At 45.8% G+C, this 533,056-nt stretch overlaps 4 protein-coding genes, 2 long non-coding RNA genes and 2 pseudogenes across 6 annotated transcripts; 7 read left to right on the top strand and 1 right to left on the bottom strand.

The window, feature by feature from the left end:
• Positions 1-23,952: 23,952 nt before the first annotated feature.
• Positions 23,953-27,200, top strand: LOC136620266 (uncharacterized). The gene is made up of 4 exons (XR_010791132.1): positions 23,953-24,216; positions 26,396-26,541; positions 26,767-26,865; positions 26,956-27,200. It is a non-coding gene; the product is annotated as an uncharacterized lncRNA (long non-coding RNA).
• Positions 27,201-30,990: 3,790 nt separating this feature from the next.
• Positions 30,991-33,338, bottom strand: LOC136620259 (uncharacterized). The gene is made up of 3 exons (XR_010791131.1): positions 33,077-33,338; positions 31,529-31,674; positions 30,991-31,273 (listed from the first exon to the last, which is right to left on the bottom strand). It is a non-coding gene; the product is annotated as an uncharacterized lncRNA (long non-coding RNA).
• Positions 33,339-55,393: 22,055 nt separating this feature from the next.
• Positions 55,394-516,242, top strand: LOC136612155 (zinc finger protein 850-like; annotated as a pseudogene).
• On the top strand, positions 116,106-140,862 carry LOC136620248 (zinc finger protein 605-like; annotated as a pseudogene).
• LOC136620239 (oocyte zinc finger protein XlCOF22-like) lies at positions 166,768-197,810 on the top strand. Its single transcript, XM_066594946.1, has 5 exons — positions 166,768-166,940; positions 189,669-189,775; positions 192,745-192,924; positions 193,008-193,131; positions 195,482-197,810. Exons 1-5 carry the CDS (start codon positions 166,793-166,795, stop codon positions 197,131-197,133), a joined length of 2,211 nt encoding a protein of 736 aa, XP_066451043.1. The 5' UTR covers positions 166,768-166,792; the 3' UTR covers positions 197,134-197,810.
• Positions 217,652-253,027, top strand: LOC136615634 (uncharacterized; the record flags this gene model as incomplete). Its single annotated transcript, XM_066594173.1, has 5 exons — positions 217,652-217,799; positions 245,698-245,804; positions 248,839-249,018; positions 249,103-249,226; positions 252,747-253,027. Coding segments are annotated over exons 1-5 (840 nt in total), but the record flags the coding sequence as incomplete, so codon positions are not given.
• Positions 253,016-256,522, top strand: LOC136620240 (zinc finger protein 84-like). Its single transcript, XM_066594947.1, has one exon. It carries the CDS (start codon positions 253,067-253,069, stop codon positions 254,951-254,953), a length of 1,887 nt encoding a protein of 628 aa, XP_066451044.1. The 5' UTR covers positions 253,016-253,066; the 3' UTR covers positions 254,954-256,522.
• LOC136615618 (uncharacterized) lies at positions 273,279-368,252 on the top strand. The gene is made up of 19 exons (XM_066594172.1): positions 273,279-273,397; positions 290,492-290,598; positions 292,409-292,588; positions 292,669-292,792; positions 303,556-305,539; positions 317,674-317,813; positions 325,435-325,540; positions 327,809-327,947; positions 333,739-333,844; positions 335,960-337,739; positions 338,029-338,034; positions 338,090-338,160; positions 338,275-338,550; positions 340,733-341,010; positions 341,181-342,633; positions 342,738-344,879; positions 360,612-360,793; positions 363,983-364,112; positions 366,811-368,252. Exons 2-19 carry the CDS (start codon positions 290,521-290,523, stop codon positions 368,187-368,189), a joined length of 10,554 nt encoding a protein of 3,517 aa, XP_066450269.1. The 5' UTR covers positions 273,279-273,397; positions 290,492-290,520; the 3' UTR covers positions 368,190-368,252.
• Positions 516,243-533,056: the final 16,814 nt, after the last annotated feature.

The raw sequence follows: 533,056 nt of genomic DNA, 5'->3' as shown, positions 1-533,056 counted from the left end.
GTGCGTGCAGGTGCGTGGTGGCGTATTTGCGCTTTCGCTCCAACGCTTGTGTTAGCGACAGCTAAACGCTACACTGAGAGACATTGCTGGATGGGGTGGAGGACAGTGGAGGTGAGGGTGTGGGTGCAGGACGGGAGGCGCTTGTGCCTGTGTCCTGAGAGGGGTATTGGATCTGTGTGGCAGGTTGGGGCACAGGGGAAGAGGCAGTGGTGTAACCCGGAGGCGGTGAACGGCCTTCGTCCCACCTAGTGGTGTGCTTGGCCATCATATGCCTGCACATGCTGGTGGTGTGAGGCTGGTAGTGCTGGCTCCCCGGCTGATCTTGGTGCGACACAGGTTGCACACCACTGTTCGTCGGTCGTCGGCGCTCTCACTGAAAAACATCCACACCTTTGAAGACCTAGCCCTCTGCACGGAGGCTTGGCGCGAGGGGGTGCCTTGGGAAACATTTGGGGGATTCTTTGCTCTGGCCCTGCCTCTACCCCTGGCCACTCCACTGCCTCTTCCAACCTGTCCTGCTGCTGCACTTGCCTCTCCTTCTGAAGCCCTGTCCTCAGTAGGCTTAGCAAACCAGGTGGGGTCAGTCACCTCATCGTCCAGCTGCTCTTTCTCCGAATCCTCTGTGCGCTCTCCTCCTTTGGACTTACTGCCCTTACTACTACCTCACTGACAGACAACTGTGTCTCATCATCAGCATCCTCCTCACCCACTGAAAGCTCTTGAGACAGTTGCCGTAAGTCCGCAGCCTCATCACCCGGACTCCGGGTACTTTCCAAAGGATGGGCATCGGTCACGTCAAACTCCTCAGGTGTGAGAGGAACCAGTTTTTCCCACTCATGTCAGGGACCCGAGAACAGTTCCTGGGAGTCTGCCTGCTCATCAGAATACGTCATTTTCATTGAGTGAGGAGGCTGGGAGGAAGGAAGAGCAGCAGCCAGAGGATTCAGATTTGCAGTCGCTAAGCCGGGAGTAGTGGACTGTGTTGAAGACTGGGTGGTCGATACATTCCTGGATACATTTTCTGCCATCCACGACAGGACCTGCTCACACTGCTCTGTTTGTAATAAAGATCTACCACATGGACCCATAAATTGGGATATGAAGCTGGGGACCCCAGAAACTTGCCTCTCTCCTAATCCCGCAGCAGCCGGCTGTGATTCACCTGGACCAGGAAATTGGCCTGTGCCCACACCCATGTGTAATAAACAACCTAATCATGTGCCAAGTTTCATTTGTTTAAACTGTGTTAAAGTTGAGTGTATATGTGTTTCTGTGATTCTGGTCCTTTAAGACAGCAGCCACTGCAATGGGAATGTGATGCTGGAGGGACACACCCCTATGAGGTCAACCTGCCTGACTGCAGACACAGTATGAGAAGGAAGCAGGATGTGATGACACAGGGGGAGCAGCAGCCATCTTTGCAAGAGAGAGTGCCAAGTGTCTGTGCTGCATTGAGTGTCTGTGGAGATCTTAGAAGACTTTCCTGTGCAGCTAACCTGTGTGTAATTCAGTCCAGAGGCAGACAGAGGATAAAGAGACAGTATGTTCCGTGCAGCCATGCTGAACGGAGTGTGCCCAGTGGGTAACCAGTACTACTGACATTGTGGCTGTGGACATTGCCGCCAAAGTTAATGACTGGCAGTGCTGTTGAGTACCGGACGGTAACTGCAAAACCCTGGCTTATATCACATCACGATGTATAGATTCTGCAGGACTGTCAGTTTGAATCCAACAGCAAGTAGTGCTGAGCTACTTGCTGTTGGATTCCATTGCATCCATTTGTTTTCCTGCCTGCTGAGAAGGATCTTATTGCCTCAGATATTGTGATAACCGTGAGGAGAGGATGCTTCACTGTACAAGGAAGGGACGACATTGGGCCCCTACGCACGCTTCTACAAACTGTAAGCAGTCCACCCGGACCACTTATAAAAGGGGTAAGCATCCAAATGTGAAGTTAGGGTCAGTTAGGGATAGTTTTGGGAATATTGTTCTTTCAGTATCCGTGCTGTGGAGGTGGACATAGTAAACGTGGAATATATTGTGAAATCCAACTTGAATTGTTCGAACTATGCTGTGTATTTTGCTTGTCCTTATTCCTATTCTTTTACCATTAACTTGCCTTTATTAACCTGTAGTAAATACATTTTTCTTAACTTGACCACCCCGCGTGCGTCCTTTCTGGTAGCGGAGCCCAAACCACCTGCCTTGCTCTCAGTTCACAAATTAGCGTAGTCATCAGGATCCGCATTCCAAAATGGACGGCAACGCACCAGTTAGGGGGGATGGTACCAGAGGAGGAATGCCAGCAGGGGCTATAGTGAGTCAGTTAGTTAAATTTGATGGCAAGAATATGTCTGTGACTATGTGGGTGGAACAGATAAGAATGGTACAGCGAATGTACCAAACCGCACGAGAAGTACTAGTAGAGCTAGCAATATTGACGTTACAAGGTGATGCTAATACGGTGATATTTACGCCATTCGATCAAAGGCAGACATTTGAGCAAGTGGTACAGATTCTAGAAACCATCTATGGAGAAACAGCATTGCTGGGATCCCTGCAGGCTCAATTCTTCCAGAGAGTGCAACAGGAGAATGAAAGTCTCCCCCAATATGTGAATGCCCTACAAGAACTGATCCAAGATATTCAAGGAATGGAAAGAGGCTCAGCAGCCTTCTGTAACCATGATCGGACTCTCCGTGACCAGTTTGTTCTGGGGATCCGCAACGGCAGTTTGACTGTTGCTATGCAGGACTTTATACGACGAGAGACTAATGCTAAATTTCATGACGTGCAGGTAGAGGCCATCTCATGTGCCAATAGTATTGTCCCAAAGCCCCAGACCGCAGTTGGAGTCACTTCGTCGCAGGGGGCTAGCTCCAGCCCAGAAACAGTAGAAAAAGTGCCAGCTAAAGAAATTCTAACAGTAATGCAGAAATTGCAAGAGCAAATGGAACGCCTGCAAACCTGTTGTGATGAAAACTCTATGAGAATTGCAGACTTCCAGAGAACTAGAGATGAAGGAGTGGGCCGTCCACACCAAGAAGGTCACAACCACCCACAACCCCGCTGGAGGGATGAGAACAGGACCTACCGAAGGGGTCCCAATAATTTAGTACAGCGCTCAGGAGAAACCGAAGGGGCTTACCAAAGAGGCCCAAATCGATGTCCAGAATGACGGGGGAAAACGCTGGGAGTGTGGAAGGATGGGCCACGTTGCTGCTAGATGTCCATAGCAGCGACAAGCTTATGAGAGACTGCCGTTAAACTAAGGTCCCCTGCTGCTGTAGGGCACAGAGTAGGGGAAACTGAGAAGGAGATTATGTGGGGAAAATGCCCTGATGATGACCTAATTGCTGCAAGTCCTGTCATCCAAATGGAATTAGAAGATATTCCAGTTATTGGGATGATTGACACGGGTTCTCAAGTAATATGATCCCCATACATTCGTACGAGTGGTCGCAGCCAACCAGTTACCAGTCCCAGTAGTGGGAGTGACCTGAATGAATGTCTGGTTATGTGGTCAAGATCTAGGTAAGAAAGGCATTGTAGTGGTACAGGAGCCACATGAAGTAAAGGCCCCTGTCATTTTGGGGATGAATGTGCTAAAAGAATTGGATCAGATCCTCTTTGAAAAGAAAGGTCATGGTTATTGGAAACAAACCACCAGCCATCGGCCTACTCAAGCAGCGTTCCAGCGGCTGATCTGGATATGTGGCTTACAGGAAAGCTTGGATGCACAGCGTCCTCTGGCACAAATTTCTGTCCCTATGCATACAAAAGTTACACTGCCACCCCGTTGGGAGATGATAGTGTCCATGCCTGTAGGCACCTGTCGGAAACTAGAAGGCATAGCTGTCTTGGTAGAAGCACTGCCGGCAACCGAAGGAGGTGTTGATCTGCTAGTAGCCCATTTCTTGGCAATAGTTCGCAATGGGAGAGTACCACTCTGATGTGTAAACACCCAGGACCAGAGTGTAGATCTGACACCAGGAAGGCTGCTGGCTAACCTCTATGTAACTCCGGAAGAAGTAAAAAAGTAACTCCGATGCATCTGAAGCCGGCTGAAAGGGATGAGTGGACATAACCGTGTCTATGGGAGAAGATGAGAGTCCCTCCTCTGAATGGAATGGCCATGCAATTCGAGAACAGATGAAGATGGAGACTTACTTGTGTTCTCCAAAACAGGTCCAGAAGATAGATGAGCTGTTGTGGGAAAACAGAGCCACTTTCACGCGTTACGCTGAAGATTTTGGATGTACAACAGGGGTCTGCAATGAGATTCCCACAGGAGACATCCCTACAATTACAGAGTGCTACCGACAAATTCCTCCACGGTTGTATCCGGAAGTGAAAGAACTGCTGACTAAGATGCTGCAAGGTGGGATCATCTGAGAAAGCCAAAGTCCCTGGGCAGCTCCAGTGGTGTTAGTAAAAAAAAAAGATGGGTCTCTTCGGTTTTGTGTAGACTATCAGAAGTTAAATGCCTGCACCGTGAGAAATTGCTACCCCTTACCCCAGATTGAGGAGTCCCTCTCGGCCGTAGGGAGAGCTTGGTACTTCTCCTCACTAGATCTGGTTGGTGGGTATTGGCAGGTGCCGATGGCTGAGAAAGACAAGGAGAATACAGCTTTCATCTTGCCCATGGGACTATATGAATTTAACCGGATGCCCTTCGGGCTGACAAATGCACCCGGAACGTTTCAGAGATTGATGGAGAAATGTCTCGGTGACTTCAACTTTGTGTTCACTCTCATCTACTGGGATGACATTATAGTGTATTCTGCAACCTTTGAAGACCATCTCTACCAACTGGGTCAAGTATTTCGACGATTGCGGGAACACAGGCTCAAATTAAAACCCAGCAAATGTCGGTTGTTCCAATCTGAAATTGATTACTTGGGTCATCGCGTATCAGGAGAAGGGGTGAGACCATCGAGGGACAAGGTAGCAGCTATTCAAGATTGGCTGACACCATCTACCCTGCGAGAAGTGAGGGCGTTTCTTGGAGTAGCCGGTTACTATTGACGGTTTATTAAGGATTTTGCCAGGGTAGCAGCACCACTAAATGCTCTCCTACGGGGCACATCCGGTGGTCCAAAGAACCGGCCTGTGAAATGGGGAACTGAACAGGAACAAGCCTTCTGGGAATTGAAGGATGCTCTGACAACGGCCCCAATCTTGGCGTACGCTGATTACCACTTACCGTTCCAGCTATATACGGATGCAAGCCTGTATGGTCCCGGTGCAGTGCTTTCCCAGGTTAAGGATGGCCAGGAGCGGGTTATAGCATACGCCAGCCGCTCTTTGCGGGATTCTGAAAGAAATCCCGAGAATTATAGTTCATTTAAGTTGGAGCTGTTTGCACTAGTATGGGCCATGACTGAGAAATTCTCTGAATATTTGACTGGGGCTGAAGTTTTAGTACTGACTGACAACAATCCATTAGCTCACCTGGAAAATGCCAAGCTTGGGGCTTTAGAGCAGAGGTGGATAGCCCGGATGTCTAAGTTCAATTATCACATTAAGTATGGGTCCAAGACAGAGAACCAGAATGCTGACAGACTTTCCAGGGTAACTACCCAGACCCCCACAGGAGATGTGGATCACGAGTTAGAGCATGGGGAGGTGCCTGACTTCAGCAGATTTTCACAGGCCTTGGCCATCGCTAATCAGTGTGAAATGGAAGGGACTGAAGTGGCTCCTTTCTTTGGTCCCTCAAGGCAGGAATGGACACAAATGCAGCAGGCCCATGAGGGGTTGGCACGGATGATCAAGTTTGTTGAGGAAAGCAAGAAGCCCTGTTGAGAGGAAAGTGAACGACTGACACGGGAGATATTATCGGTTCTGAGTCAGTGGGAGATGAAAAATGGAGTTCTATGCCGAAAGGTTTATCTACCTTCTGAAATCGAGGTTCGATACCAAATTGTGGTGCCTAGTGAATTGGCTCGCTCATTGGCGATGGAGGCTCATAACAAGAATGGTCACTTTGGTCATGAAAAACCTTTAGTTGGTTACAGCTTCTGATTTACTGCCATGGTCTCCGTCAAATGGTTGAAGAAGTATGCCACAGCTGTCGAACTTGTGAGATCCATAAGGCAATAGGACAGAGAGCTCGCCTGCAAACCATAGTGACCCAGGAAACTTTGGAAATCGTTATGATAGACTATCTAATGGTGGGCCCATCCAACAGCGGGCATCAGTATTGCCTCGTAATGGTGCACCACTTCACCAAATTTGCAGTGGTAACCACCACCAAGGACTAGACAGCTGAGTCAGCAGCTCGGGCTCTGTGTCAAGATTTCATTCGAGTGTATGGGTGTCCTCAACGCATCCACTCCAACCAAGGAGCCTGCTTTGAGGGCCATGTAATGAAGGAAGTTCAACGTACCTATGGGATAAAGAAGTCGCACACGACTCCATACCATCCGCAAGGGAACGGGGCCTGTGAAAGATTCAACAGAACTCTGCAACAGATGCTGCAGACTCTGGGGGAAAACAAGAAGTTACAATGGCCTCAATTCTTGTCTGAAATGGTGTGGGCCTTTAATAATCAGGTCCATTCTACAATGGGGTACTCCCCTTATACTCTCCTCTTTGGGCGGTCTGGGCGAAGTATGGGAGACTAACAGCTGACTGATGTAGATGGGTTCCCTCCAAGGGATCCAAATTCCTGGGTACGAGCGCATTGGCAGAAACTTGAGACGATCCATCGATTGGTGCGGCAGTGTCTACGAGAACATTCTCATTCTGATAAGACCCCAGTGCAAGAAGCATTATTGCAGCCTGGTGACCTGGTTCAGGTGCATGTCAAGAAGCCCCAAGGGAAACTGGAAAGCAGATGGCAGGCTGTGCTATATCATGTTGTTGGCCGCAAGTATGCCAATTTGCCAGTGTACCAAGTCCAGAAGGAAGGAGCTGATTGTGTTCGAGTACTTCACAGAAATATGTTGCGCCTATGTCATTCTGAAGAAACAAATTGTACCAGAAATACCAACGTCAATGAGCTCCCACAGTCTGAGACTGGTGGTGTGGAATGGGCCTATGACAATGAGGATGATTGCTGGCCGATCCTTGCTCCTGAGGATGTTCCACCGTTGACCACTGAGCCTCCAGCCTGTGCCCCCACTGGTGTGGAGTCTGCTAGTACTTCTCAGCCCATGGCTGAAGTGCCCCAGAGTATTCCACAGGTCCTCAGACGGACTACTAGGACAAATGCTGGCACCCCCCCCCCCCCCCCCCCTGTTCGGTATTTGCAGGATGAGTTTGTTTGGCCTGCAATACAATGATACACTACCACTTTGCGCATAAAAGTACAACCCTCTGGATATTCAGTCATTGGCAGGGACTGCCAATCTTAAAGTGGGGGGAATATGTAATATACAGCCTAATGATGTGCCAAGTTTCATTTGTTTAAACTGTGTTAAAGTTGAGTGTATATGTGTTTTTGTGATTCTGGTCCTTTAAGACAGCAGCCACTGCAATGGGAATGTGATGCTGGAGGGACACACCCCTATGAGGTCAGCCTGCCTGACTGCAGACACAGTATGAGAAGGAAGCAGGATGTGACGACACAGGGGGAGCAGTAGCCATCTTTGCAAGAGAGAGTACCAAGTGTCTGTGCTGCATTGAGAGTGTTTGGAGATCTTAGAGGACTTTCCTGTGCAGCTAACCTTTGTGTAATTCAGTCCAGAGGCAGACAGAGTGTAAAGAGACAGTACATTCAGTGGAGCCATGCTGAAAGGACTGTGCCCAGTGGCTAACCAGTAATACTGACATTGTGGCTGTGGATATTGCCACCAAAGTTAAAGACTGGCAGTGCTGTTGAGTACCGGACAGTAACTGCAAAACCCTGGCTTATATCACACCGGGGTGTATGGATTCTGCAGGACTGTCAGGGTGCTGAGCTATTGGCTGTTGGATTCTATTGCATCCATTTTCTTTTCCTGCCTGCTGAGAAGGATCATATTGCCTTGGATATTGTGATAACCGTGAGGAGAGGAAGCTTCGCTATACAAGGAAGGGACGACATTGGGCCCCAACGCACGCTTCTACAAACTGTAAGCAGTTCTCCCGGACCACTGGTAAGAGGGGTGCGCACCCAAATGTGAAGTTAGGGTCAGTTATGGATAGTTTTGGGAATATTGTTCTTTCAGTGTCCGTGCTGTGGAGGTGGACATAGTAAACGTGGAATACATTGTGAAATCCAACTTGAATTGTTCCAACTATACTGTGTATTTTGCTGGTCCTTATTCCTGTTCTTTTACCATTAACTTGCCTTTATTAACCTGTAGTGAATACATGGAATCTTAGGCTACAAATATCTTTCATCTTACCAAGAAAATAACATACACAAAATCTGCATCTGGATTAAAAGGCCGCGGCATTTATTTAAACTGGGTTAAAACATATTAAATATCATAAAATATATAAAATGTAGACTCAGTCCGTCCACCTCAAGTCTACCAAATATAATAAAACCAAATATAATATAACTTGGGTCCGGACGGCCTAAGTCTCCCATATTATAAAGCCTTCAGCTCAATTCTGGTTCCTTGACTCACCGAACTTTTCAATGCATTGATGAGAGGAGCCACCCTGCCCAAACAAGCTGTGGAAGCGCACATAACTTTAATTCATAAACAAGATAAGGACCCGGAGTTATGTGGCAACTATCTCCCGATCTCCCTTATCAATTTTGACATTAAATTATGGGCCAAACTCCTGGCTAAAAGAATGGAGAATTTTATTCCCCTCCTAGTCAATGAGGAGCAGGCAGGTTTTGTGCGGGGGAGGGAGGGCAGAGACAATTGCCGTAGATTACTTCACGCAATACGCCTAGCCCAAAAGTGCCACATTCCATTAGCTCTTGTAGGCACAGACACGGAAAAGGCGTTTGACCGAGTTGACTAGGCTTATATGAAGGAGGTCCTGGACCACTTCAACTTTCCCCCGGCCTTTGTCTCTGCCATCTTCTCCCTGTACGCAGCCCCATACGCCAGGCTCAAAATAAATGAAATTCTATCAGCCCCCTTTAACATTAAAAATGGAACCTGCCAGGGCTGCCCACTATCCCCCACGTTATTTGTTTTAGCACTGGAACCCCTCCTTCAGCTAGTAAGGCACGACCCAGAGATCATGGGACTTACCTGGGGAAATCATACCCTCAACATAACCGCCTTTGCAGACGACATAGTCTTTCTGGTGTCGAATCCTGAGAAGGGCCTACCCAAATTAGTAGAGCTCCTTAACAGTTTTGGTTTAATATCTAACTTCAAAATTAATTATGGGAAGTCAACGGTACTCAACGTGTCTATCCCAGCGAGCCGGAGCAGACAATTAAAGGAGAACTCTCCTTTCACCTGGGCGGACTCTTCGCTAGACTTCCTGGGAGTCAAAATAACTAAGGAGTAACATAACCTCTATGCAGCTAACTTCCCGCCCCTATTAGGACAGATTAAAAACCTTCTGAGTTCATATGACATCCCCTGTATCTCATGGTTCGGGAGAAAAAAACATTTTAAAAACCTATATTCTACCTATAGTGCTCTATAAAATAAGGATGCTTCCCATTCATCTTCCAATGAGCTTCTTTGGAGCAATGCGCAGGACATTCGCCGGATTCGTCTGGAGGCAGAGGAGAACGAGGCTGGCCTACAGCTTAATGATTAAGAGGGGAGCGGAGGGCGGCATTGATCTTCCAAACATCCAGGACTTATACCGTGCTTCACATATAGGCTACTGGATGGACTTGGTTCATCCAATAAAGGATCAGCTCTTTGCCTCTTTGGCAGAGAACCCAGGAGATGACTCGTTCGTAGAAGATCTATGGTTCCCCTCAAAAATCAAATGTGGATCCAAAGACTTCAACCCACTAATTAGAGGCCCCTGCGAAACATGGGCCGACCTGAGAGGGGAATTGGCCCCCGACCCATCCCTGCTTGCTCCACTTAGCTCCATACCGAAACTACTAAACAATTCCTTCGATCTCGCCTCCAGGTCAGTGTGGAAAAGACTCAGCTCGCTTAACGTAGGAGATCTCCAAGCACTAGCGCATAAAAACCCCACTGACAACCTAACAACCTTATTACCGCAACATAGCCTTTCATTTCTGCAACAGGCATCTGTCGAGAAGATATTTGCTGAATTCTTTAAAAGATTTTACTCCACCAGACCTCTGACGCACTTTGAGAAAGCACTGAAGGAAACTAACCCAAAACTTAGGAAATTAGTGTTGGTTCGGAAACAATTTATTAAAAGAGCGTCCTCAACCAAACCATCATTCCTATTATCATGGGAAAAAGAGTTAGATATTACTCTCTCCTCAAGCGACACACAGTCAATTTTGAACACATCATTCGGCCTCTCCCCGTGCGTATTAACTCAAGAAAGCCACTACAAATTACTTGTCAGGTGGTACAAAACGCCACAATGGCTCCACGCTTATAAATTAGCACCACATGGGAGATGTTGGAGATGTGATAAAGAGCCAGGTTCATATCTCCATATTTGGTGGAGTTGCTCAGGGTTGACATCCTTTTGGAGGGAGGTGGAGGAGGTCATGAAGAAAATTGCTCCGACTCTACATCTCTCTCCCGAGATGATATTCTTATGGAGACCTGCTCCTACGTTTCACCCAAAGAAGAATAGACTCGCTGCCTTCTTGATAGACGCCGCTAAGGCCCTGATACCCTCTCTGTGGCTCCAAAAAAACCCTCCTTCAGTAACTCAATGGCTGGCGAGGGTGGACGAAATTTGCAATTTAAAGGAACTCTCTAGTTGGTCCAGGGGAGCTCATGATAATTTCCTTCACACATGGGGCCCATGGAGAGAACTGAGATGTGCCCCCTTGATTTGAGACGACAGGCAACCCAGAGGAGAATACCCTCCCGACATCTATAAAGAGTCATTCCCCCCCCTCCCCCACGAGAGGGAATCCACACCGACTCTGCCTTTCCCGGAGAGACGTTAACACAGGACAATACAGGAAGTGGGAACCCCTACTCAACCCCTACCCCCAGAGGCGTACCCAGCACCCTATGTCTGACGCAGACCCTGACTCTACAAGATACTTGGCTACAAGCACTCTTCGTGATCTGATGTCACTTAGAGGCTGGGCCTCTATACACAGCCTGGACGAGCATCCCCCCTCCCCCCCTCCTCCCCACCTACCCCCACGTACCCTCACACCTCGCCCCCTTCCCCTATAGCTACATTATACTCCAATCTTCGTTCCCCCCCCTTATGTGTCTTGTGTCTTGAGTCTGTTATCATTTGTTGTTTAATTTCTACTGGAGCGCAGATCTCTGAAGAGGTTTCATTTCTTATGAAGACCCCTGTTGTAAAAAACTAACTGAACCGTTTCTGACGCCTTACAGAGACAGATCCTTTAATGTTTCTTTTATAATATGTCAAAGAACCTGTTTTAACTTTGATTCACGATATCTCCTATCTCTGCCTCCATATGTTTTACTGTTGTACTATATGTGAAATTATTCAAAACTTTAATAAAACTTGATTTAATAAAAAAAAAAATATATATAAAATAACCTGTGGACTTAGTCTTGCATACTCCAGTCTACAGCACCAAAGTCCTTATAATAACCTTTCTGTCCACCCGCAGGAGGCGGGCGACATCCCACCCGGCCATGCTCATCCTATGACATGGCCCCCCCCACAACCGCCGCAGCCATTTCAATCATATTTTGCAAATTCATGTTAAGAATATCAAGAGCAATATCAGATAGATGCACCTGGTCCGCCCTGTAAAACCCAGGAACGAACCCTTCTAATTCTCTGTGATGAAATGAGAAACCCCCATTGGTTGACATCCATCTCTCTAGAGATCTATTCAACCGTCTTTTAAACTTTTCCATAAACATAAACTTGGGGAACGACCAAATTTTCCGGGGTATTATTTCTGATAACACTATTCTGGTCCCAGGGAACGTAGACTTTGTTTTCCACAGCTCCTTTCTGATCTCAAGAATCAGGTCGTATGTCTTCAGCCTTCCAACATCATTTCCTCCTAAATGAATAATCAAAATGCTCAGCATCGGCAGCACTGCCTGCTTCTCGAGCAGCAACGATGTCAAGGAGGGCCAAGACATACCCCTGATTCCACACCAATAGATCTCATAAGAAGATGTATCCAAACCCAAATTCCTTGTGTAGCAGCGGCTTACCACCCTCTGATGAGCCCAGAATATAAAAGTGTCCTACAATCCAAACTATCTCTCTTTGAGAATCTAAAACAAAAATCAAAGAACATTTCAAGGTAATATTATTGGTCCGAACATATAATTCAAATCGATTTGATTCCCATCTACCGATACTCTTAATATGCTCTTTGCTGAAACCCAACCTAGCTGGCTCTGTGGCAGCGCCAATTCTAAACGAGTGCGATGTCACTTTAACCCCATTGCAACCTGCCTTCTTAACACATTTCTTTAGCACACTTACAAATTCAAATCGTGACAGCGAAGATCCGTCCACATGGCAAAAGAACAATCCCATCTTTTGCGGACGAATCCTCAAATACCTTTGTAAAGCTCTGACCGGGCACAGGTTAGCGGAGGGATTCTGAAACAGCTGAATCCATATCCCACTGCCTAACCTATCAGTCTTTGTATGTTTTAAAAATAATTTCACGTGATTGCCCTGAATAACACGTCAGACACTAATAACGGTGAGCAAGTTACCTTGGATTGGGACAAAAATTCACCACCTCTCAGAGCTCCAAAATAAGCCACTAAAAAGGCACAGTGAAATAAAATGCTCTCATACTCTGAAGTGCAGACAAAGCTGAGAACCGCCACTAACTTACTCAATAAACTAAACGTGATGGCCGACCTCTGATCTGCGGCAAAAGCAACCGTTTTAAAACCGCGAGTCAGAAGCTTAATTTGCTTATATGAATTAATTGGCGTTACATTCAACCATTTCTGAAAAAAGGATATACCTGCCAAAAGCTTCATAACAGAGTTATAAGCCAACCCCGACTTAATCTTTGAACATAAAAAAGAAATGCAAACATTCACATCTTGTGAACTCTCATATACTGCCTTCTCCTTGCAAAAACATCTCCAAGCTTCATTATACTCTAACCAAGTCTTCGGCGCTACAGATCTGGACAAAAGCTGAAAAATCAACTCAGCATCAGGGCCCAGAGATGTTCGGGACATTACACACCAATTAAATCCCCTTCTGGTGCCAGCTCCCTGAAATGTAGCATCTGAAAGCAAGATAAAGTAGGGACTGAGACCTCCTGTTGACTAAGACTGCTCTCTGTGCTTAGACAAAAATGTTGTACTTTAAACAAGCCCACACTAACAGTTTCAGCAGTCTTGTAACCGGCTTTGATTTGGATACAAAACAATTCAATGCTAGTAGAACTCCTCTATTATCAGAACAAAATAACAATCTACTATTACACAACTTTTCACCCCACAGATACAATGCTATACTAACGGGAAAACTTCTAACAACACTGCATTCTTCAAGAAACCTTTTGATAGCCAAGATTCATGCCATTCCTCAACAGACCACTCACTCAGCAGCCCTGCCGCATAACCACTTTTCGATTGTCCTAATCTTAACTTCAAATCCTGTGTCCGGCAAAAACTTGTTTGCCATGCGGTGGGACCATTAAAATCAGTCAGAAAGCTCAACCAGATGCTCAGATCTTCCTTTATACCTGCAGTTAATCTAACATGCGACAAAGGTGAAACCAACTCTTTCATCGCCGAAAATAAACCTCTGACAAAAATTCTACCCACTGGAATTACACGACACGCAAAAGCCAACTGGCCCGCCATTTTCTGTAGCTCTTTCTAAGTAACTTTCTTCTTGCGCAGTACACCACTGATCAAGTTGCACAATCTTTCCACTTTCTCAGCCGGCAGACGAAATTCCATCCTAATGTTATCAATAACTATCCCTAGAAACTATAGCTCCACACAAGGCTGAACTGTCTTCTCATGAGCCAGCGGGATTCCAAAAAACTCCATAATCACACAAAAACCTCTCAAAACCTCAGCACATTTGTTACTTTCTGGATGACCTATAAACAAAAAGTCATCTAAATAATGCATAATACCAACTAAAGGGAACTCCCTGCTGACCACCCACTCTAGAAACGAAGAACATAGCTCAAAATAGTAACAAGACAGCCTAAACCCCATGGGTAATGCCATGTCAAAAAAGAAAAAAAACATCAAACTGAAAACCTAAAGAGTTAAAGCCAGCTGCACACACCGGAAGCAATCTGAATGCTGCCTGTATATCAGCCTTAGCCATCATGGCACCTTGACCAAATCTCTATGATAAAACTAACGCTGAATCAAATGAAGCATACTTCACCACTGCCTGACCCCCATCCACGTCATCATTCAAGGAAGCATTAGGGGGAAAAGACAGGTGGTGAATGACCCGGAAAGTATTTGCTTCCTTTTTTGGCGCTAGACTCAAAGGAGATAACCTGAAATTCTCAAAAGGAGGATTACTAAATGGTCCAGCAACCGGGCCTTCTTGAATCTCCTTTAGGATTTTATCACGCACCACATCCGGATGCAACTTGACCGAACTTAAGTTTTCCACCCAATTACACCCGGAGCCTTTAAAACCTGGGATAAAAAAATCTGACTCAAAAACCTTCTTCAATGAGTTGGGCCCTCAGGTGCTCTGGGTTCCGTCCTAACCACGGCAGCAGCCTTCCCAGCCTCACTGGGGTTGAGGCCTTTAACATGCAAATCCCTCGGACCAACCTGAGAGCTGGCTGCTGCAGCCTTGCGAAAGCACTTTACCACAGGGTGCAATCCATTACAGAAGGAGCACTCGTACTCCCCATTTCAAATTGGGGTATATCGCCAGCTTTTGACGAAACATTTCATCGTAAGTAAACCATGACGATCCGCCAAAGCTGCGATATGCCTCCAATATAATGTCTATATGTTGCAGAATGCCTGCAGTCTTAACCGACGACTTCTCAGATAACACTGCCGCATAAATGCGAAACGCCAGCAACCACACATTGAAACTCTTGGGGCGCTTTTTTTTCTTCTTCTTCTGATTTTGCAGTCTCCTTGCCTGATGGTAATAGTGGCAAGAGTTCCACAAACTCTCTGCGCCAGATTTTCTCCTTAGTGGCTATTGGCAGGTGAAACCCCAGCGGTGTCAGCTCACAGGGCAGAGCTTCTTTAACCCATTTAGGACCAGCCACTGTATATATACGGCGGCTGGTCCTGGGCTTAGAGGACCGCCGATAGTAAAAATACAGCGGTGCTTTAAGTCTCCTGCTCTGCAATCAGTCAGAGGCAGGAACGGGTTATTAGTAGAGATGAACGAACGTACTCGTCCGAGTTTGATACTCGTTCGAGTATTAGCGTGTTCGAGATGCTCGTTACTCGAGACGAGTACCACGCGATGTTCGAGTTACTTTCACTTTCATCTCTGAGACGTTAGCGCGCTTTTCTGGCCAATAGAAAGACAGGGAAGGCATTACAACTTCCCCCTGCGACGTTCAAGCCCTATACCACCCCCCTGCAGTGAGTGGCTGGCGAGATCAGGTGTCACCCGAGTATATAAATCGGCCCCTCCCGCGGCTCGCCACAGATGCATTCTGACAGAGATCAGGGACAGTGCTGCTGGTGCCGGAGCTGCTATAGGGAGAGCGTTAGGAGTGATTTTAGGCTTCAAGAACCCCAACGGTCCTTCTTAGGGCCACATCTAACTGTGTGCAGTACTGTGGAGGCTGCTTTTTGCAGTGTTGCACTTTTTTTTTTTTTTTTTGTATATCGGCCGTGCAGAGCATTGCGTCCTGCAGTAATTTTACATTGTCCAGGGCCAGTAGTAGTGAGGCAGGGACAGAAGACATATTTAGTATATATAGGCAGTGGGCCTTTCCAAAAACATTTGGGGAAAAAAATCTATTTGGGCTGCCTGTGACCGTCCTCAGTGTACTGGGTCTCTGCTGGGGGTAGTTGTCCTAATTCATACGCAGCCAGCTAAGTGTTACAGCAGTCTTATGCAAAATTGTTTCCTGCCTCTGTGTTGCCTCTTACATCACCGCTGTATTCCTGTCCACAAGTGTACTGGGTCTCTGCTGGCGGTAGTTGTCCTAATTCATACGCAGCCAGCTAAGTGTTACAGCAGGCTTATGCAAAATTCTTTCCTGCCTCTGTGTTGCCTCTTACATCACCGCTGTATTCCTGTCCACAAGTGTACTGGGTCTCTGCTGGGGGTAGTTGTCCTAATTCATACGCAGCCAGCTAAGTGTTACAGCAGGCTTGCGCAAAATTCTTTCCTGCCTCTGTGTTGCCTCTTACATCACCGCTGTATTCCTATCCACAAGTGTACTGGGTCTCTGCTGGGGGTAGTTGTCCTAATTCATACGCAGCCAGCTAAGTGTTACAGCAGGCTTGCGCAAAATTCTTTCCTGCCTCTGCTGTGCGTTCCATAAGCGAAGTCAGCCTCCAACCACAGGCCAATAAGCGGCACATTTAATTACAGCGTTCTGTTTCTACACTACTGGTAATACAGCATGCTGAGGGGTAGGGGCAGGCCTAGAGGACGTGGATGCGGGCGAGGACGTAGAGGCCAAAGTCAGGGTGTAAGCACAGGCCGAGCCAGTGCGGTGGCCAGGGGTAGAGGCAGGGCCAGACCGAATAATCCACCAACTGTTTCCCAAAGCGCCCCCTCGCGCCATGCCACCCTGCAGAGGCCGAGGTGCTCTAAGGTCTGGCAGTTTTTCACAGAGACGCCTGACGACCGACGAACAGTGGTGTGCAACCTTTGTCGCGCCAAGATCAGCTGGGGAACCACCACCACCAGCATGCGCAGGCATATGATGGCCAAGCACCCCACAAGGTGGGACAAAGGCCATTCACCGCCTCCGGTTTGCACCACTGCCTCTCCCCCTGTGCCCCAACCTGCCACTGAGATCCAATCCCCCACTCAGGACACAGGCACGAGTGCCTACCGGTCTGCACCCACACCCTCACCTCCGCTGTCCTCGGCCCCATCCAGCAATGTCTCTCAGCGCAGCGTCCAGACGTCACTAGCGCAAGTGTTTAAGCGCAAATACGCCACCACGCACCCGCACGCTCAAGCGTTAAACGTGCACATAGCCAAATTGATCAGCCTGGAGATGCTGCCGTATAGGCTTGTGGAAACGGAGGCTTTCAAAAGCATGATGGCGGCGGCGGCCCCGCGCTGCTTGGTTCCCAGTCGCCACTACTTTTCCCGATGTGCCGTCCCAGCCTTGCACGACCACGTCTCCTGCAACATTGTACGCACCCTCACCAACGCGGTTACTGCCAAGGTCCACTTAACAACGGACACGTGGACAAGCACAGGCGGGTAAGGCCACTATATCTCCCTGACGGCACATTGGGTGAATTTAGTGGAGGCTGGGGCAGAGTCAGAGCCTGGAACCGCTCACGTCCTACCCACCCCCAGAATTGCGGGCCCCAGCTCGGTGCTGGTATCTGCGGCGGTGTATGCTTCCTCCACTAAACCACCCTCCTCCTCCTCCAACGCAACCTCTGTCTCGCAATCAAGATGTGTCAGCAGCAGCAGCACGTCGCCAGCAGTCGGTGTCGCGCGGCGTGGCAGCACAGCGATGGGCAAGCGTCAGCAGGCCGTGCTGAAACTACTCAGCTTAGGAGAGAAGAGGCAGATGGCCCACGAACTGCTGCAGGGTCTGACAGAGCAGACCGACCACTGGCTTTTGCCGCTGAGCCTCCAACCGGGCATGGTCGTGTGTGACAACGGCCGTAACCTGGTGGCAGCTCTGCAGCTCGGCAGCCTCACGCACGTGCCATGCCTGGCCCATGTCTTTAATTTGGTGGTTCAGCGCTTTCTGAAAAGCTGCCCACACTTGTCATACCTGCTTGGAAAGGTGCGCCGGGTCAGCGCACATTTCCGCAAGTCCAAGACAGACGCTGCCACCCTGCGAACCCTGCAACATCGGTTTAATCTGCTAGTGCACCAACTGCTGTGCAACGTGCCCACACGGTGGAACTCTACGCTCCACATGTTGGAAAGACTCTATGAGCAGCGTAGAGCTATAGTGGAATACCAACTCCAACATGGGCGGCGTAGTGGGAGTCAGCCTCCTCAATTCTTTACAGAAGAGTGGGCCTGGTTGGCAGCCATCTGCCAGGTCCTTGGAAACTTTGAGGAGTCTACCCAGATGGTGAGCGGGGATGCTGCAATCATTAGCGTCACCATTCCTCTGCTATGCCTCTTGAGAAGTTCCCTGCAAAGCATAAAGGCAGATGCTTTGCGCTTGGAAACGGAGGTGGGGGAAGACAGTATGTCGCTGGATAGTCAGAGCACCCTCATGTCTATATCTCAGTGCGTTGAGGAGGAGGGGGAGGAGTATAAGGAGGAGGGGGAAGAGACAGCTTGGCCGACTGCTGAGGGTACCCATGCTGCTTGCCTGTCATCCTTTCAGCGTGTATGGCCGGAGGAGGAGGAGGATCCTGAAAGTTATCTTCCTAGTGAGGACAGCCATGTGTTGCGTACAGGTACCCTGGCACACATGGCTGACTTCATGTTAGGATGCCTTTCTCGAGACCCTCGCGTTACACGCATTCTGGCCACTACGGATTACTGGGTGTACACACTGCTCGACCCACGGTATAAGGAGAACCTTTCCACTCTCATACCCGAAGAGGAAAGGGGTTTGAGAGTGATGCTATACCACAGGACCCTGGCGGACAAACTGATGGTAACATTCCCATCCGACAGCGCTAGTGGCAGAAGGTACAGTTCCGAGGGCCAGGTAGCAGGGGAGGCGCAGAGATCAGGCAGCATGTACAGCGCAGGCAGGGGAACATTCTCCAAGGCCTTTGCCAGCTTTATGGCTCCCCAGCAAGACTGTGTCACCGCTCCCCAATCAAGGCTGAGTTGCCGGGAGCACTGTAAAAGGATGGTGAGGGAGTACGTAGCCGATCGCACCACCGTCCTCGGTGACGCATCTGCCCCCTATAACTACTGGGTGTCGAAGCTGGACACGTGGCCTGAACTCGCGCTGTATGCCCTGGAGGTGCTTTCTTGTCCTGCGGCTAGCGTCTTGTCAGAGAGGGTGTTTAGTGCGGCTGGGGGAATCATCACGGATAAGCGTACCCGCCTGTCAACCGACAGTGCCGACAGGCTTACACTCATCAAGATGAACAAAGCCTGGATTTCCCCAGACTTCTCCACCAGCAGACAGCAGCGATACCTAAACAATACGTAGGCTGCACCCGCGGATGGAAGCATCGTTCTCTATCACCATCAAAAACAGGGACCTTTTTGCTTCATCAATCTGTGTATTCTATTCCTCCTCCTCCTCCTGCTCCTCCTCCTAACCAAAGCGATTAATGGGTTTCACCTGCCCTTTTGGTTGGGCATGGGCAATTTTTCTGAGGTACATTAGTACTGTTGGTACACCAATTTTTTGGGGCCCTCGTCTACAGTGTAATCCAATTAATTTTTTGCCCACCTGCATTAAAGCTGACGTTACATCAGCTGTGATGGGCATTGCAATGGGATATATTTATGTACTGCCGGTGGCTTCCTGGCACCCACCCATGCTGTGGGTCCACAGGGAGTTGTAACTGCATGTGTCCACTTCTAAAGAACCCCAGTCTGACTGGGGCATGCAGTGTGGGCCGAAGCCCACCTGCATTTAATCGGACGTTACCTCAGCTGTGATGGGCACTGCAATGGGATACATTTACGTACAGCCGGTGGGTTCCAGGGAGCCACCCATGCTGTGGGTGCACACGGAATTCTCATTGCGGAGTTGTACCTTCCTGTGACTATTTATAAAAAAACGCGGTCTGACTGGGGCATGCAGACACCTTGACAGAATGAATAGTGTGTGGCAGATAGGTTCCCCATTGCTATGCCCACGTGTGCAGCTCCTGATGGCGGTGGCACAGGATTATATTTCTCATTGCTTCTGTACAGCATTGTGGGCTATCGCCCCGCCCCTTTTAAAGAGGGTTGCTGCCTGGCCGTGCCAACCCTCTGCAGTGTGTGCCTGCGGTTCCTCCTCATGGCAGACGCACTTATAAATAGACATGAGGGTGGTGTGGCATGAGGGCAGCTGAATGCTGCGCAGGGACACTTTGGTGTGCGCTGTGGACACTGGGTCGTGCCGGGGGGTTGGGCAGCATGTAAGGTATGCATTGCTAATGAGGGCTTTTCAGAAGTAAAAGTTGTTGGGAGGGGGGGGCCCACTCTTGCCGCTATTGTGGCTTAATAGTGGGACCTGGGAACTTGAGATGCAGCCCAACATGTAGCCCCTCGCCTGCCCTATCCGTTGCTGTGTCGTTCCCATCACTTTCTTGAATTGCCCAGATTTTCACAAATGAAAACCTTAGCGAGCATCGGCGATATACAAAAATGCTCGGGTCGCCCATTGACTTCAATGGGTTTCGTTACTTGAAACGAACCCTCGAGCATCGCGATAATTTCGTCCCGAGTAACGAGCACCCGAGCATTTTGGTGCTCGCTCATCTCTAGTTATCAGCTGTTAGTGACAGCTGACAACCCGGAGCAGAAGGCAGGAGGGGTTTTTAAAGGGGTTGTCCCGCGGCAGCAAGTGGGTCTATACACTTCTGTATGGCCATAATAATGCACTTTGCAATGTACATTGTGCATTAATTATGAGCCATACAGAAGTTATAAAAAGTTTTTCACTTACCTGCTCCGCTGCTGGCGTCCTCGTCTCCATGGAGCCCGCCTAATTTTCGCCGTCTAAAATGGTCGAATGGCCAAATTAGACGCGCTTGCGCAGTCCGGGTCTTCTGCTTTCTTCAATGGGGCTCCGTGTAGCTCCGCCCCGTCACGTGCCGATTGCAGCCAATCAGGAGGCTGGAATCGGCAATGGACCGCACAGAAGAGCTGCGGTCCACGGAGGAAGAGGATCCCGGCGGCCATCTTCAGCCGGTAAGTATAGAAGTCACCGGAGCGCGGGGATTAAGGTAAGCGCTGAGCGGTTTTTTTTTTACGTCCCTGCATCGGGGTTGTCTCGCGCCGAACGGGGGGGGGGGGGGTTGAAAAAAAAAAAACCGTTTCGGCGTGGGACAACCCCTTTAACCCTTCCTGCCTTCTGCTTCCCCAATATACAGTGCTCAATATGGTATGGGCAAAGTGAAAGTAAGATGGACTTTCACTACGGGAGCCTCGGGGGGTCTTGTGACCTCCCGGGATTCCCTGCTACTGCAGAGCTGGAGGGTCAGACTTAGACCCTGGCAGCTCTGCAGGTGACTAATGTCACCACAGAGGTTGCTTTCCCCTGTAACTGAGGATCCTATGGACGCCCCAGCGTCGAAAAAAAAAAAAAAGTGAATGTCCCCCAGAGGTCTTATATGACGTCATGGGGGACATAGATAGTAAAAAACACAACTACATAAATAAGTAAAACAAAATAACAGAATAAAACAACAATACATAGATAAGAAAGAGAATAACACAAAGCCGATGCCAGCAAAAACTGTCGCCGTATACGCCCTGTAAACCCAAACCATACATACTATATATCAAAATGTCCGAAACAAATAGAGGAACCCATTTCCATACTTTATTTTAGTGTAAATATAAAAATAATTTTTTAAAAATCTATAAATGTTAAAAAAATCATTTTTTTTTAGCATTTTACCCCCAATAAAACTAAAAAACGGAAAAAAAAGTCAGTGAAAAAGATATTAAAAAAATAGTCCTATATGTTGAGGAAAAAATAACGCAGCAAAACTAATTTTCTTAGCTAAAGGAAAAAAATGGAGGAGCAAAACCGCCACATGGGTAAAATCCCTAAAAACGGTCTGGTCCTTAAGGTACAAAACAACCTGGTCCTTAAGGGGTTAAAACACTGTGAGCTCACACCAGCCTTGTTAAAGGGGTTGTCTCATGAAACCAAGTGGGGTTATACACTTCTGTATGGCCATATTAATGCACTTTGTAATATACATCGTGCATTAATTACGAGCCATACAGAAGTTATTCACTTACCTGCTCCGTTGCTAGCGTCCCCGTCATCATGGATCCGTCTAATTCTGATGTCTTCTTGCTTTTTTAGACGCGCTTGCGCTGTGCGGTCTTCTTCCTGGTGAATGGGGCCGCTCGTGCCGGAGAGCTGGTCATCGTAGCTCCGCCCCGTCACGTGTGCCGATTCCAGCTAATTAGGAGGCTGGAATCGGCAATGGACCGCACATAGCCCACGGTGCACCATGGGAAAGGACCCGCGGTGCATCGTGGGTGAAGATCCCGGCGGCCATCTTGGTGAAGGAAGAAGGAAGACGTCGCAGAGCTGGGATTCGGGTAAGTAATATATTTTTTTTTTTTTAACACATCCCTTGGGGTTGTCCTGCGCCGAACAGGGGGCCTATGGAAAAAAAAAAAAACGTTTCGGCGCGAGACAACCCCTTTAACCATCAATGGGACCGCTGGTGCAGCTATCCATGACACTGCTGGGGACTCATCCTGCACAGTTAACCCTCTATTTAACCCCACTGACTGCTGTATCCCTGAAGCACCCGCCTGTAATAACCCTCTCAGGGTCAGCAAAACACTATCTAATGATGCAAATGCCAGCAATGGCTGCCATAAACCTTCGTTGCCAGAGGGCAGCGAAAAACACTGCCCTCCAGAAGTCTCACCACCACTGGAGCTCGTCGCTGCTGTCATCTGGATGGCTGGCCCCTCAGCTGCTGTGAAGCCCAACGGTGTCCTCCTGGAACTGTCCTCCGCTGGCTTGGGACGCTGTGGGGAAACTGATGGAGAATAGCGCCTGCTGCTCTTCCGTGTGCGCTTACTCCTAGCGCTGGTCTGCATCTCCACAACCCCTGGTACTAAAGCTTCCGGCGGGCATCCAGTCAGCCCCTCCGACGCCACCTTCCTTTCAGACGACCTCTTTCTTGCACTGGACGATGCTGCAACACTTCTAGTGGAGTCCCTCCTGGGCAAAATGACCGCTGACCCGATACCTCCGGCATCCTCCAGGTCACTTGGCTCAGAGGCTAAAAGGGAGATATCCTCCAGGCTGGCAGGTAAGGCAGACACACCTGCAGCAGGAACTTCCAGGCAACGTCTCAGCCACTCCTCACCCCCTGCAGCCTCCGCTCTCACTATCAGCTGCCTCAGCAAGTCCTCCATCACACAGCTGGCAACCTTGAATGCTGTGAGGAAAACTGTGACAGGATTCTGCAGCTTGACTTAATGATATCTCCTCTCTTGTTTCCCGCTCAAACCTCCACCAATCACAGCCTGTTGCTAGGCCTTTGCCTCACAGAGACCTTCTCTCCTGATAGGTCACTGCCATTATCTTCTTGGCCAATCATTCTCTGTTGCCAGGCTTCCCAGCTTCCATAGCAGACTCCTCATATTATAGCTGACCCTAGAGTGACTTAAAGGGGTTGTCCCGAGGCAGCAAGTGGGTCTGTACACTTCTGCATGGCCATAATAATGCACTTTGTAATGTACATTGTGCATTAATTATGAGCCATGCAGAAGTTATAAAAAGTTTTATACTTACCTGCTCCGTTGCTGGCGTCCTCGTCTCCATGGTGCCGACTAATTTTCGCCCTCCGATGGCCAAATTAGCCGCGCTTGCGCAGTCCGGGTCTTCTGCAGTCTTCTATGGGGCTCCGTGTAGCTCCGTGTAGCTCCGCCCCGTCACGTGCCGATTCCAGCCAATCAGGAGGCTGGAATCGGCAATGGACCGCACAGAAGAGCTGCGGTCCACGGAGGAAGAGGCCATCTTCAGCGGTGAGTAGAGAAGTCACCGGAGCGCGGGGATTCAGGTAAGCGCTCCGGTGAGCTTTCTTTACCTCCCTGCATCGGGGTTGTCTCGCGCCGAACGGGGGGGGGTTGAAAAAAAAAAAAAACCCGTTTCGGCGCGGGACAACCCCTTTAATAGAAACAGGTTAGAAGCCCCCCCCCCCCCCCCCCCCCAACGCATATTAGTAGTTTACACTGCGGTTATTCCTGCTGCCGATTCCAGCCAATGAGGTGGCTGGAATCGGCACCATGTGACCTCCCATTGTGCACGAGCAGTACAGTTCAGCTGCCGTGCACGATGAGAGCTGTGCCCGCGCCTCACGTGACCGGTGACGTCACCGGTACTTGAATTTGCCCGCGAATTCCGAGCCTACAGAGGAAGCTGATGGTTGGAGCCTTTTATACTACTTTCAACGTGGGAGAGGAAGATTTCTGCGCTGTGTGGTGAGTACCTACCTGAGATTAATGCGCTGTGTGGTGAGTACCTACCTGAGATTAATGCGCTGTGTGGTGAGTACCTACCTGAGATTAATGCGCTGTGTGCTGAGTACCTACCTGAGATTAATGCGCTGTGTGGTGAGTACCTACCTGAGATTAATGCGCTGTGTGCTGAGTACCTACCTGAGATTAATGCGCTGTGTGCTGAGTACCTACCTGAGATTAATGCGCTGTGTGCTGAGTACCTACCTGAGATTAATGCGCTGTGTGCTGAGTACCTACCTGAGATTAATGCGCTGTGTGCTGAGTACCTACCTGAGATTAATGCGCTGTGTGCTGAGTACCTACCTGAGATTAATGCGCTGTGTGATGAGTACCTACCTGAGATTAATGCGCTGTGTGCTGAGTACCTACCTGAGATTAATGCGCTGTGCGCTACGTGTGCTGAGTACCTACCTGAGATTAATGCGCTGTGTGTGGTGAGTACCTACCTGAGATTAATGCGCTGTGTGTGGTGAGTACCTACCTGAGATTAATGCGCTGTGTGTGGTGAGTACCTACCTGAGATTAATGCGCTGTGTGCTGAGTACCTACCTGAGATTAATGCGCTGTGTGCGGTGAGTACCTACCTGAGATTAATGCGCTGTGTGCGGTGAGTACCTACCTGAGATTAATGCGCAGTGTGCGGTGAGTACCTACCTGAGATTAATGCGCTGTGTGCTGAGTACCTACCTGAGATTAATGCGCTGTGTGCTGAGTACCTACCTGAGATTAATGCGCTGTGTGGTGAGTACCTACCTGAGATTAATGCGCTGTGTGGTGAGTACCTACCTGAGATTAATGCGCTGTGTGGTGAGTACCTACCTGAGATTAATGCGCTGTGTGGTGAGTACCTACCTGAGATTAATGCGCTGTGTGGTGAGTACCTACCTGAGATTAATGTGCTGTGTGCTGAGTACCTACCTGAGATTTATGCGCTGTGTGGTGAGTACCTACCTGAGATTAATGCGCTGTGTGGTGAGTACCTACCTGAGATTAATGCGCTGTGTGGTGAGTACCTACCTGAGATTAATGCGCTGTGTGGTGAGTACCTACCTGAGATTAATGCGCTGTGTGGTGAGTACCTACCTGAGATTAATGCGCTGTGTGGTGAGTACCTACCTGAGATTAATGCGCTGTGTGGTGAGTACCTACCTGAGATTTATGCGCTGTGTGGTGAGTACCTACCTGAGATTTATGCGCTGTGTGGTGAGTACCTACCTGAGATTAATGCGCTGTGTGGTGAGTACCTACCTGAGATTAATGCGCTGTGTGATGAGTACCTACCTGAGATTAATGCGCTGTGTGATGAGTACCTACCTGAGATTAATGCGCTGTGTGGTGAGTACCTACCTGAGATTTAGGCGCTGTGCTGCTATGTGTGGTGAGTACCTACCTGAGATTAATGCGCTGTGTGGTGAGTACCTACCTGAGATTAATGCGCTGTGTGGTGAGTACCTACCTGAGATTAATGCGCTGTGTGGTGAGTACCTACCTGAGATTAATGCGCTGTGTGGTGAGTACCTACCTGAGATTAATGCGCTGTGCTGCTATGTGTGGTGAGTACCTACCTGAGATTTATGCGCTGTGTGGTGAGTACCTACCTGAGATTTAGGCGCTGTGCTGCTATGTGTGGTGAGTACCTACCTGAGATTAATGCGCTGTGTGGTGAGTACCTACCTGAGATTAATGCGCTGTGTGGTGAGTACCTACCTGAGATTAATGCGCTGTGTGGTGAGTACCTACCTGAGATTAATGCGCTGTGTGATGAGTACCTACCTGAGATTAATGCGCTGTGTGGTGAGTACCTACCTGAGATTTATGCGCTGTGCGCTACGTGTGGTGAGTACCTACCTGAGATTAATGCGCTATGTGGTGAGTACCTACCTGCGATTAATGCGCTGTGTGGTGAGTACCTACCTGAGATTAATGCGCTGTGTGATGAGTACCTACCTGAGATTAATGCGCTGTGTGGTGAGTACCTACCTGAGATTAATGCGCTGTGTGGTGAGTACCTACCTGAGATTAATGCGCTGTGTGTGGTGAGTACCTACCTGAGATTAATGCGCTGTGTGTGGTGAGTACCTTGAGTACGTCACCTAAGATTTGCGCGACGCCACCTGACGCAACCTGTCTTTTTTTGCAGATTTGTGCGCTACGTGTGGAGGCGCGGCCACCCGAGATTTGTGCGCTTTTTTTTGCAAACTTACGTGTGGAGATGATCCTGACGTTTGGACGCGTTTTGAGAAGAATTTCGCTTCGCTTGCACACAAGCTGACATAACTCGTCGAGGTAAGCTGCTGCATCTGCTAAAATTTTCATTGCGTGCATCTGCTCATATGTGCTTATTTTGCGCATATTTGCAGGTTTTCGTGTGTACGTGTATATATAATATATGATTCTTCTGACCAGGTTGGGGGAGTAGTGGTCAATGTAAGTGGGTAGAGCGGATCTAGGGATCAGTAATACTGGTGTGATGTGACTGTTAACCTGCTGATTTTTCGTTATTTCCTGCAGATCTGACGTCCTTGAGAATGGGAAGGCTGGCGGACAGTGAAGAGACCCTCGCCGTTCAGCAATCTTGAAACCCTTCGTTTTATGGACTACTTTTTGCCGGTGACTCACCTTTTTTTTTTTTTTTTGTATTTTTGGATAGACTAAGCTTTTATTTATTTTCTTGCAAACTTTTTTCCTTCTTCTTTACAGGTGAGCTGATAAGTAATTTCAAGATTACCACACTGCGTTTGCTCACAATCGTTGTTGAAGCAGCAGAGAGACTGACGGTCCTAGATGTTGGCTCAGTAGGACGCTTTCAAGATGGGCATGTTTGCAAATCGAAGTGATTCTTACATTGTTTTTTCTGTGCCTTGTTGTACTTCGTTTAAGTGGTAAAAATGGGCAGTTAGAAGTTGTGTATATTAATTAAAATTAAGAATATTGACAGTTTTGAAGACATTGTAATTTTTTAACATTTGCAAATGTTATATCTCATATGTGCAAGCATACTCTACAAATCTTTGCCAACATATATTTCCATCTGTTCACTTTATTCTGGACGCACATTTGCAAAAACATCTTTTGTTTGGAACCATTTTGGAGACATTCAAGTTGAACCTCATTTTTCCTCCACCGAGCCAAGATTGCAAAGGCTCGTGGGTGTCAGAATACATACCCCCTAAAATGACCCTATTTTACAAAGTACACCCCTTAATGTGTTCACTGAGTGGTGTGAGGAGTATTTAGATCACACATTTTCAGGAATTAATGGAATTATGATAAAAAAAAATAATAATAAGGCTTTATTTCGGCTAATGTGCTATTCTAAATTTTTTTCCACCAAAAATCATCATTTTCATGTGCACTGATACCCCTGTTTGTATTGTTTTCAGAAATGTACCCATTGTGGCCCTAATGTTATGTTAGTATGCACAAATGGGACCCAAAATGTAATCAGTACTATGTGGCTTTCTGAACAGACTGTTATGATCGTGTGGGCAGATTTAGCAGACTGCCAACACCATCGTGACCAAAGGAGTAGTAGTCTAGTAGTATACATGCACACAGGAAACACAGGAGATTCACATGGAATCCATGCAACTAACCCTGTGCTAAAGAGGGGGTGGGGTGGGGGGGGGTGTCGACAGTGGCCCAACCTAAGCATATACATCCCCAAATAAGAGGGCGGCCCAGCGGTCTTCGGAACTGGGCCATAGCTGATCCTAGGAGCCACAGAACAGGACACACGCATGGCATATAACAGAGACGGAACAGAATACACAGAGATAGAAAACACTGCATACAGAAGCCAAAAATGCAACCACTACTAACAGATAGGCTGATTATAAAGAACAGGTATTACTTGACATTGTAGACAAAACGTGAAGCTAGCGGGCGAACTTCTAAGCTCCTGGCTATACCGCTAGTCCCTACACTAACCATGAGTCCAGGAGACCCGGACAATACTGCCCACTTGGCCTGTAGCAGCAGCCACAATGCATACTCGAGTATAGCCGATCCCAGTGTTAGCCGAGGTACCTAATATTACCCCTTGCCTTATACTCAAGTCAATAATTGACCCCAGGTTTTTGGGGTAAAAGTTGGTACCTTGGCTTATACTCAGGTCGGCTTAGACTGAAGTATATCTGATTACATACAAAAACCTAATGAAATAAGAGCAATCGTTGCATGCAAAGCATTAACCCTTTCCAATCCACTTATTTTTTCTCACCCATTCTCCCCAGCTCCAAATAAATTGGTTCTGGGGAGAATGGGTGAGAAAAAATACACTTTCCCTGCACCCTCCTGAGCTGACAGAGTTCAGGAGGGTGCAGGGAGGGACCTGCTTACCTGTCCGGCGTCTTCAGTACTCTCCTTCTGCCTCCCGGTTCGGCGATCATGTGACTGCTGGGGTCAGGTAACACCAGCGGTCACATGATCGCCGGCCAGAATCTATGCATTACATAGCGCTAAGTAATGTGTAAAGGAGAAGGCAGAAAGGATTAAAATCCCTTTCTGCCTTCTCCTCGGGGGTCTTCGATGAGGACCAGTGCAGGAGTGCATCTGCACCCGATGTGCCTGACGATCGGTTGCAGATCCACTCCTGCACTGCAGTGTCGGGCCTGCCCCGACATTGGAGGGAAATTATGATGTCGGGGCAGGCCCGACATTGGACTGAAAAGGGTTAACAGCGGGAATCTGTTGTCTCACCCATCCCCTCTGTGGCTGCGGGAGGCCAACTGTCATTAGCAACAGTCTTCAGCAGTAGATGGTGTGGGCTCAGATCTGTAGGATGTAGATGCAAGTCCATTCCAGAAAGCTGCTTCCTAACATATACATACATTCACGTGCTGCGGTGGCAAGGGGTTAAAAGGGTTCCCTGGGACTCCAGTACTGATGATCTATGCGCAGTGAAGTGGTGATCTGCCTCCCAGAATCCCTGCCAATCAGCTGATGACGAGTGCGCACCGCTGCCACTTCAGTCTATGCCAGACGCAGCACCGTACATTTCCGGCTGTACACGCCTGCATAGGATTGCATTTCAATACGCAATCCTATGCAGAAGGCCGTGGTTTGTCTACGCGAAATCACGCGCAGAAAACAAACCGCGCCATGCTCTAATTCTGTGCGGGGTTCGCAGAGCCCCGTACAGAAACGCCACTCGCTGGCTGCCGGCTCTGCGCATGTGGCGTCTGCTGGCACATGAGTCAGAGCTGCGGGAGCGGGCGAGTTCCGCACTGCTCTCTGCAGGCGCTCAGGTCGGGTCCCGTTGCGAGCAGCTGGATGCGACACGGCCGTCTGCAGGCGGCCTTAGGCCTCATGTCCACTGGAAAAATACAATCCGCGTAGAATCAGCTTTCAATTGTATAATTTTCATGCAGATATCCGCACACATTGCTATCAATGTGATAGCAATGTGGCCGATCCGCGGTAAAATGGAGCATGCCGCGGTTTTTTCTCCCACGCATGAAAAACGCAATTCTATTAAAATTCCATCCGCGGGTGCAAAAATCAGTTTAATGGACGGGATGGCCAATGATTCCCTAGGGGCAAATCTGCTGCGGAAACCGCAATTCCATTTTGCTAGTGGACATGAGGCCTTAAGGCTCCTTCCCACAGACGGATCTACCGTGTTTCCCCGAAAGTAAGACAGTGTCTTACTTTCTTTTTATCCCCAAAAGCCCCACTATGTCTTACTTTCGGGGTATGTCTTATATTGGAAAATGGAGCATGAAAAAATCTGGACCATGCTCCATTTTCATGCGGGTCTCCCGGGACACAAAAATCAAATTGTACTCACACGCTCTGGTTCTTCTCTTCACCGCGGCGCCATCTTCTCTCAGTCGCGGCCGGATCATTTTGCTTCGGCCCGGCGCATGTGCGGGGCACGTCACCGACGTCATCATGCACATCCGCCGAGCCGAAGAAAGAAGATCCGGCCGCGACGAGAGAAGATGACGCCGCAGCGAAGGAAGTATCCGGAGCGTGTGAGAGGTAAGTTAATTCTGATTTATTCCTATTTTCAGCGCTCATGTCCGCGGGGCAGGAGGGACCCGCTGCAGATTCTACATGGAGAATCCGTAGCGGGCCTGATTTTCCCCGTGGACATGAGGCCAAAGGCGGCAGACGCGGTGACGTATGGAGGGGGGGCGGCGCGGAAGTGGGCAGGAGGCGGCGCGCAGCTACCGTAGATGAGAGGGAGGCGGCAATACCCCCTTGTTTCCCCGAAAGTAAGACATATGTCTTACTTTCGGGGTACGGCTTACATTGGCCGACCCCCCTGAAACCCCCGATACGTCTTACAATCGGGGGGTGTCTTACTATCGGGGAAACACGGTATTCAACCTAATAGCTCAATGCTTACGGTGCGTAATTTCACAGCGGAATTCCGCACCGTAAAATGCCGCGGGTATACGCGCGGACGGCTTCCATTGCAGTCTGTGGAAGCCGTCCATTCACGCTATTTTCCGCTGTAGCACAGCGGAAAATAGCGTGAAACCGCCTCTACGCCTACCGCCAGCCGCGTCACATGCCGCTGCGGTGCGTCTCACGCTCTATTACCCATGCGCACTGAGGCGTCATGCGGGACTCCGGAACCAGAGGTAAGTATTGGGGTCTCTTGGGGCTGCCGTGATGGGCTCCGCCCCAGAATTCCATGGCGGAGCTCGTCGCAGCCGTGTGCAGCCGGCTTTACAGCGTGGGTAATCAGGAGCCTGAAAACATAAATAAGGTAAAACAAAAAAACAAATTCAAATCACGTTTTATTATTTATTAAAAATGTGGATTTTACACCAAGTGTCATTCCCTGATAAACCAAAGGCCGCTGTGTTTGGGGATCTTTTCTGTTTACTCAATCGGTGTAAAATATTGCGCAGTTTTTCAGGATACTCCAAAAAGCTTATAAAAAAAAAAAAAAAAGGTGAGTCACCGGCAAAAAGCAGTCCATAAAACGAAGGGTTTCAAGATTGCTGAACGTTGAGGGTCTCTTCACTGTCGGACAGCCTTCCCATTCTCAAGGACGTCAGATCTGCAGGAAATAACGAAAAATCAGCAGGTTAACAGTCACATCACACCAGTATTACTGATCCCTAGATCCGCTCCACCCACTTACATTGACCACTACTCCCCCAACCTGGTCAGAAGAATCATATATTATATATACGTACACACACGCGCGTGCGTGCGTACACACACACGCAAGCGAAAACCTGCAAATATGCGCAAAATAAGCACGTATGAGCAGATGCACGCAATGAAAATTTTAGCAGATGCAGCAGCTTACCTCGACGAGTTATGTCAGCTTGTGTGCAAGCGAAGCGAAATTCTTCTCAAAACGCGTCCAAACGTCAGGATCATCTCCACACGTAAGTTTGCAAAAAAAAGCGCACAAATCTCGGGTGGCCGCGTCTCCACACGTAGCGCACAAATCTGCAAAAAAAGACAGGTTGCGTCAGGTTGCGTCAGGTGGCGTCGAGCAAATTTCAGGTGACGTACTCACCAGACGTAGCGCACAGCGAATTAATCTCAGGTAGGTACTCACCAGACGTAGCGCACAGCGAATTAATCTCAGGTAGGTACTCGCCACACAGCAGCACACAGCGCATTAATCTCAGGTAGGTACTCACCACACACAGCGCATTAATCTCAGGTAGGTACACAGCACACAGCGCATTAATCTCAGGTAGGTACTCAGCACACAGCGCATTAATCTCAGGTAGGTACTCAGCACACAGCGCATTAATCTCAGGTAGGTACTCACCGCACACAGCGCATTAATCTCAGGTAGGTACTCACCGCACACAGCGCATTAATCTCAGGTAGGTACTCACCGCACACAGCGCATTAATCTCAGGTAGGTACTCACCGCACACAGCGCATTAATCTCAGGTAGGTACTCACCGCACACAGCGCATTAATCTCAGGTAGGTACTCACCGCACACAGCGCATTAATCTCAGGTAGGTACTCACCGCACACAGCGCATTAATCTCAGGTAGGTACTCACCGCACACAGCGCATTAATCTCAGGTAGGTACTCACCGCACACAGCGCATTAATCTCAGGTAGGTACTCACCGCACACAGCGCATTAATCTCAGGTAGGTACTCACCGCACACAGCGCATTAATCTCAGGTAGGTACTCACCGCACACAGCGCATTAATCTCAGGTAGGTACTCACCGCACACAGCGCATTAATCTCAGGTAGGTACTCACCGCACACAGCGCATTAATCTCAGGTAGGTACTCACCGCACACAGCGCATTAATCTCAGGTAGGTACTCACCGCACACAGCGCATTAATCTCAGGTAGGTACTCACCGCACACAGCGCATTAATCTCAGGTAGGTACTCACCGCACACAGCGCATTAATCTCAGGTAGGTACTCACCGCACACAGCGCATTAATCTCAGGTAGGTACTCACCGCACACAGCGCATTAATCTCAGGTAGGTACTCACCGCACACAGCGCATTAATCTCAGGTAGGTACTCACCGCACACAGCGCATTAATCTCAGGTAGGTACTCAGCACACAGCGCATTAATCTCAGGTAGGTACTCAGCACACAGCGCATTAATCTCAGGTAGGTACTCACCACACACAGCGCATTAATCTCAGGTAGGTACTCACCACACACAGCGCATTAATCTCAGGTAGGTACTCACCACACAGCGCATTAATCTCAGGTAGGTACTCAGCACACAGCGCATTAATCTCAGGTAGGTACTCACCACACAGCGTATTAATCTCAGGTAGGTACTCACCACACAGCACATTAATCTCAGGTAGGTACTCACCACACAGCGCATTAATCTCAGGTAGGTACTCACCACACAGCGCAGAAATCTTCCTCTCCCACGTTGAAAGTAGTATAAAAGGCTCCAACCATCAGCTTCCTCTGTAGGCTCGGAATTCGCGGGCAAATTCAAGTACCGGTGACGTCACCGGTCACGTGAGGCGCGGGCACAGCTCTCATCGTGCACGGCAGCTGAACTGTACTGCTCGTGCACAATGGGAGGTCACATGGTGCCGATTCCAGCCACCTCATTGGCTGGAATCGGCAGCAGGAATAACCGCAGTGTAAACTACTAATATGCCCCCCCAACAACATCAAATATAATAATAATAATCTTTATTTGTATAGCGCCAACATATTCCGCAGCGCTTACATAGACAGGGGAAATACAGAAAGACAAAAGTACAAAAAATTACAGAACCACGGTTACATATATAATATATTAAATCCAATACAAACCATTTCCATCTACCTTCTATTAAAGTTATTAACCCTTTCCGCCCCCAGATTCCATGAGGCCTCAGTCCCCTAGCTTACTTCTGCCGTACATTATTCTTAACTTGACCACCCCATGTGCGTCCTTTCTGGTTGCGGAGCCCAAACCACCTGCCTTGCTCTCAGTTCAGACATGCAGGTACATCCGCGTCCGCGTCCCCGACCCTTACCCCTACTCCTCATAATGGTGGATGAAGAATAGAGCAGGGCCCAAATAAATTACCCCACTGTACAGCACTGACAACTGGGCCTTAATTCACCGCACACAGAGACTTGTAGATAGCGGAGGCTCAATGTTGTGAATAGGAAAAAGTAACCCGCTGTCTTGCACTGATACCTAGGGGTAATTTACTGCTCGCAGAGACTTGTAGATTATAGAGGCTGTATGGAGGGGGAGAAGACTGTAAAGCCAGTGGATAGTGCTGGTAACTGCGGCGATCTCAACCCCACCAACGGAAATGGTATTGTGAGACGCTCTGCACAGCGGCTGAGCTGAAATACTTTGCAGTGGCCCCGGTAGTATTACAGTACTATTTAGCGGTGAGACCGCTGTCTAATTCACTGCAGACAGAGAACAGTATAAATGAGGTAGTTCGCAGCAGGCTAGGAATAATTGGAGTGCACTTTCACGGTGAGAGCGTTATAGTACGGCACTGCAGCCAGAAAAAAGTCTAACCGAAAGGCTGCAAACAGGCCTAGTTGCGTAATACAAAAATGGAAGCACTACTACTCCCAGCAGGCCCCAAGTAAAATGCACATGGTAAGATGTAGCCCAACGATGGAGCTTTGCGGTTTTCGCACGGACGATACGGACTGTATAGTGTATATAACTTTCCCTCTAGAAGTGGCTGTGGCCCAACGCTCTGCGTCTAATTCTCTGCAGACACAGAACGGTATAAATAAGTTTGTTGGCAGCTGCAGGCTAGGAATTATTTGCATGCACTTTCACGGTGACAGCGGTATTGTACTGCACTCCAGCCAGTAAAACATATTACGAAAGGCTGCAAACAGGCCTAGCTGCGTAATACAAAAATGGAAGCACTACAACTCCCAGCAGCCACCAAGTAAAATGCACACGGTGAGATGTAGCCCTAAGAAGGACCGTTGGGGTTCTTGAAGACAGGACCTACGCTCACACTTTCCCTTTATCAGCAGCAGCACCTTCCTTATACTCTGTACAATAGACTGCAGACTGAGAACGCTATAGCTATAATGGCCTGCACAGCCCGAGATGGAAAAAAAAAAGATTTGTGCACTACTGCTCCCAGCCAGCCACAACAGTAATGCACACAGTCAGATGTAGCCCTAAGAAGGACCATTGGGGTTCTTGAGGACAGGATCCTACACTAACACTTTCCCTATAGCAGCAGCAGCAGCACTTTCCCTAATGCCTGCCAGCGTGTGTCTGAGGCCAGCCGCAGGCGGACCGCTTTAAGTACATTTGATCTCACCAGCCACTCACTGCAGGGAGGTGGGATAGGGCTGGCATGTCACAGGAGGAAGTGGTAATGCCTTCACTGCATGTCTATTGGCTAGAAAATGGCGCTAAACATGCGGGCAAGGAAATGGAATTGACTCGAGTACCGCGTGGTGCTCGACTCGAGTAACAAGCATCTCGAGTACCCTAATGCTCGGACGAGTGTGCTCGCTCATCTCTATGCTGTAGTTTAGGCAGGAGGGCATGCGCTAGCATTTTTGTTAACTTGAAGTTAAGAAAAGAGTTACTGTGGTAAGGGCTTAGATGTGTGGTTTGAAATACTGGACAGAATCAAAGGAGATGACCCAGAGGCACTGGACTTGTGAGACTGGGGAATATTGGAACCATTGATTGTGATTGATAGTTTTTGTGAAGGGTTGATAGAGCTGCGGGAAAGATACTGAATTTTGTATTTGTCCATGCTAGTACTGAAAACCATGGGATTCTATGAGCTGTGGAGAAGAGTACAGAACCTTGAGGGCCACCAAGAGAGATAGGAAAACAAATCCACTACATGTGATCATTTTCTTCATACTTTCTGATATGTTATAGTGTTTACTCCAATTTTAACACCAATTTTCAACATTAATTTCTGATGCTCTTCTTTGTGCTTTTTTTTTCCATAAGGAACGGAGGAAAAGGATTTCCCATTGGTGGTGCTGGATCTTTGGAGTAGGTGAGACGCTCACAGATAGGTCTAATGTTCGAGAAGAACCAATGGAGAGATTTTTCTGCAACATGAGTCCTATCTGTGAGCGTCTCACTCTGGAGGTCCAGGCCTGTCACTGGCCAATCCTTATCCGTGAATCCTTGCACTAAAACCGGATCAAGCTCAGGATACCGTATTCTGCCCAACGGCTTCACCTGCACATGCAGGTTATTAGCCTTCGTGAGAGTTGTGCTTTCTAAATTCACCTGAATCGGGTCAGTAAGATCTACCTTGGACAGACATCTGTCTGGGATGATTTAGTGATCTTGCATTGAGCAGGTGGTTGGGCCTGATGACCAACTCTACTGTTCTATGAGTCTACCATTTTTTAAGCTGTAGATCAGTGCACATTGTGCCTCTCTCCCTGAAGAGCCCCTTATAAAATATGCCCCATATCCCTACAGACCTCTCAGCCCGTAATAGATTGGGCCTCTGTGCAGAGGTGACACTTTGGCTATATGAAGCCTAGAAATTTCTTATGGCGGTCCTGCCATCAAATACGGTTGGCAGCACTAGGATGGCATACAAAATAACTTCTGATGCTAGCTATTAGATATGGCTGTGGAATATGTTGGCGCTATACAAATAAAGATTATTATTATTATTTATTATATATGTAGGGCCACTGCCCTTACTTTCTCCTTTTGTCTAGCACTGAGAGGGTTAATCAGCACTGACAGGGTTAACCAGTTCTCTGCCTCTCAGATCATCTGTGGGGTTAATTGGGCATTACTCCCCAATGTAAGGTGGGCTGATGTACTTCTTGGTTGCCTTTGAATTGGTGTTTTAGTTCATGACAATCAGCCTTCATTGGTCATGCTGTTCTGTGTCAGTTCTGCCCGCTCTCTGGGTTCTGTCTTGCTGTCTGACTTCTGTCTTATCTGTGTCCTGTCTGCCTCTCTGTCTTGGGTCTGTATTGTGACCTTCTGTTCTGTCTGAGACTTCTTGCATATCTGCATCTGTACTTCTTATATTAATTTTCTGTCGGTTTCATGTCAGTTTTTCTTTGCTCTATCTTGCATCTGTCTGCTGCCACTTCCATCTGGTTCCATCTGTTTGCCAGTTCTCTCTGGTTCCTACTATTACCCCTTCAGAGATAGATAGACCCGAGGTTCCAGCGCAGGAATGCCCTTTTCTGGACGATCGCCTTGCTTCCTGAGGTTAGTTGTCTCGTTAGTGTAGGGACTGTGAGACAACAAGGACCCTTGAAGCTAGGCTCGCAGCTTAAGTGACTTGGCCAATTCACAAACTAATTTCTCGCACCTTTATAGCTATTCCTTCTGGTTAATCATGCAGGTTTGCTAGTGAAAGTTTTCGGTGTTTGGCATCTATCTTGCCTGTGTCTGTCCGTGAGTATGTGGTTCCTTTCTTTGTTCTGAGTTCTGCTTGTATTCCTGTATCTGAGTTTGTTCTGAATTCCTGTCTACAGTCCACCTATCTTAGAAGTCAGCTACCAACCACTCCAGGACTGTCCTCCGTGGACAGTGGATCCACATTTTCCGTTAAATTTGTAACAAGATACAACAGTAAGTAGCGACCGCAACATCTAGGTGGTGAGACAGAAAGAAGGGCTCCAATTCAGAAGCTTGCTATGGGGCCCAGGCTTCTCTAGTTATGCCCTTGTATATAGTAACAAGCTAACAAAAAGTAAGAGCAAGTGCCAAGTACCAGATAATATAACATAGTACCCATGTACACCACAAGGGGGACGTGAGACAAATAATCCCGTGCCTGTACCGTCCTGCCCCGGGATGGGGCAGCACTGATGTAACTTCAGCAAGGCCTTTGAGGATATAATACACTGCAGGGCTCAAAGGGGTTAAAGATGCTGCAGAATATTTATGAACAATGTCTAGAAATAAAAAAGTGTTGTCCATAGCAACCAATCACAGCGCAGCTCTCATTCCTCACGGTGATCTTGAAAAATAAAGTTTTTTGCCTACTTGGGAAAGAAAAGGTCATTTTGCTTTTAGACGCTTTCATAAATCGTGAATGATTCCAACTCATCTGCAATTTCCTCTTCCCCTCGCACATCACAAGAGCTCCGCCCCCTTATATACTGATCACATGACGGTGACATCATCGCAGGTCCTTCAACTATTGCAGTGTAGCAGGTCCTGGCCCCTGCTGTTGTCTCTGTTATCAGCCAGAGGATATATATATATTAGACCTTCACGTGTGACTCCAGCCGGCAGGTAAGAGGCGGCGGAGGGTCTTGTGGGGAGGTCAGACACGGTCCATGTGGTTATTACTACAGGGGTGCGGGGGAGGAATGTATGAAGGTCCCAGAGGATGGATGGCGGTGATATACAGAGCTGTGGAAGTGTTGCTGGCCGGTGGGGAGAGAACGCTGCGGAGGAAGAGCGCTGATGAGGCCAGAAGGCCGGTTTCATGCGCCGCCACAAAATCGCAGCAATAACGCAGTAATTTAGCTCATGAGATGTCTGAGTGTCGGCCATGCTTCTCACAAAGACATCGCTGCCAAGGGGCTCTCTAATGGTAAAAACGCATCGCACAAAAATCGCAAGTTGGTGAGTTGGGATGTGATAAACAGACGACTCCATAGGGAAACACGGCCAATAAAGATACAGCAGAAGATAGAAGATCGGACATGCTGTGATTATTATGTTTCCTCTGCACAGCATCGCATGAGTGAAAACATCCCAAATGTGAAGAAAATCCCTGAAAATCACGGGCGCCATAACTCTGCATTTTAATGCATTCTCTCATCACGCAAATTTATCGCCCGTGTGAAACGGGCCCAAGTGTTACGCCGCCTGCACACCAACAGATCTGCATTGTGGAATCCACGGTCGGCGCCGCACTGCGGATCATCAGCAGGTATCATTTGTTACATGCTGCCGAAAAGTGTTTCTTCCTGCGCACTCGCCGAATCGAATTGCAGGGAAAATCGCAGCCTGCACCATTTTAGTGCGGATTCCGCACAGACGGCTTTAATTGGGGAAGATCGGGTATTCTGCGTCATCAATCTAGCGACGGCACGAGAAAAATTTAAAAAAATGTAAATGTGTGCTGCGCATGTTTGATGGCGGATTCACTTGCGGTAAAGTTAAAAGAAGAAGACAAGTATGCAGAATCCGACCCGTCCTTGTGCCCCCATCTGTAGTCATTGTTTTTGTTAATTAACACAATACAAAGTGACTGAACAAAACAGAAATGTAACCCCATCAGTATTCGGGGTGACGCCCCCCACCTTCACTGCAGCATCAGTTCTTCTAGGGACACTTGCACACAGTCTTTGAAGGAACTCGGCAGGGAGGTTGTTCCAGACATCTTGGAGATCTAAGCCCAGATCTTCTGTGGATGTCGGCTCGCTCCAATCCTTCTGTCTCTTCATGTAATCCCAGACAGACTGGATGATGTGAGATCAGGGCTCTGTGGGGCCAAATCATCACTTCCAGGACTCCCTGTTCTTCCTTACGCTGAAGATCATTATTAACATTGGTGGATGTTTGGGGTTGTTGTCCTGCTGTGGAATAAATGTTCTCCCAATCAGACGCCTCCCGGATGGAATTACATGATGGGTAAGTATCTGCCTGAATGTCTCAGCAGTGAGCACATTAATCCTGACCAAATCCTTAACTCTAAACTTACAAGGACTCTCCATTATGCTTCACTGCTGCCTGCAAACACTCATTATTGTACTGCTCTCCACCATGCTTTACTGCTGCCTGCAGATACTCATTATTGTACCGCTCTCCACCATGCTTTACTGCTGCCTGCAGATACTCATTATTGTACTGCTCTCCACCATGCTTTACTGCTGCCTGCAGACACTCATTATTGTACCGCTCTCCACCATGCTTCACTGCTGCCTGCAGACACTCATTATTGTACCACTCTCCACCATGCTTCACTGCTGCCTGCAGACACGCATTATTGTACCGCTCTTCACCATGCTTCACTGCTACCTGCAGATACTCATTATTGTACCACTCTCCACCAAGCTTCACTGCTTCCTGCAGACACTCATTATTGTACCACTCTCCACCATGCTTCACTGCTGCCTGCAGACACTCATTATTGTACTGCTCTCCAGCATGCTTCATTACTGCCTGCACACACTCATTATTGTACCGCTCTCCACCATGCTTCACTGCTGCCTGCACACACTCATTATTGTACCACTCTCCACCATGCTTCACTGCTGCCTGCAGATACTCATTATTGTACCACTCTCCACCATGCTTCACTGCTGCCTGCAAATACTCATTATTGTACCACTGCTGCCTGCAGATACCCATTATTGTACCGTTCTCCACCATACTTCACTGCTGCCTGCAGACACTCATTATGGTACCGTTCTCCAGCCCTTCAGCAAACACGCTGCCTTTTGTTATAGCCAAATATGTCACCTTTTGACTCATTAGTCACGAGCACCTGTTGCCATTTTTCTGCACCCCAGTTCCTATGTTTGCATGCATAGTTCAGTTGCTTAGCCTTTCTTGTACATGAAAGGTGTGACTATTTGGACACAATTCTTCCATGAAGACCGCTTCTGACCAGACTTCTCTGAACAGAAGATGGGTGTACCAGGATTCTAATGGTTCCTTCCAGCTCTTAGCTGATGGTACTGCAGAACATCTTTTAATTGCAAAGGGAAGTAAGCACAATGTGTTTTTCATCTGCTGCAATAGGTTTTCTGGGCTGATGAGTGAGTTTATGGTCCTCAACGTCGGCCATTTCTTTGTGCCTCTTCTAAAGATTGTGAACAGCCGATTTTGAACCCCAGTCTGCGTTGAAATCATTTCTTGGGAAAGACCTTGCTAATGCAGTATAACTATCTTGTGTCTTGTTGCTGTGCTCAGTATCGCCATGGAGTATGATTTGTCAGATGTAACTGTCTTCCACAACATCACTTTTGTAGCAGAGTTTGACTGTTCCTCGCCCCGGTTTAAGCCTCCTGCTCAGCTGTTTCTTTCTTTAGTTAATGACTGTATTTCATCCAACATATGTAAATCATGATGATTATCCCGTTTGACATAAATGTTTGATCATACACCTGACTACAATCCTGCAGAATCCCTGACTTTGTACAAGTGTGCCTAAAAGAACTGAAGCTGTTGTGAAGGTAAAGGGCGGTTACACCAAATATGGGTGGGATTTAGGTTTCTCTTTTGTTCAGTCACTTTGCATTTTATTAATCGACAATAATAAACTATTAATACTTTTTATTATTGAAGGTATTCTTACTTTACAGCATTTTTTCCACAACAGTCAAAAACTTTTGCACAGCACTGTGTGTGTGTGTGTGTGTGTGTGTGTGTGTGTGTGTGTGTGATCACAGTACCACTTCTCCTGTCCTGTATATATAGAGTGAGGGAACAGTCTGGATACGCCCATTTAACAGGTGCATTTAGGAGAGAATTGATTTCCAATGTGTGAAAGTACTAATTCAGTGGGAGGCTGCATTTTTGGTGAGAGAGACATTTTTACATTATTTAGTCCATCATGCATTATTTTATTAATGTCCATAAAAATCTGATACTAAACGTATGAAAATCATGTAAAAATAATCATAGAAATGTAAAAGAATTGTGTGAAAATTGCACAAAAAATGTGCATGATTTTTCACATTCACGCTGTAGGCATGGTTCTGAACCTGCAGTATAAAATCTTGCCTTACGCCCATGACCGCACCAGTGAGACCCCGTCTCCCATCCAGACAGGAAATGAGAACCTCCCAGATGTCTGTAAAGGCGGGCACAACCTTCACCTCCTCGGGTCCCGTCTGCTGTCCATAAGGCAGCTTGGAGGGAGTAGCTGCTGCTTGGCTTCCCCTGCTCTTTCATGGATTCTTCTAGATCTCTAAAGGTGGCGGACTGCAGGGCCTCCCTCCCAAACCTCTGTGGCATGAGGTTACCTGTCCCTGATGTAAGTCTCCACTTGCAGCCCTAGGTCAGCCTGGAATCATCCTCCTGCCATGGATGCTGTGCTCCCCTGGCTCTGGAGGAGATAAGGGAAACTTCTCCCAAGTTGTGGGGGAACCCTTCAGCGGTGGTGCTCTATTCCCTCGGTTGTTACATCTGGCCTGGAGGTTTTGGAGGAAAGTCCCTTTCTCTACCTTGTGGGATACTTCTCCTGTGGTTGTGGGGGAACCCTTCAGGGTGGTGGGGTAGTCCCTGGGGTGTTGTACCTGGCCTGGAGGTTTGTGGTGCTTTCATCATCAGGCGGAGTTCAGGTGTGCACTGCACCTGGCAGGGTCCCAGTCACCACTGATTGGAGCAGGGGGCTGTGGGAAGAAATTAGCGCTTTCTGAGAGAATTACCCTGTATAAGAGATTGAATGTTGCCTCAAAGGAGCTCTAGCATTTAAAAAAAAAAATCAATACTTACCTATTCCTCCCCTGCTCCTCCAGTACCCGGGTCACCTTACTGCAAGTTGGCCGGATCCTCTCCTTCATGTGACATAGCAAACGTTTGCGGCATTCTGCTTCCTGCAGGTCACTGTACGCTACATCACTAGTGACATAGTATTCACTGCCTAGCAGGGAATGTCGAATCTTTGGCAGCCTGCTTTGGTGCGCAGGCGCGGTGTCTCGCCACAAGTGTTCACATACTATATGAAACACTAGCAGAGAGCCAATGCGCACGTTTGGCAGTAGGCTGCTAGGCAGTGAGTGCTACGCCGCTAGTGACCGGGTACATTGCCCTGCAGGAAGTGAACTGTAGCGAATGGTTGCTACATAACAGAAAGAAGAGGATGCAGCCAGTTGGAGGTGAGGTGACCCTGGGGACAAGATCGCTCAGAAACAGATCTGGCAGTAAGACTGCCTGTAAAGGAATAGGCAAATAGTGATTTTTTTTTTCTTCTATTGACAAAACCCCTTTAACCCTTCATGAATGAAAAATTTAAGGGGATGGCTATAAGTACACTCAATAATCAGACCAGATTTGTATAGTCTTTTCTTGGGGCTTATGGTCTCTGGGCTTTGCCTTTGGCCCGTGTATCTGCTTACGGACTTTTATGGCTCTGCCTACAGCTTAATAGCCTTTATGGCTTTGCCCATAGCATAGTAACCTTTGACGGCTCTGTCTATAGCATAATAGCGTTTATAACTACCTATAATATTTATGACTCTGCTTATAGTACAAAAGCTTTTATCCACCTATAGCCTTTGATGGCCCATAGCATTATAGCCCTTTATGGCTTTCCATATAGCATAAAAGATTTTATCACTCTGCCTATAACACTGATCAATAAATGTTTATAAAAGTCACATTACTGAAATAAAATTTCATTTCTTATTAATTTTTATGTGCTCAATGCAAATATGATGGTCAAAATGCAAGACTGGCTGCAATAATTGTTTCCATCACGAGATGCATGCCAACAGTAATAGGCCTATGGTTAATACCTGTAAAAAAATCAAGCTATAGACTATGTCTTATATTTCTTTGCCAGTCTCTTGTCCAGGTGTTCGGGTGCATCTCTGTGGAGTGTCCAGCAGTAGTCGGCCAGCATGGGAGTGTCCAGCAGTAGTCGGCCAGCATGGCAGTGTCCAGCAGTAGTCGGCCAGCATGGGAGTGTCCAGCAGTAGTCGGCCAGCATGGGAGTGTCCAGCAGTAGTCGGCCAGCATGGGAGTGTCCAGCAGTAGTCGGCCAGCATGGGAGTGTCCAGCAGTAGTCGGCCAGCATGGGAGTGTCCAGCAGTAGTCGGCCAGCATGGGAGTGTCCAGCAGTAGTCGGCCAGCATGGGAGTGTCCAGCAGTAGACGGCCAGCATGGGAGTGTCCAGCAGTAGACGGCCAGCATGGGAGTGTCCAGCAGTAGACGGCCAGCATGGGAGTGTCCAGCAGTAGACGGCCAGCATGGGAGTGTCCAGCAGTAGACGGCCAGCATGGGAGTGTCCAGCAGTAGACGGCCAGCATGGGAGTGTCCAGCAGTAGACGGCCAGCATGGGAGTGTCCAGCAGTGGACGGCCAGCATGGGAGTGTCCAGCAGTGGACGGCCAGCATGGGAGTGTCCAGCAGTGGACGGCCAGCATGGCATGGGAGTGTCCAGCAGCGGTCGGCCAGCATGGCAGGGGAGTGTCCAGCAGCGGTCGTCCAGCATGGCAGGGGAGTGTCCAGCAGCGGTCGTCCAGCATGGCAGGGGAGTGTCCAGCAGCGGTCGGCCAGCATGGCAGGGGAGTGTCCAGCAGCGGTCGGGCAGCATGGCAGGGGAGTGTCCAGCAGCGGTCGGCCAGCATGGCAGGGGAGTGTCCAGCAGCGGTCGGCCAGCATGGCAGGGGAGTGTCCAGCAGCGGCCGGCCAGCATGGCAGGGGAGTGTCCAGCAGCGGCCGGCCAGCATGGCAGGGGAGTGTCCAGCAGCGGCCGGCCAGCATGGCAGGGGAGTGTCCAGCAGCGGCCGGCCAGCATGGCAGGGGAGTGTCCAGCAGCGGCCGGCCAGCATGGCAGGGGAGTGTCCAGCAGCGGCCGGCCAGCATGGCAGGGGAGTGTCCAGCAGCGGCCGGCCAGCATGGCAGGGGAGTGTCCAGCAGCGGCCGGCCAGCATGGCAGGGGAGTGTCCAGCAGCGGCCGGCCAGCATGGCAGGGGAGTGTCCAGCAGCGGCCGGCCAGCATGGCAGGGGAGTGTCCAGCAGCGGCCGGCCAGCATGGCAGGGGAGTGTCCAGCAGCGGCCGGCCAGCATGGCAGGGGAGTGTCCAGCAGCGGCCGGCCAGCATGGCAGGGGAGTGTCCAGCAGCGGCCGGCCAGCATGGCAGGGGAGTGTCCAGCAGCGGCCGGCCAGCATGGCAGGGGAGTGTCCAGCAGCGGCCGGCCAGCATGGCAGGGGAGTGTCCAGCAGCGGCCGGCCAGCATGGCAGGGGAGTGCCCAGCAGCGGCCGGCCAGCATGGCAGGGGAGTGCCCAGCAGCGGCCGGCCAGCATGGCAGGGGAGTGCCCAGCAGCGGCCGGCCAGCATGGCAGGGGAGTGCCCAGCAGTAGTCGGCCAGCATGGGAGTGGACTGTTTTCCCTGGTATCTTTGTTCCATTGTTGCTACATCTTGATGAAAACGTTCACCATGTTCATCACTAACCATCCCACAGTTGTCTGGACAGAAATCCAGATGGGATTGAAGGAAATGGATTTTTAGAGACATATTGCAGCCACGTTTCTGATACTGTTTCAGCATGTCTTGTACTCGTTCCTTGTATTTTTCTGCCCTAACATTCCCCAGAAAGTTTGTAGACCCTAAGCGAAAAGCATTCCATGCTTGTTTCACATCACCCTGCAGCAAGTTGTTTAACCCCGTCATAGTTGAAAAGCTCTCAAATCTGAGGTCCCACAAATACTCCATCTTTAATCTTTGCGGGAATTTCAAGGGAATTTTTAAAGAAGGTATCAGAAAACTGTCGAAGTTCGGTCCATGGCTTTCATGAAGTTCTTCATCAAACCTAGTTTGATGTGAAGGGCTGTTCAGCAGGATTTTGTGAGCCTCAACCAGAGCTGGGTGCTGGATATTCTTGTCTCCAACTGCTACATTTTGTCTGTGAGTCCATTCCTTCCTCAAGTAGTGCAATTCCTTTACTTGGCTATCCCATTCACATAAGTAACACATGTATTTTGTATATCCCATGGAACTGGTTTTAATGCAGACTGAATGTTGGGGTAAAGTATTCTCAACTTCTTTAGCTTCGTTATACCGCCGAAAGGAGGAGGAACCAAGCAGAAGTAACAGTCATTTGTGTGGTTCCTTGGCTCTCTCCATGCCATGGGGACTACAAACAGGCATTGATCGTCTTTTGCCATTCAACCACTGTGAGAGCTGTGTTAAACATATAGCACAGCATATATACGAGGCCCGAGGCTCGTCTTTGTCGCCAATCTTGCATCTGAAGTAAAGATGATATGTCTCCTTCACTTGAGAAGTGATACTTTTCTTCTGGTTGGCAAATGTCACTTCCCCACAAATATGACAAATATTGTCCACGGTATTAGCGCACTTTCGAGGCATTAGTGTTTCGTATTGTAACTAAATACATAAAACTGTTATTTTATCTAACAGTAGCTTAAACTGTATCCCACGAAGTCTGAAATATTTTAAATGCTCAACCTTTCCAACTGGGCTTTATATAGTAGGGGGGACTTGTTATTTGTATAGCGCCAACGTATTATGTAGCGCTTTCAGGTAATTTGTTTATTACTCACCAGCAAGCTGGGTACTCATTTTACTGACCTCGGAAGGATGGAAGGCTGAGTCAGCCTTGAGCTGAACCATGTGGGGATTGAACCGCATCCTTCAGGTCGTGAGTGAGAACTTGGGACTGCAATCTACTGTCACTCTGCGCCACACAAGGCCCATAGTGATTAAGTGTTGATATGTACACTGGTACTGTGGGAGTTAACATGGTGTACTGGTTATGTTGGGGTTAGATGTGGGGTAATGAGCTCAGAGGCAGAGGCTGATCACATGATGGTGACATCACAGGTCCTGTAAGCACACGGCTGCTGTCTGACTCAAACTGTAAGGATGTTGTTACAGTCCTACTGGATAAATTTACACGGTGAAACACAGAAAATGAACTATATGAAATATCTTCAAAACAAGATCCAATAAAAAAAATGTAATGCTCATATTTGTGTTCAGTGCACCAAGATACTCCAGATTAGGACCTTTTTAAGTCAGTAACAATTTCAGTGTTGACCAGTGATAACCTTATGACTAAGTCTGTTAGCCTTTATGACCTTGTGTATGGCCTTTTGGCTCTGCCTGAAGCTTTAATGGCTTTGTCTATAGCCTTAGGGTCGTACTTGTAACCTGATAGTGTTTATGGCTTTGCCTATAGCCTGTATGGCTTAAAAAGAAAGCCAATAGTACAACACCTGATAGACTGCAGGCCAGGCTCAATCGCCGTAGACCCTAGTGGAATGCAGAGAGCCAGTGTGACCGACTGTGGTGATACAGGGCAATCCACTGCATTGCCAGTAGGGTCGCACTCTTGTATAATGTTGCGCACCTATCTGTGGCTGGCATCTTTGGTATCCATTCACAGGTGCAGACTGTTTGTTTGCAGTATACAAGGAAAAAAAGGAAAAAAGATCCCGTGCTACTGTGCTCATGAGATGTTATAGGTGAAGTAGACAGCAACTGATCAGTAACGAATTTCCAGTTTTGTGCTTGAAAAAGGAGCTTGCAGATCTGAAACGCGTTGTACCCTACTGATTCCTCCCATTGTTGCCTATGCCTGTCCATAAATAATTGAAGACTACCAGGATCTTCTTTTTAAAGACGTCCTTGGATTTAGGGGAGCCCAGTTATTTTCAGTAGGGCTCCTCTACGAAGTAAGTGTGCCTCTTTACTTCACCTATACCATCTCATGAGCACAGTAGTGCGGGGTCTTTTTTCCTTGTATACTGGTTATCACCAAGGTTTTCACCTACGGGTACCTTCCCTGGACCGAGTATGTGGACGCCTGCCCTGTGACGGGCGTCTCACTCTCGGTCTCTTTGTTTTCCTATCTTCCTTTTGTTGCCTTCTGGGCACACGTTGTGGCTTGAGCGCTGGTCTATATATATATATATATATATATATATATATATATATATATCTATATTAGAGATGAGCGAGCACCAAAATGCTCGGTTGCTCGTTACACGAGACGAATTTTTCGCGATGCTCGAGGGTTCGTTTCGAGTAACGAACCCCATTGAAGTCAATGGGCGACTCGAGCATTTTTGTATTTCGCCGATGCTCGTAAGGTTTTCATTTGTGAAAATCGGGGCAATTCAAGAAAGTGATGGGACCGACACAGCAACGGATAGGGCAGGCGAGGGGCTACATGTTGGGCTGCATCTCAAGTTCCCAGGTCCCACTATTAAGCCACAATAGCGGCAAGAGTGGGCCCCCCCCTCCCAACAATTTTTACTTCTGAAAAGCCCTCATTAGCAATGCATACCTTAGCTAAGCACCACACTACCTCCAACAAAGCACAATCACTGCCTGCATGACACTCCGCTGCCACTTCTCCTGGGTTACATGCTGCCTATTCCCCCCCCCCCCCCACGACCCAGTGTCCACAGCGCACACCAAACTGTCCCTGCCCAGCCTTCAGCTGCCTTCATGCCACGCCACCCTCATGTCTATTTATAAGTGCGTCTGCCACAGGAAAAGCAGGCACACACTGCAGAGGGTTGGCACGGCTAGGCAGCGACCCTCTTTAAAAGTGGCAGGGCGATAGCCCACAATGCTGTACAGAAGCAATGAGAAATCCAATCCTGTGCCACCTCCATCTGGAGCTGCACACGTGGGCATAGCAATGGGGAACCTATGTGCCACACACTATTCATTCTGTCAAGGTGTCTGCATGCCCCAGTCAGACCGCGTTTTTTTATATATAGTCACAGGCAGGTACAACTCCGCAATGGGAATTCCGTGTGCACCCACAGCATGGGTGGCTCCCTGGAACCCACCAGCGGTACATAAAAATATCCCATTGCATTGCCCATCACAGCTGAGGTAGTATTGTCATGTGTAATGCAGGTGGGCTTCGGCCCACACTGCATGCCCCAGTCAGACTGGGGTTCTTTAGAAGTGGAAACAGATGCATTTACAACTCCCTGTGGACCCACAGCATGGGTGGGTGCCAGGAAGCCAGCGGCGGTACATAAATATATCCCATTGCAGTGCCCATCACAGCTGAGGTAGTATTGTCATGTTTAATGCAGGTGGGCTTCGGCCCACACTGCATGCCCCAGTCAGACTGGGGTTCTTTAGAAGTGGAAACAGATGCATTTACAACTCCCTGTGGACCCACAGCATGGGTGGGTGCCAGGAAGCCAGCGGCGGTACATAAATATATCCCATTGCAGTGCCCAACACAGCTGATGTAACGTCAGCTGTAATGCAGGTGGGCTAAAAATTAATTTGATTACACTGTAGGCGAGGGCCCACAAAAATTGCTGTATCAACAGTACTAATGTACCTCAGAAAAATTGCCCATGCCCAACCAAGAGGGCAGGTGAAACCCATTAATCGCTTTGGTTAATGTGGCTTAATTTGTAACTAGGCCTGGAGGCAGCCCAGTTAAAATAAAAATTGGTTCAGGTGAAAGTTTCAACGCTTTAATGAGCATTGAAACGTATAAACATTGTTTACAAAAATTATATGACTGAGCCTTGTGGGCCTAAGAAAAATTGCCCGTTCGGCGTGATTACGTGAGGTTTTAGGAGGAGGAGCAGGAGGAGGAGGAGGAGGAATATTATACACAGATAGATGAAGCAAAAAGGTCCCCGTTTATTATGGTGATAGAGAACGATGCTTCCATCCGCGGGTGCAGCCTACGTATTGCTTAGGTATCGCTGCTGTCCGCTGGTGGAGAAGAGAAGTCTGGGGAAATCCAGGCTTTGTTCATCTTGATGAGTGTTAGCCTGTCGGCACTGTCGGTTGACAGGTGGGTACGCTTATCCGTGATGATTCCCCCAGCCACACTAAACACACTCTCTGACAAGACGCTAGCCGCAGGACAAGCAAGCACCTCCAGGGCATACAGCGCGAGTTCAGACCACGTGTCCAGCTTCAACACCCAGTAGTTGTAGGGGGCAGAGGCGTCACCGAGGACGGTGCTGCAATCGGCTACGTACTCCCTCACCATCCTTTTACAGTGCTCCCGCCAACTCAGCCTTGACTGGGGAGCGGTGACACAGTCTTGCTGGGGAGCCATAAAGCTGGCAAAGGCCTTGGAGAATGTTCCCCTGCCTGCGCTGTACATGCTGCCTGATCTCTGCGCCTCCCCTGCTACCTGGGCCGCGGAAATGCGCCTTCGGCCACTAGCGCTGTCGGATGGGAAGTTTACCATCAGTTTGTCCACCAGCTCCCTGTGGTATAGCATCATTCTCGAACCCCTTTCCTCTTCGGGAATGAGAGTGCAAAGGCTCTCCTTATACCGTGGATCGAGCAGTGTGTACACCCAGTAATCCGTAGTGGCCAGAATGCGTGTAACGCGAGGGTCACGAGAAAGGCATCCTAACATGAAGTCAGCCATGTGTGCCAGGGTACATGTACGCAACACATGGCTGTGCTCACTCGGAAGATCACTTTCAGGATCCTCCTCCTCCTCCTCCTCCTCTGGCCATACACGCTGAAAGGATGACAGGCAAGCTGCATCTGTACCCTCAGCAGTGGGCCAAGCTGTCTCTTCCCCTTCCTCCTCATGCTCCTCCCCCTCCTCCTCCTTCTCCTCCTCTGGCTATACACGCTGAAAGGATGACAGGCAAGCAGCATCTGTCCCCTCAGCAGTGGGCCAAGCTGTCTCTTCCCCCTCCTCCTCATGCTCCTCCCCCTCCTCCTCAACGCGCTGAGATATAGACATGAGGTTGCTCTGACTATCCAGCGACATACTGTCTTCCCCCGCCTCCGTTTCTGATTCCAAAGCGTCTGCCTTTATGCTTTGCAGGGAACTTCTCAAGAGGCATAGCAGAGGAATGGTGACGCTAATGATTGCAGCATCCCCGCTCACCATCTGGGTAGACTCCTCAAATTTTCCAAGGACCTGGCAGATGGCTGCCAACCAGGCCCACTCTTCTGTAAATAATTGAGGAGGCTGACTCCCACTGCGCCGCGCAAGTTGGAGTTGGTATTCCACTATAGCTCTACGCTGCTCATAGAGTCTGGCCAACATGTGGAGCGTAGAGTTCCACTGTGTGGGCACGTCGCACAGCAGTCGGTGCACTGGCAGATTAAACCGATGTTGCAGGGTCCGCAGGGTGGCAGCGTGCGTGTGGGATTTACGGAAATGTGCGCAGAGCTGGCGCAACCTTTCCGAGCAGGTATGACAAGTGGGGGTAGCTTTTCAGAAAGCGCTGAACCACCAAATTAAAGACATGGGCCAGGCATGGCACGTGCGTGAGGCTGCAGAGCCACCACCAGGTTACGGCCGTTGTCACACACGACCATGCCCGGTTGGAGGCTCAGCGGCGCAAGCCAGCGGTCGGTCTGCTCTGTCAGACCCTGCAGCAGTTCGTGGGCCGTGTGCTTCTTCTCTCCTAAGCTGAGTAGTTTCAGCACGGCCTGCTGACGCTTGCCCACCGCTGTGCTGCCACGCCGCGTGACACCGACTGCTGGCGACGTGCTGCTGCTCCTGACACATCTTGATTGCGAGACAGAGGTTGCGTAGGAGGAGGAGGAGGGAGGTTTAGTGGAGGAAGCATACACCGCCGCAGATACCACCACCGAGCTGGGGCACGCAATTCGGGGGGTGGGTAGGACGTGAGCGGTCCCAGGCTCTGACTCTGTCCCAGCCTCCACTAAATTCACCCAATGTGCCGTCAGGGAGATATAGTGGCCCTGCCCGCCTGTGCTTGTCCACGTGTCTGTTGTTAAGTGGACCTTGGCAGTAACCGCGTTGGTGAGGGCACGTACAATGTTGCGGGAGACGTGGTCGTGCAGGCCTGGGACGGCACATCAGGAAAAGTAGTGGCGACTGGGAACTGAGTAGCGCGGGGCCGCCGCCACCAACATGCTTTTGAAAGCCTCCGTTTCCACAAGCCTATACGGCAGCATCTCAAGGCTGATCAATTTTGCAATGTGCACGTTTAACGCTTGAGCGTGCGGGTGCGTGGCGTCGTACTTGCGCTTGCGCTCAAACTGTGGCGCTAGCGACGTCTGGACGCTACGCTGAGAGACATTGCTGGATGGGGCCGAGGGCAGCGGAGGTGAGGGTGTGGGTGCAGGCCAGGAGACGGTACTGCCTGTGTCCTCAGAGGGGGGTTAGATCTCAGTGGCAGGTTGGGGCACAGGGGGAGAGGCAGTGGTGCAAACCGGAGGCGGTGAACGGGCATCATCCCACCTTGTGGAGTGCTTGGCCATCATATGCCTGCGCATGCTGGTGGTGGTCTTGCCTCCCCAGCTGATCTTGGCGTGACAAAGGTTGCACACCACTGTTCGTCAGGCGTCTCTGTGAAAAACTGCCACACCGTAGAGCACCTTGACCTCTGCAGGGTGGCATGGCGCGAGGGGGCGCTTTGGGAACCAGTTGGTGGATTATTCGGTCTGGCCCTGCCTCTACCCCTGGCCACCGCACTGGCTCAGCCTGTGCCCACACCCTGACTTGAGCCTCCGCGTCCTCGCCCGCGTCCACGTCCTATAGGCCTACCCCTCAGCATGGTGTATTAGCAGTAGTGCAGAAACAGAACGCTGTAATTAAATGTGCCGCTTATTGGCCTGTGGTTGGAGGCTGACTTCGTTTACGGAACCCCAGGAAATAATTTGGCGCAAGCCTGCTGTAACACTTAGCTGGCTGCGTATTTATTTGGAGAACTAATACCCCCAGCAGACACGGACCCAGAACACTGAGCACAGTGACAGGCAGGCCAAATAGATTTTTTTCCAATATTTTTTTGAAAAGGACCACTGCGTATATTCAATCAATAATATATGTCTTCTGTCCCTGGACTATGTCACGGAACTGCAGTGTTGCACTGTTATTAACTGCAATAGACTGGTGATTTCAGAGCCAGGAATTAATTTGGCGCAAGCCTGCTGTAACACTTAGCTGGCTGCGTATTTATTTGGAGAACTACTACCCCCAGCACACATGGACCCAGAACACTGAGCACAGTGACAGGCAGGCCAAATAGATTTTTTTTAAAGATTTTTTCCAAGGGACCACTGCGTATATTCAATCTATATATGTCTTCTGGTCCTGCCTACACAATTCTGTCCCTGATGTGTGTGTGACGGAACTGCAGTGTTGCACTGTTATTAACTGCAATAGACCGGTGATTTCAGAGCCAGGAAATAATTTGGCGCAAGCCTGCTGTAACACTTAGCTGGCTGCGTATTTATTTGGAGAACTACTACCCCCAGCAGACACAGACCCAGAACACTGAGCAGAGTGACAGGCAGGCCAAATAGATTTTTTTTCAATATTTTTTTCAAAAGGACCACTGCGTATATTCAAGCTATAATATATGTCTTCTGGCCCTGCCTACACAATTCTATCCCTGGAGTATTACTGCAGGGCGCAATGCTCTGCACGGCCGATATACCAAAAAAAAAAAAGTGCAACACTGCAAAAAGCAGCCTCCACAGTACTGCACACGGTTAGATGTGGCCCTAAGAAGGACCGTTGGGGTTCTTGAAGCCTACAATCACTCCTAACACTCTCCCTATAGCAGCTCCGGCACCAACAGCACTGTCCCTCAGCTATCTCACAACGCATCTGAGGCGAGCTGCGGGAGGGGCCGATTTTTATACTCAGGTGACACCTGATCTCCCCAGCCACTCACTGCAGGGGGGTGGTATAGGGCTTGAACGTCGCAGGGGGAAGTTGTAATGCCTTCCCTGTCTTTCAATTGGCCAGAAAAGCGCGCTAACGTCTCAGAGAGGAAAGTGAAAGTAACCCGAACATCGCGTCGTACTCGTTACGAGTAACGAGCATCTCGAACACGCTAATACTCGAACGAGTATCAAGCTCGGACGAGTACGTTCGCTCATCTCTAATCTATATCTATCCTCTCACCTATGTTTGTTTGCAGTCACTCCTTCCCAATCTGGGCTGAGTCGTGTGAGTGGCTGTAATATTAGTCTGCATTGAACAAGCAACTCCTCCATATCATACTATGGCTCTCTGCATTCTACTAGGGTCTACGGCGATTGAGCCTGACCTGCAGTCTATCAGGTGTTGTATTATTGGCTTCCTTTTCAGTGAATAATATCTTTGCTTTTTCTCTCATCTCAGTGATTTTATAACCTTATAGCTTGGCCTATAGCATAATAGCCTTTATGTCTTTCATCTATAACGTCATGGCTCTGCCTTTAGCCTGATAGCCCTTTTGGCTTTGCCTATAGCTTTCATGGCCTTCATAGCTTTACCTATAACCTTACGACTCTGCTGATAGCCTAATTTCCTGTATGGCCTTTGCCTTATGGCCAGTTGCAGCCTTTGCTTTATGGCTGGTTGTGACCTTTGCCTTATGGCCGGTTGCAAACTTTGTCTATAGACTTTGGGGTTTTGCCTGTGGTCTAGCAGCCTTTGTGGGTTTGGCTTTTTAACTTTACTTTTCTATGGCCTATAGCCTTTGGGCTTTGCCTATACCCTTTTTCTGTTATAATTAGGGCCTCTGTGGAGGACCAAGGTCTTGTGGCATTTGGGCCTCACCTATACCTGTTAGCCTGTAGGTTTTGTGACTGCTGAGTGTTACCTACGGTTCTATGATCTGCCTGTGACTTATAGCCTCTAGGCTCTGCCTATGCCCGTTTACTCATATCTGCTGTATTAGACTGTTGGCCGGTGACCTCTGATTTGATAAGTGATCTTTAGTGGAAAGACAATAGACGAAGCCTCTTATTCCTCACCGCATATCTTCAGTAAGGTATCTATGGTAAAGAAATCTGATGATTGTATAAGAACAAGATGACAAATAGATGTTGGTTACAATTTACCTCCGATTGGGAATATTTATATAAGAATCTTCCTTCCTTAAGTTGCATCTTTATGTGGAATAGTTATAGGATGGTTTATACTTTGGAACATTTATTTTTGGTAAGCTGTCTCCACGGATCCTCTTAACTTTAAAATCAAAAACTTGAGAACTCAAGCTAGAATCTTGGCATCAGACTTCCTAAGAACAATATCATAGTGTGTTCCATAGTCTAGCTGGCTCTAATAGAGAAACCAGTACAACGGGGTCTAAAAAGCTGTTATATATTCTGTAATTTGGAGCATATATTTGGCTGGCAGTTTTCATCATCAAAAGGAAGTGTTAATATTTCAAGACTACAAGTCAGTTGGAGTTTCTTTATTGGTGGATTCTCCAATCCAATAAGAGTTATTAGCCATCTGTAGACTAATACCTCAGGCTATCAACACTCCCTAGCTATTGATCAAGTTTAATCTCTCACCGGAGCTGTTATGGTCATAAGGGAAACACAAGATTACTTAGCGGTAATCCGTTTTCCATGACAGCAACACTAAGTTTGGTCCCTGCTGCAGTATTTGAGTTACAAATAAATTTATACATTTTAAGTCTAAATGTAAATAAAAGGGATAGCCCTCAATTAGTCCATGGATCTTGCTACAGAACTGAGAAGGTGAAGGTGAAGGGCGTGCCCACCTCTAAAGAGATCTGGGAGGTTTCTGTTTTCTCTCCGGACGGGAGGTGGTCTCTCATTGATGCGGTCATGGGCTCATAGAAAACTGATTACCGGTAAGTAATCTTGTTTCCAGTGTCCTGTACCCATTACACTGCTGGAAGCTACTACAACAATCTCATGACTCTCATTGTACACATTAATACTCCAGCCAGACACTGTCCTTAGCTTTCATATCTGCATGAACGGCACTTGACTACTAAGGACAGTGATTGTCTACTGTAGTCAAATGAATGATGAATGGCACATGACTGATGCAGGAGCTTCTGGTACCGGAGTATGGAGGCACTTGGGGGTTAAGTAGGTATTTTTTACTGAAGTGATGCTACATCGCACTTTGGATGGTTTGTCTTCTATTGTCTTTGCGTTCCTTAAAGGAATGTTCCTAATTCACACAGGATATGACATGAATGTCTGATCAATACTGGACCCATGTCTGTAACCCACACTTATTTTGAAAACATCCCGTCCCCATAAACCTTATTCTGGCTTACCACCACTGCCTGAGATTACCAAATCACCTAAATTGGCTGTTATACACACTTTCTTTAACTTTCATGTAAGTGAAAGGGAATTGCGTAAGCAGCGTAGCACAGCGAACTGCCGGCAGTACCAGAACCCTCCGGTTTATCCAGTTCTCTCGTATTCTCATCCAAAGCAGTCCTTCTCCCGAATGACCCACCAAAGATGGATGAAGAAAGAAATGATGTTACCATAAGAATATTAAACTTCACCATGGAGATCATCTACCTGCTGACCGGAGAGGTAAACTTTTCTGTATTTCTATTATCTTTATTGTATTATGTAGCAAGTCAGACTAAGGGAAGAGAAAATCCATTCTAGGAAGTAATAGGAACAATCCAGTGTCCTGTATAACGACTTCCAGACCTTCCAAGTGAGGGAGAACTAAAGAACTGAACAGCAGAGAATGTGAAGATTGGCCACCAATATGGTCAGTTCTGTATGGTGGGAACCAATGAGCTAATAGTAATGTTGTAGGGGCAATGAGAATGGTAAGTAGGCTGAATATAATGTGGAGGAAAGGAATTGAAAGAATTACCCAGCTGGAGTTTGGTCTCGAGACTTGAAATTTTGTCAAAATTTTGACATCCATACAGACACATAGAAGACTGATGACAGGAGGAGCGCCCATGGTCCATCTAGTCTGTCCTTATATTATTTCAATTTTTTGTTAGAATAGATATATATTTTATCCAGGTAGATTTACTATCACTTACTGTTGATTTCCCAACCACTTTTGCCTGAAGTTCCTTTCCAGCATCTACTACTCTTTCAGTAAAGTGATATTTTCTGACATTGCTTCTCATGTTCTTCTCCACCAAATACACTGGCTGTCAAAGAAACCAAGCACCTAGAAGTAGTGTTGCTCATCTTGATCGACTAAGTGGTAAAATCATCCCGATTTTTGCTAAATCAAACTGGGTTTAAACAATTCTTGAAATAAATCATGGGGAAATTGAATTTCCTATAATGCCTGCTTCAGAGGTCAGTGTGCAGCCAATCAGCAGCCAGGGTGGCTTGATGATTTCACCAAATGTTTCTTTAAAAACCGCAGCTGATGACAAGAGAGTGGTCATCTGTAAGATCTGCAATAAGTAGAGATGAGCGAACACCAAAATGTTCGGGTGTTCGTTATTCGTAACGAACTTCCCGTGATGCTCGAGGGTTCGTTTCGAACAACGAACCCCATTGAAGTCAATGGGCGACCAGAACATTTTTGTATTTCGCCGATGCTCGCTAAGGTTTTCATGTGTGAAAATCTGGGCAATTCAACAAAGTGATGGGAATGACACAGAAACAGATAGGGCAGGCGAGGGGCTACATGTTGGGCTGCATCTCAAGTTCACAGGTCCCACTATTAAGCCACAATACCGGCAAGAGTGGGCCCCCCCCCTCCCAACAACTTTTACTTCTGAAAAGCCCTCATTAGCATGGCATACCTTTGCTAAGCACCACACTACCTCCAACAAAGCACAATCACTGCCTGCATGACACTCCACTGACACTTCTCCTGGGTTACATGCTGCCCAACCGCCCCCCCTCCCCCCCACAGCGCACACCAAAGTGTCCCTGCGCAGCCTTCAGCTGCCCTCATGCCACACCACGCTCATGTCTATTTAGAATTGCGTCTGCCATGACGAGGGACCGCAGGCACACACTGCAGAGGTTGGCACGGCTAGGCAGCGACCCTCTTTAAAAGTGGCGGAGCGATAGCCCACAATGCTGTACAGAAGCAATGAGAAATAGAATCCTGTGCCACCGCCATCAGGAGCTGCACACGTGGGCATAGCAATGGGGAACCTATGTGCCACACACTATTCATTCTGTCAAGGTGTCTGCATGCCCCAGTCAGACCGGGCTTTTTAATTCATAGACACAGGCAGGTACAACTCCCTATTGTGAAGTCCCTGTCGACCCACAGCATGGGTGGCTCCCTGGAACCCACCGGCGGTACACAGAAATATCCCATTGCATTGCCCAACACAGCTGAGGTAGTAATGTCGTGCTTAACCCTTTCCAATCCAATTTGTATATGGTTTTCCTAGGGGGCTTACTCTTTTTCTGCTGTTATACAACGGCGCTATATGCTGGCTAAAGCCAGTACTGCATGAGCTGACACGTAGGATAGGCTCCGACAGCAGAGAGGCTGGCAATATACAGTAAGAGAACCCCGACGGACGTCTACCAACAACGGAGCTGTACAGCCTTAAACCCTAATGTCTTCACAGGTCACACAGTGGACTGGAAAGGGTTAATGCAGGTGGGTTTCGGCCCACACTGCATGCCCCAGTCAGACTGGGGTTCTTTACAAGTGGACACATGTAGGTTTAACTCCCTGTGGACCCACTGCCTGGGTGGGTGCCAGGAAGCCACCGGCGGTACATAGAAATATCCCAGCGGTCGGTCTGCTGTGTCAGACCCTGCAGCAGTTCGTGGGCCGTGTGCCTCTTATCGCCTAAGCTGAGTAGTTTCAGCACGGCCTGCTGACGCTTGCCCACCGCTGTGCTGCCACACCGCGCGACACCGACTGCTGGCGACATGCTGCTGCTAACACATCTAGATTGTGAGACAGAGGAGGAGGAGGAGGAGGAGGAGGAGGGTGCTTTAGTGGAGGAAGCATACACCTCCGCAGATACCAGCACCGAGCTGGGGCCCGCAATTCTGGGGGTGGGTAGGACGTGAGCGGTCCCAGGCTCTGACTCTGTCCCAGCCTCCACTAAATTCACCCAATGTGCCGTCAGGGAGATGTAGTGGCCCTGCCCGCCTGTGCTTGTCCACGTGTCCGTAGTTAAGTGGACCGTGGCAGTAACCGCGTTGGTGAGGGCGCGCACAATGTTGCGGGAGACGTGGTCGTGCAGGGCTGGGACGGCACATCGGGAAAAGTAGTGGCGACTGGGAACTGAGTAGCGCGGGGCCGCCGCCTCCATGATACTTTTGAAGGACTCCGTTTCCACAACCCTATACGGCAGCATCTCAAGGCTGATGAATTTTGCGATGCGGACGGTTAACGTTTGAGCGTGCGGGTGCGTGGCGGCGTACTTGCGCTTGCGCTCGAACACTTGCGCAAGCGACGGCTGAACGGTGCGCTGAACTACACTGCTGGATGGGGCCGAGGACAGCGGAGATGAGGGTGTGGGTGCAGGCCATGAGGCGGTAGTGCCTGTGTCCTGAGAGGGGGGTTGCATCTCAGTGGCAGGTTGGGGCACAGGGGGAGAGGCAGGGGTGCAAACCGGAGGCGGTGAACGGCCTTCGTCCCACCTTGCGGGGTGCTTGGCCATCATATGTCTGCGCATGGTGGTGGTGGTGAGGCTGTTGGTGTTGGCTCCCCGGCTGAGCTTTGCGCGACAAAGGTTGCACACCACTGTTCGTCGGTCGTCAGGCGTCTCTGTGAAAAACTGCCAGACCTTAGAGCACCTCGGCCTCCGTAGGGTGGCATGGCGCGAGGGGGCGCTTTGGGAAACACTTGGTGGATTATTCGGTCTGGCCCTGCCTCTACCCCTGGCCACCGCACTGCCTCTTGCAACCTGCCCTGCTGATGCCCTTGACTCCCCCTCTGAAGACCTGTCCTCCTGAGTAAGCGTTGCACACCAGGTGGGGTCAGTCACCTCATCGTCCTGCTGCTCTTCCTCCGAATCCTCTGTGCGCTGCTCCCTGGGACTTACTGCCCTTACTACTACCTCACTGCAAGACAACTGTGTCTGATCGTCATCGTCCTCCTCACCCACAGAAAGTTGTTGAGACAGTTGGCGGAAGTCCCCAGCCTCTTCCCCCGGACCCCGGGAACTTTCGAATGGTTGGGCATCAGTGACGATAAACTCCTCTGGTGGGAGAGGAACCGCTGCTGCCCAATCTAAGCAGGGGCCCGAGAACAGTTCCTGGGAGTGTTCCCGCTCCTGAGCAGGTGTCATTGTAGTGGAGTGAGGAGGCTGGGAGGAAGGAGGAGCAGCAGACAGAGGATTCGGATTGGCAGCAGTGGACGGCGCAGAACTGCGGGTAGACGATAGGTTGCTCGAAGCACTTTCTGCCATCCAGGACAGGACCTGCTCACACTGCTCATTTTCTAATAACCGTCTCCCGCGTGGACCCATTAATTGGGCGATGAATGTGGGGACGCCAGAAACGTGCCTCTCTCCTAATCGCGCAGCAGACAGCTGCGACACACCTGGATCAGGAGCTTGGCCTGTGCCCACACCCTCACTTGGCCCTCCGCGTCCTCGGCCACGTCCACGTCCACGTCCTCTAGGCTTACCCCTACCCCTCAGCATGCTGTATTACCAGTGATTAGATTTCCCAGGCAGGAAATAAATTGGCGCAAGACTGCAGGCCAAATATAATTTTTGCCCTTTTTGGAAAACGAAAGGCCCCACTGCCTCTAGTGAATGAATTATCTAAGTTTAATAACTGTGCTGTGTCCCTGCTTATGTGTCACAGAACGTGAGGGTAGCAGAGTTATTAACTGTGGCAGAGCAGGTATTTTTTTTTCCCAATTAAGGAAAGCAAATGGCGAAGCCAGCAGTAAAGCGTAGCTGGGTGCGTATGATTTAGCAATGTTTTTCACGCAGCTCACACGTCTCCACAGGCGTAAGGACGGACACAGGCTGGACAAATAGATTTGTTTTCAGTTTTTTCCCACCAACAGGCAGCACTGCGTATATTCAATGAACCTGAGAAGTTTAATAACTGTGCTGTGTCCCTGCTTATGTGTCACAGAACGTGAGGGTAGCAGAGTTATTATAACTCTTGGAGAGCAGGTATTTTTTTTCCCAATTAAGGAAAGCAAATGGCGAACCCAGCAGTAAAGCGTAGCTGGCTGCGTATGATTTAGCAATGTTTTTCACGCAGCTCACACGTGTCCACCGCCCGTAAGGACGGACAGAGGCTGGACAAATAGATTTGTTTTCAGTTTTTTCCCACCAACAGGCAGCACTGCGTATATTCAATGAACCTGAGAAGTTTAATAACTGTGCTGTGTCCCTGCTTATGTGTCACAGAACGTGAGGGTAGCAGAGTTATTATAACTCTTGGAGAGCAGGTATTTTTTTTCCCAATTAAGGAAAGCAAATGGCGAACCCAGCAGTAAAGCGTAGCTGGCTGCGTATGATTTAGCAATGTTTTTCACGCAGCTCACACGTGTCCACCGCCCGTAAGGACGGACAGAGGCTGGACAAATAGATTTGTTTTCAGTTTTTTCCCACCAACAGGCAGCACTGCGTATATTCTATGAACCTGAGAAGTTTAATAACTGTGCTGTGTCCCTGCTTATGTGTCACAGAACGTGAGGGTAGCAGAGTTATTATAACTCTTGGAGAGCAGGTATTTTTTTTCCCAATTAAGGAAAGCAAATGGCGAACCCAGCAGTAAAGCGTAGCTGGCTGCGTATGATTTAGCAATGTTTTTCACGCAGCTCACACGTGTCCACCGCCCGTAAGGACGGACAGAGGCTGGACAAATAGATTTGTTTTCAGTTTTTTCCCACCAACAGGCAGCACTGCGTATATTCTATGAACCTGAGAAGTTTAATAACTGTGCTGTGTCCCTGCTTATGTGTCACAGAACGTGAGGGTAGCAGAGTTATTATAACTCTTGGAGAGCAGGTATTTTTTTTCCCAATTAAGGAAAGCAAATGGCGAAGCCAGCAGTAAAGCGTAGCTGGGTGCGTATGATTTAGCAATGTTTTTCACGCAGCTCACACGTCTCCACAGGCGTAAGGACGGACACAGGCTGGACAAATAGATTTGTTTTCAGTTTTTTCCCACCAACAGGCAGCACTGCGTATATTCAATGAACCTGAGAAGTGTAATAACTGTGCTGTGTCCCTGCTTATGTGTCACAGAACGTGAGGGTAGCAGAGTTATTATAACTCTTGGAGAGCAGGTATTTTTTTTCCCAATTAAGGAAAGCAAATGGCGAAGCCAGCAGTAAAGCGTAGCTGGGTGCGTATGATTTAGCAATGTTTTTCACGCAGCTCACACGTCTCCACAGGCGTAAGGACGGACAGAGGCTGGACAAATAGATTTGTTTTCAGTTTTTTCCCACCAACAGGCAGCACTGCGTATATTCTATGAATAATAACTGTGTTGTGGCCCTGCCTATACAATTCTTTCCCTGCAGTATCAATGGAGGGTGGAATGCTCTGCAGAGGCGATTTTGAGAAGCCCAAAAAAAATGCAGCACAGCCAACAGCAGCCTGGACAGTACTGCACACGGATAAATATGGCCCTAGAAAGGACCGTTGAGGTTCTTGAAGGCTACACTCACTCCTAACACTCTCCCTGCCTATGCAGCACTTCTGTCCCTAATGCCAGGTGCAACGGTCTGCAGAGGCGATTTTGAGAAAAAAAAAATCCCACTGCTAACAGCAGCCAACACACAGCTATCAGTGGCCCTAATAAGGACCTTTGGGGGGTCTTGAAGCCTACACTAACTACCAATTCTTTCCCTACAGCAGCTCCGGTATAAACAGCACTGTCCCTCATCTAACTCACACCGCATCTGAGGCGAGCCGCGGGAGGGGCCGACTTTTATATTAGGCGAACACCTGATCTCGCCAGCCACTCACAGCAGGGGGGTGGTATAGGGCTTAAACGTTGCAGGGGGAAGTTGTAATGCCTTCCCTGTCTTTCAATTGGCCAGAAAAGCGCGCTAACGTCTCAGGGAAGGAAGTGAAAGTAACCAGAACACCGCATGGTGTTCGTCACGAATAACGAACATCCCGAACACCCTAATATTCGCACGAATATCAAGCTCGGACGAACGCGTTCGCTCATCTCTAGCAATAAGCATTTAAAACATGGCAAGAATGTAAAAGAATCACAGCACAACTTGTATGAACAACCACATGAACTGCTACCACCCACACTGCGTTGGAGAGCCCACCTGTTCCAGAGGGTAAAGAGTCAGCCCCATCCTGGTCTTTACTCCTACGTTCTTTAGTGGTCCCTTCCTCCATCTCTCTCCCTGTTCATGCAGTAGCCTCTGAGCACAGAGAGGCAGTTTTGTGTAGGAGCAGTAACATGGCTACTTCAGGCTTCTCTTCTGCAATTGATGATCAGGCTACAGCCAAGAGTGGGGATCGGAGAGTAGAAGTTGAATGGCCACCATCATCGTCACTGACATTGACATCTACCCCATGTTCCAGAGTGTTCCAGGTCAGCAGCCATCCCTCTATCCCACAGCCCCAACTATCCATGAGCACAGAGCCTGAATTCAAGCATTGCACAGTTGCTTGTAATGGAAATGCTGTCCTTCAGGCTAATGGACACAGATGCCTTCAGCAATGAAATGCTCCACGCTAACCAACAGTACCAGATGCACAACCACCATTTATTTGCCCAAAAAGCCATCCCTGCCCTGCAACCACAGGTGAATGATAACATATTCCTAGCATTAAGGAACACTGTCAGTGATGGGGTTCACCTGAGCAGCATGCATGGCCAGTGGTGATACATATCCTTAACAGCACACTGGGTCATTGTCCTACAGGTGGGGCATGAAGCCGAAAGGGGTGGTCCACATTTCATGGTACTCCCGAGAGTTGTGGAACATTCATCCTTGTCTGTCCCCTCCTGACCTTCCTCCTACGCCTCTTTCACTTTCTCCACCTCTTCATACCACCTTTCAACACCTTCCACATTGGCAGAAAATCTAGCCTCTATACAGTGGTGCACATGGTAAATGCCAAAATGCTGATCTAAAAACTTATGTCTAGGAGAGCACAGATGAAGAGCTGTTGACGGCTTTGCAGGTCCAGGTTGACACAGCGCTGACCCTGCACAAACTGAAGCCAGGCTAGGTTGTGTGTGACAGTGAGACCAACCTGCTGGTAGTCCTTCGCCTTGGCAATCTCACACATTTACCTTGCTCGCCCCATGTGATGAACCTGGTATTGCAGCGCTTAACCATTACCCAATTATACATCCAGTTCTAGAAAAGGCCAGGAGACTGTGCTCACGCTTTCAGCGTTCACACTACGCCGTCTTTCACCTGGCAGAGTTGCAGCAACAGTCCAGGCTGCCACCTAATCATCTCATCTGTGACCTGCCTGCATAGTGAAATTCCATGTTGCAGAGTCTAAGCCAGCAACAGATGATGTATGCCATATATATGCTGTATGGAGGTCGGTCATTCGATGCATGTGGAGTGTCTACAGATCAAAGACGTGTCTCTGAGGAAGTGACTAAAATGGTTAGTTGTGATGATACACTGATCAGTATAACCATCCTTCTTGCCTGCCTGCTAGGACAAATGCTACACAGCCTCAGGAACAATGATGTGTTGTTGTCGAGGAGGAGGAAGTGATACCAACTGTCTTTGTGCCATTACTCAACATCCCTTTGAAGTTGGCCTTAAGCAAGAAAGGGGGCGACTTCTCCAATACTTTTTCCCACCAAAGGGAGAAGTTTAGAGGAGGAAAAGGAGGGGGTAATATAAGTCCAGAAGCAGGCAGGGGGATGTGAGCCATCAACCTTTAAGCACTTTGACGCATGAGTGCTTTTATGCTGCAGTGCTTGCAGAAGGACCAAAGCATGTAGTCCACATCAAAACATCAGATCATTACTGGGTGACCACCCTCCTTGATCCTCGCTGCATGACTGCATCCAAAAATGGACCATAGCTCTGCTGAATCTTTGTGTGATTGTAACATTGATATGAGTAAGCAATTAGAATATCAGAGCAAAACTATCATTTATTGCAGAAAACTGGACTCTTGAATGGAGGCTCTAGTACCCTGTCGGTGGGTAATCAAGGTGGGGGTTTGTGAGTACTAAAAGATAGGTGATAAAAGCCTGATCAGTGGAGAGGGGGCTACCTGAGATAACCATGCACTTTGTACTCTGCTATCTTAAGCAGTCTTATTGAAATGATTGGAGTTGTAATATGCATGCTTGGCTGCCAGATGTATCACTAGATGACAATCTCTCACTTTCTACTTCAATTATCTACATATCTCCCTCCATACCCAGAATTACACGATGGTGAAGAAGACATCGGGTGACGGTACGACTCCCAACAGCCATCTCCATGAGTCAGGAGGATGGAGCAGGAGCCAGAGCCCCATCACAGAGGCTCCTCCTCACTTACCGATACATGAGCAGAAGATCCTAGAACTCGCCAACAAGATCATTGAGCTGCTGACTGGAGAGGTGACCCTGCTGGGAATGCTGGGGAATTATACAGTAACAGCACTAGAGGTGTCTGGGTAATGACTGTAGCATTGTGTTGTCAGGTTCCTATAAGGTGTCAGGATGTCACTGTCCATTTTTCAATGGAGGAGTGGGAGTATTTAGAAGGACACCAGGATCTGTACAAGGACATCATGATGGAGAACTACCAGCCTCCGATATCACAAGGTAAGAAGGTACAGATATACTATTGAGATTATTTTTTCCAATGGTCTTGTTGCCCTTTACTGTGGGCACAGGGAAGCAATAACGGTCATGTAAAGGCCTTAGTGCAACAATGTACAGAGCATACACAATTGTGGAATATGGCATGTAATATAAGAGCTCTCCAATTTAGGCTCTTCTCAAAGAGCCCTTTCTTTTCTATACACATCAAGCCTAAACCTAGTGCCTTATTCTGATATGTGTAGAGCTTGTTACCCAATGTGACCTACATTAAGGCTTTTTCACTAACACAGGTTGAGTATAAAGCTTAGTTTACATTAGTCAAGTAACTGAGTCCAGTAACTACGGTCGGTACTCGACTCGTCGTCCCATTTTCCAGTAAGTATTTACATTAGTCATTTACATAACGGATTGTGGCAGTTGAGTTCATTGTAGAGTGGTGAAGGGTGAATTGTCAAGCTACTTTACTCATTCTACCACTTGACTCGTCCACTACTTGCTCAGCTACTTGACCAATGTGTTTAGATTGGTTAAGTGGACACACTTTTCCTGACTCCACTCTCTACCTGACTTATATGAACTTGACATAAGCAACATTTTTAGTGGTAACTAAGAAATGATGTTTATATACCACCACTGTGCAGGTGAACTCCATGGTGACATAAAGCTCCATGTTGCCTACACATTTTGAACAGTTTGTTCTTAGTTTAAAACATGTAGGGAAGAAAAAACAATGCTAACTCCTGTTTAGCCCTTTCCAATCCAATGTCGGGCCTGCTCCAACATCATAATTTCCCTCCACAGCTCCGATGTCGGGGCAGGCCCGAGACTGCAGTGCAGGAGTGCATCTGCACCCGATCATAGGACACATCGGGTGCAGATGCACTCCTGCACTGATCCTCATCGAGGACCCCCGAGGAGAAGGCAGAAAGGGTTTTTAACCCTTTCTGCCTTCTCCTTTACACATTACATAGCGCTCAATTAGCGCTATGTAATGCATACAGATTCCGGCCGGCGATCATGTGACCGCCGGTGTTACCTGACCCCCGGCGGTCACATGAACGCCGAGCCAGGAGCCTGCACTGTGGGAGGGCCTGCTTACCTGACCGGCGTCTTGCGCATTTTCCTCCTGTCTCCCGGCCCGGCAATCATGTGACCGCCAGGTGCCACCTGACCTCAGCGGTCACATGATCGCCGAGCTGGGAGGCAGAAGGAGAATGCGGAAGATTCCGGACAGGTAAGCAGGTCCCTCCCTGCACCCTCCTGACCTCAGTCAGTTCAGGAGGGTGCAGGGAAAGTGTATTTTTTCTCATCTATTCTCCCTAGCTCCAATTTATTTGGAGCTGGGGAGAATGGATGAGAAAAACTAAATGTATTGGAAAGGGTTAAGACCAAGGCACCTGGACAATCCTTCAAGTCTAAGGATGTCGATAGGCTTTCAGAGTGCTGCTTCCTTTAGCCTATCCCTGCAACTGCTAGCAAAAATGTTTTCCAAAAAGATGCGGTGTTTGCAGCAAGCCTGTGAGGAGGAGGGGTACATGGTTTTAGTGCTTGATGTGACCATGTCAACCAGAGAGCTGTTTCAAGACTTACCACACAGTTTTAAGTTATTAATTTTATCTAATGTATAGGGGAAGCCAAAGAGGTAGTGCGTAAGGGGATTCTTTTTAGGTAGTCCATTTTATTCTTTTTTTTTTAATGTGTTTATAAAACATTTTTAGACTAGATCGTTCATTCCTCACTAATCAATCTTTAAGGGTGGGATTCTTTTTAAGGGGTCCTTTTATTTACATTTTCTACTTGGTGTACAGACTTTCAAAATAGGGAAGAATTATTTTGGGAGAGTTTGTAGACTCAAACAAATCTTGTTCTTTATCATTATTTCAGAATATTATATTCCAATTCATTTTAAATCCATTTCTGAGTTTAGTTTAGAGTAAAATCTTTTTGAGACCCTGCAGCCTTTTTTTTCTCTCCAAAATGTGTTTTGAACCAGAATTAAATAGTTTTAGGCTGGTGTAGCAATGTAGTACTGGAGATTGTCGTTAAGGGACTTAAGGGCAGATTGTATGCGGATAACTCCAGCAGAAAAATTATTATTTCTGCTCTGTAGTCAGTAGACACGCATGTAGGTGTGTCTGCAGGTCATAAAAATGCCTGTATTCCTGAATGCGGTGTCTTTTGCAGCTAATTTTCTGATCCACTTTAGTGAGATAGTGAGCTCCTGCTGCCAGTCTGTGAAAGCCATGAGTCTGACAAGGAAGTATGGCCCTTAGCCTAACATACGATATGAATAATGAACATTGATAATGTTGTGTGAAGGCATTAAGATTTGGTATGATAAATGGACATTCATAACTATTAGATCCTCTGTTCAGACTAACTTCCCTCTCCCTGGTGCTGGCAGATGTGGGCGTCGTCCTACTCTCCCTGTAACCTCAGCTTTCTTACCTACTTCCAGACCTGCTATGGTTAATTACTCTAGGGCTTCTCTGCTCAGCTGTAGGCTCTTTGTCAATCTCCTTCCTATATAGCTGTGCTGGGTCTCCACATCAGTGCTGCAGAGTTGATGTTGTTTCAGACCTGCTCCCTGGCTTCTAGCTTAGAACCTGTTTGTTCAAGTTATCCTGTTTGCATTCTGTGTCCTGCGCTTTGTCATTCTGTCCTTTCTTGCATCCCTCTGTCTATTGCCTTCCCCTGTGCCTCTGTTTCCTTGCAACCTGTCTCTTTATTCCTCCCAGTCCTGGTCTGTCTTTTGTTGTATAGGTGTTCTGTCCTGTGAGGTTCAGCTAGCACCTAGAGGAAGCCTGTCACCAGGTAAAGTGCAGGTACTCTGTTTTGTCAGCCTAATAGGACTGTTATAAATTTGTCCACATTTGTAGTTTGAAAAAGAAATTACAATATCAAATTTTAATCCTAACAGATAATCCTAGTGAGAATTCTGATGGAAACTCCATGTCATTGCTAAATTATAAAGTAAAAGAAGAAGATATCATGCCGCACTCTTCAGGAGAAAACCTCATTAACTTCCATGTACATCCAGAACTTGACAGTACAGATCTATCATATGATCCCAATAGGAACTCTGATGGAAACGTCATGTCATCAGTAAATTATAAAGAAGAAGTAGAAGATATTGTGCAGCGCTCTTTAGGAGAAAATCCCATTACACTTAATGTTCATCCAGAACTTGATAGGACACATCTATCATATGATCCTAATAAGAACTTTGATGGAAATTTCATTTCATCGCTAAATTGTAAAGTAGAAGATGAAGACCTTGTTCAGCACTCTTCAGAGGAAAACCCCATTGTGCTTAATGTACATCCAGAACTTGATAGGACAGATCTATCATGTGATGCCAATATGGACTCTGATGGAAAATCACTAAATTGTAAAACAGAAGATGAAAATATCATGTATCACTCTTCAGAAGAAAAAGTTATTACCAGTATTGTTTATCCAAAACTTGAAAGTACAGATTTATCCTATGATCCCTCGAATCACAAGGAACCTTCTCCTGACCAATCACAGAATTTTACTACAAATACAGGTCAGAAAATGTTTCGTGAATGTGGAAAACCGCTTACAAGCAACTCAGGTCTTAGAAAAAGAATCAGTCACACCGGAGAGAAACTGTATTCATGTTCACAATGTGGGAAATGTTTTGCATATAAAGCAAGACTTATTAGACATGCTCGAACTCGCACAGGAGAAAATCTAGTTTCTTGTTTAGAATGTGTGAAAGGTTTTACGAGTAAATCAGATCTTGTAAAACATATCAGAATTCATACAGCAGAGAAGCCCTACTTGTGTTCAAGATGTGGGAAACGTTTTGCAGATAACTCAGAACTTGTTAGACATGAGAGAGATCATAAAGGAGAGAAGCCATTTTTATGTACAGAATGTGGGAAATGTTGCACAGATCAATCTGATCTTGTTAAACATAAGAGAGATCATAGAGGAGAGAAACCATTTTCATGTTCAGAATGTGGGAAATGTTTTCCAATTAAATCACGTCTTGTTAAACATCAGAGAATTCACACAGGAGAGAAACCATTTTCATGTTCAGAATGTGGGAAATGCTTTACAGATAAATCTGATCTTGTTAAACATCAGACAATTCACACAGGAGAGAAACCATTTTCATGTTCAGAATGTGGGAAATGTTTTCCAATTAAATCACGTCTTGTTGAACATCAGAGAATTCACACAGGAGAGAAACTATTTTCATGTTCAGAATGTGGGAAATGTTTTCCAATTAAATCACGTCTTGTTGAACATCAGAGAATTCACACAGGAGAGAAACCATTTGCATGTTCAGAATGTGGGAAATGGTTTCCAATTAAATCACGTCTTGTTAAACATCAGGGAATTCACACAGGAGAGAAGCCATTTTCATGTTCAGAATGTGGGAAATGGTTTCCAATTAAATCACGTCTTGTTAAACATCAGAGAATTCACACAGGAGAGAAGCCATTTTCATGTTCAGAATGTGGGAAATGCTTTGCACATAAATCAAATCTTCTTAGACATGGCAGAACTCACACAGGAGAAAATCTATGTTCATGTTCCGAATGCGAGAAAAGTTTTACATGTAAATCAGATCTTGTTAGACATATCAAAATTCACACAGGAGAGAGGCCATATTCCTGTTCAGAATGTGGGAAATGTTTTATAAAAAAATCGAATCTTGTCCAACATCAGAGATTTCACACAGGAGAATTTTCATGTTCAGAATGTGGGAAAAGCTTCACTACTAATGTCAAATGTAGGGAGCATCAAAGACGTCACACAGGAGAGAAGCCGTATGCATGTCCAGAATGTGGGAAATGCTTTACAGATAAATCAACTCTTGTTAGACATAAGAGAACCCACACAGGGGAGAAGCCATTTTCGTGTTCAGAATGTGGGAAATGTTTTATACAAAAATCGGATCTTGTCCAACATCATAGAATTCACACAGGCGAATTTTCATGTTCAGAATGTGGGAAAAGCTTCACTACTAATCTCAAATGTAGGGAGCATCAAAGACGTCACACAGGAGAGAAGCCGTATGCATGTCCAGAATGTGGGAAATGCTTTACAGATAAATCAACTCTTGTTAAACATAAGAGAACCCACACAGGGGAGAAGCCATTTTCGTGTTCAGAATGTGGGAAAGGTTATGTGCGGAGATCAGATCTTATTAAACATCAGAGACGTCACCACACGGAGGGGAAGACTTTTTGATATTCTAGATGTGGAATTTTACAAAGAAATCAAGTTTTGAAAACTCATTAGAAAAAAAACGTGTACTTATTTGGAATGTGGGAAATGTGAAGACAGAGTTTTAATACATCAGGGCATTCAGAGACATTGAACACTCAGTAAGAGAGTTAATTTGTGGAATAGTTTTGATCTATCAAACATCCTAAATTATAGTTACTGCAGGTCTACTGTGACCGGGCTCCATACGAAAATATATTGTGGTAAGTAAGAAAAGAAGCGCAGCCTTTACTTTTAAAGGTAACAAAAGTGGACCTAGAGCCAGCAACTAAAGTCAATCCTTTATTACATTAGATCAAAATTGTAGACAACAGGGAAAGCTTATGCATCATAGCTATTACAACTGCTATATAAATAATAAACTATGGTGCCACAGAAACACATGAAAAAAAGTAAACCTACAGTTAATGAGGCCACATGATATGGGCCTAGTGGTGCTTACTAAAGACGTCTACTTTTCTGAATTAACAGGTCGTGTGACTCTTGCAAGCCAGTCAGTGACAGGACAAATGATACGTCCATTTGCATATTACACAATATCGATGTAGACATCTAAGTACGTATACACAATTCACGTGGCTGTCACATATTTAGCAAATGTAGATATAACATGATCATAAGCATTAGAGATGAGCGAACGTACTCGGTAAAGCACTACTCGTCCGAGTAATGTGCTTTATCCGAGTACGTCCCCGCTCGTCCTGAAAGATTCGGGAGCCGCCGCAGCTGACAGGTGAGTTGCGGCGGGGAGCAGGGGAGAGTGGGCGGGAGAGAAGGAGAGAAAGATCTCCCCTCCGTTCTTCCCCGCTCTCCCCTGCAGCTCCCCACTCCGCAGCGCACCCCGAATCTTTCAGGACGAGCGGGGACGTACTCGGATAAAGCACATTACTCGGACGAGTAGTGCTTTACCGAGTACGTTCGCTCATCTCTAATAAGCATGATGGATGAAAAATGCAGTGGTTTTAGATTATCGTGTAATAAAGAATAATGAAGCAAATGCTTTCAATATAGTCCATCTGATATCATGAACCACGTGGGCCAATAATGAAGATAATAAAAGTATAGCAAATTTATAGTAAAAGAGGAAAGCAGGTAACATAATCCATAAAGACCAATCCTTGATAATGAATAGAAGTTAATGGGAGTTGTGCCTGCAATACCATGCTTGGCCATTGCCAAATATACAGAGATATTTGCTTCCTGTTGGGGGTCCTGAGCAGGGGACCTCCGCTGATCACTATTGATGGTCTATCTTTAAGAATAACAATCCAATATTACATAGGGAGAACTTGATCATAGATTTCAAATCAAGTATGATTGGGAATGTGTCTCCCTGAAACGCTACATGATATGTCTTATCTAGACTATATAACCTTGAAAAGCTCTCCATACACCAATAAGTAGGGCAGTCTCCTTCATCAAGCTACAAAAAAGGGAGTAGTGAAGTTCTTTATTAATGGAATAACCCAAATAAAAGCCTTGCTCCAAAAAATCTCTACTCTGAGAATGAATTGCCTATTTTTTTAGGCTGGAAAACCATTTTTCATGAGGAGACAGTTTTTCTTTTTTTTCCTCTTTTGTTGTTTTTTTACATATGTATATTTCAACAGCCATAATTTTATTGATTTCCCTGTTGACGGCCACATACGTCCTGCCTCTACAATTTCTTAACTCCCATTTGCCTGGAATTGACCTTTTGTCATGGAAGATGCTACGATTATTTCTATAGAGGAGCTTCTAACAGATAATAATTCGGTTGAACTTGCATCATAATATTTCCAACACTGAGTTTTACAAGTCTATAAGAATTTGTCATATTATGCATAAAAGTGAAATTACTACTCCCATCTTTCCCAAATCTGCTTTTATCTGATATTCAGTGTCTTAACATCTTCAAGAGGGTATCTATTATTCCTACTATAACTCCTTTTTATCTATCCTTCAAAAAAATAAAAAACATCAAAAATGTTGAAATGGAAGAAGACCTTGATCCTCAATTCCCACTGAATGATTGGCATAGAGCTCAAGCCAACGCTGTGCCACACTATTTCAGCTTGGGTAAGAAAAAGCATTAAAAGCCCCTTCTCATTGGAAAATGATCCAAAAATGTATTTTTTCAATGGTAACTTACGCCATCAAGAATTTCCAAAAACAATATGTCAGTATCTACTGGAAGACAGAAAAGTACCTACTTCAAGATGTGCTGGTCTTGTCTTGCTGCTCATTTATTTTGACAAGACCCTTTTGTACTCTTAAAGCCTAATCTGCTATTCTTCAATAAAATTGCCGGAGGTTAGGCAATGGTTAAAAATAAGTATTTTCCTTCTCTATCTGTGCAGGATTCGTCTCTCAGTTATGAGGTTGATAATTTGCCATCCTTTTACACTCATTAATAACTTCGAAAGGGTTGTTTATCCGGGGATTATTCTGATTGCCAGATTGAAGTCAGGAAATGTTTTTTTCCCCTTAAATGGAGAGGATTGGCTTCTACCTCATTGGGTTTTTGCCTTCCTCTAGATCAACATTGAGGCGTAATAGGCTGAACTGGATGGACAAATGTTTTTTTCGGCCAGGCATACTATGTTACTATGATCATTGCGGCCCGCATATATATGCCAGCTGTAGGGAGACAAGTGACTCCATCTTCTATACGCATCTGGTTCAAAAAAATCCAAACGGTGAAAGGAATAGAAGACCTAACGGGCCATCTTCGGGGATGTCCAAATAAGTTTATACTTACCTGGTACTATCTGTTGTGCTTTAAAAACTCTTAGGAATACCCGTCCCTTATGTTGTGATTCATTCTTCTGATCCTTTTTCACCTAGAAACTAATCATTGTTTTGTCTATACCTCCCCTTCATCTCCTTTTCTTTCACCTGTTCTCTTTCCACTCCATTCTCCCCCTTTTCTTTTTTTTATCCTCATTGTATTTCTGCTTTAATTTTGCTCTCTGATTCCAGTCGGTAGACAGTGATCATTTTCCCCCAAATAAACCCTACCCTGATAATAAGCCCTACCCTTATTTTCAAGGGGAGGTGGGGTGGAGGAGGCCTTGAAATATAAGCTCCCCCTGAAAATAAGCCCTAGCTACACTAGGTTTAAAAAAAAGAATACCCACCTAGCCTCCGGCATCTGTGTCCCTCACGCTGGTCTCCGGCGCTGTGGCAGGCTGCAGTCCTCAGTGCTGATAGGATTCTCTTGTGGTGACAAGGCTTTGAATACCCTGCCCTCTGTTAAGAGAGCGCTGTGATTGTATCGAGCGTCAGCCAATCAAAGCCGGCGCTCAATCATTCACAGCCTTTCAGTGAATGACAGTGAATGGCTGTGATTGGTTCACCGAGCATCAGCTCTGATTGGCTGGCCCTCGATCCAATCACAGCGCTCATTGGAGGCGAGGTATTTAAAACCCTGTTACCAGGAGAAGAGAATCCTGTCAGCGCTGAGGACTGCAGCAGTGTGGGGACCAGCATGAGGGACACAGATGGCGGCGGCTGGGTAAGGATAAGACACACCCCTCCTGAAAATAAAACACTGTGCCTCTTTTGAGTCAAAAATTAATATAAGACTGTGTCCTATTTTCGGGGAAACACGGTACCATTTCTGTATCTTATTTTGTTGTGGACTTTAGATGTGTATTTTATTAATTAGGATTTCAGCACGTTTGTGTCCGGTCTTTGTCTTCTCGCCCCTTGTTATGATTTTCCATTCTCGGGAGTAGTTTCTTTTACTATTAAGTCCTGGCGTCATGTTTTATTTGTCAAATATATTCCTCCATTTCAAGAATCCATATGTTTTGCAATAAAATTAAAAAATAAGACAGTCATGTTCACTACTCTAATTCCCTGTGGGTCCAGCACCACCAGTCCTGTTTACATTGGCTACAGTCGTCACATGTGCATAGGGAACATCACCGCTTCAGCCGATCACTGGTCTCAAAGGTATGTAACTCTACACTGCTGTGGCCTGTGATTGGTTACAGGAGTCGTGTGTATATGGAATAAGTTATATATCAAGCTTGATAAAGACCCTTTTTTACAAGTAGAAACGTCGCTGGTTATGGAGGATTAAAGAGTTTATTTTTATTCATCTCGTGCTGCCTGGACTATATAACTTATTTGGACAAGTATTTTTGGGTCGTGATCCAGACCTCCGACGGGGTGTGCATTTTTCCTCCTTGCCTTGGAACAAGGCTTGTAAAACAGCAGGGGACTAACTGGTCTCCAGATGCTGCTGTCTGTACAATCTTGTTTGCTGTGTGTATACGGGATGTCACCACTACAACCAATATAAATACTGATGGACATTGAGAATGGAAGTTATTGTCCTGGACCAGAAGGATTAGAGTGGCCAGTACGGCTTTCTTTATTTTTAACCATATCTTACCATCTGTCATTTTTTCCTACAACATGGAAGGTCTTTTTTAATATTCGGCTAATCCCTAAGCATTTCAGAATTGTAATTAGTCACATCATTTTAGCTACTGGGATAACATTGGCAAGAAATTCAAAGCTTTTAAACTTCCTCGTTAGCAGAAATAATTGGATTGGTATTGTAACTCTCCACGCGGGAAGAAATGTCAACAGCCTACATTCGGACATCATCCCATTCTGACTGGCTCCCTTGCACTGTCCGCGGTGCAGTGTTCATCATTGTAATGTATCGTAGCGGTAATACTTTGACCTGTTTTTCTCCATAATTTTCTTCTATTTAACCACAAAAACATCAACTTGTTTCTTTCTATTGTAATAAATCTCGTTGCTGTAATTCAGTTTACCTTTGTATCGCCTCTTTATTGTAGAGCTGATTTATATTTTATGAAAATTATTTTTAAAAATAAATGTTCATGGGGACGCCGTTAAGTTTTTACATTTCTTTAGTTGGAGACAGTGCAGGGAATGATTGTAACTAACAACATTCAAAATACATTTACTATCAGAGGTATGCATACCGTAATAAATACTCTAACCACATTAAATAATGCAAGGATCTTAGTATATAATTTGATCAAATTACATTGGCCCATCTACCAACGTCCAGGTGGCCAAGCTTTCAGATGAGTCCTAACGCTAATGCCAGATGGTCTAATCTTAACCTGGGAAAGATGGGTACCTACTAGAGATGAACGAGCACCAAAATGCTTGGGTGCTCGTTGCTCAAGTCGAACTTTCCGCGATACTTGAGAGCTCGATTCGAGTAACGAACCCCATTGAAGTCAATGGGCAACTCGAGCATTTTTGTATATGACCGATGCTCATAGGTCATGACTTGTGAAACTCTGGAAAACATCCGAAAGTCATGGAAACAACAAAGAAACGGATAGGGAAGGGCAGGGGCAGCATGCATGGCTGCATCTGAGGCTCCCAGGTCACACTATTAAGCCACAATTGGGGCAAGAGTCTGCCCCCCCCCCCCCCTTCCCAACAACTTTTACTTTGGACAAACCCTCATTAGCAAGTCACACCTTAGCTAAGCACCACACTACCTGCAACCAAGGACAATCACTGCCTGCGGGTGACACAGCTGCCTCTTCTCCTGGGTTACATGCTGCCCAACCCCCCCCCACATGACCCTGCAGCCACAGCACACACAAAAGTTTCCCTGTGCAGCCTTCAGCTGCCCTCATGCCACATGCTTGCTTCATAGCTACACCACTCTCATGTCTATTTCTAAGTGCGTCTGCAATGAGGAGGAACCAGAGGCACACACTGCAGACGGTTGGCAGGGCCAGCAGCGACCCTCTGTGAAACGGCGATAGCCCACAATGCTGTTGAGAATCAATGATAAATTGATCATCATTCCAATCCTGTGCCACCTCCGTCGCAAAATTGTCAGGAGCCACAAACGTGGGCATAAAGGGGATTCAGGTGCCAGCACTTCTACACATCTCTACAATGCAGCAATACTCTGTGTGGGTAGCACGTGAGTGGGCCCAGGGTCAGGCTCGGTCCCAGCCTCCATCTTGTGTGACCCAAGGTGCCGTGAGTTACATAGCAATGGGAAATCCATGTGTCCACAGACAATTCATTCTGTGTAGGTGTTAGATAGCTCAACACCGCAATGGAACGTCTTTGAGTTCCTTGAGCTTGCCTATGCTGTTGGTGCACAAAGATAGTGTTACACAAGAAGAAATCAGAGCGCCAAAACATGGCAGACTTTCACCCCGCCAAGGACCTCGGCCCACATTTCTACCTTAGTCAGTCAGTGTATTTGTGCCAGACAGGTAAAGCAATGCAATGGGAACTCATTGTGCACTCGCAGCATAGGCTAGTCCAAGAAACTCAAGCATGGTATTACACATGAGAAAATCAGAGTGCCCAAACATGGCAGAGTTTCACTCTGCGAAGGGCCTCTGCCTACATTTCTGCCCTAGTCAGTTAGTGGGTTTGTGTCAGACAGGTAAAACACCGCAATGGGAAGTATTTGTGCACCCACAGCATAGGCGAGCCCCAGGAACATAAAGACGGTATTATGCATAAAGAAATCACAGCGTCCGAACATGGCAAAGTTTCACCCCTCAAAGGACGTCGGCCCACACCCTCCGCAATCGTGGGCATAAAGCGGACTTCGATGCTAGTACAGCTATGAACGTCTCATTTAATTATTTGCAGTTGCTTTCACCGCTCCAAAGACTGGATTAACCAGGAACAAGTTCCACAGGCCCAACCTGGCACAGTTGCGTTTCCCCCAGGACATAGGCCTCTGCCCACACCCTCAGCAATCGCAGGCATGAAGCTGGCTCTGATGCTAGTATGGCTGTGAGGGTCTCATTAAATCAGTTACATTTGCTTTCACCGCTCCAAAGACTGCATTAACCAGGAAAAAGTTCCACAGGACCAACATGGCGCAGTTGCATTTCCCCCAGGACATAGGCCTCTGCCCACACCCTTAGCAATTGCGGGCATGAAGCGGACTCCGATGCTAGTACAGCTGTGAACCTCTCATGAATGCAGTAACGCTCCTCTTGTTTGGCCCAAACCAGTGGCGCGGATAACTGTGGTAACACGAGAGAAAATACATGTTGCCCAGTGCTGATCCCATGACCCCAAGCTGGAGGAGGTGGCATTACAAGGACATTAGCATGACCAGGACCCGCTATAGTCTGCGTGGGAAGTATGTGAGCGGGCCCTGGGTCAGGCTCGGTCCCAGCCTCCACCATGTGTGCCCAAGGTGCCATGAGTTACATAGCAATGGGAAATCCATGTGTCCCCACACAAATAGCTCAACACTACAAGGGGAAGTCTTTAAGTTCCTTGGGCTCGTCTATGCTGTCAGTGCACAAAGATGGTACTACACAGGAATAAATCAGAGTGCCCAACCAAGGGAGAGTTTCACCCCGCCAATGACCTTGGCCTCGGCCCACATTTCTGCCCTAGTCAGTCAGTTTATTTGTGCCAGATCGGTAAAACACTCCGATGGGAAGACTTAGTGCACCCATAGTATACAAAGACCCATGTAACATTTCTGTAGCAGAAGTATAGGCAGACCCCAGTAATATTTATGTAGTAAAAGTATAGGCAGACCCCTGTAACATTTCTGTAGCAGAAGTATAGGCAGGCCCCTGTAACATTTCTGTTGTAAAAGTATAGGCAGACCCCTGTAACATTTCTGTAGCAGAAGTATAGGCAGACCCCAGTAACATTTCTGTAGTAAAAGTATAGGCAGACCCCTGTAACATTTCTGTAGCAGAAGTATAGGCAGACCCCAGTAACATTTCTGTAGTAAAAGTATAGGTAGACCCCTGTAATATTTCTGTAGCAGAAGTATAGACAGACCCCAGTAACATTTCTGTAGTAAGAGTATAGATAGACCCTGTAACATTTCTGTAGCAGAAGTATAAGCAGACCGCAGTAAAATTTCTGTAGCAAACGTATAGATAGACCCCAGTAACATTTCTGTAGCAGAAGTATAGGCAGACCCCAGTAACATTGCTGTAGTAAAAGGATAGGTAGACCCCGATACCATATCTGTAGTAAAAGTATAGGCAGACCCCTGTAACATTTCTGTAGTAACAGTATAGACAGGCCCCTGTAACATTTCTGTTGTAAAAGTATAGGCAGACCCCTGTAACATTTCTGTAGCAGAAGTATAGGCAGGCCCCTGTAACATTTCTGTTGTAAAACATTTCTGCAGCAGAAGTATAGGCATACCCCAGTAACATTTCTGTTGTAAAAGTATAGGCAGACCCCTGTAATATTTCTGTAGTAAAAGTTCAGGCAGACCCCAGTATGATTTCTGGAGCAGAAGTTTAGGCAGACCCCAGTACCATTTCTGTAGTAAAAGTATAGGCAGACCTCTGTAACATTTCTGTAGCAGAAATATAGGCAGACCCGAGTAACATTTCTGTATTAAAAGTAAAGACAGACAACAGTAACATTTCTGTAGTAGAAGTATAAGCAGACCCAATAACATTTCTGTAGCAAAGGTATAGGCGGACCCTAGTAACATTTCTGTAGCAGAAGTATAGGCAGACCCCAGTAACATTTCTGTAGTAGAAGTATAGGCAGACCCCAGTAACATTGCTATAGTAAAAGGATAGACAGACCCCAGTAAACATTTTTTTAGCAGAAGTATAGGCAGACCCCAGTAACATTTCTGTAGTAACAGTATAGATAGACCCCTGTAACAATTCTGTAGCAGAAGTATAGGCAGACCCCAGTAACATTGCTGTAGTAAAAGAATAGGTAGACCCCGGTACCATTTCTGTAGTAAAAGTATAGGCAGACCCCATGTAACATTTCTGTAGCAGAAGTACAGAGAGACCCCAGTAACATTTCTGTAGTAACAGTATAGACATGCCCCAGTAACATTTCTGTTGTAAAAGTAAAGGCAGACCACTGTAACATTTCTGTAGCAGAAGTATAGGCAGGCCTCTGTAACATTTCTGTAGCAGAAGTATAGGCAGACCCCAGTAACATTTCTGTAGTAAAAGTATAGGTAGACCCCTATAATATCTCTGTAGTAAAAGTTTAGACAGACCCCAGTAACATTTCTGTAGCAGAAGTATAGGCAAACCCCAGTACCATTTCTGTAGTAAAAGTTTAGACAGACCCCAGTATGATTTCTGGAGCAGAAGTTTAGGCAGACCCCAGTACCATTTCTGTAGTAAAAGTATAGGCAGAACTCTGTAACATTTCTGTAGCAGAAATATAGGCAGACCCGAGTAACATTTCTGTATTAAAAGTAAAGACAGACAACAGTAACATTTCTGTAGTAGAAGTATAAGCAGACCCCAATAACATTTCTGTAGCAAAGGTATAGGCGGACCCTAGTAACATTTCTGTAGCAGAAGTATAGGCAGACCCCAGTAACAATTCTGTAGTAGCAGTATAAACAGACCCCTGTAACATTTCTGTAGCAGAAGTATAGGCAGACCCCAGTAACATTGCTATAGTAAAAGGATAGACAGACCCCAGTAAACATTTCTTTAGCAGAAGTATAGGCAGACCCCAGTAACATTTCTGTAGTAACAGTATAGATAGACCCCTGTAACATTTCTGTAGCAGAAGTATAGGCAGACCCCAGTAACATTGCTGTAGTAAAAGAATAGGTAGACCCCGGTACCATTTCTGTAGTAAAAGTATAGGCAGACCCCATGTAACATTTCTGTAGCAGAAGTACAGAGAGACCCCAGTAACATTTCTGTAGTAACAGTATAGACATGCCCCAGTAACATTTCTGTTGTAAAAGTAAAGGCAGACCACTGTAACATTTCTGTAGCAGAAGTATAGGCAGGCCTCTGTAACATTTCTGTTGTAAAAGTATAGGCAGACCCCTGTAACATTTCTGTAGCAGAAGTATAGGCAGACCCCAGTAACATTTCTGTAGTAAAAGTATAGGTAGACCCCTGTAATATCTCTGTAGTAAAAGTTTAGACAGACCCCAGTAACATTTCTGTAGCAGAAGTATAGGCAAACCCCAGTACCATTTCTGTAGTAAAAGTATTGGCAGACCCCTGTAACATTTCTGGAGCAGAAGCATAGGCAAACAAACACCAGTAGCATTTCAGTAGCACAGGTATAGGCGGAACCCAGTATCATTTCTGTAGCTGAAGTATAGGCAGAGTCCTGTAATATTTCTGTAGTAAAAGTATAAGCAGACCCCAGTAACATTTCTGTAGCAGTAGTATAGGCAGACCCCAGTAACATTTCTGTAGTAAAAGTATAGGTAGCCCCCTGTAACATTTCTGTAGCAGAAGTATAGGGAGACCCCAGTAACATTTCTGTAGTAGCAGTATAGACAGACCCCTGTATTATTTCTGTAGCAGAAGTATAGGCAGACCCCAGTAACATTTCTGTAGTAAAAGTATAGCTAGCCCCCTGTAACATTTCTGTAGCAGAAGTATAGGGAGACCCCAGTAACATTTCTGTAGTAGCAGTATAGACAGGCCCCTGTAACATTTCTATTGTAAAAATATAGGCAGACCCCAGTAACATTTCTGTAGCAGAAGTATAGGCAGACTCCAGTAACATTTCTGTAGTAAAAGTATAGGCAGACCTCTGTAAGATTTTTGTAGCCGAAGTATAGGCTGACCCCAGTAACATTGCTGTAGTAAAAGGATAAGTAGACCCCGGTGACATTTCAGTAGCAGAAGTATAGGCAGACCCCAGTAACATTTCTGTAGTAAAAGAATAGACAGACCCTAGTAACATTTCTGTAGCAGAAGTATAGGCAGACCCCAGTAACATTTCTGTAGTAGCAGTATAAACAGACCCCTGTTACATTTCTGTAGCAGAAGTATAGGCAGACCCCAGTAACATTTCTGTAGTAAAAGTATAGGCAGACCCCAGTAACATTTTAGTAGTAAAGGTATAGGCGGACCCCAGTAACATTTCTGTAGCAGAAGTATAGGCAGACCCCATTAACATTTCTGAAGTAAAAGTATAGGCAGACTCAGTAACATTTCTGTAGCAAAGGTATAGGTGGACCCCAGTAACATTTCTGTAGCAGAAGTATAGGCAGACCCCATTAACATTTCTGTAGTAAAAGTATAGGCAGACCCCTGTAACATTTCTGTAGCAGAAGTATAGGTAGACCCCTGTAACATTTCTGTAGCAAAAGTATAGGCAGACCCCAGTAACATTTCTGTAGTAACAGTATACATAGACTCCTGTAACATTTCTGTAGCAGAAGTATAGGCAGACCCCTGTAACATTTCTGTAGCACAGGTATAGGCGGACCCCAGTATCATTTCTGTAGCAGAAGCATAGGCAGACCCCATTAACATTTCTGTAGTAAAAGGATAGGCAGGCCCCTGTAGTATTTCTGTAGCAGAAGTATAGGCAGACCCCAGTAACATTTCTGCAGTAAAAGCATAGACAGACCCCTGTAACATTTTTGTAGCAGAAGTATAGGGATACCCCAGTAACATTTCTGTAGTAACAGTATAGATAGACCCCAGTAACATTTCTGTAGCAGAAGTATAGGCAGACCTCTGTAACATTTCTGTAGCATAAGTATAGGTGGACTTCAGTAAAATTTCTGTAGCAGAAGTATAAGCAGACCCAAATAACATTTCTGTAGTAAAAGTATAGGCAGACCCCAGTAACATTTCTGTAGTAAAAGTATAGCAGACGCCAGTAACATTTCTGTAGCAAAGGTATAGGTGGACCCCAGTAACATTTCTGTTGCAGAAGTATAGGCAGACCCTATTAACATTTCTATAGTAAACGTATAGGGAGACCCCTGTAACATTTCTGTAGCAGAAGTATAGGCAGACCCCTGTAACATTTCTGTAGCAGAAGTACAGACAGACCCCAGTAACATTTCTGTAGTAACAGTATAGACAGGCCCCTGTAACATTTCTGTTGTAAAAGTAAAGGTAGACCCCTGTAACATTTCTGTAGCAGAAGTATAGGCAGGCCCCTGTAACATTTCTGTTGTAAAAGTATAGGCAGACCCCTGTAACATTTCTGTAGCAGAAGTATAGGCAGACCCCAGTAACATTTCTGTAGTAACAGTATAGATAGACCCTGTAACATTTTTGTAGCAGAAGTATAAGCAGACCGCAGTAACATTTCTGTAGCAAACGTATAGATAGACCCCAGTAACATTTCTGCAGCAGAAGTATAGGCAGACCCCAGTAACATTGCTGTAGTAAAAGGATATGTCTGAATGCCGCGAGCTAATTAAGGAGGCGGCACATGACTGGGAACAGGCACAGTAAGGGGTTAAGCAGAGCGAGCAAAAGGGGGGTGGAGTTTAGACAGGAAAAGAAGGGGGGAGCGGAAGGAGCTTCCGTCGGGAGACAAGAGGAGAAGTGAGAAGAACAGAGAAGAGACGGCAGCATAAGAAGAAGATTTCCAAGGAACGAAAGAAGAATTTTGAAAGCAGCGGAAGTGCGGCAGAGGGAAGGAGCGGCAGGAAGAAGAGAGACGCGGCGAAGAGTACCTGCAAGCAGAGAAGAAGAAGGGAACGCCATCAGGTCCGTGGAATCCAGAAGCCCCAAGAGCCGAGGATGAGTGACCTGCGAACACAGATCCAGGAGGCGATCCAGCGGGACGGCGCAGAGTGGCTGGAAGACATCATCGCAAGCTACAGATCGGGGTCGGAGTCAGGGAGGCCAGTCGGGCCGGATACAGGACTTCAGGCGGCAAGCGAGCGAGCGGAGCAACCGGGGGATGCTGGGCGAGACCGCCCGAAGAGAAGAAAAAAACCCCCAGCGAGGCTCAGCCCAAGCCCCGCCGCCAAGAGGGTCGGCCGCGGTGGTGAGAAGCTGCAGGGTGCGGGACGCGCCACGAGGATCATGGCAGGAAATCTAAACTGCGCGGCGGCTGGAGCGCCCGCGGAGGAGCAGCGGGTACAGCCGGTCGGCAGTCCGCAAGGCAGCAGAGACACAGCGGCAGCATCAAGCGGGGGCTCCGCGTCCAGGAGCCAGCGCGCAGTCGGGCGCACGGCTGCAGCCAAACCACACAGCACGGAGCGGTCGAGGAGGCCCGAGTCACGTGGGGATGCATGGCGGGAAAGCGGCCCCTCCCAAGATGGCGGCATAGCAAAGCGGCAGCACCAGGTACCGGGGAGGAGGGGGGGAGGAGAAGCCCCAGAGGGCCAGGTGGCCGGGCCCTTAAACCCATTGCCCGGGAGGGGTAACAGGGGTGGGGAGGGATAGGGAATATAGCCGGCCACCAGCTCTGCTAGCAGTGTAATCACTAGGGCAGGGAGCGCACAGGGATGCAGGGAAAGTGGGGAGACATCAGGAGAGAGCGGGACCCCCTTGGTAGCCCTCATTCCGGAAGGACCCATAACCGGGGCCTATGTCGGCCACTCCACACATAGGCGCCATAGCCAGTACGTCACCTATATTCCACCCGCTGGCACCGGGTATGCATGCAGCACCCAGGGTCGCGAGCATAGCAGTCGCGCGGCTCGCAGACATCACTTTCCACAGCAGCAGGCGATAGCGGGCCTTAGCGCATATAGGCTCTGCTATGTCAATCCACGTTTCGTGGTGGCCCCATCTTCAGGGGGGGGGGGGGGAGTCTTCGCAGGGGTACGCCAGTCGCGCAAGCCGCAATAGGCAAGGCCTGGGTGCAAAACGTAGACAGCGAGAGAGAGCGAGGAGGGAGAGATACCAGAAACGGCGCGAAAGCTCGCGAGATTAGGGGCGGAGGCAAGCGAGTGCATGAGGAGACCAAGCGGAGAGATTCTGGGCGACGGATCTAGGGGTCCAGGTCAACGGCACCACCAGGATACCTACCGCCACGTGGAACCTCCGTCAACTCCGCCAGCAAGCATGCACAATATACGCCACACCAGGCGGGATACACCACAGGAACGGCCGGAGCGGGGCCACCTTGTTACAAAGAGTGGATATGCAACGAGAGAAGCTCCGCATGTGAGTACGCGGCAGCCATCGTTCGGCAGGGGCAGGAGCCTCGGAGATAGGACGGCAGGGACCTTGCCCTTGGCGGTGCCGGAGGACGGTCATGCCGGTGAGTCAGATTGTTTAAATGCATGGAAAAATGTTATGGATCCCGCCAAGGCGGCGGAGAAAAATGATTTGGTTTTGGTGTTGAAATCGGTTTTGAGTAAAATGGATAAAAGAGATGTGTTATCGGTGTCCTGTGGATCCCCAGGGGGCTCGGGCCCTCCTGCGGGGCAGGAGTGTGGTGGCTTAGCAGCCGGTGGTGAGGTTGACCCGTTGGAAGGGTTGAGATACGCGGACTCATTGTTCTGCGGGGTGGCCCCGTTAGGGGTCGGTGTGGCGGACGAATTACTTGATAAGATCCGGAAAGGTGTTTATGTGGACGTATGGTCTTTGTTGTCTCCGGACCATGTGACGGTTGATAAAGAAAGGGTGTCGGATCGTACGGATAAAAAACCGAAGGTCGCCAAGACTTTCTGTAATTGGGTACAAGCATTTACGGTATTGGCGTATATTACATGCCAGCAGCACCCGAAAAAAGGTCCCGAGATGTTGGTCTACCTTAATACAATTTTCAGTGCATACAAGCTGCACGGAGGTGCCGCGTGGTGGCGCTATGACGAGGACTTTCGTCGGCGCGTTTCGGGTACTGCCGTAAGTTGGGCGACAAAAGCGACCGATGTATGGTTGCAACTCATCTTAGCGCAACGCCCTCAAAACCACACTTTTCAAGGGGGAGCCGTGGGGGGCGGGCAACAGCCCCCTGCGGCCTCTCCACGCCCAAACGGGTCATATTGGCTCTATAATGAGGGCCACTGTTGGTTCTACGCGACGTGCAAGTTCAGGCACGAATGCTCGGTTTGGGAGGACAACACTCCGCGGTACGATGTTTTAGGAAACAGAGACAACCAGTCGCTGGGGTCGGTGCCAGTGAAGCACCGAACCCCGGTGAAAAGCAAGTACCTCTTCCAGTGGCTCGACAAATACCACAGGAAGGAGGAAGCAAGAATCCTTAGGCAGGGTTTTACCGACGGTTTTTTAATCCCGTTTACTTTTCAGCCTGCTTCCACCCTGTGCGCAAATTTAAAATCGGATTTGGAAAATATAGAGCTAGTAAAAGAAAAGGTTAATAAAGAGGTGGCGGCTGGCCGCATGGCCGGCCCTTTCGACGAACCACCGTTTGTGAATTTGCGGGTCTCCCCATTGGGGTTAGTCCCTAAGAAGGAGGCCGGCAAGTTCCGTCTGATCCATCATTTATCCTTCCCAAAAGGGGAATCGGTAAATGATGGCATTACAAAAGAACAAGCATCGGTGGTTTATGCGTCCTTTGACCAGGCGGTCGCTCTGGTTAGAGCAGCAGGTAATCGGGCACAGTTAGCAAAAGCAGACATTGTGTCGGCTTTTCGGCTATTGCCGATTCATCCTAAGTGTTTCCACTTGTTGGGATGCAAGGTAGATAACCAGTTCTTCTACGACATGTGCCTGCCGATGGGCTGCTCGATTTCTTGCTATTACTTCGAGCTTTTCAGTTCCTTCCTGGAATGGATGCTCAGGTTTGAAACGGGCATCACATCGGTGACGCATTACCTTGATGATTTCCTGTTCATTGGTACGGAATCATCGGGCACCTGCGGTTTTTTGTTGCACACTTTTCGGTCACTGATGCATGAGGCGGGGGTCCCATTGTCAGAGGAAAAGACGATGGGCCCGGTGACAAGGCTAACTTTCCTAGGAATCGAGATCGACACCGAGGAAATGGTTCTTAGATTACCGATGGAAAAAATTGCCCGCCTTCGGCAGACGGTAAACGACGTCGTAAAATGTAAAAAAGTTACGTTGCGTCAAATGCAGGTCCTTTTGGGTTTATTGAACTTTGCGTGCAAAGTGATACCCATGGGTCGCGTTTTTTCAAGAAGGTTGTCTCTAGCGACGGCGGGGGTAAAGGAGCCACATCACTTCATTAGAGTCTCACCAGGGATACGAGGGGATTTACACACATGGAAAATCTTCTTGGAAGCCTTTAATGGGCAGGTGGTGGGCCCCAAGGAGGAGTGGTCGGGTACAGGTCTTAGCCTGTCCGCGGACGCAGCGGGGTCAACAGGTTTTGGCGTTATTTTCCGGAACCACTGGTGCAGGGATCCATGGCCAGTATCCTGGATAGAAAAGCGGTGGAATCAAAACATCACTCTGTTGGAATTTTTCCTGTTGGTGGTGGCTGTGGAGCGATGGGGTGAGGATTTACAAGACCACAAAGTGTGTTTTTGGTCTGATAATGCTTCGGTGGTGCACATTATTAACCGGCAGTCTTCATTTTCCCCACCGGTGTTGGCGCTTGTGAGACATGTGGTCCTGAGATGTTTACAGCGTAATATATATTTACGGTCAAAGCATGTACCGGGATATAAAAATGTGGCAGCTGACGCGCTCTCTCGTTCGCAGATGGAGCGGTTCAGAGAGCGGCACCCACAGGCGGATGCGTTGGGGGTACGCTGCCCGCATTTCTTGTGGAAACTGGCAGAGCAGAGCTGCTGAAGCTTGTCGAGTCATCCGTGGCGGTGGGAACCTGGAAGAGTTATAACGCGGTGTGGAAAAAATTGTTGTTTTTTGCGGGTGGTAGTTTGGCTGGGGGCGATAAGGCCCGTTCAGCGACCCTGGATATGTTAGCGTCTCTGAGGGAGAGACGGGCGTCGGTGGATTCGGCAAAAAAGCACCTCGCGGGCGTGGCATTTTTACTAAAGTTGCACGGTTTTAAGGACGTTACAAAAGAGTTCGTTTTTCGCCAGATAGTGCGCGGGTGGAAAAAAAGAGAAGGCCGGTTTAGATTCCCGTCGCCCGATTACGTACCAGTTGTTGTGCAAGTTATTGGACACTTTGGAGGTCACGTGTTACAATGGTTACGAGGCGTTGCTGTTCAGGACGGCATTCTTGCTGGCATTTTTTGCGGCGCTCAGGATCGGCGAGTTAGTTCCGAAGAGCAAGTTTATGCCGGGAGGACTAATGTTTGACGATGTGGTACCGGTGGACGACGGGTTACGTGTCAGGATTAAAAAATCAAAAACCGACCTGTACGGTGAGGGTGAGTGGGTGCCGATCACTCGGCTAGGCTCAGGTTGGTGCCCAGTAGATACGGCGGCCAGTTATATGGAAGCAAGGCCGGCGGGGGAGCAGTTTTTGGTCCACGCGTCCGGCCTCCCCCTCACTCGTTTTCAAGTAACGGCGGGGTTAAAATCGTCTTTGAGGACAGTGGGCCTCGACCCAAAGGCATTCGGGACCCACTCCTTCAGAATTGGAGCGGCCACGTCGGCGGATGCGGGAGGGATGAACGAGGACGGTTTGAAACGGCTTGGGAGATGGAAGTCCCAAGCATATAAGTCTTATGTGCGACTCGATCTTGCGGTGGGAGAGTTAAGTTAGCGACTGGTCCCTCGGTTTTTCGTTAGTGATAGGTCACTGTTATTTCAAGTTTTTGCCCTTGTTTTTGTTTTTATTTGTTCGCAGCAGCAGAACCGTGGAAGGTGCATATAGTCGGTCACTCCTACATTTATTGGGCACAAAGGAGGGCAGCAGTATGCCCGTTGGGATCGGAGCTTGGCCTGACCGGAACACCCGTAACCTGGCACGGAGTCCGGGGGCTAATATGGCCCGACATGTGGAAGTTGGTGGTGGACATAGCCAGGAGTACCCCCCGGAAAGTGGTTTTAGTTGTTCACACCGGGGGGAACGATCTCGGTAAGGTAAAGACACGAGACCTGTTGGTCATTATGAAACAGGACTTACTGCGTTTTCGCGAATGTTTTATTGGATGCATCATCGTTTGGTCAGATATAGTCGCGCGAAGATACTGGAATGGAGCAAGAAGCCTGGAAGCGGTGGATAGAGCCAGGAGGCTGGTTAACATGCGTATGTCGCAGTTTGTTCACTCCATGGCAGGGGTGGCGGTTCGCCATTGGGAGCTGGAAAAGAAAGAAAAGGGGGCATTGAGGAGGGACGGTGTTCACCTAAACGAGGTGGGGTTGGATACATTCCTATCCGGCTTGCAGGATGGGGTCGAGAAAGCTCTAGCTCGGGTTGGTGGGGTGGGGACAGAATGAGCCGCAGTAACACGGCACATCCCGTGTGGCCCGGAATTTGTCCATGCTGTTAGGAAATAGAGGAAGGTTTTGCAAGCCGAAGGAACGGGGCTTACAAACGTCCTCAGTGGACGGTTTACAAACTGTAAAGAATTAACACACGGACAGCATGGATAGTGATCGCTCGTTAAATAAGTTATCGTTGATATCGTTAATAAATAAAGCTGTGGCCTACCCCACAATTTCAGCAAGAAGTTGTAAGACATTGGTTATTTATTAGGTAAGTGAGCGGGTAAGTGATTGAGTGTTCCCAGTCCTGAATGCCGCGAGCTAATTAAGGAGGCGGCACATGACTGGGAACAGGCACAGTAAGGGGTTAAGCAGAGCAAGCAAAAGGGGGGTGGAGTTTACACAGGAAAAGAAGGGGGGAGCGGAAGGAGCTTCAGTCGGGAGACAAGAGGAGAAGTGAGAAGAACAGAGAAGAGACGCCCGCCCACCCGCCCGTAAGGTCAGGGAGGGAGAGGAGGTGGGCTGATTGGAAAGGTCAGTCGTCGGAAGTTGTCACAGCTGGTTTTGGCCCGGAATTTGTCCATGCTGTTAGGAAATAGAGGAAGGTTTTGCAAGCCAAAGGAACGGGGCTTACAAACGTCATCAGTGGACGATTTACGAACTGTAAAGAATTAACACATGGACAGCATGGATACTGATCGCTCGTTAAATAAGTTATCGTTGATATCGTTAATAAATAAAGCTGTGGCCTACCCCACAATCTCAGCAAGAAATTGTAAGACATAGGTTATTTATTAGGTAAGTGAGCGGGTAAGTGATTGAGTGTTCCCAGTCAGACACCGGTACCATATCTGTAGTAAAAATATAGGCAGACCCCTGTAACATTTCTGTAGTAACAGTATAGACAGGCCCCTGTAACATTTCTGTTGTAAAAGTATAGGCAGACCCCTGTAACATTTCTGTAGCAGAAGAATAGGCAGCCCCCTGTAACATTTCTGTTGTAAAAGTAAAGGCAGACCCCTGAAACATTTCTGCAGCAGAAGTATAGGCAGACCCCAGTAGCATTTCTGTAGTAAAAGTATAGGCAGACCCCTGTAATATTTCTGTAGTAAAAGTTCAGGCCGACCCCAGTAAAATCTCTGGAGCAGAAGTATAGGCAGACCCCAGTACCATTTCTGTTGTAAAAGTATAGGCAGACCCCTGTAACATTTCTGTAGCAGAAGTATAGGCAGACCCGAGTAACATTTCTGTATTAAAAGTATAGACCGACAACAGTAAAATTTCTGTAGCAGAAGTATAGGCAGACTACAGTAACATTTCTGTAGTAACAGTATAAACAGATCCCTGTAACATTTCTGTAGTAGAAGTATAAGCAGACCCCAATAACATTTCTGTAGCAAAGGTATAGGCGGACCCTAGTAACATTTCTGTAGCAGAAGCATAGGCAGACCCTAGTAACATTTCTGTAGTAGCAGTATAAACAGACCCCTGTAACATTTCTGTAGCAGAAGTATAGGCAGACCCCAGTAATATTTCTGTAGTGACAGTAAAGACAGGCCCCTGTAACATTTGTGTAGTAAAAGTATAGGCAGACCCCTGTAACATTTCTGTAGCAGAAGTATAGGAAGACCCCAGTAATATTGCTATAGTAAAAGGATAGACAGACCCCAGTAACATTTCTTTAGCAGAAGTATAGGCAGACCCCAGTAACATTTCTGTAGCAGAAGTATAGGCAGACCCCAGTAACATTTCTGTAGTAACAGTATAGATAGACCGCTGTAACATTTCTGTAGCAGAACTATAGGCAGACCCCAGTAACATTTCTGTAGTAACAGTATAGACAGACCCCTGTAACATTTCTGTAGCAGAAGTTTAGGCAGACCCCAGAAATATTTCTGTAGCAAACGTATAGATAGACCCCAGTAGCATTTCTCTAGCAGAAGTATAGGTAGATCCCAGTAACATTTCTGTAGTAAAAGAATAGGTAGACCCCGGTACCATTTCTGTAGTAAAAGTATAGGCAGACCCCTGTAACATTTCTGTAGCAGAAGTAGAGACAGACCCCAGTAACATTTCTGTAGTAATAGTATAGATAGGCCCCAGTAACATTTCTGTTGTAAAAGTAAAGGCAGACCACTGTAACATTTCTGTAGCAGAAGTATAGGCAGGCCCCTGTAACATTTATGTTGTAAAAGTATAGGCAGACCCCTGTAACATTTCTGTAGCAGAAGTATAGGCAGACCCCAGTAACATTTCTGTAGTAAAAATATAGGTAGACCCCTGTAATATTTCTGTAGTAAAAGTTTAGGCAGACCCCAGTAACATTTCTTTAGCAGAAGTATAGGCAAACCCCAGTACCATTTCTGTCGTAAAGGTATAGGCAGACCCCAGTAACATTTCTATAGTAACAGTATAGACAGGCCCCTGTAACATTTCTGTTGTAAAAGTAAAGGCAGACCCCTGTAACATTTCTGTAGCAGAAGTATAGGCAGGCCCCTGTAACATTTCTGTTGTAAAAGTATAGGCAGACCCCAGTAACATTTCTGTAGTAAAAGTATAGGTAGACCCCTGTAATATTTCTGTAGTAAATGTTTAGGCAGACCCCAGTAACATTTCTGTAGCAAAGGTATAGGCGGACAATAGTAACATTTCTGTAGCAGAAGTATAGACAGACCCCAGTAACATTTCTGTAGTTTGAGTATAGATAGACCCTGTAACATTTCTGTAGCAGAAGTATAAGCACACCGCAGTAACATTTCTGTAACAAACGTATAGATAGACCCCAGTAACATTTCTGTAGCAGAAGTATAGGCAGACCCCAGTAACATTGCTGTAGTAAAAAGATAGGTAGACCCCGATACCATATCTTTAGTAAAAGTATAGGCAGACCCCTTTAACATTTCTGTAGTTACAGTATAGACAGGCCCCTGTAACATTTCTGTTGTAAAAGTATAGGCAGACCCCTGTAACATTTCTGTAGCAGAAGTAAAGGCAGACCCCTGAAACATTTCTGCAGCAGAAGTATAGGCAGACCCCAGTAGTATTTCTGTAGCAAACGTATAGATAGACCCCAGTAACATTTCTGTAGCAGAAGTATAGGCAAACCCCAGTAACATTGCTGTAGTAAAATGATAGGTAGACCCCGGTACCATTTCTGTAATAAAAGTATAGGCAGACCCCTGTAACATTTCTGTAGCAGAAGTACAGACAAACCCCAGTAACATTTCTGTTGTAAAAGTATAGGCAGACCCCTGTAACATTTCTGCAGCGGAAGTATAGGCAGGCCCTGTAACATTTCTGTTGTAAAAGTATAGGCAGACCCCTGTAACATTTCTGTAGCAGAAGTATAGGCAGACCCCAGTAACATTTCTGTTGTAAAAGTATAGGTAGACCCCTGTAATATTTCTGTAGTAAAAGTTTAGCCAGACCCCAGTAACATTTCTGTAGCAAAGGTATAGGCGGACGCTAGTAACATTTCTGTAGCAGAAGTATAGACAGACCCCAGTAACATTTCTGTAGTAAGAGTATAGATAGACCCTGTAACATTTCTGTAGCAGAAGTATAAGCACACCGCAGTAACATTTCTGTAGCAAATGTGTAGATAGACCCCAGTAACATTTCTGTAGCAGAAGTATAGGCAGACCCCAGTAACATTGCTGTAGTTAAAGGATAGGTAGACCCCGATACCATATCTGTAGTAAAAGTATAGGCAGACCCCTGTAACATTTCTGTAGTAACAGTATAGACAGGCCCCTGTAACATTTCTGTTGTAAAAGTATAGGCAGACCCCTGTAACATTTCTGTAGCAGAAGTATAGGCAGGGCCCTGTAACATTTCTGTTGTAAAAGTAAAGGCAGACCCCTGAAACATTTCTGCAGCAGAAGTTTAGGCAGACCCCAGTACCATTTCTGTAGTAAAAGTATAAGCAGACCCCTGTAACATTTCTGTAGCAGAAGTATAGGCAGACTCGAGTAACATTTCTGTATTAAAAGTATAGACAGACAACGGTAACATTTCTGTAGCAGAAGTATAGGCAGACCCCAGTAACATTTCTGTAGTAACAGTATACACAGACCCCTGTAACATTTCTGTAGTAGAAGTATAAGCAGACCCCAATAACATTTCTGTAGCAAAGGTATAGGCGGACCCTAGTAACATTTCTGTAGCAGAAGTATACGCAGACCCCAGTATAATTTCTGTAGTAACAGTATAGACAGACCCCTATAACATTTCTGTAGTAAAAGTATAGGCAGACCCCAGTAACATTGCTACAGTAAAAGAATAGACAGACCCCAGTAACTTTTCTTTAGCAGAAGTATAGGCAGACCCCAGTAACATTTCTGTAGCAGTAGTATAGGCAGACCCCAGTAACATTTCTGTAGTAACAGCATAGATAGACCCCTGTAAGATTTCTGTAGCTGAAGTTTAGGCATACCCCAGTAATATTTCTGTAGCAAACGTATAGATAAACCCCAGTAACATTTCTGTAGCAGAAGTATGGGCAGACCCCAGTAACATTGCTGTAGTAAAAGAATAGGTAGACCCCGGTACCATTTCTGTAGTAAAAGTATAGGCAGACCCCTGTAACATTTCTGTAGCCGAAGTACAGACAGACCCCAGTAACATTTCTGTAGTAACAGTACAGACAGGCCCCAGTAACATTTCTGTTGTAAAAGTAAAGGCAGACCACTGTAACATTTCTGTAGCAGAAGTATAGGCAGGCCCCTGTAACATTTCTGTTGTAAAAGTATAGGCAGACCCCTGTAACATTTCTGTAGCAGAAGTATAGGCAGACCCCAGTAACATTTCTGTAGTAAAAGTATAGGTAGACCCCTGTAATATGTCTGTAGTAATAGTTTAGGCAGACCCCTGTAACATTTCTGTAGCAGAAGTATAGGCAAACCCCAGTACCATTTCTGTAGTAAAAGTATTGGCAGACCTCTGTAACATTTCTGGAGCTGAAGCATAGGCAAACAAACACCAGTAACATTTCAGTAGCACAGGTATAGGCGGACCCCAGTATCATTTCTGTAGCAGAAGTATAGGCAGACCCCTGTAATATTTCTATAGTAAAAGTATAGGCAGACCCCAGTAACATTTCTGTAGCAGTAGTATAGGCAGACCCCAGTAACATTTCTGTAGTAAAAGTATAGGTAGCCCCCTGGAACATTTCTGTAGCAGAAGTATAGGGAGACCCCAGTAACATTTCTGTAGTAGCAGTATAGACAGACCCCTGTATTATTTCTGTAGCAGAAGTATAGGCAGACCCTAGTAACATTTCTGTAGTAAAAGTATAGGTAGCCCCCTGTAACATTTCTGTAGCAGAAGTATAGGGAGACCCCAGTAACATTTCTGTAGTAAACGTATAGGCAGACCCCTTTAATATTTCTGTAGTAAAAGTTTAGGCAGACCCCTGTAACATTTCTGTAGCAGAAGTATAGGCAGACCCCTGTAACATTTCTGTAGCAGAAGTATAGGCAAACCCCAGTACCATTTCTGTAGTAAAAGTATTGGCAGACCTCTGTAACATTTCTGGAGCTGAAGCATAGGCAAACAAACACCAGTAACATTTCAGTAGCACAGGTATAGGCGGACCCCAGTATCATTTCTGTAGCAGAAGTATAGGCAGACCCCTGTAATATTTCTGTAGTAAAAGTTTAGGCAGACCCCAGTAACACTTCTGTAGTAGCAGTATAGACAGACCCCTGTATTATTTCTGTAGCAGAAGTATAGGCAGACCCCAGTTACATTTCTGTAGTAAATGTATAGGTAGCCCCCTGTAACATTTCTGTAGCAGAAGTATAGGGAGACCCCAGTAACATTTCTGTAGTAGCAGTATAGACAGGCCCCTGTAACATTTCTGTTCTAAAAATATAGGCAGACCCCTGTAACATTTCTGTAGCAGAAGTATAGGCAGACCCCAGTTACATTTCTGTAGTAAAAGTATAGGCAGACCTCTGTAACATTTTTGTAGCCGAAGTACAGGGCCGACCCCAATAACATTGCTGTAGTAAAAGGATAAGTAGAGCCCGGTAACATTTCAGTAGCAGAAGTATAGGCAGACCCCAGTAACATTTCTGTAGTAAAAGAATAGACAGACCCTAGTAACATTTCTGTAGCCGAAGAATAGGCAGACCCCAGTAACATTTCTGTAGTAGCAGTGTAAACAGACCCCTGTAACATTTCTGTAGCAGAAGTATAGGCAGACCCCAGTAACATTTCTGTAGTAAAAGTATAGGCAGACCCCAGTAACATTTTAGTAGTAAAGGTATAGTTGGACCCCAGTAACATTTCTGTAACAGAAGTATAAGCAGACCCCATTAAAATTTCTGTCGTAAAAGTATAGGCAGACCCAGTAATATTTCTGTAGCAAAGGTATAGGCAGACCCCAGTAACATTTCTGTAACAGAAGTATAAGCAGACCCCATTAAAATTTCTGTCGTAAAAGTATAGGCAGACCCAGTAACATTTCTGTAGCAGCAGTATAGGCAGACACCAGTAACATTTCTGTAGCAGCAGTATAGGCAGACCCCAGTAACATTTCTGTAGCAGAAGTATAGGCAGACCCCAGTAACATTTCTCTAGTAAAAGTATAGGCAGACCCCTGTAACATTTCTGTAGCAGAAGTATAGGTAGACCCCTGTAGCATTTCTGTAGCAGAAGTATAAGCAGACCCCAGTAATAGTTCTGTAGTAACAGTATACATAGACCCCTGTAACATTTCTGTAGCAGAAGTATAGGCAGACCCCAATAACATTTCTGTAGCACAGGTATAGACGGACCCCAGTATCATTTCTGTAGCAGAAGCATAGGCAGACCCCATCAACATTTCTGTAGTAAAAGGATAGGCAGACCCCTGTAACATTTCTGTAGCAGAAGTATAGGCAGACCCCAGTAACATTTCTGCAGTAAAAGCATAGACAGACCCCTGTAACATTTCTGTAGCAGAAGTATATGGAGACCCCAGTAACATTTCTGTAGTAACAGTATAGATAGACCCCAGTAACATTTCTGTAGCAGAAGTATAGGCGGACCCCAGTAATATTTCTGTAGCATAAGTATAGGTGGACATCAGTAAAATTTCTGTAGCAGAAGTATAAGCAGACCCAAATAACATTTCTGTAGTAAAAGTATAGGCAAACCCCAGTAACATTTCAGTAGTAAAGGTATAGGCGGACCCCAGTAACATTTCTGTAGCAGAAGTATAGGCAGACCCCATTAACATTTCTGTAGTTAAAGTATAGCAGACACCAGTAACATTTCTATAGCAAAGGTATAGGTGGACCCAAGTAACATTTCTGTTGCCGAAGTATAGGCAGACCCTATTAACATTTCTATAGTAAACGTATAGGGAGACCCCTGTAACATTTCTGTAGCAGAAGTATAGGCAGAGCCCTGTAACATTTCTGTAGCAGAAGTATAGGCAGACCCCGGTAACATTTCTGCAGTAAAAGCATAGACAGACCCCTGTAACATTTCTGTAGCAGAAGTATAGGCAGACCCCAGTAACATTTCTGTAGCAAACGTATAGAAAGACCCCAGTGATATTTCTGTAGCAGAGGTATAGGCAGACCCCAGTAACATTGCTGTAGTAAAAGGATAGGTAGACCCGGTACCATTTCTGTAGTAAAAGTATAGGCAGACCCCTGTAATATTTCTGTAGCAGAAGTACAGACAGACCCCAGTAACATTTCTGTAGTAACAGTATAGACAGGCCCCTGTAACATTTCTGTTGTAAAAGTATAGGCAGACCCCTGTAACATTTCTGTAGCAGAAGCATAGGCAGACCCCGGTAACATTTCTGTAGTAAAAGTATAGGTAGACACCTGTAATACTTCTGTAGTAAAAGTTTAGGCAGACCCCAGTACCATTTCTGTAGCAAAGGTATAGGCGGACCCTAGTAACATTTTTTGTAGCAGAAGTATAGGCAGGCCCCTTTAACATTTCTGTTGTAAAAGTATAGGCAGACCCCTGTAACATTTCTGTAGCAGAAGTATAGGCAGACCCCTGTAACATTTCCGTTGTAAAAGTATAGGCAGACCCCTGTAACATTTCTGTAGCAGAAGTATAGGCAGATCCCAGTAACATTTCTGTAGTAAAAGTATGGGTAGACCCCTGTAATATTTCTGTAGTAAAAGTTTAGGCAGACCCCAGTAACATTTCTGTAGCAAAGGTATAGGCGGACGCTAGTAACATTTCTGTAGCAGAAGTATAGACAGACCCCAGTAACATTTCTGTAGTAAGAGTATAGGTAGACTCTGTAACATTTCTGTAGCAGAAGTATAAGCAGACCGCAGTAACATTTCTGTAGCAAACGTATAGATAGACCCCAGTAACATTTCTGTAGCAGATATATAGGCAGACCCCAGTAACATTGCTATAGTAAAAGGATAGGTAGACCCCGGTACCATATCTGTAGTAAAAGTATAGGCAGACCCCTGTAACATTTCTGTAGTAACAGTATAGACAGGCCCCTGTAACATTTCTGTTGTAAAAGTATAGGCAGACCCCTGTAACATTTCTGTACCAGAAGTATAGGCAGACCCCAGTAACATTTCTGTAGTAAAAGTATAGGTAGACCCCTCTAATATTTCTGTAGTTAAAGTTTATGCAGACCCCTGTAACATTTCTGTTGTAAAGCTATAGGCAGACGCCAGTAATATTTCTGTAGTAACAGTATACATAGACCCCTGTAACATTTCTGTAGCAGAAGTATAGGCAGACCCCAATAACATTTCTGTAGCACAGGTATAGGCGGACCCCAGTATCATTTCTGTAGCAGAAGCATAGGCAGACCCCATTAACATTTCTGTAGTAAAAGGATAGGCAGACCCCAGTAACATTTCTGCAGTAAAAGCATAGACAGACCCCTGTAACATTTCTGTAGCAGAAGTATAGGGAGACCGGAGTAACATTTCTGTAGTAACAGTATAGATAGACCTCAGTAACATTTCTGTAGCAGAAGTATAGGCAGACCCCTGTAACATTTCTGTAGCATAAGTATAGGTGGACTTCAGTAAAATTTCTGTAGCAGAAGTATAAGCAGACCCAAATAACATTTCTGTAGTAAAAGTATAGACAGACAACAGTAACATTTCTGTAGCAAAGGTATAGGCGGACCCTAGTAACATTTCTGTAGAAGTATAGGCAGGCCCCTGTTACATTTCTGTTGTAAAAGTATTGGCAGACTCCTATAACATTTCTGTAGCAGAAGTATAGGCAGACCCCTGTAACATTTCTGTTGTAAAAGTATAGGCAGACCCCTGTAACATTTCTGTAGCAGACGTATAGGCAGACCCCAGTAACATTTCTGTAGTCAAAGTATAGGTAGACCCCTGTAATATTTCTGTAGTAAAAGTTTAGGCAGACCCCAGTAACATTTCTGTAGCAAAGGTATAGATAGACCCCAGTTACATTTCTGTAGCAGATGTATAGGCAGACCCCAGTAACATTGCTGTAGTAAAAGGATAGGTAGACCCCGGTACCATATCTCTAGTAAAAGTATACGCAGACCCCTGTAACATTTCTGTAGTAACAGTATAGACAGGCCCCTGTAACATTTCTGTTGTAAAAGTATAGGCAGACCCCTGTAACATTTCTGTAGCAGAAGTATAGGCAGGCCCCTGTAACATTTCTGTTGTAAAAGTAAAGGCAGACTCCTGAAACATTTCCGCAGCAGAAGTATAGGCAGACCCCAGTAGCATTTCTGTAGTAAAAGTAAAGGCAGACCCCTGTAATATTTCTATAGTAAAAGTTCAGCCCGACCCCAGTAACATTTCTGGAGCAGAAGTATAGGCAGACCCCAGTACCATTTCTGTATTAAAAGTATAGACCGACAACATTAACATTTCTGTAGCAGAAGTATAGGCAGATCCCTGTAACATTTCTGTAGTAACAGTATACACAGACCCCTGTAACATTTCTGTAGTAGAAGTATAAGCAGACCCCAATAACATTTCTGTAGCAGAAGTATAGGCAGACCCCAGTAGCATTTCTGTAGTAAAAGTAAAGGCAGACCCCTGTAATATTTCTATAGTAAAAGTTCAGGCCGACCCCAGTAACATTTCTGGAGCAGAAGTATAGGCAGACCCCAGTACCATTTCTGTAGTAAAAGTATAGGCAGACCCCTGTAACATTTCTGTAGCAGAAGTATAGGCAGACCCGAGTAACATTTCTGTATTAAAAGTATAGACCGACAACAGTAACATTTCTGTAGCAGAAGTATAGGCAGACCCCAGTAACATTTCTGTAGTAACAGTATACACAGACCCCTGTAACATTTCTGTAGTGGAAGTATAAGCAGACCCCAATAACATTTCTGTAGCAAAGGTATAGGCGGACCCTAGTAACATTTCTGTAGTAGCAGTATAAACACACCCCCTGTAACATTTCTGTAGCAGAAATATAGGCAGACCCCAGTAATATTTCTGTAGTAACAGTATAGACAGGCCCCTGTAACATTTCTGTAGTAAAAGTATAGGCAGACCACTATAACATTTCTGTAGCAGAAGTATAGACAGACCCCAGTAAGATTGCTATAGTAAAAGGATAGACAGACCCAAGTAACATTTCTGTAGCAGAAGTATAGGCAGACCCCAGTAATATTTCTGTAGTAGAAGTATAGGCAGACCCCAGTAACATTTCTGTAGTAACAGTATAGATAGACCCCTGTAACATTTCAGTAGCAAACCTTAAGGCCTCATGTCCACGGGGAAAATCAGATCCGCTGCAGATTCTCCATGTAGAATCTGCAGCGGGTCCCTCCTGCCCCGCGGACATGAGCGCTGAAAACAGCAATTTAAAAGCATTTACCTTTCCGTAGCGGACGGCGAAGATCAGCTGTTCCTCACGGCCGGATCTTCATTTTCGGCCGGCGGATGAATTCCTGACGCCGGCGGCACATCGCCGGCACGTCGTCGACGTGCCGCGCGCATGCGCCGGGCACATCCGCCGAGCCGAAGCAAGGGAGATGCAGCCGTGAGGAAGAGCAGAGCTTCGCGGCCCGCTGCGGGTGAGTAAATGCTTTAAATTCCTATTTTAGGTCTCCCGCGGATCCGGACGGCTTCCATAGTCTTCAATAGAAGCCCGCGGGAGCCGTCCCCGCGGGAGACCCGCATGAAAATGGAGCATGGTCCAGATTTTTTCATGCTCCATTTTTTTTAAAATCACTTTTATTGACTATCCGCGGGTATTTATGTACCCGCGGGTGGTCAATGCATCCCTATGGGGTGCGGATCCGCGCGCGGGAGATCCGCTGCGGATTTTAAATGTCATTTTGCCCGTGGACATGAGCCCTAAGGCAGACCCCAGTAACATTTCTGTAGTAACAGTATAGATAGACCCCTGTAACATTTCTGTAGCAGAAGTTTAGGCAGACCCCAGTAACATTTCTGTAGCAAACGTATAGATAGACCCCAGTAACATTTCTGTAGCAGAAGTATAGGCAGACCTCATAACATTGCTGTAGTAAAAGGATAGGTAGACCCCGGTACCATTTCGGTAGTAACAGTATAAACAGGCCCCAGTAACATTTCTGTTGTAAAAGTAAAGGCAGACCCCTGTAACATTGCTGTAGCAGAAGTATAGGCAGGCCCCTGTAACATTTCTGTTGTAAAAGTATAGGCAGACCCCTGTAACATTTCTGTAGCAGAAGTATAGGCAGACCCCAGTAACATTTCTGTAGTAAAAGTATAGGTAGACCCCTGTAATATTTCTGGAGCAGAAGCATAGCAAACAAACACCAGTAACATTTCAGTAGCACAGGTAAAGGCAGACCCCAGTATCATTTCTGTAGCAGAAGTGTAGGCAGACCCCTGTAATATTTCTGTAGTAAAAGTATAGGCAGACCCCAGTAACATTTCTGTAGCAGTAGTATAGGCAGACCCCAGTAACATTTCTGTAGTAAAAGTATAGGTAGCCCCCTGTAACATTTCTGTAGCAGAAGTATAGGGAGACCCCAGTAACATTTCTGTAGTAGCAGTATAGACAGGCCCCTGTAACATTTCTGTTGTCAAAATATAGGCAGACCCCTGTAACATTTCTGTAGCAGAAGTATAGGCAGACTCCAGTAACATTTCTGTAGTAAAAGTATAAGCAGACCTCTAACATTTTTATAGCCGAAGTATAGGCCAACCCCAGTAACATTACTGTAGTAAAAGGATAAGTAGACCCCGGTAATATTTCAGTAACAGAAGTATAGATAGACCCCAGTAAAATTTCTGTAGTAAAAGAATAGACAGACCCTAGTAACATTTCTGTAGCAGAAGTATAGGCAAACCCCAGTAACATTTCTGCAGTAAAAGTATAGGCAGACCCCTGTAACATTTCTGTAGTAAAAGTAAAGGCAGACCCCTGTAATATTTCTATAGTAAAAGTTCAGCCCGACCCCAGTAACATTTCTGGAGTAGAAGTATAGGCAGACCCCAGTAATATTTCTGTAGTAAAAGTTTAGGCAGACCCGAGTAACATTTCTGTAGCAGAAGCATAGGCAGACCCCATTAACATTTCTGTAGTAAAAGTATAGGCAGACCCAGTAACATTTCTGTAGCAAAGGTATAGGTGGACCCCAGTAACATTTCTGTTGTAACAGTATAGACAGATCCCAGTAACATTTCTGTAGCAGAAGTATAGGCAGAACCCAGTAACATTTCTGTATCAAAGGTATAGGCAGACCCCAGTAAAATTTCTGTGGCACAAGTATAGGCAGACCCCAGTGATATTTCTGTAGTAGAAGTATAGGCAGCCCCATGTAACATTTCTGTAGCAGAAGTATAGGCAGACCCCAGTAACATTTCTGTAGTAGCAGTATAAACAGACCCCTGTAACATTTCTGTCGCAGAAGTATAGGCAGACCCCAGTAACATTTCTGTAGTAAAAGTATAGGCAAATCCCAGTAATATTTCAGTAGTAAGGGTATAGGCAGAGCCCAGTAACATTTCTGTAGCAGAAGTATAGGCAGACCCAATTAACATTTCTGTAGTAAAAGTATGGGCAGACCCAGTAACATTTCAGTAGCAAAGGTATAGGTGGACCGCAGTAACATTTCTGTAGCAGAAGTATAGGCAGACCCCATTAACATTTCTCTAGTAAAAGTATAGGCAGACCCCTGTAACATTTCTGTAGCAGAAGTATAGGTAGACCCCTGTAACATTTCTGTAGCAGAAGTATAGGCAGACCCCAGTAACATTTCTGTAGTAACAGTATACATAGATCCCTGTAACATTTCTGTAGCAGAAGTATAGGCAGACCCCAATAACATTTCTGTAGAACAGGTATAGACGGACCCCAGTATCATTTCTGTAGCAGAAGTATAGGCAGACCCTATTAACATTTCTGTAGTAAAGGATAGGCAGACCCCTGTAACATTTCTGTAGCAGAAGTATAGGCAGACCCCAGTAACATTTCTGCAGTAAAAGCATAGACAGACCCCTGTAACATTTCTGTAGCAGAAGTAAAGGGAGACCCCAGTAACATTTCTGTAGTAAAAGTACAGGCAGACCCCAGTCACATTTCAGTAGTAAAGGTATAGGCGGACCCCATTAACATTTCTGTAGCAGAAATATAGGCAGACCCCAATAACATTTCTGTAGTAAAAGTATAGCAGACTCCAGTAACATTTCAGTAGCAAAGGTATAGGTGGACCGCAGTAACATTTCTGTAGCAGAAGTATAGGCAGACCCCATTAACATTTCTCTAGTAAAAGTATAGGCAGACCCCTGTAACATTTCTGTAGCAGAAGTATAGGTAGACCCCTGTAATATTTCTGTAGCAGAAGTATAGGCAGACCCCAGTAACATTTCTGTAGTAACAGTATACATAGATCCCTGTAACATTTCTGTAGCAGAAGTATAGGCAGACCCCAATAACATTTCTGTAGAACAGGTATAGACGGACCCCAATAACATTTCTGTAGCAGAAGTATAGGCAGACCCTATTAACATTTCTGTAGTAAAAGGATAGGCAAACCCCTGTAACATTTCTGTAGCAGAAGTATAGGCAGACCCCAGTAACATTTCTGCAGTAAAAGCATAGACAGACCCCTGTAACATTTCTGTAGCAGAAGTATAGGGAGACCCCCGTAACATTTCTGTAGTAAAAGTACAGGCAGACCCCAGTCACATTTCAGTAGTAAAGGTATAGGCGGACCCCATTAACATTTCTGTAGCAGAAATATAGGCAGACCCCAATAACATTTCTGTAGTAAAAGTATGGCAGACTCCAGTAACATTTCTGTAGCAAAGGTATAGGTGGACCCCAGTAACATTTCTGTAGCAGAAGTATAGGCAGACCCCAGTAACATTTCTGTAGTAACAGTATAGACAGACCCCAGTAACATTTCTGTAGCAGAAGTATAGGCAGAACTCAGTAACATTTCTGTAGCACAGGTATAGGCGGACCCCAGTAAAATTTCTATGGCACAAGTATAGGCAGACCCCAGTGATATTTCTGTAGTAGAAGTATAGGCAGCCCCATGTTACATTTCTGTAGCAAAAGTATAGGCAGACCCCAGTAACATTTCTGCAGTAAAAGCATAGACAGACCCCAGTAACATTTCAGTAGCAAAGGTATAGGTGGACCCCAGTAACATTTCTGTAGCAGAAGTATAGGTAGACCCCATTAACATTTCTCTAGTAAAAGTATAGGCAGACCCCTGTAATATTTCTGTAGCAGAAGTATAGGGAGACCTCAGTAACATTTCTGTAGTAGAAGTATAGCAGACCCCAGTAACATTTCTGTAGCAAAGGTATAGGTGGACCCCAGTAACATTTCTGTTGCAGAAGTATAGGCAGACCCAATTACCATTTCTATAGTAAAAGTATAGGGAGACCCCTGTAACATTTCTGTAGCAGAAGTATAGGCAGACCCCAGTAACATTTCTGTAGTAACAGTATAGATAGACCCCTGTAACATTTCTGTAGCAGAAGTATAGGCAGACCCGAGTAACATTTCTGTATTAAAAGTATAAACAGACAACAGTAACATGTGTGTAGCAAAGGTATAGGTGGACCCCAGTAACATTTCTGTAACAGACGTATAGGCAGACCCCAGTAACATTTCTGTAGTAGAAGTATAGGCTGACCCCTGTAACATTTCTGTAGCAGACGTATAGGCAAACCCCAGTAACATTTCTGTAGTAACAGTATAGACAGACCCCTGTAACATTTCTGTAGCAGAAGTATAGGCAGACCTCAGTAACATTTCTGTAGTAACAGAATAGGCAGACCCCAGTAACATTTCTGTAGCAGAAGTATAGGCAGACCCCATTAACATTTCTCTAGTAAAAGTATAGGCAGACCCCTGTAATATTTCTATAGCAGAAGTATAGGGAGACCTCAGTAACATTTCTCTAGTAAAAGTATAGCAGACCCCAGTAACATTTCTGTAGCAAAGGTATAGGTGGACCCCAGTAACATTTCTGTTGCAGAAGTATAGGCTGACCCTATTAACATTTCTATAGTAAAAGTATAGGGAGACCCCTGTAACATTTCTGTAGCAGAAGTATAGGCAGACCCCAGTAACATTTCTGTAGTAACAGTATAGGCAGACCCCAATAACATTTTTGTAGCAGAAGTATAGGCAGAACCCAGTAACATTTCTGTAGTAACAGTATAGAGAGACCCCTGTAACATTTCTGTAGCAGAAGTATAGGCAGACCCGAGTAACATTTCTGTATTAAAAGTATAGACAGACAACAGTAACATTTCTGTAGCAAAGGTATAGGTGGACCCCAGTAACATTTTTGTAGCAAAGGTATAGGCGGACCCCAGTAACATTTCTGTAGCAAAGGTATAGGCAGACCCCAGTAAAATTTCTGTGGCACAAGTATAGGCAGACCCCAGTGATATTTCTGTAGTAGAAGTATAGGCAGCCCCATGTAACATTTCTGTAGCAGAAGTATAGGCAGACCTCAGTAACATTTCTGTAGTAGCAGTATAAACAGACCCCTGTAACATTTCTGTAGCAGAAGTATAGGCAGACCCCAGTAACATTTCTGTAGTAAAAGTATAGGCAGATCCCAGTAATATTTCAGTAGTAAGGGTATAGGCGGACCCCAGTAACATTTCTATAGTAAAAGTATAGGCAGATCCCAGTAATATTTCAGTAGTAAAAGTATAGGCAGACCCCTGTAATATTTCTGTAGCAGAAGTATAGGGAGACCACAGTAACATTTCTTTAGTAAAAGTATAGCAGACCCCAGTAAGATTTCTGTAGCAAAGGTATAGGTGGACCCCAGTAACATTTCTGTTGCAGAAGTATAGGCAGACCCTATTAACATTTCTATAGTAAAAGTATAGGGAGACCCCTGTAACATTTCTGTAGCAGAAGTATAGGCAGACCCCAGTAACATTTCTGTAGTAACAGTATAGATGGACCCCTGTAACATTTCTGTAGCAGAAGTATAGGCAGACCCGAGTAACATTTCTGTATTAAAAGTATAGACAGACAACAGTAACATTTCTGTAGCAAAGGTATAGGTGGACCCCAGTTACATTTTTGTAGCAAAGGTGTAGGCGGACCCCAGTAACATTTCTGTAACAGACGTATGGGCAGACCCCAGTAATATTTCTGTAGTAGAAGTATAGGCGGACCCCTGTAACATTTCTGTAGCAGAAGTATAGGCAAACCCCAGTAACATTTCTGTAGTAACAGTATAGGCAGACTCCTGTAACATTTCTGTAGCAGAAGTATAGGCAGACCCCAGTAACATTTCTGTAGTAAACGTATTGGTAGACCCCTGTAATATTTCTATAGTAAAAGTTTAGGCAGACCCCAGTAACATTTCTGTAGCAGAAGTATAGGCAGACCCCAGTACCATTTCTGTAGTAAAAGTATAGGCAGGCCCCTGTAACTCTTCTGGTGCAGAAGCATAGGCAAACAAACACCCGTAACATTTCAGTAGCACAGGTATAGGCGGACCCCAGTATCATTTCTGTAACAGAAGTATAGGCAGACCCTTGTAATATTTCTGTAGTCAAAGTATAGGCAGACCCCAGTAGCATTTCTATAGCAGTATTATAGGCAGACCCCAGTAACATTTCTGTAGTAAAAGTATAGGTAGCCCCCTGTAACATTTCTGTAGCAGACGTATAGGGAGACCCCAGTAACATTTCTGTAGAAGCAGTATAGACAGACCCCTGTATTATTTCTGTAGCAGAAGTATAGGCAGACCCCAGTAACATTTCTGTAGTAAAAGTATAGGTAGCCCCCTGTAACATTTCTGTAGCAGAAGTATAGGGAGTCCCCAGTAACATTTCTGTAGTAGCAGTATAGACAGGCCCTTGTAACATTGCTGTTGTAAAAATATAGGCAGACCCCTGTAACATTTCTGTAGCATAAGAATAGGCAGACTCCAGTAACATTTCTATAGTAAAAGTATAGGCAGACCTCTGTAACATTTCTGTTATAAAAAAATATAGGCAGACCCCTATAACATTTCTATAGCAGAAGTATAGGCGGACCCCAGTAACATTTCTGTAGTAACAGTATAGACACACCCCTGCAACATTTCTGCAGTAACAGTATAGACAGACCCCAGTAACATTTCTGTAGCAGAAGAATAGGCAGACTCCAGTAACATTTCTGTAGCAAAGGTATAGGCGGACCCCAGTAACATTTCTGTAGCAGAAGTATAGGCAGACCCCAGTAGCATTTCTTTAGTAAAAGTATAGCAGACCCCTGTAAGATTTCTGTAGCAAAGGTATAGGTGGACCCCAGCAACATTTCTGTTGCAGAAGTATAGGCAGACCCTATTAACATTTCTATAGTAAAAGTATAGGGAGACCCCTGTAACATTTCTGTAGCAGAAGTATAGGCAGACCCCAGTAACATTTCTGTAGTAACAGTATAGATAGACCCCTGTAACATTTCTGTAGCAGAAGTATAGGCAGACCCGAGTAACATTTCTGTATTAAAAGTATAGACAGACAACAGTAACATTTCTGTAGCAAAGGTATAGGTGGACCCCAGTAACATTTTTGTAGCAAAGGTGTAGGCGGACCCCAGTAACATTTCTGTAACAGACGTATGGGCAGACCCCAGTAATATTTTTGTAGTAGAAGTATAGGCGGACCCCTGTAACATTTCTGTAGCAGAAGTATAGGCAAACCCCAGTAACATTTCTGTAGTAACAGTATAGATAGACCCCTGTAACATTTCTGTAGCAGAAGTATAGGCAGACCTCAGTAACATTTCTGTAGTAACAGTATAGGCAGACTCCTGTATCATTTCTGTAGCAGAAGTATAGGCAGACCCCAGTAACATTTCTGTAGTAAAAGTATTGGTAGACCCCTGTAATATTTCTATAGTAAAAGTTTAGGTAGACCCCAGTAACATTTCTGTAGCAGAAGTATAGGCAGACCCCAGTACCATTTCTGTAGTCAAAGTATAGGCAGGCCCCTGTAACAGTTCTGGTGCAGAAGCATAGGCAAACAAACACCAGTAATATTTCAGTAGCACAGGTATAGGCGGACCCCAGTATCATTTCTGTAACAGAAGTATAGGCAGACCCTTGTAATATTTCTGTAGTCAAAGTATAGGCAGACCTCAGTAACATTTCTATAGCAGTATTATAGGCAGACCCCAGTAACATTTCTGTAGTAAAAGTATAGGTAGCCCCCTGTAACATTTCTGTAGCAGAAGTATAGGGAGACCCCAGTAACATTTCTGTAGTAGCAGTATAGACAGACCCCTGTATTATTTCTGTAGCAGAAGAATAGGCAGACCCCAGTAACATTTCTGTAGTAAAAGTATAGGTAGCCCCCTGTAACATTTCTATAGCAGAAGTATAGGCGGACCCCAGTAACATTTCTGTAGTAACAGTATAGACACACCCCTGCAACATTTCTGCAGTAACAGTATAGACAGACCCCAGTAACATTTCTGTAGCAGAAGAATAGGCAGACTCCAGTAACATTTCTGTAGCAAAGGTATAGGCGGACCCCAGTAACATTTCTGTAGCAGAAGTATAGGCAGACCCCAGTAACATTCGTGTAGCAAAGGTATAGGCGGACCCCAGTATCATTTCTGTGGCAGAAGTATAGGCAGACTACAGTGACATTTCTGTAGTAGAAGTATAGACAGACAACAGTAACGTTTCTGTAGCAGAAATATAGGCAGACCCCAGTAACATTTCTGTAGTAAAAGTATAGACAGACCCCAGTAACATTTCTGTAGCAGAAGTATAGGCAGACCCGAGTAACATTTCTGTAGTAACACTATAGACAGACCCCTGTAGCATTTTTGTAGCAGAAGTATAGGCAAACAAACACCAGTAACATTTCAGCAGCAAAGGTATAGGCGGACCCCTGTAACATTTCTGCCGCCAAAGTATAGGCAGACCCCATTAACATTTCTGTAGTAAAAGTATAGGCAGACCCCTGTAACATTTCTGTAGCAGAAGTATCGGCAGACCCCAGTAAAATTTGTGTTGCAAGAGTATAGGCGAATCACTGAAACATTGGTGTACCATTAGTGTAGGCGAAGGATGGAAAAATTAGTTAGATATCAGTATAGGCGAGGGCCAGAAAAAATTAGCGTACCAAGAGTACAATTGTACCCCTGAAAAATTGCTCAACCGAGAGGGCAGGTGAAACCCATAAATATTTTTTAAAGATACAGCTTGCTGTTGCCTAATTTGTAACAGAGCCTGGAGGCAGCCCTGTTAAAAAAATTGGTTTATGTTAAAGTATCAATACTTTTGAAACTGAAAAATTGTAAAAAAATTGTAAGCAGAGCCTTTAGGGTCGCAGAAAAATTGGCAGTTCAGCATGATGACATGATGTTTCAGGAGGAGGAGTATGAGGAGGAGGAGAGATTGACAAAGCTAATTCCCCCTTTTTTTTTCGGTGATAGAGAATGCTTTTTTCTCCGGTTGCACCGAAAATAATCTTTAGGTTCCGCTGCTCTCCGCCGGTGGAGAAGAGAAGTCTGGGGAAATCCAGGCTTTGTTCATCTTTATGAGTGTAAGCATGTTGGCACTGGTAGTTGACAGGCGGGTACACTTATCCGTGATGATTCCCGCAGCTGCACTAGACACCCTCTCTGACAAGATGCAAGCGGCAGGGCAAGCCAACACCCCCAGGGCGTACAGCGCAAGTTCGTGCCACGTGTCCAGCTTTAACACCCAATAGTTGTATGGAGCAGAGGCATCACAGAGGATGGTGGTACGATCGGCTACGTACTCCCTCACCATCTTTTTACAGTGCTCCCTCCGACTCAGCCTTGACTGGGAAGTGGTGACACAGTCTTGCTGGGGAGCCATAAAGCTGGCAAATGCCTTGAAGTGTTCTCTCCTGCCTGCGCTGGACACGCTGCCTGATCTCCGTGCCTCCCCTGCTACTTGGCCCTCGGAACTGCGCCTTCTGCCACTAGCGCTGCTAGATGGGAAGTTTAGCATCACTTTTTCCACCAGGGCCCTGTTGTATTGCATCACTCTCGTACCCCTTTCCTCTTCGGGAATGAGAGTGGAAAAGTTCTCCTTATACCGTGGGTCGAGAAGGGTGTACACCCAGTAATCCGTGTTGGCCAGAATGCGTCTAACGTGAGGGTCACGAGAAAGGCAACCTAACATGAAGTCAGCCATGTGTGCCAGGGTACCTATACGCAACACATCGCTGTCATAACCCTCGTCCTCCAAAACGCACTGAGATATAGACATTAGGGTGGTCTGGCTATCAAGCAACGTACTCCCATCCCCTGTCTCCTGTTCCAACCACAAAGCGTCGGTCTTTATGCTTTGCAGCGAACTACTCAGCAGGCATAGCAGCGGGATGGTAACGCTAAGATTGCAGCATCGCCGCTCACCATCTGGGTAGACTCCTCAAAGTTTCCGAGGACCTGGCAGATTTCTGCCATCCAGGCCCACTCCTCGGTAAAGAATTGGGGAGGCTGACTCCCACTACGCCGCCCATGTTGGAGTAGGTACTCCACTATAGCTCTATGCTGCTCATATAGCCTGGCCAACATGTGCAACGTAGAAATCCACTATGTGGGCACGTCGCACAGCATTCGGTGGTCTGGCAGAAGAAAACGATGTTGCAGGGTCCTCAGGGTGGCAGCGTCCATGGTGGACTTGCGGAAATGTGGGCAGACGCGGCGCACCTTGCTGAGCAGATCAGACAAGTGAGGGTAGTTTTTTAAGAAACCGCTGAACCACCAAATTCAAGACGTGGGCCAGGCATGGCACGTGTGTGAGGCTGCCGAGCTGCAGAGCCGCCACCAGGTTACGGCAGTTGTCACACACGACCATGCCCGATTGGAGGCTTAGCGGCGAAAGCCAGAGGTTGGTCTGCTCTGTCAGACCCTGCAACAATTCAGGGGCCGTGTGCCTCTTGTCACCTAAGCTGATTAGTTTCAGCATGGCCTGCTGACACTTGCCCACCGCTGTGCTGCCGCGCAGCGCCATACCAACTGCTGGCGACGTACTGCTCACATTTCTTTATTGAGAGGTAGAGGTTGCGTAGGAGGAGGAGGGGGAGGGTTAAGAGGAGGTGGCATAGACCGCCACAGATACCAGCACCGAGGTAGGACCCGCTATTCTGGGGGTGGGTAGGACATGAGCGGTCCCAGGCTCTGACTTGGTCCCAGACTCCACCAAATTCACCCAATGTGCCGTCAGTGAGATATAGTGGCCCTACCCGCCAGTACTTGTCCACGTGTCTGTGGTTAAGTGGACCTTTCCAGTAACCCCGTTGGTGAGGGCACGATTAATGTTGCAGGAGACGTGCTGGTGTAGGGCTGGGACGGCACACCGGGAAAAATAGTGGCGACTGGGGACCGAGTAACGCAGGACCGCTGCCATCATGTTTTTGAAGGCCTCCGTTTCCACAAGCCTGTATGGAGGCATCTCCAGGCTGATTAATTTGGCAATGTGCACGTTTAAAGCTTGTGCGTGCAGGTGCGTGGCAGCGTATTTGCACTTTTGCTCCAATGCTTGTGTTAGCAACAGCTGAACGCTGCACTGAGAGACATTGCTGGATGGGGTGGAGGACAGTGGAGGTGAGAGTGTGGATGCAGGGCGGGAGGCACTTGTGCCTGTGTCCTGAGAGGGGTATTGTATCTGTGTGGCAGGTTGGGGCACAGGGGAAGAGGCAGTGGTGTAACCCGGAGGCGGTGAACGGCCTTCGTCCCACCTAGTGGTGTGCTTGGCCATCATATGCCAGCACATGCTGGTGGTGGTGAGGCTGGTAGTGGTGGTTCCCCGGCTGATCTTGGTGCGACATAGGTTGCACACCACTGTTCGTCGGTCGTCCGCGCTCTCACTGAAAATCATCCACACCTTTGAACACCTAGCCCTTTGCACAGAGGCTTGGCGTGAGAGGGTACTTTGGGAAACATTTGGGGGATTCTTCGCTCTAGCCCTGCCTCTACCCCTGGCCACTCCACTGCCTCTTCCAACCTGTCCTGCTGCTGCACTTGCCTCCCCCTCTGAAGCCCTGTCCTCAGTAGGCGTAGCAAACCAGGTGGGGTCAGTCACCTCATCGTCCAGCTGCTCTTCCTCCGAATCCTCTGTGCGCTCCTCCCTTGGACTTACTGCCCTTACTACTACCTCACTGACAGACAACTGTGTCTTATCATCATCATCCTCCTCACGCACTGAAAGCTCTTGAGACAGTTGCCGTAAGTTCCCAGCCTCATCACCCGGACTCCGGGAACTTTCCAAAGGTTGGGCATCGGTCACGACAAACTCCTCAGGTGAGAGATGAACCAGTTTTTCCCACTCATGGCAGGGACCCGAGAACAGTTCCTGGGAGTCTGCCTGCTCATCAGAATATGTCATTTTCATGGAGTGAGGAGGCTGGGAGGAAGGAGCAGCAGCAGCCAGAGGATTCAGAGTTGCAGTCCCTAAGCCAGGAGTAGTGGATTGCCTTGAAGACTGGGTGGTCGATACATTGCTGGATGCATTTTCTGCCATCCACGACAGGACCTGCTCACACTGCTCTGTTTGTAATAAAGGTCTACCACGTGGACCCATAAATTGAGATATGAAGCTGGGGACCCCAGAAACTTGGCTCTCTCCTAATCCCGCAGCAGCCGGCTGTGATTCACCTGGACCAGGAACTTGGCCTGTGCCCACACCCACGTGTAACAAACAGCCTAATGATGTGCCAGATTTCATTTGTTTAAACTGTGTTAAAGTTGAGTGTATATGTGTTTCTGTGATTCTGGTCCTTTAAGACAGCAGCCCCTGCACTGGGAATGTGATGCTGGAGGGACACACCCCTGTGAGGTCAGCCTGCCTGACTGCAGGCACAGTATGAGAAGGAAGCAGGATGTGACGACACAGGGGGAGCAGCAGCCATCTTTGCACGAGAGAGTATCAAGTGTCTGTGCTGCATTGAGAGTGTGTGGAGATCTTAGAAGACTTTCCTGTGCAGCTAACCTGTGTGTAATTCAGTCCAGAAGCAGAGAGAGGATAAAGAGACAGTATGTTCTGTGGAGCCATGCTGAACGGACTGTGCCCAGTGGCTAACCAGTAATACTGACATTGTGGCTGTGGACATTGCCACCAAAGTTAAAGACTGGCAGTGCTGTTGAGTACCGGACGGTAACTGCAAAACCCTGGCTTATATCACATCACGGTGTATGGATTCTGCAGGACTGTCAGTGTGCTGAGCTACTTGCTGTTGGATTCCATTGCATCCATTTTGTTTTCCTGCCTGCTGAGAAGGATCTTATTGCCTCGGATATTGTGATAACCGTGAGGAGAGGATGCTTCGCTGTACAAGGAAGGGACGACATTGGGCCCCAACGCGTGCTTCTAAAAACTGTAAGCAGTCCACCCGGACCACTGGTAAGAGGGGTGCGCGCCCAAATGTGAAGTTAGGGTCAATTAGGGATAGTTTTGGGAATATTGTTCTTTCAGTGTCCGTGCTGTGGAGGTGGACATAGTAAACGTGGAATACATTGTGAAATCCAACTTGAATTGTTCCAACTATACTGTGTATTTTGCTGGTCCTTATTCCTGTTCTTTTACCATTAACTTGCCTTTATTAACCTGTAGTAAATACATTATTCTTAACTTGACCACCCCGTGTGCGTCCTTTCTGGTTGCGGAGCCCAAACCACCTGCCTTGCTCTCGGTTCAGACACGCATGTACGTCCACGTCCTCGACCATTACCCCTACTCCTCATCATGGCGGATTAAGAATAGAGCAGGGCCCAAATAAATTACCCCACTGTACAGCACTGACAACTGGGCCTTAATTCACCGCACACAGAGACTTGTAGATAGCGGAGGCTCAATGTTTTGAATAGGAAAAAGTAACCCGCTGTCTTGTGCTGATACCTAGGGGTAATTTACTGCTCGTAGAGACTTGTGGATAATAGAGGCTGTATGGAGGGGGAGAAGACTGTAAAGCCAGTGGATAGTGCTGGTAATTGCGTAGATCTCAACCCCACCAAGGAAAGGGTATTGTGAGATGCTCTGCACAGCGGCTGAGCTGAAATACTTTGCAGTGGCCCCAGTAATATTACAGTACTGTTTAGCGGTGAGACCGCTGTCTAATGCACTGCAGACACAGAACGGTATAAATGAGGTAGTTTGCAGCAGGCTAGGAATAATTGGAGTGCACTTTCACGGTGAGAGCGTTATAGTACGGCACTGCAGCCAGAAAAAAGTCTAACTGAAAGGCTGCAAACAGGCCTAGCTGCGTAATACAAAAATGGAAGCACTACTACTCCCAGCAGGCCCCAAGTAAAATGCACATGGTAAGATGTAGCCCAACGAAGGAGCTTTGCGGTTTTCGCATGGACGATACGGACTGTATAGTGTATATAACTTTCCCTCTAGAAGTGGCTGTGGCCCGCCGCTCTGCGTCTAATTCTCTGCAGACACAGAACGGTATAAATAAGTTTGTTGGCAGCAGGCTAGGAATTATTTGCGTGCACTTTCACGGTGACAGCGGTATTGTACTGCACTCCAGCCAGTAAAAAATATTACGAAAGGCTGCAAACAGGCCTAGCTGCGTAATACAAAAATGGAAGCACTACAACTCCCAGCAGCCACCAAGTAAAATGCACACGGTGAGATGTAGCCCTAAGAAGGACCGTTGGGGTTCTTGAAGATAGGACCTACGCTAACACTTTCCCTATATCAGCAGCAGCACCTTCCCTATACTCTGTACAATAGACTGCAGACTGAGAACGCTATAGCTGTAATGGCCTGCACAGCCCGAGATGAAAAAAAAAAAGATTTGTGCACTACTGCTCCCAGCCAGCCACAACAGTAATGCACACAGTCAGATGTAGTCCTAAGAAGGACCGTTGGGGTTCTTGAGGACAGGATCCTACACTAACACTTTCCCTATAGCAGCAGCAGCACTTTCCCTAATGCCTGCCAGCGTGTGTCTGAGGCCATCCGCGGGCGGACCGCTTTAAGTACATTTGATCTCACCAGCCACTCACTGCAGGGGCGTGGGATAGGGCTGGCACGTCACAGGAGGAAGTGGTAATGCCTTCCCTGCATGTCTATTGGCTAGAAAATGGCGCTAAACATGCGGGCAAGGAAATGGAATTGACTCGAGTACTGCGTGGTGCTCGACTCGAGTAACAAGCATCTCGAGTACCCTAATGCTCGGACGAGTCTGCTTGCTCATCTCTATGCTGTAGTTTAGGCAGGAAGGCATGCGCTAGCATTTTTGTTAACTTGAAGTTCAGGAAAGAGTTACTATAGTAAGGGCTTAGATGTGTGGTTTGAAATACTGGACAGAATCAAAGGAGATGACCCAGAGGCACTGGACTTGTGAGACTGGGGAATATTGGAACCATTGATTGTGATTGATAGTTTTTGTGAAGGGTTGATAGAGTTGCGGGAAAGATACTGAATTTTGTATTTGTCCATGCTGGTACTGAAAACCATGGGATTCTTTGAGCTATGGAGAAGAGTACAGAACCTTGAGGGCCACCAAGAGAGATAGGAAAACAAATCCACTACATGTGATCATTTTCTTCATACTTTCTGATATGTTATAGTGTTTACTCCAATTTTAACACCAATTTTCAACATTAATTTCTGATGCTCTTCTTTGTGCTTTTTTTTTCATAAGGAACGGAGGAAAAGGATTTCCCATTGGTGGTGCTGGATCTTTGGAGTAGGTGAGACGCTCACAGATAGGTCTAATGTTCGAGAAGAACCAATGGAGAGATTTTTCTGCAACATGAGTCCTATCTGTGAGCGTCTCACTCCGGAGGTCCAGGCCTGTCACTGGCCAATCCTTATCCGTGAATCCTTGCACTAAAACCAGATCAAGCTCAGGATACCATATTCTGCCCAACGGCTTCACCTCCACATGCAGGTTATTAGCCTTCGTGAGAGTTGTGCTTTCTAAATTCACCTGAATCGGGTCAGTAAGATCTACCTTGGACAGACATCTGTATGGGATGATTTAGTGATCTTGCATTGAGCAGGTGGTTGGGCCCGATGACCAACTCTACTGTTCTATGAGTCTACCATTTTTTAAGCTGTAGATCAGTGCACATTGTGCCTCTCTCCCTGAAGAGCCCCTTATAAAATATGCCCCGTATCCCTACAGACCTCTCAGCCCGTAATAGATTGGGCCTCTGTGCAGAGGTGACACTTTGGCTATATGAAGCCTAGACATTTCTTATGGCGGTCCTGCCATCAAATACGGTTGGCAGCACTAGGATGGCATACAAAATAACTTCTGATGCTAGCCATTAGATATGGCTGCAGAATATGTTGGTGCTATACAAATAAAGATTATTATATATGTAGGGTCACTGCCCTTACTTTCTCCTTTTGTCTAGCACTGAGAGGGTTAATCAGCACTGACAGGGTTAACCAGTTTTCTGCCTCTCAGTTCACCTGTTGGGTTAATTGGGCATTACTCCCCAATGTAAGGTGGGCTGATGTACTTCTTGGTTGCCTTTGAATTGGTGTTTTAGTTCATGACAATCAGCCTTCATTGGTCATTCTGTTCTGTGTCAGTTCTGCCCACTCTCTGGGTTCTGTCTTATCTGTGTCCTGTCTGCCCCTTTGTCTTGGGTCTGTATTCTGACCTTCTGTTCTGTCTGAGGCATCTTGCATATCTGCATCTGTACTTCTTATGTTAATTTTCTGTCGGTTTCATGTCAGTTTTTCTTTGCTCTATCTTGCATCTGTCTGCTGCCACTTCCATCTGGTTCCATCTGTTTGCCAGTTCCCTCTGGTTTCTAGTATTACCCCTTCAGAGATAGATAGACCTGAGGTTCCAGCGCAGGGATGCCCTTTTCTGGAGGATCGCCTTGCTTCCTGAGGTTAGTTGTCTCGTTAGTGTAGGGACTGTGAGACAACAAGGACCCTTGAAGCTAGGCTCGCGGCTTAAGTGACTTGGCGAATTCACAAACTAATTTCTTGCACCTTTATAGCTATTCATTCTGGTTAATCATGCAGGTTAGCTAGTGAAAGTTTTCAGTGTTTGGCATCTATCTTGCCTCTGTCTGTCCGTGAGTATGTGGTCCCTTTCTTTGTTCTGAGTTCTGCTTGTATTCCTGTATCTGAGTTTGTTGTGAATTCCTGGCTACAGTCCACCTATCTTAGAAGTCAGCTACCAACCACTCCAGGACTGTCCTCCGTGGACAGTGGATCCACATTTTCCGTTAAATGTATAACAAGATACAACAGTAAGTAGCGACCGCAACATCTAGGTGGTGAGACAGAAAGAAGGGCTCCAGTTCAGAAGCTTGCTATGGGGCCCAGGCTTCTCTAGTTATGCCCTTGTATATAGTAACAAGCTAACAAAAAGTATGAGCAAGTGCCAAGTACCAGATAATATAACATAGTACCCATGTACACCGAATGGGGGACGTGAGACAAATTATCCCGTGCCTGTACCGTCCTGCCCCGGGATGGGGCAGCACTGATGTAACTTCAGCAAGGCCTTTGAGGATATAATACACTGCAGGGCTCAAAGGGGTTAAAGACGCTACAGGAAATTTATGAACAATGTCTAGAAATAAAAAAGTGTTGTCCGCAGCAACCAATCACAGCGCAGCTCTCATTCCTCACGGTGATCTTGAAAAATAAAGTTTTTTGCCTACTTGGGAAAGAAAAGGTCATTTTGCTTTTAGACGCTTTCATAAATCGTGAATGATTCCAACTCATCTGCAATTTCCTCTTCCCCTCGCACATCACAAGAGCTCCGCCCCTTATATACTGATCACATGATGGTGACATCATCACAGGTCCTTCAGCTATTGCAGTGTAGCAGGCCCTGGCCCCTGCTGTTGTCTCTGTTATCAGCCAGAGGATATATATATATTAGACCTTCACGTGTGACTCCGGCCGGCAGGTAAGAGGCGGCGGAGGGTCTTGTGGGGAGGTCAGACACGGTCCATGTGGTTATTACTACAGGGGTGCGGGGGAGGAATGTATGAAGGTCCCAGCGGATGGATGGCGGTGATATACAGAGTTGTGGAAGTGTTCCTGGCCGGTGGGGAGAGAACGCTGCGGAGGAAGAGCGCTGATGAGGCCAGAAGGCCGGTTTCATGCGCCGCCACAAAATCGCAGCAATAACGCAGTAATTTAGCTCATGAGATGTCTGAGTGTCGGCCATGCTTCTCACAAAGACATCGCTGCCGAGGGGCTCTCTAATGGTAAAAACGCATCGCACAAAAATCGCAAGTTGGTGAGTTGGGATGTGATAAACAGACGACTCCATAGGGAAACACGGCCAATAAAAATAGAGCAAAACATAGAACATAGAAGATCGGACATGCTGCGATTATTATGTTTCCTCTGCACAGCATCGCATGAGTGAAAACATCCCAAATGTGAAGGAAATCCCTGAAAATCACGGGCGCCATAACTCTGCATTTTAATGCATTCTCTCATCACGCAAATTTATCGCCCGTGTGAAACCGGCCCAAGTGTTACGCCGCCTGCACACCAACAGATCTGCATTGTGGAATCCACGGTCGGCGCCGCGCTGCGGATCATCAGCAGATATCATTTGTTACATGCTGCCGAAAAGTGTTTCTTCCTGCGCACTCGCCGAATCGAATTGCAGGGAAAATCGCCGCCTGCACCATTTTAGTGCGGATTCCACACAGACTGCTTCAATTGGGGAAGGTCGGGGATTCTGCGTCATCAATCTAGCGACGGCACGAGAAAAATAAAAAAAATTTTAAATGTGTGCTGCGCATGTTTGATGGCGGATTCACTTGCAGTAAAGATAAAAGAAGACAAGTATGCAGAATCCGACCCGTCCGTGTGCCGCCGGCCGTAGTCATTGTTTTTGTTAATTAACACAATACAAAGTGACTGAACAAAACAGAAATGTATTCCCATCAGTATTCGGGGTGACGCCACCCACCTTCACAGCAGCATCGGTTCTTCTGGGTATACTTGCACACAGTTATTGAAGTAACTCGGCAGGAAGGTTGTTCCAGACATCTTGGAGATCTAAGCCCAGATCTTCTGTGGATGTCGGCTCGCTCCAATCCTTCTGTCTCTTCATGTAATCCTAGACAGACTGGATGATGTGAGATCAGGGCTCTGTGGGGCCAAATCATCACTTCCAGGACTCCCTGTTCTTCCTTACACTGAGGATAGTTCTTAATTACATTGGTGGATGTTTGGGGTTGTTGTTCTGCTGCAGAATAAATGTGAAACCAATCAGATGCCTCTGTAATGTAATTACATGATGAATACATATCTGCCTGTATTTCCCAGCAGTGAGCACATTAATCCTGACCAAATCCTCAACTGTAAACTTACAAGGATCCTCCACTATGCTTCCCTGCTGCCTGCAGACACTCATTATTGTACCACTCTCCACCATGCTTCACTGTTGCCTGCAGACACATTATTGTACTGCTCTCCACCATGCTTCACTGCTGCCTGCAGACACTAATTATTGTACCGCTCTCCACCATGCTTCACTGCTGCCTCCAGACACTCATTATTGTACCACTCTGCCCCATGCTTCCCTGCTGCCTGCAGACACTCATTATTGTACTGCTCTCCACCATGCTTGACTGCTGCCTGCAGACACTCATTATTGTACTGCTCTCCACCATGCTTCATTGCTGCCTGCAGACACTCATTATTGTACCACTCTCCACCATGCTTCACTGCTGCCTGCAGACACTCATTATTGTACTGCTCTCCAGCCCTTCAGCAAACACGCTGCCTTTTGTTATACCCAAATATGTCACATTTTTCTGCACCCTTGTTCCAATGTTTGCATGCATAGTTCACTTGCTTAGCCTTTCTTCTACATGAAAGGTGTGACTATTTGGACACAATTCTTCCGTGAAGACCGCTTCAGACCAGGTTTCTCCAAACAGAAGATGGGTGTACCAGGGTTCTAATGGTTCCTTCCAGCTCTTAGGTGATGGTACTGCAGGACATCTTTTAATTGCAAAGGGAAGTAAGCACAATGTGTTTTTCATCTGCTGCAATAAGTTTTCTGGGCTGATGACTGAGTTTATAGTCCTCAACGTTGGCCATTTCTTTGTGCCTCTTCTAAATAGTGTGAACAGCCTATCTTGAACCCCAGTCTGCTTTGAAATCTTTTCCTGGGAGAAACCTTGCTGATGCAGTATAACTACCTTGTGTGTTGTTGTATGATTTGTCACATGTAACTGTCCTCCACAACCTCACCTTTCTAGCAGAGTTTGACTGTTCCTCGCCCCGGTTTAAGCCTCCTGCTCAGCTGTTTCTTTTTTTAGTTGATGACTGTATTTCAACCAACATATGAAAATAGTGATCATTATCACCTGTTTGGTTTAAATGTTTAATCATAGACCTGACTATAATCCTGCAGAATCCCTGACTTTGTGCAAGTGTGCCTGAAAGAACTGAAGCTGTTGTGAAGGTAAAGGGCGATTACACCAAATATGGGTGGGATTTAGGTTTCGTTTTTGTTCAGTCACTTTGCATTTTATTAATTGGCAAAAATAAACTATTAACACTTTTTATTATTGAAGGTATTCTAAGGCCGCCTGCAGACGGGTGGGTCGGATCCGGCGGCGAGAATTCCCGCTGCGGGACCCGACCCCAGCACCTGCAGGGAGGAGCGCGTACTCACCCGCGCCTGGCGGCCCCGACTCTTTCCTGTGCCAGCTGCCGGGCAGCCGGCGCATGCGCAGACCGGAGCCGGCGGCCGGGTAAGTGCCGTTTCTGTGCGAGGCTCTGCGAGCCCCTCACAGAAATAGCACATGCCGCGGTTTGTTTGCCGTGCGACATTTCGCGCGGCCGTCTGCATAGGAGTGCGTATTGTAATGCACTCCTATGCAGGCTCTTAGTGGGGAAATCCCGCAGATAATCCCGCCGTGGGATTTCCGCCCGTGTGCAGGCGGCCTTACTTTAATGCATTTTTTCCACAGCGGTTGAAAACTTTTGCACAGCGCTGTATATGTATTTGTGTATGTGTGTGTATATATATATATATATATATATAATATGTGTGTGTGTGGCACAGTACCACTTCTCCTGTCCTGTATATTGTGAGGGATTAGCGTTTAGGATCGTTAGCACCCTGGGCATAAGCAGTCAGAGACAGTGACACTTGCGATAAAGTCTTTAGTCCAGGCGTTGCCTGGGTTTATTTCCAAGCAAACAAAGCAAAATACAGGCCTTTTAACTTCAGGCAAACACAAAGTAAATCCTGCTCGTCTGAGCACTTACTACACATGTAGCATCCCTGTCTACACACCGGTAAGAAGATGGCTCCTGCACACAGCCAGGCCAGGACTCTCAGACCTGCAGAGGTCTCAGCTCTCCTCCTGGCCCTGTAGGCCCAGGCTTTATAATGCCTGGTACCAGCCCCACCTGGTACGTGGGAGTGACCATCCCACCCTTCACTTTGGTCACTCCAGGAAAAGCCGGCCCGGATTATGCGGCTTGGAGCCACTTACTCACTACAACGTGTTAGTGGCTTAATGCCACTAACACTAAACTGCCGGCTTCCTCCACCGAGCCCAGGCTGCTCGGTTGCACGTATCTGCCCAAGCGCTCCCCAACGCCTCATAGGAGAGCATCCTAGGCGAAATGTAACGGCCCTCCAGCACTTTGACGGTCACTGTCTCACATACCCTCCCCCTCTGTTCGAGCCTGTGGGATCGTACACCTTTAGCTGCCATGCAATGCGTCCTTGACAAGGCATTGGCATTGCCCTGTAGCTTTCCTGCCCTGTGTTCAACAGAGAAGCTGAAGTTTTGAAGCGTCAGGAACCATCTGGTGACTCTGGCGTTTCTCTCTTTTGCCTGTGACATCCAGGTTAAGGGAGAGTGGTCTGTGACTAGCCTGAAGTGCCGACCTATAAGGTAGTATTTTAGGGATTCAAGGGCCCATTTGATGGCTAGGCACTCCCGTTCAACAATGCTGTAATTTTTCTCAGGTGGCGTGAGCTTCCTGCTTAGATAAATTACGGGATGTTCCTCTCCCTCTACTTCTTGGGACAGAACTGCTCCCAGTCCCTTGTCGGACGCGTCTGTCTGAACAACAAATTCTCTTTTAAAATTAGGTGTGACCAACACTGGACGTCTACAGAGGGCCTGTTTTAACTCTTGGAACGCCTTTTCTGCGTCAGGGTTCCACTTGACCATGACTGACTTGCTGTTCTTGGTTAAGTCTGTTAGGGGTGCTGCTATGCTAGCAAAGTTCTGCACGAACTGTCTATAGTACCCTACAATGCCTAAAAAAGCTCTCACCTGCTTTTTAGTAGTGGGTTGTGGCCGGGCCTGAACGGCTTCAACTTTATTGATCTGGGGTTTTATAATACCCCTGCCTATTACATACCCCAGGTATCGGGCTTCTTCGAGGCCTATGGCGCACTTCTTTGGGTTTGCTGTGAGCCCTGCTTTTCTAAGGGAGTTCAGTACTGCCTGTACCTTGGGTAGATGGCTGTCCCAGTCTTCGCTAAAGATGATGATATCATCTAAATATGCTGACGCATATTGACGATGGGGTTTGAGTATGATATCCATCAATCTTTGGAAGGTTGCTGGGGCTCCATGCAAACCGAAGGGTAGGCAGATGTACTGAAACAACCCTTCTGGTGTGGCGAACGCCGTCTTTTCTTTCGCGCTCTCTGTAAGGGGGAGCTGCCAGTAGCCTTTAGTAAGGTCGAGAGTGGAAAAGTACCTGGCATGACCCAGTCTCTCGATTAACTCGTCCACGCTCGGCATTGGGTATGCGTCAAATTTTGACACGTCATTTAGCTTCCGGAAGTCGTTACAGAAGCGCAGAGAGCCATCAGGTTTTGGTATCAGCACGATAGGGCTGGACCATTCGCTTTTCGACTCCTCAATTACTCCGAGGTCTAGCATTTTCTTGACCTCCTCTGAGATGGCTCATCTGCGGGCTTCTGGAACCCTGTACGGTTTCAACTGAACCTTTACCCCTGGTTCAGTTATAATGTCATGTTTTATGACACCAGTACGCCCTGGTATATCAGAGAACACATCTGAGTTACGTTGTATAAATTCCCTCGACTCTTGTTGTTGGGATTTGGACAGGGACCCTGATACACACACCTCTGGGACCCCACCATGGGGGGTTCTCACTGCAGTCAGGGCTTCTCTGTCCTTCCATGGCTTAATTAGGTTTACATGGTACAACTGTTCTGGTTTCCGCCTACCTGGCTGGTATACCTTATAATTTACCTCTCCGACTTTCTCAATTATTTCATAGGGCCCTTGCCATTTTGCTAGGAATTTACTTTCTAGGGTGGGCACCAACACTAATACCCGATCCCCAGGGTTGAAGGTTCTCACCTTGGCAGACCTGTTATATACCCGGCTTTGGGCTTCTTGAGCCTGCTGTAAATGTTCTCTAACAATGGGCATGACCGCCGCAATTCGATCTTGCATGAGGGAAATGTGTTCAATAACACTCCTGTAGGGGGTGGACTCGTGCTCCCAGGTCTCCTTAGCTACATCAAGGAGCCCTCGGGGATGTCTACCATAAACTAATTCAAAGGGAGAGAACCCAGTGGAGGATTGTGGGACTTCACGGATTGAGAACATTAAATATGGCAGCAGACAGTCCCAGTCCTTCCCATCCTTATTGACTACCCTTTTAGCATGCTTTTTAGGGTCTTATTAAATCTCTCAACCAGGCCATCCGTCTGTGGGTGGTACACCGACGTCCGTAAGTGCTTAATATTCAGCAGCTTACACAATTCCTTCATGACCTTTGACATAAAGGGGGTTCCTTGGTCCGTCAGGATCTCTTTTGGTATGCCCGTGCGGGAGAACATGTGAAGTAGTTCCTTTGCAATACCCTTGGATGACGTATTGCGTAAAGGAACGGCTTTGGGGTAACGGGTGGCATAGTCTACAACCACCAATATATGTTGGTAACCCCGGGCGGACTTTACCAAGGGCCCAACTAGGTCCATAGCGATCCGCTCGAACGGCACCTCTATGATGGGCAAGGGCACTAAGGGGTTCCGGTAATGGGGCATAGGAGCTGTTATTTGACACTCCGGGCACAACTCACAGTAACGTTTTACATCACCATGTACCCCAGGCCAGAAAAAACGCTGAAGGATGCGTTCCTTAGTCTTTTCGCTCCCGAGATGACCTCCCAGCACATGCTTGTGCGCCAGGTCTAAGACCATCCTGCGATAAGACTGAGGTACCACCAGCTGTTCCACAACCTCCCCACGGACCTTGTCAACCTGATACAACAACTCTTGATTGACTGCCAGGTGTGGAAACACAGTATCAGCCCCCGGGAACTGAGGCTCCCCATTTAGTACTTTAACATTTTCCCTGGCCTTTACTAAGGTGGGGTCTCGGAGCTGCTCAGTTCCGAAATTGGCACGTGAGACCTCTAAGTCAGGCATAGCAACTACTTCATCCTGTGCCTCCGTCTCACCCGCCAATACTGTTAAGGGAAAGTTATCCCCATTCCCTTGGGTCACCCCTACGGCCGGAACCGTACCCTCAGGGTCAAACGGTTCTGGACACACATCATACACATTTGCATTATCATGAACCTTATTTGCAGACGACCCTCGGTGTCGCCACAAGTCCCAAAATAGGGGAAAGTCTCTCCCGAGGATCACGGTGTGCATTAGGGATTTTATGACGCTCACCTCATGGGTGGCAAGTCCACACGGAGTCTCAAGTCTTACAAGGGCAATAGGATACTCCTTGGTGTCCCCATGCGACGGCCGGTGAAGGTTGTGGGATTGACCACGCTGGAGTGCACCAGCGTAACCAAGCTCCCTGAGTCCAGTAGAGCTGTCACCGCAAAGTCATTCACCTTTAGGTGACATAATTGTCGATCAGTCTCTGACACAGTCTCTGCAGAACACACTGGCCGTGCGAACATCGACCTCCGACGGGCAGAGTCGCAGTCCATGGGTTCCCCAGTGAGGGGACAGTTGGCAGCAAGATGCCCGGGCTCATGACAGCGCCAACATCGTATGGGGGCCCGGTCTCCTTGGGGTTCTACCCGGGACCCGAATGATCATTTGGGGCTCCTCCTCTGCCCCAAACGATCCCCCCCTGAGCCGCCTCCCCTGAGGACACTTTTGACACCCCTTACATATGGAACAGTCTTACCAGGTGCTCCGGCCGACCTGCTGTTCCCGGGGTTGGAACGTCATGAAGGCACGGCTTGCAGTAAGTCCTCCGTGGCTTTATACCTCTCGACGAGGCTCACAAATTGGCCCACATCCTGGGGACCCCCTTGTCCCACCCAGCGCTGAACTGCGGGAAGCAACGAGCGGATGCACTTGTCCAGAACCACTTTTTGTATGATCTCCGCCGGGGACGCCTCCTCCGGCTGCAGCCACTTTCTCACCAGGTGGAGCAGGTCGTACATCTGGGAGCGAGCTGGTAGGTCGTCTGCGAAAGTCCAGGCGTGTACTCGTCGGGCCCGCACATGGGTGTCCACGCCCAAGCGTGCCAGGATCTCCCCTTTGAGCTTGATATAGTCCTTGGCATCCTGCTCGCCGAGGTCAAAGTAGGCCTTTTGGGGTTCTCCTGTCAGAAAAGGCGCTACTACCTCCGCCCACTGAGGCGCTGGTAATTTCTCCCTCTCGGCCACTCTCTCAAAGACCGCGAGATAAGCCTCGATGTCATCGGTGGCCGTCATCTTTTGTAGGGCCGCCTGTACCTCGGTACGGGTGGTGGGGAGCGAACCAGACGACCTCTGCACACTTTGCGCCAGGAGAGCATTAGTCTCGGCCTGAGCTCTCATGGCCTCCTCATGGATCTTTTGCTGGGTCGCCACCACTTGTTACTGCTGGGCCAATGCTTGCTGTTGCTGCACGTTCATTTGTACTAGCTGCTTTATCAGTTCCTCCATCTTGGCAGTATCTGATGGCTGTGCGGTTGCAGCTTTCACCCAGGACCTGGGGGGTTACAGCACTCTCCCGTCAATCTCAGATGGGAGGTTGCCCTTAGCAACGGTTCTCCAGCTGCTGCAGCAAAATGTCCATTAATTGGTGTATGTCTCTTTAAGTCCGCTGCCCGCATCCAAACACCATATGTGAGGGATTAGCGTTTAGGATCGTTAGCACCCTGGGCATAAGCAGTCAGAGACAGTGACACTTGCAATAAAGTCTTTAGTCCAGGCGTTGCCTGGGTTTATTTCCAAGCAAACAAAGCAAAATACAGGCCTTTAACTTCAGGCAAACACAAAGTAAATCCTGCTCGTCTGAGCACTTACTACACATGTAGCATCCCTGTCTACACACCGGTAACAAGATGGCTCCTGCACACAGCCAGGCCAGGACTCTCAGACCTGCAGAGGTCTCAGCTCTCCTCCTGGCCCTGTAGGCCCAGGCTTTATAATGCCTGGTACCAGCCCCACCTGGTACGTGGGAGTGACCATCCCACCCTTCACTTTGGTCACTCCAGGAAAAGCCGGCCCGGATTATGCGGCTTGGAGCCACTTACTCACTACAACGTGTTAGTGGCTTAATGCCACTAACACTAAACTGCCGGCTTCCTCCACCGAGCCCAGGCTGCTCGGTTGCACGTATCTGCCCAAGCGCTCCCCAACGCCTCATAGGAGAGCATCCTAGGCGAAATGTAACGGCCCTCCAGCACTTTGCCGTTCACTGTCTCACAATATATACAGAGTGAGGCAACAGTCTGGACACGCCCATTTAACAGGTGCAACTAGGAGAAAATTGACTTCCAATGTGTGAAAGTACTAATTCAGTGGGAGGCTGCATTTTGGTGAGTGAGACATCTTTACATTTTTTTAGTCCATCATGCATTATTTTATTAATGTCCGTAAAAATCTGATGCTAAACGTATGAAAATCATGTGAAAATAATCACAGAAATGTAAAAGAATTGTGTGAAAACTGCACAAAAAATTTGCATGATTTTTCAGGACTGAAAAAAAATACCCTGAGGGCGCATTCAGACGACCGTATATCAGCTGGGATTTCACGCCCAGCCGATATACAGCGTCCCTCTCTACAGGGCGAGGAAGCTGGAAGAGACGGGAGCAGTGCACTGAGCTCCCGCCTCCTCTCCACCCCCTCTCCGCCCCTCGCCACTATTTGCAATGGAAGGGGGCGGGACTAGGGTGGAGTTAAGTTCCCTGGCGTAGCTCCGCCCCATCCCCCCACCCATTGCTAACAGTGGCGAGGGGCACGGAGGGGGTGGAGAGGTGGCGGGAGCTCAGAGCACTGCTCCTGGCTCTTTCTCTGGGCGTGAAAACCCAGCTGATATATGGTTGTCTGAATGCGCCCTTAGCTTGTATTCACATTTACGCTGTAGGCATAGTTCTGAACCTGCAGTATAAAATCTTACATGAAATAGGGAAACAAGCTGCACTTATCTTGACTGGAAAATGCTGTCCTGACCCCATTAAAGTCAATGTGGTCCATACGGGTCCAATTGACACTTCTCGTACTTCCATTCTTTATCTCCCAGAATAGAAATTGGACCAGAAGCAGGGCGCAGATGTGAATGAGTCCTTATTTTCTATATATGAACACTGCACGTTATCATTTCCCTTAAGCCCAAGACCACACCAGTGAGAGACCGTCTCCCATCCGGACAGGAAACGAGAACCTCCCAGATCTCTGTAAAGGCGGGCACACCCTTAACCTCCTTGGGTCCTGTCTGCTGTCCATAGGGCAGGTTGGAGGGGGTAGCTGCTGCTTAGCTTCCTCTGCTCTTTCATGGATTCTTCTAGATCTCTAAAGGTGGTGGACTGCAGGGCCTCCCTCCCAAAGTTCTATGGCATGAGCAGTTACCTGTCCCCGATGTAAGTCTCCACTTGCAGCCCTAGGTCAGCCTCAATCATCCTTTCGTCTCCTGCCATGGATGCTGTGCTCCCCTGGCTCTGGAGATAATAAGGGAAACTTCTCCCAAGTTGTGGGGGAACCCTTCAGCGGTGGTGGTCTACTCTCTCGGTTGTTACATCTTGCCTGGAGGTTTTGGAGGGAAGTCCCTTTCTCTACCTCGTGGGATACTTCTCCTGTGGTTGTGGGGGAACCCTTCAGCGGTGGTGGGGTACTCCCTGGGTTGTTGTACCTGGCCTGGAGGTTTATGGTGCTTTCATAATCAGGTAGAGTTCAGGTGTGCCCTCCTATGGGCGGTCACCACTGATAGGAGCAGGGGGGTGCGGGAAGAAATGAGCGCTTTCTAAAAGAATTACCCTGTATAAGAGATTGAATGTTGCCTCAAAGGAGCTCTAGCATTTTTTTTTAAATCAATACTTACCTATTCCTCCCCTGCTCCTCCAGTACCTGGATCACCTCACTGCAAGCCGTCCGGATCCTCTCCTTCCTCTGACAAAACAAACATTTGCGGCATTCTGCTTCCTGCAGGTCACTGCAGGCGCGGTGTCTCGCCACAAGTGTTCACATACTATATGAAACACTAGCAGAGAGCCAATGCGCACGTTTGGCAGCAGTCTGCTGAGGATTTGGCATTCTGGGTACTCATTTTACTGGCCTCAGAAGGATGGATGGCTGAGTCAACCTTGAGCTGAACCATCTGGGGATTGAACCGCATCCTTCAGGTCATGAGTGAGAACTTAGGACTGCATTCTGCTGTCACTCTGCGCCACACAAGGCCCATAGTGATTAAGTGTTGATATGTACACTGGTACTGTGGGAGTTAACATGGTGTACTGGTTATGTTGGGGTTAGATGTGGGGTAATGAGCTCAGAGGCAGAGGCTGATCACATGATGGTGACATCACAGGTCCTGTAAGCACACGGCTGCTGTCTGACTCAAACTGTAAGGATGTTGTTACAGTTCTACAGGATAAATTTACACGGTGAAACACAGAAAATGAACTATATGAAATATCTTCAAAACAAGATCCACTAAAAAGAATTCATGGTCATATTTGTGTTCAGCGCACCAAGATACTCCAGATTAGGACCTTTTTAAGTCAGTAACAATTTCAGTGTTGACCAGTGATAACCTTATGGCTCTGCCTGAAGCTTTAATGGCTTTGCCTATAGCTTTTATGTTTTTGCCTATAGCCTTTATGACTTTAAGCTATAACCTTATAGCTTGAAAAGGAAGCTAATAAGACAACACCTGATAGACTGCAGGCCAGGCTCAATTGCCGTAGACCCTAGTGGAATGCAGAGAGCCAGTGTGACCCACTGTGGTGATACAGGGCAATCCACTGCATTGCCAGTAGGGTCGCACTCTTGTATAGTGTGGCACACCTATCTGTGGCTGGCATCTTTGGTATCCATTCACATGTGCAGACTATGTTTGTTTGCAGCATACAAGGAAAAAAGACCCAGCGCTACTGTGCTCATGAGATGTTATAGGTGAAGTAGGCAGCAACTAATCAGTAACGAATTTCCAGTTTTGTGCTTGAAAAAGGATCTTGCAGATCCAAAATGCGTTGCACCCTACTGATTCCTCCCATTGTTGCCTATGCCTGTCAATAAATAATTGAAGACTACCAGGATCTTCTTTTTAAAGACGTCCTTGGATTTAGGGGAGCCCAGTTATTTTCAGTAGGGCTCCTCTACGAAGTAAGTGTGCCTCTTTACTTCACCTATACTATCTCATGAGCACAGTAGTGCGGGGTCTTTTTTTCTTGTATACTGGTTATCACCGAGGTTTCCACCTACGTGTCCCTTCCCTGACTCTCTCCCTATTAATTTAGGGATAGTTGCTCTTTGGGCAGAGTATGTGGACACCCGCTCTGTGACGGGCAGCTCACTCTCGGTCTCTTTGTTTGCCTATTTTCCTTTTGTTGCCTAGTGGGCACACCTTGTGGCTTGAGCGCTGTTCCATATATATATATATATATATATATATATATATATATATATATATATATATATATATATATATATATTCTCTCACCTATGTTTGTTTGTAGTCACTCCTTCCCAATCTGGGCTGGGTTGAGAGAATGGCTGTACTATTAATCTGCATTGAACAAGTAAATCCTCCATATCATAGTATGGCTCTCTGCATTCTACCAGGGTCTACGGCGATTGAGCCTGACCTGCAGTCTATCAGGTGTTGTATTATTGGCTTCCTTTTCAGTGAATAATGTCTGTTTTTTTTCTCTCATCTCAGTGATTTTATAACCTTATAGCTTGGCCTATAGCATAATAGCCTTTATGTCTTTAATCTATAACTTCATGGCTCTGCCTACAGCCTGATAGCCCATTTGACTTTGCCTATAGCTTTCATGGCCTTCATAGCTTTACCTATAACCTCACGACTCTGCTGATAGCCTAATTTCATGGCTTTGCCTTATGGCCAGTTGTAGCCTTTGCCTTATGGCCGGTTGCGATCTTTGTCCTATAGCAGGTTTTGCGGTCTTTGCTTTATTGCCGGTTGTGGCCTTTTGCCTTATGGCCGGTTGTAACTTTGCCTATAGACTTTGGGGTTTTGCCTGTGGCCTAGCGGCCTTTGTGGGTTTGGCCTTTTAACTTTACTTTTCTATGGTCTATAGCAGTGATGGCAAACCTTTTAGAGACCAAGTGCCCAAACTGCAACCCAAAACCCACTTATGTATCGCAAAGCTCCAACATGTCAGGGGGCATTGCTTATCACGACGTATGATTTTACCCCCATCGTTATAAAAAGGACCGGGACGCTTCAAAATAGACAGGGTGCAGCTTTTGACTACTTTTTGGATGGGGAAATGCTGCGGAATTTGCCACGGTAATTACTGGCACATATAAACATACCCCAGCGGCCCCAGCGACACCCCACGGTGGCCCCAGCGGTAACAGCGACACCCCACGGCGGCCCCAGCGGTACTATTGACACCCCACGGCGGCCCCAGCGGTACTATTGACACCCCACGGCGGCCCCAGCGGTACTATTGACATCCCACAGTGGTCCCAGCGGTACTATTGACATCCCACAGTGGCCCCAGCGGTACTATTGACACCCAACAGCGGCCCACAGTAGTAATAATGCCCCTTCCCCAACGAGACCCATATACGTACCCCATCCTCCTCTACTCGCCGCTGCTGCTAGCGCTGATGCCAGGTACACAGTGTGACATCAGTGTGTGCTGCTGGACGCCTCCGGTACTGGTGTATCTTGTCACCACCGGACGCTAGGGGTATGACAGGGTTTCCATGCAGGAACGCCCCTGTTACACCCCTAGCTTCCGATTGGCTCCCCTGCAAGCAAGTTCCAGCAGCAGCGTGTGCCAAGATTTTTGCCTGGCCTCCAGGGTTACGCCAGTGCCCCCACACTCATGACACAGTGCTCCGGGCCACCCCCACTGCTGACACTGTGCTCCCAGCCCATCACACTCATGACAGTGCGCTCTTGGGACCCCTTCCCACTGTGGCCGCTGTCACTGTGCTCCCCGCTGTCCCACTCAATGCTGGCTGTGTAGGTCCATGTGCCCGGCTGCCACTGTCCTCCCCGCTGTTAGCCTGCATGCCGCCACTGTACATTGTTTCCCCCGTGCGCCGGCCCAAGGGGACACTGACAGCGGGGGACCCGTCCCGCCGGCAGAGCATGTAGGGAAGATGCTGGGCTGCCACTGCAGTGGAGAAGGGAGCGAGCCAGGGACACTGACAAGGCAGAGAGGGAAGACCATCAGGGAAAGCTAAGGGAGTACGTCGAGGACATGTCTCACCTGCCATGGCCACTGGTCCTTCCTACCCCTGCCAGTATTCAGTAAGTGGTGAGCAGTCGATGACTCTGCGTGCCAGCAGAAAGGGCTCTACGTGCCGTCTCTGGCACGCGTGCCATAGGTTCGCCACCACTGGTCTATAGCCTTTGGGCTTTGCCTATACCCTTTTTCTTTTATAATTAGGGCATCTGTGCCAGACCTTGGTCTAGTATAGGTGAGGCCCACATGCCACATGTTAGCCTGTTGTTTTGTGACTGCTGAGCATTGCCTACGGCTCTATGATCTGCCTGTGACTTATAGCCTCTAGGCTCTGCCTATGCCCCGTTTACTCATATCCTCTGTGTTGGGCTGTTTGCCGGTGACCTCTGATTTGATAAGTGATCTTCAGTGGAAAGACAATAGACGAAGCCTCTTTTTCCTCACCGCACATCTTCAGTAAGGTATCTATGGTAAAGAATACCTTTGGGAATTTGAAGTAAGACTGTTGTGATGATTACATAAGAACAAGATGCCAAATAGATGGAGGTTACAATTTACCTCCAATGGTGGATTTTTATATAAGAATCTTTCTTCCTGAAGTTGCCTCCTTATGTGGAATAGTTATAGGAGGGTTTATGCTTTGGAACATTTATTTTTGATAAGCTGTCTTCACGGATCCTCCTAACTTTAAAATCAAGAACTCAATCTAGAATCTTGGCTTAGATTCATCCTGAGTACAAGATATTGGGATCATACTTCCTAAGAACAATATCATAGTGTGTTCCATAGTCTAGCTGGCTCTAATAGAGAAACCAGTAAAACGAGGTCTAAAAAGCTGTTATATATTCTGTAATTTGGAACATCTATTTGGCTGGCAGTTTTCATCATCAACAGGGAGTGTTGATATTTCAAGGCTACAAGTCAGTTGGAGTTTCTATATTGGTGGATTCTCCAATCCAATAAGAGTTATTAGCCATCTGTAGACTAATACCTTAGGCTAGCAACCCTCCCTAGTTATTAATCTGGTTTAATCTCTCACTGGAGCTTAGGGGCGTAAGGGGAACACAAGAATACTTAGCGGTAATCCATTTTCCATGACAGCAACACTAATTTTGCTCCCTACTGAAGTATTTGAGTTACAAATAAATTAATACATTTTAAGTCTAAATGTAAATAAAAGGGATAGGCCTCAATTAGTCCATGGATCTTGCTACAGAACTGAGAAGGTGTAAGGCATGCCCACATTTAAAGAGATCTGGGAGGTCCCTGTTTCCTCTCCGGACAGGAGGTGGTCTCCCACTAGTGTGGTCATGGGCTTATGGAAAACTGATTACCGGTAAGTAATCTTGTTGTTTCCAGTGTCCTGTATCCATTACACTGCTAGAAGCTACTACAGCAATCTCATGACGGTCATTGTACACATGATCACTTCAGCCAGTCACTGTCCTTAGCTTTCATATCTGCATGAACGGCACTTGACCACCTAGGACAGTGATGGCCTACAGTAGTCACATGAATGATGAATGGCACATGACTGATGCAGAAACTTCTGGTACCGGAGTATGGAGGCACTTGGGGTTAAGTAGGTATTTGTTACTGAAGCGATGCTACATCGCACTTTGGATGGTTTATCTTCTCTTCTATTGTCTTTGCGTTCCTTAAAGGAATGTTCCTAATTCACATAGAATATAACATGAATGTTATGATGATCAATACTGGACCCATGTCTGTAACCCACACTTATTTTGAAAACTGCCCGTCCCCTTAACCTCATTCTGGTTTACCACCACTGCCTGAGATTACCAAATCACCTAAATTGGCTGTTATACACCCTTTATTTAAGTTTCATAGAAGTGAAAGGGAATTGCGTAAGCAGCGTAGGACAGCGAACTGCCAGCAGTACCAGAACCCTCTGGTTTATCCAGTTCTCTCGTATTCTCATCCAAAGCAGTCCTTCTCCTGAATGACCCACCAAAGATGGATGAAGAAAGAAATGATGTTACCATAAGAATATTAAACTTCACCATGGAGATCATCTACCTGCTGACCGGAGAGGTAAGCTTTTTTGTATTTCTATGATCTTTATTGTATTATGTAACAAGTCAGACTAAGGGAAGAGAAAATCCATTATAGGAAGTAATAGGAACAATCCAGTGTCCTGTATAACGACTTCCAGACCTTCCAAGTGAGGGAGAACTAAAGAACTGAACAGCAGAAAATGTGAAGATCGGCCACCAATATGGTCAGTTCTGTATGGTGGGAACCAATGAGCTAATAGTATTGTTGTAGTAGCAATGAGAATGGTAAGTAGGCTGAATGTAATGTGGAGGAAAGGAATTGAAAGAATTACCCAGCCGGAGTTTGGCCTCGAGACTTGAAATTTTGTCACTAATTTTGACATCTATACAGACACCTAGAAGACTGATGACAGGAGGAGCGCCCATGGTCCATCTAGTCTGCTCTTACATTATTTCAATTTTTTGTTAGAATAGATATATATTTTATCCAGGTAGATTTACTATCACTTACTGTTGATTTCCCAACCACTTTTGCTTGAAGTTTCTTTCCAGCATATACTACTCTTTCAGTAAAGTAATATTTTCTGGCATTGCCTGTCATGTTCTTCTCCACCAAATACACTGGCTGTCAAAGAAACCAAGCACCTAGAAGTAGTGTTGCTCATCTTGATCGATTAAGTGGTAAAATCATCACGATTTTTGCAAAGTCAAACTGGGTTTGAACCAATACTTGAAATAAATCATGGGAAAATTGAATTTCCCATAATGCCTGCTTTAGAGGTCAGTGTGCAGCCAATCAGCAGCCAGGGTGTCTTGATGATGTCACCAAATGTGTCTTTGAAACCGCAGCTGATGACAGAAGAGTGGTCATCTGTAAGATCTGCGGTAAGCATTTAAAACATGGCAAGAATGTAAAAGAACCTCAGCACAACTTGTATGAACAGCCACATGAACTGCCACCACCCACATTGCCTTGGAGAGACCACCTATTTCAGAGGGTAAAGAGTCAGCCTCATGCTGCTCTCTACTCCTACGTTCTTTAGTGGTCCTTTCCTTCATCTCCCTCCCTGTTCATGCAGTAGCCTCTGAGCACAGAGAGGCAGTTTTGTGTAGGGGCAGTAACATGGCTACTTCAGGCCTCTCCTCTGCTCTGATCGGAGAGCAGAAATTGAATGGGCACCATCATCTTCACTGACATTGACATCTACCCCACATTCCAGAGTCTCCCAGGTCAGCAGCCATCCCTCTATCCCACAGCGCCAACTATCCATGATCACAGAGCCTGAATGCAAGCATTGCACTGTTGCTTGTAATGGAAATGCTGCCCTTCAGGCTAACGGACACAGATGCCTTCAGCAATGAAATGCTCCACGCTAACCAACAATACCAGATGCACAACCACCATTTATTTGCTCAAAAAGCCATTCCTGCACTGCATATTCCTGGCATTGAAGAACGCTGTCAGTGATGAGGTTCACCTGAGCAGCATGCATGGCCAGTGGTGTTACATATCCCTAACAGCACATTGGGTCATTATCCTACAGGTGGGGCATGAAGCCAAAAGGGGTGGTCCACATTTCATGGTATTCCGAGAGTTGCGATACATTCATCCTTGTCTGTCCCCTCCTGACCTTCCTCCTATGCCTCCTTCACTTTCTCCACCTCTCCATATGACCTTTCAACAGCTTCCACATTGACACAAAATCCAGCCTCTCTCTCAAGCAGTCCCATTGAAATTGGGACTGCAATTGGAGTTGCAATATGCATGCTTGGCTGCCAGATGTATCACTAGATCACAATCTCTCACTTTCTACTTCAATTCTCTACCTGTCTCCCTCCATACCCAGAATTACACGATGGTGAAGAAGACATCGGCTGACGGTACGACTCCGAACAGCCATCTCCATGAGTCAGGAGGATGGAGCAGGGGCCAGAGCCCGATCACAGTGACTCCTCCTCACTTACCGATACATGAGCAGAAGATCCTAGAACTCACCAACAAGATCACTGAGCTGCTGACTGGAGAGGTGACACTGCTGGGAATGTTGGGAAATTATACAGTAACAGCACTAGTACTGTCTAATGAATTTATCATTGTGTGTGTCAGGTGCCTATAAGGTGTCAGGATGTCACTGTCCATTTTTCCATGGAGGAGTGGGAGTATTTAGAAGGACACAAGGATCTGTACAAGGACATCATGATTGAGAACCACCATCCTCTTATATCACAAGGTAAGAAGATACAGATATACTATTGACATTATTTTTTTCAACGGTCTTGTTGCCCTTTACTGTGGGCACAGGGAAGCAATAACAGTCATGTAAAGGCCTTAGTGCTACAATGTACAAAGCTACTTTACTCATTCTACCACTTGACTCGCCCACTACTTGCTCAATTACTTGACTGTTTACCTTACCAATGTGTTTAGACAGGTTAAGTGGACACACTTTTCCTGACTCCACTTGCTACCTGACTTATATGAACTTGACATAAGCAACATTTTTAGTGGTAACTAAAAAATGATGTTTATATACCACCACTGTGCAGGTGAACTCCATGGTGACATAAAGCTCCATGTTGCCTACACATTTTGAACAGTTTGTTCTTAGTTTGAAACGTGTAGGAAAGATGCAATTTTTATGCCTGTAAACAAACTTATTTTAAATGAAAGTGAAGAAATAAAGCAGAAGCTTTTATTCCCCCATGTCTGAGTGCTGACATAATATTTTGTCAGTTCAACAATTCCAGCCATACCTGGTGAAGCGAAAGAGCTGGGTCTTAAAAGGTAAAAATCTACCTTATTCATATCTTTAGCTATTATTCATATGTTCTTTTCTTTAAAAAAAAATGCCAACCAGACCAATTTTCCTTGAGTTCCAGACTCGGTTAAAAGAACAACTCCTGTTTAAGACCAAGGCACCTGGACAATCCTTCAAGTCTAAGGATGCCGATAGGCTTTCAGAGTGCTGCTTCCTTTAGCCTATCCCTGCAACTGCTAGCAAAAATGTTTTTTAAAAAGATGCTGTGTTTGCAGCAAGCATGTGAGGAGGAGGGGTACATGGTTTTAGTGCTTGATGTGACCATGTCAACCAGAGAGCTGTTTCAAGACTTACCACACAGTTTTAAGTTATTAATTTTATCTAATGTATAGGTGAAGCCAAAGAGGTAGTGCGTAAGGGGATTCATTTTAGGTAGCCCATTTTATTCTTTTTTTTTAATGTGTTTTATAAAACATTTTTTAGACTAGATCGCTCATTCCTCACTAACCAATCTTTAAGAGTGGGATTGTTTTTAAGAGATCCTTTTATTTACATTTTCTGCTTAGTGTACAGACTTTCAAAAAAGGGCAGAATTATTTTGGGAGAGTTTGTAGACTCAAACAAATCTTGTTCTTTATCATTATTTTTTTTAGAATATTTTTTGCACATTTAATTTCTGGACTTTAGAACTCACAAACTAATCGTTATGATTACGACAGTTAATTGTCCATTCCAGAATGCAAATGCCCCACAAGTGTCCTTGAAATTATAAAAATAAAAGAAATAACAATTATTACAGCGTTGCTCAAACAAAACATTAGCACATTCTTACTGGGCAACAAGCGCGGTCCATGCCACCTGTATTTGTAGCAGTCATGTAGTTCGTATATTTCAAACCCTAACCCTAACTTGCAAGCCCTTGAACCTGAAAAAGTGACTTAAGTTATGATGAACTCAATAACTTGAGGTCACTAATTGCATAGAGAGCCCAAAACTATATAAAACAAATAACTCGGACAACTCCTTTAATTTAATAAAGTATCTTTATGATGTATGGTATAGATGGAGTGAAATTCTTAATCAGAATCTGTAATAAACGTTTCACCCACCTTGTTGAATTCATTTTACTTAGAATTTAGACTTTTAATTTTAGTTCTTAATTAAGTAATTTAGTTCTTAATTAAATTAAGGACTGTAGACTGTACAGACCTTGTTGAAACATCATCGAATTAAGCCTGAAAAGCGTACATTATCTTGTTAAAGGTGCTTTCAGTGCTTTTTGGAAAAATGTCACGGCAGTGTTTGAGGCAGTTTTTGTGGAAGGTTTTCATGCATATTTTTGAGTAAAAGTCAAAAGCGGATGGGGCAGGAAGGAGAAGAATGTTCTAGCTTTATATTTCCAATTCATTTTAAATCCACTTCTGAGTTTAGTTTAAAGTAAAATCTCCTTGAGACCTTGCAGCCTTTTTTTTCTCCAAAAAATGTGTTTTGAACCAGAATTAAGTAGTTTTAGGCTGGTGTAGCAATGTAGTACTGGAGATTGCCGTTAAGGGACCTAAGGGCAGATTGTTTGCGGATAACTCCAGCAGAAAAAGGATTATTTCTGCTCTGTAGTTAGTAGACACCTGTGTAGGTGTGTCTGCAGGTCATAAAAATGTTCCTGAACGCAGTGTCATTTGCAGCTCATTTTCTGATCCACTTCAGTGAGATAGTGAGCTCCTGCTGCCAGTCTGTGACAGCCATGAGTCTGACAAGGAAGTATGGCCCTTAGCCTAAAATATGGTATGATTAATGAACATTGATAATGTTGTGTGAAGGCATTAAGATTTGGTATGATAAATGGACATTCATAACTGTTAGATCTTTTGTTCAGACTTACTTCCCTCTCCCTGGTGCTGGCAGATGTGGGCGTCGTCCTACTCTCCCTGTAAACTGAGCTTTCTTACCTGCTTCCAGAACTGCTATGGTTAATTACTCTAGCGCTTCTCTGCTCAGCTGTAGGCTCTTTGCCAATCTCCTTCCTATATAGCTGTGCTGGGACTCCACATCAGTGCTGCAGAGCTGATGTTGTTTCAGACCTGCTCTCTGGCTTCCAGCTTAGAACCTGTTTGTTCAAGTTATCCTGTTTGCATTCTGTGTCCTGCGCTTTGTCATTCTGTCCTTTCTTGCATCCCTCTGTCTATTGTCTTCCCCTGTGCCTCTGTTTCCTTGCAACCTGTCTCTTTATTCCTACCAGTCCTGGTCTGTCTTTTGTTGTATAGGTGGTCTGTCCTGTGAGGGTCAGCTAGCACCTAGAGGAAGCCTGTCGCCAGGTAAAGTGCAGGTACTCTGTTTTGTCAGCCTAATAGGACTGTTATAAAATTTGTCCACATTTGTAGTTTGAAAAAGGAATTACAATATCAAATTTTAATTCTAACAGATAATCCTAGTGAGAATTCTGATGGAAACTCCATGTCATTGCTAAATTATAAAGTAAAAGAAGAAGATATTGTGCAGCACTCTTTAGGAGAAAACCTCATTAACTTCCATGTACATCCAGAACTTGACAGTACAGATCTATCATATGATCGCAATAGGAACTCTGATGGAAACGTCATGTCATCAGTAAATTATAAAGAAGAAGTAGAAGATATTGTGCAGCGCTCTTTAGGAGAAAATCCCATTACACTTAATGTTCATCCAGAACTTGATGGGACACATACATCATATGATCCCAATAAGAACTTTGATGGAAATTTCATTCCATCGCTAAATTGTAAAGTAGAAGATGAAGACCTTGTTCAGCCCTCTTCAGAGGAAAACCCCATTGTGCTTAATGTACATCCAGAACTTGATAGGACAGATCTATCATATGATCCCAATAGGAACTCTGATGGAAACGTCATGTCATCAGTAAATTATAAAGAAGAAGTAGAAGATATTGTGCAGCGCTCTTTAGGAGAAAATCCCATTACACTTAATGTTCATCCAGAACTTGATGGGACACATCTATCATATGATCCCAATAAGAACTTTGATGGAAATTTCACTCCATCGCTAAATTGTAAAGTAGAAGATGAAGACCTTGTTCAGCCCTCTTCAGAGGAAAACCCCATTGTGCTTAATGTACATCCAGAACTTGATAGGACAGATCTATCATATGATCCCAATAGGAACTCTGATGGAAACGTCATGTCATCAGTAAATTATAAAGAAGAAGTAGAAGATATTGTGCAGCGCTCTTTAAGAGAAAATCCCATTAACTTCCATGTACATCCAGAACTTGACAGTACAGATCTATCATATGATCCCAATAGGAACTCTGATGGAAACGTCATGTCATCAGTAAATTATAAAGAAGAAGAAGAAGAAGATATTGTGCAGCGCTCTTTAGGAGAAAATCCCATTACACTTAATGTTCATCCAGAACTTGATGGGACACATCTATCATATGATCCCAATAAGAACTTTGATGGAAATTTCATTCCATCGCTAAATTGTAAAGTAGAAGATGAAGACCTTGTTCAGCCCTCTTCAGAGGAAAACCCCATTGTGCTTAATGTACATCCAGAACTTGATAGGACAGATCTATCACATGATGCTAATATGGACTCTGATGGAAAATTTATGTCATCACTAAATTGTAAAACAGAAGATGAAAATATCATGTATCACTCTTCAGAAGAAAACGTTATTACCAGTATTGTTTATCCAAAACTTGAAAGTACAGATTTATCCTATGATCCCTCTAATCATAAGGAACCTTCTCCTGACCAATCACAGAATTTTGCTACAAATACAGGTCAGAAAATGTTTCATGAATGTGGAAAACAGCTTACAAACAACTCAGGTCTTAGAAAAAGAATCAGTCACACTGGAGAGAAACTGTATTCATGTTCACAATGTGGGAAATGTTTTGCATATAAAGCAAGATTTATTAGACATGCTCGAACTCACACAGGAGAAAATCTAGTTTCATGTTCAGAATGTGTGAAAGGATTTACGAGTAAATCAGATCTTGTAAAACATATCAGAATTCATACAGCAGAGAAGCCCTACTTGTGTTCAAGATGTGGGAAACGTTTTGCAGATAACTCAGAACTTGTTAGACATGAGAGAGATCATAAAGGAGAGAAGCCATTTTCATGTTCAGAATGTGGGAAATGTTTTCCAATTAAATCACTTCTTGTTAAACATCAGAGAATTCACACAGGAGAGAAACCATTTTCATGTTCAGAATGTGGGAAATGTTTTCCAATTAAATCACGTCTTGTTAAGCATCAGAGAATTCACACAGGAGAGAAACCATTTTCATGTTCAGAATGTGGGAAATGCTTTACAGATAAATCTGATCTTGTTAAACATCAGACAATTCACACAGGAGAGAAACCATTTTCATGTTCAGAATGTGGGAAATGTTTTCCAATTAAATCACGTCTTGTTAAACATCAGAGAATTCACACAGGAGAGAAACCATTTTCATGTTCAGACTGTGGGAAATGCTTTACAGATACATCTGATCTTGTTAGACATAAGAGAAATCATACAGGAGAGAAGCCATTTTCATGTTCAGAATGTGGGAAATGTTTTCCAATTAAATCACGTCTTGTTAAACATCAGAGAATTCACACAGGAGAGAAACCATTTTCATGTTCAGAATGTGGGAAATGCTTTACAGATAAATCTGATCTTGTTAAACATAAGTGAGATCATACAGGAGAGAAACCATTTTCATGTTCAGAATGTGGGAAATGCTTTACACATAAATCTGATCTTGTTAAACATAAGAGAGATCATACAGGAGAGAAGCCATTTTCATGTTCAGAATGTGGGAAATGTTTTCCAATTAAATCACGTCTTGTTAAACATCAGAGAATTCACACAGGAGAGAAACCATTTTCATGTTCAGAATGTGGGAAATGCTTTACACATAAATCTGATCTTGTTAAACATAAGAGAGATCATACAGGAGAGAAACCATTTTCATGTTCAGAATGTGGGAAATGCTTTGCACATAAATCAAATCTTCTTAGACATGGCAGAACTCACACAAGAGAAAATCTATGTTCATGTTCCGAATGCGAGAAAAGTTTTACACGTAAATCAGATCTTGTTAGACATATCAAAATTCACACAGGAGAGAGGCCATATTTGTGTTCAGAATGTGGGAAATGTTTTATAGAAAAATCGGATCTTGTCCAACATCAGAGAATTCACACAGGAGAATTTTCATGTTCAGAATGTGGGAAAAGCTTCACTACTAATGTCAAATGTAGGGAGCATCAAAGACGTCACACAGGAGAGAAGCCGTATGCATGTCCAGAATGTGGGAAATGCTTTACAGATAAATCAACTCTTGTTAAACATAAGAGAACCCACACAGGGGAGAAGCCATTTTCGTGTTCAGAATGTGGGAAAGGTTATGTGCGGAGATCAGATCTTATTAAACATCAGAGACGTCACCACACGGAGGGGAAGACATTTTGATATTCTAGATGTGGAATTTTACAAAGAAATCAAGTTTTGAAAACTCATTAGAAAAACCGTGTACTTATTTGGAATGTGGGAAATGTGAAGACAGAGTTTTAATACATCAGGGCATTCAGAGACATTGAACACTCAATAAGAGAGTTAATTTGTGGAATAGCTTTGATCTATCAAACATCCTAAATTATAGTTACTGCAGGTCTACTGTGACCGTGATCCATATGAAAATATATTGTGGTAAGTAAGAAAAGAAGCGCAGCCTTTACTTTCAAAAATGACAAAAGTGGACCTAGAGCCAGCAACTAAAATCAATCCTTTATTACATTAGATCAAAATTGTAGACAACAGGGAAAGCTTATGCATCATAGCTATTACAACTGCTCTATGCCAGATGCTATATAAATAATAAACCATGGTGCCACAGAAACATGTGAAAAAAATTAAACCTACAGTTAATGAGGCCACATGATGTGGGCCTAGTGGTGCTTACTAAAGACATCTACTTTTCTGAATTAACAGGTTGTGTGACTCTTGCAAGCCAGTCAGTGTAGATATAACATGATCATAAGCATGATGGATGAAAAAAGCATAATGAAGCAAATGCCTTCAATATAGTCCATCTGATATCATGAACCACGTGGGCCAATAATGAAGATAATAAAAGTATAGCAAATCTATAGTAAAAGAGGTAAGCGGGTAACAGAATTCATAAAGATCAATCCTTGATAATGAATAGAAGTTAATGGGATTTGTGCCTGCAATACCATGCTTGGCCATTGTGAAATATACAGAGATATTTGCTTCCTGTTGGGGGTCCTGAGCAGGGGACCTCCGCTGATCACTATTGATGGTCTATCTTTAAGAATAACATTCCAATATTACATAGGGAGAACTTGATCATAGATTTCAAATCAAGTATGATTGGGAATGTGTCTCCCTGAAACGCTACATAATATGTCTTATCTAGGCTATATAACCTTGAAAAGCTCTCCATACACCAATAAGTAGGGCAGTCTCCTTCATCAAGCTACAAAAAAGGGAGTAGTGAAGTTCTTTATTAATGGAATAACCCAAATAAAAGCCTTGCTCCAAAAAATCTCTACTCTGAGAATGAATTGCCTATTTTTTTAGTCTGGAAAACCATTTTTCATGAGGAGACAGTTTTTCTTTTTTCCCCTCTTTTGTTGTTTTTTTACATATGTATATTTCAACAGCCATAATTTTATTGATTTCCCTGTTGACGGCCACATACGTCCTGCCTCTACAATTTCCTAACTCCTATTTGCCCGGAATTGGCCTTTTGTCATGGAAGATGCTACTATTATTTCTATAGAGGAGCTTCTAACAGATAATAATTCGGTTGAACTTGCATCATAATATTTCCAACACTGAGTTTTACAAGTCTATAAGAATTTGTCATATTATGCATAAAAGTGAAACTACTACTCCCATCTTTCCCAAATCTGCTTTTATCTGATATTCAGTGTCTTAACATCTTGAAGAGGGCATCTATTATTCCTACTATGACTCCTTTTTATCTATCCTTCAAAAAAATAAAAAACATCAAAAATGTTGAAATGGAAGAAGACCTTGATCCTCAATTCCCACTGAATGATTGGCATAGAGCTCAAGCAAACGCTGTGCCACACTATTTCAGCTTGGGTAAGAAAAAGCATTAAAAGCCCCTTCTCATTGGAAAATGGTCCAAAAATGTAATTTTACAATGGTAACTTACGCCATCAAAAATTTCCAAAAACAATATGTCAGTATCTACTGTAAGACAGAAAAGTACCTACTTCAAGATGTGCTGGTCTTGTCTTGCTGCTCATTTATTTTGACAAGACCCTTTTGTACTCTTAAAGCCTAATCTGCTATTCTTCAATAGAATTGCCGGAGGTTAGGCAATGGTTAAAAATAAGTATTTTCCTTCTCTATCTGTGCAAGATTCGTCTCTCTGTTATGAGGTTGATAATTTGCCATCCTTTTACACTCATTAATAACTGCGAAAGGGTTGTTTATCCGGGGATTATTCTGATTGCCAGATTGAAGTCAGGAAATATTTTTTTCCCCTTAAATGGAGAGGATTGGCTTCTACCTCATTGGGTTTTTGCCTTCCTCTAGATCAACATTGAGGCGTAATAGGCTGAACTGGGTGGACAAATGTTTTTTTCGGCCAGGCATACTATGTTACTATGATCATTGCGGCCCGCATATATATGCCAGCTGTAGGGAGACAAGTGATTCCATCTTCTATACGCATCTGGTTCAAAAAAATCCAAATGGTGAAAGGAATAGAAGACCTAACGGGCCGTCTTCGGGGATGTCCAAATAAGTTTAGACTTACGACTTACCTGGTACTATCTGTTGTGCTTTAAAAATTCTTAGGAATACCCGTCCCTTATGTTGTGATTCATTCTTCTGATCCTTTTTCACCTAGAAACTAATCATTGTTTTGTCTATACCTCCCCTTCATCTCCTTTTCTTTCACCTGTTCTCTTTCCACTCCATTCTCCCCCTTTTCTTTTTTTTATCCTCATTGTATTTCTGCTTTAATTTTGCTCTCTGATACCAGTCGGTAGACAGTGATCATTTCCCCCAAAATAAACCCTACCCTGATAATAAGCCCTACCCTTATTTTCAAGGGGAGGTGGGGTGGAGGAGGCCTTGAAATATAAGCTCCCCCTGAAAATAAGCCCTAGCTACACTAGGTTTAAAAAAAAAGAATACCCACCTAGCCGCCGGCATCTGTGTCCCTCACGCTGGTCTCCGGCGCTGTGGCAGGCTGCAGTCCTCAGCGCTGATAGGATTCTCTTGTGGTGACAAGGCTTTGAATACCCTGCCCTCCGTTAAGAGAGCGCTGTGATTGTATCGAGCGTCAGCCAATCAAAGGCGGCGCTCAATCATTCACAGCCTTTCAGTGAATGACAGTGAATGGCTGTGATTGGTTCACCGAGCATCGGCTCTGATTGGCTGGCCCTCGATCCAATTACAGGGCTCATTGGAGGCGAGGTATTTAAAACCCTGTTACCAGGAGAAGAGAATCCTGTCAGCGCTGAGGACTGCAGCAGTGTGGGGACCAGCATGAGGGACACAGATGGCGGCGGCTGGGTAAGGATAAGACACACCCCTCCTGAAAATAAAACACTGTGCCTCTTTTGAGTCAAAAATTAATATAAGACAGTGTCCTATTTTTGGGGAAACACGGTACCATTTCTGTATCTTATTTTGTTGTGGACTTTAGATGTGTATTTTATTAATTAGGATTTCAGCACGTTTGTGTCCGGTCTTTGTCTTCTTGCCCCTTGTTATGATTTTCCATTCTCGGGAGTAGTTTCTTTTACTATTAAGTCCTGGCGTCATGTTTTATTTGTCAAATATATTCCTCCATTTCAAGAATCCATATGTTTTGCAATAAAATTAAAAAATAAGACAGTCATGTTCACTATTCTAATTCCCTGTGGGTCCAGCACCACTCCTGTTTACATTGGCTACAGTCATCACATGTGCATAGGGAACATCACCGCTTCAGCCGATCACTGGTCTCAAAGGTATGTAACTCTACACTGCTGTGGCCTGTGATTGGTTACAGGAGTCGTGTTTTCGGAATAAGTTATATATGAAGCTTGATAAAAACCCTTTTTTACAAGTAGAAACGTCGCTGGTTATGGAGGATTAAAGAGTTTATTTGTATTCATCTCGTGCTGCCTGGACTATATAACTTATTTGGACAAGTATTTGGGTCGTGATCCAGACCTCCGATGGGCTGTGCATTTTTCCTCCTTGCCTTGGAACAAGGCTTGTAAAACAGCAGGGAACTAACTGGTCTCCAAATGCTGCTGTCTGTACAATCTTGTTTGCTGTGTGTATACGGGATGTCACCACTACAACCAATATAAATACTGATGGACATTGAGAATGGAAGTTGTTGTCCTGGACCAGAAGGATTAGAGTGGCCAGTATGGCTTTCTTTATTTTTAACCATATCTTACCATCTGTCATTTTTTCTTACAACATGGAAGGTCTTTTAATATTCGGTTAATTCCCTGAACATTTCAGAATTGTAATTAGTCACATCATTTTAGCTACTGGGATAACATTGGCAAGAGATTCAAAGCTTTTAAACTTCCTCGTTAGCAGAAATAATTGGATTGGTATTATAACTCTCCACGCGGGAAGAAATGTCAACCGCCTACATTCGGACATCATCCCATTATGACTGGCTCCCTCGCACTGTCCGCGGTGCCGTGTTCATCATTGTAATGTATCGTAGCGGTAATACTTTGACCTGTTTTCCTCCGCAATTTTCTTCTATTTAACCACAAAAACATCAACTTGTTTCTTTCTATTGTAATAAATCTCGTTGCTGTAATTCAGTGTACCTTTGTATCGCCTCTTTATTGTAGAGCTGATTTATATTTTATGAAAATTATTTTTAAAAATAAATGTTCATGGGGACGCCTTTAAGTTTTTACATTTCTTTAGTTGGAGACCGTGCAGGGAATGATTGTAACTAACAACATTCAAAATACATTTACTATCAGAGGTATGCATACCGTAATAAATACTCTAACCACATTAAATAATGCAAGGATCTTCGTATATAATTTGATCAAATTACATTGGCCCATCTACCAACGTCCAGGTGGCCAAGCTTTCAGATGGGTCCTAACTAGAGATGAGCGAACACGTTCGGCCCCGCCCCTTTTTCGCCCGAACACCGAACTTTGCGAACACTTCAGTGTTCGGGCGAAAAAGTTCGGGGGCCGCCGTGGCAGCGCGGGGGGGTGCGGCGGGGAGTGGGGGGGAGAGGGAGAGAGAGAGGGCTCCCCCCTGTTCCCCGCTACTGCCGCCCGCGCCGCCGCGCATCTCCCCGCCCCCCGGCGGCACCCGGACACTTACGCGCGAACACTGCAGTGTTCGGCAAAGCGGGTGTCCGGGTGCGGATGTGTCCGTAACGGACACGTTCGCTCATCTCTAGTCCTAACGCTAATGCCAGATGGTCTAATCTCAACCTGGGAAAGATGGGTACCTACTAGAGATGAACGAGCACCAAAATGCTCGGGTGCTCGTTGCTCAAGTCGAACTTTCCGCGATGCTCGAGAGCTCGTTTCGAGTAACGAACCCCATTGAAGTCAATGGGCAACTCGAGCATTTTTGTATATGACCGATGCTCCGCATAGGTCATGACATGTGTAACTCTGGAAAACATCCGAAAGTCATGGAAACACCACAGAAACGGATAGGGAAGGGCAGGGGCAGCATGCATGGCTGCATCTGAGGCTCCCAGGTCCCACTATTAAGCCACAATGGGGGCAAGAGTCTGCCCTCCACCCTAACAACTTTTACTTTGGACAAACCCTCATTAGCAAGGCACACCTTAGCTAAGCACCACACTACCTGAAACCAAGGACAATCACTGCCTGTGTGTGACACCGCTGCCTCTTCTCCTGGGTTACATGCTGCCCGACCCTGCATCCACAGCGCACCCAAAAGTTTCCCTGCACAGCCTGTAGTTGCTCTCATGCCACATGCTCGCTTCATAGCTACACCACTCTCATGTCTATTTCTAAGTACATCTGCGATGAGGAGGAATCAGAGGCACATACTGCAGAATGTTGGCAGGCCCAGGCAGCAACCCTCTTTGAAAGGGGGGCGATAGCCCACAATGCTGTTGAGAATCGATGATAAATTGATGTACGATCATCATTCCAATCCCATGTCACCTCCGTCGCAAAATTGTCAGGAGCCGCAAGCGTGGGCATAAAGGGGACTCAGGTGCCTGCACTTCTACACATCTCCACAATGCGAGGAGCAATGGGAAATCCATGTGTCCACAGACAATTCATTCTGTGTAGACGTTAGATAGCTCAACACCGCAATGGAAAGTCTTTGAGTTCCTTGAGCTTGCCTATGCTGTCGGAGCACAAAGATAGTATTACACAAGAAGAAATCAGAGCGCCCAAACATGGCAGACTTTCACCCCGTCAAGGACCTCGGCCCACATTTCTACCTTAGTCAGTCAGTGTATTTGTGCCAGACAGGTAAAGCAATGCAATGGGAACTCATTGTGCACTCACAGCATAGGCTAGTCCAAGAAACTCAAGCACGGTATTACACATGAGGAAATCAGAGTGCCCAAACATGGCAGAGTTTCACCCTCTGAAGGGCCTTGGCCTATATTTCTGCCCTAGTAAGTCAGTGGGTTGGTGGGCATAAAGCGGACTTCGATGCTAGTACAGCTGTGAACGTCTCATTTAATTATTTGCGGTTGCTTTCACCACTCCAAAGACAGGATTAACCAGGAACAAGTTCCACAGGCACAACCTGGCACAGTTGCTTTTCCCCCAGGACATAGGACTCTGCCCAGACCCTCAGCAATCGCAGGCATGAAGCGGACTCCGATGCTAGTATAGCTGTGAAGGTCTCATTAAATCAGTTACATTTGCTTTCACCGCTCCAAAGACTGTATTAACCAGGAAGAAATTCCACAGGCCCAACCTGGTGCAGTTGCATTTCCCCCAGGACATAGGCCTCTGCCACACCCTTAGCAATCGCGGGCATGAAGCGGACTCCGATGCTAGTACAGCTGTGAACCTCTCATGAATGCAGTAACGCTCCTCTTGTTTGCCCCAAACCAGTGGCGCGGATAACTGTGGTAACACGAGAGAAAATACATGTTGCCCAGTGCTGATCCCATGACCCCAAGCTGGAGGAGGTGGCATTACAAGGACATTAGCATGACCAGGACCCGCTATAGTCTGCGTGGGAAGTATGTGAGTGGACCCTGGATCAGGCTCGGTCCCAGCCTCCACCATGTGTGCCCAAGGTGCCCTGAGCTACATAGCAATGGGAAATCCATGTGTCCCCACACAGATAACTCAACACTACAAGGGGAAGTCTTTAAGTTCCTTGGGCTCGTCTATGCTGTCAGTGCACAAAGATGGTATTACACAGGAAGAAATCAGAGTGCCCAACCTTGGGAGAGTTTCACCCCACCAACGACCTTGGCCTCGGCCCACATTTCTGCCCTAGTCAGTCAGTGTATTTGTGCCAGATCGGTAAAACTCCCCGATTGGAAGACTTAGTGAACCCATAGTATAGAAAGACCCCTGTAACATTTCTGTAGCAGAAGTATTGGCAGACCCCAGTAACATTTCTGTAGCAAACGTATAGATAGACCCCAGTAACATTTCTGGAATAAAAGTAGAGGCAGACCCCAGTAACATTTCTGCAGCAAAAGTATAGGCAGACCCCAGTAACATTTCTGTAGTAACAGTATAGACAGACCCCTGTAACATTTCTGTAGCAGAAGTATAGGCAGACCAAATTAACATTTCTTTAGTAACTGTATAGACAGACCCCTGTAACATTTCTGTGGCAGAAGTATAGGCAAACAACCACCAGTAACACTTCAGTAGCACAGGTATAGACGGACCCCAGTAACATTTCTGTAGCAGAAGTATAGGCAGACCTCATTAACATTTCTGTAGCAAAATTTTAGGCAGACCCCTGTAACATTTCTGTAGCAAAGGTACAGGTGGACCCCAGTAACATTTCTGTAGCAGAAGTATAGGCAGACCCCATTAACATTTCTGCAGTAAAGGTATAGGCAGACCCAGTAACATTTCAGTAGCAGAAGTATAGGCAGACCCCATTAACATTTCTCTAGAAAATGTATAGGCAGACCCCTCTAACATTTCTGTAGCAGACGTATAGGCAGACCCCAGTAACATTTCTGTAGTAATAGTATAGACAGACCTCTGTAACATTTATATATCAGAAGTATAAGCAGACCCCAGTAACATTTTTGTAGCAAAGGTATAGGCGGACCCCAGTAACATTTCTGTAGCAGAAGTATATGCAGACCCCAGTAACATTTCTGTAGCAAAGGTATAGGTGGACCCCAGTAACATTTCTGTAGCAGAAGTATAGGCAGACCCCAGTAGCATTTCTGTAGTAAAAGTATAGGCAGACCCCAGTAACATTTCAGTAGTAAAGGTATAGGCGGACCCCAGTAACATTTCTGTAGCAGAAGTATAGGCAGACCCCATTAACATTTCTGTAGTAAAAGTATAGCAGACCCCAGTAACATTTCAGTAGCAAAGGTATAGGTGGACCCCAGTAACATTTCTGTAGTAACAGTATAGACAGACCCCAGTAACATTTCTGTAGCAGAAGTATAGGCAGACCCTAGTAACACTTCTGTAGCAAAGGTATAGGCGGACCCCAGTAACATTGATGTAGCAGAAGTATAGGCAGACCCCAGTGACATTTCTGTAGTAGAAGTATAGGCAGACACCTGTAACATTTCTGTAGCAGAAGTATAGGCAGACCCCAGTGACATTTCTATATTAGAAGTATAGGCAGACCCCTGTAACATTTCTGTAGCAGAAGTATAGGCAGACCCCTGTAACATTTCTGTAGTAAAAGTATAGGCAGAACCCAGTAACATTTCTGTAGCAAAGGTATAGGCGGACTCCAGTAACATTTCTGTACCAAAGGTATAGGCGGACCCCAGTAACATTTATGTAGCAGAAGTATAGGCAGACCCCAGTAACATTTCTGTAGTAACAGTATAGGCAAAACCCTGTAACAATTCTGTAGCAGAAGTATAGGCGGACCCCAGTAACATTTCTGTAGTAACAGTATAGACAGACCCCAGTAACATTTCTGTAGTAAAAGTATAGGCAGACCCCAGTAACATTTCTGTAGCAGAAGTATAGGCAAACCCCTGTAACATTTCTGTAGTAACAGTATAGATAGACCCCTGTAACATTTCTGCAGTAACAGTATAGACAGACCCCTGTAACATTTCTGTAGCAGACATATAGGCAGACTCCAGTAACATTTCTGTAGCAAAGGTATAGGCGGACCCCAGTAACATTGATGTAGCAGAAGTATAGGCAGACCCCAGTGACATTTCTGTAGTAGAAGTATAGGCAGACACCTGTAACATTTCTGTAGCAGAAGTATAGGCAGACCCCAGTGACATTTCTATATTAGAAGTATAGGCAGACCCCTGTAACATTTCTGTAGCAGAAGTATAGGCAGACCCCTGTAACATTTCTGTAGTAAAAGTATAGGCAGAACCCAGTAACATTTCTGTAGCAAAGGTATAGGCGGACTCCAGTAACATTTCTGTACCAAAGGTATAGGCGGACCCCAGTAACATTTATGTAGCAGAAGTATAGGCAGACCCCAGTAACATTTCTGTAGTAACAGTATAGGCAAAACCCTGTAACAATTCTGTAGCAGAAGTATAGGCGGACCCCAGTAACATTTCTGTAGTAACAGTATAGACAGACCCCAGTAACATTTCTGTAGTAAAAGTATAGGCAGACCCCAGTAACATTTCTGTAGCAGAAGTATAGGCAAACCCCTGTAACATTTCTGTAGTAACAGTATAGATAGACCCCTGTAACATTTCTGCAGTAACAGTATAGACAGACCCCTGTAACATTTCTGTAGCAGACATATAGGCAGACTCCAGTAACATTTCTGTAGCAAAGGTATAGGCGGACCCCAGTAACATTTCTGTAGCAGAAGTATAGGCAGACCCCTGTAACATTTCTGTTGTAACACTATAGACAGATACCTGTAAGATTTCTGTAGCAGAATTATAGGCAGACCCCAGTAACATTTCTGTAGTAACAGTATAGACTGGCCTCTGCAACATTTCTTTTGTTAAAGTATACGCAGACCCCTGAAACATTTCTGTAGCAAATGTATAGGCAGACCCCAGTAACATTTCTGTAGTAAAAGTATAGGCAGACCCCATTAACATTTCTGTAGTAATAGTATAGGCAGACCCCTGTAACATTTCAGTAGCAGAAATACAGGCAGACCCCAGTAACATTTCTGTAGTAAAAGTATAGACAGACCCCAGTAACATTTTTGTAGCAGAAGGGTAGGCAGACCCCAGTAGCATTTCTGTAGTAACACTATAGACAGACCCCTGTAACATTTCTGCAGCAGAAGTATAGGCAAACAAGCACCAGTAACATTTCAGTAGCAAAGATATAGGCGGTCCCCAGTAACATTTCTATCGCCGAAGTATAGGCAGACCCCATTAACATTTCTGTAGTAAAAGTATAGGCAGACCCCTGTAACATTTCTGTAGCAGAAGTATTGGCAGACACCAGTAAAATTTGTGTTGCAAGAGTATAGGCGAATCCCTGAAACATTGATGTACTATTAGTGAAGGCGAAGGATGTTCCAACCACAAAGCGTCGGCCTTTATGCTTTGCAGCGAACTTCTCAGCAGGCATAGCGGCGGGATGGTAACACTAATGATTGCAGCATCGCCGCTCACCATCTGGGTAGACCCCTCAAAGTTTCTGAGGACCTGGCAGAATTCTGCCATCCAAGCCCACTCCACGGTAAAGAATTGGGGAGGCTGACTCCCACTACGCCGCCCATGTTGGAGTTAGTATTCCACTATTGCTCTACGCTGCTCATAGAGCCTGGCCAACATGTGCAGCGTAGAATTCCCCCATGTGGGCACATCTCACAGCAGTCGGTGATCTGGCAGATTAAACTGATGTTGCAGGGTCCTCAGGTTGGCAGCATCCATGGTGGACTTGCGGAAATGTGGGCAGACGCGGCGCACTTTGCTGAGCAGGTCAGACAAGTGAGGGTAGTTTTTTAGAAACCGCTGAACCACCAAATTCAAGAAGTGGGCCAGGCATGGCACGTGTGTGAGGCGCCGAGCTGCAGAGACGCCACCAGGTTACGGCAGTTGTCACACTCGACCGTGCCCGATTGGAGGCTTAGTGGCGAAAGCCAGAGGTCGGTCTGCTCTGTCAGGCCCTGCAACAATTCAGGGGCCGTGTGCCTCTTGTCACCTAAGCTGATTAGTTTCAGCTCGGCCTGCTGACGCTTGCCCACCGATGTGCTGCCACGCAGCGCCATACCAACTGCTAGCGACGCTGCTCACATTTCTTTATTGAGAGGTAGAGGTTGCGTAGGAGGAGGAGGGGGAGAGTTTAGAGGAGGTGGCATAGACCGCCACAGATACCAGCACCGAGGTAGGACCCGCTATTCTGGGTGTTGGTAGGACATGAGCGGTCCCAGACTCTGACTCGGTCCCAGCCTCCACCAAATTCACCCAATGTGCCGTCAGTGAGATATAGTGGCCCTACCCGCTAGTACTTGTCCACATGTCCGTGGTTAAGTGGACCTTTCCAGTAACCCCGTTGGTGAGGGCACAATTAATGTTGCAGGAGCCGTGGTGGTGTAGGGCTGGGATGGCACACTGGGAAAAACAGTGGCGACTAGGGAACGAGTAGTGCAAGACCGCCACCGCCATCATGTTTTTGAAAGCCTCTGTTTCCACAAGCCTGTACGGCAGCATCTCCAGGCTGATTAATTTGGCAATGTGCACGTTTAAAGCTTGTGCGTGCAGGTGCGTGGTGGCGTATTTGCGCTTTCGCTCCAACGCTTGTGTTAGCGACAGCTAAACGCTACACTGAGAGACATTGCTGGATGGGGTGGAGGACAGTGGAGGTGAGGGTGTGGGTGCAGGACGGGAGGCGCTTGTGCCTGTGTCCTGAGAGGGGTATTGGATCTGTGTGGCAGGTTGGGGCACAGGGGAAGAGGCAGTGGTGTAACCCGGAGGCGGTGAACGGCCTTCGTCCCACCTAGTGGTGTGCTTGGCCATCATATGCCTGCACATGCTGGTGGTGTGAGGCTGGTAGTGCTGGCTCCCCGGCTGATCTTGGTGCGACACAGGTTGCACACCACTGTTCGTCGGTCGTCTGCGCTCTCACTGAAAAACATCCACACCTTTGAAGACCTAGCCCTCTGCACGGAGGCTTGGCGCGAGGGGGTGCCTTGGGAAACATTTGGGGGATTCTTTGCTCTGGCCCTGCCTCTACCCCTGGCCACTCCACTGCCTCTTCCAACCTGTCCTGCTGCTGCACTTGCCTCTCCTTCTGAAGCCCTGTCCTCAGTAGGCTTAGCAAACCAGGTGGGGTCAGTCACCTCATCGTCCAGCTGCTCTTTCTCCGAATCCTCTGTGCGCTCTCCTCCTTTGGACTTACTGCCCTTACTACTACCTCACTGACAGACAACTGTGTCTCATCATCAGCATCCTCCTCACCCACTGAAAGCTCTTGAGACAGTTGCCGTAAGTCCGCAGCCTCATCACCCGGACTCCAGGTACTTTCCAAAGGATGGGCATCGGTCACGTCAAACTCCTCAGGTGTGAGAGGAACCAGTTTTTCCCACTCATGTCAGGGACCCGAGAACAGTTCCTGGGAGTCTGCCTGCTCATCAGAATACGTCATTTTCATTGAGTGAGGAGGCTGGGAGGAAGGAAGAGCAGCAGCCAGAGGATTCAGATTTGCAGTCGCTAAGCCGGGAGTAGTGGACTGTGTTGAAGACTGGGTGGTCGATACATTCCTGGATACATTTTCTGCCATCCACGACAGGACCTGCTCACACTGCTCTGTTTGTAATAAAGATCTACCACATGGACCCATAAATTGGGATATGAAGCTGGGGACCCCAGAAACTTGCCTCTCTCCTAATCCCGCAGCAGCCGGCTGTGATTCACCTGGACCAGGAAATTGGCCTGTGCCCACACCCATGTGTAATAAACAACCTAATCATGTGCCAAGTTTCATTTGTTTAAACTGTGTTAAAGTTGAGTGTATATGTGTTTCTGTGATTCTGGTCCTTTAAGACAGCAGCCACTGCAATGGGAATGTGATGCTGGAGGGACACACCCCTATGAGGTCAACCTGCCTGACTGCAGACACAGTATGAGAAGGAAGCAGGATGTGATGACACAGGGGGAGCAGCAGCCATCTTTGCAAGAGAGAGTGCCAAGTGTCTGTGCTGCATTGAGTGTCTGTGGAGATCTTAGAAGACTTTCCTGTGCAGCTAACCTGTGTGTAATTCAGTCCAGAGGCAGACAGAGGATAAAGAGACAGTATGTTCCGTGCAGCCATGCTGAACGGAGTGTGCCCAGTGGGTAACCAGTACTACTGACATTGTGGCTGTGGATATTGCCGCCAAAGTTAATGACTGGCAGTGCTGTTGAGTACCGGACGGTAACTGCAAAACCCTGGCTTATATCACATCACGATGTATAGATTCTGCAGGACTGTCAGTTTGAATCCAACAGCAAGTAGTGCTGAGCTACTTGCTGTTGGATTCCATTGCATCCATTTGTTTTCCTGCCTGCTGAGAAGGATCTTATTGCCTCAGATATTGTGATAACCGTGAGGAGAGGATGCTTCACTGTACAAGGAAGGGACGACATTGGGCCCCTACGCACGCTTCTACAAACTGTAAGCAGTCCACCCGGACCACTTATAAAAGGGGTAAGCATCCAAATGTGAAGTTAGGGTCAGTTAGGGATAGTTTTGGGAATATTGTTCTTTCAGTATCCGTGCTGTGGAGGTGGACATAGTAAACGTGGAATATATTGTGAAATCCAACTTGAATTGTTCCAACTATGCTGTGTATTTTGCTTGGCCTTATTCCTATTCTTTTACCATTAACTTGCCTTTATTAACCTGTAGTAAATACATTTTTCTTAACTTGACCACCCTGCGTGCGTCCTTTCTGGTAGCGGAGCCCAAACCACCTGCCTTGCTCTCAGTTCACAAATTAGCGTAGTCGTCAGGATCCGCATTCCAAAATGGACGGCAACGCACCAGTTAGGGGGGATGGTACCAGAGGAGGAATGCCAGCAGGGGCTATAGTGAGTCAGTTAGTTAAATTTGATGGCAAGAATATGTCTGTGACTATGTGGGTGGAACAGATAAGAATGGTACAGCGAATGTACCAAACCGCACGAGAAGTACTAGTAGAGCTAGCAATATTGACGTTACAAGGTGATGCTAATACGGTGATATTTACGCCATTCGATCAAAGGCAGACATTTGAGCAAGTGGTACAGATTCTAGAAACCATCTATGGAGAAACAGCATTGCTGGGATCCCTGCAGGCTCAATTCTTCCAGAGAGTGCAACAGGAGAATGAAAGTCTCCCCCAATATGTGAATGCCCTACAAGAACTGATCCAAGATATTCAAGGAATGGAAAGAGGCTCAGCAGCCTTCTGTAACCATGATCGGACTCTCCGTGACCAGTTTGTTCTGGGGATCCGCAACGGCAGTTTGACTGTTGCTATGCAGGACTTTATACGACGAGAGACTAATGCTAAATTTCATGACGTGCAGGTAGAGGCCATCTCATGTGCCAATAGTATTGTCCCAAAGCCCCAGACCGCAGTTGGAGTCACTTCGTCGCAGGGGGCTAGCTCCAGCCCAGAAACAGTAGAAAAAGTGCCAGCTAAAGAAATTCTAACAGTAATGCAGAAATTGCAAGAGCAAATGGAACGCCTGCAAACCTGTTGTGATGAAAACTCTATGAGAATTGCAGACTTCCAGAGAACTAGAGATGAAGGAGTGGGCCGTCCACACCAAGAAGGTCACAACCACCCACAACCCCGCTGGAGGGATGAGAACAGGACCTACCGAAGGGGTCCCAATAATTTAGTACAGCGCTCAGGAGAAACCGAAGGGGCTTACCAAAGAGGCCCAAATCGATGTCCAGAATGACGGGGGAAAACGCTGGGAGTGTGGAAGGATGGGCCACGTTGCTGCTAGATGTCCATAGCAGCGACAAGCTTATGAGAGACTGCCGTTAAACTAAGGTCCCCTGCTGCTGTAGGGCACAGAGTAGGGGAAACTGAGAAGGAGATTATGTGGGGAAAATGCCCTGATGATGACCTAATTGCTGCAAGTCCTGTCATCCAAATGGAATTAGAAGATATTCCAGTTATTGGGATGATTGACACGGGTTCTCAAGTAATATGATCCCCATACATTCGTACGAGTGGTCGCAGCCAACCAGTTACCAGTCCCAGTAGTGGGAGTGACCTGAATGAATGTCTGGTTATGTGGTCAAGATCTAGGTAAGAAAGGCATTGTAGTGGTACAGGAGCCACATGAAGTAAAGGCCCCTGTCATTTTGGGGATGAATGTGCTAAAAGAATTGGATCAGATCCTCTTTGAAAAGAAAGGTCATGGTTATTGGAAACAAACCACCAGCCATCGGCCTACTCAAGCAGCGTTCCAGCGGCTGATCTGGATATGTGGCTTACAGGAAAGCTTGGATGCACAGCGTCCTCTGGCACAAATTTCTGTCCCTATGCATACAAAAGTTACACTGCCACCCCGTCGGGAGATGATAGTGTCCATGCCTGTAGGCACCTGTCGGAAACTAGAAGGCATAGCTGTCTTGGTAGAAGCACTGCCGGCAACCGAAGGAGGTGTTGATCTGCTAGTAGCCCATTTCTTGGCAATAGTTCGCAATGGGAGAGTACCACTCTGATGTGTAAACACCCAGGACCAGAGTGTAGATCTGACACCAGGAAGGCTGCTGGCTAACCTCTATGTAACTCCGGAAGAAGTAAAAAAGTAACTCCGATGCATCTGAAGCCGGCTGAAAGGGATGAGTGGACATAACCGTGTCTATGGGAGAAGATGAGAGTCCCTCCTCTGAATGGAATGGCCATGCAATTCGAGAACAGATGAAGATGGAGACTTACTTGTGTTCTCCAAAACAGGTCCAGAAGATAGATGAGCTGTTGTGGGAAAACAGAGCCACTTTCACGCGTTACGCTGAAGATTTTGGATGTACAACAGGGGTCTGCAATGAGATTCCCACAGGAGACATCCCTACAATTACAGAGTGCTACCGACAAATTCCTCCACGGTTGTATCCGGAAGTGAAAGAACTGCTGACTAAGATGCTGCAAGGTGGGATCATCTGAGAAAGCCAAAGTCCCTGGGCAGCTCCAGTGGTGTTAGTAAAAAAAAAAGATGGGTCTCTTCGGTTTTGTGTAGACTATCAGAAGTTAAATGCCTGCACCGTGAGAAATTGCTACCCCTTACCCCAGATTGAGGAGTCCCTCTCGGCCGTAGGGAGAGCTTGGTACTTCTCCTCACTAGATCTGGTTGGTGGGTATTGGCAGGTGCCGATGGCTGAGAAAGACAAGGAGAATACAGCTTTCATCTTGCCCATGGGACTATATGAATTTAACCGGATGCCCTTCGGGCTGACAAATGCACCCGGAACGTTTCAGAGATTGATGGAGAAATGTCTCGGTGACTTCAACTTTGTGTTCACTCTCATCTACTGGGATGACATTATAGTGTATTCTGCAACCTTTGAAGACCATCTCTACCAACTGGGTCAAGTATTTCGACGATTGCGGGAACACAGGCTCAAATTAAAACCCAGCAAATGTCGGTTGTTCCAATCTGAAATTGATTACTTGGGTCATCGCGTATCAGGAGAAGGGGTGAGACCATCGAGGGACAAGGTAGCAGCTATTCAAGATTGGCTGACACCATCTACCCTGCGAGAAGTGAGGGCGTTTCTTGGAGTAGCCGGTTACTATTGACGGTTTATTAAGGATTTTGCCAGGGTAGCAGCACCACTAAATGCTCTCCTACGGGGCACATCCGGTGGTCCAAAGAACCGGCCTGTGAAATGGGGAACTGAACAGGAACAAGCCTTCTGGGAATTGAAGGATGCTCTGACAACGGCCCCAATCTTGGCGTACGCTGATTACCACTTACCGTTCCAGCTATATACGGATGCAAGCCTGTATGGTCCCGGTGCAGTGCTTTCCCAGGTTAAGGATGGCCAGGAGCGGGTTATAGCATACGCCAGCCGCTCTTTGCGGGATTCTGAAAGAAATCCCGAGAATTATAGTTCATTTAAGTTGGAGCTGTTTGCACTAGTATGGGCCATGACTGAGAAATTCTCTGAATATTTGACTGGGGCTGAAGTTTTAGTACTGACTGACAACAATCCATTAGCTCACCTGGAAAATGCCAAGCTTGGGGCTTTAGAGCAGAGGTGGATAGCCCGGATGTCTAAGTTCAATTATCACATTAAGTATGGGTCCAAGACAGAGAACCAGAATGCTGACAGACTTTCCAGGGTAACTACCCAGACCCCCACAGGAGATGTGGATCACGAGTTAGAGCATGGGGAGGTGCCTGACTTCAGCAGATTTTCACAGGCCTTGGCCATCGCTAATCAGTGTGAAATGGAAGGGACTGAAGTGGCTCCTTTCTTTGGTCCCTCAAGGCAGGAATGGACACAAATGCAGCAGGCCCATGAGGGGTTGGCACGGATGATCAAGTTTGTTGAGGAAAGCAAGAAGCCCTGTTGAGAGGAAAGTGAACGACTGACACGGGAGATATTATCGGTTCTGAGTCAGTGGGAGATGAAAAATGGAGTTCTATGCCGAAAGGTTTATCTACCTTCTGAAATCGAGGTTCGATACCAAATTGTGGTGCCTAGTGAATTGGCTCGCTCATTGGCGATGGAGGCTCATAACAAGAATGGTCACTTTGGTCATGAAAAACCTTTAGTTGGTTACAGCTTCTGATTTACTGCCATGGTCTCCGTCAAATGGTTGAAGAAGTATGCCACAGCTGTCGAACTTGTGAGATCCATAAGGCAATAGGACAGAGAGCTCGCCTGCAAACCATAGTGACCCAGGAAACTTTGGAAATCGTTATGATAGACTATCTAATGGTGGGCCCATCCAACAGCGGGCATCAGTATTGCCTCGTAATGGTGCACCACTTCACCAAATTTGCAGTGGTAACCACCACCAAGGACTAGACAGCTGAGTCAGCAGCTCGGGCTCTGTGTCAAGATTTCATTCGAGTGTATGGGTGTCCTCAACGCATCCACTCCAACCAAGGAGCCTGCTTTGAGGGCCATGTAATGAAGGAAGTTCAACGTACCTATGGGATAAAGAAGTCGCACACGACTCCATACCATCCGCAAGGGAACGGGGCCTGTGAAAGATTCAACAGAACTCTGCAACAGATGCTGCAGACTCTGGGGGAAAACAAGAAGTTACAATGGCCTCAATTCTTGTCTGAAATGGTGTGGGCCTTTAATAATCAGGTCCATTCTACAATGGGGTACTCCCCTTATACTCTCCTCTTTGGGCGGTCTGGGCGAAGTATGGGAGACTAACAGCTGACTGATGTAGATGGGTTCCCTCCAAGGGATCCAAATTCCTGGGTACGAGCGCATTGGCAGAAACTTGAGACGATCCATCGATTGGTGCGGCAGTGTCTACGAGAACATTCTCATTCTGATAAGACCGCAGTGCAAGAAGCATTATTGCAGCCTGGTGACCTGGTTCAGGTGCATGTCAAGAAGCCCCAAGGGAAACTGGAAAGCAGATGGCAGGCTGTGCTATATCATGTTGTTGGCCGCAAGTATGCCAATTTGCCAGTGTACCAAGTCCAGAAGGAAGGAGCTGATTGTGTTCGAGTACTTCACAGAAATATGTTGCGCCTATGTCATTCTGAAGAAACAAATTGTACCAGAAATACCAACGTCAATGAGCTCCCACAGTCTGAGACTGGTGGTGTGGAATGGGCCTATGACAATGAGGATGATTGCTGGCCGATCCTTGCTCCTGAGGATGTTCCACCGTTGACCACTGAGCCTCCAGCCTGTGCCCCCACTGGTGTGGAGTCTGCTAGTACTTCTCAGCCCATGGCTGAAGTGCCCCAGAGTATTCCACAGGTCCTCAGACGGACTACTAGGACAAATGCTGGCACCCCCCCCCCCCCCCCCCCCTGTTCGGTATTTGCAGGATGAGTTTGTTTGGCCTGCCATACAATGATACACTACCACTTTGCGCATAAAAGTACAACCCTCTGGATATTCAGTCATTGGCAGGGACTGCCAATCTTAAAGTGGGGGGAATATGTAATATACAGCCTAATGATGTGCCAAGTTTCATTTGTTTAAACTGTGTTAAAGTTGAGTGTATATGTGTTTTGTGATTCTGGTCCTTTAAGACAGCAGCCACTGCAATGGGAATGTGATGCTGGAGGGACACACCCCTATGAGGTCAGCCTGCCTGACTGCAGACACAGTATGAGAAGGAAGCAGGATGTGACGACACAGGGGGAGCAGTAGCCATCTTTGCAAGAGAGAGTACCAAGTGTCTGTGCTGCATTGAGAGTGTTTGGAGATCTTAGAGGACTTTCCTGTGCAGCTAACCTTTGTGTAATTCAGTCCAGAGGCAGACAGAGTGTAAAGAGACAGTACATTCAGTGGAGCCATGCTGAAAGGACTGTGCCCAGTGGCTAACCAGTAATACTGACATTGTGGCTGTGGATATTGCCACCAAAGTTAAAGACTGGCAGTGCTGTTGAGTACCGGACAGTAACTGCAAAACCCTGGCTTATATCACACCGGGGTGTATGGATTCTGCAGGACTGTCAGGGTGCTGAGCTATTGGCTGTTGGATTCTATTGCATCCATTTTCTTTTCCTGCCTGCTGAGAAGGATCATATTGCCTTGGATATTGTGATAACCGTGAGGAGAGGAAGCTTCGCTATACAAGGAAGGGACGACATTGGGCCCCAACGCACGCTTCTACAAACTGTAAGCAGTTCTCCCGGACCACTGGTAAGAGGGGTGCGCACCCAAATGTGAAGTTAGGGTCAGTTATGGATAGTTTTGGGAATATTGTTCTTTCAGTGTCCGTGCTGTGGAGGTGGACATAGTAAACGTGGAATACATTGTGAAATCCAACTTGAATTGTTCCAACTATACTGTGTATTTTGCTGGTCCTTATTCCTGTTCTTTTACCATTAACTTGCCTTTATTAACCTGTAGTGAATACATGGAATCTTAGGCTACAAATATCTTTCATCTTACCAAGAAAATAACATACACAAAATCTGCATCTGGATTAAAAGGCCGCGGCATTTATTTAAACTGGGTTAAAACATATTAAATATCATAAAATATATAAAATGTAGACTCAGTCCGTCCACCTCAAGTCTACCAAATATAATAAAACCAAATATAATATAACTTGGGTCCGGACGGCCTAAGTCTCCCATATTATAAAGCCTTCAGCTCAATTCTGGTTCCTTGACTCACCGAACTTTTCAATGCATTGATGAGAGGAGCCACCCTGCCCAAACAAGCTGTGGAAGCGCACATAACTTTAATTCATAAACAAGATAAGGACCCGGAGTTATGTGGCAACTATCTCCCGATCTCCCTTATCAATTTTGACATTAAATTATGGGCCAAACTCCTGGCTAAAAGAATGGAGAATTTTATTCCCCTCCTAGTCAATGAGGAGCAGGCAGGTTTTGTGCGGGGGAGGGAGGGCAGAGACAATTGCCGTAGATTACTTCACGCAATACGCCTAGCCCAAAAGTGCCACATTCCATTAGCTCTTGTAGGCACAGACACGGAAAAGGCGTTTGACCGAGTTGACTAGGCTTATATGAAGGAGGTCCTGGACCACTTCAACTTTCCCCCGGCCTTTGTCTCTGCCATCTTCTCCCTGTACGCAGCCCCATACGCCAGGCTCAAAATAAATGAAATTCTATCAGCCCCCTTTAACATTAAAAATGGAACCTGCCAGGGCTGCCCACTATCCCCCACGTTATTTGTTTTAGCACTGGAACCCCTCCTTCAGCTAGTAAGGCACGACCCAGAGATCATGGGACTTACCTGGGGAAATCATACCCTCAACATAACCGCCTTTGCAGACGACATAGTCTTTCTGGTGTCGAATCCTGAGAAGGGCCTACCCAAATTAGTAGAGCTCCTTAACAGTTTTGGTTTAATATCTAACTTCAAAATTAATTATGGGAAGTCAACAGTACTCAACGTGTCTATCCCAGCGAGCCGGAGCAGACAATTAAAGGAGAACTCTCCTTTCACCTGGGCGGACTCTTCGCTAGACTTCCTGGGAGTCAAAATAACTAAGGAGTAACATAACCTCTATGCAGCTAACTTCCCGCCCCTATTAGGACAGATTAAAAACCTTCTGAGTTCATATGACATCCCCTGTATCTCATGGTTCGGGAGAAAAAAACATTTTAAAAACCTATATTCTACCTATAGTGCTCTATAAAATAAGGATGCTTCCCATTCATCTTCCAATGAGCTTCTTTGGAGCAATGCGCAGGACATTCGCCGGATTCGTCTGGAGGCAGAGGAGAACGAGGCTGGCCTACAGCTTAATGATTAAGAGGGGAGCGGAGGGCGGCATTGATCTTCCAAACATCCAGGACTTATACCGTGCTTCACATATAGGCTACTGGATGGACTTGGTTCATCCAATAAAGGATCAGCTCTTTGCCTCTTTGGCAGAGAACCCAGGAGATGACTCGTTCGTAGAAGATCTATGGTTCCCCTCAAAAATCAAATGTGGATCCAAAGACTTCAACCCACTAATTAGAGGCCCCTGCGAAACATGGGCCGACCTGAGAGGGGAATTGGCCCCCGACCCATCCCTGCTTGCTCCACTTAGCTCCATACCGAAACTACTAAACAATTCCTTCGATCTCGCCTCCAGGTCAGTGTGGAAAAGACTCAGCTCGCTTAACGTAGGAGATCTCCAAGCACTAGCGCATAAAAACCCCACTGACAACCTAACAACCTTATTACCGCAACATAGCCTTTCATTTCTGCAACAGGCATCTGTCGAGAAGATATTTGCTGAATTCTTTAAAAGATTTTACTCCACCAGACCTCTGACGCACTTTGAGAAAGCACTGAAGGAAACTAACCCAAAACTTAGGAAATTAGTGTTGGTTCGGAAACAATTTATTAAAAGAGCGTCCTCAACCAAACCATCATTCCTATTATCATGGGAAAAAGAGTTAGATATTACTCTCTCCTCAAGTACACACAGTCAATTTTGAACACATCATTCGGCCTCTCCCCGTGCGTATTAACTCAAGAAAGCCACTACAAATTACTTGTCAGGTGGTACAAAACGCCACAATGGCTCCACGCTTATAAATTAGCACCACATGGGAGATGTTGGAGATGTGATAAAGAGCCAGGTTCATATCTCCATATTTGGTGGAGTTGCTCAGGGTTGACATCCTTTTGGAGGGAGGTGGAGGAGGTCATGAAGAAAATTGCTCCGACTCTACATCTCTCTCCCGAGATGATATTCTTATGGAGACCTGCTCCTACGTTTCACCCAAAGAAGAATAGACTCGCTGCCTTCTTGATAGACGCCGCTAAGGCCCTGATACCCTCTCTGTGGCTCCAAAAAAACCCTCCTTCAGTAACTCAATGGCTGGCGAGGGTGGACGAAATTTGCAATTTAAAGGAACTCTCTAGTTGGTCCAGGGGAGCTCATGATAATTTCCTTCACACATGGGGCCCATGGAGAGAACTGAGATGTGCCCCCTTGATTTGAGACGACAGGCAACCCAGAGGAGAATACCCTCCCGACATCTATAAAGAGTCATTCCCCCCCCTCCCCCACGAGAGGGAATCCACACCGACTCTGCCTTTCCCGGAGAGACGTTAACACAGGACAATACAGGAAGTGGGAACCCCTACTCAACCCCTACCCCCAGAGGCGTACCCAGCACCCTATGTCTGACGCAGACCCTGACTCTACAAGATACTTGGCTACAAGCACTCTTCGTGATCTGATGTCACTTAGAGGCTGGGCCTCTATACACAGCCTGGACGAGCATCCCCCCTCCCCCCCTCCTCCCCACCTACCCCCACGTACCCTCACACCTCGCCCCCTTCCCCTATAGCTACATTATACTCCAATCTTCGTTCCCCCCCCTTATGTGTCTTGTGTCTTGAGTCTGTTATCATTTGTTGTTTAATTTCTACTGGAGCGCAGATCTCTGAAGAGGTTTCATTTCTTATGAAGACCCCTGTTGTAAAAAACTAACTGAACCGTTTCTGACGCCTTACAGAGACAGATCCTTTAATGTTTCTTTTATAATATGTCAAAGAACCTGTTTTAACTTTGATTCACGATATCTCCTATCTCTGCCTCCATATGTTTTACTGTTGTACTATATGTGAAATTATTCAAAACTTTAATAAAACTTGATTTAATAAAAAAAAAAATATATATAAAATAACCTGTGGACTTAGTCTTGCATACTCCAGTCTACAGCACCAAAGTCCTTATAATAACCTTTCTGTCCACCCGCAGGAGGCGGGCGACATCCCACCCGGCCATGCTCATCCTATGACATGGCCCCCCCCACAACCGCCGCAGCCATTTCAATCATATTTTGCAAATTCATGTTAAGAATATCAAGAGCAATATCAGATAGATGCACCTGGTCCGCCCTGTAAAACCCAGGAACGAACCCTTCTAATTCTCTGTGATGAAATGAGAAACCCCCATTGGTTGACATCCATCTCTCTAGAGATCTATTCAACCGTCTTTTAAACTTTTCCATAAACATAAACTTGGGGAACGACCAAATTTTCCGGGGTATTATTTCTGATAACACTATTCTGGTCCCAGGGAACGTAGACTTCGTTTTCCACAGCTCCTTTCTGATCTCAAGAATCAGGTCGTATGTCTTCAGCCTTCCAACATCATTTCCTCCTAAATGAATAATCAAAATGCCCAGCATCGGCAGCACTGCCTGCTTCTCGAGCAGCAACGATGTCAAGAAGGGCCAAGACATACCCCTGATTCCACACCAATAGATCTCATAAGAAGATGTATCCAAACCCAAATTCCTTGAGTAGCAGCGGCTCACCGCCCTCTGATGAGCCCAGAATATAAAAGTGTCCTACAATCCAAACTATCTCTCTTTGAGAACCTAAAAAAAAATCAAAGAACATTTCAAGGCAACATTATTGGTCCGAACATATAATTGAAATCGATTTGATTCCCATCTACCGATACTCTTAAAGGGGTTGTCCCGAGGCAGCAAGTGGGTCTATACACTTCTGTATGGCCATAATAATGCACTTTGTAATATACATTGTGCATTAATTATGAGCCATACAGAAGTTATAAAAAGTTTTTTACTTACCTGCTCCGTTGTTAGCGTCCTCGTCTCCATGGAGCCGACTAATTTTTGGCCTCCGATGGCCAAATTAGCCGCGCTTGCGCAGTCCGGGTCTTCTGTGTTCTTCTATGGAGCCGCTCGTGACAGAGAGCGGCTCCGTGTAGCTCCGCCCCGTCACGTGCCGATTCCAGCCAATCAGGAGGCTGGAATCGGCAGTGGACCGCACAGAAGAGCTGCGGTCCACGAAGCAAGAGGTTCCCGGCGGCCATCTTCACAGGTAAGTATAGAAGTCACCGGAGCGCGGGGATCAAGGTAAGCGCTCCGGTAAGCTGTCTGTACGTCCCTGCATCGGGGTTGTCTCGCGCCGAACGGGGGGGGGGTTGAAAAAAAAAAAAACCCGTTTCGGCGCGGGACAACCCCTTTAATATGCTCTTTGCTGAAACCCAACCTAGCTGGCTCTGTGGCAGCGCCAATTCTAAACGAGTGCGATGTCACTTTAACCCCATTGCAACCTGCCTTCTTAACACATTTCTTTAGCACACTTACAAATTCAAATCGTGACAGCGAAGATCTGTCCACATGGCAAAAGAATGATCCCATCTTTTGCGGACGAATCCTCAAATACTTTTGTAAAGCTCTGACCGGGCACAGGTTAGCAGAGGGATTCTGAAACAGCTGAATCCATATCCCTCTGCCTAACCTATCAGTCTTTGTATGTTTTAAAAATAATTTCACGTGATTGCCCTGATTAAACACGTCAGACACTAATAACGGTGAGCAAGTTACCTTGGATTGGGACAAAAATTCACCACATCTCAAAGCTCCAAAAGAAGCCACTAAAAAGGCACAGTGAAATAAAATACTCTCATACTCTGAAGTGCAGACAAAGCTGAGAACCGCCACTAACTTACTCAATAAACTAAACGTGATGGCCGACCTCTGATCTGCGGCAAAAGCAACCGTTTTAAAACCGCGCGTCAGAAGCTTAATTTACTTATATGAATTAATTGGCGTTACATTCAACCATTTCTGAAAAAAGGATATACCTGCCAAAAGCTTCATAACAGAGTTATAAGCCAACCCCGACTTAATCTTTGAACATAAAAAAGAAATGCAAACATTCACATCTTGTGAACTCTCATGTACTGCCTTCTTCTTGCAAAAACATCTCCAAGCTTCATTATACTCCAACCAAGTCTTCGGCGCTACAGATCTGGACAAAAGCTGAAAAATCAACTCAGCATCAGGGCCCAGAGATGTTCGGGACATTACACACCAATTAAATCCCCTTCTGGTGCCAGCTCCCTGAAATGTAGCATCTGAAAGCAAGATAAAGTAGGGACTGAAACCTCCTGTTGACTAAGACTGCTCTCTGTGCTTTGACAAAAATGTTCTACTTTAAACAAGCCCACACGAACAGTTTCAGCAGTCTTGTAACCGGCTCTGATTTGGATACAAAACAATTCAATGCTAGTAGAACTCCTCTATTATCAGAACAAAATAACAATCTACTATTACACAACTTTTCACCCCACAGATACAATGCTACCACTAACGGGAAAACCTCTAACACTGCATTCTTCAAGAAACCTTTTGATAGCCAAGATTCATGCCATTCCTCAACAGACCACTCACTCAGCAGCCCTGCCGTATAACCACTTTTCGATTGTCCTAATCTTAACTTCAAATTCTGTGTCTGTCAAAAACTTTTTTGCCATGCGGTGGGACCATTAAAATCAGTCAGAAAGCTCAACCAGATGCTCAGATCTTCCTTCATACCTGTAGTTAATCTAACATGCAACAAAGGTGAAACCAACTCTTTCATCGCCGAAAATAAACCTCTGACAAAAATTCTACCCACTGGAATTACACGACACGCAAAAGCCAACTGGCCCGCCATTTTCTGTAGCTCTTTCAAAGTAATTTTCTTCTTGCGCAGTACACCACTGATCAAGTTGCACAATCTTTCCACTTTCTCAGCCGGCAGACGAAATTCCATGCTAATGCTATCAATAACTATCCCTAGAAACTGTAGCTCCACACAAGGCTGAACTGTCTTCTCATGAGCCAGCGGGATTCCAAAAAACTCCATCATCACACAAAAACCTCTCAAAACTTCAGCACATTTGTTACTTTCTGGATGACCTATAAACAAAAAGTCATCTAAATAATGCATAATACCAACTAAAGGGAACTCCCTGCTGACCACCCACTCTAGGAACGAAGAACATAGCTCAAAATAGTAACAAGACAGCCTAAACCCCATGGGTAATGCCATGTCAAAAAAGAAAAAAAACCATCAAACTGAAAACCTAAAGAGTTAAAGCCAGCTGCACACACCGGAAGCAATCTGAATGCTGCCTGTATATCAGCCTTAGCCATCATGGCACCTTGACCAAATCTCTATGATAAAACTAACGCTGAATCAAATGAAGCATACTTCACCACTGCCTGACCCCCATCCACGTCATCATTCAAGGAAGCATTAGGGGGAAAAGACAGGTGGTGAATGACCCGGAAAGTATTTGCTTCCTTTTTTGGCGCTAGACTCAAAGGAGATAACCTGAAATTCTCAAAAGGAGGATTACTAAATGGTCCAGCAACCGGGCCTTCTTGAATCTCCTTTAGGATTTTATCACGCACCACATCCGGATGCAACTTGACCGAACTTAAGTTTTCCACCCAATTACACCCGGAGCCTTTAAAACCTGGGATAAAAAAATCTGACTCAAAAACCTTCTTCAATGAGTTGGGCCTTCAGGCGCTCTGGGTACCGTCCTAACCACGGCAGCAGCCTTCCCAGCCTCACTGGGGTTGAGGCCTTTAACATGCAAATCCCTCGGACCAACCTGAGAGCTGGCTGCTGCAGCCTTGCGAAAGCACTTTACCACAGGGTGCAATGCATTACAGAAGGAGCACTCGTACTCCCCATTTCAAATTGGGGTATATCGCCAGCTTTTGACGAAACATTTCATCGTAAGTAAACCATGACGATCCGCCAAAGCTGCGATATGCCTCCAATATAATGTCTATATATTGCAGAATGCCTGCAGTCTTAACCGACGACTTCTCAGATAACAATGCAGCATAAATGCAAAACGCCTGCAACCACACATTGAAACTCTTGGGGCGCTTTTTTTTCTTCCTCTTCTGATTTTGCAGCCTCCTTGCCTGATGGTAATAGTGGCAAGAGTTCCACAAACTCTCCGCGCCAGATTTTCTCCTTAGTGGTTATTGGCAGGTGAAACCCCAGCGGTGTCAGCTCACAGGGCAGAGCTTCTTTAACCCATTTAGGACCAGCCACTGTATATATACGGCGGTTGGTCCTGGGCTTAGAGGACCGCCGATAGTAAAAATACAGCGGTGCTTTAAGTCTCCTGCTCTGCAATCAGTCAGAGGCAGGAACGGGTTATCAGTAGAGATGAGCGAACGTACTCGTCTGAGCTTGATACTCGTTCGAGTATTAGCGTGTTCGAGATGCTCGTTACTTGAGACGAGTACCACGCGATGTTCGAGTTACTTTCACTTTCATCTCTGAGACGTTAGCGCGCTTTTCTGGCCAATAGAAAGACAGGGAAGGCATTACAACTTCCCCCTGCGACGTTCAAGCCCTATACCACCCCCCTGTAGTGAGTGGCTGGCGAGATCAGGTGTCACCCGAGTATATAAATCGGCCCCTCCCGCGGCTCGCCACAGATGCATTCTGACAGAGATCAGGGACAGCGCTGCTGGTGCCGGAGCTGCAATAGGGAGAGCGTTAGGAGTTATTTTAGGCTTCAAGAACCCCAACGGTCCTTCTTAGGGCCACATCTAACCGTGTGCAGTAGTGTGGAGGCTGCTTTTTGCAGTGTTGCACCTTTTTTTTTTTTTTTGTATATCGGCCGTGCAGAGCATTGCGTCCTGCAGTAATTTTACATTGTCCAGGGCCAGTAGTGGTGAGGCAGGGACAGAATACATATTTAGTGTATATAGGCAGTGGGCCTTTCCAAAAACATTTGGGAAAAAAAATCTATTTGGGCTGCCTGTGACCGTCCTCAGTGTACTGTGTCTCTGCTGGGGGTGGTTGTCCTAATTCATACGCAGCCAGCTAAGTGTTACAGCAGGCTTGCGCAGAATTCTTTCCTGCCTCTGTGTTGCCTCTTACATCACCGCTGTATTCCTGTCCACAAGTGTACTGGGTCTCTGCTGGGGGGTAGTTGTCCTAATTCATACGCAGCCAGCTAAGTGTTACAGCAGGCTTGCGCAAAATTCTTTCCTGCCTCTGTGTTGCCTCTTACATCACCGCTGTATTCCTGTCCACAAGTGTACTGGGTCCCTGCTGGGGGTAGTTGTCCTAATTCATACGCAGCCAGCTAAGTGTTACAGCAGGCTTGCGCAAAATTCTTTCCTGCCTCTGTGTTGCCTCTTACATCACCGCTGTATTCCTGTCCACAAGTGTACTGGGTCTCTGCTGGGGGTAGTTGTCCTAATTCATACGCAGCCAGCTAAGTGTTACAGCAGGCTTGCGCAAAATTCTTTCCTGCCTCTGTGTTGCCTCTTACATCACCGCTGTATTCCTGTCCACAAGTGTACTGGGTCCCTGCTGGGGGTAGTTGTCCTAATTCATACGCAGCCAGCTAAGTGTTACAGCAGGCTTGCGCAAAATTCTTTCCTGCCTCTGTGTTGCCTCTTACATCACCGCTGTATTCCTGTCCACAAGTGTACTGGGTCTCTGCTGGGGGTAGTTGTCCTAATTCATACACAGCCAGCTAAGTGTTACAGCAGGCTTGAGCAAAATTCTTTCCTGCCTCTACTGTGCATTCCATAAGCGAAGTCAGCCTCCAACCACAGGCCAATAAGCGGCACATTTAATTACAGTGTTCTGTTTCTGCACTACTGGTAATACAGCATGCTGAGGGGTAGGGGTAGGCCTAGAGGACGTGGACGCGGGCAAGGATGCGGAGGTCCAAGTCAGGGTGTGGGCACAGGCCGAGCCAGTGCGGTGGCCAGGGGTAGAGGCAGGGCCAGACCGAATAATCCACCAACTGTTTCCCAAAGCGCCCCCTCGCGCCATGCCACCATGCAGAGGCCAAGGTGCTCTAAGGTGTGGCAGTTTTTCACAGAGACGCCTGACGACCGACGAACAGTGGTGTGCAACCTTTGTCGCGCCAAGATCAGCTGGGGAGCCACCACCACCAGCATGCGCAGGCATATGATGGCCAAGCACCCCACAAGTTGGGACGAAGGCCGTTCACCGCCTCCGGTTTGCACCACTGCCTCTCCCCCTATGCCCCAACCTGCCACTGAGATCCAACCCCCCTCTCAGGACACAGGCACAAGTGCCTACCGGCCTGCACCCACACCCTCACCTCCGCTGTCCTCGGCCCCATCCAGCAATGTCTCTCAGCGCAGCGTCCAGACGTCGCTAGCGCAACTGTTTGAGCGCAAGCGCAAGTACGCCGCCATGCACCCGCACGCTCAAGAGTTAAACGTGCACATAGCCAAATTGATCAGCCTGGAGATGCTGCCGTATAGGGTTGTGGAAACGGAGGCTTTCAAAAGCATGATGGCGGCGGCGGCCCCGCGCTACTCGGTTCCCAGTCGCCACTACTTTTCCCGATGTGACATCCCAGCCCTGCACGACCACGTCTCCCGCAACATTGTACGCGCCCTCACCAACGCGGTTACTGCCAAGGTCCACTTAACAACGGACACGTGGACAAGCACAGGCGGGCATGGCCACTATATCTCCCTGACGGCACATTGGGTGAATTTAGTGGAGGCTGGGACAGAGTCAGAGCCTGGGACCGCTCACGTCCTACCCACCACCAGAATTGCGGGCCCCAGCTCGGTGCTGGTATCTGCGGCGGTGTATGCTTCCTCCACTAAACCACCCTCCTCCTCCTCCAACGCAACCTCTGTCTCGCAATCAAGATGTGTCAGCAGCAGCAGCACGTCGCTAGCAGTCGGTGTCGCGCGGCGTGGCAGCACAGCGGTGGGCAAGCGTCAGCAGGCCGTGCTGAAACTCAGCTTAGGAGAGAAGAGGCACACGGCCCACGAACTGCTGCAGGGTCTGACAGAGCAGACCAACCGCTGGCTTGCGCCGCTGAGCCTCCAACCGGGCATGGTCGTGTGTGACAACGGCCGTAACCTGGTGGCAGCGCTGCATGCCTGGCCCATGTCTTTAATTTGGTGGTTCAGCGCTTTCTGAAAAGCTACCCACACTTGTCATACCTGCTCGGAAAGGTGCGCCGTCAGCGCACATTTCCGCAAGTCCAAGACGGACACTGCCACCCTGCGGACCCTGCAACATCGGTTTAATCTACCAGTGCACCGACTGCTGTGCGACGTGCCCACACGGTGGAACTCTACGCTCCACATGTTGGCGAGGTTCTATGAGCAGCGTAGAGCTATAGTGGAATACCAACTCCAACATGGGCGGCGTAGTGGGAGTCAGCCTCCTCAATTCTTTACAGAAGAGTGGGCCTGGTTGGCAGACATCTGCCAGGTCCTTGGAAACTTTGAGGAGTCTACCCAGATGGTGAGCGGGGATGCTGCAATCATTAGCGTCACCATTCCTCTGCTATGCCTCCTGAGAAGTTCCCTGCAAAGCATAAAGGCAGATGCTTTGCGCTTGGAAACGGAGGCGGGGGAAGACAGTATGTCACTGGATAGTCAGAGCACCCTCATGTCTATATCTCAGCGCATTGAGGAGGAGGGGGAGGAGCATGAGGAGGAGGGGGAAGAGACAGCTTGGCCCACTGCTGAGGGTACCCATGCTGCTTGCCTGTCATCCTTTCAGCGTGTATGGCCGGAGGAGGAGGAGGAGGATCCTGAAAGTGATCTTCCTAGTGAGGACAGCCATGTGTTGTGTACAGGTACCCTGGCACACATGGCTGACTTCATGTTAGGATGCCTTTCTCGTGACCCTCGCGTTACATGCATTCTGGCCACTACGGATTACTGGGTGTACACACTGCTCAACCCACGGTATAAGGAGAACCTTTCCACTCTCATACCCGAAGAGGAAAGGGGTTCAAGAGTGTTGCTATACCACAGGACCCTGACGGACAAACTGATGGTAACATTCCCATCCGACAGCGCTAGTGGCAGAAGGTGCAGTTCCGAGGGCCAGGTAGCAGGGGAGGTGCAAAGATCAGGCAGCATGTACAGCGCAGGCAGGGGAACATTCTCCAAGGCCTTTGCCAGCTTTATGGCTCCCCAGCAAGACTGTGTCACCGCTCCCCAGTCAAGGCTGAGTTGGCGGGAGCACTGTAAAAGGATGGTGAGGGAGTACGTAGCTGATCGCACGACCGTCCTCGGTGACGCCTCTGCCACCTACAACTACTGGGTGTTGAAGCTGGACACGTGGCCTGAACTCGCGCTGTATGCCCTGGAGGTGCTTGCTTGTCCTGCGGATAGCGTCTTGTCAGAGAGGGTGTTTAGTGCGGCTGGGGGAATCATCACGTATAAGCGTACCCGCCTGTCAACCGACAGTGCCGACAGGCTTACACTCATCAAGATGAACAAAGCCTGGATTTCCCCAGACTTCTCTTCTCCACCAGTGGACAGCAGCGATACCTAAGCAATACGTAGGCTGCACCCGCGGATGGAAGCATCGTTCTCTATCACCATCAAAAACAGGGACCTTTTTGCTTCATCAATCTGTGTATTCTATTTATCCTCCTCCTCCTGCTCCTCCTCCTGAAACCTCACGTAATCACGCCGAACGGGCAATTTTTCTTAGGCCCACAAGGCTCAGTTATATAATTTTTGTAAACAATTTTTATACGTTTCAATGCTCATTAAAGCGTTGAAACTTTCACCTGAACCAATTTTTATTTTAACTGGGCTGCCTCCAGGCCTAGTTACCAATTAAGCCACATTAACCAAAGCGATTAATGGGTTTCACCTGCCCTCTTGGTTGGGCATGGGCAATTTTTCTGAGGTACATTAGTACTGTTGGTACACCAATTTTTTTGGGCCTTTGCTTACAGTGTAATCCAATTAATTTTTTGCCCACCTGCATTAAAGCTGATGTTAGAACAGCTGTGATGGGCAATGCAATGGGATATATTTATGTACCGCCGGTGGCATCCTGGCACCCACCCATGCTGTGGGTCCACAGGGAGTTGTAACTGCATGTGTCCACTTCTAAAGAACCCCAGTCTGACTGGGGCATGCAGTGTGGGCCGAAGCCCACCTGCATTTAATCGGATGTTACCTCAGCTGTGATGGGCACTGCAATGGGATACATTTATGTACAGCCGGTGGGTTCCAGGGAGCCACCCATGCTGTGGGTGCACACGGAATTCCCATTGCGGAGTTGTACCTGCCTGTGACTATTTATAAAAAACCGCGGTCTGACTGGGGCATGCAAACACCTTGACAGAATGAATAGTGTGTGGCACATAGGTTCCCCATTGCTATGCCCACATGTGCAGCTCCTGATGGCGGTGGCACAGGATTATATTTCTCATTGCTTCTGTACAGCATTTTGGGCTATCGCCCCGCCCCTTTTAAAGAGGGTTGCTGCCTAGCCGTGCCAACCCTCTGCAGTGTGTGTCTGCGGTTCCTCCTCATGGCAGATGCACTTATAAATAGACATGAGGGTGGCGTGGCATGAGGGCAGCTGAAGGCTGCGCAGGGACTTTGGTGTGCGCTGTGGACACTGGGTCGTGCGGGGGGGGGGGGTTGGGGTTGGGCAGCATGTAACCCAGGAGAAGTGGCAGCGGAGTGTCATGCAGGCAGTGATTGTGCTTTGTTGGAGGTAGTATGGTGCTTAGCTAAGGTATGCATTGCTAATGAGGGCTTTTCAGAAGTAAAAGTTGTTGGGAGGGGGGGGGGCACTCTTGCCGCTATTGTGGCTTAATAGTGGGACCTGGGAACTTGAGATGCAGCCCAACATGTAGCCCCTCGCCTGACCTATCCGTTGCTGTGTTGTTCCCATCACTTTCTTGAATTGCCCAGATTTTCACAAATGAAAACCTTAGCGAGCATCAGCGATATACAAAAATGCTCGGGTCGCCCATTGACTTCAATGGGGTTCGTTACTCGAAACGAACCCTCGAGCATCGTGATAATTTCGTCCCGAGTAACGAGCACCGGAGAATTTTGGTGCTCGCTCATCTCTAGTTATCAGCTGTTAGTGACAGCTGACAACCCGGAGCAGAAGGCAGGAGGGGTTTTTAACCCTTCCTGCCTTCTGCTTCCCCAATATACAGTGCTCAATGAGCACTGTATGGGCAAAGTGAAAGTAAGATGGACTTTCACTACGGGAGCCTCGGGGGGTCTTGTGACCTCCCGGGATTCCCTGCTACTGCAGAGCTGGAGGGTCAGACTTAGACCCTGGCAGCTCTGCAGGTGACTAATGTCACCACAGAGGTTGCTTTCCCCTGTAACTGAGGATCCTATGGACGCCCCAGCTACAGTGGGAAAATGTCAAACAAAGTAAAAAAAAAAAAGTGAATGTCCCCCAGAGGTCTTATATGACGTCATAGGGGACATAGATAGTAAAAAACACAACTACATAAATAAGTAAAACAAAATAACAGAATAAAACAACAATACATAGATAAGAAAGAGAATAACACAAAGCCGATGCCAGCAAAAACTGTCGCCGTATACGCCCTGTAAACCCAAACCATACATACTATATATCAAAACGTCCGAAACAAATAGAGGAACCCATTTCCATACTTTATTTTAGTGTAAATATAAAAATAATTTTTTAAAAATCTATAAATGTTAAAAAAATCATTTTTTTAGCATTTTACCCCCAATAAAACTAAAAAACGGAAAAAAAAAGTCAGTGAAAAACATATTAAAAAAATAGAACTATATGTCGAGGAAAAAATAACGCAGCAAAAATAATTTTGTTAGCTAAAGGAAAAAAATGGAGCAGCAAAACCGCCACATGGGTAAAATCCCTAAAAACGGTCTGGTCCTTAAGGTACAAAACAACCTGGTCCTTAAGGGGTTAAAACACTGTGAGCTCACACCAGCCTTGTTAAAGGGGTTGTCTCACGAAAGCAAGTGGGGTTATACACTTCTGTATGGTCATATTAATGCACTTTGTAATATACATCGTGCATTAATTATGAGCCATACAGAAGTTATTCACTTACCTGCTCCGTTGCTAGCGTCCCCGTTGCCATGGATCCATCTAATTTCGCTTTCTTCTGGCGTTTTTAGACGCGCTTGCGCTATGCGGTCTTCTTCCTGGTGAATGTGGCCGCTCGTGCCAGAGAGCTGGTCATCATAGCTCCGCCCCATCACGTGTGCCGATTCCAGCCAATTAGGAGGCTGGAATCGGCAATGGACCGCACAGAGCCCACGGTGCACCATGGGAAAGGGCCTGCGGTGCATCGTGGGTGAAGATCCCGGCGGTCATCTTGGTGAAGGAAGAAGTAGGAAGAAGGAAGACGTCGCAGAGCTGGGATTCGGGTAAGTAATATATATATATATTTTTTTTTTTAACACATCCATTGGGGTTGTCCTGCGCCGAACAGGGGGCCTATGGAAAAAAAAAAAACCCGTTTCGGCGCGAGACAACCCCTTTAACCATCAATGGGACTGCTGGTGCAGCTATCCATGACACTGCTGGGGACTCATCCTGCACAGTTAACCCTCTATTTAACCCCACTGACTGCTGCATCCCTGAAGCACCCGCCTGTAATAACCCTCTCAGGGTCAGCAAAACACTATCTAATGATGCTAGCGTATTAGCAGACGCCAGCAATGGCTGCCATAAACCTTCGTTGCCAGAGGGCAGCGAAAAACACTACCCTCCAGAAGTCTCACCACCACTGGAGCTCACCGCTGCTGTCATCTGGATGGCTGGCCCTTCAGCTGCTGTGGAGCCCAACGGTGTCCTCCTGGAACTGTCCTCCGCTGGCTTGGGACGCTGTGGGGAAACTGATGGAGAATAGCGCCTGCTGCTCTTCCGTGTTTGCTTACTCCTAGCATCTCCACAACACCTGCTACTAAAGCTTCCGGCGGGCATCCAGTCAGCCCCTCCGACGCCAACTTCCTTTCAGACGACCTCTTTCTTGCACTGGACGATGCTGCAGCACTTCTAGTGGAGTCCCTCCTGGGCAAAATGACCGCTGACCCCATACCTCCGTCATCCTCCGGCTCACTTGCCTCAGAGGCTAAAAGGGAGATATCCTCCAGGCTGGCAGGTAAGGCAGACCCACCTGCAGCAGGAACTTCCAGGCAACGTCTCAGCCACTCCTCACCCCCTGCAGCCTCCGCTCTCACTATCAGCTGCCTCAGCAAGTCCTCCATCACACAGCTGGCAACCTTGAATGCTGTGAGGAAAACTGTGACAGGATTCTGCAGCTTGACTTAAAGGAGATGTCTCATGAAAGCATGTGGGGTTATATACTTCTGTATGGCCATATTAATGCACTTTGTAATATACATCGTGCATTAATTATGAGCCATACAGAAGTTATTTCACTTACCTGTTCCGTTGCTGGCGTCCTCGTCTCCATGGATCCGTCTAAAATCGCCTCTTCTGGCGATTTTAGACGCGCTTGTGCAGTCCGGGTCTTCTTCTTTTCTCAATGGGGCCGCTCGTGCAGGAGAGCTGCTCCGTGTAGCTCCGCCCCGTCACGTGCCGATTCCAGCCAATCAGGAGGCTGGAATCGGCAATGGACCGCACAGAAGCCCTGCGGTCCACTGAGGCTGAAGATCCCGGCGGCCATCTTCACAAGGTAAGTATGAAGACGCCGGACCGCGGGGATTCGGGTAAGTACTATCTGTTTTTTTTTTTTTAAACGTCTGCATCGGGTTTGTCTCGCGCCGAACGGGGGGGCTATTAAAAAAAAAAAACCCGTTTCGGCGTGAGACATCTCCTTTAATGATATCTCCTCTCTTGTTTGCCGCTCAAACCTCCACCAATCACAGCCTGTTGCTAGGCCTTTGCCTCACAGAGACGTTCTCTCCTGATAGGTCACTGCCATTATCTTCTTGATAGAGATGAGCGAACGTGCTCGGCCCCGCCCCTTTTTCGCCTGAATACCGCGATTTTCGAGTACTTCCGTACTCGGGCGAAAAAATTCGGGGGGCGCCGTGGCGGCGCGGGGGGTTGCTACCCTCCGCACCGCCGCGCCTCTCCCCGCCCCCCGGCGCCCCCCGAATCTTTACGCGCGAGTACTGAAGTACTCGAAAATGGCGGTACTCGGGTGCGTAAGTACTCATTACGAGTACGTTCGCTCATCTCTACTTCTTGACCAATCATTCTCTGTTGCCAGGCTTCCCAGCTTCCATAGCAGACTCTTCATATTATAGCTGACCCTAGAGTGACTTAAAAACAGGTTAGAACCCCCCCCCATCCCCAATACAAACCATTTCCGTCTACCTTTTCTTAAAGTTATTAACCCTTTCTGCCCCCAGATTCCATGAGGCCTCAGTCCCCTAGCATACTTCTACCGTACATTATTCTTAACTTGACCACCCCATGTGCGTCCTTTCTGGTTGCGGAGCCCAAACCACCTGCCTTGCTCTCGGTTCAGACATGCAGGTACATCCGCGTCCGCGTCCTCGACCCTTACCCCTACTCCTCATCATGGTGGATTAAGGATAGAGCAGGGCCCAAATAAATTACCCCACTGTACAGCACTGACAACTGGGCCTTAGTTTACCGCACAGAGAGACTTGTAGATAGCGGAGCCTCTATGCTGTGACTTGAAAAAAGTAACCCGCTGTCTTGCACTGATACCTAGCGGTAATTTACTGCTCGCAGAGACTTGTAGATTATAGAGGCTGTATGGAGGGGGAGAAGACTGTAAAGCCAGTGGATAGTGCTGGTAACTGCGGCGATCTCAACCCCACCAGCGGAAAGGGTATTGTGAGACGCTCTGCACAGCGGCTGAGCTGAAATACTTTGCAGTGGCCCCGGTAATATTACAGTACTATTTAGCGGTGAGACCGCGGTCTAATTCACTGCAGACACAGATCGGTATAAATGAGGTAGTTCGCAGCAGGCTAGGAATAATTGGAGTGCACTTTCACGGTGAGAGCATTATTGTACGGCACTGCAGCCAGAAAAAAGTCTAACTGAAAGGCTGCAAACAGGCCTAGCTGCGTAATACAAAAATGGAAGCACTACTACTCCCAGCAGGCACCAAGTAAAATGCGCACGGTGACATGTAGCCCAACGAAGGAGCTTTGCGGCTTTTGCACGGAGGATACGGACTGTACAGTGTATATAACTTTCCCTCTAGAAGTGCTGGTGCCCACCGCTCTGCGTCTAATTCACTGCAGACAGAGAATGGTATAAATGAGGTAGTTCGCAGCAGGCTAGGAATTATTTGTGTGCACTTTCACGGTGACAGCGGTATTGTACTGCACTCCAGCCAGAAAAAAATATGACGAAAGGCTGCAAACAGGCCTAGCTGCGTAATACAAAAATGGAAGCACTACAACTCCCAGTAGGCACCAAGTAAAATGCACACGGTGAGATGTAGCCCTAAGAAGGAGCGTTGGGGTTCTTGAAGACAGGACCTCTGCTAACACTTTCCCTTTATCAGCAGCAGCACTTTTCCTATACTCTGTACAATAGACTGCAGACTGAGAACGCTATATCTGTAATGGCCTGCACAGCCCGAGTTGAAAAAAAATAAATTTGTGCACTACTGTTCCCAGCCAGCCACAACAGTAATGCACACGGTCAGATGTAGCCCTAAGAAGGACCGTTGGGGTTCTTGAAGACAGGATCCTACACTAACACTTTCCCTATATCAACAGCAGCACTTTCCCTAATCCCTGCCAGCATGTGTCTTAGGCAAGCAGCGGGCGGGACCGCTTTAAGTACACTTGATCTCACCAGCCACTCACTGCAGGGGGGTGGGATTGGGCTTGCACATCACAGGAGGAAGTGGTAATGCCTTCCCTGCATGTCTATTGGCTAGAAAATGGTGCTAAACATGCGGGGAAGGAAATGGAATTGACTCAAGTACCGCGTGGTGCTCGACTCGAGTAACGAGCATCTTGAGCACCCTAATACTCGAACGAGCATCAAGCTCGGACGAGTGTGCTCGCTCATCTCTATGCTTTAGTTTAGGCAGGAGGGCATGCGCTAGCATTTTTGTTAACTTGAAGTTCAGGAAAGAGTTACTATAGTAAGGGCTTAGATGTGTGGTTTGAAATACTGGACAGAATCAAAGGAGTTGACCCAGAGGCACTGGACTTGTGAGACTGGGGAATATTGGAACCATTGATTGTGATTGATAGTTTTTGTGAAGGGTTGATAGAGTTGCGGGAAAGATACTGAATTTTGTATTTGTCCATGCTGGTACTGAAAACCATGTGATTCTATGAGCTATGGAGAAGAGTACAGAACCTTGAGGGCCACCAAGAGAGATAGGAAAACAAGTCCACTACCTGTGATCATTTTCTTCATACTTTCTGATATGTTATAGTGTTTACTCCAATTTTAACACCAATTTTCAACATTAATTTCTGATGCTCTTCTTTGTGCTTTTTTTTTCATAAGGAACGGAGGAAAAGGATTTCCCATTGGTGGTGCTGGATCTTTGGAGTAGGTGAGACGCTCACAGATAGGTCTAATGTTCGAGAAGAACCAATAGAGAGATTTTTCTGCAACATGAGTCCTATCTGTGAGCGTCTCACTCTGGAGGTCCAGGCCTGTCACTGGCCAATCCTTATCCGTGAATCCTTGCACTAAAACCGGATCAAGCTCAGGATACCGTATTCTGCCCAACGGCTTCACCTGCACATGCAGGTTATTAGCCTTCGTGAGAGTTGTGCTTTCTAAATTCACCTGAATCGGGTCAGTAAGATCTACCTTGGACAGACATCTGTCTGGGATGATTTAGTGATCTTGCATTGAGCAGGTGGTTGGGCCCGATGACCCCGGAGGTCCCATCCAACTCTACTGTTCTATGAGTCTACCATTTTTTAAGCTGTAGATCAGTGCCCATTGTGCCTCTCTCCCTAAAGAGCACCTTATAAAATATGCCCCGTATCCCTACAGACCTCTCAGCCCGTAATAGATTGGGCCTCTGTGCAGAGGTGACACTTTGGCTATATGAAGCCTAGAAATTTCTTATCGCGGTCCTGCCATCAAATACGGTTGGCAGCACTAGGATGGCATACAAAATAACTTATGATGCTAGCTATTAGATATGGCTATAGAATATGTTGGCGCTATACAAATAAAGATTATTATTTATTATATATGTAGGGCCACTGCCCTTACTTTCTCCTTTTGTCTAGCACTGAGAGGGTTAATCAGCACTGACAGGGTTAACCAGTTCTCTGCCTCTCAGTTCACCTGTGGGGTTAATTGGGCATTACTCCCCAATTTAAGGTGAGCTGATGTACTTCTTGGTTGCCTTTGAATTGGTGTTTTAGTTCATGACAATCAGCCTTCATTGGTCATTCTGTTCTGTGTCAGTTCTGCCCGCTCTCTGGGTTCTGTCTTGCTGTCTGACTTCCGTCTTATCTGTGTCCTGTCTGCCTCTTTGTCTTGGGTCTGTATTCTGACCTTCTGTTCTGTCTGAGGCATCTTGCATATCTGCATCTGTACTTCTTATGTTAATTTTCTGTCGGTTTCATGTCCGTTTGTCTTTGCTCTGTCTTTGCTCTGTCTTGCATCTGTCTGCTGCCACTTCCATCTGGTTCCATCTGTTTGCCAGTTCCCTATGGTTCCGAGTATTACCCCTTCAGGGACAGACAGACCCGAGGTTCCAGCGCAGGGATGCCCTTTTCAGGGCGATCACCTTGCTTATAGGCAGGTATCCTGGGGTTAGTTGCCTCGTTAGTGTAGGGACTGTGAGGCAAGAAGGACCCTTGAAGCTAGGCTTGCGGCTTAAGTGACTTGGCCAATTCACAAACTAATTTGTCGCACCTTTATAGCTATTCCTTCTGGTTAATCATGCAGGTTTGCTAGTGAAAGTTTTCAGTGTTTGGCGTCTGTCTTGCCTCTGTCTGTCCGTGAGTATGTGGTCCCTTTCTTTGTTCTGAGTTCTGTCTATGTCTTCTCAGTTCTGCCTGTATGCCTCAGTCTTGGTGGGTTGGTCCAGTGGATCCACATTTTCCGTTAAATTCGTAACACGATACAGAAAGAAGGGCTCCCATTCAGAAGCTTGCTATGGGGCCCAGGCTTCTCTAGTTATGCCCTTGTATATAGTAACAAGCTTACAAAAAGTAAGAGCAAGTGCCAAGTACAAGATAATATAACATAGTACCCATGTACAGGGGCACGTCAGACAAATAATCCTGTGCCGGTACCTTCCTGTCCCGGGATGGTGACAGCACTGATGGACGTCTCAGCAAGGCCTTTGAGGATATAATACACTGCAGGGCTCAAAGGGGTTAAAGACGCTACAGGAAATTTATGAACAATGTCTAGAAATAAAAATGTGTTGTCCGCAGCAACCAATCACAGCGCAGCTCTCATTCCTCACGGTGATCTTGAAAAATAAAGTTTTTTGCCTACTTGGGAAAGAAAAGGTCATTTTGCTTTTAGACGCTTTCATGAATCTTGAATGATTCAAACTCATCTGCAATTTCCTCTTCTCTTCGCACATCACAAGAGCTCCGCCCCCTTATATACTGATCACATGACGGTGACATCATCACAGGTCCTTTAGCTATTGTAATTAGAAGATATACACACTGATATCAGAGTTCCGCGTGTGACTCCAGCCGGCAGGTAAGAGGCGGCGGAGGGTCTTGTGGCGAGGTCAGACACGGTCCATGTGGTTATTACTACAGGGCTGCGGGGGAGGAATGTATGAAGGTCCCAGAGGATGGATGGCGGTGATATACAGAGCTGTGGAAGTGTTGCTGGCCGCTGGGGAGAGAACGCTGCGGAGGAAGAGCGCTGATGAGGCCAGAAGGCCGGTTTCATGCGCCGCCACAAAATCTCAGCAATAACACTGTAATTTTGCTCATGAGATGTCTGAGCGTCGGCCATGCTTCTCACAAAGACATCGCTGACGATGGGCTCTCTAATGGTAAAAAAACGCATTGCATGAAAATCACGAGTTCATGAGTTGCGATGTGATAAACAGGCGACTCCATAGGGAAACACGGCCAATAAAAATAGAGCAAAATGTAGAACATAGAAGATAGGACATGCTGTGATTATTTTTTTTCCTCTGCACAGCATCGCATGAGTGAAAACATCACAAATGTGAAGGAAATCCCTGAAAATCACGGGCGCCATAACTCTGCATTTTAATGCATTCTCTCATCACGCAAATTTATCGCCCGTGTGAAACCGGCCCAAGCGCCTGCACACCAACAGATCTGCATTGTGGAATCCACGGTCGGCGCCGCACTGCGGATCATCAGCAGGTATCATTTGTTACATGCTGCCGAAAAGTGTTTCCTCCTGCGCACTCGCCGAATCGAATTGCAGGGAAAGTCGCAGCCTGTTCCATTTTAATTGGGAACGGTCGGGGATTCTGCGTCATCAATCTAGCAACGGCACGAGAAAAATAAACATTTTTTAAATGTGTGCTGCGCATGTTTGATGGTGGATTCACTTGCGGTAAAGATAAAAGATGAAGACAGGTATGCAGAATCCGACCCGTCCGTGTGCAGACGGCTGTAGTTTTTGTTAATTAACACAATACAAAGTGACTGAACAAAACAGAAATGTAATCCCATCAGTATTCGGGGTGACGCCCTTCACCTTCACAGCAGCATCAGTTCTCCTAGGGACACTTGCACACAGTTTTTGAAGTAACTCGGCAGGAAGGTTGTTGCAGACATCTTGGAGAACTAAGCCCAGATCTTCTATGGATGTCGGCTCGCTCCAATCCTTCTGTCTCTTCGTGTAATCCCAGACAGACTGGATGATGTGAGATCAGGGCTCTGTGGGGCCGAATCAGCACTTCCAGGACTCCCTGTTCTTCCTTACACTGAGGATAGTTCTTAATTACATTGGTGGATGTTTGGGGTTGTTGTTCTGCTGCGGAATAAATGTGGAACCAATCAGACGCCTCCCCGATGGTATTACATGCTGAATATGCATCTGCCTGTATTTCTCAGCAGTAAGCACATTAATCCTGACCAAATCCTCAACTCTAAACTTACAAGGATCCTCCACTATGCTTCACTGTTGCCTGCAGACCCTCATTATTGTGCCGTAGTCTACCATGCTTCACTGCTGCCTGCAGACACTCATTATTGTACCGCTCTCCACCATGCTTCCCTGCTGCCTGCAGACTCTCATTATTGTACCACTCTTCACCATGCTTCACTGCTGCCTGCAGATACGATACTCATTGTACTGCTCTCCACGATGCTTCACTGCTGCCTGCAGACACTCATTATTGTACCGCTCTCCACTATGCTTCCCTGCTGCCTGCAGACACTCATTATTGCACCACTCTCCATCATGCTTCACCGCTGCCTGCAGACACTCATTATTGTACCGCTCTCCCCCATGCTTCACTGCAGCCTGCAGGCACTCATTATTGTACCGCTCTCCACCATGCTTCATTGCTCCCTGCAAACACTCATTATTGCACCACTCTGCCCCATGCTTCACTGCTGCCTGCAGACACTCATTATTTTACCGCTCTCCCCCATGCTTCACTGCTACCTGCAAACACTCATTATTGTACCCCTCTCCACCATGCTTCACTACTACCTGCAAACACTCATTATTGTACCTCTCTCCATCATGCTTCACCGCTGCCTGCAGACACTCATTATTGTACCGCTCTCCCCCATGCTTCACTGCAGCCTGCAGGCACTCATTATTGTACCGCTCTCCACCATGCTTCATTGCTGCCTGCAAACACTCATTATTGCACCACTCTCCACCATGCTTCACTGCTACCTGCAAACACTCATTATTGTACCCCTCTCCACCATGCTTCACTGCTACCTGCAAACACTCATTATTGTACCGCTCTCCACCATGCTTCACTGCTGCCTGCAGATACTCATTATTGTACCACTCTCGACCATACTTCATTGCTGCCTGCAGACACTTATTATTGTACCGCTCTCCACCATGCTTCATTGCTGCCTGCAGACACTTATTATTGTACCGCTCTCCAGCCCTTCGGCAAACACGCTGCCTTTTGTTACAGCCAAATATGTCACCTTTTGACTCATTAGTCATGAGCACCAGTTGCCATTTTTCTGCACCCTAGTCCCTATGTCTGCATGCATAGTTCAGTTGCTTAGCCTTTCTTGTACATGAAAGGTGTGACTATTTGGACACAATTCTTACATGAAGGCCACTTCTGACCAGGCTTCTCCAAACAGAAGATAGGTGTACCAGGGTTATAATGGTTCCTTCCAGCTCTTAGCTGCTTGTACTGCAGGATGTCTTTTAATTGCAAAGGGAAGTAAGCACAATGTGTTTTTCATCTGCTGCAATAAGTTTTGATGACTGAGTTTATGGTCCTCAACATTGGCTTTTTCTTTGTGCCTCTTCTAAATAGTGTGAACAGCCGATCGTAAACCCCAGTCTGCTTTGAAATCTTTTCCTGGGAGAAACCTTGCTGATGCGGTATAACTATATTGTGTCTTGTTGTATGATTTGTCACATGTAACTGTCCTCCACAACCTCACCTTTCTAGCAGAGTTTGACTGTTCCTCGCCCCGGTTAAAGCCTCCTGCTCAGCTGTTTCTTTTTTTAGTTGATGAATGTATTTCAACCAACATATGTAAATCATGATGATTATCACCTGTTTGACAGAAATGTTTGATCATAGACCTGACTATAATCCTTCAGAATCCCTGACTTTGTGCAAGTGTGCCTAAAAGAACTGAAGCTGTTGTGAAGGTAAAGGGCGGTTACACCAAATATGGGTGGGATTTAGGTTTCTCTTTTGTTCCTTCACTTTGCATTTTATTAATTGGCAAAGATAAACTATTAAGACTTCTATTATTGAAGGTATTCTTACTTTAAAGCATTTTTTCCACAACGGTCAAAAGCTTTTGCACAGTACTGTGTATGTATTTGTGTGTGTGTGTGTGTATGTATATGTATATACACATATACATGGAGTTAAGTTCCCGGGCGTAGCTCCGCCCCGTTCCCCCCCCCCCCTCCCTTTGCAAAAAGTGGCGAGGGGCGCGGAGGGGCTGGAGAGGAGGGGGGAGCTTAGTGCACTGCTCCCGGCTCTTCAAGCTTTCTCCCCCTGCAGAGAGGGACGCTGTATATTGGCTGGGCGTGAAAACCCAGCTAATATACGGTCGTCTGAATGCGCCCTTAGCTTGTATTCACATTTATGCTGTAGGCATAGTTCTGAACCTGCAGTATAAAATCTTACATGAAATAGGAAAACAAGCTGCACTTATCTTGACTGGAAAATGCTGTCCGGACCCCATTAAAGTCAATGTGGTCCGTACGGGTCAGTTTGACATGTCTCGTACTTCCATTCTTTATCTCCCAGAATAGAAATTGGACAAGGAACAGGGCGCAGATGTGAATGAGTCCTTATTTTCTATATATGAACACTGCACGTTATCATTTCCCTTAAGCCCATGACCACACCAGTGAGAGACCGTCTCCCATCCGGACAGGAAACGAGAACCTCCCAGATGTCTGTAAAGGCGGGCACACCCTTAACCTCCTTGGGTCCTGTCTGCTGTCCATAGGGCAGGTTAGAGGGGGTAGCTGCTGCTTAGCTTCCCCTGCTCTTTCACGGTTTCTTCTAGATCTCTAAAGGTGGCGGACTGCAGGGCCTCCCTCCCAAATCTCTGTGGCATGAGGTTACCTGTCCCCGATGTAAGTCTCCACTTGCAGCCCTAGGTCAGCCTCAATCATCCTTTTGTCTCCTGCCATGGATGCTGTGCTCCCCTGGCTCTGGAGATGATAAGGGAAACTTCTCCCAAGATGTGGGGGAACCCTTCAGCAGTTCTAGTCTACTCTCTCGGTTGTTACATCTTGCCTGGAGGTTTTGGAGGGAAGTCCCTTTCTCTACCTCGTGGGATACTTCCCCTGTGGTTGTGGGGGAACCTTTCAGGGTGGTGGGGTACTCCCTGGGTTGTTGTACCTGGCGTGAAGGTTTGTGGTGTTTTCATCTTCAGGTGGAGTTCAGGTGTGCACTGCTCTGGGCGCTCACCACTGATAAGAGCAGGGGGCTGCGGGAAGAAATGAGCGCTTTCTGAGAGAATTACCCTGTATAAGGCCTCTTTCCCACGAACTGATTTCCGCAGCATAATCCCGCGTTGCCCGCAGCTATTAGGTTCTATTGAACCTAATAGCTCAGGGCTCACGGTGCGGAATTCCACCGCGGAATTCCGCACCGTGAATTCCCCCCCATCCTCACCCGCGGCATGCTCTATTTGCCGCGGGTGTAGGCGCGGACGGCTTCCATTGGAGTCAATGGAAGCCATCCGTTCACACTATCTTGTAGCACAGCGGAAGATAGCGTGAAAACGCTTCCCCGCCCACCGCCGCCGCGTCATATGACGCGGATGGCCCGTCATATGACACGGCCGGCTGCGTCATGTGACGCGGTGGGCGTGTCACATGATGCGGCGGAGGTGGGCGGGGAAGCGTCATGCGGGTCTCCTGGGGGGCGCCGTGACGGGCGCCGCCACGGAATTTCGCGGCGGAGCTCGTCACGGCCGTGTGCAGCCGGCCTAAGAGATTGAATGTTGCCTCAAAGGAGCTCTAGCATTTAAAAAAAATCAATACTTACCTATTCCTCCTCTGCTCCTCCAGTCCCCCGGGTCACCTCATCCAAGCCGGCCGGATCCTCTCCTTCCTATGACATAGCCACAAGTGTTCACATACTATGTGAAACACTAGCAGAGAGGCAATGCGCACGTTTGGCAGCAGTCTGCTGAGGATTTGGCTTTCTGGGTACTCATTTTCCTGGCCTCGGAAGGATGGAAGGCTGAGTCAGCCTTGAGCTGAACCATGTGGGGATTGAACCGCATCCTTCAGGTCATGAGTGAGAACTTAGGACTGCAATCTGCTGTCACTCTGCGCCACACAAGGCCCATAGTGATTAAGTGTTGATATGTACACTGGTACTGTGGGAGTTAACATGGTGTACTGGTTATAGTGGGGATTAGATGTGAGGTAATGAGCTCAGAGGCAGAGGCTGATCACATGATGGTGACATCACAGGTCCTGTAAGCACACGGCTGCTGTCTGACTCAAACTGTAAGGATGTTGTTACAGTCCTACTGGATAAATTTACACGGTGAAAGACAGAAAATGAACTATATGAAATATCTTCAAAACGAGATCCAATAAAACAATTTCATGGTCATATTCGTGTTCAGTGCACCAAGATACTCCAGATTAGCACCTTTTTAAGTCAGTAACAATTTCAGTGTTGACCAGTGATAACCTTATGACTAAGTCTGTTAGCCTTTATGACCTTGTGTATGGCCTTTTGGCTCTGCCTGAAGCTTCAATGACTTTGTCTATAGCCTTAAAGGGGTTGTCCCGAGGCAGCAAGTGGGTCTGTACACTTCTGCATGGCCATAATAATGCACTTTGTAATGTACATTGTGCATTAATTATGAGCCATGCAGAAGTTATAAAAAGTTTTATACTTACCTGTTCCGTTGCTGGCGTCCTCGTCTCCATGGTGCCGACTAATTTTCGCCCTCCGATGGCCAAATTAGCCGCGCTTGCGCAGTCCGGGTCTTCTGCAGTCTTCTATGGGGCTCCGTGTAGCTCCGTGTAGCTCCGCCCCGTCACGTGCCGATTCCAGCCAATCAGGAGGCTGGAATCGGCAATGGACCGCACAGAAGAGCTGCGGTCCACGGAGGAAGAGGCCATCTTCAGCGGTGAGTAGAGAAGTCACCGGAGCGCGGGGATTCAGGTAAGCGCTCCGGTGAGCTTTCTTTACCTCCCTGCATCGGGGTTGTCTCGCGCCGAACGGGGGGGGGGTTGAAAAAAAAAAAAACCCGTTTCGGCGCGGGACAACCCCTTTAAGGTCCTGCTTGTAACCTGATAACGTTTATGGCTCTGCCTATAGCCTGTATGGCTTTGCCTATAACGTTTATGTTTTTGCCTATAGCCTTTATGACTTTAAGCTATAACCTTATAGCTTGAAAAGAAAGCCAATAGTACAACACCTGATAGACTGCAGGCCAGGCTCAATCGCCGTAGACCCTAGTGGAATGCAGAGAGCCAGTGTGACCCACTGTGGTGATACAGGGCAATCCACTGCATTGCCAGTAGGGTCACACTCTTGTATAGTGTGGAGGAGCACCTATCTGTGGCTGGCATCTTTGGTATCCATTCACATGTGCAGACTATGTTTGTTTGCAGTATACAAGGAAAAAAAGGAAAAAAGACCCAGCACTACTGTGCTCATGAGATGTTATAGGTGAAGTAGACAGCAACTAATCAGTAACGAATTCAATAAATAATTGAAGACTACCAGGATCTTCTTTTTAAAGACGTCCTTGGATTTAGGGGAGCCCAGTTATTTTCAGTAGGGCTCCTCTACGAAGTAAGTGTGTCTCTTTACTTCACCTATACCATCTCATGAGCACAGTAGTGTGGGGTCTATTTTCCTTGTATACTGGTCATCACCAAGGTTTCCACCTACGAATCTGGGCTGAGTCGAGTGAGTGGCTGTACTATTATTCTGCATTGAACAAGTAACTCCTCCATATCATAGTATGGCTCTCTGCATTCTACTAGGGTCTACGGCGATTGAGCCTGGCCTGCAGTCTATCAGGTGTTGTATTATTGGCTTTCTTTTTAGTGAATAATGTCTGTTTTTTCTCTCATCTCAGTGATTTTATAACCTTATAGCTTGGCCTATAGCATAATAGCCTTTATGTCTTTCATCTATAACGTCATGGCTCTGCCTTTAGCCTGATAGCCCTTTTGGCTTTGCCTATAGCTTTCATGGCCTTCATAGCTTTACCTATAACCTTATGACTCTGCTGATAGCCTAATTTCCTGTATGGCCTTTGCCTTATGGCCAGTTGTAGCCTTTGCTTTATGGCTGGTTGTGACCTTTGCCTTATGGCCGGTTGCAAACTTTGTCTATAGACTTTGGGGTTTTGCCTGTGGCCGAGCGGCCTTTGTGGATTTGGCCTTTTAACTTTACTTTTCTATGGCCTATAGCCTTTGGACTTTGCCTATACCCTTTTTCTGTTATAATTAGGGCCTCTGTGGAGGACCAAGGTCTTGTGGCATTTGGGCCTCACCTATACCTGTTAGCCTGTAGGTTTTGTGACTGCTGAGCTTTGCCTACGGCTCTATGATCTGCCTGTGACTTATAGCCTCTAGGCTCTGCCTATGCCCCGTTTACTCATATCTGCTGTATAAGACTGTTGGCCAGTGACCTCTGATTTGATAAGTGATCTTTAGTGGAAAGACAATAGACGAAGCCTCTTATTCCTCACCGCATATCTTCAGTAAGGTATCTATGGTAAAGAAATCTGATGATTGTATAAGAACAAGATGACAAATAGATGTTGGTTACAATTTACCTCCGATTGGGAATATTTATATAAGAATCTTCCTTCCTTAAGTTGCATCTTTATGTGGAATAGTTATAGGATGGTTTATACTTTGGAACATTTATTTTTGGTAAGCTGTCTCCACGGATCCTCTTAACTTTAAAATCGAGAACTCGAGAACTCAAGCTAGAATCTTCGCATCAGACTTCCTAAGAACAATATCATAGTGTGTTCCATAGTCTAGCTGGCTCTAATAGAGAAACCAGTACAACGAGGTCTAAAAAGCTGTTATATATTCTGTAATTTGGAGCATATATTTGGCTGGCCGTTTTCATCATCAAAAGGAAGTGTTAATATTTCAAGACTACAAGTCAGTTGGAGTTTCTTTATTGGTGGATTCTCCAATCCAATAAGAGTTAATCTCTCACCGGAGCTGTTATGGGCATAAGGGAAACACAAGATTACTTAGCGGTAATCCGTTTTCCATGACAGTAACACTAAGTTTGCTTCTACTGCAGTATTTGAGTTACAAATAAATTTATACATTTTAAGTCTAAATGTAAATAAAAGGGATAGGCCTCAATTAGTCCATGGATCTTGCTACAGAACTGAGAAGGTGAAGGGCGTGCCCACCTTTAAAGAGATCTGGGAGGTTTCTGTTTCCTCTCCGGACGGGAGGTGGTCTCTCATTGGTGCGGTCATGGGCTCATAGAAAACTGATTACCGGTAAGTAATCTTGTTTCCAGTGTCCTGTATCCATTACACTGCTGTAAGCTACTACAGCAATCTCATGACGTTCATTGTACACATTAATACTCCAGCCAGTCACTGTCCTTAGCTTTCATATTTGCATGAACGGCACTTGACTACTAAGGACAGTGATTTTCTACAGTAGTCACATGAATGATGAATGGCACATGGCTGATGCAGGAGCTTCTGGTACCGTAGTATGGAGGCACTTGGGGGTTAAGTAGGTATTTTTTACTGAAGTGATGCTACATCGCACTTTGGATGGTTTATCTTATCTTCTATTGTTTTTGCGTTCCTTAAAGGAATGTTCCTAATTCACACAGGATATGACATGAATGTCTAATCAATACTGGACCCATGTCTGTAACCCACACTTATTTTGAAAACATCCTGTCCCGTAACCCTTATTCTGGCTTACCACCACTGCCTGAGATTACCAAATCACCTAAATTGGCTGTTATACACCCTTTCTTTAACTTTTATAGAAGTGAAAAGGAATTGCGTAAACAGCGTAGCACAGCGAACTGCCGGCAGTACCAGAACCCTCTGGTTTATCCAGTTCTCTCGTATTCTCATCCAAAGCAGTCCTTCTCCCGAATGACCCACCAAAGATGGATGAAGAAAGAAATGATGTTACCATAAGAATATTAAACTTCACCATGGAGATCATCTACCTGCTGACCGGAGAGGTAAACTTTTCTGTATTTCTATGATCTTTATTGTATTATGTAACAAGTCAGACTAAGGAAAGAGAAAATCCATTCTAGGAAGTAATAGGAACAATCCAGTGTCCTGTATAACGACTTCCAGACCTTCCAAGTGAAGGAGAACAAAAGAACTGGACAGCAGAAAATGTGAAGATTGGCCGCCAATATGGTCAGTTCTGTATGGTCGGAACCAATGAGCTAATAGTAATGTTGTAGGAGTGATGAGAATGGTAAGTAGGCTGAATGTATTGGGGAGGAAAGGAATTAAAAGAATTACCCAGCCGGAGTTTGGCCTCGAGACTTGAAATTTTGTCACTAATTTTGACATCTATACAGACACATAGAAGACTGATGACAGGAGGAGCGCCCATGGTCCATCTAGCCTGCTCTTATATTATTTCAATTTTTTGTTAGAATAGATATATATTTTATCCAGGTAGATTTACAATCACTTACTGTTGATTTCCCAACCACTTTTGCCTGAAGTTCCTTTCCTGCATATACTACTCTTTCAGTAAAGTAATATTTTCTGACATTGCTTCTCATGTTTTTCTTCACCAAATACACTGGCTGTCAAAGAAACCAAGCACCTAGAAGTAGTGTTGCTCAACTTGATCGACTAGGTGGTAAAATCATCCCGATTTTTGCAAAATCAAACTGGGTTTAAACAATTCTTGAAATAAATCATGGGAAAATTGAATTTCCCATAATGCCTGCTTCAGAGGTCAGTGTGCAGCCAATCAGCAGCCAGGGTGTCTTGATGATTGCACCAAATGTGTCTTTGAAACCGCAGCTGATGACAAGAGAGTGGTCATCTGTAAGATCTGCGGTAAGCATTTAAAACATGGCAAGAATGTAAAAGAATCTCAGCACAACTCGTATGAACAACCACATGAACTGCTACCACCCACACTGCCTTGGAGAGCCCACCTGTTCCAGAGGGTAAAGAGTCAGCCTCATCCTGGTCTCTAGTCCTATGTTCTTTAGTGGTCCCTTCCTCCGTGTCCCTCCCTGTTCATGCAGTAGCCTCTGAGCACAGAGAGGCAGTTTTGTGTAGAAGCAGTAACATGGCTACTTCAGGCCTCTCCTATGCCATTGTTGATCAGGCTACAGCCAAGAGTGGGGATCGGAGAGCAGAAGTTGAATGGCCACCATCATCTTCACTGACATTGACATCTACCCCATGTTCCAGAGTGTTCCAGGTCAGCAGCCATCCCTCTATCCCACAGCCCCAACTATCCATGAGCACAGAGCCTGAATCCAAGCATTGCACAGTTGCTTGTAATGGAAATGCTGTCCTTCAGGCTAATGGACACAGATGCCTTCAGCAATGAAATGCTCCATGCTAACCAACAGTACCAGACGCACAACCACCATTTATTTGCCCAAAAAACCATCCCTGCCCTGCAACCCCAGGTGAATGATAACATATTCCTAGCATTGAAGAACGCTGTCAGTGATGGGGTTCACCTGAGCAGCATGCATGGCCAGTGGTGTTACATATCCTTAACAGCACACTGGGTCATTGTCCTACAGGTGGGGCATGAAGCCGAAAGGGGTGGTCCACATTTTATGGTACTCCCGAGAGTTGTGGGACATTCATCCTTGTCTGTCCCCTCCTGACCTTCCTCCTATGCCTCCTTCACTTTCTCCATCTCTTCATACCACCTTTCAACACCTTCCACATTGGCAGAAAATCCAGCCTTTATACAGCGGTGCACATGGTAAATACCGAAATGCTGATCTAAAAACTTATGGCTAGGTTGTGTGTGACAGTGAGTCCAACCTGCTGGTAGTCCTTCGCCTTAGCAATCTCACACATTTACCTTGCTCGCCTCATGTGATGAACCTGGTATTGCAGCGCTTAACCATTACCCAATTATACATCCAGTGCTAGAAAAGGCCAGGAGACTGTGCTCACGCTTTCAGCATTCACACTACGCCGTCTTTCACCTGGCAGAGTTGCAGCAACAGTCCAGGCTGCCACCTAATCATCTCATCTGTGACCTGCCTGCATAGTGAAATTCCATGTTGCAGAGTCTAAGCCAGCAACAGATGATGTATGCCATATATATGCTGTATGGAGGTCGGTCATTTGATGCATGTGGAGTGTCTACAGATCAAAGACGTGTCTCTGAGGAAGTGACTAAAATGGTTAGTTGTGATGATACACTGATCAGTATAACCATCCTTCTTGCCTGCCTGCTGGGACAAATGCTACACAGCCTCAGGAACAATGATGTGTTGTTGTCGAGGAGGAGGAAGTGATACCAACTATCTTTGTGCCATTACTCAACATCACTTTGAAGTTGGCCTTAACCAAGAAAGGGGGCGACTTCTCCAATATGTTTTCCCACCAAAGGGAGAAGTTTAGAGGAGGAAAAGGAGGGGGTAATATAAGTCCAGAAGCAGGCAGGGGGATGTGAGCCATCAACCTTTAAGCACTTTGACGCATGAGTGCTTTTATGCTGCAGTGCTTGCAGAAGGACCAAAGCATATAGTCCACATCAAAACATCAGATCATTACTGGGTGACCACCCTCCTTGATCCTCACTGCAAGCCCTAAATGGCTGCAGGGCTGCATCCAAAAATGGATCATAGCTCTGCTGAAACTTTGTGTGATTGTAACATTGATATGAGTAAGCGATGACAATATCAGAGCAAAAGTATAATTTATTGCAGAAAACTGGACTCTTCAATGGAGACTCTAGTACCCTGTTGGTGGGTAATCAAGGTGGGGGTTTGTGAGTACTAAAAGATAGGTGATAAAAGCCTGATCAGTGGAGAGGGGGGCTACCTGATATAACCATGCACTTTGTACTCTGCTACCTTTAGCAGTCTTATTGAAATGATTGGAGTTGCAATATGCACGCTTGGCTGCCAGATGTATCACTAGATCACAATCTCTCACTTTCTACTTCAATTATCTACATGTCTCCCTCCATACCCAGAATTACACAATGGTGAAGAAGACATTGACTGACGGTGCGACTCCCAACAGGCATCTCGATAAGTCAGGAAGACTGAGCAGGAGCCAGAGCCCCATCACAGAGGCTCCTCCTCACTTACCGATACATGAGCAGAAGATCCTAGAACTCACCAACAAGATCATTGAGCTGCTGACTGGAGAGGTGACACTGCTGGGAATATTGGGAAATTATACAGTAACAGCACTAGAGGTGTCTGGGTAATGACAGTATCATTGTGTTGTCAGGTTCCTATAAGGTGTCAGGATGTCACTGTCCATTTTTCAATGGAGGAGTGGGAGTATTTAGAAGAACACAAGGATCTCTACAATGACATCATGATTGAGAACCACCAGCCTCCGATATCACAAGGTAAGAAGATACAGATATACTATTGACATTATTTTTTCCAACGGTCTTGTTGCCCTTTACTGTGGGCACAGGGAAGCAATAACGGTCATGTAAAGGCCTTAGTGCTACAATGTAAAGAGCATACACATTTGTGGAATATGGCATGTAATATAGGAGCTCTCCAATTTAGGCTCTTCTCAAAGAACCCTTTCTTTTTTATACACAACAAACCTAAACCTAGTGCCTTATTCTGATATGTGTAGAGCTTGTTACCCATTGTGACCTACATTAAGGCTTTTCACTAACGCAGGTTGAGTATAAAGCTTAATTTACATTAGTCAAGTAACTGAGTCCAGTAACTACGGTCGGTACTCGACTCGCTGTCCCATTTTCCTGTAAGTATTTATATTAGTCATTTACATAACGGATCGTGGCAGTTGAGTTCATTGTAGAGTGGTGAAGGGTCAATGGTCAAGCTACTTTACTCATTCTACCACTTGACTCGCCCACTACTTGCTCAGCTACTTGACTGTTTACTTGACCAATGTGTTTAGACAGGTTAAGTGGACACACTTTTCCTGACTCCACTCTCTACCTGACTTATATGAACTTGACATAAGCAACATTTTTAGTGGTAACTAAGAAATGATGTTTATATACCACCACTGTGCAGGTGAACTCCATGGTGACATAAAGCTCCATGTTGCCTACACATTTTGAACAGTTTGTTCTTAGTTTAAAACATGTAGGGAAGAAAAAAAAATGCCAACCAGACCAATTTTCCTTTAGTTCCAGACTCAGTTAAAAGAACAACTCCTGTTTAAGACCAAGGCACCTGGACAATCCTTCAAGTCTAAGGATGTCGATAGGCTTTCAGAGTGCTGCTTCCTTTAGCCTATCTCTGCAACTGCTAGCAAAAATATTTTCCAAAAAGATGCTGTGTTTGCAGCAAGCATGTGAGGAGGAGGGGTACATGGTTTTAGTGCTTGATGTGACCATGTCAACCAGGGAGCTGTTTCAAGACTTACCACACAGTTTTAAGTTATTCATTTTATCTAATGTATAGGGGAAGCCAAAGAGGTAGTGCGTAAGGGGATTCTCTTTAGGTAGTTCATTTTATTCTTTTTTTTAATGTGTTTATAAAACATTTTTAGACTAGATCGTTCATTCCTCACTAATCAATCTTTAAGGGTGGGATTCTTTTTAAGGGGTCCTTTTATTTACATTTTCTACTTGGTGTACAGACTTTCAAAATAGGCAAGAATTATTTTGGGAGAGTTTGTAGACTCAAACAAATCTTGTTCTTTATCATTATTTCAGAATATTATATTCCAATTCATTTTAAATTCACTTCTGAATTTAGTTTAAAGTAAAATCTTTTTGAGTCCCTGCAGCCTTTTTTTTCTCTCCAAAAATGTGTTTTGAACAAGAATTAAATACTTTTAGGCTGGTGTAGTAATGTAGTACTGGAAACTGCCGTTTAGGGACTTAAGGGCAGATTGTATGCGGATAACTCTAGCAGAAAAATGATTATTTCTGCTCTGTAGTCAGTAGACACCTGTGTAGGTGTGTCTGCAGGTCATAAAAATGCCTGTGTTCCTGAATGCGGTGTCTTTTGCAGCTCATTTTCTGATCCACTTTAGTGAGATAGTGAGCTCCTGCTGCCAGTCTGTGAGAGCCATGAGTCTGAAAAGGAAGTATGGCCCTTAGCCTAACATACAATATTAATAATGAACATTGATAATGTTGTGTGAAGGCATTAAGATTTGGTATAATAAATGGACATTCATAACTATTAGATCCTTTGTTCAGACTAACTTCCCTCTCCCTGGTGCTGGCAGATATGGGCGTCGTTCTACTCTCCCTGTAACCTCAGCTTTCTTACCTACTTCCAGACCTGCTATGGTTAATTACTCTAGGGCTTCTCTGCTCAGCTGTAGGCTCTTTGTCAATCTCCTTCCTATATAGCTGTGCTGGGACTCCACATCAGTGCTGCAGAGTTGATGTTGTTTGAGACCTGCTCTCTGGCTTCCAGCTTAGAACCTGTTTGTTCAAATTATCCTGTTTGCATTCTGTGTCCTGCGCTTTGTCATTCTGTCCTTTCTTGCATCCCTTTGTCTATTGCCTTCACCTGTGCCTCTGTGTTTTCTCGCAACCTGTCTCTCCTCCTGTCTCTTTATTCCTCCCAGTCCTGGTCTGTCTTTTGTTGTATAGGTGTTCTGTCCTGTGAGGTTCAGCTAGCACCTAGAGGAAGCCTGTGGCCAGGTAAAGTGGAGGTACTCTGTTTTGTCAGCCTAATAGGACAGTTATAAATTTGTCCACATTTGTAGTTTGAAAAAGAAATTACAATATCAAATTTTAATCCTAACAGATAATCCTAGTGAGAATTCTGATGGAAACTCCATGTCATTGCTAAATTATAAAGTAAAAGAAGAAGATATCATGCCGCACTTTTTAGGAGAAAACCTCATTAACTTCCATGTACATCCAGAACTCGACAGTACAGATCTATCATATGATCCCAATAGGAACTCTGATGGAAACGTCATGTCATCACTAAATTATAAAGAAGAAGTAGAAGATATTGTGCAGCGCTCTTTAGGAGAAAATCCCATTACACTTAATGTTCATCCAGAACTTGATAGGACACATCTATCATATGATCCCAATAAGAACTTTGATGGAAATTTAATTTCATCGCTAAATTGTAAAGTAGAAGATGAAGACCTTGTTCAGCACTCTTCAGAGGAAAACCCCATTATGCTTAACGTACATCCAGAACTTGATAGGACAGATCTATCATATGATGCAAATATGGACTCTGATGGAAAATTTATGTCATCACTAAATTGTAAAACAGAAGATGAAAATATCATGTATCACTCTTCAGAAGAAAACGTTATTACCAGTATTGTTTATCCAAAACTTGAAAGTACAAATTTATCCTATGATCCCTCTAATCACAAGGAACCTTCTCCTGACCAATCACATAATTTTACTACAAATACAGGTCAGAAGATGTTTCGTGAATGTGGAAAACCGCTTACAAGCAACTCAGGTTTTAGAAAAAGAATCAGTCACACAGGAGAGAAACTGTATTCATGTTCAGAATGTGGCAAATGTTTTGCAACTAAGCCACGTCTTGTTAAACATCAGAGAATTCACACAGGAGAAAATCTATTTTCATGTTCAGAATGTGGGAAAGGTTTTACAAGTAAATCAGATCTTGTAAGACATATCAGAATTCACACAGGAGAGAAGCCGTACTTGTGTTCAAGATGTGGGAAACGTTTTGCAGATAACTCAGAACTTGTTAGACATAAGAGAGATCATAGAGGAGAGAAGCCATTTTCATGTTCAGAATGTGGGAAATGTTTTGCAACTAAACCACGTCTTGTTAAACATCAGAGAATTCACACAGGAGAGAAACCATTTTCATGTTCAGAATGTGGGAAATGTTTTGCAACTAAACCACGTCTTGTTAAACATCAGATAAGTCACACAGGAGAGAAACCATTTTCATGTTCAGAATGTGGGAAATGCTTTGCACATAAATCAGATCTTCGTAGACATGACACAACTCACACAAGAGAAAATCTGTGTTCATGTTCCGAATGCGAGAAAAGTTTTACACGTAAATCAGATCTTGTTAGACATATCAGAATTCACACAGGAGAGAGGCCATATTTGTGTTCAGAATGTGGGAAATGTTTTATAGAAAAATCGGATCTTGTCAGACATCAGAGAATTCACACAGGAGAAATTTCATGTTCAGAATGTGGGAAAAGCTTCACTACTAATGTCAAATATAGGGAGCATCAAAGAAGTCACACAGGAGAGAAGCCGTATGCATGTCCAGAATGTGGGAAATGCTTTACAGTTAAATCAACTCTTGTTGAACATAAGAGAACCCACACAGGGGAGAAGCCATTTTCGTGTTCAGAATGTGGGAAAGGTTATGTGCGGAGATTAGATCTTATTAAACATCAGAGACGTCACCACACGGAGGGGAAATCTTTTTGATATTCTAGATGTGGAGCATATTTTACAAAGAAATCAAGTTTTGAAAACTCATTAGACATATTATACTTATTTGGAATGTGGGGAATGTGAAGACAGAGTTTTAATATATCAGGGCATTCAGAGACATTGAACACTCAGTAAGAGAGTTAATTTGTGGAATAGCTTTGATCTATCAAACATCCTAAATTATAGTTACTGCAGGTCTACTGTGACCGGGATCCATACGAAAATATATTGTGGTAAGTAAGAAAAGAAGCGCAGCCTTTACTTTCAAAAATGAGAAACGTGGACCTAGAGCCAGCAACTAAAGTCAATCCTTTATTACATTAGATCAAAATTGTAGACAACAGGGAAAGCTTATGCATCATAGTTATACAACTGCTATATAAATAATAAACTATGGTGCCACAGAAACACGTGAAAAAAATTAAACCTACAGTTAATGAGGCCACATGATATGGGCCTAGTGGTGCTTACTAAAGACCTCTACTTTTCTGAATTAACAGGTCGTGTGACTCTTGCAAGCCAGTCAATGACAGGACAAATGATACGTCCATTTGCATATTACACAATATCGATGTAGACATCTAAGTACGTATACACAATTCACGTGGCTGTCACATATTTAGCAAATGTAGATATAACATGATCATAAGCATTAGAGATGAGCGAACGTACTCGGTAAAGCACTACTCGTCCGAGTAATGTGCTTTATCCGAGTACGTCCCCGCTCGTCCTGAAAGATTCGGGAGCCGCCGCAGCTGACAGGTGAGTTGCGGCGGGGAGCAGGGGAGAGTGGGCGGGAGAGAAGGAGAGAAAGATCTCCCCTCCGTTCTTCCCCGCTCTCCCCTGCAGCTCCCCACTCCGCAGCGCACCCCGAATCTTTCAGGACGAGCGGGGACGTACTCGGATAAAGCACATTACTCGGACGAGTAGTGCTTTACCGAGTACGTTCGCTCATCTCTAATAAGCATGATGGATGAAAAATGCAGTGGTTTTAGATTATCGTGTAATAAAGAATAATGAAGAAAAAGCCTTCAATATAGTCCATCTAATATCATGAACCACGTGGGCCAATAATGAAGATAATAAAAGTATAGCAAATCTATAGTAAAAGAGGAAAGCAGGTAACATAATCCATAAAGACCAATCCTTGATAATGAATAGAAGTTAATGGGAGTTGTGCCTGCAATACCATGCTTGGCCATTGCCAAATATACAGAGATATTTGCTTCCTGTTGGGGGTCCTGAGCAGCGGACCTCTGCTGATCACTATTGATGGTCTATCTTTAAGAATAACAATCCAATATTACAATGAGAGAACTTGATCATAGATGTCAAATCAAGTATGATTGTGAATGTGTCTCCCTAAAACGCTTAATGATATGTCTTATCTAGGCTGTATAACCTTGAAAAGCTCTCCATACACCAATAAGTAGGGCAGTCTCCTTCATCAAGCTACGAAAAAGGGAGTAGTGAAGTTCTTTATTAATGGAATAACCCACATAAAAGCCTTGCTCCAAAAAATCTCTACTCTGAGAATGAATTGCCTATTTTTTTAGGATGGAAAACCATTTTTAATGATGAGACAGTTTTTCTTTTTTTTTCCTCTTTTGTTGTTTTGTTACATATGTATATTTCAACAGCCATAATTTTATTGATTTCCCTGTTGACGGCCACATACGTCCTGCCTCTACAATTTCCTAACTCCTATTTGCCCGGAATTGGCCTTTTGTCATGGAAGATGCTACTATTATTTCTATAGAGGAGCTTCTAACAGATAATAATTCGGTTGAACTTGCATCATAATATTTCCAACACTGAGTTTTACAAGACTTTAAGAATTTGTCATATTATGCATAAAAGTGAAACTACTACTCCCATCTTTCCCAAATCTGCTTTTATCTGATATTCAGTGCCTTAACATCTTGAAGAGGGCATCTATTATTCCTACTATGACTCCTTTTTATCTATCCTTCAAAAAATAAAAAGCATAAAAAATGTTGAAATGGAAGAAGACCTTGATCCTCAATTCCCACTGAATGATTGGCATAGAGCTCAAGCCAACGCTGTGCCACACTATTTCAGCTTGGGTAAGAAAAGCATTAAAAGCCCATTCTCATTGGAAAATGATCCAAAAATGTATTTTTACAATGGTAACTTACGCCATCAAGAATTTCCAAAAACAATATGTCAGTATCTACTGTAAGACAGAAAAGTACCTACTTCAAGATGTGCTGGTCTTGTCTTGCTGCTCATTTATTTTGACAAGACCCTTTTGTACTCTTAAAGCCTAATCTGCTATTCTTCAATTGAATTGCCGGAGGTTAGGCAATGGTTAAAAATAAATATTTTCCTTCTCTATCTGTGCAGGATTCGTCTCTCAGTTATGAGGTTGATAATTTGCCATCCTTTTACACTCATTAATAACTTCGAAAGGGGAATTATTCTGATTGCCAGATTGAAGTCGGGAAATATTTTTTTCCCTTAAAGGGGTTGTCCCGCGCCGAAAGATATAAAAATTTTTTTTTGCCCAGTCCCCCAGTACCTGCAAGAGAAAACCGCTGACATGTGTTATTAAAAAAAAAAAAATTCCCTTACCTGAATCCCCATTCAGCAACTTTAAAAAATCTTCTGTCCAAGATGGCTGCCGCTGGTCTTCTCCCACAGTGCACCGCGGGTCTTCTCCCATGGTGCACCGTGGATGTTCTTCTGCTGTCTGCGCTCCACTGCCGATTCCAGCCACCTCAATAGCTGATCGGCACTATGTGACGGGGGCGGAGCTACGCGATGATACCGAGAAGGGGAAGGAGCCAGGACTCAGCTCGTGAGCCCGGACCATCTAGGAGAAAAATCCTCTATGAGCAAGCGGGACTGTTCCTGCGACCAGAGAAGAAGTTTGTTCATCGCCATGGAGACGGGGACACCAACATCGGGAGGGGGTAAGTATATAACTTCTGTATGGCCAATATTTAATGCACGATGTATATTACAAAGTGCATTAATATGGCCATACAGAAGTGTATAACTGCACTTGCTCTTGCGGGACAACCCTTTTAAATGGAGAGGATTGGCTTCTACCTCATTGGGTTTTTGCCTTCCTCTAGATCAACATTGAGGCATAATAGGCTGAACTGGATGCACAAATGTTTTATTCGGCCTTGCATACTATGTTACTATGATCATTGCGACCCGCAAATATATCCCAGCTGTAGGGAGACAAGTGACTCCATCTTCTATACGCATCTGGTTCAAAAAAATCCAAAAGGTGAAAGGAATAGAAAACCTAACGGGCCATCTTCGGGGATGTCAAAATAAGTTTATACTTACCTGGTACTATTGGTTGTGTTATAAAAACTCTTAGGAATATCCGTCCCTTATGTTGTCATTCATTCTTCTGATCCTTTTTCACCTAGAAACTAATCGTTGTTTTGTCTATGCTTCCTTTTCATCTCCTTTTCTTTCACCTGTTCTCTTTCCACTCCCTTCTCCCCCTATTTTGCCCCCTTTTCTTTTTTTATCCTCGTATTTCTGCTTTAATTTTGCTCTCTAATACCAATCGGTGGACAATATATCAGTTTCCCCAAAATAAACCCTACCCTGATAATAAGCCCTACCCTTGTTTTCAGGGTGAGGTGGGGTGGAGGAGGCCTTGAAATATAAGCCCCCCTGAAAATAAGCCCTAGCTACACTAGGTTTAAAAAAAAGAATACCCACCTAGCCACGGCATCTGTGTCCCTCACGCTGGTCTCCGGCGCTGTGGCAGCCTGCAGTCCTCAGTGCCGATAGGATTCTCTTGTGGTGACAAGGCTTTGAACACCCTGCCCTCCGTTAAAAGAGCGCTGTGATTGGATCGAGCATCAGCCAATCAAAGCCGGAACTCAATCATTCACAGCCTTTCATTGAATGACATCACTGAATGGCTGTGTTTGGTTCATCAAGCATCGGCTTTGATTGGCTGGCCCTCAATCCAATCACAGCGCTCACCAGAGGCGGGGTAATTAAAACCCCGTTACCAGGAGAAGAGAATCCTGTCAGTGCTGAGGACTGCAGCAGTGTGGGGACCCGCACGAGACACACATATTCTGGTGGCTGCGTAAGGATAAGACACACCCCTCCTGAAAATAAAACACTGTGCCTTTTTTGAGTCAAAAATTAATATAAGACAGTGTCCTATTTTGGGGGAAACACGGTACCATTTCTGTATCTTATTTTGTTGTGGACTTTAGATGTGTATTTTATTAATTGGGATTTCAACACGTTTTTGTCCGGTCTTTTATGTCTTCTCGCCCCTTGTTATGATTTTCCATTCTCGGGAGTAGTTTCTTTTACTCTTAAGTCCTGGCATCATGTTTTATTTGTCAAATCTATTCCTCCATTTCAAGAATCCATATGTTTTGCAATAAAAATAAAAAATAAGACAGTCATGTTCACTACTCTAATTCCCTGTGGGTCCAGCACCACCACTCCTGTTTACATTGGCTACAGTCGTCAAATGTGCATAGGGAACATTACCGCTTCAGCCGATCACTAGTCTCAAAGATATGTAACTCTACACTGCTGTGGCCTGTGATTGGTTACAGGAGTCGTGTGTATATGGAATAAGTTATATATCAAGCTTGATAAAGACCCTTTTTTACGGGTCGAAACGTTGCTGGTTATTTTTATGGAGGAATAAAGAGTTTATTTTTATTCATCTCATGCTGCCTGGACTATATAACTTATTTGGACAAGTATTTGGGTCGTGATCCAGACATCTGACGTTCCACAGGCCCAACCTGGCGCAGTTGCTTTGTCCCCAGGACATAGGCCTCTGCCCACACCCTCAGCAATCGCAGGCATGAAGCAGACTCTGATGCTAGTATAGCTGTGAAGGTCTCATTAAATCAGTTACATTTGCTTTCACCGCTCCAAAGACTGCATTAACCAGGAAGAAGTTCCACAGGACCAACATGGCGCAGTTGCATTTCCCCCAGGACATACGCCTCTGCCCACACCCTTAGCAATCGCGGACATGAAGCGGACTCTGATGCTAGTACAGCTGTGAACCCCTCATGAATGCAGTAACGCTCCTCTTATTTGGCCCAAACCAGTGGCGCGGATAACTGTGGTAACACGAGAGAAAATACATGTTGCCCAGTGCTGATCCCATGACCCCAAGCTGGAGAAGGTGGCATTACAAGGCTAAGAAACCATGACCAGGACCCGATATAGTCTGTGGGGGAAGTATGTGAGCGGGCCCTGGGTCAGGCTGAGTCCCAGCCTCCACCATGTGTGCCCAAGGTGCCCTGAGTTACATAGCAATGGGAAATCCATGTGTCCCCACACAGATAGCTCAACACTACAAGGGGAAGTCTTTAAGTTCCTTGGGCTCGTCTATGCTGTCAGTGCATAAAGATGGTATTACACAGGAAGAAATCAGAGTGCCCAACCATGGGAGAGTTTCACCCCGCCAACGACCTTGGCCTCGGCCCACATTTCTGCCCTACTCAGTCAGTTTATTTGTGCCACATCGGTAAAACACCCCAATGGGAAGACTTAGTGCACCCATAGTATAGAAAGACCCCTGTAACATTTCTGTAGCAGAAGTATAGGCAGAGCCCAGTAACATTTCTGTAGCAAACGTATAGATAGACCCCAGTAACATTTCTGTAGTAAAAGAATAGGCAGACCCCAGTAACATTTCTGTAGCAGAAGTATAGGCAGACCCCAGTAACATTTCTGTAGCAGAAGTATAGGCAGACCCCAGTAACATTTCTGTAGTACCAGTATAGACAAACCCCAGTATAATTTCTGTAGCAAAAGTATAGGCAGACACCAGTAACATTTCTGTAGTAACAGTATAGACAGACCCCTGTAACATTTCTGTGGCAGAAGTATAGGCAAACAACCACCAGTAACATTTCAGTAGCACAGGTATAGGTGGACCCCTGTAACATTTCTGTAGCAGAAGTATAGGCAGACCTCATTAACATTTCTGTAGAAAAAGTATAGGCAGACTCCTGTAACATTTCTGTAGCAGAAGTATAGGCAGACCCCAGTAACATTTCTGTAGCAAAGGTATAGGCGGACCCCAGTAAAATTTCTGTAGCAGAAGTATAGGCAGACCCCATTAACATTTCTGTAGAAAAAGTATAGGCAGACTCCTGTAACATTTCTGTAGCAGAAGTATAGGCAGACCACAGTAACATTTCTGTAGCAAAGGTATAGGCAGACCCTTGTAACATTTCTGTAGCAGAAGTATAGGCAGACCCCAGTAATATTTCTGTAGTAAAAGTATAGGCAGACCCCTGTAACATTTCTGTAGCAGAAGTATAGGCAAACAAACACCAGTAACATTTCAGTAGCACAGTTATAGGTGGACCCCAGTATCATTTCTGTAGCAGAAGTATAGGCAGACCCCATTAACATTTCTGTAGCAAAAGTATAGGCGAATCCCTGTAACATTTCTGTAGCAGAAGTATAGGCAGACCCCAGTAATATTTCTGTAGTAAAAGTATAGGCAGACCCCAGTAACATTTCTGTAGCAGAAGTATAGGCAGACCCCAGTAATATTTCTGTAGTAAAAGTATAGGCAGACCCCAGTAACATTTCTGTAGCAGAAGTATAGGCAGACCCCGGTAACATTTCTGTAGCAGAAGTATAGGCAGACCCCAGTAACATTTCTGTAGTAAAAGTATAGGCAGACCCCAGTTATATTTTAGTAGTAAAGGTATAGGCAGACCCCAGTAACATTTCTGTAGCAGAAGTATAGGCAGACCCCACTAACATTTCTCTAGTAAAAGTATAGGCAGACCCCTGTAACATTTCTGTAGCAGAAGTATAGGCAGACCCCAGTAACATTTCTGTAGCAAAGGTATAGGCGGACCCCTGTAAAAGTTCTGTAGTAAAAGTATAGGCAGACCGCAGTAACATTTCTGTAGTAAAAGTATAGGTAGACCCTTGTAACATTTTTGTAGCAGAAGTATAGGCAGATCCCAGTAACATTTCTGTAGTAACAGTATACACAGACCCCTGTAACATTTCTGTAGCAGAAGTATAGGCAGACCCCAATAACATTTCTGGAGCACAGGTATAGGCGGACCCCAGTATCATTTCTGTAGCAGAAATATAGGCAGCCCCAATTAACATTTTTGTAGTAAAAGGATAGGCAGACCCCTGTAACATTACTGTAGCAGAAGTATAGGCAGACCCCAGTAACATTTCTGCAATAAAAGAATAGACAGACCCCAGTAACATTTCTGTAGCAGAAGTATAGGGAGACCCCAGTAACATTTCTGTAGTAACAGTATAGGCAGACCCCAGTAGCATTTCTGTAGCAGAGGTATAGGTGAACTACAGTAACATTTCTGTAGCAGAAGTATAAGCAGACCGCAATAACATTTCTGTAGTAAAAGTATAGACAGACCCCAGTAACATTTCAGTAGTAAAGGTATAGGCGGACCCCAGTAACATTTCTGTAGCAGAAGTATAGGCAGACCCCATTAACATTTCAGTAGTAAAAGTATAGGGAGACCCCTGTAACATTTCTGTAGCAGAAGTATAGGCAGACCCCGGTAACATTTCTGTAGCAAAGGTGTAGGCGGACCCCAGTAACATTTCTGTGGCAGTAGTATAGGCAGACCCCAGTGACATTTCTGTAGTAGAAGTATAGGCAGACCCCTGTAACATTTCTGTAGCAGATGTTTAGGCAGACCCCAGTAATATTTCTGTAGTAACAGTATAGATAGACCCCTGTAACATTTCTGTAGCAGAAGTATAGGCAGCCCCCAGTAACATTTCTGTAGCAGAAGTATAGGCAGACCCCAGTAACATTTCTGTATTAAAAGTATAGACAGAGAACAGTAACATTTCTGTAGCAAAGGTATAGGCGGACCCCAGTAACATTTCTGTAACAAAAGTATAGGCAGACCCCAGTAACATTTCTGGAGTAAAAGTATAGGCCGAGCCCTGTAACATTTCTGTAGCAGAAGTATAGGTGGACCCCAGTAATATTTCTGTAGTAACAGTATAGACAGACCCCTGTAACATTTCTGTAGCAGAAGTATAGGCAGACCCCAGTAACATTTCTGTAGTAACAGTATAGGCAGACCCCTGTAACATTTCTGTAGCAGAAGTATAGGCGGACCCCAGTAACATTTCTGTAGTAACAGTATAGACAGACCCCAGTAACATTTCTGTAGTGAAAGTATAGACAGACCCCTGTATCATTTCTGCAGTAACAGTATAGACAGACCCCTGTAACATTTCTGTAGCAGAAGTATAGGCAGACTCCAGTAACATTTCTGTAGCAGAAGTATAGGAAGACTCCAGTAACATTTCTGTAGCAAAGGTATAGGCAGACCCCCAGTAACATTTCTGTAGTAACAGTATAGACAGACACCTGTAACATTTCTGTAGCAGAAGTATAGGCAGACCCCAGTAACATTTCTGTTGTAAAAGTATAGGCAGACCCCATTATCATTTCTGTAGTAAAAGTATAGGCAGACCCCTGTAACATTTCAGTAGCAGAAATATAGGCAGACCACAGTAACATTTCTTTAGTAAAAGTATAGACAGACCCCAGTAACATTTCTGTAGCAGAAGTATAGGCAGACCCGAGTAACATTTCTGTAGTAACACTACAGACAGACCCCTGTAACATTTCTGTAGCAGAAGTATAGGCAAGCAAACACCAGTAACATTTCTGTAGCAAAGATATAGGCGGACCCCTGTAACATTTCTGCCTCCGAAGTATAGGCAGACCCCATTAACATTTCTGTAGTAAAAGTATAGGCAGACCCCTGTAACATTTCTGTAGCAGAAGTATAGGCAGACCCCAGTAAAATTTGTGTTGCAAGAGTATAGGCGAATCCCTGAAACATTGGTGTACCATTAGTGTAGGCGAAGGATGGAAAAATTAGTTAGATATCAGTATAGGCGAGGGCCAGAAAAATTATTGTACCAAGAGTACAAGTGTACCCCTGAAAAATTGCTCAACCGAGAGGGCAGGTGAAACCCATAAATATTTTTTAAAGATAGAGCTTGCTGTTGCCTAATTTGTAACAGGCAGCCCTGTTAAAAAAATTTGTTTATGTTAAAGTATCAATACTTTTGAAACTTTGAAAATTGTAAAAAAATTGTAAGCAGAGCCTTTAGGGTCGCTGAAAAATTGGCAGTTCAGCATGATGACATGATGTTTCAGGAGGAGGAGTATGAGGAGGAGGACTAATATCCGAGAGAGATTGACAAAGCTAATTCCCCCTTTTTTTCGGTGATAGAGAATGCTTTTTTCTCCGGTTGCAGCGAAAAGAATCTTTAGGTTCCGCTGCTCTCCGCCAGTGGAGAAGAGAATCCTGGGGAAATCCAGGCTTTGGTCATCTTTATGAGTGTAAGCATGTTGGCACTGGTAGTTGACAGGTGGGTACACTTATCCGTGATGATACCCGCAGCTGCCCTAAACACCCTCTCTGACAAGACGCTAGTGGCAGGGCAAGCCAGCACCCCCAGGGCGTACAGCGCAAGTTCGTGCCACGTGTCCCGCTTTGACACCCAATAGTTGTATGGAGCAGAGGCATCACAGAGGACTGTGGTACGATCGGCTACGTACTCCCTCACCATCTTTTTATAGTGCTGCCTCCGACTCAGCCTTGACTGGGGAGTGGTGACACAGTCTTGCTGGGGAGCTATAAAGCTGGCAAAGGCCTTGAAGAGTTCTCCCCTGCCTGCGCTGGACATGCTGCCTGATCTCCGTGCCTCCCCTGCTACTTGGCCTTCGGAACCGCACCTTCTGCCACTAGCGCTGTCAGATGGGAAGTTTAGCATCACTTTTTCCACCAGGGCCCTGTGGTATTGCATCACTCTCGTACCCCTTTCCTCTTCGGGAATGAGAGTGGAAAAGTTCTCCTTATACCGTGGGTCGAGAAGGGTGTACACCTACTAATCCGTGTTGACCAGAATGCGTCTAACGCGAGGGTCACGAGAAAGGCAACCTAACATGAAGTCAGCCATTTGTGCCAGGGTACCTGTACGCAACACATCGCTGTCATCACTAGGAAGATGACTTTCAGGATTCTCCTCCTCCTCCTCCTCCTCCTCCTCTTCAGCCCATACACGCTGAACAGATGAGGCAAGCAGCATGGGTACCCTCTGCAGCGTGCCCAGCTGTCTCTTCCCCCTCCTCCTCCTGCTCCTCCCCCTCCTGCTCCTTCTCCAAAACGTGCTGAGATATAGACATTAGGGTGGTATGGCTATCAAGCGACATACTCCCATCCCCCGTCTCCTGATCCAACCGCAAAGAGTCGGCCTTTATGCTTTGCAGCGAACTTCTTAGCAGGCATAGCAGCGGGATGGTAACGCTAATGATTGCAGCATCGCCGCTCACCATCTGGGTAGACTCCTCCAAGTTTCGGAGGACCTGGCAGATTTCTGCCATCCAGGCCCACTCCTCGGTAAAGAATTGGGGAGGCTGACTCCCACTACGCCGCCCATGTTGGAGTTAGTATTCAACTATAGCTCTATGCTGCTCATAGAGCCTGGCCAACATGTGCAGCGTAAAATTCCACCATGTGGGCACGTCGCACAGCAGTCGGTGGTCTGGCAGAAAAAAGCGATGTTGCAGGATCCTCAGGCTGGCAGCGTCCGTGGTGGACTTGCGGAAATGTGGGCAGATGCGGCGCACCTTGCTGAGCAGGTCAGACAAGTGAGGGTAGTTTTTTTAAAAACTGCTGAACCACCAAATTGAAGACGTGGGCCAGGCATGGCACGTGTGTGAGTCGCCGAGCTGCAGAGCCGCCACCAGGTTACGGTAGTTGTCACACACGACCATGCCCGATTGGAGGCTTAGCGGCGAAAGCCAGAGGTCGGTCTGCTCTGTCAGACCCTGCAACAATTCAGGGGCCGTGTGCCTCTTGTCACCTAAGCTGATTAGTTTCAGCACGGCCTGCTGACGCTTGCCCACCGCTGTGCTGCCGCGCAGCGCCATACCAACTGCTGACGACGTGCTGCTCACATTTCTTTATTGAGAGGTAGAGGTTGCGTAGGAGGAGGAGGTGGAGAGTTTAGGGGAGGTGGCATAGACCGCCACAGATACCAGCACCGAGGTAGGACCCGGTATTCTGGGTGTGGGTAGGACATGAGCGGTCCCAGCCTCTGACTCGGTCCCAGCCTCCAACAAATTCACCCAATGTACCGTCAGTGAGATATAGTGGCCCTACCCGCCAGTACTTGTCCACGTGTTCATGGTTAAGTGGAGCTTTCCAGTAACCCTGTTGGTTAGGGCACGATTAATGTTGCAGGAGACGTGCTGGTGTAGGGCTGGGACGGCACATTGGGAAAAATAGTGGCGACTGGGGATCAAGTAGCACGGGACCGCCGCCACCATCATGTTTTTGAAGGCCTCCGTTTCCACAAGCCTGTATGGCAGCATCTCCAGGCTGATTAATTTGGCAATGTGCAAGTTTAAAGCTTGTGCGTGCAGGTGCGTGGCGGCATATTTGCGCTTTCACTCTAACGCTTGTGTTAGCGACAGCTGAACGCTGCACTGCGAGACATTGCTGGATGGGGTAGAGGACAGTGGAGGTGAGGGTGTGGGTGCAGGCCGGGCGGCGCTCGTGCCTGTGTCCTGAGAGGGGTATTGGATCTGTGTGGCAGGTTGGGGCACAGGGGAAGAGGCAGTGGTGTAACCCGGAGGCGGAGAACGGCCTTCGTCCCACCTAGTGGTGTGCTTGGCCATCATATGCCTGCACATGCTGGTGGTGGTGAGGCTGGTAGTGGTGGCTTCCTGGCTGATCTTGGTGCGACACAGGTTGCACACCACTGTTCATCGGTCGTCCACGCTCTCACTGAAAAACATCCACACCTTTGAACACCTAGCCCTCTGCACGGAGGCGTGGCATGAGGGGGTGCCTTGGGAAACATTTGGGGGATTCTTCGCTCTAGCGTTGCCTCTACCCCTGGCCAATCCACTGCCTCTTCCAACCTATCCTGCTGCTGCACTTGCCTCCCCTTCTGAAGCCCTGTCCTCAGTAGGCTTAGCAAACCAGGTGGGGTCAGTCACCTCATCGTCCAGCTGCTCTTCATCCGAATCCTCTGTGTGCTCCTCCATTGGACTTACTGCCCTTACTACTACCTCACTGACAGACAACTGTGTCTCATCATCATCATCATCCTCACCCACTGAAAGCTCTTAAGACAGTTGCTGTAAGTCCCCAGCCTCATTATCCGGACTCCGGGAACTTTCCAAAGGTTGGGCATCGGTCACGACAAACTCCTCAGGTGAGAGAGGAACCAGTTTTTCCCACTCATAGCAGGGACCCGAGAACAGTTCCTGGGAGTCTGCCTGCTCATCACAATATGTCATTTTCATGGAGTGAAGACGCTGGGAGGAAGGAGCAGCAGCAGCCAGAGGATTCAGAGTTGCAGTCCCTAAGCCGGGAGTAGTGGACTGCATTGAAGACTGGGTGGTCGATACATTGCTGGATGCATTTTCTGCCATCCACGACAGGACCTGCTCACACCGCTCTGTTTGTAATAAAGGTCTACCACGTGGACCCATAAATTGTGATATGAAGCTGGGGACCCCAGAAACTTCCCTCTCTCCTAATCCCGCAGCAGCCGGCTGTGATTCACCTGGACCAGGAACTTGGCCTGTGCCCACACCCACGTGTAATAAACAGCCTAATGATGTGCCAAGTTTCATTTGTTTAAACTGTGTTAAAGTTGAGTGTATATGTGTTTTTGTGATTCTGGTCCTTTAAGACAGCAGCCACTGCAATGGGAATGTGATGCTGGAGGGACACACCCCTATGAGGTCAGCCTGCCTGACTGCAGACACAGTATGAGAAGGAAGCAGAATGTGACGACACAGGGGGAGCAGTAGCCATCTTTGCAAGAGAGAGTACCAAGTGTCTGTGCTGCATTGAGAGTGTTTGAAGATCTTAGAGGACTTTTCTGTGCAGCTAACCTTTGTGTAATTCAGTCCAGAGGCAGACAGAGTGTAAAGAGACAGTACATTCAGTGGAGCCATGCTGAAAGGACTGTGCCCAGTGGCTAACCAGTAATACTGACATTGTGGCTGTGGACATTGCCACCAAAGTTAAAGACTGGCAGTGCTGTTGAGTACCGGACAGTAACTGCAAAACCCTGGCTTATATCACACCGGGGTGTATGGATTCTGCAGGACTGTCAGGGTGCTGAGCTACTTGCTGTTGGATTCCTTTGCATCCATTTTCTTTTCCTGCCTGCTGAGAAGGATCATATTGCCTTGGATATTGTGATAACCGTGAGGAGAGGACGCTTCGCTATACAAGGAAGGGACGACATTGGGCCCCAACGCGCGCTTCTACAAACTGCAAGCAGTCCACTGGTCCGGACCACTGGTAAGAGGGGTGCGCACCCAAATGTGAAGTTAGGGTCAATTAGGGATAGTTTTGGGAATATTGTTCTTTCAGTGTCCGTGCTGTGGAGGTGGACATAGTAAACGTGGAATATATTGTGAAATCCAACTTGAATTGTTCCAACTATACTGTGTATTTTGCTGGTCCTTATTCCTGTTCTTTTACCATTAACTTGCCTTTATTAACCTGTAGTAAATACATGGAATCTTAGGCTACAAATATCTTTCATCTTACCAAGAAAATAACATACACAAAATCTGCATCTGGATTAAAAGGCCGCAGCATTTATTTAAACTGGGTTAAAACATATTAAATATCATAAAATATATAAAATGTAGACTCAGTCCGTCCACCTCAAGTCTACCAAATATAATAAAATCAAATATAATATAACTTGGGTCCAGACGGCCTAAGTCTCCCATATTATAAAGCCTTCAGCTCAATTCTGGTTCCTTGACTCACCGAACTTTTCAATGCATTGATGAGAGGAGCCACCCTGCCCAAACAAGCTGTGGAAGCGCACATAACTTTAATTCATAAACAAGATAAGGACCCGGAGTTATGTGGCAACTATCGCCCGATCTCTCTTATCAATTTTGACATTAAATTATGGGCCAAACTCCTGGCTAAAAGAATGGAGAATTTTATTCCCCTTCTAGTCAATGAGGAGCAGGCAGGTTTTGTGCGGGGGAGGGAGGGCAGAGACAATTGCCGTAGATTACTTCACGCAATACGCCTAGCCCAAAAGTGCCACATTCCATTAGCTCTTGTAGGCACAGAAGCGGAAAAGGCGTTTGACCGAGTTGACTAGGCTTATATGAAGGAGGTCCTGGACCACTTCAACTTTCCCCCGGCGTTTGTTTCTGCCATCTTCTCCCTGTACGCAGCCCCATACGCCAGGCTCAAAATAAATGAAATTCTATCAGCCCCCTTTAACATTAAAAATGGAACCCGCCAGGGCTGCCCACTTTCCCCCACGTTATTTGTTTTAGCACTGGAACCCCTCCTTCAGCTAGTAAGGCACGACCCAGAGATCACGGGACTTACCTGGGGAAATCATACCCTCAACATAACCGCCTTTGCAGACGACATAGTCTTTCTGGTGTCGAATCCTGAGAAGGGCCTACCCAAATTAGTAGAGCTCCTTAACAGTTTTGGTTTAATATCTAACTTCAAAATTAATTATGGGAAGTCAACGGTACTCAACGTGTCTATCCCAGCGAGCCGGAGCAGACAATTAAAGGAGAACTCTCCTTTCACCTGGGCGGACTCTTCGCTAGACTTCCTGGGAGTCAAAATAACTAAGGAGTTACATAACCTCTATGCAGCTAACTTCCCGCCCCTATTAGGACAGATTAAAAACCTTCTGAGTTCATATGACATCCCCTGTATCTCATGGTTCGGGAGAAAAAACATTTTAAAAACCTATATTCTACCTATAGTGCTCTATAAAATAAGGATGCTTCCCATTCATCTTCCAATGAGCTTCTTTGGAGCAATGCGCAGGACATTCGCCGGATTCGTCTGGAGGCAGAGGAGAACGAGGCTGGCCTACAGCTTAATGATTAAGAGGGGAGCGGAGGGCGGCATTGATCTTCCAAACATCCAGGACTTATACCGTGCTTCACATATAGGCTACTGGATGGACTTGGTTTATCCAATAAAGGATCAGTTCTTTGCCTCTTTGGCAGAGAACGCAGGAGATGACTCGTTCGTAGAAGATCTATGGTTCCCCTCAAAAATCAAATGTGGATCCAAAGACTTCAACCCACTAATTAGAGGCCCCTGCGAAACATGGGCCAACCTGAGAGGGGAATTGGCCCCCGACCCATCCCCGCTTGCTCCACTTAGCTCCATACCGAAACTACTAAACATTCCCTTCGATCTCGCCTCCAGGTCAGTGTGGAAAAGACTCAGCTCGCTTAACGTAGGAGATCTCCAAGCACTAGCGCATTAAAACCCCACTGACATCCTTACAACCTTATTACCGCAACATAGCCTTTCATTTCTGCAACAGGCATCTGTCGAGAAGATATTTGCTGAATTCTTCAAAAGATTTTACTCCACCAGACCTCTGACGCACTTTGAGAAAGCACTGAAGGAAACTAACCCAAAACTTAGGAAATTAGCGTCGGTTCGGAAACAATTTATCATAAGAGCGTCCTCAACCAAACCACCATTCCTATTATCATGGGAAAAAGAGTTAGATATCACTCTCTCCTCATACAACACACAGTCAATTTTGAACACATCATTCGGCCTCTCCCCGTGCGTATTAGCTCAAGAAAACCACTACAAATTACTTGTCAGGTGGTACAAAACGCCACAATGGCTCCACACTTATAAATTAGCACCACATGGGAGATGTTGGAGATGTGATAAAGAGCCAGGTTCATATCTCCATATTTGGTGGAGTTGCTCAGGGTTGACATCCTTTTGGAGGGAGGTGGAGGAGGTCATGAAGAAAATTGCTCCGATTCTACATCTCTCCCGAGATGATATTCTTATGGAGACCTTCTCCTACGTTTCACCCAAAGAAAAATAGACTCGCTGCCTTCTTGATAGATGCCGCTAAGGCCCTGATACCCTCTCTGTGGCTCCAAAAAACCCCTCCTTCAGTAACTCAATGGCTGGCGAGGGTGGACGCAATTTGCAATTTAAAGGAACTCTCTAGTTGGTCCAGGGGAGCTCATGATAATTTCCTTCACACATGGGGCCCATGGAGAGAACTGAGATGTGCCCCCTTGATTTGAGACGACAGGCAACCCAGAGGAGAATACCCTCCCGACATCTATAAAGAGTCATCCCCCCCCCCCCACGAGAGGGAATCCACACCGACTCTGCCTTTCCCGGAGAGACGTTAACACAGGACAATACAGGGAGTGGGAACCCCTACTCAACCCCTACCCCCAGAGGCGTACCCAGCACCCTATGTCTGACGCAGACCCTGACTCTACAAGATACTTGGCTACAAGCACTCTTCGTGATCTGATGTCACTTAGAGGCTGGGCCTCTATACACAGCCTGGACGAGCATCCCCTCCTCCCCACCTACCCCCACGTACCTCGCCCCCTTCCCCTATAGCTACATTATACTCCAATCTTCGTTCCCCCCCCCCCCCTTATGTGTCTTGTGTCTTGAGTCTGTTATCATTTGTTGTTTAATTTCTACTGGAGTACAGATCTCTGAAGAGGTTTCATTTCTTATGAAGACCCCTGTTGTAAAAAACTAACTGAACCATTTCTGACGCCTTACAGAGACAGATCCTTTGATGTTTCTTTTATAATATGTCAACGAACCTGTTTTAACTTTGATTCACGATATCTCCTATCTCTGCCTCCATATGTTTTACTGTTGTACTATATGTGAAATTATTCAAAACTTTAATAAAACTTGATTTAATTAAAAAAAAATATATATAAAATAACCTGTAGACTTAGTCTTGCATACTCCAGTCTACAGCACCAAAGTCCTTATAATAACCTTTCTGTCCACCCGCAGGAGGCGGGCGACATCCCACCCGGCCATGCTCATCCTATGACATGCCCCCCCTCACAACTGCCGCAGCCATTTCAATCATTTTTTTGAAAATTCATGTTAAGAATATCAAGAGCAATATCAGATAGATGTACCTGGTCCGCCCTGTAAAACCCAGGAACGAACCCTTCTAATTCTCTGTGATGAAATGAGAAACCCCCATTGGTTGACATCCATCTTTCTAGAGATCTATTCAACCGTCTTCTAATCTTTTCCATAATCATAAACTTGGGGAACGACCAAATTTTCCGGGGTATTATTTCTGATAACACTATTCTGGTCCCAGGGAACGTAGACTTTGTTTTCCACAGCTCCTTTCTGATCTCAAGAATCAGGTTGTATGTCTACAGCCTTCCAACATCATTTCCTCCTAAATGAATAATCAAAATGCTTAGCATCGGCAGCACTGCCTGCTTCTCGAACAGCAACGATGTCAAGGAGGGCCAAGACATACCCCTGATTCCACACCAATAGATCTCATAAGAAGATGTATCCAAACCCAAATTCCTTGTGTAGCAGCGGCTTACCACCCTTTGATGAGCCCAGAATATAAAAGTGTCCTACAATCCAATTTATCTCTCTTTGAGAACCTAAAACAAAAATCAAAGAACATTTCAAGGCAACATTATTGGTCCGAACATATAATTGAAATCGATTTGATTCCCATCTACCGATACTCTTAATATGCTCTTTGCTGAAACCCAACCTAGCTGGCTCTGTGGCAACGCCAATTCTAAACGAGTGCGATGTCACTTTAACCCCATTGCAACCTGCCTTCTTAAAACATTTCTTTAGCACACTTACAAATTCAAATCGTGACAGCGAAGATCCGTCCACATGGCAAAAGAACGATCCCATCTTTTGCGGACGAATCCTCAAATACCTTTGTAAAGCTCTGACCGGGCACAGGTTAGCAGAGGGATTCTGAAACAGCTGAATCCATATCCCTCTGCCTAACCTATCAGTCTTTGTATGTTTTAAAAATAATTTCACGTGATTGCCCTGATTAAAGGGGTTGTCCCGCGCCGAAACGGGTTTTGTTTTTTTTTTAACCCCCCCCCCGTTCGGCGCGAGACAACCCCGATGCAGGGGTTAAAAAAACAACCCGCACAGCGCTTACCTGAATCCCGGCGGTCCGGCGTCTTCATACTTACCTGCTGAAGATGGCCGCCGGGATCCTCTGTCTCCGTGGACCGCAGGGCTTCTGTGCGGTCCATTGCCGATTCCAGCCTCCTGATTGGCTGGAATCGGCACGTGACGGGGCGGAGCTACACGGAGCTACACGGAGCCCCATAGAGAAGAGGAGAAGACCCGGACTGCGCAAGCGCGGCTAATTTGGCCATCGGAGGGCGAAAATTAGTCGGCACCATGGAGACGAGGACGCCAGCAACGGAGCAGGTAAGTATAAAACTTTTTATAACTTCTGTATGGCTCATAATTAATGCACAATGTATATTACAAAGTGCATTATTATGGCCATACAGAAGTGTATAGACCCACTTGCTGCCGCGGGACAACCCCTTTAAACACGACAGACACTAATAACGGTGAGCAAGTTACCTTGGATTGGGACAAAAATTCACCACATCTCAAAGCTCCAAAATAAGCCACTAAAAAGGCACAGTGAAATAAAATACTCTCATACTCTGAAGTGCAGACAAAGCTGAGAACCGCCACTAACTTACTCAATAAACTAAACGTGATGGCCGACCTCTGATCTGCGGCAAAAGCAACCGTTTTAAAACCGCGAGTCAGAAGCTTAATTTGCTTATATGAATTAATTGGCGTTACATTCAACCATTTCTGAAAAAAGGATATACCTGCCAAAAGCTTCATAACAGAGTTATAAGCCAACCCCGACTTAATCTTTGAACATAAAAAAGAAATGCAAACATTCACATCTTGTGAACTCTCATATACTGCCTTCTCCTTGCAAAAACATCTCCAAGCTTCATTATACTCTAACCAAGTCTTCAGCGCTACAGATCTGGACAAAAGCTGAAAAATCAACTCAGCATCAGGGCCCAGAGATGTTCGGGACATTACACACCAATTAAATCCCCTTCTGGTGCCAGCTCCCTGAAATGTAGCATCTGAAAGCAAGATAAAGTAGGGACTGAGACCTCCTGTTGACTAAGACTGCTCTCTGTGCTTTGACATAAATGTTCTACTTTAAACAAGCCCACACTAACAGTTTCAGCAGTCTTGTAACCGGCTCTGATTTGGATACAAAACAATTCAATGCTAGTAGAACTCCTCTATTATCAGAACAAAATAACAATCTACTATTACACAACTTTTCACCCCACAGATACAATGCTACCACTAACGGGAAAACCTCTAACAACACTGCATTCTTCAAGAAACCTTTTGATAGCCAAGATTCATGCCATTCCTCAACAGACCACTCACTCAGCAGCCCTGCCGCATAACCACTTTTCGATTGTCCTAATCTTAACTTCAAATTCTGTGTCTGTCAAAAACTTTTTTGCCATGCGGTGGGACCATTAAAATCAGTCAGAAAGCTCAACCAGATGCTCAGATCTTCCTTCATACCTGTAGTTAATCTAACATGCAACAAAGGTGAAACCAACTCTTTCATCGCCGAAAATAAACCTCTGACAAAAATTCTACCCACTGGAATTACACGACACGCAAAAGCCAACTGGCCCGCCATTTTCTGTAGCTCTTTCAAAGTAATTTTCTTCTTGCGCAGTACACCACTGATCAAGTTGCACAATCTTTCCACTTTCTCAGCCGGCAGACGAAATTCCATGCTAATGCTATCAATAACTATCCCTAGAAACTGTAGCTCCACACAAGGCTGAACTGTCTTCTCATGAGCCAGCGGGATTCCAAAAAACTCCATCATCACACAAAAACCTCTCAAAACTTCAGCACATTTGTTACTTTCTGGATGACCTATAAACAAAAAGTCATCTAAATAATGCATAATACCAACTAAAGGGAACTCCCTGCTGACCACCCACTCTAGGAATGAAGAACATAGCTCAAAATAGTAACAAGACAGCCTAAACCCCATGGGTAATGCCATGTCAAAAAAGAAAAAAAAACATCAAACTGAAAACCTAAAGAGTTAAAGCCAGCTGCACACACCGGAAGCAATCTGAATGCTGCCTGTATATCAGCCTTAGCCATCATGGCACCTTGACCAAATCTCTATGATAAAACTAACGCTGAATCAAATGAAGCATACTTCACCACTGCCTGACCCCCATCCACGTCATCATTCAAGGAAGCATTAGGGGGAAAAGACAGGTGGTGAATGACCCGGAAAGTATTTGCTTCCTTTTTTGGCGCTAGACTCAAAGGAGATAACCTGAAATTCTCAAAAGGAGGATTACTAAATGGTCCAGCAACCCGGCCTTCTTGAATCTCCTTTAGGATTTTATCACGCACCACATCCGGATGCAACTTGACCGAACTTAAGTTTTCCACCCAATTACACCCGGAGCCTTTAAAACCTGGGATAAAAAAATCTGACTCAAAAACCTTCTTCAATGAGTTGGGCCCTCAGGCGCTCTGGGTACCGTCCTAACCACGGGAGCAGCCTTCCCAGCCTCACTGGGGTTGAGGCCTTTAACATGCAAATCCCTCGGACCAACCTGAGAGCTGGCTGCTGCAGCCTTGCGAAAGCACTTTACCACAGGGTGCAATGCATTACAGAAGGAGCACTCGTACTCCCCATTTCAAATTGGGGTATATCGCCAGCTTTTGACGAAACATTTCATCGTAAGTAAACCATGACGATCCGCCAAAGCTGCGATATGCCTCCAATATAATGTCTATATGTTGCAGAATGCCTGCAGTCTTAACCGACGACTTCTCAGATAACACTGCCGCATAAATGCGAAACGCCAGCAACCACACATTGAAACTCTTGGGGCGCTTTTTTTTCTTCTTCTTCTGATTTTGCAGTCTCCTTGCCTGATGGTAATAGTGGCAAGAGTTCCACAAACTCTCCGCGCCAGATTTTCTCCTTAGTGGCTATTGGCAGGTGAAACCCCAGCGGTGTCAGCTCACAGGGCAGAGCTTCTTTAACCCATTTAGGACCAGCCACTGTATATATACGGCGGCTGGTCCTGGGCTTAGAGGACCGCCGATAGTAAAAATACAGCGGTGCTTTAAGTCTCCTGCCTCTGCAATCAGTCAGAGCCAGGAACGGGTTATCAGTAGAGATGAACGAACGTACTCGTCCGAGTTTGATACTCGTTCGAGTATTAGCGTGTTCGAGATGCTCGTTACTCGAGACGAGTACCACGCGATGTTCGAGTTACTTTCACTTTCATCTCTGAGACGTTAGCGCGCTTTTCTGGCCAATAGAAAGACAGGGAAGGCATTACAACTTCCCCCTGCGACGTTCAAGCCCTATACCACCCCCCTGCAGTGAGTGGCTGGCGAGATCAGGTGTCACCCGAGTATATAAATCGGCCCCTCCCGCGGCTCGCCACAGATGCATTCTGACAGAGATCAGGGACAGCGCTGCTGGTGCCGGAGCTGCTATAGGGAGAGCGTTAGGAGTTATTTTAGGCTTCAAGAACCCCAACGGTCCTTCCTAAGGCCACATCTAACTGTGTGCAGTACTGTGGAGGCTGCTTTTTGCAGTGTTGCACTTTTTTTTTTTTTTTTGTATATCGGCCGTGCAGAGCATTGCGTCCTGCAGTAATTTTACATTGTCCAGGGCCAGTAGTAGTGAGGCAGGGACAGAAGACATATTTAGTATATATAGGCAGTGGGCCTTTCCAAAAACATTTGGGGAAAAAAATCTATTTGGGCTGCCTGTGACCGTCCTCAGTGTACTGGGTCTCTGCTGGGGGTAGTTGTCCTAATTCATACGCAGCCAGCTAAGTGTTACAGCAGGCTTATGCACAATTCTCTTCTGCCTCTGTGTTGCCTCTTACATCACCGCTGTATTCCTGTCCACAAGTGTACTGGGTCTCTGCTGGGGGTAGTTGTCCTAATTCATACGCAGCCAGCTAAATGTTACAGCAGGCTTGCGCAAAATTATTTCCTGCCTCTGTGTTGCCTCTTACAACACCGCTGTATTCCTGTCCACAAGTGTACTGGGTCTCTGCTGGGGGTAGTTGTCCTAATTCATACGCAGCCAGCTAAGTGTTACAGCAGGCTTGTGCAAAATTCTTTCCTGCCTCTGTGTTGTCTCTTACATCACCGCTGTATTCCTGTCCACAAGTGTACTGGGTCTCTGCTGGGGGTAGTTGTCCTAATTCATACGCAGCCAGCTAAGTGTTACAGCAGGCTTGCGCAAAATTCTTTCCTGCCTCTGCTGTGCGTTCCATAAGCGAAGTCAGCCTCCAACCACAGGCCAATAAGCGGCACATTTAATTACAGCGTTCTGTTTCTACACTACTGGTAATACAGCATGCTGAGGGGTAGGGGCAGGCCTAGAGGACGTGGACGCGGAGGCCCAAGTCAGGGTGTAGGCACAGGCCGAGCCAGTGTGGTGGCCAGGGGTAGAGGCAGGGCCAGACCGAATAATCCACCAACTGTTTCCCAAAGCGCCCCCTCGCGCCATGCCACCCTGCAGAGGCCGAGGTGCTCTAAGGTGTGGCAGTTTTTCACAGAGACGCCTGACGACCGACGAACAGTGGTGTGCAACCTTTGTCGCGCCAAGATCAGCTGGGGAACCACCACCACCAGCATGCGCAGGCATATGATGGCCAAGCACCCCACAAGGTGGGACGAAGGCCATTCACCGCCTCCGGTTTGCACCACTGCCTCTCCCCCTGTGCCCCAACCTGCCACTGAGATCCAACCCCCCACTCAGGACACAGGCACGAGTGCCTACCGGTCTGCACCCACACCCTCACCTCCGCTGTCCTCGGCCCCATCCAGCAATGTCTCTCAGCGCAGCGTCCAGATGTCACTAGCGCAAGTGTTTAAGCGCAAGCGCAAATACGCCGCCACGCACCCGCACGCTCAAGCGTTAAACGTGCACATAGCCAAATTGATCAGCCTGGAGATGCTGCCGTATAGGCTTGTGGAAACGGAGGCTTTCAAAAGCATGATGGCGGCGGCGGCCCCGCGCTGCTCGGTTCCCAGTCGCCACTACTTTTCCCGATGTGCCGTCCCAGCCCTGCACGACCACGTCTCCTGCAACATTGTACGCACCCTCACCAACGCGGTTACTGCCAAGGTCCACTTAACAACGGACACGTGGACAAGCACAGGCGGGCAGGGCCACTATATCTCCCTGACGGCACATTGGGTGAATTTAGTGGAGGCTGGGACAGAGTCAGAGCCTGGAACCGCTCACGTCCTACCCACCCCCAGAATTGCGGGCCACAGCTCGGTGGTGGTATCTGCGGCGGTGTATGCTTCCTCCACTAAACCACCCTCCTCCTCCTCCAACGCAATCTCGCAATCAAGATGTGTCAGCAGCAGCAGCACGTCGCCAGCAGTTGGTGTCGCGCGGCGTGGCAGCACAGCGGTGGGCAAGCGTCAGCAGGCCGTGCTGAAACTACTCAGCTTAGGAGAGAAGAGGCAGATGGCCCACGAACTGCTGCAGGGTCTGACAGAGCAGACCGACCACTGGCTTTCGCCGCTGAGCCTCCAACCGGGCATGGTCGTGTGTGACAACGGCCGTAACCTGGTGGCAGCTCTGCAGCTCGGCAGCCTCACGCACGTGCCATGCCTGGCCCATGTCTTTAATTTGGTGGTTCAGCGCTTTCTGAAAAGCTGCCCACACTTGTCATACCTGCTTGGAAAGGTGCGCCGGGTCAGCGCACATTTCCGCAAGTCCAAGACGGACGCTGCCACCCTGCGAACCCTGCAACATCGGTTTAATCTGCTAGTGCACCGACTGCTGTGCAACGTGCCCACACGGTGGAACTCTACGCTCCACATGTTGGAAAGACTCTATGAGCAGCGTAGAGCTATAGTGGAATACCAACTCCAACATGGGCGGCGTAGTGGGAGTCAGCCTCCTCAATTCTTTACAGAAGAGTGGGCCTGGTTGGCAGCCATCTGCCAGGTCCTTGGAAACTTTGAGGAGTCTACCCAGATGGTGAGCGGGGATGCTGCAATCATTAGCGTCACCATTCCTCTGCTATGCCTCTTGAGAAGTTCCCTGCAAAGCATAAAGGCAGATGCTTTGCGCTTGGAAACGGAGGCGGGGGAAGACAGTATGTCGCTGGATAGTCAGAGCACCCTCATGTCTATATCTCAGTGCGTTGAGGAGGAGGGGGAGGAGTATAAGGAGGAGGGGGAAGAGACAGCTTGGCTGACTGCTGAGGGTACCCATGCTGCTTGCCTGTCATCCTTTCAGCGTGTATGGCCGGAGGAGGAGGAGGATCCTGAAAGTTATCTTCCTAGTGAGGACAGCCATGTGTTGCGTACAGGTACCCTGGCACACATGGCTGACTTCATGTTAGGATGCCTTTCTCGAGACCCTCGCGTTACACGCATTCTGGCCACTACGGATTACTGGGTGTACACACTGCTCGACCCACGGTATAAGGAGAACCTTTCCACTCTCATACCCGAAGAGGAAAGGGGTTCGAGAGTGATGCTATACCACAGGACCCTGGCGGACAAACTGATGGTAACATTCCCATCCGACAGCGCTAGTGGCAGAAGGTGCAGTTCCGAGGGCCAGGTAGCAGGGGAGGCGCAGAGATCAGGCAGCATGTACAGCGCAGGCAGGGGAACATTCTCCAAGGCCTTTGCCAGCTTTATGGCTCCCCAGCAAGACTGTGTCACCGCTCCCCAATCAAGGCTGAGTTGCCGGGAGCACTGTAAAAGGATGGTGAGGGAGTACGTAGCCGATCGCACCACCGTCCTCGGTGACGCCTCTGCCCCCTATAACTACTGGGTGTCGAAGCTGGACACGTGGCCTGAACTCGCGCTGTATGCCCTGGAGGTGCTTTCTTGTCCTGCGGCTAGCATCTTGTCAGAGAGGGTGTTTAGTGCGGCTGGGGGAATCATCACGGATAAGCGTACCCGCCTGTCAACTGACAGTGCCGACAGGCTTACACTCATCAAGATGAACAAAGCCTGGATTTCCCCAGACTTCTCTTCTCCACCAGCGGACAGCAGCGATACCTAAACAATACGTAGGCTGCACCCGCGGATGGAAGCATCGTTCTCTATCATCATCAAAAACAGGGACCTTTTTGCTTCATCAATCTGTGTATTCTATTCCTCCTCCTCCTCCTGCTCCTCCTCCTGAAACCTCACGTAATCACGCCAAACGGGCAATTTTTCTTAGGCCCACAAGGCTCAGTCATATAATTTTTGTAAACAATTTTTATACGTTTCAATGCTCATTAAAGCGTTGAAACTTTCACCTGAACCAATTTTTATTTTAACTGGGCTGCCTCCAGGCCTAGTTACCAATTAAGCCACATTAACCAAAGCGATTAATGGGTTTCACCTGCCCTTTTGGTTGGGCATGGGCAATTTTTCTGAGGTACATTAGTACTGTTGGTACACCAATTTTTTGGGGCCCTCGCCTACAGTGTAATCCAATTAATTTTTTGCCCACCTGCATTAAAGCTGACGTTACATCAGCTGTGATGGGCATTGCAATGGGATATAGTTATGTACTGCCGGTGGCTTCCTGGCACCCACCCATGCTGTGGGTCCACAGGGAGTTGTAACTGCATGTGTCCAATTCTAAAGAACCCCAGTCTGACTGGGGCATGCAGTGTGGGCCGAAGCCCACCTGCATTTAATCGGACGTTACCTCAGCTGTGATGGGCACTGCAATGGGATACATTTATGTACAGCCGGTGGGTTCCAGGGAGCCACACATGCTGTGGGTGCACACGGAATTCTCATTGCGGAGTTGTACCTTCCTGTGACTATTTATAAAAAAATGCGGTCTGACTGGGGCATGCAGACACCTTGACAGAATGAATAGTGTGTGGCAGATAGGTTCCCCATTGCTATGCCGACGTGTGCAGCTCCTGATGGCGGTGGCACAGGATTATATTTCTCATTGCTTCTGTACAGCATTGTGGGCTATCGCCCCGCCCCTTTTAAAGAGGGTTGCTGCCTGGCCGTGCCAACCCTCTGCAGTGTGTGCCTGCGGTTCCTCCTCATGGCAGACGCACTTATAAATAGACATGAGGGTGGTGTGGCATGAGGGCAGCTGAAGGCTGCGCAGGGACACTTTGGTGTGCGCTGTGGACACTGGGTCGTGCCGGGGGGTTGGGCAGCATGTAACCCAGGAGAAGTGGCAGCGGAGTGTCATGCAGGCAGTGATTGTGCTTTGTTGGAGGTAGTGTGGTGCTTAGCTAAGGTATGCATTGCTAATGAGGGCTTTTCAGAAGTAAAAGTTGTCGGGAGGGGGGGGCCCACTCTTGCCACTATTGTGGCTTAATAGTGGGACCTGGGAACTTGAGATGCAGCCCAACATGTAGCCCCTCGCCTGCCCTATCCGTTGCTGTGCCGTTCCCATCACTTTCTTGAATTGCCCAGATTTTCACAAATGAAAACCTTAGCGAGCATCGGCGAAATACAAAAATGCTCGGGTCGCCCATTGACTTCAATGGGTTTCGTTACTTGAAACGAACCCTCGAGCATTGCGATAATTTCGTCCCGAGTAACGAGCACCCGAGCATTTTGGTGCTCGCTCATCTCTAGTTATCAGCTGTTAGTGACAGCTGACAACCCGGAGCAGAAGGCAGGAGGGGTTTTTAACCCTTCCTGCCTTCTGCTTCCCCAATATACAGTGCTCAATGAACACTGTATGTGCAAAGTGAAAGTAAGATGGACTTTCACTACGGGAGCCTCGGGGGGTCTTGTGACCTCCTGGGATTCCCTGCTACTGCAGAGCTGGAGGGTCAGACTTAGACCCTGGCAGCTCTGCAGGTGACTAATGTCACCACAGAGGTTGCTTTCCCCTGTAACTGAGGATCCTATGGACGCCCCAGCGTCGAAAAAAAAAAAAAGTGAATGTCCCCCAGAGGTCTTATATGACGTCATGGGGGACATAGATAGTAAAAAACACAACTACATAAATAAGTAAAACAAAATAACAGAATAAAACAACAATACATAGATAAGAAAGAGAATAACACAAAGCCGATGCCAGCAAAAACTGTCGCCGTATACGCCCTGTAAACCCAAACCATACATACTATATATCAAAATGTCCGAAACAAATAGAGGAACCCATTTCCATACTTTATTTTAGTGTAAATATAAAAATAATTTTTTAAAAATCTATAAATGTTAAAAAAATCATTTTTTTTTAGCATTTTACCCCCAATAAAACTAAAAAACGGAAAAAAAAGTCAGTGAAAAAGATATTAAAAAAATAGTCCTATATGTTGAGGAAAAAATAACGCAGCAAAACTAATTTTCTTAGCTAAAGGAAAAAAATGGAGGAGCAAAACCGCCACATGGGTAAAATCCCTAAAAACGGTCTGGTCCTTAAGGTACAAAACAACCTGGTCCTTAAGGGGTTAAAACACTGTGAGCTCACACCAGCCTTGTTAAAGGGGTTGTCTCACGAAAGCAAGTGGGGTTATACACTTCTGTATGGCCATATTAATGCACTTTGTAATATACATCGTGCATTAATTACGAGCCATACAGAAGTTATTCACTTACCTGCTCCATTGCTAGCGTCCCCGTCATCATGGATCCGTCTAATTCTGATGTCTTCTTGCTTTTTTAGACGCGCTTGCGCTGTGCGGTCTTCTTCCTGGTGAATGGGGCCGCTCGTGCCGGAGAGCTGGTCATCGTAGCTCCGCCCCGTCACGTGTGCCGATTCCAGCCAATTAGGAGGCTGGAATCGTCAATGGACCGCACATAGCCCACGGTGCACCATGGGAAAGGACCCGCGGTGCATCGTGGGTAAAGATCCCGGCGGCCATCTTGGTGAAGGAAGAAGGAAGACGTCGCAGAGCGGGGATTCGGGTAAGTAATATATATTTTTTTTTTTAACACATCCCTTGGGGTTGTCCTGCGCCGAACGGGGGGCCTATTGAAAAAAAAAAAACGTTTCGGCGCGAGACAACCCCTTTAACCATCAATGGGACCGCTGGTGCAGCTATCCATGACACTGCTGGGGACTCATCCTGCACAGTTAACCCTCTATTTAACCCCACTGACTGCTGTATCCCTGAAGCACCCGCCTGTAATAACCCTCTCAGGGTCAGCAAAACACTATCTAATGATGCAAACGCCAGCAATGGCTGCCATAAACCTTCGTTGCCAGAGGGCAGCGAAAAACACTGCCCTCCAGAAGTCTCACCACCACTGGAGCTCGTCGCTGCTGTTATTCGGATGGCTGGCCCTTCAGCTGCTGTGAAGCCCAACGGTGTCCTCCTGGAACTGTCCTCCGCTGGCTTGTGACGCTGTGGGGAAACTGATGGAGAATAGCGCCTGCTGCTCTTCTGTGTTTGCTTACTCCTAGCGCGGGTCTGCCTCTCCACAACACCTGATACTAAAGCTTCCGGCGGGCATCCAGTCTGCCGCTCCGACGCCAACATCCTCACTGGACGATGCTGCAGCACTTCTAGTGGAGTCCCTCCGGGGCAAAATGACCGCTGACCCGGTACCTCCGGCATCCTCCAGGTCACTTGGCTCAGAGGCTAAAAGGGAGATATCCTCCAGGCTGGCAGGTAAGGCAGACCCACCTGCAGCAGGAACTTCCAGGCAACGTCTCAGCCACTCCTCACCCCCTGCAGCCTCCGCTCTCTCACTATCAGCTGCCTCAGCAAGTCCTCCATCACACAGCTGGCAACCTTGAATGCTGTGAGGAAAACTGTGACAGGATTCTGCAGCTTGACTTAGTGATTTCTCCTCTCTTGTTTCCCGCTCAAACCTCCACCAATCACAGCCTGTTGCTAGGCCTTTGCCTCACAGAGACCTTCTCTCCTGATAGGTCACTGCCATTATCTTCTTGGCCAATCATTCTCTGTTGCCAGGCTTCCCAGCTTCCATAGCAGACTCCTCATATTATAGCTGACCCTAGAGTGACTTAATAGAAACAGGTTAGAACCCCCCCCCCCCCCCCAACAACATCAAATATAATATATTAAATCCAATACAAACCATTTCCATCTACCTTCTATTAAAGTTATTAACCCTTTCCGCCCCCAGATTCCATGAGGCCTCAGTCCCCTAGCTTACTTCTGCCGTACATTATTCTTAACTTGACCACCCCATGTGCGTCCTTTCTGGTTGCGGAGCCCAAACCACCTGCCTTGCTCTCAGTTCAGACATGCAGGTACATCCGCGTCCGCGTCCCCGACCCTTACCCCTACTCCTCATAATGGCGGATGAAGAATAGAGCAGGGCCCAAATAAATTACCCCACTGTACAGCACTGACAACTGGGCCTTAATTCACCGCACACAGAGACTTGTAGATAGCGGAGGCTCTATGCTGTGATTTGAATAAAGTAACCCGCTGTCTTGCACTGATACCTAGCGGTAATTTACTGCTCGCAGAGACTTGTAGATAATAGAGGCTGTATGGAGGGGGAGAAGACTGTAAAGCCAGTGGATAGTGCTGGTAACTGCGGCGATCTCAACCCCACCAACGGAAATGGTATTGTGAGACGCTCTGCACAGCGGCTGAGCTGAAATACTTTGCAGTGGCCCCGGTAGTATTACAGTACTGTTTAGCGGTGAGACCGCTGTCTAATTCACTGCAGACAGAGAACAGTATAAATGAGGTAGTTCGAAGCAGGCTAGGAATAATTGGAGTGCACTTTCACGGTGAGAGCGTTATAGTACGGCACTGCAGCCAGAAAAAAGTCTAACTGAAAGGCTGCAAACAGGCCTAGTTGCGTAATACAAAAATGGAAGCACTACTACTCCCAGCAGGCCCCAAGTAAAATGCACATGGTAAGATGTAGCCCAACGAAGGAGCTTTGCGGTTTTTGCACGGACGATATGGACTGTACAGTGTATATAACTTTCCCTCTAGAAGTGGCTGTGGCCCAACGCTCTGCGTCTAATTCACTGCAGACACAGAACGGTATAAATAAGTTTGTTGGCAGCTGCAGGCTAGGAATTATTTGCATGCACTTTCACGGTGAGAGTCATATTTTACTGCACACTCCAGCCAGTAAAACATATTACAAAAGGCTGCTGCAAACAGGCCTAGCTGCGTAATACAAAAATAGAAGCACTACAACTCCCAGCAGGCACCAAGTAAAATGCACACGGTGAGATGTAGCCCTTAGAAGGACCGTTCGGGTTCTTGAAGACTGGATCCTACGCTAACACTTTCCCTATCTCAGCAGCACTGTCCCTATACTCTGTATAATAGACTGCAGACTGAGAACGCTATAGCTGTAATGGCCTGCACAGCCAGAGATGGAAAAAAAAAATTTGTGCACTACTGCTCCCAGCCAGCCACAACAGTAATGCACACAGTCAGATGTAGCCCTAAGAAGGACTGTTGGGGTTCTTGAGGACAGGATCCTACACTAACACTTTCCCTATATCAGCAGCAGCACTTTCCCTAATGCCTGCCAGCGTGTGTCTGAGGCAAGCCGCGGGCGGGACCGCTTTAAGTACACTTGATCTCACCAGCCACTCACTGCAGGGGGGTGGGATAGGGCTGGCATGTCACAGGAGGAAGTGGTAATGCCTTCCCTGCATGTCTATTGGCTAGAAAATGGTGCTAAACATGCGAGCATGGAAATGGAATTGACTCGAGTACCGCATGGTGCTCGACTCGAGTAACAAGCATCTCGAGTACCCTAATGCTCGGACGAGTGTGCTCGCTCATCTCTATGCTGTAGTTTAGGCAGGAGGGCATGCGCTAGCATTTTTGTTAACTTGAAGTTGAGGAAAGAGTGACTGTAGTAAGGGCTTAGATGTGTGGTTTGAAATACTGGACAGAATCAAAGGAGATGACCCAGAGGCACTGGACTTGTGAGACTGGGGAATATTGGAACCATTGATTTTGATTGATAGTTTTTGTGAAGGGTTGATAGAGCTGCGGGAAAGATACTGAATTTTGTATTTGTCCATGCTGGTACTGAAAACCATGGGATTCTATGAGCTGTGGAGAAGAGTACAGAACCTTGAGGGCCACCAAGAGAGATAGGAAAACAAATCCACTACCTGTGATCATTTTCTTCATACTTTCTGTTATGTTATGGTGTTTACTCCAATTTTAACACCAATTTTCAACATTAATTTCTGATGCTCTTCTTTGTGCTTTTTTTTCATAAGGAACGGAGGAAAAGGATTTCCCATTGGTAGTGCTGGATCTTTGGAGTAGGTGAGACGCTCTCAGATAGGTCTAATGTTCGAGAAGAACCAATGGAGAGATTTTTCTGCAACATGAGTCCTATCTGTGAGCGTCTCACTCTGGAGGTCCAGGCCTGTCACTGGGCAATCCTTATCCGGGAATCCTTGCACTAAAACTGGATCAAGCTCAGGATACCATATTCTGCCCAACGGCTTCACCTCCACATGCAGGTTATTAGCCTTCGTGAGAGTTGTGCTTTCTAAATTCACCTGAATCGGGTCAGTAAGATCTACCTTGGACAGACATCTGTCTGGGATGATTTAGTGATCTTGCATTGAGCAGGTGGTTGGGCCCGATGACCAACTGTAGTGTTCTATGAGTCTACCATTTTTTAAGCTGTAGATCAGTGCCCATTGTGCCTCTCTCCCTGAAGAGCCCCTTATAAAATATGCCCCGTATCCCTACAGACCTCTCAGCCCGTAATAGATTGGGCCTCTGTGCAGAGGTGACACTTTGGCTATATGAAGCCTAGAAATTTCTTATGGCGGTCCTGCCATCAAATACGGTTGGCAGCACTAGGATGGCATACAAAATAACTTCTGATGCTAGCCATTAGATATGGCTATAGAATATGTTGGCGCTATACAAATAAAGATTATTATTATTTATTATATATGTAGGGCCACTGCCCTTACTTTCTCCTTTTGTCTAGCACTGAGAGGGTTAATCAGCACTGACAGGGTTAACCAGTTCTCTGCCTCTCAGATCACCTGTGGGGTTAATTGGGCATTACTCCCCAATTTAAGGTGAGCTGATGTACTTGGTTGCCCTTCACAGTTTAGACATAGTTTAAAATGACTTCTTTTTATTGAATAACTTTTATTAAAAAAACATAGAACAAAAAAATAGGGCACTACAGATAACCCTCTAGATTGTCAATATATTGGCCTTAGCCAAGAGGAGAACGACTATAGCCACTCGCTTAATTTTTCATACCCTTCTAGTGTCTAAGACAGGGCCATGTATTTCTACGATAGTGCGGTAGCTGTCCTTTACTTCGCAAAACTTGGATTGGGGTGGGAGCAAGTTTATTTTTGATTACGCATATCTTCCCAGAAATTTATTCCTATGATCGAGGTTTGATCAAGACTTAGATTCAGTACAAGTATCACGACAGATAGTCTTGTATCTTTTCCAGTATCAGAGGATGGAAGGTCTGCGAACAACCAAGGTGTATGTCTATGAACTTGATGATAACTATTGTTACAAATAGAGATCAAGTTGATAAAAGCCCCTCACCTATCCTTATTGTTACACATGTAACATTATAATCTCCAGTTTTTATATTTTTCATATTTGTTTGAATCTCATTAAATCTCGACGCGTTTCGCCGCTTATTTTAGCGGGTCATCAGGAGATTTACTTTCATGTAGATTATTGTAGCTCTGGTTTCATACAGATGACTATTCCAGAGTCTAGTTAGCTCTATTTAGAGATGATAATGATAACTCTTACAGAGACAGAGTATTCAGTGCAAATAGTACTTTCTAGATCTAGAGTTTGTGGATTCATATAGAAAAACAACTATAATATCAAGGTGGTTTGTGTATAGTTGTAATAAGTATGAGATCCTGTCTCCTTTTTTCAAAAGAGGCAGTCTTATGATAAACAATGTGCTGCTATAAATGAAATAGATCTCATATAGTCAGGTCTGCACAATTATAGGAGGACAGCCTTGAATATAGACAGTCACTCCAGATAGTGCCAAACTCTATTATCGTGATTGATATGAGATCTATCTCTTTTCCTTAGGAGCAATATTGTGATGGTCAATCATTTGCTCATTGTGGTATAGATCTCATATAGTCAGGTCTGCATAACTAGCAGAGAGCAGCCTTAAATGTAGGCTATCACTCTATAGGATGCAGGACTGAGATCTAAATATTTTAATTTTTCTTTTTTATAGAGAAGACAGTCTGCAGTGAGCAGGCAGCGTCTCTACAAAGTATAGATCTCAGTATTTTAGGCAATCTGCAATGAACCGCAACCAAAAAGAAAATAAATTGAGAATATTAGATAAAGATGTTCCCGAGTTGTGGTTGAAGCAGCCTGACTTTTCTAACTTCTTTTGGAAGCACTGCCTATTGCTGATAGAGATATTACTAGTCTATGGTAAGAATGGTAGCGCCTCTGGCCTGTGAAGGGCTTAAATTTGAGAAATTAGACTTTTTTCTGCCTCTGTGAGTACACGATGTACTTGGTTGCCTTTGAATTGGTGTTTTAGTTCATGACAATCAGCCTTCATTGGTCATGCTGTTCTGTGTCAGTGCTGCCTGCTCTCTGGGTTCTGTCTTGCTGTCTGACTTCTGTCTTATCTGTGTCCTGTCTGCCTCTCTGTCTTGGGTCTGTATTCTGACCTTCTGTTCTGTCTGAGGCATCTTGCATATCTGCATCTGTACTTCTTATGTTAATTTTCTGTCGGTTTCATGTCCGTTTGGCTTTGCTCTATCTTGCATCTGTCTGCTGCCACTTCCATCTGGTTCCATCTGTTTGCCAGTTCCCTCTGGTTCCTAGTATTACCCCTTCAGAGGTAGATAGACCCGAGGTTCCAGCGCAGGAATGCCCTTTTCTGGACGATCGCCTTGCTTCCTGAGGTTAGTTGTCTCGTTAGTGTAGGGACTGTGAGACAACAAGGACCTTTGAAGCTAGGCTCGCGGCTTAAGTGACTTGGCCAATTCATGAACTAATTTCTCGCACCTTTATAGCTATTCCTTCTGGTTAATCATGCAGGTTAGCTAGTGAAAGTTTTCAGTGTTTGGCATCTATCTTGCCTCTGTCTGTCCGTGAGTATGTGGTTCCTTTCTTTGTTCTGAGTTCTGCTTGTACTCCTGTATCTGAGTTTGTTCTGAATTCCTGGCTACAGTCCACCTATCTTAGAAGTCAGCTACCAACCACTCCAGGACTGTCCTCCGTGGACAGTGGATCCACATTTTCCATTAAATTTGTAACAAAGACAACAGTAAGTAGCGACCGCAACATCTAGGTGGTGAGACAGAAAGAAGGGCTCCAGTTCAGAAGCTTTCTATGGGGCCCAGGCTTCTCTAGTTATGCCCTTGTATATAGTAACAAGCTAACAAAAAGTAAGAGCAAGTGCCAAGTACCAGATAATATAACATAGTACCCATGTACACCACAAGGGGGACGTGAGACAAATAATCCTGTGCCGGTACTGTCCTGCCCCGGGATGGGGCAGCACTGATGTAACTTCAGCAAGGCCTTTGAGGATATAATACACTGCAGGGCTCAAAGGGGTTAAAGACGCAGCAGGAAATTTATGAACAATGTCTAGAAATAAAAAAGTGTTGTCCGTAGCAACCAATCACAGCGCAGCTCTCATTCCTCACGGTGATCTTGAAAAATAAAGTTTTTTGCCTACTTGGCAAAGAAAAGGTCATTTTGCTTTTAGACGCTTTCATAAATCGTGAATGATTCCAACTCATCTGCAATTTCCTCTTCCCCTCGCACATCACAAGAGCTCCGCCCCTTACATACTGATCACATGACGGTGACATCATCACAGGTCCTTCAGCTATTGCAGTGTAGCAGGTCCTGGCCCCTGCTGTTGTCTCTGTTATCAGCCAGAGGATATATATATTAGACCTTCACGTGTGACTCCGGCCGGCAGGTAAGAGGCGGCGGAGGGTCTTGTGGGGAGGTCAGACACGGTCCATGTGGTTATTACTGCAGGGGTGCGGGGAGGAATGTATGAAGGTCCCAGAGGATGGATGGCGGTGATATACAGAGCTGTGGAAGTGTTGCTGGCCGGTGGGGAGAGAACGCTGCGGAGGAAGAGCGCTGATGAGGCCGGAAGGCCGGTTTCATGCGCCGCCACAAAATCTCAGCAATAACGCCGTAATTTTGCTCATGAGATGTCTGAGCGTCGGCCATGCTTCTCACAAAGACATCGCTGCCGAGGGGCTCTCTAATGGTAAAAACGCATCGCACGAAAATCGCAAGTTGGTGAGTTGGGATGTGATAAACAGACGACTCCATAGGGAAACACGGCCAATAAAGATACAGCAGAAGATAGAAGATCGGACATGCTGCGGTTATTATTTTTCCTCTGCACAGCATCGCATGAGTGAAAACATCCCAAATGTGAAGGAAATCCCTGAAAATCACGGGCGCCATAACTCTGCATTTTAATGCATTCTCTCATCACGCAAATTTATCGCCCGTGTGAAACCGGCCCAAGTGTTACGCCGCCTGCACACCAACAGATCTGCATTGTGGAATCCACGGTCGGCGCCGCACTGCGGATCATCAGCAGGTATCATTTGTTACATGCTTCCGAAAAGTGTTTCTTCCTGCGCACTCGCCGAATCGAATTGCAGGGAAAATCGCAGCCTGCACCATTTTAGTGCGGATTCCGCACAGACGGCTTCAATTGGGGAAGATCGTGGATTCTGCGTCATCAATCTAGCGACGGCACGAGAAAAATAAAAAAAATGTAAATGTGTGCTGCGCATGTTTGATGGCGGATTCACTTGCGGTAAAGATAAAAGAAGACAAGTATGCAGAATCCGACCCGTCCGTGTGCAGACGGCCGTAGTTATTGTTTTTGTTAATTAACACAATACAAAGTGACTGAACAAAACAGAAATGTATTCCCATCCGTATTCGGGGTGACGCCCCCCCACCTTCACAGCAGCATCGGTTCTTCTGGGTATACTTGCACACAGTTTTTGAAGTAACTCGGCAGGAAGGTTGTTCCAGGCATCTTGGAGAACTAAGCCCAGTTCTTCTGTGGATGTCGGCTTGCTCCAATCCTTCTGTCTCTTCATGTAATCCCAGACAGACTGGATGATGTGAGATCAGGGCTCTGTGGGGCCAAATCATCACTTCCAGGACTCCCTGTTCTTCCTTACACTGAGGATAGTTCTTAATTACATTGGTGGATGTTTGGGGTTGTTGTAATGCTGCGGAATAAATGTGAAACCAATCAGACGCCTCTGTAATGTAATTACATGATGAATACATATCTGCCTGTATTTCCCAGCAGTGAGCACATTAATCCTGACCAAATCCTCAACTGTAAACTTACAAGGATCCTCCACTATGCTTCCCTCCTGCCTGCAGATACTCATTATTGTACCTCTCTCCACCATGCTTCCCTGCTGCCTGCAGACACTCATTATTGTACCGCTCTCCACCAAGCTTCACTGCTGCCTGCAGACACTCATTATTGTACTGCTCTCCACCATGCTTCACTGTTGCCTGCAGACACATTATTGTAATGCTCTCTACCATGCTTCCCTGCTGCCTGCAGATACTCATTATTGTACAGCCCTCCACCAAGCTTCACTGCTGCCTGTAGACACTTATTATTATATTGCTCTCCACCATGCTTCACTGCTGCCTGCAGACACTCATTATTGTACCGCTCTCCACCATGCTTCACTGCTGCCTGCAGATACTCATTATTGTACTGCTCTCCACCATGCTTCACTGCTGCCTGCACACAATCATTATTGTACCGCTCTCCACCATGCTTCACTGCTGCCTGCAGACACTCATTATTGTACTGCTCTCCACCATGCTTCACTGCTGCCTGCACACAATCATTATTGTACCGCTCTCTACCATGCTTCACTGCTGCCTGCAGACACTCATTATTGTACTGCTCTCCACCATGCTTCACTGCTACCTGCAGACACTCATTATTGTACCGCTCTCCAGCCCTTCGGCAAACACGCTGCCTTTTGTTATAGCGAAATATGTCACATTTTGACTCATTAGTCACGAGCACCTGTTGCCATTTTTCTGCACCCCAGTTCCTATGTTTGCATGCATAGTTCAGTTGCTTAGCCTTTCTTCTACATGAAAGGTGTGACTATTTGGACATAATTCTTCCGTGAAGACCACTTCTGACCAGGCTTCTCCAAACAGAAGATGGGTGTACCAGGATTCTAATGGTTCCTTCCAGCTCTTAGCTGCTTGTGCTGCAGGACGTCTTTTAATTGCAAAGGGCAGTAAGCACAATGTGTTTTTCATCTGCTGCAATACGTTTTGATGACTGAGTTTATAGTCCTCAACGTCGGCTATTTCTTTGTGCCTCTTCTAAATAGTGTGAACAGCCGATCTTGAACCCCAGTCTGCTTTGAAATCTTTTCCTGGGAGAAACCTTGCTGATGCAGTATAACTACCTTGTGTCTTGTTGTATGATTTGTCACATGTAACTGTCCTCCACAACCTTACCTTTCTAGCAGAGTTTGACTGTTCCTCGCCCCGGTTTAAGCCTCCTGCTCAGCTGTTTCTTTTTTTAGTTGATGACTGTATTTCAACCAACATATGAAAATAGTGATCATTATCACCTGTTTGGTTTAAATGTTTAATCATAGACCTGACTATAATCCTGCAGAATCCCTGACTTTGTGCAAGTGTGCCTGAAAGAACTGAAGCTGTTGTAAGGGTAAAGAGCGGTTACACCAAATATGGGTGGGATTTAGGTTTCTCTTTTGTTCCTTCGCTTTGCATTTTATTAATCGAAAAAATAAACTATTAACACTTTTTATTATTGAAGGCATTCTAAGGCCACCTGCAGACGGGCGGGTCGGAGCCGGCGGCCAGAATTCTCGCCGCGGGACCCAACCCCAGCGCCTGCAGGGAGGATCGCGTACTCACCCGCGCCTGGCGGCCCCGGCTCTTTCATGTGCCGGCTGCTGGGCAGCCGGTGCATGCGCAGACCGGAGCCGGCGGCCGGGTGAGTGACGTTTCTGTGCGAGGCTCTGCGAGCCCCTCACAGAAATAGGACATGCAGCGGTTTGTTTGCAGCGGTTGGGATTTCCGCCCGTGTGCAGGCGGCCTTACTTTAAAGCATTTTTTCCACAGCGGTCAAAAACTTTTGCACAGCGCTGAATATGTATTTATGTGTGTTTGTGTGTGTATGTATATGTGTGTGTGTGTATATCTATACATATATAAAGCTGAAAGCCCTCACTGACTGACTGACTGACTCACTCACTCAGTCACTGACTCGCCAAAAGTTCTCCAACTTCCCAATATCATAGAAACATGAATTTTGGCATGAGCAAAAATTATCTCCAAAATAGGAAAAGTAATTGGGTCCCAACTCGATTATTCAATTCTAGCGCAAAAGAATTGGCGTCGAAATTTTACGTACATAATCTAAATCTGTCACTTCCCAATGCCATAGAAACTTAAACTTTGGCACGGGCATTGATTATGACATAAATAGGAAAAGCTAATGGGTCCCAACTCGATTATTCAATTCTATGCGCAAAAGAATTAGCGTCCAAGTTTTACGTACGGAATCTAATTTTCTCACTTTCTGGTGTCATAGAAACAGGAAATTTGGCACGAGCATTGATTATGTCATAAATAGGAAAAGTTAATGGGTCCCAACTCGATTATTCAATTCTATGCGCAAAAGAATTAGCGTCCACATTTTACGCGTGGAATGTAATTTTTTCACTTTCCGGTGTCAAAGAAACGTGAAATTTGGCACGAGCATTGATTATGTCATACATAGGAAAAGCTAATGGGTCCCAACTCGATTATTCAATTCTAAGCGCAAAAGAATTAGTGTCCACATTTTACGTATGGAATCTAATTCTCTCACTTCCTGATGTCATTTTATATAAAGGAAACGTCGCATGGTTACCTCCCCGTGTTATTTCCTGGGTAACGCAGAGAACTATGCAAAATGGTAAACATATTTTTTTTTTCTCAGTATCTCTAAAGTAGCCACGACTTCATAAGATTTTCCGTGTGAACACCAGATAAACACCAGTACCAAATTAACTCGGGCGAAGCCGGGTATATCAGCTAGTATATATATTATAGCACAGTACCACTTCTCCTGTCCTTTATATATACAGAGTTAGGCAACAGTCTGGAAACACCCATTTAACAGGTGCAATTAGGAGAAAATTGACTTCCACTGTGTGAAAGTACTAATTCAGTGGGAGGCTGCATTTTTGGTGAGACATTTTTACATTATTTAGTCCATCATGCATTATTTTATTAATGTCCGTAAAAATCTGATGCTAAACGTATGAAAATCATGTGAAAATAATCACAGAAATGTAAAAGAATTGTGTGAAAACCGCACCAAAAATTTGCATGATTTTTCAGAACTGAAAAAAAATACCCTGAGGGCGCATTCAGACGACCTTATATCAGCTGGGTTTTCACGCCCAGCCGATATACGGCGTCCCTCTCTGCAGGGCGAGGAAGCTGGAAGAGACGGGAGCAGTGCACTGAGCTCCCGCCTCCTCTCCACCCCCTCTCCGCCCCTCGTCACTATTTGCAATGGAAGGGGGCGGGACAAGGGTGTAGTTAAGTTCCCTGGCGTAGCTCCGCCCCGTCCCCCCTCCCATTGCTAACAGTGGCAAGGGGCGCGGAGGGGGTGGAGAGGTGGCGGGAGCTCAGAGCACTGCTCCCGGCTCTTCCAGCTTCCTCATCCTGCAGAGAAGGACGCCGTATATCGGCTGGGTGTGAAAACCCAGCTGATATACGGTTGTCTGAATGCGCCCTTAGCTTGTATTCACATTTACGCTGTAGGCATAGTTCTGAACCTGCAGTATAAAATCTTACATGAAATAGGGAAACAAGCCGCACTTGTCTTGACTGGAAAACGCTGTCCGGACCCCATTAAAGTCAATGTGGTCCGTACGGGTCCATTTGACACTTCTCGTACTTCCATTCTTTATCTCCCAGAATAGAAATTGGACCAGAAGCAGGGCGCAGATGTGAATGAGTCCTTATTTTCTATATATGAACACTGCACGTTATCATTTCCCTTAAGCCCAAGACCACACCAGTGAGAGACCGTCTCCCATCCGGACAGGAAACTAGAACCTCCCAGATCTCTGTAAAGGCGGGCACACCCTTAACCTCCTTGGGTCCTGTCTGCTGTCCATAGGGCATGTTGGAGGGGGTAGCTGCTGCTTAGCTTCCTCTGCTCTTTCACGGATTCTTCTAGATCTCTAAAGGTGGCGGACTGCAGGGCCTCCCTCCCAAAGCTCTATGGCATGAGAGGTTACCTGTCCCCGATGTAAGTCTCCACTTGCAGCCCTAGGTCAGCCTCAATCATCCTTTCGTCTCTTGCCATGGATGCTGTGCTCCCCTAGCTTTGGAGATGATAAGGGAAACTTCTCCCAAGTTGTGGGGGAACCCTTCAGCGGTGGTGGTCTACTCTCTCGGTTGTTACATCTTGCCTGGAGGTTTTGGAGGGAAGTCTCTTTCTCTACCTTGTGGGATACTTCACCTGTGGTTGTGGGGGAACCCTTCAGCGGTGGTGGGGTATTCCCTGGGTTGTTGTACCTGGCCTGGAGGTTTGTGGTGCTTTCATAATCAGGTAGAGTTCAGGTGTGCACTCCTCTGGGCGGTCACCACTGATAGGAGCAGGGGGCTGCGGGAAGAAAAGAGCGCTTTCTGAAATAATTACCCTGTATAAGAGATTGAATGTTGCCTCAAAGGAGCTCTAGCATTTTTTTTAAAATCAATACTTACCTATTCCTCCCCTGCTCCTCCAGTCCCCCGGGTCACCTCACTGCAAGCCGGCCGGATCCTCTCCTTCCTGTGACATAACAAACATTTGCGGCATTCTGCTTCCTGCAGGTCACTGTACGCTACATCACTAGTGACATAGTATTCACTGCCTAGCAGGGAATGTCGAATCTTTGGCAGCCTGCAGGTGCGGTGTCTAGCCACAAGCTTAGGCGTAGCGTCAGGGGGTGCTGGGGTCGCCATGGCGACCCGGCCCAGGAGCTCAGGGGGCCCCGGAGCCGCCCTCCGACATACCCCCATGCACATTCAGTGCATTAATGGCTGACCGTTCTTTCCCCCGCATGATGCGGCAGTCAGAACAGCCAGCCTGAGAGGAAAAGCAGGGAGGTACTTACATGGGCCGGCAGGGGAGGAGGGAGGAGGTCACATGGGCCGGCAGGGGAGGAAGTCATATGAGACGGCAGGGTACAGGGATCATGTGCTGCCCCCCCTGCTTCCTGCTGAACGGGGAAGCTTCTGAGTTTACCTCTCCCGCTGCTGCTGTCACATGGAGGAGAAGTGGACCGAGCCCTGGGGTAAGTGTATATCTGTGTGTGTGTGTATATCTGTGTGTGTATATCTGTGTGTGTGTGTGTGTATATCTGTGTGTGTGTGTGTGTGTGTATATCTGTGTGTGTGTGTGTGTGTGTGTGTATACATCTGTGTGTGTATATACATCTGTGTGTGTGTGTGTGTGTGTATACATCTGTGTGTGTGTGTGTATACATCTGTGTGTGTGTGTGTGTGTGTATACATCTGTGTGTGTGTGTGTATACATCTGTGTGTGTGTGTATACATCTGTGTGTGTGTGTGTGTGTATACATCTGTGTGTGTGTGTATACATCTCTGTGTGTGTGTGTGTATATACATCTGTGTGTGTGTGTATACATCTGTGTGTGTGTGTGTGTGTATACATCTGTGTGTGTGTGTGTGTGTATACATCTGTGTGTGTGTGTGTGTGTGTATACATCTGTGTGTGTGTGTATACATCTCTGTGTGTGTGTGTATACATCTGTGTGTGTGTGTATACATCTCTGTGTGTGTGTGTATACATCTGTGTGTGTGTGTATACATCTCTGTGTGTGTGTGTGTGTGTATACATCTGTGTGTGTGTGTATACATCTCTGTGTGTGTGTGTGTGTGTGTATACATCTCTGTGTGTGTGTATACATCTCTGTGTGTGTGTGTGTGTGTGTGTGTATACATCTCTGTGTGTGTGTATACATCTCTGTGTGTGTGTGTGTGTATACATCTCTGTGTGTGTGTATCTCTCTCCCTCTCCTTCTCCCTGGATTTACTGTATTTATTTGCACCCTTTACACGCAATTAAAAACCGCATCAAAACCGCATGCGGTTATTAATAGTGTCTGCAGCTCCTTTAGGGTGACTACCCACTACATTTTTTTTTCACGGCGAAATTTGCAGCGTTTTTTTTCTGCAGGGGTCTATGGGACTTGTAATGCTAAAATAACGATCGCGCAAAATCGCAATTTACAGTGAAATCGCGTTTTTGCGCGATCGTGATTTTTAACATTACAAGTCCCATAGACCCCTGCAGAAAAAAAAAACGCTGCAAATTTCGTCGTGAAAAAAACCTGTAGTGGGCAGTCACCCTAATACCGTACGCTGTCTTTAAATACTGCATGCAGGTTTTTATGTGTCTTAATTGTGGTTCTAAAGTGCAACATAAACATGACCCCCATGAGGGCGCTCTCACCCGTGTTCAGAAAACGCAGCTCAAAATCGTGGCATTTTTACCGTAATTTCGAGCAGCGTTTTCGAACACTGGTTACAGCGTTTGACAGCACTCTTCAATGCACCCCATCATTGTGATGGGTGATGAGATGTGTTAAAAACCACAAAAATGCAAAAATAGAACAGACAGCTCTCGAAAATCACAGTGTTAGAAACACCATGTTCGAGCACAAATTTGAGTAACCTCATTAAAATCTATGGGAGTGATGTACCGCGGTTAGTACGGCGCTCGGGGCCCTGTGCTAATAGCGGTAAAAAGCGGTGTGTGTGAGAGTGGCCTGCGGGGCTACAAACAAATCTTCATGTAGTGCAGGAAATGCATCATGTTTGGAAAGATTACGGCAGGGACAGATCATGTATGCAGCACGATCTAGGTATGGGTACGGGGGAGTGTGGGGTGGAGGGCCGGGGTGGGGGGGCCCCAAGCTGAACTTTTGCACCCGGGCCCCTGAGCCTTTAGGTACGCCCCTGGCCACAAGTGTTCACATACTATATGAAACACTAGCAGAGAGCCAATGCGCACGTTTGGCAGCAGTCAGCTGAGGATTTGGCATTCTGGGTACTCATTTTCAGGGCCTCGGAAGGATTGATGGCTGAGTCAACCTTGAGCTGAACCATGTGGGGATTGAACCGCATCCTTCAGGTCGTGAGTGAGAACTTAGGACTGCATTCTGCTGTCACTCTGCGCCACACAAGGCCCATAGTGATTGTGTTGATATGTACACTGGTACTGTGGGAGTTAACATGGTGTACTGGTTATAGTGGGGATTAGATGTGAGGTAATGAGCTCAGAGGCAGAGGCTGATCACATGATGGTGACATCACAGGTCCTGTAAGCACACGGCTGCTGTCTGACTCAAACTGTAAGGATGTTGTTACAGTCCTACTGGATAAATTTACACGGTGAAACACAGAAAATGAACTATATGAAATATCTTTAAAACAAGATCCAATAAAAACAATTTCATGGTCATATTTGTGTTCAGTGCACCAAGATACTCCAGATTAGGACCTTTTTAAGTCAGTAACAATTTCAGTGTTGACCAGTGATAACCTTATGACCTTATGTACACGTCGTTACGGACGTGTCAATACCCAATATGTTGGGTTTTAATTTTTTTTCCCCTTTTTTTATGGTAATATTAGAAAAAGCTTTAAAAAAGGGGTTTACTTATTTTTTTTTACATTTTTCTCTTCTTTTTTTTACACAATTTCAGTCCCACTGAGGGACTTGCAGCACTGTGCCTATGATCGCTGTCATAAGGCATGGCAGAGCTACTGCTCTGCCATGCCTTATCGCTTATACAGCGATTATAGGCAATACAGGATGCCAGTGTCTGGCGTCCTGTTGCCATGGTGACAGGCCGGGCTCTCGCGATGAAATCGCGGAAGCCGGCCGGAGACACAGATGGTGCGCGATCCCTCTGTGAACATCTCCGATGCCCCCCCCCCCCCCCCCCCCCGTTGTTGCAGCGAGACGCCGGCTGTGACTGACAGCCGGCTCCCACTGCGGGATAGTACAGGATCTTATGTGATCTCGCGCTATCCCCAGGACGTACCGGTACGTCCTGTTGCTTGAAGTACCAGGCTCCCAGGACGTACCGGTACGTCCTAGGGCGGGAAGGGGTTAAAGAAGGTATCAGAAAGCTGGTGAAGTTCGGTCCATGGCTTTCATGAAGTTCTTCATCAAACCTAGTTTGTGCTGTTCAGCAGGATTTTGTGAGCCTCAACCAGAGCTGGGTGCTGGATATTCTTGTCTCCAACTGCTACATTTTGTCTGCGAGTCCATTCCTTCCGCAAGTAGTGCAATTCCCTTGCTTGGCTATCCCATTCACATAAGTAACACATGTATTTTGTATATCCCATGGAACTGGTTTTAATGCAGACTTAATGTTGGGGTAAAGTATTCTCAACTTCTTTAGCTTCGTTATACCGCCGAAAGGAGGAGGAACCAAGCAGAAGTAAGTCATTTGTGTGGTTCCTTGGCTCTCTCCATACCATGGGGACTACAAACAGGCATTGATCGTCTTTTGCCATTCAACCACTGTGAAAGCTGTGTTAAACATATAGCACAGCATATATACGAGGCCCAAGGCTTGTCTTTGTCGCCAATCTTGCATCTGAAGTAAAGATGATATGTCTCCTTCACTTGAGAAGTGATACTTTTCTTCTGGTTGGCAAATGTCACTTCCCCACAAATATGACAAATATTGTCCACGGTATTAGCGCACTTTCGAGGCATTAGTGTTTCGTATTGTAACTAAATAGATAAAATAACAGTTTTATGTAACAGTAGCTTACACTGTATCCCACGATGTCTGAAATATTTTAAATGCTCAACTTTTCCAACTGGGCTTTATATAGTAGGGGGGACTTGTTATTTGTATAGCGCCAACGTATTATGTAGCGCTTTCAGGTAATTTGTTTATTACTCACCAGCAAGCTGGGTACTCATTTTAGTGACCTCGGAAGGATGGATGGCTGAGTCAGCCTTGAGCTGAACCCTGTAGGGATTGAACCGCATCTTTCAGGTCGTGAGTGAGAACTTAGGACTGCATTCTGCTGTCACTCTGCGCCACACAAGGCCCATAGTGATTGTATTGATATGTACACTGGTACTGTGGGAGTTAGCATGGTGTACTGGTTATGTTGGGGTTAGATGTGGGGTAATGAGCTCAGAGGCAGAGGCTGATCACATGATGGTGACATCACAGGTCCTGTAAGCACACGGCTGCTGTCTGACTCAAACTGTAAGGATGTTGTTACAGTCCTACTGGATAAATTTACACGGTGAAACACAGAAAATAAACTATATGAAATATCTTCAAAACAAGATCCAATAAAAAAAAATGTAATGGTCATATTTGTGTTCAGTGCACCAAGATACTCCAGATTAGGACCTTTTTAAGTCAGTAACAATTTCAGTGTTGACCAGTGATAACCTTATGACTAAGTCTGTTAGCCTTTATGGCCTTTTGGCTCTGCCTGAAGCTTTAATGGCTTTGTCTATAGCCTTAGGGTCGTACTTGTAACCTGATAGCGTTTATGGCTTTGCCTATAGGCTGTATGGCTTAAAAAGAAAGCCAATAGTACAACACCTGATAGACTGCAGGCCAGGCTCAATCGCTGTAGACCCTAGTGGAATGCAGAGAGCCAGTGTGACCGACTGTGATGATACAGGGCAATCCATTGCATTGCCAGTAGGGTCGCACTCTTGTATAATGTTGCGCACCTATCTGTGGCTGGCATCTTTGGCATCCATTCACACGTGCAGGCTATGTTTGTTTGCAGTATACAAGGAAAAAAAGGAAAAAAGACCCAGCGCTACTGTGCTCATGAGATGTTATAGGTGAAGTAGACAGCAACTGATCAGTAATGAATTTCCAGTTTTGTGCTTGAAAAAGGAGCTTGTAGATCTGAAACCCGTTGTACCCTACTGATTCCTCCCATTGTTGCCTATGCCTGTCCATAAATAATTGAAGACTACCTGGATCTTCTTTTTAAAGACGTCCTTGGATTTAGGGGAGCCCAGTTATTTTCAGTAGCGCTCCTCTATGAAGTAAGTGTGCCTCTTTACTTCACCTATACCATCTCATGAGCACAGTAGGGCAGGGTCTTTTTTCCTTGTATACTGGTTATCACCAAGGTTTCCACCTACGGGTCCCTTCCCTGGACCAAGTATGTGGACGCCTGCCCTGTGACGGGCGTCTCACTCTCGGTCTCTTTGTTTTCCTATCTTCCTTTTGTTGCCTTCTGGGCACACATTGTGGCTTGAGCGCTGGTCCATATATATATATATATATATATATATATATATATGTAATATATATCCTCTCACCTATGTTTGTTTGCAGTCATTCCTTCCCAATCTGGGCTGAGTCGAGTGAGTGGCTGTACTACTAGTCTGTATTGAACAAGTAACTCCTCCATATCATAGTATGTCTCTCTGCATTCTACTAGGGTCTACGGCGATTGAGCCTGACCTGCAGTCTATCAGGTGTTGTATTATTGGCTTCCTTTTCAGTGAATAATGTCTGTTTTTTCTCTCACCTCAGTGATTTTATAACCTTATAGCTTGGCCTATAGCATAATAGCCTTTATGTCTTTCATCTATAACGTCATGGCTCTGCCTTTAGCCTGATAGCCCTTTTGGCTTTGCCTATAGCTTTCATGGCCTTCATAGCTTTACCTATAACCTTACGACTCTGCTGATAGCCTAATTTCCTGTATGGCCTTTGCCTTATGGCCAGTTGCAGCCTTTGCTTTATGGCTGGTTGTGACCTTTGCCTTATAGCCGGTTGCAAACTTTGTCTATAGACTTTGGGGTTTTGCCTGTGGCCTAGCAGCCTTTGTGGGTTTGGCCTTTTAACTTTACTTTTCTATGGCCTATAGCCTTTGGGCTTTGCCTATATCCTTTTTCTGTTATAATTAGGGCCTCTGTGGAGGACCAAGGTCTTGTGGCATTTTGGCCTCACCTATACATGTTAGCCTGTAGGTTTTGTGACTGCTGAGCTTTGCCTATGGCTCTATGATCTGCCTGTGACTTATAGCCTCTAGGCTCTGCCTATGCCCGTTTACTCATATCTGCTGTATAAGACTGTTGGCCAGTGACCTCTGATTTGATAAGTGATCTTTAGTGGAAAGATAATAGACAAAGCCTCTTATTCCTCACCGCATATCTTCAGTAAGGTATCTATGGTAAAGAAATCTGATGATTGTATAAGAACAAGATGACAAATAGATGTTGGTTACAATTTACCTCCGATTGGGAATATTTATATAAGAATCTTCCTTCCTTAAGTTGCATCTTTATGTGGAATAGTTATAGGATGGTTTATACTTTGGAACATTTATTTTTGGTAAGCTGTCTCCACGGATCCTCTTAACTTTAAAATCAAAAACTCGAGAACTCAAGCTAGAATCTTGGCATCAGACTTCCTAAGAACAATATCATAGTGTGTTCCATAGTCTAGCTGGCTCTAATAGAGAAACCAGTACAACGAGGTCTAAAAAGCTGTAATATATTCTGTAATTTGGAGCATATATTTGGCTGGCCGTTTTCATCATCAAAAGGAAGTGTTAGTATTTCAAGGCTACAAGTCAGTTGGAGTTTCTTTATTGGTGGATTCTCCAATCCAATAAGAGTTATTAGCCATCTGTAGACTAATACCTCAGGCTATCAACACTCCCTAGTTATTGATCAAGTTTAATCTCTCACCGGAGCTGTTATGGTCATAAGGGAAACACAAGATTACTTAGCGGTAATCCGTTTTCCATGACAGCAACACTAAGTTTGGTCCCTGCTGCAGTATTTGAGTTACAAATAAATTTATACATTTTAAGTCTAAATGTAAATAAAAGGGATAGCCCTCAATTAGTCCATGGATCTTGCTACAGAACTGAGAAGGGATAGAGTGTGCCTAACTTTACAGAGATCTGGGAGGTTTCTGTTTCCTCTCCGGACGGGAGGTGGTCTCTCATTGATGCGGTCATGGGCTCATAGAAAACTGATTACCGGTAAGTAATCTTGTTTCCAGTGTCCTGTACCCATTACACTGCTAGAAGCTACTACAACAATCTCATGACTCTCATTGTACACATTAATACTCCAGCCAGTCACTGTCCTTAGCTTTCATATCTGCATGAACGGCACTTGACTACTAAGGACAGTGATTCTCTACTGTAGTCACATGAATGATGAATGGCACATGACTGATGCAGGAGCTTCTGGTACCGGAGTATGGAGACACTTGGGGGTTAAGTAGGTATTTTTTACTGAAGTGATGCTACATCGCACTTTGGATGGTTTATCTTCTATTGTCTTTGCGTTCTTTAAAGGAATGTTCCTAATTCACACAGGATATGACATGAATGTCAGATCAATACTGGACCCATGTCTGTAACCCACACTTATTTTGAAAACATCCCGTCCCCATAAACCTTATTCTGGCTTACCACCACTGCCTGAGATTACCAAATCACCTAAATTGGCTGTTATACACACTTTCTTTAACTTTCATAGAAGTGAAAGGGAATTGCGTAAGCAGCGTAGCACAGCGAACTGCCAGCAGTACCAGAACCCTCCGGTTTATCCAGTTCTCTCGTATTCTCATCCAAAGCAGTCCTTCTCCCGAATGACCCACCAAAGATGGATGAAGAAAGAAATGATGTTACCATAAGAATATTAAACTTCACCATGGAGATCATCTACCTGCTGACCGGAGAGGTAAACTTTTCTGTATTTCTATGATCTTTATTGTATTATGTAACAAGTCAGACTAAGGGAAGAGCAACTCCATTCTAGGAAGTAATAGAAACAGTCCAGTGTCCGGTATAACGGCTTCCAGACCTTCCAAGTGAGGGAGAACTAAAGAACTGAACAGCAGAGAATGTGAAGATTGGCCACCAATATGGTCAGTTCTGTATGGTGGGAACCAATGAGCTAATATTAATGTTGTAGGGGCAATGAGAATGGTAAATAGGCTGAATGTAATGGGGAGGAAAGGAATTAAAAGAATTACCCAGCCGGAGTTTGGCCTCGAGACTTGAAATTTTGTCAAAATTTTGACATCTATACAGACACATAGAAGACTGATGACAGGAGGAGCGCCCATGGTCCATCTTGCCTGCTCTTATATTATTTCAATTTTTTGTTAGTAAATCTACCTGGATAAAATATATATCTATTCTATCACTTACTGTTGATTTCCCAACCACTTTTGCCTGAAGTTTCTTTCCAGCATCTACTACTCTTTCAGTAAAGTAATATTTTCTGACATTGCTTCTCATGTTCTTCTCCACCAAATACACTGGCTGTCAAAGAAACCAAGCACCTAGAAGTAGTGTTGCTCATCTTGATTGACTAAGTGGTAAAATCATCCCGATTTTTGCAAAATCAAACTGGGTTTAAACAATTCTTGAAATAAATCATGGGGAAATTGAATTTACCATAATGCCTGCTTCAGAGGTCAGTGTGCAGCCAATCAGCAGCCAGGGTGGCTTGATGATTTCACCAAATGTGTCTTTGAAACCGCAGCTGATGACAAGAGAGTGGTCATCTGTAAGATCTGCAATAAGCATTTAAAACATGGCAAGAATGTAAAAGAATCTCAGCACAACTTGTATGAACAGCCACATGAACTGCCACCACCCATACTGCCTTGGAGAGCCCACCTGTTCCAGAGGGTAAAGAGTCAGCATCATCCTGGTCTTTACTCCTACGTTCTTTAGTGGTCCCTTCCTCCATCTCTCTCCCTGTTCATGCAGTAGCCTCTGAGCACAGAGAGGCAGTTTTGTGTAGAAGCAGTAACATGGCTACTTCAGGCTTCTCTTCTGCCATTGATGATCAGGCTACAGCCAAGAGTGGGGATCGGAGAGCAGAAGTTGAATGGCCACCATCATCTTCACTGACATTGACATCTACCCCATATTCCAGAGTGTTCCAGGTCAGCAGCCATCCCTCTAATCCACAGCCCCAACTATCCATGATCACAGAGCCTGAATCCAAGCATTGCACAGTTGCTTGTAATGGAAATGCTGTCCTTCAGGCTAATGGACACAGATGCCTTCAGCAATGAAATGCTCCACGCTAACCAACAGTACCAGATGCACAACCACCATTTATTTGCCCAAAAAGCCATCCCTGCCCTGCAACCCCAGGTGAATGATAACATATTCCTAGCATTAAAGAATGTCGTCAGTGATGGGGTTCACCTGAACAGCATGCATGGCCAGTGGTGATACATATCCTTAACAGCACACTGGGTCATTGTCCTACAGGTGGGGCATGAACCCGAAAGGGGTGGTCCACATTTCATGGTACTCCCGAGAGTTGTGGGACATTCATCCTTGTCTGTCCCCTCTTGACCTTCCTCCTACGCCTCCTTCACTTTCTCCATCTCTTCATACCACCTTTCAACACCTTCCACATTGGCATAAAATCTAGCCTCTATACAGCGGTGCACATGGTAAATGCCAAAATGCTGATCTAAAAACTTATGTCTAGGAGAGCACAGATGAAGAGCTGTTGACGGCTTTGCAGGTCCAGGTTGACACAGCACTGACCCTGCACAATCTGAAGCCTGGCTAGGTTGTGTGTGACAGTGAGTCCAACCTGCTGGTAGTCCTTCGCCTTGGCAATCTCACACATTTACCTTGCTCGCCCCATGTGATGAACCTGGTATTGCAGCGCTTAACCATTACCCAATTATACATCCAGTTCTAGAAAAGGCCAGGAGACTGTGCTCACGCTTTCAGCATTCACACTACGCCGTCTTTCAGCTGGCAGAGTTGCAGCAACAGTTCAGGCTGCCACCTAATCATCTCATCTGTGACCTGCCTGCATAGTGAAATTCCATGTTGCAGAGTCTAAGCCAGCAACAGATGATGTATGCCATATATATGCTGTATGGAGGTCGGTCATTCGATGCATGTGGAGTGTCTACAGATCAAAGACGTATCTCTGAGGAAGTGACTAAAATGGTTAGTTGTGATGATACACTGATCAGTATAACCATCCTTCTTGCCTGCCTACTGGGACAAATGCTACACAGCCTCAGGAACAATGATGTGTTGTTGTCGAGGAGGAGGAAGTGATACCAACTGTCTTTGTGCCATTACTCAACATCCCTTTGAAGTTGGCCTTAAGCAAGAAAGGGGGCGACTTCTCCAATACGTTTTCCCACCAAAGGGAGAAGTTTAGAGGAGGAAAAGGAGGGGGTAATATAAGTCCAGAAGCAGGCAGGGGGATGTGAGCCATCAACCTTTAAGCACTTTGACGCATGAGTGCTTTTATGCCGCAGTGCTTGCAGAAGGACCAAAGCATGTAGTCCACATCAAAACATCAGATCATTACTGGGTGACCACCCTCCTTGATCCTCGCTGCAGGACTGCATCCAAAAATGGACCATAGCTCTGCTGAAACTTTGTGTGATTGTAACATTGATATGAGTAAGCAATTACAATATCAGAGCAAAACTATCATTTATTGCAGAAAACTGGAGTCTTGAATGGAGGCTCTAGTACCCTGTTGGTGGGTAATCAAGGTGGGGGTTTGTGAGTACTAAAAGATAGGTGATAAAAGCCTGATCAGTGGAGAGGGGGCTACCTGAGATAACCATGCACTTTGTACTCTGCTATCTTAAGCAGTCTTATTGAAATGATTGGAGTTGCAATATGCACGCTTGGCTGCCAGATGTATCACTAGATCACAATCTCTCACTTTCTACTTCAATTCTCTACCTGTCTCCCTCCATACCCAGAATTACACGATGGTGAAGAAGACATCGACTGACGGTGCGACTCCCAACAGGCATCTCGATAAGTTAGGAAGACTGAGCAGGGGCCAGAGCCCCATCACAGAGGCTCCTCCTCACTTACCGATACATGAGCAGAAGATCCTAGAACTCACCAACAAGATCATTGAGCTGCTGACTGGAGAGGTGACGCTGCTGGGAATATTGGGAAATTATACAGTAACAGCACTAGAGGAGTCTGGGTAATGACAGTATCATTGTGTGTGTTAGGTTCCTATAAGGTGTCAGGATGTCACTGTCCATTTTTCAATGGAGGAGTGGGAGTATTTAGAAGGACACCAGGATCTGTACAAGGACATCATGATGGAGAACTACCAGCCTCCGATATCACAGGGTAAGAAGGTACAGATATACTATTGACATTATTTTTTCCAATGGTCTTGTTGCCCTTTACTGTGGGCACAGGGAAGCAATAACAGTCATGTAAAGGCCTTAGTGCTACAATGTACAGAGCATACACATTTGTGGAATATGGCATGTAATATAAGAGCTCTCAAATTTAGGCTCTTCTCAAAGAGCCCTTTCTTTTCCATACACATCAAGCCTAAACCTAGTGCCTTATTCTGATATGTGTAGAGCTTGTTACCCAATGTGACCTAAATTATGGCTTTTTCACTAACACAGGTTGAGTATAAAGCTTAGTTTACATTAGTCAAGTAACTGAGTCTAGTAACTACGGTCGGTACTCGACTCGTCGTCCCATTTTCCAGTAAGTATTTACATTAGTCATTTACATAATGGATCGTGGCAGTTGAGTTCATTGTAGAGTGGTGTAGGGTCAATGGTCAAGCTACTTTACTCATTCTACCACTTGACTCGCCCACTACTTGCTCAGCTACTTGACCAATGTGTTTAGACAGGTTAAGTGGACACACTTTTCCTGACTCCACTCTCTACCTGACTTATATGAGCTAAATAACATAAGCAACATTTTTAGTGGTAACTAAGAAATGATGTTTATATACCACCACTGTGCAGGTGAACTCCATGGTGACATAAAGCTCCATGTTGCCTACACATTTTGAACAGTTTGTTCTTAGTTTAAAACATGTAGGGTAGAAAAAAAAATGCTAACCAGACCAATTTTCCTTAAAGGGGTTGTCCCGCGAAAGCAAGTGGGGTTCAGCACTTCTGTATGGCCATATTAATGCACTTTGTAATGTACATCGTGCATTAATTATGAGCCGTACAGAAGTTATTCACTTACCTGTTCCGTTGCTGGCGTCCCCGTCGCCATGGTGCCGTCTAATTTCAGCGTCTAATCGCCCGATTAGACGCGCTTGCGCAGTCCGGTCTTCTCCCTGGTGAATGGGGCCGCTCGTGCCGGAGAGCTGGTCCTCGTAGCTCCGCCCCGTCATGTGTGCCGATTCCAGCCAATCAGGAGGCTGGAATCGGCAATGGACCGCACAGAGCCCACGGTGCACCATGGGAGAAGACCCGCGGTGCATCGTGGGTGAAGATCCCGGCGGCCATCTTAGTAAGGTAAGGAAGAAGTCGCCGCAGCGCAGGTATTCGGGTAAGTACTAAACTTTTTTTTTTTTAACACATGCATTGGGTTTGTCTTGCGCCGAACGGGGGGCCTATTGAAAAAAAAAAAAAACCCGTTTTGGCGCGGGACAACCCCTTTTAGTTCCAGACTCAGTTAAAAGAACAACTCCTGTTTAGCCCTTTCCAATCCAATGTCGGGCCTGCTCCAACATCATAATTTCCCTCCACAGCTCCGATGTCGGGGCAGGCCCGAGACTGCAGTGCAGGAGTGCATCTGCATCCGATCATAGGACACATCGGGTGCAGATGCACTCCTGCACTGATCCTCATCGAGGACCCCCCGAGGAGAAGGCAGAAAGGGTTTTTAACCCTTTCTGCCTTCTCCTTTACACATTACATAGCGCTCAATTAGCGCTATGTAATGCATACAGATTCCGGCCGGCGATCATGTGACCGCCGGTGTTACCTGACCGCCGGCGGTCACATGAACGCCGAGCCAGCAGCCTGCACTGTGGGAGGGCCTGCTTACCTGACCGGCGTCTTGCGCATTCTCCTCCTGTCTCCCGGCCCGGCAATCATGTGACCACCAGGTGCCACCTGACCTCAGCGGTCACATGATCGCCGAGCCGGGAGGCAGAAGGAGAATGCGGAAGATGCCAGACAGGTAAGCAGGTCCCTCCCTGCACCCTCCTGAACTCAGTCAGTTCAGGAGGGTGCAGGGAAAGTGTATTTTTTCTTATCCATTCTCCCCAGCTCCAATTTATTTGGAGCTGGGGAGAATGGATGAAAAAAACTAAATGGATTGGAAAGGGTTAAGACCAAGGCACCTGGACAATCCTTCAAGTCTAAGGATGTCGATAGGCTTTCAGAGTGCTGCTTCCTTTAGCCTATCCCTGCAACTGCTAGCAAAAATGTTTTCCAAAAAGATGCTGTGTTTGCAGCAAGCATGTGAGGAGGAGGGGTACATGGTTTTAGTGCTTGATGTGACCATGTCAACCAGGGAGCTGTTTCAAGACTTACCACACAGTTTTAAGTTATTCATTTTATCTAATGTATAGGGGAAGCCAAAGAGGTAGTGCGTAAGGGGATTCTTTTTAAGTAGTCCATTTTATTCTTTTTTTTTTAATGTGTTTATAAAACATTTTTTAGACTAGATCGTTCATTCCTCACTAATCAATCTTTAAGGGTGGGATTCTTTTTAAGGGGTCCTTTTATTTACATTTTCTACTTGGTGTACAGACTTTCAAAATAGGGAAGAATTATTTTGGGAGAGTTTGTAGACTCAAACAAATCTTGTTCTTTATCATTATTTCAGAATATTACATTCCAATTCACTTTAAATCCATTTCTGAGTTTAGTTTAGAGTAAAATCTTTTTGAGACCCTGCAGCCTTTTTTTTTCTCTCCAAAAATTGTGTTTTGAACCAGAATTAAATAGTTTTAGGCTGGTGTAGCAATGTAGTACTGGAAACTGCCGTTAAGGGACTTAAGGGCAGATTGTATGCGGATAACTCCAGCAGAAAAATGATTATTTCTGCTCTGTAGTCAATAGACACGCATGTAGGTGTGTCTGCAGGTAATAAAAATGCCTGTATTCCTGAATGCTGTGTCTTTTGCAGCTCATTTTCTGATCCACTTTAGTGAGATAGTGAGCTCCTGCTGTCAGTCTGTGAGAGCCATGAGTCTGACAAGGAAGTATGGCCCTTAGCCTAACATATGATATAAATAATGAACATTGATAATGTTGTGTGAAGGCATTAAGATTTGGTATGATAAATGGACATTCATAACTATTAGATCCTCTGTTCAGACTAACTTCCCTCTCCCTGGTGCTGGCAGATGTGGGCGTCGTCCTACTCTCCCTGTAACCTCAGCTTTCTTACCTACTTCCAGACCTGCTGTGGTTAATTACTCTAGGGCTTCTCTGCTCAGCTGTAGGCTCTTTGCCAATCTCCTTCCTATATAGCTGTGCTGGGACTCCACATCAGTGCTGCAGAGTTGATGTTGTTTCAGACCTGCTCTCTGGCTTCCAGCTTAGAACCTGTTTGTTCAAGTTATCCTGTTTGCATTCTGTGTCCTGCGCTTTGTCATTCTGTCCTTTCTTGCATCCCTCTGTCTATTGTCTTCCCCTGTGCCTCTGTTTCCTTGCAATCTGTCTCTCCTCCTGTCTCTGTATTCCTCCTAGTCCTGGTCTGTCTTTTGTTGTATAGGTGTTCTGTCCTGTGAGGGTCAGCTAGCACCTAGAGGAAGCCTGTGGCCAGGTAAAGTGCAGGTACTCTGTTTTGTCAGCCTAATAGGACTGTTATAAATTTGTCCACATTTGTAGTTTGAAAAAGAAATTACAATATCAAATTTTAATCCTAACAGATAATCCTAGTGAGAATTCTGATGGAAACTCCATGTCATTGCTAAATTATAAAGTAAAAGAAGAAGATATCATGCCGCACTTTTTAGGAGAAAACCTCATTAACTTCCATGTACATCCAGAACTCGACAGTACAGATCTATCATATGATCCCAATAGGAACTCTGATGGAAACGTCATGTCATCAGTAAATTATAAAGAAGAAGTAGAAGATATTGTGCAGCGCTCTTTAGGAGAAAATCCCATTACACTTAATGTTCATCCAGAACTTGACAGTACAGAGCTATCATATAATCCCAATAGGAACTCTGATGGAAACGTCATGTCATCAGTAAATTATAAAGAAGAAGTAGAAGATATTGTGCAGCACTCTTTAGGAGAAAATCCCATTACACTTAATGTTCATCCAGAACTTGATAGGACACATCCAGCATATGATCCTAATAAGAACTTTGATGGAAATTTCATTTCATCGCTAAATTGTAAAGTAGAAGATGAAGACCTTGTTCAGCACTCTTCAGAGGAAAACCCCATTCTGCTTAATGTACATCCAGAACTTGATAGGACAGATCTATCATGTGATGCCAATATGGACTCTGATGGAAAATCACTAAATTGTAAAACAGAAGATGAAAATATCATGTATCACTCTTCAGAAGAAAAAGTTATTACCAGTATTGTTTATCCAAAACTTGAAAGTACAGATTTATCCTATGATCCCTCTAATCACAAGGAACCTTCTCCTGACCAATCACAGAATTTTACTACAAATACAGGTCAGAAAATGTTTCGTGAATGTGGAAAACCGCTTACAAGCAACTCAGGTCTTAGAAAAAGAATCAGTCACACCGGAGAGAAACTGTATTCATGTTCACAATGTGGGAAATGTTTTGCATATAAAGCAGGACTTACTAGACATGCTCGAACTCACACAGGAGAAAAACTAGTTTCATGTTCAGAATGTGTGAAAGGTTTTACGAGTAAATCAGATCTTGTAAAACATATCAGAATTCATACAGCAGAGAAGCCCTACTTGTGTTCAAGATGTGGGAAACGTTTTGCAGATAACTCAGAACTTGTTAGGCATGAGAGAGATCATAAAGGAGAGAAGCCATTTTCATGTTCAGAATGTGGGAAATGTTTTCCAATTAAATCACGTCTTGTTAAACATCAGATAATTCACACAGGAGAGAAACCATTTTCATGTTCAGAATGTGGGAAATGTTTTTCAGCTAAATCACATCTTGTTAAACATCAGAGATTTCACACAGGAGAGAAACCATTTTCATGTTCAGAATGTGGGAAATGCTTTACAGATAAATCACTTCTTGTTAAACATCAGAGAATTCACACAGGAGAGAAACCATTTTCATGTTCAGAATGTGGGAAATGTTTTCCAATTAAATCACGTCTTGTTAAACATCAGAGAATTCACACAGGAGAGAAACCATTTTCATGTTCAGAATGTGGGAAATGTTTTTCAGCTAAATCACATCTTGTTAAACATCAGAGAATTCACACAGGAGAGAAACCATTTTCATGTTCAGAATGTGGGAAATGCTTTACAGATAAATCACGTCTTGTTAAACATCAGAGAATTCACACAGGAGAGAAACCATTTTCATGTTCAGAATGTGGGAAATGTTTTCCAACTAAATCACATCTTGTTGACCATCAGCGATTTCACACAGGAGAGAAACCATTTTCATGTTCAGAATGTGGGAAATGCTTTGCACATAAATCAAATCTTCTTAGACATGGCAGAACTCACACAAGAGAAAATCTATGTTTATGTTCCGAATGTGAGAAAAGTTTTACACGTAAATCAGATCTTGTTAGACATATCAAAATTCACACAGGAGAGAGGCCATATTCCTGTTCAGAATGTGGGAAATGTTTTATAGAAAAATCGGATCTTGTCCAACATCAGAGAATTCACACAGGAGAATTTTCATGTTCAGAATGTGGGAAAAGCTTCACTACTGATGTCAAATGTAGGGAGCATCAAAGACGTCACACAGGAGAGAAGCCGTATGCATGTCCAGAATGTGGGAAATGCTTTACAGATAAATCAACTCTTGTTAAACATAAGAGAACCCACACAGGGGAGAAGCCATTTTCGTGTTCAGAATGTGGGAAAGGTTATGTGAGGAGATCAGATCTTATTAAACATCAGAGACGTCACCACACGGAGGGGAAGACTTTTTGATATTCTAGATGTGGAATTTTACAAAGAAATCAAGTTTTGAAAACTCATTAGAAAAAACCGTGTACTTATTTGGAATGTGGGAAATGTGAAGACAGAGTTTTAATACATCAGGGCATTCAGAGACATTGAACACTCAGTAAGAGAGTTAATTTGTGGAATAGCTTTGATCTATCAAACATCCTAAATTATAGTTACTGCAGGACTACTGTGACCGGGATCCATACGAAAATATATTGTGGTAAGTAAGAAAAGAAGCGCAGCCTTTACTTTCAAAAATGACAAAAGTGGACCTAGAGCCAGCAACTAAAATCAATCCTTTATTACATTAGATCAAAATTGTAGACAACAGGGAAAGCTCTTGCATCATAGCTATTACAACTGCTATATAAATAATAAACTATGGTGCCACAGAAACATGTGAAAAAAATTAAACCTACAGTTAATGAGGCCACATGATATGGGCCTAGTGGTGCTTACTAAAGACATCTACTTTTCTGAATTAACAGGTTGTGTGACTCTTGCAAGCCAGTCAGTGTAGATATAACATGATCATAAGCATGATGGATGAAAAAAGCATAATGAAGCAAATGCCTTCAATATAGTCCATCTGATATCATGAACCACGTGGGCCAATAATGAAGATAATAAAAGTATAGCAAATCTATAGTAAAAGAGGTAAGCGGGTAACAGAATTCATAAAGATCAATCCTTGATAATGAATAGAAGTTAATGGGAGTTGTGCCTGCAATACCATGCTTGGCCATTGCCAAATATACAGAGATATTTGCTTCCTGTTGGGGGTCCTGAGCAGGGGACCCCACGCTGATCACTATTGATGGTCTATCTTTAAGAATAACAATCCAATATTACATAGGGAGAACTTGATCATAGATTTCAAATCAAGTATGATTGGGAATGTGTCTCCCTGAAACGCTACATAATATGTCTTATCTAGGCTATATAACCTTGAAAAGCTCTCCATACACCAATAAGTAGGGCAGTCTCCTTCAATAAGCTACAAAAAAGGGAGTAGTGAAGTTCTTTATTAATGGAATAACCCAAATAAAAGCCTTGCTCCAAAAAATCTCTACCCTGAGAATGAATTGCCAATTTTTTTAGGCTGGAAAACCATTTTTCATGAGGAGACAGTTTTTCTTTTTTTCCCTCTTTTGTTGTTTTTTTTACATATGTATATTTCAACAGCCATAATTTTATTGATTTCCCTGTTGACGGCCACATACGTCCTGCCTCTACAATTTCTTAACTCCCATTTGCCTGGAATTGGCCTTTTGTCATGGAAGATGCTACTATTATTTCTATAGAGGAGCTTCTAACAGATAATAATTCGGTTGAACTTGCATCATAATATTTCCAACACTGAGTTTTACAAGACTTTAAGAATTTGTCATATTATGCATAAAAGTGAAACTACTACTCCCATCTTTCCCAAATCTGCTTTTATCTGATATTCAGTGTCTTAACATCTTCAGGAGGGCATCTATTATTCCTACTATGACTCCTTTTTATCTATCCTTCAAAAAATAAAAACATCAAAATTGTTGAAATGGAAGAAGAGCTTGATCCTCAATTCCCACTGAATGATTGGCATAGAGCTCAAGCAAACGCTGTGCCACACTATTTCAGCTTGGGTAAGAAGAAGCATCAAAAGCCCCTTCTCATTGGAAAATGGTCCAAAAATGTATTTTTACAATGGTAGCTTACGCCATCAAGAATTTCCAAAAACAATATGTCAGTATCTGCTGGAAGACAGAAAAGTACCTACTTCAAGATGTGCTGGTCTTGTCTTGCTGCTCATTCATTTTGACAAGACCCTTTTGTACTCTTAAAGCCTAATCTGCTATTCTTCAATAAAATTTACAGAGGTTAGGCAATGGTTAAAAATAAGTATTTTCCTTCTCTATCTGTGCAGGATTCGTCTCTCAGTTATGAGGTTGATAATTTGCCATCCTTTTACACTCATTTATAACTGCGAAAGGGTTGTTAATCCGGGGATTATTCTGATTGCCAGATTGAAGTCAGGAAATATTTTTTTCCCTTAAATGGAGAGGATTGGCTTCTACCTCGTTGGGTTTTTGCCTTCCTCTAGATCAACATTGAGGCGTAATAGGCTGAACTGGATGGACAAATGTTTTTTTCGGCCAGGCATACTATATTACTATGATCATTGCGGCCCGCATATATATGCCAGCTGTAGGGAAACAAGTGACTCCATCTTCTATACGCATCTGGTTCAAAAAAATCCAAATGGTGAAAGGAATAGAAGACCTAACGGGCCATCTTCGGGGATGTCAAAATAAGTTTAGACTTACCTGGTACTATCTGTTGTGCTTTAAAAACTCTTAGGAATACCCGTCCCTTATGTTGTGATTCGTTCTTCTGATCCTTTTTCACCTAGAAACTAATCGTTGTTTTGTTTATACCTCCCCTTCATCTCCTTTTCTTTCACCTGTTCTCTTTCCACTCCCTTCTCCACCCCATTTTTTTTTATCATTGTATTTCTACTTTAATTTTGCTCTCTGATACCAGTCGGTGGACAATATATCATTTCCCCCCAAATAAACCCTATCCTAATAATAAGCCCTACCCTTATTTTCAGGGGCAGGTGGGTTGGAGGGGACCTTGAAATATAAGCCCCCCTGAAAATAAGCCCTAGCTACACTAGGTTTAAAAAAAAGAATACCCACTTAGCCGCCGGCATCTGTGTCCCTCACGCTGGTCTCCGGTGCTGTGGCAGGCTGCAGTCCTCAGCACTGATAGGATTCTCTTGTGGTGACAAGGCTTTGAACACCCTGCCCTTCGTTAACAGAGCGCTGTGATTGTATCGAGCATCAGCCAATCAGCCGGCGCTCAATCATTCACAGCCTTTCAGTGAATGACATTACTGAATGGCCGTGATTGGTTCATCGAGCATCCGCTCTGATTGGCTGTCCCTTGATCCAATCACAGCGCTCACCGGAGCGGGGTATTTAAAACCCTGTTACCAGGAGAAGAGAATCCTGTCAGCGCTGAGGACTGCAGCAGTGTGGGGACCAGCAGAAGGGACACAGATGGCGGCGGCTGGATAAGGATCAGACACACCCCTCCTGAAAATAAAACACTGCGCCTCTTTTGAGTCAAAAAATAATATAAGACAGTGTCCTATTTTCGGGGAAACACGGTACCATTTCTGTATCTTATTTTGTTTTGGACTTTAGATGTGTATTTTATTAATTTGGATTTCAGCACGTTTGTGTCCGGTCTTTATGTCTTCTCGCCCCTTGTTATGATTTTCCATTCTCGGGAGTAGTTTCTTTTACTATTAAGTCCTGGCCTCATGTTTTATTTGTCAAATCTATTCCTCCATTTCAAGAATCCATATGTTTTGCGATAAAATTAAAAAATAACACAGTCATGTTCACTACTCTAATTCCCTGTGGGTCCAGCACCACCAGTCCTGTTTACATTGGCTACAGTCGTCACATGTGCATAGGGAACATCACCGCTTCAGCCGATCACTGGTCTCAAAGGTATGTAACTCTACACTGCTTTGGCCTGTGATTGGTTACAGGAGTCGTGTGTATATGGAATAAGTTATATATCAAGCTTGATAAAGACGCTTTTTTACTAGTCGAAACGTCCCTGGTTATTTTTATGGGGCAATAAGGAGTTTATTTGTATTCATCTCGTGCTGCCTGGACTATATAACTTATTTGGACAAGTATTTGGGTCGTGATCCACACTCCTGACGGGCTGTGCATTTTTCCTCCTTGCCTTGGAACGAGGCTTGTAAAACACCAGGGGACTAACTGGTCTCCAGATGCTGCTGTCTGTACAATGTTTGCTGTGTGTATACGGGATGTCACCACTACAACCAATATGAATACTGATGGACATTGAGAATGGAAGTCGTTGTCCTGGACCAGACGGATTAGAGTGGCCAGTATGGCTTTCTTTATTTTTAACCATATCTTACCATCTGTCATTGTTTCCTACAACATGGAAGGTCTTTTAATATTCGGTTAATTCCCTGAACATTTCAGAATTGTAATTAGTCACATCATTTTAGCTACTGGGATAACATTGGCAAGAAATTCAAAGCTTTTAAACTTCATGAACAGAAATAATTGGATTGGTATTGTAACTCTCCACGCGGGAAGAAATGTCAACATCCTACATTCGGACATCATCCCATTCTGACTGGCTCCCTCGCACTGTCCGCGGTGCCGTGTTCATCATTGTAATGTATCGTAGCGGTAATACTTTGACCTGTTTTTCTCCACAATTTTCTTTTATTTAACCACAAAAACATCAACTTGTTTCTTTCTATTGTAATAAATCTCGTCGCTGTAATTCAGTGTACCTTTGTATTACCTCTTTATTGTAGAGCTGATTTATATTTTATGAAAATTATTTAAAAATAAATGTTCATGGGGACGCCGTTAAGGTTTTACATTTCTTTAGTTGGAGACAGTGCAGGGAATGATTGTAACTAACAACATTCAAAATACATTTACTATCAGAGGTATGCATACCGTAATAAATACTCTAACCACATTAAGTAATGCAAGGATCTTAGTATATAATTTGATCAAATTACATTGGCCCATCTACCAACGTCCAGGTGACCAAGCTTTCAGATGAGTCCTAACGCTAATGCCAGATGGTCTAATCTTAACCTGGGAAAGATGGGTACCTACTCGAGATGAACGAGCACCAAAATTCTCGGGTGCTCGTTGCTCGAGTCGAACTTTCCGCGATGCTCGAGAGCTTGTTTCGAGTAACTAACCCCATAGAAGTCAATGGGCAATTTGAGCATTTTTGTATATGACTGATACTCCGCATAGGTCATGACTTGTGAAACTCTGTAAAACATCTGAAAGTCATGGAAACACCACAGAAACGGATAGGGAAGGGCAGGGGCAGCATGCATGGCTGCATCTGAGGCTCCCAGGTCCCACTATTAAGCCACAATGGGGACTAGAGTCTGCCCCTTCCTAACAACTTTTACTTTGGACAAACCCTCATTAGCAAGGCACACCTTAGCTAAGCACCACACTACCTGCAACCAAGGACAATCACTGCCTACGGGTGACACCGCTGCCTCTTCTTCTGGGTTACATGCTGCCCAACCCCCCACACGACCCTGCATCCACAGCACACACAAAAGTTTCCCTGCGCAGCCTTCAGCTGCCCTCATGCCACACGCTCGCTTCATAGCTACATCACCCTCATGTCTATTTCTAAGTGTGTCTGCGATGAGGAGGAACCAGAGGCACACACTGCAGACGGTTGGCAGGGCCAGGCAGTGACCCTCTTTGAAAGGGGGGCGATAGCCCACAATGCTGTTGAGAATCGATGATAAATTGACGTAGATCATCATTCCAATCCTGTGCCACCTCCATCGCAAAATTGTCAGGAGCCGCAAACGTGGGCATAAAGGGGACTCAGGTGCCTGCACTTCTACACATCTCTACAATGCAGCAATACTCTGTGTGGGAAGCATGTGAGCGGGCCCAGGGTCAGGCTCGGTCCCAGCTTCCATCTTGCATTATCCAAGGTGCTGCGAGTTACATAGCAATGGGAATCCATGTGTCCACACACAATTCATTCTGTGTAGGTGTTAGCTCAACACCGCAATGGAAAGTCTTTGAGTTCCTTGAACTTGCCTATGCTGTCGGTGCACAAAGATGGTATTACACAAGAAGAAATCAGAGCGCATAAACATGACAGACTTTCACGCTGCCAAGGACCTCGGCCCACATTTCTACCCTAGTCAGTCAGTGTATTTGTGCAAGACAGGTAAAGCAACGCAATGGAAACTCATTGCGCACTCACAGCATAGGCCAAAAAACTCAAGCATGGTATTACACATGAGGAAATCAGAGTGCCCAAACATGGCAGAGTTGGCCTTGGCCTTGGCCCACATTTCTGCCTAGTCAGTCAGTGTATTTGTGCCAGATCTGTAAAACTTCTCAGCAGGCATAGCAGCAGGATGGTAACACTAATGGTTGCAGCATCGCCGCTCATCATCTGGGTAGACTCCTCAAAGTTTCTGAGGACCTGGCAGATATCTGCCATCCAGGCCCACTCCTCGGTAAAGAATTGGGGAGGCTGACTACCACTACACCGCCTATGTTGGAGTTGGTATTCCACTATCACTCTACGCTGCTCATAGAGCCTGGCCAACATGTGCAGCGTAGAATTCCACCATGTGGGCACGTCGCACAGCAGTCGGTGCTCTGGCAGATTAAACCGATGTTGCAGGGTCCTCAGGGTGGTAGCGTCCGTTGTGGACTTGCGGAAATGTGCGCAGACGTGGCGCACCTTACTGAGCAGGTCAGACAAGTGAGGGTAGTTTTTTAAGAAACCGCTGAACCACCAGATTGAAGACGTGGGCCAGGCATGGCACGTGTGTGAGGCTGCCGAGCTGCTGACCCGCCACCAGGTTACGGCAGTTGTCACACACGACCATGCCCGGTTGGAGGCTCAGCGGCGAAAGCCAGAGGTCGGTCTGCTCTGTCAGACCCTGCAACAGTTCAGGGGCCATGCGCCTCTTGTCACCTAAGCTGATTAGTTTCAGCATGGCCTGCTGGCGCTTGCCCACCGCTGTGCTGCCCTGCCGCGCCATACCAACTGCTGGCGACGTGCTGCTCACACTTCTTAATTGAGAGGTAGAGGTTGCGTAGGACGAGGAGGGAAAGGGTTTGGAGGAGGTGGCATAGACTGCCACAGATACCAGCACCGAGGTAGGACCCGCTATTCTGGGTGTGGGTAGGACGTGAGCCGTCCCAGGCTCTGACTTGGTCCCAGCCTCCACCAAATTCACCCAATGTGCCGTCAGGGAGATATAGTGGCCCTTCCCGCCAGTACCTGTCCACGTGTCCGTGGTTAAGTGGACCTTCCCAGTAACCGCGTTGGTGAGGACACGATTAATGTTGCGGGAGACGTGCTGGTGTAGGGCTGGGACGGCACACCGGGAAAAATAGTGGCAACTGGGGACCGAGTAGCGCAGGACCGCCGACGCCATCATGTTTTTGAAGGCCTCCGTTTCCACAAGCCTGTATGGCAGCATCTCCAGGCTGATTAATTTGGCAATGTGCACGTTTAATTTGTGCGTGCAGGTGCATGGTGGCGTATTTGCGCTTTCGCTCCAACGCTTGTGTTAGTGACAGCTGAACGCTGCACTGAGAGACATTGCTGGATGAGGTGGAGGACAGTGGAGGTGAGGGTGTGGGTGCAGGCCGGGAGGCGCTCGTGCCTGTGTCCTGAGAGGGGTATTGGATCTGTGTGGCAGGTTGGGGCACAGGGGAAGAGGCAGTGGTGTGACCCGGAGGCGGTGAACGGCCTTCGTCCCACCTAGTGGTGTGCTTGGCCATCATATGCCTGCACATGCTGGTGGTGGTGAGGCTGGTAGTGGTGGCTCCCCGGCTGATCTTGGTGCGACACAGGTTGCACACCACTGTTCATCGGTCGTCCGCGGTCTCACTGAAAAACATCCACACCTTTGAACACCTAGCCCTCTGCATGGAGGCTTGGTGCTCAGGGGTGCTTTGGGAAACAGTTGGGGGATTCTTCGCTCTGGCCCTGCCTCTACCCCTGGCCACTCCACTGCTTCTTCCAACCTGTCCTGCTGCTGCACTTGCCTCCCCCTCTGAAGCACTGTCCTCAGTAGGTGTAGCAAACCAGGTGGGGTCAGTCACCTCATCGTCCAGCTGCTCTTCCTCCGAATCCTCTGTGCGCTCCTCCCTCGGACTTACTGCCCTTACTACTACCTCACTGGCAGACAACTGTGTTTCATCATCATCGTCTCCTCACCCACTGAAAGCTCTTGAGACAGTTGCCGGAAGTCCCCAGCCTCATCACCCGGACTTCGCGAACTTTCCAAAGGTTGGGCATCGGTCACGACAAACTCCTCAGGTGACAGAGGAACCAGTTTTTCCCACTCATGGTAGGGACCCGAGAACAGTTCCTGGGAGCCTGGCTGCTCATCAGAATATGTCATTTTCATGGAGTGAGGAGGCTGGGAGGAAGGAGGAGCAGCAGCCAGAGGATTCAGAGTTGCAGTCCCTAAGCCAGGAGTAGATGACTGCGTTGAAGACTGGGTGGCCGATACATTGCTGGATGCATTTTCTGCCATCCACAACAGGACCTGCTCACACTGCTCTGTTTGTAATAAAGGTCTACCATGTGGACCCATAAATTGGGATATGAAGCTGAGGACCCCAGAAACTTGCCTCTCTCCTAATCTCACAGCAGCCGGCTGTGATTCACCTGGACCAGGTACTTGGCCTGTGCCCACACGCACGTGTAATAAACAGCCTAATGATGTGCCAAGTTTCATTTACTTAAACTGTGTTAAAGTTGAGTGTATATGTGTTTCTGTGATTCTGGTCCTTTAAGACAGCAGCCACTGCAATGGGAATGTGATGCTGGAGGGACACAACCCTATGAGGTCAGCCTGCCTTCCTGCAGACACAGTATGAGAAGGAAGCAGGATGTGATGACACAGGGGGAGCAGAAGCCATCTTTGCAAGAGAGAGTACCAAGTGTCTGGGCTGCATTGAGAGTGTATGAAGATCTTAAGATTGACCAACAATCAAGATTGACCGACACCAACTACCCTGCGAGAAGTGAGGGCATTTCTTGGAGTAGCCAGTTACTATCGATGGTTTATTAAGGATTTTGCCAGGGTAGCAGCACCACTAAATGCTCTCCTACGGTGCACATCCGGTGGTCCGAAGAACCAGTCTTTGAAATGGGGAACTGAGCAGGAACAAGCCTTCCAGGAATTGAAGGATGCTCTGACAATGGCCCCAATCTTGGCGTATGCTGATTACCACTTACTGTTTCAGCTATATACGGATGCAAGCCTGTATGGTCTCGGAGCAGTGCTTTCCCAGGTTCAGGATGGCCAGGAGCCGGTTTTAGCATACGCCAGCCGGTCTTTGCGGGATTCTGAAAGAAATCCCGAGAATTATAGTTCATTTAAGTTGGAGCTGTTGGCACTAGTATGGGCCATGACTGAGAAATTCTCTGAATATTTGACTGGGGCTGAAGTTTTAGTACTGACTGACCCATTAGCTCACCTGCAAAATGCCAAGCTTGGGGCTTTAGAGCAGAGGTGGATAGCCCGAATGTCTAAGTTCAATTATCACATTAAGTATCGGACCAAGACAGAGAACCAGAATGCTGACGGACTTTCCAGGGTAACTACCCAGACCCCCACAGGAGATGTGGATCATGAGTTAGAGCATGTGGAGGTGCCTGACTTCAGCAGATTTTCTCAGGCCTTGGCCACCGCTAATCAGTGTGAAATGGAAGGGACTGAAGTGGCTCCTTTCTTTGGTCCCTCAAGGCAGGAATGGGCACAGATGCAGCAGGCCCATGAGGGTCTGGCACGGATGATCAAGTTTGTTGAAGAAGGCAAGAAGCCCTGTAGAGAGGAAAGAGAACGACTGACACGGGAGATATTATCGGTTCTGAGTCAGTGGGAGAAGTTGGAGATGAAAAATGGAGTTCTATGCCGAAAGGATTATCTACCTTCTGAAATCGATGTTCGATACCAAATTGTAGTGCCTATTGGCTCGCTCTTTGGCGATGGAGGCTCATAACAAGAATGGTCACTTTGGTCACGAGAAGACCTTTAGTTGGTTACAGCATTTCTGATTTACTGCCATGGTCTCCATCAAATGGTTGAAGAAGTATGCCGCAGATGTCGAACTTGTCAATGGGCAATTTGAGCATTTTTGTATATGACTGATGCTCCGCATAGGTCATGACTTGTGAAACTCTGTAAAACATCTGAAAGTCATGGAAACACCACAGCGGGCACCAGTATTGCCTCGTAATGGTGGACCACTTCACCAAATTTGCAGTGGTAACCGCCACCAAGGACCAGACAGCTGAGTCAGCAGCTCGGACTCTGTGTCAAGATTTCATTCGAGTGTATGGGTGTCCTCAATGCATCCACTCCGACCAGGGAGCCTGCTTTGAGGGCCATGTAATGAAGGAAGTTCAACGCATCTATGGGATAAAGAAGTCGCACACGACTCCATACGATCCGCAAGGGAATGGGGCCTGTGAAAGATTCAACAGAACTCTGCTACAGATGCTGCGGACTCTGGAGGAAGACAAGAAGTTACAATGGCCTCAGTTCTTGTCTGAGATGGTGTGGGCCTATAATAATCATGTCCATTCTACAACGGGGTACTCCCCTTATACTCTCCTCTTTGGGCGGTCTGGGCGAAGTATGGGAGAATTACAGCAGACTGATGTGGATGGATTCCCTCCAAGGGATCCAAACTCCTGGGTACGAGCGCATCAGCAGAGACTTGAGACAATCCATCGATTAGTGCGGCATCGTCTACGTGAACATTCTCATTCTGATAAGACTCCAGTGCCAGCCAGGTGACCTGGTTCTGGTGCGTGTCAAGAAGACCCAAGGGAAACTGGAAAGCAGATGGGAGGCTGTGCCATATTGTGTTGTTGGCCGCAAGTATGCCAATGGGCCAGTGTCCAGAAGGAAGGAGCTGATTGTGTTCGAGTACTTCACAGAAATATGTTGCACCTATGTCATTCTGAAGAAACAAATTGTACCAGAAATGCCAACGTCAACGAGCTCCCACAGTTAGAGACTGGTGGTGTGGAATGGGCCTATTACGATGAGGATGATTGCTGGCCGATCCTTGCTCCTGAGGATGTTCCACCGTTGACCACTGAGCCTCCAGCCTGTGCCCCCACTGGTGCGGATTCTGCTAGTACTTCTCAGCCCATGGCTGAAGTGTCCCAGAGTATTCCACAGGTCCTCAGACGGACTACTAGGACAAATGCTGGCACCCCCCCTGTTCGGTATTTGCAGGATGAGTTTGTTTGGCGTGCCATACAACGGTACACTACCACTCTGAGCATAAAAGTACAACCCTCTGGATATTCAGTCATTGGCAGGGACTGCCAATCTTAAAGTGGGGGGGAATATGTAATAAACAGCTCAATGATGTGCCAAGTTTAATTTGTTTAAAGTGTTTAAAGTTGAGTGTATATGTTTTTCTGTGATTCAGGTCCTTTAAGACAGCAGCCACTGCAATGGGAATGTGATGCTGGAGGGACACACCCCTATGAGGTCAGCCTGCCTGACTTCAGACACAGTATGAGAAGGAAGCAGGATGCGACGACACAGGGGGAGCAGCAGCCATCTTTGCAAGAGAGAGTACCAAGTGTCTGTGCTGCATTAAGAGTGTGTGGAGATCTTAGAGGACTTTCCTGTGCAGCTAACCTGTGTGTAATTCAGTCCAGAGGCAGACGGAGTATAAAGAGACAGTATGTTCAGTGGAGCCATGCTGAAAGGACTGTGCCCAGCGGCTAACCAGTAATACTGACATTGTGGCTGTGGACATTGCCACCAAAGTTAAAGACTGGCAGTGCTGTTGAGTACCGGACGGTAACTGCAAAACCCTGGCTTATATCACACCGGGGTGTATGGATTCTGCAGGACTGTCAGTGTGCTGAGCTACTTGCTGTTGGATTTCATTGCATCCATTTGGTTTTCCTGCCTGCTAAGAAGGATCTTATTGCCTTGGATATTGTGATAACCGTGAGGAGAGGACGCTTCGCTGTACAAGAAAGGGACGACATTGGGCCCCAACGCGCGCTTCTACAAACTGTAAGCAGTCCACCCGGACCACTGGTAAGAGGGGTGCGGACCCAAATGTGAAGTTAGGGTCAGTTAGGGATAGTTTTGGGAATATTGTTCTTTCAGTGTCCGTGCTGTGGAGGTGGACATAGTAAATGTGGAATATATTGTGAAATCCAACTTGAATTGTTCCAACTATACTGTGTATTTTGCTTGTCCTTATTCCTGTTCTTTTACCATTAACTTGCCTTTATTAACCTGTAGTAAATACATTTTTCTTAACTTGACCACCCCGTGTGCGTCCTTTCTAGTTGCAGTGCCCAAACCACCTGCTTTGCTCTTGGTACAGACACGCATGTACGTCCGCGTCCGCGTCCTCGACCCTTACCCCTACTCCTCATCATGGCTATTTAAGAATATAGCAGGGCCCAAATAAATTAGCGGAGCATCAATTAATACACCTGAGAGGATCACTCTCCTTCTCAGGTGTATATGAGTGTGTGATATTTCCGTGAAAACAGAGGAGACATTACTGCCTCCCCAATCTGATGGGTTTCTGAGTTTATATAAAAAATCTGTATTAAACTCTGAGATCCTCATCGGGGTTGAGCGTTGCCACTATCATTCAGTTATTGATGTGGGTCGCTTCCTAAATATAGGAGATCTTGAGCTATCCCTTTTGTATCTTCAATATTGGAGCCCAGCGCTGTTGACTTTTGAATCAAGCCAACCTCTGCTGTTATCTAAAGGGATTTCAACACCATGTTTTTTTATGGTAATTTTACCTAAATGGTGATTGGCTTACGCATTGATGTTTGGTATTGCACCCAGCCATAGAATACTACATACATTCAACATTGGAGTTCAGTGTTGTTGACTATCACAATAAGTCAACCTATAACACTATCACTCCATGTAGTGTTTGGCGTATACATCAATGACTGTTGTTATTATACCTAGCCATATAAATCACAAACTAAGATCACTTTGTATTATACGAGCGACCCCCTAGTCTAAAGTATTGACAAGTCAAATTTGGGTATTACTATTTTTCTACCTACCCATTCTGACTATTTTTGTTCTCTGTCTTTAGTATGTCCTGTTTGTCCTAGCCCTAATTATTTTTTAATATTTCTAAATAAAAGTTATATTTTAGTTTGTCTGGTACTATGAAGGGTTTTGATTCTACGATCTAGACAAATTCTGCCCCTGTGATGCCCAAATAAATTACCCCACTGTACAGCACTGACAACTGGGCCTTAATTCACCGCACACAGAGACTTGTAGATAGCGGAGGCTCTATGCTGTGACTTGACAAAAGTAACCCGCTGTCTTGCACTGATACCTAGGGGTAATTTACTGCTCGCAGAGACTTGTAGATTATAGAGGCTGTATGGAGGGGGAGAAGACTGTAAAGCCAGTGGATAGTGCTGGTAACTGCGGCGATCTCAACCCCACCAACGGAAATGGTATTGTGAGACGCTCTGCACAGCGGCTGAGCTGAAATACTTTGCAGTGGCCCCGGTAATATTACAGTACTATTTAGCGGTGAGACCTCTGTGTAATGCACTGCAGACAGAGAACGGTATAAATGAGGTAGTTCGCAGCAGGCTAGGAATAATTGGAGTGCACTTTCACGGTGAGAGCGTTATTGTACGGCACTGCAGCCAGAAAAAAGTCTAACTGAAAGGCTGCAAACAGGCCTAGCTGCGTAATACAAAAATGGAAGCACTACTACTCCCAGCAGGCCCCAAGTAAAATGCACATGGTAAGATGTAGCCCAACGAAGGAGCTTTGCGGTTTTTGCACGGAGGATACGGACTGTATAGTGTATATAACTTTCCCTCTAGAACTGGCTGTGGCCCGCCGCTCTGCGTCTAATTCACTGCAGACACAGAACGGTATAAATAAGTTTGTTGGCAGCTGCAGGCTAGGAATTATTTGCATGCACTTTCACGGTGAGAGTCATATTTTACTGCACACTCCAGCCAGTAAAACATATTACAAAAGGCTGCTGCAAACAGGCCTAGCTGCGTAATACAAAAATAGAAGCACTACAACTCCCAGCAGGCACCAAGTAAAATGCACACGGTGAGATGTAGCCCTAAGAAGGACCGTTCGGGTTCTTGAAGACAGGTTCCTACGCTAACACTTTCCCTATCTCAGCAGCACTGTCCCTATACTCTGTATAATAGACTGCAGACTGAGAACGCTATAGCTATAATGGCCTGCACAGCCAGAGATGGAAAAAAAAAATTTGTGCACTACTGCTCCCAGCCAGCCACAACAGTAATGCACACGGTCAGATGTAGCCCTAAGAAGGACTGTTGGGGATCTTGAGGACAGGATCCTACACTAACACTTTCCCTATATCAGCAGCAGCACTTTCCCTAATGCCTGCCAGCGTGTGTCTGAGGCGAGCCGCGGGCGGGACCGCATTAAGTACACTTGATCTCACCAGCCACTCACTGCAGCGGGGGTGGGATAGGGCTTGCACATCACAGGAGGAAGTGGTAATGCCTTCCCTGCATGTCTATTGGCTAGAAAATGGTGCTAAACATGCGGGCAAGGAAATGGAATTGACTCAAGTACCGCGTGGTGCTCGACTCGAGTAACAAGCATCTCGAGTACCCTAATGCTCGGACGAGTGTGCTTGCTCATCTCTATGCTGTAGTTTAGGCAGGAGGGCATGCGCTAGCATTTTTGTTAACTTGAAGTTCAGGAAAGAGTTACTGTGGTAAGGGCTTGGATGTGTGGTTTGAAATACTGGACAGAATCAAAGGAGATGACCCAGAGGCACTGGACTTGTGAGACTGGGGAATATTGGAACCATTGATTTTGATTGATAGTTTTTGTGAAGGGTTGATAGAGCTGCGGGAAAGATACTGAATTTTGTATTTGTCCATGCTGGTACTGAAAACCATGGGATTCTATGAGCTGTGGAGAAGAGTACAGAACCTTGAGGGCCACCAAGAGAGATAGGAAAACAAATCCACTACATGTGATCATTTTCTTCATACTTTCTGATATGTTAAAGTGTTTACTCCAATTTTAACACCAATTTTCAACATTAATTTCTGATGCTCTTCTTTGTGCTTTTTTTTGATAAGGAACGGAGGAAAAGGATTTCCCATTGGTAGTGCTGGATCTTTGGAGTAGGTGAGACGCTCTCAGATAGGTCTAATGTTCGAGAAGAACCAATGGAGAGATTTTTCTGCAACATGAGTCCTATCTGTGAGCGTCTCACTCTGGAGGTCCAGGCCTGTCACTGGCCAATCCTTATCCGGGAATCCTTGCACTAAAACTGGATCAAGCTCAGGATACCATATTCTGCCCAACAGCTTCACCTCCACCTGCATGTTATTAGCCTTCGTGAGAGTTGTGCTTTCTAAATTCACCTGAATCGGGTCAGTAAGATCTACCTTGGACAGACATCTGTCTGGGATGATTTAGTGATCTTGCATTGAGCAGGTGGTTGGGCCCGATGACCAACTGTACTGTTCTATGAGTCTACCATTTTTTAAGCTGTAGATCAGTGCCCATTGTGCCTCTCTCCCTGAAGAGCCCCTTATAAAATATGCCCCGTATCCCTACAGACCTCTCAGCCCGTAATAGATTGGGCCTCTGTGCAGAGGTGACACTTTGGCTATATGAAGCCTAGAAATTTCTTATGGCGGTCCTGCCATCAAATACGGTTGGCAGCACTAGGATGGCATACAAAATAACTTCTGATGCTAGCTATTAGATATGGCTGAAGAATATGTTGGCGCTATACAAATAAAGATTATTATTATTTATTATATATGTAGGGCCACTGCCCTTACTTTCTCCTTTTGTCTAGCACTGAGAGGGTTAATCAGCACTGACAGGGTTAACCAGTTCTCTGCCTCTCAGATCACCTGTGGGGTTAATTGGGCATTACTCCCCAATTTAAGGTGAGCTGATGTACTTGGTTGCCCTTCACAGTTTAGACATAGTTTAAAATGACTTCTTTTTATTGAATAACTTTTATTAAAAAAACATAGAACAAAAAAATAGGGCACTACAGATAACCCTCTAGATTGTCAATATATTGGCCTTAGCCAAGAGGAGAACGACTATAGCCACTCGCTTAATTTTTCATACCCTTCTAGTGTCTAAGACAGGGCCATGTATTTCTACGATAGTGCGGTAGCTGTCCTTTACTTCGCAAAACTTGGATTGGGGTGGGAGCAAGTTTATTTTTGATTACGCATATCTTCCCAGAAATTTATTCCTATGATCGAGGTTTGATCAAGACTTAGATTCAGTACAAGTATCACGACAGATAGTCTTGTATCTTTTCCAGTATCAGAGGATGGAAGGTCTGCGAACAACCAAGGTGTATGTCTATGAACTTGATGATAACTATTGTTACAAATAGTGATCAAGTTCATAAAAGCCCCTCACCTATCCTTATTGTTACACATGTAACATTATAATCTCCAGTTTTTATATTTTTCATATTTGTTTGAATCTCATTAAATCTCGACGCGTTTCGCCGCTTATTTTAGCGGGTCATCAGGAGATTTACTTTCATGTAGATTATTGTAGCTCTGGTTTCATACAGATGACTATTCCAGAGTCTAGTTAGCTCTATTTAGAGATGATAATGATAACTCTTACAGAGACAGAGTATTCAGTGCAAATAGTACTTTCTAGATCTAGAGTTTGTGGATTCATATAGAAAAACAACTATAATATCAAAGTGGTTTGCGTATAGTTGTAATAAGTATGAGATCCTGTCTCCTTTTTACAAAAGAGGCAGTCTTATGATAAACAATGTGCTGCTATAAATGATATAGATCTCATATAGTCAGGTCTGCACAATTATAGGAGGATAGCCTTGAATATAGACAGTCACTCCAGATAGTGCCAAACTCTATTATCGTGATTGATATGAGATCTATCTCTTTTCCTTAGGAGCAATATTGTGATGGTCAATCATTTGCTCATTGTGGTATAGATCTCATATAGTCAGGTCTGCATAACTAGCAGAGAGCAGCCTTAAATGTAGGCTATCACTCTATAGGATGCAGGACTGAGATCTAAATATTTTAATTTTTCTTTTTTATAGAGAAGACAGTCTGCAGTGAGCAGGCAGCGTCTCTACAAAGTATAGATCTCAGTATTTTAGGCAATCTGCAATCAACCGCAACCAAAAAGAAAATAAATTGGGAATATTAGATAAAGATGTTCCCGAGTTGTGGTTGAAGCAGCCTGACTTTTCTAACTTCTTTTGGAAGCACTGCCTATTGCTGATAGAGATATTACTAGTCTATGGTAAGAATGGTAGCGCCTCTGGCCTGTGAAGGGCTTAAATTTGAGAAATTAGACTTTTTTCTGCCTCTGTGAGTACACGATGTACTTGGTTGCCTTTGAATTGGCGTTTTAGTTCATGACAATCAGCCTTCATTGGTCATGCTGTTCTGTGTCAGTGCTGCCTGCTCTCTGGGTTCTGTCTTGCTGTCTGACTTCTGTCTTATCTGTGTCCTGTCTGCCTCTCTGTCTTGGGTCTGTATTGTGACCTTCTGTTCTGTCTGAGACATCTTGCATATTTGCATCTGTACTTCTTATGTTAATTTTCTGTCGGTTTCATGTCAGTTTTTCTTTGCTCTATCTTGCATCTGTCTGCTGCCACTTCCATCTGGTTCCATCTGTTTGCCAGTTCCCTCTGGTTCCTAGTATTACCCCTTCAGAGATAGATAGACCCGAGGTTCCAGCGCAGGGATGCCCTTTTCTGGACGATCGCCTTGCTTCCTGAGGTTAGTTGTCTCGTTAGTGTAGGGACTGTGAGACAACAAGGACCTTTGAAGCTAGGCTCGCGGCTTAAGTGACTTGGCCAATTCATGAACTAATTTCTCGCACCTTTATAGCTATTCCTTCTGGTTAATCATGCAGGTTAGCTAGTGAACGTTTTCGGTGTTTGGCATCTATCTTGCCTCTGTCTGTCCGTGAGTATGTGGTCCCTTTCTTTGTTCTGAGTTCTGCTTGTACTCCTGTATCTGAGTTTGTTCTGAATTCCTGGCTACAGTCCACCTATCTTAGAAGTCAGCTACCAACCACTCCAGGACTGTCCTCCGTGGACAGTGGATCCACATTTTCCATTAAATTTGTAACAAAGACAACAGTAAGTAGCGACCGCAACATCTAGGTGGTGAGACAGAAAGAAGGGCTCCAGTTCAGAAGCTTGCTATGGGGCCCAGGCTTCTCTAGTTATGCCCTTGTATATAGTAACAAGCTAACAAAAAGTAAGAGCAAGTGCCAAGTACCAGATAATACAAGATAGTACCCATGTACACCACAAGGGGGACGTGAGACAAATAATCCCGTGCCTGTACCGTCCTGCCCCGGGATGGGGCAGCACTGATGTAACTTCAGCAAGGCCTTTGAGGATATAATACACTGCAGGGCTCAAAGGGGTTAAAGATGCTGCAGGATATTTATGAACAATGTCTAGAAATAAAAAAGTGTTGTCCGTAGCAACCAATCACAGCGCAGCTCTCATTCCTCACGGTGATCTTGAAAAATAAAGTTTTTTGCCTACTTGGGAAAGAAAAGGTCATTTTGCTTTTAGACGCTTTCATAAATCGTGAATGATTCCAACTCATCTGCAATTTCCTCTTCCCCTCGCACATCACAAGAGCTCCGCCCCCTTATATACTGATCACATGACGGTGACATCATCGCAGGTCCTTCAACTATTGCAGTGTAGCAGGTCCTGGCCCCTGCTGTTGTCTCTGTTATCAGCCAGAGGATATATATATTAGACCTTCACGTGTGACTCCAGCCGGCAGGTAAGAGGTGGCGGAGGGTCTTGTGGGGAGGTCAGACACGGTCCATGTGGTTATTACTGCAGGGGTGCGGGGAGGAATGTATGAAGGTCCCAGAGGATGGATGGCGGTGATATACAGAGCTGTGGAAGTGTTGCTGGCCGGTGGGGAGAGAACGCTGCGGAGGAAGAGCGCTGATGAGGCCAGAAGGCCGGTTTCATGCGCCGCCACAAAATCGCAGCAATAACGCAGTAATTTTGCTCATGAGATGTCTGAGTGTCGGCCATGCTTCTCACAAAGACATCGCTGCAGAGGGGCTCTCTAATGGTAAAAACGCATCGCACAAAAATCGCAAGTTGGTGAGTTGGGATGTGATAAACAGACGACTCCATAGGGAAACACGGCCAATAAAGATACAGCAGAAGATAGAAGATCGGACATGCTGTGATTATTTTTTTTCCTCTGCACAGCATCGCATGAGTGAAAACATCCCAAATGTGAAGGAAATCCCTGAAAATCACGGGCGCCATAACTCTGCATTTTAATACATTCTCTCATCACGCAAATTTATCGCCCGTGTGAAACCGGCCCAAGTGTTACGCCGCCTGCACACCAACAGATCTGCATTGTGGAATCCACGGTCGGCGCCGCACTGCGGATCATCAGCAGGTATCATTTGTTACATGCTGCCGAAAAGTGTTTCTTCCTGCGCACTCGCCGAATCGAATTGCAGGGAAAATCGCAGCCTGTGTCATTTTAGTGCGGATTCCGCACAGACGGCTTCAATTGGGGAAGGTCGGGGATTCTGCGTCATCAATCTAGCGACGGCATGAGAAAAATAAAAAAATTTTAAAATGTGTGCTGCGCATGTTTGATGGCGGATTCACTTGCGGTAAAGATAAAAGAAGACAAGTATGCAGAATCCGACCCGTCCGTGTGCAGACGGCCGTAGTTATTGTTTTTGTTAATTAACACAATACAAAGTGACTGAACAAAACAGAAATGTATTCCCATCAGTATTCGGGGTGACGCCACCCACCTTCACAGCAGCATCGGTTCTTCTGGGTATACTTGCACACAGTTATTGAAGTAACTCGGCAGGAAGGTTGTTCCAGACATCTTGGAGATCTAAGCCCAGATCTTCTGTGGATGTCGGCTCGCTCCAATCCTTCTGTCTCTTCATGTAATCCTAGACAGACTGGATGATGTGAGATCAGGGCTCTGTGGGGCCAAATCATCACTTCCAGGACTCCCTGTTCTTCCTTACACTGAGGATAGTTCTTAATTACATTGGTGGATGTTTGGGGTTGTTGTTCTGCTGCAGAATAAATGTGAAACCAATCAGATGCCTCTGTAATGTAATTACATGATGAATACATATCTGCCTGTATTTCCCAGCAGTGAGCACATTAATCCTGACCAAATCCTCAACTGTAAACTTACAAGGATCCTCCACTATCCTTCCCTGCTGCCTGCAGACACTCATTATTGTACTGCTCTCCACCATGCTTCATTGCTGCCTGCAAACACTCATTATTGTACCACTCTCCACCATGCTTCACTGCTGCCTGCAGACACTCATTATTGTACTGCTCTCCAGCCCTTCAGCAAACACGCTGCCTTTTGTTATACCCAAATATGTCACATTTTTCTGCACCCTTGTTCCTATGTCTGCATGCATAGTTCAGTTGCTTAGCCTTTCTTCTACATGAAAGGTGTGACTATTTGGACACAATTCTTCCGTGAAGACCGCTTCAGACCAGGCTTCTCCAAACAGAAGATGGGTGTACCAGGGTTCTAATGGTTCCTTCCAGCTCTTAGGTGATGGTACTGCAGGACATCTTTTAATTGCAAAGGGAAGTAAGCACAATGTGTTTTTCATCTGCTGCAATAAGTTTTCTGGGCTGATGACTGAGTTTATAGTCCTCAACGTCGGCCATTTCTTTGTGCCTCTTCTAAATAGTGTGAACAGCCGATCTTGAACCCCAGTCTGCTTTGAAATCTTTTCCTGGGAGAAACCTTGCTGATGCAGTATAACTACCTTGTGTCTTGTTGTATGATTTGTCACATGTAACTGTCCTCCACAACCTCACCTTTCTAGCAGAGTTTGACTGTTCCTCGCCCCGGTTTAAGCCTCCTGCTCAGCTGTTTCTTTTTTTAGTTGATGACTGTATTTCAACCAACATATGAAAATAGTGATCATTATCACCTGTTTGGTTTAAATGTTTAATCATAGACCTGACTATAATCCTGCAGAATCCCTGACTTTGTGCAAGTGTGCCTAAAAGAACTGAAGCTGTTGTGAAGATAAAGGGCGGTTACACCAAATATGGGTGGGATTTAGGTTTCGTTTTTGTTCAGTCACTTTGCATTTTATTAATTGGCAAAAATAAACTATTAACACTTTTTATTATTGAAGGTATTCTAAGGCCGCCTGCAGACGGGTGGGTCGGATCCGGCGGCGAGAATTCCCGCTGCGGGACCCGACCCCAGCACCTGCAGGGAGGAGCGCGTACTCACCCGCGCCTGGCGGCCCCGGCTCTTTCCTGTGCCAGCTGCCGGGCAGCCGGCGCATGCGCAGACCGGAGCCGGCGGCCGGGTAAGTGCCGTTTCTGTGCGAGGTTCTGCGAGCCCCTCACAGAAATAGCACATGCCGCGGTTTGTTTGCCGTGCGACATTTCGCGCGGCCGTCTGCATAGGAGTGCGTATTGTAATGCACTCCTATGCAGGCTCTTAGTGGGGAAATCCCGCGGATAATCCCGCCGCGGGATTTCCGCCCGTGTGCAGGCGGCCTTACTTTAAAGCATTTTTTCCACAGCGGTTGAAAACTTTTGCACAGCGCTGTATATGTATTTGTGTATGTGTGTGTGTATATATATATATATATATGTATGTATGTATGTATGTATGTATGTGTATATATATATATATATATATATATATGTGTGTGTGTGGCACAGTACCACTTCTCCTGTCCTGTATATTGTGAGGGATTAGCGTTTAGGATCGTTAGCACCCTGGGCATAAGCAGTCAGAGACAGTGACACTTGCGATAAAGTCTTAAGTCCAGGCGTTGCCTGGGTTTATTTCCAAGCAAACAAAGCAAAATACAGGCCTTTTAACTTCAGGCAAACACAAAGTAAATCCTGCTCGTCTGAGCACTTACTACACATGTAGCATCCCTGTCTACACACCGGAAACAAGATGGCTCCTGCAGACAGCCAGGCCAGGACTCTCAGACCTGCAGAGGTCTCAGCTCTCCTCCTGGCCCTGTAGGCCCAGGCTTTATAATGCCTGGTACCAGCCCCACCTGGTACGTGGGAGTGACCATCCCACCCTTCACTTTGGTCACTCCAGGAAAAGCCAGCCCGGATTATGCGGCTTGGAGCCACTTACTCACTACAACGTGTTAGTGGCTTAATGCCACTAACACTAAACTGCCGGCTTCCTCCACCGAGCCCAGGCTGCTCGGTGGCACGTATCTGCCCAAGCGCTCCCCAACGCCTCATAGGAGAGCATCCTAGGCGAAATGTAACGGCCCTCCAGCACTTTGCCGGTCACTGTCTCACATACCCTCCCCCTCTGTTCGAGCCTGTGGGATCGTACACCTTTAGCCGCCATGCAATGCGTCCTTGACAAGGCATCGGCATTGCCCTGTAGCTTTCCTGCCCTGTGTTCAACAGAGAAGCTGAAGTTTTGAAGCGTCAGGAACCACCTGGTGACTCTGGCGTTTCTCTCTTTTGCCTGTGACATCCAGGTTAAGGGAGAGTGGTCTGTGACTAGCCTGAAGTGCCGACCTATAAGGTAGTATTTTAGGGATTCAAGGGCCCATTTGATGGCTAGGCACTCCCGTTCAACAATGCTGTAATTTTTCTCAGGTGGCGTGAGCTTCCTGCTTAGATAAATTACGGGATGTTCCTCTCCCTCTACTTCTTGGGACAGAACTGCTCCCAGTCCCACGTCGGACGCGTCTGTCTGAACAACAAATTCTCTTTTAAAATTAGGTGTGACCAACACTGGACGTCTACAGAGGGCCCGTTTTAACTCTTGGAACGCCTTTTCTGCGTCAGGGTTCCACTTGACCATGACTGACTTGCTGTTCTTGGTTAAGTCTGTTAGGGGTGCTGCTATGCTAGCAAAGTTCTGCACGAGCCGTCTATAGTACCCTACAATGCCTAAAAAAGCTCTCACCTGCTTTTTAGTAGTGGGTTGTGGCCGGGCCTGAACGGCTTCAACTTTATTGATCTGGGGTTTTATAATACCCCTGCCTATTACATACCCCAGGTATCGGGCTTCTTCGAGGCCTATGGCGCACTTCTTTGGGTTTGCTGTGAGCCCTGCTTTTCTAAGGGAGTTCAGTACTGCCTGTACCTTGGGTAGATGGCTGTCCCAGTCTTCGCTAAAGATGATGATATCATCTAAATATGCTGACGCATATTGACGATGGGGTTTGAGTATGATATCCATCAATCTTTGGAAGGTTGCTGGGGCTCCATGCAAACCGAAGGGTAGGCAGATGTACTGAAACAACCCTTCTGGTGTGGCGAACGCCGTCTTTTCTTTCGCGCTCTCTGTAAGGGGGACCTGCCAGTAGCCTTTAGTAAGGTCGAGAGTGGAAAAGTACCTGGCATGACCCAGTCTCTCGATTAACTCGTCCACGCTCGGCATTGGGTATGCGTCAAATTTTGACACGTCATTTAGCTTCCGGAAGTCGTTACAGAAGCGCAGAGAGCCATCAGGTTTTGGTATCAGCACGATAGGGCTGGACCATTCGCTTTTCGACTCCTCAATTACTCCGAGGTCTAGCATTTTCTTGACCTCCCCTGAGATGGCTCGTCTGCGGGCTTCTGGAACTCTGTACGGTTTCAACTGAACCTTTACCCCTGGTTCAGTTATAATGTTGTGTTTTATGACACCAGTACGCCCTGGTATATCAGAGAACACATCTGAGTTACGTTGTATAAATTCCCTCGACTCTTGTTGTTGGGATTTGGACAGGGACCCTGATACACACACCTCTGGGACCCCACCATGGGGGGTGCTCACTGCAGTCAGGGCTTCTCTGTCCTTCCATGGCTTAATTAGGTTTACATGGTACAACTGTTCTGGTTTCCGCCTACCTGGCTGGTATACCTTATAATTTACCTCTCCGACTTTCTCAATTATTTCATAGGGCCCTTGCCATTTTGCTAGGAATTTACTTTCTAGGGTGGGCACCAACACTAATACCCTATCCCCAGGGTTGAAGGTTCTCACCTTGGCGTACCTGTTATATACCCGGCTTTGGGCTTCTTGAGCCTGCTGTAAATGTTCTCTAACAATGGGCATGACCGCCGCAATTCGATCTTGCATGAGGGAAATGTGTTCAATAACACTCCTGTAGGGGGTGGACTCATGCTCCCAGGTCTCCTTAGCTACATCAAGGAGCCCTCGGGGATGTCTACCATAAACTAATTCAAAGGGAGAGAACCCAGTGGAGGATTGTGGGACTTCACGGATTAAGAACATTAAATATGGCAGCAGACAGTCCCAGTCCTTCCCATCCTTATTGACTACCCTTTTAGCATGCTTTTTAGGGTCTTATTAAATCTCTCAACCAGGCCATCCGTCTGTGGGTGGTACACCGACGTCCGTAAGTGCTTAATATTCAGCAGCTTACACAATTCCTTCATGACCTTTGACATAAAGGGGGTTCCTTGGTCCGTCAGGATCTCTTTTGGTATGCCCGTGCGGGAGAACATGTGAAGTAGTTCCTTTGCAATACCCTTGGATGACGTATTGCGTAAAGGAACGGCTTTGGGGTAACGGGTGGCATAGTCTACAACCACCAATATATGTTGGTAACCCCGGGCGGACTTTACCAAGGGCCCAACTAGGTCCATAGCGATCCGCTCGAACGGCACCTCTATGATGGGCAAGGGCACTAAGGGGTTCCGGTAATGGGGCATAGGAGCTGTTATTTGACACTCCGGGCACGACTCACAGTAACGTTTTACATCACCATGTACCCCAGGCCAGAAAAAACGCTGAAGGATGCGTTCCTTAGTCTTTTCGCTCCCGAGATGACCTCCCAGCACATGCTTGTGCGCCAGGTCTAAGACCATCCTGCGATAAGACTGAGGTACCACCAGCTGTTCCACAACCTCCCCACGGACCTTGTCAACCTGATACAACAACTCTTGATTGACTGCCAGGTGTGGAAACACAGTATTAGCCCCCGGGAACTGAGGCTCCCCATTTAGTACTTTAACATTTTCCCTGGCCTTTACTAAGGTGGGGTCTCGGAGCTGCTCAGTTCCGAAATTGGCACGTGAGACCTCTAAGTCAGGCATAGCAACTACTTCATCCTGTGCCTCCGTCTCACCCGCCAATACTGTTAAGGGAAAGTTATCCCCATTCCCTTGGGTCACCCCTACGGCTGGAACCGTACCCTCAGGGTCAAACGGTTCTGGACACACATCATACACATTTGCATTATCATGAACCTTATTTGCAGACGACCCTCGGTGTCGCCACAAGTCCCAAAATAGGGGAAAGTCTCTCCCGAGGATCACGGTGTGCATTAGGGATTTTATGACGCCCACCTCATGGGTGGCAAGTCCACACGGAGTCTCAAGTCTTACAAGGGCAATAGGATACTCCTTGGTGTCCCCATGCGACGGCCGGTGAAGGTTGTGGGATTGACCACGCTGGAGTGCACCAGCGTAACCAAGCTCCCTGAGTCCAGTAGAGCTGTCACCGCAAAGTCATTCACCTTTAGGTGACATAATGGTCGATCAGTCTCTGACACAGTCTCTGCAGAACACACTGGCCGTGCGAACATCGACCTCCGACGGGCAGAGTCGCAGTCCATGGGTTCCCCAGTGAGGGGACAGTTGGCAGCAAGATGCCCGGGCTCATGACAGCGCCAACATCGTATGGGGGCCCGGTCTCCTTGGGGTTCTACCCGGGACCCGAATGTCCATTTGGGGCTCCTCCTCTGCCCCAAACGATCCCCCCCTGAGCCGCCTCCCCTGAGGACACTTTTGACACCCCTTACATATGGAACAGTCTTACCAGGTGCTCCGGCCGACCTGCTGTTCCCGGGGTTGGAACGTCATGGAGGCACGGCTTGCAGTAAGTCCTCTGTGGCTTTATACCTCTCGACGAGGCTCACGAATTGGCCCACATCCTGGGGACCCCCTTGTCCCACCCAGCGCTGAATTGCGGGAAGCAACGAGCGGATGCACTTGTCCAGAACCACTTTTTGTATGATCTCCGCCGGGGACGCCTCCTCCGGCTGCAGCCACTTTCTCACCAGGTGGAGCAGGTCGTACAGCGAAAGTCCAGGCGTGTACTTGTCGGGCCCGCACATGGGTGTCCACGCCCAAGCGTGCCAGGATCTCCCCTTTGAGCTTGATATAGTCCTTGGCATCCTGCTCGCCGAGGTCAAAGTAGGCCTTTTGGGGTTCTCCTGTCAGAAAAGGCGCTACTACCTCCGCCCACTGAGGCGCTGGTAATTTCTCCCTCTCGGCCACTCTCTCAAAGACCGCGAGATAAGCCTCGATGTCATCGGTGGCCGTCATCTTTTGTAGGGCCGCCTGTACCTCGGTACGGGTGGTGGGGAGCGAACCAGACGACCTCTGCACACTTTGCGCCAGGAGAGCATTAGTCTCGGCCTGAGCTCTCATGGCCTCCTCATGGATCTTTTGCTGGGTCGCCACCACTTGTTACTGCTGGGCCAATGCTTGCTGTTGCTGCACGTTCATTTGTACTAGCTGCTTTATCAGTTCCTCCATCTTGGCAGTATCTGATGGCTGTGCGGTTGCAGCTTTCACCCAGGACCTGGGGGGTTACAGCACTCTCCCGTCAATCTCAGATGGGAGGTTGCCCTTAGCAACGGTTCTCCAGCTGCTGCAGCAAAATGTCCATTAATTGGTGTATGTCTCTTTAAGTCCGCTGCCCGCATCCAAACACCATATGTGAGGGATTAGCGTTTAGGATCGTTAGCACCCTGGGCATAAGCAGTCAGAGACAGTGACACTTGCGATAAAGTCTTAAGTCCAGGCGTTGCCTGGGTTTATTTCCAAGCAAACAAAGCAAAATACAGGCCTTTAACTTCAGGCAAACACAAAGTAAATCCTGCTCGTCTGAGCACTTACTACACATGTAGCATCCCTGTCTACACACCGGTAACAAGATGGCTCCTGCACACAGCCAGGCCAGGACTCTCAGACCTGCAGAGGTCTCAGCTCTCCTCCTGGCCCTGTAGGCCCAGGCTTTATAATGCCTGGTACCAGCCCCACCTGGTACGTGGGAGTGACCATCCCACCCTTCACTTTGGTCACTCCAGGAAAAGCCGGCCCGGATTATGCGGCTTGGAGCCACTTACTCACTACAACGTGTTAGTGGCTTAATGCCACTAACACTAAACTGCCGGCTTCCTCCACCGAGCCCAGGCTGCTCGGTGGCACGTATCTGCCCAAGCGCTCCCCAGCGCCTCATAGGAGAACATCCTAGGCGAAATGTAACGGCCCTCCAGCACTTTGCCGTTCACTGTCTCACAATATATACAGAGTGAGGCAACAGTCTGGACACGCCCATTTAACAGGTGCAACTAGGAGAAAATTGACTTCCAATGTGTGAAAGTACTAATTCAGTGGGAGGCTGCATTTTGGTGAGAGAGACATCTTTACATTTTTTTAGTCCATCATGCATTATTTTATTAATGTCCGTAAAAATCTGATGCTAAACGTATGAAAATCATGTGAAAATAATCACAGAAATGTAAAAGAATTGTGTGAAAACTGCACAAAAAATTTGCATGATTTTTCAGGACTGAAAAAAAATACCCTGAGGGCGCATTCAGACGACCGTATATCAGCTGGGATTTCACGCCCAGCCGATATACAGCGTCCCTCTCTGCAGGGCGAGGAAGCTGGAAGAGACGGGAGCAGTGCACTGAGCTCCCGCCTCCTCTCCACCCCCTCTCCTCCTCTCGCCACTATTTGCAATGGAAGGGGGCGGGACTAGGGTGGAGTTAAGTTCCCTGGCGTAGCTCCGCCCCATCCCCCCACCCATTGCTAACAGTGGCGAGGGGCACGGAGGGGGTGGAGAGGTGGCGGGAGCTCAGAGCACTGCTCCCGGCTCTTTCTCTGGGCGTGAAAACCCAGCTGATATATGGTTGTCTGAATGCGCCCTTAGCTTGTATTCACATTTACGCTGTAGGCATAGTTCTGAACCTGCAGTATAAAATCTTACATGAAATAGGGAAACAAGCCGCACTTATCTTGACTGGAAAACGCTGTCCGGACCCCATTAAAGTCAATGTGGTCCATACGGGTCCATTTGACACTTCTCGTACTTCCATTCTTTATCTCCCAGAATAGAAATTGGACCAGAAGCAGGGCGCAGATGTGAATGAGTCCTTATTTTCTATATATGAACACTGCACGTTATCATTTCCCTTAACCCCAAGACCACACCAGTGAGAGACCGTCTCCCATCCGGACAGGAAATGAGAACCTCCCAGATCTCTGTAAAGGCGGGCACACCCTTAACCTCCTTGGGTCCTCTCTGCTGTCCATAGGGCAGGTTGGAGGGGGTAGCTGCTGCTTAGCTTCCTCTGCTCTTTCACGGATTCTTCTAGATCTCTAAAGGTGGTGGACTGCAGGGCCTGCCTCCCAAAGTTCTATGGCATGAGCGGTTACCTGTCCCCGATGTAAGTCTCCACTTGCAGCCCTAGGTCAGCCTCAATCATCCTTTCGTCTCCTGCCATGGATGCTGTGCTCCCCTGGCTCTGGAGATAATAAGGGAAACTTCTCCCAAGTTGTGGTGGTCTACTCTCTCGGTTGTTACATCTTGCCTGGAGGTTTTGGAGGGAAGTCCCTTTCTCTACCTCGTGGGATACTTCTCCTGTGGTTGTGGGGGAACCCTTCAGCGGTGGTGGGGTACTCCCTGGGTTGTTGTACCTGGCCTGGAGGTTTATGGTGCTTACATAATCAGGTAGAGTTCAGGTGTGCACTCCTCTGGGCGGTCACCACTGATAGGAGCAGGGGGGTGCGGGAAGAAATGAGCGCTTTATGAAAGAATTACCCTGTATAAGAGATTGAATGTTGCCTCAAAGGAGCTCTAGCATTTTTTTTTTAAATCAATACTTACCTATTCCTCCCCTGCTCCTCCAGTACCCGGATCACCTCACTGCAAGCCGGACGGATCCTCTCCTTCCTGTGACATAACAAACATTTGCGGCATTCTGCTTCCTGCAGGTCACTGTACGCTACATCACCAGTGACATAGTATTCACTGCCTAGCAGGGAATGTCGAATCTTTGGCAGCCTGCAGGCGCGGTGTCTCGCCACAAGTGTTCACATACTATATGAAACACTAGCAGAGAGCCAATGCGCACGTTTGGCAGCAGTCTGCTGAGGATTTGGCATTCTGGGTACTCATTTTACTGGCCTCAGAAGGATGGATGGCTGAGTCAACCTTGAGCTGAACCATCTGGGGATTGAACCGCATCCTTCAGGTCATGAGTGAGAACTTAGGACTGCATTCTGCTGTCACTCTGCGCCACACAAGGCCCATAGTGATTAAGTGTTGATATGTACACTGGTACTGTGGGAGTTAACATGGTGTACTGGTTATAGTGGGGATTAGGTGTGACGTAATGAGCTCAGAGGCAGAGGCTGATCACATGATGGTGACATCACAGGTCCTGTAAGCACACGGCTGCTGTCTGACTCAAACTGTAAGGATGTTGTTACAGTCCTACTGGATAAATTTACACGGTGAAACACAGAAAATGAACTATATGAAATATCTTCAAAACAAGATCCACTAAAAAAAATTCATGGTCATATTTGTGTTCAGCGCACCAAGATACTCCAGATTAGGACCTTTTTAAGTCAGTAACAATTTCAGTGTTGACCAGTGATAACCTTATGGCTCTGCCTGAAGCTTTAATGGCTTTGCCTATAGCCTTTATGACTTTAAGCTATAACCTTATAGCTTGAAAAGGAAGCTAATAATACAACACCTGATAGACTGCAGGCCAGGCTCAATTGCCGTAGACCCTAGTGGAATGCAGAGAGCCAGTGTGACCCACTGTGGTGATACAGGGCAATCCACTGCATTGCCAGTAGGGTCGCACTCTTGTATAGTGTGGCACACCTATCTGTGGCTGGCATCTTTGGTATCCATTCACATGTGCAGACTATGTTTGTTTGCAGCAAACAAGGAAAAAAGACCCAGCGCTACTGTGCTCATGAGATGTTATAGGTGAAGTAGGCAGCAACTAATCAGTAACGAATTTCCAGTTTTGTGCTTGAAAAAGGATCTTGCAGATCCAAAATGCGTTGCACCCTACTGATTCCTCCCATTGTTGCCTATGCCTGTCAATAAATAATTGAAGACTACCAGGATCTTCTTTTTAAAGACGTCCTTGGATTTAGGGAAACCCAGTTATTTTCAGTAGGGCTCCTCTACGAAGTAAGTGTGCCTCTTTACTTCACCTATACTATCTCATGAGCACAGTAGTGCGGGGTCTTTTTTCCTTGTATACTGGTTATCACCGAGGTTTCCACCTACGTGTCCCTTCCCGGACTCTCTCCCTATTAATTTAGGGATAGTTGCTCTTTGGACAGAGTATGTGGACACCCGCTCTGTGACGGGCAGCTCACTCTCGGTCTCTTTGTTTGCCTATTTTCCTTTTGTTGCCTAGTGGGCACACCTTGTGGCTTGAGCGCTGTTCCATATATATATATATATATATATATATATATATACACTACCGTTCAAAAGTTTGGGGTCACCCAAACAATTTTGTGTTTTCCATGAAAAGTCACACTTATTCACCACCATGCGTTGTGAAATGAATAGAAAATAGAGTCAAGACATTGACAAGGTTAGAAATAATGATTTGTATTTGAAATAACATTGTTTTTACATCAAACTTTGCTTTCGTCAAAGAATCCTCCTTTTGCAGCAATTACAGCATTGCACACCTTTGACATTCTAGCTGTTAATTTGTTGAGGTAAGCTTGTGAAATTGCACCCCACGCTTCTAGAAGCATCTCCCACAAGTTGGATTGGTTGGATGGGCACTTCCGGCGTACCATACGGTCAAGCTGCTCCCACAACAGCTCAATGGGGTTCAGATCTGGTGACTGCGCTGGCCACTCCATTACCGATAGAATACCAGCTGCCTGCTTCTGCTGTAAATAGTTCTTGCACAATTTGGAGGTGTGTTTAGGGTCATTGTCCTGTTGTAGGATGAAATTGGTTCCAATCAAGCGCTGTCCACTGGGTATGGCATGGCGTTGCAAAATGGAGTGATAGCCTTCCTTATTCAGAATCCCTTTTACCCTGTACAAATCTCCCACCTTACCAGCACCAAAGCAACCCCAGACCATCACATTACCTCCACCATGCTTAACAGATGGCGTCAGGCATTCTTCCAGCATCTTTTCATTTGTTCTGCGTCTCACAAACGTTCTTCTTTGTGATCCAAACACCTCAAACTTGGATTCATCCGTCCACAACACTTTTTTCCAGTCTTCCTCTGTCCAATGTCTGTGTTCTTTTGCCCATCTTAATCTTTTTCTTTTATTGGCCAGTCTCAGATATGGCTTTTTCTTTGCCACTCTGCCCTGAAGCCCAAAATCCCGCAGCCGCCTCTTCACTGTAGATGTTGACACTTGTGTTTTGCGGGTACTATTTAATGAAGATGCCAGTTGGGTACCTGTGAGGCGTCTGTTTCTCAAACTAGAGACTCTAATGTGCTTATCTTCTTGCTTAGTTGTGCAACGCGGCCTCCCACTTCTTTTTCTACTCTGGTTAGAGCCTGTTTGTGCTGTCCTCTGAAGGGAGTAGTACACACCGTTGTAGGAAATCTTCAATTTCTTAGCAATTTCTCGCATGGAATAGCCTTCATTTATAAGAACAAGAATAGACTGTCGAGTTTCAGATGAAAGTTCTCTTTTTCTGGCCATTTTGAGCGTTTAATTGACCCCACAAATGTGATGCTCCAGAAACTCAATCTGCTCACAGGAAGGTCAGTTTTGTAGCTTCTGTAATGAGCTAGACTGTTTTCAGATGTGTGAACATGATTGCACAAGGGTTTTCTAATCATCAATTAGCCTTCTGAGCCAATGAGCAAACACATTGTACCATTAGAACACTGGAGTGATAGTTGCTGGAAATGGGCCTCTATTCACCTTTGTAGATATTGCACAAAAAACCAGGCATTTGCAGCTAGAATAGTCATTTACCACATTAGCAATGTATAGAGTGCATTTGTTTAAAGTTAGGACTAGTTTAAAGTTATCTTCATTGAAAAGTACAGTGCTTTTCCTTCAAAAATAAGGACATTTCAATGTGACCCCAAACTTTTGAACGGTAGTGTATATATATATATATATATATATATATATATATATATATATATATATATATATTCTCTCACCTATGTTTGTTTGTAGTCACTCCTTCCCAATCTGGGCTGGGTTGAGAGGATGGCTGTACTATTAATCTGCATTGAACAAGTAACTCCTCCATATCATAGTATGGCTCTCTGCATTCTACTAGGGTCTACGGCGATTGAGCCTGACCTGCAGTCTATCAGGTGTTGTATTATTGGCTTCCTTTTCAGTGAATAATGTCTGTTTTTTTCTCTCATCTCAGTGATTTTATAACCTTATAGCTTGGCCTATAGCATAATAGCCTTTATGTCTTTAATCTATAACTTCATGGCTCTGCCTACAGCCTGATAGCCCATTTGACTTTGCCTATAGCTTTCATGGCCTTCATAGCTTTACCTATAACCTCACGACTCTGCTGATAGCCTAATTTCATGGCTTTGCCTTATGGCCAGTTGTAGCCTTTGCCTTATGGCCGGTTGCGATCTTTGTCCTATAGCAGGTTTTGCGGTCTTTGCTTTATTGCCGGTTGTGGCCTTTTGCCTTATGGCCGGTTGTAACTTTGCCTATAGACTTTGGGGTTTTGCCTGTGGCCTAGCGGCCTTTGTGGGTTTGGCCTTTTAACTTTACTTTTCTATGGTCTATAGCAGTGATGGCAAACCTTTTAGAGACCAAGTGCCCAAACTGCAACCCAAAACCCACTTATGTATCGCAAAGCACCAACATGTCAGGGGGCATTGCTTATCACGACGTATGATTTTACCCCCATCGTTATAAAAAGGACCGGGACGCTTCAAAATAGACAGGGTGCAGCTTTTGACTACTTTTTGGATGGGGAAATGCTGCGGAATTTGCCACGGTAATTACTGGCACATATAAACATACCCCAGCGGCCCCAGCGACACCCCACGGTGGCCCCAGCGGTAACAGCGACACCCCACGGCGGCCCCAGCGGTACTATTGACACCCCACGGCGGCCCCAGCGGTACTATTGACATCCCACAGTGGTCCCAGCGGTACTATTGACATCCCACAGTGGTCCCAGCGGTACTATTGACATCCCACAGTGGCCCCAGCGGTACTATTGACACCCAACAGCGGCCCACAGTAGTAATAATGCCCCTTCCCCAACGAGACCCATATACGTACCCCATCCTCCTCTACTCGCCGCTGCTGCTAGCGCTGATGCCAGGTACACAGTGTGACATCAGTGTGTGCTGCTGGACGCCTCCGGTACTGGTGTATCTTGTCACCACCGGACGCTAGGGGTATGACAGGGTTTCCATGCAGGAACGCCCCTGTTACACCCCTAGCTTCCGATTGGCTCCCCTGCAAGCAAGTTCCAGCAGCAGCGTGTGCCAAGATTTTTGCCTGGCCTCCAGGGTTACGCCAGTGCCCCCACACTCATGACACAGTGCTCCGGGCCACCCCCACTGCTGACACTGTGCTCCCAGCCCATCACACTCATGACAGTGCGCTCTTGGGACCCCTTCCCACTGTGGCCGCTGTCACTGTGCTCCCCGCTGTCCCACTCAATGCTGGCTGTGTAGGTCCATGTGCCCGGCTGCCACTGTCCTCCCCGCTGTTAGCCTGCATGCCGCCACTGTACATTGTTTCCCCCGTGCGCCGGCCCAAGGGGACACTGACAGCGGGGGACCCGTCCCGCCGGCAGAGCATGTAGGGAAGATGCTGGGCTGCCACTGCAGTGGAGAAGGGAGCGAGCCAGGGACACTGACAAGGCAGAGAGGGAAGACCATCAGGGAAAGCTAAGGGAGTACGTCGAGGACATGTCTCACCTGCCAGGGCCATTGGTCCTTCCTACCCCTGCCAGTATTCAGTAAGTGGTGAGCAGTCGATGACTCTGCGTGCCAGCAGAAAGGGCTCTACGTGCCGTCTCTGGCACGCGTGCCATAGGTTCGCCACCACTGGTCTATAGCCTTTGGGCTTTGCCTATACCCTTTTTCTTTTATAATTAGGGCATCTGTGCCAGACCTTGGTCTAGTATAAGTGAGGCCCACATGCCACATGTTAGCCTGTTGTTTTGTGACTGCTGAGCATTGCCTACGGCTCTATGATCTGCCTGTGACTTATAGCCTCTAGGCTCTGCCTATGCCCCGTTTACTCATATCCTCTGTGTTGGGCTGTTTGCCGGTGACCTCTGATTTGATAAGTGATCTTCAGTGGAAAGACAATAGACGAAGCCTCTTTTTCCTCACCGCACATCTTCAGTAAGGTATCTATGGTAAAGAATACCTTTGGGAATTTGAAGTAAGACTGTTGTGATGATTACATAAGAACAAGATGCCAAATAGATGGAGGTTACAATTTACCTCCAATGGTGGATTTTTATATAAGAATCTTTCTTCCTGAAGTTGCCTCCTTATGTGGAATAGTTATAGGAGGGTTTATGCTTTGGAACATTTATTTTTGATAAGCTGTCTTCACGGATCCTCCTAACTTTAAAATCAAGAACTCAATCTAGAATCTTGGCTTAGATTCATCCTGAGTACAAGATATTGGGATCATACTTCCTAAGAACAATATCATAGTGTGTTCCATAGTCTAGCTGGCTCTAATAGAGAAACCAGTAAAACGAGGTCTAAAAAGCTGTTATATATTCTGTAATTTGGAACATCTATTTGGCTGGCAGTTTTCATCATCAACAGGGAGTTTTGATATTTCAAGGCTACAAGTCAGTTGGAGTTTCTATATTGGTGGATTCTCCAATCCAATAAGAGTTATTAGCCATCTGTAGACTAATACCTCAGGCTATCAACACTCCCTAGTTATTAATCTGGTTTAATCTCTCACTGGAGCTTAGGGGCGTAAGGGGAACACAAGAATACTTAGCGGTAATCCATTTTCCATGACAGCAACACTAATTTTGCTCCCTACTGAAGTATTTGAGTTACAAATAAATTAATACATTTTAAGTCTAAATGTAAATAAAAGGGATAGGCCTCAATTAGTCCATGGATCTTGCTACAGAACTGAGAAGGTGTAAGGCATGCCCACATTTAAAGAGATCTGGGAGGTCCCTGTTTCCTCTCCGGACAGGAGGTGGTCTCCCACTAGTGTGGTCATGGGCTTATGGAAAACTGATTACCGGTAAGTAATCTTGTTGTTTCCAGTGTCCTGTATCCATTACACTGCTAGAAGCTACTACAGCAATCTCATGATGGTCATTGTACACATGATCACTTCAGCCAGTCACTGTCCTTAGCTTTCATATCTGCATGAACGGCACTTGACCACCTAGGACAGTGATGGCCTACAGTAGTCACATGAATGATGAATGGCACATGACTGATGCAGAAACTTCTGGTACCGGAGTATGGAGGCACTTGGGGGTTAAGTAGGTATTTGTTACTGAAGCGATGCTACATTGCACTTTGGATGGTTTATCTTCTCTTCTATTGTCTTTGCGTTCCTTAAAGGAATGTTCCTAATTCACATAGAATATAACATGAATGTTATGATGATCAATACTGGACCCATGTCTGTAACCCACACTTATTTTGAAAACTGCCCGTCCCCTTAACCTCATTCTGGTTTACCACCACTGCCTGAGATTACCAAATCACCTAAATTGGCTGTTATACACCCTTTATTTAAGTTTCATAGAAGTGAAAGGGAATTGCATAAACAGCGTAGCACAGCGAACTGCCAGCAGTACCAGAACCCTCTGGTTTATCCAGTTCTCTCGTATTCTCATCCAAAGCAGTCCTTCTCCTGAATGACCCACCAAAGATGGATGAAGAAAGAAATGATGTTACCATAAGAATATTAAACTTCACCATGGAGATCATCTACCTGCTGACCGGAGAGGTAAGCTTTTTTGTATTTCTATGATCTTTATTGTATTATGTAACAAGTCAGACTAAGAGAAGAGAAAATCCATTATAGGAAGTAATAGGAACAATCCAGTGTCCGGTATAACGGCTTCCAGACCTTCCAAGTGAGGGAGAACTAAAGAACTGAACAGCAGAAAATGTGAAGATCGGCCACCAATATGGTCAGTTCTGTATGGTGGGAACCAATGAGCTAATAGTATTGTTGTAGTAGCAATGAGAATGGTAAGTAGGCTGAATGTAATGTGGAGGAAAGGAATTGAAAGAATTACCCAGCCGGAGTTTGGCCTCGAGACTTGAAATTTTGTCACTAATTTTGACATCTATACAGACACCTAGAAGACTGATGACAGGAGGAGCGCCCATGGTCCATCTAGTCTGCTCTTACATTATTTCAATTTTTTGTTAGAATAGATATATATTTTATCCAGGTAGATTTACTATCACTTACTGTTGATTTCCCAACCACTTTTGCTTGAAGTTTCTTTCCAGCATATACTACTCTTTCAGTAAAGTAATATTTTCTGGCATTGCCTGTCATGTTCTTCTCCACCAAATACACTGGCTGTCAAAGAAACCAAGCACCTAGAAGTAGTGTTGCTCATCTTGATCGATTAGGTGGTAAAATCATCGCGATTTTTGCAAAGTCAAACTGGGTTTGAACCAATACTTGAAATAAATCATGGGAAAATTGAATTTCCCATAATGCCTGCTGCAGAGGTCAGTGTGCAGCCAATCAGCAGCCTGGGTGTCTTGATGATGTCACCAAATGTGTCTTTGAAACCGCAGCTGATGACAGAAGAGTGGTCATCTGTAAGATCTGCGGTAAGCATTTAAAACATGGCAAGAATGTAAAAGAACCTCAGCACAACTTGTATGAACAGCCACATGAACTGCCACCACCCACACTGCCTTGGAGAGACAACCTATTTCAGAGGGTAAAGAGTCAGCCTCATGCTGCTCTCTACTCCTACGTTCTTTAGTGGTCTCTTCCTTCATCTCCCTCCCTGTTCATGCAGTAGCCTCTGAGCACAGAGAGGCAGTTTTGTGTAGGGGCAGTAACATGGCTACTTCAGGCCTCTCCTCTGCTCTGATCGGAGAGCAGAAATTGAATGGGCACCATCATCTTCACTGACATTGACATCTACCCCACATTCCAGAGTGTCCCAGGTCAGCAGCCATCCCTCTATCCCACAGCGCCAACTATCCATGATCACAGAGCCTGAATGCAAGCATTGCACTGTTGCTTGTAATGGAAATGCTGCCCTTCAGGCTAACGGACACAGATGCCTTCAGCAATGAAATGCTCCACGCTAACCAACAGTACCAGATGCACAACCACCATTTATTTGCTCAAAAAGCCATTCCTGCACTGCATATTCCTGGCATTGAAGAACGCTGTCAGTGATGAGGTTCACCTGAGCAGCATGCATGGCCAGTGGTGTTACATATCCCTAACAGCACATTGGGTCATTATCCTACAGGTGGGGCATGAAGCCAAAAGGGGTGGTCCACATTTCATGGTATTCCGAGAGTTGTGATACATTCATCCTTGTCTGTCCCCTCCTGACCTTCCTCCTATGCCTCCTTCACTTTCTCCACCTCTCCATATGACCTTTCAACAGCTTCCACATTGACACAAAATCCAGCCTCTCTCTCAAGCAGTCCCATTGAAATTGGGACTGCAATTGGAGTTGCAATATGCATGCTTGGCTGCCAGATGTATCACTAGATCACAATCTCTCACTTTCTACTTCAATTCTCTACCTGTCTCCCTCCATACCCAGAATTACACGATGGTGAAGAAGACATCGGCTGACGGTACAACTCCGAACAGCCATCTCCATGAGTCAGGAGGATGGAGCAGGGGCCAGAGCCCGATCACAGTGACTCCTCCTCACTTACCGATACATGAGCAGAAGATCCTAGAACTCACCAACAAGATCACTGAGCTGCTGACTGGAGAGGTGACACTGCTGGGAATGTTGGGAAATTATACAGTAACAGCACTAGTACTGTCTAATGACTTTATCATTGTGTGTGTCAGGTGCCTATAAGGTGTCAGGATGTCACTGTCCATTTTTCCATGGAGGAGTGGGAGTATTTAGAAGGACACAAGGATCTGTACAAGGACATCATGATTGAGAACCACCATCCTCTTATATCACAAGGTAAGAAGATACAGATATACTATTGACATTATTTTTTTCAACGGTCTTGTTGCCCTTTACTGTGGGCACAGGGAAGCAATAACAGTCATGTAAAGGCCTTAGTGCTACAATGTACAAAGCTACTTTACTCATTCTACCACTTGACTCGCCCACTACTTGCTCAATTACTTGACTGTTTACCTTACCAATGTGTTTAGACAGGTTAAGTGGACACACTTTTCCTGACTCCACTCTCTACCTGACTTATATGAACTTGACATAAGCAACATTTTTAGTGGTAACTAAAAAATGATGTTTATATACCACCACTGTGCAGGTGAACTCCATGGTGACATAAAGCTCCATGTTGCCTACACATTTTGAACAGTTTGTTCTTAGTTTGAAACGTGTAGGAAAGATGCAATTTTTATGCCTGTAAACAAACTTATTTTAAATGAAAGTGAAGAAATAAAGAAGAAGCTTTTATTCCCCCATGTCTGAGTGCTGACATAATATTTTGTCAGTTCAACAATTCCAGCCATACCTGGTGAAGCGAAAGAGCTGGGTCTTAAAAGGTAGAAATCTACCTTATTCATATCTTTAGCTATTATTCATATGTTCTTTTCTTTAAAAAAAAATGCCAACCAGACCAATTTTCCTTTAGTTCCAGACTCGGTTAAAAGAACAACTCCTGTTTAAGACCAAGGCACCTGGACAATCCTTCAAGTCTAAGGATGCCGATAGGCTTTCAGAGTGCTGCTTCCTTTAGCCTATCCCTGCAACTGCTAGCAAAAATGTTTTTTAAAAAGATGCTGTGTTTGCAGCAAGCATGTGAGGAGGAGGGGTACATGGTTTTAGTGCTTGATGTGACCATGTCAACCAGAGAGCTGTTTCAAGACTTACCACACAGTTTTAAGTTATTAATTTTATCTAATGTATAGGTGAAGCCAAAGAGGTAGTGCGTAAGGGGATTCTTTTTAGGTAGCCCATTTTATTCTTTTTTTTTAATGTGTTTTATAAAACATTTTTTAGACTAGATCGCTCATTCCTCACTAACCAATCTTTAAGGGTGGGATTGTTTTTAAGAGATCCTTTTATTTACATTTTCTGCTTGGTGTACAGACTTTCAAAAAAGGGCAGAATTATTTTGGGAGAGTTTGTAGACTCAAACAAATCTTGTTCTTTATCATTATTTTTTTTAGAATATTTTTTTGTACATTTAATTTCTGGACTTTAGAACTCACAAACTAATCGTTATGATTACGACAGTTAATTGTCCATTCCAGAATGTAAATGCCCCACAAGTGTCCTTGAAATTATAAAAATAAAAGAAATAACAATTATTACAGCGTTGCTCAAACAAAACATTAGCACATTCTTACTGGGCAACAAGCGCGGTCCATGCCACCTGTATTTGTAGCAGTCATGTAGTTCGTATATTTCAAACCCTAACTTGCAAGCCCTTGAACCTGAAAAAGTGACTTAAGTTATGATGAACTCAATAACTTGAGGTCACTAATTGCATAGAGAGCCCAAAACTATATAAAACAAATAACTCGGACAACTCCTTTAATTTAATAAAGTATCTTTATGATGTATGGTATAGATGGAGTGAAATTCTTAATCAGAATCTGTAATAAACGTTTCACCCACCTTGTTGAATTCATTTTACTTAGAATTTAGACTTTTAATTTTAGTTCTTAATTAAGTAATTTAGTTCTTAATTAAATTAAGGACTGTAGACTGTACAGACCTTGTTGAAACATCATCGAATTAAGCCTGAAAAGCGTACATTATCTTGTTAAAGGTGCTTTCAGTGCTTTTTGGAAAAATGTCACGGCAGTGTTTGAGGCAGTTTTTGTGGAAGGTTTTCATGCATATTTTTGAGTAAAAGTCAAAAGCGGATGGGGCATGAAGGAGAAGAATGTTCTAGCTTTATATTTCCAATTCATTTTAAATCCACTTCTGAGTTTAGTTTTTTTTTTTTTAAATCAATTTTATTTGGATTTTATTATATAACATGTACACAGTCACACAACGAAGAGCCCGAATGAGTGCAAGTCAGCTTTGAGCTACATAAATTTGCTCCTGGTTGCGCGTCAACAAATCGCTTTGGGTTAGCTGAAGTCACATTCAAGGTGGGGCTGGGAAACACACACTCTAAGTTAAATCCTTGTGTGAGCCCCGCAAAAGAGTACAGTCAATATGAAAAATATAGAACAAACATTGGTAAAACAATATCATGAACTCTGGGGGGGGGGGGGGGAGTATGAAGGTGCTGGGGGAGGGGGGAGGAGGGGGTAGGAGGAGTGGGTATCATTTTATATCAGCATGGTTGTTGTCTAGAAGAGTAGAAAAGAGAAGAGGGACTCACCATCCTAGAAGGGGGAAAGGATGGGAGACCTCCGCTCACCGGGTCCAAACGTCCGAGTCACTTATGGCTTTCCATGGGTACCACGTCAGCAGGAATTTATCATATGTGTTATTGGACCAGCTATGCATTTCCTCTAAATTGTAGAGGAGGTCTGCCCTGTCCTTCCATTGTTTCAGTGTGGGTGGTGTGTTTTGTTGCCAGAGAGGGGGAATCAAGGCTTTAGCGATATCAATCAGAGATGCCAGCAGCTTGTTCTTCTGCGGGTGAAAGGACCTGGAGGGTCTCCATAGGAAGACTATGTCCGGAGTGAGAGCCAAATCAGGGGAGATTTTCTGGAGAATCTTTTCTACTCCTTTCCAAAAAGGCATGATGGATGGGCACGCCCACCAAATATGGAGGTAGGAGCCTACATCGCTTTTGCACCTCCAACAGAGGTTCTGGGTGGTCAGATTGTGGTCAGACAGCCACTGAGGTGTCCTGTACCACCTAGCTAATAACTTATAATGGGATTCCTGGGCAAGGATGCAGGGCGACCGCCTGAAGGAAGTTTTGAGTATCAGGGAGGATTCGTGTGGGGTGAGCGTGATGCCTAACTCTTTCTCCCACGAGGATAGAAATGCCGGTTTGTAGTCTGTGGGAGGGGTGATGAAGTTTTTGCGGAGGAACGCAATTTTTCTTAGGCAGGGTTTGTTTTCCAGGAAAGTTTTTTCAAAGGGCGATGCCTTTCTGGATGCTTGGTAAGAGTTGAAGAATTCCTCAACAGTGTTTTTAATTTGGGCTTTGTGTAAGAAGGAGAGGTTATCAGCAAAGCCCAATGCCTGAACAATGGATTCCGGGGGAAGGTGTGCTAAAGATTGTAGGTTCGAAATTGTCAAAGATCCGGCTCTCCTCCAAATTGAGGCGGAGCATGGATCGGAAGGATGTTTTAATAATCTGCCTATGGAACGTAGAGGGAGGATAGGAGAGGGGTCCGGCGCTAGTATGGGTCTCAGCATGTTCCACACCTCGCAGGGGCCTCTGAGCAGGGGATTAAAGCCTCGACCCTTAAGGTGAGTCTTTGATGGGAACCACAGGTTCGCATCCAGAGAGTCTCCGTCGCAACCCTCCGCAAGGATTCGGGGTAATCCGTCTTTAGAGGGTTTAACTAGACATATCCAATATCCCAGCTGAGAAGCCTGATAAAATTCGTAGAGATTCGGAAGGTCGATCCCGCCCTCCGCCCTCTTCCTTATCAGCAGGCTATGGGCCAGTCTCGGCCTCCTCCGCCTCCACACGAACCCCGAGAAGGCAGAGCTGAGACATTTAAAAAAGCTTTTTGGCAGGTGAATGGGAAGCATTCGTATTTTATAGATTATGATTGGCAAGACGTATGATTTAATGATGTTTTTTCTGCCAAACCATGAGGTGAAGGGAACATCATAAGACCTTAGCAAGTTCTTCACTTGACTAATCAAGGGGGCAAAGTTGGCATTATATAGGTCCTCTGCTTTCTTTGTGAGTTTAATACCCAAATAGTCGATAGAGGTGTTTGACCAAGAAAAGGGCGAGTTAGTCCGGAGTGCGTCATAGCGGGCCAAGGGAATGGAGATATTCAAAATTGTTGATTTTGAAAAATTAATTTTAAAATTGGAGACCACACCGAACTCCTCGAGTTGCTCTGTAAGTCTCGGTATCCCCTCCTCTGGATTTGTAATTAGGAACACAATATCATCCGCATAAGCTGCAGAAGATAGAGAATTGTTCCCGCAGTTTAAGCCGCTTATGGCTGGGTCCTGTCTGATTTTCAGCAATAGAGGTTCAAGAGCTAATATAAAGAGGGCTGGAGAAAGAGGGAAGCCTTGGCGCATGCCATTTCTTATATCGAAGGGAGGGGAGAGGACCTCGTTTATCTTGAGTCGAGCATACGGCTGCGAGTAGAGGGAGAAAATGGATGTAATAAATTCTCTGGGAAAGTTGAAATGATGCAAGACTCCCTCCATGTAGCTCCAATCTACCCTATCAAAGGCCTTTTCGGCATCTGTGCCTACTAGGGCCAAGGGTATGTTATGAGATTGGGCGTATCGGGCAGCGTGCAAAAGTCTGAGGCAATTGTCTCTCCCCTCCCTTCCCCTAGAGAAGCCTGCCTGTTCCTCTCCGATCAAAATTGGCATGCAAGTACCCAGTCTCTCTGCGAGAAGCTTGGCCCAGAGCTTCGCATCCAGGTTGATCAGAGAGATTGGGCGATAACTGCCACACAGTTCAGGATCCTTGTTCTCCTTGTGGATCAAGGTTATGTGGGCTTCTAGGGACTGTTTTGGTAGTGGGGCACCCTTCAACAGGTCGTTGAAGAGATCCACGAGTCTGGGTGCTAGGGTAGCCTGGAAGGTCTTGTAGTAGTGTATGGTTAAACCATCTGGGCCCGGGCTCTTGTTCGGAGGGCATGATGCTATCAGTTTTTTAATTTCAGGTAGGGTGACCGGAGAGGTCAGAGCGGATGTTTCTGCGGAGCTCAACTTAGGGAGATTTATCTGCTGTAGAAACTGGTCTATTAGTAGAGTTGAGTCTTTTTGTCCCTCAGGGGTGGAGTTAGCTTTTAAGTTATAGAGCTTAGAATAAAACGCCTGGAACTCTCTTGCTATGTCAGATGAGGCGGAGACCGAGTCCCCTTTTTCGGTTTTTATTGATTTAATTAAATTTTTTGTCTTTGTCTTTTTGATAATGGACAACATATATTTGCTCCCTCTATTCCCTTGAGCGAAGAAAATATGTTTTAGGTGGAGCTGTTTTTTGTTGAATCTGGAGTCTAGACAACGTCTCAGGTCTGTCCTGAGAGCGGCTAGGCTTTCAAGATTCAGTTTGGTTTGAGAGAGTTTGGTCAAGTGTTCCAATTTGGCAATCTCTATCAGCTTCTCATCTATCTCTTTTTGGATACGTTTTTTAATGCGAGATCCAAGAGAGATCAGCTGGCCCCCGAATGAAGGCTTTGTGAGCCTCCCAAGTTGTTGGGATCGAGATGTCGCCATTACTATTTAACTGGAAATATTCCTCAAGCGATTTATTTAAATGCTCCCTGTCCTCTAGAGATTCTAATATGGACGGATTCAATCTCCATCTCCACTCCCTTGGCACACCGTGGGGGGACCGAAGAACCAAATGAATCGGAGCATGGTCTGAAATCGTTATTGTGTCTATTTCTGCCTTCTCGAGGGTCGCGAGGAGAGCGGAGGAGACAAAGAGGTAGTCCAACCTCTGGAACGAGGAATGGACCAATGAGTAGTAGGAAAAGTCCTTCGTCGAGGGGTGAAGAAGACGCCAAGCGTCCACCACACCCAGGTCGAATAGACACCTCCCTAGTTTCCTTAATTTGGTTTGTGAAATTTGTGAGCGGCCCGAGGATGAGTCAAGAAGCGGATTTAAGGTGACATTGAAGTCCCCCGCTATCACTAGATGGCCCACAGCAAAGTGTTTCAAGGTCTCTAGTTGATGAACAAGCCACTGAATCTGGTTCGAGTTTGGAGAGTAGAGATTGGCTAGGGTAACTTTAACATTATTTAGCGTTCCTTTTAAAAATAAGACCCTGCCTTCCTCATCTCTGTATTGTGTTTCTACCGTGAATTGAATATCCTTGTGTATGTAGATAGAGACTCCCTTTGATGCCGATGAAGGGTGAGTGCTGTGAAAAGCTTGGGAGAAGTGTTTACCTGGCAAATTAAAGGTTCTGTCCCCCTTAAAATGGGATTCTTGGATAAAAAGAATTTTTGTGCCATACCTTTTGGTTAGGAGCGAGACATTATGTCTTTTAGAGGGCGAATTTAGGCCTCTCACGTTGAAGGAAGTGAGCCGGAGGTCTCCCATCAGATCCTTCCTGTTCAGAAGACAGAGCAGAGGATGAGAAGAAGAACAAAAATTCAACTAGCAACACAGCACCTCAGTACTGGTGAAAGGTGACGATTTGTGGTACCCGGCGATAGAGATGGTAGCTTAGGAGGTAAAAGGATACAAGAAAGGGAGGGGTTATACAGAGTTGTGGGTCCGGGGGAAGGGGAGGATGGGAAGGCTAATGGGATTGGGAAAGAGGAAGGTAAATCGAGTAAGGTACAAGCGCAGACGATTAGGTCCGCTAACTATTACAAGTAGTACTTTGGGAGGGGGTGGGATACTTATAGTCCCAAATCCCCTCTCCAAGATGAGGGCGTACTACTGGGGGTGTGTAGAGCCAGTGACTCAATTGGAATCAAAAAAGCTCAACACAGCCTGGTGTGACAGGCACCCTCATGGGCCCCTTGGGCTGATCATGCGGTATACACTACCGTTCAAAAGTTTGGGGTCACATTGAAATGTCCTTATTTTTGAAGGAAAAGCACTGTACTTTTCAATGAAGATAACTTTAAACTAGTCCTAACTTTAAACAAATGCACTCTATACATTGCTAATGTGGTAAATGACTATTCTAGCTGCAAATGTCTGGTTTTTTGTGCAATATCTACAAAGGTGTATAGAGGCCCATTTCCAGCAACTATCACTCCAGTGTTCTAATGGTACAATGTGTTTGCTCATTGGCTCAGAAGGCTAATTGATGATTAGAAAACCCTTGTGCAATCATGTTCACACATCTGAAAACAGTCTAGCTCGTTACAGAAGCTACAAAACTGACCTTCCTGTGAGCAGATTGAGTTTCTGGAGCATCACATTTGTGGGGTCAATTAAACGCTCAAAATGGCCAGAAAAAGAGAACTTTCATCTGAAACTCGACAGTCTATTCTTGTTCTTAGAAATGAAGGCTATTCCATGCGAGAAATTGCTAAGAAATTGAAGATTTCCTACAACGGTGTGTACTACTCCCTTCAGAGGACAGCACAAACAGGCTCTAACCAGAGTAGAACAAGAAGTGGGAGGCCGCGTTGCACAACTAAGCAAGAAGATAAGCACATTAGAGTCTCTAGTTTGAGAAACAGACGCCTCACAGGTACCCAACTGGCATCTTCATTAAATAGTACCCGCAAAACACCAGTGTCAACATCTACAGTGAAGAGGCGGCTGTGGGATTTTGGGCTTCAGGGCAGAGTGGCAAAGAAAAAGCCATATCTGAGACTGGCCAATAAAAGAAAAAGATTAAGATGGGCAAAAGAACACAGACATTGGACAGAGGAAGACTGGAAAAAAGTGTTGTGGACGGATGAATCCAAGTTTGAGGTGTTTGGATCACAAAGAAGAACGTTTGTGAGACGCAGAACAAATGAAAAGATGCTGGAAGAATGCCTGACGCCATCTGTTAAGCATGGTGGAGGTAATGTGATGGTCTGGGGTTGCTTTGGTGCTGGTAAGGTGGGAGATTTGTACAGGGTAAAAGGGATTCTGAATAAGGAAGGCTATCACTCCATTTTGCAACGCCATGCCATACCCAGTGGACAGCGCTTGATTGGAACCAATTTCATCCTACAACAGGACAATGACCCCAAACACACCTCCAAATTGTGCAAGAACTATTTACAGCAGAAGTAGGCAGCTGGTATTCTATCGGTAATGGAGTGGCCAGCGCAGTCACCAGATCTGAACCCCATTGAGCTGTTGTGGGAGCAGCTTGACCGTATGGTACGCCAGAAGTGCCCATCCAACCAATCCAACTTGTGGGAGATGCTTCTAGAAGCGTGGGGTGCAATTTCTCAAGCTTACCTCAACAAATTAACAGCTAGAATGTCAAAGGTGTGCAATGCTGTAATTGCTGCAAAAGGAGGATTCTTCGACGAAAGCAAAGTTTGATGTAAAAACAATGTTATTTCAAATACAAATCATTATTTCTAACCTTGTCAATGTCTTGACTCTATTTTCTATTCATTTCACAACGCATGGTGGTGAATAAGTGTGACTTTTCATGGAAAACACAAAATTGTTTGGGTGACCACAAACTTTTGAACGGTAGTGTACATATAACTATATCTTAGTGTAACGGCAAAACAATATTACTCAAGTTCTTGAAATAGGCTTAGGGAGAACAGGAACGTGGATACGGAACATCCAACCTGGAACACGAAAGCCTCCCTACGGAGGCGAGAGCGAGAGCCCGGGCTGGAATTAGTTATGTCCTGACGGGGAAACGGGACTCGCAGCCGGGTCTCTAAAACTCTCCGATTTGAAATGTAGCGAGTTTCAGTCGTTGAACTCGCCTGCTGGCCTGCATCGGCAATGGTGACCCTCCTACCCTGTCCATGGGGTCACCAGGTAGGGGTTCTCAGACAAAAGACTCCTTTGCTGCCAGATCTCAAGGAAAGTCCTCTCTTGACTTTTTCTTTTTCCCTCTAGGGGATTTAGTGCTACCGGAGGCTTGCCCCCCCTCCGGTGCGTCCAGCGGGTGGAAGTGAGGGAGGTCCGGAAGTGGCTGCCAGCAGGGAAGAGAGATAGGTTCAATTTCTAGTAACAGCCAGACTTTTTCCAGGTCTTCCTGCGAGCGAACGTTGACTCTCTTACTCTTATATGAGAAGCCAAGACCAAACGGGAAAAGCCAGGCGTATTTTATGTCTCTCTCCCTGAGAACCTCCAAGAGGGGGCGTAGGAGACGGCGCTTGGCTAGTGTAGTAGGCGCTAAGTCCTGAAATATAAGCAGAGATGCATCCGCATAGGGCACAGACCTATGGGCTCTGGCAGCTTTCAGTAAGGCGAGGGTGTCTGGGAAGGAAAGGAGCTTGCAGATTATATCCCTCGGAGGCTCTGCATCGCTTGGCGGGGGTCTCAATGCCCTGTGTACTCTCTCAATCGAGATGGAGGCGGCTCTCTCAGCACCTAATAGAGACACAAAGATTTCTTTGGCGACTTTATATAGAGAGTCTCCTGTAAAAGCTTCAGGGAGACCTTTGATACGCAGATTATTGCACCTGTTCCTGTTCTCAAGATCTTCCTGTAACAGTAAAGCTCTGTTTAGATGTGCCTGCTGCTCTTTCAAAGCTTGCTCTAACTGTTGTGCATGAGAGATAACTGCCGAGGAGGAGGACTCCAGATCTTCCAGTCTGTGCCCCATCTGCTTAAACTCCTCTTTAATCTCTGCAAGGTCTGTGCTGATGGGGCGCAGGGCTTGAGAAATCAGGTTCCTCATGAACCCTTTTGAGATGGATTCACAATCTTCCCCATCTGAGGAAGCTCCCTCCTCCTCCCCCTTACTGTGAGATGAGATGAGCTCCCGGGCCGGTGCCATCTTGGAGGGAGGCCTCGGTGAGTGAGTGCTCTTCTCCCTGAAGAAGCGCTGCATATCGGGCTGCACTTTTGCCGGGCGGGGGGTCCCTTGATGTTCCGTGCTCCTGTCCCTTGTTGTTTTCCCCATAATTGCGGCTGCTTGCTGCTGTAAAGAGGCCTGAGTGGTGCTGCTTAGATGGAGCACTTCCCTCACACTTCCATCTTGCTCAGCGTCCAGGCCACACCCCCCCACTTCTGAGTTTAGTTTAAAGTAAAATCTTTTTGAGACCTTGCAGCCTTTTTTTTTTCTCCAAAAAATGTGTTTTGAACCAGAATTAAATAGTTTTAGGCTGGTGTAGTAATGTAGTACTGGAGATTGTCGTTAAGGGAGTTAAGGGCAGATTATATGCGGATAACTCCAGCAGAAAAAGGATTATTTCTGCTCTGTAGTCAGTAGACACCTGTGTAGGTGTGTCTGCAGGTCATAAAAATGTTCCTGAACGCAGTGTCATTTGCAGCTCATTTTCTGATCCACTTCAGTGAGATAGTGAGCTCCTGCTGCCAGTCTGTGAGAGCCATGAGTCTGACAAGGAAGTATGGCCCTTAGCCTAACATACAGTATGAATAATGAACATTGATAATGTTGTGTGAAGGCATTAGGATTTGGCATGATAAATGGATATTCATAACTGTTAGATCTTTTGTTCAGACTAACTTCCCTTTCACTGGTGCTGGCAGATGTGGGCGTCGTCCTACTCTCCCTGTAAACTGAGCTTTCTTACCTGCTTCCAGAACTGCTACGGTTAATTACTCTAGGTCTTCTCTGCTCAGCTGTAGGCTCTTTGCCAATCTCCTTCTATATAGCTGTGCTGGGACTCCCCATCAGTGCTGCAGAGCTGATGTTGTTTCAGACCTGCTCTCTGGCTTCCAGCTTATAACTTGTTTGTTCAAGTTATCCTGTTTGCATTCTGTGTCCTGCGCTTTGTCATTCTGTCCTTTCTTGCATCCCTCTGTCTATTGTCTTCACCTGTGCCTCTGTGTTTCCTTGCAACCTGTGTCTCCTCCTGTCTCTTTATTCCTCCCAGTCCTGGTCTGTCTCTTGTTGTATAGGTGTTCTGTCCTGTGAGGGTCAGCTAGCACCTAGAGGAAGCCTGTTGCCAGGTAAAGTGCAGGTACTCTGTTTTGTCAGCCTAATAGGACTGTTATAAATTTGTCCACATTTGTAGTTTGAAAAAGAAATTACAATATCAAATTTTAATTCTAACAGATAATCCTAGTGAGAACTCTGATGGAAACTCCATGTCATTGCTAAATTATAAAGTAAAAGAAGAAGATATTGTGCAGCACTCTTTAGGAGAAAACCTCATTAACTTCCATGTACATCCAGAACTTGACAGTACAGATCTATCATATGATCCCAATAGGAACTCTGATGGAAACGTCATGTCATCACTAAATTATAAAGAAGAAGAAGAAGATATTGTGCAGCACTCTTTAGGAGAAAATCCCGTTACACTTAATGTTCATCCAGAACTTGATAGGACACATCTATCATATGATCCCAATAAGAACTTTGATGGAAATTTCATTCCATCGCTAAATTGTAAAGTAGAAGATGAAGACCTTGTTCAGCTCTCTTCAGAGGAAAACCCCATTGTGCTTAATGTACATCCAGAACTTGATAGGACAGATCTATCATATGATGCTAATATGGACTCTGATGGAAAATTTATGTCATCACTAAATTGTAAAACAGAAGATGAAAATATCATGTATCACTCTTCAGAAGAAAAAGTTATTACCATTATTGTTTATCCAAAACTTGAAAGTACAGATTTATCCTATGATCCCTCTAATCACAAGGAACCTTCTCCTGACCAATCACAGAATTTTGCTACAAATACAGGTCAGAAAATGTTTCGTGAATGTGGAAAACCGCTTACAAGGAACTCAGGTCTTAGAAAACGAATCAGTCACACCGGAGAGAAACTGTATTCATGTTCAGAATGTGGGAAATGTTTTGCAACTAAGCCACGTCTTGTTAAACATCAGAGCATTCACACAGGAGAGAAACCATTTTCATGTTCAGAATGTGGGAAATGTTTTGCATATAAAGCAAGTCTTATTAGACATGATCGAACTCACACAGGAGAAAATCTATTTTCATGTTCAGAATGTGGGAAAGGTTTTACAAGTAAATCAGATCTTGTAAGACATATCAGAATTCACACAGGAGAGAAGCCGTACTTGTGTTCAAGATGTGGGAAACGTTTTGCAGATAACTCAGATCTTGCTAGACATGAGAGAGTTCACAAAAGAGAGAAACCGTTCTCATGTTCAGAATGTGGAAAATGCTTTACAGATAAATCTGATCTTGTTAGACATAAGAGAGATCATAGAGGAGAGAAGCCATTTTCATGTTCAGAATGTGGGAAATGTTTTGCAACTAAATCACGTCTTGTTAAACATCAGAGAATTCACACAGGAGAGAAACCATTTTCATGTTCAGAATGTGGGAAATGCTTTGCATATAAAGCAAGTCTTCTTAGACATGACAGAACTCACACAGGAGAAAATCTATGTTCATGTTCCGAATGCGAGAAATGTTTTACAAGTAAATCAGATCTTGTTAGACATATCAGAATTCACACAGGAGAGAAGCCATATTCATGTTCAGAATGTGGGAAATGTTTTACAGATAAATCGGACCTTGTTAGACATGAGAGAAGTCACACTGGAGAGAAGCCGTTTTCCTGTTCAGAATGTGGGAAATCTTTTACACATAAATCACGCCTTGTTAAACATCACAGAATTCACACAGGAGAGAAGCCATTTTTATGTACAGAATGTGGGAAATGTTTTACAGATAAATCTGATCTCGTTAGACATGTGAGAGTTCACACAGGAAAAAGGCCATACTTATGTTTAGAATGTGGAAAAGATTTTACAGAAAAATCGGATCTTGTCAAACATCAGAGAATTCACACAGGAGAGAAACCATTTTCATGTTCAGAATGTGGGAAAAGTTTCACTACTAATGTCAAATGTAGGGAGCATCAAAGACGTCACACAGGAGAAAAGCCGTATGCATGTCCAGAATGTGGGAAATGCTTTACAGATAAATCAACTCTTGTTAAACATAAGAGAACCCACACAGGGGAGAAGCCATTTTCATGTTCAGAATGTGGGAAAGGTTATGTGCTGAGATCAGATCTTATTAAACATCAGAGACGTCACCACACGGAGGGGAAGCCTTTTTGATGTGGAGCATGTTTTACAAAGTCAAGTTTTGAAAACTCATCAGACAAAACCATATACTTATTCGGAATGTGGGAAATGTGAAGACAGAGTTTTAATACATCAAGGCATTCAGAGACATTGAACACCTCAGTAAGAGAGTTAATATTTGTGGAATAGCTTTGATCTATCAAACATCCTAAATTATAGTTACTGCAGGTCTACTGTGACCGGGATCCATAAGAAAATATATTGTGGTAAGTAAGAAAAGAAGTGCAGCCTTTACATTTAAAGGTGAGAAAAGTGGACCTAGAGCCAGCAACTAAAGTCAATCCTTTATTACATTAGATCAAAATTGCAGACAACAGGGAAAGCTTATGCATCATAGCTATTACAACTGCTATATAAATAATAAACCATGGTGCCACAGAAACACATGAAAAAAATTAAACCTACAGTTAATGAGGCCACATGATATGGGCCTAGTGGTGCTTACTAAAGACATCTACTTTTCTGAATTAACAGGTCGTGTGACTCTTGCAAGCCAGTCAGTGACAGGACAAATGATACGTCCATTTGCATATTACACAATATCTATGTAGACATCTAAGTACGTATACACAATTCACGTGGCTGTCACATATTTAGCAAATGTAGATATAACATGATTATAAGCATGATGGATGAAAAATGCAGTCGTTTTAGATTATCGTGTAATAAAGAATAATGAAGCAAATGCTTTCAATATTGTCCATCTAATATCATGAACCACGTGGGCCAATAATGAAGATAATAAAAGTATAGCAAATTTATAGTAAAAGAGGAAAGCGGGTAACATAATTCATAAAGACCAATCCTTAATGATTAATTGAAGTTAATGGGAGTTGTGCCTGCAATACCATGCTTGGCCATTGCCAAATATACAGAGATATTTGCTTCCTGTTGGGGGTCCTGAGCAGGGGACCTCCGCTGATCACTATTGATGGTCTATCTTTAAGAATAACAATCCAATATTACATAGGGAGAACTTGATCATAGATTTCAAATCAAGCATGATTGGGAATGTGTCTCCCTGAAACGCTACATAATATGTCTTATCTAGGCTATATAACCTTGAAAAGCTCTCCATACACCAATAAGTAGGGCAGTCTCCTTCGTCAAGCCACAAAAAAAGAAGTAGTGAGGTTCTTTAATAATGGAATAACCCATCTAAAAGTCTTGCTCCAAAGAATCTCTATCCTGAGGATAAATCACCTATTTTTTTTAAGCTGTATTACCCTTTTTAATGATGAGACAATTTTTCCTTTTTCTCCCTCTTCTGTTGTTTTTTTACATATGTATATTTCAACAGCCATAATTTTATTGATTTCCCTGTTGACGGCCACATACGTCCTGCCTCTACAATTTCCTAACTCCTATTTGCCCGGAATTGGCCTTTTGTCATGGAAGATGCTACTATTATTTCTATAGAGGAGCTTCTAACAGATAATAATTCGGTTGAACTCGCATCATAATATTTTCCACGCTAAGGTTTACAGGTCTTTAAGAATTTGTCATATTATGCATAAAAGTGAAATTACTACTCCCATCTTTCCCAAATCTGCTTTTATCTGATATTCAGTGTCTTAACATCTTCAGGAGGGCATTTATTATTCCTACTATGACTCCTTTTTATCTATCCTTCAAAAAATAAAAAACATCAAAAATGTTGAAATGGAAGAAGACCTTGATCCTCAATTCCCACTGAATGATTGGCATAGAGCTCAAGCCAACGCTGTGCCACACTATTTCAGCTTGGGGCAGAAAAGCATTAAAAGCCCATTCTCGTTGGAAAATGATCCAAAAATGTATTTTTACAATGGTAACTTACGCCATCAAGAATTTCCAAAAACAATATGTCAGTATCTGCTGTAAGACAGAAAAGTACCTACTTCAAGATGTGCTGGTCTTGTCTTGCTGCTCATTTATTTTGACAAGACCCTTTTGTACTCTTAAAGCCTAATCTGCTATTCTTCAATAGAATTGCCGGAGGTTAGGCAATGGTTAAAAATAAGTATTTTCCTTCTCTATCTGTGCAGGATTCATCTCTCTGTTATGAGGTTGATAATTTGCCATCCTGTTACACTCATAACTTCGAAAGGGTTGTTTATCCGGGGATTATCCTGATTGCCAGATTGAAGTCAGGAAATATTTTTTCCCTTAAATGGAGAGGATTGGCTTCTACCTCCTTGGGTTTTGTGCCATCTTCTTGTGCCATCTGCTTGTTCAGGCGTAATAGGCTGAACTGGATGGTCAAATGTCTTTTTTTTGGCCTTGCATACAATGTTACTATGATCATTGTGGCCCACATATATATGCCAGCTGTAGGAAGACAAGTGATTCCATCTTCTATACACATCTGGTTCAAAAAAATCCTAGAGGTGAAAGGAATAGAAGACCTAACGGGTCGTCTTCGGGGATGTCAAAATAAGTTTATACTTACCTGGTACTATTGGTTGTGTTATAAAAACTCTTAAAAATACCAGTCCCTTATGTTGGATTCCTTCTCCTGATCCTTTTTCCCCTAGAAACTAATTGTTCTATATATACTTCCCCTTCACCTCTTCTTTCCCCTGGTCCCTTTCCACTCCCTTCTCCACCTTTTTTTGCCCTCTTTTCTTTCATCCTCATTCTATCTCTGCTTCAATTTTGCTATCTGATATCAGTTGGTGGACAATATACCGGTTCCCCCCCCAAAAGCCCTATCCTGATAATAAGTCCTACCCCCATTTTCGGGGGAGGGGGTTGAAAGGGGCTTGAAATATAAGCTCTCCCCCTAAAATAAGCCCTAGCTATGCTAGGTAAAAAAAAAAAAGCAATACTCACCTAGCAGCCGGCGTCTGTGTCCCTCGTGCTCGTCTCTGGTGCTGTGGCAGGCTGCAGTCCTCAGCGCTGACAGGATTCTCTTCTGATGATGAGGCTTTGAATACCCCGCCTCCGGTAAGAGAGCGCTGTGATTGGATCGAGGTATTGAAAGCACCATCACCAGAAGAGAATCCTGTCAGCGCTGAGAAATGCAGCAGCATGGGGACCAGTGCAAGGGACACAGATGCCGGCAGCTAGGTGATTATTGCTTTTTTTTTGCCTTATTGTTTATACTCCCCTACCCGCCGGTGTCTTTATCCCTCACGTTGGTCCCCACGCTGCTGCAGGCTGCAGATTTCGGTGCTGACAGGATTATCTTTTCCTGGTAACTGAGCTTTAAATACCTTGTCTCTGGTAAACGCTGTATTTGGATCGAGTGCCAGCCAATCAGAGCCGGTGCTCGATGAACCAATTACAGCACTTACTGGAGGCAGGGTATTCATAGCCCCATTACCAGGAAAAGAGAATCCTGTAAGCGCTGAGGACTGTAGCAGCGCGGGGACCAGTACGAGGGACACAGATGCAGGTGGCTGGGTAAGTATAAGACAACCCTCGAAAATTAGACACTTTGCCTCTTTTGACTTAAGATAAGACAGTGTCTTATTTTTGGGGAAACACAGTACATCTGAAGTCGTTTCTTTTACTGTTAAGTCCTGGCGTTATGTTTTCTTTGTCAAATCTATTCCTCCATTTCAAGAATCCATATGTTTTGCAATCAAATTAACAATTAGAATTAAAAATAAGACAGCCATGTTCACTACTCTAATTTCCAGTTGGTCCAGCACCACTCCTGTTTACATTGGCTACAGTCGTCACATGTGCATAGGAAACATGACCATTTCAGCCGATCACTGGTCTCAACGGTATGTAACTCTACACTGCTGTGGCCTGTGATTGGTTACAGGAGTCGTGTGTATACGGGATGTCACCATTACAACCAATATGAATACTGATGGACATTGAGAATGGAAGTTGTGGTCCTGGACCAGACGGATTAGAGTGGCCAGTACGGCTTTCTTTATTTTTAACCATATCTTACCATCTGTCATTTTTTCCTACAACATGGAAGGTCTTTTAATATTCGGCTAATCCCTAAGCATTTCAGAATTGTAATTAGTCACATCATTTTAGCTACTGGGATAACATTGGCAAGAAATTTTTAAACTTTTAAAGCTTTTAAACTTCCTCGTTAGCAGAAATAATTGGATTGGTATTGTAACTCTCCACGCGGGAAGAAATGTCAACATCCTACATTCGGACATCGTCCCATTCTGACTGGCTCCCTCGCACTGTCCGCGGTGCCGTGTTCATCATTGTAATTAGAGATGAGCGAACACGTTCGGCCCCGCCCCTTTTTCGCCCGAACACCGAACTTTGCGAACACCTCGGTGTTCGGGCGAAAAAGTTCGGGGGCCGCCGTGGCAGCGCGGGGGGGTGCGGCGGGGAGTGGGGGGGAGAGGGAGAGAGAGAGGGCTCCCCCCTGTTCCCCGCTACTGCCGCCCGCGCCGCCGCGCATCTCCCCGCCCCCCGGCGGCACCCGGACACTTACGCGCGAACACTCCAGTGTTCGCTAAAGCCGGTGTCCGGGTGCGGATGTGTCCGTTACGGACACGTTCGCTCATCTCTAATTGTAATGTATCGTAGCGGTAATACTTTGACCTGTTTTTCTCCACAATTTTCTGATATTTAACCACAAAAACATCAACTTGTTTCTTTCTATTGTAATAAATCTCGTTGCTGTAATTCAGTGTACCTTTGTATCGCCTCTTTATTGTAGAGCTGATTTATACTATAAAGAAAAAAAAATCTATGAAAATTATTTAAAAATAAATGTTCATGGGGACGCCATTAAGGATTTACATCTCTTTAGTTGGAGACAGTGCAGGGATGATTGTAACTAACAACATTCAAAATACATTTGTTATCAGAAATATACCAAATTACAGTATACACCCTAACCACATGAAATAATGCGAGGTTCTTGGTATATAATTTGATCAAATCATATTGGTCCATCTACCAACGTCCAGGTGGCCAAGCTTTCAGATGGGTCCTAACATTAATGCCAGGTGGTTTAATCTTAACCTGGGAAAGATGGATACCTACCTCTAAGAATGCTTCTCTCTTGGGTCTAAGCCTACAAATAAAACCAGGGAAAGTAGGATACCATTTACTCATATATGGTCCAATAGGAGGGACAGAAGGTAAATGGGCGTCGGGCGGGCACAACCAGATGGAGGCAGCCACAACTCCACTATATTTGTACAAAAAAAGGATAAAATAGGTCAGCACTTGCCAATAGAAATCTATAGCTGCACGTTAAACCACGGCCGCAACATACAATAGAAGCAGCTGTTACCACTTTTTGGCTTCTCCTTCTATTGTACGTTGCAGCCCTGGTTGAACGTGCACCTATAGATTTCCATTGGGAAGTGCTGACCTGTTTTATCCTTTTTTTGTAACTAAACAACATTAACATTTTATGTATGCAAAGAAAAAGAACCTAGTTGTGTTACCTTGCACAGAACTGGAATTTTACATAACACAGTTGAATATTCTCCCGTCATCGCACTCTTGACTATTTGGTGTAATGTTGTCATCTCACCTTGTATACATAGAGAAGCAGAAAGCAATAGTGTTTTAATGGAGCAAAATTAGAATGGTATCCCCAACACAGACATGTCCAGATGAGGGTCTCATATGTGCATCTATTACACCTTCCTCCTGAAACTTCTCAGGGTGGTAGAGAGTATGATGCACTGAGGTAGCGAGTTCCAAAATATAGGTGATACATAAGAGAAATCCTGGAGATTATTATGTGAGCTCACCAGGGAAGAGCACAGGAAGACGTCTTGTGAGGACCAAAGGTTACGTGTGGGGAGGTACTAGAGAGAAGGATGTTGCAGTAGTCCAGATGGGAGATGATGAGGGCATGCACTAGCATTTTTGTTCAGTAGGAATTAAGGCAAGATCGTATTCGAGAGATGTATGTATGTTGAAGGTGGTGAGGGCTTATATGTGCAGTTTGAGGGGAAGGGCTGATTCAGATGTTACACTGAGACAGTAAACCTGTGGGACCAGTAAAAGTAAAGAGCCATTGATGGTGATTGATAAGTCAGTGGTGGTGTTGAATGAGGTTGGGGAAGCATGATGAGTTCACTTTTCTTCATAGGTTTTAGGAAGCGAGAAGAGAAAAAGAAGGATATAGCCAATAGATACTTAGGGATACTGGTTAGAAGAGAAGTAATATCTGTAGATTGAGAAGAGCCTTGATGAACACCAACAGAGAGACAGGAAGACACTAAATGTTCCATCAGCGTATGAGAAGATCCAGAAAAGCACCAAATTTATGATGCCAAGGAAGGACAGAGTTTGCAACAGAAAGGAGTAGTTGACTGTGTCAAAAGTAGATGACAGGTCAAGTAGGAGGAGTGCAGTTAGCAGATTGTTAGCTACTTTGCCTAAGGAAGTTTCATACAGTGGTGGGGTTGGGAAACAGACTCCCATTGGTCAAACAGCGAGTTGGTGAAGAGGTAGGAGGACAGTTCAAGGTGGATGTGCATTTTCAGGAGTTTTGACGCAAAAGGGAGCAGTAATATGGGTCACTAGCTGGACAGAGAGGAAATATTAAGGGATTTTTTTTTTGAGGATAGGGTGTGATGGATGCATGTGTAAAGTATGAAGGGAAGATGCCAATAGTTAGCCAGAGGTTAAAAATGTGAGTTAGGGCTGGGATGAAGATGGTGGTAAGGTTTTGGTTGGGATTATGTCATATTGAATTTCCTGCCACATGGGCCATTTGACCAGACTGTTAAGAGATTTTTGAACTAATGGATGTATGAGGGCACACACACAAGGCGACCAGGCTTAGGAAGCCCTCGACAGGCCACCAATAGAGAGGATCATCTGGTCATCCAACAAGCACATGCAGCTCCAACTGTTTCACTGGATCCAATTTACCGCAAGAAGAGAAGCAGCATCCCAGGCGTCTTTTAGTAGAAAAGTGACAATTTATTCCTCCATATGAACGCTACGTTTCGACCCTCTTGGGGTCTTTTTCAAGCATAAAAGTATACAGATTCACATACCCATATATAACACAAGTGCACAAACACCTCCACCAATCACAGTTACAGCTACACATGTGTATGCAAATTTCATTACCTTCAGGCTCAACCTTCTAGTCCGGTAAAATTCCATCCAGGATGCAGGGTACGTTCCTCCGGCTGTCCCCATACCTCATGTAAGTGCAACTCATGTCCGGCGTTCATTCCGTTCTACTGCGCATGCCCAGAGTATTACAAGCGCTGTGAGAGACCTACTTCCGCCCTCAGCAACTGGGGACTGCTCTGAGCTACTGCTTCTGTGCGGGAATAGCTCCAACTCTCACGATATCTCACTCCAAAGCAGCCTCCTATGCTGTGACAGTGTACTTAGCTCCTATCTCTTCACAGGGGACCTCCATCCGTGTGATCTTTAATCTGAGAGGGAGAGGAGATAAATGTCTATACTCCTAATCAGTTACCCAGAGTGAGAGGAGATATCAACCAGTTTAATAAATATCTGGGAGTCAGGGAGATGTTTGTCTCAGAGCTAATGGGCTCCCTGACAAGGGAGCACCTCAGTATAACCAAGTATTAAGATGCTCTCATATCAATTATTTTCATCTGAAAAAGACATCAATCGTTTATATGCTACTCATTTAATTTTATTGCTTGTAGAGATTTTCACATCATTGCATCTTTTTGAATAAAATATATCATCAAATGGCTTATTTGCATTATTTAAAGGGAAATATCCAATCAATACCAACTTAATGTCTAAACATAAGGAATGCATATGTTATCTCTGTAAGCTACATCAAATTTTTAAACTTTCATGTATATATCCATAATTCGTCTTTATCCTTTGTCGTTTACTGCCAGTGTATGGGGAAAGCCGTACAAACGTTCCTGTTCAATCCAATGCATTATGGACGATTGAAGGGAGCCACGGTATCATACCACGTGTAGTCTGTAATAGATAAAATATCTGTTAAAATCAATGCAAAAAACAAAGGAAACAATGGTAGAGTGGCAGATGTTATATCGATATCCACTGTCCCATATTTCCTATCAGTGACATCGCAGAGATTAAATATGTGGCATATAGTCATACTCCAAGTTTAGGCCTTTTGGTGTCATTGTGTCTAATTGAAAAATCCACCGAAGTTCGCATTTCTGTAGTAGACGTATTCTATCACCACCTCTATCAAGAGGTGGGACCGAGTCAATCACCCTAAACCTCAACTGGCTTACCGAATGTTTGCATTCTGCGAAGTGTTTCGGCACGGGGAGCTCTTTATTATTTGTCCGGATCGTGCTTTTATGTTCATTAATTCTCTCACGGACCTCTCTGATGGTATGTCCCACGTAACCCAGCCCGCAGGGGCAAGTCAATAGGTACACTACGTAAGTTGATCGGCAGGAGAATCTCCCCTTGATCTTAAACTTTTTGCCCGTTAATGGATGTGAGAATTCATCTCCTTTTATTAAGTTTCCACAACATGCGCATGACAGGCACGGAAAATTACCTTTTTTCCTTGGCGCTAATCGTTGTTGAGACTGATTTTCTTTTTTTGATACAGATGGTTTCACTAGACGGTCCCTCAGGTTCCGACCTCTACGATAGGCCATAATTGGAGGTGATGAAAGTTCTTTTATGTCACATCCTCTTTTCACGATTGACCAGTGTTTTTGAATTATTTTTCTGATCTTTTCGCTTTTAGGGCCAAAAGTGGAAATCAAAGGGATTCTATTATTCTCACGACGGCTCTTTGGTTTACGTGTCTCCGATCTTGGTGTCGTCTTAATTTCATCTATTGTTTTATTAATAAGAGGTTTAGGGTACCCTCTATCTAGGAATTTTTTTGCCATCTGTTGTAGGCGTACATCAACAAATTCATCGTCAGTTATTTTTCGTACTCTTAGAAGTTGACTCCGGGGGAGGGATTCTAGGGTTCTTTTTGGGTGATTGCCCTCAAACCTAAGAAGGTTGTTTCGGTCTGTTGTTTTGATGAATAAGTCCGTACATAGTCTACCTGTCCTTTTAATGACCATAACATCCAAAAATGGGATGTTGGAGAGTGAATGACTGACAGTAAACTTTAAATCAGTATCCAGGGTATTAATTTCCGTGCAGAATTTTTGAAGCTGTTCACCATTACCAGTCCATATCAGGAAGATATCATCGATATATCTGTACCATTTCTCAACTAATGGCCAAAGTTCCAAAGTGCATAATAATTCTTCTTCAAAGGCCCTCATATAGGCATTCGCGTATGTAGGCGCGGCATTTGCGCCCACTGTTGTCGCCATTAGCATAGGTGTCTTAAACATTGAAACTCGAATAGTATGGAGTCTGAAGCAGGCTGTCCTCCATGATAAATCCGGGTTTAATTTGGGCACTGACAATTGTCATGTTCATGTCTGGAGACCTCGGAGTGAGCATCTCAATCCTGTCTTTGCTGTAGAGCGGCACACTGCCCCCGGCTGGTGTGATGGTCTGGGGGACAATGCTTATGACAGTCGGTCACCTCTATTAGTGGTACGAGGGACAATGACAACTCAGTGATATGTTCAGGACATCCTGCAGCCACTTATGGAAGAGCATCCAAGAGGCATGTTTACATACTATGCAACACTTCAAACGACCCACCTGGTCACCACATTTATTGCACATAGAACATGCATGGCACCATCTGGGATGCCCACTTCGTCAGCCTATACGTTTGCATGATCTAGAGGCTCAGTTACTGCAAATGTAGACCGCTTTGCCGCAGGATACCATACAGAACTTGTATGCCTCCATGTCCGCCCTTACCACATCTTGAATCCAGGCTAGAGGCAACCCAACGGGGTACTAGATCCTCCATGCCCACCGTATCACATCTTGTATCCAAGCTAGAGGCAGCACAATGGGGTACTAGAGCCTCCCTTCAAGTGTTCAGTTTTTCACAATAAATTATCATTTTGCCCTGATATTGCAATCACTTACGTATATCAATGTTACAATCATACATAGAAAGTCTCATTCCGACAACTCCTTCTAAGTGCTTGATGTCTTTTTAACAAAAAGTGTAATTTTCAAACCAAAGAAATCATAGCAATGCTTTTAAATTCTCTGCTTAGACCAAGTCAAGGATCGCCGGTGTTTTCACTGGATCCATTTTAAAACCTTGCGGTGAAATAATATGCCCTAGAAACTATATTTCTTGTGCTACAAAAAGACATTTTTCCTCTTTTGCAAATGAGTTTGCTCTCCAAACTTGTAACAACTATCTTAGATGTTTTCTGTGACTAGATCCGATAAATAAGAGTACCATGACACAATAACACTCTCTATGAGGTGGCAACCTTTTAGCATTCTCTTTTGAGAATACATCAGAGAAGTCAGCAATAAGATCAACAAGAGAGTATTAACAGTTGTGATATCGTGTACACTCATACACTTAGGCCGGCTTCACACGGCCGTGATGGGCTCCGCCGCAAAATTCTGCGGCGGAGCCTATCACGGCGCCCCCCCCCCCCCCCCCCAGAGACCCCAATACTTACCTGTGGATCCGGCGTCCCAGGTCCTGCATGACGCTTCGGCGCGCATGTGCAATAGAGCGTGTGACGTACCATAGCGTCATGTGACGTGCCAGCCGCGTCATATGACACGCCCACAGCATCACATAACGCGCCGGCAGCGTCATATGACGCGGCTGCGGTAGCCGGGGAAGCGGTTTCACGCTATCTTCCGCTGTGCTACAGCGGAAGATACCGTGACGGACGGCTTCCATTGACTGCAATGGAAGCCATCCGCGCGTACACCCGCGTCAAATAGAGCATGCCGCGGGTGAGGACAGGTGGTTTTACGGTGCGGAATTCCGCACCGTAAGCATTGTGCTATTAGGTTCAATGGAACCTAATAGCTGCAGGCAACGCAGCGGATTTCCGCCGCGTATTACGCAGCGGAAATTCGTCCATGGGAAGGAGCCCTTAGAGACTGTGTACATCAGTTGTTGTTACCCATCGACCCTGACATCACTGGGTATAGCAATATCGATGAGCCACATATTATGATTCTTATTTTGAACTGCTATCAATGGTCAATGGTTGACTAGTGAAGGGATAGAAAAAGGGTGAAGTGGATTAACCAGGAATCAGGGTTGAGGGTGGATTGGAGGAGCACAAGAGTGTTGTATGGAAAGCCAAAAAGTTGGATGTTGCTGTAGTCTAGGCGGGAGATGATGAGGGCATGCACTAGCATTTTTGTTGACTTGAAGTTGCAGAAAGAGTGACTGAGATAAGGGTTTAAGGTACCTTTACAGCTAACGGATCATCACCTGAATAATGTCCTGAAACAGCAATTTTTGGAGATAGTCTTCCCGTGTACATACAGCCACCTTCAGGGCACTGAGGGATAGGTCCCTTAGTCGTCGAAGTTGCTTTTTTTTTAGTTCAGTGTGATTGGCTGTTCAGTGTGAATGGAAGTGGGGGACTGGTAGAAATCTACACCTCCATTGACTGAATGATTATCGCTCTTGTATGAAAGCACAGGATCAATAGTCATAAGGACCATTATGTGCCCGACGGTTGTCTCATATTAAGGTACTTCTAGATGTTGATTTGAAATACAAGACAGAATCAAAGGATAACCCGAGGCAGTAAACTTGTGAGACTGGGGAAGTATGGAACTATTCACTGTGATCGATAGGTTTTGTGAAGGGTTGACTGAGCTGCATGAAAGATCTTCTGTATTTTTCCATGTTGGTACTGAAAACCATGGAATTCTATGAATTTTCATAAAACCAAGGTATAGATAGAGAAGAGCACAGAATTTCGGGAGCCATCTACAGAGATAGGAAAACAAATCCCCTACATGTGATCCCTTAATTAATACTTTCTGATATGTTATAATTAGAGATGAGCGAGCGTACTCATTAAGGGAAATTACTCGAGCGAGTATGGGCATTTTCGAGTACATGCCTGCTTGCCCGAAAAGATTCGGGGGGCGGTGGGGGAGAGCGGGTGGAACGGGGGGATCTCTCTCTCTCCCTCCCGCTCACCCATGCTCACTTCCGCAATCCACCACTCACCCCCAAATCTTTTCGGACGAGCAGGCATGTACTCGAAAATGTTGATACTCGCTCGAGTAATTTGCCTTAACGAGTACGCTCGCTCATCTCTATTTATAATGCTTACTCCAAAGTTTGGATCAGATATGCAGATGGTAGAACCTTGCTGGCAGAAAGTCAGGAAGAACCTGAACAACTGATACTAAAAGTTAAAGAAGGAAGTGAAAAAGCCGTAATATACTTGAATATCAAGAAAACTAAGATCATGACGACAGCCGGTACCGGTACAGGAAAAATCGACAATGAAGAAATCTAAGCAGTTCAAGACTTCATCTTCCTCGGATCGAAAAACAACCGAAATGGAGAATCAGCACCCGGAATAAAATGACGAATCGCGCCGGGTCACAACATAATCTTAAGTATGGGTAAGATCCGGAAAAACAAGCCATAAGCATTGCAACGAAATGTCGGATGGTCAACGCAATCATCTTCCCAATCACAACTTAGGGCTGTGAAAGTTGGCCACTGAAGAAAACGGCCCGGAGGAAGATTGATGTCTTCGAACTTTGGTGCTGGAGGAAAATCCTACGAATTATTTAGACCGCCAAGATCATGAGCAAAGCAGTCCTAGACCGCGCCAAACCAAAGTTTTCATTGGAGGGCAAAATTATGAAACGGACACTCTCAGCCACAGAATGTGAGCTAAAACATCAATAATGCTTGGAGTAGTCAGCGGCAAAAGAAGACATGGCCGCCAAAGAACACATTGACTAGATACTACCAAAGCCAACACCAACATGCAAATGATTGAACTGAAAGAAGCCGTACATCACTGGACCGTGTGGAGAGCGCCAATCCGTAAAGTGTCCGGGAGTCGGACCCGAATACATGGATGAAGATAGGTAACCTTGGCACATAATTGCCAGCATTAGGATGTTCTTATGTAGCATACAAGGTAACTCCTGATGTCAGCCTTTTAACTCTTTAGAAGCCACAGTCCATAGCGACCGTGACATCAAGGTTATTAGAAGGAACAGGGCTCATCCAAAAGCTCACTATGGTGCTCAGCCTTTTCTAGGTATTGTAATACGTATGGGAAGAGGAAGCTTACAAAAAGTAAGATGAAGTATAAAGTGGCAAATAGTATAAAACAGTATATAATAGTACCAATGTGTACAAGGGGGGAGGGAGAGAAAGACCTCAGTGCTAGAAATATGTGTAGATACTGCAACTAATCACCGGGATGGCGTTAACGCTGATGTATGTTTGGGCAAGGCCTTTGAGGATAATAATACTGTACATTGCAGGGATGAAAGGGGTTAATCTCTTAAGGACACAGGCCTTTTTATTCTGTTTTTTCCTCCCTGCTTTTAAAAAAATCATAAGTCTTTTATCTATCAATGTAGCTGTCTGAGGGTTGTTTTTTGTGGGATGAGTTGTATTTTTCAGTGGTACTATGTAATGTACTGAACACTTTGGAGTGAAATGGAAAAAAAGCGCAATTCCGCCATCTTTGTTGGTGTACTACATTTAAAAAAATATATTTTTTGGGAAAAAAAAATTATTTTCTGCCGCCATCTTTTTGTGCGAGGACTCATTTCTTGTAGGATGTTATGTAGTTTCTATTGCTTCCATCCTGGAGTACATGTGGCTTTTTCATTGCTTTTTATTACATTTTTCTTGGAGACGGAGGTGACCCCCCCAAAAAAGCGCAATTCTGATGTTTATCTTCTTTCTAACAACGTCCTCCGTGCGGGGTAAATAATGATTTACTTCAATAGATCTGACTTTTCTGGACCAGTGATAGCAATTATGTTGCGTTCTTTTATTTAGATTTTTTTATTATAAATATGGCAAAAGGGTTTTTAACTTTTATTATTTTTATTTCTTTTGATTAAACTATTTTAGAATGATTTTCACATTTTCAGTCCCCAGAGGGGACACGAACCTGCGATGGTTAGATTGCTCCAGTAGTATAATGTATTACATTATATTGAGATCTGACGGACAATGGCATGGCTTCATCGGGAATCTGCAATATCAGCCTTGGGTGCTTTTTTCAGAAGGCCCCTAGCTACCATGGCAACCGAATGGCACTCCGTGTTCTCACTGCAAGGGGCTATTTGGAACTCACAGATATTTAAATGTTACTGTCAGAATTGGTGGCATTTAACCCTTTAATGACGTGGACCTTTTTTTTTCTATTTACGCCCCACCCCCCCTCCTTTAACCCCTTAATGACATGGCCTATTTTGTGCTTAAGGACGCAATGATTTTTGGCGGATTTTCTTCTCCATTTTTCAAAATCCATAACTTTTATTTTTCCGTCCACGCGGCCGTATGAGGGCTTGTTTTTTGTGTGGCGAGCTGTGGTTTTTATCGGTGCCACTTTTGGGTACATAGACAATATCGTAAAACTTTTATTATTTGTTTTATGATAGCAGGGAGAGAAAACGCATCAATTCTGCCATAGATTTATTATTTTTTTTACAGCGTTAATCATGCAGCATAAATGACACACTACATTTTTTCTGCGGGTCGGTACGGTAACAGCGATACCAAAATTGTTATATTTTTTTTAGGTTTCCCACTTTTCTGCAATAAAAACCCTTTTTTTGGAAATCCTTTTTTTTCTAAATCGCTGCATTCAAAGTCCTGAAACTTTTTTTATTTTTCTATGTACGGAGCTCTATGAGGGCTTATTTTTTGCGAGATGAGCTGTAGTGTTACTGGTACCATTTTGGGGTACATACGGCTTTTTTGATCACTTTTATAGCGTTTTTAGGGAGGCAAAGTAGCAGGTATTAGCATTTTGCCTCAGTTTTTTAGCGTTTTTTTTTTACGCTTTTTTCCGTGCACAGTCAAAAGCATGTGCAACTTATTGTACACGTCGTTATGGACGCGACAATACCAAATATGTGCGGTTTTAATTTTTTAAATTAAACTAATCTGAGAAAAAGCATAAAAAGGTTTTTTTTTTTTTTTACACAATTTTACAGCGATTACAGGCAATGGCACTACAGAACGCCAATGTCTGGTGTCCTGTTGCCATGGCAACCAGCCGGGCTCTCTGCGATTGTATCGAGAGAGCCCGGCAGCTTCACAGAGGGAGCACACTCCGTCGCCGTCGCTGTATGAGGGCTTGTTGTTTTTTGCGGGACAAGTTGTATTTTTCAATGGTGCTATTTAATGTACCATATAATGTACTGAAAAAAATTGACCGCGGCATTTAAAGGGTTAATAGTGCTGATCACCTGTGTGGCTGATTGCAGCTATTGCCTGTGGGTGTCAGCTATATTAAACAGCTGATGCCCGCACTGGCTCTTGAAAAATGAAAGCTGCGCTGTGATTGGTTCTTTTGGGCATTAAAGACAATTTGCTTTCAGACGCTCTCATAAATCTCCCTGCGAGATTCCAACTTATCTGCTATTTCTTCTGCTTTGCACACAGGAGCCCCGCCCACCATGTACTGATCACATGACAGTGACATCATCACAGGTCCTTCAGCCACCACTTCTCCTCCTCACTGCTGAGCCCCGCCCCCTTACATACTGATCACATGACAGTGACATCATCACAGGTCCTTCAGCCACCACTTCTCACTGCTGAGCTCTGCCCCTTATATACTGATCACATGACTGTGACATCATCACAGGTCCTTCAGTCACCACTTCTCCTCACTGCTGAGCTCCGCCCCTTATATACTGATCACATGACAATGACATAATCACAGGTCCTTTAGCTACTACAGTGCAGCAGCTCCTGCTCCCTGCTGTTGTCTCTGTTATCAGCCAGAGGATACATATACACTGATATCAGAGCTCTGCGTGTGACTCCGGCCGGCAGGTAAGAGGCGGCGGAGGGTCTTGTGGGGAGGTCAGACACGGGCCATGTGGTTATTACTACAGGGGCGTCAATAGGAGCTGCCTGATCTGCGGTCCTTTCGCAATTTACATTATGTTAAGGTCGGGAATTCTGCGTCGTCGCCTAGCAACGGTGTGAGAAAAATAAACATTAAAAAAAAAACAAGAAAATATACTTTAAAATCTGCCTCTCATGCAATCAGAAAAGCTAAATGAGAAGTGGAGGCGTTAACCCTTCTGCACCTGTTGTCCACGATTGCCTTCAGACAGTTTCTTGCTTCTCCATGTCTCCTTCTTTCTGCAGCGGCGTCCGGGGACGTCCTAAGACCGTTCTTGCAGGCACGGTCGGACTGAGCAAATAAAGACTGTCCCGCGCCGCAGCAGAAACTAAGCTTTTTTTATTTTATAAAGCGACGCGTTTTGACACTATAAGACACTTGTAATGTCTGAACGCGTCTTCTACGCTGCGGGATAGTTTTTATTTCTACCCGTATATTTAAAAAAATCTGCTCTTTTATCTGTACTGATGGGGCTAATCGCAGCCGTCCACGGTGCAGATAAGACAGCTACACGCAGACGCCAGATTCCGCTGTGCGCTCCGCATGCAGAATCCGACCCGTCCGTGTGCAGCCGGCTGTAGTAGGTTTTTTGTTAATTAACACAATACAAAGTGACTGAACAAAACAGAAATGTAACCACATCAGTATTCGGTGTGACGCCACCCACCTTCACAGCAGCATCGGTTCTTCTAGGGACACTTGCACACAGTTTTTGAAGTAACTTGGCAGGGAGGTTGTTGCAGACATCTTGGAGAACTAAGCCCAGTTCTTCTGTGGATGTCGGCTCGCTCCAATCCTTCTGTCTCTTCATGTAATCCCAGACAGACTGGATGATGTGAGATCAGGGCTCTGTGGGGCCAAATCATCACTTCCAGGACTCCCTGTTCTTCCTTACGCTGAAGATGGTTCTTAATGACATTGGTGGATGCTTCGGGTTGTTGTTCTGCTGCAGAATGAATGTGGAACCAAGCACACGCCTCCGTAATGGAATTACATGATGGGGTAAGTATCTGCCGACACCATTAATTCTGACCAAATCCTCAGCTCCATTTTCTGAAATGCAGCCCCTACCATGCTTCACTGCTTCCTGCAGACACTCATAATTGTACTGCTCTCCACCATGCTTCACTGCTGCCTGCAGATACTCATTATTGTACCGCTCTCCACCATGCTTCACTACTGCCTGCAGACACTCATTATTGTACCGCTCTCCAGCATGCTTCACTGCTGCCTGCAGACACTCATTATTGTGCCTCTCTCCAGCATGCTTTACTGATGCCTGCAGACACTCATTATTGTACCGCTCTCCACTATGCTTCACTGCTGCCTGCAGATACTCATTATTGTACCGCTCTCTACCATGCCTCACTGCTGCCTGCAGGCACTCATTATTGTACCGCTCTCCACCATGCTTCACTGCTGCCTGCAGACACTCATTATTGTACCGCTCTCCACCATGCTTCACTGCTGCCTGCAGACACTCATTATTGTACCGCTCTCCACCATGCTTCACTGCTGCCTGCAGACACTCATTATTGTATCGCTCTCCACCATGCTTCACTGCTGCCTGCAGACACTCATTATTGTACCGCTCTCCACCATGCTTCACTGCTGCCTGCAGACACTCATTATTGTATCGCTCTCCACCATGCTTCACTGCTGCCTGCAGACACTCATTATTGTATCGCTCTCCACCATGCTTCACTGCTGCCTGCAGACACTCTTTATTGTACCGCTCTCCACCATGCTACAGCTCCACCAGTTCCTACATTTTTATGCATAGAGATACCAGGAAAAAAATATGTTCACCATTTTGCATGGTTCTTTGCGTTACCCAGGAAACACCACATGGAGGTAACCATGCGACGTTTCCTTTATATAAAATGACATCAGGAAGTGAGAGAATTAGATTATGTATGTAAAATTTGGACGTTAATTCTTTTGTGCTTAGAATTGAATAATCGAGTTGGGACCCATTAACTTTTCCTATTTATGTCATAATCAATGCTCGTGCCAAATTTCAGGTTTCTACGACATCGGGAAGTGAGAGCATTAGATTAAGTACGTAGAATTTGGACGCTAATTCTTTTGCGTTTAGAAATGAATAATCGAGTTGGGACCTCCTTACTTTTCCTATTTTGGACATAATCTATGCTCTTGCCAAATTTCAAGTTTTTATGACATCGGGAAGTGAGAAAATTAGATTACGTACGTAAAATGTGGACGCTAATTATTTTGTGCTTAGAATTGAGTAATCGAGTTGGGACCCATTAGCTTTTCCTATTTATGACATACCGTATATACCGGCGTATAAGGCGACGGGGCGTATAAGACGACCCCCCAACTGTCACCTTATACGCCGGTATTCAGTGGAGAAAAAAAAAAAATTTTATTACTCACCTCCCACGGCGTTCTGTTGCGCTCCGGCAGGCTGTCGCTCGCTCCGGCAGGCTGTCGCTGGCTCCTCGTCCCCGCCGCAGCATAGCTTTCTGAATGCGGGGCTTGAAATCCCCGCTTCCAGAAAGCTAATACACACGCCGGCAGCCATGACATCATTGAATGGCTGTGATTGGCTAAAGCACACGTGGCTTCAGCCAATCACACTATTCAATGACATCATTGAATGGGTGTGATTGCTAACACGTGCGCCTTCAGCCAATCACAGCCATTCAATGATGTCATTGAATAGTGTGATTGGCTGAAGCCCCGTGTGCTTTAGCCAATCACAGCCATTCAATGCTGTCATGGCTGCCGGCGTGTGTATTAGCTTTCTGGAAGCGGGGATTTCAAGCCCCGCATTCAGAAAGCTATGCTGCGGCGGGGACGAGGAGCCAGCGACAGCCTGCCGGAGCGAGCGACATCCTGCCGGAGCGCGACACGACGCCGGGGGAGGTGAGTAATAAAAATTTTTTTTTTTACACTTTTTTTTTTTTTGTATTACCGGCGCATAAGACGACCCCCGACTGCAGAGCAGATTTTTCGGGGTTCAAAAGTCGTCTTATACGCCGGTATATACGGTAATCAATGCCTGTGCCAAATTTCATGTTTCTACGACATCGGGAAGTTGGAGAATCAGTGAGTGAGTGAATAGTACCACTTCTGTCCTGTGTATATATACAGGGTGAGGCTAAAGTCTGGACACACTAATTTAATAGATGTAATTAGGAGAAAATAGACTCCCAATGTGTAAAAGGATTAATTCGGATGGAAGCTGCATTTTTTTGGTAGAGGAGACCTCTTTGAAGGCCATTTTGAAATACATTATTTAGTCCATCATGCATTTTAATTTTAATGTCTGTATGCAAAGTGTATGAAAATCATATGAAAAAAATAGCAGAAATGCAAAAAATATTGTGTGAAAATTGCACAGAAAATTAGTATGATTTTTCAGGACCGAAAAACAAAAATACCCTTAGCTTGTATTCACATTTACGCTGTAGGCATAGTTCAGAACCTGCAGTATAAAATCTTACATGAAATAGGGAAACAAGCTGCACTATGTTGTCTGGAAAAATGCTGGGGGGACCACCTTGAAGTCAATGTGACCAGAACTGGTCCAGTTGGCACTTCTCATACTTTCATCGTTCCTCTCCCAAAACAGAAATCAGACCAGAAAAGGGGTGCAGATGTGAAGGAGTCCTTATTCTGTATATATGGACACTGCACTTTACCATTTCCCTGACTCACCAGTTCAGAGCTTGACAAAAACCCTATTATTCACTGGGTCGAAACTTTGCTGCCTATTTGGTTGTGCAACAGAAGTCCTCACCCTTTATGGATGGATTTTAAATGTACCTATAGATGCTGCGTGGATTTCTTTTCCATGACCGCACCAGTGGGAGACCGACTCCCAACCAGACAAGAAACAGGAACCTCCCAGATCTCTGTAAAGGCACACCCTTCACCTGCTGCGGTCCTGTCTCTTGTCCATTAGGCAGGTTGGAGGGGGTAACTGCTGCTTGGCTTCCTCTGCTCTTCCACAGATTCTTCTAGATCTCTAAAGGTGGCGGACTGCAAGGCCTCAAGCCCAAAGCTCTATGGCATGAGAGGTTACGTGTCCCCGATGTTAGTCTCCACTAGGAGTCCTGGGTAAGCCTGAATCATCCCCTCTAGAGATGAGCAAACATACTTGTTTAGGGCGATTTCGCACTTGAGCACCATTTTTTTCGAGTAACTTACTCCTTGGGCGAAAAGATTCGGGGGGCGCCAGGGGTGAGCAGGGGGTTGCAAAGGGGAGTGGGGGGGGGAGAGCTCACCCCTGTTCCCTACTGCTACACCCCCCCCCCCCCCCCCGCTCCACCACGCCGCCCCCCGAATCCTTTCGCCCGAGTAGTCAGTTACTCGAAACAAGCGGTGCTTGAGTGCGAAATTGCCCTAAACGAGTACGTTCGCTTATCTCTAATCCTCTCGTCTCCTGCCATGGATGCTGTGCTCCCCTGACTCTGAAAGTTATAAAGGGATACTTCTCCCCGGTTGTGGAGGAACCCTTCAGTGGTGTTGGCTTACTCCCCGTGTTGTACCTGGCCTGGAGGTTTTTGGTTCCTTCATCACCGCAAGTGGTCATATACTATATGAAACACTAGCGGTGAGCCAATGCGCATGAGCAGTCTTTGGGCTTTGCCTTTGGCCTCTGGATCTGCTTACGGCCTTTTATGGCTCTGCCTATGGCTTGATAGCCTTTATGGCTTTTCCTTTTGCCTTTTATGGTTTTGCCTAAAGCATAATAACCTTTATAAGTTTACCTATTATCTTTATGACTCTGCTTATAGCAGGAAAGCTTTTATAGCTCTGCCTATAGCATAATAGCCCCTTATGGCTTTCCCTATAGCTAATATCTTTTATGGCTCTGCCTACAACTCTGTAGTCTGTTAGGCTCTTTTGGCTCTGCCTGAAGCCCGATGGCCTTTATGTCTTTCATAGCTTTACCTATAACCTTATGACTCTGCTGATAGCCTAATTGCCTGTGTGGCTTGTTGCCTTATGGCCGGTTACAACCTTGCCTGTAGCCTTTGTGGCCTTATGGTCTAAATATCTTCTATATCTTTATCTGGGCTTTGCCTGCATCTTTGTGGGTTTGGCCGTTTAACTTTTGTGGTTTATGTATAGTCTTCAGTCTTTGGGTGTTGCCTATACCCTTTTTGTGTTATAATTAGGGCCTCCATGCCGGACCAAGGTCTTGTGGCATTTGGGCCTCACCTATACATGTTAGCCTGTAGGTTTTGTGACTGCTGAGCTTTGCCTACGGCTCTATGATCTGCCTGTGACTTATAGCCTCTAGGCTCTGCCTATGCCCCGTTTACTCATATCTGCTGTATAAGACTGTTGGCCAGTGACCTCTGATTTAATAAGTGATCTTCAGTGGAAAGACAATAGACGAAGCCTCTTATTCCTCACCGCATATCTTCAGTAAGGTATCTATGGTAAAGAAATCTGATGATTGTGTAAGAACAAGATGACAAATAGATGTTGGTTACAATTTACCTCCGATGGGGAATATTTATATAAGAATCTTCCTTCCTGAAGTTGCATCTTTATGTGGAATAGTTATAGGAGGGTTTATACTTTGGAACATTTATTTTTGATTCGCTGTCTTCATGGATCTAGTTTAATCTCTCACTGGTGCTGAGAGGGGCGTAGGGGAAACACAAGATTACTTACCGGTAATCCGTTTTCCATGAAAATTTCACCCCCTACTGCAGTATTTGAGTTATAAATAAATTAGTACATTTTATTAAATAAAGTTTAGGTATAAATGTAACAAAAAGGGATAGCCTGCAATGAATCCATGGATGTTGCTACAGAACAGAGGAGGTGAAGGGTGTGCCTGACTTTACAGAGATCTAGGAGGTTCCTGTTTCCTCTCCGGATGGGAGGTGGTCTCCCACTGGTGCGGTCATGGGCTGATGGAAAACTGATTACCAGTAAGTAATCCTGTTGTTTCCAGCTTCTGGTACCGGAGTATGGAGACACTTAGAGGCTGAGTATGTATTTGTTACCGAAGTGATGCTACATCGCACTTTGGATGGTTTATCTTTTATTGTCTTTGCATCCCTTAAAGGAATATTCCTACTTCACACAGGATATGTCATAAATGTCTGATCAATACTGGACCCATGTCTGTAACCCACACTTATTTTGAAAAATGCCCGTTCCTCTCAACCACATTCTGGCTTACCACCACTGCCTGAGATTACGGAATCGGCTGAACTGGCTGTTGTACACGGTTTCTGTAACTATCATAGAAGTGAAAGGGAATTGCGTAAACGGCGTAGCACAGCGAACTGCCAGCAGTATCAGTACCAGAACATGTAAACACCTGTATCAAATTAACTCAGGCAAAACCGTGTTTCCCTCCAGTTTATCCAGTTCTCTTGTATTCTCATCCAAAGCAGTCCTTCTCCCGAATGACCCACCAAGGATGGACAAAGAAAGGAATGATATTACCAAAAGAATATTAAACTTCACCTTGGAGATCATCTACCTGCTGACCGGAGAGGTAAGCTTTTCTGTATTTCTATACTTATTGTATTATGTAACAAGTCAGACTAAGGCCCAATGCACACAGGCGGATTTTTGCTGTGGAATCCAGAGCGGGCGGCCACCTCTAGATTCCACAGCAATCACCCTTCATAGCATACAATGCAAAAAAAGATACTTCATGCACACGAGCGGAAACCAATTGCGGTTTCTGCTAGCGGATGAAAAATCGCAGCATGCTCTATTTTCCTGTGGTTCCCACACGGACAGCTTCCATTGAAGTCCATGGAAGCCGTCCGACCCGTCCGCAATGTCAATTCCTGGATTCCACGGGAAAGCAGGAGTTTAAAAAAAAACCAAAAAAACACTCCACTGCGCATGTGCAGCTGCGCAACGGCCGGCGCTTCCGCACATGTCCGCAGTGAAGACGCGGACGAGTAAGCTCAGTACTCGGCCGCGGGCAGGGTTGGATTTTGCATGCAGAATCCAATCCGCCTGTGTGCATTTGGCCTAAGGCCAGAGAAAATCCATTCTAGGAAGTAATAGGAACAATCCAGTGTCCGGCTTCCAGACCTTCCAAGTGAGGGAGAACTAAAGAACTGGACAACAGAAAATGTGAAGATCGGCCACCAATATGGTCAGTTCTGTATGGTGGGAACCAATGAGCTAATAGTAATGTTGTAGGAGCAATGAGAATGGTAAGTAGGCTCCTTGTAATGAGGAGGAAAGGAACCAAAGAATCACACAGGCGGAGTTTGGCCCTAAGACTTGAAATTTTGTCACTAATTCGACCTCTATATAGAAACCTGTAAGACTGATGACAGGAGGAGCGCCCATGGGTCCATCTATTCTGCTCTTATATTATTTCAATTTTTTGTTAGAATAGATATATATTTTATCCAGGTAGATTTACTATCACTTGTTGATTTCCCAACCACTTTTGCCTGAAGTTTGTTCCCAACTACTACTTCTTTTTCAGTAAAGTAACATTTTTCTGACATTGCCTCTCATCTTCCCCTCCAACAAATACACACTGGCTGTCAAAGACATCTAAGCACCTAGAAGTAGTGCTGCTCATCTTGATCAGCTAGGCAATAAAATCATCCCGGTTTTCACAAACTCAAACTGGGTTTGTCTGAACCGATTTTTGACGTAAATCATGGGAACATCAAATTTCCCATAATGCCTGCTGCAGAGGTCAGCGTGCAGCCAATCAGCAGCCAGAATGTCTTGATGATGTCCCCAAATGTGTCATCCATCTTGCATATGTCCAGCGATTTCATTGCATCACATGATCTAGCCCTATATAACGTAAGCATAGTGTGAACAGCGGCCACTTTACAGTTGAGAACAAGACAGAAAAACTCCATCCCATTTATATGCCTTTTAACATGAGGTCTACTATTACTAAGAACAGATATTCTACAGAGGATATATTGCTGCTGGGTGCAAGAACTTAAACGGTTCTATTGGAAGGAGCAGAGAAAGCTGCTGCGTCACATTTATATGACTATATGAAGCGTGGTCTGTACATTGGGAAAGGGAATATTTCTGCTGCTGTCAATGTATATAGCAGCAAAGCAGACAGACAAATCACTTTGGCGTGGGGGATATTGCAGTTTTCTGTTTGTGGCATCAGACACCGATCAAAGTTTAGTCCTCAAAGATTACTTGCAGACTTTACGCAGCTAGCATTGGGGTTTGGGGAATTCAATTATGCTGCACCAAATCAGGACAGCTCACCAAGATACAAACTTACTCTGCGGCCTTCTGTTCTCACATATCGTGCCTCCCAGGGATTGCTGCTCATTTTGTTGCTGCTGCTTTTTTTGTTAATATAAAACACTAAGAAAACCAAACAGGGAAACTGCAAATACACACAGTGTGTGTCAGGACGAGGAAGGTGAGGTGGAAGAAGAGGAAGTTCTCGATCTGTCATAGAAAGGCAGGGAGAGTCATACTAGCAGCTCACGGAGGAAAAAAGAATTGAACGTTGCAGGGTAGCACCCTGCCAAGGAAGTGAGTAGGTCATCGCAGAAAAACAAAAGAGCAGTGCCACCACCCTCAGGTACTACTAGTCGCAGAAGCACCAACACTAGGCCCTCAGCTAGGTCTGTTCACAGGACTTGTACAGCCTGGCATTCTTTGAAACCGCAGCTGATAACAGAAGCATGCTCATCTGTAATATCTGCGGTAAGCGTTTAAAACACAGCAAGAATGTAAACGACCTCAGCACAACTTACATGAACTGCCACCACCGACTGTCTGGAAGAGCCCACCTGTTCCAGAGGGCAAAGAGTCAGCCTCATCCTGCTCTCTACTCCTACGTTCTTTAGCGGTCTCTTCCTCCACCTCCCTCCCTCTTCATGCAGTAGCCTCTGAGCACAGAGAGGCAGTTTTGTGTAAGGGCAGTAGCATGGCTACATAAGGCCTCTCCTCTGCCATTTATGATCAGGCTGCAGGCTTCAGAGCGGAAAACGGAGAAGAGAAGTTGAACGGCCACCATCACTTTCACTGACATTGACATGTATCCCAGGGCAGCAGCAATCCCACTAAACCACAGCCCCAACCATACATGAGCACAGAACCTGAATCCAAGCATTGCACTGTTGCTTGTGATGGAAATGCTGCCCTTCAGGCTAATGGACACAGATGCTTTATGCTAACCCACAATACCAGATGCCCAGCCGCCATGTCTTTGTCCAAAAAACTATCCCTGCCCTGCACCTCCATGTGAATGATAACTTGTCCCTAGCATTAAAGAACACGGACAGTGATGGGGTTCACCTGAGCAACATGCATGGCCAGTGGTGTTACATATCCTTAACAGCACACTGGTTCATTGTCCTACAGGTGAGCCATAAAGCCAACATGGGTGGTCCACATTTCATGGTACTCCCAAGAGTTGTGGGACATTCATCCTTGTCTGTCCCCTCCTGACCTTCCTCCTACGCCTCCTTCACTTTCTCCACCTCTTCATACCAACTTTCAACACCTTCCAATTCGGCACAAAATCCAGCCTCTATACAGCGGTGCACATGGAAAATGCCAAATTGCTGATCTAAAAACTTATGTCTATGGGAGCGCAGCCATACGACCGAAGAGATGTTGACGATTTTGCACATCCAGGTTGTGCAGGGTCAGCCACGCGTCAATCTGAAGCCAGGCAAGGTTGTGTGTGACTAAGTCCAAACTGCTGGCAGTCCTTCGCCTTGGCAATCTCACACATTTACCTTGCTTACCCCATGTGATGAACCCAGTAGTGCAGCGCTTCCTTAACCATTACCCAATTATACATCTAGTACTAGAAAAGGCCAGGAGACTGTGCTCACACTTTCGGTGATCACACTATGCCGACTTTCAGCTGGCAAAGTTGCAGCAACAGTCCAGGCTGCCACCTAATCATCTCATCTGTGACCTGCCTGCATAGTGAAATTCCATGTTGCAGAGGCTAAGCCAGCAACAGAGAGCGATCACCGCATAGCAGATGACATATGCCATTAGCGGATACAGTATGGAAGTCAGTCATTTGACGCCTGTGGAGTGTCTACAGATCAAAGACGTGTCTCTGAGGAAGCGACCAAAATGTTTGGTTGTAAAAATGGTCAAGGATGAGAAGGAAGGGATATCAATTGTCTGTGTGATTACTTAACATCACTTTGAATGTGACTTTGGGCAAGAAAGGGGTAACTTTTCCAACACTTTTTCTCACCAATGGGAGAAATGTAGAGGAGGAAAAGGAGGGGGTAATATAGGTCCAGAAGCGGGAGAAGGGAAATGTGGGTCATCAACCTTAAAGGGGTTGTCCCGCGGCAGCAAGTGGGTCTATACACTTCTGTATGGCCATATTAATGCACTTTGTAATGTACATTGTGCATTAATTATGAGCCATACAGAAGTTATTCACTTACCTGTTCCGTTGCTAGCGTCCTCGTCTCCATGGTGCCGTCTAATTTCAGCGTCTAATCTCCCGATTAGACGCGCTTGCGCAGTTCGGTCTTCTCCCTTCCGAATGGGGCCGCTCATGCCGGAGAGCTGCTCCTTGTAGCTCCGCCCCGTCACGTGTGCCGATTCCAGCCAATCAGGAGGCTGGAATCGGCAATGGAGCGCACAGAGCCAACGGTGCACCATGGGAGAAGACCCGCGGTGCATCGTGGGTGAAGATCCCGACGGCCATCTTACTAAGGTAAGTAAGAAGTCGCGGGAGCGCGGGGATTCGGGTAAGTACTGGACGGTTTGTTTTTTTTTTACCCCTGCATCGGGTTTGTCTCGCGCCGAACGGGGGGGCTATTGAAAAAAAAAAAAACCGTTTCGGCGCGGGACAACCCCTTTAAGCACTTTGACGCATATGAGTACTTTTCTATTGCAGTTCTAGCAGAAGGACCAACACATATAGCCCACATCAAAACATCATTACTGGGTGACCACCCTCCTTGATCCCCGCTACAAGGCCAAAATGACAAATCTCATTCCGGCAGTGGAGTGGCACCTAAAGATGCAGCACTATTAGGACAGACTGTTAAAGAGGTTTTCCAAGCGGCGCCCGCTGTTGGTGCCGGGATGCATCGGAGTCAGAGCGGAAGCCGCGGCTGAGACCCGTGTAGTGGGCGGCACTCAGAATGATCACATCAATGGAATTAGGGCTGTACCTGCAATTATGAGCACCGGCCACTACATAGGGGTTGGAATAGCAACTTCCACTCCAACCTCGGTGTAGCACAGCACTGACAGCGGGTGCTGCCTGAAAAACCTCTTCTAAGCAGCTTGAGCACAGCATTTCCCCATGGCTGCGGGGCTGCACCCACAATGGATCACGGTTCTGCTGAAACTTTGTGTCATTATAATGTTGATATAAGTAAATGTTTACAATATCAGAGCAAAATGATCATTTATTGCAGAAGACTGGACTCTTGAATGGAGGCTCTAGTACCCTGTCGGTGGGTAATCAAGGTGGGGGTTTGTGAGTATTCAAGGATAGGTGATAAAAGCCTGAAACCAGTGGAGGTGGGACTACCTGAGATAACCATGCACTTTGTACTCCGCTATCCCCAGCAGCCCCATTGAAATGACTGGAGTTGCAATATGCATGCTTGGCTACCAGATGTATCACTAAAGCTCTATACAGCAGGATACCAATCTCTCACTTTCTACTTCAGTTCTGTCACTCTCCCCATCAGACCTCGCCATCCTCTCTCCAGCCTTCTCCATCAAGCCTACTGCTAGTGCCTTATTCTGCTTGTTACCCATGTGACCTACATTAAGGCTTTTTCATTAACCTCATGTTAAGTATAAAGCTTAGTTTACATTAGTCAAGTAATTAAGCCAGTAACTGTGGTCTGTATTCGACTGTCCGTCCCATTTTTCTAGTATTTGCATTAGTCCTTTTTACTGCAGGTCGTGGCAGTTGAGTTCATAGTAGAGTAGTGAAGGGTGAATGGACAAGCTACTTTGCCCATTCTACCACTTGATTGGCCCTCTATTTTCTCAGCTGCTTTACTATTTTACTTGTCTCTGTCTCTCCATACACAGAATTACACAATGGTGAAGAAGACATCGGCTGACGGTACGACTCCCAACAGCCATCTCCATGAATCAGGAGGATGGAGCAGGAGCCAGAGCCCCATCACAGAGGCTCCTCCTCACTTACCGATACATGAGCAGAAGATCCTAGAACTCACCAACAAGATCACTGAGCTGCTGACTGGAGAGGTGACACTGCTGGGAATACTGGGAAATTATACAGTAACAGCACTAGAGGAGTCTGGGTAATGACAGTCTCATTGTGTTGTCAGGTGCCTATAAGGTGTCAGGATGTCGCTGTCTATTTCTCCATGGAGGAGTGGGAGTATTTAGAAGGACACAAGGATCTGTACAAAGATGTCATGATGGAGAACCACCAGCCTCTTATATCACAAGGTAAGAAGATATAGATATACTATTGACTTTTATTTTTCCAAGGGCCTTGTTGCTCTTTATTGTGGGCACAGGGAAACAATAACAGCCATGTAAAAGCCTTAGTGCTATAATGTACAGGACATACATATTTGTGAAATGTGGCGTGTGATGTAAGAGCTTTCCAACTTAGGCTTTTCTCAAAGATCCCTGTATTTTGCGTATACATCAAGCCTAATCCTAGTGCCTTATTTCGGTAGGTGTAGAGCTTGTTACCCAATGTGACCTACATTAAGGTTTTTCCATGAAGCTCATGTAGAGTGACTCGTGCCAGTTGAGTTCATTGTAGAGTGGTGAAGGGTGAATGGTCAAGCTACTTTGCTCATTCTACCACTTGACTCGCTCACGACTTGCTCAGCTACTTAACTTGACTAATGTGTTTACATTGATTAAGTGGACACAGTTTTCCTGACTCCACTTTCTACTTGTTGCTTATGCCAAGTTTATATGTCTTTTTTTTTCAACTCCTTAGTTACTAGCAAGAACAGTTTTATATGGTGGTAACTATAAAATGATGTTTATATACCTCCACTGTGCATGTGAACTCCATGGTGGCATAAAGCTCCATGTTCCTTAAACATTTTGTTCTTAGTTTGAAACGTGTAGGTTAAGATGAAACTTTAAATGAAATTAAAGAAATAATGATGTAGCTTTTATTCACCCACCTTGTTGAATTAATTTTACTTAGAATTTAGACTTTTTTAATTTTAGTTCTTAATGAAGTAATTTGGTTCTTAATAAAATTAAGAACTGTTATTCTTTTTAGTGTATTTGGCTTCTTTGCTGAAGGTGGTTTCAGAATATTTGGTTTCCTAACATGCTGCAGGGAGTCTGTAAGAGCTTTGTGCCCTGTAGTTTAGTTACATTTTACGGTAAATAAATGCATTACTGATTAAAAAAAAAAATTTTTTTTAAAAATTAAAAAATTAAGAACTGTAGACTGTACAGACCTTGTTGAAATGTCAACAAATTACGCCTGAGGTGCGTACATTATCTTATAAGGTTGATTTCACAGCGCTTTTTTGAAAAATGTGATTGTTCCCAGCAAAACCAAGTAATCTTGTAGATATGATACCTTTTAACGGCTAACAAAAATGCATGATGTTACAGCGAGCTTTCCAACCTCTCGGGGTCCTTCCTCAGACATAATGAAATAGATGCGATGCAGTTTTTGTGGAAGGTTTCCATGCATATTTTTGAGCCAAGGTCAAATGTGGATCGGGCAGGAAGGAGAAAAATGTTCTAGCTTTATATTTCCAATTCATTTGGAATCCACTTCTGAGAACCTGCAGCCGCCTTTTTTTTTTTTTTTTAAATGTGTTTCAAACCAGAATTAAGCAGTTTTAGGCTGGTAAAGCAGTGTAGTACCAGAGATTGCCATTAGAGGACTTATGGGCAGATTGTTTGAGGATAACTCCAGCAGGAAAATGGTTATTTCTGCTCAGTAGTCAGCAGACAACTGTGTGGGTGTGTCTGCAGGTCATAAAACTTCCTGTGGTTCCTGAAATCTGTTATTTGCAGTCTATTTTCTAGTCCACTTCGGTGAGTGAGCTCCTGCTGCCAGTTTCCGAGACCAATGGGTCTGATGGGAAGGATGGCCCTTAGACTAACATACGGAGTGATAAATCAACTTTGATAATGTTGTGTGAAGGCAGGAGGACTTGGTATGATAAATGGACATTCATAGCGTTGTGTGAAAGCAGTAGGCCGCCTTAGTTATGATGGTAAGATCCTGTGTTAGCATCTAGTCGTTCAGGGATTGTTTTGTTTGCACACTGTGATGACTACTACAGTGTGAAGATTTCCATGTGGTGTGATGCATTAAACACTGTAAAAGCCAGTTTTTACAAAAATTTGAGCCTGAATGTGACTGTGTTGTCACCTATTTAGTAAAGGAAAAATGGCGGTCTTGTGAGCTAAATACCGCCAAGTTGTGTTACATTGGATAACCCCCTTTAGGGTAGCCTGTGGCCAGGAAAAGTGCAGGTATTCTGTTTTGTCAGCCTAATAGGACAGTTATAAATTTGTCCATTTGTAGTTTGAAAAAAAAATTACAATATCAAATTTTAATCCTAACAGATAATCCTAGTGAGAATTCTAATGAAAACTCTATGTCCTCGCTAAATTATGAGGAAGAAGATATTGTGCAGCACTCTTCAGGGGAAAACCTCATTACCCTTAATTTACATCCAGAACTTGATAGGGCAGATCTATCATATGATGCTAATATGGACTCTGATGGAAATGTCATGTATCACTCTTCAGGAGAAAACGTCCTTCCCATTATTGTTTATCCAAATGTTGAAAGTACAGATTTATCCTATGATCCCTCTAATCACAAGGAACCTTCTCCTGACCAATCACAGACTTTTGCTACAAATACAGATAAGAAAATGTTTGGAGAATGTGGAAAACTGCTTACAAAGAACTCGGGTCATTTTAGAAAAAGAATTCGTCACAAAGGAGAGAAGCCCTATTCATGTTCAGACTGTGGGAAACGTTTTGCAATTAAATCACGTTTTATAAAACATCAGAGAATTCACACAGGAGAGAAGCCATATTCATGTTCAGACTGTGGGAAACGTTTTGCAACTAAATCACGTTTTATAAAACATCAGAGAATTCACACAGGAGAGAAGCCATATTCATGTGCAGAATGTGGAAAATATTTTGCAACTAAATCACGTCTTGTTAAACATCAGAGAATTCACACAGGAGAGAAGCCGTATTCATGTTCAGAATGTGGAAAACGTTTTGCAACTAAATCACGTCTTGTTACACATCAGAGAATTCACACAGGAGAGAAGCCATATTTATGTTCAGAATGTGGGAAATGTTTTGCATATAAAGCAAGTCTTCTTCGACACGATCAAACTCACACAGCAAAAAATCTATTTCCATGTTCAGAATGTGGAAAATGTTTTGCAACTAAATCACGTCTTGTTAAACATCAGAGAAATCACACAGGAGAGAAACCATTTTCATGTTCAGAATGTGGGAAATGCTTTGCAACTAAATCACGTCTTGTTAAGCATCAAAAAATTCACACAGGAGAGAAGTCATATTCATGTTCAGAATGTGGGAAATGCTTTACAGATAAATCACGTCTTAGTAAACATCAGAGAAATCATACAGGAGAGATGCCGTTTGCATGTTCAGAATGTGGGAAATGTTTTGCAACTAAATCACGTCTTGGTAAACATCTGAGAATTCACACAGGAGAGAAACCATTTTCATGTTCAGAATGTGAGAAATGTTTTGTAACTAAATCGCGGCTTGTTAAACATCAGAGAAATCACACAGGAGAGACGCCGTTTGCATGTTCAGAATGTGGGAAATGTTTTGCGACTAAATCACGTCTTGGTAAACATCAGAGAATTCACACAGGAGAGAAACCATATTCATGTTCAGAATGTGGGAAATGTTTTGCATATAAAGCAAGTCTTCATAGACATAATCAAACTCACACAGGAGAAAATCTATTTTCATGTTCAAAATGTGATAGAGGTTTTACAAGTAAATCAGATCTTGTTAGACATGAGAGAGTTCACAGAAGAGAGAAACTGTTCTCGTGTTCAGAATGTGGGAAATGCTTTACAGATAAATCACGTCTTGCTAAACATCAGAGAAAACACACAGGAGAGAAACAATTTTCATGCTCAGAATGTGAGAAATGCTTTACAGATAAATCACGTCTTGTTAAACATCAGAGAATTCACACAGGAGAGAAATCATTTTCATGTTCAGAATGTAGGAAATGTTTTGCAACTCAATCACGTCTTGTTAAACATCAGAGAAAACACACAGGAGAAAAAACATTTTTAAACACATCCCCCTCATCCATTGAGGTTTTCACATAGTCACTGAGGAAACGCCTAATAAATAACCGTATTGCAAGTCGTCAGGCCAGAAGCTATTAAGAACCAGCATAGATGACTCTCTATCCCTCCCCCTTCACCTTTCCCCCCTTTTATTGGTTTATAGGTCACTGCTTTTATGGTTATTGACATCACCATTGTCTTATAATGTGGTTAAACAGAATTAAAATATTTGAGAACATTCATGGTCGCTTTAAACTGCGACAGATTGTATCTCTTGCGAGATCTGCATGCCTCAATCATAAATGTACGTCACTTCCTTATTTTAAGCAATTTGTCTGGATATGCTTCTCAGACTTATATGTTTTGTTAAGCTTTTTTTAATAAAAAGAGATTGTTTTAACAAAGAAAAGAAACCATTTTCATGTTCAGAATGTGGGAAATGTTTTGCATATAAAGTAAGTCTTCCTAAATATCACAGAACTCACACATGAGAGAATCTATGTTCATGTTCAGAATGCAGAAAATGTTTTACAAGTAAATGAGATCTTGCTATACAAATCACAATTCACACAGGAGAGAAGCCATATTCATGTTCAGAATGTGGGAAATGTTTTACAGATAAATTGGACCTTGTTAGACATGAGAGAACCCACATGGGAGAAACCATTTTCGTGTTCAGAATGTGGGAAAGAGTTATGTGCGGAGATCAGATCTTATTAAACATCAGAGACGGCACCACACGGAGGGGAAGCCTTTTTGATAATGTAGATGTAGAGCATGTTTTACAAAGAAATCAAGTTTTCAAAACTTATCAGACAAAACCATATACTTATTCGGAATGTGGGAAATGTGAAGACAGAGTTTTAATACATCAGGGCATTTACAGACATTGAACACTCAGTAAGAGTTTATTTTTTATGGAATGGCTTTGATCTATCAAACATTTAAAATTACAGTTACTGCAGGTCTACTGTGACCGGGATCCATACGAAAATATATTGTAGTAAGTAGGAAAAGCAGCGCAGCCTTTACATTCAAAGGTGACAAAAGTGGACCTAGAGCCAGCAACTAAAATCAATCCTTTATTACATTAGATCACAACGGTAGGCAACATGGCTAGCTTATGCATCATAGCTATTACAACTGCTATATGCCAGATGCTTTATAAATAATACACTATGGTACCACAGAAAAACGTGAAAAAAATCAAACATACAGCTAATGAGCCCACATGATACGGACCTAAGTATCTTACTAAAGACATCTACTTTTATCAACAGGTCATGTGTCTCTTGCAAGCCTGTCAGAGACCGGACAAATTATACATCCATTTGCATATTAGACTTCATATCAAAGTATGTACTATTTGATGCTAGTGAGAAGATGTATACACAAGTCATGTGGCTGTCACATATTTAGCAAATGTAGATCTAACAATATCATAAGCATAATAGATGGAAAATGCATTATAGTGAATAATTAAGCAAATGCCTTCAATATAGTCCATCTGTGATCATGAACAGACAAACCACGTAGGCCAAACATGAACATAAGAGTATAGCAAATTTATAATAAAAAAGGAAAGTAGGTAACACAGTCCATAATGGGAGTTGTGCCTTCAAGATCATGCTTGGACATTGCCAAATATACAGAGATATTTGCTTCCTGTTCTATACACCATGTCAGCAGCGTTACCATCAGCCGATTGGTGGAGGTCCCATAGCAGTGGACCTCTGCCAATTACTATTGGTCTATCCAAAGAAGAACAATTCAATATTACAATGAAAGCACTTGACCAAGAATGAAATGTTACATGATGTTTCTGATAATAATATCTTGTTATTTGCATAATGCCAACTTTTTCTGCAGCGCTTTCAAGTAATTTATTTATTACATCCCACCAAGCTGGGTACTTATTTTACGGACCTCAGAAGGATGGAAGCCTAAGGCAACCTTGATTCAACTACGAACTGTAGTTTTTGATGGTGCCCTTTTTGGGTACATAGACTATATTGTAAAACTTTTTTATTATTTTTTATATGGTAATAGGGAGAAAACGTATCAATTCTGCCATAGATTTTTTTCTTTTTACAGCGTTAATCATGCAGCATAAAATGACACAATATATTTTTTCTGCGGGCTGGAAAGATTACAATAATACCAAAATTCTTATTTTTTTAAGGTTTTTCTACTTTTCCCAGGACGTCTCCACGACAGCACCACCTGAGATCGCCTCCTCCTGATAGGACAGGAACACACCGAGAGGTTAAAATCCCCCCCCCCCCCGTCCTCCCCTCCTCAGTGTTTTCCTGTCCTGCCAGGGGAGGCAGGACCACCGAGAGGGGCTGGTGGAGACGCCAGCCCGAAGAACGTACCGGCAGATCGGAGGGCAGTGGTCCAGCCTGTCCTCCCTTCTTGCAGAGCGGCTCCCGGGACGCCACATGGGGTAGTTCCCCATGGTTGGTTCCCCATGGGGGGTTCAATGCGGGGCTCCAGCTCTCCTCTGCGCCGGCTTAGGAACGTGCGCGGCGCTTCCGGCTTCCCCTTAACGAGCAGTGGGGAGCGGGGCACCGCGTCATGTGACGAGCGCGATGACGTCACCGCGCAGGGCACGGGCGGTGCTCGGAGGGGGCGGGGCTAAAAATTAAAGGCGCCAAAATTCAAAAAAAAAAAAGAGGATTTAAAAAGGAACCTGAGAGAAGATGGCGCTGAGCGAAGAAGCCATTCAGTGAGTATTGGCTTACTGCCCCAGGAGTGTCTGCAGCACCAGTGGCAAAGCAATGAGTGCTCCAGCACCAGAGGTCGCGGAATGTTCAACCGCGGCGGCAACCGTAAGTAGCCAGTGGGGCAAAACAAGGCATGCATATTCGTATATGTTACTAATGAATGTTGCATCCTTACACGCAAAATTTTGTTTATCTGCCAGGGGGATAAAAGAGATGCCCCTCCCAGAGCCAAAGCTAAAAAGTGCGCAGAATGCGGGCAAGACTACCGGCTTCGCATGTGAGACCATTATGCAAAACATGCATAGCCAAGCTGGTCAAGGAAGAATTGGGCGGATTCCTCGAGGACGTCAGGAAGCTCGTCCGAGAGGAAGTGCGGTCAGCACGGACTACTCCTAAAACGCCACCCAAGGGGGCATCGGGGGCAAAACGCCGAAGGAAGGCGCATAGCCCAGAGGAGCACTCAGACTCTGAGGAGAGTTCGGGATCGGAACCAGAAGAGCTGGTGCTCGAGGAGTCCTCAGAGGAAGAGGAATACCAAAAATACCTCTTCCATAGAGAAGACCGAACGGAACTGATCAAATCCGTTAGAGCCACACTAAAAATGGAAGAACCCAGGGAACCCCGTTCAATGCAGGACGAGGTCTTTGGGGGGTTAGGAGAGAGGAGGAAGCATACATTCCCGGTCCACAGCAACATAGCCAAATTAATACTCAAGGAGTGGAAGAAACCCGACACGAGCTCCTTTTCTTCAAGGAGTGGAAGAAACCCGACACGGGCTCCTTCTCTTCTAAGGGGGTTAAGAGGCACTACCCTTTTGAGGAGGGGGTATGTGCGAATTGGGAGGAAGTACCCAAGGTGGACGTCCCAGTGGCTAAGGTGGCTAGGAGGACAACATTGCCCTTTGAAGACGCCACACAGCTTAGAGACCCAATGGATCGGAAGGCGGAGGGCCTATTAAGAAGATCCTGGGAGGCAGCTGCCAGTACGCTCAGGCCAGGGGTGGCAGCCACGTGTGTCGCCAGAACCCTGGGAGTGTGGCTAGAGCAACTGGAGCTGCATATCTCGAGCAAAACACCGAGGGAACAAATTATAGATTCCCTCCCTATGCTAAAAATGGCCACCAACTTCCTGGCAGACGCAGCAGCGGAGTCAGTGAAGCTTTCGGCAAAAGCAACGGCCCTAACCAACTCAGCCAGAAGAGTCCTGTGGCTGAAGTCATGGTCGGGTGACCTAACATCAAAGAATAAACTGTGCTCACTCCCCTTTCACGGCCAGTTCTTCTTTGGTCCGGATCTGGACAAAATCCTAGAAAAAGCATCAGACAAGAAGAAGGGATTCCCGGAAGAAAAACAGCGTAAAGGGAGGACCTTCTTCCGGGCCCCAGCACAACAGCCGGAACCATATAGAGGCAAAGGCAAGACTGGCCGCTGGAGTTACCCCAAGGGAGGCAGAGGGAGGAGCTTCCTCTTCAACCCACACAGGGGGAGCCAGCCAAGCAGAAGCCCTGACGCCATCCCAGTGGGGGCGAGGCTGCAGAGCTTCACGGATCGGTGGGCCTCGATTTGCAGGAGCCCGTGGATCCCAGAGATCCTGCAGCAGGGATACCGAATCGAACTGGTATCCCTCCCCAGGAGAAGATACATTACCACGCGAGGTCCAGTACAACAACTGCACCCACTCCAGCAGGCGGTACAGTACCTACAACGCCTAAGAGCAGTGTCCCTCGTGCCACAGGAAGAGGAGACCTGGGGGCATTACTCCAGTCTCTTCCTAATAAAAAAACCCGGTGGAGGTTCACGCATGATAATAAATCTAAAACCCCTAAACGTCTTCGTCAAGTATCGGAAGTTCAGGATGGAATCCATCACATCAGCAGTAAGGTTGATCCCCAAGGATGCCTACATGGCATCGATCGACCTGAAAGACACCTATTTTCATGTACCTATCCACAGGGACTCAAGGAAGTACCTAAGGTTCGCGCTGGAGATGGGCAAGAAGACAAGACATCTCCAATTCAGATGCCTGCCCTTTGGAATCTTCTCAGCACCCCGCATCTTCACGAAAATCATGGCGGAGGTTGCAGCATACCTAAGGCAGAGGTCGATTCTGATAGTCCCCTACCTGGACGACATACTAATTATAGCCAAGTCCAGGGAACGCCTAGCAGAAAACTTGGCAACAGTGCTCAACCTATTAAAGTTCCTAGGTTGGATAATAAATTGGGAGAAGTCTAGCCTAAACCCCAGCACGGAGAAGGTGTTTTTAGGCATAACACTCGACTCAGAGGCCCAATGCTCCTTCCTCCCCGAGTCAAAAGGGCAGAAAATCCGACACATGGTGGAATCCTTCATGCGGAGACGGTCATGCACAATCCGGGAGGCTATGTCCCTCCTGGGAAGTCTAACGTCATTCATCCCGGGGGTAGCATGGGCACAGGCACATACCAGACCTCTGCAAGCAGCAGTCCTCTCAGCATGGGACGGCAGGCAATCCTCGCTAGAAAGCAAAATGCAAATCAGGAACTCGGTAAAAATATCCTTGCGATGGTGGATGTCCCTGAGAAACGTAGGAAAAGGAGTCCACTGGATACTGAACCCGGCGGTGCAGGTCACGACAGACGCAAGCTCCTGGGGGTGGGGGGCGCACGTCGGAGACCAGCTCCTACAGGGCCCATGGCCACTGGAGACGAAGCACCAATCCTCGAACTACAGGGAGCTACAAGCGATCTGGAAGGCCCTACAGCACCTGGGGGACATGGTAAAAAACCAACACATACGAGTGCTATCGGACAATACCACGGCAGTGGCCCATATCTGACACCAGGGGGGCACGAGGTCGCCAGCTTTACAAAGTATCACACAAAGAATATTTCGCTGGGCGGAGGGCCCCATCATCTCACTGTCGGCAGTACACTTGAAGGGATCTCTGAATCAAAGAGCAGACTTCCTCAGCCGGGGGCGTTTAGATCCAGGGGAATGGTCTTTATCCCAGGAGGCATTCCGGATGGTGACAGACAAATGGGGTCTCCCACAACTGGACCTATTCGCGTCAAAACAAAACGCCAAGGTGAAGAACTTCTTCTCCCTCAGGCGGGAGGACCAACCGACAGCGGTGGACGCCCTGAGCCAGGACTGGGGAGGAGAACTGGTGTATGCATTCCCCCCGATCCCACTAATCCCAAGGGTACTGCAGCACTTCAGGTCACAACCGTGCACCCTGATCCTGGTGGCTCCCTTTTGGCCAAGAAGGAGCTGGTTCAGCCTCCTAAGAAACCTGAGCATCCAGGAGCCAGTCACCCTTCCGGCTCAAGAGAATCTCCTAACGCAGGGACCCCTGAACTACCCCGACATAAGCATAATAACAGCTTGGTTACTGAAGAATCCATACTAAGGGGCAGGGGATTCTCGGACAGGGTAGTCAGAACGCTAATGGCAAGCAGGAAAGATACTACCAACCGCATATACCAGAAAATCTGGAAGAGGTTTACCTCTTGGAAACAGGAGAGAGGCTCCTCGAGCAAGAGGGCGGACGTTCCTTTGATCCTGGACTTTCTACAGGATGGCCTGGATATGGGCCTCGCCCCAAGCACCCTAAGAGTCCAAACGGCAGCCCTTAGTGCCCTATTTGACACTAAGTTAGCCGGGGACAGGTGGATCAGATTCCTAACAGCGGCAGATAGGCTACGACCCAGGTCCACCAACATATGCCCAGACTGGAATCTTAATTTAGTCTTGAGGGCCATGACAGGGGAACCCTTCGAACCAATTGAGGGGCTCTCAATAAAAATGCTCACAGTGAAAACTATCTTCCTAGTGGCAATTTCCTCAGCCAGACGGGTCAGCGAGCTACAAGCCCTATCCATACGCCACCCGCTCCTCAAGATTACAGACACCAAATTAGTATTTAAAGCAGACCCGACCTTCTTACCTAAAGTAGTATCCCCATTCCATAGGGCCCAGAACATCGTAATCCCCTCGTTCTATAATCACCCAAAAGACGAGAGCGAGCAAGCCCTAAATTGCTTAGACGTCAGAAGAGCAGTCCTGACGTACATCGAGGCTACAAGCCCATGGAGGCAGGACGACAACCTGTTTGTCCAATTCTCAGGCCCTAACAAGGGAAAGAAAGCAGCTAAAAGCTCTATAGCCAGGTGGATCCGCCTGGCCATTAGCGAGTCATATAAGGCTTCGGGGAAGGAGGCCCCCTCGGCTCTTAAAGCCCATTCCACGAGGGCAATAGCGACCTCATGGGCCGAGCATGGCTCGGCATCAGTAGAGCAGATATGCAAAGCAGCAGTATGGAAAAAGCCCCATACTTTCGTCAAACATTACAGGGTGCAGCTTGATGAGGACATGTCCTTCGGTCGTAAGGTCCTCTCAGCGCAATCCCACCCTAGAATAAATTTAGTTGATACGTCTCAGGTGGTGCTGTCGTGGAGACGTCCTGGGAAAAGTAGGATTATACCTACCCGATAATCGGGTTTCCAGGAGTCTCCACGACAGCACCCGTACATTCCCTCCCTAAAAATAATGTGTATATATGTATATAAAAAATAAATAAATAAATAAAAAATAGGAAAAAAAAAAAAAGGAGAAAAAGTACCAGATAGGTAAAAAGTTTAAGTTAGCTCCTACCCCGGCAGTTTCGTTATAATACACTGAGGAGGGGAGGACGGGGGGGATTTTAACCTCTCGGTGTGTTCCTGTCCTATCAGGAGGAGGCGATCTCAGGTGGTGCTGTCGTGGAGACTCCTGGAAACCCGATTATCGGGTAGGTATAATCCTACTTTTTTGGAAATCTTTTTTTTTTTTTTTCTAAATCACTGCAAAGTCCTGTAACATATTTATTTTTCAATGAACGGAGCTCTATGAGGGCTTTTTTTTACGAGATGAGCTGTATTTTTTTATTGGTACCATTTTGGGGTACATACAGCTTTTTTGATCACTGTTATTGCATTTTGCCTCAGTTTTTTAGTATTTAGTTTTTTTTTTTTTTTGCTTTTTGTCGTGCAGCTTAAAAACGCATGTGCAAGTTATTGTACACATCGTTACGGACACCAATACTAAATGTGGGATTTTATTTATTTATTTTTTTTACATTTTTTTTTTTTAATCCTAATATGAGAAAAAGCACCTAAGGCCTTAGTCAGACGGGCGTTTTTTCGCGCGATTTGCGCATGCGCATGCGATTTGCGCATATATAGAACCAATGGTTCGCTATGGTATCGGTCACATGTCCGCTTTTTATGCGGATATGCGAAAAATTATAGGACACGACGATTCGCAGATCGCGCCTATCTGCGTTCTGCATTTTATGTGCGCACCAAAATCATTTTTTTCGCTGGTCAGTCTAAGTTTCATGCGCATTTTGATGCGCACGGCGATTTTTCTCCGGTCAGACGGGTGTTTTGCTGCGACGATTAACGCGGCTAGGTGCAGATTTTTCCCGCGATTTTTCGCCGCCGGTCACGCGATTTGCGCATGCGCATGCGACATGCGATGTGCAAATCGCGCAAAAAAACGCCCGTCTGACTAAGGCCTAAAAAGGTGAGGTTTTTTAACTTTTTTTTTTTTTTACATTTTTATTTTTTTACATTATTTTGATCTTTTCTTTTACACCATTTGTGTCCCTCTGGGGGACTTACACTGTAGCTCCGATGATCTCTGTGATAAGGTATTGCAGGACGTCTGTCCTGCAATGCCTTATCACTTATTACAGCGATCACAGGCAATGGTAATACAGGATGCCGGTAGCTGGCGTCCTGTTGCCATAGTAACCAGCCAGGCTCTCTTCGATTATATCAAGAGAGCCTGAAAACCTCAGAGGGAGCGCGCTCCCTCTGTGAACACTGTGAATCTTTTCATCTGAGACAGTTACTCGGAAAAAGTGGTGCTCGGGTCCAAAAACACCCGAACCGAGTAAGTTCGCTCATCTCTAGTCAGGAATGGCTTCTACCTTTTTTTTTTTTGCCTTTCTCTGGATCAACATTGAGGCATAATAGGCTGAACTGGATGGACATATGTGTCTTTTTTTCGGCCTTGCATACTGTATTACTCTGATCATTTCAGCCTGCATGTATATCCCAGCTTTAGGGAGATAAGTGACTCCATCTGCCATACACATCTGGTTCCCAAAAAAACGAGAGGTGAAACAAATGGGAGACCTAACGGGCAGTCTTCGGGGATGTCGCAATAAGTTTCTACATACCTGGCACTATTGGTTGTGGTTTAAAAACTCTCAGGAATACCCGTCCCTTATGTTGTGATTCATCCTTATGATCCTTTTCCCCCTAGAAGCTAATTGTTGTTCTGTCTATACTTCCCCTTCACCTCATTTTCTTTCCACTGCTCTCTTTCCACTCTCTTCCCCCCCTTTTTGCCCGCTTTTCTTTCTTTTGTCCTCATTCTACCTCTCCTTCAATTTTGTTATCTGATTAATCAGTTGGTGGACACTATATTGTTTCTGTATCTTATTTTGTTATTTTTCTGGAGTAGTTTCTTTTACTATTAAGTCCTGGCGTTATGTTTTATTTGTCAAATCTATCCCTTCATTTCAAGAATCCATATGTTTGGCAATACAATTAATAAACTAGAGCTAAACGATATGGCAGTCATGTTCACTATTCTAATTCCCAGCTGGTCCTGTACCACCATTCTTATTTATATTGGCTGTAGTCACCACATGTGTATAGGGATCATCACCGCTTCAGCCAATCACTAGCCTCAGCAGTATACAGCTCCATACCGCTGTGGCCAGTGATTGGTTGCAGGAGTCGTGTATGTGTGCATACGGAATGTCACCACTACAACCAATATACGTAAAGATGAACGTTAAGAATGGAAGTTGTTGTCTTGGACCAGCAAGTATGAGTATGACTTTCTTTATTTTCACCATATCTTACAATATGTAATTTTTTCCTACAACATGGAAGGTCTTTTAACCCCTTAGTGACCAAGGCAAATTTTGGAAATCTGACATGTGTCACTTAACATAGAATAACTCCGTAAAGGTTTTGCATACCATAGTGATTCTGACATTGTTTTTTCGCCACATGTTGTACTTCATTTAGGTGGTGAAAATAGGCCAATAGAATTTGTGTATATTTATTAAAAATGCCAAAATTGGGAACATTTTGAAAAAATTATCATTTTTCCACATTTTCAATTGCAATTTCTCAAATATGTGCAAACATACTATACACATTTTTGCTAAGATATATATTTCCATCTGTTTAGCTTATTCTGGACACACATTTTGTGAGGGTATATGTATATATTGCCATATGTTTTTTTATGCTTTTATACCTGTATGCAAGTTCTATTCAAAGTTAAAATGAGAAAAACTTATATGTCGCCTTACATCAGATATTCCAAAAGTTTGCAAGGCTGAGAGACATGTGTCCAGAAATTCAGAGATGATACAGAACCGAACACGAAGGCCGCGTACTTGTCTGTTTTCCCAGAAGCGCCATATCTAGATAACGACTGTTCAACTACGTATATAACTTTCAGTGCCTCACCCGGAAATCCGGACTTCCCATATATGGTTATGCGGTGAATTTGAGCCAATGAGCCCATCACCCATTCCTAGTAAGGAGACCAAAGGGTATAAGATCCCATGTAATCTGTAATAAAGAGCGCAGTTAGGTCCCCGTGTGAGGAACTATACCAGACCTCCGTGTGTGGTGTCTCTTCTTTACCGCCGGCAGCGGGGCATTGGGGTGAGCCTGATTGGTGCTGTACGCAGAAATTTCCCTGACAATTTGAAAAACTTTCGGGCTTTTTAACCATTTAGGAGATGTTGATATATCAATGTTAAATTTGTATTCTTTGAGGAACACTTTGTTTTCCTACATCAAGCCAAGATTGCAAAGGCAAATAGGGGTCAGAATGATAGATACCCCACCAAATGACCCCATTTTAAAAACTACACCCCTTGATGTATTCACTAAGGGGGTCAGGAGTATTTTGACCCCACAGTTTCTTTTCAGGAGTTAATGCAATTTAGAGGATAAAAAATAAAATTTCATATTTTTGCAAATATATCATTTTAAAGGCAGGTTTTTTTTCCTCTATATTGCACATGAAAATGAGTATTTACATCCCTAAATGGATCCCCCTGTTTGTCCCGTGTTCAGCAACATACCCATTGTGGCCTTAATCTTATGCCGGTGGCTTTCAGAACAGAAATTTAGCTTGAAGGCCTTTTAGGCCTCGCTTCACTCTTGTAGATCTCTTGAGTAGCCAAACCATAGAGAACCCCCACAAATGAGCCCATTTTGAAAACTGGACCCCTTAACAAATTAATCTACAGGTGTATTGCATATTTTGACCCCACAGTTTTTGAATTAATCTAAGTAAAGGGGACAGAAAAAATGACGATTTTCATTTTTTTTGTCAATTGTGTCACTTTAAAAACCGGGGGTTTTTTTGTACAGCAAACATATAAATGAAGACTTTCACCCCAAAATGGATACCCCTGTTTGTCCTGTGTTCAGAAACATACCCATTGTGAGACTAATTTTATGTCCGTATGCACAACAGTGCCCAAGCCGAAAGGAGCAACTGGTGGCTTTCAGGACAGAAGTTTTGCTTGAAGTTGTTTTAGGCCCCATTGCCCCCTTGTAGAGCCCTGAGCTGCCAAAATGATGGAGAACCCCCACACATTACGCCATTTTGAAAACTAGACCACTTAATGAACTCATCTGGGGGTGTACTATGCATTTTGACTTCACAGTTTTTGAATAAATCTAAGCAAAACAGGAGGAAAAAAAAACTACGATTTTCATTATTTTCCCAATTGGGTCAATTTTAAAAGTCTTTTTTGTACAGCACACATATGAATGAAGGTTTTTATCCGAAAATGGATCCCCCTGTTTGTCCTGTATTCAGAAACATACCCATTGTAGCCCCACTCTATTTATAGGATACATGGCTAGGCCTGTAATGGAGGGAACATCCACTGGTTTTAAGGGCACAACTGAATTAATTTCACGCCCCATTGCTGAATTGTGCAAAAAAAAAAACCTCCCCTTTTTGGCATTCTCTAAATCTAAGATAAAAGTAATAATGTAAACTATGTGGTATGTCCGAAGACCGGGGTAATTACGACGGCCCAGTTGGAATAGGCACTTGGGGCAATAAAACTGGGTATCCCTCCTCTTCCCATGCTTTTTTGAGGGTTATTTCTTGACCACAGTGGCAGTATGGGGTGTAAAAAGTGGCACCCTGTGAGGCTTCATAAGCTTCATGAGGTACGGTGGTCTCACATAGAAGGCGCTCAACAAGCTGCCCCTCGAACTGCAGGAAGGTGAGCGTTTGCAGGGCTTCTTGCAAACTATGTATTACAGGTACCGCTCTAAATAATGCCAGACTCAGGCGGCCGTATGTGGAATCTGCTTGCGGAGGCCCACACCGGATCCCAGCCGTAAGCCCGGCCATAGCCTTGCGTGCGGCTGCATAATGTACTGCACATAACTGTGTATTCACACAGGCGGTCATGCGCAGTACACCTTTTTTTGCTTGTATGTCTTGCGGCATCACTTAGCGATGACATGGGTGTCCACAGCCTGTACAGAATGTAATTGCGTATGGGCTATGGGTATGTCCGTGACAAAGAGCACAATGGGCTCTATGCTGCAGATATCCACTATAAAATAGATCATGCGTTCTGCAAGTAGCATACGTAATTTCGATCTGCTAATGTGAGCGGAATTGTGTAATCCAATGCATTTGATTGATCCGCGTCTTACCGCAGATCAAACGCGTTCGGAATCTGCAATTTCTATCCGGTCATGTGAGACCATCCTAAGGTAGATCGCTACCTCTTTATCACGTGACCACGGACCGCTGAATGAGGCCACCAGTCACTGCTTCAGGCTCCTGGCTACCTTTGGAACCCCAGAGCAAGGAGATTTTAAATTTCTTGAGACCTCCCCAGATTGAAATGTGGAGTCCTCTGGTAAGACGTTTCATTTCCTCTCAGTGATGGCATCGGTGAGGAAGATGAAATTTCAACTTTTTTTTTTTTAACCAGGAACCTCTTACCATGGCACCCTCTGACATCTCCAAGCTCTCGGCTACCTTTGGTAGCCAGGAGCAGGGAGATTTTAAATTTACCAGACAATTCTTGACTTTTGTGCATGTGTCTGCCATTTTGCTAACAGGCACATGCTCCGAAGCTGGGAAAGGTCCGCGGATAAAGATCTGATCGGGGGACAAATCTGGGGACCTTAGGTATGTAATTTCATCTCTCCTCATGGATATGATCCATAAGGGGAGATGAAACTTTAACTTTTTAAACTTTTGTAACTGCAAACAGCTGTCTCCAGTGACCTCTCCCTGCACCCGGTTGTCAAAGATAGCCAAGTGCAGGGAGATTTTAAATTTGCTTTGCTCTCCGGCCTTCTGTGCATGTGCAGAAGCCCATGGCAGGTCTAGATCACTGCGGACCATCACGGAGGACGGGGGTGAGTATTTTCAGCTGCCCCCATGGATCTGACTATTTTTGACTTTTTTTTTTTTTTTTACTTTTCTGTGATTGCTATAGGAATCTTCGCAGTAGAAAATCAGATCTTCTTAATAAAAACGCATAAGTCCACAAATAAAAACGTTTCAACAACGACATGTTTGGAGTTTGACAAAGACAACATGTCGTTGTCAAAACGTTGTTTTTATCTGTGGTCTTAATAAAGACGCCACAGCGTGGAGCTGTCGCATCCACAGCCCACGGGGCTTTGATCCCCAGAGTGAGCGTGTTTTTACGGCCCTGGGGATTAAAGCCCACTAAAGCAGGATGTAAAAAGTCTATGGGGTGGTCACTAAGGGGTTAATATTTGGTTAATCCCTAAATTTTTCAGAATTGTAATTAGTCACATTATTTTAGCTACTGGGAAATTCAATTGGCAAGAAATTCAAAACTTTTAAACTTTTTCATCAACAGAAATAATTGGATTGGTATTGTAAATCTCTACACCTCTATCCCCAACACAGATGTGGGTCTCATATCTGCATCTATTACACTTGCAATTATGTGGAGAACGGTGGCACCTTTGCATCCAGACAGAGAATGAATGAAGACGTGGCCACGCATGTGAGGTCATCTCCATTCACTGAAACATCTTGGCTTATTCAGTAATTCCCATAGCAGTGAATGGAGATGGCCACACACACGTTACAACCTCTCCATTCATTTTCTACCTAGCTCTGGTGCACATGGAGATTCTTTTGGGACCCACAGCTATCAGATATTTATGGCATATCCTGAGAATATACCATAGTTGCAATGACTGAGGATAGGTGATGACTAGAGATGAGCGAGCACCAAAATGCTCGGGTGCTCGTTACTCGGGACGAAATTATCGCGATGCTCAACGGTTCGTTTTCGAGTAACAAACCCCACTGAAGTCAATGGGCGACCCGAGCATTTTTGTATATCGCTGATGCTCGCTAAGGTTTTCATTTGTGAAAATCTGGGCAATTCAAGAAAGTGATGGGAACGACACAGCAACGGATAGGGCAGGCGAGGGGCTACATGTTGGGCTGCATCTCAAGTTCCCAGGTCCCACTATTAAGCCACAATAGCGGCAAGAGTGGACCCCCCCCCTCCCAACAATTTTTACTTCTGAAAAGCCCTCATTAGCAATGCATACCTTAGCTAAGCACCACACTACCTCCAACAAAGCACAATCACTGCCTGCATGACACTCCGCTGCCACTTCTCCTGGGTTACATGCTGACCAACCCCCCCCCCCCCCCCCGCACGACCCAGTGTCCACAGCGCACACCAAACTGTCCCTGCCCAGCCTTCAGCTGCCCTCATGCCACGGCACACTCATGTCTGTTTATAAGTGCGTCTGCCATGAGGAGGAACCGCAGGCACACACTGCAGAGGGTTGGCACGGCTAGGCAGTGACCCTCTTTAAAAGGGGCGGGGTGATAGCCCACAGTGCTGTACAGAAGCAATGAGAAATCCAATCCTGTGCCACCTCCATCTGGAGCTGCACACGTGGGCATAGCAATGGGGAACCTATGTGCCACACACTATTCATTCTCTCAAGGTGTCTGCATGCCCCAGTCAGACTGCGGTTTTTTATAAATAGTCACAGGCAGGTACAACTCCGCAATGGGAATTCCGTGTGCACCCACGGCATGGGTGGCTCCCTGGAACCCACCGGCGGTACATAAATATATCCCATTGCAGTGCCCATCACAGCTGAGGTAATGTCGTGCTTAATGCAGGTGGGCTTCGGCCCACACTGCATGCCCCAGTCAGACTGGGGTTCTTTAGAAGTGGACACATGCAGTTACAACTCCGTGTGGACCGACAGCATGGCTGGGTGCCAGGAAGCCACCGGCGGTACATAAATATATCCCATTGCAGTGCCCAACACAGCTGATGCAACGTCAGCTGTAATGCAGGTGGGCTAAAAATTAATTTGATTATACTGTAGGCGAGGCCCCCAAAAATTGGTGTACCAACAGTACTAATGTACCTCAGAAAAATTGCCCATGCCCAACCAAGAGGGCAGGTGAAACCCATTAATCGCTTTGGTTAATGTGGCTTAATTGGTAACTAGGCCTGGAGGCAGCCCAGTTAAAATAAAAATTGGTTCAGGTGAAAGTTTCAACGCTTTAATGAGCATTGAAACGTATAAACATTGTTTACAAAAATTATATGACTGAGCCTTGTAGGCCTAAGAAAAATTGCCCGTTCGGCGTGATTACGTGAGGTTTCAGGAGGAGGAGCAGGAGGAGGAGGATGAATATTATACACAGATTGATGAAGCTAAAAGGTCCCCGTTTTTGATGGTGATAGAGAACAATGCTTCCATCCGCGGGTGCAGCCTACGTATTGTTTAGGTATCGCTGCTGTCCGCTGGTGGAGAAGAGAAGTCTGGGGAAATCCAGGCTTTGTTCATCTTGATGAGTGTAAGCCTGTCGGCACTGTCGGTTGACAGGCGGGTACGCTTATCCGTGATGATTCCCCCAGCCGCACTAAACACCCTCTCCGACAAGACGCTAGCCGCAGGACAAGCAAGCACCTCCAGGGCATACAGCGCGAGTTCAGGCCACGTGTCCAGCTTCGACACCCAGTAGTTGTAGGGGGCAGAGGCGTCACGGAGGACGGTCGTGCGATCGGCTACATACTCCCTCACCATCCTTTTACAGTGCTCCCGCTGACTCAGCCTTGACTGGGGAGCGGTGACACAGTCTTGCTGGGGAGCCAGAAAGCTGTCAAAGGCCTTAGAGAGTGTTCCCCTGCCTGTGCTGTACATGCTGCCTGATCTCCGCGCCTCCCCTGCTACCTGGCCCTCGGAACTGCGCCTTCGGCCACTAGCGCTGTCGGATGGGAATTTTACCATCAGTTTGTCCGCCAGGGTCCTGTGGTATAGCATCATTCTCGAACCCCTTTCCTCTTTGGGTATGAGAGTGGAAAGGTTCTCCTTATAGCGTGGGTCGAGCAGTGTGTACACCCAGTAATCCGTAGTGGCCAGAATGCGTGTAACGCGAGGGTCACGAGAAAGGCATCCTAACATGAAGTCAGCCATGTGTGCCAGGGTACCTGTACGCAACACATGGCTGTCCTCACTAGGAAGATCACTTTCAGGATCCTCCTCCTCCTCGTCAGGCCATACACGCTGAAAAGATGACAGGCAAGCAGCATGTGTACCCTCAGCAGTGGGCCAAGCTGTCTCTTCCCCCTCCTCCTCATCCTCCTCATGCTCCTCCTCCTCCTCCTCAACGCGCTGAGATATAGACAGGAGGGTGCTCTGACTATCCAGCGACATACTGTCTTCCCCCGGCTCTGTTTCCGAGCGCAAAGCGTCTGCCTTTATGCTTTGCAGGGAACTTCTCAAGAGGCATAGCAGAGGAATGGTGACGCTTATGATTGCAGCATCGCCGCTCACCATCTGGGTAGACTCCTCAAAGTTTCCAAGGACCTGGCAGATGTCTGCCAACCAGGCCCACTCTTCTGTAAAGAATTGAGAAGGCTGACTCCCACTGCGCCGCCCATGTTGGAGTTGGTATTCCACTATAGCTCTACGCTGCTCATAGAGCCTGGCCAACATGTGGAGCGTAGAGTTCCACCGTGTGGGCACGTCGCACAGCAGTCGGTGCACTGGCAGATGAAACCGATGTTGCACGGTGTGCAGGGTGGCAGCGTCCGTGTGGGACTTGCGAAATGTGCGCAGAGCCGGCGCACCTTTCCGAGCAGGTCTGACAAGCGTGGGTAGCTTTTCAGAAAGCGCTGAACCACCAAATTAAAGACGTGGGCCAGGCATGGCACGTGCGTGAGGCTGCCGAGCTGCAGAGCCGCCACCAGGTTACGGCCGTTGTCACACACAACCATGCCCGGTTGGAGGCTCAGCGGCGCAAGCCAGCGGTTGGTCTGCTCTGTCAGACCCTGCAGCAGTTCGTGGGCCGTGTGCCTCTTCTCTCCTAAGCTGAGTAGTTTCAGCACGGCCTGCTGACGTTTGCCCACCGCTGTGCTGCCATGCCGCGCGACACCGACTGCTGGCGACTTGCTGCTGACACATCTTGATTGCGAGACAGAGGTTGCGGAGGAGGAGGAGGAGGAGGGTGGTTTAGTGGAGATAGCATACACCGCCGCAGATACCACCACCGAGCTGGGGCCCGCAATTCTGGGGGTGGGTAGGACGTGAGCGGTCCCAGGCTCTGACTCTGTCCCAGCCTCCACTAAATTCACCCAATGTGCCGTCAGGGAGATATAGTGGCCCTGCCCGCCTGTGCTTGTCCACGTGTCCGTTGTCAAGTGGACCTTGCCAGTAACCGCGTTGGTGAGGGCGCGTACAATGTTGCGGGAGACGTGGTCGTGCAGGGCTGGGACGGCACATCGGGAAAAGTAGTGGGGACTGGGAACTGAGTAGTGCGGGGCCGCCGCCATCATACTTTTGAAAAACTCCGTTTCCACAACCCTATACGGCAGCATCTCCAGGCTGATAAATTTGGCTATGTGCACGTTTAACGCTTGAGCGTGCGGGTGCGTGGCGGCGTACTTGCGCTTGCGCTCGCGCTCCAACACTTGCGCTAGTGACGGCTGGACGGTGCGCTGACAGACATTGGTGGATGGGGCCGAGGACAGCGGAGGTGAGGGTGTGGGTGCAGGCCAGGAGACGGTAGTGCCTGTGCCCTGATAGGGGGGTTGGATCTCAGTGGCAGGTTGGGGCACAGGGGGAGAGGCAGCGGTGCAAACCGGAGGCGGGTCCCACCTTGGGGGGTGCTTGGCCATCATATGTCTGCGCATGCTGATGGTGGTGAGGCTGGTGGTGGTGGCTCCCCGGCTGATCTTGCGACAAAGGTTGCACACCACTGTTTGTCAGTCGTCTGCACTCTCAGTGAAAAACTGCCAGACCTTTGAGCACCTCGGCCTCTGCAGGGTGGCATGGCGCGAGGGGGCGCTTTGGGAAACAGTTGGTGGATTATTCGGTCTGGCCCTGCCTCTACCCCTGGACACCACACTGCCTCTTGCAACCTGCCCTGCTGCTGCCCTTGCCTCCCCCTCTGAAGACCTGTCCTCAGTAGGCGTAGCAAACCAGGTGGGATCAGTCACATCATTGTCCTGCTGCTCTTCCTCCGAATCCTCTGTGCGCTCCTCCCTCGGACTTACTGCCCTTACTACTACCTCACTGATAGACAAATGTGTCTCATTGTCATCGTCCTCCTCACCCACTGAAAGGTCTTGAGACAGTTGCCGGAAGTCCCCAGCCTCATCCCCCAGGCCCCGGGAACTTTCCAAAGGTTGGGCATCAGTCACGATAAACTCCTCTGGTGGGAGAGGAACCATTGCTGCCCAATCTGAGCAGGGGCCCGAGAACAGTTCCTGGGAGTCTGCCCGCTCCTCAGAATGTGTCATTGTAATGGAGTGAGGAGGCTGGGAGGAAGGAGGAGCAGCAGCCAGAGGATTCAGAGTTGCAGCAGTGGACAGCGCAGAACTCTCGGTGGACGATAGATTGCTGGATGCACTTTCTGCCATCCACGACAGGACCTGCTCACACTGCTCATTTTCTAATAAAGGTCTACCGCGTGGACCCATTAATTGTGAGATGAATGTGGGGATGCCAGAAACGTGCCTCTCTCCTAATCCCGCAGCAGTCTGCTGCGATACACCTGGATCAGGAGCTCGGCCTGTGCCCACACCCTGACTTGGGCCTCCGCGTCCTCGGCCACGTCCACGTCCTCTAGGCCTACCCCTACCCCTCAGCATGCTGTATTACCAGTAATGCAGAAACAGAACGCTGTAATTAAATGTGCCGCTTATTGGCCTGTGGTTGGAGGCTGACTTCGCTTACGGAACGCCAGGAAATAATTTTGCGCAAGCCTGCTGTAACACTTAGCTGGCTGCGTATGAATTAGGTGGACTACTACACCCAGCACAGACCCAGAACACTGAGGACAGTCACAGGCCGCCCAAATAGATTTTTTTCCCCAAATGTTTTTGCAAAGGCCCACTGCCTATATTCAATAAATATGTCTTCTGTCCCTGCCTCACAATATATATCTTCTGTCCCAGCCTAACCACCACTTCTGGCCCTGAAGTATTACTGCAGGGCGCAATGCTCTGCACGGCCGATATACCAAAAAAAAAAATGTGCAACACTGCAAAAAGCAGCCTCCACAGTACTGCACACGGTTAGATGTGGCCCTAAGAAGGACCGTTGGGGTTCTTGAAGCCTAAAATACTCCTAACGCTCTCCCTACAGCAGCTCCAACACGATAGCACTGTCCCTCAGCTATGTCACAACGCATCTGAGGCGAGCCGCGGGAGGGGCCGATTTATATACTCGGGTGACACCTGATCTCGCCAGCCACTCACTGCAGGGGGGTGGTATAGGGCTTGAACGTCACAGGGGGAAGTTGTAATGCCTTCCCTGTCTTTCAATTGGCCAGAAAAGCGCGCTAACGTCTCAGAGATGAAAGTGAAAGTAACTCGAACATCGCGTGGTACTCGTTACGAGTAACGAGCATCTCGAACACGCTAATACTCGAACGAGTATCAAGCTCGGACAAGTACGTTCGCTCATCTCTAGTGATGACCCAATCTTGCACAGCTGACAAGTGACCCTGACGTTGGAGGTAAGATACCTGATGTATAAACCCTGTACAAAGATGAAAGCTGGGGAAGGTATCTTGCACTGAGCTGGTAACAGGGAGAGGGAAGATCCTGCCTATAAGCAGGGCTAGTGTCCTGATAAGAACGACCCTGCGGTCTTCCTTTAGGCGCTGACTGGCCCTGACAGGACAGAACACCTATAAACACAAAGACAGACCAATACCGGGGAATACGGAAACAAAGAAGGAACAAGCGTAATCAAGGAAGATTGATGTCTTCGATGTTTGGGGAAACTGCTACGAATTAGTTGGACCGCCAAGATCACGAACAAAGCAGTCCTAGACCGTGCCAAACGAAAGTTTTCATTGGAGGGCAAAATTATGAAACAGACACTCTCGGCCACAGAATGTGAGCTAAAACATCCATAATGCTTGGAGTAGTCAGTGGCAAAAGAAGATATGGCCGCCAAATAACACGCTGAATTCCTCCATCTTTGTGAGGTCTTGTTTCTGTACACACTGCAGCCATAGTGACATGATAACGTTATTTTATGGGTCGGTATGATTACGAAGATACAACATTTATATCGTTTTTGGTGTCCTTTTTAAAAAATATATATTTTTAGAAAAAAATGTAATTATTTTCGGCCGCCATCTTGTTTGTTGTGCCAGGACTCATTTTTTGTGGGACTTTATGTAGTTTCTATTGCTTCCACCCTAGGTCATGTGACTTTTTGATTGCTTTTTTTAATTTTTTTTTTCTTGGAGACGGAGATGACCCAAAAAAAGCGCGCAACTCTGATGTTGTTTACCTTCTTTCTAACAACGTTCTCCGTGTGGGGTAAATAATGCTTTACTTCAATAGATCGGGCTTTTCTGGACCAGTGATAGCAATTATGTTGGGCTCTTTTTAATTTTGATTTTTTTTTTTAATTATAAATATGGCAAAATGTTTTTTTTGACATTTATTACTTTTTATTTCTTTTAATTAAACTTTTTGAGAATCATTTCCCCATTTTTAAACTCGAATTTGCGATGGTTTGATGGCTCCTGCAGTATAATGTAATACCTTAGTATTGCATTATATTGAGATCTGACGGACAATGGCATGGCTTCATCAGCAATCTGCAATGGCAGCCTTGGGTGCTTTCAGAAGGCCCCTAGCTACCATGGCAACCGAATGGCGCTCCGTGTTCTCAATGCAAGGGGCTATTTGGGACCCCTTAACATTTAAATGTTACTGTCAGAATTGGTGGCATTTAAAGGGTCAACAGCTGTGCTTGGCAGAAGTGCTGATCGCTGCTGCTGTGGGCGGATATCTGTAAGAAACAGCCGACAGCCGCATTGTATGGTGCTAGATCGATCCCCGTCCTCCTCCATACAAACTCCAAACCTCCATCATGTGACTGTACATCCTGCAGCATTAAGGGGTTAAAGACATTGCAGGAAATTTATGAAAAATGTCTAAAAGAAAAACTGCGTTACCATAGCAACTAATCACAGCGCAGCTCTCATTCCTCATAGGGCCCTTGAAAAATGAAAGCTGTGCTGTGATTGGTTGTTACGGGCAATAAAGACAAATTGGCTTTTAGACGCTTTCATAAATCTCCCTGCAAGATTCCAACTCATCTTTAAGTTCTTCTCCTTTGCATACAGAAGCTCCGCCCCCTTATATACTGATCACATGATGGTGACATCATCGCAGGTCCTTCAGCCACCACTTCTCCTCACTGCTGAGCTCCACCCCCTTATATACTGATCACATGACAGTGACATCATCACAGGTCCTTCAGCCGCCACTTCTTCTCACTATTGAGCTCCTCCCCTCATGTACTGATCACATGATGGTGACATCATCACAGGTCCTTCACCTATCGCAGTGTAGCAGCTCCTGGTCCCTGCTGTTGTCTCTGTTATCAGTCAGAGGATATCTACATACTGATATCAGAGCTCTGCGTGTGACTCCGGCCGGCAGGTAAGAGGCGGCGGAGGGTCTTGTGGGGAGGTCAGACACGGTCCATGTGGTTATTACAGCACATTTGCTTACCTCCCACCTTTTGAGCAGTGGAAGGAGGGACAATCCTTGTTCTCTGCTATGCGTGTTGTGGCAACTTTTTCTACATGAGGCCACGTTCCTTTTATGCCAAGCATGCCTTCTCTACCGTCCCACAATCTTAGCTCTCATCAGTGGCCCCTCACAGCACTAATATACCTCTAAACAATGGGAGTGTCCACTCATCCAGCCTTTCTGGGCAAAAAGGTTAGCTATAGGCATACCCTGATAGGCACTCCACATAAGCAGCCCTGGGGACTTTCAGAAGGCCCCCGGCTGCCGTGGCAACCACACGCAACCTGCAATCTTATCGTCGGAGGCCATATGGGACCCCTGAACGACAGATGCAGGCTGTGTTTTTACAGCGTGTCAACAGCAGTATTTAAAGAGTTAACAGCTCCAATGAGCGGCGCTGCTTATCGGAGCTGTTGCAGGCTGTAAGAAGCAACCTGCACCCGACGTTGTATGGAGCGAGATCCACCCCCGAATCCCCCCCATACGAACAACTGCACTTACCAACAGCTTCCTGGAACGGATCCTGTTCGTAAGTTGAGGACTATCTGTAGACACACTTTCACTAGCATCATATAAAGTCAGACTTCTATAAACTCAGATGCACAAAAACACAGTAACAGCAAGGGGGCTCAGATACAGCATATAGTAGGCAGGGTCAGTGCGGTCTGGTGTCCATTCTCTCAGGGTGTGTCCCTGATAAAAGAGCAAACTGAGGGGGGAGACAGAAAAATGGACCACATAGGAGGACAATGGTAGCGGTGTGGGTCAGCCGCCACGATGTATGACTCCTACTGTGGGAGGAGTCATACTGCAGCTCCAGGATGGAGTATGATGGAACCACGCTAGGCGCAGCCTTCACATCCTGTCTGTTGTACTATAGGGCAGAGGAGGGGCATTGTACGGCAGACATGGGAGCAGTCCAGGACCTTCAGTAGAACCCCAGGACAACAGGACGCTGGTTGTAAAATGGGACTGACCTGTTTTATCTGGCACGGTTGGGATGTTTGGCTATGTGGTGGATGTTCCCCTTCACATTGTAAATAGAGAAATCTGCATCAATATGTATCGGGGTACCAGAACCCTCCAGTTTATCAAGTTCTGTAATATTTTCATCCAAAGCAGTCCTTCTCCTGAATGACCCACCAAGGATGGACAAAGAAAGGAATGATGTTACCATAAGAATATTAAACTTCACCATGGAGATCATCTACCTGCTGACCGGGGAGGTAAACTTTTCTGTATTTCTATGGTATTTATTGAATTATGTAACAAGTCAGACTAAGGGAAGAGAAAATCCATTCTAGGTAGTAATAGGAACAATCCAGTGTCCGGTATAATGGCTTCCAGACCTTCCAAGTGAGGGAGAACAAAAGAACTGAACAGCAGAAAATGTGAAGATCGGCCACCAATATGGTCAGTTCTTAAAAAAAACACTCCCACGGAAGCTTATTTAAACCTTTAAAGGGATCGTCCGAGTTTTTTTAAATTTGATTACTTAACACACCCCTGTTCACAAAACAATTTTTTTACATAAAATGATTAATGTCTCAAAAAAGGATGACATAGTGATCATGGGAGAGGATCATGAGTTATCCAGACATTTGTTGGGAATCTCTCTCAGGTAAAAGTAATGGATCCAACAAATTCTTATCCGATCTTGCTGACAACTTTATCTTCTAGAAGGTAGAAGAAAAAACAAGGGGATCTACTATCTTGGACCTAATTGTTACCAACAGGGAGGGAATGGTTGAGGAAGTACATGTGGATGGGACCTTAGGAGGTAGTGATCATGCTATCCTTGAATTCTGGATAACAAGGGGAGGAAGACTTAAAAAGACTCAAAGGTTGGATTTCAGAAAGGCAGATTTTATTGGACTCAGAAAGAGAGTAGGAAGGATCCAATGTCTGGATGTTCTTAAGGACAGAAATGTCCAAGAAGATTGGGAAATATTGTGACATGAGATTCTCAAAGCACAATCATTAACAATCCCAAAAAGAAGGAAGAATGTGGAGCATTTAAAGAGACCAGAATGGATGAACACAGAACTTACATACAGGTTATAAGGGAAGAAAAATATGTTTATCAAATGGAAAGAGGGGGGAATATCTAAAGAAAAATATAATGCTGTCTGCAGAAACTGTAGGGCAAGTGTTAGAAAAGCTAATAATGAATTGAGGCTTGCAAGAGAGGCCAAAGGCGATAAAAAAGGATTTGGGGGGTATGTCAAAAGCCAAAGAAAAGTCAAAGATGCTATTGGATGTTTACAAGATGAAAATAGTGAATTGGTTAAAAATGATTCTGAGAAGGCCAAAGTTTTAAAACTCTATTTTGTGTCTATTTTCTCTCAGAAAGTAGATAATAAGAATCTTCATTTGTATAGAGCCAACTTATTCCGCAGCGCTTAAGTAGATGTAACATCAGCTGAATTTTCCTTGTTTTATTGAAGGAATAAAAGAATGCAGACTATCTATAAGCAGAGAGGGTGAGGGAACACTTAGCTAACTTACATGAAGTCAAGTCTCAAGGTCCAGATGAATTACATCCTGGGATACTAAAGGTAGCAGCAGAGGTGATTGCTGAACCACTCACCATAATCTTTGTAAATTCCTGGAGAACAGGAGAAGTCCCAGAAGATTGGAAAAGGGCAAATGTTGTCCCCATCTTCAAAAAAGGGAAGAAGGTGGATCCAGGAAACTAAAGGCCTGTGAGCCTGACTTCTATACCGGGAAAGATCTTCGAACAAATTATTAGACCGCATGTATGCAAGTACTTGGATGAGAATGGAGTAATTAACCAGTGCCAGCATGGCAGTCATGCGGTAGACATAGTATATCTTGCATTTAGTAAAGCATTTGACGAAGTTTCTCATACCAACCTACCAACCTTATATGACCAAATATGCGATTGATAAGGCAACTGTAAGGTGGATTCACAACTGGCTGAGTGATCGTACTCAAAGAGTTGTCATAAATGGCTGCACATCCAAGTGGAAGAATGTATCAAGTGGGGAACCACAAGGCTCTGTCCTAGACCCAGTGTTGTTCAACATTTTGACAAATGATTTAGATGAGGGAATTGAGGGTACACTGATCAAATTTGCCAATGACACAAAGCTAACACTGGAGAGCAGAGAGAAAAGATTCAAAAATATATAGAAAAGCTTGCACAGCGGGCAGCAACTAACAGAATAGTATTTATCAGAGATAAATGCAGTCCTCCATCTGGGCAAGAAAAATGAAGAAAGCACATACAGAATGGGAGGAATTGGGCTAAGCAGCAGCACATGTGAAAAAGACTTGGGTATACTAGTAGATCATAGACTGAACATGAATCAACAGTATTGCAGTAGCAAAAAAAGGTAAACATGGGATATATTAAGAGGCATAGGGAATCTAGATCACGTGAGGTAATTCTCTGTTCTTCCCTGGTCAGACCTCATCTGGAATACTGTGTCTAGTTCTGGGCACCCCACTTTAAAAAAGACATAGACAAACTGGTGCAAGTTCAGAGAAGAGTTACCAAGATGGTGAGCGGTCTGCAAATCATGTCCTATGAGGAACAGTTAAAGGATCTGAGAATGTTCAGCTTGCAGAAGAGAAGGCTGAGAGGAGACTTAATAGCTGTCTACAAATATCTGAAGGGCTGTCACAGTGCAGAGGGATCAACCCTATTCTCATCTGCACAAGGAAAGACTAGAAGCAATGGGATGAAACTGAAAAGGAGGAGACAGATTAGATATTAGACAGTGAGGGTGTCAATGAGTGGAATAGGTTACCACGGGAGGTGGTGAGTTCTCCTTCAATGGAAGTCTTCAAACAGAGGCTGGACAGACCTCTGTCTGGGATGATGTAGTGATCCTGCACTGAGCAGGGGGTTAGACCCGATGACCCTGGAGGTCCATTCCAACTTTACGATTCAATGAAACTTACTTTTAACATGCTGCTCTCATTGCTCTACAAGTGCCTCACATGATCTGTGACGTCACTGGTTATTTTGGCCCCAGTGATGTCTCGTATACAGACAACATGAGCTTGTAATAGATGGTTCCAGCAGTGTATACGGGACATCACTGGCTACGTTCTGTTTTGGGGCAGGTTATGTGGGCATACAAAAACAGTTCCACTTCAGCCAGTGTAAAAAGAGAACTACATGTCTCTCTCAATACACAGGATTATACGATGGTGAAGAAGACATCGGGTCACGGTACAACTCCCAACAGCCATCTCTATGAGTCAGGAGGATGGAGCAGGAGCCAGAGCCCCTTCACAGAGGCTCCTCCTCACTTACCGATACATGAGCAGAAGATCCTAGAACTCACCAACAAGATCACTGAGCTGCTGACTGGAGAGGTGACACTACTGGGAATGCTGGGAAATTATACAGTAAGAGCACTAGAGGAGTCTGGGTAATGACAGTATCATTGTGTTGTCAGGTTCCTATAAGGTGTCAGGATGTCGCTGTCTATTTCTCCATGGAGGAGTGGGAGTATTTAGAAGAACACAAGGACATCTTGATAGAGAACCACCAGCCTCTTATATCACAAGGTAAGAAGATATTGGCATTAATTTTTCAAGGGTCTTGTTGCCCATTATTATGGGGGAACTGGCAGGCAATAGGAGCCATGTTAAAGTCTTTATGTACTGTAGGAGCCCCCCAATGTAGGTCCTTTTGACATCACATTAAAGCCTTAATTTTCCCATATGCATGGATTCATAGTGCTTTACTCACCTTCCACAAGAGTGACATCCACAGTAGAAAACTATAGGTGTGGTATGTGACCTAATGTGACCATATTTAGGACCTTTTGACTAAATTCCATGTAGAGTAGAGCTTAGTTTGTATTAGTCAAGTAACTGGGGTCAATAATGAACTTGTCATATTTTCCTGTGTTTTCATTAGTGATTTACACAGGGGGTGTGGCAGTTGAGTTCATAGAAGAGTGGTGGAGGGCAATGGCGAGTGGTCGAATTACTATGTTTACTCTACCACCTGACTCGCCCACTACTTGCTCATTTATTCGCTATATCTCAGTGCCTCTTCAAGAATGAGATGTAGCCTGGATTTCATTCAATTGCACATTGAAAGCCAAAGGATGGTCCTTCCATTTTAGGTACCTCCATTTTAAAAGTAAGTAGATTAGTGCCACTATAGGGGTATTTTTAAATACAGAAGAACCAGTCCTATAAAATTGGAGGAGCAGATCCCCAGTTTTCCTTACACAATTTGTCATAAAAGTTCTAATGTATTTGTAAAAAAAAATTGGTTTTTTTTCACCTCCTTTGCTTTAATTCCTGGAAAGAATTTTGAGGTCAAAATATGCACAACATCTCTACATGAATTCATAAAGGGATATAGTTTTCCGAATGGGGTCATTTGTCTGTGTTTCGTATTGTTTCGGCATCTTGGTGTCTCTACAAGTGTGTAATGGGGCCTCGTAACATTTTCAAACATAAATTGTGTTCTAAAAGCCACGAGATGCTCCGTTCTTTTTAGGCCCTGTGGCATGCCCACATTTAAGATTAGAGAGACAATGGGGATGTTTCTGAACAGAAGAACAACAGGATGATACATTTGTTTGGGGGGGAAGGCTTTATTTTAATTTGTGCTGTTAAAAACAATGTCTTTAAAATAACTCATTGATGAAAAAAAATATATAAAATTTAAATTTTTTAATTTCTCACCTGATCTACATCAATTCCTGCAAAAAAGTGGAATCGAAAATACTCTTGACAGCCCTTAATGAATACCTTAAAGAGTATAGTTTTCAAAGTAAGATCATTTCTATGTTTTCAAATATGCTTCCATAATTAACACATGGAAATGTATCTAATAATAATGGTTAGAATGTATGATATGCATGCACTTATGTGACATATTCCAGTTGAAAATGGGAAATTGTAACGTTTTTACATCTTCCCAAATTCTGGAATTTTTTTCAAAACGTGCGCAAATCGTATTGGTCTACGTTGATTACCTAAATAAAATACAATATTTGATTTAAAAAAAAAACATTTGCAGCATTACTTGGATGTGCAAAGACTTTAAAGAGTTATTGTCTTTTAATGTGAATACCCAATATCCCAAATTTGGCTTGGTCATTAAGGTGCAAAAAAGTTGTACTACCACTGGCCAAATTTCAGCTTATTTAAGCTATTTGGTAATAAGCTATAGATTCCTAAACTTGTGGACAGTTTTGTCGTGACAACATTTGACAGCCACGTTGGGCCTTATTAGCTAACCAAATGTTTATGAGACCTGCCTGTGGAATTGTCGAATTCTACACAAAAAGTTGACCAAGTGCACCAAGTTTCAGTGAGTTAGCTAGATCAAGAACAACTGCAATACAAGCATGGATATTTTTTCGAAACGACCGCTGCGTGGGAAGAGTGACTTTTGGGCAAATGTCTCTAGTGCCTCAACCAAGCTATACAGCAAGCTGAAACTTTGCAGAACTTCATGCAGGTGGTATATGAACATTCTGTAAAAACTTCAGCAACATTGAAGGTGGTCTAGCAGGGGCCCTCTCCCAAATTAGGCCAGTTGACATGGAATGACCCTTATGTTAAATTGTATTAAGTGATGACAAATTGTTATTGAAGGATTATACACAGGATTATACAATGGTGAAGAAGACATTGGGTGACTATACGACTCCCAACAGCCATCTCCATGAGTCAGGAGGATGGAGCAGGAGCCAGAGCCCCATCACAGAGGCCCCTCCTTACTTACCAATACATGTGCAAAATTGAAGGTGGTCGAGCAGGAACCCTCTGGCAAATTAGGCCAGTTGACATGGAATGACCCTTATATTAAATTGTATTAAGTGATGCCAGACTGTTATTGAAGGGCTAAATATGTTGGCAGAGAACAGTGTTAATGTCAGGCGAGATTGTGGTTTTCAGAGTTTAGAATTTTAGCAAGTCTAGGTTTATTTAACGTCTTCACCTAATGCAGAGCAGAATTTTGTTTTTTTGACTCTGACATATCCTAAATTATTATACAAACTGTTTTAAGGCTGAAATCGCATACTCTGTGTTTTTATGATAGTTAGACGTGCATTTAAAGGTAATGGGAAGTGAAGAGGAGGGACTTATAATTAGATCCAGCAGGATGGATATTTCAGGCTTTAGCTTAAAAAAAACTTTTAAAAACTCTTTTTTTCAGCTTAATAGGAATGTTGTAAATATGTCTACATTTGTAGTTTGAAAAAAAAAATTGAAAATCCAATTTTAATCCTAACAGATAATCCTAGTGAGAATTCTGATGGAAACTTCATGCCATCGCTAAATTATAAAGTAGAAGATAAAGTTATCATGCAGCACTCTTCAGAAGAAAACCCCATTACTTGTAATGTACATTCAGAACTTGACAGTACAGATCTATCATATGATCCCAATAAGAATTATGATGGAAACTCCATGTCATCGCTAAACTGTAAAGTAGAAGATGAAGATATTGTGCAGCACTCTTCAGGAGAAAACTTTTTTAACTTTATTGTTTATCCAGGACTTGACAGAACAGATCTATCATGTGATCCCTCTAATCACGAGGAACCTTTTCCTGACCAGTCACAGAATTTTACTACAAGTACGGGTCAGAAAATGTTTGGTGAATGTGGAAAACCGTTTATAGACAACGCAGGTCTTTTTATACGCAGAATAATTCACACAGGAGAGAAACCATATACGTGTTCAGAATGTGGGAAATGCTTTGCATATAAAGCAAGTCTTCTTAGACATGGCAGAACGCACACAGGAGAGAGATTATATTCATGTTCAGAATGTGGGAAAGGTTTTACAGGTAAAACAGATCTTGTTAGACATATCAGAATTCATACAGGAGAGAAGCCATATCCATGCTCAGTATGTGGGAAATGTTTTACAGATAAATCGGATCTTGCAAAACATAAGAGAAGTCACACAGGAGAAAAACCGTTTACATGTTCAGAATGTGGGAAATGTTTTGCAAATAAATCACATCTTGTTAAACATCAGAGAATTCACACAGGAGAGAAACCACACTCTTGTTCAGAATGTGGGAAATGTTTTACAGATAAATCAGATCTTGTTAGACATGAGAGACTTCACACAGGAGAGAAGCCATTTTCATGTTCAGAATGTGGGAGATGTTTTACCAATAAATCATGTCTTGTCAAACATCAGAGAATACACACAGGAGAGAAACCATTTGCATGTTTAGAATGTGGGAAATGTTTTACAGATAGATCTGATCTAGTTAGACATGTGAGAATTCACACAGGGAATAAGCCGTACACTTGTTTAGAATGTGGGAAAGGTTTTATAGTTAACGCCTATCTTGTTAAACATCAGAGAATTCACACAGGTGAGAAACCATTTTCATGTGCAGACTGTGGAAAGTGTTTCACTACTAATGCCAAACGTAGAGATCATCAGAGACATCACACAGGAGAGAAGCCGTTCTCATGTCCAGAATGTGGGAAATGTTTTACAGAAAGATCAACTCTTGCTAAACATAAAAGAATTCATACAGGGAAAAAAACATTTTTCTGTTCACAATGTGGGAAATGTTATATGCTGAAATCAGACCTTGTTAAACATCAAAAGGTGGCACACAGAGGTGAAGCCTTTTTGATGTTGTAGATGTGAAAATATTTTACAAAGAAATCAAATTTTGAAAAAATATAAGAATTTTTACATGGAGAAGACCAAATATTCTTGTTTGCAATGTGGGAAATGTGAAGAAAGTGTTTTAATACATCAGGGTTTTCACAGACATTGAACAGTCAGTAGGAGAGATACTTCTTGTGTGGATTTAGTCTGGTTCTGCCAAAAGTTTAAAATTCTAGTTACCTGAGGTCAACTGTGTCCGGGATCCATGGGAAAAAGTATTCCTTTCAAAGGAAACAAAAGTGCATCCCAGACCTGCAAATAAAATCAATTTGTTTTTCATTAGGTCAAAATGATAGACCTCAGTACCAGCTTACACATGTCAAGTCAATATAACTCTTAGTCATAGCTCCTACAACTACCATATGCCGAATGTTTTATTAAAATCAACAATTAAGTATGGTGCCACAGAAACAAATAATGACGTGCCGATTACCAACCACTAACCAATGCCAAAGCTAAATAAAAGTGGAAAAGCCCAATCAATGAACAAGTGAAAAAAATGAGTCCAAATGATACGAGCCTAGTAGTGCTTACTAAAGACATCAACTTTTCTCTTTTCTTTATCAACAGGTCCTGTGACTCTTGCAAGCCAACCAGATACAGGGCAAATTATACATTCTTTTGCATATTACGCCTCATGTCTAAGTATATATGGGGTTTTTTACTCATTAGCCGCCTAGAAAAATTGGATATAACTCCAAGACTAATGAACACATTTGAATGAAATTCAATCAAAATATACCTTCTTTAATGATCACCTAGAACCCCCATAACATGATCGTTAAACATTGCTTAAACGATTGCCGTACGCACTGCCGCAATCACCAGCAAGAGAGGCAGAACCTCTAGTCTGGGTGGCTGACCTAGCTGTCTCGCTCAACACATCATGCCACCCCAACAGTCTTGTTTTGCTTCACTCAGGTAGTCAATAGGAGCTTGTGCTGCCTCCTGAAGGAGAAAGTTTAGTGGAATGAATCCCGAATTATCCAGGAATAGATAAGAAAACTGCTACAGTGATGTTGAACATGATTACTAGAACATTCAGCACTATAGAGCGTCGGGTTCAGGAGAGCTGCACACAGGGAACACTTCTAGCACATCTTATGAGGAATTCAGCGAGCATAGATATAACGTGATCATAAGAATGATAGATGAAAAATACACATTTGATTTAGATTAAATCATACTAGAGAATAAAGATGCAAATGCCTACAATATACTCCATGTGATATCATGTATGGACAAACCACATGGCCGATGTGGGTCAATCATGAACAGAATAGGAGTACAACAAATCCATAATAAATTAGGAAAATGGGTAACATAATCCATGAAGACCATTCCTTGGTAGTGAATTGAAGTGAATGGGAGTTGCGCCTGCAATAGCATGCCGGGGCCACTAGAGTTATATATTTCCTGCTCCATACATTGTGGAAGTGGCCTGGGGAGCAGCTGATTAACAGGTCGCCCGAGTAGTGGACCTCTGCTGAGCACTATTGATGGCCTATCCTGAGGACAGCAATCCAATAGCACAATGAGTGCACTTGACTATAGTTTTCAACCAAAACATAATGGGGATGAGTATCACCAAAACCTTGCATGATGGGTCTGTCAGTGTGATCTAGGCTTAAGCAAAGAATGGTCTGTGTATAACCTTGTAAAGTTTCATGCAGCAATAATTAGAACAGTGTCCTACTTCAAGTTACTAAAAAGTAGTAGAGTAGTGAAGTTCTTTATTAAAGGGGTTGTCCCGCGCCGAAACGGGTTTTTTTTTTTTTTTTTAAACCCCCCCCCCCGTTCGGCGCGAGACAACCCTGATGCAGGGGTTAAAAAAACCACCCGCACAGCGCTTACCTGAATCCCGGCGGTCCGGCGTCTTCATACTCACCTGCTGAAGATGGCCGCCGGGATCCTCTGTCTTCATGGACCGCAGGGCTTCTGTGCGGTCCATTGCCGATTCCAGCCTCCTGATTGGCTGGAATCGGCACGTGACGGGGCGGAGCTACACGGAGCCCCATTCAGAAAAGAAGAAGACCCGGACTGCGCAAGCGCGGCTAATTTGGCCATCGGAGGGCGAAAATTAGTCGGCACCATGGAGACGAGGACGCCAGCAACGGAGCAGGTAAGTATAAAACTTTTTATAACTTCTGTATGGCTCATAATTAATGCACAATGTACATTACAAAGTGCATTATTATGGCCATACAGAAGTGTATAGACCCACTTGCTGCCTCGGGACAACCCCTTTAAGCCCCCAATAGTTTAGGCTAAGCTCTGGGAAAACTATAGTTTTGGACAAGCAGAGCTTGATCTACTTCAAACAGCTGTAGGTCCTGTTCTATCAACATGCTTTTGATGTCATTTTAATAATTCTTGGCTTTAAATGACACCAAAAGCTACAGTTGTTTGAAATGGGGTCGGAAGTATTAAATTTACAGAGGTTGATCCAGGGATTAGTCTGACTGCCATAAGGGAGTCGGGAAGGAAATTTTCCCCCAATAGGGCTAATTGGCTTCTGCCTCTTGGGGTTTTTTGCCTTCCTCTGGATCAACAAGGAGGTTAATAGGCTGAACTAGATGGACATTGTCTTTATTCGGCCTCACATACTATGTTACAGCTGTCACTTTTCAGTGGGTGAGCTGTGCAAAGCAGACAGGGAGGGGAGGCCAAGGTCAACAGATCTGTGATTCTGTCTTTCCCCATGTCCCAGGGGAGGGGTGACATGAATGTTTGCTCTTTTTATCATAACACACCAATCAGAGAACATAGGAAAGGGCCTGGCTGTCACATATGGGGTCTTTTTTTGCCTTTTAACCCTGTCAATGCTACAGTCATTGCTGACCATGGCATGCAAATGTTTTTACAGCATGGAAGTTATCTCGCAAACATAAGGAGAATATACAAACTCTTCTCAGATGTTGCCCATGGTTAGAGTTGAACTCGGAACTCCAGCACCACAAGGCAACAGTGCCAACAACGGTGCTGCTCCTACAGATGCAGTGTATTATATCAGCAAACAGAAGCTTGGATGTTCAAATCTCCTCATGGGACACAAAAGTGATACGTGCAAAAAAGGTTTTAGAAAAAGAGAAGATAAGCTAAAGCAAAATAATCAGTTTTTGGAAGAAAATATTAAAAACATACATAATTGGTATCACAGCATATTGGTATCACAGCATTTGTAATGATCTGTATGTTAAAACAAACGTTTCAACACTGTGAACACCATCAAAAACACACAAACAATGTCAAAATTGCATGGTTGCTTTTTTTTTCCTGTCTCACCTCGCAGAAAACAAAAAGTGATCAAGAAAGTCAATGCACCCCATTGGTACAAAAGGAGACTACAGTGAGGCTGGAGGCTATAGATTAAGTTTAACTTTTATGGAGTATAAAATATGTGTTTTGGAATGGTCGGAGCCCTGGCCTTAACCCTATGGAGATGCTGTGGCATGACCGAAAGAGGACTGTACACACAAGGCATCCCAGAGATATTGATGAACTGAAACACATTTGCAGATAGGAATTGTCCAAAATTTCTCCTCAACATTATGTAACATTTGAATTGCAGCTACAGGAAACATTCAGTACAGGTAATTGCTGCTAAAGGGGTATCAACAAGTTATTAAAATTAAGGGTTCATTTACTTTTTTCTCTTTACACTGTGGATGTTTACTCAAATGTACGCAATAAAATACATGAATGATACAACTGCGTGTTACTAAATATATTGTTTGTCTCTAATTATGACTTAGATGCAATCAGTCCCCATTTTATTAGCAAGGCAGAAATTCAAGTAACTTTAAAGGGCAACTTTCTCTTAATACAAGTTAAAGAACTTGCAGAACACTGTATATATGAAAAATATAGGGGTTTATACATTGGTATCAATTTATTTATTCATATGTGTGGTTATGTTCAGAATTAATCAATCACATTTAAACTCTTGGTAAATAGTCGTTAGTACTCCTCTGTCATTAATTACAATGATTGTGATTTCCCCCAATATAAAGTTCAGCTACTCTCGTAGGATTTTCTTGACATGTTCTTGGTTGGTCTGTAAAGAGCTTACAACACATCAAAGGGATCTGATTGTTGAAAGGTATCAGTCAAGGGGGCGTGGCCTGGACCATGAGGAGCTAAGTCGCACATAGCAGGAGCTCCGTCCTTCCCACGCCAAAAACACCTAAAAAAGGCATCCAGACCTTCCAAAAGCTAGCCCAAAAGCAGGAATGGGCAAAAAGAAGAGAGGGGAAAGCACACCAAGAGGCAGAGAAGAAGACGCGGGACCGCTGGATCGCTTCATCATGACCGCCGGTGAGCGCCGCAAGCAGCAGGAGGACAAAGGCGGGAAGCGACCCCCGGCAGCACAGACGGAGGAGAGAAGAGGGAGAAGACGCCGGCCAGCAGACGAGGAAGACTCCGGTCGGAGCGACAACTCCCCGATCCAGACGCCAAGGGGAACACCGCACACAAGCCCGCCATCATCTGCAACCCAGCCGAACAGAATGGCGCCGGAAGAAAGCGCGCGAACGCGCAGACACCCCGAACCGCTGGAGAACATCCACAGCGAGCCGGCAGAGAGCCCCAGCTGCCCCCCGACACCGGAGAGAAGGTACTCACCATCTCCGGCAGCTGCAGAACACACGACAACGGAGCCACAAAGCAGAGAGGCCCCACCGGAAGTACGTGCACGGCCGCCATCTTCCCCAACCCCGAGACCGGAAGTGGAGACAGACCGGGACGCGGCTGCCGAAAAAAACGGAGAGCAGCGCAGACACCCGGGGGACTACAGAAGACCACACAGGTACAGGGGCGGGGAGCCATATTAACCCCTTAACCCCCACTGAGAAAGAGCAGACACCCATAGGGGGCAGGGGCTCCGTGGGACATAAGAAGGGGTGTGCAGAGGCCCTAAAGCAGGCACACAAGCCTCTGGATCTCCCCCAGGAAAGTGAGGAGGAGGGGGCAGATCCCCCAGGACCACCACCAAGGCCCCAAGGAAATAAGGGGCAAGAACCCCCCAAAGACCCCAGAGACCCCGAATGGTGGGCCCCCCACCAAAAGATCATGAAGGGGGAGCGCACATGAGACAAGGGGCAAGGAAAAAAGAGCTGCCACACACACCTATGCCCCAGATAAGGGGCAACAACAAATATACTGAGCGATATACCCCCGCAACTGCAATCTCAACCCAGCAAGACACGCCGAGGCCAGGAAAACGCAGCATGGGCACAAAATCGCATCAACCCCAGGGCGACGCCAGCAACCAGATACATTCATCCGAATCAGACTCGGACGATTGGAATTGGAAGGAACACCTCCGATCCATTCCCACTAAAAGGGACTTAGACAACCTCTTTGCTCAGTTTGCCTCATCCCAAAAATCCACGCTACAGTCCCTACAAAAAGAAATCCACCAGATGGGACAACGACTCATGGAAACAGAAGAGGCACAAGAACAAGTGTTCCACCGAATAGACGAGCATCATGACATCTTATGTGAACACGCGAACCAAATCGCCGAGTTAGCAACCCATTTAGACGACATAGAAAATCGCCATAGGCGAAACAACTTGAGGATACGGGGATTAAGTGAGGAAGTCGATAACAAACATCTAGAGGCCTGGGCGCAGAAATGCTTCGGCGATCTCCTGAACAGAACCCCGAACAACCCAATCGAAATAGACAGGATCCACAGGGCGTTGGGCCCTAGATCAATAGATCCTGAAAGACCAAGAGACGTGGTGTGTAGGATCCACTTCTACAAAGAAAAAGAGGAGATCCTACGTCTGATCAGATCCAAAGGTCCGATAAAATTCTGCGACAGGAATCTACTTATACTACCAGATTTATCCAAAAGAACGCTTCAGCAACGTTGAGCATTGAGACCCCTACTGACAATCCTCAAAGAAAAGGAAATCCCATATAGATGGGGATACCCATTCCAGCTGATAGCAGGCACCGGAAAAGAGACAGTTATATTTAGATCACTAGGAGACTTACCCAAGTTCCTCACAACACTGAAACTTCCGATGGTCTCACTACCAGAATGGCAGAGAACAAGCGCACCGACTCCACAACCCCCCCGAGACCAGTGGCAAGTAGCTACCTCCAAGCGTAAACAGCCACAAAAGGACGATAGGGTCCGTCCACCAAGAGAACACCCCAAATGAGTCTGGCGTGACTACAGACCTGCATGAGGCCCTACCGAACCCCGAACGACACCATCGGAAGAGAGGACCCGACGAAGGCATCACACACAAGCATCGCCCTCAACGGCAAATCCGAAAACCAGCGCGAAAGCCTCGGCCCAAAACACACAAAGACCGCAGAAAGGACTATCAAAACTACCATATAGAGGCCGACTAACCACACCCCCGGAAAGAACATAATATCACATCGGACCTCCAATCAAGATCACAGACATCCAACTGCTTTTCCACATGCTGAACCTCTTCGTTGCAATCTGTCTGCTCTCCTCTCATTTCAACAATGCGCCCCTCTTAGGAGCAACGGAAAAGGGGACCTCTCTGCTCTTTCCCAAATAATAACAAACCTCTCTCACCTGATCTAACACTCATACATGTACTCAATCACATCCCCCTGCTTACCATACCTCTCCCTGCTTACTATACCTATCTGTCCCTCTCACTCTCCTCTCGTAAAGGTCTGGATGCCCACCACAATGTTTCATAACAGATGTGGGGTGGGGAGGCACAGCTCGTGGACTTGACTCACCCAGCCTCCCTCCCACTAGGGACCGCAGCATCACGTTGCTGCATAGACGTCAGCCATCTATTAGTTCTAGAAGGTTCACCACATTGGACTATAATATTAATAATTGTTTCTTTATCAATGTTCATATGTGGCTTCAAGTTTCCCCTCCTCCCCGCCCTGATCCACCCTTATGTTTGGCCCCTATCCCCCCCCAGCTCCAGGCGACACCCTTGGGTAAGACAAAGGGGCAAGATGCCCAAACACTATGGTCAACCCACAGCATATCCCAATGGCTAACATAACAACATGCTCCTTCAACGCAAAGGGCCTTAATTGTCCCAACAAGCGCAACCAGGTGCTATACAGGCTCCACAGGAAAAGGGTGCTGATAGTAATGCTCCAAAAAACACATTTCCCGCGTACCGGTACACAGGACTGCAGTAGAAACAAATACTATACTAAATGGTTTCACTCCACTCACCCTGAAAACAAAACCTGTGGGGTCTCTATAGCCCTGCACAAGTCACTGGCCCCAGAGGTGCTGGAACAGAAGTCAGATGAAGAAGGACGGTACATATTTATAAAGATACTTATTGCTAACAAAATTTTCACAATTGCCAATATGTATTTTCCCAACCAAGGACAGGTGGGGTTCGCCTCCAGGGCTCTCCGGGGACTCTCAGACTTTGCAGAGGGGACTCCGATCGTGTTAGGAGGGGACTTCAACATGTGCATGGAGCCCCGACTAGATTCCTCCACGGGACGTTCAGCACTAACCAAAGCTGCCATCCGCAAAGTACAAAAGACACTCGTGAGTATGGATCTGATCGACCTATGGCGCATCCTCCACCCGGGTAAGCGAGACTATAGTTTTCACTCCACAGCACACAATTCGTATAGTAGAATTGACTATATATTCATTTCACATGGTTTGCTCGACGGGGCCCCTAGGTGCTCTATGGACATATTTCTATGGTCCGACCACTCTCCGATATATGCATCCCTGGGCTCGGGGGACAACACGGTGGGGACACGTACATGGCGTCTCAATGAGAACCTACTTAAAGACACCGCATGCTTGCACGACATCAAGAAGACCATAGAAAACTTTAAAAAAGATCACGAGTCAGCCCCTACGAGCGCCCCAATAAAATGGGAAACCCTTAAATGTGTGTTGAGAGGAGTTTTCATCTCACACAGTGCAAGGATCAAAAAAGACCACACCGCGCGCCTCACCCAATTAATACAAGAGCTCAACTCAAAAGAAACCTCCAATAAAGTAGCCGCTTCCACTATCCTCCAAGCGGAGATATCGGAACTCCGGCATAAAATACTAGATATCTTGGATCAAAAAGCTCTCTGCAGAAGAGACAAATTGAAAGCCGGATACTATGAATATGGCGATAAGAGCGGTAGCTGGCTCGCCAGAGCACTATACCCAAGGGCGACCCACCCGCACATACACTCTATTAACTCCTCAGGGGGCGGGCGGGTTCACTCCCCACAGGAAATACTGGAGGAATTTAGATTATTTTACTCCAAATTATACAACATACGCGAGCCGGGGACCGAGACAGAAACTCAACACACACAAAAAATATCGGAATATCTGGACCTCTACGCCCCCGGGTCCCTCCCACCGGAGGAATCCGAGGGACTAGAAAGAGATTTTGAACCAGAGGAATTCAGACAGGTACTTTCAGAAATTAAAACAGGGAAGAGCCCGGGCCCAGACGGGTTCCCCCCGAGATTTTATAAAATATGCGGAGACCTGATTATAGACATGATGCTCCAAGCATTTAACGAGGTCTCTGGAGGATGCCCCTTCCCACCCCAGGCCCTCCAGGCACACATAGTTCTGATACCCAAACCAGGAAAGGACCCCCTGTCGTGTGGCAGCTACCGACCAATCTCACTCATCAACTGTGATCTCAAAATTTTTTCCAAAATGATAGCGAATAGACTGAATCCCGCAGTCCCCCGGATTATTCACTGGGACCAAGTGGGTTTCGTCTTGGGGAGAGAAGCAAGAGATAACTCCATAAAGACCCTGGTCCTGATCGATCGGGCTAGAAAGGAAGGGACCCCATTATGTCTGTTGTCGGTCGACGCCGAAAAAGCGTTCGACAGAATCAGTTGGAAATTCCTAGAAGCAACCCTCCGGAAGGTGGGAATTGGCCCCAGAGCAATAGCATGGATAATGGCCCTTTACCATCGCCCCTCGGCACAGGTCAGGGTCAATGGCAAGCTGTCAGCTCCATTCGAGGTTGGGAATGGCACGCGACTGGGGTGTCCCCTATCCCCCACATTATATATTCTGGTTATGGAGGCACTTGCAAATGCCATCAGGAATAATCTATCAATACGCGGAATACAGAGCGGAAAGGAGGAACATAAACTATCACTTTATGCGGACGACCTCCTGCTGTATGTCACCAAACCCCGCATAGGCTTCCCCAATATTATGCAAGAGTTTGCCACCTTTGGTAAGCTTAGCAACTATAAAGTAAATGTCCAAAAGTCAGTAGTTCTGAATATTACGATCCCACAACAACAAGCCAGGAACATAGCTACAGCTCTCCCGTTCCAATGGGGAAGAGACTCAATCAAATATCTAGGGATCCAGATCCCACCCGACCCAACCCAATTATACGAATTAAATTACAAGCCCCTGTTATCAACTTTGAAAAAAGATCTGGAGGGATGGGCAGGAGGGTCACTGTCATGGTTCGGTAGAATGAATGCAGTCAAAATGGATGTCCTTCCACGGCTCCTATACATCTTTCAAACCGCACCATGCAACCCCCCGAAAACCTTCTTTGACAGATTGAGAAGTCATATACTTCGCTTTATATGGAGGGGAGGATCTAAAAGGCTTAGTTACAAAAGCCTAACCAAACCAAAATCCAAAGGGGGGGTAGGCCTCCCTGACATATATCTCTACCATAAAGCCACAATCGGTACCCTAATATTAGATTTATACCACCACAGGTCAGATAAATTATGGGTGCAAATAGAAGAAGAGAACAACACCCTCTCACCAAAAGGGGCATTCTGGATCCCGAAAGGGGTTAAAGGGGAAAAAGTGGAGATCTCGGCCCTGATGGTCACTCTCCTGGGGGCATGGAGGGGGGGATGCCGGACATCCATCCCAGGTCCCCTCACCCCATTAGCAGGAAACCCACAGATCCCGGCAACCCTGGACACTCGTAGTCTGGGATTCTTGCCCTCTGGAACGGAAGCAAGGGTGGGGGAGGTACTGGACGCTCAGGGCCTCCGCGACCTGGCGAGCTTGCAGGGGAATGGGGGGACTCCCCCGGGCTCATGGATGCAATATCTGCAGGTTCGCAGCTACTTGGGAAAGATAAGACCTGAACGAGGGTGGAACCTGGATCTCACACCCTTCGAGAAACTGTGTGACATGGAAGAGGCACCTAGACATACCGTGTCATTATTATATAGTCAAATACTAGAAGAGCGATTAGGTGACCACACCCCCAGGTGGATTACCGCAGAAGAAGGTGAGCGGGGTACCACTGTCCCTGACGCCTGAGGCGGCACTATTGTCCATCCCTCCACCCGGCACCCACTCACTTAAAAAAGGCCTGCTGAAATTTTTCATTATGGCCACAAGACAAGTAATTCCCAGATTCTGGAAACAGGACATCGAAATTCCCAGATGTGCGTGGGTGGGGGTGATGGACGAAATCGAACGACTAGAGAAACTGAGGACACAGGACGATACAACCAGACACGAGAGCTTTTATCGCACCTGGGGGTTTGGATAAACGCACGCAAGTCACACTCATTCACTAGGTGGCTGCAGAACGGCAACTATGAGTGACCTGTCCACACCACAAGGGGTAAAGCTAACCGGGGGTCCAACCTGGAGCATCCCCCCGACACCCCCCCGCCTCCCCCTTTCCTCTATCCCAACCTCCACTTCCCACCCTCCCCTCTGCCCCCGTCTGTCAAGTAACAGAATGTAACAATCATATCTTAGTGGTTTTCATAAGTTCTCTTTTAATGGTAACAACAATAAGATGAGAAGTGGAATTCACAACTCTATCATTTCTTGACATTGTAAAGTTATACATATACTGTAAAATCAATAAAATATATTGAAAGAAAGGTATCAGTCAAGAAAAGGGTACCAAAATTTCCAAAAAGCGCCATGTTTGTGATGCCAAGACAGGAAGGAGTGGTTGACTGTCAATGGTAGAGAACAGGTCAAGGAGGAGGCACACAGAGTGATGTTTTGAGGCTTTTGCATTTAGCAGATCATTAACTTATGTTTTACAGCGGCTTTGTACAGCGGTGGAGTGAAAAACCAGACTGTCATTTGTCAAATAGCAATTTGGAGCAGAGGTAGGAGGACAGTTTAAGGTGGACATGTTGTTCCAGGAGTCTTGAAACAAAAGGGAGAAGTGATATGAGGTGATAGCTGGACAGAGAGGAAAGATCGACAGATGGGTGTGATGGATCCATGTTTAAAGGATGAAGAGATAATGCCAGTAGACAGCAAGATGTTAAAAAGGTGAGTTAGGGATAAACATGGACATGAACATGGTGGTAAGATTGTGGATGAAGTGGGATGTGAATATGTCAAGTGCACAGTTAGTGAGGTGTAGAGTTGAGCGAACATACTCTGCCGAGCTTGATGCTCGTTCGAGCATTAGCGTACTCGATGGTGCTCGTTACTCGAACAAGAATCAAGCCGTATTCGACCCCGCCCCAGTTTTTGACCCCTCCCCACCGTGACGCAACGCATGTGAATGGCAAATTTTTTGTCTGGCAGGCAAGGGAAAGGGAGGGAGAGAGAGAGACCTAGGAAAAAAAAAAAGCTCGGCACCCGGCGTCCCACATACAAAAATGCTCGAGTCTCCCATTATAGTCACTGTGGTTCGTTACACGAGTAGAGCCCTCGAATTTTACGAAAAGCTCGACTTGAATAACGCAGACCGGAGCATTTGGGTGCTCGCTCATCTCTAGTGAGGTGCGATTTGGAGAGTAGGGTGGAGAGCTTATAGTTTGTAGCTTTAACTAATATTGTTAAACTTGTCTTTGAAGTTTATGGCAAAGTCCTTGACCAAGACTAAATATATTGGGGGTGGCATCAGTGGACAGACCAGGGAGTTCAATATGCTAAATAGTTTTCTAGGGTTGTAGGAGAGGGAGGATACGAGAGTTATACTAGGAAGTTCAGGCAAAGCTACATCTTACTAAATCTGTTGACTACCACCTATACAACAGTATTTCCCCCCAAACTCTGTAGATCCATCACAAAGTTGATAGATAAATAAGACCAAAGTCTCTCAAAAACTGGCAATGGTAACAATTCTCCTGCCATACGTGTATGAGGAGACTTGGAGCAGGCACAGATCTCACAAGTTTCCATGTACTGTAACCTTAAACATCCTGACAGAGTGAAGGCCACCAAAATCTTCTAGAAGGTAATTTTATTCCTGGATGCCCAGCTAAAACCGAATCATGCATTTCATTTTATCAACTGATTGCAGTGGAAGAGAAACAAAGAACTAATCCTTCAGAAGAATATGAAGAGCTAAATTTTTTTTTATCTGATCCTCTAAATTTAATGAGAGGACCAAAATCACCCTGCCAACCAAAATGGAAGTTGGAAGCTCCAGACACCTCCAAGACCGAACTTCTAGATAGGGCATCAGCCATAACATTTTTACTTCTCAGACCACAAAATCGAAATGAGAGAAAAACAGGTACCACCAAACTTGACTCTAGATAAACAAGATTCTTATGATCTGTGATTACAGTAACCTTAAAACCACCTCAAAAAATGTCTTCACTCTCCAAGTTCTTGATCACCAATATAGTTCTACTCTGTTTGCAAGAATTTCCTGGAGAAAAATGTACATGATTGTAAATTTGAGAGGTTACGGGGTCCCTGAGACAACACTACTCCTGCCCTGATCTTTGAGGTGTCCACCTCCACTATGATTGACTAATGATTCCTGAACCCAAGAAATCATTGCAGTGCTTTTAAATTCTCCGTCTGGGCCCAGTCGAGAGCCATCTGCACTTTCACCAGCTCCGTTTAAACCCTTAGGCCTCCCTCATACAGGGTCTTTTTACCGCGATTAGCACGGTGCTTTTAGCACCACGCTAATCATGGTATAACACTCCCATTCTTTTCAATGGGACCGCTCAGACAACTGCTCAATCGAGATTTACGAGCGGTGTCTGTTCTATTATTTATTAGTGAAACGCTGGTCAATAAGATTGACACCAGGCCCAATTTCAAGAAATATTATAACGGGAATAGGGCAATTGTCCATGGACAATTTTGCTGAGAGGATAGGCTTGAATGCCACCAACCAAGCTTCTCTTTGGCCTGCAAGACTATCCTACACATCCGCTGCCATTTCTTGACCCTAGGACAGTGGTGTATAACGTAATCCCTTTGCTAATTGTTGTTCACAATGCTCCTTTTTGCTCATAAATCTTAGGTGCATAGGTTCCTAAGTAACCTCGGTGAAGCTTAAGGAGGAGCACAAGGTAATATCATATCCTGCCTATTAGGCCGGCTACCCATATCTGCCATCCTCTTGCTTTTACGGGCAGATGCGGGCGTCACTCCGCTCCTGCTATGTGAGTGGGCTCATAGCTGTGTACTTTCCGTCAGCACTGTAGAAGTTAATCCTCCCCAGTTCTCTCAGCCCAGCTGCAAGGTAATAGGCTATTGCCCTTCTCTTTAGCTGAGCTGGTGATCATCCTCGTTGCCTGAGTATTGGTGTGAGTTTGTCTCAGTCACCTAGCAAAGGTCTTCTGCTTCTGATGACTGTGTCTGTCCTGATTCTGGGACTTACTACCTTGATTACGATTGTACTCTGCCTGACCCGACATTGGACCGGATTTTTATTGTAGTTCAGACTGTTTCGTGGTGCATTGCACTGGTGTCTCTGACCCCCGCGACTACTCTAGGAGGTAACTGCCTGCTCGGTTTACCGCATCAAAGATCAGATCCTTGTACAGGGGTTAATGGGTGAAAACTGGGGAACAGTCAGTCACGCCCTTAGGATTAACCCAAGGCCTAACCAGTTAGCTGGCACAGTGGGTCCACACTCGCTATCCATAACACTGCGGTGCCTTGTGCCCTCTCTCAAATCTCCCAATCGATTCTTATTCTAAAGGAGGCCATGGCCTTCTCTAGAATACAGTGTGATGGAAACTGAATAATCGAATCTTTAACTTTATCTAATAATCTGAAACAAAACTGGTTTTTAAGAGTCTGATCACCCTACTGTGTCTTGTGACTATCTCCTAAACTCTGAAGAGTAGACATCTACTGGGCTCTTACTCTGCTGGAGAGTGCAAATAACTTCTAGCTAAGGCTAAGCGATCAGGATCATCATGGAGTATCCCTCAAAAGCAGCAAAAAAATTATCAACAAAGGTAAAAGCCAACGAAGTGGGGGGTAAAGAGAAGGCCCAGTTCTGAGGCTCTCATTGTAATTGCGAGATAACAATTCTTGCTCTCTGGGCTTCATCTTCTGAAATACAGCTCACACAAAGCCCTAATATCTCCCTGAGAAATGATCCGGGAGACTGAGTTTAGGTTTTCTGGGACTGGTACTAGTCGACCCAGATGATGTAGATGAAGATGTGTTATGAAATTGAGCTTGCTGTTTAATATCCGCCACTTCTGTAGTTAATGCTTTCAATTAGGCTAACGCTTGAATTGGATCCTTTTCCCGAACATTATCTTTTTGTCTGACCGGTTATAATGTCACATCTGGTTCGGATACTTTGCACAACTGGATGTGATCAGCAATTCAGAGATGGACAGGATCAAACAAGTGACCTCAGTGATACTAAAGGTCTTTATGAACTACAGAAACATAGTAACATAGGCTGAATGAAGAGAATGCCATCTAGTTCAGCCTGTTTCAACCCCCCTCACACTTGTTGGTCCAGAGGAAGGCAAAAAAAACAACAAGCTAATTTAGCTCATTTGGAGAAAAAAAAATCCTTCCCGACTCCATAATGTCAGCCAGAGTAATCCCTGGATCAACATTTAAGATCAACAACCCTGCTGATCACATAAAGTCTATATCCTGTAATATCATGGCTCTCTGGACTTTTTTTTCCATTGACACAGTAAACCCTATATCCTGTAATATCATAGCACTCTAGAAAGACATCTAGTCCCCTCTTCTATTTTGTCATCACCACATCCTCAGGCAGAGAGTTCCACAGTCTCACTGCTCTTACAGTAAAGAACCCCTTTCTATGTTGGTGATGAAACCTGCTTTCTTCTAGACGTAGCAGATGCCCTCTCGTTACCGTCTCAGTCCTGGGTATAAATAGATCATAGAAGAGATCCTTGTATCGTCCCCTCATGTATTTATACATAGTTATTTGATCGCCCCTTAGCTGTTTTTTTCCAGGGTAAATGATCCCAATTTTGATAGCCTCTCCGGGTATTCCAGTCCTCCCATTTCGTTTATTAATTTAGTTGCCCTTCTTTGAAGCCCCTCAAGCACTGCTACATCTTTCCTGAGCGCCGGTGTCCAGAACTGTACACAGTATTCCCTGTGGGGCCTAACAAGTGCCTTATATAGTGGAAGAATAATATTCCTCGCCCCTATACCTCTTTTAATGCACCCCAAGACTTTATTTGCTTTCGCAGCAGCTGACTAGCATTGACTTCTTCAGTTAAGTCTACAGTCCACTAGTACCCCAGGTCTTTTTCTATCTCACTTTTCCCTAGCAGTACCCCATTTAGTGTATATTGGTGACATCCGTTTCTCCTCCCCATGTGCATAACCTTACATTTATCAATATTGAACTTCATTTGCCATTGTTCTACCCAATCCACAGTTTATCTAGGTGATTTCTTGTATAAACTGTTTTGTATAATTTTGTATCATCTGCAAATGTTGATATTTTACTGTGCAGTCCCTCTATCAGGTCGTTGATAAATATATTAAACAGAATGGGGCCTAATACTGAACCCTGTGACACCCCACTAGCAACGGTGGCCCAATCAGAGTATGAACCGTTTATTACCACCCTCTGCTTTCTATCTCTGAGCCAGTTCTTTACCCAGATACACATGTTTTCGCCCAGACCGAGCTGCCTCATGTTATATATCAACCTGTTATGCGGCACAGTGTCAAATGCTTTAGAGAAATCCAGATATACAAAATCAATAGACTCTCCCAGGTCCAGCCTAGAACTTACTTCATTGTAGAAGCTGATCAAATTGGTCTGACATGATCGACCCCTCATGAACCCATGCTGATGAGTTATGCCGTTGTTTTCCTTGAGGTATTCCAGGATGGCGTCTCTCAGAAACCCCTTGAATATTTTTCCAATTATTGAAATAAGACTTACTGGCCTGTAGTTACCAGGCTCTCTTTAAGACCTCTTTTTGTGTATTGAAACCACTTTAGCAATGCGCCAATTCAGTGGTACAACCCCGGTCTCAATACTGTCCATAAATATAAGAAATAGTGGTCTAGCTATTATGTCACTTAGTTCCATTAGAACCCTTGGGTGTATTTCATCTGGGCCCGGCGATTTATCGATTTTAATCCTCTTTAACCGCCTCTGCACTTAGGTTTTTGGTCACTCCCTGATAAGGCTTCTTATTGAATGATAGCTGGAAATTAAGTATAATGTGGTCACTGTTCCCCAAGTGTCCTCCAACCTGCATCCCCATTATTCGGCTCAGTTTGCTAGTTAATACTAAGTTCAGAGTGGCTTTCCCTCTAGTTGGCTCCCGCACAAATTTGGTAGGGTAGTTATCTTTAATTGTTCTCAAGAACTTATCACCCTTGTGAGATTTGCAGGTTTCATCTTCCCATATTATATCCGGATAAATAAAGTCCCCCATAATAATTACAGATAGTCCCCAACTTACAAACATTCGAGTTACGAATTTCGGTACATACGAACATGGTCATCCTCAAGTTAAAAGTTAGCGCCTAAGGATAATTTGCATGACGGTCGAGTGGTGGCAGCAGCGAGCAGGAGCAACAGCTGCCATAAACAGTAGCTCTCTTACTGTACCCATGTGGTTTCAGTACAACACATGTTATGCATTCTAAAAAGCGCAAAAGCAGGTATTTCTAAGAAACGCCAGGCCATCACAATGGAAACAAAGGTTGACATCATAAAAAGAGTGGAGCGCAGTGAGAAGATGTCTGATGTTGCTTGCTCATACCAGATGAATCGTTCTACCATCGGTACAATTCTGAAGAACAAGGATAGGATCATGGAACATGTCAGAAGTTCAGTGCCTATGCACTCTATTATTATTAGAAAGAAATGTGAGCATTTGGATGGAGGATTTTTATTTAAAAAAGAAAGCTACTAAGCTTAATGCTGATTCAAGAGAAGGCTGTAAGTCTTTTTGAAGTTGGAAAGACAAAATATGAGGAAGAAGCAGCAGATGTAACCTTTACTGCAAGTCATGGATGGTTTAACTGCTTCAAGGCACGTAATAACCTCCATAACATAAAGGTGACTGGAAAGGCGGCAAGCGCATATACGGTAGCAGCCCAGGAGTTCCCCGCCACACTTACGGAAATTATCAAAGAAGGTGCGTTTTCACCTCAGCAAATATTTAATGTTGACGAAACAGGCCTTTATTGGAAAAAGATGCCAGACAAAACCTACATCAGTAAGGAAGAGAAGTCTATGCCTGGCTTCAAACCCGCAAAGGACAGACTAACGCTATTGCTTGGCGGTAATACCGCAGGAGATATGAAGATCAAGCCATTTTTAGTGTATCATGCTAAAAACCTAAGAGCCCTGAAAAATACAGCTAAGGCCTCACTTACTGTTGTGTGGAAGAGTAACCGAAAAGCGTGGGTCACTCTTGCTATGTTTCAAGACTGGTTTTATCATCATTTCATCCCCGAGGTGGAGAGGTACTGCGGGGATAAGAACATTCCCTTCAACATTCTTCTCCTTTTAGATAATGCACCGGGCCACCCTCCTTTCCTGGATAATTTTCATGCAAATGTGAAGATAGTTTTTCTTCCACCCAACACTACCTCCCTACTCCAGCCAATGGACCAGAGGGCCATTGCAATCTTCAAGAAATATAATCTTCGTCGCATGTTTCGTTAGGAACTAAAGGCAACTGAGGGTGATTCTGCGATGACATTGCATGAATTTTGGAAGAACTTCACTATCTATAATGCCATAAAGAACATTGATGCTTCACGGCGTGAAATTACCACGGCCACCATGAATGGGGTTTGGAAGAAACTGTGCCCCATCTTTGTCCACGATTCCCCTAGTTTACCGAAGCTACAGGCAGAGGAACAAAATGTAGTTGACAACTTAGTGAGCATCAGCGAGAAGCTTGACCTCGATCTTGAGGAATGGGACTTCCATGAATATTTTGAAGTGCACCACCAGGAGCTGACAAATGAAGACCTTATGGAACTGGAAAACCAGAGGAAGGAGGAAGAAAAAGAGGACGAAGTAGAAAGTGGAACCAGCACCGAAGCATTTCCAGACCAAAAAGATTCAGTTTCTTTTGCTGCTTTTGGTGGCCTATAGAAAACCCCTATCAGTATTTTGTTATTTATTCCTCCCTGTATCTCTACCCACAGAGTTTCCACGTGTTCATCTCCTGCACCTATATCTTCCCGTAGCCTCGGCATTAAGTAGGATTTAACATACAGATATACCCCTCCTCCTTTCTGGTTTCCACGGTCTCTTCTGAAGAGATTATAGTCCTGTAAATTCACCGCCCAATCGCACTTCTCATCAAGCCATGTTTCCGTTATTCCAACTATATCGTAATTTTCATCAGACATTCTTGCTTCAAGCTCACCCATTTTACTAATCAGACTTCTTGCATTCATTGCCATACAATTTATACAGTTCTTGTTCTTTACATTCATTGTGCTACCAATGGTACTATTAGCTGTTCTGTCAGCTCTAACTGTACTAACCCTAGCCCTACTCGAACCCCATTCCCATTACTTGGACTCAGGTCGCTATCTACACTGTCTACTCCACTGTTTCTCTTTTTTGCCCTACCCCCCCAGTCCTTAGTTAAAACACTCCTCCAGCTTTCTAGCCATCTTCTCACCCAGCACAGCTGCACCCTCCCCAAAAAGATGCAGCCCATCCCTATGGTAGAGCCTGTAGCTGACAGCAAAGTCAGTCCTGTTCTCCAGGAACCCAAACCCCTCCTTCTTACACCAACTCCAGAGCCACTTGTTTACCTTCCTAAGATCTTGCTGCCTTTCTAGTGTGGCACGTGGTGCAGGTAGTATTTCTGAGAAAACTACCTTAGACGTCCTCGCCCTAAGCTTGGATCCTAGGTCCCTGAAATCGTTTTTGAGGGCCCTCCATTGACGTCAAATTTGTTCATTGGTGCCAATGTGCACCATGACCGCTGGATCCTCATCAGCCCCTCCCCGTAATCTGTCAATTTGATCCGCGATGTGTCGAACTCTAGCACCAGGAAGACAACACACTTTATGGCATATTGCCCTATCTGTCCCCCTTACAATTGAATCCCCCACCACTAGGACCTGTCTAACCTGCCCTGAGCTCCCCATCCTCTTCTCACTGGAGCAGCCATCTTCCTGGCGTTCAAAGGGCATGTCGTGCTGCAGCGGTGTTGGCTCTGTAATGGCATCCCCCTCATCTGCCAGCTTTGCAAACGTGTTGGAGTGTGTCAGCCTCCCTGTTTCTCTTCCCTTGACCACTTGTGTTCCCCAACTAGCTGCCTGCTCACCCTGCTCTTCTGAACTACCGTCCGCCCCCGCCTCTACCCCAGCGAGTGCCTGCTCAGTGAGCTGCAAACATCTTACCATGTTGTGAGTGGCTCTCCATCTTGCCAGTCGCTTATTTTGATCCAGGATTTGGGCTTCAAAACGTGCTACGAGCACACATCTTGCGCATTAGTATGCACCCTCAATCGGCTGATCAAGGACCACATAAATTGTACAAGTAGCACACTGGATGGCATTGTCAGGCATGGAGCTCATCCTAATGGGGATCTACAGAAGGATATCAGGATAAGGGATGGTAAAGTTAGGGGAAACTATATGAACACATGTGCCAGAAACACCCAACCTGGACCAGTCCTGTAAGCAGAGCACCTGTCCCAAAAAGGCCAATCCCATTATGGGAGAGGGGCCGGACATGAATACAACAGTAACTTGCGTTTACTGTGCCGAACACTAAACCTAACTAGGATGAGGTAATAACCTTACTGAAGTCTTAACAACTAAATACTGGAACCACAGAGCAAGCAAATGGCCAAAATACAAGCAGTACGACTGGTGCCCTTAGGACTATGGGGCGAGTTTATAAACAGTACAACTATAACTGATAGACTGGCTAGGTCAAAGGGACCCTCCGGGCCTGGATAAAGAAAGATGGATGCAGCACAAGGTGACCAGATTTTCCCAGGGTCTCCCCGGCTTCCAGTTCACAGTAGCCTGTAGTGGCCTCACCTGACCAGACCGCTGGGCACTGGGAGCCGAGGAGCGCTGACTGTGGAAAACCTTCGGAGCAGTTGAGGGGGAACGCCACATAGTATGTAATCAGCTGCCGGTACGCAGCTGATTTCCAGTCAAAATCTGGTGGTACAGATTTTGACTCTTTTTTTTGTATGCAGAAATGCTGCGGAATTTGCAGTGGAAATTTCTGCTGTGGACATTACACAGCATTTCTGCCACGTGTAAACATACCCTAAGTCAGCTTGAGGTATGCTGCCATGTGTAGAGTGACCTCACTAGTAATAGTGGCCCCGCACAGTGGCCCCAATAAAATTATTAACCCCTTCCCGCTCCTGGACGTACCTGGTACGTCATGGTAGCGGGATACTTCCCGCAACATGACGTACCTGGTACGTCATGCCATTAAAGTGTCGCCGCGGTGACAATCGCGGCGACACAGCAGCGATCCTGGCTGATATCGTCGGCAGACAAGTGAGGCATCCGGGCTGGGGACCAATCAGAGCGGTCCCTCCCCCACGATCGCTGTGATTGGTCAGGGAAAAACTCCCTGACCAATCACAGCGCAGCAGCGGACTTCGCGCTGTTTACAGTAGGGGCTCCATGTGCAAGCACCGCAGTGTGTTTCCGGTGCTTGTACAGAGAGCACCTACTGTGTTTTTTTCTGAATGTAAGTGCGATTAGAGTGTAGATTAGGCAGGGAGTGAGTGTAGTGTAGTGTAGTGTAGTGGAGTGTAGTGTAGTGTAGTGGAGTGTAGTGTAGCAGAGTGGAGTTAGTGATCAGTGTAGTGGAGAGGAGTTAGTCATCAGTGTGGTGTAGTGGAGTGAGTGTTAGTGATCAGTGTGGTGTAGTGTAGTGAGTGTAGTGAGTGATTGATCAGGCAGTGTAGTGTAGTGAGTGTAGTGAGTGATTGATCAGGCAGTGTAGTGTAGCAGAGTGGAGTGAGTGATCAGAAGTGCAGTGTAGTGTAGTGAGTGAGGGATCTGTAGTGTGTGATCAGAAGTGTAGTGAGTGAGCTGTAGCGTGCGATCAGCAGTGTAGTGTAGCGCAGCGTGTAGTCAGTGTATCCCTTGGTGTAAAAAAAAAAAAAAAAAAGTTCCTGTTGTTCCCATTTTGTTACCTGTCCCGTCACCCGTTATTAGTTAGTGTAGCGTTTAGTTAGTCCGTCTAGTGTGTAGCGTGTCGTTAGTCCGTGTACTGTCAGTGTATTCGTCTGTGTAAAAAAAAAAGTTCCTGTTGTTCCCATTTCGTTACCTGTCCCGTCACCCGTTATTAGTTAGTGTAGCGTTTAGTTAGTCCGTCTAGTGTGTAGTGTGTCGTTAGTCCGTGTTGTGTCAGTGTATTCGTCTGTGTAAAAAAAAAACCAAAAAAACAAAAAAAGTTCCTGTTGTTCCCATTTCGTTACCTGTCCCGTCACCCGTCATTAGTTAGTGTAGCGTGTCGTTAGTCCGTCTAGTGTGTAGTGTGTCGTTAGTCCGTGTTGTGTCAGTGTATTCGTCTGTGTAAAAAAAAAAAAAAAAGAAAAAAAAAAAACACTTACGTGAATACACCACATAAGTTTCCGCGTTCTTTCCGACCCCCGTCCCGTGGTCACCCCATCCCGCAGTGTCCCATCTAATAAAACTTTTTCCCCGTGTGCCCCATTTTATATAAATATGGCCCGCAGGAGGTACACTTCAGAGGAACTGTATGCAATCATTGCATCAGACTCGGACTCAGGTAGTGGTGATGACGACCCCACTTTTTTGGCATTCTCCGACTCCTCATCCTCATCCAGCGAGTCTGAGCTCCCTGCACCCCCGAGAAGGCGTCCAAGGACCGCCACTGACCCCAATGCATCAGATGCTCACTGGAGTACCCCGGAAGATTACAGACCCCAGATCCCTGATTTTATTGGGAACCCAGGGATTCAATTTGATCCGGAAGGGCTCAGAGGGAAGGACTTCTTCAAGTTTTTTTTTTCAGAAGAGTTCATTGCCCACATTGTTACCCAGACTAATTTGTACGCCCAGAATTTTATTCAACAAAATCCCACCTCCAGCTATGCCAGACCCGATAAGTGGACCCCTGTGGATGCACCAGAGATACAAAAATTTTGGGGGCTTATACTAACCATGGGGCTAATAAAGAAGCCAACAATCAGGGCATACTGGTCTACCGATATTTTGTACAACACCCCAATGTTCCGCATGGCGATGTCGAGGACGCGCTTTGAGTGTATTTTAAAATTTCTGCACTACAATGACAACCAGCTGTGCCCCCCCAGCGATCACCCCAATTACGATCGGTTGTATAAGATCAGGCCCGTAATAGACCATTTTAACGCCAAGTTTGCCCAGGCGTATGCCCCACAGATAAACATTGCAGTAGACGAGTCCCTGGTACACTTCAAGGGGAGGCTAAAATTCCGCCAGTACCTGCCCAGTAAGCGGGCACGGTATGGTGTGAAGTTGTACAAGCTGTGCGAAAGTACATCAGGGTACACCCACAAGTTCCGTATTTACGAGGGGAAGGACACTAAAATTGAGCCCCCAGAATGCCCCCCTGTGCTGGGAGTAACAGGGAAAATAGTGTGGGAACTGGTGCACCCACTATTAGACCAGGGTTACCATCTGTACCTGGATAACTTTTATACCAGTGTCCCCCTGTTTCAGTGCCTCGCTTCCAGAGGAACAGTGGCATGTGGCACTGTTCGGAAAAATCAAAAAAGCCTCCCTAAGACGCTGCTTGGGCAACTGCTCAGAAGGGGTGAGAGCCGGGCCCAATGCAGCGACAATGTATTGTGCGTTAAATATAAGGACAAGAGGGATGTCCTTATGTTGACGACAATACACGGCCACAGCAGTACCCCCTGCCCAGTACGAGGTACCAGTGCAGAGACCCCCAAACCAGACTGCGTCCTCGACTATAATAAGTACATGGGAGGGGTCGATCTATCAGACCAGGTACTGGAGCCCTATAGAGCCATGCGGAAAACACGGGTGTGGTACAAAAAACTGGCCGTGCACCTCGTACAGATGGCACTGTATAATGCCTACGTGCTGTTCCGAGGTGCAGGCCACAGGGGGACATTCCTTGAATTTCAAGAGGAAGTTATCAAGGACCTAATATTTGGGGACCAGGAGGTGGGGGAGAGGCCCAGTACTTCTGGAAGCGAGGCCACAAGAATTGTACCAGGGCAGCATTTTCTTAGTGAAATTCCCTCCACTGCGACGAAGGGAAGGCCCCAAAAGAGGTGCAGAGTGTGCTACAAACAGGGGATAAGAAAAGACACCAGATACCAGTGTGAAACGTGCCCCACACAACCCGGCCTCTGTATAAATGAGTGTTTTAAGATCTACCACACGTCCCTGAAATTTTAATTTTTTTATTGCCCTGACGTTTTACCCTGATGTACTTCGCACAGCTTGTACATAAAGCCACATGCTAAGTCCTTTCCTTCTGAGCCCTGCGCCCTAAAAACAGTTTAGATTCACATATGGGGCATTTCCCTGTTGGGTAACATCATGGATTACGTTTTCTCCTTCTGCCCCTGGTAAAAAATAAAAATCTGGGCCTAAACTGAGCATTATTGGAAAAATGTGAATTTTTCGTTCTCAACTCAAATTGTTAAAAAAAATTCCTCAAATACCTGTGGGTTCAAACCGCTCACTACACCCCTTAAAAAATTCCCTGAGGGGTGTAGTTTCCAAAATGGGGTCAGTTGTTGGGGGTCTCAAATGCACTGGTACCTCAGGGGCACTGCAAACACTACATGGGCTCTGAAAATTATTCCAGCAAAATCTGCATTCAAAAAAAGCGCTCCTTTCTTTCTGAGCCCTGCCATGTGCCCAAACAACAGTTTACATCCACATATGGGGCATTTCCGTGCTCGAGAGTAATTGGGTAATGCATTATGGACTATGTTTTCTCCTTCTGCCCCTGGTGAAAAATGAAAATCTGGGCCTAAAGCTGAACATTATGTGAAAAATCTGAATTTTTCGTTCTCAACTCAAATTGTTAAAAAAAATTCCTCAAATACCTGTGGGTTCAAACCGCTCACTACACCCCTTAAAAAATTCCCTGAGGGGTGTAGTTTCCAAAATGGGGTCAGTTGTTGGGGGTTTCAAATGCACTGGTACCTCAGGGGCACTGCAAACACTACATGGGCTCTGAAACTTATTCCAGCAAAATCTGCATTCAAAAAGCCAAGAAGCGCTCCTATCCTTCTGAGTCCTGCCATGTGCCCATACAACAGGCTACGTCCACATATGGGGCATTTCCGTGTTCGAGAGCAACTGGGTAACGCATCATGGGGTACGTTTTTTCTTCTGCCACTGGTGAAAAATGAAAATCTGGGCCTAAAGCTAAACATTATGTGAAAAATTGGATTTTTTCGTATTGAACTCAAACTGTTAAAAAAAAATTCCTCAAACATCTGTGGGTTCAAACCACTCACTACACCCCTTAATAAATTCCCTGAGGGGTGTAGTTTCCAAAATGGGGTCAGTTATTGGGGGTTTCAAATGTACTGCTACTTCAGGGGCACTGCAAACACTACATGGGGTCTGAAAATTATTCCTGCCAAATCTGCATTCAAAAAGACAAGAAGCGCTCCTTTCCTTCTGAGACCTACCATGTGCCCATACAACAGGCTACGTCCACATATGGGGCATTTCTAAAAACTGCTGAATCTGGGTCATACATTCCAAGTTTTGTTTCTTTGCTAACTCCTACTGTTTTATATTAAAAAAAAGGTTTTATATTGAAAATCAGTAGAAAAAAGGAACTGTTCTAATTTTTGATGCACTTTCCTTTAATTCCTGTAAAACATCTAAAGGGTTAATAAACTTTCTAAATGCCATTTTGAATACTTTGAAGGGTGCTGATTTTAAAATGGGGCAATTCATGGGGGATTCTGATATACAGGCTCGGCAAAACTATGTCTGAACTGCATTGGTCCTTAAAAAATTTAGATTTTGAAATTTGCTAGTAAATGTGAAAAATTACTGCTAAATTTATATACTTTGTGGAGTCTGCAAAAAGTAAAATAACACTTAAAAAATGATTGCTGTGTAAAGTAGGCCTATGGGAAATGTTAATTAATAACTATGTTGTGGTGTTTGACTTTCTATCTTACAAAGAAAACAATTCAAAGTTTGAAAATTGTGAATTTTTCCAAATTTTCAGTAAATTTGGATTTTTTTTCTAAATAAGGACAAAATTTATTGATGAAATTTTTACACTAACATAAAGTACAATATGTCACGAAAAAACAATCTCAGAATCACCTTGATAAGTAAAAGCATTCAAAAGTTATTAGCACAGAAAGTGACAGATGTCAGATTTGAAAAATAAGGCTTGGTCCTTAAGCTCAAAATAGGCCATGTCATTAAGGGGTTAAAGGGGTTGTCTCGCGAAATCAAGTGGGGGTATACACTTCTGTATGGCCATATTAATGCACTTTGTAATATACATCGTGCATTAAATATGAGCCATACAGAAGTTATTCCACTTACCTGCTCCGTTGCTAGCGTCCTCATCTCCATGGTTCCGTCTAAATTCGCTGGCAGCCTGCTTTTTTAGACGCGCTTGCGCAGTCCGTTCTTCTCCTTTCAGCACGAGCCGCTTCAGTGTGCTCCCCGCTACAGCTCTTCTGCGCATGCGCAGACGAGCTGTCACTGCACGGGAGCGTGCTGGAGCGGCCATTCTGTACCATCCTCTGTTAGAGGAAGGTGCAGAGCTGCCGAGCTGTCCGGAGAAGCCGCCGAAGCTGCCCAGCTGTCCCGCCGTCCTGGTAAGTGATGGGCCGAGGGGGGGGCTGCCGCTGCGCCGGGGGCGGGCTGCGCCGGGGGGGCTGCCGCTGTGATGGGGGGCTGTCGCTGCGATGGGGGGGCTGCCGCTGTGCCGGGGGGGGGGGGCCTGTCGCTGTGCCGGGGGGGGGCTGTCGCTGCGCCGGGGGGGGCTGAGACGGGGGGGGGGGGGCTGCGCCGGTTACCTGTTGCCTGGCGGTGGGCGACTGGTCGGCCGTGTTCACTCCCTGGGTCCGGTCGGCGGCTGCGGGGCGTCTGGTTGTCAGGGAGACACAGCTGGTAGCGTCTCGGGAGCGCTCACGTCGGGCTGCAGCAAGGGATGGGAAAAGAGCCGGCGGCCATCTTGGGGAAACTTTTATAAGTTGCTGAAACGCTGGAACGGTAAGTACAAACCAGCTAGAAATGTCATTTACAGGGGGGCTTAGTAATGTATGCTTAATTAGGGGGACTGGGCAAAAAAAAAAATTCACTGATTCCTCGAGACATCTCCTTTAACTCCTATATCATCCCTAGTAATAATAGTGACCCCCACAGTGGCATCAATAGTAATGATGACCCCCACAGTGGCCTCAATAGTAATATTGACACCCACAATGGTGCCAGTAGCAATAGTGACCCCCACAGTGGTCTCAGTAGTAATAGTAACCCCCAGAGTAGCCTCAGTAGGAATAGTGACCCCCCACAATGGCAACAGTAGTAATAATGACCCCCACAGTACCCTCAGTAGTATTAGTGACTCCCATAGTGGCCTTAGAAGTAATAGTGACCTCCACAGTAGCCTCAGTAGTAATAGTGACCCCCACGGTTGCCTCAGTAGTAATTAGGTCCCCTATATCGACCCCAGTTGTAATAGTGCCCCCCTTAGTGGCTTCAGTAGTAATAGTGTCCCCTATATTGACCCTACTAGTAATAGTGACCCCCACAATAGCCTCAGTAGTAATAGTGTCCTCCACAGTTACCCCAGTAGTAATAGTGACCCCCACAGTGGCTTCTGTAGTAATAGTGTAAAATAATAGTGACTCCCACAGTGGCCTCAGTAGTAATAGTGACTCCCACACTGGCCTCAGTAGTACTAGTGACCCCCACAGTGTCCTCAGTAGTAATAGTGACCCCCACAGTAGTCTCAGTAGTAATAACCACAGTGACCTCAGTAGTAATAGTGCCCCCCACAGTGTCCTCAGTAAAAATAGTGACCCCCACTGTGGCACTAGTAGTAATAGTGACCCCCGCAGTGTCCTCAGTAGTAATTGTGTCCCCTATATCAATCCCAGTTGTAATAGTGTCTCCCACAGTGGCATCAGTAGTAATAATGTCCCCTACATCGACCCTATAAGTAATAGTGTCCCCCATAGTGGCTTCAAAAGTAATAGTGACTCCTGCTGTGGGCTCAAAAGTACTAGTGACTCCCACAGTGTCCTCAGTAGTAACAGTTACCCCCTCAGTGGCCTCAGTAGTAATAGTTTCCCCCACAGTGGCTTTGGTAGTAGTAGTGTCCCCTATATCAACCCCAAATAGTAACCCCACAGTGGCCTCAGCAGTAATAGTGTACTCCACAGTGTCCTCAGTAAAAATAGTGACCCCTACATTGGCCTCAGTAGTAATAGTGACCTCCACAGTGGCCTCTGTAGTAATAGTGACCCCGACAGCAGCCCAAGTTTTATTAGTGACCTCAACAGTGGCCCTAGTAGTAATAGTGACCCCCACAATTGCCTCTAATAATAGGGGCCACAGGGGTAATACTATTACTACTGGGGCTGATATAAGGGACACTATTACTAATAGTGTCCCCTATAATGACCCCAGTAGTAACAGTGTCCTCCACAATAACCCCAGTAGGAGAAGGACCCCCTCCTGGAAACAGACATACTTATCCTCCTTCTGGTCTTTAGAGCACCAGCGCTCCTCTTGTCACCGCTGCCACGCCAGAAGTGTGTGCGCTTGCAGTAGCACTTCCGTCCCTGACCTCTTCTTCTGTGGAACTAAGAAGAAGAAGTCAGGGAAGGAGGGGAGGAAGATCCCGGGTGCACACACTGCCGTCAGTGTGTGCATTCATCCCACGCGCCGCAAAATGTTAAAAACACATCGCACTAAAATAGCAAAACACCAACTTGCGATTTTTGTGCCATGCGTTTTTAACATTAGAAAGTCCCACTGACATTCGCTTTAAAAAACGCAAGGATATCGCGTGAAAAGCCCCGCACAGAATTAGTATATGCCACAGTTTCTTTGCTGCACGGGATTTCGCGCAGACAAACCGCGGCCGTCTGCATAGGATTGCGTAGTGTAATGCAATCCTATGTAGGCGTCCAGGGGCGGAAATTCTGCAGGGAATCCCGCCGCGGAATTTCCGCCCATCTGCAGGCGGCCATACATAAATCTCCCTGAAAGATTCCATTTGTTCTCCGCACAGGAGCTCCGCCCCTCATGTACTGATCACATGACAGTGACATCATCACAGGTCCTTCAGCCACCACTTCTCGTCACTGCTGAGCTCCGCCCTTTATATACTGATCACATGACCGTGACATCATCACAGGTCCTTAACCACCACTTCTCCTTACTGCTGAGCTCCACCCCATGCACTGATCACATGATGGTGACATCATCGCAGGTCCTACGGCTTTTGCAGTGTAACACGTCCTGGTCCCTGCTGTTGTCTCTGTTGTCAGCCAGAGGATATATACACACTGAGATCAGAGCTCTGCGTTTGACTCCGGCCGGCAGGTAAGAGGCGGCGGACAGTTTGCTGCTTGTCGTGAGCTTGGACATGTAAGGGTTCGTTCACATCAGCGGTGGAGGTTCTGCTCAGAACCGCTGTTCTGCATTTCCTCTAGAAAACTTGGCAAAAGATTCCTGCAAGCTGCTTCCTGTCACATGTCCATCCAGTTCAGCCTATTACCCCCAATGTTGATCCAGAGGAAGGCAAAAATACCCAATGCGATAGAAGCCTACTTTCCTCATATAACGGGGAAAAACAATGGCTGCGTAAATCGTGGTCAGATTTGTCCGTCCGTAGACCTGCTGTGGCAAATGATTCTTCCCCGCCCACGAGCGGAAATCAGCTGCAGGGGAGAATCTCAGCATGTTCCATTCTGTGCAAAAAAAATGCACAGACGGCTTCCATTGCAGTCAATAGTAGCCATCTGTTCTGCAGTCCTCCCCACTGTGGGCACAGCGGAACTATCGCCGGAATGCTCATCACAGACCAGCCTTGGCGTATCATACAGTGCACTGTACACGCACTCCGGCTTACCAGACTAGACACTTGTGGTGGTGGCTACTGTGGGGGTCACCCATTACTGCTGAGGCCACTGTGGGGGTCACCCATTACTGCTGGGGTGACTGTGGGGGTCACCCATTACTGCTGGGGCGACCCTGGGGGTCACCCATTACTACTAAGGGCCACTGTGGGGGTCACTCATTACTACTAAGGGCCACTGTGGGGGTCACCCATTACTACTGGGGCCACTGTGGGGGTCACCCATTACTGCTGGGGCGACTGTGGGGGTCACCCATTACTACTAGGGGCCACTGTGGGGGTCACCCATTACTGCTGAGGCCACTGTGGGGGTCACCCATTACTACTAGGGGCGACTGTGGGGGTCACCCATTACTGCTGGGGCGACTGTGGGGGTCACCCATTACTGCTGGGGCGACTGTGGGGGTCACCCATTACTGCTGGGGTGACTGTGGGGGTCACCCATTACTGCTGGGGCCACTGTGGGGGTCACCCATTACCACTGGGGCCACTGGGGGGGTCACCCATTACTACTAGCGGCCACTGGGGGGGTCACCCTTTACTACTAGGGGCCACTGGGGGGGTCACCCTTTACTACCGGGGCCACTGGGGGGGTCACCCTTTACTACTGGGGCCACTGTGGGGGTCACCCATTACTACTAGGGGCCACTGTGGGGGTAACCCATTACTACTAGGGGCCACTGTGGGGGTCACCCATTACTTCTGGGGCCACTGTATGGGGTCACTATTACAACCGGGACCACTGTGGGAGGTCACTATTACTACCGGGTCCACTGTGTAGCAGGTCGCTATTACTACTGGGGACACTGTGGGAGGTCATTATTACTAATGGAGCCACTACGAGGGGGTCACTATTACTACTGTGGGGTCACTATTACTACTGGGGGCACTGTGGGGGGCACTATTACTACTGGGGCCACTGTGGGGAGAGGGTCACTATTACTACTGGGCCACTGTGGGGGTCACTATTACTACTGGGGCCACCAATATAGGGGGTCACTATTACTACATGGGGCAGATTTGCTACTGAATTTACAGTAGCAGGAGCAGCACAGTGAATGACATTTTGAAAATCTCATCCACATGCTGTGAAGAAAGTCTGCATAAAACCCATTCACATATTGACATGGGGTGCAGGATGCTCATTTTAAATAGAATGGGTATCAAGTGCCCATCCAGCGCTCCTGCATTCCTCCCTGCTTGTTTTTTTTTTGGGAGGGGGGGTGGGGGGGGGGTTAACGGCTCTGTCCCTTTTTATGACGGAGGTAAAAATAATAAGTTATGATAAACCATGCCCCAACCCCCCCCCCCCCCCCCTTCCTCTGCCCACCCCTCTGTCTCGCTTTGGGGCTCCACAAGAAACTTTTCCTTCAAAAAGGGCTCCATGGCTGAGATAGTTTGGGAACCACTGCTATAGATGTAGAGGGTGCCCCCTTGTTACAGTCCTGGGTATAAATAGATGATGGGAGGGATCTCTGTATTGTCCCCTGATATATTATACCTAGTTATTAGAGCGCCCCTTTGTTACAGTCCTGGGTATAATAGAAAATGGGAGAGATCTCTGTATTGTCCCCTGATATATTATACCTAGTTATTAGAGCGCCCCCTTGTTACAGTCCTGGGTATAAATAGATGATGGGAGAGATCTCTGTATTGTCCCCTGATATATGTATACATAGTTATTAGAGCGCCCCCTTGTTACAGTCCTGGGTATAATAGATGATGGGAGAGATCTCTGTATTGTCCCCTTATATATTTATACATAGTTATTAGAGTGCCCCCTTGTTACAGTCCTGGGTATAATAGATGATGGGAGAGATCTCTGTATTGTCCCCTTATATATTTATACATAGTTATTAGAGTGCCCCCTTGTTACAGTCCTGGGTATAATAGATGATGGGAGAGATCTCTGTATTGTCCCCTTATATATTTATACATAGTTATTAGAGTGCCCCCTTGTTACAGTCCTGGGTATAATAGATGATCGGAGAGATCTCTGTACTGACCCCTGATATATCTATACATAGTTATTAGAGCGCCCCCTTGTTACAGTCCTGGGTATAAATAGATGATCGGAGAGATCTCTGTATTGTCCCCTGATATATTATACATAGTTATTAGAGCGCCCCCTTGTTACAGTCCTGGGTATAATAGATGATGGGAGAGATCTCTGTATTGTCCCCTGATATATTTATACCTAGTTATTAGAGCGCCCCCTTGTTACAGTCCTGGGTATAAATAGATGATGGGAGAGATCTCTGTATTATCCCCTGATATATTTATAATTCGGAGTAACGATCCGCGCCACCATATAATAAATAATGGGAGTAACTCACCTGGTGCACAGCGGGGTTCCCGTAAACCGTTAGGGAACACCCCGCCTGCACCTGTGGTCCGAGTATGCCTGTAGTATTATACGATGAGACTCCAGATATCCTTCAATGGGGAAGGAGAGCCGCCGGAATGAAACAATCCCAAAGAGAGAAAACTTCCCTCAATGGGTTAAAACGAGCAAATCTTCAAAGTGGAAAAAAAACCTCTTTGCGCGCTCCTGCTGTGGCTCCTCTTAGGATGAAATGAACTGTTGTGGCAGACAGTCTTTATACAAATTAATAATAAATGTATTTCCAAATAAAAAGATTGCATGCAAGTGGAAGTCTTGCAGCAATAGTTATACAACGCGTTTCGGCGTTCTAAGACGCCTTTCTCACGTATACAGATAGATTAAAGTACAACCTTTAAATAGCATGTCTTACCTTTTTGGAGGTGGGAGTTGCAGGTGCTTGGTGCGCCTCCGTGTCGTGTCGCTCTGGCGCGGTATCTAGGTGTCATAACTCTGTAACGGAGAGGGTGTTCCAGCGCAAATGTGCGCTGATACTGAACGTAAACTCCGTATTCTAGAAGGGAGGGACGCTAGATGTATAGCTCCCGGTCTGATGTTTAAAAGGGATAACTCCGACCTCCAGAGGGATCGATGCAATGATATTGCATCAAATTAATTATGCTAAAATTCAATCTAAAGCAATTAATTAAAGGTGTTAAACAATGTTAATACAAGGATTGAATAAATGAAAACCATATGGTGGGATTATACTACTCGAATATACAAATACATGCATACATCAATAATGAATAATTAATATTAAATAGATTATAAATACATTGTGGATATTGTGAATAGTATATAATTAGACCAAATAAAAAGGAATAACGGAAAATACACCTAAAATGGACCCAATACCAACATAAAACTCAATAAATAGATAAAACCATAATACCTTATCAAAAAAAGGATACACACCTTAAAGGGGTTGCCCCGCAGCAGCAAGTGGGTCTATACACTTCTGCATGGCCATATTAATGCACTTTGTAATGTACATTGTGCATTAATTATGAGCCATACAGAAGTTATAAGAAGTTTTTTACTTACCTGTTCCGTTGCTAGCGTCCTCGTTTCCATGGAGCCGTCTAATTTTCGCCGTCTAATGGCCAAATTAGCCGCGCTTGCGCAGTCTGGGTCCTCTTCTTTTCTGAATGGGGCTCCGTGTAGCTCCGCCCCGTCACGTGCCGATTCCAGCCAATCAGGAGGCTGGAATCGGCAATGGACCGCACAGAAGCCCTGCGGTCCACCGAGGGAGAGGATCCCGGCGGCCATCTTCAGCAGGTAAGTAAGAAGTCACCGGAGCGCGGGGATTCAGGTAAGCACTCTCCGGTGTTCTTTTTTAACCCCTGCATCGGGGTTGAAAAAAAAAAAAAAACCCGTTTCGGCGCGGGACAACCCCTTTAAACTACATGCTAAGATAAATAACAGCTAGTGATAGGAAAATATATATAACAGTTGGTAATCAAAAATGTAATATCAAAACCTCTCTAAAACCTCGTTCAGACCAAACGGAGTTAGGGTGTTCATTCTAAAAACCCAAAACATCTCTCTCGTCCTTAGTTGTGCAGAAGAGAGAGTGTGGATTTGTTCTACTGGTGTTATTTTCATGTCTTTTGGATTTTTATTATGTTTCTCCGAAAAATGGTGTGAAACACTGTGTTTAGAATAACCTGTTATATTAAATCTATGCTGATTGGCCCTTATATTTAGAGTGTTCGTGGTACGTCCTACATATTGCATTCCGCATGGACATTCAATCAAGTATATCATAAATTTAGAACAATTTAAAAATTGGTTGATTTTAATGTCTTTGTTCTTTAGGACAATATACTGATTTTCTACCCTGTGTAATATTACTACAACACTTGCATTTTTTCTTTCCGCAGCAATAAACTCCTGTCACCATGGGTTTTTTTATTACCTCTTTATTAAGTTTTTTGTGTGGATTTGATGGAGCCAGAGCGCTTTGTATTGTTTTGTTTCTGCGGTAAATTACCTTAGGTTTATCTTGTATTTCTTTGTTCAAAATTGGGTCTTTATAGAATATTCCAGTTATTTCTCATTATTTTTTCAATCATAGTTGATTGGGAATTATATTTTGTTATAAATAACACATTTTTTTCAGAATCTCTTTTTTTGTTTTTTGTCTCTATTTTGTGAGAGATTTTGGTTGGGTCGGTGGACTCATTGAGTCCTTTTATATAAGCAGCATCAATTAAATTGGCAGGATAACCTATTTGTTTAAAACGCTCTTTTAAAACCTGTGCTTGGGAAGAATACATTTCTGTTGACGAACAATTTCTACGAATTCTTTTAAATTGTCCGTAAGGAATGTTGATCTTCCATTCCTTCTTGTGGCAGCTCGAAAATTTCAGAAAGCTGTTACAATCATTTTTTTTTAAATGGGTGCTGGTTTCTATGTGACCCTTATCTGAGGATATCACTAGGTCCTGTCTTACTCAGATTGTGTTCGAATTTAAGGTTAAAAGGATTATTATTTATCCCTAAAATGAATTTTTTAAGATCTTCCATTTCACCTTCCCAAATAAATAAAATGTCATCTATAAAGCGTCTAAAAAATACAATTCTCGGGTCGTTAAAAATAATCCGTTCGAAATATCCCATAAAAAGATTGGCGTAACTTGGGGCGAATTTCGTTCCCATCGCCGTACCGTTAGTTTGCATGTAAAAGGTCCCATTGTATGTAAAATAATTGTTTTTTAATATAAAATTTATGGCATCAATTAAAAAATTTTTTTGTTTCGGTGGCATTAGTGGGTCCATTTTTAAATAGTATGAGATCGCTTCTACTCCTAATTCATGTAAAATATTTGTATACAAGGAGCAGACATCTAAAGTACACCATACATAGGTGTTCTTCCAAATCTCTTAAAAGGGTTAAAATATGTCCTGTATCTTTAACATAAGAAGGTACATGTACTACTATCTCTGAAGGTGCTTATCTATATACTCAGATAAGGAGCTGGTAATTGAATTAATCCCCGAAATAATTGGTCGCCCAGGTGGTGTTTTACTGTTTTTATGAACCTTAGGCAGGAAGTAAAAGTATGGAATTTCTGGGTTCCTATTGCAAATAAATTTGAATTCTTCCTGCGAAAGGCAATGATTATCAAGGGCTTCTGTTGCTAGAGCTAATAAAGCTCCTAATATGTTTTTCGTAGGATCTGAGCTTAAAGGGGTCGTCCCGCGCCGAAACGTTTTTTTTTTTTTCAATAGCCCCCCCCCGTTCGGCGCGAGACAAACCCGATGCAGGAGTTTAAAAAAAAAAACGGATAGTACTTACCCGAATCCTTGCGCTCCGGTGACTTCTTACTTACCTTGCGAAGATGGCCGCCGGGATCTTCACCCTCGGTGGACCGCAGGTCTTCTGTGCGGTCCGTTGCCGATTCCAGCCTCCTGATTGGCTGGAATCGGCACACGTGACGGGGCGGAGCTACGAGGAGCAGCTCTCCGGCACGAGCAGCCCCATTCACCAGGGAGAAGACCGGACTGCGCAGCGCGTCTAATCGGGCGATTAGACGCTGAAATTAGACGGCACCATGGAGACGAGGACGCCAGCAACGGAGCAGGTAAGTGAATAACTTCTGTATGGCTCATAATTAATGCACGATGTACATTACAAAGTGCATTAATATGGCCATACAGAAGTGTATAACCCAACTTTGTTTCGCGGGACAACCCCTTTAATTTTTTATAATAATTGTTATCGCTCAGAATTCTAAGGCATTCTTCATTGCAGTATACAGTATCCATAATTACCGTAACTCCTCCCTTGTCTGCTTTCTTTATAATGATAGATTTATCGTCAGGTTTTTCATGGTAATTATTTCATTATGACTCATGTTTGAATTATCATGATGTTTCATGTTGCACAGAGATGAAAATTGTTTTAACACGTTCTGATAAAACACATCGATGTATTTGCCTTTGTTTTCTATAGGAAAGAAAAGGCTTTTCGGTTTTAATCCTGTTGTAATGGGATCTTCTAAAACAAAAAATACTTTTTTTTCATTATTTATTGTATGATTGTTATTCTGTATCGCAAAGTGTCTTTTTAGTGTGAGTTTTCTTATTAGGGAATTCAGATCGACAAACAGATCGTATATGTTTGCTTTTTTAGAGGGGCAGAAAGTTAAAGGGGTTGTCCCGCGCCGAAACGGTTTTTTTTTTTTTTTCAATAGCCCCCCGTTCGGTGCAAGACAAACCCGATGCAGGGGTTTAAAAAAAAAACCAGATAGTACTTACCCGAATCCCCGCGCTCCGGTGACTTCTTACTTACCTTGCGAAGATGGCCGCCGGGATCTTCACCCACGGTGGACCGCAGGTCTTCTCCCATGGTGCACCGTGGGCTCTGTGCGTTCCATTGCCGATTCCAACCTCCTGATTGGCTGGAATCGGCACACGTGACGGGGCGGAGCTACGAGGAGCAGCTCTCCGGCACGAGCGGCCCCATTCAGAAGCAAGCGCGTCTAATCGGGCGATTAGACGCTGAAATTAGACGGCACCATGGAGACGAGGACGCTAGCAATGGAACAGGTAAGTGAATAACTTCTGTATGGCTCATAATTAATGCACGATGTACATTACAAAGTGCATTAATATGACCATACAGAAGTGTATAACCCCACTTGCTGCCGCGGGACAACCCCTTTAATCCTTTAGCCAGAACTTCTGCTTCTTTGCGTCGAAGAAGGTGTTGTGATAAATTAAAAATACCAATCTCTCTGGCTTCTACGTTACTAACTACTTCGTTTAATAATTGGATCTTATTTTTTAATTGGATCTTATTTTTTGGGGGTCTTTATTTATTTTATTTTTTTTTTTGCAAGAAGACGGGGAAAAAGAGGAGGAAAACGATCCAAAAAAAATAAGATCCACTCAGTCTCCATTTTTGCTACTTTTATCTGCTTATTACATAATTTATTTTTCTTCACTGCCTTCTTCTTTTAGTAGTTTAAATCCTTTATTTTTGCTGTTTATTGCCACTTCTCATCTTTATTGAGTCACATTGGGTTTCTCTTATCTATAACCCTTTTAATTACTGTAAGGTATGAAGTTTCCCCTTTATTGTTTGTACTCTTATTTCTGAGGACGTTGTCCAAGTCAATATTGTTTCTAAGCTTATCAAACTTTGCCTTCCTAAAGTGTAGTATTTTTGTAGCTCTTTGATAAAACTTCCTATTGAAAGACAGGTGGAAATATATTATACTATGGTCACTATTTCCCAGGTGCCGCCCAACCTGCACCCCTGTTATGCTGTAAAGTCTGTTGGTTAATATTAAGTTTTATAAATGGCCATTAGAGATGAGCAAGCATACTCGCTAAGGACAATTACTCGATCGAGCATTGTCCTTAGCGAGTACCTGCCCGCTCGAAAGAAAAAGTTTGGCTGCCGGCGCGGGTGAGAGGTGAGTTGCGGTGGTGAGCAGGGGGGAGTGGGGTGGAGAGAGGAAGAGAGAGATCTCCCCTCCGTTCCTCCCCGCTCTCCCCCGCCGCTGGCAGCCGAACTTTTTCTTCCGAGCGGGCAGGTACTCGCTAAGGGCAATGCTCGATCAAGTAATTGCCCTTAGCGAGTATGTTCGCTCATCTCTAATGGCCATCCCTTTAGTTGGGTCCTGTACAATTTGGGAAAGGTAATTATCTTTAGTCGTCAAAAACTTTTTACCATTTCAGCTTCCCAGTTTATATCCGGAAAGTTGAAGTTCCCATATTAATTACCTCATTGTGATTTGCTGCTTTATCCATTTGCCTCAATAGTAGATTTTCTGGTGGTTAATGTTATATTTGGTGGTCTACAGAAAATGTTATTGTTTTCCCCTCCATGTATTGCTACTAGAGATGAGCGAGCACCAACATGCTCGGGTGCTCGTTACTCGGGACGAAATTATCGCGATGCTCGAGGGTTCGTTTCGAGTAACGAACCCATTGAAGTCAATGGGCGACCCGAGCATTTTTGTATATCGCCGATGCTCGCTAAGGTTTCCATTTGTGAAAATCGGGGCAATTCAAGAAAGCGATGGGAACGACACAGCAACGGATAGGGCAGGCGAGGGGCTACATGTTGGGCTGCATCTCAAGTTCCCAGGTCCCACTATTAAGCCACAATAGCGGCAAGAGTGGGCCCCCCCCCAACAACTTTTACTTCTGAAAAGCCCTCATTAGCAATGCATACCTTAGCTAAGCACCACACTACCTCCAGCAAAGCACAATCACTGCCTGCATGACACTCCGCTGCCACTTCTCCTGGGTTACATGCTGCCTAACCCTCCCCCCCCCCCCCCCCCGCACGACGCAGTGTCCACAGCGCACACCAAAGTGTCCCTGCGCAGCCTTCAGCTGCCCTCATGCCACACCACACTCATGTCTATTTATAAGTGCGTCTGCCATGAGGAGGAACCGCAGGCACACACTGCAGAGGGTTGGCACAGCTAGGCAGTGACCCTCTTTAAAAGGGGCAGGGCGATAGCCCACAATGCTGTACAGAAGCAAGGAGAAATATAATCCTGTGCCACCGCCATTAGGAGCTGCACACGTGGGCATAGCAATGGGGAACCCATGTGCCACACACTATTCATTCTGTCAAGGTGTCCGCATGCCCCAGTCAGACGGCAGTTTTTTATAAATAGTCACAGGCAGGTACAACTCCGCAATGGGAATTCCGTGTGCACCCACAGCATGGGTGGCTCCCTGGAACCCACCGGCTGTACATAAATGTATCCCATTGCAGTGCCCTGGACAGCAGAGCTAACGTCAGATTAAATGCAGGTGGACTTCGGCCCACACTGCATGCCCCAACCTGACCGGGGTTTTTAATTCATAGACACAGGCAGGTACAACTCCCTATTGTGAAGTCCCTGTGGACCGACAGCATGGGTGGGTGCCAGGAAGCCACCGGCGGCACATAAACATATCCCATAGCATTGCCCATCACAGCTGAGGTAATGTCATGTTAAATGCAGGTGGGCTTCGGCCCACACTGCATGCCCCAGTCAGACTGGGTTTTATTTAGAAGTGGACACATGCAGTTACAACTCCGTGTGGACCGACAGCATGGGTGGCTCCCTGGAACCCACCGGCGGTACATAAATATATCCCATTGCAGTGCCCAGCACAGCTGATGTAACGTCAGCTGTAATGCAGGTGGGCAAAAAATTAATTGGATTACACTGTAGGCGAGGGCCCCAAAAAATTGGTGAATTGGTTAATGTGGCTTAATTGGTAACTAGGCCTGGAGGCAGCCCAGTTAAAATAAAAATTGGTTCAGGTGAAAGTTTCAACGCTTTAATGAGAATTGAAACGTATAAAAATTGTTTACAAAAATTATATGACTGAACCTTGTGGGCCTAAGAAAAATTGCCTGTTCGGCGTGATTACGTGAGATTTCAGGAGGAGGAGCAGGAGGAGGAATATTATACACAGATTGATGAAGCTAAAAGGTCCACGTTTTTATGGTGATAGAGAACAATGCTTCCATCCGCGGGTGCAGCCTACGTATTGCTTAGGTATCGCTGCTGTCCGCTGGTGGAGAAGAGAAGTCTGGGGAAATCCAGGCTTTGTTCATCTTGATGAGTGTAAGCCTGTCGGCACTGTCGGTTGACAGGCGGGTACGCTTATCTGTGATGATTCCCCCAGCCACACTAAACACCCTCTCCGACAAGACGCTAGCCGCAGGACAAGCAAGCACCTCCAGGGCATACAGCGCGAGTTCAGGTCACGTGTCCAGCTTCGACACCCAGTAGTTGTAGGGGGCAGAGGCGTCACCGAGGACGGTCATGCGATCGGCTACGTACTCCCTCACCATCCTTTTACAGTGCTCCCGCCAACTCAGCCTTGACTGGGGAGCGGTGACACAGTCTTGCTGGGGAGCCATAAAGCTGGCAAAGGCCTTGGAGAATGTTCCCCTGCCTGCGCTGTACATGCTGCCTGATCTCTGCGCCTCCCCTGCTACCTGGCCCTCGGAACTGCGCCTTCTGCCACTAGCGCTGTCGGATGGGAAGTTTACCATCAGTTTGTCCACCAGCGCCCTGTGGTATAGCATCATTCTCGAACCCCTTTCCTCTTCGGGAATGAGAGTGGAAAGGTTCTCCTTATAGCGTGGGTCGAGCAGTGTGTACACCCAGTAATCCGTAGTGGCCAGAATGCGTGTAACGCGAGGGTCACGAGAAAGGCATCCTAACATGAAGTCAGCCATGTGTGCCAGGGTACCTGTACGCAACACATGGCTGTCCTCACTAGGAAGATCACTTTCAGGATCCTCCTCCTCCTCCGGCCATACACACTGAAAGGATGACAGGCAAGCAGCATGTGTAGCCTCAGCAGTGGGCCAAGCTGTCTCTTCCCCCTCCTCCTCATGCTCCTCCCCCTCCTCCTCCTCCTCTACGCGCTGAGATATAGACATGAGGGTGCTCTGACTATCCAGCGACATACTGTCTTCCCACGCCTCCGTTTCCGAGTGCAAAGCGTCTGCCTTTATGCTTTGCAGGGAACTTCTCAAGAGGCATAGCAGAGGAATGGTGACGCTAATGATTGCAGCATCGCCGCTCACCATCTGGGTAGACTCCTCAAAGTTTCCAAGGACCTGGCAGATGTCTGCCAACCAGGCCCACTCTTCTGTAAAGAATTGAGGAGGCTGACTCCCACTGTGCCGCCCATGTTGGAGTTGGTATTCCACTATAGCTCTACGCTGCTCATAGAGCCTGGCCAACATGTGGAGCGTAGAGTTCCACCGTGTGGGCACGTCGCACAGCAGTCGGTGCACTGGCAGATTAAACCGATGTTGCAGGGTCCGCAGGGTGGCAGCATCCGTCTTGGAGTTGCGGAAATGTGCGCTGACCCGGCACACCTTTCTGAGCAGGTATGACAAGTGTGGGTAGCTTTTCAGAAAGCGCTGAACCACCAAATTAAAGACATGGGCCAGGCATGGCACGTGCGTGAGGCTGCCGAGCTGCAGAGCCGCCACCAGGTTACGGCCGTTGTCACACACGACCATGCCCGGTTGGAGGCTCAGCGGCGCAAGCCAGTGGTCGGTCTGCTCTGTCAGACCCTGCAGCAGTTCGTGGGCCGTGTGCCTCTTCTCTCCTAAGCTGAGTAGTTTCAGCACGGCCTGCTGACGCTTGCCCACCGCTGTGCTGCCACGCCGCGCGACACCGACTGCTGGCGACGTGCTGCTGCTGACACATCTTGATTGCGAGACAGAGGATGCGTTGGAGGAGGAGGAGGAGGGTGGTTTAGTGGAGGAAGCATACACCACCGCAGATACCAGCACCGAGCTGGGGCCCGCAATTCTGGGGGTGGGTAGGACGTGAGCGGTCCCAGGCTCTGACTCTGTCCCAGCCTCCACTAAATTCACCCAATGTGCCATCAGGGAGATATAGTGGCCCTGCCCGCCTGTGCTTGTCCACGTGTCCGTTGTTAAGTGGACCTTGGCAGTAACCGCGTTGGTGAGGGCGCGTACAATGTTGCGGGAGACGTGGTCGTGCAGGGCTGGGACGGCACATCGGGAAAAGTAGTGGCAACTGGGAACCGAGTAGCGCGGGGCCGCCGCCGCCATCATGCTTTTGAAAGCCTCTGTTTCCACAAGCCTATACGGCAGCATCTCCAGGCTGATCAATTTGGCAATGTGCACGTTTAACGCTTGAGCTTGCGGGTGCGTGGCGGCGTACTTGTGCTTGCGCTCAAACAGTGGCGCTAGCGACGTCTGGACGCTGCGCTGAGATACATTGCTGGGTGGGGCCGAGGACAGCGGAGGTGAGGGTGTGGGTGCAGGCCAGGAGACGGTAGTGCCTGTATCCTCAGAGGGGGGTTGGATCTCAGTGGCAGGTTGGGGCACAGGGAGAGAGGCAGTGGTGCAAACCGGAGGCGGTGAACGGCCTTCGTCCCACCTTGTGGGGTGCTTGGCCATCATATGCCTGCGCATGCTGGTGGTGGTGGCTCCCCAGCTGATCTTGGCGTGACAAAGGTTGCACACCACTGTTCGTCGGTCGTCAGGCGTCTCTCTGAAAAACTGCCACACCGTAGAGCACCTTGACCTCTGCAGGGTGGCATGGCGCGAGGGGGTGCTTTGGGAAACAGTTGGTGGATTATTCGGTCTGGCCCTGTCTCTACCCCTGGCCACCGCACTGGCTCGGCCTGTGCCCACACCCTGACTTGGGCCTCCGCGTCCTCGCCCGCGTCCACGTCCTCTAGGCCTACCCCTACAGCATGGTGTATTACCAGTAGTGCAGAAACAGAACGCTGTAATTAAATGTGCCGCTTATTGGCCTGTGGTTGGAGGCTGACTTCGCTTACCGAACGCACAGCAGAGCCAGGAAATAATTTTGCGCAAGCCTGCTGTAACACTTAGCTGGCTGCGTATGAATTAGGAGGACAACTACACCCAGCACAGACCCAGTACACTGAGGACAGTCACAGGCAGCCCAAATAGATTTTTTTCCCAAATGTTTTTGGAAAGGCCCACTGCCTATATTCAATAAATATATGTCTTCTGTCCCTGCCTCACAATATATGTCTTCTGCCCCTGCCTCACCAACACTACTGGCCCTGGAGTATGTATAATTACTGCAGGGCGCAATGCTCTGCACGGCTGATATACAAAAAAAAAAAAGTGCAACACTGCAAAAAGCAGCCTCCACAGTACTGCACACGGTTAGATGTGGCCCTAAGAAGGACCGTTGGGGTTCTTGAAGCCTAAAATAACTCCTAACGCTCTCCCTATAGCAGCTCCAGCACCAGCAGCACTTTCCCTGATCTGTCAGAATGCATCTGTGGCGAGCCGCGGGAGGGGCCGATTTATATACTCGGGTGACACCTGATCTCGCCAGCCACTCACTACAGGGGGGTGGTATAGGGCTTGAACATCGCAGGGGGAAGTTGTAATGCCTTCCCTGTCTTTCTATTGGCCAGAAAAGCGCGCTAACGTCTCAGAGATGAAAGTGAAAGTAACCCGAACATCGCGTGGTACTCGTCACGAGTAACGAGCATCTCGAACACGCTAATACTCGAACGAGTATCAAACTCGGACGAGTACGTTCGCTCATCTCTAGTAATGACTGATTTTCGTTTGCTGCTTCCAAATCCTAGTTACCAATGTTTGTAATAAATAGGGGCTGAGACGAATAGAATCTATACTTATAGAACATTTCAAAACTTTTCTAAATTCCTATGAAAAGAAATATGCAAAAAATTCAGCATTGAATACATTTGTTCTGTCCTCCCTATGAGTGGAGCATAGCAGGACATAGACTACATTACATACATGTGAAAAGACTGGAAGCATGTAATACAGCCATGAGAGATTATAAGCGCGCATGCGCATACACTAGGACACATGCTCTGCTACCTGAGTAACACACATAGGACTAGAAACTATAGAAGTGGTATAATGATGGAACTGGAAACATAATATACACAGGATGCTAAGAGTAGGACATCAGGTAGAAGTTATCACATACCGGCGATGCCGCTGTGAGCCTGGATAATAAAGGTTTCCAGAGGGTCTCTAGAGCAGTCCAGACATGGAGGGAATGTGCCAGAAAATGGCTGCTGTGGGCTGAGCTGTTGATGTCACCGAGGGCTGAGCTGATGATGTCACTGAGGTCATGGGTAAAAGATACAGCATCCCTCAGAGGACAAAATAGACTGAGGCTCAGTATATAAATGCCCACTAGATGGAGCCCTAACAGAAAGTCTATCTAGTAATGCCAGAAATAAAGTAATACCATATACCTTATACAGTACAGACAATCTTACTGAACAGAGACTGCCAAAGGCATGACAATATTATACCGTCTTTATAATGCATATATTTCTATAAGCCGGAGTCAGAGCCAGTACATTTCTCTAACTCTGTCTCCACAGTTTCATGTCTGAGTGTCCCCAGCAATAGTAACCATGTCATCTTGTAGATATGATACCTTTTAACCCCTTGAGTGGCAGGTTTCCTACCACCCTGTCGTGCCCACCAGGGCAGGTTTTTTAAAATGGTCCTAATTAGAGATGAGCGAACGTGTTCGTCCGAACTTGATATTCGTGCGGATATTAGGGTGTTCGGGATGTTCGTTATTCGTAACGAACACCATGCGGTGTTCTGGTTACTTTCACTTCCTTCCCTGAGACGTTAGCGCGCTTTTCTGGCCAATTGAAAGACAGGGAAGGCATTACAACTTCCCCCTGTGACGTTCAAGCCCTATACCACCCCCCTGCTGTGAGTGGCTGGGAAGATCAGGTGTCACCCGAACATAAAAGTCGGCCCCTCCCGCGGCTCGCCTCAGATGCCTTGTGAGTTAGTGAGGGACAGTGCTGTTTGTACCGGAGCTGCTGTAGGGAAAGAATTGGTAGTTAGTGTAGGCTTCAAGACCCCCAAAGGTCCTTATTAGGGCCACTGATAGCTGTGTGTTGGCTGCTGTTAGCAGTGGCAATTTTTTTTTCTCCTCAAAATCGCCTCTGCAGAGCGTTGCACCCGGCATTAGGGACAGAAGTGTTGCATAGGCAGGGAGAGTGTTAGGAGTGAGTGTAGCCTTCAAGAACCTCAACGGTCCTTTCTAGGGCCATATTTATCCGTGTGCAGTACTGTCCAGGCTGCTGTTAGCTGTGCTGCATATGTTTTTTCTTCTCAAAATCGCCTCTGCAGAGCATTGCACCTTCCATTGATACTGCAGGGAAAGAATTGTGTAGGCAGGGCCACAACACAGTTATTATTCATTGAATATACGCAGTGCGGCCTTTTGCTTGAAAAACAAGTGAAAATAATTCTATTTGTCCTGCCTCTGTCCGTCCTAAGGGCGGTGGACACGTGTCGGCTGCGTGTCCAACGTTTAAAAATCAGACGCACCCAGCTACGTTTTACTCCTGGCTTCGCCATTTGCTTTCCTTAATTTGGAAAAAAAATACCTGCTCTGCCAGAGTTATAATAACTCTGCTACCCTCAAGTTCTGTGCCACATTAGCAGGGCCACAGCACAGTTATTAAACTTCTCATGTTCATTGAATATACGCAGTGCTGCCTTTTGGTGGAAAAAAACCTGAAAATAATTCTATTTGTCCTGCCTCTGTCCGTCCTAAGGGCGGTGGACACGTGTCGGCTGCGTGTGCAACGTTTAAAAATCAGACGCACCCAGCTACGGTTTACTGCTGGCTTCGACATTTGCTTTCCTTAATTGGGAAAAAAAATACCTGCTCTGCCAGAGTTATAATAACTCTGCTACCCTCACGTTCTGTGACACATTAGCAGGGCCACAGCACAGTTATTAAACTTAGATTATTCATTCACTAGAGGCAGTGGGGCCTTTCGTTTTCAAAAAAGGGAAAAAATTATATTTGGCCTGCAGTCTTGCGCCAATTTATTTCCTGCCTGTGAAATCAAATCACTGGTAATACAGCATGCTGAGGGGTAGGGGTAGGCCTAGAGGACGTGGACGCGGCCGAGGACGTGGAGGGCCAAGTCAGGGTGTGGGCACAGGCCGAGCTCCTGATCCAGGTGTGTCGCAGCCGACTGCTGCGCGATTAGGAGAGAGGCACGTTTCTGGCGTCCCCACATTCATCGCCCAATTAATGGGTCCACGCGGGAGACGGTTATTAGAAAATGAGCAGTGTGAGCAGGTCCTGTCCTGGATGGCAGAAAGTGCTTCGAGCAACCTATCGTCAACACGCAGTTCTGCGCCGTCCACTGCTGCAAATCCGAATCCTCTGTCTGCTGCTCCTCCTTCCTCCCAGCCTCCTCACTCCACTACAATGACACCTGCTCAGGAGCGGGAACACTCCCAGGAACTGTTCTCGGGCCCCTGCTTAGATTGGGCAGCAGCGGTTCCTCTCCCACCAGAGGAGTTTATCGTCACTGATGCCCAACCATTCGAAAGTTCCCGGGGTCCGGGGGAAGAGGCTGGGGACTTCCGCCAACTGTCTCAACAACTTTCTGTGGGTGAGGAGGACGATGACGATCAGACACAGTTGTCTTGCAGTGAGGTAGTAGTAAGGGCAGTAAGTCCGAGGGAGCAGCGCACAGAGGATTCGGAGGAAGAGCAGCAGGACGATGAGGTGACTGACCCCACCTGGTGTGGAACGCTTACTCAGGAGGACAGGTCTTCAGAGGGGGAGTCAAGGGCATCAGCAGGGCAGGTTGCAAGAGGCAGTGCGGTGGCCAGGGGTAGAGGCAGGGCCAGACCGAATAATCCACCAACTGTTTCCCAAAGCGCCCCCTCGCGCCATGCCACCCTGCAGAGGCCGAGGTGCTCTAAGGTCTGGCAGTTTTTCACAGAGACGCCTGACGACCGACGAACAGTGGTGTGCAACCTTTGTCGCGCAAAGCTCAGCCGGGGAGCCAACACCAACAGCCTCACCACCACCACCATGCGCAGACATATGATGGCCAAGCACCCCACAAGGTGGGACGAAGGCCGTTCAGCGCCTCCGGTTTGCACCCCTGCCTCTCCCCCTGCCTCTCCCCCTGTGCCCCAACCTGCCACTGAGATCCAACCCCCCTCTCAGGACACGGGCACTACCGCCTCATGGCCTGCACCCACACCCTCATCTCCGCTGTCCTCGGCCCCATCCAGCAGTGTAGTTCAGCGCACAGTCCAGCCGTCGCTTGCGCAACTGTTGGAGCGCAAGCGCAAGTACGCCGCCACGCACCCGCACGCTCAAACGTTAACCGTCCGCATAGCAAAATTCATCAGCCTTGAGATGCTGCCGTATAGGGTTGTGGAAACTGAGTCCTTCAAAATTATCATGGAGGCGGCGGCCCCGCGCTACTCAGTTCCCAGTCGCCACTACTTTTCCCGATGTGCCGTCCCAGCCCTGCACGACCACATCTCCCGCAACATTGTACGCGCCCTCACCAACGCGGTTACTGCCACGGTCCACTTAACAACGGACACGTGGACACGCACAGGCGGGCAGGGCCACTACATCTCCCTGACGGCACATTGGGTGAATTTAGTGGAGGCTGGGACAGAGTCAGAGCCTGGGACCGCTCACGTCCTACCCACCCCCAGAATTGCGGGCCCCAGCTCGGTGGTGGTATCTGCGGAGGTGTATGCTTCCTCCACTAAAGCACCCTCCTCCTCCTCCTCCTCCTCTGTCTCGCAATCAAGATGTGTTAGCAGCAGCATGTCGCCAGCAGTCGGTGTCGCGCGGTGTGGCAGCACAGCGGTGGGCAAGCGTCAGCAGGCCGTGCTGAAACTACTCAGCTTAGGCGATAAGAGGCACACGGCCCACGAACTGCTGCAGGGTCTGACACAGCAGACCGACCACTGGCTTGCGCCGCTGAGCCTCCAACCGGGCATGGTCGTATGTGACAACGGCCGTAACCTGGTGGCGGCTCTGCAGCTCGGCAGCCTCACGCACGTGCCATGCCTGGCCCATGTCTTTAATTTGGTGGTTCAGCGCTTTCTGAAAAGCTACCCACGCTTGTCAGACCTGCTCGTAAAGGCGCGCCGGCTCTGCGCACATTTCCGCAAGTCCCACACGGACGCTGCCACCCTGCGCACCCTGCAACATCACTTTAACCTGCCAGTGCACCGACTGCTGTGCGACGTGCCCACACGGTGGAACTCTACGCTCCACATGTTGGCCAGGCTCTATGAACAGCGTAGAGCTATAGTCGAATACCAACTCCAACATGGGCGGCGCAGTGGGAGTCAGCCTCCTCAATTCCTTTCAGAAGAGTGGGCCTGGTTGGCAGACATCTGCCATGTCCTTGGTAATTTTGAGGAGTCTACCCAGGTGGTGAGCGGCGATGCTACAATCATTAGCGTCACCATTCCTCTGCTATGCATCTTGAGAAGTTCCCTGCAAACCATAAAGGCAGCTGCTTTGCACTCGGAAACGGGGGCGGTGGAAGACAGTATGCCGCTGGATAGTCAGGGCACCCTCCTGTCTATTTCTCAGCGCGTAGAGGAGGAGGAGCATGAGGAGGATGAGGAGGAGGGGGAAGAGACAGCTTGGCCCGCTGCTGACAGTACACCGGCTGATTGCCTGTCATCCTTTCAGCGTGTATGGCCTGAGGAGGAGGAGGAGGAGGAGGAGGATCCTGAAAGTGATCTTCCTAGTGAAGACAGCCATGTGTTGCGTACAGGTACCCTGGCACACATGGCTGACTTCATGTTAGGATGCCTTTCTCGTGACCCTCGCGTTGCACGCATTCTGGCCATGACGGATTACTGGGTGTACACACTGCTCGACCCACGCTATAAGGAGAACCTGCCCACTCTCATTCCCGAAGAGGAAAGGGGTTCGAGAGTGTTGCTATACCACAGGACCCTTGCGGACAAGCTGATGGTAAAATTCCCAGCCGACAGCGCTAGTGGCAGAAGGCACAGTACCGAGGGCAAGGTAGCAGGGGAGGTGCGGAGATCGAGCAGCATGTACATCCCAGGCAGTGCAACAGTCTTTAAGGGCCTGGCCAGCTTTATGGCTCCCCAGCAAGACTGTGTCACCGCTCCCCAGTCAAGGCTGAGTCGGCGAGAGCACTGTAAAAGGATGGTGAGGGAGTACGTAGCCGATCGCACGACCATCCTCGGTGACGCCTCTGCCCCCTACAACTACTGGGTGTCGAAGCTGGACACGTGGCCTGAACTCGCGCTGTATGTCCTGGAGGTGCTTGCTTGTCCTGCGGCTAGCGTCTTGTCGGAGAGGGTGTTTAGTGCGGCTGGGGGAATCATCACAGATAAGCGTAGCCGCTTGTCAACCGACAGTGCCGACAGGCTAACACTCATCAAGATGAACAAAGCCTGGATTTCCCCAGACTTCTGTTCTCCACCAGCGGACAGCAGCGATACCTAAGCAATACGTAGGCTGCACCCGCGGATGGAAGCTACGTTCTCTCTCACCATCCAAAACGGGGACATTTCTGCTTCATCAATCTGTGTCTAATATTCCTCCTCCTCCTCCTGCTCCTCCTCCTGAAACCTCACGGAATCACGCTGAACGGGCAATTTTTCTTAGGGCCACAAGGCTCACTCAAATAATTTTTCTGAACAATTTTTATAAGTTTCAATGCGCTTAAAAGCGTTGAAACTTTAACTTGAGCCAATTTTTCGTTAAACTGGGCTGCCTCCCACTATACTGCTGCTTCAGAATTGTTACTGGGGCCTGTCTTGAGTGCTACTATTGCTGACATGGAACGAAGACTGCGCTCCCGCTATACTGCTGCTTCGGAATTGTTACTGGGGCCTGTCTTGAGTGCTACTATTGCTGACATGGAACGAAGACTGCGCTCCCGCTATACTGCTGCTTCGGAATTGTTACTGGGGCCTGTCTTGAGTGCTACTATTGCTGACATGGAACGAAGACTGCGCTCCTCCTATAATGCTGCTACTGATATGTTAGTGGGGCCTGTCCTAATGCTACGGCTGAAATGTTACGAATTCTGGGCTCTGCCTATACCGCTGCTAATGGTATGTCTCTGGGGTGTGGAAACAGAGGCTTCCCAAAGACATGATGGCGGCGAGGCCATTTCCCACCAATGCGGTTACTGTTAAGGTGCATATAACCACGGACATGTGGAGAGGACACGTAGTGCCTCAAAAACATCCCCCTCCTCCTCCAACAGGGAAAACATTCTTGGCAAATGCCTTTGCATTGGTTCGTCTGGTGGCAGTCCAAGAATTTCACCTTTACCGACACAACAAGAGAGCCCCACCACCATCCCCCCGCCACGGCCCACTTAATCCTGGCCGCATTCCGAAAACCAACAAAATACAACCGTGCTACTAGGTCCGCAGTCACCACCACATTACCACCAACGCGGTTACTGTTAAGGTACATATTACCAGTCTGACTGGGGCATGCAGACACCTTGACAGAATGAATAGTGTGTGGCACATAGGTTCCCCATTGCTATGCCCACGTGTGCAGCTCCTGATGGCGGTGGCACAGGATTATATTTTTCATTGCTTCTGTACAGCATTGTGGGCTATCGCCCCGCCCCTTTTAAAGAGGGTCGCTGCCTAGCCGTGCCAACCCTCTGCAGTGTGTGCCTGCGGTTCCTCCTCATGGCAGACGCACTTCTAAATAGACATGAGGGTGGTGTGGCATGAGGGCAGCTGAAGGCTGCGCAGGGACACTTTGGTGTGCGCTGTGGGGGGGAGGGGGGGCGGTTGGTCAGCATGTAACCCAGGAGAAGTGGCAGCGGAGTGTCATCCAGGCAGTGATTGTGCTTTGTTGTAGCTAGTGTGGTGCTTAGCAAAGGTATGCCATGCTAATGAGGGCTTTTCAGAAGTAAAAGTTGTTGGGAGGGGGGGGGGGCCCACTCTTGCCGGTATTGTGGCTTAATAGTGGGACCTGTGAACTTGAGATGCAGCCCAACATGTAGCCCCTCGCCTGCCCTATCCGTTTCTGTGTCATTCCCATCACTTTCTTGAATTGCCCAGATTTTCACACATGAAAACCTTAGCGAGCATCGGCGATATACAAAAATGCTCGGGTCGCCCATTGACTTCAATGGGGTTCGTTATTCGAAACGAACCCTCGAACATCGCGGGAAGTTCGTTTCGAATAACGAACACCCGAACATTTTGGTGTTCGCTCATCTCTAGTCCTAATCATTGAATTTCAACTAGTTTTGCAGTTGCGTCTCAAGAGCCATAACTTTTTCATTTTTCCATTGACATGGCCATATAAGGGCTTGTTTTTTGCGGGACAAGTTGTGATTTTTTAAACAGGGGGGAGGAAAAAAAGAAATGGGGAAAAAAGAAAAAAGGGGCTATGTCATTAAGGGGTTAAATAATGTATTAACTTCCTTCTCTGGGTCATTACGACGCACAAGGATACCACATGTGTGACTGTATTTTTGATTTTTTTACAAAGTAAAGGGAGACAAGTGTTTTTTTTATATTTTTTTAATAATTTTTTTACTTTTTTTTTATTTTTTTTATTTTTTATTTTTTGTCCCTTTAGGGGACTTCCACAGGGACCCATCAGGACCCCTGATCACATTCCGGGGGTCCGATGATGACAGCCCTTTACATGCTGCAGTGACAACCTTTTACATGCTGCAGTCACAGACTGCAGCATGTAAAGGGTTAACACAGCAGAGATCGGAGGTTTTCTCTGATCTCTGCTGTAAGAGCCAGTACCTAGCTGTCCTCTGACAGCTAACAACCAGCTCTCCCTGCCACAGAGACCATCGGCTTGCTTCTGACAAGCCTATGGTCTCTATGGCAACCTGTAAACAAAGCAGGACATTGCCGATATGCCGGCAATATCTTCTGCTGGTTTTTCAATGCCCTTGCTTTGTGCTCTGTGGGTCTGTGCAGGCAGAGCACACTGTCACAGCTTGTGGCATTGTGCTCTGCAGCTCCCATAGTGATACATAGCCCGGAAATCTTCCGGGCTATGTCGCTATGAGCAGTGGAGCTCGTCCCTGGAATTTTTCCGGGCATGCCACTCAAGGGGTTAATGGCTAACAAAAATACATGATGTTAATGCAAGCTTTTGGTGCTTCAATGGACCCTTCTCATCTCCGCTGCCTGAGATTACGGAATCAGCTGAACTGACTGTTCTACTTTGTTTCTGTAATTCTCTTAATACCAGAACCCTCCGGTTTATCCAGTTCTCTCATATTCTCATCCAAAGCGGTCCTTCTCCTGAATGACCCACCAAGGATGGACAAAGAAAGGAATGATGTTACCAAAAGAATATTAAACTTCACCTTGGAGATCATCTACCTGCTGACCGGGGAGGTAAGCTTTTCTGTATTTTATGATCTTTTTGGGGAATTTTCATCTCCACTTTTCAAAAGTCATTACATTGTTATTTTTCCATGGATATGGCCGTATGAGGGCTCGTTTTTTTTGCCTGGCTAGTTTTGCTTTTTATTGGTACCAAAGTAAAAATAATGCATTGTATAACTTCTAGTAAATTTGTTTGAAGGGGAGAGAGAAAAACACCCCAATTCTGCCACTGGTTTTTGTGTCCCTTTTTTTTCTTTCTTCTAAACAGCATTAATCATGCAGCATAGATGACATATAAAGTTTTCCTGCCTGATGGTATGATTATGACAATACAAAAATTTCTATATATTTTTTTTTTTAGTTTTTTCCACTTTTGCATAATAAAAACCATTTTTTCGAAAAACATTTTTGCATCGCTGTATTCAAGGTCCCATAACTTTTTAAAAATTTTTTCCATGGAAGGAGCTCAGTAAAGGGTTTTTTTTTCACGTGATGAGCTGCAGTTTTCTGGTACTATTTTGGGTTACATACAGTTATTTTGATCATTTTTATTGCATTTTTGGGAGGAAAAATGAACAAAATAAGCTTTTTTTTTACTCTGTTTTTTAGAAGGTTTTTTAAAATGGTATTTGCTATGGCGGTTAAATAGTGTGTTTATTTTATTGTACAGGCCGTTATGGACATGGCGATACTCAACGTGTTTTTGTTTTTGAAAAGAGGGGAAAGTTGGCAAAGGTTTTTTTTCTTACACTTTTTTTTTATACGAACTTTTTTTTATGTCCCTGTAGGGAATTTCAACTAGCAATCCTATGATCGCTATTAGAGATGAGCGAGTACGCTCGGAAACAGCAGTTACTCGAGTGATCATCGCTCATCTCAAGTAACTGCTTACTGGTCCGAGCGCGCTCGGGGGGGGGGGGGTGGCGAAAAGAGAGAGATCTTTCTCACTCCCCCCCCCCCCTCGCTGCCGCCCGTCGCCCCCCCCCCCTCGCACGTTTGGACCAGTAAGCAGTTACTCGAAATGAGTTATGCTCACTTGAGTAACTGCTGTTTCCAAGCGTGCTTGCTCATCTCTAATTGCTATACATAGCGATCATAGGGCTATGACAGCCGGTTGCCAAGACAACCCATCGGCCCTCCTCGATTACATCACAGTGGGCTGATGACATGAACTCTTTATGATCTCTAAATTGGTGTTAGGAGGGGGGAGGCTTGTGTGTTATCTCTCCTTTGAACTTGCAAATGAGGAAGATGGAACAATACCTCTGCAGCGCCACCTATTGGATGGCAGCATTTCTTCAAATCAATCTATGAGTTTTTACCAAGACTGTAAAACAATGATTGGGAAGAGCACCCCTTCTAGGTGCCTTCCTTGGAGAGAGACTATGCTATCCCCCAACCCACTTACCTCCCAGGTGTCTCCACACACCCCCTGGGTGCTCTCCCCAAGGACGTTCCTCTTGACCTCCTTCAGACATTTCATATTCTCCACTGATGCAAGAACCCCGCTCCGAGGTTCATTCCATTTTTGAGGTTATCAAAAATGGCCATACATTTATACTTTCAAATTCCTCTGTGACGCTGCGACTTGAAGTTGCCCTTCAGTATAATGAATCTCACCTGTTTCATGTTGTGCCCGTGACTGCAAAAATGTTTTGCCACAGGTATTCTGTCTTTTTCCTCTCAGACTCAGTGGCGATGAGATCTCATCCTGGCTCTCCAGTTTTTATCCTGTTTCCCAAATATAAAGCCCCCAGACAGGACATTTACTACAGAGGGTCAGGTACACAACATCGGACATGGAACATGTGAATGTCCCCGGGATCTTATAGTCTTTCTGTGTGTTGGGGTTATGTATCCTGTCTGCGGGCAGTAGATGTGAGCAGATCTTGCAGCTCCTTACTTTACAGGCATAAGTTTTTTTTTGTATGTCAAAAGGCAATGCACTCCTGATTATACAGTTCCTCAAATTTTAGGGTTGCCTGTAACACAGAAGGGGAGGGTCCGGGAATATGGTTTTCAGACGTTCATCCTTGTGTAGGTATGATGGAGTTTTTTTTGCTGTCTTCCTTAGTATCTCCAGCTGTGAATTTAGGGTCACTACTACAGGCACATATCCATTTTTTCTTTCTCCATGTATTGGATTAGTTGATTTCTTGGTATCCTGGTGGCTCTGGTGATTTGGTCACCAATTAAGATGGGATGGTAGGCCCTGACTTAAAAATGTCTATTTGAGATTGAAGCAGTAGTATGTATGCTCTGCTGCCAGATGTCTCACTAGAAGGAGGAATACCAGGTTTAGTAGCCTACATCTCTCTCCACACACAGGATTATACAATGGTGAAGAAGACATTGGATGACTCTGTGACTCCCAACAGCCATCTCCATGAGTCAGGAGGATGGAGCAGGAGCCAGACCTCCATCACAGAGGCTCCTCCTCACTTACCGATACATGAGCAGAAGATCCTAGAACTCACCAACAAGATCATTGAACTGCTGACTGGAGAGGTAACACTGCTGGGAATGCTGGGAAATTATACAGTAACAGCACTAGAGGAGTCTGGGTAATGACAGTATCATTGTGTTGTCAGGTTCCTATAAGGTGTCGGGATGTCTCTGTCTATTTCTCCATGGAGGAGTGGGAGTATTTAGAAGGACACAAGGATCTGTACAAGGACATCTTGATGGACAACCACCAGCCTCCGATATCACAAGGTAAGGAGATATAGACATACTTATTGACATTATTTTTTAAGGATCTTGTTGCCTATTCCTGTGGAAAAAGGCAGGCATTAGCAACCATAAATAAAGCCTTACAGCCTTCAAGTGCAGTGCCTACACACATGCAGAATATGACATGTAATTTAGGCTCCTTTCACATGATGTAAGAGCCTTATCTTTCCCATATATGACAACCATGTGGCCATCTTTATCTTTAGACTGGAGGGCCGTTTTAATGGGACTCAACCTGCAGTACCAAGCTGGGCCACTGTGCAGTGTATGGTGCTGTCTACTTTTTACCGAAAAACAGCTAGAAGTGGGACAAGCCCTTTAACAATGATAAAGATATTCTGGGAGTTTTGGTTTCACACACAAGAATACCAAGACTGCAGCCCATACCCTGATTACAGTACGAATCTCACACAGTCAGAGGTAAAACAAACATTTACATTTAGTAACTCACTGGGGTGTCCTCTCTGGTTGGTCATTTTCCTTCCCATTCTTCTTCATCTGGTCCAAATCGCCATGATAACTTCTCCTGGCCAGGGCTCTGTACTCCTGCCATTTGTTGAGATAGATCTGTTAGATATACTAGATTGTTCACCATGGACTGCTTTTCTTAGAGTGCCTTCCAGGGCTCCTCACACAGACCACTCCTCAGGGTCCCTCCGTTATCTGCAACCACAATACACAGCAGCTGTCATAGGATGGTCTTTACCATTAAGAGCCAAAATTCTAAGTGGAATGGATTCAACGATGTACTTGAAAACTTTATTACGGATTTTGAATGATAGTCTCCGCTCCGACATCCCATGTGGTGGACAGGGCTTGTACCTACAGGCACAGCTCCTATTGATTTCAATGAGAGCCATGCCTGCAGTTTCAAGTGCCAGCCACTATAAGGAGGTCGACCGGAAGCTTCCACCTCCACCTCTGTGTATTTGGAGCGGAAGTCTCCGCGCCAATATCTCATGTAGTGGCTGGCACACGGAGGTCAGCACAGAGTCTTCCACTCTGACCTCTGTTATTGCGGTGCCGACAGCATGTGCCCGCACAGGTGATCAGTCAGGGTCCCAAGCGGTAGACCCCGGCCAATCAACTATTGATGACCTATCCTGATGACTGGTCATAGAAATATTCTAAATGGTTAGACAAAGCATTATACAGCCGGAATCGTACATGTAGTTTTTATATTAAAGAAAGCTAGAAGTGAATTTTAAAAAATTGGGAAAAATATTAAGGAAGGACATCTCCATCTTGCCGAATTCATTTTTGGCTTTACCTTAGATAAACACACAATGACATTTGTGTCTGTTTTTCCCACCTCATAGGAATGTTAAACATTTTTCTACATGTGTAGTTTAAAAAAAAGTACTAAATCAAATTTTAATCCCAACAGAAAATCCCAGTGAGATCTCTGATGGAAACTTCATGTCATCGCTAAACTGTAAAGTAGAAGATAGAGATATTGTGCAACACTCTTCGGGGGAAAACCTTATTACCCCCCATGTAGATGCAGAACTTGATCGTACAGATCTATCACATGATCCCAATAGGAACTCTGATGGAAACTTCAAATCATCAATTAATTATAAAGTGGAAGTTGAAGACATTGTACAGCACTCTTCAGGAGAAAACCTCCTTACCCTCCGTGTAGATGCAGAACTTGATAGTGTAGATCTATCATATGACCCCAATAAGAGCTCTGATAGAAACTTCAAATCATTAATTAATTGTAAAGTAGAAGATGAAGATATCGTGCAGCACTCTACAGGAGAAAACCTCATTAATCTCCGTGTAGATGCAGAACTTGATAGTACAGATCTATCATATGATCCCAATAAGAACTGTGATGGAAACTTCATATCATCAATAAATTGTAAACTAGAAGATGAAGATCTGTATCACTCTTCAGGAGAAAACCTATTTAACCTTATTGCATATCCCAAATTTGAGAGTACAGATCTATTGTATAATGCCGCTAATCACGAGGAACCTTCTCCTGACCAATCACAGAATTCTACCATAAGTACAGGTCAGAAAATGTTTGAATGTGGAAAACCGGTTACAGACAACTCGGGTATTTTTATACACAGAGAGAAGCCGTACTCCTGTTCAGAATGTGGGAAATGTTTTGTATATAAAGCAAGTTTTCTTAGACATGAGAGAATTCACACAGGAGAGATGCCATATTCATGTTCAGAATGTGGGAAATGCTTTGTGCGTAAATCGCGTCTTGCTAGACATTACAAAATTCACTCAGGAGAGAAGCCGTTTTCATGTTCAGAATGTGGGAAATGTTTTGTGCGTAAATCGCATCTTCTTAGACATAACAAAATTCACACAGGAGAGAAGCCGTATTCATGTTCAGAATGTGGGAAATGTTTTACAGACAAGTCAATTCTTGTTAGACATACAAGATGTCACACAGGAGAGAAGCCTTTTCCATGTTCCGAATGTGAGAAATGTTTTACAGATAAATCCGTCCTTGTTAGACATGTGAGAATTCACACAGGAAAGAAGCCGTACACATGTTTAGAATGCGGAAAAGGTTTTGCAGATAAATCGACTCTTGTTAAACATCATAGAACTCACACAGGAGAGAAGCCATTTTCATGTTCAGAATGTGGGAAATGTTTCATTACTAAAGCCAAATGTACAGATCATCAGAGACGACACACAGGAGAAAAGCCGTTCTCATGTTCAGAATGTGGGAGATGTTTTACACATAGATCAACTCTTGTTAGACATAATAGAATCCACACAGGATAGTAACCATTTTCATGTTCAGAATGTGGGAAATGTTTTGTGCCGAGATGTCACTCAGAGGGGAAAGAAGCCTTGTTGATATTCTAGATATGGAAAGTGTTTTACAAAAAAGTCACGTTTTGAAGATGCATTAGAGATTTGCCATATAGAAAAAAATGTATTCTTATTTGGAATGTGGGAATGTTAAAGAAAAAGAATTTCAGCACATCAGGGTATTCACAGACATTGAACAGTCAGTAAGAGGGTTTATGTGGGTGGAACTGGCTTGGATCTGTCAAACATTCAAAACTATAATGACTGGAGGTCATCTGTGACCGGGATATATATGGAAAAGCACTGTGGGTGTAAGGACAAAAAGGAAAGTCATCTTTACTTTCACGGGAGACTTTTTATTTCTTTAAATCAGAATGGTAGGCATCAGGCTGAGCTTGCGTGTTTTGAGCCCTGTAATTTGTAAAGCGCTGCAGAATATGTTGGCGCTATTCCAATAAAGATTATCACTATATGACTCTTACTCAGAGCTTCTACAACTGCAATGTGCCAAATGTTTTATAAAAATAATAAATTAAGCTGCCACGGAAACAATTAATAACATTCTGATTATTAACCAGTAACGTATACCAAATCAGAGAAAAAACAGTTAATGCATATGTGAAAAAAATCAAACATACACTTAGTGGGCATAGTGGTGCTTTAGGACCTTTCTGAAGCAGCAGGTCATGTGATTTTTGCAAGCCAATCGGAGACAGGACAAATTATTTGTCAATTTGCATATTAGAGAAGTTATGTGTAAGTATGTACTGTAAGATGCCAGCAAGGAAATGTATACACGACTCACGTGGTGGTCACATATTTAGGAAATATAGATATAGCATGATAGATGAAAAATAATGAAAAATGTTTGGTACCCTGATGAAAGATACACACTCATTTCAGATTATAGCATAGTAGAGAATAATGAAGCAAATGCCTTTAATATACTCCATATGATTTCATGAATGATCAAACCATGTGACCTACATGGCCAATCATGAACAGAATAACAAATCTATAATTAAAAGAAGAAATGGGTAGTGTAATCCATAAGCATCAATTCTGCGTTGCGAATTGAAATGAATGAGAGAGTACCTGCAATACCATGCTGGGCCATTACCCAGGATATGGAGGTATGTGCTTCCTATTCCATCGTGAAGGTGGCTCGGTAGATAACTCATCAGTGGGGATCTCGAGCAGTCTACCCCTGCTGGTCACTACTGATAACCTATCCTGAGAACAGCAATACAATAGCACAATGACTGCTCCTGAGCACAGATTTCAACTCAAACATGAAGGTGACATGTCTCCCGAAAATGTTATATGATGGGTCTGTCAGTGTGATCTAGGCTCAATTCCCCTTCTTCCCGATCTCTTCTCTTTTCTCCACTTCAATTTTGTTATCTAATGGTTGATTAATCAGTCAGTGGAGAATATACTTTTTCTGTACCTTATTTTGTTCTAGACTTTTTGAGGAGCAGTTTTTTTCCGGAGCATCTTGGATCTCCGTGCACCTATTTTCATCACTATGGACTCTTGATGTCTAATGGTGGTGAACTGGTCATTATTAGAATTAAGCAAACATACTCTGCCGAGCTTGATGCTCGTTCGAGTATTAGCGTATTCGATGGTTCTCGTTACTCGAACGAGTATCAAGCCGTGTTCGACCCCACCCCAGTTTTTGGCTCCTCCCCACTGACGTGCCTGTTTTGGCCGCTCCACGCGTCATTGGCAAATTTGAGAGAGAGATCCTGACCGACCGAGACCAAGACCCCCAAGAAAAAAAAAAAAGAAAGGTCGGGACCGGGCGTCCCATATACAAAGATGCTCGAGTCTCCCATTGTAGTCAATGGGGTTCGTTATTCGAGTAGAGCTCTCGAATTTTACGAAAATGTCGACTCGAATAACGCAGACCCGAGCATTTGGGTGCTCGCTCATCTCTAGTGATTATATATATTCTTTCTACCTATAATTCAATGTCGCTTTGTACGACTTTTTATTGTAAAGTTGATTGACATTATAAAGAAAAAATGTAAGAGGAGTTTTCTATCTGTTTTCCCTTCGTCCTAACAGCAGCACAATTATGGGGTAATTGTGCCCCTGTGGACTGGTAGGAAAGATGGAACTTTTAATGACATCTAAATAAATGGCCCTGTCCCCTTCCTCTCTATAAGGCTACCTACCTGGACTTGTCCTAATTTTAAAGTAAGTGAAAACATTTTTTTTAACAAGGGAGGGAAGCTTGTGCTGCTGTTAGGACTAATGTATAACATTAACAATAGTAATAAACTCTTCCCCCATGTTCTAGCAGCAGCACAATTATAGGGGAAGAAGGATATTCTGATTTGCTTCTTTTCTATCACTACTCCAAGTGGCCTTAGAAGCTTTCCTACCATTGTGTTTGAAGAAAACTAAAGTAAGTTTTTTGCTTTTCTAATTTCCTGTGATTTAGACAGATGGATGTTTAGGCATTGAGCGATGTCTAGTGTATGAAGCCTGTCTACGTCCTCAGGATAGAAAACGGGTAGGGATATAACCTGATTTATATTCCTAAAAGTAATAATCATGGTTATTTGTATAGCGCCAACATATTCCACAGCGCTTACAACACAGGGGGGAATAAAAACAAAACCACGGTTACATGAAGTGATCAATTGATGGAAACAGTAGGGGTGCGGGTCCTGACCAATGAGCTTACATACTACAAGTAATGGGGTGATACAGAAGGTAAAGGGGCTGGAGATGTGCACGGTATGGCGAGATAGAGAGTGAGGGATGCTATAGACAATAGTCAAATTGGGCCATATAACGGCTCAATTGGTATGACTGCAGGGGGCGGTTGATTACGGCTAGTAGGGGTTGGAGTCAGTAGGACAGGGAGTACGTTATCAGGTGGAGTACAGAGCGGTTTGGTTTAGGGGATATCGTATGCTTCCCTGAAGAGGTGTGTTTTTGGCTCACTGCTTGTTTTTACAAAGAACAGACATTATATGGTCTGTTCTTACTCTCACAGCTCTTCCCTTGAACTTGGGGAGAAATGTTGAAGAGCTAGCCGAATCTTCCTTTAATTCCCTCACATTCAATAATAAATACATCTCCTGCCTCCTCCTCCAGCCTATCTTGACTGGAACACCTTCCAAGTGATCGCCCATCCCAAGGCTAAGCGGTTGACTTTCTGTCTTTGAGATGACTCCACCAACTAAGGGTGCGACAGGTCCAACAAGACAGGGAGTGTTTTTGTTTAGGTCTTTTGTGGTTAAATCTCACTGCTTTAGAACATCATTCAGAAATGGTCTTAAATGCCATATAGCCCATGGGACGGCCTCTATTGCTGATGTCATGAGGCCACTGCTTTCATTAAAGTCCACAGTAGCCACAATTCTCTTCCCTTATGGGAGTTTTATTTGTACTGTGTTTATAATATAACCTAGATATTTCCTGGGGGTAGCAGGTGTTATCTCTTACTTGCCCCCAGTTCAAAATCCAGTTGATGGTCTGAAGAAAGGAGGATGTGACTTGTAACTGGGACTTGAGTAGTCCCCTGAACCTGCTTTGATCAACCAGTCCAGGTATGGTACAATTGATAACCCCTGAAAACTGAGCTGGGCTGTAACTGCAGAAATGACCTTTCGATTGTGAACTCATAACCTGAAGTCTTTCCTTCTAATCTAATTTCCTTCTATGACAGAATCACAGACTGGATTAATCAGGGTAATGCAGTGGATATAGTATATCTTAACTTTAGTATCTCATACCATCCTTATTGAAAAAAATGACCAAATATGGGATTGACAAGGCAAATGTTTCATAGATTCACAGCTGGCGGAGTGATCGTAATCAAAGAGTGGTCATAAATGGCTGCACATCCAATTTGATGAATGTGTTACGTCAGATACTACAAGGCTCTATCCTTGGCACAGTGTTGTCCAACATTTTTATAAATGATTTAGATGAGAAAATTGAGGGGAAACTGATCAAATTTGCAGATGACACAAAGCGAGTGTGATAGCCAACACTAGGGAAGAGAGAGAGGATTGAAAAAGATCTAGACAAGCTTGAACAGTGGATGACGACTAACAGAATAGTATTTAACAAGAAGAAATGCAAACCCCTACATTTGGGCAAGAAAAATGAAAAAGCCCATACAGAATGGGAGGAATCGGGCTAATCAGCAGCACATGTGAAAAAGATTTGGGTATACTAATAGATCATAGACTGAACATGAGTCAACAATGTGATGCAGCAGCAAAAGACAAACACAATTCTGGGATGTAATAAGAGAAGCATAGAGTCTAGATCACGTGAGGTCATTATCCCCTCTACTCTTCCTTAGTCAGACCTCATCTGGAATACTGTGTCCAGTTCTGGGCACCCCACTTTAAAAAAAAGATCAACAAACTGGAGCAAGTTCAGAGAAGAGCTACCAGGATGGTGAGCGGTCTGCAAATCATGTCCTATGAGGAACGGTTAAAGGATCTGGGAATGTTTAGCTTGCAGAAGAGAAGGCTGAGAGGAGACATAATAGCGGTCTACAAATATCTGAGGGGCTGTCACAATGCAGAGGGATCAGCCCTATTTTCATCTGTACAAGGAAAGACTAGAAGCAATGGGATGAAACTGAAAGGGAGGAGACCGATTAGATATTAGACAGTGAGGGGGATCAATGAGTGGAACAGGTTACCACGGGAGGTTGGGAGTTCAAGGCCACTATTGGGGTTACAACTAGGGTTTATTTACACGGTAGTAAGCGCATTTCGGTCGTTAAAATATGCTGTATATTTGCACAACCAAAAATCACTTATGCCCACGTTTTTCAGCCGCAAATATGCTCATGTGAATTAGACCTTACTATATAATTACAATCGGCCCTTTGAAGTCAGCAATAAGGCTAATGTGGCCCTCTGTGAAAAGGAGTGGGACACCCCTCAATAACCTGTCTGACCAGTTATAAAGTCCCATCTGGTTCGGGTACTTTGCACAACTGGATGTGATCAGCAATGGAGAAATGGACAGGATCAAACAAGTGACCTGAGTGATACTAAAGGTCTTTATGAACTACAGAAGGATAAAGAATGGTAAAGTTAGGCGAAACTATATAAATGTGCCAGAAACACCCAACCTGGAGCGGCCCTGTAAGTAGAGTACCTGTGCATCAGGTCTTCAGATACGTGATGGAGCCATCTGTGTTTGTCAAGGTCGTTTAAATGAGAACTAGCCAGCCTATCGGGGGTGGCGCCAAAGGCAGATGGTATTCACATGGAATGGTATGATGTGCTGACATCACTGCAGACCCAATGAGAACCCAGAGGACACGGCACAGACCACATCACCTGACCAGCGGTGCTGCGCTCAATGGAGGCCGCGTCTGTCCAGAGAAGGAAGCGCCGAGAGCGCAAAGACTTCAAATGTGAGGTGGGTCTGTTACAGGTTTTGCATTGAGTGTGAGTCAAAATCTGCACCAATGAGTCTTTTGCAGAAACGCTGCGGATTTCGCCGTGCTAAAAATCCACAGCATGTCCACTGCGCTTACACAAACCGTAAGGGAGGAAACCGGATGCCGTTTTTTTGGTCACATTTTCTATTGTTTAGGTAGACCGATATGAATTTTAAAAAATTATGGTTTGTTCAATTTTTGAATGACCGCATGTCCAATATGTAATATATTAACCAGATATTTCTACTTACCACTGGTATTAATGCTGCCAGATTGTGCCAGAGACGGTGTATGTTGACCTTCCACTCTTCATTTTTGGCCATTTTCTGTTGCGGTTTCTCATTGACCGCAGCATCCAGGTTGTTAGACCGAATTGAAGGGCTTATACAAAAACTTGCTATGGCGCCAAGCCTTTTCTAGTTATTGTCCTACATATGGATAGAAGCTTACTGCATATAGCAATGTCAACACAAAGCCAGCATAAGGGCGTTCTCTGCCCGGCCAGGCACACAAGGTAACTCCTGGTGTCAGCCATTTAACTCCTTAGATGCTGCAGTCCATAGCGACCGCAGCATCTAGGTTGTTAGACAGAATTAACCCTTTCCAGTCCAATTTGTATCCTGGTTTTCCTAGGGGGCTTACTCTTTTTCTGCCGTTATACAATGGCGCTATCTGCTGGCTAAAGCCAGTACTACCTGAGGTGACACATTGGCTAGGCTCCGACAGCAGAGAGGCTGGCAATATACAGTAAGAGAACCCCAACGGACGTCTTCCAACATCGGAGCTGTACAGCCTTAAATCCTAATGTCTTTAGACGTCAGACAGTGGATTGGAAAGAGTTAAAGGTCTCATCCCAAAGCTCGCTATGGCGTCCAGCCTTCTCTAGTGATTGTGTTACGTATGGGAAGAAGTGTAAAATGCCAGATTGTATAAAACATATAGACAGTGTTTTCCCAAAAATGAACCAATGTGATGGCTGCGATTGGTTCTTCAACTGCTGCTCAGCCAATCAATGCAGCGCTCCATGAACTAATCACAGCCATCACATTGTGTTGGTGGGATTTATAAATTGGCTGAGCCGCGGCATTGATTGGCTAATTCATAAATCCTGCCTTCATAATGCGATGTTTGTGATTGACTGAGCAGCGGTCGAAGAACCAATCAATGCAGCGCTCGATGAACCAATCACAGCCATCACAATGCTTCATCAAGCGCTGCATTGATTGGCTGAGCATGAGTTGAGAATCAATCAGAGCCAACTCCTCCTTGAGGCGGGATTTATAAATCCCATGACCAGGAAGTGATCTTCTGTGGGTGGCCAAAGACTGCAAGAAGAACGCCGGCACTCTGGAGAGCAGCGGGAGGGACCTGGACCGAGCCCGCTAGGTAATGTATGAATTTTTTTTTACATAATGCAGCCAGGGCTTATTTTTGTGTAGGGCTTATATTTCAGGCCTCACCAAAAAATCAGGGTAGGGCTTATTTTCAGGGAAGCAGGGTAATAATACCAATGTATAGAAAGTGGACGGGAGAGAAAGTGCTGGAAATGTGTAGATACTGCAAGTAATCACTGGGATGGCGTCAGCACAGATGTGTGTTTCAAGAAGGCCTTTGAGGGTAGTCATACATCGCAGGGGTTAAAGGGGTTAAAGACACTAAAGAAAATATTTGAAAAATGTCTAAAAGAAAATTTCTGTTGCCCATAGCAACCAATCACAGCACAGCTCCGATTCCTCATCTTGCTCTAAAAAAATGAAAGCTGTGCCGTGATTGGTTGTTACGGGCAATAAAGACAACTTTGGTTTTAGACTCTTTCATGACTCTCCCTGCCAGATTCCATCTGATCCGCTGTGCATAGCACAGGAGCTCCGCCCCTTTTAGTGATCACATGACAGTGACATCATCACAGGTCCTTCAGCCTCCTCACTGGTGAGCTCCCCCCCCCCTCATACTGATCACATGACAGTGACATCATCACAGGTCCTGTTGCAGTGCAGCAGGTCCTGCCCCCTGCTGTTGTCTCCGTTATCAGCCAGAGGATATATATACACTGATATCAGCCCTCCGCGTGTGACTCCGGCCGGCAGGTAAGAGGCGGCGGAGGGTTTCTGGCTTGTCGTGTGGCAATCAGAATAATCCCCGGATCTCCGACCCTTCTGAGTAATCAGTGATATAACATGTAATATTGTATCGCTCAAGAAAGGCGTTGTCAGCGCAATATCCGCTAGTTGGAGTGTTGTCAGAGTTGATGCCTGAGGCAGCTTACAGATCGCCCTGCGCCGTACAGGTGATGGGAGGGCGCTGATCGATTTATAAACGAGGCCAGAAGACGCCTCACTTGTAACTATGTACCAGCAGCGGCTCCATTGAGAACAATGCACGGACCTGCATTTATGCGAGTTTTTGCCCCTACATGGGTGCGCACAAAAACACGCTCGTGTGAATAAGCCCTAAACCTGAACCTCTCTAAAACTGACTTACTGGTATTTGCACCCTCCACTAACTGACCTCATCCTGACATCTCCATCTCAGTGTGTGGCACCATAACTCCCAGCACGCCCGCTGCCTTGGAGTCATATTTGACTCTGATCTCTCTTTTACCCCCTACATCCAATCTCTGGCCCGAACATGTCAGCTGCACCTCAAGAACATCGCAAGAATCCGCTCTTTTCTCACTTAAAAACGCTTACTGTCGCCCTCATCCACTCCCGGCTAGACTATTGCAACTCGTTGCTGATCGGCCTCCCTGCACCAGACTCGATCCTCTCCAGTCCGTCCGAAATGCGGCAGCCAGGCTCATCTTCCTGTCCAGCCGCTACTCGGATGCCTCTGCCCTGTGCCGGTCACTGCACTGGCTGCCCGTTAAATACAGAATTCAATTTAAACTCGCTACTTCGAACTTCTCACTCCCGCCTCCAAGACTTCTCCAGAGCTGCACCGGTCCTCTGGAACGCACTACCAAAGGCTACCCGAGCAATCCAGGACTCGCAGGACTTCAGGCGTGCTCTAAAAACACACCTCTATAGGGAGGCATACCGCATTCCCTAAACAAACCCCTCTGTACTCCCCTGATAACATGCTCCCTGACCTACTGACTGCAATCCCTGCTAGCCATCATAAACCGCTCCTGCAGTTATACCGATTCAGCAACTATATGGCTTAATGTCTGACCATTGTCTATGTCAGTGATGGGCAACCTTTTGAGCTCGGTGTGTCAAAATTTGCCAAAAAAACGAGCATAACTGGGGTGGTGTATCACTTCCATAAAAAATCCATAAATTCGCGATATTTATAGTTTAAATAACAAATATGTATAGCTGTATTTAATAAACCAAAAACACCCATAGCACAGGCCCTTGCCTCTCGCAGCCTCCCTCTCCCTTATCTCAGTAATGATGAGCCCCCAGCAGCAACAGCGCCCTCCACAGCGGCCCCCAGCAGCAACAGCGGCCCCCAGCATTAGCTGTCCCCCACACAGCGGCCCCCAGCATTAGCTGTCCCCCACACAGCGGCCCCCAGCATTAGCTGTCCCCCACACAGCGGCCCCCAGCATTAGCTGTCCCCCACACAGCGGCCCCCAGCATTAGCTGTCCCCCACACAGCGGCCCCCAGCATTAGCTGCCCCCACACACAGCGGCCCCCAGCATTAGCTGCCCCCCCCCCCACAGCAGCCCTCAGCATTAGCTGCCCCCCCCCCCGCACAGCAGCCCTCAGCATTAGCTGCCCCCCCCACACAGCGGCCCCCAGCATTAGCTGCCCCCCACACAGCGGCCCCCAGCATTAGCTGCCCCACACACAGCGGCCCCCAGCATTAGCTGCCCCCCACACAGCGGCCCCCAGCATTAGCTGCCCCCCACACAGATGCCCCCCAGTGGACCCCCCCCCCCCATATGTACTTACCTTGTGGATGCTTGGATGCTCCGCTCCTCCTGTGCCCGGCGCCCTCCAGCAGCGATGATCTCCGGTGCACACTGTGACATCAGTGTGTTGCAGGACGCCTTCTCCCCCGGACGCCCCCGCGGAACCAACGGGTAGGAGACGTCGGGGGGACAGGGGGAGGAGGATCCTGGTGCACACTGACATCACAGTGTGCGCCGGGATCAGCGCTGTTAGTAGTGCTGGTTAATGAATACCAGCAGGGGAGCGTGTTGACAGTGCTGACACGCGTGTCATAGGTTCGCCATCACGGGTCTATGTGTATAGCATCCCTCACTCTCCACCCCCCCATACCGTGCACATCTCCAGCCCCTTTACCTTCTGTATCACCCCATTACTTGTAGTATGTAAGCTCGTTGGAGCAGGACCCTCACCCCTACTGTTTCCATCAACTGATTACTACATGTAACCGTGGTTCTGTAATGCTTGTACTTTTGTCTTTCTGTATCCCCCCTGTCTATGTAAGCGCTGCGGAATATGTTGGCGCTATACAAATAAAGTTGATTATTATTACGAATGGAATTTCTGATACCATTTCCCCTTTGCGAGAATTAGTCAAAAGCAAACTCAAATTATGGTCTGAACTCCCTCTCTCCGTGGCGGGCCGAATCCACTTGATCAAGATGGTCACACAGCCCAAATGCCTATACGTATTGCAGCATATGAGGTTAAAGTTCCACTAAACTTCTTCCAATCCTTGAACTCCCTGATCACTATGTATTTGGGGTTCTTCTCGCTCCAAACTGAAGCGGTCCGCTTTACAGAGGCCCAAAGACCAAGTGGGAATGGCTCTATCAGACTTTAAACTACGGGGCCAACTTTGAATCCTAAAACCCTGGTTTACGGAGGGGGAACTTCCTGGAACACCCGGAACATTCCAAATCATCTGCCCTACTACCTTTACATAATTGAGCCTTATCTGTTTGAGGCATTACTAAGAATACTGAACATTTGACAGATGTGGTGTCAGATCTCCAACTTTGGCATAATCCTGCTTTACCCTCCTTGCAGTCCATACTGGCCTGTAGGTACTGGACAAACATATCCAACTACCCTACAATAGGCATATTAAAGTCACAGGGACCTGAAGGGTTAATCTCCATACTATACACACACTATCAGCCCAAATCAGCCATAACTCATTGATTGTATATGACAGATGGAAATCTCACATTCCTACGTTATCAGAAGACTGGTTTGCAATCTAATTTTGGATTCAGGGTTTCCTAGGGTGTTTTCTTTTTCTGCCATTATACAATGGCGCCATCTGCTGGCTAGAGCGAGTACTGCGCTATGGGACATGCTGGAGAGGCCCCCGGCAACAGAGCGGCCAGTAATGTACAGTAAGAATACCCTGCTGGACATCTTCCACATCAGAGCTGTACAGCCTTCAATCAGAATGTCTTTAGACGTCACAGTGGATTGGAAAGGGTTAACTCTATCCCCAGCCATCAGTAACATGCCTACATCATCTTGTCATAGAGCTAAGCAGCTGAATGCAGGCTTTGGCACCTAATATGGAAGTGTCCCCAAATTACAACTTTTTGAAAAGATGTCTTCACTTCTACCCTTTACCCTTAGGCCTCATGCACACGGGCACACACGGATTCCGCAGCTAAATCCCGCAGTGGAATCCGCCCGTGCCTGTAGATATGGGCATTAAAAGACAGGTTCTTACCTGTCCGGCTGCCGTGCGGCCAGATCATCTTCCTTCAGAACGGCTGATGCGTCCGGGCACAGTGGGCGACATGCCTGATGCATGCAGATCCACAGTACGTCCGCAGTGATGGCTGCGGGTGTGCCGCTGCTCAGACGGCTTCCATTGACTTCAATTGAAGCTCTCCCTGCGGGATCCACAGGAAAGTGGAGCATGCTGCGATGTCTTCTCGCGCGTGTGATCCGCACGTCAGGAAAAAAAATCACAGCCGCATACTTTTAGCTGCTCTGCGGGCGCCCATGTCTCCCTATGGGCTCAGCATGCTCCATTTTCTTGCAGATTCCCACAGGTGCGGCTTCCTTTGAAGTCATTGGAAGCCGTCCAATGCGCCGCACACCCGCAGCGATCACCCGCAGTTGTCCGTGGCTGTGCTCCGGATCTGCGGGAAAGCTGGAGATTTAACAACAAAAAAGAAAGCACTGCGCATGCGCCCGTCACGTCGGCCGATGCTCCCAAACGCATCCGCTGTGCTGAAGAAAAAAGATCGGCCGGCTAAGAGGAGACCTGCGCTGGATCCGGAGAGGTAAGAAGCTGTCCTTTCCTCTCCATGTCCGTGGACACGCACGTATACCGCTGCGGGATTCAGCATATAACAACAAACAGTTTTCTGGGGAACTCAATAGTCTGAACGCTGTTCAGAGAGCCAACAGTAGGGGGCAGATAGTGGACAGTGGTAACTCCAGTAAATGAACACATTGGTTGTAGAAAGATAGAATCCTATGGTGGGAGATGTGCTGCAATACATCTACTAATTGCCAGCAACACTCTCACCGTGGAAATAAGGAAGTCTAAGGCTGCCTGTCCACGGGCATTGCGATATCCCACAGTGGATCTCCGCCGCAGGAGCCGCCGTCGGGAGCAGGAGCCAGCAGACGGATCTCCGCGGTCAGCCTATCTGACAGATAGACTTACCTAAGAGAATCGCGGCAATTCGCAGTATGCTCGTGGACAGGGGGCTGCGCTTTCCATAGCAAAGCTATGGAAAGCGTGCACTGCGTTCTCCGCGGCCGGATTATCGCCGTGGGGAATGCAATGCAAAAACGCCCGTGGACAGGTGGCCATAAATTTATGAATTCAAAGATCCTGGACAAGAAAAACGGGGCTCATAAGTTGTGAACAAAGTTTTGCCTAGTTTTCAGTGTTAGGTGAATATGTAAGTTCTCTTCTATCACATATAGATGTCATAGAGATTTAATGGGTCTACGGGTCCATAGGTTCTGGTTCGACGCATTTTCCTGCTTATAGGAGCCATTCATCAGGAACCAATTTATCATAAATCTGCTAAGCAGAAAAACAGAAAAGGGAAGGTTAAAAAGTAGGGATGAGCGAGTATACTCGCTAAGGCACTACTCGCTCGAGTAATGTGCCTTAGACGAGTATCTCCCTGCTCGTCCCTGAAGATTCGGGGGCCGCTGCAGCTGACAGGTGAGTTGCGGCGGAGAGCGGGCAGGAGAGAGGGAGAGAAAGATCTCCCCTCCGTTCCTCCCTGCTCTACCCCGCAGCTCCCTGCCCCGCGCCGGCCCCCGAATCTTTAGGGATGAGCAGGGAGATACTCAGCTAAGGCACATTACTCGAGCGAGTAGTGCCTTAGCGAGTATACTCGCTCATCCCTATTAAAAAGCGAATGTAAAAAAATGAAGGAATAAAGAATTCTTGAATGGCAAGAACATAAAGCAAAGATCTGCTGATGCATGAGACCGTATCTAGGAAACGATAATTCTGATGGAATGGTCGCTTGCTCAGATGCAAGAATGGTGTCAGCATGTGGACTTTACTAAATGCATGTGTAGGGTTTGTGATATTACTGAAAGATGACACATTCCTGCTATTCCAAATACAATTAGTAAATTACTAGCGTCTACACACAGTGCCCAGATTCTGGCACTCCGCTATAGCAGTCGTCACTTCTAGAGATGAGCGAACATACTCGTTTAGGGCGATTTCGCAATTGAGCAGCGCTTTTTTCGAGTAACTGACTACTCGGACGAAAAGATTCGGGGGGCGGTGTGGTGGAGCGGGGGGTAGCAGTGGGGAACAGGGGGGAGCTCTCTCTCTCTTCACCCCCCCCCCCACTCCCCTCTGCAACCCCGCTCACCCCCGGCGCCCCCCGAATCTTTTCGCCCGAGTAGTCAGTTACTCGAAAATAGCGCTGCTCGATTGCGAAATCGCCCTAAACGAGTACGTTCGCTCATCTCTAGTCACTTCTTAACTAACCCAAACTAACTTTGCTTAGTCTAGCAGAACTAGAGATACCTGCTAAACTGTGCTTCCTGCTAACTGGTGCGGAGTGTGCATGAACGGTGAGTTCAAACCCCTCACTGCGCTATGTATTACTTTCCTCACATATGTGAGAGCTTGCAATCAGGTAGCACCTAGATACGGTTTCTCTCAAATTTAAGTGCCCTTCCTATGTTGAGCTAGATGCTAAAGTGCAGTACCCTGCCTCTATATATCATTAGAATCAAAAAACAATAAACAAGGATGTTGAGATGGAGGCTCTGGCCCTGATGGTGGATGTCTCTAGTCATCAGGACTCAGAGGGTAATTGTCTTGTTAGAGTAGGGACCTACGAGACAATGAGGACCCTTAGCGTAGGCTTGTGGGCTTAAGTATATTGGCCAAAATTCAAACCAATACCTCATACATACTGTAGCAATTCCATCTGTTATGCATGCAGGTATGCTAGGTAAGTGTTTTGGGTGTTTCTCAGTCATTGTGTTATGTCTGCAGTGAGTCCTGTTTGTAGTTCATTGGTTCGTGTATGAAGGTGACGTGACATATTAAACAGCCTTACCATTTGCCCCAGACACTTCTGGCAGTGCGCTACTGAGCATGTGCAGATAGAGCAGCACAGATTCATCTTAACTAAAAGCCTTGACGAAGCAGCATAAGGATACTTAGTCTAATGGAGAGGAGAGGCAGTAACAGATTTTCTACAGCTGTTTTCATATCCTGTTATCAATCTCTTTGATAAATAGGGGCTTAGATGAATAGAACATAATCTTTTTCTAAATTCCTATGAAAGGAAATATGTAAAACATTCAGCATTGAATTAATTATACCATATGTATAATCACTATCTATCTATATATTTTCATAAGCTGGCTTTGACTCCACGGCTCTGGGTGCAGGTTTCATGTCTGAAACCATTCTGGCTCCCCTCCGCTGCCTGAGATTACAGAATCAGCTGCCCTGGCTGTTCTACACGGTCTCTGTAACTCTCTAAGGGGTGAAATGGAGTGGCATAAACAGCGTCGCACAGCGAGCTGCCGGCAGTACCAGAACCCCCCAGTTTATCCAATTATCTCATATTCTCATCCAAAGCAGTCCTTCTCCCGAATGACCCACCAAGGATGGCCAAAGAAAGAAATGACGTTACTATAGGAATATTAAACTTCACCTTGGAGATCATCTACCTGCTGACCGGAGAGGTAAGCTATTCAATATTTTTGTATTATGTAACAAGTCAGACTAAGGGAAGAGAAAATCCATTCTAGGAAGTAATAGGGACAATCCAGTGTCCGGTATAAGTCTATGTTCGCATCTGCATTTGGGGTTTCCCTTCTGAATCCCCTGCCCTGAATGAATGCGTCTTATGATGGAAACAAATGGCCTCAAATGGACCTCATTGACTATAATGGTGTCCATTTGGTCTTTGTTCAAATGTCCGACATTTTACCAGACAAAAAGGTCCATCATGCAGGACTTTTTTTTCCGGCGGTTTGTGCCTGATCTATGATGGACCCTCCGGACTGAGGTTCCTTCCACAGATCTTAAAAAAGCCTAACAGTTTCCAGACCTCCCAAGTGAAGGAGAACAGAAGAACTGAACAGCAGACAATCTGAAGATCGGCCACCAATATGGTCAGTTCTGTATGGTGGGAACCAATGAGCTAATAGTAATGTTGCAGGAGCAATGAGAATGGTAAGTAGGCTCCTTGTAATGAGGAGGGAAGGGAAGCCAGGAACCAGCAGGATCACATGGCTGAAATTCCGTCAGGACCTTGGATTTTTGCCAGCAGAAACCTAGAAGACTGACCGTAGGAGGACCACATGGTCCATCTAGTGTACCCCTACATTATTTCCTGTTTATGCTTTGTTGATTTCCCAACTGCATCTGCTGTTAGTTTGTTCCCAGCATCTAATACTCTTTCCATAAATGTAATATTTTTCTTATTTCCCCACCCCCCAATAATATAAGGTTTTGCCCCTTTTTTTCTTATGTTTAATTTCTCCTTAATAACACTGCCCATGCACTAATCGTATTTCAGGGTCTTACCCCTTAAGGACGTGCTATTTTGGGTTTAAGGACACAACGATTTTTGGGGGATTTTTAGCTTCACTTTTCAAAAGCCATATCTTCCCTGGTGTTGCAGTGGGAAGCTAGCAGTCAGTCACAGCCAGCTTCTGCTGTGGATGCGCTGGCTCAGCTTCTGAGCCCATGCCATCCATAAGATGTGAGTTCATGTCCTGGTGCTATAAATACTAGCCGCCCAGGATGTAAACCGGTGTCCTATAGTGTTAAGGGGTTGTCCCCCTTTTTTTCCCCCATTTTAAAAAGTTACACACCTTCTTACTAATCGATTTCACAGTTTGCTCACTGCTCCCAACCGCACGCCTCTGCCAGCGCCTCGTATGACCTCTGACATCACCGAGTCTTCTGGCCCCAGTGATACTGCTCACATGGGCTTGTAGTAGATGGTCCCAGGAGTCATTGATGACATTCTGTTTTGGGGCAGGTCATCGGCTGCGGCCGTCATGTGGGTATACAAATACATCACTGCTGCAGTGTGAAGAGGAACTTCCCAGAAGGATGACAGCGGTGGTGCAGCGAGTGATGTGTGAGCGAAGTACTTTTTAAAACTATTTTATACAAATGTTAAGAAATCAGAGAACCCCTTTAACTTATGTAAAGGTTTCAATCATGTTCCACCCTTTCCCTTCTCCTCCAGGTTACAGAAATTTAAGGGGTAGTCTTATAGCATTCTTTTATCACCTATTCACAGCATAGGTAGTAAGTCTAAATGATCAGGGTCTCACCGCTGGGAACCCCACTGATCTTCAGAACTGGGGCCCTAAGTTCCCCTCCCATCCTCTCTGCACCCTTTGTAGCAAGGAAGGACTGCCAGATACAGACCAGTTCAAAGCACTTGGTTACCCCCAGCGGTCCTACAGAAATGAATGCAGCAGTAGTATGTAAGCTCGGCTGCCAGATGTCTCACTAGAGCAAGGAATACCAGGTTTAGTAGCCTAAATCTCTCTCTCCATACACAGGATTATACAATGGTAAAGAAGACATCGGGTGACTCTGTGACTCCCAACAGCCATCTCCATTGGTCAGGAGGATGGAGCAGGAGCCAGAGCCCCATCACAGAGGCTCCTCCTCACTTACCGATACATGAGCAGAAGATCCTAGAACTCACCAACAAGATCACTGAGCTGCTGACTGGAGAGGTGACACTGCTGGGAATGCTGGGAAATTATACAGTAACCGCACTATAGGTGTCTGGGTAATGACGGTATCATTGTGTGTGTCAGGTTCCTATGAGGTGTCAGGATGTCGCTGTCTATTTCTCCATGGAGGAGTGGGAGTATTTAGAAGAACACAAGGATCTGTACAGGGACGTCATGATGGAGAACCACCAGCCTCCAATATCACAAGGTAAGGAGATATAGATATACTATTGACATTATTTTTTCAAGGAGCCTGTTGTCGATTCCTGTCGGCATAGGCAGGCATTAGCAACCATGTTAATGCTTTAGAGACGTCAAGTGCAGTGCATACACACATGCAAAATATGACATGTAATGTAGGAGTTCTCCAATTTAGGCTCTTTTCACATCACGTAAGAGCCATATATGAAACCATGTGGCCAACTTTGCCTGTAGACTGGAGGGTCGTTTTAATAGGATTCAGTCTGCAGTACCAACCCAGGCCACTGTGCAGTGTACGGTGCTGTCTACTTTCCGCTGTAAAACAGCTAGAAGCGGGACAAGCCCTTTAACAATGATAACAGTATTCTGGGAGCTTTGGTTTCACACACAAGAATGCCAGGATGGCAGCCCATACCCTGATTACAGTACTGATCTGACAGTCAGAGGTAAAGCAAACATTTCCATTTAGTAACTCACTGGGGTGTCCTCTCTGGTTGGTCATTTTCCTTCCCATTCTTCTTCATCTTGTCCAAATCGCCATGATAACTTCTCCTGGCCAGGGCTCTGTACACCTGCCATTTGATGAGATAGATCTGTTAGATATACTAGATTGTTCCCCATGGACTACTTTTCATAGAGTGCCTTCCAGGGCTCCTCACACAGACTGCTCCTCAGGGTCCCCCCATTATCTGCAACCACAATACACAGCAGCTGTCTCCTCCTTCAACGATCTTTCTTCTCCTTTACTCATATACGCTTTTTAATTTGAAAGATCTCTAGTAATCAAACTTTGTATCATCATGGGATTTATAACCGTTTTAAATATCGTAAGGGGTTTAGTTTATAAAATGGGTTTTGGGGGTTTTCTCTTGTTCAACCAGTTTAGTGCCTCTACAAGAATTAAATGGGGTCTGGTTTTCATTCAATCTCACCCTCAATCAGTGGTTGCTCCCTCCATGTTGGCTCCAGCCGCGTGTCCAGTAAGCAGTTTGGGGCCACTATGGGAGTATTTTTGAATACAGAAGAAGCAGTCCCAGAAAATTGGAGGCGCAACTTCACAGTTTCCTTTACATAGAAAAAAATGTCATGGAAGTAATAGATCTGTGAAAAAAAATTCACAAATGCTTTAATTCCTGCAAAAAACTGTGAGGTCCCAATATGCACGGCACACCTGCAGTTAGTTTTCAAAATGGGTGTAGTTTTTAGATTGGGGTAATTTCTGGGTGGGTTTTGTCATTCTACAAATTTGGCTTGTTGTGGGGAAAACAAAATGTAAGTTCTGTGAGGGTTACCCTAAAAGCTTTTAAAATAAATGAAATTCCCGATCTGTGATTAGGAAGCACCTATTTCACATTTATTTTACCCAAATTCAGAGATCACCTCATTAGGTCACATTTTTAGAACTTGATAGGACGCTCTTTACTCTTAAAAGATCCAAAAGTGGAATGGATTCAACCAGGGGTGTAACTAAAGGCTCAGGGGCCCTGATGCAAAAGGTGAGCTGGGCCCCCCCACCCCCCCTCTATCTGTACCTGTACCCATACCTAAACCATGCTGCAAGGAGGTTCTTGAAAACTTTAGTACAGATTTTGAATTATAACTTCCCTCGATCCATAGATGCTTTGAAATAAATGAGAACTGTAGACTGTACAGACGTCATCGGCGTGTCCATGACTTCAGCCCAAGATGAGAACATTTTTATGTCAAAGATGGTTTCACAGTGACTTTTGGAAAAACATCAGTGCAGCTTTTCATGCAGTTTTTGAGCTAATGTTAGAAGTGGGTCCAGTATGAAGAAAAAGTTTGTCCTAGCTTTATATTCCGTATTCATTTTAAATCCTAGTCTGATTTATTTATTTTTTTAAAAAAAAGAAAACTTGCAGTTTTTTGCCAAAAAATGTTGTGTCAAACCAGATTTAAATCGTTCAAAGCTGGACAACCCATTTTAAGGTAGACTGTAGTCATGATCAAATTGTCAATAACCATGTTTAGAATTGTAATATAGGGATGTCCAATTGGTATTGAAAGGCCAAACATGGACAGGTCAGGTTGCCAGACAAGATTGTGCTTTTCAGATTTTTAAATTTTATTATTACTAGGTTTATTCAATAAACGTCTTCGCTGAAAGCAGACCAGAATTGTGGTTTTCGACAATTAAATTAAATTATAAGACAAAGCATGACATGGCTGGGATCGTACATGTGGTATTTATATTAAAGTACGCTAGAAGTGAATTTAATAGGATTGGGAAAAGTATTAAGGAAGGACTTGTACATCTCCATCTTGCTGGATCCGTTTTTGGCTTTACCTTAGAAAAAACGCAAAATGAAATCTATGTCTGTTTTCCCACCTCATATGAATGTTATACATTTTTCTACATTTGTAGTTTAAAATTTGATTTTGTAATTTTTTTTTTAATCCCAACAGAAAATCCCAGTGAGATCTCTGATGGAAACTTCATTTCACCACTAAATTGTAAAGTAGAAGATGAAGATATCGTGCAGCGTTCTCCAGGAGAAAACCTCATTACCCTCCATGTAGATGCAGAACTTGATAGTACAGATCTATCATATGATCCCAATAGGAACTCTGATGGAAACTTCATATCATCAATAAATTGTAAAGTAGAAGATGAAGATCTGTATCACTCTTCAGCAGAAAACCTCTTTAACCTTATTGTATATCCCAAACTTGAGAGTACAGATCTATTGTATGATGTCCCTAAACAAGAGGAACTGTCTCCTGACCAATCACAGAATTCTACCATAAGTACAGGTCAGAAAATGTTTGGTGAATGTGGAAAACAGGTTACAGACAACTTAGGTATTTTTATACACAGAATTCACACAGGAGAGAAGCTGTACTCATGTTCAGAATGTGGGAAATGCTTTGCATATAAAGCAAGTCTTCTTAGACATGAGAGAAGGCACACAGGAGAGATGCCATATTCATGTTTAGAATGTGGGAAAGGTTTTACCGTTAAAGTAGATTATGTTTTACATGAGAGCACTCACACAGGAGAGAAGCCGTTTTCCTGTTCAGAATGTGAAAAATGTTTTGCAAATAAATCGCGTCTTGTTAGACATAACAAAATTCACACAGGAGAGAAGCCGCATACATGTTCAGAATGTGGGAAATGTTTTACAGACAGGTCAACTCTTGTTAGACATATGAGAAGTCACACAGGAGAGAAGCCGTTTCCATGTTCAGAATGTGGAAAATGTTTTACAGAAAAATCTGAACTTGTTAGACATGAGCGAATTCACACAGGAGAGAAGCCGTACACATGTTTAGAATGTGGGAAAGGTTTTGCTGATAAATCGACTCTTGTTAAACATCAGAGAATTCACACAGGAGAGAAGCCATATTCATGTTCAGAATGTGGGAAAGGTTTCACTACTAATGCCAAACGTACAGAGCACCAGAGACGTCACTCAGGAGAGAAGCCGTTCTCATGTTCAGAATGTGGGAAATGTTTTACAGATAAATCAACTCTTATTAGACATAATAGAATCCACACAGAATAGAAACCATTTTCATGTTCGGAATGTGGGAAATGTTTTATGCTGAAATCAGATGTTGTTAAACATCAAAGATGTCACTCAGGAGCAGACTTTTTGAGTTTCTAGATGTGGAAAATGCTTTACAAAGAGGTCAAGTTTTGAGGATGCATCAGAGAATTGCAATAGAGAAAAAAAAATTCTTGTTTGGAATGTAGGTAATGTGAAGAAAGAATTTTAATACATCAGGATTTTCACATTGAGCAGACAGTAAGAACGTTTATTTTATGCATGGAATTGGCTTGGATCTGTCAAAAATTCTAAATTATAGTGGCCGGAGGTCAACTGTGACTGGGATTCATATGGAGAAGCACTGTGGATGTAAGGATGAAAAGAAAAGTCACCTTTACTTTCAAAGGAGCCTTTATTTCTTTAAATCAGAAAGGTAGGCATCAGGCTGAGCTTACGTGTTTCGAGCCCTCCAATTTGTAAAGTGCTGTTCCAATAGCGATTATCATTATATGACACTTAGTCATAGCTCCTATAAATGCAATATGCCAAACGTTTCATAAAAAATAATAAATCATGCTGCCACAGAAACATATACCAAAGCAGGAAAAAGCCAGTCAATGAATATGTGAAAAGAAATCAAACCTAAACTTATTGGACATAGTGGTGCTTACTAAAGACATCTACTTTTCTGAATCAACAGGTCATGTGACTCTTGCAAGCCAGTCAGAGACCAGACAAATTATTTGTAAATTTGCATAATAGAACTTATGTGTAAGTATGTACTGTATGATGCCAGCAAGGAAATGTATACAAGATTCGACAAGAATCGAGATATAGCATGATATTTCAAAAATACACATTTGTTTTAGATTATACCTTAGTAGAGAATAATGAAGCAAATGCCTTCAATATACTCCATATGACTTCATGAATGATCAAACCATGTGACCTGCATGAGCCAAATAATTAAAAGAAGAAACTGGTAGTGTAATCCATAAAAATGAATTCTGAGTAGTGAATTGAAATGAAAGAGAGTGTACCTGCAATACCATGCTGGGCCATTGCCCAGTATATGGAGGTATGTGCTTCCTGCTACATACACTGTGCTGGACAGCTGAGCAGTGGAGCCCTGATGGTCACTACTGATGGCCTATCCTGAGAACAGAAATACAATAGCACAATGACTGCACCTGAGCATTGGTTTAAACTGATAACGCCGACATATCTCCCGGAAATGTTATATGATGAGTCTGTTGGTGTGATCTAGGCTTCAGCATAGAATGATCTCAATGACTTTGTAAACGTCTTCATGCAGCAATAACCAGGACAAGGTCCTACTTTGAACTGGTTAAAAGTGAGTAGAGAAGTTCTTTAGTAATGGAATAACCCATATACAGTAAGTCTGGCTATCAGGATAGGTCATCAATTTTTTTTTGCTGGAAAACTCTTTTAATTGGTCGGTAGTTTTCTTTATATTTTTTATTTTGTTTTAACATTTGTATTTCAAAAGCCATAATTTTCTGTACTTTCTCGTTGACGGCCATATGCGTCCTAATTCTACAATTTCTTAACTCCTACTTGCCTGACATTGACCTATTATCGTGGGAAAATGTTAGCGTTTGGCTAAGATTTTCCAACAGAGAATAATTTAGTTGAACTTCCACCATTCTAACAATAATTATTACCACTTGTTTAAAATGTGTCATATTATACATAAAACAGAAACGACTACTCCCATATTTCCCAAATCTGCTTGTATATTGTATTCAATGTCTTAACATGTGAGATGGGGTATCTATTGTTCCTACAATGACTCTTTCATCTGTTCTTTGAGGAAAAAAGACACATCAAATGTTAAAATGGGAGCAAAACCTTGATCCTCAATTCATACAGAATGCTTGGTCTAGAGCGCCACCTGTAGTCGAAAATAGCATCAAGAGGCTTTTCCCATTGGGAAACGGACCAATTAGTGACTCCATCTTCCATACGCATCTGGTTCCAGAAACTCCAAGAGGTGAAACGAATGGAAGACCTAACGGGCTCTCTTCAGAGATGTCCAAATAACTTTCTACGTATCGGGCACTATTAGTTTTGCTTCAAGAATTCTCAGGAATACCCGGCCCTAATGCTGTGACATTGTGTCATTCTTCCAATCCTTTTTTCCCATTGGCTCTCCTCGTTGTTCTTTTTATGTCTCCCATCCACTTTCCCTTCTTCCCGATCTCTTCTTTTTTTCTCCACTTCAGTTTTGTTATCTAATGGTTGATTAATCAGTCGGTGGAGAATATACTGTTTCTGTATCTTATTTTGTTCTAGACTTTGAGTTTTATTTATTAATTGGGATTTTGGGACATGTGTGTTCTGTCTTTCCATGTGTTTATCGTTCTTTCTATCAAATTGTTTCTTAGGCCTCCCTCACAAAGGCATTGCTAAAAGTGCTGTGATTTATATCGCAGCGCTTCGCCGCATTCTGTTTTCATTTTTAGACGGCGTTTAGCCTCATAGGTGAGGTGTGCTAAATACCCAAAAATAGAACGGGAACCCTTCGAAAATTGAGCGGGTGTCTGCGGCTGTGTGAGAGGCTCCATTGAAAACAATGGGATCTCTGTGCTGAAAGCGCTAAGCACATGTATACAAGGGAGAAAACTGTCTGTGTGAGAGAGGCCTTACACTGTTAGGTCTTGGCCTGCTGTTTTGTACAAAATCTATTCCTGCTGTTCAAAAATCCATACTATGTTTTGCAATAAAATTAGAAAAAAAAACAGACATGTATAGAAGGGACACGTGTCACATGTAGACGAGGGGAAGAAAAAACAGCACTCCATGTGCAAGGTGTTTATATAAAGAGCAATAGATCCAAAGTGGAAATTCTCACCAGGGCGATTTGTGCTAGCGGTAAAACTTACCGAGAGCTGCAGTCACTTCCATCTGGGATGGGGGGTGGGTCAAACACCTCTTTGAGAATAGAGAAGATCAGGAAGACCAAGCGTGCTGAATAAAGGTGAAGCCGCTCAGTCAAGGAGAAGCACCTTTATAGACAGGGTAATGCTTTTTTTTTTTGTAAATCAATTTTTATTAAGCTTTTACATGATTACTTACCACAACGAGCCTTGTCACAGAGATCACAATGGCAGTATCAAGTCACAAAAGCAATAAGTCCCACATCGGACTCGCCAATTAAGATTTAAAGCAAGATTAATTATCAATAGAAGAGTGAACTCTGGGGGAGAACCAGAAACAACAACACATCGATATCACTATATAGTGACAAAATGGGAAAGGGAAAAAGAAAAAGGGACCAGATAGGGGAAACCTAAGGACGAAGGGAATGAGGGGACAGGAGAGGAAAGGTACGGTAGTACGCCGTCTAACCTGCTGCTCCACTCATGAGTTGACGAATGGTAGAGACCCCACTAAGAGGGCTGCCAAAACCCGCCAGCTCCTCAGAGGGATCTGAGCGGGACACCAACTGTCAGTAAATCCAGCTCAATGTCTCACTCCGTCCAATGCTTGGACAGTCAGTACGGCTGCATCTTACCTCTCACTCTTTGCCAAGGGCTCCAGACTTGTATAAAAGTATCGGGAGTGCCCTTTGACCAACTGGAAAGCTCCTTTAAATTCTAAGCAAGATCCACTCTCTCCTTTCAATGGGCCAAAGTTGGAGGTACTTTTTGAAGCCATAGAAGGGGGATAAAGGCCTTTGCTGCATCAATCAGAAAAGCAACCAGCTTGTGTTTTAAGGGGTGGAAAGAAGCAAAAAGCCTCCAGAGAAACAGCATCTTCAGAGGGAGGTGTTAAGCCGCCACCTCCATTCCTGTAGGGTTGCCTGAAGAGGGAGCAAATCCACATGTTACGGAGCATGGTCAGAGAGCGTCATGGAATCTATACTGGATTTACCTAAGGTTGTCAGGAGACCAGAGCAGATGAACACATAATCCAGCCTCTTAAAAGAGGAGTGGACCTGAGAGAAGTACGTATAATCCTTAACAGGAGGGGATAAATGACGCCAAGCGTCCACAATATGCAGCTTCCGCAGACAACGATTGAGCTTCCTCAGTTTGAAAGCGAGACCTGGGATCGGCCCATTGATGAATTGATCAAAGGATGAAGGGTAACATTAAGATCACCTCCAAGAAGGATGGGACCAACAGCAAAATCTTTAGGTACATTCAACTGCCCGACCAACCAGCTAACCTGATCGGAGTTTGGGGTATAAAGATTAGCTATAGTCAGTTTTACGTTATTAATTGTACCTCTCAGAAAGAGGACCCTACCGTCTTCATTAGCATACTGTGCCTCACAACAAAAGGGGATAGATTTGTGAAATAGAACAGAAACCTCCTTTGAGGCTGACGTGGAATGAGAATTGTGAAACCCCTGCAAAAACTGTCTCCCTGGTTGAGATATGTACTTGCCCCTCTTAAAATGTGTCTCCTGTAAAAAAGCTATTTTAGTGTAATACCTTTTCAGGAGCAGGGACACAGTGTGCCTTTTGAAGGGTGAGTTGAGAACCCTCATGTTGAACAAAGTACGACAAAGAGGTCCCTTCATGTCTAAATCACCAGCTTGATAAAGACCCGAGTGCAGGGTCGATACGTGGCTGCTTGCTTCCTCATGACTATTCAATAAAGAAGAGGATTTTAGTGAATGCTGCCTGGTTCTTCTCCTTTTCTACATTGTAAATCAGCAGAGTAACGACCAGTCAACTGTCAAGTGCACAGAGGAGAAAAGAGACATTAGAGAGAAGAGAACGCACCTAGATCCTCCAGAGAACTATGGTGTACCTCAAGAAGAGAGAGAATAAAAAGGAGAGAATACAAGAGGAAAAAAAGGAAAGGGAAGACAGATTCCAAGGAAAATAAATATAAAAACAAAGAAAAATGATCTTGGTATCAGACGGAGGGGGCCTCTTAATTTACGAAACCTTCCACAATGCGGGCGAGATACATCAGAATTGCAAGTATGCAGAATAAAATAAACTACTCACACACAGCCTGGTCTGACAGTCATGGTCTATCAGGTGTTATATCTTACTCCAGTTTAAAATCCAGTTGACAGTCTGGAGAAAGGAGGATGTGACTTGTAACTGGGACTTTAGTAGTCTGCTGAACCTGCTTTGATCAACCAGTCCAGGTGTGGAACTGTCAGAACCTGCAACTCTCGGGGCCGCCGTGCCCGCACCACCGGTCCTGCCACCCGGGCTACAGGAGTGCGGCGTAGGGGAGCCCCGGTTCTGGTGATCTCCCCGGGCCGCTGTAAGACTGGTCGCCGCCGGGTTGCTAGGGAGGCAGCTGGTGCTTCTAGTCACTTGACTACCAGGCTGGCTTCCCTAGTAACGGTCTGTGCTGCAAGACTGGGGGCGTGCCCCCAGCACCTCCCTGATTAGCCCTGCTGCTGTCAGGCTCCCCGCCCCAATCAGCTTCTGGGGCGGGAGCACTGACAGCATTTAAATAGGTGTGTTTTCCTTTCAGGCCTTACCAGTGTTAGTTTGGTTCTCCAGCTGCACCCGCGTTTATCCTGACTGCTCTTGTGACCTCGGCTTTTCTGACACCTGCTTTTGGACTTGACTACGTTTTGCCTGACCCCTCTGTACTGCGTACCCTCTTGTTGCCTACCCGGATTGTCTGACCATTCTACCGTTGTTTGTCTCAGTGTCTGTTTGTCTCCCGTGTCCCGCTTCCCTAGTGAGGGTAGGGACCGTCGCCCAGTTGTCGCCCTGGGGGTTAGCCCAGGGGGGCAAGTAGGCAGGGACAGGGGTTGCGGGATATCTCAGGGACCCCCATATCCCGGACACTGTCCTGACAGGAACAATCGATAACCCCTGAAGTGTGAGCTGGGCTGCAACTGCAGTGGCAACTGTGCTTACATCTAGGAGAATGAGAACCAATAGTGACCCCCTACAGTGGCCTCAATAGTAATAGTGACTACCATAGTGGCCGCAGTAGTAAGTGACCCCCATAGTGGCCCCAGTAGTAATAGTGACCCCTATAGTAACGCCAGTAGTAATAGTAACCCCCACAGTGGCCCCAGTAGTAATTGACCCCCGTAGTGGTCCCAGGAGCAGCGCGCCGAGGCAGAGGCACGAACGGGGGTCTGAAGGGCAGAAGGCACTGGACCAGCGGAGGAGCCGATACCGGCGCCCGGAGGTGACAGGAGTCTGAGGAAGAGCCGGCAGGAGGAGTGCAGAAGCTGAGCAGGTCCCGGAGCAGCAGCAGGAGGGCAGAGTGACAGGTGGAGTGGGCGGCCGCCCGGAGAGCAGGTGACATCACTGTGGAGGAGCTGCAACAGGAGCCGATAAGTATCTTCTGTGTGTGTGTGTGAATCTAAGTGTTTGTCTTCTGTGTTTCTAGTGTGTCCTGGTTGTGTTTTCTGTGTACCTAGTGTAAGTGTGTGTGTCTGTGGGTCTAAGTGTTTGTGAGGAGGAGAAAAAAAAAAATTTTTTTGTTGTGTGACCGGTTGAGCTGAGGGTAAGCGTTCGTGTGTGAGCGGTTGCGTGCAGGCATCAGCGTGTGAGTGGTTGCGTGCAGGCGTCAGCGTGTGAGCGGTTGCGTGCAGGGGTCAGCGTGTGAGTGGTTGAGCTAAGGGTAAGCGTCAGTGTGTGAGCGGTTGCGGGCAGGGCTCAGCATGTGAGCGGTTGCGTGCAGGGGTCAGCGTGTGAGCGGTTGCGTGCAGGGGTCAGCATGTGAGCGGTTGCGTGCAGGGGTCAGCGTGTGAGCGGTTGCGCAGAGGGGGCAGCGTGTGGGCGGTAGCGCAGAGGGGGCAGCGTGTGAGCGGTAGCGCAGAGGAGGCAGCGTGTGAGCGGTAGCGCAGAGGGGGCAGCGTGTGAGCGATTGCGCAGAGGGGGCAGCGAGTGAGCGACTGCGCGTGAGTGGTCTTTGCAGGAAGCAGCAGGTGAGTGGCAGCGTGTGAGCGGTTGCACATAGGCGACAGCGTGTGAGCGGAGTGTGAACAAGTCTACCTTCACTACTTCCACAAGTAAATTGTAGATCCCCATTAGGATGAGTTCCATGCCTGGCAATGCCATCCAGTGTGCTACTTGTGCAATGTATGCGGTCCTTGATCAGCCGATTGAGGGTTCATACTGTTGCGCAAGATGCGTGCACGTCGTACATTTAGAAGCCCAAATCCTGGATCTAAATGGGCAACTGGCAACACTGAGAGCCATTGACATCATGGAAAGGAGTTTGGTGCTCACTGAGCAGGCACTCGCTGGGGTAGAGGCGGGGGCGGATGGTAGAACGGAAGAGCAGGGGGAGCTTGCAAGAAGCTGGGTGACAGAAAGAAGGAGGGATAGAGGGAAGAGAACCAGGGAGGCTAGTCCTGAACTGGCACAACCCAACAAGTTTGCAAGATTGGCAGATGAGGGGGATGCCATTACAGAGCCAGCACCGCTGCAGCACGACACGCCCTCTGAACGCCAGGGGGATGACTGCTCCAGTGAGAAGGGGACGGGGAGCGTAGGGCAGGCTAGACAGGTCCTAGTGGTGGGGGACTCAATTATTAGGGGCACAGAGAGGACAATCTGCCATAAAGACCGGGATCATCGAACGGTGTGTTGTCTTCCTGGCGCTCGAGTTTGACACATCGCGGATCGGATTGACAGATTACTGGGAGGGGCTGGTGAGGATCCAGCGGTCATGGTGCACGTTGGCACCAATGAACAAATTAGAGGTCAATGGCGGGCCCTCAAAAATGATTTCAGGGACCTAGGGTCCAAGCTTAGGGCGCGGACCTCCAGGGTAGTTTTCTCAGAAATACTACCTGCACCTAAAGCCACACTAGAAAGGCAGCAGGATCTTAGGGAGGTAAACAAGTGGCTCCGGAGTTGGTGTAAGAAGGAGGGATTTGGGTTCCTGGAGAACTGGGCTGACTTTGCTGTCAGCTACAGGCGCTACCGTAGGGACGGGCTGCATCTTAATGGGGAGGGTGCAGCTGTGCTGGGGGAGAAGATGGCTAGAAGGCTGGAGGAGTGTTTAAACTAGGGACTGGGGGGGAGGGCAAAATGAGAAATAGTGGGGTAGCCAGTGTAGCGACCTGGGTCAAAGAAATGGGAATGGGGGTCGAGCGGGGAGGGAGGGGGGTTAGTACAGTTAGAAATGTGACGTCAGCCATTAGTACGAATAGCAACAAAACGAATTTAAAAAACAAAAATAACGATATCAATTGTATGACCACAAATGCACGAAGTCTGATTGGTAAAGTTGGTGAGCTTGAAGCAAGAATGACTGATGAGAGTTATGATATAGTTGGAATAACGGAAACATGGCTTGATAAGTGTGATTGGGCGGCGAATTTACAGGGGTACAATCTCTTCAGAAGAGACCGAAGGAACCAGAAAGGGGGAGGGGTATGTCTGTACATCAAATCGAGCTTAAATCCGAGACTACGGGAGGACATAGGGGTAGGAGACGAACAGGTGGAATCTCTGTGGGTAGAAATACAGGGAAGAAAAAGTAACAAAATCCTGATAGGCGTTTTCTATAGACCACCAAAAGCAACAGAAGAAACTGAAAACTTACTATTAAGGCAGATAGAAGAAGTGTCAAACCGCAATGAAGTAATTATCATGGGGGACTTTAATTATCCTGATATAATATGGGAAAATGAGACCTGCAAATCTTACAGGGGTGATAAGTTCTGGAGAGTAATTAAAGATAATTATCTGAACCAACTTGTGCAGTAACCAACGAGAGCGAGGGCCATTCTGGACCTAGTACTAACTAGCAAACCGGACCGAATAAAGGGGGTACAGGTTGAGGGGTACTTGGGGAACAGTGACCACAATATAATCAACTTCCAGCTGTCATTCAATAAGAAGCCTTATCAGGGAGCGACAAACAAACTAAACTTTAGTAAAGCAAAATTTGATGAGCTTAGAACTACTATCGGTAACATTAAATGGGACAACATCCTCAAAAATGCCAGTACGGAGGACAAATGGGAAAAGTTCAAAAGGATCCTAATCACTTCATGTGAGCAGTTCATTCCCTTTAAAAATAATAGAAAATCAGCTAAAAGGAAACCAATGTGGCTCGACAAGACGGTAAGAGGGGCAATAAATGAAAAAAGAAAGCGTTCAAACTACTAAAGCAACAAGGAAGCGAAGAAGCGCTAAAATCGTACAGGAAAAAAAACAAAATATGCAAAGATATGATCAAAATTGCCAAGGAGGAGGCGGAAAGACGGATCGCCAAAGAGAGCAAAAACAACCCGAAGCTATTTTTCAACTATATTAACAGCAAAAGGATTTGCAGGGAGAGCACTGGCCCTTTAACAAATAATGCAGTGGAAATCATTGAAGATGATGGAGGGAAGGCAAATCTATTAAATAGTTTATTTTCAAATGTATTCACAAATGAAAAGGAAATGCCACACGAGATACAGGGGAATAAAATAAACCCCTCGCAAAATATGTCATACCTAACGCAGGAGGAAGTGCGGAACAGGTTAAAGAAGATTAAAATCGATAAATCGCCAGGCCCAGATGGAATACACCCAAAGATACCAAGGGAACTAAGTGATGAGTTAGCTAGGCCGCTATACCTAATATTTCTAGACACTATCAAGACCGGTGTTGTACCATTGGATTGGCGCATTGCTAACGTGGTTCCAATTTATAAAAAAGGGACCAAAAGTGAGCCTGGCAACTACAGGCCGGTAAGTCTCACTTCAGTAACGGGAAAAATTTTCGAGGGGATTCTGAGAGACGCCATCGATGAGCACCTCAAGGAGAACAAGGGAATAACTCCTCACCAGCATGGATTCATGAAGGGTCGCTCATGTCAGACAAATCTGATCAGTTTCTATGATGAAGTAAGCTCTAAGCTGGACCTGGGAGAGTCTATGGATCTCGTATATCTGGACTTCTCTAAAGCGTTTGACACCGTGCCACACAATAGGCTAATATACAAAATGAGGCAGCTCGGATTGGGTGAAAACGTGTGTAATTGGGTTAAAAATTGGCTCAATAATAGAAAGCAGAGGGTGGTAATAAATGGTTCATACTCTGATTGGGCCACAGTCACTAGTGGGGTGCCACAAGGTTCAGTATTGGGCCCCATTCTGTTCAATATATTTATCAACGACCTGATAGAGGGACTGCACAGCAAAATTTCAATATTTGCAGATGACACAAAATAATTAATGCAACGGAGGACAATGTACGGCTACAAACTGACCTAGATAAGCTAGGGGCTTGGGCAGAAAAATGGCAAATGAAGTTCAATGTTGATAAATGTAAGGTTATGCACATGGGCAGCAAGAATGGATGTTACCAATATTCACTTAATGGGGTACCGCTGGGGAAAAGTGATATGGAAAAAGACCTGGGGGTGCTAGTGGACTATAGACTAAACTGGAGTAACCAATGCCAATCAGCTGCTGCAAAGGCAAATAAAGTTTTGGGATGCATTAAAAGAGGTATAGGGGTGAAGGACGAGAACATTATCCTTCCACTATATAAGGCACTTGTCAGGCCTCACATGGAATACTGCGTACAGTTCTGGTCACCGGTGCTCAGGAAAGATGTTACAGTACTGGAGGGGGTTCAAAGAAGGGCAACTAAACTAATACATGGAATGACGGGACTGGAATACCCAGAGAGGCTATCCAAATTGGGACTATTTACTCTAGAAAAAAGAAGGTTAAGGGGCGACCAAATAACTATGTATAAATACATGAGGGGACAATACAAGGATCTCTCATGATCTGTTTATACCCAGGACTGCGACGGTAAAAAGAGGGCATCCGCTACGTTTAGAGGAAAGCAGGTTTCATCACCAACATAGAAAGGGATTCTTTACTGTTAGAGCAGCTAGACTGTGGAACTCTCTACCGGAGGAAGTGGTGATGGCAAAATCCATAGAGGAGTTTAAAAGGGGACTTGATGTCTTTCTGGAGAGGAAGGATATTATAAGCTATAAATCTAAGATTATGCTTCAAAGTATTTTTATTGGGTTTGCACACAAGAACAATTTCGAGAGAATAACGTATTAACTTGATATACACATTGTTTCAATGGCTCTTGTGCATTTTGTCATAAATGTCGTTCAAATAACATTTCGTATAAACTAGCAAAAGTAATAACTAGATTACCATAGTGAAAATTAGTGAAAGAAAAAGAGAAAGAAATAGATAGATGATAGAGGACAGAGTGGGGGGGGAAGATGGGTCAGTGGGGGAGGGGGAGGGAGGGGGGTGTGGAGCACTAATGGCCACACTAATGCAACTTGTGTTTTAGCAATGTGTACCTTAGGGATAGTGGATTCAGGTTGGAACAACGCCCGATTGGAGCCAGGTCTTTAGGTCGTTGGAATTGCGGAATAGTATCCAAGCTGACCAGATTGAGTAGTATCTCTCTCTTTTGTTCTCATCTCGAGCCATTATTTCCTCCATTTGTGCTATATGGTCCACAGTCTCCAGCCATTGGATCCTTGAGGGAGGTAGGGGAGACTTCCAGAGCCGCGGAATTATTTGTCTCATGGCTATTAGGAAGAATTTGAGTGGGCTTTTTTTGTTTTTGGTTATGGAGCCAGGGAGTATAGATAGTAGTGCCGCCTCCGGTGTAAGGACTACCGAGTCCCTGAAGATAGCGTTATAGAGGTTAGTTATATCGCTCCAGAGAGGTGAGACCATAGGGCACTCCCACCAGATATGGAGGAGACTACCTCTTTCCCGGGAGCAGCGCCAGCAGGTATCCGGGGTCTGGGGATACATCCTGGCCAGAGTTGTGGGTGTTCTATACCACTGTGAGAGTAGTTTGTAGTTGGTTTCTTGAAATTTAGATGAGGTTGTTAGAGTGTGAGTTAAGACAAAGGACTTAAGCCAATCTTCCTCTAGGAAAGTTTTCCCCAGTTCTCTCTCCCATTTCCCCGTATAAGCAACAGCATCATTTTGAGTCTCTGCCGACACAAGGAGATGGTACATTACCGAGACCCCGAACCTAATCGGTGTGAGAGCCACACAGAGTTTCTCAAACTGGGAAACAGGAGAACAGAGAGCTTCCACGCGTCCCTGGGTCTGGACAAAATGTCTTATTTGAAGGTATCTTAGCCACGCTCCAGGTCTGGAGACCCCATCTCCCAGGATCTCATTCATAGGCTTAACCCCTGATGTGGAAATGACATCTCTAATCCGCAGGGGAGGACAAGTCCCCTCTGGTAGTTGGGAGAGCTTCTCGTTTAGCAAGGGAAATTCTGGATTCCCGGACAGGGGGGTAAGGGGACCTGGTCTGGAAACTAGTCCAAAGCGATTCGCGAAACTATTCCAGGTGTCCAGTAGCCGACTTGTCAGAGGTGGTATAGGTGTGACTCTGCGAGATGCTATTGGCGAGAGCCAGAAGAGGCCCATGATTTGCGAGGGGATACTCTCGTGTTCGAGTTCGACCCAGAGCTTGGATGTCCTATTGTGAATGATGTCCAGAATGCAATTGCAGATGGATGCCTTATGGTATAAAGAGAAACTTGGAAGGCCCACTCCTCCATTTCTCTTTTGGCGTACTAGAGTCTTGAATCTCACCCGGAGCCTGGAGCCACCCCAGACAAAGTCGCGAGATATCTGGTTTTTTTTTTTTTCAAAGTACTATCTAGGCAGCTTTAATAGGAGGGTTGTGAAGAGGTATAGAAAATTAGGGAGGGAGTCCATTTTTAAAGCATTAATTCTCCCGAACCAGGAGATGGTAAGGGGGCGCCATTTTTTAAGGTCCCTTCCTAAGTTAGCCAGAATCGGTTTGTAGTTTAGGTTAAAGAGATCGTTGAGGTCGCTAGTTAATGCGATTCCAAGGTAGTTAATGTGATGATCACCCTTCCATTTTATGTTGAAGGAGGACTCTAGGCTCATAGCTTCATCTGATGGAATTGTTATATTTAAAATTTCGGACTTGTGAGCGTTGATTTTGAAGTTACTGACCCGACCAAAGCATCTAAGTTCTGATAGAATTACTGGTAAGGCAATTCTCGGGTTGGTAAGATATACCAGAAGGTCATCCGCGAACAGAGCCAGTTTGTGCACTGATGCGCTTGTTCTGTAGCCTTGTATATCGGGGTTGGCTCTGAGGGCGTTGGCCAGGGACTCCATCACCAGGATGTATAGGAAGGGGGACAATGGACAGCCCTGTCTTGTTCCATTGTTGATTTTTAGGGGGGAGGAAAGAGATCCGTTAACTCTGACACACACTGTGGGATGTCGGTACAATGCCATAATCCAGGACAGACACCTAGGTCCCACACCAATTTTTCGAAGGGTTGCTTCCAAGAACCCCCAGTGCACTCTGTCGAACGCCTTTTCAGCATCTACTGACAAGAGGCACAGGGGGCTCCCCGCGAGATGGGCTCTAGAGATTAGGGAGACAGAACGGATCGTATTATCTTTTGCCTCCCGTCCTGGGACAAATCCAGTCTGCTCTTTATTAATTAAGGCTGGGATGAGCGGTAAATCTAAGATTATTTGTTAATCCGGGTATAAAGGCAGGTAGGAACTAATGGGGGTTGATCCAGGGAACAGTCTGATTGCCATTAGGGAGTCGGGAAGGAATTTTTTCCCCAAAGTGCTATTGGCTTCTGCTCTTGGGGCTTTTTGCCTTCCTCTGGATCAACAAAACAAGAGGCTAGACAGGCTGGACTAGATGGACATTGTCTTCATTCAGCCTTACGAACTATGTTACTATGTAGTAGTAACAGTGTCCCCTATAGTGGCCCCAGTAATAATAGTGCCCCCATAGTGGCCCTAGTAGTAATAGTGACCCCTATAGTAGCCCAGTAGTAATAGTGACCCCCACAGTAGTAACAATGACCCATATAGTGGCCCCAGTAGTAAGTGTCTCCTATATTAGCCCGAGTAGTAATAGTGACCACCATAGTAGTCCCAGGGATACTGCCATGCCAGATGCCAATAGCAACATTCCCATTGGATCAGGAATAGGTAATGTGGCGTTTTTTATGTAGAAGGTATATCTGGATACAGAATTGTATCTTTCTGTTTACTGAGGAAACCTTTGGTATTTGTCATGCAGAAATAACAGTCAGTATGGTGGTCTCTTTGCTCTCGCCGTACCATTGGAATGGCAAATGGCATTCTACTCTTGCCTTTCAGCCCTTGTGTGAAATGAGTGTTACATGACACACAGATGATGTGTGGTATCCACTTATCTTTGTCACTTATTCTGAAATCCTTGTGATAGGCCCACTTTACCAAGGATGGGATTTTCCTCCACTGTGTCTTTGCTGTGAACTGTCCGCAGACAGAGCAGAAATTGTCTGGGTTGTTCAGACATCCGCGCTGCTCAGCCATATTGTTATTAAATTTTGAAAAACAGTCCCAGTCTGACCAATGACCTGTAAAAACACAGTTCATTACTTACATCTCACTGGTGGATGATCCGAAGCATTTCCTCCATGTGGAAACATACCTTATATGTTACATAAACCTACCCTTAGGTTGGGTTCACGCTGGGTGGAGATCCCGCGGAATGCCTGCAGTGGGACCGCATGAAAATTCTGCAAGTTTTTCGCAGCAGGAAAGGCTGCATAAAACCCCCCGCCATTTGTCGCGGGTTCATAGGCAATTTGTCCGCCTGTGTTCCGCTTTGGAAATCTGTACAATTGACATGTCGCTAATTTGAATTCCGTGCCACATGTCAGTTTCTGCACGGCTTCTCTGTAGCGGACTATCCGCAGTGCATGGATAAGCTTTTTGCAAATCTTGGCCACTTTGCTGCTTAAACTCGGACTTAAGAATGCATGCAGAATTTCCATGCGGGTAGTTCGTACGGACATTCAGCGGCAATTCCGCCCCGTGTGAACCCAGCCTTATAGTGTTCAATGTGTAACAGTGATTGCAAAATAGTTGCACAATCACTTTTTTAATTCTTTTTACTAAGCGAGGTCAGTGACAGGACAGTTGGATTACATTAACCCCCCATAATTGGATAACCTTATGTGGCAGAAAAAAAAATCATATTTGAATTCAGCACTAAAGTTAATATGAGCCGCTTATCTGCTTATCCGTTACAAGAATTGTGTTGCAAGAACAGTGTGATTGTTCGATGTAAACGCAGCCAACGATCGAACAACGAGTAATAAATCGTTTGCTTTTCATTCATTTCAGGCATAAAAATGATCATTGGCCCGTTCACTAATCGTTCGGTTTAAACCGCGCTCGTTCCGTCGCTCTCACTCACTTGTTCAGCGAATATGAAGGACTGAACGATTTCTCGTTTAAATGAGCCAACGATGTATCTGCCCGTACAAGTAATGATGTGCTGACATCAGTGCAGGCCCAATGAGAACGCAGAAGACACGGCACAGACCACATCACCTGACCAGCGGTGCTGCGCTCACTAGAGGCCGTGTCTGTCCAGTGAAGGAAGCATCGAGAGCGCAAAGACTTCAAATGTGAGGTGGAGCGCGGTATCTTCTCGAATTAGCGGTGGAAACGCAGTTAATTTCAAGGCACAATCTGCACTAATGTGTCTTTTGCGGAAACTCTGCGGATTTCGCTGTGGAATTTTCCGCTGCTGAAATTCCACAGCATTTCCACTACACAAACCCAAAATGAGTGAACCTGATGCCGTTTTTTTTGTCACATATTGTATCTTATTTCGGTCGTAAAAGTAGACGAATTTTTTAAAAATTATCAATTTTTCAATTTTGGACAGTATGTCCAATATGTACTGTATTAATTATCAGATAGATATTGCTACTTATTTACTATATTTTTGAAGCACAGTTAAAATTTTTTGAACACTTCTGAACAATTTAGGAGATTTCCTAATTTACCAGGAATTTTTTAAATTCTGATGTATATTGTTTTTATTTATAATTTTTCATCTATATAACCGATATTGATGATTAAATGGAATCAATTGATGTGATAACTAATTTCTGTGATATATTAATGTAAGGGTGCGTTTACATAGAGCACAATTGGTGCGGATGACCTTATGTATTGGTGTAAATTGCCCGCGGAGCGCAGCAGTCCGGCCTTTTGTAACTGACAGATGTTCATTTTGTTTATATTGAGTTGTCTCAAGTCTCGGTGAAGGTCGTTAGACATGGCACCTAGTGCGCCAATTACCACTGGTATTACTGCTCCCAGATTGTGCCAGAGACGGTGTATTTTGACCTACAAGTCTTTATACATGTCCATTTTCTGTTGCTGTTTCTCATCGACCTGCCATCACTGGGTATCGCAATGTCAACACAAAACTGCCAGCATGAGGGCATTCTCTGCCTGGCCAGGCACACAAGATAACTCCTGGTGACAGCCATTTAACTCCTTAGATGCCGCAGTCCGTAGCAACCGCAGCATCCAGGTTGTTAGACACAATGAAAGGGCTCATCCAGAAGCTCACTATGGCGCCTTTTCTAGTTATTGTCCTACGTATGAGAAGAAGCTTATAAAAAGTGAGATGCAGTGTAAAGTGGCAGACAGTATAAACCAGTATATAATAGTACTAATGTATACAAGGGGGGAGGGAGAGAAAGGCCTAGGTGCTAGAAATATGTGTACATACTGCAACTAATCACTGGGGTGGCGTCAGTACTGATGTGTGTTTCAGCAAGGCCTTTTAGGTTAGTATTACATTGCAGGGATTAAAGACACTGAAGGAAATATATGAAAAATGTCTAAAAGAAAAAATTATGTTGCCCATAGCAACCAATCACAGCGCAGCTCCTATTCCTCATCTTGCTCTAAAAAAAAATGAAAGCTGTGCCGTGATTGGTTGTTACGGGCAATAAATACAACTTTGGTTTTAGACTCTTTCATGACTCTCCCTGCAAGATTCCATCCAATCTTCACTCTCTTCTCCTTTGCACACAATACAGGAGCTCCGCCCCTCATGTAGTGATCACATGACAGTGACATGCTCTGCCCCTCATATACTGATCACATGATGATGATCTCATCACAGGTCCTTCAGCTTTCGCAGTGCCGCAGCTCCTGGTCCCTGCTGTTGTCTCTGTTATCAGCCAGAGGATATATATATACACTGATATCAGCCCTCCGCGTGTGACTCTGGCCGGCAGGTAAGAGGCAGCGGAGGGTTTCTGGCTTGTCGTGTGGCAATCAGAATAATCCCCAGATCTCCGACCCTTCTGAGTAATCGGTGATATAACATGTAATATTGTATCGCTCAAGAAAGGCGTTGTCAGCGCAATATCCGCTAGTTGGTGTGTTGTCAGAGTTGATGCCTGAGGAAGCTTACAGATCGCCCTGCGCCGTCCAGGTGATGGGAGGGCGCTGATCTATTTATAAACGAGGCCAGAAGACGCCTCACTTGTTACTATGTATCATTTATTAGCATTCATGTATCACCGCTGGCTATTTATAGCTCTGGAGGGGCGGCGACCTCTCTGCAGGCAGGACTGCTCTCAGGCCCGTTACACCGCTTCTCATCAGACCTCTGGAAACGGCCGTACATCCCTGTGATACAGACTATGGTAGAGGTGGGAGGGACGCCCAGGGTCAGCGGGTCTTCACTATCACAATAGCTGAATGATGCTTTACTAGATGCTCCATTACAATGGAGGAGATTCAGCAGGCTATAGCAGACATGGCAGTGAACAAGTCCCCCAGACCGGACGGTCTCCCTACTGAGGCAGATCAGAGATATTCAGAACAACTTTCTCCGGTTTTGCAGGACACATTGCAACAGGCCCATCTGGAAGGCTCCGTCCACCCTCTTTTAACGATGCCACCATTATACCAGCTTTCTCCAAAAATAAGACACTGTCTTATATTAATGCTTTCCCCAAAGAGGCACAGTGTCTTATTTTCAGAGGGGTATTTTAATATTCACATTGCAGGCACCGTTTGGGTCCCTCTCACTGGGCTGCGGCACTCTGGCAGTCTTCCCTGTAGTCCTCAGCTCTGAGAGAGCATTCTCTTTTTGGTAACAGGGCTTGAATACTCCGCCTCCAGCAAGAGATTGCTGTGGTTGGTTCAGGAACGCTGCCAATCAGAGCTAGCGTTCGATGAACCACTCACAGCCATTCAATGATGTCATGCAATGAAGATTGTGGGAGTGCCGGAGAGCAGTGCCTGTTAGGTGATAATTGTTTGGGGTTTTTTTCATGTAGTGTAGCAACAGGTTATTTTTGGGGGGAGGGCTTATATTTCAAGCCCCCTCCCCACCCTAAAAATTAGGGCTTATTATCAGGTTAGGTCTTATTTTCAGGGAAACATAGTAGTTCTACTAAAACCTGGAAAGGATCCCACAGAGTGCGACTCCTATCGCCCAATATCTCTATTTAATGTAGATTATAAAATTTTAAACAAAATTTAGGCCACCAGGTTAAACCAAGTCATACTGTCTATCATTAACCCCTTAATGATGCTACCTTTTTTTTCCCATTTTCGCTTATTCCTCCCCCCTTTTAAAAAAAAAATTGTAGCTCCCATTAACTAATTTATCCATCGATTTCGCTTTGTAAGGGCTGGTTTTTTTAAGTGGAGTAAAATGGAAAAAGAAACAAAACATTCCGCCATCTTTCAGTACATCTTGTTTCTATGGCGCACAAACTGCAACACAAATGACCTGATGACGTCACTCTATGGGTCAGTACGATTACTACGATACCAAACTTGTATATTTTTTTTTTTTTTACTGTACTACTTTTTTTTTTTCAAAGACATTTAATTTTTTAAGGTTGTTTTCTGTCACCATCTTTTGCGCATAATAACTTAAATTTTTCTGTTGATGTCGTTGTGCGAAGGCTCATTTTTTTATGAGACATCCTGTGCTTTATGTTGCTAATAGAGATAAGCGAGCATACTCGCTAAGGGCAAATACTTGAGCGAGTATTATCCTTAGTGAGTACCTGCCCGCTCGTGAGAAAAGATTCGGGTGCTGCTCACTCCCGCAACACACTGCTCGGTGTTCAATTTGTCTCTTGTAATCTTTTTAAGGTAGCTCTCCACTTCTTATTGGGTTAAACTGGTGACATTTAGTGGAGAGTTTACTTTGGTCCGTTGAGGAGGAGCTTCACTACTGAGCATGTGCAGAGACAGCAGCACAGATTCATCTCAACTAAAAGCCTTGAAGAATTAGCATAACGATACTTAAGGTCCATTTACATGGGACGAATGTCGGGCAAGCGATGCCTAACAATCATCCCTTTGTCTCCGTGCTCCTGCACAGGAGCTAGCTGGTTCACGGAGCAGCCAGCAGGGGGCCAGGGCAGTGCAGGAGATTTCTTTTCTCTCGCTCCCCTGCCCCTCTCCATTGAGATAACACAGCGGCTGTTCATAACTGAACAGCCACTGTTTACCCTGAACGATGAGCAATCAGCTGATTGTCTATCGTTTATGCTGCATAAAAGATCAGTGATGAAGCTCATCGTTCAGTTTAAACAGCCGCCGTTCAGTAGTGGAGAGGGGCGGGGGAGCGAAAGGAGAGAAATCTCCTGCACTGCCCCACCCCTCTGCTGGCTGCTCCGTGAAGCAGCCAGCTCTGCTAGCTCCTGTGCAGGAGCACGGAGACACAGGGACGAGTGTCGGGCATCGCCTGCCCAACAGTCGTCCCATGTAAATGGACCTCTGTCTAATGGAGAGGAAAGGCAATAACAGACTTTCTGTAGCTGTTCTCATATCCTGGTTATCAATGCCTTTGATAAATAGGGGCGTAGATGAATGGAACATATACTTATAAGACATTTCAAAACTTTTTCTAAATTCCTATAAGAGAAAATATGTAAAAAATTCTGCATTGAATTAATTATACCATATGTATAATCACTGTGCCTATCTCGTGCCTATCTAAGCTGGCTTTGACTCCATGGCCCTGGGTGCAGGTTTCATGTCTGAAACCATACTGGCTCCCCTCCTCTGGTTGAGATTACAGAATCAGCTGAGCTGGCTGTTCTATAGGTCTTTGTAACCTTCTAAGGCTTCTTTCCCACGAGCGTATATCGGCCTGCCGTTTTTACGGACGGATGATGTACACTGTGATCTGATGCATTGGATTCCAATGCAGCAGATCACAGGCCGTATTCCTGAGATGTAAAAGCGCCCGGACGACCAGTATAGTCCTGGAACTATCTTTTGGGCCGGAATATGTCGGCCACTGCATAGCCTTCTATGGGAGCCCATAGCAGCAGCCATACGTGGGAGGGAGTTTAGCAGCGTGACTGCTAAACTCCCTCCCTCTGTTCTCCTCCTCGCTCGCAGGCTCATCTCTGCTCTCCTCCCCGATGGCTCTTTGCAATGGGAGGGTGTGGGGGTGGAGCTAGGCCAGCAATGGGAGGAGGTGGGATGGGCGCCGCTAGCCCAGCCCCTCCCATTGCAAAGAACGAGCAGGGAGGAGAGCAGAGGTGATCCTGAGAGGGAGGGGAAAGTGGCAACGGCATGGTGACCTCGGGGTATATGCGCTGGGGCCCATGCCGTGTGAACGGGCGCACAAATCGTAGATTTGTGTGCCCGTTCACAAGCTACTATGCCCCAGATGGTACCGTATATTGGCTGGCCGTGAAAACACCGTACAATATATGCTCGTGGGAAAGAAGCCTAAGGGGTGAAATGGAGTTACATAAACAGCGTAGCACAGCGAACTTCCGGCAGTACCAGAACCCTCCAGTTTATCCAGTTCTCTTGTATTCTCATCCAAAGCAGTCCTTCTCCCGAATGACCCACCAAGGATGGACAAAGAAAGAAGCGACATTACCATAAGAATATTAAACTTCACCTTGGAAATCATCTACCTGCTGACCGGGGAGGTAAGTTTTTATATTTCTGTTATTTTTGTTGTATTATGTAACAAGTCAGACTAAGGGAAGAGAAAATCCATTTTAGGAAGTAACAGGGACAATTCAATGTTCGGTATAAGTCTATGTTCACATCTGCATTTGGGGTTTCCGTTAGGAATCTGTCTTATAATGGAAACAAACAGTCTCAATTGGACCTCATTAACTATAATGGTGTCCGTTTGATCTCCATTCAAAGGTCCGACATTTTACTGAATGAAAAAGTCCTTCATGCAGGACTTTTTTTTTTCCGGCGGTTTGTGCCGGATCTATGATGGACCCTCCGGACTGAGGTTCCTTCCACAGATCTTAAAATAGCCCAACGGCTTCCAGACCTTCCAAGTGAAGGAAAACAAAAGAACTGAACAGCAGAGAATGTGAAGATCGGCCACCAATATGGTCAGTTCTGTATGGTGGGAACCAATGAGCTAATAGTAATGTTGTAGGAGCAATGAGAATGGTAAGTAGGCTCCTTGTAATGAGGAGGGAAGGGCAGCGAGGAACCAGCAGGATCACCTGGCCGGAGTTCTGTCTGGACCTTGGATTTTTTAAAATCACAAATCTTACCGCAAATGTTAAGAAATCGGAGAACCCCTTTTACTTATGTAAAGGTTTCAATCATGTCCGCTCTTTCCCTTCTCCTCCAGGTTACAGAAATGTAAGGGGTAATGTTATAGCATACTTTTATCACCTATTCACAGCATAGGTAGTAAGTCTAATTGATCAGGGTCTCACCACTGCGAACCCCACTGATCTTGAGAACTGGGGTCCTGAGTTCACCTCTCATCCTCTCTGCACCCTTTGTAGCAAGGAGGGACTGCCAGATACAGACCAGTTCAAAGCACTGGGTTACCTCCAGCAGTTCTACAGAAATGAATGAGGCAGTAATATGTATGCTCGGCTGCCAGATGTCTCACTAGAGTAAGGAATACCAGGTTTAGTAGCCTACATGTCTCTGCATACACAGGATTACACAATAGTGAAGAAGACATCCGGTGATGATGCGACTCCCAACAGCCATCTCCATGAGTCAGGAGGATGGAGCAGGAGCCAGAGCCCCATCACAGAGGCTCCTCCTCACTTACCGATACATGAGCAGAAGATCCTAGAACTCACCAACAAGATCACTGAGCTGCTGACTGGAGAGGTGACACTGCTGGGAATGCTGGGAAATTATACAGTAACAGCACTAGAGGTGTCTGGGTAATGACGGTATCATTGTGTTGTCAGGTTCCTATAAGGTGTCAGGATGTCGCTGTCTATTTCTCCATGGAGGAGTGGGAGTATTTAGAAGGACACAAGGATCTGTACAAGGACATCATGATGGAGAACCACCAGCCTCCGATATCACAAGGTAAGGAGTTATAGATATACTATTGACATTATTTTTTCAAGGATCCTGTTGCCCATTCCTGTCGGCATAGGCAGGCGTGAGCAACCATGTTAAAGCCTTAAAGCCATCAAGTGCAGTGCATACACACATGTAAAATATGACATGTCATGTAGGTGTTCTCCAATTTAGGCCCTTTTCACATCACGTAAGAGCCATATATGATAACCATGTGTCCATGTCTGCCTTTAGAATGGAGGGTCATTTTAATGAGACGCAGGCTGCAGTACCAACCCAGGCCACTGCGCAGTGTACGGTGCTGTCTACTTTCTGCTGAAAAACAGCTAGAAGCAGGACAAGCCCTTTAACAATGATAGGTATTCTGGGAGTTTTGGTTTCACACGCAAGAATGCAGGACGGCGGCCCATACCCTGATTACAGTACTGATCTGACACAGTCAGAGGTAAAACAAACATTTACATTTAGTAACTTACTGGGGTGTCCTCTCTGGTTAGTCATTTTCTTTCCATTCTTCTTCATCTAATCCAAATCGCCATGATAATTTCTCCTGCCCTGAGCTCCATAAGCCTGCCAATTGACAAGATAGGTCTGTCAGGTATGCTAGATTGTTCCCCATGGACTACTTTTCATAGAGTGCCTTCCAGGGCTCCTCACACAAACCGCTCCTCAGGGTCCCCCGTTATCTGCAACCACAATACACAGCAGCTGTCTCCTCCTTCAAAGATCTTTCTCCTCCTTTGCTGGTATATGTTTTTTAATGTGATAGATCTCTAGTAATCAGGCTGCTCCTTAACAATACATTGTGGGATTTGTAACCGTTCTGTTAAAGATAATACTTGATTTCTTACACCTAACAATACTTCTAAAACTGCTGGCATTATTTTAGGGACTAGAGCTCCTTTACGGTTCCTTAGATTGCTTAGGATGCTGCCCCTATATATATTCTGTAGGTAATTGGTTGTTTTATGCACATCAAAATAAATTATCATAAGGGGTTTAGAATGGGTGGAGACAAGCTGCCCAAAAGCAACGCCCACAACTTGGTTGGCTGGGGCGGAGAATGGCTTTCCATTATGTCCCCTCCTGCCTCATTGTGCAACTGACCACACGGCTTCTCTATGACATCGAAGCTAGGAGCACAGACCAGCGGATTCTCCGGCGCAGCCAATGAAGTTGTGGGCGTGCAGCTTGTCTCCACCTATTCTTTTGATGGAGACAAGATACAACAGTACCGGGATTTAGTTTATAAAATGGGTTCATTTTGGGGTTTTCTCTTGTTCAACCAGTTTAGTGCCTCTACAAGGATTAAATTGGGGCCTGGATTTGATTTAACCTCACCCTCCAAGTCAGTGGGTGCTCCCTTCATTTTGGCTCCAGCCGCGTGTCCAGTAAGCAGCTTGGGGCCACTATGGGAGCATTTTTGAATACAGAAGAAGCAGTCCCAGAAAATTGGAGGCGCGTTGTCCCAGTTTCCCAGTTTCCACAAAAACAAAGTGTCATAGGAGTGACATATTTGTGGAAAAAAAAATTCTATCTCCTATGCTTTAATTCATGCCACAAACTGTGAGGTCCCAATATGCACTATACATTCCTGCAGTTAGTTTTCACAATGGGTGTAGATTTTAGATTAGAAAATAGGGTAATTTCTGGGTGGGTTTTTTCAGTCTACAAACTTGGCTTGTTTAGGGGAAAACAAAATGTAAGTTCTGTGAGGGCTACCCTAAAGGTTTTTGAAACAAATTAAATTCCAGGTCTGTGATTATTAGGAAGCACCTATTTCACATTTATTTTACCTGAATTCAGAGGCCACTTCATTAGGTCACCTTTGTAGAACTTGATCGGATGCTCTTAACCATTAAAAGATCCTGTCAGGTTGTGCTGCTGGAGTCTGTTGTTCTACAGGGTTCCAGGAGCACACCTTCACAGGTGAGTGATAGTTTAGCTGGCTGGGTGTGGTTTGCTCTTAACAGCCAATCCCCAGGGTCTGAGCTCATATATAAATACAGGTCTCTTTCAGTGTCTGGTGTCCAGTGTGAGCAGTCATGTTTCCTTCTGTGTGGCTTGTAGGCTGTTACCTTTGTGTGCAGCTTGCTATGTGGCTTGTGTTCTGTGTGCAGCTTGCTGTGTGACGTGTGTCCTACTGCCTGGGTGTTGCAACTTGCGGTGTGAACTGTGTCTGGTGCTGCTGGATCATGTGTCTCGTTAGAGTCGGAACCGTGAGACACAAGGACCCTTGATTGCGGGGTTCACGGCTTAAGTGACTTGGCCAATTCACAAACTAATCCCTCGTATTTATATTTCAGCTATTCCATCTGCTTTAGCATGTGGGGATGTTTGGCGACTGTGTTGGCCATTTGTCCTAGGTTATGGCTGTCCGTGAGTCCAGTCCGCAGTATGCAGTTCTCTCTCCAGTCGCTGTTCTTTTCTGTCCCTTTGTCCTAAGCCGTGTTTTGGGTCACGTTCCTGTGGGCCCGGTGCCTATTTGCCCACACGAACGTAACAGATCCAAAATTCTAAGTGGAATGAATTCAACAAGGTGCTTGAAAACTTTATTACAGATTTTGAATGATAATTTCCCTCTGTCTATTGCATAGATCCATAGATGCTTTGAAATAAGAGAGAACTATAGACTGTACAGACCTCACTGTCCATGAGTCCACAGCCCAGGATGCAGGTTTCATGTTTGAAGCCATTCTGGCTCCCCTCCGCTGGTTGACATTTACTGAATCAGCTGAGCTGGCTGTTCTACACGGTCTCTGTAACTCTCTTAGAGGTGAAATGGAGTTACATAAGCAGCATAGTACAACAAACTTTCAGCAGTACTAGAACCCCCCAGTTTATCCAATTATCTCGTATTCTCATCCAAAGCAGTCCTTCTCCTGAATGACCCACCAAGGATGAACAAAGAAACTAATGAAGTTACCATAAGAATATTAAACTTCACCTTGGAGATCATCTACCTGCTGACCGGAGAGGTAAGCTTTTCTATATTTCTATGGTATTTATTGAATTATGTAACAAGTCAGACTAAGGGAAGAGCAAGTGCATTCTAGGAAGTAACAGGGACAATCCAATGTCCTCTAAAAGTCTATGTTCACATCTGCATTTGGGGTTTCCGTTCAGAATCCTCTGGCCCAAACGAATCTGTCTTATGATTGAAACAAATGGCCTCAAATGGACCTCATTAGCATCTAATACTCTTTCAATAAAGTAATATTTTTCTCATGCCCCCCCCCCCCCAATAATATAAGATTTTGTCCCTTTGTTCTTATGTTTAATTTCTCCAACACTGCCCATGAACCGTGTTTAAGGCTCTTACCCCTTAAAGGGGTTCTGTTGTTAAAAAAACAAAAATTCTATACTTGCCTATTCCTCCTCCATCAGTCTTCTTACCAGATCTTGCTTCTTGCTCATATTGTCATGTCTACTGCAGTCACAGGGGTGTCACTTCACCTTCAGACGGTTGATTCTTCTGCTTCCTGTGATGAGTTCCCCTCTCATCCTCTCTGCACCCTTTGTAGCATGGAGGGACTGCCGGATATAGACAAGTTCAAAGCATTGGGTTACCTCCAGCAGTCCTACAGAAATGAATGCAGCAGTAGTATGTAAGCTCGGCTGCCAGATGTCTCACTAGAGCGAGGAATACCAGGTTTAGTAACCTACATGTCTCTCTTCATACACAGGATTATACAATAGTGAAGAAGACATCGGGTGACGGTACGACTCCCAACAGCCATCTCCATGAGTCAGGAGGATGGAGCAGGAGCCAGAGCCCCATCACAGAGGCTCCTCCTCACTTACTGATACATGAGCAGAAGATCCTAAAACTCACCAACAAGATCACTGAGCTGCTGACTGGAGAGGTGACACTGCTGGGAATGCTGGGTAATTGTACAGTAACAGCACTAGAGGTGTCTGGGTAATGACGGTATCATTGTGTTGTCAGGTTCCTATAAGGTGTCAGGATGTCGTTGTCTATTTCTCCATGGAGGAGTGGGAGTATTTAGAAGGACACAAGGATCTGTACAAGGATGTCATGATGGAGAACCACCAGCCTCCGATATCACAAGGTAAGGAGATATAGATATACTATTGACATTATTTTTTCAAGGATCCTGTTACCCATATTTGTCGGCATAGGCAGACATGAGCAACCATGTTAAAGCTTTAGAGCCATCAAGTGCACGCATGCAGAATATGACATGTAATATAGGAGTTCTCCAATTTAGACTCTTTTCACATCACGTAAGAGCCATATATGATAACCATGTGGCCAACTTTGTCTGTAGACTGGAGGGCCGTTTTAATGGGACTCAGCATCCAGTACCAACCCAGGCCACTGCGCAGTGTACGGTGCTGTCTACTTTCTGCTGAAAAACAGCTAGAAGTGGGACAAGTCCTTTAACAATGAAAAAGATATTCTGGGAGTTTTGGTTTCACACACAAGAACGCAGGAAGGCAGCCCATACCCTGGTTTGACACAGTCAGAGGTAAAGCAAACATTTACATTTAGTAACTCACTGGGGTGTCCTCTCTGGTCGGTCATTTTCCTTCCCATTCTTCATCTAGTCCAAATCGCCATGATAATTTCTCCTGCCTTGGGCTCTGTACACCTGCCATTTGATGAGATAGATCTGTCAGGTATACTAGATTGTTCCCCATGGACTACTTTTCATAGAGTGCCTTTCAGGGCTCCTCACACAGACCGCTCCTCAGGGTCCCCCGTTATCTGCAACCACAATACACAGCAGCCAACTCCTCCTTAAAAGAGCCTTCTCCTCCTTTTTCTCCTTTGCTGGTATTCGCTTTTTAATCTGATAGATCTCTAATAATCAGGCGGCTCCTTAACAATACATTGTGGGATTTGTTACCGTTCTGTTCAAGATTTTACTTGATTTCTTACACCTAACAATACTTTTCAAACTGCTGGCATTATTTTAGGGAGTAGAGGTCCTTTACGGTTCCTTAGATTGCACATCATAATAAATAAATATCGTAAGGGGTTTAGTTTATAAAATGGGTTCATTTTTGGGGTTTTCTCTTGTTCAACCAGTTTAGTGCTTCTACAAGAATTAATTGGGCCTGGATTTCATTCAGTCTCACCCTCAGTCAGTGGGTGCTCCCTCCATGTTGGCTCCAGCCGCGTGTCCAGTAAGCAGCTTGGGGCCACTATGGGAGTATTTTTGAATACAGAAGAAGCAGGCCCAGAAAATTGGAGGCACAACTCCCAGTTTCCTTTACACAAAAACAAAATTTCATAGAAGTGACATATTTGTGAAAAATAAAACTCCTATGCTTTAATTCATGCAAAAAACTGTGAGGTCCCAATATGCACGGCACACCTGCAGGTAGTTTTCAAAATGGGTGTAGATTTTAGATTGGGTAACTTCTAGGTGGGTTTTGTCATTCTACAAACTCGGCTTGTTTGGGGGAAAACAAAGTGTAGGTTCTGAAGATGAGGACACCGTATATTGGCTCGGCGTGAAAACCAAGCCGATATACGGTCGTCTGAATCCACCCTTACCCTAAAGGTTTTTGAAATTAATTAAATTCCAGATCTGTGATTATTAGGAAGCACCTATTTCACCTTTATTTTACCTGAATTCAGAGATCACCTCATTAGGTCACCTTTGTAGAACTTGATAGAGCCAAAGATCTAAGTGGAATGGATTCAACGAGGTGCTTGAAAACTTTAGTACAGATTTTGAATAACTTCCCTCTGTCTATTGCTTAGATCCATAGATGCCTTGAAATAAATGAGAACTGTAGACTGTATAGATGTCATTGGCGTGTCCATGACTTCAGCCCAAGATGGTCAAATGGTTATGTCAAAGATGATTTCACAGTGATTTTTGAAAAATTAGCAGTGCAGCTTTCCATGCAGTTTTTGTGGACGGTTTTCATGCAGTTTTTGAGGTAAAGTCAGAAATGGATCCAACAGAAAAGAAAAAAAAGTTTGTCCTAGCTTTATATTTCATATTCATTTTGAATCCTCGTCTCACTTTTTATATGCAGTTTGGCAAAAAGAAACTTGCAGCTTTTTTCCAAAAAATGTGTCAAACTGGAATTTAATGGTTCAAAGCTGGACAACCCATTTTAAGGTAGACTGTAGTCACAATCAAATGGTCAATGACCATGTTTAGAATTGTAATATAGTGATATCAAATTGGTATTGAAGGGCTAAACATGGACAGGTCAGGTTGCCAGACAAGATTGTGCTTCTTAGTTTTTTGAATTTTATCATAACTAGGTTTATTCAATAAACGTTCTCAAGGAAAGCGATCCTAAATTGTGGTTTTCGACATAGAAATATTCTAAATTATAAGACAAAGCCTGACATGGCTGGAATCGTACATGTAGTTTTTATATTAAAGTATGCTAGAAGTGAATTTAATAGGATTGGGGAAAGTATTAAAGAAGGACTTGTACATCTCCATCTTACTGGATCCATTTTTGGCTTTACCTTAGAAAAACACACAATGAAATTTGTGTCTGTTTTTCCCACCTCATAGGAAGGTTAAACATTTTTCTACATTTGTAGTTTAAAAAAATTACAAAATCATATTTTAATCCCAACAGAAAATCCCAGTGAGATCTCTGATGGAAACTTCATTTCACCACTAAATTGTAAAGTAGAAGATGAAGATAGCGTGCAGCACTCGCCAGGAGCAAACCTCATTACCCTCCATGTAGATGCAGAACTTGATAGTACAGATCTATCACATGATCCCAATAAGAACTCTGATGGAAACTTCATATCATCAATAAATTGTAAAGTAGAAGATGAAGATATGTATCACTCTTCAGCAGAAAACCTCTTTAACCTTATTGTATATCCCAAACTTGAGAGTACAGATCTATTGTATGATGTCCCTAAACAAGAGGAACCTTCTCCTGACCAATCACAGAATTCTATCATAAGTACAGGTCAGAAAATGTTTGGCGAATGTGGAAAACCAGTTACAGACAAGTCAGGTATTTTTATACACAGAAGAATTCACACAGGAGAGAAGCTGTACTCCTGTTCAGAATGTGGGAAATGCTTTGCATATAAAGCAAGTCTTCTTAGACATGAGAGAAGTCACACAGGAGAGACGCCATATTCATGTTCAGAATGTGGGAAATGTTTTACAGTTAAAGTGGATTATGTTTTACATGAGACCACTCACTCAGGAGAGAAGCCGTTTTCCTGTTCAGAATGTGGGAAATGTTTTGCAAATAAATCGCGTCTTGTTAGACATAACAAAATTCACACAGGAGAGAAGCCGCATGCATGTTCAGAATGTGGGAAATGTTTTACAGACAGGTCAACTCTTGTTAGACATACGAGATGTCACACAGGAGAGAAGCCGTTTCCATGTTCAGAATGTGGAAAATCTTTTACAGAAAAATCCGAAATTGTTAGACATATGAGAATTCACACAGGAAAGAAGCCGTACACCTGTTTAGAATGTGGGAAAGCTTTTGCAGATAACTCTGCTCTGGTTAAACATCAGAGAATTCACACAGGAGAGAGGCCATTTTCATGTTTAGAATGTGGGAAAGGTTTTACTACTAATGCCAAACGTACAGAGCATCAGAGACGCCACACAGGAGAGAAGCCGTTCTCATGTTCAGAATGTGGGAAAAGTTTTACAGATAAATCAACTCTTGTTAGACATAATAGAATCCACACAGGATAGTAACCATTTTCATGTTCGGAATGTGGGAAATGTTTTATGCTGAAATCAGATCTTATTAAACATCAGAGATGTCACTCAGAGAGAAAGCCTTTTTGATATTCTAGATGTGGAAAAGGGTTTACAAAGACGTCAAGTTTTGAAAATGCATCAGAGATTTGCCATAGAGAAAATAAATTCCAAAAGATTCTTGTTTGGAATGAAGGAAATGTGAAGAAAGAACTTTAATACATTACACAGTCAGTAAGAGAGCTTATTTTATGTGTGGAATTGGCCTGGATCTGTCAAATTCAAAATTATAGTGGCCAGTGGTCAACCGTGATCGGGATACATATGGAGAAGCACTGTGGATGTAAGGATGATAAGAAAAGTCACCTTTACTGTCAAAGGAGCCTTTATTTCTTTAAATAAGACTGGTAGGCATCAGGCTGAGCTTACGTGTTTTGAGCCCTGCAATTTGTAAAGCACTGCTGAAAGCGCTATTCCAGTAACTATATGGTTGTATGACACTTCATCATAGCTCCATATGATTTCATGAATGATCAAACCATGTGGCCTGTATGGGCCAATCTTGAACAGAATAACAAATCCATAATTAAAAGAAGAAATGGGTAATGTAATCCATAACAATCAATTCTGAGTAGGGAATTGAATGAGAGTGTACTTGCAATACCATGCTGGGCCATTGCCCCGTATATAGAGGTATGTGCTTCCTGCTACATACACTGTGGTGGATAGCTGAGCAGTGGAGCTCTGCTGGTCACTACTGATGGCGATTGCCCACTATATGGAGACATGTGCTCATACACAATTAACCCCTTAGTGACAGCCCTATCGTAAAACTATGTCCTGCTATTGCAGGACGTGTATGGAGGGAGGTAGCGGCGCTATCTCCCTCCATACAGCGCTGGCATCAGCTGTTAATTACAGCTGACACCCGCGGGCAATAGCTGCGCTCGGCGGGTCCCGCACACCCCCCCCCCCCGCGGTGAGATCGGGGGAGCCGTGCAGGTGTCATGGCAGCCGGGGGCCTAATGAATGGCCCCAGGGCTGCCTTAGCAGACTGTCTATCAAGCTATCCACACAGGGTGGCTTGAAAGACTGCCTGTAAAAAAGCAGTATGACGTAATGCTATAGCATTACGTCATACTGCAGGAGCGATCAAAGCATCGCATGTTAAAGTCCCCCAGGGGGACTTCAAAGTAATGTAAAAAAAACAATCAATAAAGTTTTTTTTTAATTGTAAAAAAAAAAAAAGTTATAAAAGTTTAAATCACCCTCCTTTTGCCATATCCATTATTAAAAAATCTAAATCATAAAATAAAAATATGTATTTGATATCGCCGCGTCCGTAAAAGTCCGATCTATCAAAGTAGCGCATTATTTTTCCCGCACGGTGAACGTTGTCTGAAAAAAAAAAATAAAGAACGCCAGAAATACACTTTTTTAGTTACCCTGTCTCCCAGAAAAAACACAATAAAAAGCGATCAAAAAGTCGTATGTATTCCAAATTAATACTATCGGAAACTTCAGGACATCCCGCAAAAAACGAGCCCTTGCTCAACTACGCCGACGGAAAAATAAAAAAGGTATTGCGCGCACAAAATGACCGCAGAAAATAATTGAAAAAATTAAATATCTTAAAAAAAATGTACTACAGCAAAAAAAATACTACACAAGTTTGGTATCGTAGCAATTGTACCGACCCATAGAATAAAAATATCAGGTCGTTTTTGTTGCAGTTTGTGCGCCGTAGAAACAGGACGCACCGAAAGATGGTGGAATGTCGTTTTTTTTCCATTTCTCTCCGCTAAGAATTTTTAAAAAGTTTTTCAGTAAATTATATGGTACAATAAATAGTGCCATTGAAAAATACAACTCGTCCCGCAAAAAACAAGCCCTCATACAGCGACGTCGATGGATAAATTAAGGAGCTACGATTTTTTAAAAGGGAGTAGGAAAAAACAAAAATGGAAAAAAGCAAAAAAGCTCCGTCACTAAGGGGTTAATATCTGCAAACAAATGCATAATGGGGTTTTTTTTTACTAACCACATAAAAATTCAAGGTTCTTGGTGCACATTTGATTAAATCCATGTATGCCAATCCACCATGTCAAGGCAAATGTTAATGGATGGGTACCTAGCTCTATAGACCCCTCTCTTTAGACTAAAAAGCCTTCACATGAATGGGGTGTGTATGGGTGCTGAAGGACATGTTTGTTACTGTTTAATGTGCACCATCACACTTTATATATCAGTTGGATGTGCAGACTTTCATTTTCTATATGCAATGCATTTGTGTAGGAGCGGCCGCCTGCAATTTTGTCATGCACTCTCATTTCCCATCTGTCTCAGGTGGTTCAGTGATAGTATATAAGCCAGGTACCCAGCTTTCCCATTCATGTGAAGGCTTTTTAGTCTAAAGAGAGGGGTCTGTAGAGCTAGGTACCCCTCCATTAAGGTTCGCCTTGACATGGCGGATTGGCATACATGGATTTGATCAAATTGTGCACCAAGAACCTTGCATTTTTATGTGGTTAGTACAAAAATCATTATGTATCTGCTTGCAGATGTTGAGTGCGTATGAATGTGGAAGCTAGGCTATCAGGGTGGGTCATCAATTTTTTTTTTTGCTGGAAAACTCTTTTAATGAGTCGGTAGTTTTCTTTATATTTTTTATTTTGTTTTAACATTTGTGTTTCAAAAGCCATAATTTTCTGTATTTTCTCGTTGACGGCCATATGCGTCCTAATTCTACAATTCCGTTTTTTTTTTTTTTCAAACCCCCCCCCTCCCCGGTTCGGCGCGAGACAACCCCGATGCAGGGACTGAAAAAAAGAACAGGACAGCGCTTACCTGAATCCCGGCGCTCCGGTGACTTCTATACTTACCGGTGAAGATGGCCGCCGGGATCCTCTACCTCCGTGGACCGCAGCTCTTCTGTGCGGTCCATTGTTGATTCCAGCCTCCTGATTGGCTGGAATCGGCACGTGACGGGGCGGAGCTACACGGAGCCCCATAGAGAACAGGAGAAGACCCGGACTGCGCAAGCGCGGCTAATTTGGCCATCGGAGGGCGAAAATTAGTCGGCTCCATGGAGACGAGGACGCCAGCAACGGAGCAGGTAAGTAAAAAACTTTTTATAACTTCTGTATGGCTCATAATTAATGCACAATGTACATTACAAAGTGCATTAATATGGCCATACAGAAGTGTATAGACCCACTTGCTGCCGCGGGACAACCCCTTTAACTCCTACTTGCCTGACATTGACCTATTATCATGGAAAAATGGTAGCGTTTGGCTAAGATTTTCCAACAGAGAATAATTTGGTTGAACTTCCACCATTCTAATATTTCCAAAAATAATTACTACTAGTTGTTAAAAATGTGTCATATTATACATAAAACAGAAACGACTACTCCCATGTTTCCCCAATCTGCTTGTATATTGTATTCAATGTCTTACCCCATCTCACATGTTATCTATTGTTCCTATAATGACTCCTTCTCATCTGTTCTTTGGGAAAAAAGACACATCAAATGTTAAAATGGGAGCAAAACCTTTATCCTCCATTCATACAGAATGCTTGGTCTAGAGCGCCACCTGTGGTCGAAAATAGCATCAAGAGGTTTTTCCCATTGGGAAACGGACCAATAAACCTTTTTACTTTGGTATCTCACAACATCCAGCTTTTCCAAAAGCAATACAATCAGTATCTCTTCAGAAGGCAGAATAGCAGCTATTTCCAGATCTGTTGGTCTTTTCTTGCTGCTCACATATTTTGCCCACACACTTTTTTACTCAAACTCAATCTGTCACACTTCAATAAAATTGACACGGCTTAGGCAATGGTTTAACCCTTTGCAATCCAATTTTGGATTCAGGGTTTCCTAGGAGGTTTTCTCTTTCTGCCATTATACAATGGTGCCACCTGCTAGCTAAAACCAGTACTGCAGTGTGTGACGTGCTGGAGAGGCCCCAACAACAGAGTGGCCAGTAATATACAGTAAGAATACCCTGCCGGATGTCCTCCAACATCAGAAGCTGTACAGCCTTCAATCAGAATGTCTTTAGACGTCAGACAGTGGATTGGAAAGGGTTAAAGTATCTTCCTATCTGTGCAAAATTCCTCTCGCTGTTAACAAGAAGCTGACCATTGGATATATGATCATTGTAGCCCACATGTGTATCCCAGCTGTAGGGAGACAAGGGACTCCATCTTCCATAGGCATCTGGTTCCAAAAATCTAAGAGGTGAAACGAATGGAAGACCTAACGGGGTGTCTTCGGAGATGTCAAAATAACTTTCTCCATACCGGGCACTATTGGTTGTACTTCAGAAACTCTCAGGAATACCCGGCCCTAACGCTGTGATTCATTCTTCCAATCCTCTTTCCTTAGGAGCCAATCATTGGTCTTTTTATGTCTCCCACCCACTTCTCCTTCTCCCTGATCTCTTCCTTTCTATTATCTCCACTTTTAGTTTTGGTATCTAATGGTTGACTAATCAGTCGGTGGAGAATATACCGTTTCTGTATCTTATTTTGTTGTAGACTTTATGTGCTTGTTTTATTAATTGGGATTTCCGTCATTCCACTGGTTAATTATCCTTTCTCTAAAGTCCTTTCTTGAAATCTATTCCTGTTGTTCAAGAATCCCTACTATGTTTGGCAATAAAATTAGAAATAAAAAAGTGCAGTCATGTTCGCTACTCCGATCCTCTGCTGGCCCGGTGCCACTACTCCTGTTTACTTTTATATGAGCGGAAGAAAAACAGCGCTCCATGTGCAAGGTGTTTGGATAAAGCGCAACAGATCCAAAATGGAGATTCTCACCAGGGCGATTTGTGCTAGCGGTAAAACTTGCCGATATGCCTGAGAGCTGCAGTCACTTCTGTCCCGGGGGGGTCAAACACCTCTTTGAGAATAGAGAAGAATATCAGGAGGACCAAGCGTGCTGAATAAAGGGGAAGCGGCTCAGTGCAGGTCAAGGAGAAGGGGGTTTAATAGCGCAATGCTTTCCGGCATGGGAAGGATGCCTTCATCTGGTGTTTCGAGGTTCCCTCTTGTTTTTATATTTTATTTCTCTGCATTGTTTTTATCTTGATACAACTTTTGAGGAGTTGTCTGTTTCCAGAGCGTCTTGGATCTCCATGTACCTATTTTCACCCTACGGACTCATGATGTCTAACAGTGGTGAATTGGACATTATACATTTTTTCCGCCTGATTCATTGTACCTTTGCTTCTTTTATTGTAAAGTTGATTGACGTTCTAAAGAAAAAAAATTAATAAGAGTTTTCTATTGTTAATAATCTGTTTTCCCGTAGTCCTAACAGCAGCACAATTATGGGGTAATCCTGCCCTTGTGTACTGGTAGGAAAGATGGAACTTTTAATGAAATCTAAATAAATGGCCCTGTCCCCTTCCTCTCTATAAGGCTACCCACTCCTACCTGGACTTGTCCTAATTCTAAAGTAAGTGAAAACATTTATTTTTAATTGGGGATGAAGCTTGTGCTGCTGTTAGGACTTGCATTACCAATAGAAATAAACTCTTCCCCTATGTCCTACCAGCAGCACAATTATGGGGATTTAGCAAGAAGAACAAACTTGAGAAGTTTTGCCCGCAGAACGGTGTCTTAACCAGAGCAACCAAAGGTCGGGCTGTCTGGCAACCTAGATTCCGGCCTACAATGGTTGATGCATGTGTTGTGGAAGATCCAAAAAGCTGTCTCGCAAATGTATTCTAAAGGCAGTGTGTGTTTTTTCCACCCAAGAGGTGGAAACTGTGCAAGTTGAGTGGACCTTATAAATTCTGGTGTATCTAATCTCTGGGAGGAGAAAAATTTTCTGATTGCTTCTTTTCTCTATGTGGCCTTAGAAGTTTTCTTACCATTGTTTTTGAAGAAAAAAGGAGTAACTTTTCTGCTTTTCTAATTTCCTGTGATGTGGAAGATGGATGTTTAGACATTGAGCGATGTCTAGTGTATGAAGCCTGTCTTTGTCCTCAGACGTAGGCTCTGGATAGAAAATGGGTAGGGATATAACCTGATTTATATTCCAAAAAGTAGGTTCTTTAGGAGTAAACAAAGCAAGGAAACGGAGTAGCACCTCAGCTGAGAGAAAAGTGAGATAAGGATTTACACATGTAAGGGCCTGTAATTCTCTGATCCGCTTAACTGAAGTGATAGCCAAGAGAAAGTTGAACCTCATAAAGAGAAACTTGTGTTTGTCATCTAGGAGAGTTCCAATGGCAACCTGTTCCACTCATTGATCCCCCTCACTGTCTAATATCTAATCTGTGTCTCCTCCCTTTCAGTTTCATCCCATTGCTTCTAGTCTTTCCTTGTGCAGATGAGAATAGGGATGAACCCTGTGCACTGTGACAGCCCTTCCGATATTTATAGACGGCTATTAAGTCTCTCAGTTTATATTATTACTTTAGTTGCCCTTTATACCCACTCAAGCTCTGATACGTCCTTATTGAGTACCGGTGCCCAAAACTGTCCACAATATTCCATGTCTGGTCTGAGCAGTGACATGATTTGCATATATTTATTAAAAACCTCGAGATTGAGAACCTTTTGTAAAAATTATCAATTTTTTTTTCATTTTTTGAATGGCAGTATTTTAAGTAGTGCAAAAGATGTTAAACTGACCATCATGAATTGTCCAGATACTTCCCCCCCCACTCCCTTCCCCCCGGGGTGGACCTGTTAGGAGATCACTGGCGTCTGGGAGATCTTGGCATACGATTGAGCCAGTCCTCGGCTTCCTCTAGAGTGGAGAAAAAGGAGGCTCATTCGTTGTGGACCATGCGGAGTCGGGCTGGATACATCATGGAGTATGGTATGGAGGCCTCTCTCAGCCGACGCTTGACGGCCACGAAGGATGCTCTGGTTTTCTGAAGAGCAGCAGAAAAGTCTGGAAAAAGAGAAATGTTAGCGTTCTGATATTGGAGGGTCTGCACATGCCTGGCAGCCTGGAGGGCTATATCCCGGTCTTTACTGCTGAGAAGTCTTGCCAGCATCGGTCTTGGGGGTGCGCCTGGGGGCAAGGGACGACCCGCTACCCTGTGGGCCCGCTCAACGGCAAAGGCTGCGGTGAACTTGGCCTCTGGCAGAAGATCTTTTAGCCATGTTTCCATGGTCTTGGCCCTCGGCGCGTTCCGGCAGGCCTATTATTCGGAGGTTATTTCTGCGCAGTCTGTTTTCCAGGTCATCTGCACTTTGGGCCCAGGCGTTCGCAGCTTTATCAAGTTCTGTAAGCTTGTCAAGTATTGGAGCTACTGTGTCCTCGAGCTGGGATATGCGCATCTCCACCTCTCCAACTCTACTTCTGAGAGTATGCATGCCTTGCCGCAACAGTCCTACATCTATTTTGACTTCCTCAATTTTCCCAGTCAAAAAGGTGGTGCTGGAGTGGATTGCTTCCAGCAGCTGCGCAATGACCTGTCTCAGCGTTGGCTCCTGCTCGACTTCCAGAGAAAGGGAGGGCCCCGGGGCCCCACCCGCCCCCGCGTCCGATCCAGCCGATTGATGCGGGGTATCGGTCGTTGGCTCAAGTACGAAGGCCTTGAGGCACTCCGTTATCGGTGAGGGAGTGCAACGGCTCATCTTGGAGGACCTGTGGCTGCCCCGCCTGCGGGAGGAGGACGGCAGTGGTATGTTTGTGGTCTTTATACGTTGAGGGATCAGTAGGGGATCTCCCTCTAAGCTGAGGCTTGAGATGTATAGATGCGTCCCATTTCAGGTGGAAGATGGGTTTTAGATTGCCTTAAGTGGTCTATCAATCGGAGCATGGTCGACGTTTATTGTTTGTTACGACCGGGAGAAAGGCCGTGGCGGTCATGGATTCAGTGGTCAGAATGCGATTTGGCGTGACTGCGGCAGTTTTTCTGAGATGAAGGTGTGTAGAGGGTTTGAGGTCCAGCCGTCTGATGTCCTGGTTTGGCTGTACACCGGCCCGTCGCCAGTTGGTCTCCGGTTGTTTTTATTAAGGAGAAGTAGGTGGCCGGGACTGCCCCTCGCTGTGCCCGGGTCTGCGGGTGGTGGTTACTCAGCCTGAGCAGCAGGGTCGCTCAAATGTGGGGGATATCTGCTAGTCCCTCTTGTTTAGGTAGTTTACAGGGTGGCTGTCGCTTATGGGCTGCACAGCTGCTTTAATGTCGTAGCTGTGGGGTAGCCAATTCACTCCCTGTGTGTCTGTCCTTGATGTGCTCGTCAGGACAGGGAGGGGGTTCTCCGGGGCCCCCCTGTGCGGCACCTGATGTCCCAGGAAGGGTTAATCTGTGGTTAAGTCAGAGGTTTCCCCGCTCTCCCCTGCACCCCTCCACCTCTGGCCGGTGCAGTGGAAGAGTTTTTATTGGAGCCGGGGCAGGAGTATCGGGATTGAAGCGCCGCGCCAACCGGCGGGAGACCACTCTGGCGGCCCCTCCTCCTTCATGTGCCGCGCGGTGCCTTCCAGCAGTCAGGTCTGGGCTGTCCCTGCTTCGCCGGAGCCCCCGCTAGCCGGTATCGCCTCCCGGGTCGCATCTCTCACAGCCTCTGCCCTCGGGGGGGGTCCCGCACTCTCACCGGGTCTTCTTAGATGTCGCGGGGCTCCTGCCACCTCGCCTGGCCGGAAGTCGCTGTGCTGAAGCCCGGGGAGCAGGCCCAGAGTTGGGACCGGGGATTTCTCCGCTGGACGCTCGTCGGAGCTCCGTCCGCCTCACCGGAGATGATCAGCTGGGCTTGGGTGAGTGTTGGAGCGGATTAGGGAGGTCGGGCAGTCAGGATGGGTGCAGGATGATGGGGTTTTCCGCGGAGCTCAAGCTGCGTGCATCTTCACAGCATGGCTGCTGGACACGCCCCCGAATGGCAGTATGTCAAATATGTACATGCTTACTATACTAATTTTGTCAAATGTATATTTCCACTTACTTTATTTTGGAAGCACATTTGAACAGTTCTGACCAATTTAGGTGATGTACTAATGAAACATGAATTTTTAAAATTCATATGTATATTGTTTTTTTCTTGTGATTTTTATATTTAATTGATAGTTTTGAATTCCTATAACTGGTATTGATAATTAAATTGAATCAATTGATGTCATCCGCACCAATTCTGCTATCTGTAAACGTACCCTTACATTAATATATGACATTTTGCATTGGTGTAAAATGTTAACCCCTTAACGACCAGCCCATAGTGTTTTTAGGTCCTTCCAAAGTGGGCTTTATTCTCTGAGGACGTAAAAACGTGTCCTGCAGAGAATAAAGCCCCTCGGGCTGTGGGCGTGACAGCTCCATGCTGTCGGTGTCCGCAGGTTAGCTGACAGCATGGAGCTGTCATCCCGGGCTGTTCGGACCCCCCCCCCCCCCCGGCATTGCGATCGGCGCTATGCAATGGATAGCGCCGATCGCAAAAAAGTAAATAAAAGTGACCAAAAAGTTAAAGATTTAGCTGCTCTGATGGATCGGATCCATCGGAGCAGCTGAAATTACTCACCGAGGTCCGCGGCATGGCTCCCCCTGTCCCGTGGCTTCGGGCCCCGTAGCCGTCCTTCTGCGCATGCGCGCCAGGCGGCATTACGTCAGCCGCATGCGCAGAAGGCCCGGCGGCGCGGGAAATTTAAAATCTCCTGGCTCCCGGCTCCTGTAGGTAGCCGGAAAGCAGGAGATGTCAGCGGGGACCGCGGTGAGCGGTCCCCGGTACCGCGATCGCCGTTATACAATGGATAACGGCGATCGCGGAAAAGTACAAAAAAGTGTAAAAAAGAAAAGTTTCACCTCCCCTCATGGATCGGATCCATGAGGGGAGGTGAAAATACTCACCTCAGGTCTGCCGATGTCCTCCGGCCGGTGTCGGGACCCCCCGCTGGCTTCTGTGATGTGCCGATGTGGCGCAGAAGCCGGCGAGCCCGGCAAATTCAAAATCTCCCTGCACCCGGCTGTCACAGATAGCCGAGTGCAGGGAGATATGACTGGAGACCGCTGTATGCGGTTTCCAGTCATATGATCATCGTTATCCATCGGATAACAGTGATCATATAAAGTTAAAAAGTAAAAAAAAAAAAAAAAAAGTTAAAAGTTAAAAAAAGTTAAAAATGTTAAAGTTTCATCTCCCCTTACGGATCGTATCCATAAGGGGGGATGAAATCACGTACCCAAGGTCCCGGATTTGTTCCCTGGTGGGATGTTGATCCGTGGACCTTACCCCAGCTTCTGCGCATGCGCCTGTCAGCATGATGGCGGACGCATGCGCAAAAGTGAAAGATTGCTTAAGAAATGTAAAATCTCCCTGCTGCTGGCTACCAAAGGTAGCCAGGAGCCTGGAGATGTCACGGGGAGCCGCGGTATGCGGTTACTGGTCACGTGATCGCCGTTATCCAATGCATAATGGCGATCACGTAAAAGTTCTTTAAAAAGTGGCAGTTCCATTTCCCCTCACCGATGCGATCGGTTGGGGGAGATGAAACATCTTCTCGGAGGCTTCCGCATTTGAATCCAGATGCGATTATCCTCCATGGACCCTTCCGGCTGCTGCGCATGCGCCCGCCGGCAAAATGCCGGACACATTCGCAGGAGCCGGGGAGCCCAGGAAATTTTAAATCTCCTTGCTCCCAGCGACTAACGGTCGCTGAGTGCTTGGAGCAGTGACCGGGGGCCTCGCTGAGCGGTCCCCGGTCACGTGATAAAGTAGCGATCTAACATTAGGCCGGTCACGCATGACCGGAGAGGAATTATGGGTTCTGCATGCGCTTGATCAGTGGTAATCCACGGATCAATCGCATGCATTGGATTACACAATTCCCCCCAATTAGCGGGTCGGAATTACGTAATCCACTTGCAGAAACAGAACACGGCATGCTATATTTTACTGCGGATATCCGCGACCTAGAGCCCTTTGTGCTCTAGGACCGCGGATATACCCGCAGCCCATATGCAAACACATTGTGTACGGGCTGCGGGTACCCGGGTCATCTCTAAGCGACGGCACGGGAAATATAAACAAAAGACAGCCTGTGTGAGTAGGCAGTTATGCGCAGTACATTACGCGGCCGTACGCAGGGTCACAGCCGGGCTCACAGCTGGAATCTGCTGCAGGCCTCCGCAAGTAGATTTCACCTACAGCTGTGTGAGCCCGGCGTTATTCAGACCGCTACCTGTAATCCGTAATTTACAAGAAGCCCCGGGAACGCTCGCCTTCCTGCAGTTCCAGGAGCAGCTTGTTGTGCGCCTTGTCTGTGAGACCGCCGCACCGCAGCAAAATTACAAAGCCTCACAGAGCGCCACTTTTTACACCCCATACCCGCAGCTGAAGTTACGAAATACCCCCCAAAATACATGAGCGGAGGGGGGGGGATACCCGGTTTTCTTGCCCCATGTGCCCATCCCAAGCAGCCTCCGTAATTACCCCTGTCTTCGGACATAAAACGCAGTTTATATTATTACCTTTATCTAATATTTAGGGAATGCCAAAAAAAAGGGGGTGGCGGGGGAGGGGGGAGGGATTATTTTTAGGATGTCAATTTTTTTTCTGTATAAGTGGGCAATGGGGCCTGGAATTTATTCAGTTCTGCCCAGAAATACAGCGGGCATTCCCTCCATTATGGGCCTAGCCATGTGTCCTGTAAGTAGATTAGGGCCACAATGGGTATGTTTCTGAACACGGGACAAACGGGGGGATCCATTTTGGGGTGAATGTCTTCATTCCTATGTGTGCTGTAAAAAAAAGCAGTTTTTAAATTGACAAAATTGCCAAACAAATGAAAATTGTAACTTTTTCCTTCTGCTTTGCTTAGATTCATTCAAATACTTTGGGGTCAAAATACGCAGTACACCCCTAGATGAATTTTTTAAGGGGTCTAGTTTTCAAAATGGGGTCATTTGTGGGGGTTCTCTATCGCTTTGGCCGCTCAATGGCTCTACAAGTGGGCAATGGGGACTGGAATTTATTCCGTTGTACCCTGAAATCCAGTGGGTGCTCCTTCCATTATAGGCCTAGCCATGTGTCCTTTAAGTAGATTAGGGCCACAATGGGTATGTTTCTGAACACGGGACAAACGGGGGTATCCATTTTGGGGTGAATGTCTTCATTCCTATGTACACTGTCCAAAAAAAACAGTTTTTAAATTGACACAATTGTCAAAAAAATGAAAATCATAATTTTTTCCTTCTGCTTGGCTTAGATTCATTCAAAAACTGTGAAGCCCAAAAAGTCATCATACCCCTAGATAAATTTCTTAGGGGGTATACTTTTCAAAATGGGGTCACTTGTGGGGGTTCTCCATCGTTTTGGTCACTCAATGGCTCTACAAGTGGGCATTGGGGACTAAATCTCCTTCAAGCAAAATTTCTGTTCCGAAAGCCACCGGTTGCTCCTTTCATTTTGGGCCCTATTGTGCATAAAGACGTAATACTAGGGCCACAATGGGTATGTTTCTGAGCACGGGACAAACAGGGGTATCCATTCTGGGGTGCAAGTCTTCATTCATATATGTGCAGTACAAAAAAAACTGCTTTTGAAATGACAGAATTACCAAAAAAATGAAAATCGTATTTTTTTTCCTTCGGCTTGGCTTAGATTCATTCAAAAACTGTGAAGTCAAAAAAGTCATCGTACCCCTAGATAAATTCGTTAAGGGGTCTACTTTTCAAAATGGGGTCACTTGTGAGGGTTCTCCATCGTTTTGGTCACTCAAGGGCTCTACAAGTGGGCAATGGGGACTAAATCTCCTTCAAGCAAAATTTCTGTTCCGAAAGCCACCGGTTGCTCCTTTCATTTTGGGCCCCATTGTGCATCCAGACATATGATTAGGGCCACAATGGGTATGTTTCTGAGCACGGGAGAAACAGGGGTATCCATTTTGGGGTGCAAGTCTTCATTCATATATGTGCGGTACAAAAAAACTGCTTTTAAAATGACAGAATTACCAAAAAAATGAAAATCGTATTTTTTTTTCCTTCGGCTTGGCTTAGATTCATTCAAAAACTGTGAAGTCAAAAAAGTCATCGTACCCCTTGATAAATTCGTTAAGGGGTCTACTTTTCAAAATGAGGTCACTTGTGGGCGTTCTCCATCGTTTTGGTCACTCAAGGGCTCTACAAGTGGGCAATGGGGACTAAATCTCCTTCAAGCAAAATTTCTGTTCCGAAAGCCACCATTTGCTCCTTTCATTTTGGGCCCCATTGTGCATCCAGACGTAAGATTAAGGCCACAATGGGTATGTTTCTGAGCACGGGACAAACGGGGGTATCCATTCTGGGGTGCAAATCCTAATTTTCATGTGTACTATAGAAAAAAGTCCTGTCTTTAAAATGACATATTTGCAAAATTATGAAATTTTAGTTTTTCTCTTCTAAATTGCATTGACTGCTGAAAAAAAACTGTGGGGTTAAAATACTCATGACACCCCACAGTTTTTTGTGTAGTTTTTAAAATGGGGTCACTTGTGGGGGTATCTATCATTTTGACTCCTATGAGCCTTTCCAATCTTGGATTGGTGTAGGAAAACAAAGTGTTCCTCAAAATGCTGAAAAGGAATGTTACTTTTGTACGTCTCCTAAATGGTTAAAAAAAAACGAAAGTTTTTCCAATGTGCGCCCAAAATAAAGTAAATGGATGGAAATATAAATCTTAGCAAAATTTTCTATATTATGTTTGCACATATTTGAGATATTGCAGTTGGAAATGTGAAAAAATGACGATTTTTTTTCAAAATTTTCCCAATTTTGGTGCTTTTAATAAATAAACACAAATTCTATCGGTCTTTTTTTCCGCCTAAATGAAGTACAACATGTGGCGAAAAAACAATGGCAGAATCGCTTGGATATACAAAACCTTTCTGGTGTTTTTCCATGCTAAAGTGACACGTGTCAGATTTGCAACATTTGGCCTGGTCATTAAGGCGCAAACAGGCTTGGTCACTAAGGGGTTAATATTGTTGATATTGAGTTTCAAGTCCCGGTGAAGGTCGTTAGAGATGGCACCTAGTGCGCCGATTACTGCTAGTATTACTGCTGCCAGATTGTGCCAGAGACGGTGTATTTTGACCTTCAAGTCTTCATATTTGGCCATTTTCTGTTACTGCTTCTCATAGACCGCCGCATATAGGTTTGTTAGACCGAATTAAAGGTCTCATCCAGAAGCTCACTATGAGGCTCAGCCTTCTCTAGTGATTGTCCTACATATGGGAAGAAGCTTACAAAAAGTAAGATGAAGTGTAAAGTGCAAGATTGTATAAAACATTATATAATAGTACAAAGTCCTCAGTGCTAGAAATGTGTACACAGTACTGAAACCAATCACCGGGGTGGTGTCAACCCTGATGCGTGTTATAGCACACTAATACATTGCAGGTGTTAAAAGGGTTAAATACACTAAAGGAAATGTATGAAAAATTCTGTTGCCCGTAGCAACCAATCGCATCGCAGCTCCCATTCCTCATCTTGCTTTTAACCCTTTGCAATCCAATTTTTGATTCAGGGTTTCCTAGGGGGCTTTCTCTTTCTACCATTATACAATGGCGCCATCTGCTGGCTAGAGGCAGTATTACGGTATGGGACATGCTGGAGAGGCCCCCGACAACAGAACGGCCAGTAATATACAGTAAGAATGTCCTGCCAAACGCCTTCTGACATCGGAGCTGTACAGCCTTCAATCGGAATGTCTTCAGACGTCAGACTGTGGATTGGAAAGGGTTAAAAAATGAACGCTGTGCTGTGATTGGTTGTTACGAACAATTTTTTATTTTTTTATTTTAGGCGCTCTCATAACTCTCCCTATAAGATTCCATCTGATCTTCAGTTTCTTCTCCTCCGCACACAGTACAGGAGCTCCGCCTCTCATGTAGTGATCACATGATGATGACATCATCACAGCTCCTTCAGCCACTATTTATCCTCTTTACTGCTGAGCTCGGCCCGGCATGTACTGATCACATGACAGTGACATCATCGCAGGTCCTTTAGCTATTGCAGTGCAGCAGGTCCTGGCCCCTGCTGTTGTCTCTGTTATCAGCCAGAGGATATATATACACTGATATCATCCCTCTGCGTGTGACTCCGGCCGGCGGGTAAGAGGCGGTGGAGGGTTTCTGGCTTGTCGTGTGGCAATCAGAATAATCCCCGGATCCCCGACCCTTCTGAGTAATCGGTGATATAACATGTAATATTGTATCGCTCAAGAAAGGCGTTGTCAGCGCAATATCCGCTAGTTGGTGTGTTGTCAGAGTTGATGCCTGAGGAAGCTTACAGATCGCCCTGCGCCGTACGGGTGATGGGAGGGCGCTGATCTATTTATAAACGAGGCCAGAAGACGCCTCACTTGTTACTATGTATCATTTATTAGCATTCATGTATCACCGCTGGCTATTTATAGCTCTGGAGGGGCGGCGACCTCTCTGCAGGCAGGACTGCTCTCAGGCCCGTTACACCGCTTCTCATCAGAGCTCTGGAAATGGCCGTACATACTACGATTGTCTACTGTCATAATGTCTAAATGTGTGCTAAGGAAAGACAGAAATAGGGAAGAAAGGCAAGTTACAAGACAAAATGAAGGATAGAAAATATTAGGGTCCAGGCCCCTCTTGTACTCTATTAGTGATTTCCCCATCACCACGTCCTCAGGCAGAGAGTCCCATAGTTTCACTGCTCTTACAGTAAAGAATCCCCTTCTGTGTTGGGTAGAAACCTTCTTTCCTCTAAACGTAGAGGGCGTCCCCTTTTTACCATCCTGGGTATGATAGATGATGGGAGAGATCTCTGTAACTCTATTTATTAGAAAAATGAAAAACATAACAAAACAAGCCTTTTGGACTAAGCCAAGAAAACAACAGAAATGTCCAAGACAACATAAACAGGTTTGCTTCAAACTGTATCCATCGGACCTCCAGTATGCGCCCACTTCAGACTTCCTTGTAAGCCAGATCTTTTCTGGTTAGAGACCTTTTGTTCGGACTCCAGGTGTTCCTCAGGTATTTACCATCCGTCCGGAAACAGAATAGAAAAGGATGCAATTACTAACGAGGTCATACCCCACCAAGACCGATGCTGCACAAAGATGTGTTACAGAAATTGTAGCAGAAGCCGCACCGACCCATCTCTCTTACAACGTGAATATATACAGTACATCATTATTCATTTGTGATAATTATACTCTCCATAATACAGTTTACCATACGCACTATATATACACACACGCGGTTTTTTTTTTGTTTGTTTGTTTTTGTTTCCCCCCCCCCTCTTCTTTTCTCCCCCATGTGGCCTAAATATAAACCTAAAAACAAAACCATAACTCAAAAAGAAAACATAACCCAAATACCCGCCTACAGAAATAATGGACAGAAATATAAATTTTTATATATATATTTTTTTTAATAATATACATATATTTATACACATAAATTTTTTTTTTATTTTTTATTTACTTATATATGTTTTTGTTTTTTTTTTATTATACTTTCTTCTTAGTTTATACTAATATGACACCTTATACCCTACATACCACACACCTTATACCATTAAGAAGCTCAAGTTCAGTGCTTACAAGCCCTCTTTTCTTCCTCTATTTACTAAAACAAAAAGCTATCAAGTGAATAGAATAAAATTAGCCCATCACCGGGAAAGGAGACCCCAGGCTAGGGCACTCCAAAAGAAAGACCCCTCCATAGGCGAGAGGCCCTGAGTGCACCCAACCTGTTGAACTCCAAAGAACGCACCTTCACCAGGTCACCGAGGATGTCCCTACACACCACATCCACAGGGAGGATTTTTTGACGCGTCGAAACTAAACACCGCGCGTGCCACGTGTAGTACCTAACCACTAGACTAACTAGATATAATGTGCACCTGTTCTGTCCACCCAGATCTCTGAATGCCCCATAGGCCCACTCAGGATAGGAGAGGACAGCCAGCCTAGGCCAACCGATGGAAGCCCCTACCCTTCTGTAGACCTCTGTATTAAAGGGACACTGAAGTAAGAAATGCTCCATAGTTTCCACTACAGAGCCACACTCCTCCCGGGGACAGTCCCTCTCCTCCACCTTTCTGTACTTCAAGTTATCCCTCACATACAACTTACCATGGAAGGAGCGCCAGGCCAAATCCCAAAACTTCAATGGGACCCTTACTGAATTTAACAAAACTAACCCTACCTCTAGGTCCTGACCTGGGCAGTCCCTGAGGGCCAGTGGATTTTGGAAGCGGGTGACCAAAACCCTATTGTCAAGGAACCTCCTTGACAGAGTCCTAATCTCCTCAGCTCCCAAGCCCCAGCGACGGATAACCTTCAGAACCGGCGCAACGTAAGCCGGGAGATGTCCATGGGTTGAACGAAAATCTTTCACACGCCCTCCTGTCTCCCATTCCTGGAAGAAAGGCTGAAACCATGCCTTAGAGGAGACTACCCACAAAGGAGCCCTTCCTGTATTCCAGAAGTTTGCTATATTGGTTTTAAGAAAGGTATTCACTAGGAATACCACGGGGTTGACCATACACAACCCCCCTAGTCTCCTTGTGCGGTATGTGACCTCTCGCTTTACTAGGTTTAGTCAGTTCCCCCACAACAGCTGGAAGAACAGACTATAGACCCGTGTCCAGAGAGGCTCCGGCAAAATACATTCACTGCCCAAATAGATTAACAACGGGAGCAGGAAAGTCTTGATAAGGCTAACCCTTTCTCTCAGGGACAAAGACCATCCCTTCCACTGGTCCACTTTCTGACTGGCATCTTTCAGTTTACCGTCCCAATTTCTCCCTGGGTAATCACCCTGGCCAAATTGGATGCCTAAAACTTTTGCAAATTCTTGAGGCTCCGGGAGAGTGTCCGGGAGACTGAAATCAGGATCTCCTACCCCCAGCCAGAGACTTCCACACTTGTCCCAATTGACTCGGGATCCAGAAGCCTCCGAATACCTAACCACCTCCGACATCACCCATCCAGCCTCCTCCTTGGACGAGACAAAGACAGTGACATCGACAGCATAGGCCACCGCCCTAAGTGCAGACTCCGGCCCCTCCAGGCCCATCCCGACCCCCGCCAATGGTCCGCCACTCAACCGCCTTAAAAAGGGGTCAATTGCGAACACATATAGCAATGGGCTCAAAGGACAACCCTGGCGGACACCGGACCCCACCCCAAAGGGGCGCCCGACCCAACCGTTCACCAGTGGGAAACTCTCAGCCCCTGCATACAAAACTTTAAGCCAATCAATAAACCCTATTGGTAAACCGTATCTCAGAAGGACTGACCAGAGGTACTCATGGTCAACCCTATCAAAGGCCTTGGCCTGATCCAAGGACAGCAAGAACCCTTTCCAATTACCGGCCCTACCCTGTTCCACAGCCTCCCGGACACCCAGTACAGCACTGAAAGTACTTCGGCCAGGAACAGAGCAGTGCTGCTCCCCCGAAAGTAGTTTGGGTGCAAAATGCACCAGCCTGTTAAAAATGATCTTTGCAAGAACCTTCCGGTCCGTATTGAGAAGTGCTATGGGATGCCAATTCTCAATCCGGGTTGGATCTTTACCCTTTGACAAAATGATCAGGGCCGACCTCCTCATTGACTCTGGCAAAATGCCCGAGGATAGACATTCATTAAATATCTCGGTCAACAGGGGAGCCAACAGCTCCTTAAAGGTCTTATAAAATTCGGATGTTAAGCCATCCGGACCTGGCGTTTTCTTGAGCGCAAGCCCATCAAAGGCCAGTCTCACTTCCTCTTCCCTGATCGGTTCCGTCAAAACGTCAAGCGACGACGCCACCCCTTGCTCAGGGATGGTATCAGCCAGGAAAGCCGACATCTTGACTCGATCTAGATCCTTCCTTGCCAAAAGGTGTGAGTAGAAAGATCTGACGACCTCCAGGATCCCTGAACTGGACCTTTTCAGAGATCCTGTACTATCAACCAGACCCGTTACCAACCTACTATTCACTGACAACTTACAGTTTCTGTAGGGGTCGGGCGAGCGGAATTTCCCGAAATCCCTCTCAAAAACTAAAGATGTGTGCCTATCATACTGACATCCCTTCAGCAAGGCTTTCACCCTGGAGGCTTCCTCACGGCTGTCCCCAGTCGAGACAATTTGCTCGAGTTTCCTCCTCAAAGCTTGATATAAACGGTACTGGGTCAAACTTCTGAGGTTTGAGAGCTCACGGAAATATTTTGCAACCCGTTTCTTGAAGATCTCCCACCACTCTGACTTACTGTTACAAAGGCCCATCAGTGGAAGCTGGCTCTGCAGAAAATCCTCAAAGGACTGTCTTATTTCCTCCTCCAGGAGTGCCGAATTTAACTTCCATAAACCTCTTCCCATCCGAGGGGTTTCTGAAACATTCAGAGAAAACATAATTAAACAGTGATCGGAGAATTCCACCTCCACCACCAGAATTGGTGAGGAGACAGCCTCCTCCATTAAATAAAACCTATCTATTCTAGATCTACAACTACCTCGATAAAAAGTGAACCCTGTGTCGCCTGTGGTGTGCCGAACGTGGACATCCACCAGGCGAGCCTCACTCACTATATTATTCAAAGCGACGCTGTCGTAAGCCAACTTGTCTCTGGCACCTCCCCTATCACAGAGCCTCGCGACATTATTGAAGTCTCCGCCAAAGATCACCAGTCGACTCGTAAAAAGAAAGGGCTTGATCCTTATGAAGAGGTCGTTTCTCTCGTTCTTGCTCTGAGGACCATAAATATTTATGAGCCGAAGCTCTTGACCTCTCATAAGGATGTCCAAGACCAAGCACCTCCCCATTTCCACCTCGATTACCCGTCTGCATTCAACCGCTGCGGTTTTAAAAAGAACCGCCACCCCGCTATATGGTTCGGCCGCAAGAGACCAATAGGAGGGCCCATGAGTCCACTCCCTCTTTGCTTTATGGATACTGGCCAGGTCTGTTAGCCTGGTCTCTTGCAAAAATAAAATATCAGCTTCATTCCGGCTGAAAAAATCAAAGGCCATAAAGCGAGCCATATCAGACTTAATGCTAGCGACATTAATGGTCGCCAACGTCAACGGGGTGAGTGCCGCCATCAAGGGTGATCGAGTTGGACAGCTCTCTTCTTTACATTACCCGATTCCCCACCAGAATCCCTACCACCCCTTTTTAAACACTCCGACATATCCATTTCTACAATATTTATATTTTTTACATGATTGTTTATTTCTTTTTGTGAACCCCCCTCCAGATTCGGAGAGGAGCCCTCACCTTTGTCCCGTGGCACTGAGTCTCCCCTAACCCCCGGAGGAACTTGTGGCCCCCCAGGAGGGAGGGGAGCGACGTCCCCCACCGGCACTACTCTATTCCTTGGCTCCCCCTCCTCCTCCTCCTCCTCTAATGAGGAGGATTCAGGGTCGCCTCCTTCCAGAGTCTGAAAGCGGTTTGTTAAGATGACCAGAGGGGAGCCGGTTTGGCCCTCCTTTAGCATCTGACCTGGAGGGGGAGAAGATTTCTTTTTCCCCTTCTTTTTATTCTGTTTACCCTTCTTACGTTTTTCCTTTTGCCATTCCCTACTCTCCTCATCCAAACTGTCTTCTGGATGGGAACTTGATAGGGAACTGGACCTTTCGTCCTCCTCTCTCGCCAGTCTCCTGACCTCTTCCTTCAAATCGCTGCCCCTTATGTTCTCAGAGGTGGTCACTGGCCCTTGGGAAACAGGGACCAGGGTCATCCTACTGGATTCCCCCCCTTCCCCTGCCTCCTTTCGGGACATCTGCTGTCTGGTCTTACTCACTCTTCCACCTTTTTCCATCACCGGACCTCCAGACCCCCTACTTCCACCCTCCCCCTCTCCAGCTGAGGCCCCGCTGCCCCGGGGTACCCCAGTCGGATCAGGAGCAACATCAGCACGGGCACGCTGAGGACAGCGACTGAAGGGGTGTCCTAGGACACCACACAGGTTGCAGCGAATGTCTGTACACGAGGCGGCATGGTGACCCTCTCCCCCACACAATGTACACATCACTTTGGTACATGCCGCACTGTGATAGACATGATGATTATTTTGTATAAAATGTCTATCGGTTTATATAACCCAAATGTATTTTGCTGTTGTAATGACTCTAAGCTCTGAGGAGTTTAAAGGACACACACACAATCTAATCATAGTATTTGCTCTAAGTACATAGAATTACACAACCAGCCTCTAAGAGTTAAAGGTCATAGGATTATATATATATATATATACCTGCATTCAATACTGAGTGTCTTCCTAGCCCTCTCCACCCCTCCCATCCTGAAGCTAGGTAAACAATGATTCATCACTACACGGAGCTGACTTCAGCTAGGACAAAAGTCCATATTACATCAGCACTTGGAAGGGGGTGGGCAGAGAGGTGGGGGATTCTATATGATCCGACAAATGAGAATCTTATATGTTACTGATGTAATCTGTTGCACGCCCATTGAAGGGCGGTTGTCATGTGTTATAATAAAAGGCTTGAGCCTCTACACATTGTAGAGACTCTCCCGGTTTTAGACCAGCATTTGTGTCTGATTCTGGTCGACGAAGTGTGCACACGATATAATTCGGAAGCGACAAAATACCCCAAAGCCTGCTGGAGAAATCATAATCCAGAACAGTGGAGTCCCTGGGTGAGCGAGTGGATCTGTGAGGTCACAGCCTGGAACGTACAGAGATCGGCAGATGGCACGCAGAACTCAGGGGCCCGAAAATCTACAGAACACGGTAAGATTGCTTTATGTAAATCTACCGATGTGAGCTGGGTTCTGACTGCTTTTCTGCCTGTTCCTGATCCAGACTGGACCTTCACTGAAAGACAGGTAATAACTCTAGTTCTGTCCACTCGGAAAATCACCATGTTACCTGTCTAGGGGTATTTTGTATGCTGTTGTGTCTGAGACGGTTAAAAATTGTTTATGCAAGACCAAGAGATAAATTCTGTGAGGGTTAATGTGTCGGGAGGGCGGACTCGGCTGTTTACGTCTGAGGGAACACGCCAGTGACACTTTCTCCTAGGTAAAACTAGTGTGAGGTTAGGAAGATTTATGATACGTATACTTACCTTTATGATTGAGCGTGTTATGTTCTCATATGTGGAAAGGTATATACGGGTGAATATAGCCGTGCTTTGTGACGGCTGAAGCTTCCAGAAAACTCTTGGTCATTGAAAATAATCGTCAGTCTCTGCGTATAGCTAAATGTCCTGTCTAGATCGTGTACAAGGAGTGCTCTTGGGGATTACTAGTATACGGTGGGCTGTTATAAAGGTAGATGAGATATATACCTTGAGCCGTTGTGGGTATTCTCCAGTAATCCCGTCTGTTTGGTACTATAGAAAGAATGTGCAGTGTTTATTGTTGGGGGGAGGGCTGCTGATAAGAGTGAACTGAAAGCTTTTTCCAATTAACCCTTTCTGTTTACTTTGTCGTTCCCTGTGTTTTGTAGAATTAATGTGCATTGTAATCTGAGTGGGAAAGAGAGGTTATATTGGAAGGATTTGAAGAAAGCAGATTTTACAAGAGAAACACTACTGTGTCTTCGAATAGAATGAATAGAAACTTTGAATAGAATAGAGTTGAGCAAAGTGAGCAAGGACAAAGGTCATAGAGCTTGTGATCTGGTTGCTGAAGGGAAGGCAGCAGAGTTTACTGAACATGTAGAAATGTTATACAAAGTGAAGGATCAGGAAAAGTTGCAGAATGAAATGTTAGGTCATGGACAGGTAAGATAGGTTGTAGAAAGTTTTCAGAAGATGAGTAGGAAGCCCAGCAGAAAGAAAGGTGTTTTTAGATTGCTAGGAGGAGGTATAATGTAGTTAAGAGATTGAAGAGGGGAAAGCATGTAGTGGGGTATGTGTATTGCTAATGAACAATGTAATGCCTTTGTGTTCACTACAGCCCCTCCCTGTAATGGCGGCCGCGCTTGCAATGTTTACAGTCCAACATAGTGTGACTCTGCAGAAAATGTAGTGAGGCCTGCCCCCACCCTGAAGTTACTCCCCCCCCCATGTGCTCACTTTCAGGGTGTGTGATGTTACTTCCGGTCCCTCCCCATCCGGGACAGGACCTGGCCCCGCCCCTTTCTCCTCCAGCGGCCATCTTGCCTCACCTGGGAGTGCTGCTGCCCCTGGCCCCGCCCGTTCCTCCGGCAGCCATTTTGCCTCACCTGGGAGATCTGTAGCCCCGCCCCTTTCTGCCTCTGGCGGCCATTTTGCTGCATTTGGGAGGCCTATATTCCCCAATGCCACTGTATCCAGTGCTAACATCATGATTGTCTGAAGTAAGGTTTTGTTTGACCGGCCTTTGTTACGCTCCAAGATGTGGCCACTTTGGATGTGTGATAAGTTCAGGGAAACAAACCTTTGTGAAGATGCAGCTTGGGACATAGTAGATGACTAAGCTGGTTTATAGTGCATGGAAGATTGGAGTTGATGCATGGGGGGCAGAGACCAGGAATACATGACAGGGGACGCTCTCTCATGTTCCCAGGGGCTCTGTTTTCCACTGCCCGCTTCTCCAATGGATGCTCAGACAGATGATGTTACGGAAGGCTCCTACAGATGGAATAATTTCCCTATAGTCACCCAGCAAACTTTTTCATGCAATTTGGTGAAGTAATTTTACTTTTTATGTGAAGAAAGAGGGACTGAATTGCCCAGAGTAGGATGTTAATTCATCCGTATTCTTTAGTTTTTCTTTAAGTCTTTTGTATATTCTAGTGTCAGTCTACACTGAAGCTATAATTATATTCCGACAGGAGAGTAAAAGCTAAACGCTGGCCATACCCTGAAATACTATTACACTGGTTGACGTAAAATTTGAATTGTGTGGCGCCCCCTTGTGTTAAAAAATGCTAACTGCGACCTGAAAGGGGAAAAAAAAAAATTTTTTTTAAGGAGATTTTCGCTCAGACTTCGCTGCATACAATGTCACCTTGACCTACAAAGTGCTTGTTTTTGTGCCTCTTGGTTTACTAGTTTGAACGCAATGACTCTTTTTCCATTGAGTATTGCGGTTCAAACGGGGGGAGGCATAGGTGATCTGGGTCATAGATGATCTAGGTGTTGTAGATCAGCTATTGGGTTTGAAAAAAATAAATAAATAAATGATTTTGTGCTACAAGATTCCGAGCCATGTGAAATAGAACATCAGCACGATTATTTAGTACTAATTCGGTAAGAAACTGCAGGTATGCAAACAGTTATCAGAACCTCTGTTGATAATGCATATGTTGAGCTTTTTGCAGATGGTACCAGGGTGAGGATTGATGACTCCACATCGGATATGCAGTGGTCACACAACAAGATGTCCTAGAAGCAGAAGCTCTGCCTCCGCATGTCACAGTACAAGAAGCGGAATTGAAGGCCCTCACTGAGGCGTGTAGAGTGGCGAGAGGTAAGACGGCAACCCTTTACACTGACTCCTGGTATGCATTTGGCATAGCTCATGATTACGGCCCAATATGGAAGGCCAGACAGTTTTTACCTTAGCAGGACAACCAATTGAGAATGGTGCAGCGGTACAGAGTCGCATGGAGGCCCTGCTTCTACCTGACAAAGTTGAGAGTTCGCACCGATTCCTACACTGGAGAGGCGAGAGACGACACCCTCGCTGACAGCATAGCAAAGGCAGCGGCCCTCAAGCCGTGGAAGAAAGAAGAAAAGATACTGACAGCATGAGTCAGTGGTAAAAAACTTTGGACATTGACAAAAATTTGGACTTTGATATGCTAAAGACTTTTACAGTTACCAGCCAGCAAGGAAGGAAAGAATAAATGGACTAATATGGGAGCAGCAGAAACAGGACAGCGTGTGGTGAACGGTCAACAGCACTTGCCCACCACAGTTCCTGTATCCCATGATGGCCCAGCTGATGGACGCAAAGACCCACCTAGTAAAGCAGCACTGACGACGACGCTTGAAAGAGGTTGGGCGACTTCTGGGTTCTCTGTAGCTGCTGCATCATTTGTCCGGTTTAGCATGATCTATGCCATAGGTGAGTCAGGGCAGAAGTAAATTTGCCACATCACACTTGCCGGGACCACTCTACCCATTTCAGGGATTGCAAATTGACTACGTTCAGCTCCCACTTGTTGGGAAGTATGAATACGTGCTTGTTGTTGTTGATGTCTTTGCAGGTTGGAGGCTGACCCTGTTACCAAGGCAAACAAGTAGGTAACCGCAAAGAAGCTCATGAACGAGGTAAACTGTGAATATGGGGTACCAGAGGTGATTCAGAGTCAGACAGAGGTATAAACTTCGCAGGTGAATGTAACATGTCATGTCTGCTCTGGGTGTATCCCAGGCCTTTTACATACTGTACCACCTTTAGAGTAGTGGCAAGGTGGAGAGACGTAGTGGCACGCTAAAAGTAAGATACTTAAAAATGACGCCACTTTGGAAGGACTGTCATCCAATAGCCTTATACAGTGTTAGATATGAACCCAGGGGGGATTATACATTATCTCCCTACGAGATTGTTTGGGCTAGCCCCAAGGCTAGGTCTTTACTATCCTCAGTGGTTACAATTACAATCTGATGTGTTGACTAAGTATGTGATTTTTCCCTTGTTAAGCACTAACCAAAGCCTATGCACAGGTGTTCTCTTCCAGACTCAGAGGCAGACACTGGGACACATATCTTGCAGCCTGGGGATTGGGTGTGCGTCAAGAAGTTCCCCAGGAAGCACCCTCCTGAGCCCCGATTTGATGGCCCCTACCAGGTGCTTCTGACTACTGCCACAGCTGTGAAACTAGCCGAAAGACTTACATGGATCCATGCTTCATACTGTAAGAAAGCTTCAGATCCGGGAGACCAGTCTTAGTTGTGCCAAAGACATTACTCTGGTTAAGGCTAGTGAGAGAGGAGGGTGGCAACTGGAATCCTTAGTCGGAAGAATATAAGGGTACGGTTACCTTCTAGTATAACTCGTCCAATGCTCAAGTAGCCGCATATTCCTTCGACTATTGTACTGTGGTCCCGTGTCTAGGCGCAAGATCCCACCGCAGGCCAGATTTAGCTCAGTCCAGCTGGTTATATGACTTATATACCCGGGGAATACAATATGTTTGCGCCACTGATAACGTCTGGGGAGAAGACTGCCGTTATTGGGGATAAGTGGGATGGAACGCAGGAACAGACTAGTCCTATAAAGGCGAAGTGCCTTAAATAAGAAAGATAAGAGCGGGAAATCCCTAATTAGTCGTATAACCCTCCTTGAGAATAATAAGGACAGCAGGTATTGGAAGGCTGAACTTAGTATGTTGCTTGGTTTTAATGCGGTTTTTACATTAACCATGGGAGATCCAAGCCCGGGGGACGGGGAGACTTATAGTCTGGGCACATACCGGTACGGGAGGACAGATCCCTTAGGGAAGTTTAAAATAAGGGATATGGTAGATGCAGCCGAATGGAAGCCTTCACTTAGTCCCGTGCCCATAATTAACCCCCTCCGCCGTAAGATAAAGACCTTGACGAACATGATGATCATAGCCGACCCTACCTTTTGTGGACACCTTGACAGTAGCGACTGGCTACTCTGACCAGAATCTCTGGTTGGAGTTGATGAGGTACAATGCTAACAGGAGCAACAAGTCTAACTGTTGCGTGTGCGGTAGTGCCCGACTACACTCGGGGATGGTCCCCCTAAATCTCCCTGTAGATGCTGAAGAGTGGTTTATTAGTCTCTTCACGAACATTTCCGCTAATTACACTGTCCGTGAGAAATGGAAGAAGGAATACTCTATAACTACTTAAGTGTTTTGCACCGGAGAGAGTGTTACTGACTACCCTGGAAACTACACCTGCCAGGCAATTAGGCAGGGTAGAGGGAGATTTTTGGGGAACTCACCAATATTTCCCTTGTTTAAAAAAGATGAAGAGCCAGTTCCAATAATGCCAACCACATACGCTACCAAAGAAAAGGAGAAATGTACTAGTACTGTGCCTGCCCCGATCTCCTAAGATGGATTGTCAGTGGAATTCCCATTTGCCAAGGGATAGTGCAGAAGACCTTAGGTTCCGGCGAGGGCACACCCTGTGGGGTGTTAACTTGTACAGATAGAGGGTATGGATGCCCGGAAATGAGCCCAGGGAATCCATGGCCTCCCTCTGAGGTGAGGTAGGGATCCCCCCCCTCCTAGGAGTAGGGACTTACGGGCAGTGGGAAAACCCTGACGCAAGGGTGAGGCGACCTGGACGTGTTCACCATTAGGACTATCTCCAGGAGGGACATTGGTGTGGGTGAAGATTAGGGAGTCCCACGCCGTGCGTACCTGTGCACGCTACTAGTATTGTAACATTATACTAGAGCGAGAAGAGAGACCCCTGGTGGTAGTTTTGATCTACACGTGTACATTGACGTCATAGGATAGCCAAGGGGGGTACCTGACAAGTTTTAAAAATTAGAGACCAAGTTAAAACTAGAATCGAGTCCATTTTCCTGGTCATTATGGTAAATAAACGTTGATTGGATTAATTATGTTTATTATAGTTAGCAGTGGTTTATAAATTATACTAGAGACGCCTTATAGGGACTAGTCGACCAATAGGACCTACCTCGACTATGACTTTTCAAAATAGAATGACCTTAGATATGACTTTAGCTAAAAAGGGGAGTGTCTGTAAAGATGATAGGGGAGACTTGTTGTACCTACATCCTAGACGACACGTGACCCGCGGGTAAAGGCGCACTTGCCATTAAGAAGTTGACCGCACTGACTAAAAAGAGCTAACTTTTGGGACCAGCACTCGCCATGGATGAGCGGGTGGTAAAGGATCCTGGCACAGACGGGCGTCGCTGTTGTATGTGAACTGATGGTTACCTTTTCTGTTCTAGTCTGCTGTGTTATCCCCTGTGTCAGAGAGACCTGTGAAACTGATGCTGGAAAAGCCGCTCCCACCATGAGTTTGCTGGATGCATCCCCAGAAGGAGTGGACAAGTCCTACACCCCCTTGAAGACTCTAAAACGAACCTTCAACGCGCTCCAGTTATAGGCTCATGCGCAGAAAACTGTGAAAATTAGATAGAGAATTAGAGGATAGACATTTTAAGGGGGGATTGTGATAGACATGATGATTATTTTGTATAAAATGTCTATCGGTTTATATAACCCAAATGTATTTTGCTGTTGTAATGACTCTAAGCTCTGAGGAGTTTAAAGGACACACACACAATCTAATCATAGTATTTGCTCTAAGTACATAGAATTACACAACCAGCCTCTAAGAGTTAAAGGTCATAGGATTATATATATATATATATACCTGCATTCAATACTGAGTGTCTTCCTAGCCCTCTCCACCCCTCCCATCCTGAAGCTAGGTAAACAATGATTCATCACTACACGGAGCTGACTTCAGCTAGGACAAAAGTCCATATTACATCAGCACTTGGAAGGGGGTGGGCAGAGAGGTGGGGGATTCTATATGATCCGACAAATGAGAATCTTATATGTTACTGATGTAATCTGTTGCACGCCCATTGAAGGGCGGTTGTCATGTGTTATAATAAAAGGCTTGAGCCTCTACACATTGTAGAGACTCTCCCGGTTTTAGACCAGCATTTGTGTCTGATTCTGGTCGACGAAGTGTGCACACGATATAATTCGGAAGCAACAAAATACCCCAAAGCCTGCTGGAGAAATCATAATCCAGAACAGCACTGAAATGTGTGGGGTCACCGCACTTGTGACAGACCTTCGGCTGCCCCTGGTAAAAGGCCAGGATCCTATCTCTTCCCAAGAAAGCAGAGGAGGGAATGTGGGTAACAGAGTTTCCGGACCGCCTCAATTTCACCAGGAAAGTCCAGGCTCCAGACCAGATGCCGTACTCGTCACGGTTCTTTGTGGGGTTGCCCTGTACCTCCCCGTAACGAGATATCCAGGTCATGATGTCAATGAACGACAGTTTCTCATTATGGGTTAAAACGGTCACTGACTTCACCGTGTCCTGGTGGGAAACGGGAATCACCTCGAAATCCCGCCAGTCGGGCCTAGTCTGAACCAGCTCATAATTCGACCAGAAAAGTTCAAGACCTTCTGACCGAACAAAGTCAAACTCCGAGGTGCCAAAAGGATGGATCAGGGCAAAGATGTCATATGCCCTGAAGCCCATATTCAGCAGGAGCTCAACCACCTTCCCCCGTTTTGGGCATGTATCTCTGCTACCTATATGCCGAAGACGGACTACATTCCTTCTGGCCCCCGATGGCCCGCTTGTTGGGAGCGACCAATTCCCTCTATTCTCTCGGAAGGCCCCAAGTCCATGCCGCTGGATCCAGAACTCGAGGTTAACCTGCTCACCCTCTATATTGGCCGTCTTTTCTCCCCGCCTCAGGGCCTCCAAGAGACGCCGCTGTAAATTTCCCTGTCCAGCCCCACGGGAAAAAGGCCTCTCTGCCCCCCCGGTAACCGCTCCAGCATAACTTTTGGGGCCAGGCACCACCGGGAGGGGAGATGGGTCAGACACAGCCCCCACCGCACCCCCCACTACGGCAACATCAGCCCTGGCCTGTTCCTGGGCACCAGTCCTAATATCTGTAGATAATGCAGCATCTCCACCAAAACCATCTGAAGACGCAGCACCACTAACCATAGCAATAGATGGGTGGGCAATCCTCCCCACAGCATCCCTTTCTGGACAAACAGCCCTCCCATCCCTAGACTCCGGCTGTTGTACGTCGGCAGAGGAGGTGACCAGGTTTTGAGCCTCTCCCCACAATCTAGGACGAACTACACCCTGCATGGACCCCGCGGTCACCCTTATAATGGCCAGGCTAGTCTGCATAGCCGGACACCCTCCTGACTTTTCTAATTCAGAAGAAACACTCTTTATATCACTCACGGTTTCCCATCCCACTGCACCTGCCACTACCATCCCAGACATCCTCTCCTCCTCTCCTGTGACTCCGGATCCACTACCATCCTCAGTGCTCCTACCAGCATTCCTACTACCACCCCCCTCCTCTGCAACCACAGTAGATATGCTACACCCACCCTTATGTAGCCCCTTCCCCTGGACCTCCTTCGCACTTTCACGTCCCACCACCTGCATCCCTGTTGACACTAGTACCCCTGAAACAGGAGAAGCCTTTTTCACTCCAACTGCTATTTGACCTCCATGACCAGATGTCACCGATTTTGCCACTGTAACGTCACTAGGCTCCGCCCCCTTCCTAGATGCCGGCACCGCCTGCCGATGCCCTGGTGTCCCGTGCTGCCGGAGCAGCTGCGATCCCGTGCCCAGACTCTGACACCGCCGCTGATGTCTGCCTGCTCCGGGCATCAGGATTCACCTCTGACAAGGTGATAGCCTGCACCCCCTCCCCGGATGCCTGCGTGCTCCGGAGGGCGGGGTCTATCTCGGAAGACGGCACGCCACCCGCGAGCGTGCAGTCCATGGGAGTATCAACACCCACCGCAGGTGCCTGACTTACAACGGATGCCATACCTTTCCCTCCCTGCTCAACATCCAACACCATTACTGGTACTGGGGTCAGCTGAGCAGGGGGGTCTTTCCCATCCTCCCCCTGGGTGCCGCTGGGAAAGATTCTCTCCCTCTGATCCATTCCCGGGACCACCGCAGAAGCCGAGTCTGTTTGACCAGAGGGGCTAGGAAATGATACAAAACGGGTGCATACGACCTGTAATTGCTTCTTCTTCTTGTTCTTCTTCTGCTTGCCTTTTCCTGATCTTTCTTTGCACTCCTCAGGTAGGTCGTCCCCAAAAGAAAGATTAGACATATTAGTGGGGGATTCCATTCTTTTAATTTCTGCCATTAAATAACCACCTTCTCCCTCCCTTTCCTCCTCATCTGAGGAGTAAGAAGCACTCAGCCTTGGGCTGGGCTGCCTTGGGGGGATGGGCTGGGAAATCTCCACAGGTGATAGATCTGGAGACGCCCTGCAGGACATCACACCTGGAGATGCCATTACACCTGCCTCATCCTCCTCACTGTCAGACACCGAGGTTACTGCTAACTCCTTCCCAGAGAGGTTCCTCATGCTGTCGAATCTCTCTTGGTTGCTCAGTCTTTCTTTAAATCCACCAGCATTCTGTAAAATATACTCTTTTCTAGTAGAATAAAGCTTAATGGCCTCTCTCACCTTTCCCATCTCTTCTGATATTGTAACACGGTCCTTTCTCCTTGTAGCAGTCTCTGCCCGAGCCTTCAAAGATTTCAGCTCCACCTGCAGCTTTTTAAGCTTCTGACCGCATGCCTCAAATTCATTTGTACATAAATGAATTCTAGTACTATACTTGTTGGTGGTCTCCCCGGGACGGCGCTCACCCCACCCCTTGTACTGGATAAGGGAATCGCCACCATCCCGTCCTTGGGAAGACTCACCTTTCTCTCCAGGTTGGCCTGCACTCTCCATGGAGTCTTGCTGCATCAGCCTCTGGGATCTTCTTAGTCGCTCTCCTCCTGAGACCAGTAACACACCGTCATTCCCCGCTGGTCTCACCCGGGGAATGGTGGAGGATGTGCTAGGTTGCACACTCATGGAGGCCCCCTCACCTCTCCAGGGAGAGGGAAAGGGCTCCAGACACATCTGCTCAGTAGCTCAGCTCTGCTCAGACTGCAAGGCTCCACCTACTCCCAACCTACTCCAGCCCCCTTGTTACAGTCCTGGGTATAAACAGATCATGGGAGAGATCTCTGTATTGTCCCCGGATATATTATACATAGTTATTAGAGCGCCCCCTTGTTACAGTCCTGGGTATAAATAGATGATGGGAGAGATCTCTGTATTGTCCCCTGATATATTTATACATAGTTATTAGGTCGTATCTCAGCCGTCTTTTTTCGAAACTATGAAACACCAATTTTGATAACCCCCTTGGGTATTGTAGTCCGCCCATTCCATTTATTACTTTAGTTGCCTGCCTTTGTACCCGCTCAAGCTCTGATATGTCCTTCTTGAGTACCGGTGCCCAAAACTGTCCACAATATTCCATGTGTGGTCTGACCAGTGACTTGTAAAGAGGAAGAACAATGTCCTCATCATGTGCCCCTAGACCTCTTCTGATGCACCCCATGATCCTATCTGCCTTGGCAGCAGCTGCCTGATTCTAGTTGCCCCAGTGAAGTTTACAGTTAACTAAAGTCCTTCTCCATGTTGTCTCCCAGTAGTTTCCCATTTAGTGTGTAATGGGGGCATGTATTTTCTCTGTCCATGTATAGAACCGCACATTTATCAGTGTTACACCTCCTCTGCCACTTTTCTGCTGAAACCCAAACTTATCCAGATCCATTTTCACCTGCATTTTGTCCTCTCTTATCTTAATTACTTTACATAGTTTTGTATTGTTTTTACCTTCATGTACTTCCACTCATATAGACCCCACATACTCATCTACCTTCCATATATCTTCACATAGTGAGGATTTTTAACAGGATTTTACATAAAGACAAACCCCTCCCCATTTCTCATATGTACAATCCCTTCTGAACAGACTGTAAACCTGTAAGTTCACCGCCCAGTCACAGCTTTCATCTAACTAGGTCTCAGTTATTCCCACTATGTCATAGTTTTTCCAGTTTGTCAACTTTATTGGTCAAATTTCTAGCATTAGTCACCATTTAGTTTAGAGAGTTTTGGTTATTTTTTTCATTGTACCCCTATTAACTATTCTGCTAGTTCTAACTGTACTAACCCCTCGCATCACTCCGCCCTTATCTTCATTACTTAGTCCCAGGTCACTGTCTACACTGTCTTCCTCCCCTATCTCTCTGGTTGCCCCCCTGTCCCTAGTTTAAACACTCCTCTAACCATCTAGCCATCTTCTCCCCCAGCTCTGCTACCCCCTGCCCTTTCAGATGCAGCCCACCCCTACATAGGTGACAGCAAAGTCTGCCCAGTTTTCCAGAAAACTTACATAACTCCTCCTTCCTACACCAACTCTGGAGCCACTTGTTTACCTCCCCAATCTCCCGCTGCCTTTCTCGTGTGGAACGTGGTACAGGTAGTATTTCAGAAATTAGTACTTTGGAGGTCCTTGCCCTAAACTTACAAAATTCGCTGAAATCCTTTTTAAGCACCTTCCACCTACCTCTAACTCTGTCATTGGTGCCAATGTGTACCATGGGTCTTCACTAGCTCCTCCCAGTAATTTGTCAACCCAATTCTAGCACCAGGAAGACAACATACTGTTTGATGATCCTGGTTTTTATAACCGATCGCTATGTTTATCCCCCTAATAATTGAGTCTCCCACCACTAGGACCTGTCAAGCCTACCCTGCACTCCTATTACCCTTCTTACTGGAGCAGACATCCCCTCATGTTTAGAAGCCATTTGTGCTGCAATTGTCCTAATCCTGTAATTGTATTCACCTCATCTGCTTACTTTGCAAACTTGTTGGGGTGTGCCAGTTCAGGACTAGCCCCCTGCATCTTCCCTCGATCCCTACCTCTGTCACCCAGTTAGTTGCCTGATCATCCTGCATGTTACCATCCACCACCACATCTACCCCATCAAGTGCAGCTCAGTAAGCATCTAGCTCCGTTCCATGTTGTCAATGAATCTCAGAGTTGCAAGCTGTGCATTGAGATCCAGGATCTGAGCTTCCAAATGTGCAACTCGTTCACATCTCGTCCGGCAGTATGCACCCTTGTACAGCTGTTCAAGGGCTGATGTACACCTGATGGCATTGTCAATCATGAAGCACATTCTAAAGGTGGATTGTACAGATAGATTAGATAAAAGAAATATATGCAAAACTTAAAATATATAAGCAGTAAATAAATACAAGCGACTCTTCCAAAGTCCCTGAATCCAAACTCGCTAATCCCAAGTCACACACTTAAGAAACAGCACACTTAGAATGCAGCACGCACACTCGCTTCATATAGCTCTTAAGGCCGTTTTACACGGGATGAGTGTCGGGCCAATGATGCCCGACACTCATCCCCATATATACTTGCTCCTGTGCTGTTACAAATAGGGGCTTAGATAAATAGAACATGTATATACAGGACATTTCAAAAGTTTTTCTAAATTCTTATGGAATTAAATATGTAAAAAATTCAGCATTGAATTAACTGTATCATATATATATAAAATAATTTATCTAACTATATTTATAAGCTGGAGTCGGAGCCAGTACATTTCTACTAACCCTCGTTCCACAAAAATGGGGCTTAGAATCCACAACCCTGGATGCAGGTTTCATGTCTGAAACCATTCTGGCTCCCTGCGCTGCCTGAGATTACAGAATCAGCTGCCCTGGCTGTTGTATGCGGTCTCTGTAACTCTCTAAGGCCGCCTGCACACGGGCGGAAATCCCGCGGCAGGATTTCCCGCTGGATTTCCGCCGCTCAAAGACTGCATAGGAGTGCATTACAATACGCACTCCTATGCAGACGGCCACGGTTTGGCCGAGCGAAATCTCGCGCGGCAAACAAACCGCGGCATGTCCTATTTCTGTGCGGGGCTCTGCGAGCCCCGCACAGAAACGTCACTCACCCGGCCGCCGGCTCCGATCTGCGCATGCGCCGGCTGCCCGGCAGCCGGCACATGAAAGAGCCGGGGCCGCCGGGCGCGGGTGAGTACGCGCTCGTCTCTGCAGGCGCTCGGGTCGGGTCCTGCGGCGAGAATTCTCGCCGCTGGATCCGACCCGCTTGTCTGCAGGCGGCCTAAGGGGTGAAATGGAGTGGCATAAACTGTGTAGCACAACAAGCTGCCGGCAGTACCAGCACCCTTCAGTTTATCCACTTCTCTCATATTCTCATCCAAAGCAGTCCTTATCCTGAATGACCCACCAAGGATGGACAAAAAAAGAAACAATGTCACCATAAGAATATTAAACTTCACCTTGGAGATCATCTACCTGCTGACCGGAGAGGTAAGCTTTTCTATATTTCTATCATCTTTATTTTTTCTCCTTAGGGAGAGCACCTGGGGTGACGCAGGCCTCTCACTAGCAAAGCAGAATCCTTCTGCACACTGTTGAAGGGCAAATACCCTGAAACAGCTGTCTGTACATAGAGTCTGCCTTTGCTTTTAATTCCCAGTCATTGCTACAAGGCTTGTGTAAAGAGTCTAACTTTTACTTGAAGGAATGCTGCCTTTCAATAGGTGGCGCTGTGGAAGTTTTATTCCATCTCCCTTATTTGCATATTATCTTTATTGTATTATGTAGCAAGTCAGACTAAGGGAAGAGGAAATACAATATAGGAAGTAATAGGATACAATCCAGTGTCCCTTTATTAGTCTATGTTCACATCTGCATTTGGGGTTTCCATTTTGAATCCCCTGCCAAACTTATCCATCTTATGACGGAAGCTAACAGCCTCCAACGGACCTCATTGACAATAATGGTGTCCGCTTGATCTCCATTCAGCTGTCCAACATTTTGCCAGCCAAAAAAGTTGTTCATGCAGGACTTTATCTTCCAGCATTTTGTGCCGGATCTATAATGGAACCCCTGAACTTAGGTTCCTAATGCAGAAGTAAACCTAGCCCTACAGCTTCCAGACCTTCCAAGTCAAGGAGAACAAAATAACTGAACAGCAGATAATGTGAAGATCGGCCACCAATATGGTCAGTTCTGTATGGTGGGAACCAATGAGCTAATAGTAATGTTGTAGGAGCGATGAGAATGGGAAGTAGGCTCCTTGTAATGAGGAGGAAAGGGCAGACAGGAACTGGCAGAATCACGTGGACTGAGTTTGGTCTGGAACTTAGACTTTTGCCAGCAGAAACCTAGAAGACTGACAGCAGGAGAAGCACATGGTCCTCTAGTGTACCCCTACATTATTTCCTGTTTAGGTTTCGTTAGGATAGATTGGTTTATCCCAAGTGGGTTTATTATCACTTACTGTTGATTCCCCAACCGCATCTGCTGTTAGTTTCTTCCCAGCGTTTAATACTCCTTAAATAAAGTAATATTTTTCTCATGTCCCCCCCCCCCCAATTATATCAGATTTTGCCCCTTGTGTTCTTCCCTTTAATTTCTCCTTAATAAAACTGCCCATGAGCTGTATTTAAGGCTCTAACCCCTTAACGACCTTTGCTTTTTTGGGCTTAAGGACACAACAATTTTTGGGGTAGTTTCATATCCTCTTTTCAAAAAACATATTTTTTTAGTTTTCCATCAACATGGCCGAATGAGGGCTGTAGTTTTTTTATTTGTACCATCTTTTGGGTAAATGTAATGCATTGTATAACGTTTATGACATTTTTCTGAAAGGGAGGGAGAAAAAATGTGCTGATAACTTGAGAGAGGGGGCAGGCTGATGACGTGACAGAGGGAGTGTGCTCCCTCTGTGCACACTTTACATGCTGCGATAAATATTGATAGCGGCATGTAAGGGGTTAGCAGCAGGGATTAGTGAACTCACCTATCCCTGTTGTTGCAGCGGGAAGCCGGCCCCCGCTGCGGATGGCACAGGCTCAGCTTCTGAGCCCCTGTCATCTGTGTGATGTGAGTTCACATCTTGGTGTGCTAAGTACTAGCCGCCCAGCAGGTAAACCTACATCCTGTAGTGCTAAGGGATTAAAGGGCTTGTCCAAGTTTTTTATTTTTATTTTAAAAAGTAAGACAGCTGTCCACAGTTCAATTTTACAGTTTGCTCACTGCTCCCAACGGCACGCTTTCATCACTCTGCCAGCGCCTCATATGACCTGTGACATCACTGGGTCTTCTGAACCTTATGTAAAGTTTTTTTTTTTTTATCATGTCCTCCCTTTGCCTCCAGGTTACAGAAATTTAAGGGGTAATCTTATAGTATTCTTTTATTAACTATTCACAGAATAGCAAGTAAAAGTCAAATCGGTTAGAGTCTCTCCGCTAAGAACCCCACTGATCTTGAGAACGGGGGTCCTGAGTTCCCATCTCATCCTCTCTGCATCCATTGTAGTGAGGAGGGACTGCCAGATACAGACTAGTTCAAAGCACTGGGTTACCTCCAGCGGTCCTACTGAAATGAATGAAGCAGTAGTATGTAAGCTCGGCTGCCAGATGTCTCACTAGAGCGAGGAATACCAGGTTCAGTCCTCTACATGTCTCACTCCACAACAGGATTATACGATGGTGAAGAAGACAGCAGGTGACTGTAAGACTCCCAACAGCCATCTCCATTGGTCAGGAGGATGGAGCAGGAGCCAGAGCCCCATCACAGAGGCTCCTCCTCACTTACCGATACATGAGAAGAGGATCCTAGAACTCACCAGCAAGATCACTGAGCTGCTGACTGGAGAGGTGACCCTGCTGGGAATGCTGGGTAATTATACAGTAACAGCACTAGAGGTGTCTGGGTAATGACAGTATCCTTGTGTGCGTCAGGTTCCTATAAGGTGTCAGGACGTCACTGTCCATTTCTCCATGGAGGAGTGGGAGTATTTAGAAGGACACAAGGATCTGTACAAGGACGTCATGATGGAGAACCACCAGCCTCCGATATCACAGGGTAAGAAGATACAGATATACTATTGATTATTATTTTTTGCTGTGGGCATAGGCAGGCATTAGCAACTATGCTAAACCCTTAGAGCCGTCAAGTGCAGTGCATACACACATCCAAAATATGACATTTAATATAGGAGTTCTCCAATTTAGGCTCTTTTTCACATATATGACAAAAATGTGGCCATCTTTGTTTCTGAACCAGAGGGTCATTTTAATGGGACTCAGCCTGCAGTGCCAACCTGGGCCACTGAAATGTACGGCGCTGTCTACCTTCTGCTGAAAAACAGTAGAACAACCCCTTTACCAGGTATTCTGGTAGTTTTGGTTTCACACACAAGAATGCCAGGACGGCAGCCCATACCCTGATTACGGTACTGATCTGACGCAGTCAGAGGTAAAATAAACATTTACATTTAGTAACTCACTGTTGGTGTCATCTCTGTCTGATCATTGACCAAATCACCATAATAAATTCTCCTGGCCAGGGCTCCATGCTCCTGACATTTGATGAGATAGATCTATCAGGTATACTCGATTGTTTTGCATGGACTCACACAGACCGTTCCTCAGGGGCCGTCTCTTGCACTGCTCCTCAGGGTCCCCTCATTATCTTTAATACAGCAGCTGTCTCCTTCTTCAAAGATCCTTCTTCCCTCCTTCTCCTCTGCTCGGATGGGCTATACTATACAACTGTCTGTACAGGCGGTATGTCCACCTCAGTCCGATTTAAGAATTTATCAGTGGATGAATTCTTGCTGACTTTTTAAAAGTCTAATTTGATAACTTGGGATTTGTAACATTTTTTGTTCAAGTTTTTACCTATTTCTTACACCTAACAATACTTCTAAAAATGTAGGCATTATTTTAGGGACTAGTGGTACTTTATAGTTGGTTTAGGATGCTGCCCCTTTATGTATGTATGTATGTATGTGTATGTAATATATATATATATATGTGCAAAAGTAAGTGCACCCCTACGTAATGTAACTTATCGGTGTCTTACAAGTGTGAAATTTGGCGCGAACATTCCTTAGGTCCTAAATGAGGAGTGGGAGGGGTGGTACATTCTGCAGCAGGACATCAGTACATGCAGCCTGAGGAGAATCTAACGTTCCTCTGTGTGTATACATATTTTATTCCTCGGTTACTCTAAAGTAACCTTGACTTTATAAAATATTCCGTGCGAACAACACATAAACAGTTGTATCAAATCAACTCAGGCGAGGCTGGGTATATATATATTCCTTGAGGCGCAGAATTGGGATATTTTGGAACACACGAGAAACAGAGTGATACATTTTGGGGTGCATGTCTTCATTTACATGTGTGCTGTACAGAAACATTTTTACATATTTACAATGACACATCGGTAGAAAAATATAAAATTTTAATTTCTCAACCTAATTTGTAGCAATTTCTGCAAAAAATGGGACAAAAATACTCATGACACCCACCGTTCAATGGATACTTTAGAGTGTAGGGTAATTTCTGGGTGGGGGTTTTCATTCTACATTCTTGGCTTGTTGTGGGAAAACAAAAAGTATTTTAAATAATGTGAAATTTATAAGTTTCCTAAATTTCTCAAAAAAGTTTTCAAATATGCTAGCCTAATTAACAGACAGAAAATATATATTAATTAAAGTAGGCTGTTGACACTTTGATGAGATAGATCTGTCATACTGAGGTTGAAAATAGGAAAAAATAACTTTTTTTTACCTTTTCCTCTTTTTAAGATTTTTTTTTAAATATGCACAAATCGTATCGGTGTATTTTTACCACCTAAATAAAATACAGTATTTGATTTTTTTCTTTTTAAATGTCAGAATTACTTGCATGTGCAAAAACTTTAAATAGATATTCTTTGTTAAAGCGACACAAACCAGGTTTCCAAAATTTGGCTTGGTCATTAAGGTGCAAACAGATTTGGACATTGTGGGCTTAAAGATGTGCAGGGGCTGTGTGGGTTACCCAAAAAGTTGAAAAAAAAATTAATTTCAGATTATTAGGAAGCGTCTATTCCACATTTATCGTACCTGTACTCAGAGATCGCTCTATTAGGTCCCATTTTTAGAGCTTGCTAGAATGCTTTTTACCATTAAAAGAGCCAAAATTCTGTTTGGCTTGAGGTGCTGAATACTTTTATTATACATTGATAACTTCCCTCTGTCTATTGCATAGATTCATAGATGCTTTAAAAAACTGAGGCCTGTAGACTGTACAGACCTCATTAGCATGTCCGTGAATTCAGCCTGAGATGAGAACATTTTTATGTGAAGTGTGGTCTCACAGTGATTTTTGGAAAAATGGTAGTGCAGCTTTTCATGCAGTTTTTGAGCCAAACTCAGAAGTGGGTCCAGCAGGAAGGAGAAGGAGTATGTTGTAGCTTTAGATTCCGTATTCATTTTGAATCCTCGTCTGACTTTTTTTTTTTAACCAAACTGCATAAAAACCTGCGCTTTTTTTCCAAAAAATGTCCAAGCAAACCAAAATTAAATGGTTCAAAGCTGGACAACCCCTTTTTAACGTAGACTGTAGTCATGATCATGTGTTCAATAACAATATTAAGAATCATTATACAGAGATCAAACTTTAATCCCAACAGAAAATCCCAGTGAGAACTCTGATGGAAACTTCATGGCATCGCTAAATTGTAAAGTAGAAGAGGAAGACATTGTACAGCACTCTTCAGGAGAAAACCTCATTACCCTCCATGTAGATGCAGAACTTGATAGTACAGATCTATCACATGATCCCAATAAAAATTCTAATGAAAACTTCATGTCCTCGATAAATTGTAAAGTAGAAGATGAAGATATGTATCATTCTTCAGAAGAAGACATCATTAACCTTATTGTATATCCTAAACTTGAGAGTTCAGATCTCTTATGTGAAGCCCCTAATAACGAAGAAATTTCTCCCGAACAATCAGAGAATTCTACAATAAGTACAGATCAGAAAATGTTTAGTGAATGGGGAAAACAGGTTACAGACATCTCACATCTTTATATACACAGAAGAATTCACACAGGAGAGAAGCTGTACTCTTGTTCAGAATGTGGGAAATGTTTTGCATATAAAGCAAGTCTTCTTAGACATGACAGAACTCACACAGGGGAGATGCCATATTCATGTTCAGAATGTGGGAAGTGTTTTACAGTTAAATCGGATTATGTTTTACATGAGAGAGCTCACACAGGAGAGAAGCCGTTTTCATGTTCAGAATGTGGGAAATGTTTTGCAAATAAATCGCGTCTTGTTAGACATAACAAAATTCACACAGGAGAGAAGCCGCATGCATGTTCAGAATGTGGGAAATGTTTTACAGACAGGTCGACTCTTGTTAGACATACGAGATGTCACACAGGAGAGAAGCCGTTTCCATGTTCAGAATGTGGGAAATGTTTTACAGATAAATCTTATCTTGTTAGGCATGTGAGAATTCACACTGGAAGGAAGCCGTACACATGTTTAGAATGTGGGAAAGGTTTTGCAGATAAATCGCCCCTTGTTAAACATCAGAGAATTCACACAGGAGAGAAGACATTTTCATGTTCAGAATGTGGGAAGTGTTTCACTACTAATGCCAAACGTAGAGAGCATCAAAGACGTCACTCAGGAGAGAAGCCGTTCTCATGTTCAGAATGTGGGAAAAGTTTTACAGATAAATCAACTCTTGTTAAACATAACAGAATCCATACAGGATTTTCATGTTTGGAATGTGGGAAATGTTTTATGTTGAAATCAGATCTTGTTAAACATCAAAGATGCCACATAGAGGAGAAAGAAGCCTTTTTGATATTCTAGATTTGGAAAGTGTTTTAAGAAGTTACGTTTTGAAGACACACCAGAGCATTGTCATAGAGATAAAAAAAAAAAACATTCTTGTTTGGAATGTAGGAAATGTGAAGAAAGAATTTAGATTTTTCAGGGCATTCGCAGACATTGAACAGTCAGTAAGAGAGTTTATTTTGTATGTGGAGTTAGTCTGAATCCGTCACACATCCAAAATTCTAGGGATCAGAGATAAACTGTAACCGGCATCCATATAGAAAAGCACTGTGGAAGTAAAGATAAAAAAAGAAGAGTCACCTTTATGCTCAAAGGAGACAAAAATGGATCCAGAATCGGCAGATATAATAATCTTTTATTTCTGTAAATCAGAATGGTAGACATCAAGACAAGCTTATGTGGTTTGAGCCCTATCATTTGTAAAGCGCTTCGGAATATGTTAGCGCTATTCCAATAAATACGTCACAAAAGGGGAAATATAAAAACAATCACAGAAAATGGCCTTATACTTACTGATTAAGGAGGGCAGATAGCTGCATCCTCTCAGCATGCAGGTAGCAAACTAATAAATGAGGGAGCTAATTACACCTGTGAGGGACACCGATGAGACAGCCACTCATACAACCTCTTAATATAGAGGGGGGTAGCTGCTTGGTGTATACTCCCACACAGAGTAGATACAAAGTGTCAGACCTTCTGATACATGCAGACCAGCAACCTATTAATGATGCCATAATAGTTAGGCAGGTTGCCTTGCATCTCAAAAAGTGAACCACATTGGTACTGCCACCCTGGGTTGCTTACTACTTTTTTGAATCCACAGGTCATGTGACTCTTGCAAGCCCGTCAGAGACAGGATGAATTATATGTCGATTTGCATGTTAGAACTTATGTGCAAGTATGTACTGTATAATGCCAGCGAGGATATATATGCAAGACTCACGTGGTGGTCACATATTTAGGAAATATAGATAGAACATGATCATAAGAAAGATAGATTAAAAATACTCACTCGTTTTTAGATTATAGTGTAATAATTAAGCAAATGCCTTCAATATACTCCATATGATATGATGAATGTTAAAACCATGAGACCTGCATGGGCCAATCATGAACAGAATAAGAGTACAACAAATCCCTAATTAAAAGAGGAAAATGGCTAGCGTAATCCAAAAAAAACAATCCTGCATAGTGAATTGAAATGAATCAGTGTGTTCCTTCAATACCATGCTGGGCCATTGCCTGGTATGTGGAGGTATGTGCTTCCTGCTCCGTGACGGTGGTTTGGTGGATAGCTGATCAGTGGACCCCTGCTGATCACTACTGATGGCCTATCTTGAGAATAACAAGACAATAGCACAATGAGTATACTTGACCATAGATTTCAACTCGGGCATGGTGGGGATGTATCTCCCCAAAATGTAACATAATGGGTCTGTCAGTGTGATCTAAGCTTCATCACAGAATGATCTCTCTATGACCTTGTAAACCTCTTCATAGCAATAAGGAGGACTACTTCAAACTGGCTAAAAGGGAGTAGGGAAGTTCTTTATTAAAGGGGTTGTCCCGCGAAAGCAAGTGGGGTTCAGCACTTCTGTATGGCCATATTAATGCACTTTGTAATGTACATTGTGCATTAATTATGAGCCATACAGAAGTTATTCACTTACCTGTTCCGTTGCTAGCGTCCCCGTCTCCATGGTGCCGTCTAATTTCAGCGTCTAATCTCCCGATTAGACGTGCTTGCGCAGTCCGGTCTTCTCCCTTCTGAATGGGGCCGCTCGTGCCGGAGAGCTGCTCCTCGTAGCTCCGCCCCGTCGCGTGTGCCGATTCCAGCCAATCAGGAGGCTGGAATCGGCAATGGAACGCACAGAGCCCACGGTGCACCATGGGAGAAGACCTGCGGTCCACCGTGGGTGAAGATCCCGGCGGCCATCTTCGCAAGGTAAGTAAGAAGTCACCGGAGCGCGGGGATTCGGGTAAGTACTATCCGTTTTTTTTTTTTAAACCCCTGCATCGGGTTTGTCTCGCGCCGAACGGGGGGCTATTGAAAAAAAAAAAACCCTGTTTCGGCGCGGGACAACCCCTTTAAGGAATAACCCATATAAATGTCTTGATCCAAAGATTGTCTATCTTGAGAATACGTCATCCATTTTTTTTTTTTTTAGATAGAAAACTCCTTTAACGATTAGCCATTTTTATGTATTTTTTTTTATTTCGTTTTCACATTTGCATTTCAAAAGCCATAATTTTAATCATTTTGACAGCCATATACGTACTAAGTCTACAATTTTCTTAACTATCATTTGCCTGACATTGACCTTTTATCGTGGAAAAACTTTTGCAATTTTTGTCTAGAAGATTTCCTAACAGAGAATAAGATGGTTGAAATTCCACCATTTTATAGAAGTTGTTAAGAATGTCATACATAAAGCAGAAGTCACTAATCCCATATTTACCAAATCTGCTTGCATCTTATATCAAATGTCTTAACATCTAAAAGACTTCTCATCTGTTCTTCGAGTTAAAAAAAAGACACTTCAAACGTTAAAATGGGAGCAAAGTCCACGATCCTCAATTCACACCAAATGATTGGCATAGAGCTCCAACTGTGGTTGAAAAAAGGATTAAAAGGCTTTTCCCACTGGGAAACGACCCCAAAATGTTTTTTACCATGGTATCTTGCAAAATCCATCAGTTGTACTCAAACTAGATCTTCCACACTTCAATACAAATGAACAGAGTTTAGGCAACAGTTAGTCTTTTCAAGAGTTCTCTCACTGTTAACTATAGGTTGATCATTTGTCATTTGATGATTGCGGCTCGCATGTGTATCCCAGCTCCATCTTCCAAACACATCTGGTTCCAGAAAATCCAAGAGGTGAAACAAATGGAAGACCTAACAGGTTTTCTTTGAGGATGCCATATTAACTTTCGAAGTATCGCGCACTATTGATTGTGCTTCAAAAACTCTCAGGAATACCCGGCCCTAATGTTGTGATTCATTCTTTCAATCATATTTTCCTTAGCAATAGAGTTGAGCAAACGTACTCTGCCGAGCTTGATGCTCGTTCGAGTATTAGCATACTCAATGGTGCTCATTACTCGAACGAGCATCACGCCGTGTTCGACCCAGCCCCAGTTTTTGGCTCCTCCCCACTGTGACGTGCCTGTTTTGGCCCCTCCCCGACGTAGCGCGCACGTCAATGGTAAATTTTTGGGGAGAGAGAAAGACACCTCCCCCCCCCATAAAAAGCTCGGGATCTGGCGGCCCACATAAAAAAAATGCTTGAGTCTCCCAGTGTAGTCAATGGGGTTCGTTACTCGAGTAGAGCTCTCGAATTTTATGAAAAGATCGACTCGAATGACGAGGACCCGAGCATTTGGTTGTCGCTCATCTCTACTTAGGAACTAATCATTGGTCTTTTTATGGTCTAATTATTGGGCTCTCTATATCTCCCTATCCCCTTCCTCCTCTTTCCTCCTGTTCTCTTTCGATTCCCCTTCCTCCATTTTTTTCCTTTCTTCTCTACTATCTCGGCTTCAGTTTTGGTATCTAATGGTTGACTAATCAGTCGGTGGTGAATATACTGTTTTCGTATCTTATTTTGTTCTAGACTTTATGTGCTTATTTTATCAATTGGGATTTCAGGACATGCGTATTCCGTCATTCCACTGGTTATCCTTTTTCTAATGCTGTTTCTTCAACTGTTAAGTCTTGGCAATCTTTTTTTGTAAAATCTATTCTTGCTGCTCAAGAATCCCTACTATGTTTTCCAATAAAATTAGAATAATAAAAAGACAGTCATGTTCGCTACTCTGCTCCTCTGCTGGTCCAGTGCCAATACTCCTGTTGACATTGGCTACAGTATCACATGTATATGAGGGGAAGAAAAAACAGCGCTCCATGTGCAGGGTGTTTGGATGAAGAACAATAGATCTAAAATGGGGATTCTCACCAGAGCGATTTGTGCTAGCGGTACACCATTATGCTCAATAGCTTCCGGATGGTCAAACACCTCATTGAGAATACAGAAGAAGATGATCAGGAGAACCAGACATGTTGAATAAAGGTGAAGCGGGACAGTGCAGATCAAGAAGAAGCGCTTTATTAGATAGGGCAACGCTTTTCGGCATGGGAAGGATGCCTTCATCTGGCATTTCGAGGTTCCCTCTTCTTTTTATATTTTATTCCACTGTGTTGTTTTTATCTTGACATAAAGTTATTTTTGAATCCAAACTATTTTTCTTGGAGTGCTGGAGAACTGTTATACAATTTTTGAGGAGCTGTCTGGAATGACTTGGACCTTGTGCACAATAGTCCTAACAGTTATGGGGAATTTCTGCCTCTGTGGACTGGTAGTAAAGAAGATGGAACTCTTAATTGGCCTCTCTATAAAGCGACTGTGCTTGTGCTGCTGTTAGGACTAATGTAAGACATTAACAATAGAAATAAACTCTTCCCCAATGTCCTACCAGCAGCACAATTATGGGCATTTAGCAAAAGAACTCAAATTGTGGAGATACTAAGGACCTTGTCAATGCCATCCTGTAAAAATTTCAGGATATTACTAAGTGATAGCTCTGCACAGGTACATTGTTTTTCCATGCCACATACTTTGAAAATCTTTTTTTATGCTCAAGTAGGATATTTTTCTACATTCAGTCTTAGAGTGGGCCACACCAGGTCCTGTACTGGGAAAAGTCTGAACTCTGACCTCTTTGACCGGAATGGTATGATGGCTATTACCGTGGTCTGTGCTTGAATGATTTTCACAAATATTATGTATATCATAGAGAATAGAGGAAATGAACATCCATGGAATGGACAGAGCATCTACTGCATTACTGGTGCATTATGTCTCCACCGGAAGCTGGGGGTGGAGACATGGGTGAGCTGGGTTGAGATGCAGGTGACGCCCACAGCTGCTGATTGGCTGTCCCCGCTGCCCTGCCATCTGCGGGTCTCCGCTTCCATCTCCCCTCTGGACTCTGCAGATGTAAGTGGGTCACTGCCGTCTACCAAACCTGCTGCTCTCAGCGCCGACCCCTGCTGCTGTCACAGTTCCCTGTCCCCGCTGCCCTGCCATCTCCGGGTCTCAGTTTCCATCTCCCCTCCGGACCCCACAGCTGTCACTGTCCAGCTGCCTTATCCCCTCCTGACCATGCTGCTGTTATTATCCTGCTGCCAGTTTTCCCTCCTACCCTGCTGCTGTCACTGTTCCGACCCTGCTCCCGCTGGCAATTTCACTTCGGACAGGGGAGTGCGTGGATGACCGAGCAATGGCTGAGACTGGTGGGGAGTCCATTGAGAGGCGAGGCAGGAGCACATAGGGTAACCGGGCTACATCCATGCAGGCAAGCTTCTGCGGCGATACAGGAGCACAGCACAGGGGAGACTGTCAGCGCAGAAGGTGGTCACGACGGCACAAGGGACAGCGGCGGGGTTGGTGAGAGACAGCAGTGGAGGACCGGAGTACATCGCCAGGGAGACTGTCAGCACAGGAGGTGGGTACGACGACGGCACATGGGACTGCGGTGGGGTGGTAAGTGACAGCAGCAGGAAGGGGAATTTCTACTAGCACGTTACAGGAACTGGCAGGGGGAAACTTAATCAGCAGCTGGGAGGAGAGATTAGCCTACAGCGGCGGCCCTGGAAACACACTTACATCAAACAATGCAGTGCTGGAGGCATTACCTACCCCTTCCCTGTCACTGAGTCAACCCAACCCATGTCTCCACCCTTAGTTCCGGTGGAGACAAGATGCACCAGTACCATCTACTGCTAGGGAATTGTCCTGCTGATACAGAGAAAAATATGTATTTACCTTGGCATTTACTTTTGTCGCTATCTGTGGTCAACAGAGCCCAGCAAGGTTGGACTGTGAATCTACCAACTAAGGGTGTGACAGGTCTGACAAGATGGGGAGTGTTTTTTGTTTAGGTCTTTTGTGCGTCAATCTGACTTCTTTAGAACATCCTTCTGAAGGGGTCTTAAATGTCATATAGCCCATGGGACAGCCTCTACTGCTGATGTCATGAGGCCACTGTCTTCATTGTAGTCCAGTTAGTAACTATACGAAAAATCCTCAGGAATTTTGCAGCAGCATAATTCTCACCTCCCATATTGGAGTGTCATTTGTACTGTGTCAATAATTAAACCTAGAAATGCGTTTCAGGTAGCAGGTATTATCTCAGATTTGTTGCAGTTCAAAATCCAGTTGACAGTCTGGAGAAAGGAGGATGTGACTTGTAACTGGGACTTTAGTAGTCCGCTGAACCTGCATTAATCAACCAGTCATCCAGGTATGGAACAATTGATAACCCCTGAAGCCTAAGCTGGACTTTAACTGCAGAAATGATCTTTCTAAAGACAAAGGGAGCTGAGGACATCCTGAAAGGTAAGGTTGTAAACTCATAATATAAAGTCGGGAGGTGATGGCTTCTCCTTCAATGGAAGTGCTCAAACAAAGGCTGGACAAATATCTGTCTGGGATGATTTAGTGAATCCTGCATTGAGGAGGGGGTTGAGCCGATGACCTAGGAGGTCCCGTCTAACTATACCATTCTATGATTCAATGGTGACTGCCACTCTGAAGTATTTCCTGTGGGCCTTATGGGAATGTGTAGGTAGGTGTCCTTCAGATCCAACGTGACCATGAAGTCTCCTGTCTGGAGAATGGACCATACAGATCATATTGTTTCCATCCAAAACCTTTTCTTCATGATATACATATTTAAGAATGTTGAGTCTACTATTATCCTCCAGTTTCCTGATGGTTTTTGTATTAGGAAGATGGGTGAATAAATGCCTCTTTCTTTCACTGGTGCACTCTCTGGGGCTCCCTTTTGTAAAGTAATCCTTTATGGAGTCTTCTAATATCTTCTGTTTGATTGTACTGAAGAGGCTTGTTTACACAAATTTGTCTGTAGGTAATAACTCTATTGATTACCCTTTTTGAATGATATTTAGGATAGTATCCTGCCATACTTGCTAGAAATCAGATCGGCAGCCGCCGACGGGAAAATCGTTCAGTGTTTTGTCGATGGCCCCAAGCTTGGCATCGAAAATCAATTTTTTTCTCTTTATTTGGGCCTCTGAAATGTGCAGACACTCTTTTCTGGCCTGTGACTGGCCGATAATTTGGTCTTGACTGTCGGGATCTTTGAGGCGATCTTCCTCTTCTGGTTCCCCTGTCTCGACCACACAAGAAATGTGGAAGGAACCTATTCTTTCTGCCGACAGGCCTTCCAAAATGTCATCCAAAACTGAACCAAAGACCCTACTGGGCTCATATGAAAGTGCACAGAAGTGGTGCTTGGAGGTGTTGTCAGCCACCCACACTCTCAACCATAGAGCTCTTCTAGCCATATTGGTTAGGGACATGGCTCTGGCAGCAAACCTTGCTTGTTGGGCTGATGCATCGCAAAGGAAGTCTACCGCAAAGTTCAGATTTTTGAAAGCAAATTATCTTGCGGGACCCCAAAATCAATGTCTTGCTGTAGTTGAAGTTATTCTTTTCTTAGATCATGGGCTTTCTTGTTACAGGCAACCGCTATAGAACATTGAACTGAGAAAGTGGTGTAGGCTCTTCTTCTAGAGCAATCCACCCTGCGATCCATTGAGTGTTGCAGACTTAATCAGTCTTTCTGGGGGACACAGTACTGTGTGAAATTTTTGCTAATGCCATGTACCAACATTTTTGGCAGACAAAACCAGGGTTTCTTAATAAAATCCTCACCTTAAAAGAAGGTGTGTTTTTAGACTAAATGCTAATTCTATCTTAGCCTGTTAACATCAACAGCAGCATCACACACAAAACCATAGGGCTCAGAGATCTCGCATGGTTAAGTATGAGTCCTGACCTTAACCCTATGGAGAGCCTGTGGCATAACCTAAAGAAGAACTGTACACACAAGGCATCCCAGAAATATTGAAGAACTGAAACACATTTGCAGAGAGGAATTGTCCAAATTGGCTTTTCAACATTGCGCAAATTTTACAGGAAGTATTTGGTAGAGGTGATTACTGCTAAAGGGGAATCTAAAAGATAATAAATAGAAATGAGCGAACGTACTCGTCCGAACTTGATACTCGTTCGAGTATTAGCGTGTTCGAGATGCTCGTTACTCGAGACGAGTACCACGCGATGTTCGAGTTACTTTCACTTTCATCTCTGAGACGTTAGCGCAATTTTCTGGCCAATAGAAAGACAGGGAAGGCATTATAACTTCCCTCTGCGACGTTCAAGCCCTATACCACCCCCGTGCAGTGAGTGGCTGGCGAGATCAGGTGTCACCCGAGTATATAAATCGGCCCCTCCCGCGGCTCGCCACAGATGCATTCTGACATAGTTCAGGGAAAGTGCTGTCTTCCTGGAGTTGCTATAGGGAGAGCGTTAGGAGTAGAGATGAGCGAGCGTACTCGGAAAAGCACTACTCGCTCGAGTAATTTGCTTTATCCGAGTATCGCTGTGCTCGTCCCTGAAGATTCGGGTGCCGGCACGGAGCGGGGAGCTGCAGGGGAGAGCGGGGAGGAACGGAGGGGAGATCTTTCTCTCCCTCTCTCCCGCCCGCTCTCCCCTGCTCCCCGCCGCGACTCACCTGTCAGCCGCAGCGGCACCCGAATCTTCAGGGACGAGCACAGCGATACGCGGATAAAGCAAATTACTCGAGCGAGTAGTGCTTTTCCGAGTACGCTCGCTTATCTCTAGTTAGGAGTTATTTTAGGCTTCAAGAACCCCAACGGTCCTTCTTAGGGCCACATCTGACCGTGTGCAGTACTGTTGAGGCTGCTTTTTGCAGTGTTGCACATTTTTTTTTTTGTATATCGGCCGTGCGGAGCATTGCGTCCTCAGTCTGCAGTAATTTTACATAGTATAGGGCCAGTAGTGCTGAGGCAGGGACAGTGAAAAAGGGGAAAGATGTATACTGTCTATATAGGCAGTGGGCTTTTCCAAAAACAATTTGGGACAAAAAAATATACTTGGCCTGCCTGTGACCGTCCTGACTGTACTGCGTCTCTGCTGGGGGTAGTAGTCCTAATTAATACGCAGCCAGCTAAGTGTTACAGCAGGCTTGCGCAAAATTCTTTCCTGGCTCTGCGTTGGCTGTTACATCGCCGCTGTCATCCTGTCCAGAGGGAAACAGTCTGCAGTAATTTTACATAGTCCAGGGCCAGTAGTGGTGAGGCAGGGACAGTGAAAGAGATATACTGTCTATATAGGCAGTGGGCTTTTCCAAAAAAATTTGGGAAAAAACATTCTGTCCTGAGTGTACTGCGTCTCTGCTGGGGGTAGTAGTCCTAATTAATACGCAGCCAGCTAAGTGTTACAGCAGGGTTGCGCAAAATTCTTTCCTGGCTCTGCGTTGGCCGTTACATCACCGCTGTCATCCTGTCCAGAGGGAAACAGTCTGCAGTAATTTTACATAGTCCACGGCCAGTAGTGGTGAGGCAGGGACAGTGAAAAAGGTGAAAGACGTATACTTGTCTATATATGCAGTGGGCTTTTCCAAAAACATTTGGGACAAAAAATATATTTGGGCTGCCTGTGACCGTCCTGACTGTACTGCGTCTCTGCTGGGGGTAGTAGTCCTAATTAATACGCAGCCAGCTAAGTGTTACAGCAGGCTTGCGCAAAATTCTTTCCTGGCTCTGCTGTGCGTTCCGTAAGCGAAGTCAGCCTCCAACCACAGGCCAATAAGCGGCACATTTAATTACAGCGTTCTGTTTCTGCACTACTGGTAATACACCATGCTGAGGGGTAGGGGTAGGCCTAGAGGACGTGGACGCGGGCGAGGACACGGAGGCCCAAGTCAGGGTGTGGGCACAGGCCGAGCTCCTGATCCAGGTGTATCGCAGCCGACTGCTGCGGGATTAGGAGAGAGGCACGTTTCTGGCGTCCCCAGATTAATCTCACAATTAATGGGTCCACGCGGTAGACCTTTATTAGAAAATGAGCAGTGTGAGCAGGTCCTGTCGTGGATGGCAGAAAGTGCATCCAGCAATCTATCGCCCACCCAGAGTTCTGCGCCGTCCACTGCTGCAACTCTGAATCCTCTGGCTGCTGCTCCTCCTTCCTCCCAGCCTCCTCACTCCATTACAATGACACATTCTGAGGAGCAGGCAGACTCCCAGGAACTGTTCTCGGGCCCCTGCCCAGAATGGGCAGCAATGGTTCCGAATCCTCTCCCACTGGAGGAGTTTGTCGTGACCGATGCCCAACCTTTGGAAAGTTCCCGGGGTCCGGGGGATGAGGCTGGGGACGTCCGGCAACTGTCTCAAGAGCTTTCAGTGGGTGAGGAGGACGATGACGATGAGACACAGTTGTCTATCAGTGAGGTAGTAGTAATTGGAGTAAGTCCGAGGGAGGAGCGCACAGAGGATTCGTAGGAAGAGCAGCAGGACGATGAGGTGACTGACCCCACCTGGTTTGCTAAGCCTACTGAGGACAGGTCTTCAGAGGGGGAGGCAAGTGCAGCAGCAGGGCAGGTTGGAAGAGCCAGTGTGGTGGCCAGGGGTAGAGGCAGGGCCAGACCGAATAATCCACCAACTGTTTCCCAAAGCACCCCCTCGCGCCATGCCACCCTGCAGAGGCTGAGGTGCTCAAAGGTCTGGCAGTTTTTCACTGAGAGTGCAGACGACCAACGAACAGTGGTGTGCAACCTTTGTCGCGCCAAGATCAGCCGGGGAGCCACCACCACCAGCCTCACCACCACCAGCATGCGCAGACATATGATGGCCAAGCACCCCACAAGGTGGGACGAAGGCCGTTCACCGCCTCCGGTTTGCACCACTGCCTCTCCCCCTGTGCCCCAACCTGCCACTGAGATCCAACCCCCCTCTCAGGACACAGGCACTACCGTCTCCTGGCCTGCACCCACACCCTCACCTCCGCTGTCCTCGGCCCCATCCACCAATGTCTCTCAGTGCAGCGTCCTGCCGTCGCTAGCGCAAGTGTTTGAGCGCAAGCGCAAGTACGCCGCCACGCACCCGCACGCTCAAGCGTTAAACGTGCACATAGCCAAATTGATCAGCCTGGAGATGCTGCCGTATAGGCTTGTGGAAACGGAGGCTTTCAAAAGGATGATGGCGGCGGCGGCCTCGCGCTACTCGGTTCCCAGTCACCACTACTTTTCCCGATGTGCCGTCCCGGCCCTGCACGACCACGTCTCCCGCAACATTGTACGCGCCCTCACCAACGCAGTTACTGCCAAGGTCCACTTAACAACGGACACGTGGACAAGCACAGGCGGGCAGGGCCACTATATCTCCCTGACGGCACATTGGGTGAATTTAGTGGAGGCTGGGACAGAGTCAGAGCCTGGGACCGCTCACGTCCTACCCACCCCCAGAATTGCGGGCCCCAGCTCGGTGGTGGTATCTGCGGCGGTGTATGCTTCCTCCACTAAACCACCCTCCTCCTCCTCCTCCTACGCAACCTCTGTCTCGCAATCAAGATGTGTCAGCAGCAGCACGTCGCCAGCAGTCGGTGTCTCGCGGTGTGGCAGCACAGCGATGGGCAAGCGTCAGCAGGCCGTGCTGAAACTACTCAGCTTAGGAGAGAAGAGGCACACGGCCCACGAACTGCTGCAGGGTCTGACAGAGCAGACCGACCGCTGGCTTGCGCCGCTGAGCCTCCAAGCGGGCATGGTCGTGTGTGACAACGGCCGTAACCTGGTGGCGGCTCTGCAGCTCGGCAGCCTCACGCACGTGCCATGCCTGGCCCACGTCTTTAATTTGGTGGTTCAGCGCTTTTTGAAAAGCTACCCACACTTGTCAGACCTGCTCAGAAAGGTGCGCCGGCTCTGCGCACATTTCCGCAAGTCCCACTCGGACGCTGCCACCCTGCGCACCCTGCAACATCAGTTTCATCTGCCAGTGCACCGACTGCTGTGCGACGTGCCCACACGGTGGAACTCTACGCTCCACATGTTGGCCAGGCTCTATGAGCAGCGTAGAGCTATAGTGGAATACCAACTCCAACATGGGCGGCGCAGTGGGAGTCAGCCTCCTCAATTCTTTACAGAAGAGTGGGCCTGGTTGGCAGACATCTGCCAGGTCCTTGGAAACTTTGAGGAGTCTACCCAGATGGTGAGCGTGCGATGCTGCAATCATTAGCATCACCATTCCTCTGCTATGCCTCTTGAGAAGTTCCCTGCAAAGCATAAAGGCAGACGCTTTGCGCTCGGAAACGGAGGCCGGGGAAGACAGTATGTCGCTGGATAGTCAGAGCACCCTCCTGTCTATATCTCAGCGCGTTGAGGAGGAGGAGCATGAGGAGGATGAGGAGGAGGGGGAAGAGACAGCTTGGCCCACTGCTGAGGGTACCCATGCTGCTTGCCTGTCATCCTTTCAGCGTGTATGGCCGGAGGAGGAGGAGGAGGATCCTGAAAGTGATCTTCCTAGTGAGGACAGCCATGTGTTGCGTACAGGTACCCTGGCACACATGGCTGACTTCATGTTAGGATGCCTTTCTCGTGACCCTCGCGTTACACGCATTCTGGCCACTACGGATTACTGGGTGTACACACTGCTCGACTCACGGTATAAGGAGAACCTTTCCACTCTCATACCCGAAGAGGAAAGGGGTTCGAGAGTGATGCTATACCACAGGACCCTGGCGGACAAGCTGATGGTAAAATTCCCATCCGACAGCGCTAGTGGCAGAAGGCACAGTTCCGAGGGCCAGGTAGCAGGGGAGGCACGGAGATCAGGCAGCATGTACAGCGCAGGCAGGGGAACACTCTCTAAGGCCTTTGACAGCTTTCTGGCTCCCTAGCAAGACTGTGTCACCGCTCCCCAGTCAAGGCTGAGTCGGCGGGAGCACTGTAAAAGGATGGTGAGGGAGTACGTAGCCGATCACACGACCGTCCTCCGTGATGCCTCTGCCCCCTACAACTACTGGGTGTCGAAGCTGGACACGTGGCCTGAACTCGCGCTCTATGCCCTGGAGGTGCTTGCTTGTCCTGCGGCTAGCGTCTTGTCATGGTTGGGCATGGGCAATTTTTCTGAGCTACATTAGTACTGTTGGTACACCAATATTTTGGGGCCCTCGCCTACAGTGTAATCCAATTAATTTTTTGCCCACCTGCATTAAAGCTGATGTTACATCAGCTGTCCAGGGCACTGCAATGGGATATATTTATGTACCGCCGGTGGGTTCCAGGGAGCCACCCATGCTGTCGGTCCACACGGAGTTGTAACTGCATGTGTCCACTTCTAAAGAACCCCAGTCTGACTGGGGCATGCAGTGTGGGCCAAAGCCCACCTGCATTAAACATGACATTACCTCAGCTGTGATGGGCAATGCAATGGGATATATTTATGTACCGCCGGTGGCTTCCTGGCACCCACCCATGCTGTCGGTCCACAGGGACTTCACAATAGGGAGTTGACCTGCCTGTGTCTATGAATTAAAAACCCCGGTCAGGTTGGAGCAAGCAGTGTGGGCCGAAGCCCACCTGCATTTAATCGGACGTTACCTCAACTGTGATGGGCACTGCAATGGGATACATTAATGTACAGCCGGTGGGTTCCAGGGAGCCACCCATGCTGTGGGTGCACACGGAATTCCTATTGCGGAGTTGTACCTGCCTGTGACTATTTATAAAAAACCGCGGTCTGACTGGGGCATGCAGACACCTTGACAGAATGAATAGTGTGTGGCACATAGGTTCCCCATTGCTATGCCCACGTGTGCAACTCCAGATGGAGGTGGCACAGGATTGGATTTCTCATTGCTTCTGTACAGCATTGTGGGCTATCGCCCTGCCCCTTTTAAAGAGGGTCGCTGCCTAGCCGTGCCAACCCTCTGCAGTGTGTGCCTGCGGTTCCTCCTCATGGCAGACGCACTTATAAATAGACATGAGGGTGTTGTGGCATGAGGGCAGCTGAAGGCTGCGCAGGGACACTTTGGTGTGCGCTGTGGACACTGGGTCGTGCGGGGGGGGGGGGGGTTGGGCAGCATGTAACCCAGGAGAAGTGGCAGCGGAGTGTCATGCAGGCAGTGATTGTGCTTTGTTGGAGGTAGTGTGGTGCTTAGCTAAGGTATGCATTGCTAATGAGGGCTTTTCAGAAGTAAAAATTGTTGGGGGGGGGCACTCTTGCCATTATTGTGGCTTAATAGTGGGACCTGGGAACTTGAGATGCAGCCCAACATGTAGCCCCTCGCCTGCCCTATCCGTTTCTATGTTGTTCCCATCACTTTCTTGAATTGCCCAGATTTTCACAAATGGAAACCTTAGTGAGCATCGGCGAAATACAAAAATGCTCGGGTCGCCCATTGACTTCAATAGGGTTTGTTACTCGAAACGAACCCTCGAGCATCGCGAAAATTTCGTCCCGAGTAACGAGCACCCGAGCATTTTGGTGCTCGCTCATCTCTAATAATAAATTCAAGTGTCCCTTTACTTTTCTCTCCTTGCACTGTGAATGTTTTCAGTCTGCTCTGCACAGTATATTGAGTCCATATGGTAGCACAATCTCTAGGACATAGTAGTCTGATGATCATCCACTGGTAGACCACACTGACAATTAGTGGAGTGATTAATACAGATTATTTGTGTTAGACATTGGAAATTGCAGTCCTGTACGTACAAATGCATTGCTTAACATGCAGTTCCATAACTTACCAGCAGGTGGAGCAAAACATCCATGATGGAAGTTCGTCTTTTCCAACATTCAGTAGTGCAGAGTACTGATTAGTAAAAGTGGTAAACTACATGCCTCTCTTTGCAGAACTGAGAGTGCACCATTTTCATTGGGTTATTACTGCTTTATGTATTGTTGTGTTCACTGAGGGACAACTCGGGAATATATAATTGTACCTTGTGCAACTATGAATATATGTTGTATTGCACGTTGGTAGCCGATGAGCTGGAATACAGTTATGATACTATCACCACTCAGGAAGACAGTGGAAAGCATCTACATTGACCTACAGTTGCAATTATATTCAAATTCGGTTTATTTACCAAGTTTAAGAAATTTCCAGCTTCTTACGTCCCAATAATGCGCCCCCTCTGGTAACGGGGTGAAATCTCTTCTCTGCGTCGTAGAGACATCTAGTGGTCAACAAGCTCTACACAAGTGGAAGAAGAGGTCACTACACACAAGGAGCCTCCTAGAGCCTCTTATAGGCCAAGGGGGTACCACTTTTAGGGACTCTAATTCTAATTCTTGGAACTTAGCCCCGCCCCTGGCCCACCTCTCCCCATTGCAAATAGTGCAGAGGGGCGGAGAGGGGGCGGGAGCTCAGTTCCTGCTCCTGGCTCTTCCATCCTCCCCCCCTGCAGATGAGGACAACGTATATCGGCTCGGTGTGAAAACCAAACCGATATACGTTCGTCTGAATGCAGCCTTAGTCAAGTATCCCAGCTTTTGGTCTAGTATCCCTTTAAGAGAAGGACAGCGCTTAATGCATTCCAGGCTGACTACAATACACATTAGCTGTTTAGAGGAGTGAGCGGGAGGCTGGCAGTAGTACCTGGAAAGCAGCAGGATGTTGTATGAAGACCTTTCCGTTAAGAACATTCAGATCTATTTACGCTGCAGAAATTTGCTTTGGCAAAAAGCATGAAGAGTGTTGGGTGCGTTATGCCATGTGACGAGATTGCTGTGCAGGGAGGGGGAGGAGGGAGGTGGAGCTGTGTCTTTCAGTTATCTACAATATGGTTTGATACTGTGTCATCTGCCTCTAGATTATTAGTAAAGGCATATTTTCTTTGCACACACAAGGGCCCAAAGAACAAAGTGACCCATCATCTTTGGGGTATGTGACAACAGGGAAGATCTCCAAAATATATATGCCCATATTTAAGAAGGTAGTGCAGCGTCCGAGGAGCGGGACCACAGCTGAGGAGACAGCAGGGCAGAGCAGGAGGTCGGTATGGTGTAGCTTCTGCCAATAGCTGCAGTGTAGGAAGTGATGTCAGAGATGGGATGTGGTTTGTCAACAACTATCGACACCTGGAAACATGCAATAGTAGTAGTTGTCGCTATTGGAGCCATAGACCTATATCTGCAAAGCAGCTTGGAAACTTGCATTTAGGTGGGGAGAGTGACAGAATTAGTGGCCTTGGTGTTATGGACAACAAGTGTGGACCCACTGTGCCAACTAACCGGTTTGGCTTTAGGATAATCCTAAAGGCACTGTGGAGGATTATCTCCTGCAGTGCTGATGGAAAGCACCCAGCTACAAGCCCATTCATACAGGAGGAGCAGCAAATATGGATGACTTTGACTGTGTTAGGGAAGACTATGGCGTATGCTGTATACTTTCTTTTGGATGTAATGGTGATATGAACGATGGCACTGAATCACTTAGCCAGACCTCCACCGGGTACTTTGGTGCTATGGCTTACTTCAGATCCTCACTGGATGAGAGGTCTCTCTGGACTCCTTCCTCACCACTGATCTCCTGCTTCAGACTGTCTTCTTTCTAGCCTTTTCACTCCACTTCTTCTCCTCTTCTTCCCTCCACTTACTATTCTCTCCTTCACTATCAACATGTCTTCTCTCCTCACTGACTCTCACTTAACTCCCTGTGCACTTCTGTTCTTCCTGTTCCTTGCAGGACTTTACCTTTCCACCAACAACGGGTTGTCTCTCTCTCACACCACTTTCTACTGGCCAATGAGAAAAATCCCTGACTGTAGCCAATAGCAAGGGTCTATCATACGCTGTTGCTAGGCAGACTTCCTTACCCATCAGGGGCACTGCTTTGACCCATTCTGTGCTGTAGGTGAGTGCCTACATTTCTTCACTGTAAGTACAGCGCTTTGTAGGACCCCTCTGGGTTATCACATCTTTATGTAATCTCAGGCAG

Source organism: Eleutherodactylus coqui, chromosome 1 (assembly GCF_035609145.1).
Source record: "Eleutherodactylus coqui strain aEleCoq1 chromosome 1, aEleCoq1.hap1, whole genome shotgun sequence".
Lineage (NCBI taxonomy): Eukaryota > Metazoa > Chordata > Amphibia > Anura > Eleutherodactylidae > Eleutherodactylus > Eleutherodactylus coqui.
The sequence above is the reverse complement of the archived record's forward strand: the minus strand, read 5'-3'. Positions and strand labels throughout refer to the sequence as shown.

What these genes read in the sequence shown, in the direction of transcription:
- LOC136615618 (XM_066594172.1), top strand. Translation starts at nt 290,521, where the DNA reads ATGGATGAAGAAAGAAATGATGTTACCATAAGAATATTAAACTTCACC. An exon ending in CCAGCCTCTTATATCACAAG is followed by an intron (nt 333,845 to 335,959) that starts GTAAGAAGATAT and finishes TAATCCTAACAG; the next exon opens with ATAATCCTAGTGAGAATTCT. An exon ending in GAACGGAACTGATCAAATCC is followed by an intron (nt 341,011 to 341,180) that starts GTTAGAGCCACA and finishes CTTTTCTTCAAG; the next exon opens with GAGTGGAAGAAACCCGACAC.
- LOC136620240 (XM_066594947.1), top strand. Translation starts at nt 253,067, where the DNA reads ATGTCATCAGTAAATTATAAAGAAGAAGTAGAAGATATTGTGCAGCAC.
- LOC136620239 (XM_066594946.1), top strand. Translation starts at nt 166,793, where the DNA reads ATGCAAATCCCTCGGACCAACCTGAGAGCTGGCTGCTGCAGCCTTGCG. An exon ending in TTTTGACGAAACATTTCATC is followed by an intron (nt 166,941 to 189,668) that starts GTAAGTAAACCA and finishes TCTCATCCAAAG; the next exon opens with CAGTCCTTCTCCCGAATGAC. An exon ending in TTGAGCTGCTGACTGGAGAG is followed by an intron (nt 192,925 to 193,007) that starts GTGACACTGCTG and finishes TTGTGTTGTCAG; the next exon opens with GTTCCTATAAGGTGTCAGGA.